Source organism: Bos indicus, chromosome 6, assembly GCF_029378745.1.
Source record: "Bos indicus isolate NIAB-ARS_2022 breed Sahiwal x Tharparkar chromosome 6, NIAB-ARS_B.indTharparkar_mat_pri_1.0, whole genome shotgun sequence".
NCBI classification, from domain to species: domain Eukaryota; kingdom Metazoa; phylum Chordata; class Mammalia; order Artiodactyla; family Bovidae; genus Bos; species Bos indicus.
In genome coordinates, this window is record NC_091765.1 from 90,878,822 (window position 1) to 91,374,999 (window position 496,178).

Genomic DNA, 496,178 nt, shown 5'->3' on the forward strand with positions numbered 1-496,178 from the left:
TCTCTGTCCTCTTCCAGAACTCCCAGCATTGGCTGGAATGTAGGACAGAATTTCCCACAACACAGACAGCACCCATCTGTCTCTAATTTCACAAAATGACAAACTAGAATGGCCCAAGAGCCAAAATTTCTACTTCATTCTTCTTTCTGATATACTAGTTAGGTCAGGGGATTTTCTTTTCCTTTAGTACAAATCAAGCATTTAAGGCAGACTTGAAAAAGGAGAGAGCAGACCTGGAATACCTCATTGTAATACTGCTGATGAGAATTTACAAGAAGCTGGACCATTCAGATCCAGTTGCAATCAGCCCAGGAAGGAGTTCAGCATGTCTTCAGCATGGTGGAAACTGCTGCTCTTCTCCTGGAAAATATGAACACAAAGACCCCATCTGAAATCTAGAGCACCCCTCTAAACTGGAGCAGGTGTGTTAAAAATATCACCACAATACTGAGTCTTAGTATGGGATGACAGTCTCAGGAGCTGGAATTTGGGGTGGGAACTGACTTCTTTGAAACAATGATTTCTGGATTCTCATTTTGAGCTCTCTAAAACAATGGTGTGGCTTTTCATGCATTGATAATTCTAAAACATCATGAATGAGGACCGGGTAGCATTTTCAAAAGCTTCACCTTTGACTGTATTATTCCCTTGAAGGGATGACATCTGACAAAAGGAGGAGAATAAAACCCAGGGAATGGGTCCACAGAATGGATCACTCTCCTGAGAAGAACATGATATCGCCAAAGAGAGCAGTCCAGAAGGTATTTCATTTGAAATCAGAAATCCTGAGCTTTAATCCTGGGTTTTACTTGAAGTGGGCTAAGCCTTAGCTTCACTCACCTGCAAACTGGGAAGGGGGATGGGCAGAACATTCCTTTGAGTAGGTGGCATCACAGGTGCATCAGAAACACGAGATACAGCATTTGATAAAGAAGAACCCAGTGAAAAGTTAAGGACAGTCAGGGAGTTTGGGGTGGACATGCACTCAGTGCTATATTTAAAATGGATAACCAACAGTGATTTACCGTATAGCACAGAGAACTCTGCTCAATGCTCTGTGGAGGTCTGGAGGGAAGGGGAGTTTGGGGGAGAATCAGTTCAGTTCAGTTCAGTTCAGTCACTCAGTCATGTCCAGCTCTTTTCGACCCCATGGACGGCAGCATACCAGACCTCCCTGTCCATCACCAACTCCTAGAGTTTACTCAAACTCATGTCCATTGAGTCGGGGATGCCATCCAACCATTTCATCCTCTGTCGTCCCCTTCTCTTCTCGCCTTCAATCTTTCCCAGCATCAGAGTCTTTACAAATGAGTCAGCTCTTCGCATCAGGTGGCCAAAGTATTGGAGTTTCAGCTTCAACATCAGTCCTTCCAATGAACACTCAGGACTGATCTCCTTTAGGATGGATCTCCTTGCAGTCCAAGGGACTCTCAAGAGTCTTCTCCAACATCACAGTTCAAAAGCATCAATTCTTCAGAGCTCAGCTTTCTTTATAGTCCAACTCTCACATCCATACATGACTACTGGAAAGACCATAGCTTTGACTAGATGGACCTTTGTTGGCAAAGTAACGTCTCTGCTTTTTAATATGTTATCTAGATTGGTCATAACTTTCCTTCCAAGGAGCATGCGTCTTTTAATTTCATGACTGCAGTCACCATCTGCAGTGATTTTAGAGCCCAAAAAAATGAAGTCTGACACTGTTTCCACTATTTCCCCACCTATCTTCCATGAAATGATGGGATTTGATGCCATGATCTTAGTTTTCTGAATGTTGAGCTTTAAGTCAACTTTTTCACTCTCCACTTTCACTTTCATCAAGAGGCTTTTTAGTTCCTCTTCACTTTCTGCCATAAGGGTGGTGTCATCTGCATATCTGAGGTTATTGGTATTTCTCCCGGCAATCTTGATTCCAGCTTGTGCTTCTTCCAGCCCAGCATTTCTCATGATGTACTCTGCATATAAGTTAAATAAACAGGGTGACAATATACAGCCTTGACATACTCCTTTTCCTATTTGGAACCAGCCTGTTGTTCTATGTCCAGTTCTAACTGTTGCTTCCTGACCTGCATACAGGTTTCTCAAGAGGCAGGTCAGGTGGTCTGGTATTCTCATCTCTTTCAGAATTTTCCACACTTTGTTGTGATCCACACTGTCAAAGGCTTTGGCATAGTCAAAGAATCAGAAATAGATGTTTTGCTGGAACTCTCTTGCTTTTTCAATGATCCAATGGATGTTGGCAATTTGACCTCTGGTTCCCCTGCCTTTTCTAAATCCAACTTGAACATCTGGAAGTTCACGGTTCATGTATTGCTGAAGCCTGGCTTGGAGAATTTTGAGCATTACTTTGCTAGCATGTGAAATGAATGCAACTGTGGGGTAGTTTGAACACTCTTTGGCATTGCCTTTATTTGGGATTGGAATGAAAACTGACCTTTTCCAGTCCTGTGGCCACTGCTGAGTTTTCCAAATTTGCTAGCAAATTTGCAGCACTTTCACAGCATCATCTTTTAGGATTTGAAATAACTCAACTGGAATTACATCACTTCCACTAGCTTTGTTCATAGTGATGATTCCTAAGGCCCACTTGACTTCACATTCCAAGATGTCTAGCTCTAGGTGAGTGATCACACCATCATGGTTATCTGGGTCATAAAGATTTTTTTTGTACAGTTCTTCTGTGTATTCTTGCCACTTCTTCTTAATATCTTCTACTTCTGTTAGGTCCATACCATTTCTATCCTTTATAGAGCACATCTTTGCATGAAATGTTCCCGTGGTATCTCTAATTTTCTTGAAGTGATCTCTAGTCTTTCCCATCTATTGTTTTCCTCTATTTCTTTGCATTGATTGCTGAGGAAGGCTTTCTTATCTCTCCTTGCTATTTTTTGGAACTCTGCATTCAAACAGGTATATCTTTACTTTTCTCCTTTGCTTTTCTCTTCTCTTCTTTTCACAGCTATTTGTAAGGCCTCCTCAGACAGCCATTTTGCTTTTTCACATTTCTTTTTCTTGGGGATGATCTTGATTCCTGTCTCCTGTACAATGTCACGAACCTCCATCCATAGTTCATCAGGCACTTTGTCTATCAGATCTAGTCCTTTAAATCTATTTCTCACTTCCACTGTATAATTGTAAGGGATTTGATTTAGGTCATACCTGAATGGTCTAGTGGTTTTCCCTACTTTCTTCAATTTCAGTCTGAATTTGGCAATAAGGAGTTCATGATCTGAGCCACAGTCAGCTCCCAGTCTTGTTTTTGCTGACTGTATAGAGCTTCTCCATCTTTGGCTGCAACGAATATAATCAATCTGATTTCGGTGTTGGCCATCTGGTGATGTCCATGTGGGGGAGAATGGACACCTGTATATGTATGACTGAGTCCCTTTGCTGTCCACCTGAAACTATTAAGACATTGTTAATCAGCTGTAAAAATATTTATTTCAAAAAAAGTTAAGGAAAGTTTCACTTGACTTTAGGTGTCCAACTCTGTAAATTTGGGCTTCCCAGGGTCACCCCCTGAGGTGGAGCCGAGCACAGGTGGCTTATTTGACATGTGATCCCAGGAAGCAGGAGAGAGGGGTTGGGGAGAAATAGAAAAGGAGGGAAAGCCAATGCAAAAGTTCATTACCGAGGTTACTGCTGTGAGCAACTGGGGTTCAGCTGCATCAGGATCGCTGATGCGAAAGAGTACAGATTGCCTCCCAGAAGGGCCCACCTGGAAGATGGCAGAGCAGTTTATCCATTGTTCCAGTCTCATGAGCTGAAATTTGGTCCCAGAGGCACCTACTTTAGCAAGATCCTGCTGCAGCTGGAGGGCACCTGGGCAAGGTGAGGAAAAACCCAGGTTGAGAGCTCAAAGTGGGATTTCAGACCCTCCCACCCCCAGTGATATGCACTCTGTGGAACCAGTTTCCCTGCTGAAGCTAAAATCAGTGAGATCTGAGGGGCTTCACTGGGTGCACCGGAGGGCTTCCTACACCAACCTGGGGCTCTCTTACAGCATCTGTTACTCATTCGATCCTCAGAAGTGGTAAACCACACCCGAACATCACTTCCCTTATGAGAAGCCATAATGCCTGGATGACCTTGAAGAATCATGCCCCTCACGAGTAGTGCATTGCACACATTACAGCTAGTGTTTAGAGCACTCTCCCTGCTGGTTCTTCCCCACCTTCTGTGCTATCTGAGCTCAGCCTGACAATTATGTGTTCCAGAAAGCTTTCCTGGATCCCTAGGGGAGGTCAGTTGTCCAAACTATGTGCATCCAGGGAACACTGGATGGCTTGTTTGTGCTGTTGATCACATTTTACATACACAAACACATGTATACCCATTCAGTGCATCAGTGCTATGAGGTCAAGAAACTTGCTCTTACAGACTCATAAATACAGAGAACAAACGGTTTTCTTTGTTGCTGTTTAGTTACTAAATCATGTCCAACTCTTGTGACCCCATGCATGGACTATAGCCCGGTAGGCTCCTCTATCCATGGGATTTCCCAGGCAAGAACACTGGAGTGGGTTGCCATTTCCTCCTCCAGGGAATCTTACCAACCCAGAGATTAAGCCCACGCCTCCTGCATTGGCAGGTGGATTCTTTATGACTGAGCCACCAGGGAAGCCCAAACTAGTGGTTACCAGTGGGGAAAGGGAAGAGGGGTAGGGACAATCTAGGGGGAGGGGAATAAGAAGCACAAACTCTCAGGTATAATATAAGCTACAAAGATATATTGTACAACACGGGAATGATAGCCAGTATTTTATAACTACAAAAGGATTCTAAACTTTAAAAATTGTGAATAACCATATTATACATCTGTACAATATATACAATATCTTTACAATATGTACAATACTGTACAACATAATATTGTACAGTAACTATACTTTAATAAAGAAAAAATAAAACTTAAAAAGAGAAACTGGCTCTTACCCTAACAGATATAGTTCCCAAACCTAGCACAGTGCTAGGCACAAAAGCTAATGAATGGATCTTGATAAACAGACTAATGAGCAAATGAAGGAAGAAGCAAATGGATGAAGAAGGCAAAAGCATCTGTCGTCACTCAAATCTACCCAAAAGTCTACTTTGCTCAAGAGGTCCTACTTCCTCCTCCCTGTTGTGTTGCCTTCAGAGTGATTGCTCCAGAGCTTTCTCTCCAGGATCTCTTTCCTGGGCATTTCTGTGAAGGAAAAGTGCCAGTCAAGTGCTACAGAGTTGTGCTCGGGTTTTCCAACCTCTGCATCTCTACTGGCCAAACCCCAGGGGTCATTTTGTTTGCGCATTTTGTGGGGAACACACCCAGTGAGCTTCCCTGTTAGTTTAATCCTGGCCTTTTGCTTTCCTCCCTTAGCTTCTCGTAATCACCCTTTCTTGCTCTAAAGGCAGAGATGGTCTCCGTTACTGTCACACTGCCCATGACCCCTTTGCCTTTCTCTCCTCTCACCTTCATCACTCTAAGAGGAAGCAGACCCTGCCCAGAGCAGAGACCACAAGAGGCCAGTGGAAACCCTTTGTCAACAAGCTGTGTTCTTCCCACCCTCAGAACCCAAAAAAAGCATCATCTGGGGTAGAGTCAGGGTCACAGCCCCTCTAACTCAACCCCTAGATGACCTGTTGATAGCAAGAAGAGGACAGAACATCCCAGGCGTCAGGAAATCACCTCAGAAGTGCAGGGAGGGAGAGCAGTGCAGGATCAAAGCACAGAAGTGGGCAGAAGATAACCACAGGAGGCCCCAGAGCAGGTTATGAAGGGCACCAAGTCTGCCCCAGGGCGGTCTGCACAGGTCCGTGGACCTGAGATCAGGTGCACAACTGGGTTCCGGGGCAGCAGCGTAAGCCCCAGTCCTGACGTCACAGATACATGGCAAAAGGGTCTATTGCCCTAAGAGTTCACCACACTATGCTGTTTCTTGTCTTCTTGGTTCCTGCCATCTTTTCTGCTGGGAAGGCTCCACCCCACTGTCTACTTTGCTCATCTCACCTTGTCCCCATGCTTGGCTAAATTTACTTCTTTGCCCCTCTTCAAGGAAGCCCTCCCTGAATCCCACAGACTATGCTCCCTACCTGTGCACCCAGCACATCACTTGCCTCCCCTCTACCCTGCCAGGACCCAGGGGAAGGAGCCATCTGATTTATCTTTATATTCCCAAGGTCAAAGGCAGTGTCTTGTCTAAAGTAGGCCCCTCAATAAACACGTAATTTTCAATTAATTGAATGAATGAATGCATTGACAAAAGTTGTTTGGGACCAGATCTTCAAGAAGAGGCAGAAGCTATTTATCAGAACAGGCACAAAACCAGAGCTAGACCATTGATAAATATGAGACTGAGTCCCAGAGTCCTAAGCAATTGCTCCTTAAAGTGCTGCTACTGGAAGTCGTTTGTTCTTAGGCTTTGAGATGAAATTTTTATAGATGAAAGTTCCACAGCCTCAACGCTGGGTGGCAGAGACAGAAGTCAGACAGGCTGACAGTGTTTGCAGTGGGCTGATACTTTCATTCCCCTGGCTTGGCAAGGGTTGGGGAAAATTTGTAAGGGCCAGATGGATGGGAAGAAAGTGAAGCGGTATTTGTTATTGAGGTAGAATCAGTTCAAACATCACTGACCTGATGAAATCTCTCCAGCACAATTTATTTTCCTTCCTCGCTCAGTGTGTTCCAGGCCCCTTGGCCTTTTCTCAGCTTCTTGAATATGCCAAGTTTTTTCCTGCCTCAGGGCCTTCGGACATGCTATTTTCTCTGCCCTGAGTATTCTTCTACCCATGCTTTGAAAGATAAATTCCTTCTTCTCTGTAAGTTGGGGCTTAAATGTTAATCTTCAGTGAAGCTCTTCTTGTCTACTTTATTACCAGTAGGTGCTCTCATCACAACCTGTCTGTCTGTCTGGCCTACAAAAACCCAAGTACCACAGACTGGGTGACTTGTGAATAACAAAATTTATTTCTCACATTTCTGGAGGATGGGAAGTCCAAGATCAAGATGCCAGCTTTGGCAGCTGATGAAAACCCACTCACTGGTTCACAGATGATTGTCTGCTGGCTGTGTCCTCACTTGTTGAGAGTGAGCTCACCAGGGTCTCTTTCATAAGGGCCTTCATCCCATTTGTGAGTGCTCTGCCCTCATGGCCTAATCACCTCCCAAGGCTCCATCTCCAGATACCATTCCATTGGTGATCAGGTTTCAACATGTGAGTTTGGTGGGAGTGGAAGGACGGGGCATACCAACATTCAGTCCATGGCAGAATTTGTTCATTTCTATCTATTCTTCCTTTTTGCTTTCATCATAATATTTATACAATTTTCAATTTCTTCATTTATTTTCTCTTCACTAATGGTATCAGGGAGATGAACTTTCATAATGGAACATAATTTTCTGAGGACAGAGGCCTCTCCTAACATTTGTTTAGTTGGTCAGTCGTGATCAACTCTTTTGTAGCTCTCCAGGCTCCTCTGTTCATCATATTCTCCAGTCAAGAATACTGGAGTGGATTGCCATTTCCTTCTCCAGAGGATCTTCCCATCCCAGGGATCAAATCCACGTCTTTCGCATTAGCAGAGGAGTTCTTTACCACTGAGCCACCATGTTTCTTGTTTTATCTTTAACACTTAATCTGTCACCTGGTACCTAGTAAGAGGTCACTGTTGTCAGTCCCGTGGATGCTGAGTTCGTTGTTATTGTCAAGGGAATTTCTTCAGTATATATAAAACTAAATTGATTCAAATTATGAGCTTAGGTATGAGCTTCTTTATTTTTCCATATATTTTAAGCATTGTTATCAGAAAGCATTTCTGAATCTTGCAGAACCATGTCAGCATTCAGTAATGTATATTAAAAGATGCCGTGTATGTCTGAGTTAGCCTTGTGAATAAATCCCTCCTAATAAAAGAAAATGAGCTTTTATGATTAAGGGGTTTAGAAATAATCAAGAGAGGGTTAAAAATAAAACAAGCGGAGGCAGAACAGACCAAAGAATAGCTACTGGCAAGCCTTTCAAAATGATGTCCCAGATTATAATTTCATAAGAAAAAAATAAAATAATTGCTTGCCAAGCCATATAAAAAGATGAATTCTGGGAAAACTTAAAAACTAAACATTGATAGGCTTATAGAGTCTAGCTCCTCTCAATAACAGAACTTTCCCAGAACCCATTTTCCCTGGTCATTCTGAGTGTTCTCTCCTGAGTCTGATTTTCCACCACCCTGGTGACCTGGTAGCATCAGTTGTCTGGTCTTCATTACCCAAACCAGGCCTGCTAAGTTTAAAAAAAAAAGTTTCCCTAAGGAAGCACAAAATGAACTCTTCTAGCTTACAAATACTCAGCGGAGTCCCTGCTCAGAACCAGGCAATTTAAGCCTCAGCCTGTTTGTGGTTTGTTTTGTTTCATGTTTGTCTCATCACAGCAGTCAGATCATGTCCCAACTCCTTTCAACTAGATTTCAAAACTAATGAGTTAGAAACAAAATGTTCCTTCCTACATAAAATGCTAGCAGCTTTGCCTTCATCTCCAGAAAGCTTAAAAATGAACATCACTTTCAAAGTCAAAGAACAAACCTTCCTACTCGTCCCTGTATTCAGCCCCCTCCCCGACCCCCACTCAACCTGCAAGGTTGATTCCAGTCCCTGCCATCCAGAAGTCCGCTTCTGCTCCAGCCCACAATGATGATCATTCTGGACTCTCTCAGTTGAGCCCATGAGGCTCAATTTCTTACTGTTCTCTAACTGTATGAAGAAAAGGAGGAAAAAAGTAGGAGGTAGTGGGGAAAGCTGGAGAGAAGATGCAGTAAATCATGCCAAGGACTATATTTTGCATATTTCATTGGCAATCTCATTTAATCCTCACCACGAGCCTCAAGTAAGAATGATTCTTCATCTTTTTCCAGATGAGAAAACTGAGGTTCATGAGAGGCTAAGAAACTTGCCCCGCAGCTCAGAGGCAGGAGAATGGAAAGTTGGGATTTGAATCCAGGTTTCTGACTACACAACCCATGCTGTTTCCTTTACATTATGGGATCAGTTGTAGCTTCTTTTCTGCTTCATGTCCAAGCACAGCTCACACAAAGAATGAGACCAGGAAGAGGAATGATATGAAAACCAGGGCATGTTTCAAGAATAAACATATCAGGAATCTAGTAGATGTAAAGAAGAGCATTCAGAGCTCTGGGGAAGGGAAAGAGAGGTGTCCATCATGGCAGGAGAAAGAGCTATTTAAACAGCACTGGGCACATGATAGAGATGCTCCTGGCAGGAAAGGCAATGTGGAGGTGTGATGTCCATAACAAAGAAGATAATGAAGCCTCTGCAGATACTCTATTGATCAAGCCGCATCTGCAGTGTTTACTGCAGTTTTAGTCACCAGGGGATGTGTGCCATCAAATTTGCAAGAAGAACATGAAGATATTCAGTCAGAAAAAGAGAACCCTTTAAGGACTCATGCTTAAATCTTCAAATACTTAAAGGACTATCTTTTGTAAACTAGATACTTGATAAATTTCTGTGCAACTCTAGAAAACAAAGCCAAAACTAAAGAAATGATGCTATAGGAAAGCTCATTTCTGCTTTTGCTGTATGGGAAAGAACTTTGATGGTTCAAATCATTCAAAAATTGGACAAATTACCTTCTGGATATTGGCAATTCCCATTGCTAATAGGTTCTCACAGCCTGGAAGACCACTTATCAAATATATGGTAAAGGAGACTTATGCATTGGAGACAGAAATGGCAACCCACTCCAGTACTCTTGCCTGGAGAATCCCAGGGATGGGGGAGCCTGGCGGGCTGCTATGTCTATGGGGGAGCCTGGTGCACTCTATGTCTATGGAGTCGCACAGAGTTGGACATGACTGAAGTGACTTAGCAGCAGCAGCAGCAAAGCCTTCCAAGATCCCATTCAACTCTGATCCTGTGACTCAAACACCATGTTATAGTTTTCTCTCATGGCAAGGAAATCTGTATCGGTTTTCTATTTTCCATAGCAAATTACCACAAGATTAGTTGGTTAAAATGGCCTGTGATGACTCAATTGGCAAAGAATCTCCTGCAATACAGGAGATACAGGTCTGATCCCTGTATCAAGAAGATCCCCTGGAGAAGAGAATGGCTACCCACTCCAGTATTCTCACCTGGGTAATCTCATGGACAGAAGAGCCTGGTGGGCTACAGTCCATGGGGTCACAAATAGATGGGCACAATTCGTGGCTTAAAACAATACAAATGTATTATCTTAGCATTCTGTAGATTAGAACTCTGACATGGGTCTCACATGGCTAAAATCAAGGTTTCAGGAGGACTGCCTTCTTTTGTAGGCTCCTCTTCAGCTCTAGCAGAGAAACTATCTCCTTGTATTTTCCAGTCTCTTAGCTCATGGTCCCCTTCCTCTGTCTCCAAAGCCAAAATGGCAGGCCAAGTCTCTCTCACATCACAATCACTCCAACCTCCTCATCTGCCTCTCCTCCATCTTTAAGGACCTTTGTGATCACATTGGACCCACCCAGATAAACCAGAATAGTGTCTATACATTCTTGATCAGTAGTCTTCATTCAATTTGTAACCAACCTTAATTCCCTTTTTCCATGTAACATAACATATTCAGAGGTCCCAGGGATTAGTACATGGATGACTTGGAGTAGAGAGCGTTATCTTAACTACTCCAACGAGGTTCTGACAAATACCATCAGTACATCCCACAAGTTCACATTGACGTGTGACTCTTTGCCTTCTCTAAAGATCACAGCAGAGAGGATAAGGATTTGGAAAGAGTACATCAGGCCTCCAAGGGTTACTTGAGACTCAGTCTCTACTTGACTCAAGACAACCAAATACAATGGCAGAAAACATTTTTCAGCTGGGTAGATTTGACCGAGCTCCAATACTTTGGTCACCTGATGAGAAGAGCAGACTCATCGGAAAAGACCCTGATGCAGGAAAGATGGAAGGCAGGGGGAGAAGGGGATGACACAGGATATGATGGTTGGATGACATCACTGACTCCATGGACTTGAGTTTGAGCAAACTCCAGGAGATGGTGACAGACAGGGAAGCCTGGCGTGCTGCAATCCATGGAGTCGCAGAGTCGGACACGACTGAGCAACCGAACAACAGGTTTGACCTATATTCTTCACCCTTTCCCACAGCCTACACCAAGCTTCAGAAGTCTTCTCCAGCCTGCGCCCCAGGGCTGCTGCTGCTGCTGCTAAGTCACTTCAGTCGCGTCCGACTCTGTGCAACCCCATAGACGGCAGCCCACCAGGCTCCCCCGTCCCTGGGATTCTCCAGGCAAGAACACTGGAGTGGGTTGCCATTTCCTTCTCCAATGCATGAAAGTGAAAAGTGAAAGTGAAGTCGCTCAGTCATGTCGGACTCTTCGCGACCCCATGGACTGCAGCCCACCAGGCTCCTCTGCCCATGCGATTTTCCAGGCAAGAGTACTGGAGTGGGTTGCCGTTGCCTTCTCCCATGCCCCAGGGAGGCACTAGCAATGACCAGAGCTGGCAAGTGATGGAAAAGCCCATTTTCCATCTCCTCAGGAAAGGCTGTCTGTCCCACATATTAGGATTTAGGGTTGTTGCTCTTATTGCTTTAGTAATCACTATGTACAAGGCAATGAACTAGAAATCTTGAATTCGTAAATAGAATGTACACTTCATAATCTCAGCTGCCTGTAGGCTACAGTATACTAGCACTTACTGCTGTTTTGTTTCTTCTGAACAGAATTCCTGATCTCATGTCACTCTTGCCAGTATATACCCAGAGTTTTTCATTATTTCCACTGTTTCCCCATCTATTTGCCATGAAGTGATGGGATCAGATGCCATGATCTTAGTTTTCTGAATGCTGAGTTTTAAGCCAACTTTTTCATTCTCCTCTTTCACTTTTATCAAAAGGTTCTTTCATTCTTCTTCGTTTTCTGCCATAAGGGTGGTGTCATCTGCATATCTGAGGTTATTGATATTTCTCCCGGCAATCTTGATTCCAGTTTGAGCTTCATCCAGTCCAGCATTTTTCATGATGTACTCTACATATAAATTAAATAAGCAGGGGACAATATACAGCCTTGACATACTCCTTTCCCAATTTGGAACCAGCCTGTTGTTCCATGTCCAGTTATAACAGTTGCTTCTTGACCTGCATATAGATTTCTTAGGAGGCAGGTTAGGTGGTCTGGTATTCCCATCTCTTTAAGAATTTTCCACAGTTTGTTGTGATCCATTCAGTCAAAGGCTTCAGTGTAGTCAATAAAGCAGAAGTAGATGTTTTTCTGGAACTCTCTTGCTTTTTTGATGATCCAATTGATGTTGGCAATTTGATCTCTGGTTCCTCCAAAATCACTGCAGATCATGACTGCAGCCATGAAATTAAAAGACGCTTTCTCCTTGGAAGAAAAGTTATGACCAACATAGACAGCATATTAAAAAGCAGAGACATTACTTTGCCAACAAAGGTCTGTCTAGTCAAAGCAATGGTTTTTCCAGCAGTCAGGTATGAATATGAGAATTGGACTGAACTAAACTGAACTGAACCTGGAGTTTTATCATTATACTACTTTATTATTTTTTTTTGAAAGCAATTCTTTTTTTGTTGTTTATTTTTTTTCAACTTTACATAATTGTATTAGTTTTGCCAATATCAAAATGAATCCACCACAGGTATACATGTGTTCCCCATCCTGAACCCTCCTCCCTCCTCCCTCCCCATACCATCCCTCTGAGTCGTCCCAAGTGCACTAGCCCCAAGCATCCAGTATCGTGCATCGAACCTGGACTGGCAACTCGTTTCATACATGATATTTTACATGTTTAGAATCTCCATCATTTGAGTCACAATGGAAGTCCTGAATTGTTATTGCTTTTTCCTAGGCATGTTTATTGTGGGGTGTTTTTCTAAGAGTTCTTTTGGTCACCCTAAATAATCTATCAATTGGGATTCTTATCATTGCAGTTGATAGAAAACTCTGTTTCAACTAGTTGAAGAAAAAGAGGGGGATTTTTTGGCTAACATCCTGAAAAATCCAGAGGTAAATCTGGCTTTGATCCTTTCCAGAGCCTCAAATGATGCTGTTGGACCATTTCACCCCCATCATTATTTCCCCTCTGTTTCCAGACTTTATTCTCCTGCATGCTCTTACGTTGCAGGGACAAGATCACTCTCAGCAGATCTTCTCTCTGGACTTCTCTCTCTTCTACCCAGAAACTCTAGTAGAAAAGAAAATGTTTCTTCTCTGTATCTCCCTCCAAAAGTTCCGGACTGAATTTAATTTTAGTGGCTTATCATTGTCCTAGTCCAGGTCATGTGCTCACCTGTGAATCAATGACTATAACAAGAGAAATGCAAACCTCTGATCAGCCAGGCCTCAACACCTGCCAACTCCTGCAGCAGGGTTTACCTTCAGTGCCATTTGAGCCACGTGAAATAAAAGGAAGGGAGAAATGGATTCCCCACGGAAAACTGGGATTCTGTTACCAGGAGGAAAAACGGATGCCTAGTAGGCAGGAAATATCCTGCCTACTGTTACCCTATACTTGGGTAACACTCAAGTCAGATTATATTAGCTGCTTTCTGGTTCAATATTAGCCAAGATCAGAATAGGGGAAAGAATGTCATCATTTGAATAGAGGAGTGTTCAAAGCTTCAAACACAGTCCAAGGAAGTTGGACTTAGAGAGGACACAACAGCATAGGGGCCATGGGCAATTTGCAAGACATTTTAGGATGAAAGTCCAGAAGATATTCAATAGCCACTGATTAGGAAGCATGCACAAACCTCACTCATTTTGCCTAAATCAGAAATAGCTTCTAAATTTTAAAAATAGAAAATAAAATAGGAAGATAAAAGAATCTGGGATGAGGCAACCAGGCTTTGAGTCCAACCACTTACCAGTGGTATAGTCTTGAGCATGTCACTAACCTCTGAAAGCCTCAGGTCAACCTTCTGTAAAAGGGGATTGATAATAATTCCTACCTCATAGAGAATCACATGTGATCATATGTTGAAGGATCCATTCTTAAGTTGCTAGAACAAATCCTCCCATCCACATGGCTGCTGCAATGAGACTGCTGCTCCTCTCTTCTGTTTACCATCCCTTTGAACCTGGGCTGACTCTAGGAATTGCTTTTACCAGTAGAATGACACAGAGTGATGTGTGGTTTCCAAGCTTAGCCTATAAGAGGCCTTGTAGCATCCATATGGGCACTTCTGGAAAATCTCTTGGAAGCCAGCCACCATGCCATAAAGAAGCTCAGGCTAGACTACAGAATAAGGAGAAGCCACTTAGAGAAAAACTCTGGACAGAGGGAAGCCATCTTGAATGTTCCAAGCCCAGTTGAGCTCCCAGCCCAATGCAGCTGTACAAATGTCCTCAGCTGCACCATCTGGAGAAGAACAACCCAGCAGAGCCCAATCAACCCACAGAATCATGAGAAATAATAAAACATTGCTGTTTTAACCCACTAAGTTTCAAGGAACAATAACCACCCCCCCCCACTACATATGAACAAGTTCCATTCTGAAAGTGCGTTCGTAAGTCCAATTTGTTTGTAAGTCCAACCAATTTAGCCTAGTCATCCAACTAACATAGTTAGCTGTATAGTACTGTACTATAATAGGTTTGTAATACTTTTCATGTAAATAATACATAAAAAACAAACAAAAAATAAAGAAAATATTTTAAATATTACAGTACAGTACCTTAAAAAGTACAGTAGTACAGTACAACAGCTGGCATACAGGGGCTGGCCTTGATGAACAGGCAAGAAGAGTTACTGACTGGAGGAGGGAGAGGAGGTGGGAGATGGTAGAGCTGAAGGATCTTCAGCAGTAGGTGATGAAGGGCGGGCTGCAGTTTCACTCACACCTGACACTGATGGAACACACGTCCACATCTTTGAACGTTCACAACTTGAAGGTTCATGTGTAGGGGACTGACTGTTTACCACACAGAACTGGTACCTAAGACAATGTGAAAACAAAGTGTTTCTGCAGTCCTTGCTGTCTTTTCCTCAAGAGGAATATAATTTGCACTTCAGGCAGAAAATGCCTCCTTTGTGGCACTGCCTCCTGTTTCACAGGACTTTCAGCATCACTGGCCCTTACCTTGTACATCTCAGGGGCGCTCTCCAATCACTGAGAGAATCAAAGACATTGTCCCCTAGGCCCGAACACCCTCCCTCACTATGAATCAAATCCAAGAGAAACACTTACTTCTGAGAGAGTGAGGACTTCAGAGGTCAGCCTCACTAATCGCAAGGCAGGACCTCCATTCTTTCTGTGTGTCCTCATCCTCATTACGAGTTGAAATATCTTCCCTGGCATTTCACACTGCCTTCATTAGGCCATACCAAAAGGGAGTTTACAAGGCCTATAAAATTATATGATACCAGTTGATGTAAGTAATGCAAGCAGATGTGATAAAGCTGCATACTCTGGCCTTGAAGGGGTCCAAAGAAAACTGTTGTCTGCCACCAAGTACAGTTAAAGTAGGAATCATCAGCATTCTTTCTCTTATTTGTCCGATTTATGTAGCACTTTAGGGATCTGGAGAAAAGAAGTAAATGAAAATTATTCTTGGCTGCATGATCATCCTTGTCTTTTTCTCTTGATAGTTCTCTGTAGTGGAAAACTCCTAATAACACATTGACAACACAAGGCAGGGTACTGTAGAGATGAAACTTCTCTTAAATAAATATCACTTTCTAGGAGGCAGAAGAGTTCAGAAGTGACCTTCTGAAAAAGAGTTGCCATTAGCCATCAATATCTGTTCTTTGTAAACACCAGAGTGGATCAAACCTTTATCTTTTCGTTTCACCACAATTGGATTCCAGAGCTTATATTTTCTTTCCCAGAGAGCTTCCAATTCTCAAGGCCAACTTCAAAGGCAAGATTCCATTCAGTCTGAAGTGTCAATACTCCTGTCTTAATAAGATATAAAATGTTCCTATACCCTATCTTTTTACCCACACCAATTCCCACTTTCATATTTCCACTAGTTTATAATCACATGTCCTTGCTGAGATATTAGTTGAAATGAGAATGGTAATTTATTTAAGCATACCTCTTGTCAATTTGGCTTCCCAGGTGGCTCAGTTGATAAAGAAACTGCAGGCAATGCAAGAGACCCAGGTTCAATCCCTGCATCTGGAAGATCCCCTGGAGAAAGGAATGGCAACCCACTCCAGTATTCTTGCCTGGAAAATTCCATGGACAAAGGAGCCCTGCAGGCTATAGTCCATAGGGTCGCAAAGAATTAGGCACAACTGAAGCAACTTAGCACGCACACCCACCGTCAGTTTAGCTATGAACAAAAGGTGCTGGACTGGCATATACGTCTAAAGAAGACATGGGATGCCAAGTTGAAATTTGGAATTAAGCTTCCTAAAATGACAAAACTATACTTTCAGTACTTAGTTTACTTACTCTAGATTGTACAAATTCCCCAGCAATCTTAAGGAAATGGAAGAAAGAAGTAATTTTTTAAAATATATGATATTATATAAGACTATGATGACATCTATGCTTCTTCTGTAGCTATCTGTACATGGTACTACATACACAGGCTATCCACAGGGAAGAATCAAAATGTGGGCATTCCCAGCTTTGAAAACTAAGAGCTAAATTAAGGAAAGAGAGACAGGGGGAGAGAAGGAAAAGAAAACCTAAATTCTTGATCTGCTAAAATTTAGGCTTAAAATATATGCCTTAGAAAAATACACATGCCAGAATTCAAGTAGGTAACAATATGCTACTTTTTTATCCTGGTCTGTTTTAGAAAAATCTGCTCCTTGGTAAATGAATAATATGTTTATACTTCAAGTATATTTTTAATAGCTAACATTTCAAGTCCATACAACATTTGTTTTAATAGAATTTTATATTCTAAAAATAAGAAAAGAAGAAACGTTTCACTTTACAAAAAAATTTACAACCAGGTTTCTTTATGTGCTAGATCCTTTGGGAATTTTAATGTGATTACACTATTAAAACTAAATGCATATATAAATTTTCAGAATTCGATCTTTTGTGTATAAGTTACACCTCTCTGGCAAGAGCTGTAATCATTCTCAATTCCTGAAATGTTAATTTCTCAAAAGTCCTCTCCTCCTCTCCACCCTTAATCTTCTGTAATTCATCTTCAGTGAGCTCTCCCAGAAATCTCCTACATCAAAACCGTAACTCTTTTTCCTAGTGCCAACCAAAAAAATACCAAAGGACAGACATTTACTTAATTAGGTAATGTAGTGCCATCAGCAAATCCAGCAAAACTGGATATTTCAAACTTCAAAATAACTCAAAGGACCCAAATCATCTGACAGCCAACAATATTTACCAGTTGAGACTTCAGATAAAGTAAATGCAGTGATCTTTCTTTTCTTAGAAAAATGGAACCCTTCTGTTCGTTGTGGAATACAAAGAGCAGCGGGCAATTACATAACCGTAGATAGGCAAAAACACTGATCTATTAACCAACAAAAAGGAGGAAGAGAGGTCAGCTTACACTAATTAATCCCAGTCCTTAGATCTGCCCGTTTCCACAGCTACAAACGGTAGAGAGAGACAGAAGTCCAAATCTATCCTAACCTGAAGCCAAGTTCTCTGAATACTTGCACTGTCTCCTGATTTTCTACTTTATCATCTGAATCATGAACGTGATAAATGAACATGCTTTACAGTTGAATCCTGGCAGAATTGTGGTTATGTTGCTTTGTTTTGAGGGAAGTGCTAATGTTCTTAGCTTCCACCACGGTCATTTCTGTTTTACTTGATCATGAAATAAGCTATCAGTTCAGTTCAGTTCAGTCGCTCAGTCATGTCTGACTCTTTGCGACCCCATGAATCGCAGCACGCCAGGCCTCCCTGTCCATCACCAACTCCCGGAGTTCACTCAGACTCACGTCCATCGAGTCAGTGATGCCATCCAGCCATCTCATCCTCTGTCGCCCCCTTCTCCTCCTGCCCCCAATCCCTCCCAACATCAGAGTCTTTTCCAGTGAGTCAACTCTTTGCATGAGGTGGCCAAAGTACTGGAGTTTCAGCTTTAGCATCATTCCTTCCAAAGAAATCCCAGGGCTGATCTCCTTCAGAATGGGCTGGTTGGATCGCCTTGTAGTCCAAGGGACTCTCAAGAGTCTTCTCCAACACCACAGTTCAAAAGTATCAATTCTTCAGCGCTCAGCCTTCTTCACAGTCCAACTCTCACATCCATACATGACCACTGGAAAAACCATAGCCTTGACTAGACGGACTTTTGTTGCAAAGTAATGTCTCTGCTTTTGAATATGTTATCTAGGCTGGACATAACTTTCCTTTCAAGAAGTAAGCATCTTTTAATTTCCTGGCTGCAGTCACCATCTGCAGTGATTTTGGAGCCCCAAAAAATAAAGTCTGACACTGTTTCCACTGTTTCCCCATCTATTTCCCATGAAGTGATGGGACCAGATGCCATGATCTTCGTTTTCCGAATGTTGAGCTTTAAGCCAAATTTTTCACTCTCCACTTTCACTTTCTGCCATAAGCAAGTTCCTCTTTACTTTCTGCCATAAGCAAGAGTGAATGTCAACATTCTAGGAATCCGCAAACTAAAATGGACTGGAATGGGTGAATTTAACTCAGATGACCATTATATCTACTACTGCGGGCAGGAATCCCTCAGAAGAAATGGAGTAGCCATCATGGTCAACAAAAGAGTCCGAAATGCAGTACTTGGATGCAATCTCAAAAATGACAGAATGATCTCTGTTCGTTTCCAGGGCAAACCATTCAGTATCACAGTAATCCAAGTCTATGCCCCAACCAGTAACGCTGAAGAAGCTGAAGTTGAAATAAGCTATATTTTAACTCAAATACAAAGAAAGGGAGGAGAGGAAAAGCCATCAGAGAAGCTGAAGGAAATTTAAGCAAACAGGAAGAAAGAAGCAAACGATAAAGTGAAGCTTGGTGCAGAAGAGATAAACCATGAATGTGAGGGGAAGAGAAAAGGAGATAGAATGGAAAGATCTAGAGGATGCAAATACAAAAAGATTTAGGGACTTCCTCTAGTGGTGGCAGACTGGGTAATCTGGGCCAATTCTCTTGCTGAAGGAAACTAAAATAACTCTGCAAAACATAAAAACCATGATCTTTGAAGTATCAAAAAGCTAAAAAGAGAGTGTCAAATTACCAAGCCAAGATCTACAAAGAAATGGAAATCCAATGATATGTGTCTGGCATTTTGCCAAATGCATGTCTGCCAATCTTTCAGACTCAACTGAGAGGCTTAACAGTGGTTTTGGCATCTTCATGGGGCCAGAGGAACAAAATGTAAATACTTCTGATAGGAAAACTTATAAAGCTTCACTGAGACAGGAAGGGAGATCTAAATAAATGGAGAGATATAGCATATTTACAAACTGGAAGACTTAGTATTGTATCAGTGCCCCAAGACACAAATAAACCTATGTAACAGAACAGTCACTAGACATGGGCTCATTCATAAATGGCACTGGGTATATTATAGATGCGGCACTCGTAGAGTGGGGAGAGGACAGCTGACACAATTGGATATGTATATGAGGAAAATAAAACTTGACTTCCAACCTCTTACTCCTTCATTGTCTGCACACCAGACACACATGAGAAACATTCTCGCATTTGTGCATTTGGACACATAACAAGGAATATTCATAGCAACACTGTGTGTAAGAGTAAAATATTTAAAAATCAAAACAAGTCCATAGAGAGTAGAATGAATAAATAAAACATGGACTGTGTATCCAATGAAATACTATCAGATCAGATCAGATCAGTCGCTCAATCGTGTCCGACTCTTTGCGACCCATGAATCGCAGCACGCCAGGCCTCCCTGTCCATCACCAACTCCCAGAGTTCACTCAGACTCACGTCCATCGAGTCAGTAATGCCATCCAGCCATCTCATCCTCTGTCAAATACTATAGTGCCAAGAAAATGAATGTCACAACATGGATTAATCTCAGATACAATGTTAACAATTTTGGTTACAGAAAAACAAAAACATAATTCTACTTATATAAAGTAAGAACATGCAAAACTAAGACTGTATTGTTCAGAGATGTTAACATATATCATAAACCTGTACAGAAAAGTAAGAAACTGATAAATGCAAAATTCAGAAGAGTGGATACCTTTGGGGAAAGGGGACTGGATGAGGAAACCACTGACTATTAATAACATGTTGCTCTTTTTCTTAAATCCGGTGGTAGGTGCTACATAGTCCTTGAATTCTGGCTGCTCTTTTGTATCTATTCACAAGTCAATAGAAATGTAACAAATATATCTGTGTGCCCAATACTGAAGAGTCAAGTTTGAACTTAATATTCAGATATAGTCAAAACCAAAGTTGGGGTCACCATCTGTGGTGGGATCACCATTTGTGATATGGTCACCATCACAGAATGAAATTCTTGAGACAAAGATACATCTGAAAATTTTTCCACAAAATAAACTGAATCATGACTTCAATCTCATTGCTTAAAATATTACCTCTCAAATGTGTAACGTTGGCAGGATAGTGCAGAAATAAACATTTCCTAGCTCTGTTGACTGCTGAATTGCTCCTATGTGTGGTCAACGTACCATACACGGACAATATCAATTAGGTTAGCAAAAAAGGAAGCTATTTTCTGCCACCTCTAGTCAGAATAGGCTACTGCTGCTAATAATGTTGCCCTTCCCCTCTAGTAGCAACTGGTTTCAAGTTGTCTTGTCTCTGCTGCACCTTCTGGACTTCAAGCTTTTGTTAACAGTAATTATGCAATTTCATTGAAGCCACCTCACAAACAGAATCTCTGTGCATTGCTTGAAGAAGATGCTTTCTGAACATTTTCAGAAGCAAAGGAAATTTTTTTGCTCTCGCTTATTTTTTATTTTTAATATTTTATGCATGAACTTACTACTTTAATTTGGATCTAAAAATGTGGCAATAGAATACTATAATTGACTTTTAAGATAGTCTCTGAATTTGATATTCAAAATAGTCTCTGAAATTCTATTTGCAATCTTAGCTTTCATTGGATGCACAGCCATTTCAGCATCTCCCCTGGAGCAGCATAAGAAATGCATCCTTACAGTCGGTATCATGCTGAAATACCTGCACCATCATGCTCATCCATTAGGTTACTTCTTCAACAGCATGCAGTTCATCAGCAAATGAATTGTTTTACCTTCAGGAAACCCACTAATTCTAAGTCCTGCTTGTTGGTATTATTTTGTGTCCGAGTAGACTTTTAGGCATGTAGTAACCGCTCCTCCGTTTTATTTGATTATTTTTTATGAGTACAGTACTTGACAAAGCATTTCCCAAACTCTTGGATGTCATGGTGTCTATCTGCTGAGGAAGGATAGTAAGTGGCCAACAGGTGGCGCTAGTGGCAAAGAACCCTGCTGCCAATGCAGGAGACATAAAAGATATGGTTTCAATCCCTGGGCTGGGAAGATGCCCTGGAGAAGGGCATGGCAACCCACCACAGTATTCTTGTCTAGAGAATCCCATGGACAGAGGAGCCTGGTGGGCTGCAGCCCATAGATTTGCACAGAGTCAGACACGACTGAAGCAACATAATGCCTGGCAGGCAACAAGTCTTCAATTAAAAAAAATTGTTGAATGAATACTTGAGTCCCTTTAGTTGTAAAACTTTTCTCTTTATTTTTTTGAAATTATTGAATTAAAAACTATTAAGGTTGTAAAGTATAAGTGTTGGTCTCACTGTTGTTGTTCAGTTGCCCAGCCATGTCCGACTCCTTGCAATCCCATGGACTGCAGCATGCCAGGCCTCTCTGTCCTTCACTGTCCCCTGAAGTTTCCCCAAGTTCATGTCCATCGCATCGGTGATGCCATCCAGCCATCTCACTACTGGTGAGTTGGTCTCACTGTTCAGCTCAAAATATGCCATGTAAGCTGTGGCTTTGCTCTTCAGTTTGAGAAGACCAAACCACCAGATACCCTATCCAGTGTCATTTCTGGAATCCCTGAACTGACCATTTCTGGCTTACTAGCTTGTTGAGAGATGCTCGGATCTCAGACAGTTGACAACATAGCAAATCTGCTTGAAAAAATATTCTTAAAAATGAACCTCAAGGCAACATCATGTATTGTCATTGACTACAAAAAAAAAAAAAAAAAAAACACCACCATGAAGGTTATAAATGATTTAAGACTTAGAAGATAGGATGTTATGTTCACATCCTTCACTGGTGTGTTCAGAAAGGAATTACAGTACAAGGAACCATCTTAGGATTACCGGCGGTAAGGTACAAGCGTGTGTGCTAAGTCTCTTCAGTCACGTCCAACTGTTTGCGACCCTATGGACTGTAGCCCACCAGGCTCCTCTGTCCATGATATTCTCCAGGCAATAATACTGGAATAGGGTGCCATGCCGTCCCCCAGGGGATCTTCCCGACCCAGGGATTGAACCCACATCTTTTATGTCTCCTGCATTGGCAGCAGGGTTGTTTCCCACTAGCGCCACCTGTGGGCAACTTACTATCCTTCCTCAGCAGGTAGACCCCTCAACATCCAGGAGGTTTTGGAACTGCTTTGTCAAATACTGTACTCATAAAGTTCCGCTCCTCATGGAGCTTGCCTTCTAGTTTAGAGGGGGTAATAAGGAACAAACAATAACAATAAATATATAAACAAGTGTCAAGTGTTGATAAACATCATGCAGAAAATTAAACACGGAAAAAAAGCATAAGTAGGTGGAGGAGGGGAGGGGGGAAAAGCTATCTCTTAAAGGCATGCTTAGGGAAGTCTTCATGGATAAAGTGACATTTGAACAGAGAACTTAAGAAAAGCATATTTGTAAGCTTTCAAAAGCAGTATTTTTTTTTTTTTAATGAATGGCAAAGCTATATCAGACTCGTGAAAACAGAGAATAGAGTTTCATAAAATTATTATCAGACAAAAACAGAATTCAAGATCTAAAGTTGTTTATAATAGCAAAAAAATTTGCTAACTTAAAGACATTCAAAGGAGAATTGTTAAATAAACCATGGTAAATTTATAAAATTAAGTAATGGGTAGCCATTAATGAATGACACAGCTATCCATATCATATTGTTGAATTTCAGAAATAGATTATATAATATGAAAAAATAACTACTGATATATGGCTTTTTAAAGTCTGGAGGATTATACAACTGACTTTTAATAATGGAACATCAGGGGAATAAAATTCTTGGAGCAACAAGAAGATCTTGGCTTCTACTTATGCAAATCTGTATTATTTTAAAATTTTACAAAAAATGTTTATCATAATAAAATTGGGGCTGTATAAGTGTTTTTAAATAACTCAAGGGAAATCAAATGTTTTATACTGATGAAGATTATCACTCAAATTAAAGATATTATTTCCATTAACCTTCCTTATATAAAGAAAAAATATATTTTAAAAGGCAAGAATAGAGTCACATAAATTTAATAACAGTAGAACGATTTCACTTGCCATTCTTATTTTCCATAAACCAACTGGGCAAAAATAATGATAAAGGTGATTTAAATTCTGTCATTAGTAAGTTTCATTTCAGTGCTGGTAACTAACCCTCAGCTCTAGACAATACAACTTACTTTTCAAATCCTATGAAAAAAATATAAAAATTTGTCACATATTATACTACAAAGAAAGTTTTTATATTAAATAAATTTCAAAGAGTAAGAACTGTCTCAGACAACTTCTTTATTCACAATGCAAAAAAATTGCTAAGGTTTTGAAACTGAGAGAAAATTTAACCACTTAGAAACTAAAGGTTATTTTCCAAAGTAATTCTTAGGTCAAAGAGGAAAATCAACACTCACAGTAAAGAAGCATTGAACTAAAGAAGCAAAGAAAAAGCTGCTGCTGCTGCTGCTAAGTCGATTCAGTCGTGTCCAACTCTGTGCGACCCCATAGACAGCAGCTCACTAGGCTCCCCCGTCCCTGGGATTCTCCAGGCAAGAACACTGGAGTGGGTTGCCATTTTCTTCTCCAATACATGAAAGTGAAAAGTGAAAGTGAAGTCTCTCAGTCGTGTCTAAATCAATTTTTTTAAAAATCAATATAAGAAGAAATAAATTTATAAAAGCAAAAGTCAATGAATTAGTAAAATAATAGGATCAAGAGCAACTTCTTTAAAAATACAAATAAATGTAGAAATAAAACTGTTTTCAGGTACTGCGTGCGAAGATGTTTCCAGGGATCCACGTTTTAAATTTCTAAAAAAAGACCAAAAACTCATGGAAGAGTTATAAAAAGCTATATTTCTAAAATCAGGTTTCAAATGAAAAAAATACTAACCTCTGCATCAATACTATTATTCACCCCACCCAGTCATAAGGTGATATGGACTTTCCTGGTGGCTCAGAGGTAAAGAATCTGCCCACACTGATGGAGCCTGGGTTCAATCCCTGAGTTGGGAAAATCCCCTGGAGATGGTAAACTTCTCATCACAAATACCACATCCTCCAGAAGACCTGGATCTCAAGAGACTCACTCCCTCTCCTTGTCCTCTTATTACACAGATCTTTTTCCCTTATGGCCTGAAATGCATACCCTATGCTGTGAAGTGTGAGAGCTACCCCTTACCTCCATAAGCATCAAATCCACATACTCAAAACTTAAGACAAAATAATTGAAGGAGTCTAATCCCTGGATGACAGCCCTGGATGCTCATTAATTAATTTTAATTCATGAGAAAACAAACCTATTACTTGCTTATATTACAGTTTATTGTGGTCTCTGTTGCTTAAAACTGAATACCATCCTATCTAATACATCTCAAAGGAAAAGAGCTTTGAAAAACTGTGTTTGTTGTAACCCATGTAATAGGAACAAATGATCTGTAATCAGATCTTGAAATGAAAATGTAAATGGTCAAATAACAGACCGAATGGACATTGCTGTAGAGCAAATTAATGAGTTCTGAGAGGTGATTGAGGAATTCTGTATCACAGTGAAACAGCAAAAGAAATGGAGACTATCAACACAGTTGTATTATTTTTCTCAGGTGAAGTAATAATGTACCACAGTCTGGACGGCTTAAACAACAAAAATTTATCCTCAGTGCCGGAAATTAGACTTCCAAGATCAAATTATTGACAATGTTACTCCTTCTAAGGGTTATGAGGAAGAATCTGTTCTGTGTCTCTCTCCTAGCTTCTCTTGGTTTCCTGGCAACCTCTGGTAGGGGCAGGCGTGTGTGTTCAGTTGCGTCCGACTCTTTGTGACGCCATAGACTGTAGCCCGCCAGGCTCCTCTGTCTATGGAATTTTCCAGGCAAGAATACTGGAGTTGAGGGGAAAAAGGATACTGGAGTGCGTGGCCATTTCCTACTCCAGGGGATCTTCCTGACCCAGATATTGAACCCACACCTGCTGCATCCCCTGCATGAGCAGGCAGATTCTTTACAACTGTGCCATCTAGGAAGCCCTTTGGTATTCCTTGGCTTATAGATGAATCACCCAAATCTCTGCCTTCAAATTCACATGATATTCTTCCTATGTATGTATCTGTGTCCAAAATTCCCCTTTCTTATAAGAACACTAGTCAGATATGATCTCAACTTTAATTGTATCTGCAATAACACTATTTCCAAACAAGGTCGTATTCTGAAGTACTGGGGTTTGAGACTTTAACATATGAATATGGGGAGAGGGGCCAAATTCAATCCATACAGCAATTAAGACAAGGAGAAAAGAGAAGAGAAGCCCTCATATCCATGCCATGGAAATTGTAAAAGGTGAGAAGGGACAGAATTAAGAAATAGAAATATCTTTTTAAAATAAAAAAAGGAAGAAAATTTCCCTGAGCCAAATGATATGTCTATATGTAGAAAAAATCCATTGAGTACCAAGCAGGAGGAAAAATAAAAAGACCAACTCCTTGTCAAATTGTAATAAAATCTGACAATAAGAACAATGATGTTTTTAAGCATCCAAAATAAAAAATAAAGATTACACTTCAAAACGACAAAAATTAGATTAACATTACACTTCATATCAACACTGCTGGAAGCAAGAAAACAATGGAGCAATATGCTCAACATCTGAGGAAAAAAAGGTATTTCTGAGGTACAGAAAACTATAATACAAGCGAGAGAGCAAACTAGAAATGGTACCAGGTGGCCATTAAGTAACTTGATCCAACTGCAGTTTCATGGACAGGGCCTGCTTAGTTCCAGCCAATCAGAGTAGTCCCATCATCTTGCTAGGGCTGGGCTTCAAATGAGTAGGTGACATATTTGAGCTGAGACACCAAGAGAAATCTGCTGGGCTTCTGGAATAAAATCCCTCCTCACTTTCCTGGGATTGGATCCCTTCCTTCCATTGGAAGCAAACATGGAAAATATCAGCCATTGCTCTACCAGTCACCCACAGCCACAAAAAGAGCCAGATACAAGACAAAACCAGCAACCATGGGGCTCCTTCTCCTGGGGTTCTGCAAGAGAATTAAGTCTTACTGAAAATTTTCTCAGTTCTCCCAAGGATGGTACTTACCTAGGGAACATGCTAGATGCATAGAAGATAAGCTAATTTATTATATTCAATAAATGCCTTATGTCATTAAGGCTTAATTTCTGGGAGAGGAGGCCTCAATACACCGTGACCCACAGGCCAGATTCAGCCCACCACCTGTTTAATTGGAGCCCCAGGCTCACTTGTTTACATACTGCCAATGGCTGCTTTCACACAACATAGGCAGAGTTGAGTAGTTTTGGCAGGGAAGGCCTGCAAAACCTTAAACAATTACTATCTGTCCCTTTATAAGAAAAACTTGCCAACCCCACTTTAGAGAAACCTCAATGAGAAGGTCTGTAAATACATTTGGCTTTGTCCAGCTTGGCCTTTGCTTCATCATCAACGAGGAGGGGTAAGGAGAACAGGATAATGAGTCTTGCTGAGATTTTACTTCTGCTTGTGACCAACAGAGGGCCTAGGCTCCTTCCTTCATCTGGAACCCCATCACCGGGTTGTTACCAGGATGAAGTGAACCAATAACTGTACAGCACTTGGAATGGTACCTGGCACAGAGAAAGTGATCAGTGAATGTTAGCTCTTGCTCCAAAACTGATACCAACTACCATTTACTTCTCACACTGTTCTACAGTAGACAATTTGGCCTGAGCTCAGCAAGTTGGTTCTTCTGATATTGGCCAGACTTGCTCTTGCAGCTGCAAACGGCTACAAGTCAAATTTGGATAATTTTGCTTCTGCAGGTTGCCTGATCCAGGATGGTCCCATTGACATATCTGGTGACTGGCTACCTATCCCCATGGCTACTGGACCATGAGGCATTTAGAAAGCCTCTTATTCCCCCATGGTGGGGGAAGTTTCACATGGTGGTTAGAAGTTTCCAAAGAGACTGAAGTGAGAAAGGCTTCTTAACATCTAGGCTTGGAGGTGGTACACCATCATGTTCAGTGCATTTTATTAAAACAAATCACAAGACCAGTTCATATTCAAGGAGTGGGAATAGATTTTACTTCTTGATGGAGAACCATGAGTCACTTTGCAAAATCGCATGCATACAGGAAAGAATTGCAATCATTTATATAACCAACCACAACATGAAGTTAATGTATCTTAGGGTTAGTCTCTTAGTCGTGTCTGACTCTTTGTGACCTCATGGACTGCAGCCCACCAGACTCCTCTGTCCATGGGATTCCCCAAGCAAGAATGCTTAAGTGGGTTGCCGTTTCCTTCTCCAGGGGATCTTCCTGACCCAAGGGTCAAACCCAGGACTCCTGCATTGCAGGCAGACTCTTTACCATCTGAGCCATCAAGGAAGCCAATATATTTTAACTTAAATCTAATCCCTTTCCTTCACTATCTCCCAGAGTTTGCTCAAACTCATGTTCATTGATAGTCAGTGATATCATCCAACCATCCCATCCTCTGTCATCCCCTTCTCTTGCCTTCAATCTTTCCCAGCATCAGGATCTTTTCCTGTGAGTCAGCTCTTCACATCGAGGGGCCAAAGTATTAGAGCTTCAGCTTCATCATCAGTCCTTCCAATGAATATTCAGTGTTGATTTCCTTTAGGATTGACTGATTTGATCTCGAGTCTTCTCCAGCACCACAGTTCAAAAGCATCAATTCTTCAGCACTCAGCCTCCTTCATGGTCCAACTCTCACATCCATACATGACTACTGGAAAAACCATAGCTTCAAATATATAGACCTTTGTCAGCAAAGTGATGTCTTTCATTTTAATATACTGTCTAGGTTTGTCATAGCTTTTCTTCCAAGGAACAAGCATCTTTTATTTTCGTGGCTATAGTCACTGTTTGCAGTGATTTTGGAGCCCAAGAAAATGAAATCTGCCACTGTTTCCACTTTTTCCCCATCTATTTGCCATAAAGGGATGGGACTGGATGCCATCTTAGTTTTCTGAATGTTGAGTTTTAAGCTAGCTTTTTGACCCTCCTCTTTCATCCTCATCAAGATGCTCTTCAGTTCCTCTTTGCTTTCTTCCATGAATACACGTAATAACAAGCCATCAAATTCAGCTAATTGATCCTCTAATTGATCCTATCTCTTCCATCTATGGCAACATGCTGAGCTTATTCCTGAATTTCAATTCCTCTCTAAATAAAACCATGAAATAAAATTCTAGTTTTGTTTTAAATGTATAAAGTGCATCTTAAATGCATAAAGTTTTATCTCCTGATTTTTTTAACTTGTCATGAACCTCTTCACAATGTACTACACCAAACATTGCAATATATCAATCACATCATTTTTATTTTTTTTATCTAGCATGCTATCTTTAATCACATCATTTTATAAATAAAAGAGTACCTTGACTTTTTCCTCCACTTGACAATAGAAACAATAAATAATGATGAAAATTGCAGAAGAAGCTAACAGTGTTCTGGAGCTTCCCAGTGTCTTTCTCCAAACGTATAAATCATTGAATATTCAAATGATTAATACATTCATGATCAAGCTTACCAGAAAAAATCATTTATAATTCTACCCTTGACTATCTAGATTCATTAGTGCTTTTAAGCAAATTAATGGCTATACATTCCAGGGCCTAACAAAGTACCATAGTCTTTCCTATTACTTTACATATTGACTTGCCAATGCTTCTTTTATTGATAAAATTTGTTTCCTCTCCTCCACTCCCAGTTGTGGGTATGGTATATATCTACCCTCTTTCTAAGGCCTAGTTCCATCACAGAAGAGGATCTTTTGAAATACAACTGGAAAAAAAGAAGAAACACACTGACTTTTTAAATTTATTTTTAATTGAAGGATAATTACAATATTGTGTTGGTTTCTGCCATACATCAACACACATCAGCCGTAGGTATACATATTCCCCTCCCTCCCACCTCCCACTCCATCCCATCCCTCTAGGTTGTCACAGAGCCCCAGTTTGAGTTCCTTGAGTCATACAGCAAATTCCCACTGGCTATCTGTTTTACGTATGTTAGTGTATATGTTTCCATGCTACTCTCTCCATTTGTCCCATTCATATTGACTTTTAGCACAACAATGATAAGAAGAAGAGTGGGGAGGAGAAGTCATGATAGCAAACACTTGAAAATCACTTAGGCTATACTAGGCACTCTTCTAAGTATTTTACACACAGTAATTTATTAATCCTCAGAAAATCTTACACTGTGGATGTGTTTATTTTCTTCATTTTATAGAAGAGAAGACTAGGAAACAGAAGTGAACCAAGTGTTTGTGGTGGCAGGGATGGCAGCTCCCCATGGGTTCAGAAACATAGGTTCCCTCCCACCAAGACAAGTCCAGCTACTGCCACTGCTGAGCCCTCATCCCCCAGAGGTAGCGACCAGCGTTGAGCCCTCAATATGGCACCACTGCTGTTCCTGCTGATGTAATCAGCACTGATTACCGCAAGGCATTCAGTTTACAACTACACAATAAGATGAAAGGATTATTTATTGAACCCAGGGGATTCAGGAGGTCATTTCTTAGTACTCACATTGCTTAGTAATAACTCTTCATGGACAGTTATGGTAACTCCTAAAGACCACAAAGTACCGATGCACTCAGACCACTTGGGGAGGGAAGAGCTGGAATTCCTACCAGACCAGCAACTGAGACCAGCCAGCGTGCTTGCCTAAGGAGAAAGAAATCTAAAATGGGTGGTTAAAGAGGCTGATGATGGGTATCATTTATGTCCTTGGGATTAGCTACAGTTAGTAGCCTAGTTGACTAACCCACTTTTAGCCTTTTTAGAAGATTGCAAGTGACATGGATTCTGTGAGCAATAGAGTTTTTACCTCCCCTCTCAGGAACAAAATGAGAGTACCTCGGTCTTATAAGAAGGCCCACTGCTATGGTATGAGAGCCAGAGGATAGCCTGACAGTGTCTGACACACAGCTATGTTTCTCCCCAGATCTGTTCAGCCTCATCTATCTCCTGGACCCCTGACCACTTCGCCTGCCAGCTTTGTTGGCTATCTTGGCCTCTGTCCAGGTGAAGGTCATACTCAGCTAGAAGCAATGGCTCAGGTGCCCAGATCTAATCTGACCAGATCCGCAAAAGCTCTAATGTCTCCAGCAGCTGCCTGCAGAAGCCAGGTAACAAACCCAGAACTGCAGGGGAGTTAGTTAATGTTTCATGGGGTAAACAGTAGGCATAAGAGATAGAAAATGGGAAAGAGCTGTCAGAAGAATTCTTCTTCCTTCTTCGTCTGAGGGGCTGCGGTCCTTTATGGTTTGGTTAGAAACCTGCCACATGAGTGAGTGCCCGGCTGTGTTCTCTCATCCCATATCCCTCCTGCCTCACCTTCCTTTCCCCACTTAGTATCCTGCAGTTACCCTTCCTAATAAAACTCTAGTCTTTAAGCTTGGCCTAATTTTCTGTGTTTTAAGGAATATGGGTTGAAAAAGATATCAGACTCAGGGGGCTGTTTCAAATGATGTGGGTGCCACCATTGAGGCCACTCTGCAAAGTGATGTTCTTCAAGTTTGGAAGAATGAGAAAAACAGAAGACCACTGCATTAGAATTGAACTTAGAAATATTTAACCTAAACTTGATCCTAGTTCTGCTACATACTGTGTGATCTTGAATAATTCACTGAACCTCTCTGAGCCTCATTTCCCCATCTGGATCAACCAAGGATCCAGCAGGACAGGCTTTCAGGGAAAACTGAAGGGAGTACCTGTGAAACCTCAGGTAATTGATGTAACATCTCTAAGCCTCAGTTTCCTCATATGTAAAATGAAGCTAAGAATGCAATTTACATCGCAGGTGTGTTTGGAGGATTAAATAGCATCATCACTCATGCAAACCACTTGTAAAGTCTCTTCTCTAGTATTTTCTTCTTTAAAAATGGGTAAAAACTCCCCACATTCAATGGTAATTATGAAGATTCACTGCCTCCTCCAGGCAGCTGTTGGAGCTTATTGGGTGAGGTCTAGGCATCTGAGCTGTGGGAACACATGGAATAATTGTAAAATGATTTTTTTCTGAGAAAAAAAAGGTGTGTTATAATTTATGTCTAGACGTTCTTCCCTTCCCTACTGAGAGACACCTGGACTGCTTCACACTGTCTTCTCAGGCCAGTGAGTTGACCCCACATCAACACAGACTTCAGCCCACAACTCCCCCAACCCCCAACGAAACTGATCAATTCCTGCTTTGCCAATCTCCACCACTCACTTTTACCACCCCTGGCCATCCCTGCAGAAGACAGATATGGCAAGTAACAAAACAATATTGATACTATTTCACTTCTTTATTCAAGTCTTAATTTGAAATAAATACTCCAAAGGCCTGAACTTGAGGAAAATGGGTTCTTGCCCAAGACTTGGGAGAAGAGATTCATAAGTGATGTTGTTTTGCCTGACATATGATTTGAAGTAGCTCTCCTGTGTGAAATCATTCAGAGTATAAAGAAAATGTGATTGGCCAAAATGCCACATCAGGACACATTAAATAAGATTTTACAGATTTGTGTATAAAATCTGAATCTGTTGGGCTGGCCAAGGATCCTATTACCATAGTCACCTGTGAAGCAAGCATTCATCTGTCCCTCCAATAAATAATTACGTGAGATGGGAACAGACAAGCCCCAGGTTTTGCAACAGATCCAGATCTAATTCTTTGGTAACACAATTAGAGCAGCTACTCTTCCTTTGCACTTGACGCATAGTCCTCTTACCAGTTGCCCACAGCCTCAGAGTAGCTAATGACATCAAAAGCCTTTGGACCACTGGGATCCAGTGCCATCATGAGTCATCAGAGACGCAGCTTAATGGATGCTGGATCAAACATTAGAGTCCACACTGACCCTGTCCAGTTCTCTGTACCACATTAACCTCACCCTGAAATCCTCCAGAGATGTTTATCCCCCAAGAGGTCCCTCTTTGGAGATTGATAATAACCATAAAACACTGTAATTCATACAATTAATGGTTTATTCCAGACATCCTGTTAATACTGATTTCTACTGTTTACCTGGATTAAAGGCTGTCTGCTGCCAAGAGACTTTGCAGCAATCTCTCCAGTTAATTAATGTTTTCAGGCACTTGTGTGGAAGATGACAACAACAGAAGTTGCTATGTAATTTCCATTGTTTACCACAAATTGCAAGGTGCCATCATGACGTCATTCTGTTGCTATGATCACTATCATCATCACCACCACCGTTATCAATAGTTACTGAAGGCCCACTGAAATGTACTTGACTTCACTGCGTGTTCCCATGTGTGCTACAGCGCAGCTTGCCAAAGAAGGCTAATCATTATAATAGCACACTAGAGTCTTAATACTGTTCCACTATTTTGAAAAAAACTAATAACAATAATCATTTTGTACTCACTTTGGGAAACTAAAGGTAGAGGAGTATAAACACCAGCAGATTACTTCTTTATTTGGTTACCTATACCTCTTGGTATCTGACACATATAAGCTCAGAGATATTTTTTAAGAAATGAAAGTACGATGAAATGAATAAACTAGTATGCAGAAATTTGCAGCAGAAATATCCAATGAGAGCCAAGGCTCCAGATGAAAAAAGGGAAATGAATAATTAGTGGATGCCTCTTGAGTAGTGGGTGTTCTAGGGCATAGTGTCCTTTTCCATCCGACACTATGTCCAGGGGAAATCAAGTCACGTTTTTCCCTTTAAAGGAAAAATAAATCACAGAAGGGCAGATGCTCAGAGGCTCTCTTGACATCACATGATGTGACATTGTGATATTTAAACCTTTTGTGTTGGGACACAACTGATGCTCACACAGGCAAAGCACTTTCATGGATGCACCCAAAGCAAATGTAATCCCCACCACTGTTCCTTCTCTTTACAAAATGATGGACCATAAATAAGGGTATGAGCATGACTATAGGGATAAACAAGAATTTTCTCTCATTTTTGTTAAAATGAAAAAGTAAGTCTTTCAAAAATTCTTGGTGCTTGAACTCTTTCTAGTAATGAATTACTAGGAAATATATTACAAATGACTGTAACATGGTTGGATCTCTCAGCACAGCAGCTGAGAGACCTGAGTTCTAGGTCCTGATTATACATTGATTGCATGTGTGCTAAGTCACGTCCGTCATGTCCAGCTCTTTGCAACCCTATAGACTGTAGCCTCCAGACTCCTCTGTCCATGGGATTCTCCAAGCAAGAATATTGGAGCAAGTTGTTCATGCCCTCCTCCAGGGGATCTTCCCGACCCAGGAATTGAACCCAAGTCTCTTGTGGTCTCCTGCATTTTTGCAGGTGAGTTCTTTACCAGTGGGCTTCCCTCATAGTTCAGTTGGTAAAGAATCCGCCTGCAATGCAGGAGACCCCGGTTCAATTCCTGGGTCGGGAAGATCCCCTGGAGAAGGGATAGGCTACCCACTCCAGTATTCTTGGGCTTCCCTTGTGGCTCAGCTGGTAAAGAATGCACCTGCAATGTGAGAGACCTGGGTTCGATCCCTGGGTTGGGAAGATTCCCCTGGAGAAGGGAAAGGCTACCCACTCCAGTATTCTGGCCTGGAGAATTCCATGGACTGTGTGGTCCATGGGATCGCAAAGAGTCGGACAGGCCTGATTAGCCCTAAGATCTAAAGCAAGTCATTTCCCTTTGTTAAATCTCAGTTTCTTTACTGTAACATGAAAAGTTTGGACAAAGGTCTACAGAGGTTTGGACTCTGAGGTCAAGAGCTAAAGTGTAGCCATCCCAAGAAAAACTAAACAGGACTTGGAACTTATCAAGGGTTTTCAAATTGCTGAAAGCAATTTATTCTCCCATTCCATCTTTTAGTAACTTCTATCACATAATATAGAAAAGAATAAATTGACCACTCCTCTCAAGCACAAGAGATGTCTCGGTATGGCTGGTTTCTATAAGCTAGCTATCTGGGAAATTTATTTATTATTTCTCCAACTTTTCTCCCACTGTGGCTCCTTCTCTCCTTCTATGATAATCTTGCTCTATCTTTGTGGTTCAAGTGCAAGTCACTGCATCCTAGAATAGACACATGATGTAAGCAGGATTCGTGATTCTCACAACAGTTTTGTGAGCTGAACAGGATAGATGTAACTCTGGTTCCTTTTTTAAATATTGTTGCTGTTCTGTCGCTAAATCATGTCTAACTCTTTGTGACCCTAGGGACTGCAGCACACCAGGCTTCCCTGTCCTTAACCATCTCCCAAAGTCCCTCAAACTCATGTCCATTGAGTCAGTGACCCAAGGTAAGAAAACAAAATTGATTGGGTTTCTTCTACACTGTTTTTGGGGATATAAATTGGTGCAGCCACTGTAGAGAACAGTATCAGTTCAGTTCAGTTCAGTTGCTCAGTCGTGTCCGACTCTTTGAGACCCCATGGACCGCAGCATGCCAGGCCTCCCTGTCCATCAACAACCCCCTGAGTTTACTCAAACTCATGCCCATTGAGTCAGTGATGCCATCCAACCATCTCATCCTCTGTTGTCCCCTTCTCCTCTTGCCTTCAATCTTTCCCAGCATCAGGGTCTTTTCAAATGAGTCAGCTCTTTGCATCAGGTGGCCAAAGTATTGGAGTTTCAGCTTTGACATCAGTCCTTCCAATGAACGCTCAGGACTGATCTCCTTTAGGAGGGACTGGTTGGATCTCCCTGCAGTCCAAGGGACTCTCAAGAGTCTTCTCCAGCACCACAGTTCAAAAGCATCAATTCTTCGGCGCTCAGTTTTCTTTATCCAACTCACATCCATACATGACTACTGGAAAAACCATAGCCTTGACTAGATGGACCTTTGTTGGCAAAGTAATGTCTCTGCTTTTAATATGCTGTCTAGGTTGGTCATAACTTTCTTTCCAAGGAGTAAGCATCTTTTAATTTCATGGCTGCAGTCACCATCTGCAGTGAGTTTGGAGCCCCCCAAAATAAAGTCAGCCTTTTTGCACTGTTTCCCCATCTATTTCCTGTTGGGGGCCAGGTGAGGTACTCCGCCCGTGGCAAAGGTCATGAGGAAGGAAGCTCGACATACGCAAAGGTGGGATCGAGCCTCAGGAGTCCCCCTGGAAAACCTCGAGCATCTACCCCCATAACCAGAGCCTGCCTACTTTACTACTTTGTGCTCTCACCTACACCTCTGACTTTACGGGGGGCTGTCCCCCACCACCTCTTTCGGAGAAGGAGTTAACTTAGAGCTCCAGTTAATAAAAACTCCTGGGCATGACAAGAGTGTTTTAACCTACAAACTCCTCTGAAGTTTCTCTGGCCTGCCTGACAGGCTTGTCCAGCCACATGTGATTGCTCACAGCCTCCCAACCATGAGAGACACGAGATGCTTTAAACCCTCTAAAAACAGGTTCTTTAGAGAAGTTAGAAAACTATAAGTATATTGGGCTGATTAGAAATTGTATTGGTGAAGGGTTTTTCATTTGTTGAGCCAATGTTTGTTGCTAAGTCTCCATATCCCCTGCCCTTACACACATTAATGAATATATAGAAGAAATAAGTATTAACCTTTGATATTAATCACGTTAGACCTTAGGCTAAGTGAATTCTTTCCTTAACTAAAACCCACTATACCCTCACCCTATAGGAATGTAACTTTATTTGGGTGGCATCTGTTTTAAGAATAATCACCCCTGGAGAAATAAGTGTCCTGGTTGACTGACCGCTGTCACAAGGAGAGGGTCATAAATTGTCAGCGGGCCCCCCTGGCCAGAAGATGATGTAACACCCCTAAGACCTCTGTATACATTTGTATGAAGCACCTGACTTTGATAAAAGTCAGGACTGCTGACCCCACGTGACTTTTGCATAACATCTCAGTGTATAAAAGTAGACCATGGAAAATAAAGAATTGGGATCAGTTTCTCGAAATACTGGTCTCCCCATGTCTCTCTCTCTCTCACTCTGGCTGAGTCTCCATCTGGAGCGCGGAACCCACCAAGCTTACTAATTTTGCCTGGGCTTCTAAGATCCGACTGGGGAGGCCTCAGTGTCTCCTCTCCTTCGGGAGAATGGAAGGACGCCTGTGGCCTACGTAAGTGGTGCAAGCTTCTTGTCTTGAAGTTTTATTGGTCCCCGTGTAAACCAAGCTACTCAGCCTCTTTTCTCCACTGAATTTTCCTACTGAGCTATCCTCATTCTATTACTCCTTACATCTCTAATTAATATCTAATTGAAGCTATTGTATCCTGATCCTTGCCGACGCTGTCCCCGCTTTGAACTCCCTGGATCAGCCGAGGCTGGACCCCAGCAGGTTTCCCATGAAGTGATGGGACCAGATGCCATGATCTTAGTTTTCTGAATGTTGAGCTTGAAGCCAACTTTTTCATGGAGGTTCCTTAAAGAAACTAAAAAAAAAGAGCTATCATATGACCTAGAAATCTCACTCCTGGGCATATATCTGGGGAAAACAGTTACTCAAAAAGATACATGCACCCTAGTGTTCATTGCAGCACTATTTACAATAGCCAGGACATGGAAGCAACCTAAATGACCATTGACAGAGGAACGGATAAAGAAGATGTGGTATATACACACAATGAAATATTACTTGGCCATAAAAAAGAATGAAATAATGTCATTTACAGCAACATGAATGGACTTAGAGATTATCATACAAAGTGAAATGTCAAAGACAAATATCACATTTTATTGCTTATCTGTAGAATCTAGAAAATGATACAAATGAACTTATTTTCAACACAGAAATAGACTCACAGGCATAGAAAACAAACATGTTTACCAAAGGGGGAAATGTGAGAGAGATAAATTAGGACATTGTGATTAAATATACATATTACTATATATGAAATAAACAGCAAGGACCTAATGTAAAATATAGGGAATTATACTCAATATTTTATAATAATGTCTAATGGGAAAGAATCTGAAAAAGAATAGATATATATAACTGAATCACTTTGCTCCACACCAGAAATTAACACATCATAAATCAACTATTCTTCAACTTTTAAAAATTGTAAATAAATAAAACTGACTGAGTTTCTTGACTTCATTAACATCACACATACAGGAATTGCTGCTACGTAAACCCTGGAGTTTTTTTCCCACTACAAATCTGATGTCTTATCCGTTTCCCCACCAGATTGTGAATCCCTTCACGTATTTTCTCTTCATCCCATGTATAAAAAGATAGAGAACTTACAAAAGATCCTGAGAATAAGATTAATATAATCAATTAATGCAAAAAAAGAGGGCAGACATTGGCAGAAGACTTGATGAAGATGCAGAATGCCAGGGTAAATGTACAACACCAGATGTAACAATCAACAGCACTGATTTATGAAGCAGAAATGTCACGAGAGGGGAATTTCAACATGGAAAAATTTTAAATAAGGATCCAATAAGAAAAATATGACAGTGCTCATCCAACATTGTCTATGTGGAAAATATAATTTAAAAAGGCAAAAAAACATTAGTTGATAGAAAACTATTTTAGGGTAAGAGGCAAGGTTGGCTTATCAAAACTCACCCTAGCCTATTAAATAAAATATCTCCCAAGATTATACTCTTCACTTTACTCAGCATCTGTGTGCTAATCCATGAAATCAACTATCTAGTTGCTTTAATTTAGCTCAACAAACATATTTTGAGTGTCTTCTGTGTGTGAGGCATTGTATTTGAAAGGATGAACCAGAAATAGTCTGTACTGTCAAGGAAGTAGGTACATAAGTGAAAGAAATTGAGAAATATTCCTGAGATTGGGCAATTGGTGAATGCCATTAACTGAGGGAATATAAGAAGAGGGGCAGGAGAGGAGAGATGGGCAGGAAGGAATTTGGTTTGAGAAATCAGATCTGTTAGGAATGCATTTGTCTGCAAAAACAACCTCAAGCAGCAGAGTTCATGCAACAGACATTTAGCTACCACAATAGGAAATCAGGGAAAATGCAGTCCAGGTCAGCACAGTGGTTCAACAATAACAAGGTTGCAGGCTCAGTCTACCCTTTAGTCCGCCATTCTTGGCATGTTGGCATTTTGTCCTTCTGCTTGTCTCCTCAAGTTACAAATTTCAGGGTATACGTCAGTATTCAACTAAACTGCCATTTGTCATCCCACTTTAATCACTAAAATAAGTTTCCTGAACTTCAGTATATGAAAAAACAATTACATGAAATGCATTAATTCAACAAGGAGAAAAGAACCAAAAATGAATAAGCCTATTGTTCTCTCTCCATCCAGTTACTATATAGGTGGTAATAAAAATAAAAATACAGTTTTGATTGCTAGCTAGATGTAAATCATGTCCTAGTTCCAGAAAATCAACCAAACAGCCATTAAAAACACACAAAAAAAAAATCTTTAAAATTGTTTGTAAATGACATTTTCTTTAGAAATCTTGCAAGGTCCAGGAGGCAATGGCAGAACGACAGTCTACAGATCATCTCCGCCATACCTGTCACGTCCATTAGTCAGAGCCACAGTGCACCTGTTGAATATAAATTGCTTTATGAACAGCTGTTTCTTCCCCAAAGTAAACAGGTTGAATATTGAAACAGCCATCTAGTTTGGGCTTGCTGATAGCATATCATCTTGATTTCCCGGATGGATGGCAGTACACTTAAGTTCATTTATGCATATAAAGTATACAAGAATAGAAGTTTTTTCATAAACAACCAGGTTAGCCCTTGACTATTTCCACCAGTACCTGTAAATTCAAGAATGAGATTTGCATATTTATTATTAATGTTCACGAACAATCACTTGAGTAAATTACTGTATTAATGTACATAAATGTTCACCGAGGTGTATAAACAGAGTGAGAAACCTAGCTCTTTTCATTCCAGAAATGTTCTTCTCTTTATCAAACTCAAGGATTTCCAATGCAGAATTTCTGTTTCAGGGAGGAGGGCAAGAGGCAATAAAATAAAACACATTCTCCATAGACCAGAATGTTGAGTCCTCTGAAGTGGTCCCCAACCTTTTTGGTACCAGGGACCGATTTCATGAAAGACTATTTTTCCATGGACTGGGGTGAGAGTGGAAGAGGTCAGGGATAGTTTCAGGATTATTCAAGCATATAATATTTAGTGTGCACTTTACTTCTAACCCAGTGCCACAGCTGACCTGACAGGAGGTACTTGTCTGTGGCCCAGAGACTTGGGGACCCCTGCTCTAGAGAAGACAACATCCTCTAGAGACAGACTGAGCAAAATGGTAAAAGAAGAACCCTAGTCTCTACCCACTACCATTTGGGGCACTGCTCACTCAAAGGGAATGCAAGCACACAGATATACACATCCTTACACACACACATACACACACGTGCACACAATCCCCAATGTGCCCTGGTTAGCCTGTTTTGGATAAGCCCCTGTTTCTAAGAAACCAGCCCTACTTTCCTTTACCCCTCCCTCTAAACTCTTAGTGTCCTCAGAATCCGATCTACTCAAAAGCCAGAAAGACAGTTAATTGTATGAATACTAATTCCACAACCAGGAGAAGAATTGATAGGCCCTCTCCAAAGGGCAGTTGCATTTTGAAAGTACAACTGCTTCCAGATGTATGGAAATCTCACAGTGAACCCTCAGACCGAATATGCTCCATCAGAGGAGCCTTTCTGGTCTCCTCTGACCACAGCTTTCTGTACATCCTTTAAAAACAAAGTTTTGTCAAACGTTTTTGCTGCTCTCCAACAAATGTATTTTAATCAAAACAAAGACCTTCCACAATATATCCAGAAAATATAAGCTAAAAACAAAATGTAGGTTTTTTTTCTTCACAACTGCAAGGTCAGTTAACGCATGAAATTTGACAGTTCCATCTGATGTGCATGCAGACTTCAAAGTCCTATGCTATTGAAGAGTCATAAAAACAAAACAGAACCTCAAATACATTTGGTGGATTCTCCAAAAACAAGTCTTTGTGGATTTTTCCTTTAGGAAACAATATGTGCAAAGCAGTTAATTTGGGAAAGTCTTGATTATCCAAACCAATGGAGAAGCCCTCAGAGAAAACCCATTGAAACTGTGAAGCTAGACATCCGGTTGATTCCAGAACAAAGCCTTTCATATAGATCTGGGCAATGATTTCTAGGCAGAGAAGACAATGGTGCAAATGCTCTGAGTAAGGAATGAATTTGACTTACCACTGAACAGAAAGGAGATTAATGTGCAGATGAGGAGAGAGCAAGAAGGAAAGTTACAAGTGAGGAAGTCAGGACACTAGAGCAGAGCCAGAAAACACAGGGCTTTGTAAGCTGATGGCTTAACGTCTATGTTCTCAGTATCCGCCAGACCAAACAAATACCATCAGATAGGTGCCTCTTAAGAAACCAGAAACTACGCTGGATATTAGAAATAGAGGAAATTTAATTGAGGGGACTGATTAAACAAGTAATAGAAGAGCCCAGGAAGTAAAGAAGAAATGATAAGGCATTTCTTACCACTTACCATTTCTTACCATCTTACAGCAGGAATCCACTGCATGCTAACTTACTTCAGTCGTATGTGACTCTCTGCGACCCCATGAACTGTAGCCCCAAAGGCTCCTCTGTCCATGGGATTCTCTAAGAATACCAGAGTGGGTTGCCATGCCCTTCTCCAGGAGATCTTCCCAACACAGGGATCGAACTCAAGTCTCAAGTCTGCACTTTAGGCAGGTTCTTTACCATTAGTATCACCAGGGAAGCCCAGGAATCCACTACCACCTTAAAAAAATAGTAAATGCATCCATGCTCAGTCGTGTCCAACTCTTTGCAACTTGGTGGACTGTAGCCTGCCAGGTTCCTCTGTCTTGGGATTTCCAAAGCAAGTATACCGGAGTGGGTTTCCATTTCCTTCTCCAGGGGATCTTCCCAACCCAGGCATCAAACCCATCTCTCCTATGGTTCCTGCAAAGGCAGATAGATTTTTTTTTTCCACAACTGAGCCATCTGGGAAGCCTGCTACCACTCTGGAGCAGGAGAAATTGTATAAGAATGTGGTATCATCAGAGCCCAGAAACACGAGCCACAGGAGGACTTTGGGCCAGGGTGGGGGCCACCATATACAAAAGCTGGGCATCATGAAGGAAGCTATCTCACAGGAGAGGCACCTCACTCAGGACACAGCAAGAGAAGAAACAACTGATTCCTCCGCTCCCCTTGCCCTACAATTATCTGCTAGCATCTCCCACTGGCTGAACCTATCTAGAGACATCATTCCCTGTGATACAGAGCAGAGCAAGAAAAAACGGGTAAATGGCAGGCACATGGGCCAACTCAAGGAAGAGAAAATACCCCCCTCCCTTATCCCATCTAACCATGCAACTCCCCATCAAGGCTTTTCTTGTTTATCTGACTTTGTCTGTCTGACTGCATGATTCAGGACACACCTGGAGGGCAGGGTCCCTATCTGGAGTCAGTATGATGGATTTTGTGTGGGAGACAATAGGCCTCCTCCCAGAACAAGGCAGCTGCTATATTTTATTAAGAGAGATGCTGTGGAAGGAGATCAAACTTAAAAACCTGTCTACCCAATGCCTAGACAAATGCTGGAGATTTTCTAACATTATTGACTGCACCAATTAGTTCTTTTACTCCCATAATATCAAACGGATTTTATCATTCTTCCCTAAGTAACTGTATCGTCATGACTGGAGTCAGAAATTTAAGGGCCATACTTCTCTCTTCTTTTACTTTTTCCCAGATAATGGCTATAAACTTAAGGAAATGCCTTTTCTAATAAAATCCTTTCTTCAATGCTCTCTTCGGATGGGCTTTTCTCATCACCACATCCACCTGTACACATTTTTGTTTACTGGGCGAGGAGGACTCTGTAGACTCTTTTTTCTTTTTTTTTTTAAACAAATCTCTCAAATTGCGGGCCTGTGACTGTGCTATGCACTGGCTCTTCTGTCACCTCGTGTAAGTGGATTGAAATTACTTCTCTGATGAAATGCCCACGAAGAGTTTTCTCTTTACAGTCAGTCATGATGTGAGTTGTGGGGGAGGCAAAAGCAACTTGGTGAAATTGATGCCTTCCCTGGACCCCCATCTCCATCTCCTTCTTAATAAGCCAGTAGCCATGACAACCTCCAGGGAGCCCAGAAAAGCTGGAAGGCAGCCTGATGAGCTGTTTAGCTCCATGGCTCTCCATTGAGACGATTCACATCCTGGATCTGACTGAGCCACAGGTGAGAATACAAACCTTTCCTGAAGCCAGTCTTTCCTCAATACCATAGCTCTGGCTCAGGGCCAACCATGGCTGCTGTACACTTGACTCTGACCCAAGCTTGTGTTGCCCATCAGCTTCTGCTCCCTCCTTGGCTCCTGACTATGGCTCCCACTCATGCTTCACGGCTCTCAGAATCCATGCTAAGACCTTATCAGAACTTTCTGCCTCGTGTCCCTAATGTCTGCCATGACACTCTGTCATGGCTCCAGGCTTGTCTCCTCTGTCCTACAGCTGCCCAATCCTTTACCCACCTCCCTCTTTCCAACATTCAACTGTCCCTTGCCACTTCCAGTCATTTATCTGCTGGAGCCATGGTGATTAGGTAGGTGAGGGAGAAGTTCAATCAGCCTCCTTTCTGGAACACAGGGTTCCTGTTGAAACATTTCCTAAAATTAGAAACAAGCTGAAATGAGACTTGGTCAACCCTATCAGGGGCCCCAGGTGGTGCAGCGGTAAAGAACCAGCCTACCAGTGCAGGAAATACAAGAGATGCCAGTTCAATCCCTGGGTCAGGAAGATCCCCTGGAGTAGGAAATGGCAACCCACTCCAGTATTCTTGCCTAGAACATTCTATGAACAGAGAAGCCTGGTGGGCTACAGTCATGGGGTCATAAAGAGTCAGACACAACTGAGTACACATGCATGCACGCACGCATGCTATGACCCTATCAAGAGTACCATCCTGTAGGAAAAGACTTATGTGTTTGGTTCTAGACTTGATTCTAGACTCCTGGGTGCAACCTTTGGAAAATGATAATAGGAATAATGGTTTGGATAATAGGATAATGGTTAGGAAGACCCTTGATCTCATAAGTCCTTAGGTGAAGATTTCTCCATTTTATTGACAGATTTCTTTTGAAGTTAAGATTTAAGATAGCAAGACTGTGTATTACTCATCTTCGTCTTTCTAAAAATGACATAGATCCAGACACATGAGTGCCAAATGCTTGAAGGTAGAAGGAAGGAAAGATGAAAGGAGGAGAGAGACAGAGGAAGTGAGGGAGAGAGGGAGGGAGAGGAGATGGTTCCTACAAAGGCAAACTTGGGGCACATACTAGCCAGGTGGAGATGAAGGTAGCATCACAGACATGAAAAATGACTGAACCAGGACTCAGTCAAGAGCCAGGCGCTCTAAACCTGACTCTGCCATCAATTTGCCATGTGAATTTTAAAAACTCTATCCCAAATCTTTTTGTAGCCTATGGTCTGAGAAACAGAATTCAGATCTCATCAAGGTTATTTGGACATTCCTGTCCCTTCTGAGTTTCCTGGAACTTAGTTGATTTTAGATTAAACTTGGTCCCCTCTGGACAAGCCTGTGTCAATCAACTCCAGAGGGTCCCTGAGATTTGGGGTCTCTATTCAAGCTTTCCTACAGCACTTGGGTCTTAGAAATATGACCCCAACTAGTCCAAGACCAGCCAAACCTCCTAGACAGCCAATGTCTGAGGAATCTGTTCCTTATTCAGATACTCCTCAGCCCCCCTAGTCCCAGAGGGTTCTGGAAAATAACCCCAGAAGCCTCAAACAGCTACTGCAGATGGTCCCAGACCTGAAAAACAGGAAATATCAGGCTCCAGGCTTTGAGCCCTCATCCTTTAAACTGCCAACAGATCTATCTATAATGTCCCTTTAAATTTAAAATTCTATTTAGTGCTTTCTAGTTTCGCATTTAAACAACTTCTCGATTTTTAGGGTTGTCTCCAGTTTTATGTAAGCCACAGATAGCAAGAAGGATAAAGAACTCATTAAGAGAAACTTGAGCTTATCACAGAGGCTCAAGTGGTTGTATTTCAAAGACCAAGGCTTTCAACTACCCTGGAGTCTGTCATGTTGAGCCTTAGTGGAGGATCCTGCTTTTTTAAGACATTCATAAAATGAAATAATTCATAAACCCAAAGTAGAAAGAAGATTCATAAGCTTTTGTTCCTCCGCATTCAACCATCTCCCCCTTCTTTGGTTGTCCTGGGTGATGACCCTCCCAGGCATACAGCAGGATGGACAGTGGTCACTTTCATGTTTCCCAGCAGGCATGCCCCCTCTCAGGCCTGGGAGGGTCTTTGCATGTGTGCACGTAACTTTAGGCTATGAGATGGGTGCTGCAGCCCCGGGACCATACAGAGGCCATAAGACAGTGCCAGAAAAGCCGCCAAAAGACTAAAATCCCAATGACACAGACTTCTATGTTATAGAAATGGACAGCACTGGTGTTCACTTGATCTATTCAGGACTGTTAAATTATATTCAATTTTAGGGGGATTACTTTGAATTCTGGTCAAAGACAAGTTCTGAAGCCCATCTGTGATCAGACCCCACCCTCAGTCAGTGAGATAGAGGAGGAAGGTGAGACAGGCATCTCACAGGGCTGGCTCACAATGTGTTCAAGACCCCAACTGACCATAGGATAAGGAAGCCCCACCCACATCGTCCCACAGCCAGGACCCTCTCCCGACCCCCTGGGGCCTTTCAGCTCCCTCCCTGCAAGACCACAGAACCCCATAAGGGTGTTCTCCCTGTATTCCAAAATCTACCTCCTGCCTCCTGTCCTCGCTCTCAGACTCTAGTCCAGTCCTACCCGACTTCCAGTGTAGACCCTTTATTTCAGACTCTATCCTTGACTCTCAACCTCTCTGTACATGGTACTGAGCAATACTCAGTATCAAGTTCCTATGGACCTTGGGCTGCCCTGCACAGAGGATGTTGTCCCCAGTTCCCCTCACTCCAGGACTGCTGCTGTGGCTGGGCCCCTCTCAACCCCCACATTCAGCCCCAGAATCCCAGTCTGTGCTGGAACTCTGGGACTCCCACACATACGAGACAGGAGGGCTCACACTCACTGTGCCCGGACACCAAGTGATTCGTGTCACCCCTCAGGACCTGGGGATATTGGCCAAATGCCACGGGCTTGGGATTCAAAGAAAACCTGCTCTTCAACCCAGTGTGTTCACACTGGGATCCTCAGAACTCCAGGGATACCAGAGAGTTGCCCAAGTGGTCACCCCAGAGTTCAGGAAGGACGACAAATGAGACGGGCTCTACAGACTTCCCTGGCGGGCTCCAGTGGGTAAGACTCCGCCCTTCCATTGCAGAGGGAACAGGTTCGATCCCTGGTCAAGAAACTAAGAACCCACAAGTCATGTGGCCAAAAATAATAATAATATTAATAAAAGATCGGCTCTAAGCATCCAGCCTCCCTCCCACCACAGCAGCTCTCTCTGACCGACCTTGCATGTTTGCTATTCCCATATGATTTTATTGAACGAACATCTCTATGTTTTTAAGTGTCCAATCTACTGCATACACATCTTCATGTAAATAATTATGTGCTAAGTCGCTTCAGTCGTGTCCAACTCTATGCGACCCTATGGACTATAGCCCGCCAGGTTCCTCTGTCCATGGGATTCTCCAGGCAAGAATACTGGAGTATGTTGCCATTTCCTCCTCCAGGGGATCTTCCCCACCCAAGGATCAAATCCGTGTCTCTTACATCTCCTGCACTGGCACTTCTTTACCACTAGTGCCACGTGGGAAGCCTAAAAATAATTATAACCAATTTGAATTATGACACTTATCTTCAAATTTTTAACTCTATAGTTACACTTTCTTTTTAATAGCTCAAAACTCCAGCTAAATGGACATAAACTCTTCTACCCACCTCAAATACAAAGCCAATTATTTGAAATCACAGCTGAGCGAGATCAGTCACCCCTGTTTTCTCCGCAGTGGGCACAAAAATACACCCATTTTTTCTTCAGCAGGATCTCTTTAAAGTGTCCATATTTATAACAACATAATTATAACCCATGAGCGAGAAATAAAAATGTTAATGACTATTTTCCCCAAGAAACAGAAAGTCATTCAATGTTTGTGAATAAAATGCTATGGAAATGATCTTTTTAAAAAAGATGCATTTAAATTTGGCATTGACCTTTGTAGCAGCCAGCGCTAGCTTTCTCTCAGCTGGGAACAGTATGCAAAGATATCCACAGCTTTCAACAGCAAATCTGCAAATCCCCTTCATTATGTGCTGCCCCGAGCTGCCAGGATAATCCTCATAAAAAAGATGCCACCTCCTCCTCCTCGCAAGTTAACACATCTCCACAGAAGGTAGAAAAGAATGTTCTCTTTTTTCCCCCTACAGCCACGAAATGCACGTTTCTCTGAAGGAGACACAGTGGGGAAGAAAAAGTCCTGTTTTCCCAGACTTGGCAGCTGGCAGGAAGAAAAAGAAATTCTTCAACCCTCCAGGCTGCCTTGCCGCAGTTCCGTGTTTCCCAGACCACACACCTCGTCACAGGACATTGTGAAGTAAAGGATTACAAGTCCACACAGTTGCACACTGGTTCCCTTTCAAAAGCCCAGGATCCATCATGTTATCCACTTGCAAGAAAACAGGACACGTCCTCACTACCTACAAGTCCACAAAAACAAACTCAAGCCTCCAGTTTTGGTTTCATTTGCTGAAGCCCTCCATGAAGCCTTCCTCAGCCTGAGAAGAGTGGTTTCTCTCCTCCCCATTCAGTTTCCTAACTGATCTATTCATGGTTCTTTTCCAAACCCAGCACGTCTACAGACGGCTTCTTCTCTGAACACACTGAGTGTATGAGACCCCTTTAGTGGCCAGAGCTCCTGTTGATGAGGCAAAAAAAAAAAAAACCTTCTCATGGTAGATGGAATTCCCCAAGCAAGAATACTGTAGTGTGTAACCATTCAATTCTCCAGGGGATCTTCTCAACCCAGGGATTGAACCTGGGTCTCCTGCATTGTAGGCAGATTCTTTACCATCTGAGCCAGCAGGGAAGCCCTACTTATCTTTATCAAAGCATAAACTATATAGAAGAGACTCCTTGGCTTCTAGCACATGTTCTCCCTTTTCTGCAGTTCTCCAAGGGATGGTGTTATAATTGCACCTGATTATCCAGTCACCACCATCACCACAACGACAAAAAAAACTCTAGTATTTTTTTTCTAGAAGTCATTTTTGATGGTTCTGTGATCTTAGACCAAAGGATTATGACTTCATCTTTCAGCTAGTCGGTGTACATTTTTCAGAGTTACAGAATTCTGCAGAGTGGCTGAGTGGGGGGATGGTAGCATCTTCCATCATGCCACCAAAGGAGGAGCCTACTTCTAAATCTGTGTGATGCACTGGGTTTATGTATGTATGCCCGTAGCTAAGGAAGCAAGAAAGGTAACAAGATACAACCGTCTGCAAACAGAAGCCATACTACTCATAGTCATACACATACACATGCAATGCAGACTGGGCAAAAGCTCTTTTTAGCTATTCCTCTGGGTTCTAAGTTCATCAGAGATGGATACCAGAGAACCCAGCCTCTGGTCTCCTTCCCTTATCTTCTGCCTTCCCTGTTGAAAGAAGCTCTTCAACACACTTCCTTCCTTCTAGAATTCTTCTTCTTCCCCTCACTCCTGGAGAAGTGGGACTACAGGAGGGGAATTAAGGAGTACAGATACCACATATTCAGTCCCTCTGTAGGTGAAGGGGATGAGAGAAAAGAACTTCCTGCTTCCAGACTCAGAGTGAAACATTCATAAGAAAACCCTTGTTCTCCTAACATCCCTCACTTTTGTAGCAAAACTAAAGGCATTATCATGCCAACAGAGATTCTAAATCTTTTCACTTTGGGTAAATTCCCTTTTCCACTATCCCAGACTGGTACAGATCAATGTTCCAGGATGGAAATACCATAAGGAAAGAGGGCAGGAGGAAAAGAAAACTGTGCTCTATCACACCACACACAAAGAGTACTCTTCCAAGAGAGGGCTATTCCTTCAGCCTGGAAGCCAGAATGAAGAAGACAATTGAGCAGAGTCACAAGCTAAGAGCTAGCTTTGACCCAGAGTTGGTGGATTGGTGTAGCATGTAGCAAGAATTATAACTTCGTTGTTGAAATCCACTAAGATATGGGGGTTGTTGCCACTGCAATATAGCCTAAAAAAGGCTGACACATAAATAAATGGGTTGTTGGGACTTCCCTGGCAGTCCAGTGGTTAAGACTTCGCCTTCAGGGACTTCCCTGGTGGTCCAGTCGCTAAGATTCCAGGCTCCCAATGCAGGGGGGCCTGGTTTCAACCCCTGGTCAGGGAATAGATCCTGCATGCCTCAATGAAAGATTCTGCCTGCTGCAACTGAAAGATCCCACATGGTGCAATGAAGGCTGAAGATCCCACGTGCCACAACTAAGACCCAGCTCCACAAGAGAAGCCCGAGAATACTGGAGTGGGTAGCCTATCCCTTCTCCAGCAGATCTTCCCGACCCAGGAATCGAACCGGGGTCTCCTCCATTGCAGGCAGATTCTTTATCAACTGAGCTGTGAGGAAAACTCAAAGACCCAGCACAGCCAAATAAGTAAATAAGTATATACATTTTTTGAAAAAAAGACTTCATCTTCCAATTCAAGGGGTGTGGGTTCAATTCTTGGTTGGAGACCTAAGATGGCATGTGCCTTGGGGCAAAAAAAAAAAAAAAAAAACATAAAGCAGAAACAATATTGTAACAAACTAAATAAAGATTTTTAAACGGTCCACATTAAAAAATATTTTTAAAAAATAGAGAAATGGCTACTTGCTATAAGAACAAAAAATATATATTATGTAGCATTATCTTTGAGACAAGGTGATAGGTGGTAAGAAACTGTTTTAAGTGATGTGCCATTTCTGAGCAGAAACTTGAAAGCCATTGCATAGGTCCATCCTTTGTTGCTTTTCTTCCCTCTGCTATGAGACCAAGATTGCAGCAGCTTCTCCATGTAGATCTTAGAATGAAGAAGACATGCGGGGCCAACCACTGAGCCATGGCCGTGACTCAGACTGAGGAATGCACCTGTGTGAAGCACCCCCCAAAAGTTTGATGAGAAATTTCAAAGGAAGAGAGATGTTTGGCCTATTGTTTGTCACCAAATGGCTGCAAACAAGACCCCAGTGGAGTTAGAAAATGGGAGTATTCCAGTGGAAAATGGGAGTATTCCAGTGGAAACTGGGCAGGTGGGTCAATCCAGACAAGCAGTTGCTGCCCCAGGTCTAACTGAGCATGGTTCTGAAAGAAGCATCACAGCAAACAAGTGAAAAACCATCACACTCACAAAGTCTATTGTCAGCAATACCCCCAAGCACCTCTTCCCTCCGATTTCCACCCTACCAAATTTATCAACCTAATAACCCATGTACCAGCATCAAAACTGATAAAAACTTGATCCTTTTCCCACAGTGTAAATGGCATTGTGAAATCCTTTCTGGATGCAAAATCCTCAGGAAAGGTGACAGTAAAATTGCCCTAGTCCATTATATAAACAGAACACTTCTTTGTATGTGACTATGAAGATGAATGGAAAAGATTTTCACACCATCATCAGAATAGGTGGTGAGTGGGGATGGAGGAGGGAAGTGGGATGGAGCCCACAGAAGAGGAAGATTATAAAATTATTTGTTCATCCAAGAGGGACCAGTACCCTTAAGGAACAAGTGGAGTTGGACAACCTCAGGGGCAAAAAGGGAGAAAAGTCATTCTTGATTTTTTCTTTCCTGCTTAAGCCCCTATATTCAATCAGTTTCCAATTTCTATTCATTCTGACTCCATAGCACCAACCCCATTCATCTCTAACACCCTTCATCTCCTTAACAGTACTGAGTTCATAGCCTTAGCTTTTCTTGGACCATTGCAATACTTTTAAGGCATCTCCCTGCTCCCTTGCCCTTACTCGCCCATTCTACCTGATGTGAATGGATTCATCTACCTAAAACAATTCTGCTGATAGCACCACCTGCTCCCTATCACTATAGTCTAAAGCCTCAAATCCCCACCCTAGTTTCCAAACTCCTCCCTAATCTGGCCCACTGTTCCCTTCACACTCTCGGAAATTTGACCAAAATAAAGGATTCATTCCTTTATACAACCATCATTTTTTTCCTTTCAATATATTTTTGAGTTGTTACCTTCCTCTTTAACTTACAAATTTAACTTACTTTAACTTACTTAACCTCTAAATCTTACAAATCCTTCAGAACCCAGCTCATTGTCACTTCCTCTTTGAAGCCTTCTGAAATCCTTCCAGTCAGCATTGCCCCCCATTCTGAACTACAGATCACATCATCTGAGTCTCTTCTAGGATAATCATCCCTCCCCGTAGGGGGCATTTGTGTGCATGCCTTTCTCCCTCATAGAGTTTGCTGCAAGGCAAGGTCTGTCTGGTTCTTTCTCCCATAGAAGCTAGGATGGAGGGAAGCAAAACAAGGAAAGAAGGACTCTGGCTAGTCTCCTGGTACCCAAGCAGCCCAAATTCCCTGTGTGGTCCCCCAAAAAACTGAGTACCTGCTTTACTGTTTCCCTGGACTTTCTATGTCTCTCCAAAATGTTTTCTACTTTCTTCTTCCCGTCTAATTAGCAACCAAATGCTGATTGGGTCCCAGATTAGGTTCCCAGATCCCTGAGCCTTGCCAGCCTTTCTCCATGTTGGGGAGAGGAAAGCCAAGAAATAGGAAACACAAGAGTCAGACCACACCGAGGAAGGCAAGGAGAGGTCGCACGGTAGATAAAGCAACTTGCCTGAAAGTCTTGAGTCAGCATCACATCAATTCACAAGGCTACCTCGGCACTCCAGCCTCAAACACAAAACAGCAAGGTGTCCTGACACCTTCCAGAGACAGAAGAACAGGGCTCTGAAATGAAGGGTTCCCCCAAACCCCACAGGCACACTGTCCCCAGAGCAGCCCTAGGGAACGGTAACAGTGCTACTTTCCGAGGGCGCCTGCCAAGGACTGCATATGAATTATTTAATTTAGTCCTCAAAATACCTGCCATTTTACAGGTGAAGAAGCTAAGGGTGTGCTTTGTGGCCCTCTCACAGAGATCCAGTTTGCTGGAGTTGCGGATGTCACTCCTGCAGCTTCGAGGTGAGGTGTAGGCCTCTCAGATGGCAGAGGGACCTCCTGCCTCTCCTCCCCTCCACGCCCCACCACCCATTTCCTGGGGAAGGTCCTCCCGGGAGGTGACCGCTTCAGCACAGCCAGTTGCAGGCAGCCTTCTATTCCATCACCTGCTGTGCTCTGCCAACTGGCACTCTCAAAGCCGTGGCACTGATTGTAAAGCTCCCGTGTGACTTAATACGCTTGATTAGTTTTGAGCACCGGGACAATGGATGCTGCCTATCTTCCATCTGCCGTCATCTTTTTTTCTGTACCTGCCACCTTCCTGATAACAAGGGTGGCAGCTTCAGCCAGGGAGTATGTCCTGTTTCAGTTGCTGAGCTTCAGCAGCCTGTCATTCCACAAGGGCTGTCTTTTCCCACCAAAGCCTGATCTCACACTGGTCCCACACAGTGTCCTCAAAGAAGTCTTCACTGCCGCCTTGTATCCGGGCTTTCTCCACTCATCCTGCAGCCAGCTACCAAATGCTCCTTGCTAACCACTCAGTGGCTCCCTGTGGCCTCAGAAATTTGGGGCAAGTGTTCTTTAATGTTTACAGCCCTTTTTGTTCTAGGACAGGCAGATTCCCAACCTCACCTCCAGCCTCTCCCATGCAGGTACCCTGGATTCTAGCTGAACCAACCCACAATCCTCTCCTTCAAACTCTTCAAATGTTGGCAGTACTCTCTCTCCCTCTCTATTTCCACCTCTAGAAATCCCAATACCACCTCAAGACTCCACTAATATGCTGAAGCTTTTCAGAACTTCCTGAGCTTGTTCCTGAGACCCCATTCAGCTAGGATTTCTTCAATCCCTATGACTCAGTGTCTTGTGCCTCTTTTATTGCCCTGAATGCATTCTCCCCTCCTCTATCCCTGCTACATTCTCTTCTCACTTCCTTTGTCATGAATTGTGGACTCCAAGGCTTTCCTGCATGCTCATCCCCAATTCTACCCCAGCACCTCCACAAAAGCAGCCAACAGAGCCTCTCACTTCCCAGTGCTCACAATCTGGTTATTGAATTACCTTATAAATGGTCGAACTGGGTAAATATACTTGACAGAGCTGTTGGGATTCCTCCTTTGTCCTGGGGTTTTATTCTGAAGTCTATTATTTTCCCCTTCCTTGCTGCTCATGCAATCAAGTGGTGATTAACCAATCTAATCTGGTCACAATCCAGAAGTTTCACAAATATAATGTAATAAACAAGGGGTTTGAATATTCTGGGAATTTCCAAACAAATCTGTATCCATGTTCTGAAGATAAAATTTGAAGGGTACTGAGAAATTATTTTTTTCCCCTACTGTGTCCCTTTCCAACCAGGAAGGCCTATGCAAAGCACCAGGCTGAAATGAGCCTCTTTTGATCCCAAAGTTTGTCTTTTAGGTTTTATGCTTTCCCTGGGTTAGAAAAACGATGAAGTATTTTTTGATCAAAAGGCTTCTGCCTGACTCTAGACTTCAGAGGTGGAGAAATACATAAAAAGAGAGAAACAAAGGATATTAGAACCTCTTCTGCTTAATTCTGCGAATTTATGGAACTGAAAAACCAAAAAGCATCATTAATCAGAGGGTCAACCCACAGAATGGGAGAAAATAGTTGTAAATCATATATCTGATAAGTGACTATATCTAGAATATATAAAATACTCTTACAACTCAATAATTTTTTTAAAAATCCCAAATTTTAAAATGGAGAAAGGATCTCAATAGACATTTCGCTAAGGAAGTAAATAGCCAGTAAGCACATTAAAAAAGGTGCTCAACACCACTAATCATTAGGAAAATGCAAATGGAAACGACAATCAATACCCTTCACATCCACTAGGATGGCTGGAATCAAATAAGGCAGATAATAATGAGTATTAGTGAGGATATGGATAAATTGGGACTTTCATATGCTGCAGATGGGAATGTAAAATGATGTGGCCATTTGGGAAACAAACCAGCTGGTAATACCTCAAATGATCCAACATAGAATTACCATGTGAGCCAGCAATTCCACTCCTGGGTGTATATTTCTGAGCAATGAAAACATATGTCCACACAAACACTTGTGTATAAATGTTGTTTAGGGTGGGGAAGGAAGATTAGAGATAAGGAATGGTATCTAAAGGGTACAGACTCTCTTTTTGAGATGATTAAATGTTCTAAATTGACTATGGTGGGAATTCCCTGGCAGACCAGTAGTCAGGACTCTGAGCTTTCACTGCTGAGGGACCAGGTTCAATCCCTGGTCAGGGAACTAAGATCCAACAAGCTGCACAGTGCCCCAAAAATAAATAAGTAAAATTGACTATGATGATGGTTGCATATATATGTGAATATACTAAAAACACGGAGAAGGCAATGGCACCCTACTCCAGTACTCTTGCCTGGAAAATCCCATGGATGGAGGAGCCTGGAAGGCTGCAGTCCATCGGGTCGCTGAGGGTCGGACACGACTGGGTGACTTCACTTTCACTTTTCACTTCATGCATTGGAGAAGGAAATGGCAACCCACTCCAGTGTTCTTGCCTGGAGAATCCCGGGGACGGGGGAGCCCGGTGGGCTGCCGTCTATGGGGTCGCACAGAGTCGGACACAACTGAAGTGACTTAGCAGATACTAAAAACAAGTATATTCCCTGGAGAAGGGATACACACTCCAATATTCAGAAGACTTCCCTTGCTGCTCAGCTGGTAAAGAATCCACTTGCAATGCCAGAGACCTGGGTTCGATCCCTGGGTTGGAAAGATCCCCTGGAGAAGGGAACAGCTACCCACTCCAGTATTCTGGCTTGGAGAATTCTATGGACTTCCATGGGGTCACAAAGAGTCGTACACAACTGTGCAACTTCCACGTGCTAAAGACCGTTTACATTTTAAAAGGGTGAATTGCATGGCATGCTTAGGTATGAATCAGATCCTAAAGGGTGAACCAGAAATGCTGCAGAAACTCAAGGGTTGCACGGTCTAACTAGGGTCACAAGAATCATATGTGAATTGTGAAAGTTCTCAGGAACAGAAGGAGGCTTACTTGATCAAGTCACCTCCTGGCCACCACGTACTCTATCTGGGGTTAAATCTTAGAGGTTGTGGATTTTACTAATAAAGAAGATAATTCCCAGAATTTTCCTCTCCTAATCCACAACTGTCCTTGTTTTCAAGCAAGTTTCTTTACTGTGCTATAGTGATGATAAAATTTACACATAACAAAGTTGACTACAATTTAGTCCATAAAGTGACGGAAATGTCTGAAATAATGAAATAGAATATGGTGGTGGGATGAAAAATATTCCTTCTGCTGTGAACATGTATTTAGTCCAGCTGCTTTTTTATTCGTTAATACCTTGCTCCAGCAGTGCAGGCTCCCCACTGAGAATGTTGTACTAACACAGTATTCTTCTGAGATGGCTTACTGTGGCATTAATATTTTAGCTCACTTGTTGCAGCTTTCACATGGAGCCAAAATGGGTGTGCAACTGATGGGTTGTGTCATTGTTGTTCACCTTTCTTCAGATAATTATTCACCTTGAGAATGGTCAGCTCTGCTTTTCCTGCTGGGTTTAGTCATGTCTAATCCTTTGATCCATTTTTTCCATTGATGTTTCCTTTTCTTGTGATGATTGCTAATTGAATTTAGATCAGTGCCTACAGTATCTCTGAAGAAAGACACCCAGGGGAATACTTAAGGATCTAATCATATTTCCCCACCCTCCCCTCCCCTGGTGGCATTCATCATGGTATTATCAATGACTTGCTCTACTTTACAGAGGCATTAATTTACACAGTCTGGGTCTGGGTTTAGGATCCCAGGAGTGCAACAAGTTTTGGTGAATGGTTTACCTAGAATGGCTGAAAATAACTTCATTAAGAATAGAATGTAAAAATTGTGATCAAGTCCGTTGAGTCGGAATTCTTGGCCCTGTTATGGTTGGGTAGAGCCATTTAACCAGTTCTGAAATGAGTTTTAAGCAAATATGATATGTGTCCCTGCCAGGTCACTGCATTTCTTCGCCACTGCAAGACTCACCAGAGCCCTCTTTTTCCTCTAGAGTAGGGACTGGCAGCATTCACAAGGTGACTATAACATCAGCTGGGGTCATCAAGTAAGAAAATGTGGATAAAAGAACCCAACTGACCTGAAATGGATATATAATATAAGCAAGAAATAAACCCTTTTTGTGTTCAGTAATTGAGATTTTGAAGTTTTTTTTTTTTTTCTTTTTTCTTTTTTTTTTTTTACCACAGAAGACGCTACCCTAACCTAAGGACTAAAGACTAAAGTCTAAAGACTGTGTGTGTGCAGTCATGTCCGACTCTGTGCTACCCCATGGACTATAGCCCACCAGGCCTCTCTGTCCATAGCATTTTCCAGGCAAGAATACTGGAGCGGGTTGCCACTTCTTTCTCCAGGGGATCTTCCCTGGAGTTCAAACCCAGGGATTGAACTCATGCCTCCTGGGTCTCCTACATTAGCAGGCGAGTTCTTTAACAGCTGAACCATCAGGGAAGCCCCAGTGAAGGGACAAAGAGATAATTCTGCTGGGTTGAAAGAGATGAGTTGGCTGAATATTACTCACATTTATACAAGAAGCATTATGATGTAGTAAAAAGAACATTGGACTAGGATGGTTGGATGCATGAATGTATGGATGAGTAGATACAAATATACTTAAGACAGATATTGATGGTTAGAGTGTCAGCTACAAACTGGCACTTGCCATTTTCCATCTGCCTCTGTGGAGATTGAACCCTGTGCTGCTTCAGCTGATGACCTTTGACACATCCTGAGGGAGTTCAGGGTGGAGAGTGAGGCACTCTGGACTTCAGGAAAACTGGTGAAACTGGTCTTTAGATAGTTAGATGTTTTCAGGAACTGATTTCATGATCCCAATCCTTGCATCTCATATCTAGAAAAGCACTAAATCACTTCATGGTGGCATCAGCTCCCTGCAACTAACAGAAAACATTTTGTAAAATGAGTGCTTGATTACATTGAACTCTCCCTTCACCCAATCTTATATATTGACCTTCCCCCACTGCCTCTTTGGAGCAGTCTCTCAGAGCTCTCTGAGGTGCTGTCTCCTGGGCTGCAGTCCTCATTTTGCCCCAAACAAAACTTAATTCTCAGGTCATGCATCTTTTTTGTAGACAAGAGTGTAGAATTAAGACCTAGGGATCCTGGGTTTAACCTTACCACCTGTTATTTGTAACTGTGTTATCTTCAGTATCAGCTCATTTAACCTCTCTAAATGAACATCAATGCCTTCTTTCTTGTAATGGAAGTAAGAACATTTACTCAGCCTTATCAAAGGACTGTGTTGATAATTGTGGCTGACACACTCCAGGTGACCAACTACGATCCCTTCTTCCTAATGTCCATGACTTTGTTTATAATCCCCTACCTTTGAGTGTGGGCAGGACATGTGACTTACTTCTAACCAGTTGAATATGGTGAAACTTACAGGTTACTCCATGATTATATTATATTAGATTTCATCTTGCTAATAGACCCTCCCTAAAACTCTTTGTGCAACTTGGTGAAGTCAGTGGGCAAGCTGGAAAAGCCCATGTGCCAAGGAACTATGGGCAGCTTCCAGGAGCTGAGTGTCTGGTAGCTCAGGCCCCAACAAGAAACCAGGGCTCTCAGTCCTACAACCACAGGAAATTAATTCTGCCAATAACCTGGGTGAGCTTGAAATCAAGTTCTTTCCCAGTTGATCCTCCAGATGGGAATATAGCCTAGCTGACACCTTAATTATATCTTTGTGAGACCCTAAGCAGAGAACCCAGCTAAGTTGTGCCCAGACTTCTGACCCATGAAAACTATGAGAGACTAATCAGTCAAGTTTACAGGCATTTGTCATTTGTTATACAATAATGGGAAATGAATACAATAACTAAATTAGTTCAGTTCAGTTCAGTCGCTTAGTCGTGTCCGACTCTTTGCGACCCCATGAATCGCAGCACACCAGGCCTCCCTGTCCATCACCAACTCCCGGAGTTCACTCAAACTCATGTCCATCGAGTCAGTGATGCCATCCAGCCATCTCATCCTCTGTCGTCCCCTTCTCTTCCTGCCTGCAATCCCTCCCAGCATCAAACTGGAAATACATGCTAGGTATTAGGCTCAAAGTATCAAAAATTTCATGGAGATTTCACACAGTACAAAGTCAAAAAAGTTACTCATATGCTTTGAGGAGTTCACAAGGCATTTTTTTAACCAAGTCATCACATAAACATCTCCAATTTTCCTTAAAATTATAGTATCTACTCTTTTATTCTGACCTTGAAGTTCTAACAGCTGTGTCCACTGATTGTTTTTGGTCTGTGAAAGGTATAACTTCTATATTGCTGTCAATAAAGACAAAATCTGGGGTTTAACTGCTCTTCCTTAGAGAACTATGAAAAACCCAGGCTGTTTTAACTATGGATTCAATTTAATAGGTACGCTTCAGCCCACATTTCAGTAGAATGGCCACTTTCATCATTTTTACTACTATCTTACACGTTGCTATGACTATTAACAGCATCAATGAATGCTTGTACTTTTGTGTCTACATTTTTCATCTGGAGACTTTTAAAATGGATGTTGGAGGAATATTGTTGATGTCAATATGCCAAATTTCATCTCAATTACAGGGGTATAAATGATATGCTCTCAATTTCTGTTACCAGTAATAACATTCCTTGCCTTCTGTAGCAAAGCTCTTTCCAAGAACCCCTGACCCATATGTAATCAGCTTTGTGGCTCTGGGACAGGGCAACATAGAGCTTTACCTTAATCATTCCAAATCTGCTGTATGATGATTATAATAATACCCGGGAATGAGTATCCTCTAAGTACCAGGCTCATTGCAGACATTCTACCTAATTCTCAAAACACCCCTGCGAAGTAAATACTTTCATTACCATTTTACAGATCTGGAAACTCTGGCTTAGGGAGAATAATTTCCTTACCTGAGGTCACACATTTATAAGTCACTCAAGCAATATTTGAAATCAGATATGTCAAATTACAAAGCCTTCTTCCTGCCTCCACACCCTACAAACCCTTCTAACACTGAAAACTGAGAACATAGCACTAATTTAAGACTATTTCCCAATTTTCTTCCATTCATAAACTTCTTTTAATGTGTTAGCCCTTTTTATATGGTATCTGTATAATCATCTGTTCAGAAATAGAGCAGTATTCAACTCTGTAAAGGCAAAGGAGAAGAATCTTACATTAGTTAGGATTACACTTGGCTGTGAGTGATTAAAAGTACAAAAGTACATTGGCTTAAACAAAACATGAGTTTACTTCTCTTTCATGTATGCACTCTATGGATTTGGTGATGACTAAATCCAGGATCCAGCCCTCAGGAAATTTGCTATCTAAAGAGAAACCTAAACAACTCCTGATAATGGGAAACAGAATCAACATTTTGCTATAATGAAAGAAGGAAAAGTGGCCTAGGGAAGACAGAAGTTAGTTCTAACTGGTAGAATCCAAGAAGACTCCTTTGAAGAAGTGACATTGAACTAAGCTTAAAGGTGAGAAAAAATTCAGTAGACAACAAAGGAATTAGGGAGATAGATGAGATCTAAGTGGAGGTGGGGGGAGGACATTCAACACTAAATAAGTGACAAAAGTAAACAGATATAAAATGCTAGTCCATCTCCCATTCATAGAAAGGGATATCAGTCTGGAAAAGACTCCTTTTCCTTGTTACCCCAATATCCATTCTTCCTTTCTTCTTTAGTAATAGAATCTTTAGCTAAGTACCTGGCTGATCAAACTAAAGCCTACATTTCCAGACTCCCAAAGGCCTAGATGGACCATGAGACTAAATTCTGATTAATGGAATGTGTGCAGATGTATCATGAGGAAGTTCCTGAGAATCATCATTAAGAAACCAATTAGCACTGCCTTTGGCCTCTTCTACTTCTTCCCTTTTCTCTCTTCTTGCATGTTGGAATGTGAAGGTAGTGGCCAAAGCTCATTTTTCATTATCTTGGATCTAGGATATCATGTACCCAGCTGTGTAATGTACCTGCCCTAATGTGCGTTTATTTTTAAATGCCATTTGTAGAGCTGCCATCTTGGAATGTGAGATGACCTGGAGCATAGAGGTACCAACATTCTATCCTACAGAACCTCCTATATCCTATAGAATATACAGAATACATATATCATATATAGAATATATATCCTATAGAACCTCCCCATGGATCTAGATAGGCTTTCAGTTGGGAATGGGGTCTGTGGGGAAAATTCTATGCCTACCCCTTACTATCAATGATGAGAATGTACCCTACTGAAGCCACAACCCTCAGAGCAATGTTGAAAAGAGACACAGGCTACCAAACAGACATCAGTCCTAGGTTAGCCCACATTCTCAGCTGTGTGTTTCGAGTATATGAAGAGAGTGGATATCTGCTCACAGTAACACACATGTTCAAATCCTCCTTCCCCTCATGTCTACTTTCCTCCCCACAGTTCTACTCGCCCTCAAACTCTAAATTTCCCCAAAAATTCCCTCCTAAAATCTCGTCCAGTAGCTTTAGCCCTCATGCCATTTCTCCCTCTATCCCTCTGAAGACCCCAGGCAGGTAGCAGTATGACGGGGACACATGCCACCCTACAGAGGCTGAGCTCTGTACAGGAAGGTTTCTATTCCATAAGGAACCCAAGCTATTCGAAGAAAGGGGACCTGTTCCAGGGCTAAAGAGTGAGCTCTTGTCTAACACTCAGAAATGAATTGTTCTAGGAGAAAGCAATGGTACCCCACTCCAGTACTCTTGCCTGGAAAATCCCATGGATGGAGGAGCCTGGTGGGCTACAGTCCATGGGGTCACTAAGAGTCAGACACGACTCAAGTGACTTAGCAGCAGCAGCAGCAGGAGGCACACAAGTTAACAAAGCAAGAGACTTTATTGGGAAATGGTGCCCAGGCGGAGAGCAGCTGGGTAAGGGAACCCAGGAGAACTGTTCTGCCATGTACCAGGTTTTATAGTGATGGGGTTCATTTCCAGGTTGTCTCTGGCCAATCATTCTGACTCAGGGTCCTTCCTGGTGGCACGTTCATCACTCAGCCAAGATGGATGCCACCGAGAAGGATTCTGGGAGGTTGGTAGGATGTGCGGACTGATGTCTCCTCTTTCTTTTGACCTTTCCCAAATTCTTGCCGTTGGTGGTAGCTTGTTCCGCATTCCTTACCAGGGCCTCCTATTCTAAGCTAAATCTTGCAAATGATTATCGTCAAGCCTAGCCAGGGTGGGCAGTTTCAGACAGTGGTTTCCCTAACAAAACTAACAAGAAACTCAATTTGTACTACAAAACACTTTTATACATCTTTAGAATTCAGTAAGAGGTAATATTTTCAATCTTAATCTTTGATTCTAACCCCTGAATTATAGGTAACCAAAGAAATTCTAAAGAAATAACAGAAAATATGTGTATCAGACAATATTACTTTCCTCCTCAAAAGCCATTCCATTTTCCCCTTATGAATGACATTCATTTTGTTCAGATTTGAGGAAGCAATGTGCTCCAGGAAGTTTGGACCCCACTCCAGCCCTAGAAGATTAAGTATGATTAGTCAAGTCAGTCATGCTAATCCCACTTCCTTTACCAGTGATTGCTGTGCAAGTGGGCCTATGACCCCTTCTGGTCAAAAGGGCCTGAGGGAAACTTACTAGGGACTTCTCAGAATGATTTTTCTCCTTGATTGTATAAAAAAAAAGCCATAAAGGAAGAACTCTCCTTCCTGTTTAGATTCAGCTGTGAGGGGACATGATGCTTAGAGCTGCAGCAGCCATTTTGTGACCATGAAATTAAAATTAAAAGAATCACAGAGAAGCTGACCCAGAACCCACAACCCACAACCCACACATCAACTGTGCTGCTGAATTAACAAAATTCAGAACCATTATTTCCAGATTCAGGTTATGTAAACAATAAACTCTAACTTTTAGGTGTGATTAAATATTCCATTTCATATAGCAAAAAGCATTATAATTGATAAAATATTCAAGAATGACATCAATGTGCTTCCTTTTCACTCAATATTTCAAGGTTATTGAAGTTGTTATAAATGAATTCATTGAATATTATGATAGAATCTTCAATTTTATTTATGTATTATTATAAATTGGATAGAATTCATAATTTCTACTGATAACATTTGATAGGTATAATTAGAGTTCTTGGGTATATGAGGCTAAATCTTTAGAAAGGTCTTCATACCCAGGTCATTTTACGATGCCTAAAGAAAGCCTTTACCATCTCATTTTCATTTTCTTATCTGACTGGCTGAATCCATTGACTGTCCAGCCAAAGCAACTGACAGCCTGGTGACACGTCCATTGTGTATGAGCCACACTCTTGGTGCTTGACTTCAGAGTGGGGCATACAGATGGCCCAAAGAATCTCAATAGGAAGAAAAGCCAAGTGGTCAAGCTGGAAGATTAGCACAGAGAACAAAGATGTTCATAAGACTCTCATGAAAAGTTTAAGTGAGAAACCAGCAACAACAGCTAGTGCAGTTTACCTAAGTGCCCTAGGACATGGTGTATGTTTATATGCAGGCTTCTTCCTGGTCATTTTTCATTATCTTGGATCTAGGATATCATGTACCCAGCTGTGTAATGTACCTGCCCTAATGTGCGTTTATTTTTAAATGCCATTTGTAGATGATTTCTCTCAAGCCTTCAAAGGACATAATGAGATAATGTGGTGGAAAGCACTTTGTAAGTTGTAAAGTACCACAAAAAATGTTGCTATTTTGGTTAAAACTCTAAATTTTTTTAAATTTTAAAACATTAAAGTGAGCAATGGCTTTACGAAATCCCTCCCATGGTTCCAGAGAGGCTGCTACTAAGACACTGGGAGCATACCTAAAGGTAAATCTATGCTAATGGTTTTACTATTTTTATCGGCTAAAATTCTGTCCAAGAGACAGAAAGAATTGTACTTTCTCCTGTTTCTTAATACAAATATGTAGGGGGCACTTCCAATCCTGGACAACTGAAACAGGATAGATAAACTGTAAAATGCATGCAACACTTGACCCTTCTGTCTGCAACCAAATCCAGCCCCCACACCCAATACCAAATTAAATCTTGGAGACATAGTTTTGGGTAAAATAGAAAAGAATAGCTTTATTGCTTTGCGAGGCAAAGAGGCCACAGAGGGCTAACGCCTGCAAAACCGTGTCCCCACTTGGAGGGGTAGTGAGGAGTTTTACAGTAATGGTTCAGAGGGTGTAATCAGCTCAGGGACATTCTTCTGATTGGTTGGTGGTGTGGTAAGTGGGAATCAGCATCATCAACCTTCTGGTTCCAATGGGTCTGGGGTCTGCGTGCTTGTGAGGGGCATAGTAACTTTTCCCACCTGGTGGAGGTTCCAGTACCTGCGAAATAGCTCAAAAATACTATTATGTATATCCCTTGAGGGAGAACCCAAGGCTGCACTACTGTTTCTTTTGATTGTTCCTCCCTTGTCTCTGTATCCCCTCCCTTCCCTAATTAGCAATTGTTTGAACCTGCTTGCTGCAACTCAGGGAAGGTCATGGAGGCCAAAATAAAGCCCATTTTCTGTAATCAAGAAATGGGGGCCAAAGAAAGGCTTTTGTGCCCAGGAGCCCCACAGGGCCCTGCTGGTACCATATTCTGATCTCTCTAGTCCCCATGACAAGCACAGGAAGCCCCAGGATCCAGCTCAACAGATGAGCAACAAATACATGTTGAACTGAACTGAATTCATGAAAGAGTCTGTAACTCTCTACTCAAAACCTTGTCCATGGATTTGCTACTTTGTCATCATGGGGAACTTTTTAGAAATGCAGATTCTCAGGTCCCAGTTAGACCTAGGAAACAGACTGTACTTTCACAAGAACCGCACCCCTCCCCCCGCCCCCCAAGATGTTCGGTGTCCACTTTAAAGTGTGAGAGTCCTGCTGTAGCAGATGTCATCTATGCTGCATTCTCATCCTTTCAGTCCACCCTGGAGGTGACCTGAGTCAGTTCCCATGCATACCTTGCTACACATCTTTCCCTGGTGGCTCTCTCTGACCCAGGACCCCTGCTGCCAGGCTGGAACATGCCAGGCCAGCCAGAAGTGCTAGGAACTTGATGTCTTTGTGGAAATGGTGAGTTGGTGTATGACCATCACAGTTTTCCTGGCTTTAAATAGGGAAATTCCAAGACATATTCCACATTGTTTTTCAGAGTGTACCCAGGAGTACTAAGTTCAGTTGCCCATAGAAATAATCCATATTGGCTTTCCTATCTTCCTCTATCTCACTTCCCCACACTCTCAGCATTGCTTTCTGGACTCTTCTCCCAAACAAACTGCTTTTACTCTAATCCTTATCTCAGGATGTTTTTGGAAGAATTCAAGCTAAGACAAGTTGCCTTGCACTTCTGATAGTCAATCCTTTCTAGTCTAGCCCCTATTTTAGTCTATCTAGGCTGCCATAACAGAATACCATAGACTGGGTGGCTTGAACAGCAGATACTGATTTTCTCCCAGTTTTTGAATCTGCCTGCAATGCAGGAGACCCCAGTTCAATTCCTGGGTCAGGAAGATCCTCTGGAGAAAGAATAGGCTACTCACTCCAGTATTCTTGGGCTTCCCTTGTGGCTCAGCTGGTAAAGAATCCACCTGCAATGCCGGATACCTGGGTTCGATCCCTGGGTTGGGAAGATCCCCTAGAGAAGGGAAAGGCTACCCACTCCAGTATTCTGGCCTGGAGAATTCCACGGACTGTATAGACCATGCAGTACCAAAGAGTCAGACACAACTGAGTGATTTTTACTTTCACTTTTGAAGTCTGAGTCAGGGTGCTAGTATGGTTGGTTTCTGGTGAGGACTCTCTTCCAGTTTGCAGACTGCTGCCTTCTAGCTTATGACCTGACAAGTAAATGCCCAACAGGTGAACAAGATCACCTAGAGCAGAACAAAGAGGGAACTCCGCCACCTGGCTTTTCATTCTAGTTCTACCACTAGGCTCTCTGGGCCTCAGCTCAACTGAAGGATCAGGACATTAAACAGGTGATCACAAGGTGTTATCAGGCTGAGTCCAGGGCAAGAGAGCAGGTCCAGGAACCAGGGTCTCCAGATTCCAAGTTTAGGGTCTTCCAACACACCAAATGGCTTTCTCCTAACAATGTTGGTAGGAGGTTTAAGAGCAATAACAAAGCCCAAGTTTAATATTAAACTAAAAGTGGAACCCCACTATTGTTCCTCAAACCTAAATCATTCTGATTATATCCAATTTATGACAATTCACACTAATGAAAGGAAGCACTGACATAAATAATTCAGAAACTCACTAATAATCAGCCCAGCTGTAAGACACTCCTGCCAAGGGAAGCATCCCAGGAGGCCACCCCAGCTGGGTACATGGCAGGCAGGACTCCCAGTGCACGCAGATGGTCTGTGGTGGAGCGATGGCCTGCCGCCAGCCTCAAGATCAGCTTTAGGAAAGCATTCTTTTAGCGGTGAGGACTGAGGAGACCTTGTACCTAAGAGGCCACGAAGGCAGTTGAGGGTTTTTTCAACTGACTAATGTGTAAGTCTGTGCAAGCATCCTGCCCACTTCCTAATCAAATCCACCACTCCGTGTTCCGTGAGCTTTGTCTGCAGCCGCCTTCATTCCACATGGCCTCTCCTGGCCTTGGATATTGTTGTGGGCATCTGATGGAGCAGTAAGAGATGCCAACCCTCCTGTGAAATGCCAGATAACTACTGGGCAAATTAACTCACTTCAGTGTTCTCAGTGGAAAATGGGTAGGGTGTCACAGAATCACCTATGAAGCAACTACAAGCAACACTTACTCTCCCACTTTGATCCCTTCCCATTTATCTCTGCCGAGAGCGTGATACTGTTAAAAAAAAAAAAATGTCCCCAAAGTAGATCGGACTGAAAGTCACCCCCATCACTGGAGCCATACATCTTTATTCTGGGTTCTCTCACAACTTGGAGTTCAATTAAGTCTATGTCTACCTCCTCTGACCCAGAGGAGCACACCTTATACCACTACTCAGAAAGCATCAGCAACCACATAAGTTTTATGTCAAAAACAGGTACATGGCATTAGCCACAGGAATGTACATAAGTCTTAGTTCAGATAGAGCACTGGATATTTTTGGACTATAAAGCAAGCTGAGTGCTGAAGAATTGATGCATTTGAACTGTGGTGTTGGAGAAGACTCTTAAGAGACCCTTGGACTGCAAGGAGATCAAACCAGTCAATCCTAAAGGAAATCAGTCCTGAATATTCATTGGAAGGACTGATGCTGAAGCTGAAACTCCAATACTTTGGCCACCTGATGCAAAGAGCTGACTCACTGGAAAAGACCATGATGCTGGGAAAGACTGAAGGCAAGAGGAGAAGGGGACAACAGAGGATAAGATGGTTGGATGGCATCACCAACTCAATGGACATGAATTTGAGCAAGCTGTGGGAGTTGGTGATAGACAGGAAAGCCTGGCATGCTGCAGTTCATGGGGTCACAGAGTCAGACACTGAGTGACTGAACTGAACTGAACCAAACCAGATATATGTGTGTTCGACGTGACCTTGAACCTGTACAGTAAGTCCCCTATGAACCTTCAAGTTGCTAACTTTCAAAGATGCAAAGTGCATTTGCATGTCCGATCACTTAAGTTAGTTCACATGCCTGGCATGCACTGCCTCGTGCATGTGTCCTCTACAAGGGGTTGTGCTTTTATGTACCTACAGTGCTGTATAGAGGACTTCCCTGGGGCTCAGATGGTAAAGCGTCTGCCTGCAATGCAGAGACCTGGGTTCAATCCCTGGGTTGGGAAGATCTCTTGGAGAAGGAAATGGCAACCCACTCCAGTATTCTTGCCTGGAAAATCCCATGGATGGAGGAGCCTGGTAGGCTACAGTCCATGGGGTCGCAAAGAGTTGGACACAACTGAGTGACTTCACTCACTCACTCACTCACTCACTCATAGAGGACAGTAGTAAAATATCTTTATTTCAAGTCCAAGATGTCCGGAAGTAAGTGCAAAAGCAGTGATGTAGCTGGTACTACTAAACTTTTCAAGCTACTGTACTGTAAGATTACCAACATTTTCTTTATTTTTGTGTTTATTTTTGTTTGTTTTTGTGTTATTTGTGTGAAGAGTATTATAAACCTGTTACAGTACAGTGCTATATAGCCAATTATGTTAGTTGGGTTCCTAGGCTAACTTTTTTGGACTTACAAACGTGCTCTTAGAACAGAACTCATTTGTATGTAGGGGACTTACTGTACCACACTGGTGAATGCTCCAAGGGAGGAACTGAGGAAGAGCTAGAGTACCCCAGCCAAGATGGTGTCACAAATGCCTACTCGTGGTATGATTTGATGCCAACTAATCCTGGTGGCTCAGTTGGTAAATAATCCACCTGCAATACAGGAGACCCAGGTTTGATCTCTGGGTGAGGAAGATGCCCTGGAGAAGGAAATGGCTACCCACTCCAGTATTCTTGCCTGGAAAATCTCATAGACAGAGGAGCCTGGCGGGCTACAGTTCACTGGGTGGCAGAGTCAGACGTGACTTAGTGACTAAACCACCAACCACCAATTCAGACTTTAGAAATATATCATTGTTTGACAGCTGTGTGATGATATGTTGGAGCCCTAGAACAGATCGTATCTGCATCTGACACCACATGTGCCGCACATCACATGCTCTCAGTGCACTTTTTACTCCAGGCATTCCTGATGTGATCAACTGTGCTCAGATGCGATCTAACTACATGCAGATGCAGCTGTCCCCAATACACTGCCCATTTCCTGCCCCCAGGCTTCTCTGCTATTCTCAGCCCACGTAAGATTCAGCAGACCAGCCAGCCCTCCTGATCCCACAGGCATCTGGAAGTGGGAAGGAGTTAACATCAGAAAGCAATTCTTGGCCAGCTGGGAACGAAAAGGAGTAAATAAATTCTCCCCTTGTCTGTTCCTCAGGGAGATAATCCCAGAGTACATTTCACACATTTCCTCAAAGGATCTTGGAAGGATCAAGCCTACACCAATAGCTGTTACCAAAACTAGCCCCAAAATGCAAAGAGATCAAACCAGCAAGCTCTGTGAGTTGGTAATGGACAGGGAAGCCCGGCATGCTGCAGTCCATAGGGTCACGAAGAGTCAGACACGACTGAGCAACTTAACTGAATTGAACTGGAAGATTTAAAGGGAGAGAAATCCTACAATCTGTGCTGAAATTCAGGTATACGATTTAACTGTAAGGGCAGCAGAGCTACAGAGGAAACTGAATGCACAGTCTCAACAGTCTTCTATGTCGAAATCAGGGCCTGATGTGAAGAGAGGGGGACCTTGAGACATACAAGAGACTCAGCATGGAGACACAGCAGGGGTTGGGGGCAGAAGAACCCATGTGCCCTTCTCTGTTTGCAGGACATGCATAACTAGCTTGGGAACACTATGACTTTGGCCATAAATCCAGTGGAAGCTCCTTTCATTGTAGCTTGAATTATATTTTTAAGTAGGCAATTATCTTCATCATATCCAAAAAATTACCCTTAGACTTCTTTATATATATATATAAAATCTCTATATTTTAATTTTTGAGGAGTTTAATATAAAAAAGAGGGGGAGAACTGGCAAAGGAAATAACGTAGGAAATTAGAAAGAGCAAAAGCTTTAAAACCACATAAATGAAGGTTCAAACACCAGCCATGCTACTTACTGACTGTTGCCTTGAAGATACCAGTTTCTTCATCTGTAAAATGGGGGAAATCTTGTTGTTAGATGTTGGAATGTTAATCAATATAAAGTATGTAAAACTCCTAGCTCATAGAAAGCATTTAATACAAGCTACCTGTACCCATTTTTTCACTATTTAAACAATTGAGCCACCTCTTTCAACAGTATATGAGCACTGGCAATTATCAATATTGTATATTTAGTATAAACCAGAAAAATAATTCAATTTACTGGTCTAGGTGGAAATTTCCTTACTTTGAGGAAAAAATAAGCCAATTTCTCATAGTAATACTATAGCAATTCCTACCTAATTAATTTACGTATAATATGTGAAGCAGTTAAACTCATTCTTTAACCACAAAGCTTGCAAGAGAGATGATATTAACTGCGGTTCAGCTTAACTTTTGTGGCACTAAACTGTCAAAGAATTTGGACTGTTAATAGTTTTTAATAATTACAGTTGAGGCTTCAGAGCTTCAAAATTGGCAAGAGTGCCATATTTCTCTTGTTTCTGAGCCATAGTATAACATGGAGCAGACATTTGGCTATTGTCCAGAGAATCTGATCCTGTAGTCAGAAAATAGGTCAAAACATCCACTTCTGTAGCTAAACCTGTGGCAGCAGACTTTGAATTGGACACTCTGTCCTGAATTTTTCTGGGGAATAATCATGCCCAGGAACATGGCTGAAAAGAAGGCTTAGAGTAGCCAGACCAGACCATAACAGATGGTTGTATAATACAGTTCAGAAACCTTTCACAGGAAGTTCAGAAACCTTTCACAGGACAGAGATCCACAGGGGGATTGAATCAGTGTTCTCTGGTTTAAAGGCTCCCTTCAGAGAAACCATTTGTAGAGCATAGCTATAGGGGTAATCCCCACTGAGAAAAGTCCTTCCAGAGGGAATGTGCAATGAAACTGCCAAGTCTCATCACTTACATGAATGAATTTTGAGTATTTAAAAATTAGGTGAATATTTTCTCCACCTAAGAAAGACAGACCAACACACAAGTTATTTTAAAAATCAATACTGGTAGGTTAGAAAAGGATCACTGGGAATACAAAAATACAAACTCTTTGTCTTTTTGGAAAGAAAATGCAGTGCCATTCATTCTTTCTTTCATTCATACATGTTTATGGAAAGTGAATTATGCACCAGCATTAGGAAGGTACAGACAAGCAAAACATATCCTTGCCTTCCTGCACGCTATCTAAAGACAAACTGATAAAATGTCATAAAACCATCTTCATATATAAACATAATGTAAGAATACTGGGAAAATAGAGAGAAAAGGGCTATGGAGTCTGATTGAGTTTTATACATAAAAGATGGAAACAATAAACAGAATTTGTATTGACCAAACCCAAAAGAATTTCTCAGAACACCTGTGTTGGGAACATCCTTAAATAAAATAGTTAACTATATTGCTTTACTAGGTTAAGAGCTATGACATGATTATGGAGCAATAAAAGCATTCTTTAAAATATTTTGAGAGGCAGGACAGTGAAGAAAGTTACCCATGTATGGTAGAGGAGCAGGGAAAAAGTAGAGAGGCAGTCATTTCTGTAGCAGTCATATTATTTAATTTGCTTATTTTGACTCATTGTTCAGACTAGAGGAGAATATTTGAGCAAAGCCCAACAAATCAGATTCCTACTTAGCTAATTTTGAATGGGGACCCAGCAACTCCAGTCAATCAAGGGTTTTCCATCACGTGCTGGGAGGAAGAAAAAGCCAGTCAACATAGAAAAAAGACATCAAAGCAGAAAAAGAAACTGAGTTGCCAGAGTAGGCAAGAGAGAAAGAGTGGCCTCCTTTGTCCCTGGTAGGTTTCAGAGCCCTGGTGTCACTCCCCTCTAAGACCCAGCTGTACTATCTGCTTGCATTGTAGGAAACAGTCCTGCATCCATTCCATAATTACCCTCTTGGCAACTCAGGGTGAGTGATTTGTCGTAAATAATAATCAAATACAACACATCCTTCCAGCAAGACTGATTTGTTATGTAAATCCCAAAATGCCATTGGCATTTTTAAGAAATGCAGTGTATTCTCTCTTTTCAGTGTCCCACCCCCGCCCAAGTTCGCCCCACCTCCAACTGAAGTCCCTTTCACTCAGTTTTCTCCAGTCTGTATTGAGTAGCCTCAATAACTCTTAGATGAACTCCTAGGAAAAGATTGAGGCTGGAAGCAAGGTTTTGAGTCTTATTTCACAGCACAGCATCTCCCAGATGCACCACAGTGTAAAGTCTCTGAAATCCAGTATGTACTTTATACTTACAGCACATCATAATTCAGACTTACCACATTTCAAGTGCTTAGTCATGACATTTGGCTGTTGGCTACTGAATTGGCCAGTCAGTGCAATTTTACAGGTTGAATCCAGGCTCTGCCACTTCCTTACTGTGGGATGCTAAATTGATTATTTAACCTCTCCAGATCTCATAAAGCTGTCTTGTGTATTAAATGATATATTACCTGCAAATCCTTTAGCATGGTCTGAAGCATAGAAAGCTCTCAATAAACTTTAACCACTAATTTTATCATAAAATACAAGGGTGAACAGAAGGGAGAGTCAGAGAAAACTCATAATTTGGTAGACCACAATAAAATAATTTATAATAAGTAAAACATGAATAAAAACCATGTGTAACAGAATTTCTGTGTGTTTTGTAGTACTTAAAAGCTAGTTTGAGATTCAGATCCTGTTTTGCTATTTGAAATTGGGAAATTTATTTAACCTCTTGATATTTCAGTGTTTTCATCTGTAAGATGGGAATAGTACTGCATATGACTGTGGTGAGAGACAATGAGTTAGTAGATGTAAAGCACCTAGAATGAAATTCAAAAGTAAAAACAAGCAGTAGCTGTAATTACCATCGTCACTTTTTTTTTTTTTTTTTTACATTTTGTCCATGCCCATGGTGTGTGTGATCAGACTTGCACCCCCTATGATGGAAGCATGAAGTTTTCACCACTGGGCCACCAGGAAAGTCTCTATCAGTATCATTACTGCTGTTGTTATTCTACCATCCCAGATGGTGAATGGCAAGTGTAATCTCTGGGTCTCAGGTCCTCAGCTTTAATTAAGTATGTGCTGCCTTTGGAGTTTCCCCAGTTGTGCTAGTGGTAATGAACCCACCTGCCAATGCAGGAGACTGTAAGAGACACGGGGTTCAATCCCTGGGTTGGGAAGATCTCCTGGAGGAGGGCATGGCAAACCACTCTAGTATTCTTGCCTGGAGAATTTCATGGACAGAGGAACCTGATGGACAACAGTCCATAGGGTCACACAGAGTCAGATACAACTGAAGCGACTTATCATGCAGCACACACACATGCTGACTTTCAGTTGACCTAAAATCAAACAATCCATTGTGCTTATAAATATGAATTTTCTGTATTCAGTATATAAAACCACATAAGGGCAAAAGTACAATTACAGAACCCTAGTTAGAAACATCCAATTCACAAACATCACAATCCCATTCACAATTATAGGTAACAAGAAATAAAATTATGATGTTGGAGACTAGGCATATAAAATGAACCACCACCAAATATTGTCTATTGGCCCTGTACACTCTGCACTCCCTTCTCTGTTCTCCATTGAATCACAAAGGCTGAAAGACTGGGAACTAAATGTCACATACTCAGTTGCCAGCAGGGTACTGGCTATGGTTTAGTCTACAACACTCAAGCAAGCCAGAGAAGGCAGAATGGGGACAGAATTACCCTTCTTCCTCTTCTAGCTTTAGCAGATATGGTGGGCATCATAAACAGGGGGGTTTAATAAATAGTTTCCATGTTTCCTAGAAATTCACCCCCTTAGGCCTACAGAGAAGCTCTGAGACCAGCAGTAGTTTCCCATCAGTTCCTGACCACTGGGAAGTATCAGAATCTCTTTGGCCCTTTGGATGGACCATACCTGTGATTGCCCTCTTGACTTTGGTGTCTCCATTCCTCTCATCAATTTCTGTAGGCAGCTTATTCCCCATATTAAATATTGCTCTGTTTGAAATATCTAGAATGATTTCTTTTCCCACCTGAACCCTAACTGATATTGCTTCATTTTTCTGAAAATTAATGTGGACTCCCAGATCTAGCTGATGTCTCTAAGAGATGCAGGCAACAGAATGTCAGGAATTAACTTTTAAAGTGGAAGTGAAAGTCGCTCAGTCCTGTCCGACTCTTCGCAACCCCATGGACTATACAGTCCATGGAATTCTCCAGGCCAGAATACTAGAGTGGGTAGCCTTTCCCTTCTCCAGGGGATCTTACTAACCCAGGGATCAAACCCAGGTCTCTGGCATTGCAGACGGATTCTTTACCAGCTGAGCTACAAAAGAAGCCCAAGAGTACTAGAGTGAGTAGCCTATCCCTTCTCCAGAAGATCTTCCCAACCCAAGAATCAAACCGGGGTCTCCTGCATTGCAGGCAGATTCTTTACCAACTGAGCTATCAGGGAATCTAAGTCATTGGCAAAATTTGATTTTAACAACAGAAACAATAATAATGAACATAACAGTCATTGCCATTTCTAAATGACAAAGTAAATAACTTTTTACAGTAAAAGAGATCTCTTTTTTTATGATGCTCTCCTTAACTCGAGTCAACCTAAAGCCATCTGCTACAAACTGAATGCTGTGTCCCCCAAAAATTTACGTACTGAAGCCCTAATCCACAATGTGATGGTATGTGGAAATGAGGCCTTTGGGAGATAATTAGGTTTAGATGAGGTCATGAGATTAGAGTCCCCACGATAGGATTAGTGTCCTTATAAGAGGAGGAAGAGACCATAGTCCTCTCTCCTTCCCCAGTGTGAAAATACTGCAAGAAGGCAGTCATCTGCAAACCAGAAGGAGGGCTCTAATCAGACACTAAATTTGCCAGCACCTTGATCTTGGATTTCCCAGCCTCCAAGATGTGAGAAGTAAATATGTGTAATATATGCTACCTAGTCTATATTGTTTTGTTATAGCTGCTGCTCATACCAAGACACCAAAGCCCATGCTCTTAACCATGAGGTTGTATCTACCACATTGCACTGTAACTGAGAATCACTGTCACCCACTGGGAAGACAGCCTCAGGCCACATTGATACCTGTGGTCAGAGTCCAGCATCAGCGCCATCATCATGTAGAGACAACATAACCCATATCTATGTGCTTAAATTTTTGCTTTCTTGACCACAGGAATCATTAACCATGAGTTAGGACCGTTATTCCAATATCTGGGAACAGGGAAGTTAATACTAAAAGAATCTACAAGCTCAAAATAAGACTGCATCTCAGACGGACCCACTTGAATGTAGATTGAAACAAATATGCAGTAAGTGCGAATCCCGGTAGTCATTTTGAAAACCATACAGCACAAGAAGATTTTGTTTCCATCTAATTTAGCGAATATTACCTTAAAATACCCCCAAGATGCTCACTCACCCAGGAAAAAGTCCAGGGGTGGGGCCCCTCTCTAGAAAACTGGGTTCAACAGAGATATGGTCAAAGCCTCCCGTCTTTCTGGGCTCTGTCTGCTACTGAGACACAAAGCAGATGGATAAAGCAGCTGGGATTAGCACAGAGTGTTCTTGGAGGCTTCAGGCTCTGTGTTTCCACAGCAACATCATACCTGGAGGAGAGCAGCCTTGTGACAAAGCCCAGCACGTTTGTCTCCATAACGACAAGATCAAGGCAACTTGGCCATGACTCCTCCCTGTTCTTCCTCAGTAGTGACCACAGTAACTGGTAGTGACCATCCTCACACAACACGTGGACAAGCGTCCACCTTGAAATTTCTTTGATGGTCGTTTTGGTCAGGTTCCCCAGATGTAGACCCTGAGAAGAGGATTTGTATGATTTATTAAAGAAGTGCTCCCAAGGGAAACCAGGAAGGAAGCAGGGATGGGAGGGGAAAGGGAAGGAGACCCAAGCAGCAACATCCTCCTGGGCACAATCCTGCAGAGAGTAGCTTCAGCCTGCTCCCAGAGAGGAAATCAGAGTATAAGATTTCACCACAGAATTGTCTGCTCCCAAATGTCATTAGTTAAATGTCACCCCAGGAGACATAATTCCCATGTACTCTCAGCTTTATACCTTTTAGGAAAACCGGGCTCTGGGAGCCAGAAAGTCCAGAGAAAGGCTATGAATACTGTCTTTGGAAAGCACAGGAAACCCAGGTGGTGCACAAAAACAGTAAAATGGTACCCCAGGGGGTTGAGCAGAGTACCACCAATATCCTCTGCACTGGGGAAGACAAGTGAACTGTGGAGAGACAGATACAGAAGAAAAGGTGAGGTTGACCATACTTGCTTTCTCACAGTGTTTGCCTAGAGTTTTCTACACTGGGATTTAACACCAAGGTCAACTGGCAGCTACTGATTACCAACACGGTGCTTTTCACAGGAGTAGGAATTATGAAAACATCAAATAACAGGGTTTATTATCCCATACAATAAACTGAGATGTATGCTGCCCAGCGAGGGTCCATATTTTGGTACAAGCGGCAGGAAGTAAGGAGTCACATAATTTTTTTGCATGGTCTCTTGACACTTGATGCTTCACATCACTTGACAGGGATGTTAGAGAGAGGATTCAAGTATTGGACAAGATACTAGAAAAGGATGACTCCTCAACTCTAACATTCAGGACTACACAGCCTGAATTTGATCCTGCTCTCTCTCTCACTTTCTGTGTTACCTTAAACCTATTAACATCTTTCAATATCAGCCCACTTTTCTGTAAAATGTAAATGTTAGACTCCACTTCAGGGAGAATGGAGTAGACATCATTTTCTCTATTCTTTCCAGTCAGTATGACTAGAAATCCTGGATATTAGATATAAAATGAACATTTTATAAAATGACTGAAATGTGGAGAGAAGGTAGACCAGCTAGGGACTTCATGACCTAAAAAATGACACAGTGGTGAATTTCATGGGTTTTCTTTTTGCCTCATATACCCTAGATTTGGAGTTGAAGAAAAGAGCAACCTGAAAACACCAATGAGAACAGACAAATATATAAATAAAAATAAAACAAAAGCTTGCTCTTTCTACCAAAGGACCAGGAAAGAGGCAATCAAACAAGAGAGAAAACTTTTAGACAATGACACTGTAGTCCAGCCAAATGCGACAAAAAATACTGTGGCCCCACCACCATCCATGCTAGCAGACGTAAGCAGATGTAAAGTGGGAAGTCTAGACTTTCATCCTCGCACAGTTGTAATGAGGCATCCCAACACCACCACCAGGGGTAGAAAGCCAACTAGAGACCCAGGCAATAACAAGCCCTCTCCCACACTGTGCCAGTGAGTGAGTCAGACCTTCCACATCCACCTGGCGGTAACAAGGTATCCCCATCTTCCCCATAGGGACTGGTATCAGCAGTATCTCCTAGTGGAGAGTCAAAACTTTCCTCATCACCCACTAATAACATAGACATCCCACCATTGTGTCAGTGGAGACCACGTTGGGTGATAAAACTCCCACTACCATCCAGCAGTAAAGAAAAGCTTCCTCCGCACCTTGGGTCTCATGGAGACCAGATGGAGAACTGGACTCCCAACTCTAGTGAGAAGCAATAGGGTGGCATCCACAGCACAGTGTCAAAAAGACTATCTAGACCAGAAGGCTTGAAAAAGATCCTGAGTCACATGACATAACACAAAAATGTCTTGTTACAACTGAAAATTGCTCATGATGTCAAGACCCAAAAAGATCTCAAAATGAATGAAAAACATCAATCAGCAGATGCCAAAAATAAGATGACAGAGATGTTGGATTTTAAAACAACCATTGTAAAAATGCTTCATCAAAGAGTTATTAACACAACTAAAACAAATGCAAAAATAAGCCTTGGCAAAAATACAGAAGATAAAAAAAGTGAAAATTTTAGAATTATAAAGTACAAAAACCAAAATAAAAAGTCATTGAATGGTTCATAGCAGAATGGAGGGGACAGAGAAAGAAGAAATCACAACTCATCCACTATTAGAGAAACAATTTAAATAGCCCTATAACTATTAAGGAAATTGAATTCACAATTTCAAAACTTAAAGAAATATCACTACTTTGGGAAATAGTTTGGTGGTTCCTAATAAAACTAAACACACTCTTACCACAGGATCCAACAATCACACTCTTTGGTACTTATCCAAAGGAATTGATGACTTACATCCACACAAAAATCTCTACACAGATGAATGTGACAGCTTTATTCACAATTGCCAAAACTTGGAAGATATCAAGATATCCATCAAAAACTGAATGATACATCTAGACAATGGAACATTTTTCAGTGCTAAAAAGGAAATTAGCTATAAGCCATGAAAAGACATGGAGGAAATTTAAATATATATCACTAAGTAAAATAACCCAGCCTGAAAATTCTACATACTATATGAGTTCAACTATATGACATCCTGGAAAAAGTAAAACTATGGAGACAGTAAAAACATCAGGGATTGCAGGAGTTAAGGAGGAGGAAAGGATGAAGAGGTAAGTCATATAAATTTTTAGGGCAATGATAACTATAGTTTTTTGGTATATGTCATTATAAATTTGTCCAGACCCACAGAGTGTACAACACATAAGTGAACACTAATGTGAACTATGGGCTCTGAATGATAATGATGTATCAATGTAACTTTGTCAATTATAACATATGTACTACTTTGGTGAAAATTGTTATAATGCGGGAGGTTATACATGTACAGGGCAGGGGGTATATGGGACTCTGTTGCCAAATCAGACTTAAATTGAAGAATGTAGGGAAAACCACTAGACCATTCAGGTATGACCTAAATCAAATCCTTTACGATTATACAGTGAAAGTGAAAAATAGATTGAAGGGACTAGACTTGATAGAGTGCCTGATGAACTATGGACGGAGGTTCGTGACATTGTACAGGAGACAGGGATCAAGATCATCCCCATGGAAAAGACATGCAAAAAAGCAAAATGGCTGTCTGAGGAGGCCTTAAAAATAGCAGTGAAAAGAAGAGAAGCAGAAAGCAAAGGAGAAAAGGAAAGATATACCCATTTGAATGTAGAGTTCCAAAGAATAGCAAGGAGAGATAAGAAAGCCTTCCTCAGGGATCAGTGCAAAGAAATAGAGGAAAACAATAGAATGAGAAGACTAGAGATCTCTTCAAGAAAATTAGAGATACCAAGGGAAATTTTCATGCAAAGATGGGCTCGATAAAGGACAGAAATGGTATGGACCTAACAGAAGCAGAAGATCTTAAGAAGAGGTGGCAAGAATACACAGAAGAACTGTACAAAAAAGATCTTCACAACCCAGATAATCACGATGGTATGATCACTCACCTAGAGCCAGACATCCTGGAATGTGAAGTCAAGTGGGCCTTAGAAAGCATCACTACGAACAAAGCTATTGGAAGTGATAGAATTTCAGTTGAGCTATTTCAAATCCTAAAAGATGATGCTATAAAAGTGCTGCATTCAACATGCCAGCAAATTTGGAAAACTCAGCAGTGGCCACAGGACTGGAAAAGGTCCGTTTTCATTCCAATCCCAAAGAAAGGCAATGCCAAAGAATGCTCAAACTACAGCACAATTGCACTCATCTCACACACTAGTAAAGTAATGCTCAAAATTCTCCAGGCCAGGCTTCACCAATATATGAACTGTGAACTTATAGACGTTCAAGCTGGTTTTCGAAAAGGCAGAGGAAACAGAGATCAAATTGCCAACATCTGCTGGATCATTGAAAAAGCAAGAGAGTTCCAGAAAAACACCTACTTCTGCTTTATTGACTATGCCAAAGCCTTTGACTGTGTGGATCACAATAAACTGTGGAAAATTCTGAAAGAGAAGGAAATACCAGACCACCTGACCTGCTTCTTGAGAAATCTGTATGCAGGTCAGGAAGCAACAGTTAGAACTGGACATGGAACAACAGACTGTTTCCAAATAGGAAAAAGTACGTCAAGACTATATATTGTCACTCTGCTTATTTAACTTATATGCATGAGAAATGCTGGGCTGGATGAAGCACAAGCTGGAATCAAGATTTCCAGGAGAAATATCAATATCCTCAGATACGCAGATGACACCACCCTTATGGCAGAAACTGAAGAAGAACTGAAGTGCCTCTTGATGAAAGTGAAAGAGGAGAGTGAAAAAAATGACTTAAAGCTCAACATTTAGAAAACTAAGATCATGGCATCTGGTCCCATCACTTCATGGCAAATAGATGGGGAAACAGTGGAAACAGTAGCTGACTTTATTTTGGGGGGCTCCAAAATCACTGCAGATGGTGACTGCAACCATGAAATTAAAAGATGCTTACTCCTTGGAAGGAAAGTTATGACCAACCTAGACAGCATATTAAAAAGCAGAGACATTACTTTGCCAACAAAGATCTGTCTAGTCAAGGCTATGATTTTTCCAGTACTCATGTATGGATGTGAGAGTTGAACTATAAAGAAAACTGAGTGCCAAAGAATTGATGCTTTTGAACTGTGGTGTTGGAGAAGACTCTTGAGAGTGCTTGGAGAGACTCTTGCAGTCCTTGGACTAGAAGGAGATCCAACCAGTCCATCCTAAAGCAGATCAGTCCTGAGTGTTCATTGGAAGGACTGATGTTGAAGCTGAAACTCGAATTACTTTGGCCAGCTGATGCAAAGAGCTGACTCATTGGAAAAGACCCTAATGCTGGAAAAGATTGAAGGCAGGAGGAGAAGGGGACAACAGAGGATGAGATGGTTGGATGGCATCACCAACTCAATGGACATGAGTTTGGGTAGACTCTGGGAGTTGGTGATGGACAGGGAGGCCTGGCGTGTTGTGGTCCATGGGGTCGCAGAGTCGGACATGACTGGGCGACCGAACTGAACTGAACTTCTGCACAATATTACAATGAACTTAACACTGCTCTTAAAAGTAAAGTCTATTTTTAAAAACAGATGGATTTTCTGAAGAATTCCACCAGACTTTTTAGAAAATTCTACCCTAAACCTATACAATTTCTTCTGGAATACAGAAAACTCTTCATTTTAGGAAGCAAGAATTATCCTAATGCCAAACCAGGCAAATCAGTACCAAAAAAAAAATACTAGACACAAATTTTGCTCATGAATATAGACATGAAAGTCCTTAACAAAATATTAGCATTTATAATTAATTAACATGCAAAAAAGATTTATACAACGTGTGTGTGGATGTGTGAGGGTGTGTGTATGGAGGTGTGTTAGTTGCTCAATCATGTCCAACTCTTTGGGACCCCATGGACTGAGCCCGCCAGGCTTCTCTGTCCATGGAATTCTCCAGGCAAGATTACTGGAGTGGGTAGCCATTCCCTTTTCCAGGGGATTTTTCTGATCCCAGTTCAGACGTCAATTCAATTTTTCTGACCCCAGTTCAGTCCCATCACAGTGCATGACGGGACTGAACTCTAGTCTCCCACATTGCAGGCAGATTCCTTACCATGTGAGCCACTAGAGAAGCCCATATACAACAAGTTTAGGTAGATTTTACTCCAGGTATACAGGTTGGTTCAATACTCAAAATTCAGTCAGTGCAGACCAACAGATTAACAGGTTAAGAGGAAAAATCATATGATCATATCAATCAATGCATAAAAGATATTTGATGAAATTCAACACTCATTCATGATCAAAACTCTTAGACAAATAGCTACAGAGGGGAACACCTTCAAATTAATAAAGAACATCTAACAAAAAACCCCATAGCTAACATTATACTTAATGGTAATAGATTGAATGCTTTTACCTAACATCAGGAATAACCCAAAAATGTCCACTCTGAACATTTTTATTCAACATAGTGCTGGAAGTTCTAACCATTACAATAAGGAAGAAAAGGAACTCAAGAAAAAGAACTTCATAGGAATCTACAACATTTTTTTAAAAGACCTTGAACTAATATGTTATTCAGCAAGATCACAGAGTACAGAATATTGAAAATTGGTTTTATTTCTATACACACTAGCATGACCACATAGACACCAAAATTTAAAAATATGATAACACTGACAATCATTCAAAAACTTAGATTCAGGTATAAATCTAGCAAACCATGCTATAAACTACACAACACTAATGAAAGAAGTCAAAGAACTCAAGAAATATACAGACATACCATGTTCATGGGCTGGAAAACGTGACATAGTAAAGATGTCAATTTTCCCCAAAAAGATAAATTTAATGCAATTCCTATAAACATTTCAGCAAGATCTATTGTATATATAGATAAGATACATACACTAATGGACCAGAAAACACAATCCGGCAATAGATGTAGACAAATATATCTAATGGATTTTTTACAAAAGTGCAAAAACACTCAATGGAGGAAAGACAGTTGTTTTATCAAATGGTGGTGCAATAATTAGATATTCACAGACAAAATAATGGCCTAATTTTCACACCTTATACAAAAATTAAGCAAAATAAATCACAGACTTGAATATAAGACATAAAACTACAAAAACTTTTAGGAAAAAAGAAGAAATCCTTGGAATCTAGAGCTGACAACAAGTTTTTAGACTTCAAGCCAAAAGCACAATCCATGAAGGAAAATATTGATAAATTGTACATCATTCAACTTTAAAAAAACTTCTGCTGTGTGAAGCACCCAGTTTTTATTTTAAATAAATAAAAGAAATAGTTAAAAAGATGAAAAAGTAAGCTACAAATTGGAAGAAAATATTTGAAAACCATGTGTTTGACAAAGAATGGGTGTCTAGGATATGTAAAGAAAACACAAACATCAAAAATAAAAAAATATTCAGTTAGAGACTTCCCAGATGGGTCAGCAGGTAAAGAATCTGTCTGCAATGCAGAAGACACAGGAGACACAGGTTCAATCCCTGGGTTGAGAAGATCCCTGGAGAAAGAAATGGCAACCCACTCCAGTATTTCTTGCCTGAAAAATTTCATGGACAGAAGAGCCTGGTGGGCTATATAGTCCATGGTGTTACAAAGAGTTGGACATGACTGAGTGAGGAAGCACATGAGTCAGATCAGACCAGATTTAGTTAGAACATTGGCAAAATACATGAAGAGACATTTCACCAAAGAAGACACACAGGAGGCAAATAAACAGATAAAAATATGTTTAATAGCATTGTGTTCAGTCACTCAGTCATGTCCGACTCTTTGCAACCCCATAGACTATAGCCCTCTAGGCTCCTCTGTCCACGGAATTTTTTAGGCATGAATACTGGAGTGGGTTGCCATTTCCTTCTCCAGGGGTTCTTCCTGACCCAGGGATCAAACCTGTGTCTCCTGAGTCTCCTGCATTGGCAGAAGGACTCTTTACCACTGAGCTGCCTGAAAGTTGCTCAGTCGTGTCCAACTCTTTGCAACCCCATGGACTATATACTCCATGGAATTCTCCAGGCCAAAATACTGGGAGTGGGTAGCTATTCCTTTCTCAAAGGGGATCTTCCCAACCCAGGGATCAAACCTAGGTCTCCTGCATTGCAGGTGGAGTCTACCAGCTGAGCCACCAGAGCCACCTGGGAAGCCCTTTAATATCATTAACCATTAGGAAATTTAAACTAAAACCGTGATGAGATACTGCATACTCATCAGAAAGCCTAAAGTAAAAAATACTGAAAGCATAAAATAAAACAGCAAGAAGTTCTAAATAATAAGTTACATAAATTGAATTCTTGGTTTAGATTGTGGGGGGAAAAAATCGAACAACTATTACTTATAAGAGTCATACTGAAAGCATACTGAAAGCACAATGATGTGAAAAGATTGAAAATAAAGTGATTATTACATACAGCATTTTGTATGCAGCACAGATAAATGATAGATAGATGACAAAATAAAATCAGCTTCCCAAGTTGAATATTTGCATAACTTATGCTTTAGCAATACCACTCCTAAGTATATGCCCAAAAGAAATTCTTGCACAGGAAGAGTTTGTGACAGCACTGCTTGTAACAGCAAAAAAAAGTTAAAATCCTTTGATAGGATGATATATTCAAATTGTGAAATACTTTATAGCAGTAAAAATTAATGAACTGCAGTAACACAGAATATGGATGAATATGAGTAGCATGATACTGAATGATAAAAGCAAGTCCCATAACACTACATGCAGTGTGTACACTCTTTTTAAAGTTCAAAATCAGATAATAAAAAACATTTTGTTTATGTACATGTGATAAAATAATTTTTTAAAACAAAGTAATGATATAGCTACTATCTTTGATGGAAAGAGGTAAATGGGATAGGAAGGTGGGGAAGAGAAGTACTGCTGCTGCTGCTGCCAAGTCGCTTCAGTCATGTCCGACTTTGTGCGACCCCATAGATGGCAGCCCACCAGGCTCCGCCGTCCCTGGGATTCTCCAGGCAAGAGTACTGGAGTGGGTTGCCATTTCCTTCTCCAATGCATTAAAGTGAAAAGTGAAAGTGAAGTCGCTCAGTCATGTCTGACTCTGTGCGACCCCATGGACTGCAGCCTACCAGGCTCCTCCGTCCATGGGATTTTCCAGGCAAGAGTACTGGAGTGGGTTGCCATTGCCTTCTCCGAGAGAAGTACTAGGCAGATTTAATTATTACTATTTTAGATCTTGAGTCAGGTGGTGGGTCAATTTTTTTTAATATTTTAAAACAGATGAGAAGAGTTAAACAGGATATAAACCAGGGGATTTAAACAAAAGATATAAACCAGAAGAAATTCAATATAGCAATTTTAATATGAGACAAAAAAGAATATTATAATATGAAAAACAACATACAGGATACATAGGGGTAGCACATATTAGCATCAGGGAACTAGGGCCCAAGAAGATATAATGATCATGAATATATATGTACTTAGTAATAAAGCTTTAAAACATATAGAACAAGAATTGAGACAACAATGTAATAAATTAGTCTACTTAGAAATTTTTAAGTCATCATTTTCAGAAATTAATAGCTTAAGTAGGAAACAAAGAGCAAAAGTATAGAACACTTAATTCTCAGATTAAAATTAAAATAGTAAAGTAGATATGAAATTTATATAACCCATTCCAAACTGACTTTGGGTGCTTTTCAGAACTGTCTCTTTTTCTTTTCATACATTTTTAACATTTAGCCTTGAAAAAGTAGAGACTCATTTAATTCTGGTGAAAAGTTTTTACAAAATAAGAAGTAAATATTTCCACTTCCCCCTGAAGCTGCCAGAGAAGCACAGAATATTCTGCATCATAAAACTCACCTGACAACTTTAATCTAACAAAGATTTATAAGACATCCAGACTTCAGAATCTGTTGTTATATCCTGGGGAAATAGTTCCTCATCTCTAAGAGGCTTATAACACTGATGGGTTATTTTATAATGTGTTGCCCTGGTGATAATATTTAAAATGGCATCTTAAAGATATAAATACTTGTTGACTTTCTTTGTTAAGCCAGAAGGGGATCACTGGCATTTAACATTCCTAGGGAAAAAGAGTAAAATGACTTTTAGATTTTCATTTTACAGAGATTGATTGAAAGCCTCATTTATTTAAATAAATTAATAAAGCTTGGGTTAAACAAAACATTAGAAGCTACTTATAACTAAATGACAATGAAAGTATCATATATTAAAATCTATGAGATGCATCTAAATAGTACACAGAGGAAATTTATATCTTTGAATAAACTGATAGAAGGCTAAAAACAAATTATTCCTCTTCTTCCTTTTCCTTTCACTTCCATTTTCCCCCTGTCTTCCTTTCCTAAATAATTCAGTTCTAAATGTATTAGATGAACCCACTTCTAAGAGATATAGGAATTTACACCTCAGGACTAGGGAGAGGGTGGACACGGTAGCCCAGAGGATGGAGGTGGCATCTTAGGAAGATAAGAAGGACAGGCAGGGTAAGAGGTCACCTCCACCTTGAGACACAGGGAGTCAGAGTCCCAGCAGGGTGAGCAGGGCATCCCTGTGGAAGAGCAGCCTGGCATAGGAATGATGGGTCCAAGGAACAGGGCATCACACAGGAGTGGGCATGATGGCAGGGATGAGAAATTGATTGCATTTCTGTATGGGGGGATTAATCAAATAAAAAAAGGATGTTCCTGAAGTCTTCATGAAATTTTCAGCTTTAATAACTTCAGAACCATAAATTCTACAAACTTAAACAAAAAATCAATTTGAATGAGCATTTAAATTTTCTCTATGCTTAATTAAGCTTGTACATTTTGAACAATAAATATTTAATTTTAAATTTTCTTTTCAGTCTCTCTGATTGAAGATGGCAAATAACTGAATGGGAAAACTAGAAAACATATTATTCAAAATTCACACGAAAAATATGTGTAAAAGGAATTTAAACAATTAAACTTTTAAATGAGGATGGAAAAGAAAAAAAACTAGATTACATCTGTGATGTTGGATTGGAAATTAATATATTGGTGTAAAATCATGGTCTTTAATTTATAAATACAGAAATTAATAGATGTATTAGAAAGATATCTCATGTTCATGGATTAGAAGAATTTTATTTAAATGACTGTACTACCCAAAGCAATCTACAGATTTAATGCAATGCCTATCAAAATATTCATGACATTTTTCAAAGAATTAGAATAATCCCAGAAAACTAGAATGAATAATTTAGATGGAACCACAAAAGACCCAGAATTTTCAAAGCAATCTTGAGAAAAAAGAATAAAGCTAGAGGTATCATACTCCATGACTTCAGACCATCCTACAAAGCTACAGTAATCAAAATAGCATGGTACTGATACAAAAACAGACACATAGATCAATGGAACAGAATTAAGAGCCCAGGAATAAACCCATGCCCATATGTCAATTAGTCTACAAGAAAGGAGGCAAGAATACATAATGATGTAAAGATAGTCTCTTCAGTAAGTGGTGCTAGGAAAAGTAGAGAACTACAAGTAAAAGAATGAAATTAGAACATTTTCTCACATCACATACAAAGATAAACTCAAAATGGATTAAAGACATAAATGTAAGGCTGGATACTATAAAAGTCCTACAGGAAAACATAAGCACAACACTCTTTGACAGAAACTGCAGCAATGTTTTTTTTTGTATCTGTCTCCCAGAGTAATGGAAATAAAAATAAACAAATGGGACCTGATTAAACTCAAAAACTTTTGCACACTAAAAGAAACCATCAATAAAAGATGCTCTTAAAATAGGTAGTTATATTAAATATGTAAATGCAGTCAAAAATATTTAAGCAAAAAAAATACATATACAGTACAACTTTTAAATTCCCAGAATTTTCATTACAGTATTTTTTTCTTCATTTACAATACTAAAAAATTTTTAAATTATATTTGTACATGGTATAATGTAAGGGTCAAATCTTTCTTCTAGGGTTACTAATCTTACTCTTCTTCTAGATTTACTATTATGATCAACCTAGATAGCATATTCAAAAGCAGAGACATTACTTTGCCAACAAAGGTCTGTCTAGTAAAGGCTATGGTTTTTCCTGGACTGTGAAGAAAGCTGAGAGCCGAAGAATTGATGCTTTTGAACTGTGGTGTTGGAGAAGATTCTTGAAAGTCCCTTGGACTGCAAGGAGATCCAACCAGTCCATTCTAAAGGAGATCAGCCCTGGGTGTTGTTTGGAAGGACTGATGCTAAAGCTGAAACTCCAGTACTTTGGCCACCTCATGTGAAGAGTTGACTCATTGGAAAAGACTCTGATGCTGGGAGGGATTGGGGGCAGGAGGAGAAGGGGACGACAGAGGATGAGATGGCTGGATGGCATCACCGACTCGATGGACATGAGTTTGGGTGAACTCCAGGAGTTGGTGATGGACAGGGAGGCCTAGCGTGCTGCAATTCACGGGGTCGCAAAGAGTCGAACATGACTGAGCGACTGAACTAAACTGAACTAATTCTAACTTCTCCCAACATAGTAAAATACTGGTTTCTTGCCTTTTAAATTCTCTTATACACTAAAATATATTTTTGTATTCTTTCTTTGACCCACTTTTATCTATTTGCCTATTCTTATTGCCATATTGTTGTGACTTGAATGGCTTTATAGGATGTTCTAACATCTGATTAGAGTCCCTCCTTTGCTAGTCTATGTTTTCAAATTTGTCTCGATTATTATCACACACCTATTCTTACTCCTAAACTTTAAGATAATTTTTTCCAATCCAGAGAGTTAGTGCCCTTTGGTATTCTAATCTAGATTTAATCAGCTTATACTACTTTGGGGGAAATTGACATTTGTCTTACATTTCCTTCTCATTTAAAAACATTGTCTTAACCATTTGTTCATATCTTGTTTTAGGTCATATAAGATTATTTTATAATTTTCTTCATAGTATTCCTATGCTTTTCCTTTAAAGTTCATTCCTAAGTATGTTGTAGTTTTTGTCACTTATGTATAAATGCTATTTTTCTATTTCCCTTACTTGGTGCTTATTATTAAAATAGGGGAAATGACTGATTCTTGTATGAGAATCTTATGGCAGTCAACTAACCAAACTTTCTTATTACTTCTTGTGTTTTTACTTACTGGTATCATGGGTCTTCTACATACAAAGCCGTATCATCAGCAAAAGTGATAGTTCTCCAGAAAGAGGCTCACAGATTTAGAGAATGAACTTATGGTTGCTGGGGGAAGAAATAGGAAGTTTGGGATGAGCATGTACACACTACTAGATTTAAAATGGACAACCAACAAGGACCTACTGTACAGCAAAGGGAACTCTGTTCATTGTTACCTGGCAGCCTGGATGGAAGGGGAGCTTGGGGAAAATGAATACATGCATATGTATGGCTGAATACGTTTGCTGTCCACCTGAAACTATGACAACACTGTTAATCAGCTGTACTTCAATATAAAATTAAATGTTTTTTTTTAGTGATAGTTTTCACTATTTTCTTCCCCCAAATTTACATCAGTTACTGTATATTATTGCCTCACTGGCTTCCCAGGTAGCTCAGAGGTAAAGAATCCACCTGCCAATGCAGGAGACGTGGGTTCAATCTCTGGGCTGGGAAGATCCCCTGGAGGAGGGCATGGTGATCCACGTCAGTGTTCTTAGCCTGGAGAATCCCATGGACAGAGGAGCCCGGCAGGCTACAGTTCATGGGGTCGCGTAGACTCAGACATGACTGAGTGCGCAGGTGCACGTTGTCTCACCACATCACTAGCATCAGTTATAATGGTGACAGGGGACACCTCTAATCGGTTCCAAACTTTAATAGAAATAGCTGTTATGATTTGGTTTTAGGATTATCATGTTTTGGTGCATAGTTATATTTTAATTAAATCTGCAATAAACTGGAAATAACCAGTCACAGTGTTAATTAGTGTGTAAACAAAGACTCAGGAACACAGGGGAAAGTCATTCATCAAATTAGGCTGCATTCATCCCCTTGACCTTCTGTCTAGACAATGTCCTGCTCTCAGGCAAACAACTAACACCTCACAGTTGTATCATAGTAATTAGGAGAATGTCTTGAGCATTTTGTAACATAAAAGAGTTTGGTGGTTAGTTAAAAAAGAAGAACTCATCTGGCTAACTAGTTCTTTGGAAATTTATTTGGTTAGCTGGCCAACTGTTTGCAATCTGAACTTGGTTAGTAAGTTCAAAATACTTGTATTTTATCATAAAGATAAGAAAGCTTAATTTTTTAATAATAGGACAAATAATGGTTGTCAGCCAAAATGTACTACCTCAAAGAATCCTCTTCTGTTTCCATGTTACTTCTAGTTTAATTGGGACTGAAAGTTAACTTTTATTAAATAAATACTCTTCCATATCTAGTAAAATAATCACGATATGCTGGTATAATAAAATTATGTTGTCAGATTTCTTGCTATTGATTATCCTTAAATTCCTAAAATAAAAATATTTGATCAAAATGTATTATTCCTTTGCCTTATACCAGATTTTTTTGCTAACATTTTATTTATAATTTTTATATCTATATCATAAATGAGATTTGTCTATTTTTCCTGACTTTCATAGGTTTCAGTATTATAGTTATGATGGTTTCATGAAACCATTTGGAGAGATGTCTGTTTTTTAACATGACCTGGAATCACTTGAAAAACAATGGAATTATTCATTCTTTAAAGATTAGATAATTGCTCTGAAACCATCTGTGCCTGGGTCTTTTCAATACATTTGAATTATCTTTTTACTCTCATCAATACTAATTTTCTATTTCTTCTTTTTCCAATTTTGATTGTTGACATTTTTCAGGAAATAAACACTCCCTCTGGTTTTTCAAATTTTTCATAATGAAATTGCATGCTCATGAGTTACAACAGAGAAATAAAATGAAAGCCAGCCTCAAACCCAGCAGCTTCTCTCCTAGTTGTAGCAGGAGACTACTCTCTCCATCATCACTCTGAGATCCTGCACAGCCTTCAACTGTTGCTCTAGGCTGGTCAGGGAATGGATCAGACATGAGTGAGTATCTATTCACCACTTACTGACCATGTGACCCTCTGCTATGACCCTGATTAAGCCATTCTAATCTCATCCCTGAATTGTAATGGTCTTTTAACTGGTCCCCGTGCAACTTGCCCCACTACTGTCCATCCTCTGGGCAGCCATTAGAATATTCTTTAATAGTATAAATTAAATGAACTATCATACTTAAAACTTTCCAACATTTCCCACTGAACCAGGAAAAATATCTGCACAATACAGTATTCAAAGCCCTACATGAACTGGCCACCATTCAAACTCTTCAAATACATTTCACTCATACTCCAGTCACCATGGTCCGACCACTCTGCCCTCTTTCTCTCTCCCTGAAGATGCCAAACTTGCTTCCATTTCAAGTCCTTTGCATCTGCTATCCAGGATGTAACTGGGAGTCAATATGAAGAAGATAAACCAAAAAGAGTAACCCTAACTCTATTGATGCTTCACATAAAATCTTTATCACAATCCAAAAACTAGGAAGGATGGAAGAAAGGGAAAAGGGAAAGCAGAAGGAAAGAGAAGGAGGGAGGGAGGGAGAGAGATGGGAAGGAGGAAGAAAGGAAGAAAAGATGGAAGGGAAACACACTTGCCATGTGTGCCAGGATGGGTGAAGGATACAAAAGGATCAAAATAAAGTCCTTTGCTTCTTATAGAGGAGAATTCAAATAAAGAGAAGAAGTAGAATAGAATACAGGGGAAGTTTCTATTGCACATGGAAAATTACAATGCCTGATAAAAGATGTAAGAGTTACAACCAAGCAAGAGAATTTTCTAAAAGACACTGCTAACTTGCTGTGAGAACTTTTGCATATACACTTTAGGTCTCCGACTAGAAATTTGGTTTTCCACAAAGACAAGAACCACTTTTCCTCCTTTCTTCATTTTGGTGGAGACCCCAAAGCTGTGAGTGCAGCATTACACACATAGTGAAAACCAATAAATGCTTCAGTTCAGTCACTCAGTCTTGTCCAACTCTTTGCAACCCCATGGACTGCAGCACGCTTCCCTGTCCATCACCAACTCGCAAAGCTTGCCCAAACTCATGTCCATCGAGTAGGTGATGCCATACAACCATCTCATCCTCGGCCATCCCCTTCTCCTCCTGCCTTCGATATTTCCCAGCATCAGGGTCTTTTCTAAGGAGTCAGTTCTTCACATCAGGTGGCCAAAGTACTGGAGTTTCAGCTTCAGCATCAGTCTTTCCAATGACTGTTCAGGACTGCTTTCCTTTAGGATTGACTATAGGTTGATCTCCTTGCAGTCCAAGGGACTCTCAAGAGTCTTCTCCAACACCACAGTTCAAAAGCATCAATTCTTTGGCACACAGCTTTCTTTATAGTCCAACTCTCACATCCATACATGACTCAGGAAAAACCATAGCTTTGACTAGATGGACCTTTGTTGGCAAGTAATGTCTCTGCTTTTTAATATGCTGTCTAGATTGGTCATGGCTTTTCTTCCAAGGAGCAAGCATCTTTTAATTTTGTGGCTGCAGTCACCACGAAATTGATCACTGCGATTTCTTTGCAGTGATCACTGAAGAAGGCTGTCTTATTGTTCCTTGCTATTCTTTGGAGCTCTGTATTCAAATGGGCATTATCTTTCCTTTTCTCCTTTGCCTTTTGCCTCTCTTCTTTTCTCAGCTATTTGTAAGCCCTCCTCAGACAACCATTTTGCTTTTTTGCATTTCTTTTTCTTGGGAATGGTCTTGGTCCCTAACTCCTGTACAGTATCACGAACTTCTGTCCATAGTTCTTCAGGCACTCTATCAGATCTAATCCCTTGAATCTATTTCTCACTTCCACTGTATAATTGTAAGGGATTTGATTTAGGTCATACCTGAATGGCCTAATGGTTTTCCCTCCTTTCTTCAATTTAAGTCTGAATTTGGTAATAAGGAGTTGATGATCTGAGCCACAGTCAGTCCCTGGTCTTGTTTTTGCTGACTATATAGATAAGAAAGCCTTCCTCACCAATCAATGCAAAGAAATAGAGGAAAACAACAGAATGGGAAAGACTAGAGATCTCTTCAAGAAAATTAGAGATACCAAGGGAAATTTTCATGCAAAGATGGGCTCGATAAAGGACAGAAATGGTACGGACCTAACAGAAGCAAAAGATATTAAGAAGAGGTGGCAAAAATACACAGAAGAACTGTACAAAAAAGGTCTTCACAACCCAGATAATCACGATGGTATGATCACTCACCTAGAGCCAGACATCCTGGAATGTGAAGTCAAGTGGGCCTTAGAAAGCATCACTATGAACAAAGCTTGTGGAGGTGATGGAATTCCAGTGGAGCTATTTCAAATCCTGAAAGATGATGCTGTGAAAGTGCTGCACTCAATATGCCAGCAAATTTGGAAAACTCAGCAGTGGCCACAGGACTGGAAAAGGTCAGTTTTCATTCCAATCCCAAAGAAAGGCAATGCCAAAGAATGCTCAAACTACAGCACAATTGCACTCATCTCACACGCTAGTAAAGTAATGCTCAAAATTCTGCAAGCCAGGCTTCATCAATATGTGAACTGTGAACTTCCAGATGTTCAAGCTGATTTTCGAAAAGGCAGAGGAACCAGAGATCAAATTGCCAACATCTGCTGGATCATCAAAAAAGCAAGAGAGTTCCATAAAAACATCTATTTCTGCTTTATTGACTATGCCAAAGCCTTTGACTGTGTGGATCACAATAAACTGTGGAAAATTCTGAAAGAGATGAGAATACCAGACCACCTGACCTGCCTCTTGAGAAACCTATATGCAGGTCAGGAAGCAACAGTTAGAACTGGACACGGAACAACAGACTGGTTCCAAATAGGAAGAGGAGTACGTCAAGGCTGTATATTGTCACCCTGCTTGTTTAACTTATATGCATCATGAGAAACGCTGGGCTGGAAGAAGCACAAGCTGGAATCAAGATTGCCAGGAGAAATATCAATAACCTCAGATATGCAGATGATACCACCCTTATGGCAGAAAGTGAAGAGGAACTAAAAAGCCTCTTGATGAGGGTGAAAGAGGAGAGTGAAAAAGTTGGCTTAAAGCTCAACATTCAGAAAATGAAGATCATGGCATTTCGTCCCATCACTTCATGGGAAATAGATGGGGAAACAGTGGAAACAGTGTCAGACTTTATTTTTCTGGGCTCCAAAATCACTGCAGATGGTGATTGCAGCCATGAAATTAAAAGATGCTTACTCCTTGGAAGGAAAGTTATGACCAACCTAGATAGCATATTCAAAAGCAGAGACATTACTTTGCCAACAAAGGTCTGTCTAGTCAAGGCTATGGTTTTTCCAGGGGTCATGTATGGATGTGAGAGTTGGACTGTGAAGAAAGCTGAGCGCCGAAGAATTGATGCTTTTGAACTGTGGTGTTGGAGAAGACTTTTGAGAGTCCCTGGACTGCAAGGAGATCCAACCAGTCCATTCTAAAGGAGATCAGCCCTGGGTGTTCTTTGGAAGGAATGATGCTAAAGCTGAAACTCCAATACTTTGGCCACCTCATGAGAAGAGTTGACTCATTGGAAAAGACTCTGATGCTGGGAGGGACTGGGAGCAGGAGGAGAAGGGGACAACAGAGGATGAGATGACTGGACGGCATCACCGACTCGATGGAGAGGAGTTTGGGTGACCTCCCGGAGTTGGTGATGGACAGGGAGGCCTAGCGTGCTGCAATTCATGGGGTCGCAAAGAGTCGGACATGACTGAGTGACAGAACTGAACTGAACTGAACTGATAGAGCTTCTCCATCTTTGACTGCAAAGAATATAATCTATCTGATTTCGGTATTGACCATCTGGTGATGTCCATGTGTAGAGTCTTCTCTTGTGTTGTTGGTAGAGGGTGTTTGTTATGACCAGTGTGTTCTCTTGGCAAAACTCTGTTAGCCTTTGCCCTGCTTCATATCATACTGCAAGGCCAATCTTGCCTGTTACTCCAGGTATCTCTTGACTTCCTACTCTTGCATTCCAGTCTCCTATAATGAAAAGGACATCTTTTTTGGATGTTAGTTCTAGAAGATTTTGTAGATCTTCATAGAACCATTCAACTTCAGCTTCTTCAGCATTACAGGTTGGGGCATAGATTTTGATTACTGTGACAGTGAATGGTTTGCCTTGGAAACGAACAGAGATCCTTCTGTTGGTTTTGAGATTGCACCTAAGTACTGCATTTCAGACTCTTTTGTTGATTATAAGGGCTACTCCATTTCTTCTAAGGGATTCTTGCCCACAGTAGTAGATATAATGCTTACTGAACAATTAAAGGAATGGATGCATGTCTAGGGTTCAAGGGGTTGAAAGTGGGTGAGGTGGGTTTGTGGATAGCAAGGAAAAGTTAATAACTCCTTCTGCAAAATAAAGACTGTCTCCATGCAGGTCATTCATGGACCCAACCCAAGACCAGAGTCAGAACCAAGAGTCACAACTTCAGCCACGGAAGAAAAACCAGTGGAAAATCTTTCCTGACAAGAAAAAATGACACCAAAAGTACTTACTGATGTAGAGAAGAGGAAACCTGAACCTGGCCCTCTAACTGGGGCTACTGCATGCTTTCAGGGCAGAGAGAGAATTTTCAAGCACCAAAGCAGAAAACTCTTAACATAATGAGAGGCTGAGCAGCACGATTATCTCCTCTCTCCTCCCACTCCATGGCAGGCAGGAAAATGGCTGCCAGGGTCAACTGTATGTGTAAGGCAGCAGTGAGAGGCAGCCAGAGGGGACCTGTTTCAACACAGTCTGTGTAAACACTTTCCCAGAGCATCTGACAAATAATGCTAAGTGTCTGGGAACAGCAGCCTAAGGAGGACAAGCCACCCATCAGTTCCTGATCTGTATTAGCATCTGAACAGCACGTCATTTGGGGCATGTCAGCAGCACTTGTCTCCCCGTAGATGAGTTTCAAAAGCAAAAGCATATTCTCAATTTTAAAGTGAGAGAGGAGGGAAGATAAAGTTCTTTCTTTAAAAAGAGGAAAGAATTCATCCCATTTGTGATCAACTACGCGTGGTCAATCAAAATGAGTTTCACTTGAGTGAGATGGTCCTGTCCCCATACCAATGTATTTCATTTTGCTGAGGACACCCACACTCAGGGAAGCAAGAGGATGGAGGTGCAGGTGCTAACACCATCCCTTTGCACAAGATACCAGAAATACAAAGTGAAATGGGAAACTTTCCTGCCAGTCCAGTAGTGAAGACCTCGTGTTTCCAACATGGAGGACATAGGTTCAACCCCTAGTTGGGGAACTAGGATACCACATGCCATGTGGCATGGCCAAAAATTAAGTAATTAATTAATTTAATCAAATAAAATGGATTTTCGGAAGGAGATAGCCAAGTTCCAAGATGGCAATGATGTTGCCAAAACTGAACTCTTTGTCATAAAATTAAACTTAATAGGTTGCAATCCGTATCCCTTTTTGATGGTTGCAACGCATATCCCTTTCTTGTTTTTAATGAAAAGGTAAATATACATAATGCTTACCAAGCATTAGTGTTTCAAGCACTTTGTAAATATTAACTCATTTAATCCTGTAATATCCCTAGGTGAGAGTGTTTTATGACTCTGTTTTATAGATGGTGAAACTGAGGCACAAAGAAGTTACATGGCTTTCCCAGAGTAAAAGAGGAAAACCAGGATCTAAAATATGAAGATTGCGAGAAAATAATTGGAAACAGAGCAACTGACAAGGGGTTAACCTTCAAAATATACAAACTGTATATTGAAGCTGTATATTGAAAAAAACAAACACCACAATCAAAAAATGGGCAGATCTAAATAGACATTTCTCCAAAGACATACAAATGGCTAAAAAGCACATTAAATGATACTCAACATTTTAATAGAGAAATGCAAATCAAAACTCTAATGTGGTGTTACCTCACACCAGTCAGAATCAGTTCAGTTCAGTTCAATCACTCAGTCGTGTCCGACTCTTTGCAACCCCATGAATCGCAGCACACCCGGCCTCCCTGTCCATCACCAACTCCCGGAGTTTACTCAAACTCATGTCCATCGAGTTGGTGATGCTATCCAGCCATCTCATCCTCTGTCGTCCCCTTCTCCTCCTGCCTTCAGTCTTTCCCAACATCAGGGTCTTTTCTAAGCAGTCAGTTCTTCACATCAGATGGCCAAAGTATTGGAGTTTCAGCTTCAGCTGAATATTCATTGGAAGGACTGATTTCCTTTAGGATTGACTGGCTTGATCTCCTTGTAGTCCAAGAGACTTTCAAGAGTCTTCTCCAACACCACAGTTCAAAAGCATCAGTTCTTCTGCACTCAGCTTTCTTTAGAGTCCAACTCTCGCATCCATACGTGACTACTGGAAAAACCATAGCTTTGACTAGATGGACCTTTGTTGGCAAAGTAATGTCTGTACTTTTTAATATGCTGTGTAGGTTGATCATAGCTTTTCTTCCAAGGAGCAAGCGCCTTGTAATTTCATAGCTACAGTCACTCACCATCTTCAGTGATTTTGGAGTCCAAGAAAATAAAAGTCTGTATGAAGGTTTATTAAGAAACTAAAAATAGAGCTACTATATGACCCAGCAATCCCATTTCTGAGCAAATATCCATAAAAACCACAGTACAAAAAGATATATGCATCCCAGTGTTCATCAGACACTATTTACAATGACCAAGACATGGACACAACCTAAATGACCATCAACAGATAAATGGATAAAGAAGACACACTACATATATACAATGGAATATTACTCAGCCATAAAAAAGAATGAAATAATGCCATTTTCAGCAACATGGATGGACCCAGAGATTATCATGCTAAGTGAAGTAACTCAGACAGAGAAAAATGAATATCATATCACTTATATGTGGAATCTAAAAAAAAAAAAAATGACACAAATGAATTTATTTATAAAATAGAAACAGACTCACAGACTTAGAAAATAAATTTACAGTTACCAAAGGGGAAACATGGCAAGAGGGATAAGTTAGGAGTTTAGGATTAACAAATGTACACTACTGTTTATAAAATAATCAACAAGGACCTACTGTATAGCACAGGGAATGCTACTCAGTATTCTGTAATAACCTATATGGGAAAAGAATCTGGAAAAGAATGGATATATGTATATGTATAAATGAATCACTTTGCTATATATCTGAAACTAACACAACATTTTAAGTCAACTATACACTAATATAAAATTAAATTAAAAAAAATAAAATATGAAGACTACTTCCAGAGACCTGGCTATTAACCAAGCCATTCTGATTCTCATGGTTATGACCTGCAAATTACTACCCCAGAATCAGTTCTTAAATAAAAAATACATTGTTAATGCTAATTATGAAAAATATCAAATATATAAAAATCCAGAGACAACTGTATAACAAACATACAACTCAGCTCCAATAATTATCAAATTATGGCCAATCTTGTTTCATCTAGAACCTTAGTCCTCAATAATTGATTATATTGAAGAAAATCCCAGATATCATAATATCTGGAAACATTTTTGAGTTGGGTATCAGCATATCTTTTTCAATAACAGCTTTATTGAAATAGAACTCACATAATCATAAATTTTACCCTTTTAAAAAAATGTATGACTCAATGGTTTTTAGTATGTTCACAAAGTTGCACAATTTTTACCACAATCAATTTTAGAATATTTTTATCACTCCCAAAAGAAGTTTCGGGGATTTCCCTGGCAGTCCAGTGGAAACAGGACTCCATGTTTCTACTGCAGGGGGCAGAGATTCAATCCCTGGTCAGGAAATAAGATCCAGCGTGCCATACAGTGCAGCCAAAAATAAAACAAAGTTCCATAACCACTAAGACTCACTGCCCATCCCACAGGTTCCCAGCCCCTTGCAATCACCAATCTACTTTCCATCTCTATGGATTTGTCTACTCTGTACATTTCATATAAACGGGACCATGCTATATGTGGTCCTTTGTAGGTTAATGTTTTCAAGGTTCATCCATGTTGTAGGACTGATCAGTACTTCATTCCTCTTGATGGTTGCATAATATTCCATTACATGGCTATGCCACATTTTGTTTATCCAATTGATAGAATTTAGGCTGTTTTCAACCTTTGGCTAATATGCATAAAGCCACCATGAACATTCATATACAAGTTTTGTGTAACACGTTTTCATTTCTCTTGGGTACACAGCTAGGAGTGAAATTGCTGGGTAATATGGTAGCCCTTGTGGAGAATATATGGAGAATATGGAGAGTCTTCTTATGTGGCTGGCAGATTTAAACCAGCAGACTCACTTTGGGGCTCTTTTTGGAACTTTTTTTTTAATATTTATTTATTTTTGGCTGCACTGGATCTTCGTAGCTTTTGTGTGGGTTTTCTCTAGTTGAGGCAAGCAGGGGCTACTCTTCATTGCAGAGCAGGCTTCTCATCGCGGTGGCTTCTCTTGTTGCAGAGCAAAGGCTCTAGGTACATGGGCTTCAGTAGTCGTGGGGCACAGGCTGTTGCCTTGTGCCATGTGGGATCTTCCCAGATTGGAGACCAAACTCTTGTCCCTTGCACTGGCAGGCAGATTCCTATCCACTGTGCCACACAGGAAGTCCTAGATCACTTCTTTTAATTCTAAAATATTTGTTCTCTCTTCTACCAATAGAATGTTTGCACACTTTGGTATCCTATTTTCTGCTTCATCATTGTTCTGCATACTTCCAACTATTCCAAACTTAGTCTCTAGCCAGACTCCCATAAACAGCTACTCTTTCTGAAGCAGCCCCTCCATGCTATGTTTTCTTCACAGTATTGGGTTGGCCAAAAAGTTCATTCGGAAAAACCCAAATGACATTTTAAGCCAACTCAATATTTATTAGTGTCTGAAATTATCGCATTTACCTGTTTATCATCTGTCTTTCCATACACACTCTGAAACTATCAATCATCCCTTGGTATCTGCAGGGGTTGGTTCTAAGACCACCATCACCACCTCCACTACATGGGTACAAAAACTCATGGGTACTCAAGTCCTTTATATCAAGTGGCATAGTATTTGCATATAACCTACACACATCCTCTCATATACTTTAACTTATCTCTAGATTATTTGTACATGGCAGAAAGTGAAGAGGAACTAAAAAGCCTCTTGATGAAGGTGAAAGTGGAGAGTGAAAAAGTTGGCTTAAAACTCAACATTCAGAAAATGAAGATCATGGCATCTCGTCCCATCACTTCATGGGAAATAGATGGGGAAACAGTGGAAACAATGTCAGACTTTATTTTTGGGGGGCTCCAAAATCACTGCAGATGGTGACTGCAGCCATGAAATTAAAAGACACTTACTCCTTGGAAGAAAAGTTATGACCAACCTAGATAACATATTGAAAAGCAGAGACATTACTTTGCCAACAAAGGTCCCATCTAGTCAAGGCTATGGTTTTTCCAGTGGTCATGTATGTATGTGAGAGTTGGACTGTGAAGAAAGCTGAGCGCCGAAGAACTGATGCTTTTGAACTGTAGTGTTGGAGAAGACTCTTGAGAGTCCCTTGGACTGCAAGGAGATCCAACCAGTCCATTCTGAAAGAGATCAGCTCTGGGATTTCTTTGGAAGGAATGATGCTAAAGCTGAAACTCCAGTACTTTGGCCACCTCATGCAAAGAGTTGACTCACTGGAAAAGACTCTGATGCTGGGAGGGATTGGGGGCAGGAGAAGGGGACAACAGAGGATGAGATGGCTGGATGGCATCACTGATTCGATGGACATGAGTCTGAGTGAACTCCGGGAGTTGGTGATGGACAGGGAGGCCTGGCGTGCTGCGATTCATGGGGTAGCAAAGAGTCGGACACGACCGAGCGACTGAACTGAACTGAACTGAACTGAATGTGATGCAAATGCTACATTGTTGTTGTTATTGTTTAACTGTTACGTCATGTTCAACTCTTTTTCGAGCCCAAGTACAGTAGCCCTCCAGGCTCCTTGCATGGTATTTCCCAGGTAAGAATACTGGAGTGGGTTGCCATTTCCTTCTTCAAGGGATCTTCCTGACTCAGGGAATGAATCCTTGTCTCCTACATTGGCAGATGGATTGTTTACCACTGAGCCACCTGGGAAGCCAGCAAATGCTACATAAATAGCTGTAAATACAATGTAAACACTATGCAAATAGTTGCCAGTGTGCAACAAAGTCAACTTTGTTTTTCGAACTTGCTGAAATTTTTTTCCCAAATATTTTTTATCTGTGGTTGGTTGAATGAAGAACTCATGGATACGGAGGGCTGACTTGTATTAGCCCCATGAGAGGAAGAGACCATGTCTATTTGTTTACCACTGTATCCCAGTGTCTGGAATAGAGACATAGCAGAAATTCAATAAATATTTGGTGACTGAATGAATAGTTAGATTGTGGAGTTCTTATTTGATTTTGTTATGCTACATTGCACATAAACTTTTCATAGCTTTTTGAAATAAATTGCATTTCCAAAGGACAGTCTCAAATACAGAAGAGTGAAATACATCACTCTTCATCACACATTTACAAAATGAAAAGATATCAGCAACACTCTAAATGCTTAATGTCTATAAACTGAAATATTGTGCAAGACTTTTAAACGATGTTTACAGAGAGACTGTACTACTACAAGCATGTTTGTTCCATTACATGAAAAAGAGCAGGATACAAATATATATGACACTATGGTTACAAAGGAGAAGGTTACAAAGGAGAAGGCAATGGCACCCCACGCCAGTACTCTTGCCTGGAGAATCCCATGGGCAGAGGAGCCTGGTGGGCTGCAGTCCATGGGGTCACTAAGAGTCGGGCACGACTGAGCGACTTCACTTTCACTTTTCACTTTCATGCATTGGAGAAGGCAATGGCAACCCACTCCAGTGTTCTTGCCTGGAGAATCCCGGGGACGGGGGAGCCTGGTGGGCTGCCGTCTGTGGGGTCACACAGAGTCAGACACGACTGAAGTGAGAGCAGCATGGTTACAAAAAGTAGTGTTTAATGCCTAGAGAAGAGGATTGTGAGGCAATAAACCAAAATGTGCACAGGGTTGTCTTTGGGTGATATAATTCAAGGCCACTGTTTTTTCTCTCTTCTTCTTTCCACTTTTACATATTTTCTATCATGAATCTGTTATTCTTATGATAAGAAACAAAAGTAATTTTAAGAAAAACTATGATATGAATAGAAAACTCACCATGAAAAAGGAGACATTTTTACTGATTTTTATACAATTTTAAAACAATAGCTTAAAAACAAAAAACCCACAATTGTTATTTACATTACCAAACTGAAGGGGAGTTTTCTCCTTATAGTTATGTTCAGGCTAATAAACAAACCTCAGAACGCCAGGCCTCAAGATTGCCGGGAGAAATATCAATATCCTCAGATATGCAGATGACACCACCCTTATGGCACAAAGTGAAGAAGAACTAAAGAACTAAAGAGACTCTTGACAAAAGTGAAAGAGGAGAGTGAAAAAGTTGGCTTAAAGCCCAACATTCAGAAAACGAAGATCATGGCATCCATTCCCATCATTTCATGGCAAATAGATGGGGAAACGGTGGAAACAGTGGCTGATTTTATTTTTCTGGGCTCCAAAATCACTGCAGATGGTGATTGCAGCCATGAAATTAAAAGACACTTACTCCTTGGAAGGAACGTTATGACCTAGAGAGCATATTAAAAACAGAGACATTACTTTGCCAACAAAGGTCCATCTAGTCAAGGCTATGGTTTTTCCAGAGTTGGACTGTGAAGAAAGCTGAATGCAGAAGAATTGATGCTTTTGAACTGTGGTGTTGGAGAATACTCTTGACAGTCCCTTGGACTGCAAAGAATTCCAACCAGTCCATCCTAAAGGAAACCAGTCCTGGGTGTTCATTGGAAGGACTGATGCTGAAACTGAAACTCCAATATTTTGGCCACCTGATGCGAAGAGCTAACTCATTTGAAAAGACCCTGATTTGGGAAAGACTGAAGGCAGGAGGAGAAGGGGACAACAGAGGATGAGATGGTTAGATGGCATCACCAACTCAATGGTCATGAATTCGGGTAAACTCTGGGAGCTGATGATGGACAGGGAGGCCTGGCGTGCTGCAGTTCATGGGGTCACAAAGAGTCGGTCACGACTGAGCGAGTGAACTGAATAAACAAAAGATGAATGATAAAATAATCTTCAAGTCCTAATATATACCGGATCTAAGACATAACACTGTCTACTATGTGTCCCCTAATGGAAAAACACAACATAACGTTCAAGCAGTCTGGACAAAAATTTAACTTAAATCTGATCAAGCTTCTAGATTAAATGAAGCGTTAGTTGCTCAGTCATGTTCAACTCTTTGAGACCCCGTGGACTGTAGCCCACCATGCTCCTCTGTCCATGTGATTCTCCAGGCAAGAATACTAGAGTGGGTTGCCATTCCCTTCTCCAGGGGCTCTGCCCAACCCAGGGATCAAACCTGGTTTCCTGCACTGCAGGCAGATTCTTTACCATCTGAGCCACCAGAGAAGCCTAAAACCTATTAATCTTTTTATTTGTTTAACCATAATTTAAAATTCACAAGTAGATTGCATTTTATTTCTGTGGCAGTACTGATATTATTGGGGCTTCCCAGGTGGCGGTAGTAGCAAAGAACTCCCCTGCCAATGCAGAAGACACAAGAGACACAGGTTTGATCCCTGGGCTGGGACGATCCCCTGGAGGAGGGCATGGCAACCCACTCCAGTATTCTTGCCTGGAGAATTCCCATGGACAGAGGAGCCTGGAGGGCTATAGTCCATGGGGTCGCAAAGAGTTGGACACGACTGAGGAACTAAGCACAGCACAGTTCATTTCTCATTGCTTTAGGTATGACAGTACTATTACAGTTATGTTTTTAAAATAGTCCTTATCTTTTAGAGCTATATCTGAAATATGTAGGGATAATATAATATTGAGTTTCCCTGGTGGCTCAGATGGTAAAGAATCTGCTTGCAGTGCAAGAGACCCAGCTTCTATCCCTGGGTCAGGAAGATCCCCTGGAGAAGGGAATGGCTATCCATTCCAGTATTCTTGCCCGGGAAAGCCCATGGACAGAGGAGCTTTGCGGTCTACAGTCCATGGGGTCACAAAGAGTCAGACATGACTGAGTAACTAACACCCACACAGTATATCATGACTGAGGTTTACTTCAAAATAACGTGAAGGAAAAAATAATAATAATAATAACGTGAAGGGGAAAGTAAGTCAGGATATAAAGTTAGCCATGAGTTGGTCATGGTGAAACTGGGCAATGAATATGGGATTCAACTGCTTCACTTTTACATGTTTTACATTTTCCATGATAAAACACTAGGAGAGTGCAGGCGGCTACAACCTTAGCTTACTTAAAGAAGAGCAGGATGGTAAGTAGTCGGCCAGGTCACAGACCCCTCACCAATCATGCCTAATCAGACTCCATTACCCACCCCCACCCTCCCTCCGTCTTCATCCCTCTGCTATGCTCACACTCCTTTCCGTTGTTTACCTTTCACTTTGGATAGTCAACCGTGACTTAACTCTCTTATCCCAAATCCTCTGGCTGATGGACCTTAACCTTATAATTCAGTTACTATTGTTGGGTAACAAATCACCTCAAAACTTGTATTTAAACAACAATTACCATGGTTCTGGGGTTTGACCAGGTTGAACTTGGCTGTTCTCACATACAGTCTGTCACATAGGTTGAACTTGGCTGTTCTCACATACAGTCTGTCACATAGTTACAGTAAGTTTCCCTCATTCCTAAATCTGGCAATCGGTGCCGGCTGTTGGCTGGGATGTCTGCAGAGGTCGACAGCCAGAACAACTACACGTGGGCTCTCATGGGCTCACATAGGCTTCCCCATAGCATGGTGGTGAGGTTCCAAGAGCAAGCATCCCTATAATATCCCAGGTAGCAAGTCTATCAGCTTTTTGACCTAGTTCAGGAAACATCACTTCAACCATAGTCACTAGTCACACACGTTCAAGGGGAGAAAACTAGGTCCCTTGTCTTGATGAGAGGAGTTTCAATGTCACATTGGGAAATGAGCATGTGGAATGAAGATTTTTGTTGCAGCCATCTTAGAAAATTCAATCTGCCATACTTTGGGTCCCCCTTGGCATGCACATTTGTTTCTCTGGCTCTGATCAGTTCCCAATTACTAGCAAGCCAAAGGGCACTTTCCCACTCAGAGGGCTTGTCCATCTGGCCCTATCAGCTTGCAGATTTCCCTTGGCATCAAAATTTACATCATTCCAGCACTGGTGTTACCTGCTCCCAGACTTCCACCCCCTCCTCTCTTGCCCTTTCCAAAACATATAGGGACACAGCAGCATATAACATAGGCCGTACACTCTTGAAAATATTCCACCTGTACAAACCCGGCCCAAGGAATACAAACAGATACGAAATATGGTGGTAATAGACATGCTTAATTACACTTTAAAACTATTCAAGATTGTGCACTCTTGATGTTGGTTTGTGTCACTATTATATAATAGATAATAAAAGGCCTCAATGTCAGTATCCTGAGAAAGCTCTTATTTTAAGTACCAGGTAGAAGAAAAATTATTCAGCACAAAACATTCCTATCACCAGAAACATTGTGGCACCCTCTGCTGTCAGGAAACAAACCTGAAGGTACACTGGGCTAATTCTCCCTGCAGGCTTCTCCAGTGTCTTTGTACCAAGGCTGCCAATCATCATAGGCAGATGTGAAAGCATAAATCAGAGAGGGGAGGAAAATTATGCGGCTTAATTTGAGCAAAATAGTAAAGAATGAAAATCCAATCAGGGTGTCTAGCTGAATGGTAATAATAGGAAAGAGAAAAGGAAGCCAGGCAGAGAATCTCAAGAGGTAGCCAGTATCAAGGACATCATAATATAGTCAATCTTTGTTTAAACCCTTTATGGAAGGAAGGTTACTCTCCATAAATAACCCATGAAACACAGAAAGGTTAAACAAGCTGCACAGGGTCACATAGCAAACAAATGTCAGAGCCAGGATACAAATCCCAGCCATCTGTCTCCACAGTCTATGTCCTTAAACACTCTGCTCTACTGCCTAAGATATAACTGTGACTACTGTGGGGAAGGAGGGCAGGGAGAGTTATTTTTTAAATGTATCCAGAATTATTACTAGATGGTAGCTAAGACAGTAAAGAATCTGCCTGTAATGCAGGAGACCTAGGTTCATTCCCTGGGTTGGGAAGATCCCCTGGGGAAGGAAATGGGAACCCACTCTAGTATTCTTGCCTGGAGAATCCCATGGACAGAGGATCCCGGCAGGCTACAGTCCATAAGGTCGCAAAGAGTCGGACACAACTGAGCGACTAACGCTTTCACTTTCATTATTGCTTTCACCTAGGAGAAGACTGATTACCAGGAAAATTACTTGTCCCAAGCTAAGCAGAGACATTAGGAAGCAATCCAAGTCTCCTAACCACAATAAAATCATTCTGAAGTTTAGAAGATTCTTTCCTTCTAAATTTAGGACTTTTTGCTCTTTTGACAAATCAGAATATATTACAATGACCCCAAAAGTAATGTCCCTCATCACAACCTCACTAAAATCCATCAGCTGCTTTTACAAAGAGAATGGATTTCCCCTATAACAAGTTCAAGGCCCATACAATCTGACTGCTTCATGCACCAACCAATAAACCAGCTGAGCAGAGTCACTGAGTATTCCAAATCTGAAGACTGGTTTACTTGGCAAGTGAAACCTGTATGGTGGGAAGAGGAGGAAAAACCCTCCCTCAGAAAGGACAGAGCAACTCAGTTCCAGTCACAGGAGATGTGGGGATATTACTACAGTTCACTGGGAGCACATGCTGGAGATCATCTCAATACTGCAAACAGGAAGGGTATGAGCTTGGATGTCTACTGAAGGCCCAGTACACACAGGAACTGTTCTTAGAGTTTTGGACTTTTTATTGTATTTAAACCTCACCACACAACCCCTATGAGGCTGTCATTACCATCCCTATTTCACAGAGAGTAGTATGTCTGGGAAGAACTGACCCAAGGTCACATGCAAGTATCTGCTAGATTGACAGATGTGAACTTCTGTGTTTCTGCTTTCAAAGTTCAAGCCATTTCTCTTCCATCCAGTTGCTCATGCAACATACAACATACAATTCATGACATCAGAAAACCCAAGAGTTGTTTCTGGCCACCTCCCCAAAATTTTAGACTCGCCTGAGTGGTCTGGATATACCTAGACTGCAATGCCCACTATGACACTGGTTAAGTACAGCTTAGAGAACACGCTTTCTGTTTATTCCTCCATGTTTCCCGTCCTTCTCCCATATTCCTCACGTCTTCCTTCTCCCAACCCAGATCATCTCTCCTGGTCTATATGTCTAGGGTTGGTGTTTACAAAAGGGGACAACCCTATTCATTACTGCCTCCAGTGATGTACATTATACATAGCCTCAGAAGAGATACTGATGCAGAAAATAACAAACTTCTCCTTTGCAGGCCTTCATGGAAAGCTTGGGCAAGTAAACTGAAGTTTGCTGGCCTTCAGTTTGATCAAGCAAAATAAGAGTGGGCTAGACTATACACTCTTCCAGCTATAAAGGCTATGATTTCACAATTTTTTCTGAAAGGTGTTTATCGTCACAATGAAATAGCCCCAAGAAGTACATAAACTCACAAAGGTCAAAAGAAGGAGACAGACTAATTCTAACAATACTGCTCTTTGCCTAGAATAACAACATGATTTGACTGAAAAAAATAAAACATGCCCAGACATACTGTAGTAAGCACTGCTTCACTCTCAAGATGAGAGTGAACGGTAGGTCTTGCCTGATATCCCAGCCCAGCATCCCTGGAGGTCAGGCCAATGGTGGCTTAGACAGTAAAGCTTCTGCCTGCAATGTTTGAAACCCAGGTTTGATCCCTGGGTCAGGAAAACCCCCTGGAGGAGGAAATGGCTACCCACTCCAGTATTCTAGCCTGGAGAATTCCATGGAGAGAGGTATAGTCCATCGGACACAGCTGAGCAACCAACACTTTCACTTCCACTTTTTCATAAGAGGAAGAGGTTATTTATCTCATTCTCTGTAAGTTCCTCCTTCACAGATCACAGCCTTGTTGTGAAAGGGTGTATGTAACTTAATGAAGCTACCAACCATGCCGTGCCAGGGCCACTGAAGACAGACAAGTCATAGTGAAGAGTTCTAATAAAACACGGTCCCCTGGAGAAAAAATGGCAACCCACTCCAGTATCTCGCAGTGATGAATAGACGCAGGGGTTAGGTCTGGTAGACAGAGTGCCTGAAGAATTACAGACAGAGGCTGGTAACATTGTACAGGTGGCAGTAACCAAAAAATATCCCAACAAGACAAATGCAAGAAGGCAAAGTGGCTTTCTGAGACTTTACAAATAGCTATGGAAAGAAGAGAAGCAAAAGGCAAAGGACAAAGGGAAAGATACACCCAACTGAATGCAGAGTTCCAGAGAATAGCTAGGAGAGATAAGGCCTTCTTCAATGAACAATGCAAAGAAACTGAGGAAAACAATAGAATGGGAAAGCCTAGAGAGCTCTAGAGATACTGGAGATACCAACAGAACATTTCATGCAAAGATAGGCACCATAAAGGACAAAAACAGAAAGGACTTGAAAGCAGCAGAAGAGATTAAAAAGAAGTGATAAGAATACACAGAACTATGCAAAAAATGTTTTAATGACCCAGCTAACCATGATGGTGTGATCATTCACCTAGAGGCAAAGATCAAGAAGTGTAGGTCAAATAGACTTTAGGAAGCATTACTACAACCAAAGCTAGTGGAAGTGACAGAATTCCAGCTAAGCTATTTAAAATCCTAAAAGCTGCTGCTGTTACAGTACTACATGCAATGTTAGCAAACTTGGAAAATTCAGCAGTGGCCACAGGACTGGAAAAGGTCAGTTTTCATCCCAAGCCAAATGGGTAAATGCCAAAGAATGTTCAAACTATCACACAAATGCACTCTTTTTACCAGCTAGCAAGGTTATGCTCAAAATCCTTCAAGCTAGGCTCAACAGTATGCGAACCAAGAACTTCCAGATGTATAAGCTGTGTTTAGAAAAGGCAGAGGAACCAGAGATTAAATTGCCAACATTTGCTGGATCATGGAGAAAGCAAGGGAGTTGAAGAAAAACATCTACTTCTGCTTCGTTGACTGTGCTAAAGCCTTTGACTGTGTAGATCACAACAAACTGTGGAAAATTCTTATTAAAGAGATGGGAATACCAGACCACCTTACCTGTCTCCTGAGAAACCTGTATGCAGATCAAGAATAAACAGAACCAGACAAGGAACAACTGACTGATTCAAAACTGGGAAAGGAGTAAGACAAAGCTATATGCTGTCAGCCTGCTTATTTCACTCGTAGGCAAAGTACATTTTACAAAATGCTGGGCTGGGTCAATCACAGGCTGGAATCAAGATTGCAGGGAGAAATATCAATAACCTCAGATATGTAGATGATCCCACCCTAATAGTAGAAAGAGGAACTAAAGAGCCTCTTGATGAGGGCGAAAGAGGAGAGTTAAAAAGCTGTCTTAAAACTCAACATTCGAAATAACTAAGATTTGGGCTTCCCTGGCGGCTCAGCTGGTAAAGAATCCACCTGCAATGCAGGAGACCTGGGTTCGATCCTTGGGTTGGAAAGATCCCCTGGAGAAGGGAAGGGCTACCCACTCCATTATTCTGGCCTGGAGAATTCCATGGACTGTATAGTTCATGGGGTTGCAGAGTCTGACACAACTGAGAGACTTTCACTTTCATATGGCATCAGGTCCCACCAATTTATGGCAAATAGAGGAGGAAAGAGTGGAAGCAGTGACATTTCATTTTCTCGGGCTCCAAAATCACTGCGGATGGTGACTGCAGACATGAAATTAAAAGACACCTGCTCCTTTGAAAGAAAGCTGTAACAAACCTAGGCAGTGTATTAAAAAGCAGATATATCACTTTGCAAACAAAGGTACGGAGAGTCAAAGCTATGGTCTTCCCAGTAGTCATGTACGGATTTGACAGTTGGACCATAATAGAAGGCTGGGTGCTGAAGAACTGATGCTTCCAACTGTGGTGCTGGAGAAGCCTCTTGAGAGTCCCTTGGACTGCAAGATCAAACCAGTCAATCATAAAGTCAATCAGTCCTGAATATTCATTGGAAGGATTGATGCTGAAGCTCCTGTACTTTGGCCACCTGATGCAAAGAACTGACTCATTGGTAAAGACCCTGATGCTGGGAAAGATTGAAGGCAAAGGAGAAACAGGTGGCAGAGGATGAAATGGTTAGACAGCATCACTGACTAAATGGACATGAATTTGAGCGAACTCCAGGAGAAAGTGGAGGACAGAAGAGCCTGCGTGCTGCAATCCACTGGGTGACAAAGAGTTGGACACAACTTGAAGATTGAGTAATTTACAAGATAGGATGTGGGCTCTTTACTACTTGCATTTATTTTGGTTTACGACCAAAATTTTTCTAATTAAAAGAAAATTAAATATATGTACAATATGAAAATAGGTTTAAGGAAAAAAAACTTGAGTTCAAAATTAAAATCTATGACACCATAAACAACAGTACTACTGCAAACGAACTAAAGTTAATGTCATACAGAAATCCATATACGCATTAAGAAGACTAGAAACTCCAAGACGTAAAAAGTAAACAACTTGATACACATTTCATCAGTGACAAAAGGGGCCAACAAGCTTCTATGCACCAAGAAATTCATAAACATATTGAGTTATTGGTATTTAAATTAATATAATACATACAAATTCTGCGGCAAGGTATTCTTATTTTCAGGACAAGTAATTCTACCATACCACCATACACAAGGTCAGACTAAGCATTTAACATTCATTCCCACAAGCTTTCTAAAGTCTCTATGAACAAGAAAAGAATGAAGTTATCCATTAGAAAACATTAACAGTAGTAATCTCTGAAAGATTTTTTTTACCTTCTTTTCCTCTTTCCTATAATTTCCTACAATATAGCTATTTTTGAATCAGGACAAGCCAAAACATATTTTTAAGATTTTTCATTTTAAGTATTACATACTGACACTAAGGGACTTCTGCTTGTCAATGAGAACTGTTGAAGGATTTTAAGCACTGAATTGACATGTCATGGACAAACCCTTGAAGAAACCCTTGGTACCCTGACTTCGAAGGCATTTGAAAATTGCTTCATGCATATGATTAGATGTCATAAACAAGCTTTTACATACCAATTTTGCATTATTTCAGACAAATCTGGATTCTGAACTGAAAATATAACTAATCAGATTTAGAGTTAGAGGAAGACAGCTAAAAATGAAAGGTCTATCAACTCAGGAGTTCCTCCATGACTTAGCTATCAAGAATAGTTCAGCAAGATGGAAGTTTGAATTAAAGCATGATATAGTGGGTTTGAGGTCATAGACTTGGACCTGATTCCCAGCTCTAACACTGAGTACCTTTCACTAACTCAAGCATTTCATCTCTGAACTTCAGCTTTCTCATCCATGGAATGAAGACAACACGTACCCTATAAAACTATCATTACAATTAATGCTAATGCGTAAGACTTGTAAACAGTAGATGTTCAAATCAGAGCTTTGTTACTATTACATACTCACTGCTACTCAACCAACCAATGAGTCTATGATTAAAAGCAATAGTATAGGGACATCCCTGGTAGTCCTGGGGTTAAGACTCCATCTTCCAATGCAGGGGGCACAGGTTTGACCCCTGGTCAGGGAACTAAGGTCTATGATTAAAAGCAATAGTATAGGGACATCCCTGGTAGTCCTGGGGTTAAGACTCCATCTTCCAATGCAGGGGGCACAGGTTTGACCCCTGGTCAGGGAACTAAGGTCTCATACGCTCCAATGTGTGGCCAAAAAATTTTTTTAAATCCATATGATTTAAGTTTAGCAGATTAGATAACAGAAATAAAAAGTAACACAACTGGAAAACTAGTCTTTCCTTATCTGTACACTGACTTGTAATACCTAACAAGATAGCCCATTACTAGGTTATACAGGTCCAGTACTTTGGCCACCTCATGCGAAGAGTTGACTCATTGGAAAAGACTCTGATGCTGGGAGGGATTGGAGGCAGGAGGAGAAGGGGACAACAGGGGATGAGATGGCTGGATGGCATCACTGACTCGATGGACGTGAGTCTGGGTGAACTCCGGGAGTTGGTGATGGACAGGGAGGCCTGGTGTGCTGCGATTCATGGGGTTGCAGAGTCGGACACAACTGAGCAACTGAACTGAACTGAAGCAGACACATTTCTCCACTGACAAGATATTCTTGCGATCTCGAGTCATCTTTCTCTTCGTGGTACAGAGGAGACCCTTACAAATGAAAACTTCCTTTATAAATGTAACTTTCCCTTAAAAACCTTAACTTCTATCGTGTTTTCAGAGCTTCCACACAGCTCTTTCGCAAAAATAATCAGATCAAAATAATCTTTATGCCTAAAAGGCATATTCTGTGATGGCGTATTCTGCTCTCCTTCACTGTATAATAAATCACCCAACACTCAGTGCCTTAAAAAGGAAAAATAAAAAAAGATATCCCATTCCTTCCCCAAATCCAGATCAGCACTCATGCTCTGCCCAGGCCGAGGAAATGGACCAAGGGACAGAACACAAGAAAAGCAGACAATATAGAATAAAGATCTGGGCCCAAAACCGGAAACCAATGCTGCTGCCTTAGCCAGGCAAAGAGATTTCAACAAAAGAAATAAATGTACAAGAAATGTTAGGATTTTTAAAAGACCACTTTCCTTATACACAGGCGATTCAACTAGATCAAAGTTGGAAACATAATTGGTGTTTAATAAAATATCTGTCAACCAATATATATACATTTTACTTCCTATCTAAAGCTTTTTATAAAAAAGACTAAGTAAATACTGGGACACTGGTGTAAAAAAGTTCATTGCAGTTGCTCAGTCGTGTCTGACTCTTTGCAACTTTTTTCCCACGAACAGTATGAAAAGGCAAAAAAAACGTTCAGGATCAAATATTTTTGTGTACCATGTTTCTAAATTAAGAGGTATATTCAATTCCATCACAAGTCCCTGAAAAAGTTACATTCTATGCCACTTTGACTCATCCATACCTACTTACAAGCACTGAGAAGAAAGAACCCATCCCATTCACAACAAAGATAACCACTGCATACATAAGAAAAACAAGGAAAAAGCTAGTCAAGTATAAGGAACATTAGAATCTGAGGGCAGGAGCTTTCATCTCTATTGTTCACTGTTGTCTCTATATTGTCTAGAAGCATACTCAGCACATAATAGCTGCTCACTAAATACCTGCTGACTGAATGAATAATTATTCTTTGAAAAAATAATTTGGGGCAACTAAAACAATTTTTTTCAATGTTGATTGTCTTAAGGCTTAGAAGAGTTATATTATTTTACATTTTTCCCAATTACTCTTATGGAAGAATACCTCAAAACAAAGAAAAGTGGATTTCTTTTACATCATTAGACTATAATGCTCTGAACCAAAAATAAACAGCATTGGAAAAAACTTTCTATAAAATACTGTTTCAATATATTTTTATTAGCAGTTATTACATCAAAATTCACAATTACAGGATCCGAAGGACTGTCTTAAAAATTCTCAAGTATATGTAATTAGATTTTAACAGTAAGATAGAACATATCCTCATTACAGCACAGCCCTTAAAGAGTCAAGGATAATACTGAGAATTAAGTACAGTTCTATCAAGAACTCGAAATTAATTCTGTATGCATAGTGTCACTTAAAACAAAGTTCAAGGAAGTATAAGAAGTCTATGGATGTGAATTTCAGTGGCAAACATCATTGACTTCCAAACAACTGACACCAAAGAAATTTCCAATCAAAACATAAGCATGGTGCCTTTCGTTCAATGTAGAGCTATGATAATTCTATAAAGAGACCCTGAATCCTTAAGTCTTATAATATGTTTTTATGCTGTGACACTAATACAAAACACGTCACTCTAATGTATAGATTGTGACGCATCATGACAAAAAGATAGCCTTTTTCTATCAGAAAATCCTGATTTTTCCAGTGCAATATAGGCTGTTCATTGCTGATCTATTGAAATTCTATATTTTCCAGCCTGAGCGGTATTGTAGGATTCACAAATATTACACTTCATGCCTAATATATGGAACTGAACTGTAGATCTTCCATTGCAATCATTGCAGAGAATCTGAAAAGAGATGAATTCAAATTAAGTAAATTAAACCTTATTGATAGAAAGTGGTACTGTCTGTTCAAAATCATTCCTCAAAAATCATACTGAAGAGGTATCTTCCTGGCAGTCCAGTGGTTACGATTTCGCCTTCCGATGCAGGGGGTGCAGGTTAGATCTCTGGTCAAGGAACTAAGATCCCACATGCCTCACAGCCAAATAAAACCAAAACGTAAAACAGAAGCAATGCTGTAACCAACTCAATAAAGACCTTAAAACTGGTCCACATCAAAAAATCATTTTAAAAAACCATACTGAAGATGTGAAAACATATACATCTAAGTCTAAATATTTCCATAAATAGAATACCTTTTATTTGTTCACTGAAAGTTCTAAGAGGCTATTAAGGTAGCTCTAAATTTAGAAAACGAAAATGTGGATTTGCACTAAGAAGTCTTATTTTAAAAGTTCCCAAACAGCATAAATAGTACTAATACAAAAGTTAACACAGGAATACTCAAATCAACACTTATAATTCAAAACAACACACAATTTCATTATTTTTCACTGACACTTAGAAAATTATCTTAGTCAACAATTTTTTACATATTTATACTATTTTTGCTTGTTAATATATTAAGTTCCTGGTCTTAGATGCCTCAAGAATGAATTAAAAGTTCAAAAGAGTACTTTCTAAAGTTGAACAAAAGAAAAGAAAAGCTTTTGGTTCAACCCTAAAATGACAGTAAGATGCCACTTAGGAATTAGTCTCTTCTCATACTGAGATCTTGAAAAATAAAAAAGGGTGTTAACATGAAAATCAATCAATACATTACTATGTGAGGAAAGTATTAACTTTAGAAAAGCCACACCATAATAAGTAGAAAACATCCAAATTTTCTCTAAATTATAATTTTGAAAGTAACTTTTTTTTTTTCCTTTAAAGATTTTTCTTTGGACCATTTTTAAAGCCTTTATTGAATCTGTTACAATGTTGTTTATGTTTCCGTTTTCTGGCCCCGAGGCATATGGGATCTTAGTTCCTCAACCAGGGACTGAACCTGCACCCCTTGCTGCTGCTGCTGCTGCTGCTAAGTCGCTTCAGTAGTGTCCAGTTCTGTGAGACCCCACAGACGGCAGCCCACCAGGCTCCTCCATGCATGGGATTTTCCAGGTGAGAGTACTGGAGTGGGTTGCCATTTCCTTCTCCAATGCATGAAAGGAAAAGAGAAAGTGAAGTCGCTTAGTCGTGTCTGACTCTTCGTGACCCCCTGCACTGGAAGGCAAAGTCTTAACCACTGGATCGCCAGGAAGTCCTCCTGAAAATTAATTAAGAATATGATCTAAATGGAGAAGGTACTCACTGCCGAGATTTAGAGGGTTAAAGAATGACTGCTAGTGGTTACAGTTTCCTTTTGGCGTGGAGAAAATATTTTAAAATTGATGGTGGTTGTATCTCCAAGAATACACTGAAAAGCACTGAACTGTCAGTCCATTTTCAATGGACGAGTTGTACAGTATGTGAATTATATCCCAATAAGGTTGTTACTTTAAACAATGATCTAAACAGAATATAGCATGCTATAGCCTCTAGTAAAACATAACGCAACTATCAGTATTACAAAAATGATCTTTCATCGACCTAACAATTATCCACACAAATTATGAAATGCTACAGTGTAAATTACACAGAAAGTGATTTTTATTTGGCTTTGTTAAGGGGTTTTTATCTTTTTATGTAGAAATATCTGAACTGAAGATTTTTGAAAATTTTTATGTCCAAAAATCATTAAAGCACCAGAAAGCTATCTACTTTTCAATTCTGTTCTGTAAATGAATATGCTAGACAGCATATATTGAGACTAGACAGCAGCACGTCTCAATTAATGGAGAAAAGATGATCATTCTCCACAAGACTAAAGGACAGAAATACTTCTTACATTTTAGACTGCAGGCTAAGACCAAATTAAAAAGTCTTGAATAAAAAGCAAACATTAAAAAACAAAAAAGCAATCTTCAAAAAAAAAGTAAACATGTTAGCCTTAAATAAAATTTAAAATAATTAAAACATAATCAAAATAAAATAGCAGACCAATAATGCACCTCTACTCAGTTATTATCAATTCACTCCGTTAAGTAATAAGTAAATAATTTAGAACGAAGTTTTTGCCTGCCATCTAGTGTTGGCAAGTATTACACGAAGATATTCTTAGATTTTCTTTTTTCCTCTGAGTTCAGAATAACTAAAATTTAAAGATTATTTGGTCCCTCCCATTAATCATCACAGTGACATCTATGCTGAAATAGTACTTTTTAGACAGATTTGAGCAAAAGGGCAAAAATAAACATGAACATCAACAAGGAACCTGAAAAGTCTTTTTAGGCATTGATTCTACTCACATCCACAGTCATGTTCTGATATTCTGAGGGCATAGGAGTCTGTGCTACCTCATCATCCCGTTGTCTCCAGGACCTACTCATATCTAAAGCAGAGCGCATACACAATGGACATCTGTAGCCTCTAGGAGAGATATAAAAGAGTTATTTTCCAAGTATTAAATGGAGAGTGTATCAACTCAGGCTAACTGGTACATAAACCATCTAAAACAAGCATTATTCTATACTTCAAGACCATCTCACAAACCTTTTCAATTAAATCTTGTATCATAGGGTATTTTTTAAACCTACTTCTTTTTCCTCAGTTCTATAAAATGGAGAGGAATTTCTTAGTATTCTTTGTAGAATATATGCAATATATTTTAAAAACCAATTAAACTGCTTTTTAGCTAAACAGCCTCGATTTCTTAATATATTCAAGCAAAGAAGAGATTGTATTCCTTAAAAATTATTCAGGTCATGTTGTTTTCTTTCTAAAAATTCTGAAAATGTTCCCTTTTATCTGGCTCTTAAAATTTCTGCTCATCAGTTTGCAGGACCAAAATACATTTACACAATTTCCCCTTTTCTAACTATCTGCATCTCACTTTAGCATCCTTTCCCCACAACAAAATTAGCATTAGATAAATCTTAGTATGAGTTTTGGATTTTTTTGCACCTCATCATAGTGGGCTAATACAACAGCTAATAATTTTGAGCAACATGTCTCAGCATGTTTGTTTTTACAACGCTATGACTGTCTCAGGCAGAGACCAAGCTCCCCAATTAGTAGCCAGAGAATGAAAGGTATGTGTCTCAAACTGCAAATGAGGTATGGCATAACAGAAACATGAGGACAAAGGCAAAGTCCAGTGTTTCTCTCCCAACATGCTTTGCCCAATTTAACAGTACTCATCTACCCTACCCAACTCAAAGGAAATATCCACCATATCCAAATATGGTACAAGTAACTGGGAGGTTTGCCCATTTCCTTCCCCACTCACCTGCAAAAAAAAAAAAAAAAACAAAAACAGACATCTTACAGTAACAATTTTTTATAATCCCATCAAACACTCACTCTTTCAACATATCTTCATAACATGTTCTGAAAGAAAATAAAACATTATTTTAATAAAGCAAAAAGTATCTCCACCATTTCCAAACATTTTTGAGGGAAAAAAACAAAGTTACTTTACCTATGTAGAAGATGTCCACATGGCAAGACTTGAGCAGCAATACGAGATGTGTGAATGTCCTGTGAAAGCAAATAAAGTTGGTGGTTAATTACATGAATACAATATAAATCCTGAGTATTTTAAATTCAAAAGGGGATATTTCCAAAGCAAAAAATATTTTAAGCTCACCTCCAAACATATTGGACAATTCTGCCGGGAAACATTTTCAATACACTGTTTAAAAGCAAAATTAAAATTACCAAAAGGTTAACTAGATGTTAATTATATAAACACAGCATTAATAATAAAAACTAACAAAGGAAACAATACCAACAATACTAACAATACCAATTAAATGTAATAATGAACATTAATATGTCTCTTATATGTCAGACAAGAACTGAACAGTTAACTCTCACAACTATTTCAGGCTTTGCACATTACCTGAAACAATGAAATTGTCTAATACATCTTAATTATTCAAATTATCTTCATTTTACAGATAAAGAAATAGTAATAGTTCATATTAAAGAGATTTTACTACATGCCATATGTCAAGTTCATTACCTGTATTATCTCAATTAATTCCCACAACACTGAAACACATACAATTATTTATCCCATTTTACAGATGAGGTATTTGAGGCCTGTGCATGCATTCAAGTGTGCTTGGTCATGTCCAAGGCTTTGTGACCCCATGGACTTATGGCCCACCAGGCTCCTCTGTCTATAAAATTTTCCAGGCAAGAATACTGGAGTAGGTTGCCATTTCCTTCTCCAAGGGATCTTCCTGACCCAGGGATTGAACCCACATCTCCAGCACTGGCAGGCGGGTTCTTTACCACTGCAAAACCTGGGAAGTCCCTTTGAGATCTAGAGAAGCTAATTAACTCCCCAAATTACATGCTATCAAGAAATAGAAATATATGTGTGCTCCAACAGGCTGCCCATTGAGCCTGAGTTCTTAACTTGACAAGACAAAGTCTGATTAGGTGTGAAGAGGTAAGAGAAAGCATCAAGCCACAAATGATACCCAGGTTTTTTCGCCAACACCTGAGTAGATGATACCACCACTTACTAACATAGACAATAAAAAATAACCGAGAAACAAAACAAAAATACCACAAGAGAAACTGAGTTATATGGTTTTCTAAAGACAACATAGCATATCTAAAGGCAACACAGCATAGTCAGCCTAAACTCAAGTCTGTAAAACCAAATCCAATCTTATATCATCTCCAAAATCTATTAATAAAGTACTTAAAGCCAGGACTAAAATCCTTAGGAGTCATCTTCATTCAGCCCCCATTCTCTCCTTTATACTTGTCACTATAGTCTCTGTTTTCATTATTCACCTCAGTTTCTTTTACTACCTCAGTATTTTAGGCTAGCTATTATCTAGTAGGGCTTCCCTCGTGGCTCAGTTGGTTAAGAATGTGCCTGCAATGCAGGAGACCAAGGTTCAATTCCTGGGTCAGAAGATCCCCTGGAGAAGGAAATGGCAACCCACTCCAGTATTCTTGCCTGGGAAATCCCACAGACAGAGCTGGGCAGGCTAACAGTCCATAGGAATGCAAAGAGTAGGACACAACTGTGTGACTAACTTCCACTTTTTCATTATCTAGTATCTTTTAAAAACACCCTCATCAGATTCTCCATTCTCTCAATTCTTGGATAGAATCGGTACTATAAGCGATAGCTTATTAGATTTTCTCCTAAATAATGAAAAATAATTTTTAAAAGGCCTAGGACCATGATATAAAATTTCTACATCCAAGTTAAAAATATTTTTATTGAAAAGGAATACTCAATTATCTAGGAATGCTATATTAACAAAAGGTTACACTGCTCTCTATTTCTCCTGTACCATACATTTTAAAAGCTATTCTCAAAACCAGTTCCAATGATAAGAATCCACAGGCTAATTTAGAGGCTGTCTACGTTATAGTAACTGATGTTAAGTATTCTTACACCCTATAGAGAAGAAAAGGCAACTGTAGATCAGATATTCTAAGGTGTATACTTTAAAACATTTACTTAATACTGCTTAAAAATAAAAAGCAACATGACTATACTCAGTAACATCTGAAAGTTACCATGCTTTTAAACAAATTAGGATTTTAGCTGTTTTCAAAAATAATACTTTTTAAATCATACAAACTGAAGTACATACCTTGTGCTTCCCTTGGAGATTCATTGCAAGGCATAAGTTACATTTCAAACAGTGGAAAAAATCTTCCTTTGGACCAATCCTAAAAAATAATGTGAAAACAAAAGATTATATATGTTTTTATTACATATTTACTCATTATATATAAGTTCAGATTCACTATAAACAAAGTCCAAACCACACTGAAGAATATGAGGTGAATCCCTACTTCCCCAACATCATTCCCCAAATGCAAGCCCTACAAACAGAACGGTATCTTTCTTTCTGAGTATTTTTTTCTTCTATAAAACTGCATACACACACACATACAGACACACACTTTGAGTTTTATTTTTTACACAAATGGATTCTTTCTATCTATCCTGCTTTGCAACTTCTTCTTAACAGTATTCCTTGAAGACTATTCTATGTAAGAATATACAGAACCACTTTATTCTTCTTCAAAGTTACATAATATTAGATAATATGGATATATCTTAATTTTTTAATATTCTTTTACTGATAAAACTTACTATCTTTAGCTAATGAGATGACACAATAAATAACTCTTACAGACATCAGTCAACTACATATTGAGGATTTTTCACAAAATTCCTAGAAGTGGAACTGTAGGGTCACAGGGCAGTGCATCATCAGTTCTGATACTGCCAAACTGACCTCCAAAGACAGTACTAATTTATACTACCCCAGTGTGTAACAGCACCATGTTCCCACACCCTAGCCAATACTGGTTACCTATATGACAAATAAAAACATCACTTTTAATTTGAATTTCTCAAATGATACACAGAGTATATTTTACTCTTTATGAGCTACCTGGACTTCTCTTGTGGCTTGTCTGTTCACGTGCTCAGTTCATTTTTCTTAATAGGGCATTTGTCTTTTATAATTTTAAAGAAGCTCTTTAACTCAAATATATACTTGATTTACAATATTATATCAGTTTCAAGTATGCAGCATAGTGATTAGTATTTTTATACATTATACTCCATTTAAAATTACTGCAAAATGGCTGTTTCCCTGTGCTGCACCACCCGGAAGCACAACTTCACTATAGTCAGTCCTGTCCGATTCTGTGACTCCGTGGACTACAGCCCACCAGGCTCCTCTGCCCAAGGGATTTTCCAGGCAAAAATACTGGAGAGGGTTGCCATTTCCTACTCCGAGGATCGTCCCCACCCAGGGATCGAACCCACGTCTCTCGTCTCTCACATCTCCTGCACTGGCAAGCGGACTATTTACCACTTAGCACCACCTGGGGAGAAGGCAATGGCACCCCACTCCAGTACTCTTGCCTGGAAAATCCATGGAGAGGAGCCTGGTGGGCTGCAGTCCATGGGGTCGCTAAGAGTCGGACACGACTGAGCAACCCACTTTCACTTTTTACTTTCATGCACTGGAGAAGGAAATGGCAACCCACTCCAGTGTTCTTGCCTGGAGAATCCCAGGGACGGGGGAGCCTGGTGGGCTGCCGTCTATGGGGTTGCACAGAGTCAGACACGACTGAAGCGACTTAGCAGCAGCAGCAGCAGCAGCAGCAGCACCACCACCACCACCACCACCACCTGGGAAGCACAATATATTCTTGCAGCTTCCCTTACCTCTATATCTTGCCCTCTCTGCTTCTCTCTCCACTAGTATCCACTAGTTTGTTTTCTATAACTAAGTCTGTTTCTGTTTTGTTATATATATTTACTATTTTTTTTAAAAGATCCCACGTGTAAGTGATAATATACAGCATTTGGCTCTGTGACTTCCTTCATTAATACTCTTTAGGTCCACCCACAATACTGCAAATGGCAGAATTTCATTCTTCACTATGCTGAGCAATATTCCAGAGTGTGTGTGAGAGAGAAGACAGTATGTGTGTGTACACATCTCCTTTATCTGCTGGTGAACACTTGCGTCACTTCCACATATTGGCTACTGTAAATGATGCTATTATAAACTCTTGAGCAAATGTACCTTTTTGAATTAGTGTTTTCACTTTTTTTGGATATGTACGCAAGAGTGGGGGCGTCCCAGGTGGCGCAGGAGTTAAGAATCTGCCTGCCAATGCAGGAGACACAAGAGACTCAGGTTCAATCCCTGGGTCAGGAAGATCCCCTGGAAAAGGAAATGGCAACCCATCCTGCCTGGAAAATCCCATGGACAGAGAAGCCTGGCAGGCTAGAATCCATGGGGCTGCAAAGAGTCGAACAAGACTGAGCACGCAAGTGCACACACACAAATAGCACCCCGAGAATGGAACTACACACAGCATCATATGGTACTTCTACTTTTAGTGTTCTGAGGAACCTAATTAAAGGAGTTCTTTACATATCCTGGCTTCCCTGGTGGCTCAGATGGTAAAGAATCCATGCAGGAGACCTGGGTTTGATCCCTGGGTCAGGAAAATCCCCTAGAGGAGGGCATGGCAACCCACTCCAGTATTCTTGCCTGGAGAATCCCATGGACACAGGAGCCTGGTGGGCTACAGTCCATGGGGTCACAGAGAGTCAGACACAACTGAGAGCAACACTTTTATACATCCTGGATATTAATCTTTTTCAGTTGTATACATTAAAATTACTTTTTTGGTATGTCAACTATATTTTTTATATCTTTTATCATACATTCAATTCCTAGGTAATAAAAAGACATGATATTTCAATTTATGGCTTATGCGTCTCTTTTTTATTATTAATCTTTTTATTTTTTTGAAGGATAATTGCTTTATAGAATTTTGCTGCTTTCTGTCAAACCTCAACCTGAATCAGCCATAGGTATACATATGTCCCTTCCCTTTTGAACCTCCATCCCATTTCCTTCCCCATCCCACCACTCTAGGTTGATACAGAGCCCCTATTTGAGTTTCCTTTGCCATATAGCAAATTCCCATTGGCTATCTATTTTACATATGGTAATTAAGTTTTCATGTTATTCTTTCCATACATCTCACCCTCTCCTCCCCTTTCCCCATGTCCATAAGTCTACTCTCTCTGTCTGTTTCTCCACTGTTGCCCTGTAAATAAATTGTTCATTACCATTTTTCTAGATTCTATATATATGCATTAGAATATGGTATTTATCTTTCTCTTTCTGACTCACTTCACTCTGTGTAATAGGTTCTAGGTTCATCCACCTCATTAGGATTGAAATGCGTTCCTTTTATGGCTGAGTAATATTCCATTGTGCATATGTACCACAACTTCCTTATCCATGCATCTGTCGATGAACATCTAGGTTGCTCCCATGTTCTAGCTATTGTAAATAGTGCTGCAATGAACAACGGGATACATATATCTTTTTCAATTTTGGTTTCTTCAGGGTATGCCTCTTATTTTGAAAAAACTTTTGAAACCCATTGGTCATATACATACTCTCCTATATACTTCTAATACTATGGCTTATGATTTGATTTGATATGATATGATTATATTTTTATTTCATCCATTTGAAATCTACTATGTGAGACTATGTAAAGGTGAGACTGCTAGTTGTCCCCAACTTTCTCTTATCCTCTTCCTGCACAATATTAGCTGGGCACAGGGCTGTACTGAATAAAAATTACTTCCCAACTTCTCTGGAAGTGTGAACAGAAGAGACAAATGAAAATTCTGTTTTGTGCCCCTCGGAGAAAAGGGCGTACCTTCCCTTCACCTATTTCCCCCTTTCCACTGACAAGAATATGAGTTCTTTTAAATTGTGTAGACAAGGAAGTATCTTATAGATAGCAGGGCAAAAATAAGAGAAACCTGGGCTTCTGTTTAAATACATGGTTCAGACTTTTCCCTGAGAAACATAAATGTCTATTTTGAGCCAGCTGTTATTTAGCATTTCTGTTACAACATGCTAAAACCATATTCTAATGAATACATAGAATTTTAGTAATCAATTTTTTGTTTCCCGAATGGATTATCAGTTATCTTAGTACCTGTTCTCCTGATCTGAAATGCCATTTTTGCTATAAATTCGTACGTTAAATATGTGAATGTGTGCGTGCGCACACGCACGCACACACACACAATTTTTCCCTTTATTTATTTGTCTATTCCTATACAAAGAATACGGAAAAGGCAATGACACCCCACTCCAGTACTCTTGTCTGGAAAATCCCATGGACGGAGGAGCCTGGTAGGCTGCAGTCCATGGGGTCGCTAAGAGTTGGATACGACTGAACGACTTCACTTTCACTTTTCACTTTCATGCATTGGAGAAGGAAATGGCAACCCACTCCAGTGTTCTTGCCTAGAGAATCCCATGGACGGGGGAGCCTGGTGGGCTGCCATCTCTGGGGTCGCACAGAGTCAGATATGACTGAAGCGACTTAGCAGCAGCATACAAAGAATATACCATTTAAATTACTCTCACTTTGTCATGTTTTGGTTATGTGGGAAGGCAATCCCCTTGTTGTTCTTCCTTTTCAAAATCTGCTCATCTCTGTATATTTTCTTTTTCAGATGAAATTTACAATCAGTCTGTCCAATTCCACAGGTAAAACCCTGCAGGAGACTTCCACTACTGCCCAAGACAGAATAATAGACAAGAGACTGGATCTACCCTCTTACCTAAAACTACTACCACACAACCCAAACAAAATATATGAAACAAGTTTCACTGAACATCAAGCAATGAAAGACAGTGACCTGCAAGATACAGGAAACAAATTGAGTGAGCCCTAAAACTGCCCTAGTTTATTGCCTAGAGCACTTTCAGGCAGTAGGACAAGTTGGAGGAACAAAAGCAGAGCCAGAAAGATTTGCTGATCGAAAAGATGAGCTGAGAGTCCAAGGAACTCAAGATTGGTGCAGCTCACAGGACAGAGTATCAGAGAGGACAGAGCTGCACAGGGGAGCCCCTCAAGTATTTAGCAGGATAAACATCAGCTCATGCATGTGAAGAAACCCCCCAAGGCCAGAGAGAGAACCATTCAAGAGAACTAGAAGGAACAGTGTTCAGCAGTCAGATACGGTATCAGTGTTTGCTCCCTTTGGCCAGACGGGAAAACCTTAGAATTCATGGGGTAATGGGCTGAGTACTCAGGAAGGTATTGCCTCAGTGGTGAGGAATAATTACTCCTGGAATAAGCACACCTCCAGATTCATCTAACAAGTTATAAAAGCAAGTCCCAGAAGTACCAAACTGTTCAAAGTAACTTAACTATATCCCAAAATAAAGCTCAAGAAGATTTGCAGGAATATGAAAAGTTCCCAATAAGGTAAAAATCACAATGTCTGGTATCCAACAATGACCAGTCACCCAAAGGCAGGAAAACCAACTAAAAAAATAATTGAACAATCAAAATCAATCCAAACTGACACAGAGGTTAGAATTAGCAGAGAAGAACATGAAACCAATTATTATTACTACATTTCACATGTTCAAAGAGTTAATACAGATGTAAAAAATTAAAAAAAGACCCAAGTCAAATTTCTAGACATAAAAACTAGAAAAGGGGGTTTGCTTATGATTGTCACATCTTTTGGTATATTTGTTATCCTTCCTTAAAAACACCTTTAGGGACCTCCCTGGTGATGCAGTGGTTAAGACTCCAGGCTTCCAACACAAGGGGCACGGGTTCAATCCCTGGTCAAGGAGCTAAGATCTCACATGGCACAGCCAAAAAACAAAACACTACATAGAAATGGAGAGTGATTTAAAATTCTACAATAGAAACAAGGAAAAGGACTCACATAGGACACTTGGAGCTCCAACACTGGTACCATTCTAATTCTTAAAAACAGTGGTTTGATGTATTAGTATACTTTAAAACATACATTTGTTACATATATGCTTCTGGACGGAACACTTTAGGATTTTTAGAAAGAAAAAAATTCCTATATACCAACATGTCAACAATAGCTTGTCAGTGCAGGCTGGACCGAAGACTACTTTATTTTCATTCTTTCTACTTTCCTGTATCATCCAATTCTTAAGCCTATACTGATTTTATCAAAACTTTTGATAATTTTTTAAACTAATTTTCAAAAAGGAAAAATCTACCCTAATTTTCTACCTTAGCTTCCTACAAGCCACTTCATATAAAAGCATAATTTCTACCCCAAATTTAAAATTTAAATAGCCACACAATTGTTGATGGGCTAGTTAAATGATGAAGGCATGAAGAAACTTTTAGGGCAATGGAAATTTTTTTTTTAACCTTGATTTGTGATGATAGTAACATAGTAGATATATTTGTCAAAAGCTACTGAACTGAACATTTAAAATTGATGCATCCCATAAGATGTAAATTCTGAAAGCCCTCTGTCCATGGAATTCTTCAGGCAAGAATACTGGTGTGGGTAGTAGCCATTCCCTGACATAATTATATTCCAATAAGGTGATTTTAAAAACTATTATTGCTAAGATATATTAGAAATAATTTAAAAAGAATTTTTTTACATACAGTACCTACAAATTCCACAGTTTTCACAATGATACTGTTTCTTGTCTTTGTCAAACAGATGGCATACACTGCAATAATATTCTCCAAACAATGTGCTACATTCCTCACAAGTCTGTTGTGCCTAAAAAACAAAAAGGAACTAAAAATATACAATTTACCAAAACATTTTGAATTACTAATTTAAATGTCCAGATTTTTTCTTCATGTACATGTGGGGTTTTTTTTTGACACTGAAATACATTTTATTAATAAAGAACGTTGAGATAAGCACACCAACTTAAATACAAAAATGTTTTTAAACTCGACAGTCATTACACTAAAACAGATCTGACAATCTTATTCACAGTTATTATAGTTTACAGAACATTTAATTAATATTTCCTCTATTTATTCCTCCTCTCCCTCCCATTGCATGGCTCACACCTCTCTGTCTGTTAAACTGGCGACCACGGAGCTTTACATGTTTTCCTACATTTAAACCCAAGACACTGCATACTTTAAGAGCTATTGCAATACTCCTGATTAAATTTTCAAAACCACCTTAGTACAAGTTTAAAAAAAAAAATAGAAATATGTAATAAAATCTTACATGCTGAATTTTTTCACAGTTTATGCACTGCACTTCCTTTACTTTAAAGCGATCTAGCTGATGATCTTCATTGTTATCATGACACAATCGGCAAGTATAAAGCTTGTCACAGCAAGGTGCCTAATCCCCAGGAGAGGGGGAAAAAAAAAAGGTATAAGAAGCAAGACAAGGCAAGTTTGAAAAAATGCAAAAAGAAATTTCTTTCCTTCTCCTCCTCCTGGAACAAGGTCAAAGATTACAACCAATGGATCATTTGGTAAACTGATAACTACACATAACATTTCACTGTTTTCCCATCAACATCTGGGTCTCTATCAAGTTGAACACAACCCTGCAGTTCAAAACAAGAATTATGAAAGATGGCTGTCCCTAAACTTAAAAGTTAATCCCACAATACCCTAAACTCATTCTCAGCATTAAGTAGCAGGCAGGCAATTTCTACTTAAGACATTTCAGACAAATTCCTTTACCAACTTTAACACTGAAGCATTAAATACTATAATGATTATATTTTAGTCCACTTAAGTTTACCACACATCAACTCTGTGTCTTAAAGTTTGGAGAACACAATAAACGTAAAAGACAGTCCTTGTTTTCAAGATTGGCAAAGACTGCCAGTTGTCCAAGGCAAGAAAGCGGACTCTCTCCTTCTTCCTGGACACATGATTGCCCAGCTACACTACTGTTTCCTTGCTGTTACTTCTGGTCAAATGACTTTAAGTTCTTAGCAACAGAATACGCACAGAATAAAATCAGTGCCTCTCCTGGGCCTGTTTATTAAGAAGCTAGACATGCCTCTTCCCCCATGCTCCCTTCTCCCTTTCCACCAGATGAAACCTGGGCAGCAACCCAGTTGATGACTATATGCCCTAAAACATGGTTAACAACACAACAGAGAAAATTTGTCCAAGGAGTGGTCATTAAAACAGCCTCATTACCAATCTAGATCATTCATTCACCTTGAATTGTGAGGTGAGGAGAAATAAACTTTTTATTCTTTAACTCACATTACTACTGGGTCTTTTTGTTACAGCAACTTAGCTTTACCCTAACTAGTACCTCAAAAAGTCTCTAGGCCAGTAAGCTAACCTTATATTATACTTTCCAGTACACTGTGAACTTTAAGATTCACTCATTCCTGAAGACTTCCTATGTCATGACTACCATAACATAGTTCATTCCTTCCGCTTACGTTTTCTGCCTGGCAGACTTAGGCCTACTCACGCTAAAATGAAGCTGGCAAGCTATAAAACTTATTTGAGATGAAAGTGTATTCCGAATCTCCACTCGCTTACCCGCCTTCTATTATTTCATCACACACCTGAAAGTGATCCTGGGAAAAGCCAGCACAGGCCCGGGGCTACCTCTGTCTACTTCCAGCACCAAAAGACTAAATAAATGAACCCCCTGATAGGCAAGGCCAGGTTTTTGCCAAGCAAGAACTTCGCTTGCAAACTACAACACAAAGGTGGGGCCAGTGCTCGCCTTGACAAAACACGCTCTTTACGGCAAGAAGCCAGTCACAGGTAAAGTTATCCTGACAATAGCTTAGCCCTACAACAAACTTAAGCCCAAGCTTCACCTCCCGGCCCACTCCTACCCAGCCCGGCGGAAGCTCTTAAGAACCCAGTGAAATCGTCACCTTCAAGAGACATCCCCTGTCGTAATGCTCGCAGCCCCGCCGCCTTTGGGCTTGCCCGCGGGCGCCATCTTCCAGCGCCGAGAAAGCCATCGCCTCCACCTCCCCTCAAACTCCACGACCCCTTCCCCCAGGCCAAAAGCTACGCTCAGAGAAGCAGCGCCGCTCTAGCCCACCCCGTCCCGGCGGCAGCAGCCTCCGGAGCCAAGATGGCGGCAGGGCACGTGACCCGGGGCAGCCGGATTTCCGGCGCCCGGGACCACGGGGCGGAAGCGAAAGGAGGCGCAGTCTCCGTTGTCGTCGTTAGTCGCTTCCTTCACCGCTAACGGTAATAATTCTTAGGTTGTCTCCCCTTTTTTCCCCCATTGCTACCCGCCCACAGCCTGGGCGCGGTTCGGGGCGAGGAGGACCCCAGCGGCGCGGAGACGTCCGGTGGCCCCTGGAAGGGCCGCTCTCCGGCCGCGGCGACTCCTGTGACAGGGCGACCCCTCCCTCTCCCGGCAGCTGCCGTAGCCTCGAGAAAGGGGCGGAGCTCTTGCCTGGCCTCCGGGCTGGGAGCGAATCCTAGCGCGCGCGCGGCGACGACCGAGTAGCCAGGCGCTCGTCAGCGACCCTAATGCCTTTTTGTCCCTTTCTTCATTACTTCCTCATCATTCATTCAGTAGTATATTAACATTTACTATGTGCCAGTCACCAGCTACGCCATGGGAACGAAAGTGACCAAAAACGGTTCTGGGAACTCATACTGGTGAAGGAGAAAGAGAGTCCACAGACTCCCTGAAATAAATGTAGGTTTACAGCTTGAAGAAGTGCTAGGAAGGGGAAGTGTGTGTTCCAAGAGAGCTAGTACTAGAGGGAATCTGACTTAATCGGGTGTCAAGGAAGGTTTCCCTGAGGAAGAAACGCTTGAGCTGAGAGCTCAAAATGAGCAATCTAGGAGGCATCAGTGTGCCAGGATCTGGTGACAGAGGGAACACATGCCTGTAAGAAGTAGTGGGAGGGAAATGTACCCACCCCCCCCTGAAACTGACATAAGGCTTAGCTGAATATGACCTGCCTTGTTAAAGAGTCAAACCCCTAGAAAATTTTATGAGCAGAGCTGCGGGTTTTGAAAGAAAATATTTGCCTTTGGCTTTCTAACCTCATGTAATGTTACGTGGAACGTACTGGGAAAGGTAAATATGTACGCCTTAGCTTTGAGGTTACTGACGCTTGCCCCCTTAATTTTCTTTCAGTTCTCGTGTGAGTTGCTGAAACCATGGTGAAATGTTGCTCGGCCGTTGGATGTGCCTCTCGCTGTTTACCAAATTCCAAGTTAAAAGGACTGACATTTCACGTGTAAGAGTCTGCTGTAGTTAAGCCAAGTACTTTTTGACTGTTAAAAGAAGCAAAAGACAGGTCTACTTAAATCTTCATTTTGCAGCCACTTGCTTTACCCCTGAGCTATACCCCCTAGATCTTTGATTTTGAACTTTAGGTCTCAACTTCTTTTTTAATAACCTTTTTAATTGAATTTGAAGTGACAATAATAATTTTACATTTTTATAATTAGTTCAGAAGCTTAAGATACCTGCAAAGATATCACAGATTAACAAAAATATCATCAAACCTTTTTGCTAATATTACTATTTTGCATTTTAACATACCTTCAAAGAAATTGTGTTGTTTACATGTAGTTTACAATCCAAATCAAGAATCTCTGCCAGATATATTCTGTCCTTTAAAAATAAATCAGGCTTATGTTTATGTTGATGTTTAAAAATAGATCAAGCTTATGTTACAGAGAAAAGGGTATAAATTACAACTTCAGACCAAGTTTAGCTGTACTGCAGATAAATCACTTCAGTTCAGTTCAGTCGCTGAGTCATGTCCGACTCTCTGCGACCCCATGAACCGCAGCACACCAGGCCTCCCCCAGCTCCCGGAGTTTACTCAAACTCATGTCCATCGAGTCAGTGACGCCATCCAGCCATCTCATCCTCTGTAGTCCCCTTCTCCTACTTGCCACCGATCCCTCCCAGCATCAGAGTCTTTTCCAATGAGTCAACTCTTCGCATGAGATGGCCAAAGTATTGGAGTTTCAGCTTTAGCATCAGTCCTTCCAATGAACACCCAGGACTGATCTCCTTCAGAATGGACTGGTTGGATCTCCTTGCAGTCCAAGGGACTCTCAAGAGTCTTCTCCAACACCACAGTTCAAAAGCATCGATTCTTAGGTGCTCAGCTTTCTTCACAGTCCAACTCTTACATCCATACATGACCTCTGGAAAAACCTTGACTAGACGGACCTTTGTTGGCAAAGTAATGTCTCTGCTTTTCAATATGCTATCTAGATTGGTCATAACTTTCCTTTCAAGAAGTAAGCATCTTTTAATTTCATGGCTGAAATCACCATCTGCAGTGATTTTGGAGCCCAAAAAAATAAAGTCTGACACTGTTTCCCCATCTATTTCCCATGAAGTGATGGGACCAGATGCCATGATCTTTGTTTTCTGAATGTTGAGCTTTAAGCCAACTTTTTCACTCTCCTCTTTCATCTTTCATCAAGAGGCTTTTTAGTTCCTCTTCACTTTCTGCCATAAGGGTGGTGTCATCTGCATATCTGAGGTTATTGATATTTCTCCCAGCAATCTTGATTCCAGCTTGTGCTTCTTCCAGCCCAGCATTTCTCATGATGTACTCTGCATAGAAGTTAAATAAACAGGGTGACAATATACAACCTTGATGTACTCCTTTTCCTATTTGGAACCAGTCTGTTGTTCCATGTCCAGTTCTAACTGTTGCTTCCTGACCTGCATATAGGTTTCTCAAGAGCCAGGTCAGGTGGTCTGGTATTCCCATCTCTTTCAGAATCTTCTACAGTTTATTGTGATCCACACAGTCAAAGGCTTTGGCATAATCAATAAAGCAGAAATAGATGTTTTTCTGAACTCCCTTGCTTTTTCCATGATCCATCGGATGTTGGCAATTTGATATCTGGTTCCTCTGCCTTTTCTTTTTTTTGCATATAGACATTGTATTTATTTTTTTATTTTTTTTTTTAAATTTAAATGTATTTATTTTAATTAGAGGCTAGTTACTTTACAATATGGTATTGGTTTTGCCATACATCAACATGAATCCACCACGGATGTACACGTGTTCCCAATCCTGAACCCCCCTCCCACCTCCCTTCCCATACCATCCCTCTGGGTCATCCCAGTGCACCAGCCCCAAGCATCCTGTATCCTGCATCGAACCTGGACTGGCGATTCGTTTCTTTTATGATATTATACATGTTTCAATGCCATTCTCCCAAATTATCCCACCCTCGCCCTCTCCCACAGAGTCCAAAAGACTGTGCTATACATCTGTGGCTCTTTTGCTGTGTCACATACAGGGTTATCATTACCATCTTTCTAAATTCCATATATATGTGTTAGTATACTGTATTGGTGTTTTTCTTTCTGGCTTACTTCACTCTGTATAATAGGCTCCAGTTTCAACCACCTCATTAGAACTGATTCAAATGTATTCTTTTTAATGGCTGAGTAATACTCCATTGTGTATATGTACAACAGCTTTCTTACCCATTCATCTGCTGATGGATATCTAGGTTGCTATCATGTCCTGGCCATTATAAACAGTGCTGCGATGAACATTTGGGTACACGTGTCTCTTTCAATTCTGGTTTCCTTGGTGTGTATGCCCAGCAGTGGGATTGCTGGGTCGTATGGTGGTTCTATTTCCAGTTTTATAAGAAATCTCCACACTGTTCTCCATAGTGGCTGTACTAGTTTGCATTCCCACCAGCGGTGTAAGAGGATTCCCTTTTCTTCACATCCTCTCCAGCATTTATTGCTTGTAGACTTTTGGATCGCAGCCATTCTGACTGGCGTGAAATGGTACCTCATTGTGGTTTTGATTTGCATTTCTCTGATAATGAGTGATGTTGAGCATCTTTTCATGTGTTTGTTAGCCATCTGTATGTCTTCTTTGGAGAAATGTCTGTTTAGTTCTTTGGCCCATTTTTTGATTGGGTCGTTTATTTTTCTGGAATTGAGCTGCAGGAGTTGCTTGTATATTTTTGAGATTAGTTGTTTGTCAGTTGCTTCATTTGCTATTATTTTCTCCCATTCTGAAGGCTGTCTTTTCACCTTGCTTATAGTTTCTTTTGTTGTGCAGAAGCTTTTAATTTAAATTAGATCCCATTTATTTATTTTTGCTTTTATTTCCAATATTCTGGGAGGTGGGTCATAGAGGATCCTGCTGTGATTTATGTCAAGAGTGTTTTGCCTATGTTCTCCTTTAGGAGTTTTATAGTTTCTGGTCTGACGTTTAGATCTTTAATCCATTTTGAGTTTATTTTTGTGTATGCTGTTAGAAAGTCTTCTAGTTTCATTCTTTTATACTGAAGTGGTTGACCAGTTTTCCCAGCACCACTTGTTAAAGAGATTGTCTTTTCTCCATTGTATATTATTGTCTCCTTTGTCAAAGATAAGGTGTCCATAGGTGCATGGGTTTATCTCTGGGCTTTCTATTTTGTTCCATTGATCTATATTTCTGTCTTTGTTCTAGTACCATACTCTCTTGATGACTGTGGCTTTGTAGTAGAGCCTGAAGTCAGGCAGGTTGATTCCTCCAGTTCCATTCTTCTTTCTCAAGATTGCTTTGGCTGTTCGAGGTTTTTTGTATTTCCATACAAGTTGTGAAATTATTTGTTCTAGCTCTGTGAAAAATACCGTTGGTAGCTTGATAGGGATTGCATTGACTCTATAGATTGCTTTGAGTAGTATACTCATTTTCACTATATTGATTCTTCCGATCCATGAACATGGTATATTTCTTCATCTATTAGTGTCCTCTTTGATTTCTTTCATCAGTGTTTTATAGTTTTCTATATATAGGTCTTTAGTTTCTTTAGGTAGATATATTCCTAAGTATTTTATTCTTTTTGTTGCAATGGTGAGTGGGATTGTTTCCTTAATTTCTCTTTCTGTTTTCTCATTATAAGTGTATAGGAATGCAAGGGATTTCTGTGTGTTAATTTTGTATCCTGCAACATTACTATATTCATTGATTAGCTCTAGTAATTTTCTGGTGGAGTCTTTAGGGTTTTCTATTGTAGAGGATCATGTCATCTGCAAACAGTGAGAGTTTTACTTCTTCTTTTCCAATCTGGATTCCTTTTATTTCTTTTTCTGCTCTTACTTCTGTGGCCAAAACTTCCAAAACTATGTTGAATAGTAGTGGTGAAAGTGGGCACCCTTGCCTTGTTCCTGACTTTAGGGGAACTGCTTTCAATTTTTCACCATTGAGGATAATGTTTGCTGTGGGTTTGTCATATATATCTATTATTATGTTGAGGTATGTTCCTTCTATTCCTGCTTTATGGAGTGTTTTTATCATAAATGGATGTTGAATTTTGTCAAAGGCTTTCTCTGCATCTATTGAGATAATCATATGGCTTTTATTTTTCAATTTGTTAATGTGGTATATTACATTGATTGATTTGCAGATATTGAAGAATCCTTGCATCCCTGGGATAAAGCCCACTTGGTCATGGTGTATGATCTTTTTAATGTGTTGTTGGATTCTGACTGCTAGAATTTTGTTAAGAATTTTTGCATCTATGTTCATCAGTGATATTGGCCTGTAGTTTTCTTTTTTTGTGGCATCTTTGTCAGGTTTTGGTATTAGGGTGATGGTGGCCTCATAGAATGAGTTTGGAAGTTGACCTTCCTCTGCAATTTTCTGGAAGAGTTTGAGTAGGATAGGTGTTAGCTCTTCTCTAAATTTTTGGTAGAATTCAGCTGTGAAGCCGTCTGGACCTGGGCTTTTGTTTGCTGGAAGATTTCTGATTACAGTTTCAATTTCCGTGCTTGTGATGGGTCTGTTAAGATTTTCTGTTTCTTCCTGGTTCAGTTTTGGAAAGTTGTACTTTTCTAAGAATTTGTCCATTTCTTCCACGTTGTCCATTTTACTGGCATATAATTGCTGATAGTAGTCTCTTATGATCCTTTGTATTTGTGTGTTGTCTGTTGTGATCTCTCCCATTTTCATTTCTAATTTTATTGATTTGGTTTTCTCCCTTTGTTTCTTAATGAGTCTGACTAATGGTTTGTCAATTTTATTTATCCTTTCAAAGAACCAGCTTTTAGCTTTGTTGATTTTTGCTATGGTCTCCTTTGTTTCTTTTGCATTTATTTCTGCCCTAATTTTTAAGATTTCTTTCTTTCTACTCACCCTGGGGTTCTTCATTTCTTCCTTTTCTAGTTGCTTTAGGTGTAGAGTTAGATTATTTATTGGACTTTTTTCTTGTTTCTTGAGGTATGCCTGTATTGCTATGAACTTTCCCCTTAGCACTGCTTTTACAGTGTCCCATAGGTTTTGGGTTGTTGTGTTTTAATTTTCATTCGTTTCTATGCATATTTTGATTTCTTTTTTGATTTCTTCTGAGATTTGTTGGTTATTCAGCAGCTTGTTGTTCAGCCTCCATATGTTGGAATTTTTAATAGTTTTTCTTCTGTAATTGAGATCTAATCTTACTGCATTGTGGTCAGAAAAGATGCTTGGAATGATTTCAATTTTTTTGAATTTACCAAGGTTAGATTTATGGCCCAGGATGTGATCTATCCTGGAAAAGGTTCCGTGTGCACTTGAGAAAAAGGTGAAATTCATTGTTTTGGAGTGAAATGTCCTATAGATATCAATTAGGTCTAACTGGTCTATTGTATCAGTTAAAGTTTGTGTTTCTTTGTTAATTTTCTGTTTAGTTGATGTATCCATAGGTGTGAGTGGGATATTAAAGTCTCCCACTATTATTGTGTTATTGTTAATTTCCCCTTTCATACTTGTTAGCATTTGTCTTACATATTGTGTTGCTCCTATATTGGGTGCATATATATTTATAATTCTTATATCTTCTTCTTGGATTGATCCTTTGATCATTATATAGTGTCCTTCTTTGTCTCTTTTCACAGCCTTTGTTTTAAAGTCTATTTTATCTGATATGAGTATTGCTACTCCTGCTTTCTTTTGATCTCTATTTGCATGGAATATCTTTTTCCAGCCCTTCACTTTCAGTCTGTATGTGTACCCTGTTTTGAGGTGGGTCTCATGTAGACAACATATATAGGGGTCTTGTTTTTGTATCCATTCAGCCAGTCTTTGTCTTTTGGTTGGGGCATTCAACCCATTTACGTTTAAGGTAATTATTGATAAGTATGATCCCATTGCCATTTATTTTATTGTTTTGGGTTCGAGTTTATACACCGTTTTTGTGTCTCCTGTCTAAAGAATATCCTTTAGAATTTGTTGGAGAGCTGGTTTGGTGGTGCTGAATTCTCTCAGCTTTTGCTTGTCTGTAAAAATTTTGATTTCTCCTTCATATTTGAATGAGATCCTTGCTGGAAACAGTAATCTGGGCTGTAGGTTATTTTCTTTCATCACTTTACGTATGTTTTGCCATTCCCTCCTGGCCTGAAGAGTTTCTATTGAAAGATAAGCTGTTATCTTTATGGGAATCCCCTTGTGTGTTATTTGTTGTTTTTCCCTTGCTGCTTTTAATATTTGTTCTTTGTGTTTGATCTTTGTTAATTTGATTAATATGTGTCTTGGGGTGTTTCGCCTTGGGTTTATCCTGTTTGGGACTCTCTGGGTTTCTTGGACTTGGGTGATTATTTCCTTCCCCATTTTAGAGAAGTTCTCAACTATTATCTCCTCAAGTATTTTCTCATGGTCTTTCTTCTTGTCTTCTTCTGGTATTCCTATGATTTGAATGTTGGAGTGTTTAATATTGTCCTGGAGGTCTCTGAGATTGTCCTCATTTCTTTTAATTCGTTTTTCTTTTTTCCTCTCTGATTCATTTATTTCTACCATTCTATCTTCTACTTCACTAATCCTATCTTCTGCCTCCGTTATTCTACTATTTGTTGCCTCCAGAGTGTTTTTTATCTCATTTATTGCATTATTCATTATATATTGACTCTTTTTTATTTCTTCTAGGTCCTTGTTAAACCTTTCTTGCATTTTCTCAATCCTTGTCTCCAGGCTATTTATCTGTGATTCCATTTTTATTTCAAGATTTTGGATCATTTTCACTATCATTATTCAGAATTCTTTATCAGGTAGATTCCCTATCTCTTCCTCTTTGGTTTGGTTTGGTGGGCATTTATCCTGTTCCTTTACCTGCTGGGTATTCCTCTGTCTCTTCATCTTGTTTATATTGCTGAGTTTGGGGTGGCCTTTCTGTATTCTGGCAGTTTGTGGAGTTCTCTTTATTATGGAGTTTCCTCGCTGTGGGTGAGGTTGTACTGGTGGCTTGTCAAGGTTTCTTGGTTAGGGAAGTTTGTGTCAGTGTTCTGGTGGGTGGAGCTGGAATTCTCTCCGGAGTGCAATGAAGTGTCTAGTAATGAGTTATGAGATGTCAGTGGTTTTGGAGTAACTTTGGGCAGCCTGTATATTGAAGCTCAGGGCTGTGTTCCTGTGTTGCTGGAGAATTTGCTCTGGAACTTGTTGGCCCTTGGGTGGTGCTTGGTTTCAGTGTAGGTATGGAGGCATTTGATGAGCTCCTATTGATTAATGTTCGCTGGAGTCAGGAGTTCTCTGATGTTCTCAGGATTTGGACTTAAGCCTCCTGCTTCTGGTTTTTAGTCTTATTTTTACAGTAGGCTCAAGACTTCTATACAGCACCATTGATAAAACATCTAGGTTAAAGATGAAAAGTTTCTCCACAGTGAGGGACACCCAGAGAGGTTCACAGAGTTACATGGAGAAGAAGGAGGGAGTTAGAGGTGACCCAAATGTGATGAGGTGGAATCAAAAGAGGAGAGAGCAAGCTAGCCAGTAATCACTTCCTTATGTGCGCTCCACAGTCTGGACCACTCAGAGATATTCATGGAGTTACACAGAGAAAAGAAGAGGGAGGAAGGAGACAGAGGTGGCCAGGAGGATAAAAGGGGGGAATGAAAAGGAGAGAGACAGATCCAGCCAGTGATCAGTTCCTTAAGTGTTTTCCACCTTCTGGAACACACAGAGATTCTGAGAGTTGGGTAGAACAGAGAAGGGGGAGGGAAGAGACAGAGGCGACCTGGTAGAGAAAAAGGAGAGTCCAAAGGGGGAGAGAGCAGTCAAGCCAGTAATCTCACTCCCAAGTAAAAATGGGTACTGAAGATTGGGTTCTTAAAGGTACAAAATTGATAACAAATACCAAAAAGCAAAGATTAAAATTCTAGAGTAGAGGTTGGATTTTCAAAAATACAATATTAAAGAAAAGAAGAAGAAGGAAAAAAAAATAAAAGTCACAAAAATTATTTAAAAAAAATATATATATGGTTTGCTTTAAAAAAAGTCTTTTTTTAAAAAACTAATAGTAGGTTATAAAAATGAAAATTAAAGGAGTAATAGAGGACTTAAAATTTTTTTTAAGTTAAAAAGAAAAAAGAATGATAGTAAAAATAGTAAAAATATATCTAGGACTTTCTCTGGTGGTGTTGTGGGCAGTGTGGGGTCAGTTCATTTTTGGATAGTTCCTTGGTCCAGCTTTTATTTCTCAAGATCTAGGCCCCTTCCTATGTAGTCGGTACTAACTACAGGATTTTAATCTGTTGCACTGTCATTTCCAAGGCGGTTCCCTCGGTGCCGGGGTCCAGCCCCGGCTGATCCAGGGTATTCGAAGGAGAGATGGCTTCGGCGACCTATTTATTTATTTATTTATCAAAGATATAAAGAGTAATAGAATGAGGATAGCTCAGTAGGAAAATTCAGTGGAGAAAAAAAGCTGAGTAGCTTGGTTTACGCAGAAAATCAGTATAACCCGTGACACCAGGTTAGCTCTGACCACGGAGGCCGCAGGCACCCTCTCGAATAGCGGAAGGTGCCCCACCTTAGACACCTTCTCGAGTGGGTCTTAGAAGCCCAGGCAAATAAATGGTCACAGGGGACCTCCGCGCTCCAGATGGAGACTCAGCTGGAAATTGAGGAGAAAATGACATGGGGAGACCAAGCTTTGGTGAGCAAGGCCCGTAGCTTTATTTCCAACAGGGGTTTTTATACCCTAAGTTACACATAGAGGATAATAGGGGATGCAAAGTCAGCAGTCTCTGATCCTTATCAAAAACCAGTGTTTCTTTCCTGCAAATTTATCGTATACAAATGGTTTAGGTGATTTACATCATCTTCTGGCCAGAAGGCCTATTAACATTTTATGACTCTTGACAAAGACTTATTTTCTCTAAGAGTAATTATTTTAAGGTTTGGCGCCATCTTCCGAAGGTGTTAGATAAAATTGCATTCCTGTAGGGTGGATGTGTAATGGGTTTACAACAAAGGAAAGAATTTATTACCTTAAGGGTCTAAAGTTACTAACACCAAGGCCACTACTTATTTTTTCTACATACCAACTATTAATTAATACATATTCAAGGATACAATACAGGGGATGTGAAAACTTGGCAACAAGCATTGGCTCATCAATGAAATCTTTTACTAGTTTTTATTCTGACAGTTTCTAACTCTCTGAGAGGCTCTAAGCTATTTGAATATCTTAAGCTTCTCGTGCCCCTCGAGGCTGGGAGACTGTAAACAATCGTATGCATAGCTGTAGGAGTCTGGGTAAACTTGTCAGGTGAATTAGAGAGCTATCTGAGGGGTTTGGATTTAAACACTACTAATTGCCCAGGAACTTTATTAATTGGAGCTGTAAGTTAACTCTTTGACAGAGAGAGCGAGATGGTGGTGGGGGACAGCCCCCAGTAAAGTCAGAGGTGAGAGCACAAAGCAATAAAGTAAGCAGACTCTGGTTTTTTGGGGGTAGATGCTCGAGAATATCCAGGGGGACTCCTGAGGCTCAATCCCGCCTTTGCGTATGCCGAGCCTCCTTCCTCATGACCTTTGTCACGAGTGGAATGCCTCTCGCCGGCTCCCGGCACCTCGGTTTTAGCTTCTTCTGTTTGCTGGTCTCTTCAGTGTCTGATTTCCGCCCTGACACAAGGGGGGCGGTGGTGGACACTTTTTTTTAGGCTCAGTTGTTCAGTCGCGCTGTGGGGAGGGACACTGCAAACAACACTGGCGTGTGCTCACAATGTCTCAGCCACACTGGGCCTGCTCCTGCTCACAGAGCGTGCACCCTGCCTGCCCACACAGCTCAGGCTCTAGGTTGCTCTGCCTGGAACCATCCGAGGCCGGCCCTGGGCTGCATGCACCTCCCAGGGCTAAGCCTCTCAGGTTCAGGCACTCGGGTAGTCCTCAGAGGTGCAGACTCCATTGGGCCTGCGTTTTGTGCCCTTCCCAGCTCCAAGCAGCTCGGGTGATGAGGTGTTTGGCGAGCGCGGTCACTGCAACTTATTGCCTCTCCCATCCCTGCCACTCGGTTTTCTGGGTGTACAACGGGCGCACCTTCTCAGGCGGATAATGACTGTCCAAAACCCCAAGAAGTCTTAGTTAGCAAAGAAGCCTACTTGCAGTTTGGTAGATAATGTCTCTCTGGGGCTGCAATTGCCCCTTTCTGGCTCTGGCTGCCTGTCACCGGAGGGGGATGGTCTGTAGCCGGCTAGTTCTGTTCAGTGCTTTGTTCTCTGCGCGGGCCTGGCGGTATCTTAGGGCTTTTCACGTGGTAGCTATCCCACAGTCTGGTTTGCTAGCCCAGATTATTTCGCTCTGATTACCCTCGGGGCATTCAGGCCCGATCCTTACTCTAAGCAATGCAGCCCATGCCTCCCTGCCCAGCCCCTGCTTGCTAGTGGCGGGTGCAGGTGTCTGGGCTGCTTCTCCGCTGGGGGAGTTACCATTGGGCTCGTAATCTGTGGGTTTTAATTATTTACTTATTTTTCCTCCCTATTATGTTGCCCTCTGTGCTTCCAAGGCAAGCCACAGACTTCGGCAGTAAGAGTGTTTCCTGGTGTTTGGAAACTTCTCTCTTTTTAAGACTCCCTTCCTGGGATGGAGCTCCATCCCTACCTCTTTTGTCTCTTTTTTTGTCTTTTATATGTTTCCTACCTCCTTTCGAAGACAATGGGCTGCTTTTCTGGGTGCTTGATGTCCTCTGCCGGCATTCAGAAGTTGTTATGTGGAGTTTACTCGGCGTTTAAATGTTCTTTTGATGAATTTGTGGGGGAGAAAGTGGTCTCCCCATCCTATTGCTCTGCCATCTTAGGACAGCCCCCTCCTCTGCCTTTTCTAAAACCAGCTTGAACATCTGGAAGTTCACAGTTCACATATTGCTGAAGCCTGGCTTGGAGAATTTTGAGATGAGTGCAATTGTGCAGTAGTTTGAGCATTCTTTGGCATTGCCTTTCTTTGGGATTGGAATGAAAACGGACCTTTTCCAGTCCTGTGGCCACTGCTGAGTTTTCCAAATTTGCCGGCATATTGAGTGCAGTACTTTTCACAGCATCATCTTTCAGGATTTGAAATAGCTCAACTGGAATTCCACCACCACCAATAGCTTTGTTCGTAGTGATGCTTTCTAAGGCCCACTTGACTTCACATTCCAGGATGTCTGGCTCTAGGTCAGTGATCACACCATTGTGATTATCTTGGTCATGAAGATCTTTTTTGTACAGTTCTGTGTATTCTTGCCACCTCTTCTTAATATCTTCTGCTTCTGTTAGGTCCATACCATTTCTGTCCTTTATCGAGCCCATCTTTGCATGAAGTGTTCCCTTGGTATCTCTGATTTTCTTGAAGAGATCTCTAGCCTTTCCCATTCTGTTGTTTTCCTCTATTTCTTTGCATTGATCGCTGAGGAAGGCTTTCTTATCTCTCCTTGCTATTCTTTGGATCTCTGCATTCAGATGCTTATATCTTTCCTTTTCTCCTTTGCTTTTCGCTTCTCTTCTTTTCAAAGCTATTTGTAAGGCCTCCCCAGATAAATCAAGATGGTCCTAATTTAGTATTTTAGTCATTCTTCTGACAGCATAGGAAAGAAGGAGCAATAAAGTTTAATAATTATTCATTTGCTGAAGTTTTATTTTGTTGCTTTTGTGCCAGGTACTGTGCTATGTGCCAGAGAAAGATCTCCCAGCTACTTTGCTAAGTATAAGGAAATAAAAAATGAACATGTGTACCCCACTTTATTCCAAAAAAGACTTGAACCAGCTTGGAAAATTGGAAAAGATATGGCTATTAACCTCCAGATCTCAAAATGGTTCTGATCTCCAAAATTCCAAATTCCGCAGGTGTTCTCTGCATTCATTCACCAAGCATTTACACCCTTGTTTTGTATTAAATATTGTACTAAACAACTTTTTGATGTTGATAGAACATTGGAACTACAAGTGTCTCTGTTCATCTGGGATAAATTCATCAGATAGGAAAAGGCCCAAGTGATATTCTTCATCATCTATAGATGAAGAAAAACCTTCAGTTGTGAATTTTACTCTAAGGTATTAAATGTCTTTGGAAGCTTTTCTTCTTTATAATATGAGAAAGAATTAAATGAGGGCTATTTGCCTGCAGCATGTTTGGTACAAAAATCTGAGTATTAAAACTGAAAGTTATAAAACCATAAATTGCAGTGGTTTCCTAAATATTCCAGTTTCAAGAGTAATAACAAACCAGTTAAAGAATCAATTTAGGCACAGCCTTTTAATTCAAGTATATGTGTTAAATTAAACATCAATACTTTATGTATTTTTTTTCTAGATTCCCTACAGATGAAAACATCAAAAGAAAATGGGTATTAGCAATGAAAAGACTTGACGTGAATGCTGCAGGCATTTGGGAGCCTAAAAAAGGAGATGTGTTGTGTTCAAGACACTTTAAGAAGACAGATTTTGACAGAAGTACTCCAAATATTAAACTGAAACCTGGAGTCATACCTTCTATTTTTGATTCCGTATCTCACTCACAGGTTTGTTTATCAGATGCTGCTTAACCATCATTACTCACTTTTTAGGGACTATTTAAGAACCTTCACACACTTGCTACCATTTTTTACTATTTGCTTATTGATTTGAAAACCATTCTTTAAGTTTTTTTAGATTTGTAAACTGTGTAAGCTTTTCTAAAGAGTAGTAAGAGTGTTTTACCAGTAGCCCCTCAGAAATGTTAATATCTGTACCTTACTAAGGTTTGGTGAAGCAAACTTGAGTTAGTATAGCTCAAGATTTGGGTCTAAAAATTGGAGGAATGTTAGAGTTGAACTGAAGTTCCAAGCTGGCAGTGCGCCTCACACTGGAGCAAAAGTCAAGAGCAGAGCCGCAACAGACACAAAGTATACTTTGAGAGCCACATATTCACACTTAAAGCCTGAGTAGAACTGGAAGGTAGAAAACCAAAAGATGAGAAGGAAAGAAGAGGTCAAAAACAAGAAGATAAAAGGATTGTTTAAGGAAACTCTAGTTGTATTCTGTGGCTTTTCTCAATGATTTTAGTGCCATGGATGAGCTGCTTCACCCTCAGTATCTCTCTTGACTTCATATACCTGAACGCGTACTCACTTTCAGAAACTCTAGAGATTGACTGATTCCAATGTGGAAAATTCAGGGAGGGCCTGTGGTTCCCATACCAATAGGAATGAACCTCTATTGAAAGGTATCTCCTTCCTGACAGCTGGAAACAGGAAGTAGTTCAGAAGATCTACTCCCATAGGGGTCTTGGTCACATTTGCAGATGTTCGTACCTCAGTACTTGAGTTATATAATGGAAACTGACTCAGTTTCTTCCATGTTAATAAATGTACAGTATCTTCTGCAATTTGCTCTAAAGGATTTGTTTCCTATACCATGGTGTCATCTATAGTCTTAAGCGAACCTTTAAAAATATGGACATAATAAGTCAAATAAGCAATAAATTACTAACTTCCAAAAGTTATTTCCTAATAACAAGGAAATCACAGAATCCAGAAGTAACACTGTTAACACTCTATGTGGATCTTTTCTGTCATTTTTATGTGTATGTTTGTATATAAATACATCTCTATTTATAATTCTTACAGAATACGATTATACTGTATATCCTTTTTATTTGCTTTGCTCTTTTTTTAACATTCATACAGTGCTTACTGTGTGCCAGGCAGTAATCTAAGCACTTTACATATATTTTGACTCTTTTAGTCCCCTAAACTACCATAAGAGTTAAATAATCTTATTCTCATTTGACCACTTGAGAAAATTTAGACCCAGAAAACTAGAATACATTCCCCAAGTCACACTGCTGTTAAATGGCAGAGGCTGGATTTAAACCCAGGTATTTTAGCTCCAAAGTTCACTCTTAACTATTATAATATTTTCCATGATGTTAAATATTTTTATATAACAATGGCTTTCAAATTTAGTCTACCTAAATATTATCCAGGGAGCTTGGCTTAAAATGCAGAATCCTAACCAGCTCTCCCAAAATATTTGATTCAGCAAGTTTGCTTTGGAGTCTAGGATCTGTATTTTTTGATAGGTACCCTGCATGATTGTGTTGCAGCTCAATGGATCACATTTTTAAGAGAAACCTATATGGAACATCAATTTTTTTTTTTAACTAAACTTTATACTGAAGTCAACATCAGTTCAGTTCAGTTCAGTTCAGTCACTCAGTTGTGTCCGACTCTTTGCAACCCCATGAAAAGCAGCACGCCAGGCCTCCCTGTCCATCACCAACTCCCGGAGTTCACTCAGACTCATGTCCATCGAGTCAGTGATGCCATCCAGCCATCTCATCCTCTGTCGTCCCCTTCTCCTCCTGCCCCCAATCCCTCCCAGCATCAGAGTCTTTTCCAATGAGTCAGCTCTTCGCATGAGGTGCCCAAAGTACTGGAGTTTCAGCTTTAGCGTCATTGCTTCCAAAGAAATCCCAGGGCTGATCTCCTTCAGAATGGACTGGTTGGAAAAAAAAAAAAAGAATGGACTGGTTGGATCTCCTTGCAGTCCAAGGGACTCTCAAGAGTCTTCTCCAACACCACAGTTCAAAAGCATCAAACAAATGCACACATCATAAGCGTATAGACCACTGGACTTTCACAAAGTGAATACACTCATGTAACTCCTCTCAGACCAAGACGGAGAAAGTTATCAATACCCCAGAAGCTTCCCTCATGCTCTTTCCCAGTCCCTACACCCTCGAAAGTACCACTATCCTGACTTTTATTGCTGTCAGTTATTGTAAATGGAGTCATATAGTACATACTCTGTTCTGTGGCTGCTTTCACTCAACATCTTGCTCTTGTGATTCATCCACATTGCAGCATGTGGTACTTACTAGTCCATGTATTTTCTTTGCACTATAATATTCTATTGTATTTGTTGTTGTTCAGTGCTAAGTAATGTCCAACTTTATGTGACCTCATGAACTTCAGTGCACCAGGCCTCCCTGTCCTCACCATTTCCCAGAGTTTGCTCAAACTCATGTCCATTGAGTTGGTGATGCCATCCAGTCATCTCATCTTTTGCTGCTCCCTTCTCCTCAATCTTTCCCAGCGTCGGGGTCTTTTCCAGTGAGTCAGCTCTTCACATCAAGTGGCCAAAGTTTTGGAACTTCAGCTTCAGCATCAATCCTTCCAATGAATATTCAGGGTTGATTTCCTTTAGGATTGACTAGTTTGATCTCCTTGCAGTCCAAGAGACTCTCAAGAGTCTTCTCTAGCACCACATTTCAAAAACATCAGTTCTTCAGCACATTGTATAAATAAACTATAATTTCTATTCTACTGTTGATGAACATTTGGATTTTCACTTTGGAGCTATTATGAATGGTGTAACTACAAACATTTTTGTCCATGCCTTTTGATACACTTAAATGTACACATTTCTACAGAATATATGTATATTTATGTTAGAAGTGGAATTGCTGGATCCTAGGATCAGCTTGAGTAGATATCACCATAGTTTTCCAAAGTGGTTTTACCAACTTATACCCCCACCATCAGCTTATAAGAGTTCCTATGATTCTATATCCTTTCTCATATTTAGTGATATCATCTTTACAGTACATTTTTAATGACCATATAGTGATTGATCCAGTGTATGGACAATAAATACTTTATGTAATCAATCCTTACCATTGTATATAGATTATCATCTTTCACTGTTTTTAGAAGCATTAGAATGAACATTATTGTAGTTAAATCTATGTACATATCCTTATTTCCCCAAACTAATTTCCTGGAAATAAAATAGCTAGACCAAAACTTACACACATTTTTAAGTCTTTTGCTTTTGATGCAAGCCTCCCAAAAGCCCATCGTAAAGTCTGTATCAGTCTACTGCCCTACTAATAGTTATGCATTAAAGTGTCTGTCCATCCTAATCCTCAGTGTAAGTTGTGTTTTTAACCTTTGCTGAAATTGATAGGCATAGATGACATCTTATTGTTTTAATATATCTTTGAATATTAGTGCATTTATGCATTATTTCCTGTGTTCATTAGACAGTTTTACTTCTTCTTTCCTGAATAACTTATTCAAGTCTTCTAGTTTTATCTTTTTCTAAGCTGTTTTATAACAACAATAGATATTGAGGATATGAATCATTTAACTATGTTGCAGTTACTTTTTGTTCTTTGTCTTTAGTTCTAATTATGGTGTTGGTTTGTTTTGTGTGAGATACATTTTTTTAAGTAGTCCTATATTTTCTCTTGTGCTGTCTGATTTAAGATTTTATAAATATTTCCCATGTATTTTTCTACTTCCTCATTGTTTTCATTTTTACATGAATTTTCATTATGTAGAAATTCATTGTGATTTACTGTACATAAATGATAAAACTTTTTCATAATTAATTCATTTTTCATGACTTATAGCCTTTCTCCACTTATTTAGAATGCCATTTTTTATCCTGAAGGCTCTTATCTACATGATCTACTCATATTTTTCTTAAGAGAATAGTCTTCTGACCCAAGGCTAGAACCCATATCTCCTGTGCCTCCTGCTTGGCAGGCAGATCTTTACCGCTGAACCATCTGAGAAGCCAAAAGAATAGTACACTATCTTAAATATTCTTTCCTTGTAGGATATTTTTAATACCTTGTAGGATATACCTTCCCTCATCATCATTCTTTTTTTTAAGGAAAATTCGTGTTTCCAGGTAAACTTTAAAGTTATTTTAGGGAAGTTCCTTTAAAGTAATCTTAGTGAATTTAAACTTTACTGACTGTTAAAAGCAATTTCCACTAAAAAAATATATAATAATTTTACTACAAAAAGTTAAGAAGGTTAAAAATTTACAAAAGGACAGAAATATCTACAATGATTGATTAACAATTAACTATTCTTAACAGGGGAAAAGAGAAAAGCTTCATTATAGGAAAAACTTCACCCTCAAAGCCCTTCCAGTTACAAACCACAATCACAAGCTTGTTGATACTTCCTCGTGTGTTGAAGAATTCCAGTCCCAGTTCATTTTTGTAAGTAAAATTACTGGGCTAAAGTTGATATTTTTAAGATGAACATGCCCTCTCTGTTAGGATTAAGCTTTTTAAAATCTTACTGAAAAATTAGGAGTTCAGGTTTTTGAGATTTTTTTTAATATGTAATAACCAAAAGTAATATTGCTTCCAAGGGCCATTATAATTTATATATACGTATTTAATTCAAAGAATGCTTTCACAAAAATATTTCAACCAGTCAGTTCAGTTTAGTTCAGTTGCTCAGTTGTGTCCGACTCTTTGTGACCCCATGAACTGCAGCACACCAGTACGCCTGTCCATCACCAACTCCTGGAGTTTGCTCAAATTCATGTCCATCGAGTCAGTGATGCCATCCAACTGTCTCATCCTCTGTCGTCCCCTTCTCCTCCTGCCTTCAGTCTTTGCCAGCATCAGGGTCTTTTCCAGTGAGTCAGTTATTCACATCAGATGGCTAAAGTGTTGGAGCTTCAGCTTCAACATCAGTCCTTCCAGTGAATATCCAGGACTGATTTCCTTTAGGGTTGACTGGTTTGATTTCCTTGCAGTCCAAGGGACTCTCAAGAGTCTTCTCCAACACCACAGTCCTAAAGCATCAATTCTTCGGTGCTTAGCTTTCTTTATGGTTCGATTCTCATATCCATACATGACTACTGGAAAAACCATAGCTTTGACTAGATAGACCTTTGTTAGCAAAATAATGTCAACCAATAAAATACAATAAATAATTCCTCCCTTTAGTTATTGGTATTGTAGGTTCTATGTGGAAATATCTAATTTTAAAAATAGTTATGTCTTTAGGTTTTCTTGAAGGACTATCATACACACACAGTATTGAAGCTTGCATTTATTTATTCATCTGATTGCTTTTTCATGTTAGAATCAGGCCTGGAATCCAGATCTGTTTTACTATCTTAATTACTATAGTTTTATAATAATGCTTAAAATCAGGTAGTGTTTATCAGTGTTAAATCTTCCAACTTTGTTCTTTTTCAAAGTTGTTTTGGATAGTCTTGGTCCTTTGCATTTTTATATGAATTTTAGAATCACTTTCATAAATTTCTACAAAATTCCTGCTAGAGTTTTGACTGGTATTCTGTTGAATCTACAGATCCATTTGGGAAGAATTGACATCTTAATAGTACTATTTTAAGTCTTCCAGCCCATCACTTCATATATTTAAACTTTTAAATTTTCTTAGCAGGGTTTTGTCATTTTCAGTGTAGTCTTTCGTTTTTTTTTGTCAGGTTTATCCCTAAGTATTTTGTATGTTTGGATGCTATTATAAACGGCATTGTTTTAATTACTGTTAGTATATGGAAATAAATTGACCTTTGTATATGAAACTGTATCTGTCAAACTTGCTAAACTCACATGTTAATTATCAAAGCTTTTTTGTAAAAGCTGTCAGGTTTTCTACAAAGATAATCATGATGTCTGTCATTGCTGCTGCTAAGTCACTTCAGTCATGTCCGACTCTGTGTGACCCCATAGACAGCAGCCCACCAGGCTCTGCCGTCCCTGGGATTCTTCAGGCAAGAACACTGGAGTGGGTTGCCATTTCCTTCTCCAATGCATGAAAGTGAAAAGTGAAAGGGAAAGTCGTGTCCGACTCTTAGCGACCCCATGGACTGCAGCCTACCAGGCTCCTCCGTCCATGGGATTTTCCAGGCAAGAGTACTGGAGTGGGGTGCCATTGCCTTCTCCGATGTCTGTCATTAAAAACAGTTTTAATTCTTCTTTTCCAATGTAAATACCTTCATTTCTTTTTCTTGCTTTATTGCACTACCTTGAACCTCCAAGGGTATGCTGAGTAGAAGTACTGAGAACTGATCTTTATGCTTTGCTCCTGATTTTAGGAGGAAGGCATCAGTCTTTCACCATTGAAGATATTCATATGATGTTAACTGTGGATTTTTCATAATTGCCCTTTATCAGACTGAGGAAGTACCTTTCTATTTTATTCTTTCAGTTTTAGTGAGATATAATCGACAATACATCACTGTATAAGTTTAAAGTGTACAGTAATGATTTAATTTACATTCATCATGAAGTGATCATCACAGTAAGTTTAGATGAACATCTATCATCTCATATAAGCAAAACTAAGAATTAGAAAAAACTTACAATGTGTGAGTTGAAAATTATATTGGAGAGAATTAATGGCATGTTTGAAGGCAGGAGGAAAAGGGGACATCAGAGGATGAGATGGTTTGGATGGCAGTACCAACTCAATGGACATGAATTTGAGTAAACTTTGGGAGTTGGCGATGGACAGGGAGGCCTGGCATGCTGCAGTCCATGGGGTCACAGAGAGTTGGACACAGCTGAGTGACTGAACTGAACTGAATAGCATGTTAGGTATGTCAGAAGAAAAGATTAGTTAAGGTAAAGATATAGCAATGGGAACTATCCAGAATGGACTACAGAGAGAAAAGGGAATGTTTAAAAAATGAAAAACATGAACAGAGCATCAGTGAGAAGTAGCACAACTTCAGACAGCCCAATATACATGTAATTAGACTCTCCAAAGGAAAAGGAAGAAAAGTTGAAATAGAAAGGAATATTTGAAGAAATCATGGCCATAATTTTTCCAGGTTTGATAAAAACTATAAACCCACAGATAAAAAGCTCAGCAATCCCAAGCACGAGAAACATGAATAAAACTAAACTAGGCTACATCATAATCAAATTATTCAAAACCATTGGAAAAGAAAATTCTTATGTCTTGATAAATTAACCCCTTTATTATTAAGAAATGGCCTTCTTTATCCCTGGTAATATTCTTTGCTCTGAAGTCTACTTTGTCTGATAGTAATATACCCACCGTAGTTATCTGTTATTAGTGTTATCCTAGTTGAAACCTTTAGTTTCAACCTATTTGTGTCTTTTTGTTTTAAGGTGTGTTTTTTCTTGGTGGCATGTCTATTGGGTCTTGATTTTTTAAATATAACTTGGTTATTTATAATCACTAATCTTTTCTATATATAATTTCTGCCTTTTATTTGGATTATTTAAACAATAATAATATAATTATCATATCACTTTATATCAGATTATCTAATGGGATATGGTTTGATTTAAATCTGTCATCATACTTATTTCCTGTTCCATTTAGTCTTTGTTCTCATTTTCTTCTTTTTTTGTCTTCTTTTCAATTAATTAAATTTTTTTATAATTCCATCTTATCTCCTTTTTTTAATTCATTCACCATAACTGTTAGTTGCTTTTGGGTCTATAATATCCATGTTTAACTTACCACAGGCCACATGATAAGTAATATTATTCCACTTAGTGTATAGTATACATATCTTACTATAGTATACTTTTATTTCTCTTCTCCAACCTTTTTGCTACAGCTGTCATACATTTCACTGTACATATGCTATGAACCACACATTACATTGATATTATTTTTGTTTAAGCAGTAAATTATCTTTTAAAAAGATTTAAATAACAAGAAAAAAAGGTATATGCTACCCATGTAGTTGCCACTGCAGGGCTTTTCATTCCTTTGTGTAAATCCATATTTCCATCTGGTATCATTCTGTCTGAAGGACTTAACTTTAATACTCCTTATAGTGCAGCTATGCTGGTGATAAATTCTTTCAGCTTTTATAAAATCATTACTTAGTCTGCTAAATAGTCATTATTTAGTCTGGAAAAACCTGAACAATCATTTAGTCTTCATTTTTGAAAGATATTGACAAATTCTGGGTTGAAAGTTTGGGAGTTTGTTGTTTTTAGTTTTTTTAAGATGTTGCTCCACTATATTCTCATATGCATGCTTGCTAATTAAAAATCTACTATCATTCTTATCTTTTTCCTTTGCTAAAAATTTTTCTTTGCTGCTGCTGCTGCTAAGTCACTTCAGTCGTGTCCAACTCTGTGCGACCCCATAGACGGCAGCCCACCAGGCTCCCCCGTCCCTGGGATTCTCCAGGCAAGAACACTGGAGTGGTTTGCTTTGCTAATGGTTTTAAATAATTTGATTATACCATAGTTTAGCTTTGTTCATGTTTCTTATGCTTGGGATTTATTGTTTCTTTATCTGTGAGTTTATAGTTTTTATCAAACTAGGAAAAATTTCAGTCATGATTTCTTCAAATAGTTCTTTCTTCCTCAACTTGTCTTCCTTTTCCTTTGGGGAGTCTAATTATGTGTATATTGGGCTGTCAGAAGTTGTGCCACCTCTACTCATGCTGTTCATTTTTTTGTATTTTAAATACTCCCTTTTCTCTCTGTAGTCCATTCTGGATAGTTCCTATTGCTGTATCTTCACCTTCACCAATCTTCTGAAATTTCTAATCTGCCATTGCTGCTGCTAAGTCACTTCAGTCATGTCCGACTCTGTGTGACCCCAGAGATGAAATCCCAGTCCCTGGGATTCTTCAGGCAAGAACACTGGAATGGGTTGCCATTTCCTTCTCCAATGCATGAAAGTGAAAAGTGAAAGGGAAAGTCGTGTCCGACTCTTAGCGACCCCATGGACTGCAGCCTACCAGGCTCCTCCATCCATGGGATTTGCCAGGCAAGAGTACTGGAGTGGGGTGCCATCATTCTCTTTAATATATTTTTCACCTCACACATAATAATTTTTAAGTCCAGGTGTCCTATTTGATTCTTTTTTATGTCTTTCACGTCTCTGCTTAACTTTCTAACATATATGATACAGATTAAATAATTTCATTAATTTCCTTGTCTACTGATTCTAACATTTGTTAGTTCTGGGTTGGTTTCTATGGATTGGTTTCTCTGTTATTGTGGCTCATATTTTCTGCTGTTTTGCATGCCTGGTAAAATTTTGTGTGCCACTTACTATGGATTTTACTTCACTGGATGCTGGATATTTTTGTGTCCTATATGCTTGAGCTTTGTTATGAGGTGTAGTTATTTGGAAACAATTTGGTCCTTTCAGGTTTTGCCTTTTTTAGGCAGGACCAGAACAGTGCTCAGTCTCAGGCTATTTGTTCTCCACCACTGAGGCAAGACTCTTCTGTGTACTCTGCTCAGTTCCCCATGAATCTGGTCTGGCTGGTGGGAGTAAAATCTGAGCTCAGGGTACTCCTGATCTTTTCTGGCCACTCTTTCCTCAGCCTTGAGCAGTTCCCTACACACATACTCTGATCTTACTCAGGGCCATACTTGACAGGGAGCTTCTGAAGATCTCCAGGTTCTTCTCTCTCCTATTGATACTTTGTTCTGTGAACTGTAGCCACCTTGGTCTCCCCAAGTACTTTGCACTACCTCCTCAACTCTGACTAACCAGCTCTGCCTGGGTTTCCTCTCCTTGCACTGACGCCTAGAACTCTCTCAAGGCAGTAAGTTGGGCAGTCATAAGGCTCATCTCTTTGTTTCCCATCTCAATCTCTGCCTTCCTTGCCTGATGTCCTTATGTGCAAAACATTTTTATACCTTTTGGCTGTGTGTTGAGGTCTTACTGCATCTACTCATTGCCACACATGGGCTTTCTCTAGTTGCAGTGAGCAGGGGCTACTTGATTGCAGTGCACTGGCCTCACTGGTGGCATCTCTCTTGTTGCAGAACACGCGCTCTAGGGCACTTGGGCTTCAGTAGCTGCAGCACTCAGACTCAGTAGTTGTGGCTTGCAGGCCCTAGAGCGCAGGCTCGGTGGTTGTGACACACAGGCTTAGTTGCTCCACAGCATGTGAAGTCTTCCTGGTCTTCTGCCTTAGCAAGCAGATAGCCTTTTACCACCAGGGAAGTCCTGGGTTTCTTTTGTCAATCCAGCCTCTTATTTCATCTTGGCTGAAAGCAAAGTCATTTTCACTAATTTTCACAAAGCTGAAAGCAAAGTCATTTTCACTAATTTTAAGTAACAGCTTTTCAAAATTATGTCAGTGGTGTTTTTGAATGAAAAAAGTATACCCAACAAATATACCATAACCAAAATAAGTACTGAGTGCTTAAATTATCTCTTTATATATCCAAGACCAGAGTCCTCTCTAAATCCATAACACCCAGCCTGAGGACCTGCTTCAGTGCTTTCCTGTCATCCCTTATAAAGTGAAATATTCATCAAATAAAGCAATTCCGTTAAAAGGTTAAAAATGTAAGTTTTTTGGATAGGTAAAACTTAAACTTAGCAGCCCACACTTAGGGACCAAAACTGTTATGGTCACGTGAGTGTCATGCTGTTTGTTCATAAGCAGATGCCTACCTCCAGGTGAGAAGTGCCTTCCACCCCTAGGATTCTGCCCTCCTTGTGTATGCCAGACCTTAGACAAACAAAGATGGGGACTCTAGGCACCTGAAACATCCCCGTCCTCTCCCTGTGGTCTTTGAACAACTCTTAGTATCACCAACTTAAAAATGTTCTCTAAGCATAGTATTCGGAGAAATAACTGAGGCCTAGTTATAACTTTTTATCTAACTGCTTGTCTGTCTGGTTTAATAACTTGGTGTTTATGTTTTCAGGAACATAGCTACAGTGTGATGGACAGCCCAAAGAAACTTAAGCATAAATTAGATCATGTGATCAGTGAGCTAGAGGATACCAAGAAAAGTCTGCAGAATGTTCTAAACCGAGAAAAACGTTTCCAAAAATCATTGAGGAAGACAATCAGGGAATTAAAGGATGAATGTCTCATCAGTCAAGAAACAGCAAAAAGACTGGAAGCTTTCTGTTGGGACTGGTGTCAGGAGAGCATAGAACAAGACTATATTTCATGAAATAATTTCATGTTATGTTCTACTTAAAATTGGTAAAATTGATACTGGCTTTTAAGGAAATAATTCTCATTTACCATCATTAAATAATGTCCATCATTCCATCATTTAGAGTGCCCTTTGGGTCCTCTGCAACCTCATGCATTAGAGTTATTATCCAAAGGCTTTTTTTAAAAGATACACAAAATTTTGTGCTAGTTATCATGTTTTGGAGTAACTTGTGAGAGTTATGTTTTTATAGGCCTAAACTATATGGGCTTCCCTGCTGGCTCAGAGGTGAAGAATCTACCCACATTGCAGGAGACCTGGGTTCAATCCCTGGATTGGGAAGATCCCCTGGAGAAGGAAATGGCAACCCACTCCAGTATTCCTGCCCAGAAAATTCCATGGACAGAGGAGCCTGGAGGGCTACAGTTCACGGGATCACAAAGAATCAGACATGACCGAACAGTGAACACTTTTAGACCTAAACTAGTACCACATCACTATTTTAAAATGTTAAGAGATCAAGAAAATTCTGTAGGACTAAGGAAATGATTTTAGATCAGCTACATTAAGCTCTAGTAGTCGAAAGTGGACACTTAAGCAGCATCAGATTTTTGGCTTCAAAGGAGTATCTTTGCTTATAATACATGTCCATCTAGAATCCAAATCAAGGTGCTTTTATTATCAATAACACTAAAAGATGTTTTTACAAGGCATCCCATGGTAGTAACCTTGAGAACAACATAAGGTGCAGATCTTTTGGCCTTTAAGGTTGTTCAGAGCCAAGTTAAGAAGACCCCTGATGAGGTCTTATTTTTTCAATACAGTACATCATTTCTCCTCACTAGGAGCACTTTGATGTAAACCAGCATCGCTTTAACACATTTTTAAAGAGGATCATAAATCTGATTTTTAAATGGTTACTGACAGTTCTTCTGAACATTTTGTTTCATGACTGTTATTTCATCATAAAGGTATATCTCCAAAATCTGAATGCCAGTAGTAACTGGATACTTTTAATGTTGTTTTGTATTTTACAGAAAGTAGTATTACTAACATTTTTTTAAGGTACAAAATACAGAAAAAAACATTAAAAATAATGATGTGGCTCTTCTAGTTAAAATAGGAATTAAAAAGAGGGTTATAATATTTTCCTTTAATTAGGAGACAAGATTGCTCTCCAAGATTTCATTTAGAGAAATAGATAAGCAACAATTTTAGAATAGCTTCTTACTGAATTTACAGATGAATAACTTTTAGTTATTTTCTGACTGATCCAAGAGTCAGAAATTTAAGTTTATCTCCTGATTTCTTAGTAAAAACAACTGAAATTAGTCATAAATACTGTGCATTAGAATAAAAAGTACTAGCCCCAAAGCAAGTTCTACTTTGAAGCATATGTATATACGTAAACTCCATTCATATGTGTGTGCTATAATAGTTAGAATTTGAATATCAGTTATTTCAATATGTTAACTAGAAATGAACTGCATTTTGTGTTAAAATGTTCATTATAATTTTATTTGTGTTACATTAATATCAGTAAGGATACAGTCGCTTGAATTTTTTATATTCAAGAAATATATAATGCATGTTATATTTTTATGTAAGATTCCAAACCTTCCCACTAAATGGGATTTTACCCACATTTGAAAGATTAGCATTATGCTAAGAAATCACTGAGGTGCTATCTTTTTACTACCTTTAAAGTATTCTTTAGCTACCCATTATTTATTTGAGTTATTTAATTGTGCATTCATGGTGGACATGCTAATAGAAGTTTGGTATGATCTTAGGTTTTTAAAGTCAGTGGGCAATGGAGAAAAATAAAAGGATAGATCCAAACACTGCATCCAAATTCTAGATCTCTCCTGGCTGCTTAAAATAAATCAAGCCCAGTAGACCTTTCCGAGAATCAGTTCCCAGTTTCTGCCACTATCATCACAGTTACCACAGTCACTTTTATTACTGGTATTCCGTGTTCATAGTGAACTAAGATTTTGTCTTCTTTTTCACTGGTCTCACTGTCATTGAGAAAGAGTGAGCTGTGGGCAAAGTATTGCTATCGTCAAGAATCCGGAGCTGCCCATTTGCCCTTATGGAGAAAGGATTACCAGTAGAAATGTGACATAACTAGAGTCCTCCCCACCTACCATCCAGGCAAATGCCTGAACGTGTACATACCTCAGTTCCCTATAGCTCAGATATAAAGAATCTGCCTTCAGTGCAGGAGACCTGGGTTCAATCCCTGGGTCAGGAAGATCCCCTGGAGAAGGAAATGGCAACCCACTCCAGTATTCTTGCCCAGAGAATCCCATGGACAGAGGAGCCTGGTGGGCTATAGTCCATGAGATCGCGAAGAGTCAGACACGACTGAGCAACTAACACACACACACACTGTTCCCAGAGATTCCAGCTTAGCCTGAGGACGAGCCGTCCTGTGCAAAACAGAACCAGGCACCCCTCACCCCCATCCAGAGGATCCTTAAGCAGCCAAGGTCAACCTAAGGGTTTCACTTTGCTTTCAAGCTTACAATAGCCTCTGGATCCTGGAGCAAACCATTACACCAGTTCAACCTCAGCACCAAATCAGGTACAGTGGACTTGATACAGTGTTTTTCTCATATCAAGTTCAAACCTCTGGAAATAGACTTTGGTTGCTAAAAGATAATCACAGTTATACCATTGTCATTAATTTGAGAAAAGATGAAATTATTAATATTTATATATATTTAGTCTTAATAAAAAGATAAAAGAAATAATTGAGAGTAAAGAATCCATTATGTATTTGAAAAATAAAATATTTTTTCTAGTAATGTGCTCTATATTGGTTTTATACACTCAGTTCAATAAAATGAACAGCAAAAAATCAAGAGTATGTATACAGTGGTTTTGCTTTCATTTCGCCTGCATTTTTCCCTCCACCAATAACTGCTGTCTTTTAGAGTCTGCTAGATTAGGTAACCCAGGTGGCAGGCCTGCTTCCACCACAGTATGCATCTGCCATAGACCCCTTTCAGCCCTCTCCTTTCAGCCTCACTCAAAACTGGCAGCCTTCATGTTACCAGCAAGGGCAGTATTCTTAGATTTGAAATGTGCTACCATCAGAACCTAGAGATGCTTATTAAGCATCGTGCTTCCTTATTCCTAGTGGGGGGCTTCCCTGGTGGCTCAGACAGTAAAGCGTCTGCCTACAATGCGGGAGACCGGTGTTCAATCCCTGGGTTGGGAAGATCTGGAGAAGGAAATGGCAACCCACTCCAGTATTCTTACCTGGAAAATCCCATGGACGGGAGAATCTGGTAGGCTATAGTCCATGGGATCACAAAGAGTTGGACACGACTGAGCGACTTCACTTCACTTCCCTGGTGGCTCAGCTGTTAAGGAATCCACCTGCAATATGGGAGACCTGGGTTCAGTCCCTGGGTTGGAAGATCTGGAGAAGGGAACAGCCAATATTCTTCCCTGGAGAATCCCATGGACAGAGGAGCCTGGCAGGCTACAGTCCATGGGGTCGCAAAGAGTCAGACAAAACTGAGCAATTTTCACATTCACATTTCACATTCATAGTGGGAGATAGAAGTTGTACTACTAAATTTGTCTTTTATTCAGAGGGGATGGTCTAGCGTGCCCCTGGTCACTGGACTCCTCCCCCACTCCGCCTCAGATTTTCCTTGTGTGGTTTAGTTGGCTAAATCATGTCTGACTCTTTGCGACCCCGTGGACTGCAGCATGCCAGGCTTCCCTGTCCATCACCAACTCCCAGCAAGCTCAAACTCATGTCCATCAAGTCGGTGATGCCATCCAACCATCTCATCCTCAGTCATCCCCTTCTCCTCCTGCCTTTCCCAGCATCGGGGTTTTTTCCAATGAGTCAGTTCTTAGCATCAGGTGGCTAAAGTATTGGAGCTTCAGCTTCAGCATCAGTCCTTCCAAAGAATATCCAGGACTGATTTCCTTTAGGATTGACTGGTTTGATATCCTTGCAGTCCAAGGGACTCAAGAGTTTTCTCCAACACCACAGTTCAAAAGCATCGATTCTTTGGCACTCAGCTTTCTTTATGGTCCAACTCTCACATCCATACATGACTACTGGAAAAATCATAGCTTTGTCTGTACTGACCTTTGTCAGTAAAGTAATTTCTCTGCTTTTTAATATGCTGTGTAAGCTGGTCATAGCTTAGCAAGAGTCTTTTAATTTCATGGCTGCAGTCACCATCTGCAGTGATTTGGAGCCCTCAAAAATAAAGTCTGTCACTGTTTCCATTGTTTCCCCATCTATTTGCCACAAAGTGATGGGACTAGATGCCATGATCTTAGTTTTCTGAATGTCGAGTTTTAAGCCAGCTTTTTCACTCTCCTCTTTCACTTTCATCAAGAGGCTGTTTGGTTCCCCTTCACTTTCTGCCATAGGGTGGTGTCACCTGCATATCTGAGGTTGATATTTCTCCCAGCAATGTTGATTCCAGCTTGTGCTTCATCCAGCCTGACATTTTCTCCTGGCAATGTTGATTCCAGGTTTTACTTCATCCAGTCCTGCATTTCACATGACGTACTCTGCATATAAGTTAAATAAACAGGGTGACAGTATACAGTTTTGATGTACTCTTTTCCCAGTTTGGAACCAGTTCACTGTTTCATGTTCAGTTCTAACTGTTGCTTCTTGACCTGTATACAGGTTTCACGGGAGGCAGGTAAGGTGGTCTGGTATTCCCATCCTGTTAAGAATTTTCCACAGTTTGTCATGATCCACACAGTCAAAGGCTTTGGCATAGTCAGTAACAGAGAAGTAGATGTGTTCTGGTGTGGTAGACCCCTGAATTTCATGAGTTTCATCTCACCCTCTAGAGCATACTTTATCAAGTCTTCAGATTTACTAGTCACAGCTTGCTCATCCCATTTGATTAACATAATCTGTCAATATAGTGATTTTCTATAGAATGTCTACATGGTCTGGGTCTCTTTCAATTAGAGGCAAGAGAGTTATAACCTAGGCTGTTAATGTTGCTTTTTGTTAGTTCCATGTTAATATGATCTGTTTTCTGATCCTGTTTGTGTGTGTGTCTTTTTAGTAGGGATGGTAAAGCAGGCACCCAGCTGATCACTGGGTCGCCTACCGTGCACCCAGAGCCATGTTAATCGACTCTAGCAAGATGTCACAGCTGGCACTCGGCCATTGTCAGGCCTACTCCTTGGTTGAATTTGCTTTAGTCCTCTGTCATCCTGCAGCCTCTGTCTAAATTTTGCAGGAGCCAGAGTGGTGAATTAAATGGAGATAAAATGGGAGCCACTTCTCCTACATCCTGTAAGATCTGTAAAAGTTTTACCAACCCCACCCACAAATCAGAAGCCAAGGGGTCTGAAAAAAGGGATTAACATAACAGGCCTGAGACTGCTATCCTTAGAAAGGCCTGACTGTAGAATTGACTCTCGGCTAGCATCTGGGAATTTGGATTTCAGAAGGATTTCCATCATTCCCTAACTGATAAGAAGGCCTCTCTGTGCCTTAAGAGTTTGTAGATACAATGTGGTTTATGAAGAACACCTGCTTTCCTTCTGGGAGTCTGGAATTTGACAATGTTTTAGGCAAAGAGTGCCCATATAACCAGCCTCCAGTAAACCTTATACACTGAATCTTTCATGAGCTTCCCTAGTAGAGTTTCATACATGTTGTCACAATTCCATGCTACACTGAAATGACTCTTAGAGGCTTACACCTGATTACCTCCAGACTTTGCTTCCTCAAACTTCTTTTCACCACACTTCTAACACTCAGGAGAAACAACGATGCCCACACTCCCACATCCCTTACCTTCCTCCCAGCTGTACTTCCAATCACAGAAGTATACCCGATGCAAAGCAGAAGCTGGAAGAGATGAAATTGGCAGAAGAAAACATTGGATCAGGACCAAGGAACCCAGGAGCAGTAGCCAGATACAACCTGTAATAAGAACCGCATGGGGGTCCATAACGAGCACCAGTAACAGCAGTTTAAGAGGAAATGCTGAGAACTTAGCACAATCAACACGTATTTTTCAAGTTTCAGGAACTGAATGCCAGAAAATACACTAGACCCTAGATAACCAATAGAGAAAACACCAGTTCCTGTCCTCAAGGTTAGAGACTAGTAGGAAGTTCCAAAAGCAATAATCTGAGAATGCCAAGGAGTGTATTTCAGGAGAGTGGGCTCCCTGGTGCCTTTCTCCTCACTGTGCACTGCTTTATTATTAATAGTAGATGCACATGTGCAATAGAATTCATACCACAGTATCTTAAAGTTTAAGTGTTTGAGTCTCGGTCTCCTTCATTTAATATTTACTTCAGCTGGTGGCTCAGCTGCTAAAGAATCTGCCTGCAACACGGGAGACCTGGGTTGGATCCCTGGGTTAGGAAGATCCCCTGGAGAATAGAACGTCTACCCACTCCAGTATTCTGGCCTGGTGAATTCCATGGGCTGTGTAGTCCATGGGGCCGCAAAGAGTCAGACATGACTGAGTTACTTTCACGTTCACTTTTTAGGCACATAAAGAAATTTATAGACTAGCAAATTTAACATCATAACCCATTGAGTGTGCTGCTTTCAAAGCCCCATACAGTATTGTAAGGGATGCAAAAATGACAAGGTGAAGGCATACGCAGCCTACAGGGATGCACACGTATATGATGCAAACAGAAGTAAGCAAGGTGGCAGGACCGTGGCAATTAAAGTAGGTGACTATGAAATGTATGGAGCCTCCAAGCTCCAAAATGGAACTCAAGTGTGTCGATGTAGACACTTTTAAAGTTCTGTCACAGGACTGGGACTCTATTAGCAGCGTCCTCAGATGTAAGAGTAGGAGACCAAACCACCTGGGGAGAATCAAATAGACCCAGGTTCAAGTCTCAAGCCTGCCGGTTTACAACATATGGGACCTGGGCCAAGTTACCGAACCTCTATGAGCATTCACAAAGTGGACCGTATACCTTCCTCATCAATATAATTGATGAGAATTATATTTAACTGGTTGTAAAACATAGACCATACAATGAGCTTTCCATGCATTGTTTTTCTTTCTTTAAATCCTATGGCAAGATAATGGGGAAAGGAGATAAGAACAGGAAGAAGGGCAGAGCACAAGAGGGGAGAAATGCTCTTGATAGGGAATAAGAGGAGTACAAGCAGCAGTGGCCAGGTGATCTATTTGTGCCTTAAACAAACCTTCCCTCTCTGTGGCAGCTCAAGGACGAGCAAGGAACATCGTCCCACTGAAAGTCAGGAAAATTTTATTTAATCACATCCTCCCATGTCAACTCTGAAAAATCACTTAATCCATCTTAGGTATGTCTCATTCACTCATTCATTCATTCATTCCATTTCATAAAGCACTTGAGACAGTGCTACTCATCAAGTGGTTCAGAGACCAGTGTCCAAGTAAAGGAGTTCACATAAGAAAAGAAGTCAACTACATCGCCAAGCCCACTATTTAGTCAACATATTTTCATAGTGAGATTTTCTCCATGAATAAAGCAATGTGTTTTAGGATATATTTGTTTTTTGGCCAGAGCATGCGAGATCTTTGTTCCCCAACCAGGGATTGATCCATACCCCTTGCCTTGGGAGCATGGAGTCCCACTGGACCACCAGGGAAGTCCCACTGAAACTACGTGTTGATCTACATTCTAGGACGAGCACCTCATCTCACTCTGACCTGGCTACTTTGAGTTAGCACTGTCTCATAGTATCTGGTCACTTACTAAATAGATACTTTGATTAGCAAGGTGAAAAGACAGCCTTCAGAATGGGAGAAAATAATAGCAAATGAAGCAACTGACAAACAACTAATCTCAAAAATATACAAGCAACTCCTGCAGCTCAATTCCAGAAAAATAAACGACCCAATCAAAAAATGGGCCAAAGAACTAAATAGACATTTCTCCAAAGAAGACATACAGATGGCTAACAAACACATGAAAAGATGCTCAACATCACTCATTATCAGAGAAATGCAAATCGAAACCTCTATGAGGTACCATTACACACCAGTCAGAATGGCTGCGATCCAAAAGTCTACAAGCAATAATTGCTGGAGAGGGTGTGGAGAAAAGGGAACCCTCTTACACTGTTGGTGGGAATGCAAACTAGTACAGCCACTATGGAGAACAGTGTGGAGATTTCTTAAAAAACTGGAAATAGAACTGCCTTATGATCCAGCAATCCCACTGCTGGGCATACACACTGAGGAAACCAGAAGGGAAAGAGACATGTGTACCCCAATGTTCATCGCAGCACTGTTTATAATAGCCAGGACATGGAAGCAACCTAGATGTCCACCAGCAGATGAATGGATAAGAAAGCTATGGTGCATATACACAATGGAGTATTACTCAGCCATTAAAAAGAATACATTTGAATCAGTTCTAATGAGGTGGATGAAACTGGAGCCTATTATACAGAGTGAAGTAAGCCAGAAAGAAAAACACCAATACAGTATACTAACGCATATATATGGAATTTAGAAAGATGGTAACAATAACCCTGTATATGAGACAGCAAAAGAGACACTGATGTATAGAACAGTCTTATGGACTCTGTGGGAGAGGGAGAGGGTGGGAAGATTTGGGAGAATGGCATTGAAACATGTATAATATCATGTATGAAACGAGGCGCCAGTCCAGGTTCGATGCACGATACTGGATGCTTGGGGCTGGTGCACTGGGACGACCCAGAGGGATGGTATGGGGAGGGAGGAGGGAGGAGGGTTCAGGATGGGGAGCACATGTATACCTGTGGCAGATTCATTTCGATATTTGGCAAAACCAATACAATATTGTAAAGTTTAAAAATAAAATTAATTTAAAAAATAAAATAAATAAAAACAGGTGAAATATAAATTTAAAAAAAAAAAAAAGGAAAGCTAAATAGATACTTTGAACTTAACCATGGCTCCATGGCTCCACAGAGTCCCCAACAGATTTGTGTCAGATAATAAATTTCCCAAATCCTTGTAGTAGAGCTTGTGCTGTTGAAAAAAAATACATAAGATCACATCTGCCTCGGCAAATCTAGGTCTCATGCTTTTTAAAACGGACATGTTTTATTAAACAGAGATAGTGAAGCATACTCTGTTAGTGCAGGACACTAACCACAAATACTGGAAATGAGCACCTTGTGGAGACGGGCACCAGCTGCAGACTTGCCAGCAAAGTGTACTCAACATACAATTTAAGTAGAAGCAAAAGGTATCAGTGCTTATAAAAGAGGTAGACTTTATAATGGTACACAAAGTGTTGCCAGCCTATACAGCTGAAAGGAACTACCTCTGAAATCCTGAGCATTTAAAAAAAATGTTTTGGCTGCAACTCTCTCTCTGACACTTGTGGGTAGGTCTTAAGAGTATTGAGATGTACGTTTCACCTTTCTGTGGCCTTCACCATTATCTGGATATATCCTTGTTGAAAGGATACGAAATGATGTTAGCCAGCAATAAAATGTGGCTATCCAAAGGATCCAGCCCACAAAGTGCCATAGGGACCAGAAAACTAGAATGAAATGAAGATAAATTCTACAATTTAAACCTAAAAACAATTTCAGCAAGCTACTTTTAAATGTACCTTACGGCAAATGCACTCTGCATGCGCCCTATGGGAGGATTGTTTATAAGAGCACAAAATGGAAACGAATTCAAATTCCATCAGGCAGAGAATCGATAAATAAAACTATGGTGCACCCATACAAGGCAATAGTAAGCAACAATTCAAAAGAAAGAGATCCATCTATATGAATTGGCATGTGAAGAAAAGACATTTAAGTGAAAAAGAAATAATTTAGAACGCAACTCAAAATATTATCCCATTTATAAAAAAATTTTTAAACCCACATGCAAAACAATTTTTGAGTGTGTGTGTGTGTGTAAATACATAGAAAAAGGAATAGAAGGATATGTGGCAAATTGTTAAAAAGTGGTTAATTATTGGACTTCCCTGGTGGTCCAGTGGTTAAGAATCACCTTCCAATGCAGGGTACATGAGTTCCATCCCTGGTCAGGGAACTAAGATCCCACATGCCGCAACTAGAGAGAAGCCCACACCCTGCAGCAAAGAGCCTGAGGGCCGCAACTAAGACCCAATGCAGCCTAAACAAGTAAATAAAATGTTTAAAGTGGCTGGTTCTATACAGAAGGAAGAAAATATTTCCAGTAGAGTAGAGGGAGCGGGAAAAGAAAGAAGGTGTGGGGAGAAGGAGAGAGAGAAAGGAGAGGGAAGGAAAGAACAAGTTTTAACAGCATTCTACAAATTTAAATCAAAGCCATGCCATTTCTGAAAAAACTAGTAGCTGCTTGTCACCATTACCCTCATCATCTCCTGGAGACATTGGTGAATGTTAAGATACAAGTCTTAAAGTATTACCATTTCCTGTAATTCCTGAATATTTCAAAGAACTCTCTCAAACCCCTGCCAGCTTAACTACTGCAGTTTATAGAAACCATTGTCTGGGTAAGTATGATGACAAGATTTTAATTAGCTTGCCTATGACTAGCCACCTAGCAGAAACCTAAAGAAAACCGCCTTCATTCCCTGTTGAGAACCTTCCCATTCAGCTTTCCAACTGACTCAATACCTCAGAAAATTAAAAAACAGAAGTTCAAAGTACTGCTGTGTGAGAGGTATTGCACACGCTCACAAGTCACAATTTTCATAAATCCTCATGTTCTGCCTTTTCTTAGTTTTGTTTCAGATATCCAGGTTCTAGAAGAAACGTTTGTCTGAAACAGAAAGTTATTATTTTTTCAAGAGTAATTATAGTTGATATTTACATAGCCCCAATTTCCACTGAAAGTGTTTAAATGGCATTAACTCATTTAAACTCACAACAACCCTGTGAGGTATGCACTATTATTATTCTCATTTTATAGAGGAGAAAATTAAAGTTGGGTAATTTGCCCCTTGGTCTTACAGCTTGTATAATGATACATATTCTCACAAAGAGATACATTGTTATCAACCCCAATCTACAACCCAGAGATTTCAATTCACTAAATACTGAATTGCTCACTGAAAACACCTAAAGGCCAGACTTCACTCCTGAATGGAAATTCAGGAGCTCAAACTGGGGCAGTTTAAGGTTGAAGGATAAAATCTATACGCACCCTGTGTCTGAAGCTGGGGAAAGCCCATAGTGACTCATCACCGCAACCTGGATCTGTCTGATGCTACTGCCAGGCATAAACAGGGCGGCTGAGCACACAGGATGAAGTCACCTGACCGCATTCGTAGCCAAGACACTCAGGTATCCACAGCTTCCACCTGCGGGGAAGTCTGTCTAGTCACCCGGCTTCTCTCAGCTCTCAGGAAGAACGCATGGAATGATAAAAAGAATCATCTTAATTTCTTCAAAGGCCTTACCTTACCCAACCACTGGAACTGACATAGTTTTCTACTCCCTATTTCTATAGTTTGTAAGCACATACAAGAATATAAAAATTAATAGCTCTTCTTTCCATTTAACAAGCAACACTAGACTAGAATCTTTATTCTCTATGCGATTTGCTACCGTTAAGACTGTGCTGGTAATACTTTAGAATCAATCTTACCATACCGCATGCAGTGCACTGGGTATGGCCGCAGGTATAGCTGGATCCAGGGGGTCAAATGATGTCAGAATCTGCTCTCTCTCCAATCGGTTTTATTGAGCAGACTCTCTTTGTGTAGGTATGTCTCTCCCCAACTTCAAGTCCAAAGGCAAAATTTATGTGCCTCTTTTCCAGTCACTTATACAAAAGTTCCAGGATTGGCTTTGACTGGGCCCCAGTTGATTTGGCTTGAGTCAAATGCCCAACCCTAAACCAATTTCTGTGGCCATAGAAAAGCAATGTGATTTGCAAGTGTAGGATACAGACAATCCTGAAGCCAGGGAACTTAGGCTAATCAGTAGCACTGGGCCAGATGTTGGGCAGGGCAGGCAAAAGATAACAGCAGTGGAACTCAGAGCAGTGTTGTCTCTGAGAGGTGTGAATAGTGGGGATGTGGCTTCAGAGTGGAGGTTTTAGTAAATCTTTTCATGTACTTTGTCTACCAGGATAAGGCAGGAAGGTGTAGGAGTATTTTGGTCCTTATGACAGTGGTAGATAAAGATACCTTTAAATGCACAATTTGGTTAACTGGGAAACATACAGAATCATTTCATCATTCTATTTGACCTAGAAATTAGATTCTGTTTCTGATCTTGTGACAGACTGGTTTTCCAGCTCATCGTGGGCCAGATTCATTCACATTCATTCATCCATATGTTCATGCATTCATGCAGGCCAGAAGAATCCACTAAGAGTCTGCCATGTAGGAAGCACTGGGGTCACCCTGAAATCAATGGTACCCTAGAAGGGGAATCTCCGAAAGAGCATCCAACCCCTTCTCTCCCTATCAGCTGTCATTCTCCCCACCAGCCTTGCAAAGTAGGTCCATGGGGCTCTGACATCATAAACCCAAATACACCCCTCACCCAGCTTAAATCATTATTAAACATGGACAATCTTGCTTCATCTATACTCCCACTCCCCATCCTCTGATTATTTTGAAGTAAATCCCAGACAACATACAACCTGTAAATATTTCAGCAACTATCTCTGAATCCATCTTTATCTTTTTGTTAAAATCATTTATCACTATCATATTTGCAATAATTACTTAATATCATCAAATATCCAGTCAGTGTTTACATTTCCCCAGTAGTATTTTCTTTAACAATTTGTTTATTTGAAGCAGGACCCAAATAAGGTCCAAATGTTGTAACTGTTTATGTGTCTTAAATCTCTTTTAATCTGTAAGTTCTCCCTCTACCTCTTTTTATTTATTTAAGCCTTGAAAAAAAAATTACGTTAACAACCAGCTTTTGTCCTACAGTGCATGCCTGAATTTTCAGGATACTTTCACAGAGCCTTTATAACAGTAAGCTGACAACCAGGGGGTCAGAGTCCACCTAGCACAGCGATTAGAGCATGAATTCCAGAGCCTAACTGCCTGTGTTCATATCAAGGCTCTGCCACTTAATAGTCACATGAACTGACCTCTCTGTGCCTCAATTTCCTCATCTTTAAGTGGGGTTCACAATAGTACCTTCCTCATTGGGTTATTTTGAGAATTAAATGGCTTGATGTATGCACAATAATTAGAATAGTGGTGCACAGAACACAGCAAATGATACATTATACAGATGAAACTGAGTCAGTCAGGCTGACAGGTCCAAGGCCTCACAGCTAATGGGTGGCAAGGCAGAGACTAGCACCCTGATTTATCCCACTGGCTTGATACTGTTTCAGACCATTGATAAATGAAAGCTCTCACGGGGTGGGCATCACTCCGCCCCTGGCCAGGATGTTACTGCCTTTCTGTTGTTAAATCACTGGGATGACTTTAGGAAACTTCTCCAGGTCTCATCTCAGTCTCCAGATCCGCAAAGTGGTGGAGATGGAGATAAATCTCAGGTGCCTGCAATCCCTTTTAGGAGAAATCCCAGCAGAAGACGCCCTTAGCAAGCCTAGCAGGAGAGTCATACAGTCTGCTCCACGTTGGCGCCAACCACAGAAGCCTATAGATTCCCGAAAGGAGTGTGATCCACCCCCAGGCCTCCAGGAAATGAGCCTCGCAGCGCTAACCGCTACTCCCTCAGCCTGACTCAGGGGGCAGGCCGGTACCCATCACTCTCCCCAGGTTATCCGTAATCCTGACTCACGGCGGCCCTGATGGCAGCTTCCCGGCTTATTCACACGGCCAGGTAAGGGGAACGCCTCCTCCAGACAGCTTCAGCGGTTTCTGCAGCAGGAAACCAGCCTCGCTGGACGTCTGTCGCGCCTTTGGTTACCTAAGGCCTGGCAGCAAAACAGGGACTTCATCTCATCAGGACTGCGGAGGTGAGTGAAGCTAGGTGCTGCTGATCATCCACAAGCAGTCGTGCTGGGGTCCTTGAGCATGTGATAGGCGGCTCTGCAGAGTGCCCCTCAAAGCCGCAGACGGACATCCAGCAGTTCTCAACTTGTAGGGTCTGAACAACAACATGCAAATAAAGACCAGCAGTAAAGATATGTTAGAGGGACTTCCTGGTTGGTCCAGCTGCTAAAACTCCCCACTCCCAATGCAGGCCACCTGGGTTAGATTCCTGGTCAGGGAACTAGATCCCACAGGCCGCAACTAAGATCCAGCGTAGGGCTTCCCTGGTAGCTCTCTGAAAAAGAATCTGCCTGCTAATGAAGGAAACACGGGTTTGATCCCTGGTCCTGGAAGATCCCACATACGATGGAGCAACTAAGCCCATGTGCCACAACCACCGTGCTCTAGAGGTTGGGAGTTGAAATTCTGGAGCCTGGGCACCCTAGAGCCTGTGGTTGCCAACAAGAAGAAGCCACTGCAATGAGAAACCGGCACAGCATAACTGGAGAGTAGACCCCTACAACTAGAGAAAAGCCCACAGGCAGCAAGGAAGACCTAGCACAGCCAAAAATAAATCATTTTTTTTTAAAGACCCTGCTCAGCCAAATAAATAAATAATAAAAGTTTGTTTAAAAGATATGTTAGGATTTTCTGTCAAATAAAAATTCGATGAGGGACTTCCCAGGCAGTCCAGTGGTTAAGACTCCATGCTTCCAAGGCAGGAGGCATGGGTTCCATCCTTGGTCAGGGAACTAAGATCCTGCATGCTGCTCAGTGCAGCCAAAAAAAAAAGAATTGTGTGAAACTTTAAACATTTTTGTTCCTTTTGAAGTTTTATTTCTTTACTTCATAAACTTCAGGACAACAAATGCAAACAGAAAAAAAAATTCTATTACCATTTTGCTTTTGTTACTTACTTTCATCAACATTTCAAATGAAAGGTCATCAGAAATCCAATACAAAAAGAAAGAGGAACAGAATAAATAATACAAATGTCCATCATACAAAATATTTGGCTAAATAGTTTGCAGTAAATCCATAAAACACAACACTGGCAGTAGTTACAGAGAGTACGTGGATCTAATTTTATTGGCATGGCAATGTGATTCTAATACAGAATACAAAGTATTAATAGTCTACGTAATACACACCCATTGGCGCAAAGCTATGGGTGTCTCTGCTTTGCAGCCCCCAGTGCTTTTTTTATCTTAACACTCAAACCTTTTCCTGTCATTCCTTAATTAATATTTAATGTCCCTGCCAGACTAGACACTCCATGAGAGCAGGAACTCCATCTTTAGCCCAAGCACCTATACCAGCCCGAGACGTGGCACAGGACATGTGGTCAACAGAACCGAACCGTGGAATCTCAGGAACTAAGCTTGTCCCTGCTTCCTTTCCAAATTGCTGATGCATTGTTGACTTAACCATCTATTTCTAGAATTTTTGCCTAGGATTATCATCAAGTCTGTGGAATTTACCATTCTTCTAGTTGGTGAGTGTTTGCATTCTTATTCACTTTGGTTCTCAGTTTGCACAGTCTCTCTCATTAGATTGCCAGCCTTTTGAAGCCAGGGACTGTGCTCTGTTTTGTTCTTTCTGCAATGGCCAGGAAAATGTTCTGCTCAACCATTTGGTCTTTGAGCTATCGAATGAGTTGGCAAGTATAAGCTCCTAAGAGAACAAAGAATTGAAGTCACTGTAATTTAGCTGCAATCACAACTCCCTTTCTTTTTTTTTTTTTCACTTTTGTATTTTTATTCTTGTTACACCTTTTATTTAATATTCGTTTGCAGAGCCAGTGTGGGCAGGAAGAGGGGAGACAGGCTTTGGATTCACACCAACTTAAAAATCTCAGCTCTGCCACCCCTCAGTGGTGCAACTTTGGATACATTGCTTGAGTACTTCTCTGGGCCCTGGTTTCCTTGTAGGTAAAATGAAGATGATAACATTTGCCTCGCGGGCCTCGCGGATTATGGACATTCAGTTATACAATGCAAGCTACAGGCTTAGCACAGTGCCTGACACATAATAGATGCTCAATAAACGTTATCAATATCTATATTGACACAGTAGAAGACGGTCTCTTAGCCAGTTCAGCAGCTTAAAGGAGGCTTCCAGTCCTTATACAGAGCAGTCTGGTGGGTGCCCGCAGCATGTTGAACATTTGAAACCGGAAGCTTCTCTGTAGCGCCTTCATGTACGTCTGCTCCAACTACCTGAGTTGTTTTTGTCTCCAAACCTGTTCTGTGTTGTCCTCAAACCTCTTTATCCCAGCTGAACTTGTCCTTGTAATTGAGTGATTTTTTAACTAATTAATTAATTTGGGATGGGCTGGGGAGGTGGGTTCAGGACGGGGGACACAGGTACACCCATGGCTGATTCATGTCAATGTATGGCAAAAACCACCACAATAGTCTTAAGCAACTAGCCTCCAATTAAAAACAACTCCCTTTCTTGTGCCGGGCACTGTGGTTGGAGCTCTGTGTCAATTACCTTTCATTCATCACAACAATCCTCAGAGGGAAATACTACAAGCCCCATTTTACCCCTGAGGCTTCAAGTCACCCACCTAGTAAGAAAAAGAATCAGGGCTGGAGCCAGTTTTTCCTGACTCTGAAGTCCATACCTTTTTTAACCTTTATTTTATTCAAGTATAGTTTATTTACAATGTGTTAATTTCTACTGTACAGCAAAGTGACTCAATTATACGCCTATATACATCATTTTTCATATTCTTTTCCATAATGGTTTATCACGGGATAGTGAACATAGTTCCCTGTGCTACACAGTAGGACCTTGTTGTTTATCCATTCTCTAGATAAGTTTGTATCTGCTAATCCCAAACTCCCAACCCACCTCTCCCCCTATGCCCCACATCCCCTTGGCAACCACAGATGTGTTCTCTGCATTTGTGAGTCTGTTGTTTCATAGATAAGCTCATTTGTGCCATATTTTAGATTCCACGTGGATTTCATATGATATTTGTCTTTCTGACTTACTTAGTATGATCATCTCTAGGTCCAGGGGCCATGCTTTTAATCACTTGCGACCATGCCCTCCCATTCCTCCAGTAGCTGACAAGAAACAAACTGGGCATCTTTGGGGCAGTTTGATGAATCAGAGGGAGTCCTGAAAGGACAACTCACTAAGTTAACCTCCCAAAATTTTCATGTCTGCTTAGATAACGACCATGACGGCTACTAGAGAAGACAGTTTTTCAACTGTTGCTCTTGGCTCCTGAACCAAAGCAGAAAAGACATAATCCCTGATCTGAAACCTGTGAACAGCCTCGTCAAACCGCTTCAGTCCCTGAGCCTTTGGATAACCCCCTCCCCATCCCGTTTGGCTTTGTGAGGTAAGCTATACAGAAGGAAACAGTGTGGAATATTTCCTGGACAGATCCTTTCTCTTGCCGAGGAGACCTATGAACACAAGTAAAGAGAAGGCACTAAGAGAAAAAGATTTAAAGGAATTAGAAGTATAGCGGAGGTGTGATTGTCCACAATCCAGCTCCAATCAAGGATGGATAGATGATGTTTGGCCGTCATTATAACAGGCTCTGGTTGATAAATACTGTCTGGTATTTCCTTGCTGACTTCTTACACTCACACCACAGGCCCTGATGGCTGTGGTCCATTATGCAAATACAACTCCCTGAATCAAGCTGTGGGTGACTCACCCACCCCCTTTAAAGCCACGTTGGGTTCGAGGCAGTGACTGCTCAGGGTAGAAGCCATGGCTCACAGACCCTGCTTCTCCTACTGGCTATTGGTCTGCTGGTTGGTGGTAACTGTGGCAGAAGGTAAGGGTTTTGCTTTTATTCTCCTGCGGGTCCACTAATTAATAAGCTGTGTAAAAAGAATGAATTTGGCTCCATGATTATACATATCCATGAATTGGAAACATTTACGTCAGCTTCCATCAGCATATGTTTTTAAAGAGAAAGACACTGAATTTATCATCGGAAGATGTTGGTCCTAGTCTCAGTCCTAGCTATATGACTTCAGATGCACGTAACTGCTCTGAAATGCATTTCCTCTTGTGTAAAGTGACGGCATGAATGACACCCATTATTATGGGGGTTGTTAGGACCACATGAGCTATCCTTCAAGAAAAGCTCTTCAAGCTTCAAGCACTATATGAATACTAGTTATTATTGCCATGGAGCTAACAATATCCGCCCTGAATTACAGCAATGTCCACCTCTTTGATTTCCTAATCATGTCTAGTCAGTTGTGTCCTGGTGCTGTGGAGGTGAGCCTAGACTTCTTGCTTTGAGATTCTATGAGATTCAATTTCTCCACTGCTCCTTTCTCTTTCCTTTTCCCCCACTACAATATTTCCAGGTGGCCTGAGCTAGAGAATTGGTTTGCAAACCCTGGGGACAAGCAAGAAAAGGAGGAGAGCCCCAGGAGTCATACCAGGCCCTCCACCCCTTTCATGTGGCCCTGGAACTTTGCAGGGGTGCAGCCAGACCCTAGTGGACCCTAGTCATCCCCCAACCAGTTCACTGCGCCCATGCACCACAGCTCATAACAGAGTGGAGGGGAGCCAGGCCATTGGAGCTGGTGGTTCCAGAAAGTGAACCACTCTTCAGGAAACCCTATAAACATGTAGCTAAATAAGTTATAATGAAATTAGAGGTTTATTCACTTTTTTTAAGCACCACTAAAATGTGGTTTCTGTTTTGGGCTCCCTCTTCCCCACTGTCCCTCAGACTGGCCTCAAAGTCCTTCAAATGCAGCTTCACTCTCTCCAGGCAGCCCTGGTTCCAGGTCATCACTTGCTTACACCTGTCCTGGCTCTGCCAGACAGGATCACGTGTGGGTCCCTGAACTCACCCCGTCCTCTCTCATCTCCATGGCAGCAGCAGTGGCTAGCGCTTCCCCTGCTTTCACCCGTTTATTACAATTCTGCTTCATAGGATGTCATTTAGTGTCACTATGGTACTATGTGTGTCATAGAAGTCACTATGTCACCTTCACAACAGTTTTCTTAAGATATGTAGTTTTAAAATTGCAATCTCCTTCTATCTGACATTTTTGAATTCTTACAGCAATTCACACATCGCCCACGGTACTTGCTGCGTTATGCTCTGTATTGTAAATCCATGTATTTGTAGCATCTCCCCATAGGCCCTGTTTCTTCATCTCTGCCTTTGCCGCAGCTCCTAACACAGTAACCTGCACACTGTTGAGTTGACTAGACTCACAGCACAGGATTGAAAGAGGCCTGTGTGAACTTGTGTGAAGTGGGCTCCAAAGTCTTTATCTGTAAAATCAGGGACTTGACCAAAATAGCTAGTCATTCTGTGAGTCTATGCAGTGGATTAAGTTGCAGTTATTGTGAGCAAGTTAATCACAGGACTTATATTTCTTTTTGGTTCGCCTCTGAAGGCACCTGAGAATGTATAAAAGAAGAACTGCATACTTTTATATCAAGCATAAAGCTTACTTCTCTTAAAAATCAGGGTAGCGCACTACAAAACAGCTATTGTCTGCCCAAACAACCACAGACTACAGGTAATTATATTTTCTAAAAAGAGGTCATCTCATCCTTACTTTTTTTTAAAAGTACTAGTTGGTGTACTATGAATTTCATGTCTAGACTATAATAAACCCACTTAAAATTGATGTCCAAACTCCAGCAATAGTTTGGCTTATTTTATTATCCTCTAATTTTGAATGTAAATTATTTTTGAAAATTTTATGGGTTTGGCAGGACTTCCTTGGCAGTCCAGTGGTAAGACTCCACATTTCCACTGCAGGGCACATAGGTTTGATTTCTGGTCTGGGAGATAAGATCCCACATGCCATGTAACCAAAAAAAAAAAAAATTTTTTTTTAATTTTTTTCTGAGACTAGAATGAAATATTCACTTAGACTTGCAAAAATCTGCAGAAATGTACTCAACACCCATTAATACAATCCTCACCTGCCTGCCTGGCCACTCATTCAACTCATCTGTTATGTACTGGGCATAAGTACTCATGCTAAGCGAAGGACTGTTTATAGCAATGACCAATAGGGGCTTCCCGGATAGGACAGTTGGTAAAGAATTCACCTGCAATGCAGGAGACCCCGGTTTGATTCCTGGGTTGGGAAGATCTGCTGGAGAATAGAAAGGCTACCCACTCCAGTATTCTTGGGCTCCCCTTGTGACTCAGCTGATAAAGAATCCTCCTGCAATGTCGGAGACCTGGGTTCGATCCCTGGGTTGGGAAGATCCCCAGGAGAAGGGAAAGAATACTCACTACAGTATTTTGTCCTGGAGATTTTCATGAACTGAATAGTCCATGGGGTCGCAAAGAGTCAGACACAACTGAGAGACTTTTTCACTTTCACTTTCAATGACCAATAGAGTCAACAGTCCTCCTCATCTTCATGGAGGTTCAATAACCTACTAGCTCAGTTCAGTTGCTCAACCCCATGGACTGCAGCACAACAGGCCTGCCTGTCCATCCCCAACTCCCAGGGTTCACTCAAACCCATGTCCATTGAGTCAGTGATGCCATTCAACCATCTCATCCTCTGTCGCCCCCTTCTCCTCCCGCCTTCAATCTTTCCCAGCATCAGGGTCTTTTGCAATGAGTTGGCTTTTCGCATCAGGTGGCCAAAGTATTGGAGCTTCAGTTTCAGCATCAGTCCTTCCAATGAATATTCAGTGTTGATCTCCTTTAGGATTGACTGGTTGGATCTCCTTGCTGTCTAAGAGACTCTCAAGAGTCTTCTCCAGCACCACAGTTCAAAAGCATCAATTCTTCAGTGCTCAGTTTTCCTTACAGTCCAACTCTCATATCCATATCTGAGCACTTTACATATCTTATTTTAGACACTACAACAAGCCAATAAGGAGCATTGTCTTCTCCATTTTAACAAATAAGGAAAGGCAGACTTGGAGGACACTATCAATTAAGTTATGGAAGCTGTCAATAGTCACACAATTATTAAATGGTGGAGCTCATATAAGTCATAGAGCTCAGGGATTCTATGCTGTTTTTAAAAATTATGAAAGTATGATAACATTTACAAGTGACTTGGAAAATGCAGAACAAAGTTATATATAGTTCCACTGTATATTACAATTATTTTTTAAGTAGATAAATTAAGATTTTTAGTTGGAGTTAAAATAGAAAACTCTCAAAAATTAATAGAATGAATAGGCATAAAAGTAGAAGGAGGTAGTGGACCTGAAAAGCATTTTGAACAAATTCAATGTAATTATGGTTTATACAATTTTCACGCAACAGCAGAATACAAATCCTATTCAAGTTCCCAAAGACTGTAAACCAGGAGAGACTGGAATATATCCAGGGGTGTGAAACAAGATCCAAAAATTTCATGGTCTAAAGGTACTGAAATCATACACAGTCTGTTCTCTTAAGGGATCCTGTGCTTTTAAACACTATGCTATTCTCTCAAAATGTTTCCAATCTGCATTTAAATATTTGACTGACTTTAATCTAATTAAGATTACAGAAGAGCTCTCATTTTTGATATTCAGTATCTTTGGTGTCATGTCAGTATGCTACATAGTGAGAAATATTTGCTTATTAATAATCACATTATCCCTGAGAGGTAGGAAAGTGATAACTTTTGCAATTATGGAAGCTGAGATCTCTCTCCGTCTGATCAAGTGCACTGTAGGCACAGTGCTAGTGATCAGGAGACCAGGTACGCATGATGATCTCGCAGGTACATCAGTGGAGGAGGAATATAACCACTGAATACTAATCACATAACCGATAAATATGGTGAAAGTGGACTCACGGGTGCTGTGGAAGCATATTGCTAAAGGCCTTAAGCCAGCCTCAGGGCAGGGAAGACCTCCTTGAGGAAATGAGACGTGAAATCTGCATAGAGATAAACCAGGCAAAGAGAGCGGGAAATGATGTTCTTGGCATCTGGAACCAACTTTTTAAAAGCCCAGGACCATTGATGATTGCTGTCAAAGTATTTGTCAACATTTGTCAGAAGAGAGCATTGACTAATACTGGACAAACCAGGGATTTCTCTGGTGGTCCAGTGGTTAAGACTCTGAGTTTCCAAAGTAGGGTGCACGAGTTCAATACTAGTGACAACACTAATACTTATTTGTGGGATGGCGGAAACAGAGTCAGATTCCTATGGATTAAATAGGGTGAGGGAAAGGGAGTCAGAATGTGTAGACTTCTCTTTGAAGTGAGAGAAGTAGAAACAAAGAAGTTCATGGCAGATCACCGAAGTTTTCTCTCTGCAATATGAAGCAAAGTAATCTGCTTAGAAAGGCCAGGAGAATTGCGAAGATAATTCTTCAAATGAATGAAGAAGAATGAGAATGTTGAAGGGGCTTTGAAGAGACTATGGGAGGTTTAGAAGACAGAGAGAATGGATCAGAACAAGGACAGAGAGAATTCAGGAGCAGTATTAACTCTTCGGAGACCATGAATGGCATCAACCCACTCACTCAGATGTATGGCCTGAACCTCGTAAAAAGCCTGTGACAGTTCCCCAAATAAGTCCCTAAAGTTCCCACATGTTACAACACTTGAGCTAGCCAACCAGGAACCTGCAGTAGTCACCACGTGTGTAGTCTGCTGGGGGAATGTGGTTCTACGTGAGCTAGTTACTGGGAGGAGCATATATCTTGACCTTGAGTACCGAGAAATTCCTGGAATAAGACAGCATTGACTAATATTGAACAAACCAGGGACTTCTCTGGTGGTCCAGTGGTTAGGACTCTGAGTTTCCAAAGTAGAATGCACAAGTTCGATCCTTGGTTGAGGAATTAAGATCTCACATGCTGCGTGGCATGGTCAAAAAAAAACAAAATAAAAAAGTTTTTTTTAATTTTAAAAAACACTAGACATCCCAGAGTCAGAGAAACACTAACAACTCTAACACCCCAATGTCAGGAGGATTTGGTAAGTAGCCTCAGTTTTAAGAAGTAAAATGAGCACAAAGGGTGGATATTTTTAAAAGCTAGAATCCAATTCACTGAGTGGCAGAGCCCAAGACCTAGCTAAACCTTATCTGATAGCAAAATGTCCCAGTGGAGCTCAAGAGTAAGGCTAGCTTCCTCTCTAGCAACTGGATTCTCAGCAGAAAGTTTTTATGTTAAAAAGGTTCATAATTAATCTGATTGTATAGGAGGAAAGAATGAGTGATATGGCATTAAGTCATCTTCTGTAGTTTGAAATGCCTTAATCTAGTTTCAACCATAACATTTTAATACTCAGTAGCCTGAGTGGATATGGGAGAAAGAGTCAGTATTTAATTCACCCATTCAAGCTGGATTAACAAAATAATAGAGGTGATTATTATAAAGATATTTCCAAGAAACTTAAGTACAGCCAGCCCTCAAAAAGACCAGCCCTGGAAAGTCAAGAGCCGAGGTTACTCTCACAATCGCCCTGTTACCACATAGGTACTTGTCTCTTTTTCTCTTTGAGAGGCCTTCCCCATTTTACAGCTATGGAAAGACTGGCTCAGCTGGCCAACTCCTGACTCTCCAGCCTCTCCCCTACACCTTCTCCTTACATCCTCCACTGTGTCACTTTGTTGAAATTCTTGGATGAAATCTGATTTGTCACTGGCCAGTCAATGAAAGAGTTGAATGTCTAACAATAGTCCTGTGAGGAATTCATTTTTTCCATCATTCACACTCAGCTGCCCTTTCCAGACTTGTATTGGCAAGTTTCTAAAGGAGAGAAGGGATAATTTTCTAAAGGAAATCTTGCTATTTCATAGCCAATTTGATTAAATGATATAGCTAGAGGAAAGACCTTGACACTGGATATTGATCCAAATTTCTTCTTGGAAACTTGTCACCTGGTCCTCACTGCTCATTCCTCTGCTGCCTGTAGATTCTCCCTCTGTCCTCTTCAAGGAGCAATTTCACTGCTGGGGAAGCGAAGCAAGTTCTTTTGGATTAATAGCCTTCGGGGGGACAGTTACTTTTCTTAACATTGCATTTTTTTCCACCAAATTTTATTTATTTATAATTTATGCACAATAAAAGGCAACATCTTAAAAGTGCAGATGAATCACTTTTTACATATATGCATATGTGCATATAATCATATGTGTGTACACATATATTTTTGTGTATATTTATATGTATGTGTATAAATATAAATGTGTATACATATCTCCATATTTATGTAACAACCACCCAGATCAAGATCGAAACAATTCACTGGTTCCTTTCTCCACTAAATAACACCTACACATAACCCTAAGCTGTTTTTCACTTTTTTTTAAACCATTCAGTTCAGTTCATTTGCTCAGTTGTGTCCGACTCTTTGCGACCCCATGGACTGCAGCATGCCAGGCCTCCCTGTCCATCACCAACTCCCAGAGCCTACCCAAACTCATGTCCATCACATTGGTGATGCCATCCAACCCTCTCATCCTCTGTCATCCCTTTCTCCTCCTACCTTCAATCTTTCACAGCATCAGGGTCTTTTCCAATGAGTCAGCTCTTTGCATCGGGTGGCCAAAGTATTGGAGTTTCAGCTTCAGCATCAGTCCTTCCAATGAATATTCAGGGTGACTTCCTTTAGGATGGACTGGTTGGATCTCCTTGCAGTCCAAGGGACTCTCAAGAGTCTTCTCCAACACCACAGTTCAAAAGCATCAGTTCTTCGGTACTCAGCTTTCTTTATAGTCCAACTCTCACACTCATACATGACTACTGGAAAAACCATAGCTTTGACTAGATGGACCTTTGTTGGCAAAGTAATGTCTCTGCTTTTGAATATGCTGTCTAGGTTGGTCATAACTTTCCTTCCAAAGAGTAAGCGTCTTTTAATTTCATGGCTGCAGTCACCATCTGCAGTGATTTGGGAGCCCTCAAAAATAGTCTCTCACTGTTTCCATTGTTTCCCCATCTGTTTGCCATGAAGTGATGGGACTAGATGCCATGATCTTAGTTTTCTGAATGTTGAATTTTAAGCCAACATTTTCACTCTCCTCTTTCACTTTCACCAAGAGGCTCTTTAGTTCTTCTTCACTTTCTGTCATAAGGGTGGTGTCATCTGCATATCTGAGGTTATTGCTATTTCTCCTGGAAATCTTGGTTCCAGCTTGTGCTTCATCTATCCTGGCATTTCACATGATGTACTCTGCATAGAAGTTAAATAACCTGGGTGACAGTATACAGCCTTGACATACTCCTTTCCCAATTTGGAACCAGTCTGCTGACCTGCATACAGATTTCTCAGGAGGCAGGTCAGGCGGTCTGGTATTCCCATCTCTTTAAGAACTTTCCACAGTTTGTTGTGATCCACACAGTCAAAGGCTTTGGCATAGTCTATAAAGCAGATGTAGATGTTTTTCTGGAACTCTCTTGCTTATTTGATGATCCAGCGAATGTTGGCAATTTGATCTCTGGTTCCTCTGCCTATTCTAAATCCAGCTTGAACATCTGTCATAGATTAACATAATTTTCCTTGTTCTTGAATTTCATATAAATGGAATAATACACTACATACTCTTTTGTGTCTAACTTCTTTGGCTCAACATAGCATCATAGGATACATCCATGTTGTTGTATTCATAATTCTTGGTCTTTATTACTGAGTAGTATTTTATTATATGAATACATAGTTTATTTATCCTCACCTATTGATGCTTTCTGTGTGTATGTACTTAGTTCCTTCAGTCATGTACAACTCTTTGTGATCCTTTGTACCATAGCCCGCCAGGGTCCTCTGTCCATGGGATTCTCCAGGTGGAATACTGGAGTGGGTTGCCATACCCTCCTCCAAGGGATAGTCCCAATCCAAGTCTCCCACAATGCAGGCATATTCTTTACCATCCAAGCCACCAGGGAGCCCACTGATGGTTTCCAGATTTAGATTAATATGAATGAGAGTGCTATGCAGATTTCCTTTGTGGTTAAGACTCTGCACTTCCACTGCAGGGGGCCCAGGTTTGATCCTTGGTCAGAGAACTAAGATCCCACATACCCCACAGTGTGGCCAAAAAAAAAAGCTGCCAAAAAAAAAAAATTCTTGAACTAATCTGTAGACATACGCACTCATTTCTCGTGGATAAATTCTCCAGCATGGAATTTCTGGGTCACAAAGAATGTCCATGTCTCATTTTACTGACCTAGACAGTTCTCTCAAACATGTTTTAGGGAGACTCTAGAATTCTCCCTTCCATTCTTTCTCCTCTGCTACACCTGATGACTCTCCCCTCTGCTCCTGTCATCAGGCCTATTTCCTGACATGCACTTTTCTCCCCACAGGACAAGAAGTGGTCACGCCTCCTGGAGACTCACAAAATAATGCAAACCCTACAGACTGCGAGATCTTAACACTCACCCCTCCCCCTGCCACAAGGAACCCAGTGACTAGGATCCAGCCCATCACCAGGACACCCAGGTGTCCCTTCCATTTTTTCCCGCCACGATGGCTCCGAGTCTACATTAGGTTTCCATACAGGCCTTATCCTCCTCCAACGTGGAACCACCATTTTCAATTCCATCCATATTTTTGTCCATACAGTCGCCTTCCTCCTTATTACAATTACTTCCCCAGGAGAAGACTCTGGAGAGGAAGTTCCTCTGAGGAAAGCAGAGAAAAGAGAGAAGCCCCAAATGTGCTGAAGTAAAAGAAGCCAAGGCCTCAGAAAAGACTAGAAAAAGATTTGTGCTTTCAGTTTTCAACTAAAACAATTGGGTTGGAAAATTATGCATCTTAAACTCCACTGACTGGAAGTTGTTCTCCTTGTCAGCAGTGATCGTATTGGTTTATAGGTTATTCATGATAACAGAATAGAAGCAATAATGACATTATTCTTATCCTTTACTTTTTATGATCACAGCATGTTTATGCAAGAAAAGTTCTAATATGAGTGGTTCCCATAATTCCTATCATCCTGCAATACCGGAAGAATCATCTCCGTCTTCTAAATCACAGTGAAGAGCATTTAAATAAATCGAGACTGCTATAAACCAAATGGAGACATTAATGACACCCTTTTATGCTTACTGGAAAACTCACAAAGCAAGGCATATTTACAAAGTGATCTTTAAAAGAAATTGTAAAAGACAGAAAGTTTCGTTTTATTCTGTTTGGCAGTGGTTATTCATTCACTTTTAATTGATATGATATTATATTAGTTCCAGGTTATTTAACACAATGATTCAATATTTGTATATATTACAAAATGATTACCACAATAGTTCAGTTAACATCTGTTACCATACATAATTACAAAACTTCTTTCTTATGAAGAGAACTTTCAAGATCCACTCAGTTTTCCAACAACAACAAAAAATTATAAATATTAAAACAAAAAGCTATGGGGAGTTTAACAATAGGTACTATTTTAAAGATACTATAAACTAAATTACCTAACCAAAAAAGTTCTTTTTAAACTGCAATATCTAAATATACTTTAATGTTAACTATTTAAGCCACCAATGAAAACTAGTTTGATATGTATCTCACTGTTTCTCCTATTATCTTCGTATGCATGCTAAGTCACTTCAGTCGTATCCAACTGTTTGTGACCCTATGGACTGTAGCTCGTCAGGTCCCTCTGTCTGTGGGATTCTCCAGGCAAAAATACTGGAGTGAGTTCCCATTCTCTTCTCTTCATATAGATACTAGTTTAAATTATATACTTCCCCTAAAACTTTCAACAAGATTCTAGGCTCAAAATTCAAGTACGGAGATGTTCTAGTAAGTCTAGAACTCCACAGACACAAATTCAGTCAACTATAGTTCCAAATAGGAAAAGGAGTACGTCAAGGCTGTATATTGTCACCCTGCTTATTTAACTTATATGCAGAGTACCTCATGAGAAATGCTGAGCTGGAAGAAGCACAAGCTGGAATCAAGATTGCGGGAGAAATATCAATAATTTCAGATATGCAGATGATACCACCCTTATGGCAGAAAGTGAAGAGGAACTAAAAAGCCTCTTGATGAAGGTGAAAGAGGAGAGTGGAAAAGTTGGCTTAAAACTCAACATTCAGAAAACAAAGATCATGGCATCTGGTCCCATCACTTCATGGGAAATAGATGGGGAAACAGTGGAAACAGCGTCAGACTTTATTTTGGGGGCTCCAAAATCACTGCAGATGGTGACTGCAGCCATGAAATTAAAAGATGCTTACTCCTTGGAATGAAAGTTATGACCAATCTAGATAGCATATTGAAAAGCAGAGACATTACTTTGCCAATAAAGGTCCATCTATTCAAGGCTATGGTTTTTCCAGTGGTCATGTATGGATGTGAGAGTTGGACTGTGAAGAAAGCTGAGCGCCGAAGAATTGATGTTTTTGAACTGTGGTGTTGGAGAAGACTCTTGAGAGTCCCTTGGATTGCAAGGAGATCCAACCAGTCCATTCTAAAGGAGATCAGCCCTGGGATTTCTTTGGAAGGAATGATGCTAAAGCTGAAACTCCAGTACTTTGGCCACCTCATGCCAAGAGTTGACTAATTGGAAAAGACTCTGATGCTGGGAGGGATTGGGGGCAGGAGGAGAAGGGGACAACAGAGGATGAGATGGCTGGATGGCATCACTGACTTGATGGACCTGGGTCTGAGTGAACTCCGGGAGTTGGTGATGGACAGGGAGGCCTGGCGTGCTGCAGTTCATGGGGTCGCAAAGAGTTGGATATGACTGAGCGACTGAACTGATAGGAACCTTGTATTGTGAGAAGGCAATATCAGCAACAAATCCCACAGGCTGTGTTCATTTGTTATTGATATTTCTTTAGCCATTCTGTAAAATACTGCCTCCTTTTTGTGTGTTCACCTTGCCTGTAGTTTAGGAACCTCGGTTTCTCATATGTGGTCAGTGGCTTACATCTGTTCCTCCCAAAAACTATGTGCAAAGTTGCTGCTGCTGCTTCTACGAAGGAAAAAAAGTAGGAGTTTGGGGGCACACAAAGTCATGGAGATGCTGGGAATGCTGCCTGGGAAGTGGAGAGAGATATAAAGTCATCATGCTCTGTTTCCTCACTATATTAAAAGATAAAAAGAAAAACACTGTTTTCTTTACTACATAGCAGATTTTCATCCTAAGAACAGATATTTGCTTAGAAATCACAAGCTTAAGTAAACCTGTATTTGAAATCCTCATTAAGTTAAAAAAAAAATCTATATTTTGTAATAAACTTGCTCACTCATTTGCTTTCTTTTTGGTTGATGGGGCATAATCTGAAAAGGGCCAACCTTGGGCAAACATGAAGACAGATCAGTGCTGTATTTGAACCTCACCTCCCTCCCTGGACCTCCTGCTTTATTACCTCTCACTCTCACCTCTCACTGCTCACCCAGCTGTTCCGTGAGCTCACCACACTCCACCGCCCAAAACCAACCTGGTTCTGACAGGCCTTTCTCTCCCCAGACATTTGAACTGCAATCCAGTATCTCAGCGTGGTTCAGTCGCTTAGTCACGTGCGATTCTTTGTGACCCCATGGACTGTAGGGATCGCCATTAAATCTGCTCTGAAATCCAATCCCTAAAGGCCTTGTTGGTGATCTATAGACCTCAGGAAAACTAAGACAAACTAAAAAAGGTGTAACAGCTTCAGTGCATCTGTTACAGAAACTGGGCTACTCCTGGGGTATTTCACAGTAAGACCCTTTTTCGAAATGGCCTCAGATAAAATTACATCATTTCTCACCCTTGAACATGCATAGAATAGCCTACCTGAGAAACAGCCCACAACCACAATTAAAAGTATAGGCCTTTGTGAGTTTCCAAATCCAAATATTACTGCTCCGTCATGTCTGACTCTTTGGGATCCTTTGGAGTATAGCCTGCCAGGCTCCTCTGTCCATGGCATTCTCCAAGCAGGAATACTGGAGTGGGTAGCTGCTATTCCCTTCTCCAGGGGATCTTCCCGACTTAGGGATCAAACCCAGGTCTCCTACATTGCAGGCAGATTCTTCACCCACTGAGCCATCGGGGAAGATCCTTGTGAGTTTGGGTTAGTACATTTTTCTTTTAAAATATGGAGGTACCTAGTAGGTTTATTTGCCTGGAAAATCCCATGGATGGAGGGGCCTGGTGGGCTGCAGTCCATGGGGTCACTAGGAGTCGGACACGACTGAGCGACTTCACTTTCACTTTTCACTTTCATGCATTGGAGAAGGAAATGGCAACCCACTCCAGTGTTCTTGCCTGGAGAATCCCAGGGACAGGGGAGCCTGGTGGGCTGCCGTCTATGGGATCACACAGAGTCGGACACGACTGAAGCAACTTAGCAGCAGCAGCAGCAGTAGCAGGTTTATTGACTTAGGGGGATCATTTTCAAGTACTAATATGTCAAAATGAACTAGTTTACAGGTGTTCCTCTCAGCACATAGATGGGATTGTCTGCTTCTGCAGCAATGGCAGTCTGTTGGGAACATGTGACTGTTTTAATGCATCTTTTATACATGCTTTAATACATCTTTTGCTTTGTGGCAGAAATAGCCTATGCAAGTCTAAAGTTCTAATTATACTAAAAAGGCTTAACCTGAATCAAATCATCCAGTGCCAGGACTCGGCATATTGCATACTGAGTGCATATTGCATATTGCATATTGAGTGCAGCACTTCCCACAGCCTCATCTTTCAGGATCTGGAATAGCTCAACTAGAATTCTATCACTGCCGGGAGCCAGCGTGAGGAACTCCGCCCATGGCAAAGGTCATGAGGAAGGAGGCTCGGCATACGCAAAGGCGGGATCGAGCCTCAGGAGTCCCCCTGGAAATTCTCGAGCATCTACCCCCAAAACCAGAGTCTGCCTACTTTCTGCTTTGTGCTTTCACCTACACCTCTGACTTTACGGGGGGCTGTCCCCCACTCTCTCTCTCTGAAAAAAGAGTTAGCTTACAGCTCCAGTTAATAATTCCTGGGTGTGACAGTGTTTCAACCTGCAAACTCCTTTGGAAATCCTCTAGCCTGCCTGAATAGGTTTTTCTGGCCACATGTGATTGTTCAGAGCCTCCCAACTGTGAGAGGCGGGAGATGTTCTAAACTGTCTAAACACAGATTCCTTTGAGTAGTTAAAAGATGGATTAGAAATTGTATTGGTGAAGGGTTTTTCACTTGTTGGGCCAATGTTTGCTGCTAAGTCTCCATATCCCTTACCTGCTGTGTCCCTGGCAGTGTATTGATTAATATGATTGGTGTAAGTAGTAGTTTTAATGTTTGTAACCTTGGACCCTTGAGTTAATTCTTTTTCTTGTTGTAGCCCACCACACCTTTGCCCTATAGGAATGCAACTTTAATGCTTTTGGAGGGTGGCACCTGACTAGTCACCTTTAGAGAAAAATAAGTTTTCTGAAGAAAGGGTCTTAAAATGTTAACAGGCCTCTGGGCCAGAAGATGATGCAAATCACCTAAACTTTTGCATATGATAAGTTTGCAGGAAGAAAGCCTGGCTTACTGCATGACTCTACCTCTTCCCCCATTATCCTCTATGCATAACTTAAGGTATAAAAACTACTTTGGAAAATAAAGTGCGGGCCTTGTTCACCGAAACTTGGTCTCCCCATATTGTTCTCTCTCTCACCTTCTCGCTGAATTATTCAGCCTCTTTTCTCCACTGAATTTCCTCACTGAGCTATCCTTATTTCAGTCTCTTTTCTCCACTGAATTTCCTCACTGAGCTATCCTTATTCTATCACTCTTTATATCCTTAATTAACGTTTAATTAAGCAGTTGTTTCCTGATCCTCACCGACGCCGTCCCCGCTTCGAATTCCCTGGATCCACCGGGGCTGGACCCCGGCAATCCAGCAAACCCAAATTTACAAAACAACTGCTCTGTAATTTCCAAAATATGTGGATGTCAGGGTAGACAAAGTGTAAAGACGATTAAAGAGACGTGACAGCTAAATGTAACATGGCCTGGAGCTGGGACGGAAAGGGAGATATTGCCATAAAGGGTATTACTGGAACAACTGGAAAATTTTTATGTGAACCATGTTTTAAGTAGTAGCCGTATATCAATGTTAAATTTTCTGAGCTTGATAATTATGTAAGAAAAGATCCTTAGATAAAAATCTGAAGGTAAAGGAATATGTTTTATGCAACTGTCTTAAATTATTTGGGGGAAAAAATGTGTGTGTGTGTGTGTGTGTGAGAAGGAAGGTGGGGAAGGGAGATAGGGGGAGAAAAGGGGAACATGGAGGGAGGCTGGGAGGGAGAGTGAAAAAAAATCATGGGGAAATGTTTTTATAATTGATATATTTGGAGGAAAGGCATATGGCAGTTCTTTATATCATTCTTGCAACTCTTCTGTAGCTTGAAATTATTTCAAAATGAAATTAAAAAGACATTATTAAAAACAACACAGGACCTAGCAATAGGGGTTTAGTTGTCGGGGAGGAACTGGCCTGTTTAAGGTCTCAGGAAACATGAGGGAGATGACAGTTGAGACTGGGGAGCGGGTACAAAAAGAAGGAAGATTAAAAAGAAGATCTTGGGGGAAATATCCTGCATTCAGTGCAATGACTGCACTGAAAGTGGTCACAGTCATTTGGGGAGGACAGTGCCCTGCAGGCTAGGCTGTCCCTGCTACCCCTCCTCCCCCCAAGAAGGCGCACTTGACTTGTGGGAGGGGCTACGCCTACGTGGACTTTAAAAGTACCTAAGATTCTGGTGTACACTCAAGATGAGATGTAACTCATATTTTTGTTCACTGAGATATTTTGTGATTAAAAACTCTGAGCAAAGTGGAAATGCAGTAATTTTAAAGGAATTTTATGTTGAGTTCTGCCAAGTGAACACATCTTTTGGTTTTATTGTGTTTGTGGTCAGTATGAAGAAAACAAAACCTCTGCTTACTGTATCTTTTCATAGTCATTGTAACAAGAAGCAAACAGTCTTTTGTGGTCACTGTAAAATGACTATAATGTTTGGTAGCAAACAGAATCCATGTACTCTTACTAAGGTTAGATAATTTGTTGTATCTTCAGTCCAAGGTTTCTTTATGCTTTTTAAATAATCCAGTAGTAGAGTAGAATCTATTAGCTAAAATCAGTTTGGGAATTAAGAGCAAAACCTGGGGTGGGAGAGAAAAGGGTGGACTTTTACAAGATACAATCAGTAAAAATTCAGGGAAAGATCTGAAAACCCTGTATGATAATTCATACTTGTTCCTGAACTGTGCCCTGAGTTGGTAATGTGGGCCTTCCCTGGTGGTTCAGACGGTAAAGCATCCGTCTATCAATTCGGGAGACCTGGGTTTGATCCCTGGGTCAGGAAGATTCCCTGGAGAAGGAAATGGCAACCCACTCTAGTACTCTTGCCTAGAAAATCCCATGGACAGAGGAGCCTGGTACAGGCTACTGTCCATGGGGTTGCAAAGAGTCGGACACGGTGGAGTTGGTAATACCAGTAGCTTTTTATCATATCCCTCTTGTCCTTAAATTTTATTTAAAAAAAATTTATATCCCAACACTTTCTGCCCTTGGAATTTTTCTGTCTTCTGAGTTTTTGTTTTTGTTTTTTTTTAATGTTTAAAAATATGTCAGCATGATGTCCAATTTTTAACTAGTGACTTGGGCAAGAGGAGAAGGGGACGACAGAGGATGAGATGGCTGGATGGCATCACTGACTCAATGCACGTGAGTCTCAGTGAACTCCGGGAGTTGGTGATGGACAGGAAGGCCTTGCATGCTGCGATTCATGGGGCTGCAAAGAGTTGGACACGACTGAGCAACTGATCTGGTCTGATCTGGGCATGATACAATTACTAGAATTTAAAGAGTGGTAGTCACGCCCATATGGGGAAAGATGTTTGGGTGTGTTCTTTTGAAACTGAAACTGTAAAAGTAGGTGCTTAAAAGATCTTGTTTGCTGCTCTGTATGGTAAAAACTAATTCTGTTGTATCATGTACATAGTTACTCATCACAGATGAGTAAATTCACAGAAAATTAACCATGTATTTATTCTTGCCTTGAAGCTAAGTTAAACGTAAAATTCTATTCCTACAGCCCACAGTATGACCGACCTTGTAGTGATTCATATGTTGATTATAAGAGTTATGGGGCATCTAGACTGGTTCAGCTGAAACTCATGTTCACTGGTATCTGGGGAAGACAGTTTTTAATTGGGTAAGGAGAGGGAATTCAGTTGGAGGTTGGGGTCTCAAAGGGAGAAATAAAAGATATAAGATGGCATGTCCTTCTACAACCACCACCTGGATTGAACTGGAGCTGGGTGATGAGCACCAGATGATGATCAAAATGTCTTTTTTTTTTTTTTGGTTACTCAGCGTGGCATGTGGGATCTTGGTTCCCCAACCAGGGATCAAACCTGTGCCTGGATGCCAGGGAAGGGCCCCTGCCAATGTCTTTAAAAGAAACTTTAAGGTCTTCCTTGGTGATGCAGTGGCAAAGAATCCTCCTGCCAATGCAGGAGACGATGGGGCTCCGACCCCTGGTCCAGGAAGATCCCACATGTTGTAGAGTAACTAAGCCCCTGTGCTCCAGAGCCCAGGACACAATTACTGAGCCCACATGCTACAACTACTGAAGTCTGTGAGCAGAGAGCCCATGCTCCCCAACAAGAGAAGCCACGGCAATGAGAAGCCCTCACACCACAGCTAGACAGCAGCCCCTGCTGGCTACAACTAGTGGAAAGTCTGTGCAGCAACAAAGACCCAGCGTAGCCAAAAGTAAATTTTTAAATAATTTTTTTAAAAAAAGAAACAGGGTCCCAGAATCCTTGCACACATTCTCTGTCTTCTCTTTCCCAGCCTAGCCCAGCCTCACCACAGTGGACACCTTCATGGGTACCTGGAAGTTAGTGGATAGCAGGAATTTCGATGACTACATGAAGTCTCTTGGTGTGGGTTTTGCTACCAAACAGGCGGCCAATATTACCAAGCCTATCACAGTCATCGAAGTGAATGTGGACACAATCACCATAAAAACACAAAGCGTCTTCCAGAATAGGGAGGTTAGCTTCGAGCTGGGAGTGAATTTCAATGAGACAACAGCAGATGACAGGAAAGTCAAGTCCATCGTGATGCTGGATGGAGGCAAATTTGTCCACGTGCAGAATTGGAATGGACAAGAGACAACACTTGTACGGGAAATAGTTGATGAGAAACTCATCCTGCCGCTCACCCACTGCAGTGCGGTTTGCAATCGTACTTACAAGGAAGAGGCATGACCTGTCCACTCCTTTACTGACTGCTCTTCTGCCAGTTGGCTACTCATGGACTCGGCACCAGATTGCCTCATTTTTCTCCCCTAGCATTTTATATAAATCTACCTTGATTGCGGAAATTTTCCTGGTGTCAGGTGGCATCAGCCTAAATCCAGTTCCAATCTCATTGTGTATGTTTGGTTTTTTAACTGCATCCAAAGGGTGCTGCTCTGAGGTCAATAACGCAGAGCCAAGGCCAAAAAAAAAAAAAAAAGAAAGAAAGAAGCCTTTAGGAGCCTCTGAAAAGAGCAGAGCTGCTTTGGGATCAATGTGACAAAGTATCACACGGTTTTAGGAAGGGGGCCCTTCTATCCAGAACTTCTTCTCTGCACAGAACTTACTCCTTCTCTGGAAAATAAAAGCAACTACTTTAGGGAAGTCAGAAGGCGGCAGCACTCTCATACATGGTTTCATCACGGGTGGGGGGTGTGTTCTGGGGATTTGTGGGCAGCAGGTGTCAGCAAGGGACATTCAAACCAGGAAGGAAGTTTGGGTCTGAGTGATTGGGCTGTGGCACATTCCAACACTGGGATTAGCTAAATTACTGATTTAAAATGAAAAACTAAGAGCCAACTTCTTTTGTAAATGTTACCTTATGGCATTTCAAAAATTATTTGAAGAAGTGTACTAGCTTGCTTGCGTTGCCTTTATAAAGGCTGGGTGGCTTAAATAATAGAGACTTATTTTCTCTGAGTTCTAGAGGCTGATGGTCCAGGATCAAGGCGTCAGCAGGATGGGTTCGCTCAAAGGACTCTCTCCTTGGTTTGCAGATGGTCACACACTAGCTGCCTTCTCACATGGCCTTTTCCCTGCGCCTGTGTGCCTCTGCTGTCTCTCTTGTGTATCCACATACTCTCTTAGTAAGGACATCAATCAAATTGGATTTGGACCCACCATAATGGCCTCATTTTAACTTCCATCACCTTTTTAAGGTACTGTCTCCAAATATATCACATTCTGAAATCCAGTGGACAAGGCTTCAACATAGGAATTTGAAGGGGATGAGTTCAGCCCATAACAGGAGATATCCAATTTTGATAGCAGTAATTACAAACTTTCAGGAGAGCTGCATAATCTAGAGAGAGCTGCTTCCAACTCTAAAGAAAACAAGGGTTACAATGCTTAGGTACTTTCTTAAAAATTGAAGTATAGTTGATGTACAATATTATATAAGTTACAGATGTATAATACAGTGATTCACAATTTTAAAGGTTATCGGTTCAGTTCAGTTCAGTCGCTCAGTCGTGTCCGACTCTTTGCGACCCCATGAATCGCAGCACGCCAGACCTCCCTGTCCATCACCAACTCCCGGAGTTCATCCAAACTCATGTCCATCGAGTCGGTGATGCCATCCAGCCATCTCATCCTCTGTCGTCCCCTTCTCCTCCTGCCCCCAATCCCTCCCAGCATCAGAGTCTTTTCCAATGAGTCAACTCTTCGCATGAGGTGGCCAAAGTATTAGAGTTTCAGCTTTAGCATCAGTCCTTCCAGATCTCCTTTAGAATGGATTGGTTGGATCTCCTTGCAGTCCAAGGGACTCTCAAGAGTCTTCTCCAACACCACAGTTCAAAAGCATCAATTCTTCAGTGCTGAGCTTTCTTCACAGTCCAACTCTCACATCCATACATGACCACTGGAAAAACCATAGCCTTGACTAGACAGACCTTTGTTGGCAAAGTAATGTCTCTGCTTTTCAATATGCTATCTAGGTTGGTCATAACTTTCCTTTCAAGAAGTAAGCGTCTTTTAATTTCATGGCTGCAATCACCATCTGAAGTGATTTTGGAGCCCCCAAAAAATAAAGTCTGACACTGTTTCCACTGTTTCCCCATCTAATTCCCATGAAGTGATCAGTTATACTCCATAGTTATAAAATATTGGCTAGGACTTCCTTGGTGGTTCAGTGGTTAAAAATCTGCTTGCTGGGACTTCCCTGGTGGTCCAGTGGTTAAGAATCCACCCTGCAATTTAGGGGACACAAGGTCAATCCCTGGTCAGGGAACTAAGATCCCACATGCCATGGAGCAAAGATCCTGCATGATGCAATGAAGATCCTGCGTGCCGCAACTGACACCCTATGCAGCCATAATTTAAAAAAAAAAAAAAAAAAGAATCTGCTTGGTGCTAAAGGGCACACGAGTTTGATCCCTGCTCCAGGAAGATTCCACATACTGCAGAGCAACTAAGCCCATGAGCCACAACTACTGAGTCTGAGCACCCTAGAGCCCAGGCTCTGCAACAAGCAAAGCCCCTCTCACCACAGCTAGAGAAAGCGGGCATGCAGTAACAAAGACCCAGAGCAGCCAAAAAATAAATAAATACATTAAAAAAAAAATTGGTTCTATTCCCCATGTTGTACAATGTATCCTTGTAGCTTATTTTATACCTAATAGCTTGTAGCTCCTACTCCCTATGCCTATATTACCTTTCCTCCCTTCCCTCTCCCCACTGGTAACCATTAGTTTATTCTCTATATCTGTGAATCTTTTTGTTATAGTCACTGGTTTGTTGTCTTTTTAAAATTCTACATGTTAGTGAAATTCCACATGTTAGTGATATAATATTGGAGAAGGAAATGGCAACCCACTCCAGTATTCTTGCCTGGAGAATCCCAGGGATGGGGGAGCCTGGTGGGCTGCTGTCTATGGGGTCGCACAGAGTCAGACACGACTGAAGCGACTTAGTAGTAGTAGTAGTAGTGATATAATACAGTAGTTTTCTTTCTCTGTTTGACTTACTTCACTTCACATAATGCCCTCCAAGTTCAACAGTGTTGCTACAAATGGTAAAATTTCATTCTTTTTTGAGGGGCTGAATATATATGTACTGGGGGCTTCCCAGCTGGTGCTAGTGGTAAAGAACTCCTCTGCCAATGCAGGTGGACTTAGATGCAGGTTCAACCCCTGGGTCGGGAAGATCCCCTGGAGGAGGCACAGCAATGCACTCCAGTATTCCTGCCTGGAGAATCCATGGACAGAGGAGCCTGGTGGGCTACAGTCCACAGGGTCGCAAAGAGTCAGACATGAGGAAGCGACCTAGCACGTACATATGTACCACATCTTCTTTATTCTTCATCTGTTGATGGACACTTAGGCTGCTTTCATATTTTGGCAACTGTAAATAATGCTGCTGTGAACATTAAGGCGCATGTATTTTTTTCATGTTTTTGGTTTGCTTTTTCTCCCCAGATACATACCCAAGAGTGGAATTGCCAGTGTATGGTAGTTCTATTTTTAGATTTTTGAGAAACCTCCATACTGTTTTCTGTAGCAGCTGCACCAATTTACATTTCCAACAGCAGTTTACAAGGGCTCCCTTTTCTCCACATCCTTACCAGTGCCAGTGCAGACTAATCCTCCAATTTTCATTCATTGTGAGCATCAGCTTACATTTGGCTACTTGTAAATCACACTTGGAAACTGTATTTCCAATTCATTCCAAAGATGTTCAGCACTCTTTTGGGATTAGCATTCTTCGAAGTGGGCTGATCCGCCTCCTGCCACTCTGCCTTTACCCTTCTGCTCACCTTTCATCATTGTGAGGCAAATTTACTTTCATAATTTTCCAAATTCTTTTCTTTTACTCAGGCTTCTCAGTGAAATCCACAGCTCCTCCTCCCCACAGGAATGCTCCCACCAGCAGAGCTCTCCTCCAGCCCCTGCTTCTGCCTCACTGACCTCTGAATCACCAGCAACTTGCTGACCTTAGGGGAGAACCTGATCCAATCAGAGACAAAGTCCACATACCTTGGGTCTCTTCGGCTCCCTCTATGCTTCTTAGAGCCCCTCGTGCTCAGATGCTAAGTCGTGTCCGACTCTTTGCGACCCCATGGACTGAAGCACACCAGGCTTCCTGTCCTCCACTATCTCCTGGAGTTTGCTCAGGTTCATGTCCATTTAGTCAGTGATGCTATCTACTTGTCTCATTCTCTGCTGCCGTCTTCTCTGTTTGCCAAATCAAATAGATTAAGCAATCCTCAACACTGGGCCCTTAAAAATGGGGAAAGAAGACCATTTATGGCATGGACAAAAGGGTAGATAATACCCCTCAAGTGAAACTCATCACAGGTTTTAGCACTTTTCCCCTTAGGACGAAAATCGCTTACAGTGAACGGGGTTTTACTGCCACCTCCTGGATCATGCTTGGCAGCACTGGGCAGCCATGGGCGGAGCCAAAGGAGTAGGGGTCACCATAGCGAAGTGGATGTAATGTCAACTACAAAAACTCCCGAGCTCAGAACTTTCATAACTCTCCTTAAATAACTTCCAGCCATCCAGGCAGCACTGACTTCTTCATTCCTCTACCCTAAAAGGGAAAAATGCCTCTCTCTCATTAACTTATTTTCTCCCAAGACTCAACAGAAGAAAGGGGATCTGAGATCTGACCACCTTACCTGGGATGACAAGTATAATTAAACATAGGCAGAACACATGATGACATAAATCAAAGCAAGATCCTCTATGACCCACCTCCTAGAGTAACAGAAATAAAAACAAAAGTAAACAAGTGGGACCTGATTAAACTTAAAAGCTTTTGCACGATAAGCAACCATAAGCAAGGAAACTATAAGCAAGGTGACAACCCTCAGAATGGGAGAAAATAAGAGCAAATGAAACAACTGACAAAGGATTAACTTCCAAAATATACAAGCAGCTCATACAACTCAATACCAGAAAAACAAACAACCCAATCAAAAAGTGGGGGAAAGACCTAAACAGACATTTCTCCAAAGAAGACATACAGATGGCTAAAAACACATGAAAAGATGCTCAACATCACTCATTATTAGAGAAATGCAAGTCAAAACCACAATGAGATATCACCTCACACTGGTCAGAATCGCCATCATCAAAAAGTCTACAAACAACAAATGCTGGAGAGGGTGTGGAGAGAAGGGAATGCTCTTGCACCGTTGGTGGGAATGTAAATTGATACAACCACTATGGAAGATGGTATGGAGATTCCTTAAAAACTAGGAATAAAAACACCATATGACCCAGCAATCCCACTTCTAGGCATAGAAGGAAACCTGAAGAAACCAGGGCTGAAAGACACATGTATCCCATTGTTCATTGCAACACTATGTACAACAGCTAGAACATGGAAGCAACCTAGATGCCCATCGACAGATGAATGGATAAAGAAGTTGTGGTACATATACACAATGGAGTATTACTCAGCCATAAAGATAAATGCATTTGAGTCAGTTCTGATGAGGTGGATGAACCTAGAACCTATTATACAGAGTGAAGTGAGTCAGAGAGAGAAAGATACATATCATATTCTAACATACATATACAGAATCTAGAAAAATGGTTCTGAAGAATTTATTTACAGGGCAGAAATGGAGAAACAGACATAGAGAATAGACTTAGGAACATGGGAGAGGGGAGGAGAGGGTGAAATGTATGGAAAGAGTAACATGGAAACTTACATTACCATATGTAAAATAGATAGCCAACAGGAATTTGCTATATGGCTCAGGAAACTCAAACAGGGGCTCTTTATCAACCTAGAGGGGTAAGATGGGGAGGGAGGTGGGAGGAAGTTTCAAAAGGGAAGGGATATATGTATACCAATGACTGATTCATGTTGAGGTTTGACAGAAAACAACAAAATTCTGTAAATCAATTATCCTTCAATAAAAAAATTAATTAAAAAAATACATTCTCCAGGCTGCATTGTATTTCCCAGTTTAAAATAATTTTTGATCTACAATATACTTTGTACCAAACTATGTTATCTGAATCTGGTGTTTGCCTTTGTTTTCAGGAGGTGGGAAACATACCTACAAAGGAAAATCTCCAATAGTAGAGCTGAAATCTGCTTCAGTTTTTCTTAAGACCTTTAATATCTTTCATTAACTAAAGCATAGTAACTTCAATACTTTGGCCACGTGATGCGAAGAGCTGACTCATTTGAAAAGACCCTGATTCTGGGAAAGATTGAAGGCAGGAGGAGAAGGGGACAACAGAGTATGAGATGGTTGGATGGCATCATCAACTAAATGGTCATGAGTTTGAGTAGACCCCGGGAGCTGGTGATGGACAGGGAGGCCTGGCGTGCTGTGGTCCTTGGGGTCACGAAGAGTCGGACACGACTGAGCGACTGAACTGAACTGAACTTTCACCCAGTTTGGTCCCCATGGTAAATTTTTCTAAGATTTACTCATTTATTTTTATTTTTGTCTGTGCTGGGTATTCGTATAGAGTGAGGGCTTTCTCTAGTTGCAGCGAGTAGGGGCTACTCTTCACTGTGAAGCATGGGCTTCTCATTGTAGTGGCTTGTCTTCTTGCGGAGCACAAGCTCTGGGCACATGGGCTCTAGAGCACAGGCTCAGTAGTTGTGGTGCATGGGCTTAGCTGCTCCAATGCATGTGGGATCTTCCCAGTTCAGTCCAGTCCAGTCATTCAGTCATGTCCAACTCTTTGCGACCCCATGGACTGCAGCACGCCAGGCCTCGTGTCCATCACCAATTCCCGGAGCTTACCCAAACTCATGCCCATTGACTTGGTGATGCCATCCAACCATCTCATCTTCTGTCATCCCCTTCTCCTGCCTTCAATCTTTCCCAGCATCAGGGTCTTTTCGAATGAGTCAGTTCTTCGCACGATGTGGCCAAACTATTGGAGTTTCAGCTTCAACATCAGTCCTTCCAATGAACACTCAGGACTGATCTCCTTTAGGATGGACTGGTTGGATCTCCTTGCAGTCCAAGGGACTCTGAAAAGTCTTCTCCAACACCACAGTTCAAAAGCATCAATTTTTTGGTGCTCAGCTTTCCTTATAATCCAACTCTCACATCCATACATGACTATTGGAAAAACCATAGCTTTGACTAGACGGATCTTTGTTGGCAAAGTAATGTCTCTGCTTTTTAATACACTGTCTAGGTTGGTCATAACTTTCCTTCCAAGGAGTAAGGATCTTTTAGTTTCATGACTGCAGTCACCATCTGCGGTGATTTTGGAGCCCAAGAAAACAAAGTCAGCCACTGTTTCCACTGTTTCCCCATCTATTCGCCATGAAGTGATGCAATTGGATGCCATGATCTTCGTTTTCTGAATGTTGAGCTTTAAGCCAACTTTTTCACTCTCCTCTTTCACTTTCATCAAGAGGCTTTTCAGTTCTTCTTCACTTTCTGACATAACGGTGGTGTCATCTGCATATCTGAGGTTAGTGATATTTCTCCCAGCAATCTTGATTCCAGCTTGTGCTTCCTCCAGCCCAGCGTTTCTCATGATGTACTTTGAATATAAGTTGAATAAGCAGGGTGACAATATACAGCCTTGACGGACTCCTTTCCCGATTTGGAACTGTTGTTCCATGTCTGGTTCTAACTGTTGCTTCCTGACCTGCATACAGATTTCTCAAGAGGCAGGTCAGGCGGTCTGGTATTCCCATCTCTTTCAGAATTTTCCAGTTTGTTGTTATCCACACAGTCAAAGGCTTTGGCATAGTCAATAAAGCAGAAATAGATGTTTTTCTGGAACTCTCTTGCTTTTTCAATGATCCAGCAGATGTTGGCAATTTGATCTCTGGTTCCTCTGCCTTTTCTAAATCCAGCTTGAACATCTGGAAGTTCATGGTTCACATATTGTTGAAGCCTGGCTTGGAGAATTTTCAGGATTACTTTACTAGAGTGTGAGATGAGTGCAGTTGTGTGGTAGTTTGAGCATTCTGCCTTTCTTTGGGATTGGAATGAAAACTGACCTTTTCCAGTCCTGTGGCCACTGCTGAGTTTTCCAAATTTGCCAGCATATTGAGTGCAGCACTTTCACAGCATCATCTTTTAGGATTTGAAATAGTTCAACAGGAATTCCATCACCTCCACTAGCTTTGTTCATAGTGATGCGTACTAAGGCCCACTTGAGTTCACATTCTAGGCACTTGCATCAGCAGGCAGATTCTTAACCACTGGACCACCAGAGAAGCCCCATGGAAACTATTAGTAGTATTTTCTAATATGGTCCAGTTGTAGGGAGGTACGTTCTTATACACTGTTGCTGGGAATGTAAATTGGCACGGCATTTCTGGAGGACAATATGTCAGAATCGATCAAAATCTAAGAGGAAGCATACCTTTTGCATTTTCAAAATATCCCTGGTGAGCACTGCGACTGTTTCTCCAGCATCCATTCCTTGTTTGCCTCCAGCTGGGTGGAAGCCAGGTGGTCATTAACCTAGACCCATCAGTATAATCCCGTTTCCTTTTGCTCTTTCATTAATTCAAAGAAATTTAACAGAGACCCAAGCCAAGCAGTGCACACCATTCCCCTGGCTACAATGTTTGATTCAAGGTGAGCAGTATCCAAATCTAATTTAATTAATGTGAAGTTTTGTTTACGGCTGGAGAAACATGCTTCCTCCTCTGTAAATGGATGAGGTTACTTGTAGCTCCAGGAGTCTAAGCTCCAAAAGTTCATATTATCTAAACAAAATACATATATATTTTTTTTTATTGATTCCAGATCTAAGTAATCATGTTGTTGTTCAGTCGCTCAGTCATGTCCAATTCTTTACAACTCCATGAACTGCAGCAAGCCAGACTTCCCTGTCCACTATCTCCCAGAGTTTGCTCAAACTCATGTCCTCAGAGTTGGTGATGCCATCCAACCATCTCATCCTCTGTCACCCCCTTCTCCTCCTGCCCTCAATCTTTCCCAGCATCAGGGTCTTTTCCAATGAGTTGGTTCTTCACATCAGGTGGCCAAAGTATTGGAGCTTCAGCTTCAGCATCAGTCCTTCCAATGACTATTAGGGTTGATTTCCTTAAGGATTGACTGGTTTGAACTCTTTGCAGTCCAAGGGACTCTCAAGAGTCTTCTCAACAAACACCCACAGTTCTATCATTTATTAATTGAGTGACATGATAAATTTCTTAAGCTTTTGAAGCCTATACTTTGCCTGTAAACCATGACTAACATTCCTACCTTCATAGGGCTTCTATTCCTATTGTCAGATAAAAATCACAGAGCTAGATGGTTTGGAACAGAAAGAGGTTATAAAAAAGATGTGGTTCGCAATCTTTAAAGACACAGACATTTTGGCGGCGGCGGCAACTCTGGGTATTGACCTCGCCCGTCTGTGTGCTTTCAGAATCTGGCCCTGACTCTCCCGGAGGGTCTAGAAGTAACTCAACAAACAGCTTTTCTATTTGAAAAATATATAGCGGAGGAGACAGACAGGTAGGTATGTGTGTAAGCAAATGGACTGATCATCAAAGGAAGGAGACTAATTGTAGGTTTGACAGGGACAGAGTAAAGGGACAATGTAAGTGATTAGTTAATCTTACTAGGGGAGTGTAAGTAGGAAAAATATGGAAAATCCCTGTAAGTTAATGATAGCTCAAGAAAGCAAGTTTGCCTAACCATAAAACCAAGCAGGCTTTCTTAGCAACAAAACCATGTAACAGAAGCACGAGACATGCCCCAAAGCAATAAAACAAGGGTGGCATGAGGCCCACCACTTGCCCAATAAACTCAGTAAGTTAATGATCCCTAGGACATGCTCTCTGCACACATAAGAAACAACAATAATTTGTGGACCTAGATGAACCACGTAGGGACAAGAAAATTCCCCTGCTCAACCTGGAGAAGGAACTGATGATAGAAGCACAGAGTCTAGTCAAGAGAGACAAGGAAGTTCTTCTCCCCCTCCCCACTTTTCCTTTGACTGTAAAATTGTAGCCCAGTAAGTTCTCGGTATGCAGCATTTCTTGCCCACCCACTTGTAAGCCTCAGAAGCGTCCTATTGTAATAAATCACTTATCTACCACTTTTCTCTCACTGAATTCTTTCTTGTGCTGAGACATAAAGGACTATAGTACCAGACCTCGTCAGAACCCCTGAAACAACACCAAACAGTTTGGGGTTCAGGAGAGAAGTAACCAGTGGAGACATTGTTGTGGGACAGAAGGACTGTTTTCAATTCAAGCAGCAGTTAATGGAGGTCGTTTTCCAAATTTAGAGGCACATGCGTGTGTGTTCAGTCACTTTAGTCATGTCCAACTGTTTACAACCCTAAGGACTGTAACCCTCCAAGTTCCTCTGTCTGTGGAATTCTCCAGACAAGAATACTGGAGTGGGTTACCATTCCCTCTTCTAGGGGATCTCTTGACCTAGGGATCAAACCTGTGTCTCTTGTGTCTCTTGCACTGACAGGAGGATTCTTTACCACTGAGCCACTGGAGAAGCTCTAGAAGCATGAAGATAGCTAAATGGAGATAAACTGATACAAAAAAACCTGTTCTCTTGACAGATTGGAGATCCTTCCCTAATGTAAGGAGAAGAAAACATGCTGAATTGAAATATTTTGGTTTCACTTTCCTGACTCCTCATTTAATTCATGTTAACCAATAACACAGTTTCCAAAATTTGGCTAGAGCCTTCCTCACTTCTACAGGAGATGATCCTACACGCCAAAGTAGAACATGAAGGGATTAAATAAGGCTATGCAATGGAGGGAAATAAAATTTCACTGAAAGCAAAGGAAAACAACATTTTGTCGGTGAGTTTTTGTTTTGTTTTCAGTTTCTCAGTATATAATAACATCACAAATATCCACAATAATAATATCCAAAAATATCTACAAACACAAAGCTCTAAATCACAAGTTACTTACAAGTGATGACAAGTGATTTGTGGTAAGGTACTTCTCAGAAAGACATGTTAAGAAACAGATAAGCTTTATCATAATTATGAGCTTTTCTGGTGGCTCAGTGGTAAAGAATTCGCTTGCTAATGCAGGAGACTTGGGTTCTATCCCTGGGTCAAGAAGATCCCCTGGAGAAGGAAATGGCAACCCACTCCAGTATTCTTGTCTGGGAAGTCCCATGGACAGAGGAGTCTGGAAGGCTACAGCCCACGGGGAGGCAAAAGAGTCAGAGACCACTTAGTGACTAAACAACAACATGGTAATTACACTTTCGAGTTACTTCATGTCTGAAGCTACAAAGAGAGAAAATAAGACCTTTTAAAACATAATGTGAGAACATACTTTTTCATTCACATGGAGGAGTGTTAAGGGTTCATTTCTAATGCTAAAACACAACACAAAACAATGGGAAAAAATTCATTTAGTCGAATTTTCTAGGACCAGCCTTAAAACCTGAAAAGCAGTGATGCCGAGGTCTCTAATTCCTGCCAATGGTTCGGTTATAGGAAGCAGGGCTTAGCAAACAAGTCAAGTACATTTTCCCACCTAGTGTAACACACAATTTACTATAGATTCAGCCTTGTAGCAAAACTAAAGTGAAGGAACCAATGATGAGAGTCACAAGAGAAAACACATCTTCTGTGTCCCCATTTCTATAGGATGTTAGCTATCCTAACCAAGCAAGGCATTCTCTCTTACCAAGCAAGGTATTCTCAATCAAGAGAACCAGCTTCTAAGATTGAGTTTGTCACAGTTTTTACCAGGTCGTCTTTACAAGACAAGTAAAGGACAAGACAGGGCCAGGCTGCTTGTATCACTGGCTGTACAAGAAAATTAACTTGCTATCCATTTCCTAAATTTTGAAAAGAAAATTAATGGATTATTTCAAACTTATCTGTTAAAACTATACAGTGCTGCATGCATTATTCATGGTCGCAAATAAAAATCAAGCAAAAACCATATATGGAGCTCAGTAAGATATAATATTTATTAATTTTAAAACATACATACACACAGCAAGCCCATTTCCCCCACCAGTACATACATATATTTTCTATTAGTAAGTGGCTTAATCATATCCTTGTAGGTGAGAAAAAGTTAAAAGTAACCTCAAACTGAAAAGAGGGATTATTTTGGTTCAGTATCTATGGCCCCAATTTGCAAAATCTTCTTTTTCAAGTAGTTCTGCAAGTTCTAACCAGATAAGATCCTCAAGTCTCAACCTGGACTTACAGTAAATCATTTTTAGTTCCTTAACTCTGAAGTTCACAATATGTTTTAATAAACAAAAAAATGCCCAAAAGCAAATATAGAAATGAGAAGGTTATTGATCTTAGATCCTTAGACACTGAGATGATATTTTCACACTGATCTATAAATTAAAATAACATAGAAATAAACTAGCGAAACACTTGGCTTTTTAAGTATCATCTGCTTTCCATGCTGTAGAGTCTCTTGGCAATATTTTTAAAAGTAAAAATAAAATAATATTTTAATGTACTTATACACAAATTTTCTTCAGCATGTTAGCCATAACAATCTAGTCAAATACTTGATCAGAGGTTAAAGATAGAACCTCAGAATCAAGACCAAATTTTAGCTGAACTACCAATAGACTCCACATTGGAGCCTCTTATTTTGCCTCCTCTGAAATGTCCTATTCTTTTGAAGCCCAAGTGTCTAAGGTCAGAATTTCAATATTAAGCTCTTTAGAGTAATAGAGAAAAGTGCTAGTTAAATTTGGGAGGCATTCTAGCCAATGCTTTTTGGAAAAAAACAATATGTTGTTAATAGGTTAAGGCAAAAAAAAAGTGTCCACACAAATTCTGGTCCCCTTAAAAACCATTCTCTAAATGCAGAGCATGACTTACAACCCAGAAACCAAAAACCTGCAGTCCAACTGGTTTAACATTACCACCTAAAAGTTTGGACCAGAGCACTAGAAAAGATGTATGCGCTGATGGTAAATGATTTTGCACCTTGATAAAAAGTTTTGGGGAAGGCCTAAGTATTTGAGGAAACAAGGAGAGAGGAACATCTCTAGGTTCTGTCTAATGTCACCTTCAAACTATCAGTGGGACAAGAGAGAAGTCCTCACAGTCGACATTCCCTCCCTAAAGCATTTCCAACTGGGGAGTTTCATAGACACTGAGCCAGATAAGAGTAATCAGCCTGAGTCGACTGGTATAACGAAGTTTCAGTCCTGAAACTCTGTATGGTTACCTCTGTTTTTTTTCAAATGAGAAGCACAGTACTCAGCTCCAAGATAAACTTAACGAAATTCTTCTTCACCATTCATTTCAATCACATTCCTACACACAGGAACATTAGCACTAGAATCTTACAAAACAGAGGACTGTCCAATGCCAGAATCACACTAAGTTATTAGAAATAATGGTTTCTTTGCAAAATTTGCTTTAGTGTGGTTCTTAGAAGATCAGCAGAGGCCAAAATTCCCATAATAACACTGATCAAACATTAACAATAATCACAGAAACCAAAGATACACTTCTATCCATAGAGAGTAGTTACTTTTCTCCTTAAAGCATAGAAACAAGCAAGATTTTTAAATTTGTTTTATAATTAAGTTTGGGTAAAGGAAACAAAATCTTTTTTATCTTTTTTTTTTTTTTTTCATTTTCTTCAATTGATCCTAGTTTTGATCATCTACCTCCACTGAACTCACTTCCAAATAAATGTACACATTTATATAGATAGCAAACAAGATTCAATGCATAAACAACAAAACCTTTTAAATGCTTCTCTTTTATTTTTACTCACTTTAAATACACAATCTACTAATAGTAAATACACATTCATATAACAAGAACCCTATCACTATGCTTTCATTTGATACATCTTGAAATAGCATCAACGGACTTGAAATGTGAGGGGATAACAGTTATTCAATCTTCCTGTGAAACACATGGATGATGTCTTTTCTTCTGCTGTAAGGCTTTTCTTAGAAAATGCAGGCAGTTCAGAAGTCAATGCTCAAAGCCATGAATCTCTGCTCCTAGAATTCTGTTGCACAAGAATGTTCTCTCAGGTACCATAGCAGCATCTAAAAGCAAAGGGGGATATATGCCACCCAATAGTTCATATAAATTCCTGCTAGAAATTGATTTCTACCTCTCTTGCCTTCTTACCCTGTATATATTGATAGTCTTGGTAGGTATTACGTGGTTTAAGAAAATCATGAGTATCAAAAACAAGATTTTAAAGACAGTCTTCAGGATAATTACTCACCAAAACTATCATGTGTAGCACATCCACTTTTATATAAATAATGACTAATTTTGACAAAACAGATCCAGGTTTTAAGAGAGCTTGAAGTTTACACAGTATGTATAATGAATGCATTGTAATGACTTCCACTAGGGCCTTGGAAAGGACCTCTAAAAATGAGAAATTAAAATTTAAAATTTGTTCACGTCACAGTAAATTCACATTTGGTGTCACAGACATTCAAAATACTTTGTGGAGGTTGAAAGATTAATTCTAAAAACACAGTTATGAGAATGTGGGATTTTATTACCAATACATTTCACAGAGTTAATGAGATACTCAATTTTGAATGACGTGTGTGAGCTCACATAGAAAAGTATCACCCCCAAAAGGTCTGATTTCGGGGGGGAGAAGTTTTAGCATTAAAAAGTTCTATTTAAAAGGAAAGCAATCACTGGGTTTAGTGCTGATACCTCTTTATTAGGAAAAGGATTATCTAGCAATCATTTGCTCTTTCTTGTTTTACAAGCCCAAAGGGCATATGACTGATAAGAGAGATAAGTCCGTATCCTCCTGGAACATTTCTCACCCTAAATTCACATTACTGTATCCAATAAAATACAGCAGATTAGTTTAAAAGCAAGAGATGTAAACTCTATGAAAAAGGATTTCATCCCAGAGACAAATGCTACTTCTATTTTTTTAAGTGGTACAATTCTTTGTCTATCAGGAGTTCCCACAGAGCCAAACATGGAAGAATATTTTGGCTGGGAATCTGTAACTTTAGCAAGCTATTAACACAAAACATTTCCCATGAAGGGTAACACAGCTCCAAGTGTGAGAAATCAGACCTACCCAGTTCAGAATCGACAGGCCACTCAGTGCTGGTGTTCCACGGGAGGCAAATCAGCCTCTGAATCATCTGACAGGGGAGATTTTGATACCTGGAAGTTAATAATTGAGCATAATAGATTCTCAGTAATTGCCAAAGTCCTACTTCCCCCAAAGGGTTAACTATTCATATGTATAGCTCAAGCTGCTTATACAGAAAAAGATGAAGTAAGGGCTTCATCTTACTCTCTGACCTCGTTGTTGATATATATGCTAAATGATACTTCTGATGTGCCAGGGCAATGTAAACCTGCTGTAACCCATGTTTACTACCTATCAACAAAATAAACAAATCAAAACCATTTGAAAAAAATACAAAAAAAACAACTGAGGATGAAGGACAAGAGTCAAAACTTGGAGATACAACCCTTCGTGTGGGAGTAAGTTTCCAGTTTTGTTTGTTTTTCACCACTGTGACTTTGCCCAAAGGGCAAGCCCTGCTATCAGAGTAGTGAGGAAGTGCAAGATAGATCAGTAGAAATTACTCAATCTGAAAAACAGAAAAAAAGATTGAAGAAGGTGAAAAGCCTCAGGAACCTGTAAAAAAAAAAAAAAAAAAAACCTACCCAAAGGTCTACCATATAAGTCACTGGAATTTCATAAAGAGAAAAGAAAGATATGGCAGGAAAAAATATTTGAAGAAATAATGACCAAAACTTGCCAAATTTGGTAACAGAGATCAGTTTGCAGATTCAAGAAGCTCAGCAAATTTCAGAAGGATACACTCAAAGAGAACTATGCCCAAACATAAGATAGTCAAGCTAATGAACACAAAAGACAAAGATTAGATAGTGAAAGCAGCTAGAGAAAAATGAAACACTTCATACAGAGGAACAATTCAAATACCTGATAATTTTCCACCAGAAACTGTAGTGACTAGAAGACAGAGAAATAATTATCTTTATAGCACTGAGAGAAAAAAATTCTTTTTTAAAAATCTACCAACTCGTGCTCTATATCCAGTGAAAATATATTTCAGGAAAGAAGGCAAAATAATAATGTGATTCCCAAATGAAAGAAAAGTAAGAGTTTGTCATTATCATACCTGCTCAGTAAAAATCATTACAGGAGGTTTTCCAGACAGAAGGAAAATAATATCAGAAATTAAAACTGTAATCTTTATGAAAGAAGGAAGAACAACATTAAAAGTCAGTAGCTAGGTAAACATAGAAAACTACTTTCTTTGCATAAACTGCTTAAAATACTTATTATTATTTATAGATTATTTATAGAACAGTCTTTTGGACTCTGTGGGAGAGGGAGAGGGTGGGATGATTTGGGAGAATGGCATTGAAATATGTATAATATCACATATGAAACGAGTCGCCAGTCCAGGTTCAATGCACGATACTGGATGCTTGGGGCTGGTGCAATGGGATGACCCAGAGGGATGGTATGGGGAGGGAGGAGGGAGGAGGGTTCAGGATGGGGAACACATGTATACCTGTGGCGGATTCATTTCGATATATGGCAAAACCAATACAATATTGTAAAGTTAAAAAATAAAATAAAATAAAATACTTATGATTATTTTAGCAAAAAGATAATATAGTGTAGTGAGGCTTTCTATGTATGTGAATAAAATACATAACTCTAACATAAAGTTCAGGTGTGCAGAAGAGATATAGGTTTTGAAAGATTCTACATTTTATAAGTGATACAATACTTATTCTAAGTAGACTATGAAAAAATTAGTTGTATACACTGTAATCCTTAGAGAATTCATTAAAAAAATAATGCAGAGATTATCACCAAAGAACCAGTACTAAAAATACCTAAATACAAAATAAGACTGGAAAGGGAAAACAGAGGAACAAAAATAACTAATAAAAAAATAGTGCTAGATCCAAACACTTGAATAATCACATTAATGTTAATTGGCCTAAATATTCAGTGGTAGGAAGGATTCTAAAGATATTCCCCTAAGATATCTGTACCTGGTTAGTCAATCGAACTCACTTAGCTACTTCTGTGAAAGAACTTTGAAATTAATGAACATGAAATTAAAGAACATGAAATTAATGAACATGAAATTAATTTAGCAATTCAGCTGACCCTCAGAGAGATTATCCCAGTGGGCCCAAGGAATCACATGTGCCCTTAAAAGCGGAAGAATGTCAGAGAGGTGAGGCAGATGAGTTAAGAGTGAGTCAAAGGAGTAAGAAAGTTTCAACCACAGTTGCTGGCTTTGAGGCCTGTGGAATTAGGCCATGAGCCATGTGAATGGCCTCTAGAAGCCAAGAACAACCCCCCAGGTGTCAGTCAGAAAGGAAACGGGACATGAGTCCCACAACCACATGGAACTAGATGCTGCCAACTACTTGAATGAGCCTGGAAACAGATTCCCCCTCTAGAGCCTCCAGAGAGAAACGCAGCCCTGCTGACATCTTAATTTCAGCCTATGAGACTCTTAAGGAGACCAGCAGCTGTACCTTGACTTCCAACCTATGGAAACTGTGAAGCTGAACAAATGGAGATTGTTTTAAATTGGTAGTAACTTGTTAGAAGAAACAGAAAATAAACAGACGTTCCAATTAAAAGAATCAGAATTGACAAAATGGATACAAAGGGAAGATCCTAATTTATCTGCTGTTGGCAAAAGAAACACTTAAAACATAAAAACCAGATAAGCTGAAAGTAAATGAAAGTATTGATAGAAAGACACACTATGAAGACAAATAACTGTAAGTACACTGGAGTGAAGGCTTCCCAGGGGGCACTAGTGGTAAAGAATCCACCTGCCAGTGCAGCAGATATGAGACGTGGGTTTGAGCCCTGGGTCAGGGCAATCCCCTGGAGGAGGGCATAGCAGCCCACTCCAGGATTCTTGCCTGGAGAATTCCATGGACAGAAGAGCCTGGTGGGCTACAGTCCACAGGATTGCAGAGAGTCAGACATGACTGAAGTGACTTAGCACGTACGCACGCTGCAGTGACTATTTTAATCTCAGATAAAATAGACTTTGAGGCACAGAGCACCAAGAGAGATAAAGTGAGAGACTTCAAAATGATAAAAGAGACAATGTATCAGAAAGACAAAACAAGTATAAATGTGTCTGTACCTAATAAAACAGATTTTTTAAAATACCTGAAGCAAAAATAAACAGAAAAATAGACAATGCCACAATCATAGTGAAAGATCTATCAAGATCTTTCAGGAACTGATGGAACTAAACAAAAAAATCATCAAGAATATACAACGTTTGAACATTATCAACCTTAATCGAATTTCACATTTATAAAACACTACATCCAACAACTAATTATATACATTATTTTTAAGAGAATAAGGTTTATTCACCAAGACAGACCATGTGCTGGGCCATAAAACACATCTCCATGCATCTAAAAAAATCGAAATCATACAGAGTATATTCTCTGATCACATGAAGTTAAAATTATAAATTAATAATAAAGTATCTAAAGAATAACCAAGTGTCTGTTAAACAACACATTCCTAAAAAATTATTGGGTTAAAGAAAAAATTACAAGGGAAATTTTTTAAATGTTTGACCAGAATGATAAAGAAAATATAACATATGGAAATTTGTGGGATGAAGCAAACAGTGCTTAGAGGAAAATATTTGAAGTTATGTCTGTAAATATAAAATGTGTAAGCATGGGGTGGAGTGAGGAGTGGAGACATATTCCATGGATTAAGCAATATTTCACTTACAAAATCTATCTTACAGATTGTTCCAGAAGGTATATAATAGACTTTTATAAATGTGAAAATGTTATGTAGTTCAGTGCATTGATGAATACCAGAAAGTAAGGGTGCAAGGTAGGTCACAGCCTCAGAAGGCAGGCCCTTGGCTTTCAGTCTCCAGTTACGTCTCTTTCCACCCAGATTTTCCACACACAAATTCATGTTATTTTGGTGTTAATCTGTGCTTTTTCAATACACCTACTTTCTCTTTCATTGTATTTTAAATACAAATGGAAACTGAACAAATAACTTGAGAGGAAAAATGCAGAACCAGTTTTCAGATATAAAACGATTAGTTTAGAATGAGAAAGAAAAATATTGAAGAAGGGGGAAGGCAGCCAAAGCTTTTCTTCCATTGCATGCAACTAGATTGAGCTGCTGTTGCTGCTGCTGCTAAGTCGCTTCAGTCGTGTCCGACTCTGTGCGACCCCAGAGACGGCAACCCACCAGGCTCCCCCATCCCTGGGATTCTCCAGGCAAGAACACTGGAGTGGGTTGCCATTTTCTTTTCCAACGCATGAAAGTGAAAAGTCAAAGTGAAGTCGCTCAGTCATGTACCGACTCTTCGCGACCCCATGGACTGCAGCCTACCAGGCTCCTCTGTCCGTGGGATTTTCCAGGCAAGAGTACTGGAGTGGGGTGCCATTGCCTTCTCTGTAGATTGAGCTATGTTGACCCAAAAAGTGCTTTGAACAATAATGTGCTCACAAAGAGCAAGTGGGAATTTTTGCCTTTAAAATCTGCTTTACATTTAAGTTTAGACGTATACAAGGAATTTCCCGCAACACTGTAGTTCCTAAAAATAAAATCTGTGGCCATGCTTCATCTTCACACAATAGGAATTTGTTTAGCTTTAATGATGTTGCTCCCGAAATGGCTGGCAAGGGATAAGGCAAAAAGCAACAGCTGTCTATAAATATTTTTCTCAGAATCACTCGGTAACTGCCTCTGTAATTTGTTATCCTCAGCAACAGCATTCCCCTTGTTTGCAGAGTTGTACAAATTATTTCAGGAGTAACAGTAGGAAAAAGTACCCACATAGAGGAAGAGGGTACGTACAGGGGCTGTTTATGAAATGGAGATACTTAAACAATCGGGATGGGGAATTCCAAAATAAAAGTTGCATCAAGCAGAAGTGAAAACTTGTTTGAGGAATAAAAGTGGGGGGAAAAAAGAAGTAAAGGGAAAAATTCAGTGATGCATGTCTCAAGTTTGTTGTTAGTTATGGATGGCCCAAGAGATTAAAAAGTTGGCCAGTTTTCTTAGGGATATGACTGTTGTTGATATGAAAGGAACAGAAACATAAATATTCTGGAGAGATACGAGAAATTATAGAAAAAGACTATATGGAATAGAAAATCTCTAGCATGAACCTAGAGGGGTGGGATGGGGTGGGAAGTGGTAGGGAGGTTCAAGAGGGAGGGGACATACGTGTACCTATGGCTGATTCATGTTGATGTATGGCAGAAACCCACACAATACTGTAAAGCAATTATCCTTCAATTAAAAATAAATAAATTTAAAAAGAAAATCTCTAGCATGGATGGAGCAGATTGCCCTAGGGAAAAGTGTCAAATAAACAATACATTTTAAGAGGATAAAAACAATTCCAGAGTTTAACTCTTTGAAAGATGGGTAATATTAATAATTTTGGTATTATTGCAGTGAAATGCCATAACCTAAAATAAAGAATAGGTATATTAAAGCCACAGCTAGGCTAAATACACACACACACACACAATTTTTTAACCTATAAAAAACTGATCACTGTAAGCTGGGAAATGTTTATGTAAATATATATGTAATAAGGGTGCTTAATGCAATGAATCATAAAATAAAATTTAACATGCAAATTTTATGCTGCTGCTGCTGCTAAGTCACTTCAGTCGTGTCCGACTCTGTGCGACCCCATAGACGGCAGCCCACCAGGCTCCCCGTCCCTGGGATTCTCCAGGCAAGAACACTGGAGTGGGTTGCCATTTCCTTCTCCAGTGCAGGAAAGTGAAAAGTGAAAGTGAAGTTGCTCAGTCATGCCCGACTCCCAGCGACCCCATGGACCGCAGCCCACCAGGCTCCTCCATCCATGGGATCCTCCAGGCAAGAGTACTGGAGTGGGGTGAGATACCACTAATAAACCTACCCAATCAATAAAAGCAAACTCTCCATATGACACTTTAAAAGGAAGTATGTGTGCGTCCTAAGTCACTTCAGTTGTGTCTGACTCTTTGCAACCCTAAGGGCTGTTGCCCACCAGGTTCCTCTGTCCACAGGATTCCCCAGGCAAGAATATTGAGTGGGTTGCCATTCCCTCCTCCAGGGGATCTTCCCCACCCAGGGATCGAACCCACGTCTCCTGCAGTTTCTGCATTGTAGGCAGATTCTTTACTGCTGAGCCACCCAGGAAGCCCAAAAGAAAGTATGAGAGAAACCCAAGTTCCATGAAACCTACAGACAGTATTTCTTTACCTGCTGTAATGCGATACTGGGAGTGTGCAAGTCAATTGTGGCCAGAGACGGAATTCGAGATTCTGAAAGATTTTTGTTCTCTTTCTTTATTAGCCTGGAATTCCGAGCTAGACAAAAATAACCATAAACAGTGAGAAAATGAGACGTTTTTGTTTGTTTTTCACATTCTATATCTGTCCTTCAGTCTGTAGTTATTGTACATAAGTCTACATTTTCACATACTTAAAGATGTAAAGTTACTAAACATTTTTAATATTGTTAGTTTACTTAACATACATTTTAAATAACGTATACAAAAGGGCTAAAATAGGAAAAGCATTATAAACATACCGATGCCTTCCAGGGCTTTTAGTTCAGGGAGATGATTATAATTTAGTTCAGGCAAACGGACATCTGTCTTTGAGTATTCCCTTCTTTTCTTATTTGCCTGAAGTAGGCTCTTTTCACTAGCAACCTAATATCATCAGAATGGTTAACACAAATGAATTAGCTTCCAGGTAAGCTTGTCCCCTTTTCATAACTATTATATTCATATCTTAAAATTTATGGAATTCAAAAGCTGGAATAATATACAAAAGCTGGAATAATATAAAGTTTGAGGAACACTAATAACAAATGAAACAACTTCACCCAGTTATTTCAAATCTCTTCCTATTAAATTTACTAAAATTGCTAACAAGTGGGGTGCTTGGTTGCTGAGTTTCTCCTTCTCCCTCCACCAACTGGCAAGCGTCACAAGGTTAAAAGATGGGCATCAGTGTCCTTTCAGGCCAGCAAGGTCAGGCCTTATGACACTTGCTGGACTTCTATGCAAATAGTTGTTACTGACACCTGAATTGTGAATAGTTCATCTTGTTACAGATCACATCGCCTAGCACACTTTTCACTTTCCCAATGGTAATCTTGTTACTCATTTTTTTACATTTGTCCTTGTCTCCTTCCTCAGCATTAGCAAATGATACTATCTTCCTAGAAATGCATTTTATTAAGGTATAAAGGATAAAATTATTATTCAAATTATTTTCCTAATCTTTCTTAGTACTATTACTTCATATTTTATAAAGTCTGGAAAAATAATAAAGAACAGCAGTAGCACTTCAATTCTGCACCTTTGTGAGTTTGACATTTCCCAATCTGTTTCCTTTAAGAAACACAGAAACTCTACAATCTTTTCCACATTTTCAAAACAGATGATACACAGAGATATTATATGATTTGCTAAAAGGAAAAAACTACATATAGATGATGAAATCATATGTATGTCCATGTATATACACATACATGTATAAACAGTGAAATATACACACAAAGACTATAATGACAGTGTTAAGCCCCTGAGGGTCCAGATGTCTTGAGTTTAATATTCTGTGAACTACTCTGCCTCCCAGAAAGTCTTCAGAAGTCCTGTAGTGAACTTTTGAGTTTCTTTATTTTGGATGTTTCTATTTACTCTTTTAATAGAATTAGTGCTAAGCCTCAAGTTTCAAATCAACTATAAAATAAAATAATTAGTTTAAAAAAAAACTATCCACAAGTAAAAAACAATAAAATAATGAGTATAAACTACTAGATTTGTATATTCAAAAAGTGACAAGTTAAAATACATAAGAGATGTTTATAATAATATACTTATCTACATCTCAGAATCAGGGTACAAAGCATGGGAGAAGGGTATTGATATTCAACCTAGAAGTTGAAGAAAGTGTATGCTTAGTTCTGCCTCTGTTAATTTTCATTAAGAAAAGACCCCATGGGTCTTCTCCCCACTAATCTTTACCTCCTTTCTTGAGTCCCTGTTCCAAAGGAAGATAAACAGAAATGAGATCTAAAATTATCAGCCAGCATTGATTATGTAATGCCTGAAAGAAGCCTGATATCAATGGCAGCAAAACGGTGTTGAGCCAGCTACTTTGAGAAGCCTTGCTGATTAAAATAGTCTTCCAAAGGAGATCAGGAATGTAAAACACAAAAAAAAATCCATAAATAAATGAGCAGAGTATAGCAAAAAAAAAAAAAGGAAAGTACTATGGATACAGAAATTATAGGCTAAGAATAGTTAAAAGAAAAATAAATGCAATGTCTCAATCATGAGAGATAGGAAAAGAAGGGTATACTTTTCAGCTCTGAGGATGATGAGAGGTAGAGAAGGGAAAATCATGAGAAAAATACTCCTTTGGAAATATACATCCATACCTCCCTGTTCCTGGCAGAAGAATCCATTCACCACATTTCTTAAGCAGTTTAAATGCATGTGACACTATTCAAGGTGTGGGGCAGAACAGTGATGAAAACAAAGAAAGCACAAATTCCTCCTGGGAAGTTTCCATTCAGGGAAAGGGGTAGCGGGGAAAGACATTACATAAATAAGAGAATACAGAGGATGTCAGGTAAGGCAATTAGGGGTGGGGAATTAAACAAGGGGAGGGGAGAAAGTAATAGGAGACAAAATGAGTTAAAACATTTGAGAAGACTTCACAGTAAGATTTCATGAAAGTCAAGAAAGAGAGAAAGCAAAGTCTTTGGATTATCTGGGGTAAGGATACTCTAAAAGGGAGGAAACAGCAAGTGCAAAAACCCAACTGTGGGAGCATGTCTAGCCACGTTCTAGGAATAGCGAGGAAATCAATGTGATTGGACTTGTTTAGTTGCTAAGTCATGGCTGACTTTTTTGCAAGCCCATGAGCCCCCTGGGTTACCATTTCTTACTCCCAGGGATCTTCCCAACCCAGGGACTGAACCTGTGTCTCCTGCATTGGCAAGTAGATTCTTAACCACCGAGCCATCAAGCTGGATGGACTGCAGTGATCAAAAATGAGAGTAGCCAGGAGTGGGATGGAGGGATGGCGAGGGTAAATCACTCAGGGACCAAAAGGCCCTGAAAGCACTTTGTTTTTTCTCAGAGATAAGAAGCCAATGGAGGGTTTTGAGTGGAAGAGCAATGATGATTCAACTTAACTTTTAAAAGAAGACTTCTGGCCTGATAATATTCCTCTCAACCTTCAGAAGACCTCTGAACCTTGACATGATTCTACTACTACAATCTGACACTATGTTTTAATTTGTTTATTCTCTACTAGACCACAAGCTCCTTGAAAAAAAAGATTAACTTATTCTTCTCCAGTGTTTTCTGCTTAATGGATAATAAATATGTTAAGTGAATAAATAGAATATTTCTACCAGAAATCTGATCTGGGTGAGATAAGATAATTTACCTTTTCAAATCTACTCTATAAAAGTACTGATCACCAAACATTAGGTTAAGAAAATTTATGATTACTGAAAAAAATTAAAGCAGGTCATTTTAACAATAACATCTTTTTGACTAAAGTATAGTTGATTTACAATGTTGTGTTAATTTCTGCTGTATAGGAAAATGATTCAGTTATATATACATTCTTTTTTATATTCCTTTCCATTATGGTTTATCTTAGGATATTAAATACAGTTTCTGTGCTATACAGTAGGACACTGTTGCTTATCCATTCTGTATAATAATAACATCTTACATTTAAATTTCTAGATTTATAAAACTTAAACTTGACTTTGATGGTCTGGGATGATATATATATAGTTAAGTTTCTACATTATGATGTATCTCCCAACAAAACTCTCAGTTCTTCACTATCATGTTTAATATTAATAAAACATAGAAATGACTAATGCTTGCTCTTCTACCACTGAGAACAGTTCACTTACCAATGTGGTCACATTAATATTATAAGCTCCTGGTGGAGAATGTTTATTTGGTTTAACAAATGGAATACAATACTTCTTGGTTTTCTCATCCACTCTGTAACAAAAACAACAAAAAAATTTACATTAGAAGCAGTAGTAATTATTTTTTTCAAGCACAAAATTAAATGACCCAACACCAAGTGACATGAACAGACATGAATTTGAGCAAGCTCCAGGAGATAGTAAAGGACAGGGAAGCCTGGTGTGCTGCAGTCCTGGGGTCGCAGAGAGTTGAACATGACTTAGTGACTGAACAAAAACTTACCACCCAGTGACATGCAGTTTAATCAGAATTTACTGCCTATTCTTTTCATTCCAATCCCTGAGAAAGGCAATGCCAAAGAATGCTCAAACTACTGCATAATTGCACTCATCTCACACACTAGTAAAGTAATACTCCAAGCCAGGCTTCAACAATACGTGAACCGTGAACTTCTAGATGTTCAAGCTGGATTTAGAAGGACAGAGGAACCAGAGATCAAATGGCCAATATCCGCTGGATCATCGAAAAAGCAAGAGAGTTCCAGAAAAAACATCTACTTCTGCTTTATTGACTATGTCAAAGCCTTTGACTGTATGGATCACATTAAACTGTGGAAAATTCTGAAAGAGATGGGAATACCAGACCACCTGACCAGCGTCTTGAGAAATCTGTATGCAGGTCAGGAAGCAACAGTTAGAACTGGACATGGAATGACAGGCTGGTTCCAAATAGGAAAAGGAGTACGTCAAGGCTGTATACTGTCACCCTGCTTATTTAACTTATATGCAGAGTACATCATGAGAAATGCTGGGCTGGATAAAGCAAAAGCTGGAATCAAGATTGCTGGGAGAAATATCAATAACCTCAGATATGCAGATGACACCACCCTGATGGCAGAAAGTGAAGAAGAACTAAAGAGCCTCTTGACAAAAGTGAAAGAGGAGAGTGAAAAAGTTAGCTTAAAGCTCAACATTCAAAAAACTAAGATCATGGCATGTGTTCCCATCACTTCATGGCAAATAGATGGGGAAATAGTGGAAATAGTGGCTGACTTTATTTTGGGGGGCTCCCAAATCCCTGCAGATGATGACTGCAGCCATGAAAATGAAAGACGCTTACTCCTTGGAAGGAAAATTATGACCAACCTAGACAGCATATTAAAAAGCAGAGATGTTACTTTGCCAACAAAAGCCCATCTAGTCAAGGTTATGGTTTTTCCAGTAGTCATGTTTGGATGTGAGAGTTGGACTATAAAGAAAGCTGAGCACTGAAGAATTGATAATTTTGAACTGTGGTGTTGGAGAAGACTTGAGGGTCCCTTGGACTGCAAGGAGATCCAACCAGTCCATCCTAAAGGAGATCAGTCCTGAGTGTTCACTGGAAGGACTGATGTTGAAGCTGACACTCCAATACTTTGGCCACCTGATGCAAAGAGCTGACTCATTTGAAAAGACCCTGATGCTAGGAAAGATTCAAGATGAGAAGAGGACGACAGAGGATGAGATGGTTGGATGGCATCACTGACTCAATGGACATGAGTTTGAGTAAATTCTGGGAGTTGGTGATGGACAGGGAGGCCTGGCATGCTGTAGTCCATGGGGTCGCAAAGAGTCAGACATGACTGAGGGACTGAACTGACTACTAAATGCCCACAGCCACACCATGCAACAGCAGACATGCAAAACCAATTATTTCTTTTATTATGACAACCTCTTTTTGTGTTATTAAACTAAATAGCTATAGAGTCTCTTCACCTTAAATAATACAACTCTATTTTCTTAGGACTCGGTAAATTTTTTGATCAAATGCTAATAATTTTCATCACACTGGCCAAGAAGTCTTTTGAAACAGCAACCTGACAAGAAGCAATAGCAGGGACTTCCCTGGTGGTCTAGTGGTTAAGAATGTGCCTTGCATTTCAGGGGACGTAGGTTCAATTCCTAGTCAGGGAACTAAGATCCCACATACTACAGAGCAACTAAGCCTGTGCACCTCAACTCCTGAGCTGTGCCCTCTAAAGCTGGTGTGACACAACTAGAGAGTCTGTGCACTGCAACAAAAGATCCTGTGTTTTGCAAGACCTGACACAGCCAAATAAACAAATAATTTAAAAAAAAGAATGAAGAGTATCCAGAAGTCTGAAAGTAATAATGCAGGTCGTTGGACTGATAAATATTTGCAGCTTGTAAATATGTAAGAACATTTTGTTCTTATTTTCCTAATTCATACCTGTAACTCTGAATTCCTGAGATAGTTCCCATTCCAGAAGTAATAGTGGGAGCTGTTGCAGAAAGATTGTGTGTGAGTGGGGGAATTGCCATGCCTGGATTTCTTGTTTGGTCCACGCTGCCATTGCTGCAATCTCGGAGGCTTGTTGAAGGCACTATTTTGACGGGGCTCATCCCATTGTCATTGAGACAGCTGGCATTTGAAGCTCGACTCGCTTTTTCCACTTTTTCTCCATCTGTTTTTGATCCTTTTATTTTAAATACTTTAGAATCCTTAGTTTGGGGATCAGCATTGGTATCCTGTTATAAAATATTAACAACATTGATGATCTGAGGAGAAGGAAAAATCACCTTTTCCTATGAAGTACTTGTCAACAAAAGCAGAATTCCAGAGACAACACCTTCTTGTGCTCCAGTTTTTTCTTATTCTACCTATGGAACTAAAACTAAACCTGGGATTCTCAGACACCTATTTCAAATGAAAATGCAACTCACACGAGCTCTGACATATATATATCAGATTTAATGATGTATACATAGAACTTCCCTTGTGGTCCAGTGGTTAAGAATCTGCCTGCCAATGCAGGAGACACAGGTTCAGTCCCTGATTCAGGAAGATTCTACTTGCCAAGGGGTAATTAAGGCTGTGAGCCACAACTGCTGAAGCCCGAGTACTGCAACTGCTGAGCTCGTGCCCTAGAGTCCATGCTCCACAGTAAGAGAAGCCGCTGCAGTGAGAAGCCCACACACTGCAACTAGAGACAGCCCACACGCAGCAAAGAAGACTAGCGCAGTCAAAAATAAATTACTTTAAAAAAAATTATATATACACATAAGCAGGTATACACATATCAAATTACAGTTCAGTGGAAAGCAATGAAAGAGGACTCAAGCATGCTGACTTTTGTTCTCATGTATTTAGAGTCAGGGAACACAAAATTGAGTCCTCTTTCTTCTTTGGGTTCATTTGAGAAAATGTGAGTGAGTTGGTGGTAGATTTGAATTATCTTACTGAGAACAGATTCTGGATAATTTACCAAGAAAAGCAAATTTCAAATAAACTGAGTACCAAAATCTCAATTTTTAAATGCTCTACTTTATATACAATTCTAAAAATTATATTTTTCTCTCCTATTATCTAAGGGGGAAAAATGGTGTATATATTTGCATATGAGTGTACACAAGCATGTCTAAATGTTCTTGAATGAGTATGATTTCCTGACAAGCCCTATTATACAGATTTGTGTACAGTAGGCACTCAGTACATGATATCCTAAGATTTTTTTTAAAACAGGTAATGTCTACAGAAAATACATTTTTATAACTAAGCTAAAAGTGAACTTGTTAACCACTCAGGAAACTTTTAAGATCTTCAATATCCCATACCCCCCTCAAATTTAAGGATATATTAAACTTAAAATTTAATATGCATTAAAACATGGAAATTTACCTGTACCACAAGTGTTTTTCTCTCTTCACCCAAGGACTCATCCTTTTCCTTTTCCTTCTTTCTGATTTGAGATTTTTTAGATAAAGAAATGTTTCTGACATCTTTCTGTACTTTTAACTGCAGTTCCTGAGGAAACCTACATAAAAAATACATTTGTCAATAAGACTGTATGAAACAGTAAATTTAGTAAAAATTGGTGTTCAAGATACTTATCTTTAAGAATTGAGTATTAAACTAGACTGTGTTATTCAAAATGAGAAATGAGGTTTCTGCAGACCACTGGGGATCTCTGAAAATCTTTCAGGAGGTTCATAAGATCAAAGCTCTTATCTTATTATGAAGGTGACTTCTTTTTCACCATCTGACATTTGATGAAACAAAAAGCAATGGGGGGTAAACTGCAGGCACCTTACCAAGACTGAAGCAGAGGCACCAAACTTTACAGAGGTACAAAATTTTACAAACCTTACACAGACTTTATTATATTCTTTTAGTCACAAATTCTTAAGTTTAAGTTGGAGAGGGGGCAGTTTTGTTTAAGAATGTCCCTGATGGAACAGTAAATATATACACACACACACACACACACACACACACACACACACACATTATTAAATCTATACCCCTGAAAAGGTACCTCCGCTGCAAATTAAAGTGCAATGGTTGTCTTAAGAAAAGCACTTGTGTAGCTGGTTGAGTTACAAGCTAAACTAGCCACTTTCTTCATGGAACATTATTACTTGAAAAACTGACAGAAACATTATTACTACTCAGACTTGGGGGTATTCAGCAGATATTTTCTTTTAAAAAATGAACACAGGAGTGTGTTACTTCAAGGAAAAATCCAATATATTTGTGTTAATGATAAAATTCACATTTTTATAAAAAATTAGAATTTCATTCAACTTGTATCCACTACTGTCAACTTAGCAGTTCCTAATACTAAAGGTTTTTCTGATGAGAATGTGACTTTTTTATATAGTCCAATGAAATGTCAACATTACTAAAGTTCTATATAAGTTAGCAAAAGAGTATTTTCCAAATGACTAAATTGATGCTTTTGAATTGTGGTGTTGGAGAAGACTCTTGAGAGTCCCTTGGACTGCAAGGAGATCCAACCAGTCCATTCTGAAGGAGATCAGCCCTGGGATTTCTTTGGAAGGAATGATGCTAAGGCTGAAACTCCAGTACTTTGACCACCTCATGCAAAGAGTTGACTCATTGGAAAAGACTCTGATGCTGGGAGGGATTGGGGGCAGGAGGAGAAGGGGACGACAGAGGATGAGATGGCTGGATGGCATCACCGACTCGATGGACATGAGTTTGGATGAACTCCGGGAGTTGGTGATGGACAGGGAGGCCTGGCGTGCTGCAATTCATGGGGTCGCAAAGAGTCGGACATGACTGAGCGACTGAACTGAGCTGAACTGAATGAATGATTCTACAAAAGCATGCATGAGTAAAAGATCTACTCAAAGTGTAAGACAGACAAGTGGATTTTCATGTAATGGGAAAAGAAGTTCATTGATACGGTTTCAGATTCCACAACACAAGCAACCTTTAAGAAACACCACTGTCCAGTTTTGGTACAGTATCAGAGTTTTTTGGTATGGAATCAAAGAAAAATACCCACAGTGATCTAAAACAACTATCAAAATTCTCTTCCATTTTCCAACTACATATTTATGTGAGGCCACAGTTTCTCTGTATACTTCAACCAAAACAACATATCATAAGAAATCGAATGTGGAAGCAAATACGAGGATCCAGTTTTCTTTTACTAAGTTAATAATAAATAGATTGGCAAAAACATAAAGCAATGTCATTGCCACTTATCTCACTAATTTTTGTTTCGTCAGCTGCACTGATGCCAGCAGCTGGAGCAGCACAGGAGACTATGCCAGCTACTCTGGCACACACAGGTTTGGCACATGAACGTCTCCATGTACATCCACAGAGTCAGCAGTGTCATAGGACTGGGTATGGTGTAAGTTCAGCAGCAACAGGAGATGACACCTTTGCAAATACATCAGAACCCAAGATGATAGCATCTCACAGCTGGTAGCAAGACCAGAAATCAGTGACCTGAGTGACAGAGGTCATCACAGGGAGAGAAAGAATGGCATGAAGGGACTGTTTCGTGAAAACCAAGAGCCCTAAGTTAGCGAATGCAGGGGACCACTCCTAGGAATGTGTTGTTGCTAAGGGCGAATGGAGGTAGGGTGGTAAATATTTGAGATCCTATTAGAACAGGTGGGTAAAGAAACACTGTTTGTTACTGTTATGTACTGCTATGGGGACCTTACTTTAACTCTAGGTTGATGTGACATACAACATATGGTACCGTACCTCTCAGCAAATCCATCCATATGGAAGAAATCATGGTGCAGGAGCTCAGCACAGAAGGGCCTTTTGTCTGGGTCAATATGTAAGCATTTCTGGGAAACCAAGGAATATATATAGTTCATATCAAAGAAAAACTGCCTACACTTACATGTCTAAACATAGAAAATTCTTCTTCAGAGTCAATGAATTTTAAACATCTATAATAAGTGATAAGGAATAAAGCACAAATCTAGACAGTGACCACCAATGACTGCTAGTATCACAGAAAGAAAGACCACCGGACATTCAGTGTCTCTGAATATACAAAAAGCTCTTATGAAGTATCCTTGCCAAAAACTCAACCTAATTCCGATCAAGCTCTAGCTCTACTATGAGTTTATACAAAATATGGGACATGGAGGAACATATTAAACTATACTATGTGAAAAATTCTATGGGAAAAACAACCTGTTTTCTTTAACAGATAAATGGCAAGGTTTAAACAAAAAACAAAGAGGTGAAGAGGAGCTTGTAAATTAAGTGTCTTAAGAGACATATCAACTGATTGTGATCTCTAGACTTCATGTGGATCCTAATTCAAACTATAAAAAGGAATTATGAGAAAATTAATGAAACTTTGAGCACTGATTAGACATTTTACATTAAGAAATTTTTGAGAATTTTTAAAATTTACAGTACTTGCAGAATGGAAGGGAAGGGAACTACTCTGTGCTTATTATTGTGCTAAATACTTGACATAGATGATTTCATTTTATCTTATTCTTTCATTTTCATATAGATTTTATTATATCTTGTTCTGTCCCTGTGGAGCCACTCACAGCTAGTTAAAATAGAAGGGACTCAATAAGTAGCTTTACAATAACAAGAAAATTATACAAATAATTAAGGTATTTGTAAGTGAAATATCATAATATCTGCAATTTGCTTCAAAATACTCCAAAAAAATGTTGCTGAGGGAATTCCCTAGTGGACCAGTGCTTAAGGCTCTGTGGTTCCACTAATGGGGCACAGGTTCAACTCCTAGTCAAGGAAATAAGATCCCACAGGCCACACAGTAAAAAACTGATGAGAAAAAAAAATTCCTAAGTGTGTGGATAGGATAGATGAAATACTTCCCAAAGATTTTTAACCATTGTAGCTAATGACCAGCTTATGGGGGTTCATGACACCACTATTTTTTCTACTTCCTTTTCTATGTTTAAGATTTCCTATAATAAAATGTTCAAAAAGTCATATGATTCTACCATAAGGGACATAAGCTGGACAATCATTTTACCTTTATTCCTTTTAAATTTCTTTATAGACAGATCATAAAGCTAGTCTAAATAAAGAATATTTGGATCTGTTACATTAGGTAGAAAAATAACAATGTATTTTTCTAAGAACTTGTTGTAACTATTCATAAGCTTACTAAGCTTTTTTTAAATGAGTTATTTAAAGAAGTAAAAAAGCAAAAAATATCTTAGCTAAATGTTATGTGACCCTGCTCTTTTAGAGATATTTATTTTATCGACACTTTAGGACAGGGACCTCCCTGGTCGTCCAATGGGTTAAGACTTCGTGCTTTCACAGCAGAGGGCATGAGTTTGGGTTTGATTCCTGGTCAGGGAACCAAGATCCAACATCACACATGCCACATGGTGTGGGCCACCCCTCAAAAAAACAACACTTTAGGACAGTCCTTGGAGAAGGCAATGGCACCCCATTCCAGTACTCTTACCTGGAAAATCCCATGGGCGGAGGAGCCTGGTAGGCTGCAGTCCATGGGGTCGCTGCTAAGAGTCGGACATGACTTGAGCAACTTCACTTTCACTTTCCACTTTCATGCATTGAAGGAAATGGCAACCCACTCCAGTGTTCTTGCCTGGAGAACCCCAGGGACGGGGGAGCCTGATGGGCTGCCACCCATGGGGTCGCACAGAGTCGGACACAACTGAAGCGACTTAGCAGCAGCAGCAGCAGCAGGACAGTCCTAACTAATGAGGGTTTTTTGAGCTAATAATTCCAAAAGGTCCACTTTTAGAAACAACTTGATCCAGTGAGAATGTTCCTAATATCTTCCTCAATTAAATACAAGGCAAAGGGGATGATCTTCTAAAAATTAGCTTCAGTGAATCTAGTGGTTGAACAAAACCGCTTTTTCACAATAAACTACAGGATCATGATCTGTAGACTTTAATACTTTAAATTGAAGCCCTAGACTTTAATACTTCTCTACTTGTCTTTTCATTTTCTTATCCTATTTTCTTCTTTTTTCCACTTATACAAGGCCTGCATTTTAAATGTTAAACATTAAAAACACATCATTATGGGACTGTTTTCACACTTAAAACATGCTAGATAATACAAAATGATTTTTTTTAAAAAACAAGCAAAATTTTCAGGACTTTATCTCTGACATTCCTCCATCTCTGTTCCCACCAAATCAAACTCTTTCTTAATGTTGTTGTTGTTGTTCAGCGGCTAAGTTGTATCCAACTCTTTGTGACCCCGTGGACTGCAGCACACCAGGCTCCCCTGTCCTCCACTGTCTCCCCATGTTAGCTCAATTCCTGTCCATTGAGTCAGTGATGCTGTCTAACCATCTCATCCTCTGCCGCCCCCTTTCTCCTTTCTTAATGTACAAAAATTTAAGTTGTCAGAGGAAACTGTTGACCGAAAAGATCAAGTAGACCAGGAAAAAAAGAGAAAATCAAATACACATAATGTAAATTCCCTGTCAGAAAGAGCAAAAAAAAAAAAAAAGTATTGATTACCTTTGCTAAATCAATCACAACTTCAGAGAGTTTGGGATAGCGTCTTTCCAGAGGTACAGTTTCTTTGATTTCAGGCAACCTTACTCCAGCAAACACAGGATTTTTATAAAACAGCTCCTGATGTCTTGGAATTAGATTCCCTGGCAGTGAGAATGGCACACATCTCTGTCATTATGCATTATAGGACAGGTGGTATAGAGTAGAGATGAGAGGAACTCAGTATGTAAAGTGGGGACTCTCTCAGCATGCAAAAGCAACCAAAGACAGTGCTCTTATTGTGGTGGTGCCTGGCAGTCATTGTGGTGGTTTTAACACAAAGTCAACTCAAAGGAAATTGACATTCATATCTCAACATACTCATTCAGAAAAGTTCCCATGCCACTGTGTAGAAACTTGAAGACATGAGGGTGGAGCTTAGGAAAAGGACAGGTAAAGAACACTGTATAATTTCTTTTAATTGTATAAAAAATACTTTATTTCCAACAACAAAGCACAAAATTGCTGACCCAAACTGCAAATACTAATAGTTGTATGGTCAGAATCTAATCTAAATAAGTAAGTTCCACTCTTTAAGAATGTGATTTTTACCCAAGTGATTTTGGCCTGATTTAATCACTTTTGTCTTTACTCTCAATTTTAATACCTAACCTAATATAAATTACCCAGATAACCACGATGGTGTGATCAATCACCTAGAGCCAGACATCCTGGAATGCAAAGTCAAGTGGGCCTTGGGAAGCATCATTATGAACAAAGCTAGTGGAGGTGATGGAATTCCAGTTGAGCTATTTCAAATCCTAAAAGATGATGCTGTGAATATGCCAGCAAATTTGGAAAACTCAGCAGTGGCCACAGGACTGGAAGGGGTCAGTTTTCATTCCAACCCCAAAGAAAGGCAATGCCAAAGAATGCTCAAACTACCCACAATTGCACTCATCTCACACCCTAGCAAAGTAATGCTCAAAATTCTCCAAGCCAGACTTCAACAGTACGTGAACTTCCAGATGTTCAAGCTGGATTTAGAAAAGGCAGAGGAACCAGAGATCAAATTGCCAACATCCGCTGGATCATTGAAAAAGCAAGAGAGTTCCAGAAAAACATCTACTTCTGCAGTATTAACTAAGCCTAAGCCTTTGACTGTGTGGATCACAACAAACTATGGAAAATTTTTAAAGAGATGGGAATACCAGACCACCTGACCTGCCTCCTGAGAAATCTGTATGCAGGTCGAGAAGCAACAGTTAGAACTGGACATGGAACAACAGACTGGTTGCAAATCAGGAAAGGAGTACGTCAAGGCTGTTTATTGTCACCCTGCTTATTTAACTTCTATACAGAGTACATCATGCAAAATACCAGGCAGGATGAAGCACAAGCTGGAATCAAGATTGCTGGGAGAAATATCAGTAACCTCAGATACGCAGAAGACACCACCTTTACGGCAGAAACCGAAGAACTAAAGAGCCTCTTGAAAGAGACGAGTGAAAAAGTTGCCTTAAAATTCAACATTCAGAAAACTAAGATCATGGCATCCGGTCCCATCATATCATGGCAAATAGATGCGGAAACCATGGAAACAGTGAGAGATGAGAGACTTTATTTTGGGGGGCTCCAAAATCCCTGCAAATGGTGACTGCAGTCATGAAATTAAAAGGCACTTACTCCTTGGAAGAAAAGCTATGACCAACCTAGACAGCACATTAAAAAGCAGAGACATTACTTTGCCAACAAAGGTCCGTCTAGTCAAAGCCATGGTTTTTCCAGTAGTCATGTATGGATGTGAGAGTCAAACTATAAAGAAAGCTGAGCACCGAAGAATCGACACTTTTGAACTGTAGTGTTGGAGAAGACTCTTGAGAGTCCCTTGGACTGCAAGTAGATCCAATCAACCTATCCTAAAGGAAATCAGTCCTGAATATTCACTGGAAGGACTGATACTGAAGCTGAAACTCCAGTACTTTGGCCACCTGATGAGAAGAACTGATTCACTAGAAAAGACCCTGATGTTGGGAAAGATTGAAGGTGGGAGGAGAAGGGGATGACAGAGGATGAAATGGTTGGATGGTATCACTGACTCAATGGACATGAGTTTGAGTAAGCTCTGGGAGTTGGCAATGGATAGGAAAGTTGGCCTGCTGCAGTCCATGGGGTGACAAAGAGTAGGACACGACAAGTGACTGAACTGACTGACTGACTGGATATAAAATACACATATGAAAATTCTTTTGTAAGAAACCCCTGTGTTGTTTATGGAATTTCTAACCTAAACACTTAATCCTCAAGATATTTCCCCTCATTTCCATTTTCCAAACTCCTTCACCCAACAGAAAGTTGACATTTCTACAAATATGAGAAGACTTTGATAATGTCGCTTTGAAATTCTGTCCAAATAGCAAAAGTCCTAACTGAAGCAAGATTAAATTACCTTGGAAGTCCCTGTGCCACTCAATGTAAAGATGAGAATGAGGTAATAGTCATATTATATCAAATGCTTGCTGACCCAAAGATAATATGATCCTTTGTATTCTCTCTACGCATGACTTACTGAATGCAAAAGTGCAGAAAAATTTCCAATGTCTGGTCTTTTCTTTAGAGGGGAGCTGGGCAGAAGGACAGGTAAAAGCATTAGGATCATATGTCAGATAGACAAAAGCCAGGCAGAGGGTGAATGAATGAATAAATACATCTATATATATTTATATATATATATATATATATATAAAGGACAGAAATGGTATGCACCTAACAGAAGCAGAAGATATTAAGAAGAGGTGGCAAGAATATACAGAAGAACTATACAAAAAAGATCTTCAGGACCCAGATACTCACGATGGTGTGATCACTGACCTAGAGCCAGACATCCTGGAATGTGAAGTCAAGTGGGCCTTAGAAAGCATCACTACAAACAAAGCTAGTGGAGGTGATGGAATTCCAGTTGAGCTATTCCAAATCCTGAAAGATGATGCTGTGAAAGTGCTGCACTCAATATGCCAGCAAATTTGGAAAACTCAGCAGTGGCCACAGGACTGGAAAAGGTCAGTTTTCATTCCAATCCCAAAGAAAGGCAATGCCAAAGAATGCTCAAACTACCACACAATTGCATTCATCTCACACGCTAGTAAAGTAATGCTCAAAATTCTCCAAGCCAGGCTTCAGTGATATGTGAACTGTGAACTTCCTGATGTTCAAGCTGGTTTTAGAAAAGGCAGAGGAACCAGAGATCAAACTGCCAACATCCACTGGATCATGGAAAAAGCAAGAGAGTTCCAGAAAAACATCTATTTCTGCTTTATTGACTATGCCAAAGCCTTTGACTGTGTGGATCACAATAAACTGTGGAAAATTCTGAAAGAGATGGGAATACCAGACCACCTGACCTGCCTCTTGAGAAATCTGTATGCAGGTCAGGAAGCAACAGTTAGAACTGGACATGGAACAACAGATCAGATCAGATCAGTTGCTCAGTCATGTCCAACTCTTTGCAACCCCATGAATTGCAGCACGCCAGGCCTCCCTGTCCATCACCAACTCCCGGAGTTCACTCGGACTCAGTCCATCGAGTCAGTGATGCCATCCAGCCATCTCATCCTCTGTCGTCCCCTTCTCCTCCTGCCCCCAATCCCTCCCAGCAACAGAGTCTTTTCGAATGAGTCAACTCTTCGCATGAGGTGGCCAAAGTACTGGAGTTTCAGCTTCAGCATCAGTCCTTCCAAAGAACACCCAGGACTGATCTCCTTTAGAATGGACTGGTTGGATCTCCTTGCAGTCCAAGGGACTCTCAAGAGTCTTCTCCAACACCACAGTTCAAAAGCATCAATTCTTCGGTGCTCAGCCTTCTTCACAGTCCAACTCTCACATTCATACATGACCACAGGAAAAACCATAGCCTTGACTAGACAAACCTTTGTTGGCAAAGTAATGTCTCTGCTTTTGAATATGCTATCTAGGTTGGTCATAACTTTCCTTCCAAGGAGTAAGCGTCTTTTAATTTTATGGCTGCATCACCATCTGCAGTGATTTTGGAGCCCAGAAAAATAAAGTCTGACACTGTTTCCACTGTTTCCCCATCTATTTCCCATGAAGTGGTGGGACTGGATGCCATGATCTTCGTTTTCTGAATGTTGAGCTTTAAGCCAACTTTTTCACTCTCCACTTTCACTTTCATCAAGAGGCTTTTGAGTTCCTCTTCACTTTCTGCCATAAGGGTGGTGTCATCTGCATATCTGAGGTTATTGATATTTCTCCGGGCAATCTTGATTCCAGCTTGTGTTTCTTCCAGTCCAGCGTTTCTCATGATGTTCTCTGCATATAAGTTAAATAAACAGGGTGACAATATACAGCCTTGATGAACTCCTTTTCCTATTTGGAACCAGTCTGTTGTTCCATGTCCAGTTCTAACTGTTGCTTCCTGACCTGCATACAAATTTCTCAAGAGGCAGGTCAGGTGGTCTGGTATTCCCATCTCTTTCAGAATTTTCCACAGTTTATTGTGATCCACACAGTCAAAGGCTTTGGCATAGTCAATAAAGCAGAAATAGATGCTTTTCTGGAACTCTCTTGCTTTTTCCATGATCCAGTGGATGTTGGCAATTTGATCTCTGGTTCCTCTGCCTTTTCTAAAACCAGCTTGAACATCAGGAAGTTCACGATTCACATATTACTGAAGCCTGGCTTGGAGAATTTTGAGCATTACTTTACTCACGTGTGAGATGAGCACAATTGTGTAGTAGTTTGAGCATTCTTTGGCATTGCCTTTCTTTGGGATTGGAATGAAAACTGACCTTTTCCAGTCCTGTGGCCACTGCTGAGTTTTCCAAATTTGCTGGCATATTGAGTGCAGCACTTTCACAGCATCATCTTTCAGGATTTGGAATAGCTCAACTGGAATTCCATCACCTCCACTAGCTTTGTTTGTAGTGATGCTTTCTAAGACTCACTTGACTTCACATTCCAGGATGTCTGGCTCTAGGTCAGTGATCACACCATCGTGATTATCTGGGTCATGAAGATCTTTTTTGTACAGTTCTTCTGTGTATTCTTGCCATCTCTTCTTAATATCTTCTGCTTCTGTTAGGTGCATACCATTTCTGTCCTTTATAGAGCTCATCTTTGCATGAAATGTTCCTTTGGTATCTCTGATTTTCTTGAAGAGATCCCTAGTCTTTCCCATTCTGTTGTTTTCCTCTATTTCTTTGCATTGACCGCCGAACAGACTGGTTCCAAATAGGAAAAGGAGTACGTCAAGGCTGTATATTGTCACCCTGCTTATTTAACTTATATGCAGAGTACATCATGAGAAACGCTGGACTGGAAGAAGCACAAGTTGGAATCAAGATTGCCGGCAGAAATATCAATAACCTCAGATATGCAGATGACACCACCCTTATGGCAGAAAATGAAGAGGAACTAAAAAGCCTCTTGATGAAGGTAAAAGTGGAGAGTGAAAAAGTTGGCTTAAAGCTCAACATTCAGAAAACGAAGATCATGGCATCTAGTCCCATTACTTCATGGGAAATAGATGGGGAAACAGTGGAAACAGTGTCAGACTTTATTTTTGGGGGCTCCAAAATCACAGCAGATGGTGACTGCAGCCATAAAATTAAAAGACGCTTACTCCTTGGAAGGAAAGTTATGACCAACCTAGATAGCATATTCAAAAGCAGAGACATTACTTTGCCAACAAAGGTCTGTCTAGTCAAGGCTATGGTTTTTCCTGTGGTCATGTATGAATGTGAGAGTTGGACTGTGAAGAAGGCTGAGCACCGAAGAATTGATGCTTTTGAACTGTGGTGTTGGAGAAGACTCTTGAGAGTCCCTTGGACTGCAAAGAGATCCAACCAGTCCATTCTGAAGGAGATCAGCCCTTGGATTTCTTTGGAAGGACTGATGCTGAAGCTGAATCTCCAGTACTTTGGCCACCTCATGCAAAGAGTTGACTCATTGGAATCCCTGATGCTAGGAGGGACTGGAGGCAGGAGGAGGAGGGGACGACAGAGGATGAGATGGCTGGATGGCATCACTGACTCAATGGACGTGAGTCTGAGTGAACTCCGGGAGTTGGTGATGGACAGGGAGGCCTGGCATGCTGCGATGCATGGGGTCACAAAGAGTCGGACACGACTGAGCGACTGAACTGAACTGAACTGATATATATATATAGAGAGAGAGAGAGGGAGAGATGTTTTCCTATTTGCTCCCTATATTCATTCAAAACACACACATCATCTTTAGTGTACCAACAACTTGCAAAATCAATACAAAAAGAAACACAGAGGAAAAAATTACTAAAATTTAAAATACAGATGCATAATCTTACCTAAACACACCATAATATGATATAACTGATCAATATCAGAATCTCCAGGAAAGAGGGGCTCCCCCATGAGCATTTCAGTTACCAGACAGCCGATGGCCCACACATCAACAGCCCTGAAAGAAAAGCACGGTGATGTAAAAATCGGGATCCTGATATGTTTCAGTTCAGTTCAGTCGCTCAGTCATGTTGGACTCTTTGCAGTCCCATAGACTGCAGCACTCCAGGCTTCCCTGTCCATCGCCAACACCTAAAATGTTTACTATGACTGAATCTGTTCTGCATATTGTTGCTGTTGTTGTTCAATCACTAAGTCATGTCTAACTCTTTGCCACCTCATGGACTGCAGTGAACCAGGCTTTCCTGTTCTTCACTATCTCCCAGAGTTTACTCAAACTCATGTTCATTGAGTTGGTGATGCCATCTAACCATCTCATCTTCTATCGTTTGCGTATTACTATTTTTGTATTCTTGGTATCAAGAAAAGTAATAGTAAGCCTTAAATTATGCTCCCCCCAATTTTTTTCTTTTATAAACTTAAAGTATTAACTTCCAATATTACATAAATCAGATTTCAGGAAACTTCAAGCGTGTGACACAAGGCTTCCAAAGAGTCAAAATGCTTTGTTAAGTATACTTTACTCTGGAAATAAGCCTTCTGGGTTTGTTTTCAGAGGCTACTCATTTTTATTTACACATAATTTGAACAAGGTTCATCAGTCTATCCAACTAGACACTGAAAACAGCATACCAGAACGAGATGGTTACTGGGGACACAAGCAACAAGGAGAACAGAAAGCTAATATGGAGAAAACAGAAAACCTCTCTTAAAGAGTGGTCACAAGAACTTAGACTATTCTGGCATCATTACCATAGGAACTACTACCTTGAAATTGCTTAAGGCCATAGCTGGTACAGAAATTACAGTATGGCAGTAAAATGAGAGCTCAGAGTAATCAAGAAAATATTAAATGATATATGCTCTAAAAACAGAGAAATTATAGAAAATATTTTAGAACAATTTCTATTGAAACTGGTAAAACCTGCAATCCCTTCTTCTTTGAAGAATTCATTTATGAAGACGATTTGTATTTTTAAAATGGTTCACTTAATTCCATTTCTACACCCACCCTTGCCCACTCTACTCAGCCTCAATGCAAGTGTCAGACTTACCTAATCAATGTTACCTCTCTTTACAAGTGATAAATATATCTATTTCTAACTTACTGTTAAAAACAGACCATTTACTCACCTTGATTTCTCAACCTCTAAAATAATCATACTCATACCAACCCATTTCACAAGAATGTTTAAAAGGGAAACACAAAAATGATTACAAATCACTTTCTAAAGTTTTCCAAACTGAAAACTTCCTTTCAGTATTAGAGGGATTTTTTTTTTCTTAACGTAAGAAGTGGGATTTATTTAGAGAAACACACTCCACAGATAAGGGTGCGGGCCATCGCAGAGGGCGAGTGTTGAGTCACTAAGTCATGTCTGACTCTTTGAAACCCCAAGGACTGTAGCCACTAGGTTCCTCTGTCCATGGGATTTCCCAGGCAAGAGTATTGGAGTGGGGTGCCGTTTCCTTCTCCAGAGGATCTTCCCAAACCAAGGTATTGAACTCGTGGCTCCTATATTGACAGGCAGATTCTTTACTGCTGAGCTACCAAGGAAGCCCAATTAGAGGGATTGTCATTATATTGAAAACATATTCCACTTTATCAAAAAAAGAGAGTCAAGTCTGCCCTCTGCACCCCCACCTTGCTGACGACATCTTACTTGCCATACTTGACATCACCAACCAACAGCTCTGGAGCTCTATACCATCGTGTTGCCACATAATCAGTATACACCTCCCCAGGAGCTGCCAGTGTCCGTGCAAATCCAAAATCACATAGCTTGACAACGCCGGACTGGGAGACTAATATGTTCTCTGGCTTAATATCTCTGTGAATAATCTATGAGATAAAAAGCAGAGTATGACATATATTGATCAGCACATCAAGTTAAGCGAGTTAACTTTTTTTTAGCACTTGTTATGTGCAGGGCACTGGTTTTGTCCCTACAATGAAGACAGATAAAAGCAGATAAAGTTGTTCCTGCGTTTAAAGAACCTGAGACCTAGCTGGGGAAAAAAGAACATTTATGTTTGAAATTTTATTTAAACGATTAATGATATTGGATGAAATATATGTTGCTGTTGTTGTTCAGTCACTAAGGCATGTCCAACTCTTTGTGACCCCAAAGACTGTGGCATACCAGGTTCCTCTGTCCTCCACTATCTCCTGGAGTTCACTCAAATTCATGTCCACTGAATTAGTGATGCTATCTAACTATCTCATCCTCTGCCAGCCCCTTCTTCTTTGCCTTCAATGAATTTCCAATCAATTGCTCTAATAATGAGGGCTCTCAAGACTAAGAGAATAAAGCTATCACTGAAGACTGCGGTGGTCAGGGAAAATTTTTGAGGAAAAAGGTGGGCTCTAAGACAGGTGTTTAACACTAGTGTGACCTAGATAAATGTAGAAATGAAAGGGCAATCCAAGTGAAGGGGACAAAAAGAGCAAAAGAGTGAGAATGGGAGTAGACCAGTAGCCACTAGGGAAATGTTTTTCCTGGAATAGAGGTTACTTACTAGGTTATGCCTCAACTGCCAGCCTGGGAAGTCTGAGCTCATGTCAAGGTGATGGGAACCCATGGGAACCCATGACATGACCTATATGGTGTTTAAAGAAGATATTGAACATTTAAAGAAGGCCATGAACAAGATAAAGCAAAGAGGGCGACTAGAAGTGGGGAGAAGGGCAGTGGGACAAATATGAGGTGATAGATTGAGGGTGTGAGGAGAAGAGGACAACAGAGGATGACATGGTTGGATGGCATCACCAACTCAAGGGACATGAGTCTGAGCAAATTCCAGGAGATGGTGAAGGACAGGGAAGCCTGGCATGCTGCAGTCTGTGAGGTTTCAAAGACCTGGACGTTTCTTAGCAACTGAGCAACAAAAACAAAAGGCCTACGCTAGTCTGGTGCTCAAAGGAATGGAAAGGAAGAGGTGGAGTGTGGGAATATTCTAAATCAACAGAATTTAGGAAGTAATCTCAGACACTTTCCTTAAACCTGGGAATCTAAAAGAATGGTGGGTCCATTAACAAAAATAGAAGAGTCTAGAGAAGGTTAATTTTGGTTAAGAATAATTAGCAGTTTAGTTTCAGCAATATGTGTTTTTAGGTGGATTTCTGAGCACCCAAGTGGAGGCATACATCAAGCAATTATAAATGTAAAGAGGCAAAAAATATAAATTTTTACATTTGTAAAAATTATAAATGTAAAAAAGGTCAGTTAGTTATAAAAGAGAGACTATGGAAAGAGAAAAGAGGACACTGGGAAACAATAGTAGAAATTCTAGACCTAGGCAAAACAAATTATTAGGTCTAATTCTCTAATACAAGTAAATTTTATTTTGAAAATTTTGAAAATATATTTATTGTAAACTCTTGGAGGACCAGAAACTGGCACTGCTGAGCATTTTGCATAGGCTAAAGTTAGTAGCATAGCTACTAACTTCTATTATATCCTAGATATCCACAGTAAAGGCTAGTTAATAACATGCATAGCTCAAGCATATAGAGTTGAAGTAAACTGATGTCTGTAACTTACTTTCAAATAATGCATAAATAAATCAGGCAGATTAATAAGTAGACAAATGGAAGAAAAGATGAATAAATATTTCATAAAACAAATATAACAAAATGTTAGCAAGTATAGAATCCAGTGATAGGTATATGAGTGTTCACTGTATATTCTCCCAACTTTCCAACTTTATAAATTATTATTTAAACTGAATACTTACATTGTGACTGTGACAAAATCCAATCCCACTGATAACCTGAAACAAATACTTTTGAACTAGTTGGTAGTCTAGTCCATTTGGAGAGAGCTCCAGGTCATCAAGAACCGTATGGTCAACAAATTCAAAGACTAGGTACCATCGCTTTTTTTTCTTACATACTTCCAACAAATTCACCAGATTTTCATGCCTTAGTTGCTATCAAAAAAAAAAAAAAAGTGAAAAATAATTTTTTTGAGGACCAAATTATTAGTAATAGTCACAGTCTAAAACAGATCTCAGCACAAGAAAAACATCTAAATAAAATGCATAAACAGTATAAATTGTGAAACTATATCCTGGCTTTTAAAATATGGTAAAAGACCTTACTGCTCCATTCTCCTCTCAGAGAACACAACAAAGCCAATAAGAAAAAGAAGGGTAGCTTCATCTTTGATGAAATTAAGAATGATCTAGGACCCCAACCCCCAAAAAATGAGGTGGCGCCATCAAGGTCAAACAGGAGTCTAGGGAGATACCATAAGATTATCTGTGGTTACAAAGCTGGCAGAGCAGAGTTTTCCAAAGCTGATGACATACCCTGAAAAGAAAAACAAAACCAAAAAAATACCCTTCTTTGATATAATGAGAACAGGGTTCACAGACTGTCAGTGAAAGCGTCCTAAGAACTGAATGGCACCAGGAAACAAGAGGGGAGGGGTGAACAGTCCCATAGAAACTCATCTGCTAGAAGCAGTCTGTCAGTGAAATCAAATGGAAGGCAAAACGATTCATTATGAACAAACCTGCAATTACAAGTTTCAGAGAAATTAAGGAGAACGTAAATAAATCCCACACTAGGGCTTCTGTTGTTAGGAATGTCACTGTGAACCAGGGTGGATTCCTGCTAGCCTGGAACAAGACCATGGCTACTCCTGAAAATGAACCTCCTTCAGAGAGCTGGCCCAGAAGGGTCTCACTTTGTTGCAAGATAAGAAACAATCAAAAAGGAACAAATTCAGAATCTATTCAGAGATACTCTGTAATGTAATATGGGAAAATAATATTTTTAAATGATTGTATGTATATGTATAACTTATACATATATAAGTGTATAATAATACACTTATAATAATAATATATATAATTATATATATTTATATATAATTATATAATATAAAAATATATATAATTATATAATAATATATAATAAGTGTATAATGATTCACTTTGCTGTACACCAGAAACTGACAGAACATTTTAAATCAACTATCTGTTGTTGTTTAGTCACTGAGTTGTGTCCGACTCTTTGCGATCCCACAGACTGTAGCACATCAGGCTCCTCTGTCCTCCACTATTTCCCAGATTTTGCTCAAACTAATATCCATTGAGCCAGTGATGCCATTCAACCATCTCAACCTCTCTTGCCCCCTACTCCTCCTGCCCTCAATCTTTCGCACCATCAGAGTCTTCTCCAATGAGTCAGTTCTCATCGTGTGGCCAAAGTATTGGAGCTTCAGCTTCAGCATGAGTCCTTCCAATGAATATTTAGGGTTGATTTCCTTTATAATTGATTGGTTTGATATCCTTGTAGTCAAGGAGACTCTCAAGAGTCTTCTCCAGGACCACAGTTAGAAGGCATAAATTCTTCAGCACTCAGCATTCTGTATGATCCAGCTCTCACATCCATGCATTACTAATGGAAAAAACATCAGTTCAGATCAGTTACTCAGTCGTGTCTGACTCTTTGTGACCCCGTGGACTGCAGCATGCCAGGCCTCCCTGTCCGTCACCACTCCTAGAGTTTACTCAAACTCACGTCCATTGAGTCAGTGATGCCATCCAACCATCTCATCTTCTGTCGTCCCCTTCTCCTCCCGCCCTCAATCTTTCCCAGCATTATGGTCCTTTCAAATGAGTCAGCTCTTCTCATCAGGTGGCCAAAGTATGGGAGTTTCAGCTTCAGCATCAGTCTTTCCAATGAATATTCAGGACTGATTTCCTTTAGGATGGACTGGTTGGATCTCCCTGCAGTCCAAGGGACTCTCAGGAGTCTTCTCCAACACCACAGTTCAAAAGCATCAATTTTTTGGCACTCAGCTTACATCGTAGTCCAACTCTCACATCCATACATGACTACTGGAAAAACCATAGCTTTGACGAGATGGACCTTTGTAGGCAAAGTAATGTCTCTGCTTTTTAATATGATAAGTTGGTCATAACTTTTCTTCCAACGAGCAAGCATCTTTTAATTTCATGGCTGCAGTCACCATCTGCAATGATTTTGGAGCCCCCCAAAATAAAGTCTCTCACTGGTTCCATTGTTTCCCCATCTATTTGCCATAAAGTGATGGGACCAGATGCCATAATCTTAGTTTTCTGAATGTTGAGTTTTAAGGCAACTTTTTCACTCTCCTCTTTAAAGAGGCTCTTTAGTTCTTCTTCACTTTCTGCCATAGGGTGGTGTCATCTGCATATCTGAGGTTACTGATATTTCTCCCAGCAATCTTGATTTCAGCTTGTGCTTCATCCAGCCTGGTATTTCTCATGATACACTCTGCATAGAAGTTAAATAAGCAGGGTGACAATATATAGCCTTGATGTACTCCTTTCCTGATTTGGAACCAGTCTGTTGTTCCATGTTCAGTTCTAACTGTTGCTTCTTGACCTGCATACAGATTTCTCAGGAGGCAGGTCAGGTGGTCTGGTATTCCCCTCTTTCAGAATTTTCCACAGTTTGTTGTGGTCCACACAGTCAAAGGCTTTGGCATAATCAATAAAGCAGATGTTTTTCTGGAACTCTCTTGCTTTTTCAATGATCCAGCGGATGTTGGCAATTTGATCTCTTGTTCCTTTGCCTTTTCTAATTCCAGCTTGAACACCTGGAAGTTCATGATTCACATACTGTTGAAGCCTGGCTTGGAGAATTTTGAGCATTACTTTACTAACATGTGAGATGAGTGCAATTGTGCGGTAGTTTGACCATTCTTTGGCACTGCCTTTCTTTGGGGTTGGAATGAAAACTGACCTTTTCCAGTCCTGTGGCCACTGCTGAGTTTTGCAAATTTGCTGGCATATTGAGTGCAGCACTTTCACAGCATCATCTTTTAAGATTTGAAACAGTTCAACTGGAATTCTATCATCTCCATTAGCTTCCTAGTGGAGATATGATGCTTCCTAAGGCCCACTTGACTTCACAATCCAGGATGTCTGGCTCTAGGTGAGTGATAACACCATCGTGATTATCTGGATCATGAAGATCTTTTTTGTATAGTTCTTCTGTGTATTCTTGCCACCTCTTCTTAATATCTTCTGCTTCTGTTAGATCCATACCATTTCTGTCCTTTATTGTGCCCATCTTTGCATGAAATGTTCTCTTGGTATCTTTAATTTTCTTGAAGAGATCTCTAGTCTTTCCCATTCTATTGTTTTCCTCTGTTTTTTGCACTGATCACTGAGGAAGGCTTTCTTATCTCTCCTTGCTATTCTTTTGAACTCTGCATTCAAATGGGTATGTCTTTCCTTTTCTCCTTTGCCCTTTGCTTCTCTTCTTTTCACAGCTATTTGTAAGGCCTCCTCAGACTGCCATTTTGCCTTTTTGCATTTCTTTTTCTTAGGGATAGTCTTGATCACTGCCTCCTGTATAATGTCACAAACCTCCATGCATAGTTCTTTAGACACTCTGTCTATCAGATCTAATCCCTTGAATCTATTTGTCACTTCCACTGTATAATCCTAAGGGATTTGATTTAGGTCATACTTGAATGTTCTAGTGGTTTTCCCTACTTTCTTAAATTTAAGTATGAATTTGGCAATAAGGAGTTTATGATCTGAGCCACAGTTAGTTCCCAGTCTTGTTTTTGTTGACTGTATAGAGCTTCTCCATCTTTGGCTGCAAAGAATATAATCAATATGATTTCGGTATTGACCATCTCGTGATATCCATGTGCAAAGTCTTCTCTTGTGTTGTTGGAAGAGGGTGTTTGTTATGACCAGTGCGTTCTCTTGGCCAAACTCTATTAGCCTTTGCCCTGCTTCATTCTGTACTCCAAGGCCAAATTTGCCTGTTACTCCAGGTGTTTCCTGACTTCCTACTTTTCCATTCCAGTCCCCTATAATGAAAAGGACATCTTTTGGGAGTGTTAGTTCTAGAAAGTCTTGTAGGTCTTCACAGAACCATTCAAATTCAGCTTCTTCAGCATTACTGGGTGGGGCATAGACTTGGATTACTGTGATATTGAATGGTTTGCCTTGGAAATGAACAGAGATCATTCTGTCATTTTTGAGATTGCATCCAAGTACTGCATTTTGGACTCTTTTGTTGACTATGATGGCCACTCCATTTCTTCTGAGGGATTCTTGCCCATAATAGTAGATACAGTGGTCATCTGAGTTAAATTCACCCATTCCAGTCCATTTTAGTTTCCTGATTTCTAAAATGTTGATGTTCAATCTTGCCATCTCCTGTTTGACCACTTTTAATTTACCTTGATTCATGGACCTAACATTCCAGGTTCCTATGCAATATTGCTCTTTACAGCATCGAACTTTACTTCTATCACCAGTCACATCCACAGTTGGGTGTTGTTTTTGCTTTGGCTCTGTCTCTTCATTCTTTCTGGAGTTATTTCTCCACTGATCTCCAGTAGCATGTTGGGTACCTATTGACCTGGGGAGTTCATCTTTCAGTGTCCTATCTTTTTGCCTTTTCATACGGTTCATGGGGTTCTCAAGCCAAGAATACTGAAGTGGTTTGCCATTCCCTTCTCTAGTGGACCACGTTTTGTCAGAACTCTCCACCATGACCTGTCTGTCTTGGGTGGCCCTACACGACATGGCTTAGTTTCATTGAGTTAGACAAGGCTGTGGTCCTTTGACTATACTGACATTTGTTAGAAAAATGATGTCTCTGCTTTTTAATATGCTGTCTAGGTTTGTCTCAGATGGTAAAGAGTCTTCCTGTAAACACAGGAGACCCAGGTTCGATCCCTGGGTGGGGAAGATCCCCTGGAGAAGGGAATGGCAACCCACTCTAGTATTGTTGCCTGGAGTATTCCATGGAGGGAGAAGCCTGGTGGGCGACAGTCCATGGAGTAGCAAAAAGTCATACACGACTGAGCAATTATCATTTTCATACTTTCCTTCCAAGAAGCAACGTCCTTGAATTTCATGGCTGTAGTCACCATCCATAGTGATTTTGGAGCTCAGGAAAACAAAATCTGTCACTGTTTCCACTTTTTCCCCTTCTATTTGCCATGAAGTGATGGGACCAGATGCCATGATCTTAATTTTTTGAATGCTGTGTTTCAAAACAGCTTTTTCAATCTCCTCTTCCACCCTCAACAGGCTTTTTAGTTCCTCTTCACTTTCTGCCATTAGAATGATATTCCTTGCATATCTGAGGTTGTTGATATTTCTCCCAGCAATCTTTATTTCAGCCTGGCATTTCACAGGATATACTCTGCATATAAGTTAAATAGGCAGGGTGACAATAGATAACATTGTGTGCTCCTTTACCAATTTTGAAACAGTCAGTTGTTCTGTGTTTGGTTCTAACTGTTGCTTCTTGACCCACTTACAGGTTTCTCTGGAGACAGGTAAGGTGGTCTGGTACTACCATCTCTGTAAGAATTTGTCACTGTTCTGTAATCCATAGAGTCAAATGCTTTAGCATAGTCAATGAAGCAGAAGTAGATGTTTTTCTGGAATTCCCTTGCTTTCTCCATGATCCAACAAATGCTGGCAATATGATCTCTGATTCCTCTGCTTCTTTGAAACCATCTTGTAAACTATAAGTTCTCAGGTCATGTACTGCTGAAGCCTAGCTTGAAGGATTTTGAATACAACCTTGCTAGTATGTGAAATAAACAAAATTGTACAGTAGTTTGTACATTCTTTGGCATTGCCTTTCTTTGGGATTAGAATGAAAACTGAACTTTTACAGTTCTGGCCACTGCTGGGCTTTCCAATTTTGCTTACATATTGAGTTCAGGACTTTGACAGCATCATCATTTAGGGTCAAGAAGCAGCAGTTAAAACCAGAGACAGAATATCTGACTGGTTCAAAATTGGGAAAGGAGTACAAGAAGGCTGTATACTGTCACCCTGCTTATTTAACTTATATGCAGAGACATCAAGTAAAATGCCAGGCTGAATGAATCACAAGCTGGAATCAAGATTTCTGGGAAAAATGTCAATAACCTCAGATATGCAGATGACACCACTCTAAAGGCAGAAAGTAATGACGAACTAAAAAGCCTGTTGAGGAGAGTGAAAGAAGAGATTGAAAAAGCTGGTTGAAACTCAATATTCAAAAAACTAAGATCATGGCATCCAGTCCCATCACTTCATGGCAATAGAAGGGGGAAAAGTGGAAACAGTGACAGATTTTATTTTCCTGGGTTCTAAAATCACTGTAGATGGTGACCACAGCCATGAAACTCAAGGACACTTGCTCTTTGGAAGAAAAGCTATGACAAACCTAGACAGCACATTAAAAAGCAGAGACATCGTTTTTCCAACAAAGGTCCATCTAGTCAAAGCTATGGTTTTTCCAATAGTCATGTACGGATGTGAGAGTTGGACCATAAAGAAATCTGAGTGCCAAAGAATTGATGCTTTTGAACTGAGGTGGTGAAGACTCTTGAGAGTCCCTTGGATAGCAAGGAGATCAAACCAGTCAATCCTAAAGGAAATCAACCCTGAATATTCATTGGAAGGACTAAAGCTGAAGCTGAAACTGCAATACTCTGGCTACCTGATGCAAAGAACTAATTCATTGGAAAAGATCCTGATGCTGGGAAAGATTGAAGGCAAAGGAGAAGAGGGCAGCAGAGGATGAGATGGTTAGATAGCATCATCAACTCAATGGATGTGAATTTGAGCAAACCCTGGGAGATAGTGGAGGACAGAGGATCCTGGCATGCTACAGTACGTATCCACAAAGCATTGGACACAACTCAGTGTCTGAGCAACAACAACAAAATGCACCTAACAAGAAAGAATCAAACTATATGATGCAAAAATTGAGAAGTGCAGGGAGAAATACATGAATCTTCTATCATAGTTGGAAATGTCAACATTTTCAGAAATAGATCTAAGTAGGCAGGTAATCAGTAAGGCCTGAGTTGAACTCAAGAACACAATCCAACAACTGGGTAGAACTGCCATCTATAGACTACTTCATCCAACAACAGAAGAAGTAACTTTTTTCTCAACCTCATGTGGAATATGCACCAAGATATACCACTCTGTGGGCCACAGAACACAGTAATAAATTGAAACAAAGAAATCATGCAATGCCTTCTGTCAGATCAAATGGAATTAAACTGTAAATCAATAACACAGAGATAACTGGAAAATCTCAAAATAGGTGGAGATTGAACAATATACTTCTTAATTAAATTAAAACACAGGCTATCTGTTTCATATTATCCCCCATCCCCCTCTCTCTTCCTCTATTGCTCTGCTTTTCTTTCTAACAGACCAAAGCTGAGATTCAGACTTCATTAGAGAAGGCATGGCTGCCATAGCCATGTACAGACTGCCATCGGTGAAGACATGTGCCACAGGACGTCAGCCAGCCAAGTGGAGAAAGTGCAGGTGCACCAGAGGTGTTCCATGAATGATGCTGATACAAGCTACCAAGTCCATCATGTGATCTGCTCCCTTCATGACAAAAAAAGGACCCACCAGGAAGGGAAGCCTCTACTGACAATGCCTAAAATCATACAAGCTGGCAAAAGGAGAACTGTTTGCAGAGGCCCCCTCCAGTTTCACAAAGCAGAGCAAAAAGGAGTGATTCAAAGCTGAAAGTTGATATATGGCACAGTAGCCCATGAACATAGAAGAAAAAAAATCTTGGGAAGAAAACGTCTTCACTCTAGCCTCAAATTATTCCTAAAAAAAATAATGTTTCAAATGTAATGTCCAGAGGAAAAAATAAAGATAACCAGGGCATGCAAAGAAATGTTACTATAAGTAAAAAAAAAAAAAAAAATCAGAAGATAAAGTTAATCAAAACAGATGCAATATGAGTTCAGATATTGGAATTATCAGATATAAGCGACTATGCATAAAAAGTCAATGTCAAAAAACTGAGGGAACCTGAAACCATAAAAAGTGATACAATAGATTTGAACCCAAAGAAAAATTCTAGAACAGAAAAGTTCTAGAAAATTTCTGAATGTTAGTGCCACCAAGCACCCTTAAGGGTACCCTCAAGAGCCTCATTTAAGCAAACATAACTTCTCTCAGAGGGTAAGATAACATCATCCAAAAACTCTATAGAACTTTTAGAAATTAATACTGGCATATCAAGAGATAAGACTCAATCAAAAACCAAGAGAAAAAACAGACAATGGAAATAAACATGTGGGAGATCTATTTACTGGACACAGACTTTAGAAAAGCCTGTGATTTAAATAGAAAGCAAAATAGAGGGTCTGGCAGCAAAATGGAAATTATAGGGAAAAAAATCAAATAAAAAATTAGAACATTAAAATATGTCTTTAAGAAATCAGTGGGTGAGCTTAACAATAGATTAGATATAGCTGAAACAGAACTACTGAACTGGGGCTTCCCTGGTGGCTCATTGGTAAAGGATTCGCCTACCAATGCAGGAGACGGGAGTTCAATCCCTGATCGAGAAAGATCCCACATGCCTCGCAGCATCTAAGCCTGTGTACCACAACTGCTGAGCCTGTGCCCTAGAGCCTGGGAGCTGAAACTCTTTGAGTCCACAAGCCACAAGTACTGAGTGCCCTAGAGCCCATGCCTCACTAGAGAAAAGCCCACGCAGCAATGAAGACCCAATACAGTCAGAAACAAATAAAATTTTAAAAAAGAACTACTGAACGGAGGATAGGTCAAAAGAAAATCTGTAGAATGAAGCAAGGGAAAACAAAAGGATGAAAAACACAAAAGAATATAAGACACATATAAGGAAGGTCTCATATATGAAACTGAAATCTTATATGGAAAAGAGAAAGAATGGGACCGTAGCAATATATGAAACAATAATAGCTGAGCATCTTCTAGAAGTGACAAATGACATTATTTTATAGATGCAAGGGCCATAAAATCCAAGCAAGATAAATATAAAGAAACCCACACTTAGGCATATTATTGTAAAAGTGTTGAAAGCCAAAGTCAAAGAGAAAGCTTCAATGCACCCACTAAGGAATGTCTGACCTTTCAATAGAAGCAATGCAAATGAAAGCCAGCAGAACAGTGTAATGTTATCTTGAACATATCAAATGTAACTAACTGCCAACATAGAGTTCTATATCCTGTGAAAACACTCTCTTAAACAGAAAGCAAAGACTTTTTTTGAAAGACAAACACAAACGGACAACATTCCTTACTAGCTTCAAAGAAAATAAAAGGACATGATTTAAGTACAAGAAAAATGATCCAAGATGGAAGCTCAGAAATGTAGGAATAATTGATAAATAACGGAAAAGACAAATATTAGGTATTTATTAAAGGAATAAGAATCTTACATAGTACATACTCAGATCACAGGGCAATTGTGTTAAAACTAAATAATCTAGGGAGAAAAACCTAGAAATTTTCCACACGTTTGGAAATGAAGGAAAATGAGAAAACATTTTGCACGGCTAATCAAAATTTCTAGGACACATACAAGCTATTCTTAGAAGGAAAATGACAGCCTTAAATGCATATATGAGAAAAAAAAAAAAACCTAGAAATAAAAGAAGTTAAGCGTATAACTCAAAAGGTTAGAGAAAAGAACTATAAAATAACCCACCCAAAATAAGTAGAAGGTATAAAATGCTAAAGAACAAAAATTAATGAAATAGAAAAGAAATACACAACAAGAAAGACCAACAAAGCCAAACACTGGTTCTTTCTAAAGATAAAACGGATAAACTTCCAGTTAGATTGATGTGGGTGGGGTGGAGGAGGGAGTTAACATAGCAGGTCTGAGATTTTTATCCTTAGAAAGTTGGCTTGCAAAGTGAGCCCTTGGCTTGTACCTAGGTACTTGGATTTCAGAAGTGTTCCTTCATTTCTAGAACTGATAAAGTGACTCATGGTGCAAACAATATGGTGTATGCTGAATACCTGCAGTTCTACTAAGAGTCTGGAATTTTGGTGCAAGCAAAGCAAGGAGTACCTCTATGACAAGCCCCGTAAAAAAAACTCGGCACTGAGTCTCTAATGAATTTCCTCACTAGACAATCACACGTAGTGTCATAACTCATTGCTGGAGGAAATTAGCGCATCCTGTGTTAAGCCACTGGGAGAAAAGTGACAGATTTCCTCTGAAATTCACCCCATGTGCCTTTTCCCTTTTCTGATTTTACTGTATATCTTTTTACTTTAACAAGTCATAGCCAAGAGTACAACTATTTGCTGAGTGCTGTGAGTCCTCCTAATCACTGAAACTTGGGATGGTCTTTAAGACTCCCAACACAGCTGTTGGTAAATAGATAGGCAGACAGATAGAGAGAGGGACAACAAATACTTTTAAAATTATGTTCTGGGACTTCTCTGGTGGCCCAGTGACTAAGACTCTGGGCTCCCAATGTGTTGGAGACCTGGGTTCGATCCCTGGTCAGGGAACTAGATTCCACATGCCACAACTAAAGATCCTGCCTGCTTGCAGTAACTAAGACCTGGAGCATCCAAATAAATAAATAAATAATAAAAAATTATGTTATGGATAAATGAAAACTCAGATGTAATCCTTCTGTTTATTACCAAAAGAGAAACAAAAATCTATACTTTAAACTTACTTATGGAAATAAAACAAATATTTAAAAAGCACTTTCTAAAACTGTTGACCAAGAAACAACTCTTTTTTTTTTTCAATTCAATATACATATTTACTCACCTTTAGTAACTTGATTTCTCGCATGGCAATTTTTTTAACCATTTTATCATCATCACTTTCTAAGAACTTCTTGATGGCCACAATTCTTCCACTATCTTTATTCCTACACTTCATCACCATTCCATAGCTCCCTTCTCCAACCAATCCTAGGTTCTCATATTTTTCCATTTTAATTCAAAACCACCAGGAATTTTTCTCTCTGTGGGAACCGAAATATGGCATTAATTATGTTGAATACATTAATTCCTCTACCCTCCCAAATTAATTCTTCCCCACCTGTTTTCCATATTAGAGCAGACACTGCATTTATAGCTGTCCTGTGTATTTATTCCCATCTAAGCTATGTTTTCAAAATATTCACATACATTTCATAATAGACAAGGCAAGTGGAACTGAAGCCATTAACTTCAAATTTAAATAACTGAATGTCATGTTAATGAAATCTCAATATATTTTTAATGCAGATAAAGCAATGCTTGAACTATTATACAAAACAATTACAGTCTACCTTAGAAAAATACAATTCCTTTTCACTCAGATGTGAAAACCAAGTGAATCTGGTTTTAGTGAAGATAAAATTTATTTTTTTACATCAGGTTTAAAAGATCAAAATTGAGGATCTTTATAGTCTTTCTACTCAGTCGAGGGAAATATTACCAAGTTAACACTAACAACTTCTGATAAACTTTTTTTTTTAACTTTTCTTACCATAGTAATTAAATTCTTACATTGAACATACTAAATAACAGTCACGCAGTATGTAAGAAGATTTTTTAAAATTAAATGTTAATGTTCCAAATATTGTATTTCAAAAATCCTTTTAATGATTAATCACTAGAAGTATGATTATTTGAATTTTGTGTTTAGAATTATTTTGCATCACATTATATGACATTTTCTGAAAAAAGGCAATCCTAACAAATTCTGTCTTACTTTACTAATGATTGGTGAAGGACTAGCAACCATTCCACTTGATATTTTGGAATAGAAAGAAACTTTTCAGTCCAGATACAGTTAGGTTTTAATTCATAAGTTTTGATTGTCAAGAAATATAAAAACTAATAAACTACAACCTCAAAGTTAAATTTATTTTTACATGTGTTTTGGAAATTAAATTCCAGAAGCAGAAAATAAAAAATATTGCTTTTAATTCCAATGTGATTCTAAAAGTTTTGGGAGGAAAAAAAGTCTTTGGTACTATATTCCAGCTTCCCTGGTGGCTGAGAAATAATCACCTGCCAGTGCAGGAGACACAAGTTCAATCCCTGGGTTGGGAAGATCTCCTGGAGAAGGAAATGGCAACCCACTCCAGATTCTTGCCTGAAAAAGAAAATCCCATGGACAGAAGAACCTGATGGGCTACAGTGCATGGGGTCACAAAAGAGTCAGACACGACTTAGCTACTAAACAACAAAATATATATTCAAATGATGATTCATAATTGAAATTCTTTAACCTGACAACATAGAAACACTCATTCATAAAACTCGGAAAGAAACAAATTCTTACCTATAACATTAGTTGTGTACTTATGGCAATCTAAAATTAATTTACCCACCCAGACTGTGAAGTGTGATATTTTCCTTTCTTCCCTATTGGTACACTAATGACTAAGACAAATATTCTCTTTGTTCTAGCAAACTGTGAAAACCCAATGTATACATTTTCATCAGTTTACATTTGACAATTTAGGATATATATATATATATATATATATATATACACCGGCTATTTTTGTCCTTGGTATGATAAGCCTAAAGTCTAGTCTTTAGTAACATATGCTGTCTTAGTGATAGGAAAAAAATTAAGGAAAGAAGAAAGAGAGAATTACACTGATAATTTTTTCCAAACACTGACATTTTATTTGAAAGTTAATAGACAGAGGTTAAATGAAATATATATATATATGTTGATAAACATGGAAAATCAGAAGATTGATCTTCGAAAGGAGAAAAAATAAATCCCAGTCAACACCAACCCAATTATGTCATTATTTTACTACCAGCTCTGATAGGAGGTTCTCCCATAAACTGTCCCTGACACTAACTTGCCATACATTTGACATTTTAACTTCCATTTAACTTCTATTAACTATTTTAAAATAAAATGTCAGTGTTTGAAAAAAATCAATGTAATTCTCTCTCTTTCCTTAATTTTTTTTCCTTCCACTAAGACGGCATATTTTATTAAGGACTAGACTTTAGGCTTAATATACCAAGGACAAAAATAGCTGGAATCTATAACTTGAACCATTTAAAAAAAATTTGTAATTGGTGTCCTCAATATTTGGAAATGCAAAGTGAACAAAATTAAAATTACCTTAAGCATGTCACAAGCTAACATTCTGCAAGTTAACTAATCCACATGTACTCTCCAACCAGCTGCACACTGGGTCACGGTACATCGAACACACTTGCTTTTTCAAGTGGCATTGCCCACAAATACCTTAAAAGTATCAAGGCTGAAAAAGCTTCTTGTTTCGTGAAACGGTTACTCATAAACCATAACTTCTCATGCCTTCTACTTGTAAATGTAAAGGGTGATACAAACTAAAAGGAAATCTGACCAATTGGCAATGCGGTAGCTCTGGACATATGCCAAGGAAGCATAGGGTTCTTCTACCAATAATTTAGATAATAAAAATAACGCTGTTTTATTGTGTTAAAGACACAAATCTATTATAGGTGAAAGAACGAGATAATTGAAGCTTTAAAAAGTATTGTACTTACTGTTTGTTTTAAATCTTTCCGCGTGGAAAGTCCCAAAGGTTTTCAACTTGGAGACAAAATTGAGGTGAAGAGCATCTTCTTCGCAGGTCTAAAAGATGCTAACTAGCAAACTAGCAATTCCACAGCTGTCTTTATTTCTTCTGCGGACGCAGTCACGGGTCCCAGGTGAAGCAGGCAGGTAGGCAGATTGGCCTCAACCCGCCGCAAGCTTACACTCAGGAGAACCGCGGGCCGCATGCTGTCGTCGTCAAGGCAACGACCTCACTCTGTCCCCAACCATAGGCACAAAGTCTCCAGAGAGAGATACGGCCGGGGTCGAAATGCGTCCACGGCAGGCACCAACACCTGTTAAGGCCAAGGCCTGTACGGAAATTAGCTAAGGTGAGAGGGCACCGCCCCGCAGCTCTTAAGATGCTTGGTCCTTGTAGTCAGTGAAACGGCTCAGCTCTGGCAAGCCCTAAGCGAAGGCGTTGGCCTCCAAGCTGCAAGGGGGCGGATCCTCACCCGCCCAGGCCCGCCCCCGAGTGCGCCAAGCCGCCCGTGTTCTGATTGGTTGAGCTCTGTCGTCAAGATCTCTGATTGGCTTGGCATCACCCATCCAGCCAGTTCACCTGGGGCTCGGCTCTCGATCTAATCTCTGATGCGCAGACGCTAGTATCAGCATACACCTACGTCCTCAAGTAAGGGAGCACCTTTCCTTCTTTCCTTCGGTGGGAGATCTCTCTAGACTGGGAGCAACAAGCGATTCTGGTGCTCACGGAGAGGCTAAAAGTGGTGGTGGTTTTGTAGGATTGGGTGAAAATGGAAGGGAGAAACCGTGAAAATAGTGCGATGAAGCGTTCTTCAAACTCCTCCACTGAGCCGGGAAGTGGGCTCTGCAGCCCTCGCCCGGGAATGTTCGGGCTTGGAAGCGATTCGACGCTTCCTTTCCGGTCTGGGCAGTGGGGCCAGTGTGGGACAGGTAGATGAGAGTGACAATATAGGAGGTGATAAGTAAACGAGGCAAGGTGAAGGTAGGTAAGTGACGACAGAACTGACGTTAGAAGGGACCTTGGGGAGGACAGCCTGGGCACTGAAAGTGAGGGAAATATTTTGGAGATAACGAAAGGGGAAGGGAGGACAGGGATGAAATAACAGGAAAGTGGCTAAGACGGTTGGGGAACTAAAAGACATGAGCAATACTGGCATATGACAGACAGCCAAGCAGGGTGCAGTTAGGAATGCTATGTTTAAGGCAAAGACTAAGTCAAACCATGATTAGGCAAAACTGGTAGGTCAGAATCATGCAGATGCTTAAGTCACACACACACACACACACACACACACACACACACACACACAAAACAGGGTTTTTCCTCATTCCATACCTCTGCAAGGTAAGGTATGAGGATGCCTTAAACTGTTATTTTCACATTAAATCATAAAAACCATTTTATAATGGAATTTGGTCTCTGTAATTCCTTGATCCAGTTAGGAGTGTGTCCTGGATAGCAGAGCTACTAAAAACTGAATTGTACACTTTAAAGGGGTGAATTTTATGTATGTGAATGATATTGCAATAAAACAATAGACATACAGGAGGAGAAGAAATTCATAGCTGGCCCAGAAATCTTTTTCAGTAAATTTATATATTTTAGCTTTGAGCAGCCCAATTCTTTCTCACCTTAGCAGTCATCTGTTAAATAACTCGGCAACAATCATTCTCTATGTATCTGGATATCCCAAAACAATGTGCTTCAGTCAGTTTCTTGCAAGAAAACTTTAAAAAACCTCTCACTTAGGTCTCATGAGATACTGAATGATCATGGGATTTTGGGATCACTTCAGTTGAGTTACCAAGTGAACGGAAGGGCCATAAAATCTTCAGACTAAAAAAGTAAGGTTATCTTCAGTATTTTATGGCTCATGCAGCTATGAATGCATTCTATCATTCTATTAAAACAGACTGACTCATTTTGCAGTTCTTGTTCTTTGATGGAAAGATGGACATTTGTCATAGAAAAGATAATTCTGTTCACAATGTAGTAGTTGATTCAGTGACTCATTGCCACATTTAAAAGTGTTTAAGACAAATAGATTTGGAAACCTAAAGTACAATACTTGGTCAAATTCAGTATACACTATATTTGATCTGTCAGTCACCAACACAGTTATATCATAATAGTATAAACCTGGAATCCATTCCTCAAATATTAAAAATAGCATATTCTGTTTGCACTGATGACTCTTACAAACTCTCCCTTGATGTTCCCTCTCTCCCTCCAGCCTCTATCCCCTTCCTCTGTTTATATTCATAGCACTCATGCATGCTAAGTTGCTTCAGTTGTGTCTGACTCTGTGCCACCCTATAAATGGCAGCCCACCAGGCTCCCCAGACCACAGGATTCTCTAGGCAGGAATACTGGAGTGGGTTGCCATTTCCTTCTCCAAGATATTCATAGCAAACCTACATAAAAAATTGTTAATTTCCTGTTCTCTCTTGGGCTTTCATCCTTCTCACTTCATTGGAATAGTTCTTCCCAAAAGTCACTACGACCTATATAAAGCCATCTGTGTGTGGCAGACTACTGGACACTCACAATAAGCTGGCTCCTTTTTTCTCTATGTGTGGCTCACTTATTTTCTGAAATTTCCATTGCAGTTAGGGGTGGTCATGTGACTGAAGTCAATGGAATATGAGATGTGTACCATTCCCAGACCTTGCCCATGAAAATCTCCATTCAAGATCCTCCATGTTACTTTTGCCTTCCATCTAGCAGTAATGGAGATGATTATAATGTGATCTTCAAACCACACTGTGAAGCTGGTAGAGCCTTCATTCATCTAGGTCCCTAAATGATTGTGTGAGGGAGCGACTACTGACCTCTTCACCACCACTCCTTTTTTATATGAGGGGGGAAAACTATTGCGTTTGAACTATTACACATTTCAGGGTCTGTTTATTTTAGCAGTTGTGTATTATTCACTCAGCCATGTCTGACTCTTTGCAACCCTATGGATTGTGGCCCGCCAGCCTCCTCTGTCCATGGAATTCTCCAGGCAAGAATATAGGAGTGGGTAGCCATTCTCTTCTCCAGGGGATCTTCCCGAACCAGGGACTGAACCTGGGTCTCCACATTGCAGGCAGGTTCTTTACCATCTGAGTGTCCATCTAATTATTTGACCTCTCAGCAGCATTTAAACAACTTACTATACTTTGCAAGACAAATTCCCAAAACTTAGCTTCCCTTGACACCAATATTTGCCACATTTTATCTGTTTTCTCTGCATGTTCTCCTGTTGTAGAACCCTAAATGCGGGGATTATCTGAGCGCTGTCCTCAGCCTCTTCTGTGCTCTCTTGCTAGATGATCTCATCTAACCCAATAGCTGCAAAGACCTATACTGACCAATCACAGCATAGCACTCTCAGAATTCCAATATCATACTGCCTTACATTTTTTCTTGGATATTCAATTGGCATACAAAACATGGATACAACAGAACTGGTATTTTGTTTGGGCCACACCATGTGGCTTTTAGTTCCACAGGGATTTTAGTTCCCTGTGGCAGTGACAGCCCAAAATCCTAATCACTAGGCCACCAGGGAAATCCCTAAGAGAAATGTTGATTTTTCCCTCCACATTTAATTCATGCTCCTTCATCTCCTTCTCTATCTCAGTAAGAGTACTGCCTTCCACCCAAGTTGCTTCAAAATCCTAGGAGTTATCCTTGAATATTATCTTTCCCTCACATTCAAAATTCAGTCCATAATGGAATTTTCCCAGTAGTCCAGTGGTGAAGACCCCACACTTCCAGTGCAGGGGCAAGGGTTCAGTCCTGATGGAGGAACTAAGATCCCACATGCCATGTGGTGCAGCCAAAACAAGAAGAAAAAAAAAAAAAAATCAAATCCATTATAGTCTTATAGGTTGTATCCCAGTTATTAACTGACCATTTATCACCATCTTCACTACTCCAAGAGACCACTGCTATAACACAGCATCCCTTCCTGACAGGCTCCTCACATCATTTCCTTGCCCAGATGCCTACAATCCCAGTTCAAGAGTAAAATCCAACTACAGGGCCATCCTCAATTTAGCTCTTACCTACCTCTTGACTGGAGAAGGGAACAGCTACCCACTCCAGTATTCTGGCCTGGAGAATCCCATTGGCTGTACAGTCCATGGGGTCACAAAGTCAGACATGACTGAACGACTTTCACTTCACTACCTCTTGATATCATCTGCTTACTATCATGGCCACACTGGTATTAATGTCCTTAAACACACCAAGCTCCTTGCAAGCACAGCATTGGCTCTATCTGGAATGCTCTTCTTCCTTAAAGCTGCCATCTCTTCATTTCAGATCTCAAATGTACTTCCTGAAGCCTTTCATACCACCCCTGGGAGTGATGAAGGAACAGCCCATCTCCAGTCACTATTACATCCTCTACTAGCTCTATCTACTATTAACCATATGCTATTGGAAAAGCAGTCAACCCCACTGTGCCTGAGTTTAATTCATCTGTAAAATAAATAGGACTCCTCACAGGATTCAGTGGAAACAGTGGAAACAGTGTCAGACTTTTTGGGGGCTCCAAAATCACTGCAGATGGTGACTGCAGCCATGAAATTAAAAGACGCTTACTCCTTGGAAGGAAAGTTATGACCAACCTAGATAGCATATTCAAAAGCAGAGACATTACTTTGCCAACAAAGGTCCGTCTAGTCAAGGCTATGGTTTTTCCAGTAGTCATGTATAGATGTGAGAGTTGGACTGTGAAGAAAGCTGAGTGCCGAAGAATTGATGCTTTTGAACTGTGGTGTTGGAGAAGACTCTTGAGAGTCCCTTGGACTGCAAGGAGATACAACCAGTCCATTCTAAAGGAGATCAGTCCTGGGTGTTCTTTGGAAGGAATGATGCTAAAGCTGAAACTCCAGTACTTTGGCCACCTTATGCAAAGAGGTGACTCATTGGAAAAGACTCTGATGCTGGGAGGGATTGGGGGGCAGGAGGAGAAGGGGACCTCAGAGGATGAGATGGCTGGATGGCATCACCGACTCTATGGACGTGAGTCTGAGTGAACTCCAGGAGTTGGTGATGGACAGGGAGGCCTGGCGTGCTGCAATTCATGGGGTTGGATAGAGTCAGACACGGCTAAGTGACTGAACTGAACTACCTCACAGGATTGCTATTGGAACTAAATGAGTTGTATTATGCCCAGGACTAATGAGGACTGAAACTGTTTGTCTGTTGCCTCCCTCAAAAACTACAAGTTTTCTGAGGGTAGGCTGCATCAGCTGTATTGCCAGCCAGCACCCAGGGAGCAGAGTTTCTGGCACATGTGTTAAGTCATTCAGCCATGTCACTTTGTGACCCGCATGGACTGTAGCCCGCCAGGCTCCCCTGTCCATGGAATTCTCCAGGCAATACTAGAATGGGTTGCCATTCCCTTCTCCAAGGGATATTCCTGACTCAGGGATCGAACATGGGTCTCCTGCATCACCACTGCAAGCAGATTCTTAACTGTCTGTGCCACCAAAGAAGATGCTAATATTCACTAACTGCTGTACAAATCTTTCTCACTGCCTTCACACATATTGGTAATTTCACTGCTTGCTTTGAAACATCACTAATCCTTCCTGGTAAGCCACATTCCAACTGAAATGTCTCACATCTGTTTTCTATTCCAGGTCACTATCCTCATTGCTACATGTCAAGTAGAGCTTTGTTTTCACCTCTCCAAGCTTTAGTTCACCTCTTTAAAAATAAAGGAAAATCAGATTATCAGAGTAAGTTGTAGTAACCTAAATAAAATAATAGGTCCTCAAAAATTTTCTCACAGTATTTAACAGGTATTTAGTTTCTGTTCCAAGTCTACACCCTGCCTCATTACTTTAATTAATGCTGAACTTCCTGAATGTTGTAGTTCCTGATTAAAGGATCGTTAATTTTAGGCCTACTCATGCTGGAAACTGATATTTTTCAATTTTGTAAAATAAAGCCAGAGTAAAATTCACTGCAAAGTTTAAACTCTCACTGCTTAAAACTCATCTTTTTTCTAAAATTACTTTTTGAAGCAGAGCAACACTTTTAGCTAATCCAGTATTTCAAATTACTTCATGCTTGTGTAACTATATACACTTTATGAGCCTCCGTCTCATTGTCCATAAAAGATAACTACACCTGGGTTTGCCTAAATATTAGGTCAGATATTGGAGAAAACTCAATTTTGAGAGATGAAAATGGGTGTAAAGATATCTATTTTACTGGTTAGTTTTTATCGATTTGTATACTTATGCTATTTAGAACTTGCCTCAATTCCTTTCAGACACCTAATGTCAGCTGCCAAAAAATAACCTAAATCTATTTCCCTCCCCCTCAGATATCACAACAGCCTCCAGTTTCCATTCTTAACCTCCTACCTAACCTGTACACAGCGTATCACTCACATGATTAACTGTCTTCATAATTAATGGCTTCATGTTGCAATTGAAGGAAATGGCAACCCACTCCAGTACTCTTGACTGGGGAATTCCACGGACAGAGGCTGGCAGGCTATGTAGTCCATGGAGTCACAGAGTTGGACATGACTGAGTGACTAATGCTTACTTACTAAACAAGTTTTAGGATTTTTTTTTTTAAATCCTATTTTGTGGAAAATGCCATTGGAATCTTGAAACAGACTGCACTGAATCTGTAGACTGCTTTAGGTTAGTATAGTATATATGTAGCAATTAGTTTCTCCAAATAAACTCAGTATGTGGGCTGCTTACATGATCCAGTCTAGTTCACCTCTTACCACTTTGCCACCCCTTGAACCCCAATTCCACCTATCCCAGCTTCTCATCAGAGAAGGCAATGGCACCCCACTCCAGTACTCTTGCCTGGAAAATCCATGGATAGAGGAGCCTGGTAGGCTGCAGTCCATGTGGTAGCTAAGAGTTGGACACGACTGAGCAACTTCACTTTCACTTTTATGCATTGGAGAAGGAAATGGCAACCCACTCCAGTGTTCTTGCCTGAAGAATCCCAGGGACAGGGGAGCCTGGTGGGCTGCCGTCTACGGGGTCGCACAGAGTCAGACACGACAAGCGACTTAGCAGCAGCAGCTTCTCATTACCCTCTCCACTTTTCTAATTTCGTAGGCTTTACATTAGTTGGTCCCTCTGACTGGAGTGCTCCTATGTCCCATGTCAACTCTAGGTGACTGGGGAACAGTCTCTAAAGTTGCCACTCAGTTGCTTTGTATTATCTTCTTTTACATCTTATTTACTAAGGAACTTCTTGCTCATGTATCCTCAAGAACAGGGCCTGGGGCACACAGGTGCTCAATAAACACTTGACAAACAGTGTTAAGTGGTCTGTCTTCATTAAAACAATTATGAAGGAAAACACACCCCCACACCCACCAAGCTGTTTATAGAAATCATCCATGGGTTACACTGTCAAGTTCATTCTGTGGGATTATCTGTACTTTCTACAATGGGCACAGCATGCTTTTTTGTGTTAAAACACAGTACATAAATCATTCTATATACTCTTTTGGAAATTAAAAGGCACGAGTCTAAATTACACTCTCCTATACAGCTTCTTCTTTTAGGTCCACTTCATATCAAAATCCAAGAGGGTTCCACTAGCACTCCTGCCTCCCCATCAAGAAAGCATGGTTTTTTAAAACATACACTTTTTTAGAACACTCCTGCCTCCCCATCATGAAAGGCTGGTTTTAAAACTTTCTACATATCACTTTGCTTTTGTAGTTATGCAAGGGAACAACTTTGGATTCTTTGATACTACCTTTTTCCTCACCAAGACCAGGCTGTTTTACCCACAAAGTCTTTCAAATTGTTGAGGTTTCTAACATCACTCTAGTCCAAGCTAGTACAACCACTCTACTATCATGGCTTACTGAAATACAGCATCCTTTCATCCAACTTACTCATTAACTCCTTCACTTTGCTTACTCTGTAGCCAGGTATTTCAAAATAGAATTACCATCCTACCAAATAAACCAACTTCCTATTGTTTTTGTCATGAAGACCAACCTCCTCACAGTCGGCTTCCTAGTTTTTCCTTAAAAAAAAAAAAAAAAAAAAAAAGGATGGAACCTGAGCTCCCCCGGAGGTGGAAGCACGGAATCTTAACCACTGGACTGTGAAGGAAGTCCCCTTAGCTACCTTAAATATGCAACCACTGTTTCAGACCTTTTAACCTGAGAGCAGGGAACCTTGTTTTATTTCATTATTTATCAACAGTACCTAAAACACACCTGGCACGCAGAAGCTCAACCGTTAATGAATTAAATAAGCCAGTGAAAGTTAATCAGAATAGCATGAACAAATGCTATTTGTTCCTCATCCTGAAAAATGGACAGAAGGGAGACAAAGAGAAAATATTAAGCAGAACAGATGAGACTTCAAACATTTTTAGGCTAACAGAGATGTTCACTATCACAGAATTAGGTATGCACACCACTTAGAGAAGCATGGCAGTTAGAAAACACATGGCTTTGGACTTCTGAATTTTGAATTTCAAAGGGCTTGCCTCATAGCTCAGTTGGTAAAGAATCTTCCTATAATGCAGGAGCCCTGGTCGGGAAGATTCTTGCCTGGAGAATCCCATGGACAGAGGAGCCTGGCAGGCTACAGTCCATAGGTCACAAGAGTCAGACATGACTTAGCAACTAAACCACCACCAGGACTTTAAAAGGGGACAAGGCAAAATAGGATTAAAAAAAGAAATGTTTGAAACATAATTATCAGTAGACAGTAGAAATTCAACTGTATAAAAAAAAGTAACAGGCAACACTTAACTGAACGCCCCATACACTGTTCCAGGAGCTTCACGTATTAACTCACTGAATCCTCACACTCCTCCTCCTCAGTCTACAAATGAGTTAAACAGGAGCACAGAAAATGGCTAACCACTGAATGGTGGAGTTCCCATTCAAGGCCAGGCTATCTTCAAAGCCCACTTCTTATCATCACACTACATGAAATTTACTGAATGGACAATATACTGAAGCTAAGGTAATTCCTGGCCTAAATGAAACCATTCAGAGAAAACTTGTGGAGAAAGAGGCTGAGGACAGAAAGGATAGGTATGTGTGTAGGGGGCAGGTGGTGGTGGTTATGGGGTGATGAGTTTATTGTCATAAAACTGAAAGCATTCCAAGTAGGCAGCCAGCTTTATCAAAACTTAGGAGATCAGGGACAAGAGTAGTAATCTTACTGTGAATGTTTAATTCTAAACTCTCACTTATAGTATTTTGCCCAGTATTTGGTAATGCTAAAAACCAATTTCATTTCCTATTAATTCTTAAGTACAAGGTGTGGTTACATACTACATAAACAGATTGGAAGACTTCAATTGTCAAAAATACCTTGAAAACTGAAGGAATTCTGACTTAACTATGCAAATGGCTTTAAACAAAACTACTGACATCTTTTATGATCTATTAAACTACTCATATCTTTTATGAAGGGAAATCTTTCAGAACATAATAAAACATAATTCATTTACCCAGTCATTTAAGATACTTTAGAATTCTGGCATTAAAATGATCAAGACAATAATTAGAAAGTCTTATGAAAACAGACTGAAAAGGAAAAAAAAAATCAAGTATTCACCTGAAGTTGAAATATAAATTATGATGAGCAAGTTATCCTGAAGAAAAAATATGAACATCTATTCATTACATTTTCATTTACTTGATACAAAGACTATATTATATAACAATTGAAACGAAGCATCATGTGTGGTTCAACTTTCAAATATTTTGTTCCATATTTCCTGGACCAAACGATATTTTACTTCTTCAAATTTGTTTTCAATATAGTATGGTACATACATTTTATCCCTTCTGAATGTTTTTCCATAGCCATAAAATTAAATGTTATTATACATCATAATTGAAAGTGAGCCTAATAGACACTTAAAAAATCTTAAGTCTTACTTCCTAAAAGTACTTGAATAACAGTCTAGCTTTTCTCCAGTACAAACTAGTAAAGATTGATTTACGGAATCTTCATACAGTGTTATAAATATATCAGGAAAAATTCACTTGTACTATCCCTGTTAACAAAGTAAAAGTCTCAAGTTCTAAAATTACATATGCCTTATGATTTTATTTTTCATTTGAAGAATATATTTGTTAATTATGACTGAATGATTCTTTTCCCTTTTAATATTCTTTTAGAGCTTCACAAATTTGTTCCAATTGCTGAACTGGTCATGTCCATAACTTCAGATCACCTCGATCTTCCCATCCTCTCTTCCTTCTGAGATGAAGTAGCAATCCTTTGGAAAACCCAAGATTATTAAAAACAAATAAATAAATGTTTAGTAGTCTGCTTCTTACCTTCCTCACCACTTATTATTCTGGTCTAACATTCTCTATCTTGTTTATCAGCTATCTAACTGAACTGGGATCTATCTCAGTTCAAGTAATTATGTTCAAGTCTTACTTAAATAATTTATGTATCAAATTTCACAAATAATAATCAGTTGATTTTAGAACAATTCCTTATTTTACTGAGGTTGTGTGAAATGCCACTGGGAGAAAATATTTCAGAACACAAACCTATAGATTAAATTAGGGACATAGATAAAATGCTGCAGACATCAGTAGTTTATTGTTTGTTTAGTCCAAACACATTCAAAATGGAAACTCAAAGAATACTTTCCACCTGAAACAATTAAACTAGATACTACTAGCATATAATGCTTAACACATTACAGCAATAAAGATGGTAATCCATTGTCTTCTATACCTACTAAAGCCAAGATGGTAAAGCCAATTTGGTTGCAATAGTGTCATAAGGATAGAATAGAATATTACCATCCAAAAAATAAAAACAAACAAACAACAACAATAAAAAAACCCAGCAAATAACAGTTATGGTAGATGAATATTTTTACTCTGGTTCACTGAAAAGGGGACAAAATGTTAAAAGTCCACAGTACTGCAGGTGAACAATCACCATGTAAACTTCTCCATGTGATGTTTTAATGTTTTATTCATGGTATGTAGAGACTGAAGCTGAATGGCTCTTTGCTTTAATTTTCTATTACACTTAACATTTATCATTACTTTTGGTGCCAGAACAGTTTTCATGGGCGGTAGGGCAATATCTTGGATTGAAAATTTTATATATATATATATCAAATGAAGGAAGAGAAAGAAATGAAAGAGGAACAATATGCTATATATATAAAAAAAAAAACACTGACAAGAAACCACTTATTTAAAAGCAGTTTGAATAAAAGCTTCAAAACTCAAAAGTAATTTTCTTGTAAGAACTTCAAGTACTATACATTAGAAAGCGTAAATGTATTTCAAACAGGAAAAAAAAATCCTTAAGCCCCCCAAAATGGAAATTGAGAAATCTGTGTCCCCAAAATATATCCAATAGTGCAAGACTTTTCCTCGAACATGGAAGACCTCATTCAAGGGGGGGAAAAAGGGATAGGCTTAATTTTACTTACATTGCCCGGTACATGGAAAACAAAATATGTGCATCATTTGCTAGTTTACTAAATAGCAAACAGTTTCATAATTAAGAAACAGTTTGCTATTATGTCAAGTGCATTTTTTGTTTGCTTTTACTAAGACAGAATGGAGAAGTCTTCCATGCTACAAGCAGCTTTAAGTGGTCACACTTATTTACCCCACTCCTGGCCTGAAACATCAGAAACTGGTAGGTACCAAATACTCCAAGCATAAAATCGGATATCCTTTGTCATATTTGTGGTTTACCGGAACTTGCTATAAAGACAGACAATAATCCAGCAGCTACAAACTTTGCTCACAGAATTGTTTAGAGATTCATGTAAAAATAAAAGATGTCGTCCCAGACTTAAATTCAGAGCCACTCGGGTGCTGACATCAGGTCAAGAATTGTGCAAAATGAATGACAGTTCCCTGCCCCCCCAAATAGAAAATGCAAACACTTAAGAGCTGCTGTTCTTTTCTCCGAAAATTGCAGTATCCTCACTTCAGGTTTACGTGCCATTTATGGAATCTGACTGCTTTTAAAAGGTCACTAAAAATGTACATCAAGTTGACTGACTTTTCCAAGCACCTCTCAAGTGATACGCTTCAACGTTCACCTTCAGGTTAAGAGAAAAGTCAACAAGAGACTTTGACTCAAATAACTGACTTCCTCCTTCACTCTCCCTCCCAAACACACAAGACTCCCTCCCACAGAGAACACAAAGTTGTTAACTCAAGAACAAGGTAAATAATATTCTAGTTAATTTTACTGATTTTAAAGATACTGCAATTTTTATATACTTCAATGATTTCTCAACATTTTGCAGCTGTTTGGCTTTGCAGCACAGCAATTTATACACTATACTGTACAAAATTACCAGCAAGACTGGAATGATGTATTAATAGAAGGCACCATCATGCGTATTACATTACCAGAGAACAAAAATACAGTAAAGACAATTTTCACTGTACACAGCTTAAAGAAAGGAAAAGGGGGAGGAAGAGTGTGTTGAGCAGCCAGCCATCCCTGTACTGAAGAGGGGCAGGTAGAAAAAAACCTTAGATATGGAGCTACTAAATCTGGTCTAATATTCAAGACCATAGCATTTGAAGTTCTGATCTTTATTTAGTTCATAACTAAATGACTTCCTTCTGGAATATACTTGTAGTCTTGTTAAGGTTTATGTGTACACACGCTGGTCACAGCAAGCAGGTAAAAATGCCCTCATCATTTCACAAACTATGCTCTACTGGAAAAAAAGATGAAAGATTTTTTTCCCCTGTTGCCTCCTGTTGCAGATGTCAAGGTTAATGAGTTCAGAGTACCCATTAGTGCATTCTGATGAGTGCATAACAAGTTTCTGTTGGTTTGTATTTTTGGGGGGAGCCAAGAAAAAAAGGCAAGATTCTCCAATTGCACAAATTGCACTATTTGTGTTTCCAACAATAGGCAGAAACAGTAACACTTAAACAAAATGTGCAGCAGAGGATTTTTTTGACTCAAAGGACCTGAATTCAGTTGGGCATGTCCTTTTAAGTTCATTTTGTTGTAGACAGTTTAAGATATGGTCATTTCTCAGTCCTTAATTCTCCAAGTCTAGATTTATAAATTAACAATGCGAATCTTGTTGTAAAATTGGGGAAATAATGTCCACCTCAATTTAACTGATAACTGAAAGATGCTTTTCACATCAAAGAAATGATCAAAAAGGCTGTGTCACATTCCAAAGCCAAAAAAAAAATTAACAAGAATGCAAACACGATGAATAATGTACCACTGCCAAGACTCTGCCAAGAGTGGAGCCTCAGCGACGCTGTCCTGTGAAGCGGCCTTCCATCTGCCCAGCTCCTCTCCCAGAGCCAAGTTTCTGTGCCATGCCACCTCTCGGAGGGGGTCCTCTTCCATCCCGGTCGCGCATCATTCCACCGCCCACTATTCCCCGGGGACCACCAGGACCTCGATCACTGCGCCTAATATCCCGGCGGTCATCACCACCACCTCGAGTTTCTCGCTCTCTGGCAGCTCTTGTCTTTTTCTCTTCCACATTTAAACGTACTTCCCCTCGAAACATAATTGGCTTTAAAAAGGAAGAAAAAAATGTACATGGGCAGGTTAGACAGTAATAGTGGTGTAAGAAATAGTGATTTTCTTACTTTCTTACAGAAGTAAGAAATCACTTACGTAAGAAAGTAAGAAAATCCTAAAAGACAAAAAAAACTTTCAAAATTCTCAACATGCAATCTATTCTCAATATCCAACTTTCTTTACCAGAGTAAATAATGAAACAAATTTATTTTAAAATGACCCATACCTCAAATTTTAAAACTACTAACACATCTTTATTCTTTGCATAAATACTAGTTCATAGTAAACTATTTTTAACTGTACCATTTAAAAAAGACTAATGCACATTAAATACAACAGGAATAAGAAGGTATTCAATCATGCCATTTAAGTCACTTACTTTTGCAATTAAGATTCTCTGAACTGGTTCAGAGTCATCAAAAACCACAAAACCAAAATTTGGAAGCTTTCCCCCAACACCCTTGGTATTGATGCGAAGTTCCACAACATTTCCAAAACCTGTGAAAATATACATTACACAAAGGATAAAATAAAATATTTTAACAGGATATTTTGTAACTTTAACAGTTCAGAATGAAATACCTCATTCTCCTGATCCATTTCAAAACACAACTTGCAAGCTGCTATAGCCAGTGCACATTAAGATACTTTTCACTCTTACAGGTCATTCACTTAAGATGCCAACAACTAGCCTATTCTGTTGTCCTGCATCTTTATCAGTCCATTCAAAAGGAAAAGTTACCTACACATTTTAGAGAGACAATTTTATTTTCTATATTAGATTTGTATTTGCCAGATGAATCCCATTTCCAAATTTAAGACTGATTCACTCAGCTCTCTCTTCTAACCTCTACAGAACCAGGTCAATCAACACTAAGTACAGTCACTGGGAAACATTTGATATAACCTTATACTCCTGACCAATTAAAGGTGGCTGGTACCTAGAGATATACATACTATGTACAGAGGTAAATGTTTTTTTAAAAATCATATTATGAAAAAAGAACTCTACTCAGTGTAGAATATATATACAATAGAATACTACTAAGCCATTAAAAAGAATAAAATAATTCCATCTACAGGAACATGGGTGGACCTAGAGATTGCCATACTGAGTGAAGTCAGACTGAGAAGGAGAAATATCATATGACATAATACATGGAATCTAAAAAGAAATGACACAAATGAACTTACTTATGAAACAGAAACAGACTCACAGAGAACGAACTTATGACTGTGGGGCGGGGAGCAGATAAAAGGGAAGGGATAGTTAAAGCAGTTTGGGATCAACATGTACATGCTGCTATATTTAAAATGGATAACCAACCAATAAGGACCTACTGTATAGCTACATGGAACTCTGCTCAATGCCATGTGGCAGCCTGGATGGGAAAGGAGCTTGAGTGAGAATGGATACATGTGTATGTATGGCTGAGTTCCTTCACTGTTCACCTGAAACTATCACATCGTTAATTGGCTACACCCCAATATAAGATAAAAAGTTTAAAATAAAAATGGGTAACTAACAAAGGGGAAGAAGAGTCTAAAAAAATTTTTTTTTAAAAAACTCTAGAATCTACAGCAAATCAAAATAGTTGTCAAAAATATTTGGCATTACCGTCAATTATCTGGAATATAATGTTATGTGAAAATCCTGATTATAACAACAGAATACTTCTCCGAAATAAAAGTCAAGAGGAATAAGTCTTATGATTAGAAAAAAAATTCTCTTCGCATCCTGCTTAATTTTACCATAAAGCAAAGTAAACCACTTACTCATGAAGAACTCTTTTAGTTCATTTTCATCAATATCATGTGGCAAGTTACCAACAAAGAGTTGATGACTATCTGGATAGCGAATTATTCTACGGTTGTCAGATTCATTCTGTTCAATATCTCCTCTGCCTGAGAAGAGGAACAGAGCAGATATTAAAGCTTACAATGTCATATAATCAAAATTAGTTCAAAGCAATGAAAGTTAAAAACCCTAACACTTGATATTCTTGTTTTAGTTTAATAAGATAATAAGCTCCTTTGAGTTGTGGAACTGCCTATTATTAGTAGGTTAGTTAGAAAACAACATGACACTGAAGTGTTAACCGAGGGTACTGACTAGACTGCTAAAGTCCCTTCTTCGAGATCTACTGGTCTGATCATGTGAAAGCCAAGTATCAGAAGTATAAGTATTTCTCCTTAACCAAACTCTTGCAATCACCCAGGCACCAAACTGCTTTTAGATAGTGAGATGTGTTTGTACTAAATATTTGTTTAGTACTTTACAGTTCACAAATTAATCTTGTATAAAAGACTGTTGTATAAAATTATAGCCAAATCAGTAAATTTAACAGCAATAATGTCATTTATATAACCTTTTATACACCTTAGGGTGCTCATATATACATATATAAAATCTTATATGATCCTCCCACTAACACAAGGAACAGAATGAGGCATATAAAGAAAAGGCATCACACAGAAAAAATTTGTGTAGTAACTGAATGGTTTAAGAGAATGTCACAATTTAAGGGTCTTACACAAAATAACAAACTCAGTGACAAGGTTGGGATGAATCCCAGCTCCCATAACTCCTGGTTTAATAACACACTTTTATTAAAAAAGTATATTTTCTAAATATGATGTATACTATCTCCCACCTCCTCCCAAAAGCAATCTAAACATATTCATAGAATTCAAATAGAGGTTCTACATATATTAGCTAACAATGGAAACAAGTCAAAAATCATGGCAACTTACTTAATACCTAAGACAATCAAAATAAGAAGAATCAGGGTGTGCTTATTGTTTATCTGTGAAGAGATAAGAGTGCTAAGTAAGAGAGTAGGTTATTGGCAGCTCGGTTTTGAATTCTTAGAACCAGTGACAATAACCAAAGAAAATGTGTCTCAAAATTCTCTTATTATTTTCAAAATACATGTCTCTATGGCATGTCAACTAATTTCCCCCTCAAAGTTGTTTTACCCAGGCTGTATATATATCAGATTACTTTAGCCTTTAAGCAACTTGGTACTAAAAGGATTTGCATATAAAATACATTATAATTAAAAAAATTTTTTTCAGTTCAGTTTTCTCTAACTTTTCAACTGCTAACTGCTGAAGATCACAGGAGGGGCTGACTCACCTGGTCTTGGTCCTCTAGGAGGGAAACCAGGTCGTTCTCTAGGTCGTTGTTCACGCACACGAGGTGGCTGAGATTGAACTTCTGGTTTAGCTTCTACTCTCGGCTAAAATACAAGGGAAAAAAACACATTATAAAGAAACACATTCCACAGGAGAAAAACAACCAAACTAAAGCAACAACCAAGTCACCAGCAGGCATTATGGTAATTTTAAGTCTAGAATATTTTTTAGTGTATGTCCTATATATGTAAAACATAAATTTTTATAAAGATATTCTGTACCAATCTAGGACTGTAGGGTAAATTTTGTTTTCTCACTCTAGGTTATAATTCATAATAAGCTGTTTTTTACAACCGTATTTTTTCAATAAAGTTACATCCACATTGAGACAGATACTGCTACGAAAGTAAAAAAATGCAAGATGAGCCATTTCATGTAAATACATATACAAAATAAAAAGCTGTCTTTATCTTTGGAAGATAAAAATATATGATACATACTTCTAATTATCTAGTTTGCTGCCCTTCAAATTTAGTGTTCATATAAACTCCACATCATGAATAATTTTTTAAAATCAATATTTTGGTAATTCAAAATATAAAATTTAGTATACTCTGGCACCTAAAAATACTACCTTAAAGTTAAGATGCACACAAAAAACAATATAGGAACATGTTTATAGCATCTCAAACAGTCACAGAAGTCCTTTAGCTCCCTGTTATTCTTCCTTATGAGAGAGGTATGCATTTAAGGACTGACCCCAACAATGTTTCTCAACTGTTTCTTGAGGGTGGTAGAAGAAGTAATAGATCATTTTAAGTTACCCTCCAAAAGTTTCTGCTAACTGCTAAATACATGTAATTAAATAACTATGTTAAAAATATAACATGACATCTACATCTATTACCTTTTCCTTCATACATGGCATTTTCAGTATTTCCAAATTCTTCAGGCAGTCTATTGCCCAAATATTTATGGTCCAAGGAAGAGAGAAAACATATGCACCTTCAAAGAATGCTGAAAACACTCAGCAGGAATATGGAGAATGTGTCTTCAAATCAGAAAACTAGCTGTCTTTATGGCTGACCACTTCTGAGTACCTCAGCCCAAGAGTGGCTCAAACTCTTTCATAATTTATATAACTGGGATACTATGATTTGCAAGGACAAATTTTGATACAAAGAGCTATGTTTTTTCCAAAAACAATTTATAGTTTCACCCACTGTAACCAAAAGGTATATTATCTCCTATCCTAGCAGTCTTTAATAAATTTGCCTGTCTCACTCAGTTATTTTTCTTCTAGATTTTCTACTTCTCTCAAAATGAAATTGCTTCCCATGTTCTAAAATTTTTAGCTAAAAAAAAAATTTTCAATGTCTAACTCTTTCAGGTATTTAAATTATTTATGTGTACTTATTCCTACAAGGACCATATCTTATTTCTACACCAGAAAAAGTACCAAGTACAGTGCTATTAAACACAGATGTTCAGTAACTAATGGTTCATTTAAAGTTAAATTATATTTGGTTCTCTAATTCAAAACATGTAGAAGAATGTTCTAGCCTGACCAGGGAACCAACATTACAGCCCTGAGACCACTGCTATCTGTATTTAGAATTTAAGACTACATAATAATTTGAGGATATGATGCCTGGAAAAGGCAAGTTATTTAGAAATTTCAACTGAGGAGGGCAGGGCCTAAAAGCACAACTTTAACAGTATGAATAAAAAACCTTATTAAAGAACAAATATTTTCTAAAGTTTGATGAAGCTAGTACTTAAGGAACAAACATAGAAAATCACACTTTTTAATTTAAATATCTAGAAAAACCTCAATTCATTCAATCCAAGAAAAAGAATTCTAGCTGACTGATTCAGATTCTTTTCAAAAGATTACTGAAACAAAAATAACTACAAGTAGCAAAACAAAAAGGTTCTTATTATCCTTTAAGGATTTAATATTAAAAACACAAGTTTAAGTAAATTCCAACATCTTACAAATAACCCATACATGAATTTAGCAACTTTTTAGATATTTGATGTCAGTACAAGAAAAATATGAGACAAAAAAAAAATTATCAATATTTCTTTCAATATATGTCAACTAAGCCAGCTGTGCACTTACAATTCTTCAGGACTAATTTCATGAAAAATTCTTGCTCCAAGGAGATAAAGTAACTAAGACAACCACATACAACCTTCAGGGCCTGAAAATTAATTCCATGCCACCAGAAAGTGTGCTCACATGACAAATTCCACAAATGAAAGCAAACAGAATATGAAATAAAAATGAAACCATCAAATCAACTCAGGAATAGCAGGTAAAACCACAACTAATGTGTACTTCAACCAAACAAAAGCTATTTAAATGAACTGATCAACTTCCAACAAATCTTCCAAGAAAATAACTTAACTACTTCTAAACTAATGCCTACCAATACTTTGGAATTACATTTAATTCTCCTTTTATTAATGTGTGCTAAGTCGCTTCAGTCATATCCGACTCTTTGCAACCCCATGGACTGGAACCCATCAGGCTCCTCTGTCCAGGGCAATCTCCAGGCAAGAATACTGGAGTGGGTTGCCATTTCCTCCTCCAAGGGATCTTCCTGACCCAGGGATCGAACCCATGTCTGTCTCCTGCCTTGGCAGGTGGGTTCTTTACTACTAACACCACCTGGGAAGCCTTTTATTAATAATCGATGCTCAAAGTGTTAAGGAAATGGATACTATACCAAAGTGACAAAATAAAACTGAATGGTTTATTAAATCAAAAGGAAAACAATTATGAATCCATTCTTATACAGCTTAAGGAGATCAGAAACTTATTTTAAATTTTAAATTATAAATGTTTAAAATTCTGTCTTAATAAGGGGATAAGTTATTAAAACACAATCCAGTCTCTTACTTTTTTTTTTTCTTAAAATTTTATTTCTCTAGACAAGAGGCTAGGATCTAATATAATGTAATATATAGACATGACTTAGATACAGCACTCCTCTTCTTTGATGTAAACACTCCTCTTCTTGATGTAAACACTCTTCTTTGATGAGCAGAGATACACTGCCCTCCAAGGCCTGAAGAAACCTACAGGCTTGCATGGGTATCCAACTGCATGAATTCGAAGCCCTGTTGTTTTATTTATATAGCTGTCTGACCTTAGGTGAAGTACTTGAGGTCTCAATTTACTTGTCTGTGAAACAGGAATAATAATAGTAACCATTCTCACAAGGTGGTTGTAGGGATTAGGTAAGAATAAATAAGTACTTTGCACAATGTGTGGTGCCATACTAAAGGCATAATAGGCATTAGTTACTCTAACTTTTAACTAGCGCTAAGTTTAAAATAAATGTAGCCAACTCTCTGAAATTCAAGTAATAATTCAAAAGATTCCAAACACAAATCTGGTAAGAAATCAAGAATTCCAAAAGAAAATTCAGAAAATCACTTATTGAGTCTTCAGATGGGTAGAAAAGTACAATCAGTACTTGGCAAAATAATTTTCTTCATTAAGACAGACTTCTAGTTTGTGATCTGAGGTAATTACTCAGTATTTCCTGAATATCTAGCTGGAAAAAAAAAGAAAAGCTACCACAAGGCCATGTATTCTATTACATAGCTAATTATGTGTACCAACACCAGGCAGACTGCCTAATAATTCCTAGCTACTTTTGAAATCTCACACTTTCAATGTTTAGAGCACAGAAAGAGGTGTATAAACACAATTTTATGTGCACTAACCATTTTACATGTAAATTTTATACCAGAATGAAGCTTGACTCAAAATGTAGGAGAAGTACTGGACACCCTTTAACTGTGCCTATTTACTTTAGAATTGGGTTAACTCTCAAGTATACTAATGAACACATTAGGTAGCCAGTGTCTTTATTTTTCAATGTTTTTGAAAGCTCTGAAGTGGGTAAGATGATAAACAGACAAAAGGCAGAATACTAGAATGATCAGTTAAGGTAAACACTACAGTCATAAGTTGGTACAGGCTTCAATTAAACAGTATGAACCACTTACAGACTGAGAGCTTAGGCAGTGGTTTTTTGTTTTTGTTTTTTTTTTTTTCAGTTTTCTGTTTAAAAAAAAAATAACAATGATTCTTTATAATGCCATACTACTCTGTGGCTTTCAAATTTTTTCCCTAAAATATTTTTGCTAAATGATATTTTAAACTTATAAAAAGGACTTTTTTGGTTATTTTAAGAAGGCTTTTAAATGACAATATATATTGTTAAAACTAACTAAATCTGTATTTCACACACCCATACCCCAAATACCACCTATGTAGATGATGAATGGAGATCTGGCGCTTAAAGTGGGTGCAACTGACATTTAATACAATTTTTTTGTATATTTAATCCATAATTTCTGATTGACTCATTTTAAAAAATATGAAAAAGATAAGCAATTGGCAATGTAACAAGGATACAATCCAATGTGTTCACAGATTGGTTACCTGTGAGACTGGTGCTTTAACATGGGGTGGAATTCCAGAGGAAGAAACAGTGCCACTAGGAGGCAGGTTTTTACTGGTCACTGAAGCCCAGGAGAAAGCCTGCAGGAAATGCAACAAACCTAGACTACTAATCATGGAAAACCACCAACATTCCTATAGGGAAACTTCCAAATATATATTTTCTTTTCATTTCTGAACTATTGCTCTATATTGGAGGACTCCTAAAAAGAAAGGCACACACACACATGCCAGTCTATGTGCCAGGTTTCAAAATCTCATTATGCAAGATTATGACTGTCTGAACTACTAAATAAATCCACAAGCAAGTTCCTATATACTCTAAGTAGATGAGCAAGTGGCAAGCAAAACCACTAACAACTACACATGCTAGAAAAATAAGAACCTAATAGAATCAATTTATTTCCCCTTTTGGGGGGAAGATAAGGTGTTGTGATGGCGCTAAGGGGAGAGAGAAAGGACAGGAAAGAAGAGAGTACTAGCTGGAAACTTTAACAGACATTCACAAATAGAACAAGCAATCTCCTCCTCTCACTACCCAAATATACCTACTTTACAGAAAGATAGAAGATGTTTTAGGTAGGTTTAAACGAAACACTATGGGTATCACTCATCTTTCCAAGACAGTTTGGTGTAGTAAGGAAATTGTTCCCATTTAAACCAGAAATAGCACACATATCACTTGTTTTAACAATAGGCCAATTTGTTTTAAGTTGGGAAACTGCATGACTCCTATTTGCATCCATGTGTAGAGGACTTAACACAGAATGGAAGAGCAACTCTCAGCTTTATTACATGGACTCGAATAATTTCATGTATGGTACTAAACACTGCACACAGATAAGAATCAATCTTAAATTTTATTCTGAGGGGTGTTTTTTAGGGGGTGAAGTACGATTTCCTCAGAATTACCAAAAAAAAACCCACAGCTTCTTTCATACACATAAAAAAGCATAGTTTACTATTCAGCAATTAAACACAACAGAACAAAGGTCATGCTTCATTAATGGCACCGTATGAAAGCGTGATGTTATGGGTCTAAAGAGTTCCTCTGATCTAACCTTTGGTGGTTCCTGTGGCAGAGAAACAGGCTCAGCAGGCGGAGGAGAAGCAGACTTCTCCTCTAACTCTTCCAAGTTCTTCTCCTCCACTGGCGGTTTCAGCTCTTCAGTCTTTGTTTCAGATTCGGGCTCAGGTTCAGGTTCATGTGAGGATTCTTCTAAAGGCTCCTCTATGCCATTACTACAACAAAACATTTCGTTCCCTTTTCAGTAGGAGTGAAATGATCAACTTAAATAGGAGAAAATCCAGCATTTCTCTAATTAATGGGCAGAACAAGTAATACACGAAGTTCACTAAGAACCAGAAGGCAGAAGAACAATACTCTCAAGCAGCATTTCTTTAACCTAAATGTAAAAACTGGATTATTCAACATGTTTACTTTAGCACTAACTATTAGGAAATAAGGAAATAAAGAATAAGGAATAAGGAAAACCCATTATTTAAAAAATAAAATGCCTACTCTGTGTTGTCCCAAACAGTACACATTATTAGCAAGTGATTAGTTTTAGGCCAAACCATGTTCAATTTTTGAATTAAACGTTTTAAGAATGCTTTCCAAATTTCTTGCATATAACATGGTAAATACTCAGGCACTGGCTACATAGCTTTATCAAGAATTTACTTTCAGCAACAATTCTAGGAACAAAAACCACTTGCAACTACATGATATGAATAGTTTAGGTCAAATTTGGCCTTGCAAGCACTATTCTTACGTCACAGGGTGAGCTTCATAGTAACCACTGTTAGCATTCTCCTGCACAGGTTCTGGAGACGGTTGTCTTTCCTCTTGTTCTTCCTCTACTTCATCTTCTGATTCTGACAACACAAAATACACCACATCTTTTTTTAGGAGGCTTACTACACAATTTCATATATGTATTTTTAATGTTCAAAGAAATCATAAAATAGTTTAAAAACAGCGTGTTTCTTGACAGTACAAAGGCACTTAATATTCCTTGTTCTCTTAAAAAAAAGCAAGCAAGATGAAGTTTGGAATTATGCTATTTTTTTAAAAGATCTATTAGTAAGAAAAGGAAAGGGTAGGAAAAAATGGTCTTTTTTTTTTTTTTTTTTTTAATATTATTTATTTGGCTGTGCCATATCTTAGTTGCAGCATGTGGGTTCTAGTTCCCTGACCAGGGATCAAACCCGGGCCTGCAGCATTGGGAGTACGGGGTCTTAGTCACTGGACCATCAGGAGAGTTCCCAGAAAAAATGGTCTTAAAGTCATAACTCGGTTTCCTTTGCCACATTAATTCAATGAAGCAATAATGACAGAGAATCAGAAACGCGCTGATGTGTATCAATAGAAGATTAAATAATTATGGTACAGACAAAAAAATATCAACAGCTAACAAAGATACATTAGATGAAAAAAAAAGGCCTAGCTTTGAATCAGCTACTTCCACTTTTAGGAAAGTATCAGTTGGTATAGAATACAATAAAATTCTGTAGTAGGCACCGAATTCTTGGTTATCTATAGAGAATGACATTGAGGGAGATTTTTTTCCACTTTCTGTGTATGAATTTTATATAAAAAACATCTGTTTTTTAAACAAACAAAAAAAAAAAAAGAAAAAGGAGCAAAGGGGCTTTGACTCAGTTACAGAGTCAAATTTCTGTAAGTTTCACACTTTACATGTCATTAAAGAGTACTGATACCAATAAAACCCTTGTATCTTAAAAGGAACCTCACCTTCATCAAGTTCTGGTTCAGAATCACCAAATACTTCATCTTCATAACGAAACATATCATTGTGAACATAAAACTTATTTGGAACAGATCCCTATTAAAAAAAACACCCAAATACTCCATAAATACCCATAAACGTGGTATGACATAAAAAGAATAAAGTTTTTATTTTAATACACAAATAATATATACTGAATATAATTTTCCAAAGCTGAACATGCTATAATGTTAATATAAAGAAAATCACAGAATACCTAAACTCAAGAAATGACTACTTTCAAACTATTAAATAACATACTTTTAATATTATTTCTGTAATCTTAATCATCTGTTTGCACATCTGTATCAGGATCTCATTTTTTCTGCTAAATAAAGCACAGAAAGTTCAAATAAACGAACAGGTCCAACACAGATTTCTCAAAAACAGCTATATGCATACCTATACCTATAAGAGGAAACTCTAGCCACTTCAAGCAACTAGTTAACTGCAAAATGAAATCACATAAATGAAAATTAATTGAAATGAAAACTTACTTCAGGAGCCAGAACAAAGGTTTGCATAAACTTCCTCTCTGGTTGTCCACTGTTAGACAGCAAACCCATGACCTGGACCACTACTCCATCACTCAAGGTTGCATGAGCATCCACATGACGAATTTTAGTATGACATTCACTGAAGTTCAGAGATAATACTTTGTGGTGTATATCCTTTATTAGGAGAAGGTGGAGAGGAAATATAAACTCATGATATTGCATTACATTTTTAATACTAAGTTACCTATTCAACACTACAGACTTCCACCGATTTCCTAACAACTCTAGAATACTAACTACTTAATCTCTCTGCCTCATTTGAATCCATTCCACCATGCTATGCATTACTGACAGACCCATGCTCCATAAACTATGTTGACTACTACATGACCTCACATGTGGTTTTACTTTACTGCTGTCTGCATTTCTTCTTTCAATTTCCTCTTGTTTGGTAAGGCCAATCCTATAATTCAGGGACTAGCTGAAATCCCACATCCTCTACAAAGTCATAAGGAATATATTTCTACTCACTCCTGTAACATAAGGTTTAGCCCACATTTCTATAAATGTTATACACTGTCTCAACTGTTTCAGGTATAAAATACACCAGTGATATAAAAATGTCCCATTTTCTCTTTTGTATCCATGCCAATGTTAATACTGTGCTTCCTACAAAATCAATGTTTATAAGAACTCAAAGCACATTTGACAGGTATTGCAACATAAATTTTAGCACAGCTAACTGATCACACTCAAGAAGAAATCCATGGGCACAAGAAGGCTATTTTCCAACTCTCTAACTTAAAATAATCTTAACTTAAGTTAAAGTTTAAATAAGTTAAAATAACCTTAAATATGTATATGAAATTGACACTTACATTTTGGCCATAGACAGCCTCCTGGGGCTTTCCACTAGCATCTACACCACCATGAACATAAGAAGAATTCCTGCCATAAAACCTGAAAAAGCATTGATAATGATTAACATAAAGTTATGAAGAGAAAGACGTCTAAGAGGGAGTAGAGTCCCGGTATTAACCAGAGCTAGTTTCCAGCTCTAGCTCTGTCACTCATTAGCTGTGTAACCTTGAGACTTACAGTCTTCAAGTTCACTTTCCTTGGTAACTTGGAACAAGAGTGACTTCTCCACAGAGTTATTATAAGGATTAAATGAGCAATGACATAGAATTCTTAGTGTGCCTGGCTATTAGTTATGCTGTCTTTAGCTATTCTCATCTTACTGTTATCTATATGCTGTTAAGTGGGAAAATGAGACATTCAAAATATATTCTAAATACTGATGCTGCTATTTATTTACCCATTTTTGTCAAATATAAAAACTCAGTTGTTTAGATCTGTTTGGAATCAGATACTATTTAACATTCATTCTACTAAGAGTTCCAAATGACTACTAATTCCAAAGGCTAAGGTTAAAAGTTTAGATTTAAATTAATTGAAATAATTCAGAGATCAAGTTTAATATATATATATATAATTTTAGCATCTAATATCTCAATATTTTTATACTGCTCTTAAGTACATGATAAATTAGTGTTTCTCTGGTATTAACATAAAGCAACTAGGAGATCTTCCTAAATTAAGGTTATCAAATATGCAAAATTAATTTTCTCATAAAGAGAACTCAGCTCCTACTGCAATAAAACATGAAGACTTCCTCTATGACAAACAACATTCTCAGTGCACTACACATGTATTGATTCATTCTAGTCTAACAACTTCAGGACTAACCTAAGTGCTGTTATCTAAATGAACAAACTGAAGTTCAGAAGAGGTTAAATTAACTCCTCAAATGTTACACACCTATCAAGTCAGAGCAGCTGACTCCAGAGCCCATGCTTTTAACCACTACCCATATTTTTTTTTCTGTTTACACTGTTCTCTCCCATGTACTACTGGCAAGCATGTATACAGTTATCATTTGGACAATTTGGCTGTTAAGTGTGCATAAGAAAAGCTTTAGAGAAAATCATACCTTTGATTTAACAGTTCTATTTCTAGGAAGTTATCCTAAGGAAACAACTAGAAAGATGCACAAAAATGCACGTATAAGAAAGGATATGCACTACCGTGTTAGTAACTGAAAAATTTTAAACAAACTTAAATGTTTTATTAATAGGGAAATCTGCTATACAAGCTAAGTATAAAACAGAAGTCTGTGCTGTTACCTGAAATTATGGTAGAGAGTCTTGTTTTTCCTTGTTATAAAAAGGAAAAGTTAAAAATGCTAATACCTACACTGTGAAGACAAAATTTCAGATAATGAAAAGCCTTAATAATTCCATTCTCCCTCAAACTCACATATACTGTCAACAGGAATGTTTCTATTTTTATAATCAGAAAAATGTACAGGTACTGATTCTTTTGGGGGGTGGGGGCAGTGTTAGTTATCTAAAAATGTCTCCTGGAATAACATAGGGAATATTACACACATGCTTAACAATGGCAGGGCACAATGCAAAATAGAACTTTAGAATGCCCAGCACATTTATAAAGAGAACCTATATATAAAAGAGAAAAGTCCTTTAACATTCTTTCCCATACGAAGCAGCAATGACGTACTTCTCCTTAAGTACACAGAAGTACACATCTGGCTAGTGTGTTCTACAATAAACGCTGGCACAGCCTAATCCTTACAAAGGTCTCACTTATCTTTGACCTACTAAAAAATACAACAGGTAGAACAAAAATTATAAATACTACTCATAATATAAATCAATTTCATTTCAATCTCCAGAAAAAAGTAAGCTCATACATGTCTTGCCAAACTAGTAAACAAGGCTACTGTTGCCATCTCACAAAGGAATATTCTCTTGTGAATCAATCTGAAGGAATTTTCACAAATGAAATCAATTAACTGATTCATTTCCTAACACTGCTACAGAGAACTTTTAAAAACCACACAAAAACCAAACGAAGCAACTTAACCTGTGATTTCCATCAAGACTAGAACCCATTAGTTGGTAAAGTCTGTGGTTTAAAAAAGAAAGAAAGAAACATAAAATACCAGACTATGTAATTGTGTATGTGTAAGTGGGTATATAGATGTGAATGTGTTATATAATGGGATCTGGTAAGTGTTTTTCTTACTGTAGATTTCATTCAAGGAGGAAACTTGAAAAAGATGGGTTTTATGTCATCAGTTTGTTAAAATATTGCATGAGCTTTGTAAAGATACTTGTCAGGACACGAGGAGACAGGAAAGACAAAATTTATATGTAGTCATATTCAAGAAAATAAAAGTAAATAAAAATAGTAAATAATCCAATTAAAATTTACCTGTGTAAATATTCTGGAGCTTTATTCAGCAAAGTATAATATTGCCTCACAAACTCCCGCCCTACAAGCAGCGGACTGGGCTTCTCCATAACCATTTCTTTGCTGCACAATGTCAAATACTAGGGAAACAAACATAGGAATAATAATTCTTAAAAGTCATCTTTGTTAAATACCATGAAGCAAATTTTCTTAGACATTCAAATGAAAACAAAATATCACTTATTAAAAAATAACAGTAAAATAATAAATTCCCAATAACTACTTATAACCTCCAACATTTGCCATTTCCTCTTTATCTCTATGTCTCTATTTCTTGATCTCCCTATGTCTCAATACAAGGGGAAGTGGCATGTCCAGTGCTGTCTCAGACTAGGTGGCACCATAATAAAGTCTTTTTACTCATAGTATATTTTTCCTTTGGGGAACATTATCTCCTACATTCTTAGACTCTAATGGTTTGTTTTTGGAAACTAGGCAGAGGGCACAACTCAGGGCTTGGGAGATCATACTTATAGACAGCACTAGCTTTTGTCTTCTTTATGTAATACTCTAGCCTTCTAGGGATTAATTGCACTGTTTCAAAATGATAACAATTACCATTAAAAATCAGCAATACTCTAAATACTCAGATAATGGTGTTTCACATTTTGTGTGTGTCTTTTCAACCTTTCTTGCTATTAATTATCTAACTACATGTCAGGCACTGTTCATAGGAAGTGGGATACCTCAGTGAACAGGACTCTAGCCCTCGGAGTTTATAATCTATCATGGAATACAGACAAGCAAATAGGGAACAGAATGGCTTAGGTGTGACCTAAACGTACCTCTAAGCCCCAACTCTCAAAGATAAACAAGTAAAAAATAAAAATAGAAACATAATCTTTCATCATTTAAAGTAAATAATTTATGTCTATAGCCCTCCAAACAGTAAAAGTCATAACACTAGGAATTAAGAGAAATGGGAAGAAAAAAGAGAAAATATGAGTATCACTAGTTTAAATACATATATACACACGTTTGTGTGTGTGAAATTACTGAGCAAATCAAGATGCAGTTTAAATTCCTGTTAACAAATAAACTTCAACATGGGTTTTTCTGCTGCACTAAACTTGCTGGATCTTAGCTCCCTGTCAAGGATCAAACTCATGCCCTCGGCAGTGAAAGCGAGAAGTCCTAACCACTGGACTGCCAGGGAATTCCCTCAAAGTAGGTCCCCCTTTAAAAAATTTCACAAAGATAACCCACCATTATCATTACAACTGTGATGCTTTTTCAGATACCAGCCATAAAGGAACCTACAGATAAAACTCTATTAAATTAATCCTGGTGACTCCCAACTCAATTTTTACACAATGCTGTATTAGTTTCCCTGTTTCTCCTTTTGCGATTGTCTTGAAAATCTCAGTTGATATTAAAAAAAAAAAATTCTTTTCCAGTGCCAGGGTCTGGGGGGAGGAGCAGTTGCAAGAAGTCCTTGAAATAGCCGAGAAACAGGCAAAGGAGATGGAAGAGGAAGGTAAGGCTTCAAGCAGTAACAAAAAGAGGAGCAGAGAAGCTGGAGGAGCTAAAAGCGAAGGCCATGCGGAAGGTGCCCTGGGCCACAGGCAGAATTTGGAAATCTGGCAAAAAGCTGTTCCTTATGCCTCAGGTGATGGTAATCCTTACTTCCACTGCTGTTTAAACCCTGCATTCTCTTCCATAACATTTTTTTGCCACCTATAACTAGAATAAAAGGCTTCCCTGGTGGCTCAGTGGTAAAGAATCCATGTGCCAATGCAGGAGTAGTGGGTTCAATCCCTGGAACAGGAAGATCCACTGGAGGAGGAAATGGTAACCCATTCCAGTATTCTTGTCTGGGAAATCCAAACCCCATGGACAGAGGGGCCTGGCAGGCTACAGTCCATGGGGTCACAAAAGAGTTGGACATGACTTGACAACTAAACAACAAATAAGCTACAATAAAATGCTGTCTTGGAGCCCGTGGCACATTCAAGAAAAGAAATGTTCACAGTGGCTTATCCCTTCAGTTCTCCTTTAGTCATTTCTATCCTAGTTGTGAGGTCAAAGTAAACCCAGCCTAGAATCCAGGCAGTCTGTTCTTCAATCTTTGCTCTACCTTAAATTTTGTGCCACCTACAATTAAATCAACTCATTTAAAAAAATTAAAGCACAAAGCAAAGTCAGACACAGTCATTTCAGGTGCCATTAGTTTCCCCCAAACCTAAAAACCTCCAACAATAAGAATTAACAAATCCTGATGCATAAAGAGACTTACTTGCTATGTTTAAAGAAATGAAGCAGGGACTTCCCCCCATGGCTCAATGTTTGAGAATCCACCTTGCAATGCAAGGGGATGGGGCTGATCCCTGGTTTGGGAACTAAGATCTCACCTGTCACAGAGCAACTAAGCCTGAGCACTGCAACCATTGAGCCCACGCACCACAACTAGAAAGCCCAAGCACAAGGAAAGCTCCTCTACGACAAAACGAAGACACAGCCAAATAAACAGTCTTAAAAAGTAATGAAGAAAAAAGACATAGTATTTTTATTAAGAATGACAGGCAAGGTTGAGGAACAGGAGATTTATCTAGTAAAATTTTATAAAACAACAAAAATGTGGAAATTATGCACATTTACTACTACTGTTAACAACTGATGTTAAGCTGTGGCAAAATACTAACTTACCCTCTGAATAAAATATTATGTACAAAACAGTTCTGTTCAAAGGTCAATGACAAAAAAACACTATTAGGCATTGTTTCTGAGTTTGGGGATTCTCACTTTTCCCTCTTTTTCTTCTCTACTTCAGATTTTCTTCAGTGAGACTTTGTTACTTAACCCAATTTCCCATCACATTTATAAAGTACACATTCACCTGCCATTTTTGTCACCTACGTATAGCCAAAGTAAAAAAAAAAGTGTCACACAAATCAGTATCAAAGAAAGGTCAAAATACACTGGAGTTTTTGTAACAAAGTTCAAGAAAGGCTGCACATTGCCCACTACCTTTACAGTCACTGAAGTTGACGGCCATGAAGCCATGGTATCATCAATTTAGATCAGAGAGACAGGCAAAGGAAACTGGCGGTGGGGGTAACTTTTTACTTGATTAGTCAATAAATTACATTTATTCAAAAATAGATAACCTGAAAAGTGAACTTTGAATGGGGAATGAGATAAAGCAGTGCTAACCTGGTAAAAGCCTAAACAAACAGCTATACAGAAGAGGCTGTGCAGAGTCCAGTTTTTAAAAGTTACAGGTAGACTCCCAAAGGGAATACAGATGAAATGAAGATGTTACATAGAGGAAGGTGTTCCAATTAAATACACTGACTTAAATGGACTCAATTTAGATGGCTAAAATATAATTGACTGATGGGAAATAAACTACATTAACCAGAAAGTAAAAAGTATGGAGGGGAGGGGTATGGAAAGCAACCTCACTCTACTTTTAACAACAGATTAATTTATGTATTCTACACAAACAAGGGAAGCTACAAGGGCTTCCTTTGTAGCTCAGTCGGTATAAAGAATCTGCCTGCAGAGCAGGAGACCCAGGTTCAATCCCCGGGTCAGGAAGATGCCCTGGAGAAGGAAATGGCAACCCACTCCAGTATTCTTGTCTGGAAAATCTCATGGATACAGGAGCCTGGTGGGCTGCAGTCTATGGGGTTGCAAAGAGTTGGGCACAACTGAGCAACTAACACTTACACTTACTTACACAAACAACTGCCATCTTTCAGTTTTCTCCCCTCGAGTGGGGAAATGCATTCACAGAAAAGAACCCAAGTCACAGGCAAGAAATTCACGGGATTTGGGTCCTTTCACTTATGTTTATATATAAAATAAAACCCTGAACATGAAAGTAAGGAAAGGGTTTTAACTAAGGCCATGAAGAAATCTTAACCTTTTGAGATGGTGATCTCTCAACTCACAAATTAAGAAGTGATCTTTAGTCAAGCATACAAGACTATATAATTCAACAAAGATAGCCAAGATTTAAGAATACTTATGTACAAAAAGAATCTTCAGAAGGTTGTTAGCCTTTGTTAGCCTCAAATCATCTTCAAAGAGCAATTATCATCTAACACCTTTTTACAGAATGTCAAATTCCCCTATAAAGTCCTACTTTCTCCCAAAACACATAAATATATGGAGACTGTTGTCACACTGGAATGTACAGTGTAAAAGGTACTCTTTTCCTGTCAGTTAAAAGCAATATCATCCTATTTATTCATCAAGATACCAACCTGATTACATCTGGCTTTCCACACTATTTAACAGAACCTCAACTATCTCAGAGGTCATTCACTAACTCTGCCTGTAACTCCTGTGTATCTTCAAACATCTTTTTATTTGTTCCTGTCTTTCCCCTGAATTCTCAAAGTACTTTTATCATGCACTCGGTTCAGTTTAGTCACTCAGTCGTGTCTGACTCTTTGTGACTGCATGGACTGCAGCATACCTGGCCTCCCTGTCCATCACCAACTCCCAGAGTCTATTCAAACTCACATCCATTGAGTAGGTGATGCCATCCAACCGTCTCATCCTCTGTCGTCCCCTTCTCCTCCCACCCTCAATCTTTCCCAGCATCAGGGTCTTTTCAAATGAGTCAGTCCTTCGCATCAGATGGCCAAAGTATTGGGAGTTTCAGCTTCCTTCAGTATCAGTCTTTCCAATGAATATTCAGGACTGATATCTTTTAGGATGGACTGGTTGGATCTCCTTGCTGTCCAAGGGACTCTCAAGAGTCTACTCCAACACCACAGTCCAAAAGCATCAATTCTTTTCAGTGCTCAGCTTTCTTTATAGTCCAACCCTCACATCCATATATGACTACCGGAAAAACCATAGCTTTGACTAGACAGACCTTTGTTGTCCAAGTAATGTCTCTGCTTTTTAATATGCTGTCTAGGTTGGTCATAACTTTTCTTCCAAGAAGCTATCATGCACTCTGCACTCTATTAATCATATTCTGACCTAAATTACTAACCCTGCATCTATCTTAGTCTTCCCCTTCTCTACTCCCCTCTCAAATATTATAATCCAAGTTCTCCCTTAAATGTAATTCTCTAGAAAGTCACGATTCTCAAAAATCCAATGACCTCAGTCTTCTACCAGTCTGCATCACCATTGATGCTCACCTCCTCCTAACGCTTCTAGATTTCTACCATGAGGCAACTTTCCTTCTCATTAAAATGCCAAGTTCTCAAGGTCTGTCTGCTAATGTGGCAATTTCTGCTCATCAAACAGCTTCATCTCCCAGATTTATCTCAATTTGTATGTAGTCTCTGCTAGAATTCAAATTTGACACCTTAACCCCTTGCTGAATACGTACACATGATCTCATAAGTAAACCAATACATACACTCTCTTCTATACAGATAGAGCAGTTTCCTTGTTTCTGTTAATGATGCCACCACCTTTTTTGCTTTAAAGCTCAGTCCTTGCCCTCTTTAGAGGGAGGGCCCTTTTAAAGAGTGACTTGTCCTCTTTAAAAAGCTTCAAACTAAAATCTTGACAACTCAAAAATCTCTTGGAATTTGATCCATCCTTTCTGTTTCCCACTAAATTCAGACTCTTTCAATTCTTTCTCAAAAGGCTTCCAAACTGGTACAGTGGATGGGAATTTGCCTGCCAATGCAGGGGACAGGGGTGAGGTTCCTGTTCTGAGAGGATTCCACATGCCATGGAGCAACTAGGCCCGTGCACCACAACTACTGAGCCTCTGCGCCTAGAGCAGGTGCTCAGCAACAAGAGAAGCCACCTCAGAAGCTGGAGCACAAGGAAGGGCAGCACCTGCTCACTCAAACAGAGAAAGCCCACAACATAGCAACAAAGATCCATCACGACCGAAAAGAAACAATTTTTCTAAGTTTAATGCCCTCATTAAAAAAAAAGTCTTCCAAACTTCTGTATCATTGTACACATAAAATTGAAACACGTGCATTCAGTTTGAAGTATTATGTCTTCCAGAGAAATCCAGGCTGACATACACAGACCTAATCAACATTTCAAATGTACCTTCCACTACACTTCTCACCTCTCTAAACAAATTCTATGCTCTTAAGTGGTTCAGATGGTAAAGAATCCACCTGCAATGCAGGAGACTTGGGTTCAATCCCTTGGTTAGGAACATCCCCCAGAGAAAATGGCAACCCACTCGAGTATTTTTGACTGGAGAAACCCAGGGACAGAGGAGCCTGGAGGGCTACAGTCCATGGGGTTGCAAAGAGTCAGACACGACTGAGCAAATAAGCAAGAGTATCATACCATTTAGCATCTTTCCCTGAACTTGCAATTTTCATACTCTAGGCTACTGTCTTACTTCATTCAACACCAGCTGGATAAATAGGTGGGACAATACAAACTCATTCAATATTTATTAAATACATACTATCTAAGTGCCAGAAACTATGAAAGGAAAAAGAGAGGTGAATATGACAGACTTGATCTGCTGCACCAAAGAAATTTCAAGTCCAGTGGGAGAAAGAATTCCTAAATGCAATTATCTAATGTGATAAATGCTATGCTGCTGCTGCTAAGTCGCGTCTGACTCTGTGCGACCCCATAGACGGCAGCTCACCAGGCTCCCCGTCCCTGGGATTCTCCAGGCAAGAACACTGGAATGGGTTGCCATTTCCTTCTCCAGTGCATGCAAGTGAAAAGTGAAAGTGAAGTCGCTCAGTCGTGTCCGACTCTTCGAGACCCCATGGACTACAGCCCACCAGGCTCCTCCGTCCATGGGATTCTTCAGGCAAGAGTACTGGAGAGGGGTGCCATTGCCTTCTCCGGATACATGCTATAGCCCTACCACAAAGAATGTACCACTTGAATTGGAACAGGAACAGAAATCTGGCATGCAGAAGATGAAGTGAGTATTCCAAATCAGAACTATTAATAAAAGAGAAAATATTTAGGGAACGACCATCTCTTCAAAACCATCAATTCTCCTTCATGGGTTTTTCGAAAATATACTCAAGATCCTATTCCAACCCAACCTGGCTTTCTTAGCTAAGTCCCTCAGGCAGGACTAATCATTTCTTCTTCTAAGTACTATGTGTATCATCTTTTGGCTCTTTTTATTAACATGTTTAGTCCTAGTAATGTGTACATGTGCACAGGCATAACCCTCTCCTGTTTGGAAGATTCCTTAAGTTAAGGCTAAACAAAAGCCTGGCAGTATTATGCTTCCAGGAGATGCTCAAGAGATTCTTTGCAGCATCTATCATTCCTTTGTACTTAAGAGGATTAAAAAAAATTGTTGAACAAATCTGTGATGCTGAAGACTTCTAAAGGGAATTCCCTGGTGGTCTAGTGATTATGACTTCATGCTTCCACTGCCAAGGGCAGGGGTTTCATCCGTGGTCAAGGAACTAAGATTGTGCATGCCACAAAGCACAGCCAAAAAAAACACACAAAATACTCTTAAGAGAAGGAGGCTACCAAAATACAAAGGTATTTCAACAGTTTCTAAAAGTGCTATGAGGGATATAATGTACATGATCAATTTAAGTTATTAACACTGCTCTATATTATATATGAAAGCTGTTAAGAGAGTAAATCCAAAGAGGTCACATCACAACTTTTTCTTTCTATTCCTATAATTTCTTATCTGTATGAGAGGATGGATAGTCAAACACTTATTGTGATAATCACTTCATAATGTATGTTAAGTCAAATCATCTTGCTGTACACAAACTTATATAATGCTATGACAATTGTGCATTAGTTTCTCAGTTGTGTCTGACTCTTTGCAACCCCATGGACTGTAACTGGCCAGGCTTCTCTGTCCATGGAATTCTCCAGGCAAGAATACTGGAGTGGGTAGCCATTCCCTTCTTCAGGGGATCTTCCCCAACCAAGAGATCAAACCTGGGTCTCCTAAATTGCAGGCATATTATTTACCATCTGATGCAATGTGGGAATGATAGTGAAAAAATAATTAAGTCATTAATCATGTAATTTCAAAACATTTTGAAAGCCAATATTTTACACTCTAGTTTTTTTTTTTTTTTTCTTTTAGCTGCCCCAGCCCTTAGTTGCAACCCTGGTAGCTCAGCTGGTAAAGAATCCTCCTGCAACGCAGGAGACCCTGGTTCGATCCCTGGGTCAAGAAGTTTCCCTGCAGAAGAGATACGCTACCCACTCAAGTATTTTTCAGCTTCCCTGGTGACTCAGACGGTAGTAAAGAATTCGCCTGTAATGGAGGAGACCAGGATTCGATCCCTGGGTTGGGAAGATCTCCTGGAGGAGGGCATGGCAAACCACTCCAGTATTCTTGCCTGGAGAATCCCCATTGACAGAGGTGCCTGGTGGGTTAAGCCCATGTGCCACAACTATTGAGTCTGTGCTCTAGAACCCACACTCAGCAACAAGAGAACGTACCACAATGAGCAGCCCCCACTTGCTCCATCTAGAGAAAAGCGCAAGACCCAGCAAAGCCAATAAATATTTTTTAAATTGGAAGTTAAAACCATAATGACATAGCACTAAATACCTTTAATAACGCTTACATCAAAATCTAAAAATACTGAGTGCTTGCAAGGATGGGAAAAGTTGGTAGGAATTGAAAAAAGGTACAGTCACTTTGGAAAACAGTATGGCAGTTTCTCATAAAAGTAAACATACATGTCTCATATTACCCAGCAATTCCATTCCTAGATATTTATGCAAAAGAAATTAAGCATATGTCTACACAGAGAACTATATGTTGTTTGCAGCAGCTTTATTAACACTCAAAACCCGAAAACAACTAAATGATCATTAGCCAGGTGAATGAACAAACTGTGGTAAATCCAAATAATCAAATACTACTTGGCAATAAAAATAATTTACTGATGGAGAAGGAAATGGCAACCCACTCCAGTATTCTTGCCTGGAAAAGTCCATGGACAGAGGAGCCTGGCAGGCTGCAGTCCATGGGGTTACATGACTGAGCATGTGTGCATGAGGGTGGAGGGTCACGGGTTGGTAGCAATAAACTGGTAGAACTAAAAAAAAAATAATAATAATAATTTACTGATAATATGCAGGTAGCACTAGTGGTAAAGATCCACCTGCCAGTGCAGGAGACCTAAGAGACATGGGTTCCATCCCCGGGTTGGCAGCCCATTCTTCTTGTGTGGAAAATCTTATGGACAGAGGAGCCTGGCGGGCTACGCTGCATTTATAGGGTCCTAAAGAGTCAGACACAACTAAAGTGACTTAGCACGCAAAATGCAACAACATAAACGAGTTTCCAAAGTATTACTAAAAGATAAAGTTAATGCTCCCCTTCATGTATCACTGCGTTCTCCTGGTGAAGGGGCCTGCCTAACTCAATGAAGCTATAAGCCATGCCCTGTCGGGCCACCCAAGGAGGACAGGTCATAGTAAAGAATTCTGACAAAACATGGTCCACTGGAGGAGGCAATGGAAACCCACTGCAGATTTCTTGCCATGAGAAACCCATGAAGAGTATGAAAAAGCAAAAAGGTATGACACCAGAAGATGCCTCCAGGTCAGAAAGCATTTGATATGCTACTGGGGAAGAAAGAAAGAAAGAAAGTGAAGTCACTCTGTCGTGTCTGACTCTTTGCGGCCCCGTGGACTGTAGCCCGCCAGGCTCCTCTGTCCATGGGATTCTCCAGGCAAGAATACTGGAGTGGGTTGTCATTTCTTCTCCAGGGGATATTCCCAAACCAGGGATCGAACCCTGCCTGCACTGCAGGCAGATGCTTTATCCTCTGAGCCACCAGGGAAGCCCTACTGGGGAAGAAGGAAGGGCAATTACTAACACCTCCAGAAAGAATAAAGCTGCTGGGCCAAAGCAGAAATGATGCTCAGCTGTGGATGTGTCTCATGGTGAAGGTAAAAAACAATACTGGATAGGAACTTGCAATATTCAGTTCAGTTCAGTCACTCAGTCGTGTCTGACTCTTTGCAATCCCATGGACTGCAGTACGCCAGGCTTCCCTGTCCATCACCAACTCCCGGAGCATACTCAAACTCATGTCCATCACATCGATGATGCCATCCAACCAGCTCATCCTCTATTGTCCCCTTTTCCTCCCACCTTCAATCTTTCCCAGCATCAGGGTCTTTTCAAATAAGTCAGTTCTTCACATCAGGTGGCCAAAGTATTGGAGTTTCAGCTTCAACATCAGTCCCTCCAATGAATATTCAGGACTGATTTCCTTAAGGATGGACTGGTTGGATCTCCTTGCAGTCCAAGGGACTCTCAAGAGTCTTCTCCAACACCACAGTTCAAAAGCATCAATTCTTGCCAGCACCCAGCTTTCATTACAGTCCAACTCTCACATTCATACATGACTATTGGAAAAACCATAGCTTTGACTAGGCAGATTTTTGTTGGTAAAGTAATGTCCCTTTTTTAATGAGACATTATTAAAACTTTTTAGTATACTATCTAGGTTGGTCATAACTTTTCTTCCAAGGAGCAAGCATCTTTTAATTTCATGGCTGCAGTCACCATCTGCAGTGATTTTGGAGCCCAAATAGATAAAGTCTCTCACTGTTTCCACTGTTTTCCCATCTATTTGCCATGAAGTGATGGGACCAGATGCCATGATCTTAGTTTTCTGAGATCTTAGTTTTCTGAATATTGAGTTTTAAGCCAATTTTTTCACTATCCTCTTTCACTTTCATCAAGAGGCTCTTTAGTTCTTCACTTTCTCCATAAGTGTGGCGTCATCTGTGTATTCAAGGTTAATGATATTTCTCCCAGCAATCTTGATTCCAGCTTGTGCTTCTTCCAGTTCAGCATTTCTCAATATGTACACTGCACATAAGTTAAATAAGCAAGGTGACAATATACAGCCTTGATGTACTCCTCTCCCGATTTGGAACCAGTTTGCTGTTCCATGTCCAGTTCTAACTACTGCTTCTTGACCTGCATACAGATTTCACAGGGGGCAGATCAGTTGGTTTGGTATTCCCATCTCTTTCAGAATTTTCCACAGTTTGTTGTGATCCACACAGTCAAAGGCTTTGGCATAGTCAATAAAGCAAAAGAAGATGTTTTTCTGGAACTCTCTCGCTTTTTCGATGATCCAGTTGATGTTGGCAATTTGATCTCTGGTTCCTCTGCCTTTCTAAATCCAGCTTGAACATCAAATTCACAGTTCATGTACTGATAAAGCCTAGCTTGGAGAATTTTGAGCATTATTATTGCATAGGAACCTGGAATGTTAGGTCCACAAATCAAGGTAAATTGGATGTGGTCAAGCAGAAGTGGACAAGAGTGAATATCAACATCTCAGGAATCAGTGAACTAAAAAGGACAGGAATGCCTGCATTTAATTCAGATGAACATTTTATATACTACTGTGGGAAAGAACCCCTTAGAACAAAAGGAATAGCCCTCACGGTCAACAAGAGTCTGAAATGCAGTACTTGGGCGCAACATCAAAAACAACAGAATGATCTTGGTTCATTTTCAAAGTAACCATTCAATATCACAGTAATCCAAGTCTATGCTCCAAACACTGATGCCGAAAAAGCTGAAGTTGACCAGTTCTATGAAGATCTACAACACCTTCTAGAACCCCCCAAAAAGATGTTCTTTTCATCATATAGGACTGGAATGCAAAAGTAAGATGTCAAGGAGGTACAGGAATAACAGGTAAATTTGGCCTTGGAGTGCAAAATGAAGCACAGCAAAGGATAACAGAGTTTTGTCCAGTGAACACACTAGTCATAGCAAACACTGTTTCCAACAATACAAGAGAAGACTCTACACATGAACATCACCAGATGGTCAATACTGAAATCAGACTGATTCTGTTCTTTGCAGCTGAAGATGGAGAAGCTCTGTACAGTCAGTAAAAACAAGACCTGGAGCAAACTGAGGCTCACTCAGATCACAAGCCCCTTATTCCAAAATTCAGACATAAATTGAAGAAAGTAGGGAAAACCACCAGGCATTCAGGTAGGACCTAAATCAAATCTCTTATAAAAATACAGCAGAGGTGACAAGTAGATTCAAGGGATTAGATCTGGTAGACAGAGTGCCTGAAGATAAGGGTGGAGGTTCATGACACTGTACAGGAGGCAGTGGCCAAAACCATCCTAAAGAAAAAGAAATGCAAGAAGGCAAAGTGGTTGTCTGAGGAGGCTTTACAAATAGCTGAGGAAAGAAGAGAAGGGAAAGACAAGGGAGAAAGGGAAAGATACACCCAACTGAATACAGAGTTCCAAAGAACAGCAAGGAGAGATAAGAAGGCCTTCTTATGTGAATAATGCATAGAAATAGAGCAAAACAACAGAATGGAAAAGAAGCAAGACTTCTTTCAGTATGGGAAGTATGTGAACTGAGAATTTCCAGATGTACAAATTGGATTTAGAAAAGGCAGAAGAACCAGAGATCAAATTGCCAACACCTGTCAGATCATAGAAAAAGCAAGAGAACTCCAAAAAAATATCTGCTTCTGCTTCATTGACTAAGCTAAAGCCTTTGACTGTGTGGATCACAGCAGACCGTGGAAAATTCAAGAAACAAGAATATGAGACCACCTATCTGCCTCCTGAGAAACCTATATGCAGATCAAGAACAAGAGGTAGAACCGGACATGGAACAACGGACTGGTTCAAAACTGAGTACATCAAGGCTGTATGTATGTTGTCACCCTGCTTTTTTAACTTCCATGAAGAGTACATCATATGAAATGCCCTTGTCAATCAAGATTGCTGGGAGAAATATAAACAACCTCAGATATGCTGATGATACCACTCTAATGGTAGAAAGCGAAGAGGAACTAAAGAGCCTCTTGATGAAGGTAAAAGAGGAGAGTGAAAAAACTGGCTTAAAACTCAATGTTCAAAAAACGAAGATCATGGCATCCAGTCCCATCACTTCATTCTGAACAGACGGGGGAAACAATGGAAACAGTGACAGACTTTATTTTCTTGGGCTCCAAAATCACTGCAGACGGTAACTACAGCCATGAAATTAAAAGATGCTTGCTCCTTGGAAGACAGGCTATGACAAGCCTAGAGAGTGTATTAAAAAGCACAGATATTACTTTGCCAACAAAGTTCCGTATCATCAAAGCTATGGTTTTTCCAGTAGTCATGTATGAATGTGAGAGCTGGACAGTAAAAAAGACTGAGTGCCGAAGAATTGATGCTTTTGAACTTTTGTGCTGGAGAGGACTCTTTGAGAGTCCCTTGGACTGCAAGGAGATCAAACCAGTCCATCCTAAAGGAAATCAACCCTCAATATTCATTGGAAGGACTGATGCTGAAGCTGAAGCTCCAGTACTTTGGCCACCTGATGTGAAGAGCTGACTCACTGGAAAAGACCCTGATGCTGGCAAAGATTGAAGGCAGGAGGAGAAGGGGACGACAGAGGACAAGATGGCTGGATCACATCACCAACTCAATGGACATAGATTGAGCAAACTCTGGGAAACAGTGAAGGACAGGGAAGCCTGGTGTGTAGTCCATGGAGTCACAAAGAGTTGGACACACAACTGAGCCACTGAATAACAACAAGAGCTCTCTCCAGGAAAATCAGATACCAAGGGAACATTTCATGAAAGAATGTGCACAATAAAGGACAGAAATGATAACGACCCAACAGAACCAGAAGAGATTAAAAAGAGGTGGCAAGAATACACAGAAGAACTATACAAAAAGGTCTTAATGGCTCTGATAACCACGATGGTGTGATCACCCACCTAGAGCCAGACATCCTGGGGTGTACGTCAAGTGGGTCTGAGGAAGCATCACTACGAACAAAGCTAGTGGAAGTGATAGAATTCCAGTTGAGCTATTTCAAATCCTAAAAGATGATGCTGTTAAAGTGCTGCACTCAATGTGTCAGCAAATTTGGAAAACTCAGCAGTGGCCACAGGACTGGAAAAAAATCAGTTTTTTTTCCAATCCCAAAGAAAGGCAATGCCAAAGATGTTCAAACTACAAGATAATTGCACTCATTTCACATGCTAGCAACATAATGCTCAAAATCCTTCAAGCTAGGCTTCAACAGTATGTGAAATGAGAACTTACAGATGTACAAGCTAGATTTAGAAAAGGCAGAGAGGAACCAGAAATCAGATTGCCACCACTTTGTTGGATCATAGAAAGAAGCAAGAGAATTCCAGAAAAACATCCCCTTCTGCTTCATAGACTACTAGAAAGCCTTTGTGTGGATCATAGCAAACCGTGGAAAATTCTTTCAGAAATAGGAGCACCAAATCACCTTACCAGTTTCCTGAGGAACCTGTACGCAGGTCAAGAAGTAAATTATTAACAGAACTGGACATGGAACAACAGACTGGTTCAAAATTGGGAAAGGAACACAAAACTGTATACTGTCACTCTGCTTATTTAATTTATATGCAGAGGACATAATGTGATATACTGGGATGAATGAATCACAAGCTGGAATCAAGACTGCTGGGAGAAACAGTAAATTCTAGAATGCTACAAATCCCATCTTCGGGGCGGGGGGGAGGCGGGGGGGAAGGGATAATACAAAAAGAAGTATACAAGATAAAACGTGTTGTGGATCTAGGGGAAAAAAAAACTTCATATCAATTCATACCACCACTGGTAAACTATTTATTGAGTATTAAAAAGAGTATAATTAATTTTGTAATTTTAAAACACTTTAAAATTTTCACTTGTTTTTTGATAACCATAACAGATATATGTTATTGGTTCGAAAACATGGCTCTAAAATAAAGATCGAAAGTGTGAAAATTAATTTAGCACTACTAGCAGAGCAAAAATAATCTGACATTATGCCTACATTAGTGACAATTTATTGTTAAAATCTTGAGTGTGCTTAAATATTACCAATTAATTGAAGATAAAGTTGAGCAGGTGGAGTAGGGGAACAGACTAGTAAAGTTCTACCATGCTGGAATTTAAAATGAGCAGCTACACAGAGAAACAAAAATAAAGAAACTTACTGCCTAGATACAAAGGTACAGTGGAATTTTGTTTCCAAGAGGTAATTTTAAAAATATCTGGTATACTTACCTGATACAGTACTGTTTTTTTTCTGATAGCCTAATGGCAACCCACTCCAGTACTCTTGCCTGGAAAATCCCATGGATGGAGAAGCCTGGTAGGCTGCAGTCCATGGGGTAGCGGAGAGTAGGACACGACTGAGCAACTTCACTTTCACTTTTCACTTTCATGCATTGGAGAAGGAAATGGCAACCCACTCCAGTGTTCTTGCCTGGAGAATCCCAGGGATGGGGGAGCCTGGTGGCCTGGTGTCTGTGGGGTTGCACAGAGTCGGACACGACTGAAGTGATTTAGCAGCGGCAATGTTAAATTAATGGTCTTGAAACCAAAAATGTAATAATATACTGAACCCCAACTGTGGAACATCAGTTCATATGCAGTCATTAAAATATTGTCAAAGGCTAAAACCATAAGGGGAAAAAATGAAATACAAAATTTGCAACTAAAGTACGATTTCACTAACATGAAGGGCAATGTATGCACTTGGACAGGAAAATGAAATTAATTCTTTAGATCTACTACTGCAAAATAATGATCAGTGTAGAATACAATACAAAAGATAAGGTTATCCAAGTGAAATACTTCTGTGTTCCTTTAACCCTTTTTAATCTTAGGGATCTCTGAAATGGCACCTCCGTTCTCTACTCAGTAATAAAATGGCTCTATCTACACATGATCATAAAATCTAGCTATACTAAACTGCTAAACACCTAGCTGCACCTCAACCATATATAAGTATCAAAGTGAGTGAGTGTTAGCTGCTTAGTCGTGCCCAACACTTTGCAACCCCATGGACTGTGGCCCACCAGGCTCCTCCTTGTCTGGGTATTCTCCAGGCAAGAATACTGGAGTGGGTTGCCATTCCCTTCTCCAGGGGATCTTCCCAACCCAGGGCCCAAACCAGGGCCCTCCATATTGCAGGCAGATTCTTTTATGACTGAGTCACCTGGGAAGCCCCTTAAGCATCAAAGTGCAGAATTGAAAATTCACTCTTCAAAGACCCTGGAATATTCTGACCACCATCTATAAGGAGTGATGAGAACTGCAGTATCTTTAACTCTAACAGTTGGGGATGGGGAATTTCAGTTATTGCAACTAATTACATGAAATTCCATCACAATTTAATACTTAGAAGAAAAAAGTCCAAAATAAAAACTGCTAAAAAGTTGAGACCCCATGTTATCTTGTTTTTTAAAAAAGAAGCCAAAAGAAAATGACATTTTGGAAAACAGAAAAAATTCTACAAAAATAATTTTTCAGTATTGTGAAGTTAGAAGTAGTACTCTATCTTGCTTTCTACTAAAAAAAAAAGTAAGATCCTATAAAGAGGATGCAGTTTTCTTATCAAAAACTATGTTACCAAAGGCTATGTCTATGCTAGGACAGAACTTATCTCTACTACTGAATAATTATCCCACCCTTTCCTCTCTAGAGCCCCTCACTCCTGGCTGGCTCACACTAGTCACACCCAGGTCCATTGTCACTGAAGCAAGGACTGCAATACCCATTCTTAACAGCTAACCCCATATCAAAATTGAAACCTTTGGAACTACCAAAGGGTCTCTATTTAAAATGACTTGACCAATCAAAACAGCAATGCTTATCTACTGAAAGCAGCAACCTTCAATTTGTTGTGGCACCATGAAATGAAAGCATCACAAACAAGATCTAAGCACCAGTCACAGAAATAAGAGATAGTTGTGGATTAAGCCTTTTCTTTCAGAGGGCCCCAAAGGTAAGGAGGTGAGTTTTTAAATTCAGAAAGTATTAAAAGTGACCAAGCACTGAAGTGGAAATGCTGCCCCACAAAAATTAGTGTGTATTTATATTATGCTTTAAGGCAACCTTAAACAAGTAACCTACACATCCCTTTACCTCCTTCAGATAGATAAGATAATAGCTTCATTTACAGAAAAGGAAGCCACAATGTTAAGAGCCTAAGGAAAGTAGTTCAAAGTCCCCCAGTTACGAGAGAGAGCATTTGAAACCTGGTCTCCTCCCTAGGACAGTGATGTTTTCATTATATCTGTTTAAGAACTACCACTTTTGAAGACCATCCCAGGATGCAAGAATGTAAAAAAAAATTAAAGTCCAACTGTTAGTTTATTTGATACTGCAGGAAGAAGTTAAAAGACAAAAGACAGTAACATAAAAGGAAATCCACAACAGTCATCCCAACATACCTACAGTATCAACATACGGTAAAATATCTAGAATTTAAAAGATAAAAATAAGCTGAGGGACAGCCATCAAGAAACTGATTACATTGCTGCTCAAGCCAGTCCAGAGTTCCAGGAGATGGAACTTGTTTGTTCTGTCAGCTTTTAAATGTTTCCCGTGGAAAGAGTCATGTCTGTGAATTAAATTCTACTGAATTTAAGTTCAGGAACAACCCTCTAGTTTGTAATTATCAAAACCAGCCTTGAAAAGGGGTCATTCCTCACCTCCATACCCACTCAGTATAAAATATGTTGGGAAAAGTCTTACTTAAAGCAATCAAGGGAAGAACTTTCAATCCTGATAATGGGCAATTAACAGCAATAATTCTTCAGGACAAGGAAACTGTTAACCTAAAGACACTACTGGTAATTATATATTTTCAGTAACTAACCGATAGGGAGATTTTCTTTTTATTTTATTTTTTATTTTATTTTATTTTTTAAACTTTACAAAATTGTGTTAGTTTTGCCAAATATCAAAATGAATCCGCCACAGGTATACATGTGTTCCCCATCCTGAACCCTCCTCCCTCCCCATACCATCCCTCTGGGTCGTCCCAGTGCACTAGCCCCAAGCATCCAGTATCATGCATTGAACCTGGACTGGCAACTCGTTTTATACATGATATTTTACATGTTTCAATGCCATTCTCCCAAATCTTCCCACCCTCTCCCTCTCCCACAGAGTCCATAAGACTGTTCTATACGGAGATTTTCATTAAGTGAACTGTGGATAATGAAAATAACCTACTACCAACAGTGCCAATACTATTCAAACTCAAGAGCTTTCTGGTAGCAATTCTCCTCACCTACTAACTACTCACTCACTCGACTACCAAATTCAAGACATTTACTTCTCCTTCCATTTTTGGTCCCTATCCACTCCACAAGCATTCTGGTTCTTTCCTCTTGCTGCTGCTGCTGCTGCTAAGTCGCTTCAGTCGGGTCCGACTCTGTGCGACCCCAGAGACGGCAGCCCACCAGGCTCCCCCGTCCCTGGGATTCTCCAGGCAAGAACACTGGAGTGGGTTGCCATTTCCTCTTGCTACTCACTGACAAATATTTCAACCCTGAATATTCAACAACTTGAACTATAATAGCTCCTAAATAGAAAGAAATCTATTTGAGGTCCTTATCCTCCCTTCAATTCCTTGCTAACTTTTCAGAATTAAACAGCCTCAAGAGATGAAATCATAACACATGTTTTCTCTTGGCTAATCCCAAATATTTAACGGGAAAATAACATCACCAAAGAAACAACACATTTCAGTTTAAACGAATCATACCGTCTATTTTCTGAGACCAGGAATTTTGGACATCAAAAGGACCACTGGATACTAACAGGGCCAAATGTTTACTCTGAAACTTTGTTCACATGCCTAAGGCTATATTAACTGCCAAATATGGAGCTAGACAAGGAATTCCCACTTTCTTCCCCTCTAATATAGGAGGCTCCCCAAACTGCAGTTAATGTTTCACGAATCCAGGTACATGCAATGCTAACATTTGAAAGACGAGCACGAGCTGCTAAAGCCAGTATTTCGACACAAGTTATTATCACAACAATCATATGGGGACAAGACGGAATAACTTTGCTATTATTCCAGCTTCGGTGCACGTGTATGGTTTTGTTTTTGTTTGATTTTTCAGACAGCAAAGGCATTGACCCTCCAAAAAAAAAAAGTTCTGTTAAGAAACTAGGCATACCTTGGAGGGAAAAAAAAATTGATCTATGCGGAAAATTGTAGCTGCAATCTACACTCGCCCCAAAGCGGCACAGGGCCATCTTAAGAAATCTGCCTTTAGAGATGCAGGTAAAATTCGATCAGATGCAACTAACAAAATTAACACAACCTAGGGACGCTATGTTCCTCCCCTTGACTATCCTTCCCACTCTCCCCAAGAAAGAGATGGGAAAAAATAAATAAACCCCCTCCCCAGAGCAAACATCTCTTCTATTCCTGAGTCAGTAAGAGATCGCCTGCATAAAAGGGCACGGAGAAGGAACACGTTATATATAGCCCGGGTTTCAGAACTCGTCCGGGATAAAACCGAGGCGGGTCAGAGACCGCGGAACACCAGGTACTGGGTAAGCAAAGCGGCGGCTGCTTCAGACCCGGATTCTGTTTCCGTGCAGAGAAATGGTGCCCGGAGGCCGCTACTTTCGCATCTGCGTCGCTTCTGCCTCCGCCGACACAGCCTCTTTTCCCCTCCCCCACGGGCGGGGCGGCAGCGGCGGCCTCCCCGTTCCCGGGGAACCGGGAGTAAGAGCCACAAGAGTCGGGGACGAGTGGGGGGCTGCGCACCTGAAAACACATCTCCGGCAAGCCCACTCCCCTACGTCCCGTCCGAAGCCTCTATCAGCGCGCCTTTGGGAGCCGCTGCGTCCCCTTACCCAGCTCGCCATCTCATCCCCAACCAACACCGGCCCCACCTGTGCCCTCGGAGCCCTCTGTCCGCACGACGCGCGCCGGTCACCTCCCTGCCCACGCGGCCTCCCACCCCTCACCTGAGAGGAAAGGCTCGGCTTCTCTCACGCACACACCAGCAGCGTAGGCAGCCGGCAAGAACAATGTCTCTCTCGGCCTCAACACCTCCGACACCGGGGCTCACGTAAAGAACGGTTGCCGCGGGCCGCTGCGCGCGACGGGAATGTCCCCTTCCGACCACCACACCGACCGTCCTTCCCGGCCCCCGTACACACCTCCAACCAACAGCGGCGGCGGGTACGTCGCGCGGAGGTCAGCGGGAGAGTCGCCGAGGACCGGCTGCAGCAGGTTCTTCTCACTCGCCGCCCCCTCCCTCTGACAAATCTCAAGCCTAGGAAGCCGGAGAGCCGAGAGCAGGTTCCGCTCACAACCACCTCTTCCCGGGCGCCAGGCGCTGCGGCGAGCGACAAGGAACACGGACGTCCCGCCCCCTTTGCCACCGCCCCCTCTTATTGTTTTACCCCTGCCGAAAGGGCTGGGGAACCCCCCAGCACGGCTTCAGCCAATCAAGCATCTCCTCCGCGAGCTGGACCCAACCTTCTCGCGTCCCTCTGCGGAGCACGCGCAGAACGCCGCCGCGCTCACGTACTCTCGCTCCCGGAAAGCCGGGGAACCGGAACCGGCCTGAAGCCGGGGCGAGAGTCCGCTGATTTGACGTCACAAGGAGGCTGCCTTTCTCCGGCCCAAAGCTCGGGCCTCGTCGCCCTTCGAAATCGCGGCGTAACAGGAGCCGGGTGGCTGCAGCGCTGTGCTTTTTGCGCTGTGCCCCTTTGGGGACTGATTTTTCTGGTCCTTTTATATTATTAATGTTAAGGGGGAGAAAATGTAGTGATTCTTCTTTCTGAACTAGGTATCTGCAGGTTGCTGCTCTAGACGAGCATATAATGCAGTCAGTGGCTTTAGCTGCTTGCACCGTAAACTCAGCCTAGGAAATGGAGGTTTTTAAGCTCCACGGAGAAGGGCACATCCGTTCAAACAGGTTTAACGCAACATACATTATAGGGCCTACTGCATTCTAGGTACTGGGATGTAGAAAAAAATACGACGTGGCCTCCACGGAGAGGGGGGCATTCTATTTCTTTGTGTGCCTGTTCAGTGTTCAGGCGTTGCTAAATACATGCTAAGCATTTTATATGCCAAAGCAGCTAAAAGGGTGAAATCCCAGGAGATATCAGGATTACAGCCCTGTCCTAGATCAGACTTGGCCCCGGGGACATAGCTGAGAAAACACTAGACACCGACTCTCATGACCTTGATTCATGGAAAAAGCCAAATCTGCTTACAGTCAAGGAAGCCACTTTGCACCTTAGTTCTGGCAATGTTTCTCAGGGACTATCAAGACAGCTGAGGAATTTTGGAAAGGAGGAGCTGAGGAAACGGTGAAAGAAATAAAAGGCAATTAGGAAATGCCCATATACAGATAAAATGTAGGGATACACATTTAAGCAGTTTTCTTCACAATCCTATTAAAGCAATTTAAAGGTTTTTTTCACGTGTGAAAACAGGTTTACGGGGCAGTGCCAACATTTGAACCTTCAAAATCTACACTTTTAGGTTGCTCAATCATTTTGTTATATGCAAAATACATGGGCTGTCACTTTTAGGAAGTTAACTTTGACATGGTTTTCCTTAGAAGTAGCATAATACATTAAATGCATATTGCCCTTCATATCTAATACTTATGTACCAGCCACTCATCTACTTTAATTGTTTAATCCTCACAATAACCCTATAAAGTAGTTACTATTTTTATGCCCATTTAACACATGAAGAAACTGAGGCTTAGAGAGGTCAAGTAACTTGCCCAAGGTCACCAGCTGCTACTCTGGTGGAGCTGGGATTCAAACACAAGCAGTCTGCCTTTTTTGTACACTCCGTGGCATGCCCTTTACCACAAGCTATTAAATATTCTCATTGTACCAACCTTTCTATTGGTTGACATTTCTGTTTCCAGTTTGAAGCTGTTATGCACTTTTATTCTTCATGTGCTCAGTTGCCAAGTTGTTTCCAACTCTCTGCAATCCCAAGGGCTGTAGCCCGCCAGGCTCCTCTGTCCATGGGACTTCCCAAGCAAGAATACTGGAATGGGTTGCCATTTCCTTCCCCAGGGGATCTTCCCCATCCAGGGATCAAACCTGCATCACCTGCATTGGCAGGCGGATTCTTTACCACTGAGCCTCCAGAGAAGCTGTGATTTTTCACCAGGTACAAAAATTTCTCTAGATCTGTGATTATCAGAAATCAACATGCATCAGAATCACCTGGAGAGCTTGTTAAACCACACAATGCTGGGTCCCATTCTCAGGGTTTCTAATTCAGCAAGTCTGTGTTAAGGCCTGAAAATCTGAATTTATAATAAGTTACCAGGCACTGCTTGCTGCTCTAGGAACCACACTTTAAAAACCACTGATCCATGGGAGGGATGTTCAAGAGGGAGGGGACATATGTATACCCATGGCTAATTCATGTTGAGGTTTGACAGAAAACAAAATTCTGTAAAGCAATTATCCTTCAATTAAAAAATAAATTTTTAAAGAAATAGAAGATTAAAGACAAACTAAAAAAAAAAAAACCACTGATCCACACCATGGGTTGGCAAATATACACTGTTAGGGGCCAGACAGTAAATGTTTTAGGTTTGGAAGCCATAAATGTTCTCTGTTACATATCCAACCTCATCTGCATTTTAAAATACTTTGAAAATGTTAAAAAATATTCTTAGCTCTGTCCATGAGTGCTCAGTCATGTCTGACTCTTTGCAACCCCATTGACTGTAGCCATCAAGGCTTCTCTGTCCACAGAATTTTCCAGGCAAGATTACTGGAGTGGGTAGCTATTTCCTACTCTAGGAGATCTTCCCGAACAAGGGATCGAACCTGAGTCTCCTGCATTGGCAAGTGGATTCTTTACCACTGCACCACGGGAAAACCCATTCTGAGCTCTTGGGCTGTGTAAAAACAGGCCTCAGACAAATCTTGCTCAAAGGTTTAGTATATCAGTAGGTGGAGTTATTGGGAAAAATGATTCCGTTATCTTGAATTTTTATTGAAATACCTGAAACTGCTTTCCTAAATCATTATTTTTACTTCGTAAATGTCTCTCAAGACTGTGACCTTTGAATATCTCTCCGTACTTAGAGCTGCTACCTGGATTCAGGCCCCCTTTCATCTTTCCAGAATGATTGCAACAACCTCCTAAGTAAGTAATCTCCCTGTCCTACAGAAATAAACTCCATGAAATACTCACTCCTCTTCAGGCAGTATGGCAAGGAGACAAGTATAAATGTATTCATTCAAGGGCTCAAGTCAAAAACTTCTGTTTTTCTTACACCACACAGCAAATCACAGTAAATTTCTGTTCCCTCTACCTTCAACATTTTTCTAGATTAAACACTTCTTACTACTATCACTGCTATTATTGTAGTTCATACCACCATCGCCTACTGCAGCAACCTTTTATTTAGTCTTGATGTACTGCTCTTATTTAACTATGGTTTAGCCTCACAGCAACCAGATCCTTTAGAGCTATAAATCAGATAACATTCTCAAAACTCTTCAAAGGCAGCACAATAAAATCCCAAGTCCTTACCATGCAAGGTGTCCCTAATTTAGTCCTCACTTATTACTTCCACGTCTTTTCTTACTACTTTTTCTGTCATACACCTCAGTCCTTCCTTTGACACTTCACATTCCCACCCCAGTGTGGGTCTTGGATGTGAACCTTCATCAGAATTCTGTGAAAAATCAAAATAAACTACATGTACTGATTTCCCAGAGTACACTGAAATACTTCATTCAGGCATTCTAAAAAATAAACTAGGCATGATTTTCCCTTACACAAACTACCCTTCGTAGAATTTCAATTAACCTTATACTGCTTAAACAGTCTACTAGCTTGTCTAAACTATTTTGTGACTATTTTGCACTCTATAGTATATATTTCCTATGTTCTCTTCTAGGTTATTTTTTTACAAATAGTTCATCAAATGGTAACCTACACATTGTCTGGCAGAGTGTCCACTCAGTAATAGCCTATAGGGTTCATTCATTAATTTCTCAATACATTCATTCAGTGGCCACTGTTGAGTGCTATCAAGCAAAGCACTAGGCTCGAGATGAGGCAAAAATAAGCATGTTGTCTTCAGGAAATTGGGAGGCGGGGGAGAGATAAAGCGAGAGGAGAAAAGAGAAAAACGAAAAGGTAGGGAGAGACAGGAAAAGAGGGAGAGGGAGAGTCAGAGAAAAACAGGAAGGAGGGAGGCAGTGACAACAGACAGTCCTGTTAGGTGACACTACACTGCTACTGCTGCTGCTGCTGCTGCTAAGTCGCTTCAGTTCTGTCCGACTCTGTGCGACCCCATAGACGGAAGCCCAACAGGCTCCCCCGTCCCTGGGATTCTCCAGGCAAGAACACTGGAGTGGGTTGCCATTTCCTTCTCCAGTGCATGCAAGTGAAAAGTGAAAGTGAAGTCGCTCAGTCATGTTTGACTCTTAGTGACCGCATGGACTGCAGCCCACCAGGCTCCTCCATCCATGGGATTTTCCAGGCAAGAGTACTGGAGTGGGGTGCCATCGCCTTCTCCGGACACTACACTAGGGATACTGAATAGCAATGTGTACTTCATCTTCCTAACCTTCATTGAATTTTTGAATTTATAATTTATTATCTGATATTTTCCCTCTCTTACACACACACCTTGAAAGTTCCACAAAGAGATACTGCTATTTGCTTCTCCAGTCCAGCACTCGGTACTGGCCCACTGAAATTGCTCCCTAAATTGCTCCCTAAAGTAGCTGACAAAGCCTTGTGAGAGCAGAGGAAGGAGAGCACCAAAAGAGAAAAGAGAGCACCACCACTACTGGACTTCTAGTAGCTTTTATACTTTTGCCCTAATTTCTAAAACAGTTTATGATTTTTATTCTTTCTTGATGAATAATAATAGTTTTTAGACTGTGGATTTTTCCCTTGCCTATAATTTAGGCAACATCCCAGAGGTTTTATTCATTACTATTATATTCTAAATATAGAAATATATATTTCTATTCTAAATATATAAATGTATTCTAAATGAGCTTCCCTGGTGGCTCAATTGATAAAGAATCTGCTTGCAATGCCAGAGACCCAGGTTCGATCCCTGGGTCAGGAAGATCCCCTGCAGAAGGGAATGGCTACCCACTTCAGTATTCTTGACTGGGAAATCCCATGGACAGAGGAGCCTGGTGGACCGCAGTCCATGGAGTCGCAAAGAGTTGGACACGACTGAGCAACTAACTCGTACTCTAAATTGTCTGGAAGTATATAGTATCTCTTCTTTGATTCAGTTATGGTTTAGAGAGAGTTGAGATTGTCTAAGCAGTGTGGATTTTTAAACACTTTATTTTTCCTTGCTTTAGTGCTTGTAGTCTGTGAGTATGGTGTGTACATTTCTGTGCTTTGTAGAATTTGTTATTTTCCTTTGTGGTCTAATAGAGGGACAAGTTTTGTAAGTTGTCTATAAAAGTCTAGTTCTATTGAAATATTTTTACTGTTTTTTAATTTCTTTTCATCTTTCTAATAGTTTTTACCTTTTTAACTTTTTATTTTGGAATAATTTCATAGATCTGAAAATTTGCAAAAATAATAAACGGATACCCGTCACCTACATTCCTCAAATGTTAGTATTTACCACATTTGCTTTCTCATTCTCATTAATTCTCTTTGGCTTGTCTCCTATAGGTGGTCAATTCCCTGAGGACACATTTCAATTGCTCCTGCCTTATCCTGTGCACACATAGTGCTGTGCTTACACACTGGCACTCAGTGATGGCTCCTGAACAAACAAATCCAGGAGTATCAAAGAAACCTGCAAGTGGTTATTATGGATACTCTACCAGACAATTGATAGAGTGTCATGTGACCTCCATCCATAAAAAAGCATCTAGAAGAGGTTCTAGTTGAAATTTTCTTTGGACATTCTTTACCCTGAACACTTTAGTGTTATTTCTTAAAAGACTAGGACATTTCCTTCTATATCCACAATACAGTTATCGAAATCAGGAATTAACATTTATACACTACTATAATCTGAGTGAATGAGTGATAGTCGCTCAGTGATGTCTGACTCTTTGTGACCCCACAGTCTGGAGCCTGTCAGTCTCCTCTGTCCATGGAATTCTCCAGGCAAGAATACTGGAGTGGGTTGCTGTTTCCTTCTCCAGAGGATCTTCCCAACCCAGGGATCGAACATGAGTCTCCTACATTGCAGATTCTTTACCATCTGAGCCACCAGGGAAGCCTATAATTTATAGACATTCAGATTTCATCAACTGTCTAATATCAAAAGGAAAAATTGTTTTCTAACCAGGATACAATTTAGGATTACAAATGAATCTAGTTATCATCTGTCACCTTAGTCTTCTGTAGTCTAAAGTAGTTTCTCTGTCTTCTTTCATGACCTTGATATTTTTATTATTATTTTTTAAATTTTTATTTATTTGGCTGTACCAAGTCTTAGTTGAAGCATGTGGAATCTAGTTCCCCACCCAGCGATCAAACCTGGGCCCCCTGCATTGGGAGTGCAGGGTCTTAGCCACTGGACCACCAGGGAAGCCCCATGTCCTTGATACTTTTAAAGAGTGCAGGACAATTATTTTGAAGAAGGCCCCTGCATTTGGTAACCTATGTTGTTTCATGGTATTTAGATCTAGGTTATGCATTTTTGGCAAAAATACCAGGGAAGTACTGTTCTGTCCTCAGTGCATGATGGAGGCATGTGATGTCCATGTGTCCTATTACCAGTGATGTTTGCTTTGCTTGGTTAGTGCAGTGTCTGAAGGAATTCTCCACTATACAGTTACTATTTTTCCCTTTGTAATCAGTAAGTACCTTGTGTAGGCGACTACTTTATGAGATTATATACATATCCCATTTATCATCATACTTTCACCCAGTTTTAGCAGCCATTGATGACTCTTGGCTGAGTCAGTTTTTGTAATAGTGGCTACCTAGTCATGATTTTTCTAATTCTATAATTCTTAGTTATGACCAACCTAGATAGCATATTCAAAAGCAGAGACATTAATTTGCCAACAAAGGTTCGTCTAGTCAAGGCTATGGTTTTTCCTGTGGTCATGTATGGATGTGAGAGTTGGACTGTGAAGAAGACTAAGCGCCGAAGAATTGATGCTTTTGAACTGTGGTGTTGGAGAAGACTCTTGAGAGTCCCTTGGACTGCAAGGAGATCCAACCAGTCCATTCTGAAGGAGATCAGCCCTGGGATTTCTTTGGAAGGAATGATGCTAAAGCTGAAACTCCAGTACTTTGGCCACCTCATGAGAAGAGTTGACTCATTGGAAAAGACTCTGATGCTGGGAGGGATTGGGGGCAAGAGGAGAAGGGGACGACAGAGGATGAGATGGCTGGATGGCATCACCCACTCGATGGACGTGAGTCTGAGTGAACTCCGGGAGTTGGTGATGGACAGGGTGGCCTGGCATGCTGCAATTCATGGGGTTGCAAAGAGTTGGACACGACTGAGCAACTGATCTAATCTGATCTGATCATTGTTTCCACATTGATCAGCTGCATTTCTACTATAGGGAAGACCTTTTCTTCTTTCTCATTTTTAAAAATTCTTTTATTTATATCAGTGTGAACTCCCAGATTCCTATTTGATAATCCATTACTATTAATGTTTATTTTCATGCTCATGTTTCCCCCATTTGACCAGTGGAAGCCACACCAAGTTAGTTCTCGTGTGTTATAGATTTTAATTGCATGCTATTTGGTGCATAAAAATAAACCACTATATCTTTTCAAAAAGTGAAAGAAAACAAAAAGTCACAAGGGCCTAAGAGAAGACAATGGCAAGTAGAAAATAAATTTAGAAATATATAGGGGGCAAAAATGTGATGATTAGGTATGGCAGGTAAGGGAAAAGTTTAGGATAGGTTCCTTTGCTGGATTTGTCTGAGTGACAAAAGAACCACCATTAATATTCAGTGAGAAGGGGAATACAGAACTTTGGGTTTCTTCTATCCATATGGGTATATAAAATATTATACTAGCTACTTCATTCAATACTTTCTGATCTTAATGCCACCTTAGAAAGATCTCTGACCACTGAATCTAAAGGAGCCCCCGTCACTTTCCATCTCTTACCCTGCTCTACTTCTGTTAATAGCACTTACCACTATCTGACATTCTATTTATTTTTGGTGATTTTTTTTTTCGCCCGTGGCTTGTGGGATCTTAGTTCCCCAACCAGGGATCAAATCCAAGTACTTAGCAGTGACAGAGCTAATCCAGTGGATTCATAACCACTGGACCACCAGGGAATTCCCAATCTTTTGCTGTATGGCCTCTCCAATAAATCAAGTTCCATAAGGACTCAGATTTTGTCTGTTTTGACCAATGCTATATCTGTGCCACAAAGGAGACATTCAATATCAATTCATAAATAAATAAACGTGTATGTGTGTGTGTATGAAGGGAGAGAGGGATGGGGGGATAGAAAGAGGGAGAGAGATGGGATCATAATTAACATTGTTTTGCGAGACATTATGTTTTTTTCTTAACAGTGTAACTGGATATCACTTTATATTGCTGCTGCTGCTGCTAAGTCGCTTCAGTCATGTCCGACTCTGTGCGACCCCATAGACGGCAGCCCAACAGGCTCCCCCGTCCCTGGGATTCTCTAGGCAAGAACACTGGAGTGGGTTGCCATTTCCTTCTCCAATGCATGAAAGTGAAAAGTGAAAGTGAAGTCGCTCAGTCGTGTCTGACCCTCAGCGACCCCATGGACTGCAGCCTTCCAGGCTCCTCCATCCATGGGATTTTCCAGGCAAGAAAGAATACTGGAGTGGGGTGCCATTGCCTTCTCTGCACTTTATATTATTAGTACTTAATTCTTTTCAATGGTTACATAGGTGAGGAATGACATCCTAAGCTTAGAGACTTTAAGCTAAATTACAAAGAAAATTATGAGGATGGAATCAAAATAAATATAAGCTACGTAATAACACATTTCTGCTACAAATTTGAATCAAAAGGACTAGTAAACTTCATAAGAAATCAGTATGAAAACCTAACCAATAGATATGCAAAGTATGTCCCATTTATAGAAAAAAAGGAATTAGCATTAAACATATATGAAGAGCTGTTAAATGGAAACAATGCAAACCATAAATTGGCAAATATTTTTAAATGAAAACATCCAATTTTCAAAAAAAAGATACCTTGTACATTTTTGTCACAAGTAAATATTAATTCATGCTTCTAAAAAAAGAAATTTAGCAAGACATACCAAAAGCTTTCAGATATCTATACTTTTTGGGTCAATAATTCTACTTCTGGGTATTTATTCCTCCTAAGATATGCACCAAGAAATTCACTGTGATATTATTTATTATCATTTAAAAACTGGAGGCATCTTAAATATCCGATAATAGTGAATGGTTAACTATGACACATATCCTTGACACATATACATCAAAAGCTATAGATTTAAATATTTAAGAATATATTTTTATGTTATATATTTATATTTTAGTATGAAATCAAACATGTTTATGAATCAATCTTAGGTTAAAAAATACAGTTGATACTTTGGTTGTTTTTGTTTTGTTTTTTTAGGTAAGAAATGGATTTATTCAGATTCAGAGAGAAGCGCAGTCCACAGACGAGTGTGGGCCATTGCAGAGGGCAAGTGCGGCCAGTTTTGGGTTTTGTTTTTTTTTTACTAAAAAAGGAAAAGAGATCCAATCACCATCAGCAGGTGAATTTTTTAGAAGAGTAAAATTATTAGAATTATATTAACTGATGCTGATTTTTATTATAGACTCCAGCATAAAATACTTCACTGACATTATACTTTATAAAGTTTTTTCCTTTACATCCTCTCATTTCAATCTTATTGGTCTTTGAAGATCAAACAATTCCATTACCACAATTTTGCTGATGAAGTGGGTGTTTAAGAGATGACTTTACAAGCATGTTTAAGGACCACACACTTATTCTATATAAGCAAGATAGGACCCAAAACAATGAAGACTAGGCATCAGAAGGGAATCAAATCCAAATCCTTAAAGGATTCTTAGTGTCTTTACTCATCACAATTTTAACCTTTCAAGATTTACATAACATTTAACCTTTTGAGACATACATAACAAATGTCTTGGACCTGCTACCAATTCAGTTAGTAAGGAAGGATTAGACTGCCAGCAGTATAGTCTGGGCTCTGGAGCCAGGCTGCCTGGATTTGCATCCCAGCTTCATCTCATTGCTTGCTAAATGTATGACCTGAGTATATTTCCTCTATATGACCTTGGACAGGATGCTTAACTTTTCTGTGCTTCAGTGTTTCTCATCTGTAAAATGGGCCATAAATATCTACCTTACGGTCTTCCCTCATGGCTCAGTGGTAAAGAATCCACCTGCCAATGCAGGAGACACAGGTTCAATCCCTGGGTCAGGAAGACCCCCTGGTGAAGGAAATGGCACCCCACTCCAGTATTTTTGCCTGGAAAATCCCATGGACATGGAAGCCTGGCAGGCTACAGTCCATGGGGTCACAAAAGAGTCAGACATGACTTAGCAACTAAACAACAGCAATGGTATCGACCTTACTACAACATTATAAAGATTAGATCTGTTAATAAAAGCCAAACACTTATACCATTCCTGGCACATGGTAAATGCTCAATAAACATCAGCACTTCATGTCTGGCTCATGAAAAAGTAAATGCATCAATTGCTTTCAGCTGATTCCTTTTTCACTGCTCACTGCTTTGCTCCGAAGGAACAACTTAAGAGTTGTATATAGCATTTTATGGTTTTCAAAACACTTTCAAAACATTACCTCATTGCAGTTTCACAAGCAATTCACAAAGCAGGCAAGCTGCACAAGGCTAAAAGTGGCCAATTTAGAAAGAGACCCCAGAGTCCCCCATGGCTAATTTAGTGCCACTAAATGATGAACCCCCTTAGCCTTGGATCAAGCCTTCCTAATTGAAAACCGGTTTCTCAAGAATTTCAGGACTCTCTTGGTGCAGCTGGCTCCTTTACAAAGCTTTTTGATGCAAAGAGAAATCTACTTTGGTGAGTAGGATAAACCTCATTCCTTTTAAGGAAGAAGAGGGAAAAGACCATTATGGACTGAAGAACAAAATGTTCATTTCTCCTGAAATCTTTCCATCCATTATCTTTGTGAGACTGGGACAGGCTAGGACTGAAGAGATGTTCTTCCTCTCCATTCAGGCATTATATGTGAAAGTGTCACACATACATAAAGTGCATAAAAAACTTGTGCACCCTGCCCATTTGTTGTTCAGTATAAAATGTAAATAAATGACTGCTATAGATGCTGGATTTTCAGCCATGTAGCTGGTTTTGATCACTAAAGTCTTCAAGTAGAGGAAATTCTAAAAGCTACCAAGCTTGACAGAATAAAGGTTGCAAAGTCTTGAGATAACTTCCTCAGAATTTAGAGACAATAATCTCATCATAAATCAACACCTAAAGAAATAGGCTTGAGATTACAAAAGTAAGCCACCCTGAATAACGGTTTGTAAATTCTAATGAATTCTATCCAATGCTCAGAAAGTCATGATGACAGCTAAAATCGCCTCAGGCTAAGTGATCTAAGCGATATAATAATACTAACAACTAAAGATAATATAAATAAAAGAAGAGTCATCTGCCCTGAGTTGCCTGGAGTCCAGAAAATGATGACTTTGGAAAGAAGCTTCATCAGTGTTTATCTTGCACTGTTCAGGGTAGACTATATTTGGCAGACATTTAGCCATCTCAGGGCTACAGGCTGTGTTTAATTCTTCAGGACTTTGGCTCAGACAGTAAAGAATCTGCCTGCAATATAGGAGACTCGGGTTCGATCCCTGGGTTGCAAAGATCCCCTGAAGAAGGGAATGGCTTCCCACTCCAATATTCTTGCCTGGAGAATTCCATGGACAGAGGAGCCTGCTGCTGCTGCTGCGTCGCTTTAGTCATGTCCGACTCTGTGCGACCCCATAGATAGCAGCCCACCAGGCTTCCCGTCCCTGGGATTCTCCAGGCAAGAGCACTGGAGTGGGTTGCCATTTCCTTCTCCAGTGCATGAAAGTGAAAAGTGAAAGTGAAGTCGCTCAGTCGTGTCGGACTTTTAGCGACCCCATGGATTGCAGCCTTCCAGGCTCCTCCGTCCATGGGATTTTCTAGGCAAAAGTACTGGAGCGGGGTGCCATTGCCTTCTCCCAGAGGAGCCTAGTGGGCTACAATCTGTGGGGTTGCAAAGTGTCAGACACAACTGAGCAACTAACACTACAGTCTGAATATGAGATGCCTTGAAGGTATCCAGGCTTTCCTTGTGGTTCAGCTGGTAAAGAATCTGCCTGCAATGCGGGAGACCTGGGTTCGATCCCTCGGTTGGGAAGATCCCCTGGTGAAGGGAAAGGCTACCCACTCCAGTATTCTGGCCTGGAGAATTCCATGGACTGTATAGTTCATGGGGTTGCAAAGAGTTGGACACGACTGAGCAACTTTCACTTTTTTCTTTTGAGGTTATCTACCTCTCACTAAGCACTCCGACCCAGAGGAGGGTCCCTGGTCAGTGGATATTCTGTTTACTGGAAAGGCGTATCTGCTTCTGTGAAAAGGCATTCTGGGGTCATTAATCAGTCTCCAACGGATTGAGTGTCAACTCCTATCCCTGAGCCAGATTTCCTCATGGAGGGATGAGGGGCAGAGAGAGGTTGTACCATAAGAAGCCAGAGCTGAGGACCAAATCCTCCCCTTAAATACAGAAGGATGAAACACATGGGATCAAATCCCTTTTTCTTCACTGACTAGTTTTGTTGACACTGGTCAAGTTAGTTTATTTCTTTGACCTTTAGTTTCCTCACGGATACATAGCCAACTTTAGGGGACTTCCCTGGTGGTCCAGGGGTCAAGACTCCGTGCTTCCACTGCTGGTTCAGTCCTGGTCAGGGAACTAAGATGCTGAATGCCACACAGCATGGCCAAAAAAAAGAGCCAACTTTAGGGTTGTTGGGAGGATTATTTGTAGTGTTTAGCACAGTGTCTGGCATGGTAGGTGTAAGAGTCTGATTCCTGTTATAAAACTGAGGCAGATCTTCAACAACAGGGGACCCCAACACAGCACTTCACAAAGTTAGAAACAGACACTAGCCCAGGACCACCCTCCCTCCTTCCAATCTTCATTCTCCTCTTGGGTCAAATACTTGGTTTGACAGTGCAAACTAACCACAGTAAAAGACTTCGTCTTAAGTAGACAAATTCACGAGGAGGAAATGGATACCATACCTTTGAAAGCAGTTTATTCAACTAGTCTCTTTCAACAACCAGGCTACAGAATTATTCAGGGCAGTAAAAAGCCAACTGTATGCAAAATAAAATGCATTCATCAGCAGACAGAAAACTTAAAAAGTGGTAGAGCTGGTGTGAAACTTCTTCTCATTGGAAAAAGATCATCATAAAAATCAGGTAGCTGATACACAGTGAAAGTATTTTGGCTTTCTTCTGCCTTAGCCAATTGAGCGCAAAATACAGCCAATTCCTCATGCAAAGTGTCAGCATCAGCCCTTAATTTCACCCACACATTTCCAGGTATGACCACTTCCTTGTGGGTTCTTGGCTTGCTGAACTCTTGGCTTCCGGCAGAAGAACATGCCTCTGAGTTTTAACCTCAGCAGGAAGCATATAAGAGGTTTATGATTAAGGCAATAATCTTCCTCACAATGAAAGATTTGTCCTACCCTTCTGGCCAGACCATCAGCCTGACTTATATATATAGATATATATCTACCCTTCTCCTTCCAGGTTGCAGCTCTGACATCTGACTTGTTACCTTGCACTCTCTGGGTGAGCCCTGACAGTGGAAATACATTTCCAGGGTCCTGGCAGCTGGCTCAAAACTGACAGAAGCTCTCAGTGACATTCTCGTATATAGCTGGGCTTCAGAGATCCCAGACCTGATCCCTAACTCCAGAGCCAGGACCCCAGATTACTCAAGTTCTGGTGATGACCTGAAAAGGGAATGGCAACTTAAAAGTTATTGACCAAAGGACTTCTATGCACACGAAAGCAGACCCAGATAAAGTGTGTTCATAAGAGCAATAATGTTGGAAACAGTTTTTCCCTAAGCCACCAAGAGTTGTAGAAAACCCAAGGAACTTTCAGCCTTTTAAATGTCAACAAAAGAGTAATAAGAGAGTTTGGAGGCTTCTCTATAAGCAGAGTTGGGAAAAAATAAAAAAGCACTAAGAAAGACTGTTTCAGATTAAGTAAATGTGACTTCCTTAAATGCTGCTCATAAACCAGAAGTTTTTAATCTAAGTCTCAGCATATTTTGAGGGGTGGAGATAGAGGATGTTTAGGAAACCATGATTTTGTACATATGCGTGCATGGATCTTTTTTGCCCGGAAGGTCCACATTGCATTGCCTTCTAAAATATATCTAACTTAAAAGGTTAAGAACTAATGATCTAAACCACATTCTTCTTCAGTGTGTATCATGGTAATAATGAGTTGTTTATTTAAAAGAAGGCTTTACAATATAAAGAAGCTATTCTCATTCAAAAGCCATATTTAACTAAAAGTCTATGCTAATCAGTGACTTTAGTTTACCACATGAAGGGATGCTAAACTATTTCCTGGTTTTGATGTTGACTACAGTGAGACAGGATGTCAAATTGGGGGAGATGGGGTGACAGTTGCACAGGACCTCCCCACATTAATCTATCCTTATTTTATTGCAAAATCAAACAGTTAAAAATTTTAAAACATAAGTTCTGGAATCTGGAGGAGATTTGTTCTTAAACCCAGCTCTGCGTTTATAACTTGCACGATGGTGGAAAAGTTATTAAGTTCTCTGAATCTGTAAAAAGGCACAATTGCAATTCCTATCTCATAGACCTGCTGGTACAGATATAAACTATTATGATTACTGTTAGGGCAAATGCTCACAGCCTGGATATCAGCCTTCACTGGGTGACAGGTACATGGTTTTCATATATGGTTGTTAAAGTGGAAATTGTTGCCTTTGGTGTAATCTTGGAAACAAAAATCCTTAAAGTGGCAGTAAACAGCATAAACAAGGAACTACTTTTCAGAAATCAGAAGAAAGAAAATCTAGTTTAACAAAGACCATAGCGAAAAGTGAAAGTATTAGTCACTCAGTCGTGTCCAACTCTTGAGACCCTGCCAGGCTCCCCTGCCCATGGAATTCTCCAGGCAAGGATACTGTAGTGGGCAGCCATTCCCTTCTCTACGGGATCTTCCCGACCCAAGGATTGAACCTGATTCTCCTGTATTGCAGACAGATTCTGTACCGTCTGAGCCACCAGGGAAACCTCAACAGAGACCATAAGGGGTTAGTAAAGGAAGGAACACACAAAAGACACACAAAAGCAGATGAGGCAAATTTTCACAATGTGTACACCAGTCCATATTTGCTCAGCATCATGGTGTGCTTAAGGACTTAGAATCTTCATCTAGATCATTTCTGTTTAATAGCAGACAAAATAATAATGATACTGGGCATTGCACAAAGCTACATGTTTTCCATTAAGGATTTAAACCTAAAGCTTGGAAATTGGCCAATATTATGGCTTTTAAAAGAAAAATAAAAGGATAGTTATATAAGTCATCATTTTTATTAATAGTTTGCTTTCAAGGAGTATCTATACTAAGGTTTAAGACGGAGGTTTGCTCAGGGTGCAGTGAGAACAAACAGAAGGGGCAATGACATCAACCTGGAGGCTCAGAATTCCTGGAGATGACACCCGAGCTGAATCTTGACATAAGAATGAGCCATGCTTCCCAGGTAGCTCAGTGGTAAAGAATCAGGCTGCAACAGAGACGTGGGTTTGATCCCTGGGTCAGAAGACCCCCTGGAGAAGGAAATGGCTACCCAATCCAGTACTCTTGCCTGGGAAACACCACAGACAGAGGAGCCCGGAAGGCTACAGTCCATGGGGTCACAAAGAGTCAGACACAACTTATCAACTAAACAACAACAACAAAAGAATGAGCCAGGGAAGAAAGTGCAATGGTTGACAACAGCTGTCCCAGGCAGAAGGAAGAGCAAGTACAAAGCTGGAGCAATGGTGACATGTATTGGCAAGAATAGGCAGTTTGGTGTTACTACAACATCAGCTTCAAGGCTGAACACAATATCTCAAAAAGGAGGGGGGCAGGGTAAATGGCATTTAAAGAAGTTTTACCTTTAAGCTTTTCCACTGTATACAGATCCCAGAAAAAGTATTTGCACAAACACTTTGATCCCAGAACCTACTTCTATGACAGGCAAAGATGACAACACAGAGGTCTAAGAAAAGCCGGGCTTAATTTCCATGAAAAAGCTCCGCATTTCTTCCCTATTTTTCTGCACAAACTGAGAAAATATAGAGATTTTAAATACTTAAAAGCAGTTCTGTTTCTTTCTCTTGGACTAGGAAGGGGTCTGATGACCTTTGCTATAAAATGTGGGGTCTTAAAAAGGAATCACAGAGGAAGCTAGAATGACATTTAGTCAAAGAAACCCATAGAAGTGACTGGTTTCTGCCAGTTGGCTTAAGGATACATATTTCATATCATTTTTGGAGATTTCTGGTCTGAGGGCTAAACATCATTGCTCATTTTATGGGCACCGGAAAGCAGTATCTAGTGAAGGAAGCATATTCATTGGTTACCTGGGTGTTCTTTGGAAGGAATGATGCTAAAGCTGAAACTCCAGTACTTTGGCCACCTCATTCGAAGAGTTGACGCATTGGAAAAGACTCTGATGCTGGGAGGGATTGGGGGCAAGAGGAGAAGGGGACGACAGAGGATGAGATGGCTGGATGGCATCACCGACTCGATGGACATGAGTTTGAGTGAACTCCGGGAGTTGGTGATGGACAGGGAGGCCTGGCGTGCTGCAATTCATGGGGTCACAAAGAGTCAGACACGACTGAGCGACTGAACTGAACTGATGTTTGTTGCATGTATTTAAATGTTGCAGAGCCTTCATTTTTAATACTTCTGTTCTGGTTGGTCTCAAACCAAGACACTGACCTCACACCCCAGTTGCTCTGTGATATCTTGGCAAACAGAGCACAGCCCAAGATGCACATCCCCCACCCTTGCTTTCAGAGCCTCCCTAAGAAGAACTAAAGAGCCTCTGGATGAAGGTGAAAGAAAAGAGTGAAAATGCTGGCTTGAAACTCAACATTCAAAAAACTTAAGGGCTTCTCTGGTGGCTCAGGGGTAAAGTATCTGCCTGCCAATGCAGGAGGCACGGGTTCAGTCCCTGATCTAGAAAGATTCCACATGCCACGGAGGAACGAAGCCCGTGTGCCGCAGTTATTGAGCCTGTGCTCTAGAGCCTGGGAACTACAACTACAGAAGCCTGCATGCGCTAGAGCCTGGACTCCACAGCAAGAGAAGCCACTGCAATGAGAAGCTGCTGCTGCTGCTGCTGCTACTACGTCGCTTCAGTCGTGTCCGACTCTGTGCGACCCCACAGACAGCAGCCCACCAGGCTCCCCCGTCCCTGGGATTCTCCAGGCAAGAACACTGGAGCGGGTGCCATTGCCTTCTCCAGCAATAAGAAGCTGGTGCACCACAACTAGAGAGTAGTCCCCACTTGCTGCAGCTAGAGAAAAGCCCGCACAGCAATGAAGAACTGGCACAGCCAAAAAAACAACTTAAGATCATGGCACCTGGTCCTATCACTTCATAGCAAATAGAAGCAGAAAAAGTGGAAGCAGTGACAGATTTTATTTTCTTGAGCTCCAAAATCACTGCGGACAGTGACTGCAACCATGAAATTTAAAGACACTTGCTTCTTGGAAGGAAAGTTATGCCAAACCTAGACAGTGTAGATATCACTTAGCCAGCAAAGGTCCATATAGTCAAAGCTATGGTTTTTCCAGTTATCATGTACGGATTTGAGAGTTGGACCATAAAGAAGGTTGAGCACCCAAGGACTGAGGCTTTCACATTATGGTTCTGGAGAAGATTCTTGAGGAGTCCCTTGGACAGCAAAGAGATCAAACCAGTCAATCCTCAAGGAAATCAACCCTGAGTATTCACTGGAAGGACTGATGCTGAAGCTCAAGCTCCAAGAAACAGAAAATCTAAACTCTCGCCCTGCATTTTATTAGCTGTATGATATGAATAAGCTATCTGATTTCTCTAAACTGCAGTATGACTTTGAGACATACCTAGGACAGAATAGGTTAGTTGCCCTTCCTTTTATCTTTCCCTTCAAAAACTAGAGAATCCTATTTTATTTTTAAAAGCTGTTGTCTTGGAACTATTATCAAGCTTCATTCCAATCTTCTGTGTCCTGTGTCTAGGACTTGCTCAGACTCCTTCGCCCAAGTCACTGAACCCCTTGTCCCCTGGCTCCCTGTTCCCTGGACATGTAGATTGGGAATGTGATCCCTGCCTTGGATGACCTCCCAGGATTTGCTGTCTAGACCACCTGTCAACCCACTGCTGATTCTGGATTTTCCTGCTTGCTGCTGAAAAGCCAACCATGCCACACAGCAGACTTTGAGTTTGACCTTCAAGATCAGGTAGGAGTTAGGATTTGGATCAATGGAGAGAACTCGGTTGGGCAGTCCAGCTAGTGGGACATGAAGAACAAAAGGAAGAGCCAGGAAAACACAAGGTATCAGGGAACATGGAGGAGCTTGGAGAGGATTTCTGGACAGTAAAAGGGCAAACTAGGAACCCACAGGCCAGATTCAGCTCACAGTTGTTCTGCTTAGTGTCACAGGGTTCAAAAGATTTTTAATTGGTTGCTAATTTTATTATTATTTTTTTTTTTTGGCTGCGTGGCATACAGGATCTTAGTTCCCTGACCAGGGATGGAACCTGTGCCTCCTGCAGTGGAAGTGTGGCGCCCTAACTGAAACAGATGCCCAAATTCTCTTGAAAAAGATAACAATTTGACAACATTGAACCCACAGTCCACATGGAAACAATGGAAAGAGCAGTAGATGCTATCTGTTCCCTTGGGATGGGGCTCCTCCCTCCAGTCTCTGTAACCCCCACTGCCACCGGCTTCGTGTCTTCATTTACTGACCTGCCTCTCTAGGTGATGTATAATTATTTAGTCAATTAGAATGGGAGGTAGAGAAGAAGAAGAGAAGGAGGAAGAAGAAAGAGAACCCCCGCCTATTAATAATACTAAAGTGTTATATCAGTGGGATGGGGTGGGAGGTGGGGGAGAGGTTCAAGAGACAGTGGACATATGTATACCTATGGCTGATTCAGGTTGATGTATCGCAGAAACCAACATAATACTGTAAAGCAATTATCATTTAATTAAAAAGCAAGAAATTAAAAAAAATAATGCTAATGAGTTATATCAAATCCTCACACTGTACGAAAGTACAAAATGTTGTATGTCAACCGTATCTCAATAAAGATATCTCAATAAACTGTGTCTCAATGAAAAAAAAAAAAGAATGAAAAAAATACTAGAGTGTGTTCTTGGAAGACCTCCAATAGCACACCAGTAAGTGTGGACTGTGGCCTGGGATGAGAGGTAACTACAAGCATTTTCCCACGTAGTAACACGATAAGATGAGTGCTTGAAAATATTTTAGGTACAACTTGAATAAATAAGTACATATATCAAGAGTGCTTCCTTAACTTTATGGGACACTGGCAAAGCCAGGCCCTCCAACCTTTAATATGCTGTGCAGTTGGGAATAAACAATAAAAAATAATGCTAAGAAAATTAGTAATTATAAAAAAAGAAAATATATTTTAAAGGTAAGTATATCTTTATACCTCACCAAGTTCCATGAAGAATTTAAGATGACACTAGAAGGTAGGATGAGCTGAAGTGTGAAGTACCACATCTGGAAATAACAGCGGGAGGGATTTTCAGAAAGTATGAGCATGAAGTAAGTGAAGCAATGGAGGCAGTTGGGATAGCAGGACACAAAAAAAGGCCAGACTTTGAGAAGGGCTAGCAGGCAAGACTTAGGGACAGCCAGAGTAGCCCTATGGCTTAAGGCCCAGTGCCCAGGAGGCCTGGCCCATGAGGTGTGGGACACAGCACTCATGCGGCTGGGAAAACACAAAACAAGATTTGATTGGGAAGGGACATGGTAACACTCATCAGCACTTTCAGTTCAGTTTCAGTTCAGTCGCTCAGTCGAATCCAAGTCTTTGCAACCCCATGAATCGCAGCACGCCAGGCCTCCCTGTCCATCACCAACTCCCGGAGTTCACTCAGACTCACGTCCATCAAGTCAGTGATGCCATCCAGCCATCTCATCCTCTGTCCTCCCCTTCTCCTCCTGCCCCCAATTCCTCCCAGCATCAGAATCTTTTCCAATGAGTCAACTCTTCGCATGAGGTGGCCAAAGTATTGGGAGTTTCAGGTTTAGCATCATTCCTTCCAAAGAACACCCAGGACTGATCTCCTTTAGGATGGACTGGTTGGATCTCCTTGCAGTCCAAGGGACTCTCAAGAGTCTTCTCCAACACCACAGCTCAAAATCATCAATTCTTCGGCACTCAGCTTTCTTCACAGTCCAACTTTCACATCCATACATGACCACTGGAAAAACCATAGCCTTGACTAGATGGACTTTTGTTGGCAAAGTAATGTCTCTGCTTTTGAATATGCTGTCTAGGTTGGTCATAACTTTCCTTCCAAGGAGTAAGCATCTTTTAATTTTATGGCTGCAGTCACCATCTGCAGTGATTTTGGAGCCCCCCAAAATAAAGTCTGACATTGTTTCCACTGTTTCCCCATCTATTTCCCATGAAGTGATGGGACCAGATGCCATGATCTTCGTTTTCTGAATGTTGAGTTTTAAGCCAACTTTTTCACTCTCCTCTTTCACTTTCATCAAGAGGCTTTTGAGTTCCTCTTCACTTTCGGCCATAAGTGTGGTGTCATCTGCATATCTGAGGTTACTGATATTTCTCCTAGCAATCTTGATTTCAGCCTGTGCTTCTTCCAGCCCAGCATTTCTCATGATGTTCTCTGCATATAAGTTAAATAAGCAGGGTGACAATATACAGCCTTGATGTACTCTTTTTCCTATTTGGAACCAGTCTGTTGTTCCATGTCCAGTTCTAACTGTTGCTTCCTGACCTGCATATAGCACTTTCAGGGCCTCAGCAAAACAGGCTTCAGACCTAGAGGGAAAGTGAAATTCTTGGAAGAAAAGACAAGCAGTATTCTGGTGCCCAGGAGGAAAGGTGGTATAACTGTAGCCCTTGCCAGGTACCACAGGCTCAATTCAGGCCTACCTGGGTTATAGCAGTAAGACTCAACTCTAAGATCTGTCAAATTGTGATCCTTCTCAGTTGCTACCATGATCATGTCCTAAACAAGTTGAGTCCAAGCCTGGACGTGTTGGGTGCTAGTGTCCAAGGCCTCAAGTTTGTTTTTGGCTTTTTTTTTTGGCTGTGCCATATGACATGCAGGATCTTAGTTCCCCAACCAGGAATTGAACCTGGGCCCCCTGCAGCAGAAGTGAGGAGTCTTAAACCACTGAACCACCAGGGAAGTCCCCAGGTCCTAAAGTTGAAGGCAGGAGTTGAGCTAAGAAGTCCAAGGTGAGCCAAATCAACCTGGATACCCCCAGAAATTAGCCAGAAACATGGATCAGGAGCTCAGGAAATAAGTTGAGCTTGAAAGAGAGATTTGGGAGCCAAAGAATTGAAGCTAAGGAGTGAGCTGTAAGACAGAAGCACAGGTGACTCTCACAGCCTGAAGTGGAGCTGCAATTAAGGCATGAAGGGAGAGGAAGCAGCTACCATAGTAGTCAAAGACTCACACAAAACATGGGTAGAACAGAATCACTTAGCATCACAGAGGATAAGAGGACAAGAAGTTCAAACAAAGGGCCTCTTACTAGTCACCTACCAAAGAAAGGACACACAGCAGAGACTGAAATGATGTCCAGAATCCGGCTGGTAACCTTCAAAAGAATTTTCACAAAACCAGATCTCAAGGAGTTAAGAGTAGGATGTTAGAGGCTGCCAAACAAATCGGTTGGTATTTATGGTAGTAAAGTTTGAGCTGTGTTTGTTTTGGCTGTGGAGTTGCTAGGCTATGACAAGCACACACTGAACTCCTGCCCCACTACCCGCCTTTTACGTCAGGAACTCTAAGATATCACCTGGATTACTCAGTCTTCAGTTCAGTTCAGTTCAGTCGCTCAGTCGTGTCCGACTCTTTGCGACCCCATGAACTGCATCATGCCAGGCCTCGCTGTCCATCACCAACTCCTGGAGTTCACTCAAACTCATGTCCATACCTGGTCCTGATTAATAACGTATTGGTTGCATTTCTTCTTTTTCGACATGGAAGTCAATGGCTCTCTAATTCCAACTCTGGTTGCCAACAATCCATCATGGAGTGGGCTGTGTTAAACAAAGGACCACGGGGCTCATGCCTTTGAGAACAGAAAGAGGGTTACCAAGCAGCAGACTGTGAAGAAAGGGATACGGTCTTGCCCTCCGTTTCGTATTTGTTTTTACTTGCCAGTGCCCAGAGGCCTTGGCATAATACACTGAAAAGTGTAAATAATGCAGGCATGGCCGACAATTGCCAGCCGTCTAGCAGTTGTCCCCAGTCATCAGTGTCATCATGGAAAGAGGACTAAATCAGGAATGCAGACACCAATGGGCAGGCTGCTAATTTTATAATTGTAATCCTTTTACAAAGTTCCCTCTTCACATGCATGAAAAGGGTAACATGAAGTTGAATTCACAGCATTTTCCACATGGCAGGTGCTCAAATAGACGTGTTTAAGTAGTCAGAAAATGGTCACTTGTAAAAAAAAGTTAAGAAAAAAGAAACATGACTCCCTTAAAAGGTAAAAAACTTACATTCGGACTTTATTTTCATCCTCTTTAAAAAGACAAGTAGATTGGGCTTTTTCATAGGCAGCACCAAAACCAGAAACCTTAGTGAAAATAACTTAAGAAAATTAATATCATAAAGTTCATGTATTTTGCTGAAAGATTTATGGACAAAATGAAATGATATCTGGCATTGAATATAACAAATAACATAGGGGAAGTAGGTAAGAATACAAATAAAATAAGGTTAGCTTTGAATTGATCATTATTTAAGCTTGGTGACAAATATGTGGAGATTTAATATAACCACCTCTCTATTTTTATTTGTTTGACATTTTCCATACGATAAACTTTGTAAAAGTAATACTTTTATAAGTAGGATAATATTTTGTAAATAAAGTTGAAAAGCAAGCAATGAACTAGGGGGAAATGATGCAAGATGCTGCACTATCAGGGTTTATATCCTTAAGGGAGAAAGACTTCTTACAAATGAATGATAAAGACTAACAGCTAATAGAAAAAAAATGCCAGGAATGGGTAACTCACAAAAGAAGAAATACAAAAAGCTAATAATCATATGAAAACATATTCAATTTCACTAATGATGGGAGACAGAACAATGGCCCCCTGAAGGATGTCTGAGTCCTAATCCACAGACATGTGAATATGTTATTTTACATGGCAAAAAAGGGATTCACCAGATGTCATTGATTAAGCATTTGGGGATGGGGAGGCAGTCCAGAATTATCTGGGTGGGCCCAAAGTAATCCCAAGGGTCCCCTAGAGAGGGAAGCAAGAGGGCCTCTGTTAGAGAGGGAAGCAAGAGGGCCTCTGTTAGAGAGGAAGGACAAAAGAAGCAGAGTCAGGACGGAACTTCAACAATGCTATGTGGCAGGTTTTGAAGATGGAGGAAGGGACCCATGAGCCAAGAAGAGCAAGTAGCTTCTAGAAACTGGCACAGGCAAAAAAACTGATTCTCCCCTGGAGCCTCTGGAAGGAAGCAGTCCTGCTGACACCTTGACATTAGCCCAGTTCCAGTGCTGGAGGAAAACACAACGCTGGCTGATCTCACTTTAAATTTCAGCCCACTGACTTCCAGCAGGCCCTTAGGGACCCTACCACCACAGGCACTGCAATCATGCAACATTTCCTATCAATTCACTCTCCTAAAAGACTATATCACAGCTTCTCTGTCATCCTCAAGGTGCCAGCTTCCCCCACTTCCCCCCCAACACATGCTCTTTGGTGGTGCTCTCTGCTAGAGAGACTTAATTCCACAACAGTCAAGAGTGACGAAGTCACTTGCACACTCTCCCAGCTGTCAGCATCTGCACCCACCCACTCTTCTGCCCCACCTGCTGCTTTACCTACACTGCGCTCTCACCTAAGGCCAATCCTCCCTTCTCAGGTACTCAAGAGCATCACTCCTGCAGTTCTCCAACATCACCAGTCTTTCTCTCCACTGGATCATTCTCATCAGCACATGCTACTCTGCTCAGTCGATTCACTCATGTCTGACTCTTTTCGACCCCATGGACCATAGCCCACCAGGCTCCTCTGTCTATGGGATTTTCCCAGCAAGAATTCTAGAGTGGGTTCCCATGCCCTCCTCCAAAAATCTTCCAAAAACCCAGGGATCACACCCGCGTTTCCTGCGTCTCCTGTATTGCAGGTGGATTCTTTACTGCTGAGCCACCAGAGAAGCCCTAATAAATGGACTTTAAAGCAATAACAAACTTTCCTACCACATTCCCCTCTAGCTACCATTCCATTTCTCTGCTTCTCCTTAGAGTAAAATTCCTCAAAAAAGAGTTTTCTATACTTGGCTGTCTCTAATTCCTCTTCTCTTTTTGTGCCCATTCCCGTTGGTGCCATGCTCAGCACAGAGCTGCATGGTAGGAATCATTTCCATTTACAGAAGAGAGAACTTGTTCAAAACCACACATCAGTTCACAGCTGACTCTGAAGGCTGGGCTGTTCCTATCCACTGCTTCAGCTTGGCCCTCCCACTGTCCTTTCTTACTTTCTCCCACAAATTGGACCACTCAGCCAGCCTCCTGTAACACTAGGCCTATGTGCATGTCTTATAAAGTGTTTATAAGATTTGATTCTAATTAGTTTATGAGCCACAGCATACTTTATTGATTTTGAAACTATTATATTTCAGATTTTATCTGCCTGTTCTCTTGTAGCTCTTGCTTTTAGGGAAGATCTCATGAATATTCCTCCATATCACCAATTCGTTTATTCATTATTTTCATTTTCAGTAATACATACTCAACGCAAAAATGTAGAAAATGGGAAGCAAGACTACATCGGCCATAATTATGCCATTGAATACAAATAATGTTAGCACTTTTATTTCCTTCCGTTTAAATATGTATGCTTTTTCTAGTTATAAGCATAGCAAATATGGAAAGTAAACCTGTATTATCCATTAAGATATGCAAAGAAATCAACATAAACAAAAATAGGAGGACTTAAGGACATGAATGGATGTTTTAAACATATGAATGTTTAATTCAGCATGAAAAAAATAAATATCCATCAATAAAAGGTTAACATAATATATTTCCTCTTCTGTAAATTCAAAATACTAGTACTTTATGATATTGTTATAAGAACTAAATCAAAAAATGTTTAGAAAGCATATAATATATTAAACACAACTGATCAGAAAGCATATTATTTGTATAACAGCTTATCTCCTCAACCCTATATTTTCTAATAAGCCCTTTCCAGCTCAGGTCAAATTTCTTTAACTTGGCATCATTATTCTAGAAAGCCTCATTACTCTTTGGATTTCTAGGTTCCAAAGAGATGAGGTCATTCTGTCAACCCAACCGATAAAGGGTATTTCTTCTTCTGTGTCCGTCCTACTTCCCAAAAAGATAAGGTCTGCTACATTATTTTGTAGGTATTGGATCTTTTCTCCAGCTTTAGCCATAATTTACCAGTTCTAACCTTTCAAGAGTTGACCGCTCAGCCTGCGCTTTTCCCTTTCTCTTTTGGTGGCTACTTCCTCACAGTTTTTATTCACTTCTTCTCCCCTGGGGTAGCAAGCTCTGGTCTTTTTAATCCTGTATTTAGTTTCCATGTCCGTCTTTGGCATATCACAAAAATCAAGCTAAAATAAAACTCCCAGCAAGTAGGAGAATGCTTGCACAATAAATATTTCTTGAATGACCAAGATTATTTTTTACTATCATAAAAAGCAAAAAGGGTGCTGAAAATATACTATTAGAGTTTATTAGAAAGTGAAAGTGAAATCACTCAGTCCTGTCCGACTCTTTGCGACCCCATGGACTGTAGCCTATCAGGTTCCTCCGTCCATGGGATTTTCCAGGCAAGAGTGCTGGAGTGGATTGCCATTTCCTTCTCCAGGGGATCTTCGAGACCCAGGAATTGAACCCAGGTCTCCTGCATTGCAGGCAGATGCTTTACCATCTGAGCCACCAGGGAAGTTTATTAATTCCACACTTAAAACCAGGAGAAGATTAACTAGAATTAGACTAATCATTCTAAACCATTTGGTTTGAATCAAATTGTTTTCTTACTCCTCTTAATTTGCTAAAAGGAATCTTGTTGAGTAAACAATATTTTACGCTTGGAACAACAATGTCATCTGGATCCAGTAAATAATATCCTGGTCACTATGTTTGTTTTTATTTGTTTTATATTCTAGTCACTTGTTTGAAGGTTTCTGGGCTCAAATACAAATACTGATATAATTTGGGAGAAGAATTTCATCCAATTATCTTCTACCCACTGGAATATTCTAGAGTAGAAAGGTCCCGAATATGTCACTGTAGCATAACACTTATTTTGAGCAGAAGGCATTTGAGTTCTTGAAATCTCTTGTCTGGGTAAGAGCAGAGCCTCCCCAAAGAACTCAAAGAACCCAACTGTCAGAAGTCAACCAAAGAACATTCTTATCACCAGAGATCATGAGAAGTCACCACACCACACCAACACAGACATTGTCACAAAAACTACCATACTGTCTCCTGCCAAACCTATATGCAGGTCAAAAAGCAACAGAACTGGACATGGAACAACTGACTGGTTCAAAATTGGGAAAGGAGTACAACGATGCTGTACATTGTCACCCTGTTTATTTCACTTCATTTGAAATGCTGGGCTGGATGAAGCACAAGCTGGAATCAAGATTGCCAGGATAAATATGAACAAGTTCAGATAAGGAGATGATACCACTTTAATGGCAGAAAGTGAAGAGGAATTAAAGAGCCTTTTGATGAGGGTGGAGAGAAGAGTGGAAAAGCTGGCTTAAAATTCAACATTCAGAAAACTAAGATCATGGCATCTGATCTCATGACTTCCTGGCAAATAGAAGGGAAAATGGAGAAGGAAATGGCAACCCATTCCAGTATTCTTGCCTGGAGAATCCCAGGGACAGGGGAGCCTGGGGGGTTGCCCTCTACGGGGTTGCACAGAGTCGGACAAGATGGAAGCGACTGAGCAGCAGCAGAAGCAGCAGCAGCAGAAGGGGAAAAAGTGGAAGCAGTAACAGATTTTATTTTCTTAAGCTCCAAAATCACTGCTGACAGTGACTGCAGCCATGAAATTCAAAGATGCTTCCTCCTTAGAAGGAAAGCTATGACAAACCTAGACAACATATTTAAAAACAGAGGCATCACTTTGCTGACAAAGGTCCATATAGTCAAAGCTATGGTCTTTCCAATAGTCATGTATGGATATAAGAGTTGGACCATAAAGAAAGCTGAGCGCCCGAGAATTGCTTTCTAACTGTGGTGTTGGAAAAGATTCTTGAGTGTCCCTTGGACTACATGGAGATCACACCAGTCAATCCTAAAGGAAATCAGTCCTGAATATTCATTGGAAGGACTGATGCTGAAGCTCAAGCTGCATCCAAGACTTTGACCACCTGATGCAAAGAGCCCTCTCACTGGAAAAGACCTTGATGCTGGGTAAGAGTGAAGGCAAAAAGAGAAGGGGGCGGCAGAGGATGAGATGGTTAGATGGCATCACCAACTCAATGGACATGAATGTGAGCAAACTCTGGGACATAGTGGAGGACAGAGGAGCCTGGAATGCCACAGTCCATGGGGTCGCAGAGTCAGACATCACCACCAACTCCCGTGATACTTCTCAGGGCCCATTTACCTTTCCAAAAACTTGTCTCTTTTCCAATACAGGCCCTTTCTCCCTCTCCCTTCTCTTAAGAAGTCTCTTGTTTTCCTGCAAATGCCCTTCTCCCCTTCCCTTTCCTCCATTAAAATGGTATATAATCCCCAAATCCTAACTTCCCCCAGAGTCACAGTCTCTGTGAACTCCTATACATACATTAATAAAAACGAATGATTGAATTGTGTTTTTTTCCTTAACTGTCCTTTGTCAGTTGAATTCAAAGGCACTCCAACAACTGAACCTAAGAGTATAGAGCAATTCTTTCTCCTTGACAACCTGATAATCCAATATTTCACGGCAAATACTCAGTTGTAAATTTCTAATAGGCCCTGCTATAAGTATAAGCATTATTTATCGTTGTATTAGCAGAAGCATGGGCTTCTCTGGTAGCTCAGATGGTAACAAATCCACCTGTGATGCCAGAGACCTGGGTTGGGAAGATCCCCTGGAGAGGGGCATGGCAACCCACTCCAGTATTCTTCTTGGAGAATCCCATGGACGGAGGAACCTGGCGGGCTCCAGTCCATAGAGTCGTAAAGAGTTGGACACAAATGAGTGACTAAGCACAGCACAGCATAGCAGAAGTATATTCGGAAGCTACAAGCAAGGTGATTACTGCCCGGGACATCCCTGCCCACCAGGCCCAGGCTGGAGTTTGGAAATGAGATTGGCATGAGAAACAGCAGAGATGTGTCAATGGCCCAGAAGAGACTTCTAAGTGCTTCCATGAGGTAAATCTGGACCTAACCGGACTGAAGACCCTTCTCACTGACAGAGAAGGGCAGTTGGTCAACATTGAAAGGATAAAAGAAAGGCACCCAGGGCCCAGTCTGGAGGTGATTCCTGCAGCCCAGGGCTACCGCCACTCCCCCACTCCACTTCCACAGCACAGAGAGCAGTCTCCTAACTTCCTCTGCTGAAGGACTGTCCTTAAAATCACTCACAAGCTTCTGTTCCAACGGAGCAGGCACTTAACAAGTAAATGCTTACAGAAGGAAGGAAGGAAGGAAGAAGGCTCCCACAAGCAAGCTTCTGAGTGTAATCTGGCTTCCTTGTAACTTCCTGTGGGAAGAAAAAGTGCTGACAAGTAGTCTCTTCCTTCCGACAGTTACTACATCTTCTTACACATTAACAAATGAACAGACTTCAGGCTGGTGCAAGGTTCAGTTAGCAGAAGCCAGTTTCTCTGGGTTTCAAGCAATTTATGGACCAGTTGTGAGGACTAGACACTCAGAGATCTGACACAGTATGAGGGAGCAGTCCCTAGTCCACAGAACTCCACCTGTCCATCCTCCCATCCAGGACACTTGCCAATTAGGCAACTTCCACTGATAGCCTCTCCCCCTGGCCATCCTTTCATTCAACAGCTATTTACTAAGTGTCTACAAGAGTCCTCCCTGATAGCTCAGTTGGTAAAGAATCTTTCTGCAATGCAGGAGACCCTGGTTCAATTCCTGGGTCAGGAAGATCCGCTGGGGAAGAGACAGGCTACCCACTCCAGTATTCTGGCCTGGAGAGTTCCATGGGCTCACAAAGAGTCGGACACAACTGAGCAAGTTTCACACACGAGTCAAACACTAACCTGGATGAAGGCCTGTGAAACAGACAAAGCTGGGTTCTTGGCCTTCTGTAGACCGAGGTCTGCTGAACTATACAACAGGGAAATTTAACACAGCTGGATAAAATCTGTGAGAGAAGCAGATTCTGGGGGGTGGGGCACTGAAACGGAAAGAGAATAGCCAACTTTGTGGATGGGAAGTGGCCTAGGCAGAGGGTAAGCAGGGGCAAATTCCTGAAAGTAAGAACAGTTAGGAACTGAAAGTTATTTACTGAAGCTGGAGTTTAGGAAGTTGGGGTAATGAGAGGGCAAATTTGAAGCCTCAAGGACTTTTATAAATCAAACATTTTAAATTTTATCTGAAGGCAATGGGGAAGTACTGACTTATGTTAGCCAAGAGAGAAACCAGAAATAGTTTCCTTCTTAAAAATATCACACAGGGTCCAGTAAGAACAAAGGAAGGAGCAGGAGAAAGACAGAAGGCAAGGTGTGCGTTTAATATCTTAGGCAACTGGCCTAATATCTTACGTTGCATTCATAATTCCTTCCCCACTTTCACTATTCATTTGACTTATAAAATGTTTTCAAGGTCATTTCATTTTTTTTATTATGAGGTGGATTAGAAGATCTATTTTGACCTAAATATAATTTCATTTTATGGCAATATCTCTCATCCAATCACAGAGGAAATGTTTCTCTTGATAAATATACTTTGGTTCTTAGGCTAAATGCCCTCTGTAATTTTTCTAAGAATTTTTATTTATTTATTATTTATTTTTAATCTCTAGCCCTGCCCTGAGATTTCCTAAACTCAGTGCCCAATTTAGGGAGGATATGCCCAGAAGGGATAATCCCCACAGAGGGGAGGGTACGTTTAACTCCCTGAGGTCCCCACCTGTAGTTCCTCAAAGATGCAAACTGCCCACCTGAGGAAACAGAACACCCACACCAGCCTGAGCTGCACCTTCAGGCTACCTAAGAGGTAAAAGCCCACCAAGAGAAAACAAGATCTGTTTTATTCTCAAAAGCAAAAGCACAGAGGCAGAACCTGAAGGAGGCTCTAGTTTACCCTTTCAATGGAAGTCAAGATTATGGACTAGAGCCAAATTAAATCACTTTTGTAATTTCTTACAGATTTTCCTAGGCTTGTTTCCAGTCAGTTCCCCAGCAGGGATTAGCTGTAAAGCTTATTTAGAAAACAAAAGGCTTGTGCTGAGCAGGACTGCCTGAGAGCACTTCCCACCCACACTGGGCCTGGGGAGAGGGGTCTCCCAAGAAAGAGTGAAAGTGGGGGCAGCCAGGCCAGGAAAGAAGGCGGGGGTAGGGGGGGGGCACATGTGGATCAGTTCCCAAGGGACACTGGAAATGTTTTTCTACAGTCACCTATGACAGTTCACATCTGAGCACTGCCAGTGTCCTTTAGAGCTGGTAGAGGGTGAATAAGGACCTGTAATATAGCAGAGAACTATATTCGACAACTTGTAATCATCCATAATGACAAGAATCTGAAAAAGTATATATAACTGAATCATTTTGCTGTACATCTGAAACACAACATCGTAAATTAACTATACTTCAATAATAATAATAATAATAAAAACATAAAGAGCTTCTCTGGTGACTCAGTGGTTAAAGAATCTGCCTGCCAATGTAAGAGACACAGGTTCAATCCCTAGTCCAGGAAGATTTCATATGCCTTCAGTTCAGTTCAGTTGCTCAGTCATGTCTGACTCTTTGGGACCCCATGGTCTGCAGCATGCCAGGCTTCCCTGGCCATCACCAACTCCCGGAGCTTGCTCAAACTCATGTCCATTAAGTTGGTGATGCCATCCAACCATCTCACCCTGTCGTGCCCTTCTCCTTCTGCCTTCAATCTTTCCCAGCATCAGGGTCTTTTCCAATGAGTCAGTTCTCTTCATCAGGTGGCCAAAGAATTGAAAGTTCAGCTTCAGCATCAGTCCTTCTGATAAATATTCAGGACTGATTTCCTTTAGGATTGACTGGTTTGATCTCCTTGCAGTCCAAGGGACTCGAGAGTCTCCTCCAACGCCACAGTTTAAAAGCATCAATTCTTCGGTGCTCAGCTTTCTTTATAGTCCAACTCTTACACGACTACTGGAAAAACCAGAGCTTTGACTAGACAGACCTTCATTGGCAAAGTAATGTCTCTGCTTTTAAATATCCTATCTAGGTTGGTCATAGCTTTTCTTCCAAGGAGCAAGCATCTTTTAATTTCATGGCTGTAGTCACCACCTGCAGTGATTTTGGAGCCCCCCAAAATAGTTTCTCACTGTTTCCATAGTTTCCCCATCTATTTGCCATGAAGTGATGGGACCAGATGCCATGATCTTAGTCTAAGATCATGACTTGGAGCAACTAAATCCCTGAGCCACAACTACTGAGCCCATGTGCTGCAACTACTGGAGCCCAGGTGTCCCACAGCCCGCTCTGCAACAAGGGAAGCCACTGTAATAAGAAGCCAGTGCACGGCAACTGTGAGCAGCCCCTGGCTGCCACAACTAGAGAAAGCCCCCACAGCAGCGAAGATCCAGCACAGCCAAAACTAAATAAATAAAATAATTAAAAAGAAAACAAAGTGTTAAGGGAAAGGGAAAGGGAAGTCGCTCAGTCATGTCCGACTCTTAGCGACCCCATGGACTATAGCCCATCAGGCTCCTCCATCCATGGGATTTTCCAGGCAAGAGTACTGGAGTGGGGTGCCATTGCCTTCTCCAAATTAACCTAAGAGTTCATCAATAGATTGTTGGCTACAGAAATTAGGAATTATCTGGGTAGTGATATTTTATAGAGCCATGTGAAATATAACATTAATCTGTATAGCACCATGAAAATAAATATAATATATTAATTCAAAGATACTTAACAGTATAACTTCCTTTCAGTAAAAATACCCATCGAAGTATCAGTGATGGCTACCTCGAGAAAGTGAGATTTTTTTAACTTCATTCAATTCCCTACTACTTGATTTTTTAAAAATGGAAATAATTATTTTAAAAATCAAAATTAAAGAAAAGCTATTCAATTCTGAGTACCCGACAAGCTTTCCACATTTTAACCAGCAGTAAGTAGACCCCAGGAAGTGGTTGGCCATTGCCCTACTGCACCCCAGTGCCTAGTACCATGCTTGGCATGGTGGTGGTGCTTGGTCAATAAGCCAGGTCACTCTTTAGTAAAGTGAGGTGGAAGCACATGAGAACATAGAGCTTTTTTAATCCTAAAATCTGAGTCAGTTGGTAGAGGGTAAAGGAGCTGTGGGAAAGGGCTATGAAGGAGGAATGAGTGTAAGGGCTTCTCAGTACCTAGATCATTGGATATCAGAAAGCCTTACTAGCCTTGAAACCAGTGGATTATTTTAAGAACAGCTATAACTTATTGAGCACAGGAAGAGTGCTTAGCATAGTGAGTGCTTGCTATATGCTGGGTCCTGTTTAAGATTCTTCACATGTGCACGTGTACATATTGATATATAACATAACACACACATCTTACTCATTTAATCCTCAAGTAGTCGTATCAGGTTGGCTCTATTATTCTATTTTATAGTTGAGGAAATAGTCTCAGAGAGGGTATATACGTAGCAAGATATCATTCACAGGTGAGTCCTTTGGAAACTCTACTAAGATTCTACTAACTCTTGGACTTCAGCTAGTCTAATACACCTGAATATTGAGGCAGTATTGAGTATTCTTGCATAGTGTCATGGACTCTATAGCCCCAGTGGATTTGAATCCCAAGCTGTGCTTCTTTCTGGCTGTGTGACTTTGGCCAAATAACCACAAAGTGGCATGATAACAGTAGGTACGCTACTAACCATCTAAGAGTAGTTATGAGGATTGTTTTAGCTAATACCTGCAAACCCCACTCCAGTACTCTTGCCTGGAAAATCCCATGGACAGAGGAGCCTGGTAGGCTGCACTCCATGGGGTCGCGACTGAGCGACTTAACTGTCACTTTTCACTTTCATGCACTGGAGAAGGAAATGGCAACCCACTCCAGTGTTCTTGCCTGGAGAACCCCAGGGAAGGCGGAGCCTGGTGGGCTGCCATCTATGGGGTCGCAGAGAGTCAGACGCGACTGAAGCGACTTAGCAGCAGCAGCAGCAAAGTCCTTAGAACAATGCCTGGAACACAGTACATGTTCAATAAAAGTTAGCCACTACTAAGGGTCCACATTAGATCACAAATAGCAAATCAGAGTGCAAAGGACTATCCTGATAGCAGCGAGAAATGAAAGCTAACAACCTTAATAACAAAAGGGAAATGTAAAAGCATAAATAACCAACTATAAACATAGAAACGTGTTTGATGGGAGAAGAGCATAATAAAAAATATGTGGGCATGACACATGGTCCTTCAGTCCGGCACATTCATAACCAGGTGAGGGAGAAGGAATGAACTTGAAATAATATCTATAAAATTTCAAATAATCATCAAATTGATGAATACCATTTATATTTCTTCTATTGGTTAGCTTTATTAGAATCCTGAAGAAAAAGTAAAAGTGTCAGTTACTCAGTCATTTCCAACTCTGCAACCCCATGGACCGTAGCCCACCAGGCTCCTCTGTCCACGGAATTCTTCAGGCAAGAATAGTGGAGTGGGTTGCCATTCCCTTCTCCAGGCAACTTCCACACCCAGGGATCAAACTCAGTTCTTCTGCATTGCAGATAGATTCTTACCTACCATCTGAGCCACCTATTGGATAGCTTTATTAGAATCCTAGGATTTAACACATCAATGCAGAAAAATGTTGATTGACCTCAGTCTTGCCAAATGTAAATTTTATAAAATTAAAATAAATTTGTATCATTCAAATTTTATAACATTTATTCAGAGCAGAATTGGATTTAATAAAAGTAGAATCTATTATTCAACCTGTGGCAGATTCATTTCGATATATGGCAAAGCCAATACAATATTGTAAAGTTAAAAAATTAAATTAAATTAAAAAAAAAAGATTGAATCTTGAGAATAAAGATGTAAACATAATCCCATCCCAATGGAATGAATTAGCTAATCTGATTTTCTTAGTTGTTATTCTTAATATCTGCTTTTTGGCCAATTTATATAGATATTTATTTCATAGTAAATTCAAATGCATATGCAACAAACAGACCCTCTATGATAAGAGTATGTGGGGTGGGAATTTACAAAATGAGTTAGGACAGTGCTGAGTGCTGGAGTGGTTACTCCCTGCTGGGGACAGGTGTTGTCTGAAAGGAAGCAGCCTCAATGCCAAACCAGGCACCGTGAGGGTGGTTCTAAGGAAGACTGGCAGGTCTCTCCCTTGCCGTGTCTCTTACTCTGATAAGGGATCTTGCATTTTGTTCTGCCAGACCCCAAGCACCAAGTCTGGTAAATGATTCTTCAATGCTGGGAGTAAAAGGGCTCAATCTGCATCAATAGTTCAAGAGCTAGAAGACAGGATCAATACACTCTCCTCATAAACCAGATTATAAAGACTGGCATCACTCTAACTCTGAGCGTTTATTTTCCTGTGGTTAGCTCTTAGCAGATAGAACCCAGCTTGAGTCAGGCTCAGCTGTAGATCTGATTCATAGCCAGTGATGGGTCCACAGCCACGGAAGGGAAACGGTGCCTCCTAGAGGCCACCATGTTGGTGGCAGAAGTAATTTGTGAGAGACCTAAAGAGGTACTCTTGCCTGGAAAATCCAATGGATGGAGGAGCCTAGTAGGCTGCAGTCTATGGGGTCAAGAAGAGTTGGACACGACTGAGCAACTTCACTTTCACTTTTCACTTTCATGCATTGGAGAAGGAAATGGCAACCCACTCCATTGTTCTTGCCTGGAGAATCCCAAGGACGGGGGAGCCTGGTGGGCTGCCATCTATGGGGTTGCACAGAGTCAAACACGACTGAAGCGACTTAGCAGCAGCAGCAAAGAGGTACATCGTGGGGACACAATGATGACATTATGGTCCTGCTGACCTCTCTCCACTGGGATCTTCTTCAAGTATAAAATCTGAAAGTTTGCGGCTAATTTTTACTTCAAAAGTGTACTTTTTTCCCCCCACAAAATTATCTATCAGAAACATTGCTAACCGGTTAATCATAATTCCTTTCAATTCCATCAACTCACCTTCAACTGCAACTTGATGCTAAAGTCAGAATATTTGTGTCCCCCTAACAAATAGGGCCTTTGAGAAGTGATTAGATCATAGTGCCCTCAAGTTGGAGGCCTAAGAAACCTCCCTGGTCACTTCTGCCTTGTAAGGACACAGCAAAAAGACAAAAGTTTATGAACCAGGAAGTGGATCCTCACCAGACATGAAATCTGCCAGTGCCTTGGTCTTGGGCTCCAGTCTTCAGAACTGGGAGAAATAAATTTCTCCAGTCTATGGTATTCTATTTCAGTGGCTCAAATGGAGTAAGACCCTTGGGTAATAACAAACCAGCTCTAATGATGCTTGGCTTCAATTTTATTAGAGGATATAAGATAAAGTTGGCTACTTCAGTGTAATGTGGGAAAAAAGCTTACCTAACATACCACCACCGGAGAAGGCAATGGCACCCCACTCCAGTACTCTTGCCTGGAAAATCCCACGGAAGGAGGAGCCTGGTAGGCTGCAGTCCATGGGGTCGCTGAGGGTCGGACACAACTGAGCGACTTCACTTTCACTTTTCACTTTCATGCATTGGAGAAGGAAATGGCAACCCACTCCAGTGTTCTTACCTGGAGAATCCCAGGGACGGGGGAGCCTGTTGGGCTGCCGTCTATGGCGTCGCACAGAGTCAGACATGACTGAAGTGACTTAGCAGTAGCAACATACCACCACATAGCAAGCAGGTACTAAGCACTAAACTATTATTGAACATTAATGATAATTTATAACTTATATAAAAGCCAAAGTGTAGGCTGTTTGGACTATTTCTTAAGTTGGTAGATGACTCAATATGAGAAACCAAGAGAGCAGCCTCTTCTTGCCTACATAAGTTCTGGCAAGATCACAGCTTTGTTTCAGACTGGAAACTGGGAAACACTGTTACAGGGTGGTCCTCTGTAACCCACTGGTGAGAGTTCCCCTTCTCACAAAGCATCTACTTCTCCAAAGAGGGAAAGCTTACTTAGGGGAAGTCGCCTGGTTAAGCTATGGCAGTGGTCAGGAGAAGTCAGTGACACGCCCAGGGAGAGATGTGGAAAACCAGGAAAGGGCACAACCTCTGCCTTCTGAAAAATCTCAGCTCAAATCCCAGTAGTTGAGGTCTATGACCTCTGCAAGTTACTTAACCTCTCTCCTTCGACAGTTAGTTTCCTTTTGCATAAAGGAGATGAAAGTAAGGAGGTTGAGACCTTTAGGAGACAATATATGTAAATTGCTTAGCATAAGAACTTGCTGGTAGTAACTACTGGAACCACTGGAGTGTGGTAGCCTATCCCTTCTCCAGGGATCTTCCCGACCCAGAAATCAAACTGGGGTCTCCTGCATTGCAAGCAGATTCTTTACCAAATGAGCTATCAGGGAAGCCCAGTAACTGCTGTTGTTAGGAACTAATACCAACTCCCACTACACTCAGGTAAAACCTAACAGCCTAAGGGGTCTTCACAACAGGATGCAGCAAATCGTCTGTCTTCCCACCCCCTGCCCTCTCCCACTACACTATAAGCCAGGATAAAAGAGAACACAGGCAATGATAATGAGGGAGTTGAGTTGTGAGGTTACACTGAATATGGGCTGGGGTCCAGGCAATCGCCAAAGCCACTTGCAAGTTTGGCAGCCGACAGGCAGTGAGTCGGCAGAGAAAGCAGGAGGAATGGAACAGACTCACCGAAAAAAAGCATAGGCAAGACTATGAGACCATAAAGCCTGACACAGATAGAAACACATACATCTCCACCACACACACACTACCTGCCTGTCGACTCTTCGGTTCTCATGAGGCCAGCCTGGACTTTCTAAAGATTTCTTTGAAGATTCCCCTCTATCCTTACAAGAGACCCTTCTTGAGCTGAGTTCCTTTGCAAGATTCAGGAGGGACTCCAGACTCTCAGGGAACTTCTTCACAACCTTAAGTGATGCAATCTCATTATAACAGGAATAGAAGCACCATCATGGCTGAGGAGAAAAGTGAACCAGAGAGAGGATGGAGGATTTGGAGACAGAGATGTACGTATGAACCTCAGTATCTACATGTTTTAAATCTTGTAATTTTCAGAGACCCAGAGGTCTCTGACAGTTAATGAAATGTCATTTAAAAATGTTGAGACAAAAAGGAACGCATTGAGTCAGTTCTAATGAGGTGGGTGAACCCAGAGTCTATTATACAGAGAGAAGTAAGTCAGAAAGAGAAAAATAAATGTCGTATACTAACGCATATATATGGAATCTAGAAAGATGGTACCGATGAATCTATTTGCAGGGCAGCAGTGGAGAAACATACAGAACAGATTTATGGACACGGGGGAGAGGGGAGGAGAGGGTGAGATATATGGAGAGAGTAACATGGAAACTTACCTCACCAGATGTAAAATAGATAGCCAGTGGGAATTTGCTGTATGACTCAGGGAACTCAAACAGGGGCTCTGTATCAACCTAGAGGGGTGAGATGGGGAGGGAGGTTCAAGAGGGAGGGGACATATGTATACCTATGGCTGATTCATGCTGTTTGACAGAAAATGACAATATTCTGTAAAGCAATTATCCTTCAATTAAAAAATAAATAAATTTTTAAAAAATGTTGAGGAAGAGGCAAGCTACTGAACGAGTAGTGGACCTCCATTTCACCCCAGTGGGACTGTTACTGATTCTTACTCCTTCTCAGAAAAGGTATTCATTCATTCTTTTATTCATATCTTAACCATTTCATGACAGAGATTACACATTCTAGGAGTATTTGACAATGTGAGGATTTAAGAAGGTCACAGGTATATATCTCAGAAATATCCTGATCCTAAGACACTCTTTAATTGGCTAGGGAGGGAAGGAGGAAGGGCGAGCTATCTAAACCTGGGAAGACTTCCGCATCTTTCCCCAAGACAAACTCATGTATGTTAAGAATGAAATTTATTCCTGGAATTCTACTATTGTTCTCTACCACTGTTCTCTTTTTATCCCCGCCATTGTCCTTTTTTCCTCTGTCTTGCCCTTCTGAAATTGCCTCTTGATACAGGACCCTCCTCCTGCATACTCTGAAACCCACTTAGGTCTCCCCTTCTCAGATAGTACCTAATGGTCCTCTCTTTAATTAAAATGTTCATTCTTACAAAGCATGGCTTTCATTTAGCTCCTGAGGTATATAACAGAATTAATTCATACTAACGTACGAAGGGCAGTTAAGCGTGATGATGACGTACTTTTTCCACCGACATTTGCATTTTAAAAGAAGATGTTTGTGGATCCATAGTCCTTCATGGTGTACTTTTATGCATTATAAACAATTGTTGGGAAGATATTTTTTTCATCCAAGGGTCTTTCCAGGACCTTTTAAATCACACTGTCTACCCCCACTAGAGCATGTTTCACAAAAATGAACATTTTTATCTGTTTTAATCATTGCTGAACCTCCGATGCCTAAAGCGGGATATGGCATACTCATTGCTCAATTAATGTTTGTGGAATGAATGCCAGGATTTAAATCTAAGTCTGTCTGACTTTGAACTGTAATGTTCTTTCTACTGTATGAAGCTCTCTTTCTTATAATTAATCTTTTCCCCTGCATGCTAAGGCGCTTCAGTTGTGTCTGACTTATTGTGACCCCATGGACCCCACTAGGCTCTTCTGTCCATGGGATTCTCCAAGCAAGAATACTGGAGTGGACTGCCATTTCCTTCTTCAATCTCTTCACCTACCTTACAGTAAAAGAGAAAAGTAAAGAAAGAATAGAAAAGAGGGAGGAAAAGAGATGGTACCAAGATGGATAAAATGAAATTAGGCTCAGGCATCAGCTGCAAATTGCGACCCCTTGGGTCTCTCCTCCAAAGCAAACTTAACAGTTTTGTCTGGGGCTCCTGATGTTTCCCTTCTGAAAACGTTTCTACTTAATATCTTTTCTAATCTTGCTATATATTTGTGATTATTTGGGGGGCGGAGAAGACATATTTGTTTAAAGAAAAATATATCCAGTAGAAATTGTGGAGCAGTTGAAAGAAGAACCCATGACCCATATCCTTCCACCAAAATATAGACAATCTGAATTCACATCCTACATTTCTTTCTAGGTTTCTTCCTATGCATACATTTTAAATATTTACTCAATTTTATTTGCTTATTTTATCTTTTTTTTTTTTTTTTGGCCATGTCATACAACTTGCAGGATCAGCTTGCTGGATCTTAATTCCCTGACCAGGGATTAAACCTGTGCCCCATGAAATGGAAGTGTAGAATCCTAACCACTGGGCCACAGGGGAATTCCCCATATATTTTAAACTTAGCTGTTAGTTTCCCTGGTAGCTCAGAGGGTAAAGAATTGGCCTGTAATGAGGGAGACCCAAGTTTGATCCCTGCGTTGGGAAGATCCCCTGGAGAAGGAAATGGCGACACACTCCAGTATTCTTGCATGGAGAATTCCATGGACAGAGGAGCCTGGTGGGCTAGAGTCCAAGCAGTCACAAAGAGTTGGACACAACTGAGTGACTAACACTCTCAGTTTTCATATACAATTTTGGGCATCCTGATTTATTTTTCTACCATCATATTTTATTTCTGTCATGTACTGATATTATTCTCCTCCATGATATTCAGTGTAAAATTCTGAGTTAAATGAAGTGAGGTTTTCTGCTGCCAGTTGGTATTAAAATTTCATGTTCTTTCATACTGATTCTGTGACAAGGGAATTTTAAAATTCCAATTCTTATTGTTGGCAGGAGACAAAAGAGTTTTACAATTCTCTCTTTCTGTTAAATATTTTAAAAACTACAAAGAATCAATAAAACATGTGGTTGTATTTATTTATAGTGCTGAGCAAACACACTTATTCTCTAACCATTTTTCCCTCCCAAGTTTTTCCAGATTATGATTCCTGGAAGAATAAATAGCCATTGCCCCAAAAGAGAACAATTGCCTGGGACTACACAAAAAGGAACATGCCCAAATATAAAGAAATTAAGTCAGGTTTTTATTTACTTAACATACATATAATGTTATCTTCATCTAGTGAATAGAACCATTCCATAAGAGTTGTATAGATTAATATAGAGTTTTATATATTAAAATACTATACAGGTAGTTTTAGTCATATAGCTGAGAAGATTTAAGTGACTACAGAATGTTTAAAACCAGCAAAAGGAAACTATGGTGTAGGAACCAGACTAGGGTTTGTAGACCTGTTCTGTTATTTACTAGCTATGTGACCACAAGTGATCAAAACAACAAACCAATTTCTGTTCCCATAGGTAGGGGAGGAATATTTTAAAGTATCAACCATGTTACAGGTTCCTTGGTAGACGTTTTACAAAGACCATTTAATTGAATCCTTATGACTCTGTGCTTCCAATGCAGGGGGCTCTGGTTTGATCTCTGGCCAGGGAACTAAGAACTAAGATTCCACATGCCCCACAGTGCTGCCAAAATTTAAAAACAAAAAAGAAAAGTTAATTCTTATAAAAGATGCTATTGGGTTGGCAAGTTGTAGTAAGCTTTTATTCTCCCCTCTTTACTAAGAGAACCCCAATTTTCCTGGGGAAACCAATATGCTTATACCAAAAAAAAAAAATAATAATATAATAATGCATTTCCCAGGCTCTCTTGGGATCCAATTAAGGTTGGATGCGGTTCTTAAGGAGCTTCCCTCGTGGCGCTAGTGGTAAAGAACCCATCTGCCAATTCAGGAGAAGCAAAAGACTTATGTTTGATCCCTGGCTTGGGAAGATCCCCTGGAGAAAAGCACAACAACCCACTCCAGTATTCTTGCCTGGGAAATCCAATGGACAGAGAGGCCTAGTGGGCTATAGTCTGCTGCTGCTGCTAAGTCACTTCAGTTGTGTCTGACTCTGTTCGACCCCATAGACGGCAGCCCAACAGGCTCCCCCGTCCCTGGGATTCTCTAGGCAAGAACACTGGAGTGGGTTGCCATTTCCTTCTCCAATGCATGAAAGTGAAAAGTGAAAGTGAAGTCGCTCAGTCGTATCCGACTCTTAGTGACCCCATGGACTGCAGCCTACCAGGCTCCTCCATCCATAGGATTTTCTAGGCAAGAGTACTGGAGTGGGGTGCCATTGCCTTTTCTGGGGCTACAGTCTGTAGTGTCGCAAAGAGTCAGACAAGACTGAACCAACTTCGCATGCACAAGGACGCGGTTCTTAGCAAAATAGGTAGAGGCTGAAAGATGGAGCTTCCAGGAAAGGTTTTATGCAAACAGCAGACTGTGTGTGCTCAGTCGTCTGACTTATTTCCTCCTCCAGGGGATCTTCCCAACCAAGGAAGATCCCCAACCCAGGGATCAAACCTATATCTCCTGCATTGGCAGGAGGATTCTTTACCATTAGTGCCATCTGGGAAGCCCCTAAACAACAGACTGGCAACTACTATTGCTTCAGGTAACAATTATCAATGGATCTTAGAACCGAAGGGTGAAAGTTTGAGGAGAAATAGGATATTTAGCAATATTAAAGCACATTCCTCAAATGATACACATTACTATCAAATGGAAAAATAGTTAAATGTACAGTAGAGAGGCAGACAACACCTTAAACAAAGGATCAAAATTAATATCACTAATAGTGGGGCAAGTATATGTTATATATCTCCTGAGATGATGCACTGTGAGAAGAAGAACATGTCTGGGATATTCCTAGCAAAGATGCCAAAGATGCACCATCTGAACTTAATCAGGAAGATCCGACAAACTCCACTTGAGCAGTATGGTGCAAAGTAAGATCTAACCTGTATCCTTCCAAATATCAAATTACAAAAGACAAAGACAGAGAACCATTCCAGATTAAAGGTGACTATAGACACATAGTCTTGGTGGAGAGGTCTTACTGAATGTGGTCCACTGGAGAAGGGAAAGGCAAACCACTTCAGTATTCTTGCTTTGAGAACCCCATGAACAGTATGAAAAGGCAAAATGATAGGATACTGAAAGAGGAACTCCTCAGGTCGGTAGGTGCCCAATATGCTACTGGAGATCAGTGGAGAAATAACTCCAGAAAGAATGAAGGGATGGAGCCAAAGCAAAAACAATACCCAGCTGTGGATGTGACTGGTGACAGAAGCAAGGTCCGATGTTGTAAAGAGCAGTATTGCATAGGAACCTAGAATGTCAGGTCCATGAATCAAGGCAAATTGGAAGTGGTCAAACAAGAGATGGCAAGAGTGAACATCGATATTCTAGGAATCGGTGAACTACCATGGACTGGAATGGGTGAATTTAACTCAGATGACCATTATATCTACTACTGTGGGCAGGAATCCCTCAGAAGAAATGGAGCAGCCATCATGGTCAACAAAACAGTTCAAAATGCAGTACTTGGTTGCAATCTCAAAAACGCAGAATGATCTCTGTTCGTTTCCAAGGCAAACCATTCAGTATCACAGTAATCCAAGTCTATGCCCCAACCAGTAATGCTAAAGAAGCTGAAGTTGAACGGTTCCATGAAGACCTCCAAGACCTTTTAGAACTAACACCCAAAAAAGGTGTCCTTTTCATTATAGGGGACTGGAATGCAAAAGTAGGAAGTCAAGAAACACCTGGAGTAACAGGTAAATTTGGCCTTGGAATACGGAATGAAGCAGGGCAAAGACTAATAGAGTTTTGCCAAGAAAATGCACTGGTCATAGCAAACACCCTCTTCCAACAACACAAGAGAAGACTCTACACATGGACATCACCAGATGGTCAACACCGAAATCAGATTGATTATATTCTTTGCAGCCAAAGATGGAGAAGCTTTATACAGTCAGCAAAAACAAGACTGGGAGCTGACTGTGGCTCAGATCATGAACTCCTTATTGCCAAATTCAGACTGAAATTGAACAAAGTAGGGAAAACCACTAGACCATTCAGGTATGACCTAAATCAAATCCCTTGATTATACAGTGGAAGTGAGAAATAGATTTAAGGGACTAGATCTGATAGATAGAGTGCGTGATGAACTATGGATTGAGGTTCGTGACATTGTACAGGAGACAGGGATCGAGACCATCCCCATGGAAAAGAAATGCAAAAAAGCAAAATGTCTGTCTGGGGAGGCCTTACAAATAGCTGTGAAAAGAAGAGAAGTGAAAAGCAAAGGAGAAGAGGAAAGATATAAGCATCTGAATGCAGAGTTCCAAAGAATAGCAAGGAGAGATAAGAAAGCCTTCCTCAGTGATCAATGCAAAGAAATAGAGGAAAACAACAGAATGGGAAAGACTAGAGATCTCTTCATGAAAATTAGAGATATCAAGGGAACATTTCATGCAAAGATGGGCTCGATAAAGGACAGAAATGGTATGGACCTAACAGAAGCAGAAGATATTAAGAAGAGGTGGCAAGAATACACAGAAGAACTGTACAAAAGAGATCTTCATGACCCAGATAGTCACAATGGTGTGATCACTGACCTAGAGCCAGACATCCTGGAATGCGAAGTCAAGTGGGCCTTAGAAAGCATCACTACGAACAAAGCTAGTGGAGGTGATGGAATTCCAGTGGAGCTATTCCAAATCCCGAAAGATGATGCTGTGAAAGTGCTGTACTCAATATGCCAGCAAATTTGGAAAACTCAACAGTCGCCACAGGACTGGAAAAGGTCAGTTTTCATTCCAATCCCAAAGAAAGGCAATGCCAAACAATGCTCAAACTACTGCACAATTGCACTCATCTCACACGCTAGTGAACTAATGCTCAAAATTCTCCAAGCCAGGCTTCAGCAATACGTGAACCATGAACTTCCTGATGTTCAAGCTGGTTTTAGAAAAGGCAGAGGAACCAGAGATCAAATTGCCAAAATCCGCTGGATCATGGAAAAAGCAAAAGAGTTCCAGAAAAACATCTATTTCTGCTTTATTGACTATGCCAAAGCCTTTGATTGTGTGGATCACAATAAACTGTGGAAAATTCTGAAAGAGATGGGAATACCAGACCATCTGACCTGCCTCTTGAGAAAACTGTACGCAGGTCAGGAAGCAACAGTTAGAACTGGACATGGAACAACAGACTGGTTCCAAATAGGAAAAGGAGTACGTCAAGGCTGTATATTGTCACCCTGCTTATTTAACTTATATGCAGACAACATCATGAGAAACCCTGGGCTGGAAGAAGCACAAGCTGGAATCAAGATTGCCGGGAAAAATATCAATAATCTCAGATATGCAGATGATACCACCCTTATGGCAGAAAGTGAAGAGGAACTCAAAAGCCTCTTGATGAAGGTAAAAGAGGAGAGTGAAAAAGTTGGCTTAAAGCTCAACATTCAGAAAACGAAGATCATGGCATCTGGTCCCATCACTTCATGGGAAACAGATGGGGAAACAATGGAAACAGTGTCAGACTATTTTTTTGGGCTCCAAAATCACTACAGATGGTGACTGCAGCCATGAAATTAAAAGACGCTTACTCCTCGGAAGAAAAGTTATGACTAACCTAGACAGCATATTGAAAAGCAGAGACATTACTTTGCCAACAAAGGTCCATCTAGTGAAGGCTAGGGTTTTTCCAGTGGTCATGTATGGATGTGAGAGTTGGACTGTGAATAAAGCTAAGCACCAAAGAATTGATGTTTTTGAACTGTGGTGTTGGAGAAGACTTTTGAGAGTACCTTGGACTGCAAGGAGATCCAACCAGTCCATTCTGAAGGAGATCAGCCCTGGGATTTCTTTGGAAGGAATGATGCTAAAGCTGAAACTCCAGTACTTTGGCCACCTCATGAGAAGAGTTGACTCATTGGAAAAGACTCTGATGCTGGGAGGGATTGGGGGCAGGAGGAGGAGGGGATGACAGAGGATGAGATGGCTGGATGGCATCACTGACTTGATGGATGTGAGTCTGAGTGAACTCCAGGAGTTGGTGATGGACAGGGAGGCCTGGCGTGCTGCAATTCATGGGGTCGCAAAGAGTCGGACACGACTGAGCGACTGAACTGAACTGAACTGAACTGATGGACACATAACATCTGAATGCAATGTGTGATCCTGGTTTGGTATTGGGCCAGAAAGGAAAATAATTGGGACTCCTGGCAAAATTTGAATAAGGTCTGTAGATTAGATAATTGCATTGATATCAGTGTTAATTTCCTGGATTTGATCACTGCACTGTGTTGTTTAAGAAAACGTTTTTGTTGTTAGGAATTGGGTACTAAAATAAAGGGATATCATGCTTACAAATTCTTTCCCAGATGGTTTAGGGGAAAATGCATAATTTAGAGAGAAAAAAATGATAAAGTAATTGTGATAAAAATGTTAACATTCGAGGAATCTGGATGAAAATATTTAAGAATTCTTTGTACAATTTTTGCAACCTTTTCTCAATTCTAAAATTAATTCAGCATAAAAGTTACATGAGTAAAAAAGTAGAGGATGGATAGATAACTTGTCCATAGATAACATTTGATCTTGACCTTTCTCCTTCTTTCTTCCCAGATAAGGTTACAACCACAATCAGCTTTTAACAAAAAAGACAATGCTTTGAGCCAAGCATGGCTTACCAGAAAAGTACCAGCTTAGATCCCAGACAATTTGTTTTAAGGCATTCTTTGGTTTTCTTTTGCAAGGCAGTAGGTAATCAAAACCAAGACAGGAAAGTTAAGTCTAATTTGCCTAAGACTACACCATTCCAAAGAGGTAGGACCCAATTCTGTTGAAGTTTGCAAACAAAACATTCCTTTCTACTCTATACCATGCTGAAGCCCAGGCTTCACTCTCTGTGAAAATACAAATAAGAATTTCAGCACTCCAGAAGGAACCTATAGTGCGAAAGAAGCTATTGCAGGGCCTGGCAGAGAGGACAGACACTCAAATGTTTGCTGAATCAGTAGCTCAGGAAACCAAGCACATCTGTTTTCAGTATTCTGCTATACTGAGCTATTTTTAAGTACTGAAGAAAAAAAAACACTGTATTTATGTGGGTGTAATACTCTAGCTGCAGATATTAGTCAGCAGTTTCATTCAGTTTCTTGGATCTCATTCTCTACTGTCTCCCCTTTCTCTTCTGTGACTGTTCTCTGCTTCACAGAAGCCCCACTAACCCCCTCTGAGCCCCTTCCTTATCAATCAGCTCTTGCAATTCCATCTCCCACCTTACCCCTCCCTCAAAAAGGGAGGAGCTGAGTATGAATTAGAGGAGAAAATTTCTACAAATAAAGAGGCTCATTCTGCCAGAGAGGTCAGGAGTTAACACGCAAGAAGGACCATCTTTCCTAAATTTGACAAGGAAAAATAAAAAACAAGGAGCCCAAGTCTCTGGCCAGAGCCGAGTAGCCACCTATAGACCAAGACTGCAAAAGCCCCAAACAGAAAAGTGAAACGTAAGGAAAGGTGCTGAATTCAGGCCTAACCAGCCCATCAGGTATGCAAGATACAGCAGAACTTAGAGTCACTCATTCTGTTAAAATGAAATGGGTTATATTTGTAGTTTCATTGATATGTTTTCAATGGTTATGAATTTTGCTTTTAAGAAAACAAAGCTCTTGGTATTTACTACACCATGAAATAAGTACCTAAATACAAGTATAGTCATTTTGCTTCCCAGGTGCCAGTACAGAACCCACCTGCCAATGCAGGAGATATAAGAGACTGCAGTTTGATCCTTGAGTTGAGAAAATCCCCCCTGGAGGAGGGCAACCCACTCCAGTATTCTTGCCTGGAGAATCCCATGGACAGAGGAGCCTGACAGGCTATAGTCCATAAGGTCACAAAGAGCTGGACACAGCTGAAGCTACCTAGAACGCACTCACATAGAAACTTGAACCACATCTAGACAGCAGCACCTGCACAAGAAGACTGGTTGCTATTTAGGACTCATCATGCATATACCTGGGAGAGAGGGAGCAGTTTAAGGACTTGGGTCTGGGTCATCTTGGGTCTCACCAACTGTGGCCCTGCCCTGGAAAGGCCATGTGTGTATTGGGGTATTAGAGGTAGGGAGAGGGTTCATGCATGCATGCATGCATGCATGCTAAGTCGACTATTTTCGACCCTATGAACTGTAGCCCGCCAGGCCCCTCTACCCATGGGATTCTCCAAGAAGAATACTGGAGTGGGTTGCCATGTCCTCCTCCAGCAGATATTCCCAACCCAGGGATTGAACCCGCATCTCTTACATCTCCTGCATTGGCACGTGGGTTCTTTACCACTAGCGCCTCCTGGAAAGCCCAAGGAGAAGGGAGTGGGAGAATAAGCTGGAGCTCTTCTATTTCTTTATATTACCCATGACTAGTGTGGTATTTGAGATCCTGGGCAAGGCAGCATCAGGAACAGTCGAGCCAGAGAGAAGGCTTCTGTCCTCGGCCTCTCTGCTCTCATAATCTTCTATCTTCTATTCCTCTGCCCATCGACTCTTGAGCTGCTGGCAGACAATTACGTCCACAGCCAACTCCCTCTTCTTTCCTCAAACTGTATGCCAGTTCTGGACCCTCCATCTAATATCTGCAACTTACTGCTGCTGCTGCTAAGTCACTTCAGTCGTGTCCAACTCTGTGTGACCCCATAGACGGCAGCCCACCAGGCTTCCCCATCCCTGGGACTCTCCAGGCAAGAACACTGGAGTGGGTTGCCATTTCCTTCTCCAATGCGTGAAAGCGAAAAGTGAAAGTGAAGTCGCTCAGTTGGGTCCAACTCTTAGCGACCCCATGGATTGTAGCCTACCAGGCTCCTCCTTCCATGGGATTTTCCAGGCAAGAGTACTGGAGTGGGGTGCCATTGCCTTCTCCGGCAACTTACTGAGCTTACCCCAAATTCATGTAGCGTGCTGGTTGCTTATAGTCAACATCATTAAAGAACTGGAACTGGGGAGAGAGGAGACCTTGGAGATCTGGGCTGGCTTTGAAATGCTCTGGTCCAAGTCAGTTACCACCCTGCTGGCCCTGGAGGCCCAATCTACATTGACAAGGCCCCCTGCTCTTGTACTCACCTGACCACAGACTTAAGCAGATGAGACAGTCAGCTGCAACTGCCTGGTCGTGGATTGCTAATGAACATGGCAATAACTTCACGAGAAGTTACCTTAAACTTCCAGGAAGTCTTAGCATCACCCAGTAATTCGAACTTCAAAAGACTTAGTTTAGCTGTGGAATGGGGCAGTAAAATCTTCAACCCCATTCTGGCTATTCAGGACTTGCCTGTTTAGCTAGCTGCAGGGAGTGGGGGAACACAGTGGGTGTGGAGAGATGACAGTCAAATTCTCTACAGGAGATAAGAGTGCCTGGGCCTGGAGCTGATAAATTTATCCCTCAATAAACACTCTTATAGGACTCCCTGGTGATCCGGCGGTTAAGAATCCCCTTGCCAAGGCAAGGGACATGGGTTTGATCCCTGGTCCAGGAAGATCCCACATGCTGTGGAGCAACTAGGCCTGTGTGACACAACTACCCAGCTTACATACTTAGAGCCCAAGAGCCACAACTACTGAGCCTGCGTTCTAGAGCCTGTGCTCCAAAACAAGAGAAGCCACCGCAATGAGAAGCCCACACACCACAACTACAGTAGCTCTCCACTTGCAGCAATGAAGACACAGCACAGCCAAAAATAAAATAACTTAAAAATTTCAGTCTTACAAAAAGTCCTTTGGAACTGAAAATGGGATTTCCTAATTTAAGTGTTTTATTAAGTAAGCACTTCTCTTATATTTTCCGAAGAATGGAAACACACCTGGACTGTACTCTTGTAAAAAGTGGGTATAGATATAGCTTTGCTTGCAGATATAAATACAAAGCAATGTAAAATTACTTTTATTAAGTAATGCAACATGATCTTTTGAACATTTTGTAGAGCAACAGTACTTATGCTAGCTAGTGCTAGTGGCAGGCAGGAAAAAAATATTAAAAAAAAAACCAAACTGGCAAGCAGTCAAGTCCATCAGGGATGTAGCAAGCATCTATTGTTTTTCCTATCCTGATAAACTTTCTGCTGGCCCAGTAGTCCAAAGAAAGTCCCTGTTTCCCTGTTCTTATGCCATACGCCCATTGCTTGTTTTAGAGATGGGCATGTAAACCAAGGCCTGTCAGAGCATCTCACACACTGGACTATAGGAATTCACCCAACACAAAGGTACATGCCCCAGTAAGGTCCAGTGAGTAATAAGAGGGCTTTTGCTGGGATTCTAAGGAGAGAGGTAAGGAGTCTTCCTCTATAAACTTGGACCTGGGAGGTTACAGGACTGCAGGAACTGACAGCAAACTTGCCCTTGCAGAGAGTCAGAGAAGAAACCAACAGAAAGAGCAGAGTCCAGATAAAATAATTAAAGTCCAGATCCTTGAGAGATTATCTGGATGTTTCCCAGAGCAAGTCATGTCTGAAGTAACGGACTTTTCTGTAACATGAGCCAACAGTTTGAAGTGAGTACTGTTATAGGGTAGTATCTTTAAATGTTCAGTTGTTAAGAAATTGATGATATGCACCAAAGATACCTAGGTCTCCACTCTGACCTTTATTATTTACTCTGTTTCATGCACTAAAGTACTAAGCACATTAAAGCTATTATGTAATAAAATTCTAACCACCACCACATGAGGAGGATATTATTATCCTTCTCAAAACAGATAGAGAAGGAATTTGCAACCTGGACTCTAGAGCATGTGAAACTACTTGATTATTCAGGTCCTTGCCTCGGTCACGTTTCACATCTCTTAAGAGAGGTGGCTATCCAACATTTTAGCCTCTTTTCTTCCAAATGACACAGGAAGTATGAACAAATGAAATCCAAATGGAGCAGGATGGGGCCCCAGAACCCTCTATCTTGTACCCCCCTCTTCCAAGGAATTCCTAGGGCTTCAAAAAATATTTTAAAAGCATTTCACAGAACACAATAAGAAAGGATAAAGAATACTTCTTGTATGGAACAATTTCCAAGAATTATTAAATAGGAAAATGTAAGGTGCAGAACAGTTTATACAATGTGCTACATTGATTTGTGTTATTAAAAGAGAGTACATATACATATATGTGTATCTGGAAGGATAAACAAGAATTGTTTATATTTGCCTGGGTGGCCAAGGAATAGTAGGAAAACTTTTTGCTAAGTACACTTTTGTCACTTATATTTTAACCACGTGAATGTATTATCTGTCTTAAAGAAGGAGAAGGAGACAACCATGATGACAATAATTACATTCGTGTAATGAATTTCAAGCCAGAGTGAGCTTGCCACTGGGAGGTTGAAATGGTTCTCCCAACGGGCTGCTATCTGATCCCCAAAATTTAACTCCTTTCTTCGACATTTATCTTTACATATGACTAAGTGTTAATTACTAAATTGATTGCTGAAAGCAAACAAAATATTCATAAACTAAATTTAATCAAATTTTCTGAGGAAAATTTTCTCAGACTCTGTTGAGGAAGTGTGGGCACCATGCAACGTCACAGCGCTGCAGAATTTCTGCTTCCATGCATACAAACTGAAGCTGGGAACTTCCTCATTTGAGCTCATTCATCCCTTAAAGAGCTACTAAGTGCTGACCATGTGTCATATAATGTGCTTAAGCACTGAACACAGAACCTGAAAGTGTTAGTCGCTCAGTCGTGTCTTGACTCTTTGTGACCCCACGGATGTACCCTGCCAGGTTCCTCTGTCCCTGGAATTCTCCAGGCAAGAATACTGGAGTGGGTTGTCATTCCCTTCTCCAGGGGATCTTCCCAACCCAAGGATCAAACCCGGGTTTCTTACACTGCAGACGGATTCCTTACCATCTGAGTCACCAGGGAGAGCTATAGAAGAGAGAACAATTTACAAAAGGGCACATTTAAAATCCCTACCTTATGGGTTTACATTCAGGTGATAGTGGAGAAATATACTATAAACAAAATAAAGATGTAAAATAAATACTATATTCCATTAATCCTATGATGAACATTTCTTCACGTTTTATGAAACCTAAAATTGGGATGCATTTTTTGATAGGTGGCATCTTACAGTCAAAGCTATGGTTTTTTTTCCCAATAGTCAGGTATGGATGTGAGAGTTGGTCCAAAAAGAAGGCTGAGCACCAAAGAACTGATGCTTTTGAACTGTGGTGCTGGAGAAGATATTCTCCTTGGACTGCAAGGATATCAAAACAGTCAATCCTAAAGGAAATCAACCTTGAATATTCATTGGAAGGACTGTAGCTGAAGCTGAAGCTCCTGATGTGAAGAGCTGACTCATTGGAAAAGACCTTGATGCTGGGAAAGATTGAAGGCAAGGTAGAAGGAGGTAGGATGAGATGGTTAGATAGCATCACTGACTCGATGGACACGAATTTGGGCAAACTCTAGGAGACAGTGGAGGACAGAGGAGCTTGGCATGCCACAGGCCATGAGGTCAAAAAGAATTGGACGTGACTTAGCAAATGAATAACAATAACAATCTTTTTTCTCTTTCTCTGAGGTACACTTGATGGCATCTTAGATCTGATGAAATACAGAAAAATAATATATATATATATATAAGAATAAAGTAAGACTGAAACGGAATACAGAGGACCATAAGCAGTGCAGAGGAAGAAGGAGTATGGGGAGATGGCAACTTAAGAACAGTCAGGAGAGACCCAAGTAACATTTACGTGTGCATCCATGCACAGTTGTGTCTGACTCTATGCGACCCCATAGACTTAGTCCGCCAGGCTCCTCTGTCCATGGAATTCTCCAGGCAAGAATAATGGAGGGGTTGCCGTTCCCTTCTCCAGGGGATTTTCCCTACCCAGGGATAGACCCCAGGTCTCCTGCATTACAGGTAGATTCTTTACCGTCTGAGCCACCAGCGAAGCCCAAGTAACATCTGAGCAGACTTAAGTAAGGTGAAGCAAGTGAGGCATTTCTCTATGTGGGTAGAGGAGCAGGCATCCAAAACACAGCAAAGACAAGCACAAAGGCCATGAGGGGAGATCAAGTTTCAGAAACCTAAGGAAGCCAGTGTTGCTGGAGTGGAGGGAATAAAGCAGGAAGTGAGTGAGGTCAGGGAGACAACAGAGAGGCCAGATTACACAGGGACTTGTAGACCACCTCTCTACTTAGTGCATGATCATTGTCTTGAGTCTAGAGAGGTCAGACAGGGTAATACATAAGAGCACAGGCTTTGGAGTCAGATTACCAATTTATGTTCCAGCTCTGCCACTTTCTACCTATATGACATCAAGCAAGTTACTCTCTGTCCCTGTTTTGTCACAGGAAAAATGGGGCTAATAACATTATTCAGTTCATAAGGTTGTTGGGAGAATTAAGCAATTTATTTCTTGTAAAGTCCTTTGAATAGTCTAGCAAAGAAAGAGCACAAGTGTATTTGATACTGTTATTATTGATTGGTTCTGAATGTCAATTACTGCTTCATCATTATCAATTTATTTTGCTGTGTGTTATTTGGTTAATGAATAAAATTTAATGCAAAATTTTATCAACAATATTTTTGAACCCTGACTTTTCCAGTAACTAGTCTTTAAAAACCTGTATGTGATTGATACATTTTAAACACAAATTATCACCTCCACTCATCCTCCAAACCAGGTATGGACAAAACTCCACCGCATTACCACCACCCTCAACCAATCTTGTGTAATGATATTTCATTGTTATTGTTGAGTTTGCTATAGAAAATAAGTAAGGATGAGGAAAGTGGGCCACTGAAGAGAGCCACTGAGCTAGGGGATTGGAAGCAAGCAAATCTAAAAATGAATTTCAAATCAATGAGTTTTGTTAATTGTTCTATTCTCAGAAAAATCACTTTTATTTACCCAAGTTAACATTTTGAAAACTGAAAGTTACTCAGTCGTGTCTGACTCTTTGCAACCACACGGACTAAACAGTCCATGGAATTCTCCATGCCAGAGCACTGGAGTGGGTAGCCTTTCCCTTCTCCAGGGGATCTTTCCAATCTAGGGATCAAACCCAGGTCTCCTCTGCATTGCAGGCAGATTCTTTACCAGTTGAGCCATGAATTATATGTATTTTAATGATTTGTGGCACTCGATTCTTTACCAGTTGAGCCATGAATTATATGTATTTTAATGATTTGTGGCACTCTCCCATTGAATAATTAGATTTATAAAAGTGAGAAGTATAATGGCATAAGTCGGGCAGTCACAATTTTTTCATGTTTTCTTTTCCTTTATTTAAGAAACGGTTCTTGAGCATCTGCTATACTTACTGAAATTTAAAACAAAGCAGGGCATTTTGGAAAGGTTGGTGCCTTAAAACAATTCTGCTAAAATGTGAAGGCGCTGCTTTTTATTACCAAATAATACATGTAATAGACATCCATGAGCCCCACTCTATCTCAGAGCTTTACCCCTAGAGGTGAGGAGAGGCTCAGGGAGGGGTGAGACTTAAGGACTAGATGAAGTTCTTTGCAGATATTACTTGGTAATAAAAATGCTGAGCATTTATTGGTTACTTTTTTTAGGCTGCAAGGAAATGCCCTGGTGGAAAATGTCTAAAGCAAACTGTCAAGTGTCCAGTTTTAAAAGAGAGGACAATGCTTAGTGTACAATATTTTTGGCAGTATGATCCCCACTGTTCTCCAACTCACAGAAGCTTAAAACCTTGGCACTAGCAAAGGAAACTGCACCATAGCCTTTGTGATATGTGTTATCTGCAAACCCACCTTACAAATGAAAAAAAGGATCTTCCTCCTCATCATTATATTCATATATCCTTTAATGCTTTTCACCTTTTATGGGACAATGCTAAGCCACAGAGATATAAAAATGAACAACACATTCTGCCATTAACAGTCTGGCTCAGTAGGCATTTACTGAGAGCTTATCAACATATCAACATATCAACAACTGCAAAGGAATAGCATATACACATGTATCTAGATTTCAGGGAGAGCTTTCTGAAGATACCAAAGTTAAATTTTAAGGAACTAGCAGGAGTTTCCTTGATGAAGTGGAGGAAGGGGAAGGACATATCCAGGCATATATCCAGAGTATGTGGGGGAGGCAGGAGCTGAAAAAACAGGCAAGAGCCAGAACATAACAGGCCTATACATCAAGCTAAGGAGTTTGGATTTTATTTTGGGGTGAATGGGCAACAACTGGAGGATTTTCAGACGAGGACTAAAGTGGACAGACGTTTTGTCATTGTCAGGCTCACCCAAGAGTGGACTTGGTGACTGGAAGAAACCCAAGGCTTAAATGCTGACAAACTAGTTAGGAAGCTATTGCCCGTAACCTTGGTGAAAAATGATGAGAACATAAACCATGTCAGAGGCAGAGAGCATGGAGAGCAGAGACCTACTTGAGAAACAGTCTATAAATAGGCATGACAGGATTTGACTACTACTGGACATGTGGGGGTGAAATCCAGAGTTTCAGATTCCTCCCAGCTTCCTCCTTCCAGCTTAGGCAATTATTTGGCTAGTGGTACTAATGAGTGTGGCAGGGCACATGAAAGAAGCATACTGATTTTTTTTTTTTAAGGAAGGATGGGGAGTCTGAGACCTGTGGGGCATCCAAGGGGAGTGGTGTATGAATCAGTTATAACTAGACTCTGCGCTTTTACGTTCAAGACATTGACAAGACTACTCCATAAGCATGTGTATCTGGCACTCTCATTTCGAAAGAAACAAGGCATACCGATTTGAAAAACGAATATTTTTCATGCTAACTGCCCCCGCCGCCCCCCCACCCCACCCCGCCCCGCCAGCCACACACGCTGAAAATGTAGGAGTTTAGCATTAATAACAAAACATCATGTTCCCTGCTGCCAAACTGACACTGCAGATTAAGGTATTTTCTCTAGTAAGCCAAACGCAGGGTTGGATTGGTTTCTTCCTCACACCCATAGAAAATAGCGGTGTACCTGGTGTTTAGATCCAGGAATTCCTTTTAGCAGGTTGGAAGAGCAAAAGCTGAGAAATGCGCCCTCCCGTGGCAATGGAATGAGGGGGCTCAAGTACCCTATTTTTCACCAAACAAAGCCCTGTAAAGAAATGTAATTTGTGGAGATGAGAAGGCCACAAAGCTCGTACTGCTATACCGCAAAACCAAATGAACCCTCCCAGAGGCCGGGACCCCTTACCTGTCACGTCGGCCGAAGGAAAATTTCACTTTCGACTCAACAAAATATAACCCCAGACTTGACAGCTTGCAGTAAGTCCCGCCCGGCAACAATTAAACACCTTGCAAGCCAAAATGCATACAAAATCCGTAAGGTCCCCTGCCGGCAGGGCCGGGCTCGGACCACGTGGGTGGTTGAGGCCAGCAGGAGGCACCAGCCGAAGGCGGGAGTGGGAGGTGTGTTCTTACGGGGGAGGGTGGAGCCTACGCAGTGGGCGGGGCTTGGGAGGACCCGGGCTACCAGCCTCCTCTTGCCTACTTTCCCCCTTTGCCTTCGCCCTTCGAGCCGCCACGTAACGCCACGTAGCCGCGCATGCGCATCTCAACTGGTGGCGGACGCTGTTTCCGGGCTTAGGGGGCTGGAGCGGCCGCTGAGTAGGCTGTGGCGGTGGCGGCCGGGGAGTGCAAAGTGCAGGCTTGGGGGTCAGGCCCTGCGGAGGACAGGGGAAGTTAATCTCTTCTTTCCCGAAAAGGCCGGTAGAGCCCGCGGCTGAGCGGCAAGATGAATTTCCTCCGCGGGGTTATGGGGGGTCAGAGTGCCGGACCCCAGCACACAGAAGCCGAGACGGTGAGAGGAGCGGCGGGTCCGGGACTTGGGAAGGGTCCGGGCAGAAACCGGGACGGAGGACATAGGGGCCCGGAGGTCATCCCCTGCGCGTCACCGTGGGCCGGGAGTCTACATGCCGCCTCCCTTTTTGCCCCCGTGTCTCTCTTCCTCTCCTGAAACCCGCAAGTTATTCCCTCACACCCGCAGCGCAACCCGCCGCGCGGCGGCTTGGCCCTGATGACAGCAACCGCGCCCCGGAGCTCCGCAGGCCGCTTGGTGGTGGTCCGCGGTGGTACCACCGGGAAAGGCATCCGTCGTGGGCAGAAGTGGCCCGACCTGCCTCCCACGCCCTGGGGCCGCGGGCCTGTCCCTCCCGTTTCGCCAGTGTCTTCACTGGCGGTGATTAACTAAAGTCCACCTCCCTCGCAATCTGGAATGGGGCTTTGAGGAAGACTGCAGGAAGTTTAAAACCCAGCAGTTGACCAAAGCAAGTGGCTAAGAATAATACGATAGTTTGGGTCACAAAGCCACCTGCCCCTGCCCCTTCAACTGGAGGCAGGTCGTTCTTCAGGTATCATTAGTTCGGACCCCGTTTTTCAGCCTCACCCACTATTTGGGAAATACTCGCTTGGACGTTGTGGGGATCTTTCGCGCTCAAAATGCTTTGGGAACACGCGTCCCTTCCATTTTCTCCCCATTCAGAAGTCTGAACTCGTGGTAACAGGATTTGCAGCGTCACTTTAAAAAAATTGTTAGCTACTCAACACAGTTTTTGATAAGTTGGTTCGATTTTAGGTTTAGGATAAATCTCGAAGTTTGGTTAGTGTCTGTTAGGAATAAGTGTATGACCTTTTTTTTTTTTTTTTTAACTATTGGTTTGAGGGTAATTTTAGGTCTACAAAAAAGTGACAAAGTATGACATTGTAAAAGTAAACTGTGGTTAGTATTCGTAGACACTACTGGATTGTCTATGAACGTTACTATGTTCTGTGTTACTAGCATCCTGAAGGTTCAATAATAGCTTTCATTTGTCAGGCTCTTACCTTATGCTGGGTACTGTGTTCTTTGTAGTTTACATTTTCATTCTCCTTAGATCCCCAACCACCTTGCAGGACAGGTGACAGTGTCCTCACTTTACAAATGAAAACTTGAGGCTTAGAGAAGTGAAGTCACTTGACCTAAGTCACACTGCTAGTAATGGAGCTAGGATTCAACCAAAGCTTGCCTTACATCAAAGCCTAGACTTTATTGCTGATGTCTGCATTTTAATACATATCTGGGAATTTTTGAAATATATGTAATTATTAAAATTCATGTCATCTGAGTTAGAACTGTTTGAAGCAGAAGCTGAAAGCTGGTGAATCTGCTTTCCTTCATTTGAAAATCAGGAGATTTCACACACGGTCATGTGCACACACACATACGTGCACACATACACATACACATGCTCTATTCAGATTACCATAGTCAGCCCACCTCTTCAGCTTTTGTTCATGTATTTTATATTTTTGTTTGAGGCACCAGGTTTTAAAGTGTGGTTTATTAGAACTTGATTTGAATCCTTGCCTTCCACCTCTCATTAGGTTGAACAGGCAAGAGATGACTAATACCCTATGAGTAAAATCAGAAAAATGCCTACTCTGATGGGTGTATTGAGGATTAAGTGAAATAAAAGATGGAAAGAAACTAGCACTTAGTATGTGTTCAATAAAAGTTAAGTTTTTATTACTTTTTTTTTTTTTTTTTTTCTTTTTTGGCTGTGCCATGCAACATGTGTGATCTTAGTACCCAGGCCAGAGACTAAACCTGTACCCCCTGCCTTGGGAGCTTGGGGTCTTAACCCCTGAACTGCCAGGGAGGTCCCTTATTACATGTTTTCAGGAAAAGAATACTTTCTTTTTTTGTTTGTTTTTTGTTATAGTCAGTCTTGTCACAATGTCCTCTCCAGAAAAGATGGTATACAACTAATTGAATATAGGATTTTAAAGCTGAAAGGCCCTTTGCACATCATCCAGGTGGAACCCCATCATTTTACAAATTAGGAGACTGACGCACAAAGCACTGAAGCCACTTGCACAGTAATGCAGAGCTGAGACTAGAGCACTTTGATCTTGCCATAGTGAATGGAACAACATAGCTTTTATATCATGATTTCAAAGTGAAACTGGAATCACTTGTGTATCATGTATATATAAACTGAAAGGGAAGTGGGGGGCCCTTGTTCTTGCCTAACCTTGAACGTGTATATCAAAATTGGAAAACCAATGTCTTCTGATGAGAATTAATAGTTTACTCTGAGTTACTATTTTATTTCACCATCTCATTCCATCAGGAAGAGTAATTGGTATACAGGGTCATAAGTCACTAATTTAGGAGTATTTATAGAGCATTGGTAGACTGTTGGTATAATATTAGATCTTTTAATTGCTGATTTGATGTGACCTGGATATTCTAGTTGCCCGAGCTTAGAATTTCTAACTTCTGCTTTATCATTATTTTGTAGTTTTGTCCATTTCTGCAAAATTATATTATTTCCATTGTGGTTTCCCTTCTTTCTTGCTTTTCTCATATTTTCCAGTGGAAAGCCTCTTTTCATTGTCTTAAGTTCTACCTCTCCTTCAAAAATCCGTCATGGATCCCTGCCCTAATTTGCACCCCTTATTTTTCCATCCACTAAACTGCAGATAATACTTCTCCTCTGATTAATCTTCAGATTAACTAGATTGTACATTTCTTAGACTTTCTACCTTTTATATCTGCCCCATCTCTTCTAGACTCTTAAGCATCTTTGGTGCAGTGTTCATATATATTTAATCTGTTTTTCCATAGTAGTACTCAATATTTGTTAAATCATTTTTTACGATATTATGAAAGAAATCACAGATCTATAATCATAGCAACTGCAAATTACTAGGTGTTAAAACAATGCTTTTTAAAGACTGTAGGAATCAAAGTTCTGAAATGATTGAAATTCATTATGTCAAACTTTTTACTCAGGGATTTTTCAGATTTGCTGTGCTTTGACTGCTTTCCTGCTTTTCCTTAACTCAAATTTCTTCTAAATGTTTGAGTTGTATCATTGATTGTATGGTACCTAGCTTTTCATACTCAGTTAACAGTAACTTTGGACTGGTATTAAGATGTTCTTTAGAAACAAAGTAGTAAATATTTGTGTTTATATCATATGATAGTCAATAATTCTATAAAGTTCGAAATATTTTAAGTCTGGAGTTTCATTCACATTAAACCTTTCATATTTCATAGAGTCAAATAGTTTTTAATTTGATTTCTCTTTTTTACTTCAGTAGAGAAAGGCAGTAACTGATTTCTGATGATTAAAGTCTCCTTAGCCTTGACATACTTTGCTAGGTCCAGATAAACACTGATTTTAGTAAATATCCTACTCATTTGTTTGAGTGCTTGTGCTAAGTGCTATGTCACCTCAGTCCTGTCCAACTCTTTGTGACCCAATGGACTGGTAACCCACCAGGCTCTTCTGTCCATGGGATTCTCCAGGCAGGAATACCAGAGTGGGTTGCAGTGCCCTCCTCCAGGGGATCTTCCTGACCCAGGAATTGAACCTTTGTCTCTTTTTTTTTTTTTGAGGTTTAAAAGTAATTTTCTGGGCACATGAATGAAAAAATTTTAACTCAATGTTAATTTTTCATTTTGGAAGAGTGATTGTTTCAAGTAGCAAATTGCATCTGAGTATGCTTGCACCATTATTTTTATTTTCTTTCACTATAATTACCTTGCCCAAATAACAGAGCCTCAAGATCACAGCTTCCTAGAAGGGACAGGATTTAAAGCACAGATATTTACAAGAAAGTTTTCCAAAATTAAAAGAAAAAAAAACAACTAACATCAAATAAATCTCCTTGGCTACTTTTAAAAAGTAGGTTAGTAAAGAAAGAGTTTGTTTTCAACTTGACTATAACCATTACTTGGGCCCACATTAAAAATATTTGGAACCTATTGAATTGCTATTGCTTTGTAGTTCCTGAATTTTAAAATACCCCATGGATATTGTCTGCTCAGTGACAGTTAAAAAATTGTTCTGCTCTCACCCATCCAACACCTTCATCCTGGGTAGTGATCCTGTTTCTTCCAGGCATGAAGAACTGCCAGTCAGTGAAGGCTCCAGGGTCTAGGCTTCTGCCATTCCCAGTGATATCGTCTGTCTCAGACATCAGACTCTACCGTTTCAGTCTCACTTTCCCTCGTCAGCCAGACTATTGATCTAGTGGGTCCCCTACACACTGCACGCTGGGAAGTTTTAGGTGTCACTTTCACACTGAACAGAGATTACAGTGCGACTGAGGAGCTCAAAGTCATGGATTGTTCACTTCTTTTCAGTCCATTGAGTGAAAACGGACGTGTACACTAAAACAGTTCTTCCTGCATTTCCAGATACAGTATTTGGTAGGATATTGAGCCATGGACGGCCCGCTGGTACCCCAGCGTTGTGGAACCATCTTCTATTTCAACTTGTCTACAATCTCCTAAATATTTGGTAGGATACTGAGCCACGGATGGCCCACTGGTACCCCAGCGTTGTGGAGCCATCTTCTATTTCAACTTGTCTACAATCTCCTACATCAATTTAGTCCTCTTTTTTTTTTTTTTTTGAACCTTTGTCTCTTAAGTCTCCTGCATTGGTACACAGGTTCTTTACTACTAGTTCAAACTGGGAAGCCCTTTTGCGAGGTCAGACATGCTAAATTTTCCATCTACCTTCCAACTAATGTCTTCTTTTTTTTTTTTTGAAGATGAGTTTCTTGCAGATTCCAAGAAAAATGTTAACTATTTGTGATGATAAATCATAGGGGTGGGGTTCTCTTCTCAAATTGTGTCTCAAAACATGAAAGCTGCAAAAGTACAGAAAAGATATGTAGAATTACTGTACTGCTAAAGTGTCTTTTTTTAGATCAGACTTTGGTCAGCTGACTTGAAAAGCAGAAGGGCTATGGACACAGCTGTAGTTTCTTTTAATAAAAATTGTTATTAAGGAATGTGCACTTAAATTTAGACATAGTTTTGGTTTAGTCGAGCACATTATATACCACGTTACTATAAAATGTGTAGCCTGAAACTCCTATATCTGGGTTCGTGGTTCATATTCTGTATTAATAACCCAGTCAGTGTTGGAACTGGTATGTGTTTTCTCTCTTAGCTCTTACAATAACAGTATCAGAGAAAGCCATAATAACGATTTGTGTTTTGATCACTATACCCAACCAAAGATGTCTCATATTCTTTAAAAGTAGTGCCTATTGAAAACTACATGGCTTTCTTGAAGGTTAATCATGTAGAGTATCTGTATCGTTTAAAATTTACATATCAAAGGGTGTCCCAAAGAATGTGAGTAGCTGTAGTTGAAAGGATTTTGTTACTAAAGACATATCCTGTGTGATGGTCAAAAACAAACAAAAAACCTGATGTTTGTACAAGGTTTATTAAATAAACAGTATGTTACGCTTTCAAATATTTTCAAGATAGAGTTAGAAAGTAAGTTGTGTTTGCCAAATCTAATTGATCATATCCTTTTTCTCCCTCCAGGAAACCATGTAGGTCTAGTGTTTTGAGAAACATATATTCGATAAAATGTTCCAGGATAAATTTTTTAAAGGAATGCTGCATTTAAAATAGAAGCCCTTCGTTATCATCAGCTTTCTAGAGTTCATGAACTCTTGCCTTTGGGTAACCTATAAATAATTCTTGATGTTTTATGATTTATAATTGTAATCACTTGAATTATCTTTTAGGAGCGAATATAAGAATTCCTTATGTAAATTTGTCTTTTTGTACATGTTCCTCTTATTATTTATACTGCTTTGTCTGGTTTTTCTGTTGTAGATAACCTAGAAAAGGCATGCTTATTTATATTTTTATACCTCAGGCAGAAATACCATAAACTCTGTGTAAAAAGTCACAAATTTTTATAATTTATAAAATTTATAATTAAAGTTGATAATTTTAGTTTATAATTTGGAAACTATATACTGTTAGACTTTGAAATGCTAGCATTTGTGATAGGTTATTTGTTAGACAAGTTTCAGTATGATGCCTTGCTTAAAAGCATGTGCTTTTGGAAAACAGGAAATTTCTTAGAGAAAGCATGGAGAATACATGAAGCAGTATATTATGTTGGCTAACTTATTAGCCATTCCATTACATAATTGTAATGGAAATAGATTATGTTAGGTTTATGGATTGATCTGAAAAGAGACTGTTGTTTGACTTTGTAATCCCCCCCCACCCACTTTAAGATTGAAACAGTTCAGATCATCTGAAGATAAGTCTGGCTCTTGCTTTTTTTTTTGTAAAATCTTCTCAGTGATAGAATTTGTTTTAAAACAAATTTCTGGCTCTTTCTGTAATCAAAACCAGTAACTTTTTATTTCATTAAAACAAATCAAATTGACTGTTGATTAGCATGAATTGAAGAAAGTAGGGAAAACCACTAGACCATTCAGGTATGACCTAAATCAAATCCCTTATGATTATACAGTGGAAGTGAGAAATAGATTTAAGGGCCTAGATCTGATAGAGTGCCGGATGAACTATGGAATGAGGTTCGTGACATTGTACAGGAGACAGGGATCGAGACCATCCCCATGGAAAACAAATGCAAAAAAGCAAAATGGCTGTCTGGGGAGGCCTTACAAATAGCTGTGAAAAGAAGAGAAGCGAAAAGCAAAGGAGAAAAGGAAAGATATAAGCATCTGAATGCAGAGTTCCAAAGAATAGCAAGAAGAGATAAGAAAGCCTTCTTCAGTGATCAACGCAAAGAAGCAGAGGAAAACAACAGAATGGGAAAGACTTGAGATCTCTTCAAGAAAATCAGAGATACCAAAGGAGCATTTCATGCAAAGATGGGCTCGATAAAGGACAGAAGTGGTATGGACCTAACAGAAGCAGAAGATACTAAGAAGAGATGGCAAGAATACACAGAAGAACTGTACAAAAAAGATCTTCACGACCCAGATAATCACAATGGTGTGATCACTGACCTAGAGCCAGACATCTTGGAATGTGAAGTCAGGTGGGCCTTAGAAAGCATCACTACGAACAAAGCTAGTGGAGGTGATGGAATTCCAGTTGAGCTATTCCGAATCCTGAAAGATATGCTGTGAAAGTGCTGCACTCAATATGCCAGCAAATTTGGAAAACTCAACAGTCGCCACAGGACTGGAAAAGGTCCATTTTCATTCCAATCCCAAAGAAAGGCAACGCCCAAGGATGCTCAAACTACCGCACAACTGCACTCATCTCACACGCTAGTAAAGTAATGCTGAAAATTCTCCAAGCCAGGCTTCAGCAATATGCGAACCGTGAACTTCCAGATGTTCAAGCTGGTTTTAGAAAAGGCAGAGGAACCAGAAATCAAATTGCCAACATCCGTTGGATCATGGAAAAAGCAAGAGAGTTCCAGAAAAACATTTATTTCTGCTTTCTTGACTATGCCAAAGCCTTTGACTGTGTGGATCACAATAAACTGTGAAAAATTCTGAAAGAGATGGGAATACCAGACCACCTGACCTGCCTCCTGAGAAATTTGTATGCAGGTCAGGAAGCAACAGTTAGAACTGGACATGGAACAACAGACTGGTTCCAAATCGGGAAAGGAGTATGTCAAGGCTGTATATTGTCACCCTGCTTATTTAACTTATATGCAGAGTACCTCATGAGAAACGCTGGACTGGAAGAAACACAAGCTGGAAGCGAGATTGCCAGGAGAAATATCAATAACCTCAGATATGCAGATGACACTACCCTTATGGCAGAAAGTGAAGAGGAACTCAAAAGCCTCTTGATGAAAGTGAAAGTGGAGAGTGAAAAAGTTGGCTTCAAGCTCAACATTCAGAAAACGAAGATCATGGCATCCGGTCCCATCACTTCATGGGAAATAGATGGGGAAACAGTGGAAACAGTGTCAGACTTTATTTTTGGGCTCCAAAATCACAGCAGGTGGTGACTGCAGCCATGAAATTAAAAGACACTTACTCCTTGGAAGGAAAGTTATGACCAACCTAGATAGCATATTCAAAAGCAGAGACATTACTTTGCCAACAAAGGTTCATCTAGTCAAGGCTATGGTTTTTCCAGTGGTCATGTATGGATGTGAGAGTTGGACTGTGAAGAAGGCTGAGCACCGAAGAATTGATGCTTTTGAACTGTGGTGTTGGAGAAGACTTTTGAGAGTCCCTTGGACTGCAAGGAGATCCAACCAGTCCATTCTGAAGGAGATCAGCTCTGGGATTTCTTTGGAAGGAATGATGCTAAAGCTGAAACTCCAGGACTTTGGCCACCTCATGCGAAGAGTTGACTCATTGGAAAAGACTCTGATGCTGGGAGGGATTGGGGGCAGGAGGAGAAGGGGACGACAGAGGATGAGATGGCTGGATGGCATCACTGACTCGATGGACATGAGTCTGAGTGAACTCCGGGAGTTGGTGATGAACAGGGAGGCCTGGCGTGCTGCGATTCATGGGGTCACAAAGAGTCGGACACGACTGAGCGACTGATCTGATCTGATCTAGCATGAATTATTTTAGTCCTGTAGTCGTAGTTAGGGAAGTTCTCTCCAAAGAAGTTATAACTGTGTTTTAAACCTCCTGAAGGCAAAGTTATATCAAATAAGTTGGGGGATTTCCCTGGCAGTCTCATAGTTAAGACTCTGGGCTTCCAGTGCAGGGGTACAGGTTCCATCCCTGGTTGGGGAATTAAGATCCTGTATGCATAGCAGCCAAAAAATTTTTTTTAAAAAGGAAGGAAGGAAAAGAAAAAAGTTGGTATTAGGTACTTGATAAGTATCTGTTGAATAAATGATTGAATGGTTGAATTTTATTTTTTTAAATTGACATTACTGTCATTTTCGCATGTCAGTTAAATAGTTACTGAATACTAGAAAATATGAATTTCTGTTAGTAATTGTGAAAAAATATTGCAAACTGCTTTATGTCAGAGTCCTTTAAACGTACCTCAGCATCCTAGTTTTATGGTACCTTCTCTTTTTCCTGTCTTAATTCTCACTGATTTCTTATTTTCATATTCCTCATCTCAAATTTTTTTTCCCTATTCATTCCTTTTCCTTTTGCTTCTTTTTTGGTCTCTTTTGTGTATCACTGAGTAAAAATAAACTATTAGTAAACAAATTTTCACTATTAGTAAACAACAAGCAAACAAATTCAGATTATGTTGTGCTTTCGTGGTGTGTCCAACTCTTACGATCCCATGGACTGTAGCCCACTAAGATCGTCTGTCCATGGAATTTTCCAGGCAAGAATACTGAAGTGGGTTGCTATTTCCTACACCAGGGTATTTTCCTGATCCAAGGATTGAACCCCCATCTCCTGCATTGGCAGGCAGATTCTTTACCACTGTGCCATAGGTTATGAGGTTGTAATTCTGTGACTATGCCCACTTTACCAGTTATTAATGGAATTTTTTGTCCTTTTCATATTTTTCTTGACAAATGAACTTGTGAATCTCACATGACAATCTCATCAGGCAAGAGTCCTGATACATAATCACCTCCATGAGCTACATGATGTTATACATGTTATTTTACTAATTAGCCTTTTAATTTTTTTTATACAAAATGGCAAACAATACTAGTAAAGTTTTAAGTCCTCTTTGACTACCATCTCCAATTTCAGTTCTGTTTCCTGAAATAACTACTGTTCTTATTTTGGTATAAATCCTTCCACACACTTATAAATAATCATGCAGTATGGAATTATATATTTATATGAGCATGTTTATCTCTTTTTCATAAATGATACACTGTTTATAGTGTTCTGCAGCTATCTTTTTCATTGGTATGTCTTGGAGATATAAAAACATATTAAAACATAAAGCTACTTTATTATAAATTACTTAAGACACCGGATTTTTAGTTTTCTTAACTACGTACCCTCTTCTAAGAGACTATATCTTGATAACAAGAGTGAGTGGTCAATTGTTCAATTTTGTCTGACTCTTTTCAATCCATGTCTAATTCATCACTGTAGTTATCTCTGAGAAAATCGAGTACCTAGTTAGCATAGTATGAATTCGTTGAAATACTGCTGTCTCTGAAGTTTTTCCTTCTTATTACTCCCTTCAATCCTTTTAAATAAAACTGTGGGTTAAATTTTACTTGTATGTATGATTTCTCGTTAGAACTGGGTTTTTTGTTGTTGTTAATATATAGTACTCTGTTTAAGGCAAGAATCACAATATCAAGTCCCAGCAGTGTCAGGTGGGCAACACCATTATTCAAGTGAAGCAGGTCAGGTTAGAAAAGAGAGCAGAGAGGCCTGGGATGGAACTGAACCTGCATGTCCTGTCTTGAGAGTGTAGCTAGTGTTCAGCTTCACCTAGTTGCTGCACAGCTTAATGGTTTTAAATCCCATCCCCATACTGTAAACACGTGTCTTTTTCACAGCCTGTTTAGTGTCATGTGTTTTGCATTTTTGTGCTTTTTGTTGATTTCACAGTTAAAACTGGCCCCAAGTATAGTGCTGAGCTCTTACCTAGTGTTCGGAAGGGTAAGGAAGTTGTGATGTGCCTTAGAGAGAAAATATGTTTGTTAGATTAGCTTCCCTCAGGCATGAGTAATAGCGCTTTTAGCTGTGAGTTCAGTGTTAATGAATCAAGATGTATATTGAGCAAGATGTCTTTAAACAGAAGCACACATTAAACAAGGTTATGTATTTGATCCAATGATGAAAATGTTACCAGAGGCTCATAAGATCCTAGGCCTGTATTTCCCTTAGGTACAGTGGTTCTGCTGCTGCTGCTGCTAAGTCACTTCAGTCGTGTCCGACTCTGTGTGACCCCATAGACGGCAGCCCACCAGGCTTCCCCATCCCTGGGACTCTCCAGGCAAGAACACTGGAGTGGGTTGCCATTTCCTTCTCCAATGCGTGAAAGCGAAAAGTGAAAGTGAAGTCGCTCAGTTAGGTCCAACTCTTAGCGACCCCATGGATTGTAGCCTACCAGGCTCCTCCTTCCATGGGATTTTCCAGGCAAGAGTACTGGAGTGGGGTGCCATTGCCTTCTCCGGTACAGTGGTTCAGTATCTGCCAATTCAGTGTCCATGATAACTGTAGAGCCTAACTATCAGGAATCACAAGCACCAGTTGTGTTCAGAAAGTAGATGAACAGTACGTCAGTCAGGTGATCTGTTAAAGCAGGTACTAGAATAAGAGCAAAGGCTGATATATTCTGGAAGTGTCTTTAAATGTTTCTGTTATTGAAGCACTAGTTGAAAACATGCTTATTATAAATAATCCAAATCAATATATAGGCTCAAATTGCCCCTTTCTTCCTCTCTCCACATCTTATTTCCCGTTACCAGGAGTAATCTCAAAGGAAGTTTTGTGTACATCCTTCCAGAGTGTTTGCTTTGCATTTACCAATGTTTATCACATAAATGAGTTTATTTATAAACTAAGATATTTATATTCACAGATATTTGATTTTTTTTTAATTTTAGCAGTAGGTGTTAGAATATTTCTGTTTACTAATTAATGAACGTAGTTGGGTCCCCACAGCAAGAGGTTTTTTTTTTTTTTTTTAATTAAAAGTTTCTTTGTTTCAAGTAAACAGGCTGAAGTGTCTTTTTTGGTTGTTACCAGTATTCTGTGATATAACCTTACACGTATTGACTGTGCATTGACTTTTGAACAACACCAACCTTCTGCACAGTGGAAAATCCTCCTGTAATTTATAGTTGTCTCTGTGTATCCTTTGTTCCTCCATATCCTCAGATTTAATTGATTGAGAATCTATAGTATTTGCTGTTGAAAAAAGTCCAAATATAAATGGACCTGCACAGCTCAGATCTGCTGTTCAAGGGTCAGCCACATTTACATCTCTGTTGATTCAGGCAGTAAAATTCTGGGAAGGTCACTTGTTTCAAGTCCACAGAATGGTCATCTAAAATGTTGTGCCTTGGTAGTATGCTCTGATGAGTACTTTGCTAAAAGGCTTAGGGAAATATCTGACTTTTTACAAAAGTAGACAGGATTCATATTTTCTGTATTGTAACTCTTTTGATCAATAATGGCAGCAAAATGTTACCTGAAAAGGAGCAAGGTAGCATTAAAATCCGTGGGATTTAAACTTGTAATTCCTTTGTAGGTAAGAGTGTCAACTAGGATAACAGCCTTTGACTAGTAAATTCATGCATTTTTCTTTAAATTACTAAGTGGCCTCATTGGTCAGTTTCTGAGAGAGTGAGTTGCTGGCAACAAAGTCCCTCACCTCAGGATCCCATTTGGGACACTGGATAAACATATTCTTCAATTCTAAAATACTGTCCTTTTTTCTTCTGATGGTAAGGGCCTCTTTCACTCTGCTTCCCTGCTTTTCTGCTTGCTGTATTCTTGTTACCCTTAACCTACACGTCCACCAAACCCAAATCACTGCTTAACTTGAGGCCTTCTGACCGGCTGTGCTATCCAAAGCAGTATTGTCCTTCCAGTCTCTGTCTCATTTCTCTATAATCATTTCCTTCATCATACTATTTTCTATATATTTCTTACTTGTTTTTAATTTATTCTGTTGTCTCCTTGCTTTTATAGTCTCATTTGAGTAGGTACCTTCTAAAGTGATCCACTGCTGTTTGCCCGAAATAGAATTTTGCAGGCCCCAGCAAAATATTAAGCAATTTAGCAGTATTTCTCAAACTGACTGTGGTGAAGGACCAGTGGATTGGTTTCCCCACGCCCCCTGATTTCCAATTCATCACAGACCAATACTTTTGTAAAACAGTAAAAATGGATTGCTAGGAAAAATGAAATGACAACACAGACACTCATACTCAAGAACATATAATATACAAGCCCAGTTTTTTAAAATTAAACAACCATAAATGTAACCAGTTGTTACAGAAGTTGCTAATTTATAGTCTTAGTTTCTTTCTTTTTTATTGAAGTATAATTGATTTATAATATTAGTTTCAGGTGTACAATGTAGTGGTTTGATATTTTTGTACATTACAAAATGATTACCACTATAAGTCTAGTTACCATCTGTCACTATACAAAGCTACTGCAATATTATTGACTATATTCCCTATGCTGTACATTATATCTCTGTGACTTATTTTATAACTGTACCTCATCTCCCTCACTGTTTTACTCATCCCTCACGCCTTCGCTTAGTCCAGTTTCTGAATTTACCTTGTCACAAACACGACTCTGTGGTTGCACTGACCATGGCTCCCATGAGGGTAGCAGCACTCTACAACATTTTTTGAATCAATAAATGAATCACCAACTTCAAAATTATGGCACCGAGTTCTTCAGACTCTGTCATTCCCATTCCTTTAACCTTACCAAAGCTAGAATATTCTGAGATATTGAAGAGTGATTGCTGATTCATGTCAAACTTCAGCTAGCTTATTCACTGATGTTTTTTGATTCTCTGAATCTTTTTTTTTTCTAATGATAAGAGAGACATTTGAATACATACTTGTTGAAGGAAAAGCTGTAGACGTATGTAAAGTGAAAAATGAAAGTGCTCCAGGAATGGGCATTGAAGGTACTTCTGTCTTGTTCCTTTTCTCTTACGGTGCTGGAGTGGTTGTTCTCGTAATTATGAATGCACATGTGCATGTATTGCCCAAGGACGAAATGCTAGAAGTTGAATTCTAAACAGTAGCTGTTTCAGACATTTTATTCTTTCTTCTCAAGCCTCTTGGCCTCTTAAATTCAGTTTTTTCAAGTATCCTTTTGCCTTATCTATCTCTACAGCTCTTTGCCCATTGTCGGCACCCTAATGTATTTTTTTAAAAAACCTTACTTCATGTTTGTTATAATGAACTGACATATTTTCTGTAACTTCCTTCTGTTCCAGTTCATCTTTATTATCTCAGCCAGATTCTTTAAAAGTGAGTGTATTAATTTCTGAAGTACTTATATATGGTGCTGCCTTTTTCTTAAATCCCTGGTAGCTTCTGATTATAGCTTTCCCAACATAAAGCTTCAACTCCCTTGGAACAAGGGGCTATTCCATCTGTACGCTGGCTGGGAAGTTAAGGCCAAGGCTAATCAGGGTTGGTGGTGGGGTGTAGTGCTAGTGGAAGCATTTCACAGAAACTGCATTTCCATGTCACCCTGTTCCAAGGAAGAAATCTTGCAATGCCTGTAGTTTGCAGCAGGTGCTCAGGCTCACATTTCCCTGCACAGTGTTAAGATAAGTGTAAGGCAGTGTAAGAATAGTAGAAACAGCATGGGCTTTGGAGTGAGACCGCTATGGCTCAGTTAGAATCTGGACCATACCACCGAACTAGCAGTGTACTTTGGGGTGCATTTCTTCATCCCTGAACCTTAGTTTCCACTCCTGTAAAATGTCTTACAAGTTTAGGTATTGGATCAGCTACTATAAGAGAGGTCTAACCAGGACAAGAGTTTGTGTCTTTCTCCAATAAAAGTCCCATTAGAAGGTGATCCCTTGTGTAGGTTAGTTATGCTCCTCAGGGTGGTCTGGGGGCCTAGCTGCTGCTTTTTATCTTGTTTTGCCATCCCCTACAATAGTGTCTTGTTGAAGATGCTTCACTAGCATCAGGTTCAAGTCCCAGGCTGAGGGAAGGAGAAAGAGAAATGAGCGTATAGCTTCCTTTTAAGGACATGACTTGGAAGGTACAACTCACTGACCAGAAGGTAGTCACTTTCTATGCTTTGGTGTAAGGAGAGCTTGGAAGGTAGTCTAGGTGGACAGCCTTTGTGCCCAGCTAAAACACAGAGGGTTCTAATAACTCAAAGAGGAAAAGAATATAATGAACACAATTATACTGCATTTAGTTGGTGTTTCAAGTCAGGAATAAATAGAATAATGGCCTTTGAAATATTAAATGGTCTTTGAAGTATTTTAAATACTCTGAATAGGAGTTAAGTATATTTGTGCTACAAATTTTTTTCTTGGTAAATGCCAAAGCCTTTGACTGTGTGGATCACAATAAACTGTGGAAGATTCTGAAAGAGATGGGAATACCAGACCATCTGACCTGCCTCTTGAGAAACCTGTATGCAGGTCAGGAAGCAACAGTTAGAACTGGACATGGAACAACAGACTGGTTCCAAATAGGAAAAGGAGTACGTCAAGGCTGTATATTGTCACCCTGCTTATTTAACTTATATGCAGAGTACCTCATGAGAAACGCTGGACTGGAAGAAGCACAAGCTGGAATCAAGATTGCCGGGAGAAATATCAATAACCTCAGATATGCAGATGACACCACCCTTATGGCAGAAAGTGAAGAGGAACTATAAAAAGCCTCTTGATGAAAGTGCAAGAGGAGAGTGAAAAAGTTGGCTTAAAGCTCAACATTCAGAAAACGAAGATCATGGCATCCGGTCCCACCACTTCATGGGAAATAGATGGGGAAACAGTGGAAACAGTGTCAGACTTTATTTTTTGGGGGTCCAAAATCACTGCAGATGGTGACTGCAGCCATGAAATTAAAAGACGCTTACTCCTTGGAAGGAAAGTTATGACCAACTTAGCATATTAAAAAGCAGAGACATTACTTTGTCAACAAAGGTCCATCTAGTCAAGGCTATGGTTTTTCCAGTGGTCATGTATGGATGTGAGAGTTGGACTATAAAGAAAGCTGAGCGCTGAAGAATTGATGCTTTTGAACTGTGGTGTTGGAGAAGACTCTTGAGAGTCCCTTGGACTGCAAGGAGATCCAACCAGTCCATCGTAAAGGAAGGAGATCAGTCCTGGGTGTTCATTGGAAGGACTGTTGTTGAAGCTGAAACTCCAATACTTAGGCCACCTGATGCGAAGAGCTGACTCATTGGAAAAGACCCTGATGCTGGGAAAGATTGAGGGCAGGAGGAGAAGGGGACGATAGAGGATAAGATGGTTGGATGGCACCATTGACTCGATGCATATGGGTTTGGGTGAACTCTGGGAGTTGGTGATGGACAGGGAGGCCTAGCGTGCTGCGGTTCATGGGGTCACAAAGAGTCGGACACGACTGAGTGACTGAACTGAAATGTCACCTAAAAAATACAGACCTGTGTTTGACCTAAAATATGGCTAAGTCTTTGTAAGGTTTGAAACATATATAATAATTTCCTTTCATTTGGTTTCCACTGTCTGTGAAAACTAGGAGCATAACACTTCATCTTGGAGAGATCACTTACTCAGAAACTTCAACTCTGTGAAATATTATTACAAGGTAATAAGGCTTTCTCACAGCAAAAGTAGAAGTTGCAAAGTCCATGTACTCAGTCTTGAGTTGAAGCCTGAATAATTTGGAGTTATAGACATATTACCATCTAGCTTAATTATCAGATTGCTCACTGCAAATCTGCAAAATTTGAATGATCTGTTAGAAACAAAAGCCTAATAGGATAGAAAAAAAATACAAAGGAATCATAGAAGTTTAGTAATAATGAAGTTTGTTAACATTTATTGAGCATTTATAGTGCCAAGTACTGTTCAAAGATTTTTATATTCATTTCTTCATTTACCACGTAAAACATCCCTGTATCTGATATTGGTAAGGACTTAGGCTTAAATGCCAAGAAAGCTTATAATTATGTTCTTTAAGAAGCCAGAGAAGGTTGTAATTAGTTTTAGATTGCTATCAGAAATCAATAAAATGAAAAGGCCGTTTTGGTCGCTGACAGAAAGTTACTGAAATAGCTTAATTATGGCTCTGGATAAATAAGCTGTTCTTACATTCATTTTTGACTTATTGATTTTGCAGTGTGGTGATTTAATTGTCTTAAGGCACTAGAGAGAAAGTTCGGATTAAAATCACCAGTTGAGAAGAATATGTGCTTGCCACTAAAACCCAAGTTTAATAGATGAAAAGCATGTTTATAGTCTTTTTTTTCTTTTCCTTTTGTTTGGCTGTATCACGTGGCTTGCAAAATCTCAGTTCTCCAACGAAGGACTGAACTTGTCTATAGCAGTGAAAGCCTGAAGTCTCAACCACTAGACCATCAGGGAACTCCCAGCATGTTTGTTGTCTTACAAATAGTCTTGAGACATATTTACCCAAACTCAGGAATTTTTATATATACATAGTACACTTTAAAATAGTGATTAGTTTTTAAGTTACATTTCACAACTTTCTGAAAAAACTACTGATTTTATTTATTAATCAAAGTTAATTGAAGATATATAATTTGAACTCATTAGAAAAGAAATCTATCTTTAGCTAACAGTTTTATCTTACAGTTATACACAGGAAAACTCTTTAGCTTTAGGAATTCTTTAAGCTGAGAATAGTGAGATTTGTGTTTTCAGAAGATAATTGTTTAGTTTTTCTCCTGGTTAAAAAAAAATGAGAAAAACTGTCAACCAGTTAATAAAGAGAAAGTTTTATTCCATTTTTGAAAGTCAATATAATTACTAAGAAATACAGTTTAAGGTAGGAATAATTTCTAAATGTGAGCAGGAAAACAATGGGAAAGAATGGGAAAGACTAGAGATCACTTCAAGAAAATTAGAGATACCAAGGGAACATTTCATGGAAAGATGGGCTCAATAAAGCACAGAAATGTTATGGAACTAACAGAAGCAGAAGATATTAAGATGAGGTGGCAAGAATACACAGAAGAACTGTACAAAAAAGATCTTCATGACCCAGATTATCACGATGGTGTGATCACTGACCTAGAGCCAGACATCCTGGAATGTGAAGTCAAGTGGGCCTTAGGAAGCATCACTATGAACAAAGCTAATGGAGGTGATGGAATTCCAGTTGATCTATTTCAAATCCTAAAAGATGATGCTGTGAAAGTACTGCCCTCAATATGTCAACAAATTTGGAAAACACAGCAGTGGCCACAGGACTGAAAAAGGTCAGTTTTCATTCCAATCCCAAAGAAAGACAATGCCAAAGAAAGCTCAAACTACTGCACAATTGCACTCATCTCACATGCTAGTAAAGTAATGCTGAAAATTCTCCAAGCCAGGCTTCAGCAATACATGAACCTTGAACTTCCAGATGTTCAAGCTGGTTTTAGAAAAGACAGAGGAACCAGAGATCAAATTGCCAACATCCTCTGAATCATTGAAAAAGCAAGAGAGTTCCAGAAAAACATCTATTTCTGCTTTCTTGACTATGCCAAAGCTTTTGACTGTGTGGATCACAATAAACTGGAAAATTCTGAAAGACATGGGAATACCAGACCATCTGACCTGCCTCTTGAGAAACCTGTATGGAGGTCAGGAAGCAATAGTTAGAACTGGACATGGGACAACAGATTGGTTCCAAATAGGAAAAGGAGTACGTCAAGGCTGTATATTGTCGTGCTGCTTATTTAACTTCTGTGCAGAGTACATCATGAGAAATGATGAGCTGGAGGAAGCACAAGCTGGAATCAAGATTGCCAGGAGAAATAACAATAACAGATATGCAGATGACACCACCCTTATGGCAGAAAGTGAAGAAGAACTGAAGAGCCTCTTGATGAAAGTGAAAGAGGAGAGTGAAAAAGTTGACTTAAAGCTCAACATTCAGAAAACTAAGATCATGGCATCTGGTCCCATCACTTCATGGCAAATAGATGGGGAAACAGTGGCTGACTTTATTTTTGGGGGCTCCAAAATCACTGCAGATGGTGATTGCAGCCATGAAATTAAAAGACACTTACTCCTTGGAAGGAAAGTTATGACCAACCTAGACAGCATATTAAAAACAGAGACATTACTTTGTCTACAAAGGCTATGGTTCTTCCAGTAGTCATGTACGGATGTGAGAGTTGGACTATAAAGAAAACTGAGTGCCAAAGAATTGATGCTTTTGAACTGTGGTGTTGGAGAAGACTTTTGAGAGTCCCTTGGACTGCAAGGAGATCCAACCAGTCCATCATAAAGGAAGGAGATCAGTCCTGGGTGTTCATTGGAAGGACTGATGTTGAAGCTGAAACTCCCATACTTTGGCCACCTGATGTGAAGAGCTGACTCATTGGAAAAGACCCTGATGCTGGGAAAGATTGAGGGCAGGAGGAGAAGGGGACAACAGAGGATGAGATGGTTGAATGACATCACTGACTCAATGGACATGAGTTTGAGTAGACTCCGGGAGTTGGTGATGGGCAGGGAGGCCTGGCATGCTGTGGTTCAACGGGGTCGCAGAGTCTGACTCGACTGAGCTGAACTGAACTGAGAATGAATAAAATCAAAAAGTCAAGCTAGGCTTGGTTAACATACTGCATCTGTAGTGTGAAGAAATGCAAATCAATATAGTAAAGACTTAGAAATTCTGCATTGCAGAAACCTAATTTTGTATATAACCTTATGTTTCCCATTGGTTGTGATCTTAGGAAGTCTTAATATCTTCTGGGACACTGGAAGTCTACAGAACATAATTTGGAAAACACTATATGTATTTAAACACCATTAATTTTGATACATCAGATGCAAAATTTGTGACATGCCAAAATCATTTATAGAATCCAAGTAAAAACTGTTATTAAAGAATGAACAATAGCATAATAAGATAGGAAAAAACTGTTGGAGCTATAAAGGACCTGAGTGTAATGGTTTTAAAAACTTCTTTATCACATGTTTTCCATGTGTTTTCATCCTTTCTATGGCTTTTCATTCTCTTAACAGTGTCTTTTGAAGAACAGGAGTGATGAAGTCCAAATTATTATGTTCTTCTTTTATGGATTGTACTGTTAGTATATGTGTCTGAGAAACTCTTGCCTAATTTAAGGCCACAAGCATTTTCTCCAGTGCTTTCTTCTAGAAGTTTTATAGTTGCTTTAAGTTTCCAAATTCTTCTCTAGTGCAGTTTTACATACATACACAGTTTGGTTCTTTTGTTACAGTGAGCTCACAATTTACATAGTTTTACAACTTGCTGTTTTTTTTTTCACTGTTTATTAAATCATAGTATTTTTATGTCAGTACAGTTAATATCTTTTGAGTAGTTTTAATAGTATTTGACTGGCAAATATACCATAATTTATTTAGTTTTTCTTCTCTTGATGGACAGTTGTTTCTAATTTTTTTCTATTCTAAACAATGCTCCAAGGTTTGTTTTAAAATTCAGTTCAGATTTCAATTCCTGAAAATTTATTAGAGACTTAGAACATTTCACCCTTCTAGATTTTTGAGGCACACTTAAAACTAAATATTTGATAAACAATTTCTGACTATTCTCATTCAGATATGTAGTGGAAACATTATGGTGAAGTTATGATATAAACAATCATCACTTAAAAATTTTTTGTTTATTAACTTTATTAACACATCATATACCATAGCCCTAATGGATCCTTCTTAGTTCAAAGAGCTGTAATAGTTATGTTTGCAAAGCTCTGATTCTACTAATTTGTTTTAATTTTTCGGTTTATATGACTTAACCTTCTTTGACTTCTCTTCTACCACTTCCATTTTTCAAGTCTCTGTGAAAAATCTATTTGATATTTGTAACAAGATTATAATACTACCTAAATAGTGACATCCTTTTTTATTCCCCTCAAATTAAATGGTATAAATTTTGGAGGAAACTTTATGTATCTTTTTTTTTTCTTTCTTTTTATTCTATTTATGTTATTTCATTTTTCCATGACAGATTCAAAAGCTTTGTGACAGAGTAGCTTCATCTACTTTATTGGATGACCGAAGAAATGCTGTGCGAGCTCTCAAATCATTATCTAAGGTCTGTAACACTTTATCAGTTATTCAGGTTATTAAGTTGGATATTCCTTTCTTAAATAACATTTTTCTTTTGTGCAGAAATATCGCTTGGAAGTGGGTATTCAAGCTATGGAACATCTTATCCATGTTTTACAAACAGATCGGTATGTCTCTAATGATTTTTCTCCCTAATTTTTCTTAAAATTTTAATTAATTTGTTTTAGAGTCACTGTTCCAGAAATGATTAAGGCTACTAAGTTTTTACTTTCAGTTGTCATTTTAATAAACAGTTATTGGGCACTAGATCCAAACCATTGTGCTAAGCATTTAGGACAGACATAATCTAAACCTTCAGGGATTGAGAGCTTACCATTATATAAAAATGGAATGAAGTAACTTGTCCAATAAAGGTTTAAAATTTGGAATTTGAACAAATTAATGTATTGGTTTTCACTTAGGTATACTATAGCATACTATTCTATAATATACATATTATATGTTATATCAGTTATCTAGACTTTGTCTTTCTGAGGGGAGAGAAGTAAACTCATACTAATAGAGGGAAGTCTTAAGAGAAGAGTCACTCAGCCTAGTTTTTGCTTTTTTAGTTTCTCTTTAAGAGAGCATCTGCATCTTTGTTTTTAATTAACAACTGTACAGGAATAACTTTAGATCTTATCTCTAGTTAAATATATCTTTCAATCTTTAGCTGCTCAGTTTACATTTCCACCATATCAAGATCTCTTCACAGGTGTCTTAAATTCAAAATGTTCAAAAGTTAATATGTCTCTGGTTGTCCTGCTAATACTCCACCGCATCCCCTCACCCGCCTGATCCACTTCAGCTGCCTTTGACCCAAGTTCATCCCAGTTAGCACCTTTCCATTAAAATAAGAAACGGGAGGTTTTGTGCTGAATTCATCCCTCTGCTTAACCCATTATGCCCATCCAGACAAAAAAAAAAAAAAGCTGGAATCCATGAATTCTCTTGATTTCAATTGTCAGTCCTAGTTTTGGCTCTCAGTATTAATCACTTAAGTCATTTTCACAGCCACTGTATTAGTTATCTATTAGTGTGTAATAAATTACCTCACAGCTTCCTGGCTCAAAATAACAAATATTTATTATGTCACAGTTCCTGTGGATCAGGAATTCAGAAGTGGCTTAGCTAGGTGGTTCTGGCTCAAGCTCTCTTACGAGGTTGTGCACAAGATGTCAGCCAGGACTGGAGTCATCTGAAGGCTTGACTGGGGCTGGAGTATCTGATTCCAAGATGGCTCACTTACCTGAGGCAAGAGGCCTCAATATCTCATCTTGTTGCTCTCTCTGAAGGACTGCTTTAGCATCCTCATGATATGAGAAACTGGCTTCTCCCAGAGCAAGTGATCTTAGAGGGAGAATAGAGAGAAAACCACAATGCCTTTTAGGACTTTGTCTCAGAAGTCACCTATTGTCAATCCCATTACATTGTACTTTACTAGAAGCAAGTTAATAAGTTCAGCCTGTATTAAAGAAGAGGAGACTTAGGGTCCACCTTTTGAAGTGAGCTGTAACAGAGAGGTTTTTTGTTGTTGTTGTTGTTTTACATAATTTAAAATCACCCACCACCTCCAGACTCTATTTTTTGCCTCTGACCTCTTTGTCTTTCCATTCATTTCAAGAATATCTGTCTGAAATGTGAATCTTCTATTACTCACCTGTTTAATGCATTTAACCAACTCAGTGCAGTGTGAAGTGCAAGTTCCTCAAACAAAGCAAAGCATATAAGCATTTTAAAATATATATATATTTCTTTCTTTATTTGGCTGCATCAGGTCCTGGTTGCAGCACACAGGCTCCAGAGCTTGTGGGCTCAGTAGTTCCAGCATGTGGTTCTAAGCATGTGGGGGAGCTTATTTCCCCCACCAGGGATTGAACCCATGTCCCCTGCATTAGATTGCAAGTTCTTAACCACTGAACCACCAAAGAAGTCCTGCATGTAAGCTTTTTAAAGACTTAGATGCTGCCTGTCTATCAAAACTCATAACCTCTTTTAAAATGGTATTTCAGCAATGCCCAGCTGCTTGTTCATGCCGAATAGAATCTTTGCTATCCTCCTCAGTGTAACTCACGTTGGCCACCTTTGAAAGCCAACTAATTCTTGTTTTTGTTATTTATTCATTTGGCTGTGCTGTGTCTTAACAGCCCATGGGGTCTTTGCTCTTTGTTGCAGCATGTGGACTCTTAGTTGCATTTAGAATCTACTTCTCTGACCAGGGATCGGACCTGGGCCACCTGCATTGGGATCGCAGAGTCTTAACCATTGGACCACCAGGAAAGCCCCCCAAAGCCAGTTAATTCTAATGTGTTTGATTGAATCCATTGGATGTTATTCCAGAACTGTCTGTTATTAACACTGGAGTGGGCAGCTGCAGGACTATCTGTTATTTTAACACCAGGTGGGCAACTGCAGTAGGAAGAATAATGGTCCCCCAAAGATGTTTATATTCTCTCAGCACGACCTATAAATGTTACCTTAGATGGCAGAAGAGACTTTGGAGATATGATTAAGTTATGGATTTTTAGATAGAGAAATTATGTTGGATTATCCAGGTGGGCCCAAGGTAATCCTAAGGCTTCTCAAAAGTTGAAGAGGAATCCAAAAGAGGAGGTCAGAATGAGGTAAAATGAAAAGACCTCCATCTGTCTTTGCTGGTTTTAGAAGTGAAAGGGGACCTCTAGACCTGGAAAAGGCAAGGAAATGGATTCTCCCTGAAAGGCATCAGAAAAGAAGGCACCCCAGATGAGACCTGACTTTAGTCCACTGAGACCCATTTCAGCTCTCTGACTTCCAGAACAGTAAGATAATATATTTGTGTTATATAAACTACTGAATTCGTAGTAATTTGCTACAGCGTCAATAGAAAAGTAATAAAGTAACCCAATTTTGCTATCTGCTTTAAACAATACTCTTAAGTTACGAGAAAACAAATGTTAGATCAAAAAAATTAGTGTGATTATTAAACATACATGTAATTTTTTTCATGAATCTTTATGCATGCATTTCTCATTGAGTCTTACAAAACTGGTTATGAAACAACTATCTTGATACAGAAAACAGAATGCTTCCCCTTATATAAAGTGGCCCTCATGCATTGGAGAAGGAAATGGCAACCCACTCCAGTGTTCTTGCCTGGAGAATCCCAGGGATGGTGGAACCTGGTGGGCTGCTGTCTACAGGGTCACACAGAGTCGGATATGACTGAAGCAACTTAGCAGCAGCAGCAGCAGAAAATAGTAGTCTTGATACAAAGGTTAAGAAATATATTTTTAAAAACATTTATTGAACATTTACTCTGTGCCAGGCATTCATAAGGTGTACCATGTAGAAATAAGGTGTACCATGTAGCCTTGTGAATATGTGAACTAATAATTGATCGTGTTAGAGGCTGATGGATGTTTTATTATGCCTCTTAGACAACAAAGCCAAACTTCTGTGAACCTTCTTGTGTTTTACTCCTTTTCTTGTGTCAAATTCCATTTCCTTTGTCTTCTCTATTTATCTGTTATCTTCTGTTCTCAAAACATGCTACAAGTGCTTTCTTAACTTCATTGATTGCAAAGGTATATATTCTGCAGCCATCTCTTTCCACTTCTCATCTTCATTACTCTTTTATGCTTATGCTCTTGGGCCACCTAATACTCTAAGAATCCTTCAGCTGAATCCTCTTCATCCTTATCCCCTTCATCCTTGGCTGCATCACACAGAGCTGTGTTCCCTTTCTTGGCATGTCTTGAAACTCCATCTGTCCATGGGTCCATTCCTCTTAAAACTTGAGGAGCAACTGCTTATTCTCCCAAGTCTCACATTCAGGGCCTGAAAGTTGTCTGATGGAAACTAGTGTTTCCAAACCATGTCACCTCAATAGTTGTTTTTTTTTAAGTGTACATTTCAGTGGTTTTAGTATATTCACAAAGTTGTATAACTATCACCACTATCTAATTCCAAAACATTTTCATCACTTCAAAAACAGTCCAGTATCCATTAGGTGTTATTGCCTAGTGCCTACCACCCCCGTTCCAACGTTCCAATTAGTTGTTGCCTAGCAACAACTAATCTACTTTTTCTCTGTATAAATTTGACTGTTTTGAACATTTCATATAAATGGAATCATAAAATGTGGGACTTTTGTGTCTGGCTTCCTTCACTTAGCATAATATTTCAAAGTCCATCCATGTTGTAACATGCATTAGTATATTTCATACCTTTTGATGGCTGAATAATATTCCAGGAAAGATCCCCTAGAGAAGGAAATAGCCACCCACCCTAGTATTCTTGCCTGGGAAATTGCTTGGACATGGAGCTGACAAAAAGAATAGGACACAACTGAGTGACTAACACACACACACACACAGATATAGCCTATTTGTTTATCCATTCACCTGTTGTCAGACATTTGGGGGTATTTCCATTTTTTGACTGTTAGGAATAATGCTGTTAGGAACATTTGTGTACTGGTTTTTGTGTGAACATATACTTTATATAAAAGAATGCAATTGTTGGGTCATGTAGTTTAACTTTTTGAGAAACTGCCAAACTCTTAACATGGGGGGCTGTGCCGTTTTACATCTTAATCTGCAGGTGTAAAGGTCCAGTTTCTCTTCACCAACATGTTTTTATTGCCCTTTTTTAAAAATGGCCATCCTAGTGAGAGTATCTTGTAGTTTTCCTTTGCACATACCTAATGACTTACGCTTTGCATATTCCTAATTATTGTTGAGTGTCTTTCCATGTGTTTATTTACCATTCATGTGTCTTTATTAGAGAAATGACTGAGCCTTTTGCCTAATTTTAATTTGTTTGTCTTTTTTTTTAAGTTCTCTTTTTATTGTTCAGTTGTATATTATTCTGAATACAAATCCCTTAATAGACATATGATTTGCAAATGTTTTTTCCCATATTTTGGGTTTTCTTTTCACTTTCTTAATAGTGTCATTTGAAGGACAAATGTTTTTACTTTTGACAAAATCCAGTTTATCTGTTTTATCTTTTCTTGCTTATGCTTTTAGTATCATATCTTAGGAAACCATTGCCTAATCCAGGGTTTTGAATATTTGTACCTGTGCTTTCATCTAAGAGTTTTATAGTTTTAACTCTTATATTTAAATCTTGTATCCCATTTTGAGTTAATTTTTATATAAGGTGTGAAATTGGAGTCCAGCTTTTTGCATGTGGCTGTTAATTGTCCATCACACCATTTGTTGAAGATACTGTTCTTTCCTCATTGAATGGTCTTTGCACCCTTGCCAAAAATAAACTGAAATAAATGTTTGACTTTATCTATTTTATTATTCTGTGTCTGTCCTTATGCCAGTATTGTCTTGATTACTATAATTTTATAGGAAGTTTTGAAATCAGAAAGTGTGAGTCCTTCAACTTCATTCTTCTTTTTGAAGATGATTTTGGCTATTCTGGATACGTTGCATTCCCAGCATTCCCATACAGGTTTACGATCAGCTGGTAGCTGGGATTTTTATAGGGATTGTGTGATTCTGCAAGTCAAGTCGGGGTATATTACCATGTTTACAACATTACATCTTCCTATTCATGAACACAGAATATCTTTTCATTTATTTGAGTTCTAGATAATTTCTTTCAACAATGTTTTAAAGTTTTCAGTGTATAAGTCTTGGACTATAGTAAAATTTTATTTCAAAGTATTTAAAACTTTTCTATGTTATTTAAATGGAATTTAAAATTTTTTATTGTCTGATTGTTCATTGCTAGTATAGAGAAGTACAGTTGATTTTTTTTTTTTATGTTAAGCATGTGTCCTTCAACCTTGCTGAATATATTTACTAGTTCTAATAGGTTTTTAGTGATTTCCTTAGAATTTTCTATGTACAAGGTCATGTCATCAGTGAATGGGATAGTTTTAGTTCTTCCTTTCTAATCTGTATGTTTTTTATTTCCTTTTCTTGCCAAATGCTCTAGCTAGAACCTGTAGTTCAGTGTTGGGTTGAAGTGGCTAGGGGAGACATCATTATCTTGTTACTGATCTTTAGGGGTGAAGCGTTTAGTCTTGCACCATTACATATGATGTTAATTGTCAGATTTTCATTTTGAGGAAGTTTCCTTCTATTCCTGCTTTCTCAAAGGTCTCTTAAGAGATGTCCCTCTTAAGTTTCTCAAAAACAGATAATAATAATTTTAAAAATCTATTTTATATGATATTTACATCCTCTGGTTGTGACCCTCTGTCCCTCATTTTTGCTTTCACTCCTCATCACTTCTTTATATTTATTGAATCTTTCTGACCTGTGTCTCATTCTTGCTTTTCACTCTGAATGCCATCATCTTCCATTGTGCTTTCAAATTATATCTGTTTATCAACAACAAAAATATACTTCCTTGGACTTCCTTGGCAGTCCGGTGGTTAAAAGACTCTGCACTTCTAATGCAGAGAGTATAGTTTCAATCCCTGGTCAGGGAACTAAGATCCCACATGCTACAAGACAAAAAAAAAATTATACTTCCTGAACAAAAGAGAAAAAGATAAAAAAACTTATACTTCCTGAAACAAATGAGTAAAAGGAAAAACTTTTATACTTCCTGATGTTATAAATGTCGTAAATGTTTACTGTAAATTTTTTTTTTTTTTTTTTAAGAAAATAAAATACAGATCAAGGAAACAAATTCGAGAGATCCAACTAGAGATAACACTTTATAACATATTTATGTTATAAAACATATACGTAAACATACACACAGACTTAAAAAATTACCTGGCTTGTGCTGATTTTGCTTGTTTTAAAGTTGGATTTCTTTTCCAAATTGATTTATAAGGTTTCCTTAAAATATATACATACACACATGAAAATATATATATGGTTTTTCATAGATGGGATCATTCTTCACATTGATTTTTGTATTCTGTTTTTTTCCTACTGGCATTAAATCAGGGGTGTTTTAATTACCATGTCATTAAACATTCTTTAAAAATACATTTTTTAATTGCTGCTATATATGGATTTACCACACTTTTAAAAAATATTATTGGACATTTAAGTTGCTTCTAATTTTTCAGTATTATTACAAAAATAGACCTTTATACATCTTCACAGTTTGCACTCTGATATTTTCTTAGGGTAGGTCTTCAGAAGTGAGATTAGTGTTTTATACAATCTTGTTAAAGAAAAGTCTATAAAATAGTCATAACAGCTTATACTCTAACTGGCAGTGTATAAGTGTAATAATTTCTTTCTTCCAGTTCGGATTCTGAAATAATAGGTTATGCTTTGGACACATTGTATAATATAATATCTAATGATGAAGAGGAAGAAGTAGGTAAGTTTCTTTCATTGTGTTTTCTGTACATAAAATTAACTGGATTGTGCCATTTTTGCTGTTTTAGGGTTGATTTTATTTTATAAATTTATTTTTAAGATTTTTTTTCTTCTTTTTTGTTCTAATCAATAAAGGGAAAACATTAGAAAATATCTTTAAGATGACTGCTTCGTATGTGATTTGGAGGTGGAATTAGATTCTTCTTTTTAAAATATATTTTTCTCTCTTTATTGATTTTAGTTAAGCAGAATGAATATTAGTAGTCTCTCAGTTAAATAATCATTTTTGGCTATTGATTAAAAATCAAACTTTTATTTATATGTTACATGGTGAGCAGTATGAAGTTAGAGGAATTGTTCCTGATATATACTTGAATTTCTAACATAGATCTTATGTTAACTTTTTTATATTTGGAAGGTTTTTTGTTTTTGTGTGTTTACTTTTTGGCCGCACCATGCAGTTTCCAGGATCTCAGTTCCCCAGCCGGGGATTGAACCCAGGCCATGGCAATGAAAACCTGGAATCCTAACCTCTTGGCCACCAGGCAAATCCCAGCATGTGAAATACTTGACTGGAAGTCCGTACATTTTATTCCATGTATTGTAAAAACAGACACTGAGTAACATTTTCCAATGCTATTGAAGAGTGCTTTCCTTATTTCACATTGACTGTTGCAATAGGACATAGCGGGTTTTTCATTTTTCTAGACAATCTAAAGGGTGATATTCATGCATATTATAAGGCTAATTTATACTGAAATTATAGGGTCCTCCAAAATCTGAGTAGGTAACATAAAGAAATGTATAGATAATATTGTGTACACTTATTTTATTAAAGTAAAAGTGTAACAGAAATATGTATAGATATTAATTTCACAAAATACCAGTAATAACATTTGAAACTGGGTTGTGTTGCATAATCACAATTTTTTAGAGTTGAATATCCTTTCTCTTAAATTTTTATTTCTCTGTAATGTCTACCTCATGACTTTATTAATTTCTCAGGAGTAAAAAAATCTTTAGTAAACATAATTTGGTTCTCATTGAAAAAGAGGCTGTCAGTTACATAATAATACTTAAATACAGTACCACCATTTTGAAGAAAAAGATACTTATTTCCACTAGTCATTTCTCAGAAAATTAGATGCAGTTACACTTATTAGAAAACATTAAATTTTTTCTTAGTTGTTTCAGATTGAAAATTTAGCTCTTTTTTTTTTAAGTAATTTTTGTGTTTTTAAAAAACTGTTTAGCATCAATTAGGTGATATTCCTTTGTTATAAATTCATAATCTGCTGCTACTGCTGCTGCTAAGTCACTTCAGACTCTGTGTGACCCCATAGACAGAAGCCCACCAGGCTCCCCCGCCCCTGGGATTCTCCAGGCAAGAACACTGGAGTGGGTTGCCATTTCCTTCTCCAATGCATGAAAGTGAAAAGTGAAAGTGAAGTCGCTCAGTCGTGTCTGACCCTCAGCGACCCCATGGACTACAGTCTTCCAGGCTCCTCCGTCCATGGGATTTTCCAGGCAAGAGTACTGGAGTGCGGTGCCATTGCCTTCTCCAAAATTCATAATCTAGTAATGTTTAAGTCCATTTTTTTGCTTCTGTTAATGTATTTGGGCTCCTTATTTTTAATTTACCATCCAAAAAGTGATTCTTTGGATGAAACAGGGTAAACAATTGTAGAAACTACAATAGTGGAGTCATTTTTTCTAGGAAAGATTAAAATATGAACTTAGGCTAATAGCCTGAGTCAATTTTTAGAAATCTAGATACTGAGAAATAGGGTCTTCAATTTTATTATTGATACTTTCTCTTTACTGCTTCATTAAAAGATATTTCTTAGCTGACATAATGAACTTCATTTTAAAATGAATTCAACTTCATTGGAGTTATTTTAATAACCCCTCAATTTATTGGTAAATATGTCTCATAACTCTGCATATATAGCACATGCTACATCTATTAGAATATCTAAAATATGTGAGTAAAATGAGTATGAAGCTCTTCCTTTAAGAAATTATATTGCTTATTTGATGTTTTTAAGCTCTTATTTATTTTATTGTGAATACTACTACATAAAAAAGTTTTCTTTATCACCCACTTTTATTTATTTTGTCTACCTTTTCAGATGATGTTGAAGGTAAAAGATTGCATTTAATATGCATGATGCTTTTAGGCATAATTTCTGATAATATAAAAGGACACTGTCAAGTGAGTTTCTTCTGGCTGGTAAAAAAAAAAAATCTTGAGATTTATTTTAATATATAAGAATTCCTTCATTAAAAAGCAATATTTTATAATCTTATTTTATCATTTCTATGACTACAAAATTATTTATTGTCCAGGACACAGAAAATATTCTAGTACATATTTTAATGAAATTAAAGTTTTTTCTCTGGTAGGACAATTTATTTGAATTACTTCTTATGTGTTTCCAGGGGGGAATTTTTGAGCCAGTTTATTTAAAAATAATATTTGAATATGTATACATATATATATATACGTGTATACATATAAATTTTACCTATATTCAAGAAGAACTGGAAGGTATTCCAGTTCAGAGAATACTTATATGTTGATATTGTCCCTTTAAAATTATGCGTGCACAAGGCCTGGTTACTGACATTTTTTAATATTAATTTATAAAACTCACCAATATTGCCTTTTTTCTAGTGGTCCGATTCAATTTCCATTTACTTTTTAACATTGATTCTTCTTTTCCTCATAGTTAATTTAAAGTAACCACTTTTTTTTGTTTTACTATTTTTCCTGAGATCCTTAACTTTTTAAAATGAAGAAGAAAAATCCTCATCTAAAGTAGGTTTAAAATGGTACATGACAAAATTTCCTATACCTAACAAAAAGCTAACAAAGAAACTAACTTTTAAGCTATATAACATTACCTTTTGTGAAATTTGAACCCCTTGTTTCAAAATAGATAATATTGACCACCTAATTAATTAATATGCCTTGAGTCTTGCGAAAATGCTGTGTCCTTGTTGAGTAGTACTATTATTGTTTCGTCATATTTATAGAGTTTAAATTTTACAGTGCTTTTATGTCCATTATCTTATTTGATCCTGTTAGCAAACTGTGAGGTAGGTAATATTTTTCTCTTTATTAAAGAGAAACCCCAGAGATATATAACTTACATAAGATTGTCTACTAAGTAGGGTAACAAAATTTTTTATACCTTTTTTTGTATTCCGTAGTTTTCTGATTTAATAATCAGAAAAGCAGACAGATGTTTAAAAGTACAGGTCTGCTTGTTTAACTAATTGACCACAGTGTAAAAGATTACTTGTTATTCCCTCCCTCTGAGTTATAACTACTTTTATCAGAATATCTCTTTTGTCCTCCATAATACGGATTATGAACTTAATGTGGAGTTTCAACGAGAAGGTCCAGAATGTTTTTTAATATTGTTTATATAACTGGAAAAAACACAACTGTAAATACATTTGAAGAGTAAATGTATATATACATATTTAGTTAAAAGCCACATAAATAGGTGTGAAATATTTCCAGAGGTTTACATGGACTTTTTAAAAAGCAATCTTTAATTTGATATGCCTGTCTTAGGTTTATTTTCACTATAATTTCAAAATGTCATTTTGTTCTTAATTTTTCATTTGGGATTCCCTGGTGGCAAAGAATCTGCTTGCCAATGCATGAGACTGGAGTTCAATCCCTGGGTGGGGAACATCCCTTTTAGAAGGAAATGGCAACCCACTCTAGTATTCTTGCCTGGGGAATCCCATGGACAGAGGAGCCAGGCGGGCTACAGTCCATAGGGTCGCAACAGAGTCAGACATGACTTAGTAACTAAACAACAAAGGGATATTTACTTTTACAAGTTATAATAAGTATACCAAATAGTACATAAGCTATAGGATGTTAAAAAATAGACTTAACTCTAGGATTTTTCAAATAATTATATTGGATGAAAAGGGATTATTTACATGTTTCATACTTTTGCCTACTTACAAAAACATAGTATTTCATGAGTCTAGTTTTGTTTTACAATCTTTAGATATAATTAGTGTTGTAATTTTAGCTTGACTAACTTCCACATCAAAATAGCTTTGTATGTTACTTTAATCACTTAGCAAATTTTTGTGGGACTCTTCATTAAAATTTAGAAGTGCTGTCTTATGACTGTAACTTGAAGGAAGTGGAGTACATCTCACTAACACTTTTTTAGTTAATATTAAATCAGAAGGAACCATAGATCGTTGGAACAGGTTCATCTTTACTAGTTCAATTCAAAACATAGATCTTAATTATATACTGCTAAGCTATAGTATTTTATAGAGTATAGCTACAGAATGAATTGCATGTGTAGTATTAAATCTACTTCTTGCTAAGTTATTAGTTTGTGCTCAATGCCTGCACTAAATTAAACTTTTTCTTCTGTTAAACTTGTGTTCCTTATAGTAAAGCACAAAAGTTCTAGAGTTCTCTGTATTAAAAGGTATCTGTAGTTAAACATAACATACTGTATCTCCCTCTGAAATGTCACAAAATTTACATTAATGTAGTAAATATTGAGAATTCTGCAAAAAGGAGCCTATTCAGTTTTGTTTAATCCAGATATATTTGTGTACCTGTGCTTGCTTTCATGAGATACCTGTTAACACATGCCACACAATCCTGGATTTTGAGAAATACTAACCAAGACTTAAACCACAGCTTGGTTATTTGCATTTGTCCACATAAAAATATTTCATAGGAAGAATCCATCAAATCTGTATATGGTTTTCCTCCCTTCCTTTTAAGATTAACTTATAAGTTTGAATATTCTCCCAGATGTCAATCTTTTTTTTGGGGGGGGGGGGGGGGCTGTACTGTGTGGCATGTGGGATCTTGGTTCCCTGGCCAGATATCAAACCCATGCACCCTGCAGTGGAAGCATGGACTCCTAAGTACTGGAGCGCCAGGGACGTCCTCCAGATTCCATTGACTTTTATTTTGAACCCTTCTCTAGAGGTCACAGTCTTTGGGCCCAAGGGCATTGTCTGTCTTACGTGAAAGGTTGTTTGACTACTTAGTATTTTCAATAATAAATAAGTTGCTAACATTAAAAATGGGGTACATTAATATCACTTTTTAGATTTTGAATTGCTAAAAAAATCTGAAGACTGATGACACCTGGGCCTGCACTGTCCCATGGCAGCAGTCAGTTGGGGCTGAGGAACTGCTGCCTTCCTTAGAAGAGCACATAGTCTCCATCCTCCTTGTGGTCTTACAGCTGGCCTGCTTCATTCATGTACATTACTGTCTTGTCCCTGTAGTATATTCTCTACTATATTCACAACACTCATAAAAACCATTTTAAAATAAATTATATTTCAAAAGCATTATTTTGTTACTTGTATACCCAAGTGTGCTCTCATGTAATAAATATGAAAATATGCAAATATGCAAATGTAAAATAACCCTACAAAGCATCACAATTAGGTCATTGCATTGCTGCGATTGTATTAATACTCTCTTAGAAGGAAACAGTTCTAAGGCGGAGACAGTTAAGCTACTTGCCTATTCAACATTTCTCATGTATGTGGAGAGTTTTTCTCTTGACATGTGTGGGCCACTTTTTGCACAGATTTTCTTTGCTTTTTTATCTATAGATTTTGGCTAAGTATTTGTTCTTGGTACCATCCCCCACATAGCCATGGTTTGTTAGGGTTCCAGGGTAGCTAAAAACAAGATAGGCTCATTAGCCCAGCAAACCTTGTGAAATTTTATGGGATAAAGGGCATTTACCATACCATGGGAATCAGGGCTATTTTTCATGGCTGATTCTAAAGAGGGAGATTTTCAAAAGGTTTTATTAGCTTCCAAATTCTCGTATCTTTCCCAGTTTCTTTGTTATCTCCCTTCCCATCATCACATCACCTTGCAAATAAAATGGAAAGGGAGTGCAGTTCCTGCTACTTACCTAGTCTGTTTTTTTCCAACTCCATAGGTAAATTCAGCTTTGAGTATTGAAAACCACAATGTACCATGCAGAATTTTACTTTCAGAGATGTGTGAATAATCAGGGCACAGGATTTTATCTGCTCCCAAAGGAACAGCAGGAAATCTTTTAAGCAGATCAGTGATAGATATTGTCCCTTGAGTCCATGCTAGTTATGTTTGAGTATTAGACTTCCTTATGATTTTATTAGGCCTTTGTTACATCAAGCCTTTGCCCCTTTAATAGCCTTGACATAATAATTATGCAGTAACATAATGATAGCTTTCAGATGTAGTTTTTTTAATCCCTTCATGTCGTCCTCTACCTGTTTTCCCTGAAATAATGGAAATACTGCAATGGAAATAATGACCGCTTCCCTAGGCAATTCTTCTGAAACCACCATTAATCTAAAAAATTGAACTAAAAGGGGAAAAAATTGTTTACTGATGTCAAAAATGAAGCAACTTTATTTGGCATCCGATCAATCATGAACTCAAGTAGCTACTTAGTTTAGTAGATTGGATACAACTTTTATGAGAAAGATATAAGGTAAAATATCAGTGACAGGATTTGTTTACAGATAAGCATGTTTCTGGAAATATCATAACTCATACTTTTTCTTAGACATCTTTTGCATCTTGGTGTAATACTCATTAATAGTAACCTTATAAGAATTTGAAAAATTTTTTGAATCATTAAAAGAAGACTGTTATGTTCTGTATAATTTTGAAACTTGAGGGAATTCCCTGGTGGTCCAGTGATTAGGACTCCACACATTAATTGCCAAGGGCCCAGATTGGATCCCTGGTCAAGGAACCGACCAAAAAAAAGAAAACTAGATAATATCAATGCATGTAGATGTATAGTGTGTTATAAATCTTAGAACTGTGGTTCTTAAGGGCAGTTCGGCCCCTCCTGCCACCTGAAGGACATTTGTCAATGTCTGGAGACATGTCTGGTTATCCCAACTTGAGTAACTGTAATGAATTGCAATTGGCATCTTGTGGGTAAAGGCCAGGGGTGCTGCTAAACATCTTGCAATGCTTGGGGAGCCTCTCACAACAATGTCATTGTCAGTAGTGCCAAGGTTGAGAAATCCTGTGTTAGGGATGATGATGATCATGTCGTCGTTACTGTTATTGAGCACTTATTATTCACCAAACACTGTGCTAGATGTTTTAGTTACTCAAATCCTTACGGAAAACCCTGTGTAAAAGAAAACTGTTCCCATTTTACAAGTAAGGAATCTGAAGCTTGTACAGTTGGGCTCTTTGCCCAAAGTAATGTGACTAAATGGATGAAAATGGGTATAATCAGTCTGACTTAAAACCTTTGTGAGCTTTCTTTTCACTTGACTCCCTTTCAAAAAAGTCTCTGACTATACCACACACCCTAGCCATTCTGTTCATAAACAAATTCTGCCTGTGTTAGCAGTGCTACTTTATTTCTCAACATGTTAAGTTCAGAGATAGTATTTGACAGGTAATTGCTCCTTTCTCCTTGAAACACTTCTTCATTCATTTCTGTCTCCCTGATTTTCTTCCTGTCTCACTGGGCTACTCTTTCTTTGTCTCATTTGTTGTTTTCTTTCTTTTCTCGCCAGTCTTTTTAACATTGGAATGTCCCAGGGCATGGGTTTCTTTCCTTCTCTATTTTTTCCTTCAGTGGTCTCATCTAGGCTTGTGACTTCAAGTACAGTCTGTATGCCTGCCTCTCAAATATCTATGTCCAACCCAGACCTCGCCACTGATATCCGTATATGTATATTCAAATACTTAACTTGATGTCCCCAATTAGATTTTTTCCTTCCACACACAACTTTATTGAATTATAATTAAAATATAATAAATGTGTAAATATACAGTTTGATGAATTTTGACATATGTATAAATCCATGAAACCATCACTACCACCAAAATAATGAACATATCCAAGTTTCTTTGTGCTTGCTTGTAATCAGTTCCTCCTCCTTCTATCCCCATTTAATCATAGATCTGTGATTACTGTAGATTATTTGCATTTTTCTGGAATTTTTATGTAAATAAGATCATACAATATATACTCTGTTTTTGGTTTATTTTGGTCTGGCTTCTTTCACTCAGCATAATTATTCTGAGTTTCGTTCATAGTGCATATCAAGAGTTTAATCCTTTTTTTATTGCTGTTGTATGAATATATAACAAAATGTTAATCCCTTCCCTTGTTGGTGAGCATTTGGATTGTTTGTCCAAGTTTTTAGCTGTTACCCTTGAAGCTTCTATGTACAAGTCTTTTTGTGGACATACATTTTCATTTCTGTTGAGTAAATACCAAAGAATAGATTAGCTAAGTGATAGAGTAGGTGTATGTTTACCTTTACAAGAAATAACCAAACTGTTTTTCAAAATAGTTATACCATTTAAAATTCCCACTGGCAGTGTATAAGAATTCTATTTCCTCCGCATCCTGTCCAATACTTTCTATCTTTTTAAATTTTAGCTGTTCTGATGGACGTGAAATAGTATCTCATGGTAGTTTTATATTTTCACAATAAATAATTATATTGACAGTTTTTCATGTGATTATTTGCCACCCATATACTTTCTGTGAAGTTAAGTGAAAGTCGCTCAGTCGTGTCCAACTCTTTGCGACCCCATGGACTATATAGTTCATGGAATTTTCCAGGCCAGAATACTGGAGTGGGTAGCCTTTCCCTTCTCCAGGGGATCTTCCCAACCCAGGGATTGAACCCTGGGTTCGATCCACATTGTTGGCGGATTCTTTACCAGCTGAGCCACAAGGGAAGCCCAAGAATACTGGAGTGAGTAGCCTATCCCTTCTCCAGAAGATCTTCCCAATTCTTCAGGGATTGAACCAGGGTCTCCTGCATTGCAGGTGGATTCTTTACCAACTGAGCTATCAGGGAAGCCCTTTTACTTTCTTTGGTGACGTATTTATTCAGATCCTTTGTTCTTTTTTTTTTATACTCGATTGTCTTCTTATACTTCAGTTTGTAAGAGTTCTGTATATATTCTAGATAAAAGTCCTTGTGATATATGTTTCACAAATACTTTCTCTCAGTCTTTGACTTGCCTTTTTATTTTCCTAACATTGTATTTTGAAGAGCAAAATTTTTAATTTTCATTAATTCCAGTCTATTGATTATTTTTCTTATATAATTTGGGCCTTTTGTTTCCTATTTATGAAATCTTTACCAAACCTAAAATCACTAAAATGTTCTCCTATAGTTTCTTTTAAAAGTTTTAGAGTTTTAACTCTTGTGATTAGGTCTGCGAACCAATGGGTCTGTTTCTACACTTACTGTTCTGTTGGTCTCTATGTCTTTCATGTTGCCTGCATGACGCGGTATTGGTTACTGTGCGTGTGAATATGCTCAGTCGTGTCCAACTCTTTGCAGCCCCCTGGACTGTAGCCCACCAGGCTCGTCTGTCCATGGAATGTTCCAGGCAAAAATACTGGAGTTGGCTGCCATTTCCTACTCCAGGGGATCTTCTTGACCAGGGTTCTAACTTGCATCTCTGTGTTTTCTGTATTGGCAGGTGAATTCTTTACCCCTGTGCCACCTGGGAAGCCCCTGTTGGTTACTCTTATCTTTATAGTAAATCTTTACCAGTGTAAGTCCTCCAACTTTGTTCCTTCTCAAAACTATTTTGGCTCTTTTTGGTCCTTAACACTCCCATATCAATTTTAGAATCAGTTTGTCAATTTCTACCTAAAAAAAAATTGATATTTTGATTGGGATTCCGTTAAATCTGCAGATTGATATGAGAGTAAACTGATATTTTAACAATTTTGAGCCTTGTAATACAAAAGCTCTTCCCTGGTGGCTTATTGATAAAGAATCCACCTGCAAATGTAGGAGGTGCTGGATTAGGAAGATCCCCTGTAGCAGGAAATGGCAACCCATTCCAGTGTTCTTGCCTAGGAAATCCCATGGACAGAGGAGCCTGGTGGGCTACAGTCCATAGGGTTGCAAGAGAGTCAGATATGACTTAGCAACTAAATAACAACAACAATAATACAGGAACGCAGTATGTATATTATTTAAATCTTAATTTCTCTCATCACCATTTTGGAGTGTTCAAAGTATATAGATTTTATACATCTTTTATCAGAGTTACCCCTAAGTCTTTAATACTTTCTGGCACTCTTAATTGGTGCTATTTTTAAAATTTGAATTTCTAATTTTTTATCATCAGTATATAGAAATGCCATTAATTTTGTATATTGGCGTTTTATTCAGAAACTTTGCTAAATTCACTCTCTAATAGGTTTTTTGTAGATTCCATAGGATTTTCTACATAAACAAGCATAAATACAGTTCACTTCTTTCTTTTCAGCCCATAGGCCTTTTATTCTTTTTCTGCCCTGTGACACTAAGAACTCCCGTATGATGTTGAGTAGAATTGGTGAAATGGATATTCTTGCATTTTTCCTCATCTTAAGTGAAAATCATTCAGTCTTTTACCATTAAGTTTTGATGTTAGCTATGTTTTTTGTAGATGCCCTTTATCATCCAGTCTTATGACTATAAAGATCATTTTTATGTTTACCATTCTAATATATATGTCCAACCCAAACCCATCCACTGACAGTTATGCTTTCCTTTATCCAGTTGATTGATAACCCCACTCAAGTTTTTATGTGCCTCAAACTGAACACATTCAAAACTAAACCTCTGGTTCTCTATATATTCTCAGCTTACTTCTTCCAGTGTTTGCAGTCTTCAGTAAGTGGCAGTGCCGTCCTTCCACTTCAGGCTGAAACCTTGGAATCACTCTACCTTTTATTTTTCTCCCCTTCTCACAACTCCTCTAAGGAATATGCCAACAAATCCTGTTCCTTCTATTTTCATAAGAATTATGACCACTCTCCAAGCCACCTTCACTGCTTACCTTGATTATTGCCTCCTAAATGAACGGCCTATTATTTCCCTCTTTCCCTTGGCATCTTCTTAGCATAGCCAGACTAGTCCTTTTAAAAGTAAAGTGTATTTTAAGTAATATAGTTTTAAGGTTCAGAAACAGTGAATTCTTCTACTGATAAAAAAAGATGATAAAAGAAATATTTCTTAGGATTTCTGAAGGATGAACCCAGCATATTAATCAATATGCTAGAAAATAAGGTTATATTAATAACTTAGAATATGAAAACTTCTGTTTTCTACTTTGGTCTCTTTCTTTTCTCATCAAATAACTAAATGAGATTATCACTATCAGTGTTGGATTGTCTTGCTTTTTTGGTCTGCTGTGTTTTTTTCTATTTCTAAAGTATATTAATATTAAAATCTAACATTTGAAAAAAGAACAATTTGAGGGATAATAAATATGTTTGATCTTGACTGCCAACTCCATTGTTTATAGTCACTGCCTGGAGCAGTATGTGCAAAAGGAATAGCTGTGTCTGGAATAGGTGAGGGGATGGGAGTAGTGTATTTGCCATCTCTATATTGCATTTATAATGTAGGCAGATTTTAAATGCTAATTTGCTTTGGCAATTGTTGCTTCAGTTTTTAGTGACCCTTTATATTTTTTTTTTGACAAAGTGCATTGAAACAACAGATAAGGAATTAAATCTTAAAGACAAATATAAAATCTTTTAAAAAATGAATGAAAAATTACATGCAAATTCTGGTTTTACCGCCAAATAACTTTATAGGATGTATATGTTAATTTTTTTGAAAAAGATACTGAAGAATCTTTAGATGATTGGTTTAACTTTAAAATTAAGTTATTTACCTCAGGAACACTAAGAGACTAAGAGTCAGCAAGGACTATGTGTTAAGTAATCTTTTGCGGGGAGGGGATTTTGGGGTATGATTTACATCCATTAACATTTATTCTTAGGGGTTGTGTAGTCCTGTGTGTTTGGGCAAATTATATAGTAGCATAACCAGTATCCAGTATCACATTTGAGATAGAATATTTCCATCACCCCAGTAAGTTCCCTTGTACTCTAACTAGACGTTTAACCTAAAAATGACCTTGAGAAAATGTGGAGATCTAAATATATTTTCTTTGAATATCATAAACACTTAAAGAATAAAAATTTCTTTAAATGACACTGAAAGTAATTTTAAGGATATATCCTTCCAGCATAATCGTGATACCATTTCCAGCCACACTGTTCAAGAAAATTACCGTTTCTGCTTAGCTTCTTCAGCAAAACAGACACTTTAAAATAATAAAGCATCATGTTCAAGTACTTTATCTTTGAATATTACAGAAGAAAACTCCACAAGGCAGAGTGAGGATTTGGGAAGCCAGTTTACAGAAATTTTCATTAAGCAGCAAGAAAATGTCACTCTTCTCTTATCTTTATTGGAGGTAAGTAAAGAACTTTGTTGTTTTTGTCATCTTAATAAGCTTCTTTTGTTGCCCTTTTGGGTGTTACTGAGGAAGCAATACATATGTTCCTTTTTAAGACAGTGAAATTTGTTGTATCGTTGCAAGAGATTCACGTGTTTGTTTTAAGACCTGTGCTATCTCTTCACATACTGTCTGCTTGTTTCCATTTTTACAAAGTACAGTTATATCTAGTCAGTAACAGTTTAATCATTTTGATCATTTATAATTTTTCTTTTTATTTCTTAAATTACTTTTTTAAAGTTTGCTAAACTCTTTTTGTTTGCTTATAGTTTTTGGTACCATACTACTAATTGAAAAAAAAAAGTTTTTCTTGAAAATATGAATTACAAATGTTAAATATTTTGAATTCTTGTATTGTAGGAGTTTGATTTCCATGTCCGCTGGCCTGGCGTGAAGCTTCTTACTTCTCTTTTAAAACAACTAGGGCCTCAGGTTCAGCAAATTATTTTAGTCAGTCCCATGGGTAAGTGACTCATCTTCCTTATATTATTTTGATATAAAAGTGAGGATCACGGACTTCTCTGGCAGTCTAGTGGTTAAGACTCTGCACTTTGAATGCAGGGGGTGTGGGTTCTATCCCTGGTTGGGGATCTAAGATCCCACATGCTTCATGACAAGGCAAAAAAAATTTTTTAAGTCAGGATCATAAAAAACAAAACAAAAAATAAAACAACAAAATAACAAGAAAATAAAAGTAAGGATCACTTTTATAACTGAAATGATGTGTTAATAAATTGTTTATAATTTGAATCACTATTGGTATTTTTGATCTGCCAGTGTTTTACACATGGTTATATGTTCTAGGTGTTTCAAGATTGATGGACTTATTAGCAGATTCCAGGGAAGTTATACGTAATGATGTAAGTTACATTTTTTTTAAAAGCCTCAGAATATGCAGCTTTTATTCTCTCTTTGCAAATGAAATCTTTGATGACCCTTTTTCAGAGTTATAAGAAATTAGATTTGGAAAATTGGGTTAATGGTTTAGACCTTTTAAAGTTATATACAAGGCCCCATTATTTCTTTGTTTTCTGCCTATTCAGTATTTTGGTTAGACAAATAATTTTGCTATTCAAATTTATGCCTTCTACAAGTTTAGGATTTCTTCCATCTTTTTCTGAAAGGTTGTTCTGATCCCAAACTGTGCCTCCAGAGAGAGTACAGGAAACATCCCTAGACATTGAACTGCATAAACTTAACAGTTAAGTGCTGCATTTGAACTCTCCACCCTTAATTGATTGAATATATTTCAAAGGATTTTCCTTGTAATCTCTATTTAACTCACATGATTTGCTCCGATTTAATATTTGCATATACATTTGAGTATTTTATATTGACCAGTACTGTTTTGTTTTGATACAGTACTGTTTAGCTGCTTGACCATTTTTTTTTTGTTATCTACAACTTGACCAAAACCACAATACTTTAGATGGCAATTGGAAAAATCTTTCAAGCTAAACTTTAGAGCTAGGAGATCTTATCAGACTAATTTAGTCTCCACACTTACACTGAGAGGCCAAGGCGCACAGAAACCGAGTGGCTTGTCCTTCATTGGGGATGTCTTATACCTCTTTGTATCTGTGGCACCGGCCTTGCTCCTTCCTCATCTTAAGTGCTAGTGAACACCATTTGGGTTGTTCTTGGTCTCACAACTGGTTCATGGCAAAGCAAAGACAAAACTGAAATGCTCTTGACTTCTTAACCACATAGACAGTATTTTTAGTTTTGTATTTAAAACTTTGTAGTATGTATGTGAATGCAGTATTATAAGTGAAGAAATAATATAGTAATGAAATTCATAAGGGCTTTTTAATTTTTTTTTAATTTATTTTTTAATTGGAGGAAAATTGCTCTAGAATGTATTGATTTCTGAGGACATTTTTTTATTCCTTAATATTGTTTTAAGAATTGTGTACCTATTAGGAATTTTGAGTGTCTTTTCTTGACTAAAATACTACTATGTGTCTTAAACCCGAATTTGTTGTTCTACTCCTCTCTTGGCCCTTAGTTCAAATAAGATACATACCAATTAATAAAGAATTATTACGTACATACATACAAACTAATTAATAAAGAAATTCTCTCTTCCTGTATTGTTATTAGTATTATTATCATTTATTTTCATTTTCAGATACAATTTGTGTGTGTATATAACTGCATTATCTTGGTTTTTAAATATAGCACTTCTTTTAACTATCTAGTGTTTTTCTTTTTTCCTACTCCTAACCTTTTTTCCTGTTTTTGAGACGGATAAAATGATTCTCTATTTATGTTGGTTTTCATTAATTTTACAATTAGGGATTAAGTTATATTTTTGCTATAATGTTTATTAGATTTTGGAGTTTTACAGCCGTCTTTCCTTTGGTTTAACAAATTCATTTGAATTTTTGCATACTTATTATTGAGCATTATGTAATAAACAGCATATTACAGCGTATAGCGATCAGAAGAAACTAACCAGCACGCTGGCGGTCACTAGTGGCACTCTGTGACTGCCTAGAATAGTATACTGCTTCCCCTCGCTCTTTTGTATTGTTTTCTTTCCTCATCCTTCTGTTTAAAACTTTGATTTCCTTCTTTTCTTTCTTTTTAATGTTTCTCATTGCATACAGTGATAGTTATCAACATGACTAAATCGCTCAGGGAGCCTATTGGTAAAGATTTTTAGTCTCAGTTTGTTCCATATTTGAAAAATTGATTTTGATCTGGATTTAGAGAATTAGTTAGTCATTTTTCATAGGTGCACTGAAATATCATATTTATTCAAGTTAGTGCTTAAAAATTAGTGAGAAAGGTTGAGAAAACTCTAGGTACCAGCTCACATCTAAGTGATAGTCTGTAATTGCATTCTTTAGTTTATTATTATGAGAAATGTAAGCACACACAAAAGTAGAGAAAACACAGACAAACCCATCTCCTAAACCCCTTAATTTTCAAGATTTTATTATACTTGTTTCATCTACTCCTCCCCTCACCATTCTCCTGTATTTTTTTTAATTTATGTCTTCTCCTTTATTTTTAACTGGAATATTTAAAAGGAATCAACCTATCTGATTTCACTATTTCTGTATAATTTCACTACTGCATACTTCAGTATACATGTAATGTGTATCCTTATATAACTACAATGCAATTATTGCATTTAATGAGATAACAAGTGTGTCTTAGCCCTCAGTTTAAATAAGATAACTATTCTGTACTCAAGTTTCCCACTTGTCTCATAAATGTCTTTCATAGTTGGTTTCCAAATCAGGATCCAGACAAGGTTCTCTCATTACATTTGACTGTTGATGTCTTACTTTTCTAAAGGCCTTGATTAGGTAGGTTTTGGTTCACCTCTTTGCTTTTCCCTGGGTGAAGCAGTTTGCAACACATGAGGAAATGAAATACCTGGCTGTCTCATTTGTATGATCAGTGGATTTGATTCAGGTGATGACATTCAGATCCCTTCATAGATCCTTTTGTCCATTATAGCCTATCATTCATGAATGAACATTGCCGGAATCAGTAATTTTGTTCAGAGTTTCAAAATGATGGTTTCTAGAACTTGTCATTCTTTTACATTTATTCAGTGGTAATCTTCCTCAAAGAGGAAGTTTACTTCATGGAACAGTTTATTTTATTACCCTGAATTACAATTCATATGTGAAAGGAAGGATAAATCGATAAATCCCTTTAATTGCCAATTTTTAAAGTCAGGAATTGGTGCCCACTTATTTCAATGACCAATGAGTGTATACTTTATTTTCAATAACATTTTAGTGGATATGTCTGAATAGAGGAATACCTCTCATAATAGGTAGAAGAAACTGAAATGCATTGAAACCTTGGGTTCTGTGGGGGCTGTTTTATTTCCTTTAGTCCTCATAAAAACCCTCTGACAAAGATACCATCCTCGTTTTACACATGGGTGTACTGAGACTTACATTATATAAATTACACACAGAATTTAAGTAATTTGCTTCAAGTTGCACAAGCAGTTAACCAGAACTTTAAAAAACCCGCTGTATCTAATTCATAGCCTTAGTGTTCTTCCATTGTATTTCTTCCTCCTTTGTTAGCAGTTAAGCTCATTAAGTAGGAGAATTTGACGTAACCACTTTCGCTTTCTCATATTAATGTTGAGAGTGGACAGTCAGAAAGATGAGTAGGACAAGTGCAATAAGGCTGTGGGCGTTTTTTGTCTTGTGTGAATACTGACCTGCCCAGTATGGACAGCCGACAGCTAATTGGCCTCTTAGGCACTTTTGAATTACCTAGTTGCTATTCCTCTTCTTTTAAGTAATATCTGCTTTTTTCATTAAATATTTTCTATCTCTTTGACCATTAGAATATTGTTAGACTCCCTGTGAGCTCGTAAAATTCTTGTTTGATAGTGAAATAAGCAGAAATGGTTAACAGTGAGTTTTTCTTGAATGATAAGTAGTTGCAGATATATAAACTAAATCTGGCTCAATAGGAACTAAGTAAAACTAAAAATCATAATCAAAGACTACAGAGAATTGTTCTGTACTAGACATGCTATTCATGAGACATGAATTCTCATCCTTCCTTTTTTTTTTCCCACCTGTCAACTTTTAGAATTAAATCTGGAGAATTTGCGGGCTGAATAACTACAAGAATAGTTGAACTTTCCCTGCTAGAATGTGGTGGTGTTTATTGACTTATATTATTGATTTCACAATTTCTTACTGTTACTATTGTGAAGTACATACAGAGGCATTACTGAGATAGATACAATCATGTTCAGCTCTCTTAGACCACAGTGAAAGCTATGTAATGATTGATGAATGAGCAAGAATTGTTGTATATTTGTATTGAATAGTGAAAAAAAGAACTGAATTAGGAATTGCTAAACATGGATTCTAGTCAGGGTGGTCTGTCTTTTGAAATCTGTATAGTTTAGGGAGGCAAATTACTCACCTTCTGTATCCTTTTTTGCCCTATCTGTAAAGCAAAGGAGTTGGACTTGTAAAATTCCTGCCACTTCTAAATTTCCGTGATTTTTAAAGTAATCTTTAAATGTCTTTAAAAAGTTATATTCCACTCAACATTATCTTTCTTCTCCATAAGGGCGTCTTACTACTGCAGGCACTAACAAGAAGCAATGGAGCAATCCAGAAAATTGTTGCTTTTGAAAATGCTTTTGAGAGACTACTGGACATTATTACAGAGGAGGGAAACAGTGATGGAGGTATAGTATGAAGAGATTGATTTGAGAAGGTTCCTTTTGTTCTCATTGAATTGTTAACTTCTGAGGAATGCAACTGAAGGCAGAAAGGAGGGCGTATGCCTTTTTTTGTTGTTTTGTTAGATGTTGAAAGAGGCTTTCCTGAGGGAGGATGGAGGCTTTACAGTCTTTCTTTCTTCCTCTGTGGTTTGTTGAGTATGGATTTCTTTTTACTTATCCTGCTTAATATTTCTTAGACTTTCAGAATCTGTTGGTGTCTTTCCTCATTTCTGGAAATCTCAGCTATATCTCTTCCAATACTGCTTTGTCACGTTTTTTGAAATCTTCCTAAACTCAGAGTCAGTTCTCTGTTATCTGACTAGATTCTCCCCTTATCATCATACTTTCTCATCTGTGTTTTCTGTCTTTTTATCTTTCCAGATTTTCTTCTGGATTATTTCTTCTGATTATTTCCTATTTCACCAATTCTCTCTTCACCTGTATTTGATCAGCTTTTGCATGTATCGTTGAGTTTTAATTTTTCTTTTCTGTAAGTTCTATCTGGTACTTTGGCAAATTTGCTAGGTAATTTTTTACAACTTCCTTTTTTCTGTATATATTTTCAATTTATCTTTTCATTTCTTTAAATGTAAGAAACAATTATTTTATGGTCTCTGATAATCCTAGTATTTTAAGTCTTGGTGGTACTTTGCTCTACTGGGTTTTACACATGGTACAATGTTTTTTGTGTACATGGTTTTCTTTTACTGTGTTTTGTGTCATACTTAGAATTAGTTACAGGAATTTGAATCCTAAGATGAAGGTAATTTCTTGCAAAGAAAATGTGTTTGTCTTTGGCAAGCCCTGGGGTTATAGTTTATCTGGGATCACCTTATTCCAGATTGAAGGCTTGACATTTCCTGGACCATTCAGGCAATGCAAACCCAGGCCAATCTATGAGTGCTGCTGCTGCTAAGTCGCTTCAGTCGTGTCCGACTCTGTGCGACCCCAGGGACGGCAGCCCACCAGGCTCTCCCGTCCCTGGGATTCTCCAGGCAAGAACACTGGAGTGGGTTGCCATTTCCTTCTCCAATGCATGAAAGTGAAAATTGAAAGTGAAGTCGCTCAGTCGTGTCGGACTCTTAGCGACCCCATGGACTGCAGCCTACCAGGTTCCTCCATCCATGGGATTTTCCAGGCAAGAGTACTGGAGTGGGTGCCATTGCCTTCTCCAAATCTGTGAGTACTGGTTAACTTTTCACTGTTTGCCCCCTGGGGATATGTCCTTTTGAGGTTCTGGTTTATTAGGTGAAGAGTTTTCTGTTAGATTCCTTGCCTACCTTGTGAATACCCTTGGCTTTGATTTATTTTCCTTCTGTCCCATGAGGCTGTCAAAATGAAAAGTTTAGATTTATCAAAATTGAGAAATGTACCACCAGCCAAAAGGTACTTTTATACTTAGCTAGCTGTGTAGATACCCATTTTCTTGTCACTTTTAGCCTGCTGTATAGTCACTTCATTGCTCTTAGACTTTTTTTTTAGTTCAGCATTTTTAGATACTTTTAGTGAGAAATTGATCGAAAAAACCTAGCACCAGAGTCAGAGGAGAAAAATGAGTATATTTGCATTCACTGAACTGAAGTTAGTAAGTATCATAGTATGGTTGAGAGTAGGCTTACTAATCTGGAGGGCAGGGCCACGCTGGTGATAAAGATTTGGGTCATTAGAATATAGATGAAACAATAGATAATCAGAAAAGATTGGATGAGTTACTTAGGGGTTCCCCAATGGTTCAGCGAGTAAAGAATCCACCTTTAATGCAGGAGACACAGGTTCAATCTCTGGGTAAGGAACATTCCCTGGAGAAGGAAGTGGCAACCCACTCCATATTCTCTCCAACAGATAGAAGACCGTGGCGGTCTATAGTCCACAGGGTTGCAAAGAGTCAGACACGGACTGAGCACACATGCAAAGAGAGAGAGTTATCTTACTGAGATTTTATTTCATTACTTAAATTAATAATAAGATTAAGCATATTTTCATGGGTATGTTGTTGTTCAGTCACTGTCATGTCTGACTCTGCGACCCCATGGACTGCAGCATGCCAGGCTTCCTGTCTTTCACTGTCCCCCAGAGTTTCCTCAAACTTGTGTTTGTTGAGTTGCTGCATCCAACCATCTCATCCTCTGTCACCCCTTCTCCTGCCCTCAGTTTTTCCCAGCATCAGGGTCTTTTCCTATGAGTCAGCTCTTTACATCAGGTGGCCAAAGTATTGGAGCTTTAGCTTTAGCTTTAGTTCTTAAAATGAATATTCAGGATTGATTTCCTTTAGAATTGACTAGTTTGATCACCTTTTAGTCCATGGGACTTCCAAGAATCTTTTCCAGCACCACAGTTTGAAAGCATCAATTCTTTGGCACGTAGCCTTTTTTATGGTCCAACTCTCAAATCCGTACATGATTACTGGAAAAACCATAGCTTTGACTATATGCTTTGTCAGGGAAGTGATGTCTCTGCTTTTTAATATGCTGTCTAGGTTTGTCAGAGCTTTTCTTCCAAGGAGCAAGCGTCTTAATTTCGTGGCTGCAGTCACCATCTGCAGTGATTTGGGAGCCCAAGAAAATAAAGTCCATCACTGTTTCCACTTTCTCCCCATCTATACGCCATGAAGTGATGGAACTGATTGCCATGATCTGAGTATCAGTTCAGTTCAGTCGCTCAGTCCTGTCTGACTCTTTGCAAACCCATGAACCTCAGCACGCGAGGCCTCCCTATCCATCGCCAACTCCCGGAGTTTACTCAAACTCATGTCCATCGAGTCAGTGATGCCATCCAGCCATCTCATCCTCTGTCGTCCCCTTCTCCTCCTGCCCCCAATCCCTCCCAGCATCAGTCTTTTCCAGTGAGTCAACTCTTCGCATGAAGTGGCCAAAGTATTAGTTACAGCTTTAGCATCAGTCCTTCCAATGAACACCCAGGACTGATCTCCTTTAGGATGGACTGGTTGAATCTCCTTGCAGTCCAAGGGACTCTCAAGAGTCTTCTCCAACACCACAGTTCAAAAGCATCAATTCCTCAGCGCTCAGCTTTCTTCACAGTCCAACTCTCAAATCCATACATGACTACTGGAAAAACCATAGCCTTGACTAGATGGACCTTTGTTGGCAAAGTAATGTCTCTGCTTTTGAATATGCTATCTAGGTTGGTCATAACTTTCCTTCCAAGGAGTAAGCATCTTTTAATTTCATGGCTGCAATCACCATCTGCAGTATAGTCACTGTCTATTTTTGTGTATCCTTGAACCCTTTGAATTACCTACTTGCCCATTTTTATGTAAGTTCATTTTTCCATTTCCAGTTGATTACTTGGAAGCTCTTGTATATTCTGGACACTAATCATTTGTTGATTATATATGTTGTAGTTATCTTCTCTTAGTCGGTTTATAGTGTTTCTGTTAAAGTTTAAAATTTTAATATAATCACGTGTTAGATTTTTTTTATAGTTTATGCTTTTGGGTTTTATTTAAGAAATCTATCTCTATCTCATTGTCATAAAGAGAGGTTCCATCACTTTCTTGTACTAAAGGCTTTAAAAATTTGTCTTTTGCATTTAATTAATAGGGATTTTCTTTTGAATGATGGTATAAGATTTGTGATCAAATTTCATATATGTGAAGGTCTGTTTCTGAGTTGTGTGTTCTATTCCATTAGTGTTTGTCTAGTTCTACACTAAAACCATACTTTCTTAATTACTAAGGCTTCATAATAATCTCCTATTAGAATATTGAAAGAATTTCCTATCTTGGCCCTCTTCATAATTTGTCTTAGTGTCTGTTTTCTTTATTCTTCATTTAAGTGAAACTTAATAGCTAGTCAAGTTATCTGAAAATCCCAGTTGGGATATTTATTGAAAATATACAGAGTCTAAAGATTAAAGAGAATCATCATTGACTTTTTCTCTCCATGAATCCAGGTATATCTTTTAATCTATTCAAGTCTTCTTTTTATCTCTTTCAGTAATGTTTATAATTTTAAACACAAGAGTTGTATACCTTTTTTTATTAGATTCATTCCCAGGCATCTTATACTTTTTGTTACATATGAATGAAATCTTTCTTTTTAATTACATTTTCAAATGGTTACTATTTGATTTTTTATATATTGATTTTGTATCCAGTTATCTTATTAAATCATTAGTTCTCATTGGACTTTATGTGTAGATATGGTATCTTCTACAAATAGTGTAATCCTTTTTTCTTTCTTTCATTTCTTATACCAGTTTTCTTGTCCTCTTTGTCTCATCACACAGACTAGGATCTTTGGTGGTGGTTTAGTCGCTAAGTGGTGTCCAACTCTTGAGACCCCATTGACTGTAGCCTGCCAGGTTCCTCTGTTCTTGGGATTCTCTAGGCAAGAATACTGGAGTGGGTTGCTGTTTCATTCTCCAGAGGATCTTCCTGACCCAGGGATCAAACCCAGGTCTCCTGCATTGCAGGCAGATTCTTTACCATCTGAGCCACTAGGGAACCCCATTGGAATCTTTAATACAGTATTAGAAATAATTGCTGACTTTAATGAGAATGTTGATGTTTCACCTTTAACTCTGATTTTTGCTAAGAGTTTTTATCATGAGTGAGTCTTGAAGCAAAGAAAGAGGAATGCATAGGTGGATCATAGGATTTTTAGAGCAGTGAATCTATTCTATGTAACTGTAATGGTGGGTACATAAAATTAATACATATGTTGAAACCTATAGAACTTACAAAGAATGCGGCGTAATGTAAACTATGACCATGAGTTAATAATGTATCAGTATTCATTCTTCAGTCTGACACATGTACCTCACGCTAATGCTAAATAGTAAGAGCAGTGGACACTGGCAAGGAGAGAGATGTGGGAGTTCCCTATATTTGTTTCTCAGATTTTCTTTAAACCTGAAGGTGCTCTGAAAAAATAGTCTTAATTTTTAAAAAGCAATTAATTCTTACAATCATACATCTCAAGTAGTAGGCACAAAAGTGTGGGTATATACACAGAGGAACCTACTCACTATGAGCTTTCTTCATAGGCTTTGCAGAGGAAACAGAGCTCTTTGCCTAGGAAGCCTGAGGAGTGACCAGACATCTGTAAGGAAAACCAGGGAGGGAGTCATTAGTGTTTTAGAAACCAAGAGAAGAGGAAGTTTCAAGGAAGAGGCATTGAGACAACAATCTCTTAGAGATTATAATGATTGATTCATTTAACAAATATTTAGTAGGGCTAAATATTGGAAGACTTCCCTGGTGGCTCAGATGGTAAAGCGTCTGTCTACAATGTGGGAGACCTGGGTTCGATCCCTGGGTCGGGAAGATCCCCTGGAGAAGGAAATGGCAATCCACTCCAATACTATTGCCTGGAAAATCCCATGGACAGAGGAGCCTGGTATAGGTTACAGTCCATGGGGTCGCTAAGAGTTGGACACGACTGAGCGACTTCACATGCATACATGCATACCTTGTATACGGGGCTTCCCTTGTGGCTCAGCTGGTGAAAAATCCACCTGCAATGTGGGAGACCTGGGTTCGATCCCTGGGTTGGGAAGATCCCCTGGAGAAGGGAAAGGCTACCTACTCCAGTATTCTGGCCTGGAGAATTCCATGGACTGTGTAGTTCATGGGGTTGCAAAGAGTCAGACCCAACTGAGCAACTTTCACTTTCACTTTACCTTGTATATGTCTGATGTCTTATCTCTATATCTGCTGAGGATACAGAGGTAAGTAGGATATTCACAAATTCCTGTCTTCATGAATTATAATCTAGTGGAGAAGACAGATGCTACATAATAATAAAAGGAGCAGGCTACTGTGAGAGCATATAGCTGGTGATCCTAACCTAGTCATTGGATCTCACTAATCATTCTTGAAGAAATGATGTGTAAGCTGAATGTGAAGAAACTGTGAGTTACTGAGATGAGTGGCTAGTCAAAAAGAGAAGTCAAGAGATCCCTGGGGGACCTGAGGAAGAGCAGGCTCACTGCCGTGCATGCTGAGGAGATGCTGTGCACGGAGATTTTTGTTTTTAAAATGTTTGGGGATTGAATTTTCCTTCAGGTTCTATCAGCCTTCACATTCCTGTGTTTTACATTCTTTCTCCAGGTATAGTCGTAGAAGATTGTCTGATTCTGCTCCAAAACTTGTTAAAAAACAACAACTCCAATCAAAATTTTTTTAAAGAAGGCTCATATATTCAGCGTATGAAACCTTGGTTTGAAGTTGGAGATGAAAATTCTGGCTGGTCTGCACAGAAAGTGACTAATCTGCACCTAATGTTACAGGTACACTGTCCTCAGACATAAATTTGGTAATTTTGACAACAATCCTTTCAAAGAAAAAAAAATGGCTTGCCTTTGGTCAATCCAGGATGTTGAATTGGTTTCAGGTGGGCTTTAAAAAAAAAGTAAGAACGTTCTGATATGGAGATTTGCAGTTATATTCAGAGATAAAGATTCCCTACTTCCCACACATACGCTTTGTTTCAATAACTGTTAACATCTGACAATACTGTTTCATCTTTTATTCCCCTCTCTTGCCTTTTTGGGTTATTTTAAAGCACATCCAAACATATAGTTTATTGATAGGTTTTGCACTAGAAGATAATAAGTTAGCTTGTTAAGTTGAATTTTTTAAATCTACTTTCTTCATTTAAGGTTCTAATATCATAAATTTTAGTATTCAGAATATTAAGTTCAGCATAGAAATTCATTCAGTAAACATTCACTGAGAGTCAGACACTGGATGCTTGGAAGTGGATGATGATGTCCCTACCCTCAAAGATTAATAGTCTTGAGTTTTATGTTTAATACAAATTAAGTTAACAAGTCACATGTAATTTCATTTAAGCTCTGTGGTGAAAGCTTGGTGGTGATGGATAATAAAACTGAAGACAGTAGGATCCCAAATGAATTCTGTATCAGAAAATTATGACATTTTTAAAGTATTTTACTTGTTTATCCCTTTATTGATCCCTCTTGTCCAGACCCTTAAGTTTATACCAGTTTCCTAACTTACTCTCTAGTGATTCTTGTGGGTCTTTGAGTGTCCCTGTGTTCGTAAAGTCGTGTTCCTCAAAACTAGGTGGTTAATCAGACTGATAATTAGAATCTGCATATTGTTGCCTTCTCTGGGAGTTTCCCACGTAGGGTTGACTGATAATCAGGGTGACCACATGCCCCAGTTTACCAGGTCAGTATTCACTTTGTAATTACTAATCGTGTCCTCTTTCACTTCAGAAGTGTCCCAGTTTGGATAATAAACTATAGTTAGCCTATTTAGAATATGCCTTAAAAACTGTTAGGGAATTATTTTACAGGAGAACATGGGCAGAATCTGTTGATATTCCCAATTTCATTGTTTCTATTTTTACATGTCAGTATCACACATTTCAAGGCTATTAGTTTTTAATGTTTCAGAAATAGTGTCCCAGTGGTAAAGTTGATATCTTTGCTCAACACTGCCTTCTTAACAAAGGAAATTCCTCTAGAAAAATGATTTTCAAAATGTGATTAGAGAAAATGAAGTGTTCTCATGATGTACCAGTTACATATATATTTCCTTCCAGAGTGAGAATCTAAACTGCTTGAGGAGCTTACTCATATTTTATAGCTTTGGGTACTACCTAAAGAATTAACTTTTGCAAAAAGTAATTGTTAACAAGAAAGTCACTTGATAATAAGTAAAGCACTATTTTACCAAAAAAAATTTAGAATAGAATGTTGCATATAAACAGAAAAATAGTATTCTAGTTATATATGGAGAAGGCAATGGCAGCCCACTCCAGTACTCTTGCCTGGAAAATCCCATGGACGGAGGAGCCTGGTAGGCTGCAGTCCATGGGATCGCTGAGAGTCCAGCACAACTGAGCGACTTCACTTTCACTTTTCACTTTCACACCTTGGAGAAGGAAATGGCAACCCACTCCAGTATTCTTTCCTGGAGAATCCCAGGGACATCGGAACCTGGTGGGCTGCCATCTATGGGGTCGCACAGAGTCTGACACGACTGAAGTGACTTAGCAGCAGCAGCAGTTATATATAGAAGTAAGTTAGTTCTTTAAGTATTCTTCTAGAAAGTGAATAAACTAGATAGTAGTTATTGAAGAACATAAACTTCAAAATAAAGAAACTGAGTTTAATTCACTGTAGTGTATTCTCCATTCAAAGATGAAGTAGTTGATGTATTTCATAGCTTCACAGGCCACAGGTTATCTTCTGCTTTTCAAACTATTAGAAGGCTTTCTTGATAGCTTTATTGCTTATATTTAGGGTTGCTTATATTTCAAGTTCTTGGTTATATAACAAATGAAAATGCATTGTAAATGGTGATAAATAATCCTTTTTGGATATATATGTCCTAACTGGAATTATTCATCATCCCAGTTATAATTATGATAGACTTCTAAGCCACTAAAAATTGAAATTGATCCACTTGAGGATCATTCATTTAAATTTCTAAATTAAATGTGAAGAAAGCATCTTTTTGAAATTTTTTTAGTTGTGAAACATTTAAATTTTTTCCTGGAATGATAATTTCATGACTATTTCTACCTGTAGGAATCCCTTCTATTCCATTTTTTGGACCGATACTGCCATTGACGCTCAGAAAACTCATTACCTAATGAGAGACTCCTTTTTGTTGTTGGATAGTTCTAATTGTAAAAAGCGTAATCTATATAATGAGTCAAAATCTGCCTGGATATAACATCTACAAACTTCCCCTGGTTTTTCTCTCTGGGAAAATATAAATCAATTTTTTGTGATATTTTGCATATTTATAATATATTTGAATATAACTATTAGTTCTTCACTTATTTTCTTATTGTTATAAGTATTACCTCTTTCTTCAGCCATCCCTCCTACTTCTTTGTTATCTAGAAATGTGATTATTTATAGCATCAGTTAAGATCAGATCAGATCAGATCAGTCGCTCAGTCGTGTCCGACTCTTTGCGACCCCATGAATCACAGCACGCCAGGCCTCCCTGTCCATCACCAACTCCCGGAGTTCACTCAGACTCACATCCATCGAGTCAGTGATGCCATCCAGCCATCTCATCCTCTGTCATCCCCTTCTCTTGCCCGCAATCCCTCCCAGCATCAGAGTCTTTTCCAGTGAGTCAACTCTTCGCATGAGGTGGCCAAAGTACGGGAGTTTCAGCTTTAGCATCATTTCTTCCAGAGAAATCCCAGGGCTGATCTCCTTCAGAATGGACTGGCTGGATCTCCTTGCAGTCCAAGGGACTCTCAAGAGTCTTCTCCAACACCACAGTTCAAAAGCATCAATTCTTCGGTGCTCAGCCTTCTTCACAGTCCAACTCTCACATCCATACATGACCACTGGAAAAACCATAGCCTTGACTAGACGGACCTTTGTTGGCAAAGTAATGTCTCTGCTTTTGAATATGCTATCTAGGTTGGTCATTGCCGGGGTCCAGCCTCGGCTGATCCAGGGTATTCGAAGGGGAGATGGCGTCGGCAACTTATTTAAATATTCATCGAAGATATAAAGAGTAATAGAATGAGGATAGCTCAGTAGGAAAATTCAGTGGAGAAAAGAGGCTGAGTAGCTTGGTTTACGTGGAAAATCAATATAGCCTGTGACACCAGGTTAGCTCTGACCATGGAGGCCACAGGCGCCCTCTCAAATAGTGGAAGGTGCCCCACCTTAGACACCTTCTTGAGTGGGTCTCAGAAGCCCAGGCAAATAAATGATCGCAGAGGACCTCCATGCTCCAGATGGAGACTCAGCCGGAATGTGAAAAGAAAGAATGACATGGAGAGACCAAGCTTTGGTGAGCAAGGCCCGTAGCTTTATTTTCAACTGGGGCTTTTATACCCTAAGTTACATATAGAGGATAATAGGGGATGTGAAATCATGCAAAGTCAGCAGTCTTTGATCCTTATCAAAAACCAGGATTTCTTTCCTGCAAATTTATCGTATACAAATGGTTTAGGTGATTTACATCACCTTCTGGCCAGAAGGCCTGTTAACATTTATGACTCTTGACAAAGGTTTGTCAACCTTATTTTGACTTATTTTCTCTAAGAGTAATTATTTTAAGGTTTGGCGCCATCGTCCGAAGGTGTTAGATAAAGTTGCATTCCTATAGGGCAGAGGTACAGTGGGTTTACAACAAAGGAAAGAATTTATTACCTTAAGGGTAAAGTTGCTAACACCAAGGCCACTACTTATTTTTTCTACATACCAACAATATTAATTAATACACATTCAAGGATACAATACAGGGGATGTGGAAACTTGGCAGCAAGCATTGGCTCATCAATGAAATCTTTTACTAGTTTTATTCTGACAGTTTTATTCTAACTCTCTGAGAGGCTCTAAACTATTTGAATATCTTAAGCTTCCCGTGCCTCTCAAGACTGAGAGACTGTAAACAATCGTATGCATAGCTGTAGGAGTCTGGGTAAACTTGTCAGGCGAGTTAGAGAGCTATCTGAGGGGTTTAGATTTAAACACTCCTAATGCCCAGGAACTTTATTAATTGGAGCTGTAAGTTAACTCTTTGTCAGAGAGAGCGAGATGGTGGTGGGGGACAGCCCCCAGTAAAGTCAGAGGTGAGAGCACAAAGCAATAAAGTTGGCAGACTCTGGTTTTTGGGGGTAGATGCTCGAGAATATCCAGGGGGACTCCTGAGGCTCGATCCCACCTTTGCGTATGCCGAGCCTCCTTCCTCATGACCTTTGTCATGAGTGGAGTGCCTCTCGCCAGCTCCCGGCAGGTCATAACTTTCCTTCCAAGGAGTAAGCGTCTTTTAATTTCATGGCTGCAGTCACCATCTGCAGTGATTTTGGAGCCCCAAAAAATAAAGTCTGACACTGTTTCCACTGTTTCCGCATCTGTTTCCCATGAAGTGGTGGGACCGGATGCCATGATCTTCGTTTTCTGAATGTTGAGCTTTAAGCCAACTTCTTCACTCTCCACTTTCACTTTCATCAAGAGGCTTTTGAGTTCCTCTTCACTTTCTGCCATAAGGGTGGTGTCATCTGCATATCTGAGGTTATTGATATTTCTCCTGGCAATCTTGATTCCAGCTTGTGTTTCTTCCAGTCCAGCGTTTCTCATGATGTACTCTGCATAGAAGTTAAATAAGCAGGGTGACAATATACAGCCTTGACGTACTCCTTTTCCTGTTTGGAACCAGATACCCAACTGCTATTAGATGACATTAAGGAATTATTAGGTTTCCCCCCGGGTTTGATCCCTGGGTTGGGAAGATCCCCTAGAGAAGGAAATGGCAACCCACTCCAGTATCCTTGCCTGGAAAATCTCATGGACAGAGGAGCCTAGTGGGCTGCAGTCCATGAGGTTGCAAAGAGTCAGGCACGACTGAGCGACTAACACTTACATAAGGAATTATTGTTGATTTTGTTAGGTATAATAATGGCATGATGATTATATTTTTAAAATCTTTTTATCGGAGGCATATAGAAATATTTATGGGAAAGACAACACATAATTTGTTGTTTGCTTTAAATACAGGTATACCTCAGTTTATTGTGCTTTGTAGATAATTTCACTTTTTACAAATTGAAGGTTTATGGCAACCCTATGCCAAGCGAAGTCTGTCAGCTTTTGTTCACCAGCACTTGCTCACTTCATGTCTCTGTGTCACATTTTGGTAATTCTCACAGTATTTCAGACCTTTTCATTATTATTTGTTATGGTGATCTGTGATCAGTGGTCTTTGTAATTGTTCTGTGGCACCACGAATCACGCCCTTGTAAAATGGACAACGTGATTGATAAATGTGTGTGTTTGACGGCTCCTCTAACTGACCATTCCCTGTCTCCCTCTCCTCGGGTCTCCCTAACTGCTGTGATGTAAGTGTTGAAATTAGACCAGTTAATAACCTTACAGTGGCCTGTAAGTGGCCTCTAACTGTTCAAGTGAAAGGAAGAGTCGGATGTCTCTCACTCTGAATCAAAAGCTTGAAATGAATAAGCTGAGTAAGGAAGGCATATTGAAAATGAAGATAGGCTGAAACCTAGGCCTGTTGTACCAGTTAGCCAAATTGTAAATCCAGAGGAAGAGTTATTGAAGGAAAGAATAAGTGAATACATGAGTGATGAGAAACTGAAGCAGCCTTACTGCTAATGTGAAGAAAGCTTTAGTGGCCTGGATAGATGATCACACCAGTGATAACATTCCCTTAAGCCAGAGGCTACTGTAGAACAAAGCCCTAACTTTCTTCAATCCCATGAAGGTTGAGAAAGGTAAGGAAGCTGCAGAAGAGAAGTTTGAATCTAGCAGAAGTTGGTTCATGAGGTTTAAGGGAAGAAGTCGTCTTCTTCATAACATAGAAGTATTAACACAGGTGAAACAAGTGCTGATGTAGAAGCTGCAGCAAGTTAATGAAGGTGGCTACACAAAGCAACAGATTTCCAGTGCAGATAAAACAGCTTTCTCTTGGGAAAAGATGCCATCTAGGACTTTGATGGGGCTTCCCAGGTGACGCAGTGGTAAAGAATCCGCTTGCCAGTGCAAGAGATGCAGGAGGTGTGGGTTCAGTCCCCGAGTTGGGAAGATCCCCTTGAGGAAATGACAGCACGGGGTAGTACAAAAACTTAGTTGATTAAGCAGTGACAGGGTTTGAGAGGAGATGGCTCAGACAGTAAAGAATCTGTCTGCAGTGTGGGGACCTAGGTTTGATCCCTGGATCAGGAAGATTCCCTGGAGGAGGGAATAGCAACCCACTGTAGTATTCTTGCCTGGAGAATTTCATGGATATAGGAGCCTGATAGGCTGCAGTTCGTGGGGTGGCAAAGAGTCGGACATGACTAAGTGACTTAACACTTTCACACCAATTTTGAAAGAAGTGTGTGTAAAATGCTGTCAAAGCATTGCATGCTGTAGATCTGGCTGAGCAGTTTGGGGAATCCATTACACAGGTTTTCTATTCATATAGATCAAATTCGTCTCAAGACTTTTCAAATCTCTAAAAGACAGATTTTGTGTTCTCTTTCTTTTGCAGCTTGTTCGTGTACTAGTATCTCCCAACAACCCTCCTGGTGCTACCAGTAGCTGCCAAAAAGCTATGTTCCAGTGTGGCCTACTGCAGCAGCTTTGTACTATTCTAATGGCCACTGGAGTTCCTGCTGATATCCTGACTGAGGTAAACCACGTGATGGCAGTACTCTGTGGAAGCTGAAATCAGGAAGCCTAGGAAGAATCAGATATCAGCTGAATGAAAAGCAGCAATTGTTAACCATTCTTGTCTATTAAATTCCTTACTGACGCTATAAAGTATAATTAGCAGCAATTCCAAAAGGTGTATTCATTCCGCAAGTTTAATAGCACGTAAATAATGTTAACGCTTAGAACATTTCTTGTTAATTTTATTGTATTCAACAGGAGTGCACAGTAATAATTTATATTTTTAATTTTGAGAACAGTATGACTTAGTCAAGTCAGACATGAGTCTTATTCATAGAATAATAAATTCTTTTTCCTTGACATATCGCATTTTCTTTTTCCTACCTATTAAGAAAAAGAAGTTAGTTTGAAGGAAAAAAAGGTTTATTTAAATTTCTTTCCTCAAATTAACACATGTTAATTTTTAAACGTTAAAAATACAGATAGTAGTGAAAGTTTTATAAGAAAAACTATCTTTGGACTCCCTCCTTCCTATCTAAGCCTCACTTCCCCCTATATAACCGTCCCACTTTGCTTCCTCCTGTCACCCCAGTAATGTATTTTTAAATTGATAATCATAATTTATAGTTTTGTCACTATTCCAGTATTGTTTCTTGCTAAGCCAAACAGAGCCCCATACTTTTTTTTTAATAATCTTTTTTCTTTCCTGAGTTATAATAATATTCTTTTTCATTTTACTGATTTTCTATCAATGCATATTAACACTGTCATGTGCTTAACAGTATGTTCCCCACTTCAGGCCTTCTGGAAGTTCCCTATCCTCTTGCTCCCATATGGGCTGCTTATTCCCTTCTTCTGTCACACAGCTCTTATCCTGGAACTTACCTTTTATTTATTTATTTGCATCTTCATTGTGTGTAGCATGTGGAATCTAATTCTCTGACTAGGGATTCAACCTGGGCCCCCTACGTTAGGAACATTAAGTCTTAGCTCCTGGACCACCAGGAAAGTCCCTATCCTGGGACTTTGATTCACTCTGTCTAATGATCCTTTTATTGGAGAAGGAAATGGCAACCCACTCCAGTGTTCTTGCCTGGAGAATCCCAGGGACGGCAGAGCCTGGTGGGCTGACATCTATGAGGTCGCACAGAGTCGGACACGACTGAAGCGACTTAGCAGCAGCAGCAGCAATGATCCTTTTGCCATGCTTAGTCGCTCAGTCAAGTCCGACTCTGCAACTCCATGGACTGTAGCCCACCAGGCTCCTCTGTCCATCGGGAATCTCCAGGCATGAATACTGGCAATGGGTTGCCGTGCCCTCCTCCAGGGGATCTTCCCAATCCAGAGATCAAACCCAGGTCTCCCTCATTGCAGGTGGATTCTTTACCGTTTGAGCCCCCAGGGGATCCCTTGGTTATCTAGATTCTGTGTCATTTTCTACCACCCCTTGGTTCATTATCTTATTTTACTTAACTTCTTGAAAGGGGGTGAATGGCAAGATAATTTGGTTTTAGCTTTTTCATGTCATTCCTCCACCTTCAGAATTAATCTAGTATTTGGTTAGGTATGGAATTCAGAATTGGAAATCATTAACACTCAACTTTCAGAACATTATTCCAGTGTTGCTACTAAGAAGTCTGAAGCCATTTTGAGTCTTTTTGTATAACCCACTTTCTTTCTCTAGAATCTTTCTTTCTGGTTTGTTTCTGAAATTTACTGATGAGGTGCTGTATTACAGACTCTACCTCTCAACCCCACTAAATTTTAGTACTTATTGGGCCCTTTCAAACTAGAGACATAAGTACTTCAGTTCTGAGGAAGTTTTATGTGTTCTTTGACAATTTCCTGTTTTCTGTGTCTTGAACTCTATTAATAGATTATTAGACTTTCTGGACCCAGTGTCTTTTTATTCTTTTTACTTGGAGGTTTTTTTCAGCCTCATCCTTAAATTGAATTTGTAATTTGTTGCATTTTAAATATGTTCTCTGATTTTATTTTTAAGCATCCTTTTTCTTGCTTTGTAGAAATAGTCTGTCTCTTAGAGGATATTATTAATTTTAGTTTTTTTTTGAGATTTTAAATGCATGTGGTCAAGTTTATTTTTAGTTGGAGGCGCTTAGTGTTTTAAAATATAATCTCACAAAAGTGTTACAAGATTATAACGCTATAACTGACATTTTTGTTATCTAAGTTTTGTTGTTTAAAAGCAAAAAGCAAAAGAATGTAACATTTTCTTCTTTTAAAAACAGGGTTTTTCCTTCAACTCACTTTCTCTAAATTTTCTTCTCCACTCATGTTCATTACAGACCATTAATACTGTATCAGAAGTTATTCGAGGCTGCCAAGTAAACCAAGACTACTTTGCTTCTGTAAATGCACCTTCAAACCCACCAAGGTAGGAAAAGAGAAATGCTGAGATCCCGCAGACGAATTAGTATATCTTGTCTGCACGTCTTATTCTTTTAAGGAGTTCAGTCCTGTGTTTTGAAATAAGAAATTATCTGACAAGATAAATATGTTGGTATTTTAAGAGTTTCCAGTCTTCAGAACCTGTGTATTTGTACTCGGGTATCACTTCCTAGCTGTGTGCCTTAGCAAGCAGATCACTTCATTTCTCTCAGCTGCAGATATCTTTTCTGTGAAATGGAGATGAAAATAGTTAACTTGCTGGTATTCTGGCTGTGGCTTTTCAGTCAACAAAAATGACTAGCTATTGATTTATGTACGTAGACTGCAACATTTCTTTTTGTTCTTTTCTTTTTAAATGCAACAGACCAGCCATCGTAGTACTTCTTATGTCCATGGTTAATGAAAGGCAGCCATTTGTATTACGCTGTGCTGTTCTCTACTGTTTCCAGTGTTTCTTATATAAAAATCAGAAAGGACAAGGAGAAATTGTGTCAACACTTCTGCCTTCCACTATTGATGGTAAATAATTTAATTCTAACTTTTAAAATAAATAATTATCTTTTAATAGTAAAAAATAAATGTGCAGTAGATATTTAAAATGTATAATATTAGTATGTAATGTAATGTTTAAAATATAACATGTCCTCTCAATTTGTTTTAGAAGTGAAGTTTTTAATTAAGGTCATAATTTCTGGAATATACCATCATCAGTTTGATGCCTGAAGTGTTCTAATATTTCTTTGTTTTGCTACTTTCCTTTCAAGATACTTTTTTGTCATCTTTTAAATTTTATTTTGTAAAAACAGACTTTTGAAAGTGTTACTTAATACTGCTAATAAACAGATTTTTAAGTATTATTTCATACTATTTTTGTGTGTTTGGAAACAGCATAATTCATTTTCACCTTATTGTTATCTGCCTGCCACCTTTGTAGCAACAGGCAATACGGTCTCAGCTGGTCAGTTGTTATGCGGAGGTTTATTTTCTACTGATTCGCTTTCAAACTGGTGTGCTGCCGTGGCCCTTGCCCATGCTTTGCAAGAAAACGCTACCCAGAAAGAACAGTTGCTCAGGGTTCAACTTGCTACAAGTATCGGCAATCCTCCAGTTTCATTGCTGCAGCAGTGCACCAACATTCTTTCACAGGTAAAGTGACCAAGATTTCTCTAGGGAGGGGGTGGGAAGTTTCATTTTGATGTCAGTGACACAAGGATTTAAGGCTGTCCTTAGTAGATGCAGATGGAAAGGAAACAAGGCAAAGACTGCTCATTAGCTCACTGTTACAAGAAATGGTTTTGTGGAGAGAAAGCAGGAAATACTACTCCTATCAGGGGTTTTGCCAAATAATGAATAAGGTCTGCATCAGGATGGAAACACATGTTCTGTACAGAAAGTTGGTGGGTTTTTTTTTTTTTTTTGAGGTGGGGAATTTGTTTTCTTTTTATATCATCCACATAATAATTTCTCTTACTGCTCAATAGCTGAATTCGGATCAGTGTATGAGAGGGAATAGAATAAAGTGGTTCATAGCTGTGTACCTTGCTCTTTCTCTTCCCAGGGCAATTGATCTTCCATTCAGAAAACAAAAATAAAATACCAATCCATTGCTTATATAGTTAAACAGTATACATACCCCTTGATGTTTGTGAGCTCTCAAATCCTCCGAACCCCAAGGCGTATAGTTTACCTAGTGAGATGTAAATAAACGTAAGATGTTTGCATTCCTTTAGACTCCCAATAAAAGTATCGAAGCTTCATTGAAATGTGAATGCTAAAGGATTGATATTTAGGAATATCCCTTACTATATTTAGTTGATTTGCCCACATGTGCCAGCCTTGCTGTTTAATGATTCAGGTTGATGCTTAAGCAAAACTTTAAAGTCATAGACATTCAGAATCATTCAAGGAGAGTGAAAATGTCCATAAGTCTAAAATTGCTCTATCCACTGGTATTATCTTATTCCTTCCCCATGATATGTGGAGTGCTTCTCAGTTTTTAATTTTGCCGCACTTGTTGAATTGTTTTATTGTGAGCTTTTAAAGAAACATCAGTACCATCCATAGGGAGTTATAAATGAAGGCTTAAAAATTAGCTAGTGCAAAGAGAGTTGAACTCTTTCTTTGTTATTTAGAATCAGTGTACTTTGATTGAAAGCCTGCTTTATCTTTATTATTTATCTTAGTGATTTTTAGAAGTACTCCAGAGTATTCATAGTCTTATTTATTTAATACTTGTTTATCTCTTGTTGCTGTGTATGGAAAACGGCTTTTCTTTTTTTAATTTTGTATTAGAGTATATTTTATTTACAATGTTGTGTTAGTTTCAGGTATACAGCAAAGTAAATCAGTTATACATATATCCATTCTTTTTTAGATTCTTTCCCATAAAGATTTTTACAGAATATTAAGTAGAGTTCCCTGTAGAGTTCCCAGTAGGTCCTTATTAGGTACTTATTTTAAATATAGTGGTGTTTAACAGCTTTTCTTAAGCCAAATAGTAATTAACTGTCTGACCATCATCACCACATAGTTAGCTCTAACATTGCAATTCTAACTAACACATAATGAGAAATCCTAAAGATAGTGGTGTTTTCCCACTTTGAAGTAATCACAGTGCTGTAAAATTAGCCTTTCTCCTCTAAAATGTACATACGTTGGTATAATAAAAGATTAGATCTTCCTGTTCCAAACTGTTGGCTTGGGTTGCTAGAGAGACTGTATTTGAGGGATTTTTCTGGGTATACATTTTTCTCAAGCAGTAATATTTTCAAATAATCTTTAATGTATAATTTGCAGGGCGATAAGATCAACCGACGGGTATGTATCACTTGTTTGGGCTTAGGCATTTCCTCCTACAGCCAGCCTTTTTCTTTGTCTTGGGTTTTGTTAATTGTTTTTTTTTAACTGCTTGTTTGAAGTTACATCCTACTCACACTTGTATGTGTCAGCAAGTTAATCTCTACCGTGACTCTCGGGTTTCTCTCTGGGTACTGTAGTGGTGTTACTAAGGACTGTGGGAGTGAGCATCTGAAGCTCTCCTTGTGCTTCCTCTGGGGATGCTTGCACTTTCTGGAATTCCTTGGTTTGGGGTTTTTGGTGTGATTTTTCACCCGAGCTTGCTGCTTTATTTCCAATGAAACCATTTCAGAGGTAGTAAAATTTAAGAGTTAAAAATTTTGTCTTTAATCAGCGTATGAAAGAATATGATACTTTTCTATTATATAAGTTATTGAAAATATACAATAGTAAGTATAAATTTGTGATTTGAAAGAGTTTAAACATCTTGAGTTATTCTGGGTGTTATGTATGTGCTACACTACCATTTCGGGATTCGTTTTTGATGTGTGCTAGGGGAGAGTATGATTTGTGTTTGATTTTGATCTGTTTTCTGGGACACTTGGCCAAAAAGTGTGTACTTTTAATTCCATATTTGGGCATGTGTTCAATTATGCAGCATGGATACTAATAACTGAGGTTCTTTTGGGAGTTGTATCTTTGTGTATGAGCATGATTTAACGTGTGTTAATACCTCATGCACAGATATGGCAGCTTTAGCTGTCAGAATTTTCAATACTAAGTAAAGAATTTTATAAGTGTGCATGTCATTCATTTAAAAGGGAAATTTTGGAAAGTATAATTTATATACAGTAAAATGCACAGACCTTAAGTGTTCAGTCTAATGATTTTCATGGTTGAATATATTTCTGTAACCCCCACCCAAGACAAAATGTGCAGCATAGTGTTCATAATCCCACAAGTTCCATCTAGTCCCTTTCCTATTATTCTCTGTCTTCAGAGGCCACCACTAGGAAGTAAATCTGATCATAATACTCTTGAACCTCATTTTAGTACTTAAACACTAGTTGTTTAAAATGTTAACTTTACATATTTTTATTATTAATGTATTTTTAGGAATGATACTTTATTTCTTCTGAAATGTTTGAGGTTCTCTGCAACAAGATTTGAAATAATTCTCAGCCATTTTTTTTTTTTTGCAGTAGATGTGTAATTCAAATGCATCATGCAATTTATGAATGGTAGGCAGAAGTATTTGCAGATAGATAAAGGTTCCAACAGTATTTTGAAACATTTTTAGTTTAGATAGAGCTTTTTTCCCCCCTAAAAAAAGAGAGCATTTTTCACTAGTTAACAAACTAAGATTTTTGGTCAGTTTTAGCCTCTCCCACTTTTTTAAGGCTCCCTTTAATGATACTTTTATTTATTTATTTTTTCAAGCTGGAAAAAATTCCAGTAGTAGAATGAGTACATCCATGTTGTCAACATGTAAAAACATTTGACTTTGGTTGTTTCTTACAGTGGGAGATAATTGATAACAGAGTTTTTTTCTATTTTTTGCTGTGCTGGATCTCAGTTGAGGCACACAGACTTTTCGATCTTCATTGTGGCAGGCAGGATCTTTAGCTGTGGCATATGAACCCTTAGTTGCAGCAGGCAGGGATTGAACGTGGGCCCCCTGCGTTGGTAGTCGGAGTCTTTGCCACTGGACCACCAGGGAAGTCCAGGAGAGAGAGATTTTAATAGCGGTTAGCGTCACTATAATTAAATGACATCATGATAGAGCAGTGAATTATTTTTTCTAAATCATATATTTAAAAATTAACATTTTGTTATTATTGTTATGATCCTATTGATGAGAACATCTTTAGAACTTTCATTTCTAAATAAAAAGAGCCCTCCATGACTACTCTGGTTGAATTTCTTTCCTGTTTTTTTTTTTTTTTTTAATTTGTTAAATTGGAGGATCATTGTTTTACAATTCTGCTGTACAACAGCATGAATCAGCCATATGTATTCATATACCCCTCCTTTTCTGAGCATCCCTCTCACTTCCCCCGTCCCACCGCCCCCCGTGCCCAGGTCATCTCAGCATTGAGCTGAGCTGAGCTCCCTGTGCTATACAGCAGCTTCCAATTAGCTATCTATTTCACACATAGCAGTGTACATATACAGTTTTAATTAGGCTCATTCCTAATCAGAATTGTTGCTGTAATAAACAAGGTGTTCCATTCTGTCTTCTACCTGGTTCTAACCAGTTATGTTTGACTTTGCTCTTTTTAACCTTCAGCTAGACCCCAAAGGACATACTTTTCAAAATTGAACCTAATTCCATTTTTGTTTACTCAGACATCAGTCAGTGATTTGATAGAATGCCCTTGTTTATACAATGTCAGTATGTTTGGTGCCTGCAAATGGTATTCCCATAATAAATTTTATTTTCAGTTTACCTGGATAACATGAAGACATACTGTGGACACAATAATGACATAAAGGCAAGGAAAAAGTAAAACTAATGCTTTATGTAAAAACTAAATCATGCTAATTAATGCTTACTTGGCATTTGAAGAGGTCTGATTTGAATTTAATTAAATGTACTTGAAAAAAGATTATAGAAAGGCCAAGATATTGCCATTAAGGTTCATGAAATTAGAATAGTCTGGGTGAGTGATAGAAATTTTTCAAAACATAGTAATAGTTGCTTTTGTACCCATCCCTTGTCTTGATTTTTAAACAGTTGTATTTTGGAAATTTTCTGAAATTACTCCCAAAGTAATGCATTATTGTGCTAATTTCCATTATCTTCTTTCAAGCAAGTTTTGTTTTGCTTAAACAGAAATGCAGGTTATGTAATATAATTTGGGCAAGGTCAATATTATGGCCACCTGATGCGAAGAGCTGACTAATTTGAAAAGACCCTGATGCTGGGAAAGATTGAGGGCAGGAGGAGAAGGGGACAACAGAGGATGAGATGGTTAGATGGCATCACCAACTCAATGGAATGAGTTTGGGTAGACTCCGGGAGTTGGTGTTGGACAGGGAGGCCTGACATGCTGCGTTTCATGGGGTCGCAAAGAGTCAGACACGACTGAGCGACTGAACTGAATATTAGGAACTAAGAAAATACCTCATATAAGGGATATAAATGTGTTGTATGAAAATTTAGGAAAGTGTAATGTTGATGGACGTGCTAGTTTCCAATATTGTTTAACATATTAGCAGCAGTATAGTTAGGGGTTTGAGGCACTTAGCTAATTTAAATAAATCTTTTTCTTCTCCATTATGCTTGTGATTTCTCATTATTTGGCATTTCTCAGGAGTTTGTAACATGGTTTAATTATTTTCCTGTTAGAGAAATATATTCTTTAATGGAATTTAACTAAACAATTCAGGAGATTATGTCTTTGGTTTTGCGGTTTTGGGGTTTTTTTTGATATTTTTTTGAAGGAGGTAGAATTTGTATTTTTATTAGAAACTAGTTTTTTTTTTTTTTTTTAATTCTTATTGAAGCATATTAAATTTGCCAGCAAATTTATGCTAAAGTGTTTTAAGATTGATAAATTATAAGCATCCACATCATGTATTTCTTCCTGAGCATATCAGGTTTTCCACTGGCAATATTTTAGATAACCTGGTATATGCTTATAAACATGGATCAAGTCTAATTTCTGCTCTCTGTTTCAGAAGTGCAGTCCAAAGAGGACACAAGAGTGCATTTTCTTGTTCAATTTTTAAAATCCAGATACCTGACACATCTTTTATAAGATGTTAAATGTCTTTTTATGTAGATGGGGAGGGATCTTAGGGCAACTTCAAGTTTGAAAAGCATAAAAAGATTTCTGCTAACTTGTTTATTGCAGGGAAGCAAAATACAGACAAGAGTTGGATTACTAATGTTGCTTTGTACCTGGCTTAGCAACTGCCCCATTGCAGTGACACACTTTCTTCACAATTCAGCCAATGTTCCATTTGTATCCTTTATGTTTTAGTAAGATGCATATAAGTATTTATCTTTTCTATCTTTTCTATTTATTCTTCTCAATTAGAGGTAGCTCCATGCCTCAAATGTTTGCATTCTCTTTATGTTGCAGATTTTTAAACGGTTAAGGCGATAATGATGCTTGCTTAAGCTGTGTGTGTGGGGGGGTGTGTGTGTACATGTATACCACTGTTTTATGTTTTCTTGGCTTGCGTATAGAATTTCTTGTTGAAACTTACATGAAATACATGTCAGATTCAAATTGTAAAATGAAGTATTCTTGATACTATGAACCATTAGTTTTCTTAACAGAGATTTCAGCTTACAGGACAAATTGCAGAAAATCTTGGAGAAGAGGAACAGTTGGTCCAAGGCTTATGTGCTCTCTTGTTGGGCATTTCGATTTACTTCAATGATAACTCTCTCGAGACCTATATGAAGTAAGTAAGGGGAAAATGATTTGCTGATGTCATCAATAGATAATGATAAATTTTTTTTCTGCCAAAGCATAATGTAGACCAGGCTTTTCTGTTTTGTTATGACTTTTTAAGCATCTCAATATACTTATCTCTGTAGAGAGAAACTAAAACAGCTGATAGAGAAGAGGATTGGCAAAGAGAATTTCATAGAGAAACTAGGATTTATTAGCAAACATGAGCTGTATTCCAGAGCGTCTCAGAAACCCCAGCCAAACTTCCCCAGTCCAGAATACATGATATTTGATCATGAGTTTACAAAACTGGTAAAAGAACTTGAAGGTAAGACGACAAGAGTTCCTCTTGACATTCATTAAAAAGTACCTATGATTTTATTTTATATGTATATTCTGGATGCGTGCAGATTGATTGTATGATAAGCCTAAAAGTAAAAGTATCTTTTTTTAGCTCTTGCTCTGTAGCCCACTGAAGGACTGTGGGCACTCAGTGAGATTGGAAAGAAGACTTCTGATCTCTCATGCAGTTGTTGTTTAGTTGCAAAGTCATGCCCGACTCTTTTGCGACCCCATGGACTGTAGCCTGTCCATGGGATTTCCCAGAAAAGAATACTGGAGTGAGTTGCCATTTCCTTCTCCAGGCAATCTTCCCAACCAAGGGACTGAACCCACGTCTTTTGGATTGGCAGTCAGGTTCTTTACTGCTGAGCCACCAGGAAGCCCAAAGGCTCATGCAGTTAGGCCATGTGTTTTTACTGATAAGTCTTGATAATAAAACAGTATTTTTAAATGTCTTCTTTTATAGGTGTGATAACTAAGGCTATTTATAAGTCCAGTGAAGAAGATAAAAAAGAAGAAGAGGTGAAGAAAACATTAGAGCAGCATGACAGTATTGTGACTCACTACAAAAATATGATTCGAGAGCAAGTATGTACTGATAAATTGTATACAGTCTCTGTTATACCAGAAGTTTAGATACTTTTCTGAGGCTTCCCTGGTGACTCCAATGGTAAAGAATCCACCTGGAACGCAGGAGACCCAGGTTCAGTCATTGGGTTGGGAAGAGCCCCTGGAGAACGGAATGGCTACCCACTCCAATATTCTTGCCTGGGGAATCCCATGGACAGAAGAGTCTAGCAGGCTACAGTCCATGGAGTCGCAAAGAGTTGGACATGACTAAGCACTCATACTTTTCTGCTTTAGGGAAGAATTTCTCTTGGCATTTCTAAATGCAAGAGGATATGCAAAGTAAAACTCATCATTAACCTAAATAATTCAAAAGCATCTGAGTATTCAGCAAACTGAGAGCTTAATATGTGTTTAGCAAGTCTAGTAGTAAAGATAATCAAAGGTGTATGGCAGCTCCTACCTAATTTATCTGGGTAGGAGCTTGGGGAAAACAGAGAAGCTGAGTCCCACTAAAAGAATAACTATGAGTAAGCTTAGCAAAAGGAGAAAGAAGGAAGACACATGTTGCTGATGTGTACACAGAATCTTTGTTGGCTATATAAAGGGAAATTTGAGAGGCAGGGCTGGAGGGAAGGAAGGATATGGTGGTGATGGGTGGAAATTAGGGAGCTGACAATGATGATAGTGACTGCTGGTTTTTGTTTCCTGTGTTGTGGGTGCTCACTTAAGCACATTTAAATACTGTCACATTTAATTTTCACAGCATTTTCACAATATCCCTACAAAGTAGGGGAAGCTATTAGAATGGATAATGATAAGTTGAAACTATAGTTTGAAAATCATCAACTGACATTTTCTCTGCAGGATACCAGTCAAGCCCACACTTGCATAGTATTCAGCACCTTAGCTTCTTTACATTCCTTCAAGCTGTGTTTCTTGGTTTTCTTCTCTCATTTAATTCCTCACTGTGGCATATGTACCTTTATTGGAATGGAATCCTAGAAAGTGCTGCAGTATTATCTGTAAAATGAGATTACTGGTGTTAAAGTTTGAGGGTCATGAAGACAGTTTCACGTGAGGCAGGTCCACCGTCCCGTTCCTGCACTGCCCTCCAGCCTCTGCTGACTGCACAGCTGAGGCAGCTGTGGCAAGGAAGAGCTTTAGAGTAGAGCCCTGTGAATGAGAGCTACCTCCGCTTTCTTTCCCCCACAATGTATACTGCTGGCAATGAAACTCTAAAAAAGGATAAAAATATACTGGAGGTATATTGAGCATTCAGTCTGAGCTTTTCAGTTTATAAGCAAATTAGTAAATTAGAATCATCTTTGAATGATCCAAATTTGAATCATTACTCTGCTCATGGTTATTAGAATTTTTCATCTATCTTAGTACAAAATCACAGTCATTTCCAGATGGTAAAATGTAATCTTTACAACAGTGGGAAATAAGAACTTGGAAGGCAATATTATAGCCTATACTTGGAGCTGATAAATATGGTTGATTTGGAAGAAGAAAAGAGTGATTTGACACAATTACTGTAATGACTCTTCTTTAGAAATGTTAATTTTAAATATTCTCACCAATTAGAACACCATTTGGCAATTAGGCAACAAGCCTCAAGAGCTATAAAATGTTTATATAAACTTTGAATTATATTTGGAACCCAATCCTAAGGAAATTCTCCAAAACTGTGAAAAACAGTTATATTGACTAAGCTGTTTATTGTAATAAAACTATCATTTAGAAAAATGGAGAGCAGTCTTCATGTTGTTTTTGAATATAAATTATATTGTATCTCCTGATTAATATTAGGAAATTATGATTGAATAATAGGCAAATTAAAGGTTAAAAAATGATGTATGGACTGATTATGATAAGTTTAAAAAACTTGGATTGGAAAAAAATTAGAAGAAAATAAAGATACAGATCACATTCTAACCAGTTAAAGTAGGAGGTGGTAAGAAGTGAAAGCTTTTTCTTAAAATCTAAATGTTCTATGATTGTCTTTTTTTGTTTGTTTTAATTTTAACGTGGACTATTGTTAAAGTCTTTACTGAATTTGTTACAGGATTGCTTCTTGTTTTATGTTTTGGTTTTTCTGGCAAAGAGGCATGTGGGGTCTTAGCTCCTTGACCAGGGGTGGAACCCACACCCCCTGCATTGAAAGGAGAAGTCCTAACCGCTGGACCAGCAGCAAAGTTCCCTGCTTGTCTTTTAGTGTTAAAAGTAATAAAGATGCATACATATGGAAGCTTAAAGAATTTGGTATATACATTTTTTAGTTTGATGGGCCATAAAATGAAGTTTTTAAAATTGACACCACCACCCCCCTCCCACCACTGCCCCCAAACCAAAACTCACAGTGAGACTGCAGGTTGTGTCATGTAGTGGGGCCTTGAAATCGTACAGTTCTGCTACCCGTTAACAGCCTTAGTACATATATTGTGTTATTGCTTAATTATTGAATGAGTTTGAAAATGTTGAGTAGTTTAACATCCTCATCCAAAGTAATCTCTAATTTTTAATTTGTTCTTAATGCTCATTAGTATGAATTTAAAACACTTGAATTGTTTTGTTTCACAGGATCTGCAACTGGAGGAATTAAAGCAGCAGATTTCTACATTAAAATGTCAAAATGAACAGCTCCAGACAGCAGTCACACAACAAGTATCTCAGATTCAGCAACACAAGGATCAATATAATCTTCTTAAAGTACAGCTAGGTAAGTGTAGCAGCTGCTGCTACCGCTAAATCACTTCAGTCGTGTCCAACTCTGTGCGACCCCATAGACGGCAGCCCACCAGGCTACCCCGTCCCTGGGATTCTCCAGGCAAGAACACTGGAATGGGTTGCCATTTCCTTCTCCAGTGTATGAAAGTGAAAAGTGAAAGTAAAGCTGCTCAGTTATGTCCGACTCTTAGCCTGCAGCCCACCAGGCTCCTCCGTCCATGGGATTTTCCAGGCAAGAGTACTGGAGTGGGGCGCCATTGCCTTCTCCAAAGTGTAGCTGGCCATTCCTATTGTAGTGTCCCCAAGAGATTATTCTTGTGGGCTCATCTTTCTTTAACCTTAATCGCTGTGACAGAAGTGTAAGTCAGAATTTGAAGTCCAATCTCTGCTATCCATTGATTCTCAACCTTAGCTACCTACACATTGAGATCCCTTGAGTTTTTTTTTAATACTGATACTGAGACGCCCACTGAAGTTTCTAATTAAATTAGTTAGGGACTGGGTCCAGGCATCAGTGATTATTACAAGCTCCCAAGGTGATTCTAATGTATAGCCAGTTTTGAATGACTGGTCTAGCCTTTCCTTTTTTTTTTTTTTAATCTGCAAAGTGGAGCTGAGATTTAAATGAAGTAATATATATAAAATTCTAGTTTGGTGTCTGGCACATGCTAAGGGCTCAAATGCTTGTAAATAGTCTCATTCTATACTGCTTATGATTGGAATGCTAGCTGCTTAGAAACATAGTTTATTTATATGAAGGTGACCAAAATTTTCAGAAGAAAATAACTTTTACTTCCTCTATTTATGACAATAATTCGTCAGTTCTTTTAGGCTGTGTAGAAAGCTATTCTTTTGTGAAGATTTCTAAAAAGATTTTATTTTCTCTTATATTAAGTGATAGAATTGGAATTGAAGCTACTATAATTCTTAATTTTAGATCACTGAGCCAGTTTAGTCTTAAGACTGTGCTGTTTTTCCTCCCAGAAACCCTGAAAACATCAGTTTGTTATTTTGTCAGTGCACTGTTTTGCAAAGATGAAATGTGCATACAAAAGTGCCTCCAAAGTAATTATTCAGGAAATTATGTATTTTTTTACACTTGAATTGTCAGCTCAAAAAATGAAAAGTTTCATGTTGACTTCTCAAATTTTATGCCTAATAGGAAAAGACAGTCAGCATCAAGGTCCTTACACTGATGGGGCTCAGATGAATGGCGTTCAGCCAGAAGAAATTAGTAGGCTGCGAGAAGAGATAGAAGAATTAAAAAGTAATCGGGAACTTTTACAAAGTCAACTGGCTGAAAAAGACTCTTTGATTGAAAATTTGGTAAGTGAATGTTATAAAATCGAGGTCAAAAATAATTCTCATTATCCTGCTTGTTTCTATTTCTGGATCCCTTAAGCTAAAGTTATCATTTTAAGGTTTTAGAACGTGAGCTCTGGAGTCAGACTGTCTAAAGCATCAGTGCATCCTGGCTAACTGAATTTGAGCAATTTAGTTAACCTCTTTAAACTTGTGTCCTGAGCTATAAAATGGTGGTGGTGGTATCTGTTCCATTGCTGTGAGATTTAAATGAGGTACTCCATATCAAACTCTTTTAATACATGGAAATCACTCAGTAAATACCTGCTTTTATGCTCTTTTCTTTATATTAGCTCAGTTAAGTGTTTAGATTGAATAAATGACTTGGTATGAGTTGATTAGCTATGGAAATTTTGTTGACAAGATGTGCTATGTTGAAATGTTATTTTGGGCATAAAATTTTAAATGTCAGTGTGGAATTTTTTGGTGTGCGTGTACCAGGCATAGCTTATGTGTGTACAGTTTTGTTTTGTTTTTTTCCTCACTATTTAAACTGAATTTATTTCACAGTTTATCTCTCTGCTCTTTGTAGAAATCTTCCCAACTATCACCTGGCACAAATGAACAGTCTTCAGCAACAGCAGGAGATTCTGAACAAATTGCAGAGTTAAAACAGGTCACTTTTCAGCTTGATTCAGGCTCTGTTTTGTCTTGTTTTAATTATAATAGCATAACAGCCCTGCATTAATCTAGAACTGCTTTGTCATGCATCTTCACTTCTCTATCAAGTGAAAACAGCCATTTGAAAATACAGAAGCCGTTTTAATTGTACAGTAATGGTATTTTGCTTTTTATGGTGTATTTATTTTTCAATGGTATACTTTTTAATAGATCTCAGCATCTTACCCAGATTGTTTGTAGATTGTCAGTAAGCAATTAAGGAAACTTTAAATATATTTATAAGCTGCAAATATGAAGATACAAAATCTTGTGCTTAATTTTCTTGGTAACTGCTTGGTTAAATGTATTGGGCATTTAAATCGTTCTATCCAGAAGAATGTTGGTTATTAGAATTGGAAAAGGGAAAAACAGAAAGTAAACTTGTATGTATTTCAGTTAGATGACTCTAGCTAAAAATAAAGCAAAATAACTTTTTCTGCTGTAGTAATTTATATTGTCTAGAAAAGCAAATGTGCCTTTTCTTCCTTCTATCCCCCTCTCCTTCCTTCATTTTCTATAAAAGGAATATATGTTTCTTTAAAAAAAAAAAAGTAATACTAAAAAAAGAAATTAATAGCTTGGCCAACCTAGGACTGACTTCCTTCTCCAGTAGTCAGCTGGTCCTCACCCTCTGACATGCCTGATCAGATGGGAATGCCTGGACAGAGAGTAGCAAAATGTCTTATTTTGGCAATGTCTCTGTACCCTAGAGTGGATTCTACAATGAAACATTTTAAAAAATAATAATATTTGTCAATAATGATTTACAACTCTCCAATAATGTGGCCATAATGTTTTGTTCTTATGAGGAAGAGTTAATATGCTGTTTTGATTTTATGAAATCTAAAACTATATTAAAATGAAATTAAGTTATTAGTATATACTCTTAGTCTATAAATCCCAAGTAAAAATTTACTTTTCATATTTCCCAAAGATATATTTTAAATAACAGTTTTGGGTTTTTTTATAATATATAGTAAAATAGAGTATAGAAAGAAGACCAAATGGTCCATAATTTTTACATAACTTACTTTGATAACTGAAGAAACAAAACAGTCAGAGAAAAGACATGTATGTTCATGATAGAAAATAGTAAGAGAATAAAACACTTTTTACATGACAGCATCCTCATATCTCCAGACACTGCCAGATACTGTGGGGTAAGATTGCCCTTGGAGGAGAGCCACTGTTAGAATTGCTTCATTTTCCTGGACTTGTTTTGAGGGGAGTGAGCAAGAAGTTTGGAAACGTCAACCTTAATACATAAGCTTTCAGTTAATTCCACCACTTTCACTACACTACTACTGCTTTCATCAGCGTTTGGTGGCCCCCGAGTCTAAAACCATCTTATTTTGCCCATTCCAAATAACATACCTCTAGTCTTCAGACAAAAGAAAAGGAGACATTACCTGAGGCATGAGTTAGGACAGGGATTCAGTGCTCTATTTCTAAGCAGACTTTCAGCCAACCCTGCTGGGTTTTTGTTATTGTTGTTGTTTTTACTTATTTGGCTGAATCGGGTCTTAGTTGCAGCGTGTGGACTTTGTTGCTCTGTGGAATGTTGGATCTTAGTTCCTGGGCCAGGGATCAAACCCACGTCCCCTGCATTGCAAGACAGATTCTTAACCACTCTACCACCAGGGAAGTTCCAACCCTACTGTTTTTGACCCCAGTTTTACTCACAGTTCCAAAACATCTGGTGGTACCAGTTCCCAGGCTTTTTGGTAGTTCTGCATTATGAATCAGGCAGCAGCGTGGCTTTCTAAAAGGTCAGCTTCTGTTTCAGCTCGCTCAGGTGTGCCAGTTGGTTACCATTGTCATTTGCTTTTGGAAATTCCACAGTTTAGTGCTATTTTCTCTTCTCTTATTCTCTGTCCCTGTGGGTTTCTCCCTCCTGCCTGTCCTTTCTCAGTCCCTCTCTCCCTCCTTCTTCCTCACCTTCCTCCCTCCCTTCTTCCCACCTTTTCTTCCTTTCCTCCTTCTGTCCTCCCTTTGTGATTTTTTACACTGGATCTTGCAAGGAAGCAGAGGTGAACATGTTTAATGTACACATTTAATTCTCCATCTTGAACCCAAAGTTCAAGAGTACTTCTTTCACTTAAATTTTAAAACTTGGAAGTGATGATTTTAGAAGAGCCAAGGAAGAAAATAATTTCTTCCTGTAAATAGACATTTCCTTAATGAAATTAATACTATTTAATGTCACAACCCAACTATTTTTGTCCCTTAGGAACTGGCAACTTTAAAGTCTCAGTTAAACTCACAGTCTGTGGAGATTACCAAACTACAGACCGAAAAACAGGAGCTGTTACAGAAAACTGAAGCATTTGTAAGTTATTGTTTTTTGTTTGTTTGTTCTGAAAGGTAGTATATACAAGGTCAGGAGGTTATTTCTCAGCCACTATGGAAAAGAAGCAAATTTGTCAGCACCTTCCATTCAGGTTATTCATTAGCCAGAGTTTCAGATACATAGGCTTCTTGGCCATGCAAACAGTGTATCATAGTCAGACTTGCCAGGTCAGTTTTATCAGTTAGTTATGGTTCATTTTGTTGGCATTTTATTTGTTTATTTGGCTGCCCTAGGTGTTAGTTGCAGTGTGTGGGCGCTAGTTCTCTGACCAGGCATTGAACCCCATTGAACCCCCTCAATGGGAGGGCAGACGCTTAGCCACTGGATCACCAGGGAAGTCCCTGTTGGTCTTTTATATTTCATCTCATCATTCAGTCTAAGCTGGCAAGTTTTCTGCTGGTATAAAATTATCAAAAACCTTATTGGTGACCCATGCAATTCCCAGGGTTCCAAGCCAACAAGGAGGAAGGTTCTCCTGGATCCCTCCTGGGGAACCACATCTCTATTCCAGCTTCTGCAGAGATGGTTGATTGGGTCCATGTGCTACATGAGTAATCTCTTCACAAACGGTTGTGCAGCCACACACTTGGTGTTTCACTGGGACATGCTTTGTCGTTGACTGCAGTAGGGATAGGCCGGGAATTTTCTAAATCATCAAGTTCTGACTCCCTTTTGCTTAACAGTTCCTTTTTCAATCCGTCTTTATCCTCTCATATTTTACTGTAAGCAGCAAGGAGAAACCAGGTCACACCTTTAATGCTTTGCTTGGAAATTTCCTCAGCTAGAATAGTTCATCACTCACAAGTTCTGCTTTCCACAACACTAGAACATAAGTCAGCCAAGTTCTTTGCCACATTATAACAAGGATCACCTTTTCTCCACTTTCTAATAACATGTTCCTCGTCTCTGTTTCTGTGCACGCGTGCTCAGGCACTTGAGTTGTGTCCAGCTCTACGTGACCCCATGGACTACAGCCTGCCACATGACCCTGTCTATGAGATTTTCCAGGAAAGAATACTGGAGTGGGTTGCCATTTCCTCCTCCAGGGGATCTTCCCAACCCGGGGATCTAACCTGGGTTTCCTGTATTGGCAGGTGGATTCTTACCACTGAGCCATCTGGGAAGCCTCCTCATCTATGTGAGACCTCACCAAAACTTTTAACATCCATACTTCTACCAGCATTCTGTTTATGATGCCATGTGTTTTCTCTGAGACCATAGAACCTTTCTCTACAGCCTGCGTCTTTCTTTATGAGCCCTTACTGGTATTGCCTTTAATGTTCATATTTCTACCAACAGTGTCTTCAAGGCAGTTGAGACTTTGTCTAACATGAACCTCAAAATTCTTTTGCCTCTTCCAGTTCCAAAGTCCTTTCCTCATTTTAAGGTATTTGGTATTTGTGAGATCAACACCCCCACTTCCCAGTATTTTGGAAGAAAAAAGATAAGGGAAGGACTGAAAATTTTTGATTTAGGATTACTTCCTATAGCTCTTAAGAAAATACTTGCATTTTCCCAGTTAATGGCATTCAACTCAATTTCCGCACGCATCTGTCTCTCTGAAATGATAGTATAGTCTTAACTTATAGGAATTTTATGAGGAAAAGACTGAAAAGTGTTCTCTACGTATTAAATGCTATGCCGTAGCTACATTAGAGCTGTGTCATTGATAACTTGCCTGACCTGGCCTTGAGGCTGCTTAAACCAACCTTCCTTATACTCTGATGAGTGCTTATACCACACCCTTCCTGACCCAGCCTCCTGCTCCACTGTAAGGGCAACTCATCTGTTCAGGGAGAGCACGTTATTGAGGGTAAATGCTGAGAGAATTAAATTTTTCTGTTACTGGAAATAAAATTTCAAAATAGCAAGAAAAATCATCATTAGAATTTCATATTGATTATAACTTTAAAGAAACTTTTTTTTTTCCAATTTTTACTTTCAGGCGAAATCAGCTCCTGTACCAGGAGAGAGTGAAACTGTAATAGCTACAAAAACTACTGATGTAGAAGGAAGACTGTCAGCATTATTACAAGAAACTAAAGAGTTAAAGGTTGGTTTGGTGAAACTTTTTATTCATTGTATACTATGTGAAATGAAGTCCAGGGAATTTTATTTTATTTCATTTAATTTCTCAAATTCTTGGATTTATGAAGAAAGTTAATGGGACATAATCTTACCTCACAATAAGTCCATTCCTATTTTGATGACTAAAGGTGGCACAAATGAATATTTTTAAATGCTGTTTCAAATAATGGTATCAAATATGTAAAATAAGATTGTATATGAGTGTACTTGAAAGTAAAAGCACATGTTTAGTCAAAGTAAAAAAGAGTTAAGTTTTCTTATCAATCTCTAATCACAGTAAGAAACAAGGAGTATAGCTTTGGCTAATACACAAGCCATAAGCTAAAGAACACAGATACCTTAAATCCTACCAGCCTATTGTGTGACAGAAAAATCAAAACAGATAGGATGAAGTAAAGAATGAGGTAACAGTAATAAAAATGGAAAGGTAGGAATTAAAACATGGCAAGAGGAAGATAAGTGATTCTGCCTTTTGGATTGTGGTCAAATTATTTTATATTTAAGCTATGGATTTTACTTGAAGCTATCTTTCTTTCCCATTTAATTGTATATGTGAAGTTGGGATAATTTTTTTTTTTTTAATTTGAGTCCTAATTCTGGTGCTAACCAGGCTTCTGTAAGATGTTAATGTCTTTATTTATTCCTCTGATTATCTGAAATAGTAGGATTTTTTGAGGAGTAGGGTAATTAAAACTATTTTTTTGTTGTCGAACTCTGATTTTCACAGCAATCATCTTTGATGTATAGCCTAACATAAATTCTCATGTTACTAGATGACTTTGTGTGTGTGTGTATTTTAAAATCTCTTGTCCCCCCAACACCTAACCCCCAAACTCTTCAGATTGTATGAGTACAGAGATCTGTCATAGAAAGAATATATTTGTTAAAACCGTAGGAGAGTGAATACTAATTTTTGATTGTGATTTTCACCTTTCTTTTCTTAGAATGAAATTAAAGCTCTGTCTGAGGAAAGAACTGCTATTAAAGAGCAGCTGGATTCATCTAACAGTACCATTGCCATCTTACAAAATGAGAAAAACAAGCTCGAGTTGGACATTACAGATTCTAAAAAAGAACAAGATGATCTCTTGGTGCTGTTGGCCGATCAAGACCAGAAAATATTTTCATTAAAGAATAAACTCAAGGAACTTGGTCATCCAGTAAGATTGCGATGTTTCCAAAAATGGTTTATATGTGTTTCTTTATGATGTGTTTTTAAACATTGTCCTGTGTCATGGGAATGTTGGTATGCTTGTATATCAGCACTACCGGCATAGATTTGTAGGTATGTGAATTGACTTAAGACCACAGATTAGATGCAGTTTCCAGCTTTTGTTAACTCTTCTCTTTCAGAATCTGAGCCTGGAAGGTGACTTGATTTATTTGTTCCTGTGGTAACAGAGACACTCACCATCCAAATGTACCATCCCCATTTGGCTGTGTTGGTTCAGATTTATGTGTAGAGTTGTAGCCATCTAGCAGCAAGTGAACCTGTGTATCTTGTCGCATATTAAAAATAACAGGAAACCTTGAATATTAAATCAAGGAAATCAGATGGCCCATAATCTACTATATTTACTAGAGTAAAGAATTTATCCTTGGAGTAGATACCATTTTGTGTTGAATGTGATGTGACCAGATCTTCATAATGTTAAATGAGTATTTTCCCTTTAGGTTGAAGAAGAGGATGAACTTGAATCCGGAGACCAAGATGATGAGGATGATGAAGATGAAGATGATGGCAAGGAGCAGGGTCATATCTAGCTTTAAAATCTCTAGGAATGATAGAGACTATATTGTAACTTTGAAGATGGAGTCTTAAGACAGTGCTTTGGTTTGCCTCCACAGAAAATAAAGATTTAGAAACCAAGCGGAAAACATTCACTAATACAACTATTGATGTATTTTTTAAATGATGCCACCCATGTTGATAATCCTGTTACTCTAACTTTATGTAGAATATACATCTTTTATTGAACTGAACTGTTCCAAAATATAATTTGCAAAGAACTACAGATACCAAAAATATACCATTTTTTTCAGGCATGTGGTGGCAGTGCTATTTGCCTTAGTTCATTGGTTGTTTATGGAGTTCTGTATTTGTCTGCTATTTTTACTTTTCAGAATTTGTGACTTTTTAAGTACTAACACATTTGATTTAATGTATGTTGGAATCACTGTTTCTAAATTAAGTATTGGAGTTCCTAGCTAATGATTTCCTTTTGAAGAAATGGATTTACTTAAAGGCAAGATAGCATGGTCTGGGGGTAATACATCATCAGCCCTTCACCCAGTATGACTCCTGATGTGAGCAGGACAAGACAGTTGAGCATGAGTGCCTTGACACTTGACACGGCGGTGTTCTGTACCTAGTGAAGAAGGCTGCAGACACGCAGTGAAGAGGAGGAGGTTTCTGAGAAACTTTTCCAACAGTGTATTAGCATGTGTTTGGTTTTGATTTTATTTTTAGCTAAACATTAAAACACATTACAAATTAACAGCTCATACAACTCAGATTTAGTATTATTATTTGATTATTATAAAACATATTATGTCCCTAGTTTTAAAAAAGACTCAAACTATGGTTTATATAATTTATTGGCATTTTTGCTGAATAGGTTTAAGTCAGATCATAGATTTTTAAAAAAGCAATGAAGCAATGTGTCAAAATTTAATGTTTTCGTAATAAAAATAGATATTATGTTCACTTAATTCCTGGTCTTGGTTCCCTTTTTGAGATTTTGAGAGTAGTATTTTGTTCTTTGTAAAGGATGAAGCAGGGAGAAGCAGTGAGAAGCGTCCTTCTCTTACTAAGAGGACTTTGCTATAACTGGGTGATAACAGCAGTCTTATCATTTAAATCTAACAATTGGGATTCCATAAGATTGGAGGGAACTTAATTGGAACAAAAACAGATGAAGTAGGGTTTGGATGTTTGTAAACTGAGCAATGGAGTTCTTTCTTCACAATGATTTTTTACTTAAACTAGCTCCAATACGTTGACCACCTGAGGTGAACAGCCAGCTTATTGGAAAAGACCCTGATGCTGGGAAAGATTGAAGGCAAAAGGAGAAGAGGATGGTTGGATGGCATCACCATTTCAAGGGACATGAACTTGGGTGAACTCTGGGAGATGGTGAGGGACAGGGCAGCCTGGTGTGCTGCACTCCATGGGGCCACAAAGAATCAGACACAGCTTAGTGACTGAACAATGACCACAGGCTTATTTAAAGGCAAGACAGCAAGAGAGTTGGGCATAATATATTTCATCTACCTCCTGGTTTCAGTAATAATTTGAGGAATCCACTAAGGGGCACAGACTTTTAAAGGAAGTATTGAAAAGGGAGATAGATGGTTGTGTGTTACAGAGCGCCCATGAATACGTACCACATCCCGCCCTCTCCCACACTGCCACACCTCTGGAGATGGCTGATGGAGATCAGCCATCAGAGGACCATGTGATTATTACCAGACCAGCTCATACTGTGTGATGTTCTTCTAAAGTTGACACCATGTGGTGACCTCTTCAGGCCAATATTATAGGAATAAAGAAAAGTGGGTCAGGAGAAGGAAGAAGACTTCCAAGAATAACAGAATACCAAAGGTCTTCAGAAAGAAATAGCTGCAAAATCAGTGATAGTTTGCCAGAATTCAGTCACTCAGGCTGGCTTGGAGTAGAGAAGATGCAAGAAGCCCTCGAAGCTGCACAGTCCAGCCTGGAGCCCAAAAGGACACCTTCCTAACGTAGCCATAGTTTGGGGGTCTTGTTTGTTTGTTTGTTTTTACCTGAATTGCTTCTGAAGCCTAACTCAGTCTCCATCTCCAATTGGTCATTGCCTCTCCGGGCTATCCTCAGTATTCACCACAGTAGGCCGTCTAGTCAAGGCTATGGTTTTTCCAGTGGTCATGTATGGATGTGAGAGTTGGACTATAAAGAAAGCTGAGCGCGGAAGAATTGATGCTTTTGAACTGTGGTGTTGGAGAAGACTCTTGAGAGTCCCTTGGACTGCAAGGAGATCCAACCAGTCCATCTTAAAGGAGATCAGCCCTGGGTGTTCATTGGAAGGACTGATGTTGAAGCTGAGACTCCAATACTTTGGCCACCTGATGCGAAGAGCTGACTCATTTGAAAAGACTCTGATGCTGGGAAAGATTGAGGGCAGGAGGAGAAGCGGACGACAGGATGAGATGGTTGGATGGCATCACCAACTCAATGGACGTGGGTTTGGGTGAACTCCGGGAGTTGGTGATGGACAGGGAGGCCTGGTGTGCTGCAATTCATGGGGTCTCAAAGAGTTGGACACAACTGAGCGACTAAACTGAACTGAAGCTTCCTGAAATGAAAACAGGAGCCAGAGACTACAGTTGCCTACTGTTTGGAGTCCTTAGCCAGGAGGATAAGACCCTCAGTGCTCTACCACTCTCTAATTTCGCTTCCTTCAAGAATATTTTAGAACTATGCCAATACATTAGCTATCATGGCACATAACCTTTTTCATCCTTCACTTTGCTTTTGAACATGTTTCCTCTGTCAGCCTTCACATTAAAGGCTATTTCTGGACTTCTCTGGAGGTTCAATGGTTAAGACTCCACACTGCAAATGCAGGGGGTGCAGGTTCAATCCCTGGTCAGGGAACTAAGATCCCACATGCTGTGTGGAACAGCCAAAAAAGAAAGAAAAAGGTGGTGGTGAGGGGGGGCGGCTATTCCCATGTATTGGAAACTACAACAGTGGAGCAGTCATAAAGCACAAAACATACTTTTCCTTATTTTAAGTTTTATTCAAGTACAGTTGCATGTCTCTGGCATGTCAGAAAAGAATAATCATCCAAGATTACTACAAGAGGTTAAGTAACAGCTCACATTTTAAATGTGTAAGTTCAATTCAGTCGCTCAGTCATGTCCGACTCTTTGCGACCCCATGGACTGCAGCACGCCAGGCCTCCCTGTCTATCACCAACTTAGTTACTTTGAACTTATGCTGATAGAAAATCAAACCTGTTCTTGAAAGTTGTGTTGCAGCGAGGTAGAGGCCTCATAATGCTCATCAGAACAAAAAGCTTTACTGTTAGAGCAAAATGCATTCATTCAATGAATATTTACTGAGTTTATAAATGAGACAAAGACCCTCCCCCATTTAACTTCCCCATATATCTGGCAGCGTAAACAACAGTAAACACATACGTAAGTATCAAATGCTTTGTAGCTTCTAGAAAGGAGTTTTTATTTTACTCTGATGGGAAGCTAGAGAAGTGATTATATCTGGTTTGTATTCATAAATTACTTTCTCCACTATGTCGAGAATTGTCTTTGGGGAAGAGGTTAAGAAAGAAAGCCAGGGGACTAGGTGGGAGGCTATTGGCCTCATCTAAGCAAAAACAGATATAGTTCAGACTACACTGTAGGGGTGGTAGGGTCTAAAATGGTGGAATTGGGGATACATTTTACAGGTAGACCCAAGAAGACTGGTTGGTGAATTGCACGTGTCTGGGGAGTAGAGGAGCAAGACAAGAATAACTCGTGGGGGAAGGTGGGAGGAGCAGGTTTGGTGTGGGATCTAAAGTTGTGTGTTAGGCTTGCTAAATCTGAAACCCAAATAGATATATTTCTGCAAATAGATGTTTGGTAGGCTGTTTGGACCTAATTAGGGCTGGAAAAAAATAGTCTATAGATGGAATTTAAGCCCATCCATCAGAGTAAGTTCTTACAGAGAGTGAGTATAGAAAGAAAACAGCCAAGAACTAAACCTTTGGATGGCTCAGCCTTGAGTTTGGGGAAGGATCTTAAGATATATTAAATGAACAATGAAATCATCTTATCCAGAGCAAATTTGAGCCTTGGAATTAAGGGAAAAACAGCAAGCTATGACCTTCAAACTGGTTTCTTACTGCAATTCTGAAAAATGAAAAAAGCCTTTTCCAACAGCTTTAATGAAAGACATCATCAATATAGACTAGTTCTTTACTAGTGAACCTAATCAAACTGTTTTCTTTGTTAAGAATCTGCCCTGCTAACCAAATAGAAGATATATATCTAAAGAAAATAATATCCTTTGAAAAGTTTCATTTTAATGCAGGTTACTTTATCAAATTGTCCCTTTTGTGGATTAGTGACTTTCCCTTCCAGGAACTGTAAAATTATTCTTGCAGTTCTATGTCTACAACTCAGAAGCTTTAGGGTTTTCTATAACCTTTCAGAATTAAAATAACTGTTTGCAGAGGGGAAAACATTGAGATATGACGCACAGTATCTTAAATGTGGTTTCCCTTCCTTTGGATTAACTCTTTTTTTGTCTTGACGTAAGTTTTTCCACATTTACTCTAAACAGTTGTGACTAGTCTTAGTTTGAAAAAGTTTTACACAGCAACCTTGCTGCAATTATATATTATCTTTGATTTTGCTTATTACAAAAACATGAGACCACTTCGTAATTACATTATCCTACCTATGAGAATGTAAACAGAAGTTCCATTAATTGCTCTGCTAGTCTTTTAGCTCTGGCTTTTAATTCTAGATTTATTTAAATGTATTGAATCTAGTGGAATATCTATAGAGGTAAAGCTCACCATTTTGTGACTCTTAACAAGCTCTCTCACCTCTATGGTTTCATGTTGCTAATACCTTGAAATACCCTGAAATAATAATAAATGTCAGGGAAAAGGTGAGATGTAAATGAGTTGCTGCAGTGGACATGATATGGGCTTTCTGATCCTTTTTTCACCCTTGTGTTGTAGATCCAAAATGAGATTACATAAAGCCTGTGAAACAAAAAGCAGGCAAGTGTTACACAACAAAAATGGTTAGCATGTTTAAAAGTAGGATGAGCTGAATAAAAGCCTAAATATTACCTAGGTTTCTATCCTGCATTACACATTACCACAAATTTAGTGACTTAACACTATGTCCACAGTCACTGGGTCATGAGTCAGGGCACAGCTTAACTAGATCCTCTGCTTTTGTCCCGAAGCTGCAATCAAGGTGGCAGCAAGGCTGTATTCTCATCTGCAGGCTCAACTAGAGGAGAATCGGTTTCCAAAGTTCATTCAGTTGTTGGTAGAATTCATGTCCTTACAGTCGTAGAACTAGGGCTTCAGTTTCTTGCTGGCAGTTGACTGAAGCCTGTTCTCGGTAACTAGTGGTCACCTGTAGTTTCTTGCCTCATGGGCTCCCTCAGCATGCTTGCTGACTTCATCAAGACAGCAAGGGGAAAGTCTAGCCACAGAAGACTGAGTCTTACATAAAATATATCACAGGAGTGGCATCCACCACCTTGCCATAGTCTATTGGCTAGAAGCAAGTCAGATCCTGCCCACTCTTGAGAAGGAATTATACAGAGGCATGAATACTAGGATGTGGAGATCATGGGATGCTGCATGCTTTTATTATATTGAAACTTAACTCTTCAAGGTGTTGAGGGTGGGGGGCATGATGAGTGCAGTTGGAAGGAGGTAATAAATTCAATAGCAGGTATCTGTTAACTTCTGAATGTTGAATTTTAAGCCTACTTTTTCCACTCTCCTTTCCCTTTCATCAAGAGGCTCTTTAGTTCTTTGCTTTCTGTCGTAAGAGTGGTGTCATCTGCATATCTGAGGTTACTGATATTTCTCCCAGAAATCTTGATTCCAGCTTGTGCTTCATCCAGTCCGGCATTTTGCATGATGTACTCTGCATATAAGTTAAATAAGCAGGGTGACAGTATACAGCCTTGACGTGCTCCTTTCCCGATTTGGAACCAGTCTGTTGTTCCATATTCTGTTCTAACTGTTGCTTCTTGACCTGCATACAGATTTTTCAGGAGCCAGGTCAGATGGTCTGGTATTCCCTTCTCTTTAAGAATTTTCCACAGTTTGTTGTGATCTACATAGTCAAAGGCTTTGGTGTAGTCAGTAAAGCATTAGTAGATGTTTTTTCTGGAACTCTTGCTTTTTCAATGATCCAATGGATATTGGCAATTTGATCTCTAGTTCCTCTGCCTTTTCTAAATCCAGCTTGAACATATGGAAGTTCACGGTTCGTGTACTGTTGAAGCCTGGCTTGGAGAATTTTGAGCATCACTTTGCTAGCATGTGGAAGTGAAAGTCGCTCAGTGTCCAACTCTTTGTGACCCCCTGGACTTTACAGTCCATGAAATTTTCCAGGCCAGAATATTGGAGTGGGTAGCCTTTCCCTTCTTCAGGGGATCTTCCCAACCCAGGGATCGAACCCAGGTCTCCCGCATTGCTGGCGAATTCTTTACCAGCTGAGCCACGTGGGGGTGAGATGAGTACAACTGTGCGATAGTTTGAACATTCTTTGGCATTGCCTTTCTTTGGGATTGGAATGAAAACTGACCTCTTCCAGTCCTGTGGCCTTAAAACTTAACATTCAGAAAATTAAGATCATGGTATCCGGTCCCATCACTTCATGGAAAATAGATGGGGAAACAATGGAAACAGTGAAAGACTATTTTCTTGGGCTCCAAAATCGCTGCAGATGGTGAAATTAAAAGACACTTGCTCCTTGAAAGAAAAGCTATGACCAACCTAGACAGCGTGTTAAAAAGCAGAGACTTTGCTGACAAAGATCCATCTAGTCAAAGCTATGGTTTTTCCACTGGTCATGTATGAATGTGAGAGTTGGACTATGAAGAAAGCTGAGCACCGAAGAATTGATGCTTTTGAACTGTGATGTTGTAGAAGATTCTTGAGAGTCCCTTGGACCACAAGGAGATCCAACCAGTCCATCCTAGGAAATCAGTCCTGAATATTCATTGTAAGGACTGATGCTGAAGCTGAAACTCCAATACTTTGGCCACCTACAAATAACTGACTCACTGGAAAAGATGCTGATGCTGGGAAAGATCAAAGGCAGAAGGGGGACGACAGAGGATGAAATGGTTGGATGGCATTACCGACTCGATGGATGTAAGTTTGAGCAAGCTTTGGGAGTTGGTGATGGACAGGGAGGCCTGGCATGCTGCAGTTCATGTGGTTGCAAAGAATCGGACACGACTGCGCAACTGAACTAACTGATCTCTTAACCTCACCTTATTCCAGGCTGGGATCCCTGCAAATGGATGATTAAACAAGTCAGAGTAACTGTAACAGTGGTCGGTAATAAGTATAACAGTGTAAAGCTATCAACCACCATCCAGACATTACTGTCACAAACTTTTATCTTCAGGCCAGTTCTGTTCTCAGAGCTAATGTCCACTTCTTTGTCTCCAAGTGGTATCACAAAGCTATCTCAGATACAACATGTTAAAAACCGAATTTATGTTCCTTCCCTCCCTAAGCCTGGTCCTCTTGTATGCTCATTTCAGGTGGACTGGTGCCATCCTTTTTTCCTATTGCACAAACAAGAAATTTCGGTCATCCTTAATACCTACCTCTCAACTTTGGTTTCAGTCACTAGAAAGTTCTCATTTCTGTCTATTTTCTTCCATTTTGAGGGTACCCTGTGTGTGTGTGTGTGCTGTGCTAAGTCACTTCAGTTGTGTCTGACTCTCTGCTACGCTATGGACCAGAGCCCGCCAGGCTCCTCCATCCAGGGATTCTCCAGGCAAGAATACTGGAGTGGGTTGCCATGTCCCTCTCCAGGAGATCTTCCCGATCCAGGGATAGTATCCACGTCTCTTATGTCTCCTGTGTTGGCCGGCAGGTTCTTTATCACTAGCACCACCTGAGAAGTCTTTTCCCAAGCATTTGCTCTGATGAAGAAGGCACCCCTAGCAAGAAACTGTAGGCAGCCTCCAACCAACAGCCCAGAAAGAACTTAGTCCTGCCCAACAAACACAAAGTGAACTTGGAAGCAATTCTTGCCCCTGCTGAATCTTGAGATGACTCCATCTCTGGCTGCCACCTGATTGCAGCCTTCTGACAGACCCTGTAGGAAAAGGCTCAGCAAAGTCATGGCCCAAAGCCTGACCTGCAGACCATAGGCGATAAGTGTGTGCTGTTTTAAGCCACTGAGTTTTGAGATAATTTATGATGCAGCAATAAAGAGCTCATCCATGTTGTATGGTACATAGTACTGGTTCCCTTTCCTTTCTCAAGTCTCCTTTCTAATTTTGGTGCCTTTTACCATTCCAAATTTCTGCTGTATGTATTGAGATGAAATCTGTTTTCCGGTGGCCCTGTTCATTGATCATAGCTTGAGTCTTTAGAGTCATGCAGACTTAAACAGCAAACATGTATCCCTGAGGCTGCACTCCAAGAAATCTTCCCCACTCCTTCAGGTGTTCTTTAGTGGTTCTTGGGAGAAGCCGTGTCTGTATGTAGCGCCCAAATTGAATGGAAAAAACAATCACCTCCATGTTCTGAGTACTCTTTGTGTGACAGCTGCTTATTCCTTGTAAAGCAAGGCCAGTACAATGCTCGGTTAATGTAGGCCAAGCACAAAACATCCTGTTTTCAACTCAATCTAAGATTTTGGTGGAGTTTTGAAATACAACCGCAGACAAAATGTAACTGCAGGCTCATTGCCCTGCCTGTTTTCCATCAGTGCTGTGGTTCAGCTGTTCTGTACTTGTGTAGTTGTTCTTTGGACTCCAAAGGATAAGATCTTTTATACCTGCTTAAATTTAGATTTGTGTGTGGTTCTCCTGCATTTCTGCAGACTTTTTGGATATTTATCATATCCTGGTTTTTTATCATAAGCACTTTATTTTAGCCATCTCTTTAAAAAAAGGGGGAAGAATTGTTTTGCTCTACTGACTTCACTTTCTCCAGGGGATCTTTCCAATCCAAGGATCAAACCCGGATCTCCTGCACTGCAGGTGAATTCTTTTCTTCTGAACCACCAGAGAGGGAATGGCTACCCACTCCAGTATTCTTGCCTGGAGATTTCCAAGGACAGAGGAGCCTGGTGGGCCACAGGCCATGGGGTCACAAAGAGTCAGACATAACTGAGCGACTAACACTGTCATTGACTTCACCAGGTTATTGCCACAATTCAATATACTCTCACAAGGGAAAACATAAAATTTCAAGTTTGTTTTTTATTTAAGAAAAATTATAAGACTTCCCTGGAAGTCCAGTAATCAAGACTCTATGCTTCCAAATGCAGGGGACACCAATTCTATCCCTGGTCAGGGAACTAAGATCTCACATGCTATGCAGCATGGCCAAATAATTTTTAAAGAAATACTATAAACATATGACCTAACTGATATCACTCATGGATTAAAGCAGCTGATAAGATATCTCATAAAGATATTTAATAAATATGTGATAAAGGTAATAGAATTTTGAAGCTCATTTTAAACTACCTCAGTTAATGGGCTTCCCTGATCGCTCAGCGAGTAAAGAATCTGCCTGCAATGCAAGAGAGACAGGAGACACAGCTTCAATCCCTCAGTCAGGAAGATCCCCTGGAGGAGTACATGGCACCCCATCCCAGTGTTCTTGCCTGGAGAATCCCATGGACAGAGAAATCTGGTGGACTATAGTCTGCTGCTGCTGCTACTTCTGCTGCTAAGTCACTTCAGTCCTGTCCGACTCTGCGAACCCAAAGACGGCAGCCTACCAGGCTCCACAGTCCCTGGGATTCTCCAGGCAAGAACACTGGAGTGGGTTGCCATTTCCTTCAATGCATGAAGGTGAAAAGTGAAAGTGAAGTCGCTCAGTCCTGTCCGACTCTGAGCAACCCCACGGACTGCAGCCTACCAGGCTCCTCCGTCCATGGGATTTTCCAGGTAAGAGTACTGGAGTGGGGTGCCATTGCCTTCTCCGGGACTATAGTCTAAAGGATCACAAAGAGTTGGACATGACTGAAGCAACTAAGAATGCACACAGAGTCTATACATGACATGTCAAATAACTTAAATTTTCTAATCTTGTATAATTAACATTTTTCTTATTGATAAATGGTTAAAAAGCATCTTGTGCTCAAAAAAATGACAAAGCATATAATTGGGTTACCAAGATAATACTATACTTTGCTGTCAATCATAATCTCTCAAACACTCCCATATTAGGCCAAGGCAATAAATCAGTTATGAAAAAGTATGTGAATATACGATTCAAAGCCTTCCCTGGTGGCTCAGATGGTAATGAATCAGCCTGTAATGCAGGAGACCCGAGTTCAACCCCTGGGTCGGGAAGATGCCCTGAAGAAGGGAATGGCAACCCACTCCAGTATTCTTGCCTGAAGAATACCGTGGACAGAGGAGCCTGGCAGCAACAATCCATGGGGTCACAAAGAGTTGGACATGACTGAGCGATTCAATGAAGTAACTTCCTTGTTCAAGTTTGGATATGAGCATTTCTTTAATTTGTTTGGTCCTATTCTAAAATTAATCCAATACACTACTATTCAGTGATCTATTTCTCATACTGAAGCACTCTTTCTCACAACTTAATAACCTTGAGTCATAGTAACTACAGTATTTAATGAAAAAAATTATTGAATTCATGCAATAATATTTAAGGCAATTTGAGTTACAAATAATTATGAAAAATAACACTAGAAGAATTGGAGATAACAGACATAGAGATGTTTTGCTCTAATGGGGAGTAGAGAAATAGCCCACAGTTGAACTAGGAGTGGGGTCCAGTGTAAAAGATTTTCCAGATAGGAAATACTAACAACTGTATGCAGATGGGAATAACCAACTAGAGAAGAGAAAGGTTTACCGTTGCTAAAGTCTTTGAAGAGATGAGTGGGGTCAGGAGCTAAAGCACAAGTGGAGGGTGGCCTTAGAGTGAAGGAAGACACTATATTCTCAGTAACAAGAGGGGAGGTAGAGGATATGGAGACTTTTTGGTATGTGGTGGTGGTGGGCATGTGTGGAAGTTCTCCTCTAACTGCTTTTATTTTCTCCATTAAGTAGGAAAGCAATATATCAGTTAGAAGTAAGAACTGGGAAAAGAGGTTTGAAGAAAGTGGAGAAGTCGTGAAAATGGATATCTTAGAGTGGAGCTGGGAAATTCAATGAACCAGGAAAATGTAGTTCTAGGCATCAATTTCAGACACAAAAATGTGAGGAAGAATAAGACGATCTTCTTCTTTGTCCCTTCTTAAGAGCCTGGAAGCATTTCCTTGAAGCTCCCAGCCAATTGCCTATGAGCCTTTGACTGTGTGGATCACAATAAACTGTGGAAAATTCTGAAAGAGATGGGAATACCAGACCACCTGATCTGCCTCTTGAGAAATTTGTATGCAGGTCAGGAAGCAACAGTTAGAACTGGACATGGAACAACAGACTGGTTCCAAATAGGAAAAGGAGTTCATCAAGGCTGTATATTGTCACCCTGCTTATTTAACTTATATGCAGAGTACATGAGAAATGCTGGGCTGGAGGAAGCACAAGCTGGAATCAAGATTGCCGGGAGAAATATCAATAACCTGAGATATGCAGATGACACTACCCTTATAGCAGAATGTGAAGAGGAACTAAAAAGCCTCTTGATGAAAGTGAAAGAGGAGAGTGAAAAAGTTGGCTTAAAGTTCAACATTCAGAAAATGAAGATCATGGCATCTGGTCCCATCACTTCATGGGAAATAGATGGGGAAACAGTGGAAACAGTGTCAGACTTTATTTTTGGGGGCTCCAAAATCACTGCAGATGGTGACTGCAGCCATGAAATTAAAAGATGCTTACTCCTTGGAAGGAAAGTTATGACCAACCTAGACAGCACATTGAAAAGCAGAGACATTACTTTGCCAACAAAGGTCCGTCTAGTCAAGGCTGTGGTTTTTCCTGTGGTCATGTATGGATGTGTGAGTTGGACTGTGAAGAAAGCTGAGCGCCGAAGAATCGATGCTTTTGAACTGTGGTGTTGGAGAAGACTCTTGAGAGTCCCTTGGACTGCAAGGAGATCCAACCAGTCCATTCTGTAGGAGATCAGCCCCGGGATTTCTTTGGAAGGAATGATGCTAAAGCTGAAACTCCAGTACTTTGGCCACCTCATGCGAAGAGTTGACTCATTGGAAAAGACTCTGATGCTGGGAGGGATTGAGGGCAGGAGGAGAAGGGGATGACAGAGGATGAGATGGCTAGATGGCATCACTGACTCGTTGGACGTGAGTTTGAGTGAACTCCGGGAGTTGGTGATGGACAGGGAGGCCTGGCGTGCTGTGATTCATGGGGTCACAAAGAGTCGGACACGACTGAGCGACTGAACTGAACTTAACTGAAGAATTAACATCTGGCCTGGAGCTCCACAGAGATTTAGACCTACTTGGGATCTTCCTTCTTACCACACTGTTTCCTTGGCAACTGTCATGTTAAGCTAGAGAGGAAAGCTTTGTGCTGGAAGCTATCTGCCTGTTTTCTGTGAAATCCCCGGTCTGTGGAATTGCGCCTGCAGAGGGAGAGCTCTAAGCTGGCATCCAGAGAGAAACTGGTGAGAAGCCAATCAAATGATCCATGCACCTGGAACTTCCTATATGTGACCCGAGTAGGTTACAGGGGCCAAGAGGCTGTGTGTGTTGGTAGTCCCTCAGCTTGTGGATGGCATGAAGGTACTGTGCACTCAATACTCCTCTCTTCATCTCTCTGTAAAGTTTAAAAAAAAAAATGAAGTATTGGAATAAAGTCTACTGTATGAGTTTGATTGATGGTCAAAACCCAAGCTACTGCTGATATGGGAAAGCATGGCATCTGAACAGGATTGGCATTTGAATCCTTAGCTCGATTTGTGTCTTCCTGTGTCATGGACAGAATTGGCTCACAGACCCATTTACTGGCAAACCGATTAACAGCAAAGCAAATGAGACCACAGTGATTGCATGGACTAATTGCAACTCACCCTGGGGTGTGTGGCTAAGTGGGGAAGAATTCTCTGAGAGCCCACTGCTTTGTATGCGTGGGACATACTGAACAAAACAAAGGTTATGTTAAGAAGGAAAGATGGGTACCAAGGGCTGGCAGTGAAAGGAGACTGGGTAGGCAATCCGTTGCCTCTGTTGTGTGTATTTAAGACATACACACTATCAGGGCAAAACTGAATTTTCTCTCAGGTCTCTGTAGCTGTTTGCTGAGATGGGAATTAGTGTCAAAAATCCTACTGAAAAGTTGGCTATTTCATGTTAGGCATGAATTATATCACAGACTAGATATGTAACTCAAACACCAAACCTACTCTTCCCATTGTTTCATATAATGGTCACACTTATATGAAATTCACATCTTATGGCTTTAAAAATATTCTGACTGCTAAACCATATCAAATGATCTGTATTTAATGTATTTTTGTGTGATTGTCATGCATAAAGTGCTGCAAAGTTACCAGTGTCTGAAGATTAGTTGAAAAATGCATTACAGTACTTCAGTTATCTTCCTAAATTTACTTTTTACTCATTGGTTTTGATGGGGCCCAGGGTAGGTGGCCAACATGGGCCTCAATGGCATATTGCTTATTTTGAATTAAAGTTATTTAAGAAATGGTCAACATAAGGAGGGTACAATGGGAGACGTTCTCTGTCTCCCTGAAACAGGAATTAAATCTCTCCTGTGAAAGGTGCCCCCTGACCCCCACCCCACATCTGGAAGTAGAAGGACACCCCTAATAGTCAGAGACAGGGACTGAGGGCTGAGAGGCCTGTATTACAAATACATTACTTCTTCAGTTTTCTACCTTAAGTCCAAATTCTGTTTAGATCCTTTGCTAACTGAGCATCCCAAGCCTCAATTTCTTTGTCCTGTCAGTTCCTCACAAATTTATAGTTTTTGTCTAAAAAGTATAAAACTGGCCACTTTGGCCACTTCCTTTCGTCCCATTTCTATGAGACCTCTTTCTGCACATATTAAAAAAAAATTTTTTTCTCCTCTTAATCTGTCCTGTGTCCATTTTATTACCAGTCTAGCAGCAAGAACAAAAGGGGGGTATGGGGTGGGGGAGATTTCCCCCTTCATGACAGTTCTTTCTTAGCAAGCAATAATTCACCTGCAGAATGAGTTCATGAGAAACATTGTGTTCCACAGCTGGTGGGCACTAGTGTCAACTTGTTTTCCCGTTTATCCTACACGTGTAATGGAGGTGAGCAAACAGATTCGATACTTAAAGGGGTATAAAGAATAGGCAGGCTTAAGTACAAACCCTTGCATCTATACTGTCAAATGTCTGTGTGTCTTCATCAGCTCAGGTCACCAAAACAAAATACCACAGAGTAGCTGATGTAAGCAACCGAATTTTATTTTTTCACTTCTGGAAGCCAAGAAATCTAAGATCAATGTGCCATAAAGGTAGGTTTCCCTCTGAGTCTCTTTCTCTTAGCTTGTAGGCAGCTGCCAGCATCCTGACCTGGTCTACACGTGAAGAGAAGGAGAGGAAAAGGAAGAGGGAAGGAGAGAAAGAAAGAGAGAGGAAGAGAGAGAGAAAGCCTCTTTGGTGTCTCTTCTTATAAGGGCACTAATCCCATCATGGGGCCACACCCTCACAATCACCATTAGACCACTCAGTTGTGTCTGACTCTGCAACCACAAGGACTGAAGTCTGCCTGGAGGAGGGCAGACTGGAAGATCCCCTGCAGGAGGGCATGGCAAACCCCTCCAGTATTCTCTCTTGGAGAATTCCATGGACAGAGGAGCCTGGCAGGCTAGAGTCCAGAGGGTCACACAGAGTTGAATACAACTGAAGCGACCAAGCGCAGCAGCAGCAGGCATATAATTGCTTGGTTCTATGCATAACTTACATGGAACAGTCATTATCTTTCCTTCAAAAGGCCTTTTTCTTCCAAAATGTTCAAAGGAATGCCCTTTTAAGTAGCTAATTAACCTGTGCATTTTGTGAAATTAATAGTAATTTTTCTTATATTATCCACTAGTGCTTATTCATGATAAACCTGTTTAGATTCTAATGAGTATTTTCCTCTAATTAGGTATTTAATATTTGTTAATACAGAGATATTGATAAATAATTTCCCATCTTAGTTAAAGCGTAATGTGGACCTTTATGGTTCATTTGTGTTTGCTGTCCACTAACTTTACCTTCTTGAATCAAAAAGTTCTCTATGGGCTAAAATGCCATTTAATAAATTTAAGCACTCCTTGATTTTTTAAAACATGTGTTCTCAGAGTTTCCTTCTTTTTGAGTTTTTAAGTTTTCTCTTGTGTATGTGTGTGTGTGTGTGTGTGTGATGTGTTGGAGAAAGATAAACCATTTGGGAGGGAACAATAAACTCACTTTCAAATGATTCTAAAAATAATAAAGATTTCAAGTGGTCATAAGAAACAGACATAAATCATCTAATCTACCGCCTCAGAAAGTAAACAGCTGCTTAAAGTCAAATTTATGGCTTCAGGGACTTCAAAGCCAAAAGCTCCTGCTACACTAATTGCAAAATTTTCATCGAATACCCAAGGAATTGGAAAAGATCCTAATGGCTATATTATCTCCATTAAAGGCAACTGGATACACAGGCCACTAACAGTAGGCTCAGTTTCTATGATTGTGCCCAAGCACAGTTAAGCTTTTAGACAAACTTTGAAAGACCCTGAGTTACCATTAATGTGTAGAGTAGGAAAACTTTTTGTTACCCTGTTAGGTTTGTTTAGTTAATGGGGTCTGTGAATTTAACTGACAAAAGACAAGGTAATAGGAGAGGAAAAAGATATAAATGTATTCGTTTTGAGGAGTTTTTGGCCCTGCTGCATGGCATGTAGGCTCTTCATTCCCTGACCAGAGATGAAACCCATGCTCCCTGAGTTGGGAGTATACAGTCTTAACCACTGGACCACTAGGGAAGTCCCTAAATTTACTGGGTTTTTTATGTGCACAGGAAAAAAAAGTTAAAGTGGCTAGACTTGGGGACTTATATACCATTTTTAACAAAGGAAAGGGGAGTTCAAAGGAAGATAAATTATGGAGGAAGTTCAAAAGAAGTTCGAAGGAAGATAAATTATGGAGAAGTGACTAGGAACTTTATAGAAGAAATAGTGGAAGATGCTGGGAAAGACTGAAGGCAAAAAGAGCAGCAGCAGAGGATAAGATGGTTAGAGAGCATCATTGACTCAATGGACATGAACTTGAGCAAACTCCAGGAGATAGTGGAGGACAGGGAACCCTGACTTGCTGCAGTCCATGGAATCGCAAAGAGTTGGACACAACTTAGCGACTGACCACTACCAACAACAAATGGAAGACAGGGTTATTTTAGTAAAGCCTGTTTACATGAACTCGTCACAGTGCTGACTCCCAGTCTCTGATGATAAGAATGCGCTTCTCTTCCCAGTAGAGTGGGGGCACACAATCCTAAAGGACAACGTATAGCTTGCTTTCAGGCAGGTAAGGGGAAGGCAGAGAACTTCCCTGTAGCTGTTGATTCTCAATTGCCTCCAGCTCAAAATAATCCTTGCACCAAAGTGGCATCCTTGGTGGGTGGGGGGCAGGGGGTGCATCCTAATCCTTTTCAAATGCTCACCTATTTCCAGAGCGGAAGATTGCTGTGGAAGAAGAAAGCGATTACTTCCCAGCTTCTTAAATTTGATTTTGAAGACGTTTTCTCCTCTCAATCTCCCTTGGGAGTCAGCAGGTCTATAAAGCAAATGAATCAACTTAAATTTCTAAATTTTGTTTCTCACTGCAAGAGCTTTTATGTTGTCTAAGACCCCAAAATACAAAATTTTATTCCAAATTACAGAAAGGCCACATTAAATCTCTCAGGTTGCTCTGTTTTTCACCGGCTGCATGCTTTTCTTCCTTTCCTTCTATTTCTTCATCCCATTCTAGCACAGCCCCACCTGTTTGAGTATTTCTCTTCACTCTCTTCCTCTGGGTTCCTTATTAATGCACATGCCTTCCTACCTGCAGTACGGTGTAGAAAAGTTCCTGTGGTGCTTTACAACTCTAAGCACCAGGATGTCTATTTCCCACTTTCATTTTTTGTCTTCTTTTAATGTTCCTGTGTTACATCTAGAAACACAATAATACAGTCATTCAGGTATGGCAAGATTTCTTTGTCTGCTTCCTTTTGTCTTCTGATTTAATCTTCATGCCTGGTGATGTGCTGGAGCTGCTTGCTAATTTTTCAGGGATTTGTGAACTGGTTTTTAAACATGGCTATTACTAAAATAATGATGTGAAGCGAAGTCAAGTGGGCCTTAGAAAGCATCACTATGAACAAAGTTAGTGGAGGTGATGGAATTCCAGTTGAGCTATTTCAAATCCCGAAAGATGATGCTGTGAAGTGCTGAACTCAATATGCCAGCAAATTTGGAAAACTCAGCAGTGGCCACAGGACTGGAAAAGGTCCATTTTCATTCCAATCCCAAAGAATGCTCAAACTACCACACAATTGCACTCATCATACACTAGCAAAGTAACGCTCAAAATTCTCCAAGAGAGGCTTCAGCAATACATGAATCGTGAACTTCAGATGTTCAAGCTGGTTTTAGAAAAGGCAGAGGAACCAGAGATCAAATTGCCAACATCTGCTGGATCATCAAAAAGCAAGAGAGTTCCAGAAAAACATCTATTTCTGCTTTATTGACTATGCCAAAGCCTTTGACTGTGTGGACCACAATAAACTGTGGAAAATTCTGAAAGAGATGGGAATACCAGACCACCTGACCTGCCTCTTGAGAAACCTATATGCAGGTCAGGAAACAACAGTTAGAACTGGACATGGAACAACAGACTGGTTCCAAATAGGAAAAGGAGTAAGTCAAGGCTGTATATTGTCACCCTGCTTATTTAACTTCTATGCAGAGTACATCATGAGAAATGCTGGGCAGAAAGAAGCACAAGGTGGAATCAAGATTGCTGGGAGAAATATCAATAACCTCAGATATGCAGATGACACCACCCTATGGCAGAAAGTGAAAAGGAACTAAAAAGCCTCTTGATGAAAGTGAAAGAGAAGAGTGAAAAAGTTGGCTTAAAGCTCAACATTCAGAAAACGAAGATCATGGCATCCGGTCCCATCACTTCATGGGAAATAGATGGGGAAACAGTGGAAACAGTGACAGACTTTATTTTGGGGGGCTCCAAAATCACTGCAGATGGTGATTTCAGCCATGAAATTAAAAGATGCTTACTCCTTGGAAGGAAAGTTATGACCAACCTAGATAGCATATTGAAAAGCAGAGACATTACTTTGCCAACAAAGGTCCATCTAGTCAAGGCTATGGTTTTTCCAGTGGTCATGTATGGATGTGAGAGTTGGACTGTGAAGAAAGCTGAGGTCCGAAGAATTGATGCTTTTGAACTGTGGTGTTGGAGAAGACTCTTGAGAGTCCCTTGGACTGCAAGGAGATCCAACCAGTCCATTCTAAAGGAGATCAGTCCTGGGTGTTCTTTGGAAGGACTGATGCTGAAGCTGAAACTCCAAGCTGATACTTTGGCCACCTCATGAGAAGAGTTGACTCATTGGAAAAGATTCTGATGCTGGGAGGGATTGGGGGCAGGAGGAGAAGGGGAGGACAGAGTATGAGATGGCTGGATGACATCACCAACTCGTTGGTGAGTTTGAGTGAACTCCGGGAGTTGGTGATGGACAAGGAGGCCTGGCGTGCTGCAATTCTCGCAAAGAGTCGGACACGACTGAGCGACTGAACTGAACTGAACTGAATTACTAAAAATTGACTTAATATAAACTTAAAATTAAATAAATTATGCTAAAAACATAGGTAATAAGTACTCCCAACTCAACCCAACACTTTCTAATTATTTTACTATACTATTATCAGTGCTCTTGAGGATGTTTATGCTGATTCTAGCTATCTGTGTGGGACTTCCCCAGTGGCTCAGTGGTAAAGAATCTGCCTGCAATGCAGGAGACCCAGGTTCAATCCCTGGGCTAGGAATATCCCCTGGAGGGGGCATGGCAACCCACTCTGGTATTCTTGCCTGGAGAATTCCATGAACAGAGGAGCCTGGTGGGCTATGGTCCATGTGGTGCAAAGAGTCAGACACAACTGAAGTGACTGAGAACGCACTCACATACATCTATCAGTATGGAGGCAACACTGTATATGGTGTGCTACTCTACTGCCTAACCTCTTTCCAACTCTGTATTTAGTGATGTCAGGGCAAAAGCCACAATTTGGAGTTTAATCCCCCTAGAAAGCCAGTTATTAAACATTTGCTAGCATACCACTGCTCTAAGCCTATAAAAATCTGCTTGATCATTTATTAAGTTTTAATGACCAAATCCTAACTTTTGATCTCTTCTTTCTTCCAGTTTCAAGATTGGTACAATCAGTTCATAGAAAGGTTTCTACCAAGTCATATGCTTTGTCCTTTCAACCTTGGCTAAAGAGGATAATTTTATCTTTGATTTAGACAACAGAAGTTGGCTAACAGGAGATCAACTTCTGTCTCATTGAGTAGGTGAGCCTCTTCCTTTGAGTCAGCTCTAAGTTTTTTATTTCATTTATTGCACACAAGCACCACTAAAATCTTTGAATCTCTGTCAGTTGTACCGTAATCAAAGTGTAGTAGTTGTTGCAGCTTTTCAATTACAGTCATCTGCATAGTTGACATAGTTTAGTTTCTAACTCATGTTCACTATTTCTTTATCATCTCTACCAATTCACTCTCTCTCTCTCTGTTTTTTAAATACAGTTGCTTTTAAAAAAAATATTTATTTGTTTATTTGGCTGCACTGGGTCTCAGTTGTGGACCTTGGGATCTTCGGTCTTGGTTGCATGCATGATCTTTAGTTGCGGCATGTGGGATCTAGGTAGATTTCCCTATCTAGAGGGCTTCCCAGGTGGCTCAGCAATAAAAAGTCCGCCTGCCAATGCAGGGGATACAGGAGACACAGGTTCGATCTCTGAGTCAGGAAGATGCCCTGGAGAAAGAAATGGCAACCCACTCCAGTATTCTTGCCTGGAAAATCTCATGGAAAGAGGAGCCTGGCAGGCTACAGTCCATGGGGTTGCAGAGTGAGACACGACTGAACAACTGAGCACACACAGGATCTAGTTCCTTGACCAGGGATCCAACCTGGGCCCCCTTCATTTGGGAGTGTGGAGTCTTAGCCACTGGAACACCAGGGAAGTCCCCCAATTCACTCTCTAAAGATACTTTGTCAACACAGCTATTTCCCTTAAAGGATACTCTGATTTAACCGAGAAGAAAACTAATGTATTTTTTAAAAATTTCCTGCCAGAACGGTACATAGTTTTCTGAAGCTTTTTAGAATTATTCCGTTTGTTATCATTTGGGCTTTCTCCTTTTCTTTGGAGGCCAGATTTCAAATGTTGGAAAACAATGACATCAAGATAATCTCAATAATCTAAAGAGTACTATAGGAATTAAAATTGTAAATTACCAACATCAGAATGTTTCCAGATGTGGTAGAGACAATCTGAGAACAGGAGATTCCAATCCCTCAGGCAGGAAAAAGAAGCAAAAAGAAAAAGATAGGACAGGGCGGCAGATGGCAAATTCCTATGGCTTCCCACTTTTGCCTGCAATTGGCTTTAAAAAAAAATAAAATAAATAGCTCAGAGATGGTTTAAAAGTTGTGCTGTTTTATTTTTAGGTAACTGAGAAATTGCCTCAAAGACTATGCTACTTTCCTGGTTCTATGGAGCTTCCTTATGGAACTTCGTTTCCACAGGAGTTGGTGGTTGAGGTGAATCCTGTAATAAAAATAGGTTCAGAGGATACATCCCCGGAGGTGATTGACTGTGACCAGGACCACCTGAGCTTTGAACACTTCCCTTGAGAGTAGCTTCCACACACAGATAGCCGCCCCTGCAGACGTAGGGCCTGGCCTTCTCCCAGACATCAGCTTACATGTCTCCTCGGGGCTCCTTGGTTGGAGAAGAGGTGAGGGAGCTGGTGCTGTGATGTGTGCCCTTTGTGGGGAGACCTGGAGTTGTCAGAACTTGGGGTGTCGGGGAAAACCTGGCTGACATGTCACAGTAGGTCCCCAGGTTGCCAGGTGCAGAGGTCTCTCTGTTCCCCTCCGAGGTCTTGGGCTGGACGGAGGGTGTGAGGACAGGGCCGCTCACAGCTGTGCTCCCAGACGAGGAAGGGGCCCAAGTGGACGCACTTGGTCTGGAAATGACGGGCACTGGCTGAAGCTGGACACGTGCCACCGTGCTGACTCTGGGCCTAATTCCATCTGGCGCTCCAAAAATACTGGATGGCCACAAAGCTAGCAAGGGCACTGCCTCCCTGTTGTAAGCATATTCTGGTCGCTCCATCAGTCTTTGAATTGGCTGTAAGGAGGATGGAGAGACCAAGTTAGAGAAGACACTTCCTGGCTGGAATATACAAGCCGCTCTGTGCTAATTGACCATTTTGGTCTGAAAGAACTTTGTTTTTTTTTTGAAGGAGCAGTGCACAAGAATTGGCTCAGTGGCAAAGAATCTGCCTGCAATAAAGGAGACCCAGGTTCGATCCTGGGTCAGGAAGATCCCCTGGAGAAGGGAGTGGCTACCCACTCCAGTATTCTTGCCTGGAAAATCCCATGGACAGAGGAGTCTGGTGGGCTACAGTCCATGGGGTCGCAAAGAGTCGGATGTGACTTAGTGACTAAAACACACATGCAGTGCATGTATGGCTTCTGCAGGAGATGAAGAGGGTGTCTGAGACTGGGGTGACTTGCAAGGTGTGGTTGAAGTTGGGCTAAACTGGGAAACTGGTTTGACTTTTGCCTGCTTTGCCTAGGTTTTGAATGCCATCTGTCCCCAGAGATACAGACATAGAGCGTAAAGAAGCAAGTCTCGAGGACAGGTCTACATCAATGTCCCCAAGGAGAAAGGTTTTAACGTGTCCTTAGATCCCTGCTATAGCCTGGTCCCTTCCACCCACGGCCCGAGTCATGTCCATGCTGGTGTTTTGACCAAACAGTTACAGTGGGCCAGATATTTTGTCCTTTCATTTTTTCTCCCCTTTAGTATTAGTGTGTCAAAACAGTAGGACATTTTCAACAAAGAAATCCTTTTGGCACTACTGTGCTATATTCTACAAACCCCTTCACCAATCAGTGTCCTTTAATTTGGTCTAATATTTTGTATCTTTCTTATCTCCATTGACCTATTTTTTGTCCCCAGTTTCCTATTAGAATGGTAAAGTGCCACAAGCAAATACAAATAGGTCAAACTTTTTCTTTCTTTTTGTATCTTGGCTCCGCTGGGTCTTCCTTGCAGCGTGTGAGCTTTCTGTAGTTGCAGCCCATGGCTTCGTTGCCCCATGGCATGTGGGATTTTAGTTCCCCATAAGGGATCAAACCCATGTCCCCTGCATGGGAAGGCTGATTCTCAACCACAGGACCAACAGGGAAGTCTCACGTAGATTTTACGGAGCCCAGGTTCTGTTGGTCTTTCTTGCTAAGGGAGCCACCGAGTTTTTTAGGTAGCCTACAAATATCCTAGTCATTATGTCCTAAATGATTAAATATTTTCTTGATGTAGCTGTTATTGTAGACTTAGGATTTCCTTCAGGATGATACTGAAATTAAAATAGTTTCAACTTTATATCTTCTAAACTAAAATTCCCAGTACAGAATTTTTCTGATATGATAGAAGAATATTATAAGAAAAAAATATGTTCTTGCTGAATCTAAAACATTTCTCTCTGGGTTCAGTACACAAAAAGTTTGAAAATTTTAGACACCTTAATTTTACCAGTCCCTCAAATATTAGCAGTGTGCTGTTTCTACAATTCAGATATGGACTTCTCTTGTAAGTGATCTAAAACAAGGATTCTAGCCTGGGAGAAATTCTGCCCTCCAGGGCACATTTGACAATGTCTGGAGACATTGTTGATTGTCCCATATAGAGGATAAGGGTGGTAGTGGCATCTAGAGTGGACAGGTCAGGGATGCTGGCTAAACATCCTACAACGCACAGCACAACCCAGCAATAAAGAATTATCCTGCCCCAGAAGTCAACAGTGCTGCTGTTGAGACACGCGGATCCAAAGCAACTTAATTCTTTTAGGAAACATGAGTGCCCCAGACTTACCAGCACTGGAACTATATAGTAGCCTTCTCTGTATCCAGGACTGCTGTCACTGCTGTCTTTGGACAAACCAAGCACCCCTTTCTGTAAACAGAAAAATGCAGTTGTCTTAGAACCCCTTTTGTTCTTTTGGTCTGTGACTTCCTGTCCAAATATTTTACAGATACATATGTTTTAAAACTTTGAAAATGATCCACAAAATGCTAGAGAAGGAAAAGGTATTGTATACATGGCTGATGAAAGAGAACTGATTAGAAAACAAAACCAGAATAAGTATTGTTTAAGATCCTGAGGTGACCTTTAATGTTCTGACTTTGTAAACATTAAAAACAGTATTATAATGTTATTTAATGGATTCATGTGGTGGTTTTCTTTCTTTTTAAATAATTTTTACTTTTTGGCAGCAACACGCAGCACGTGGGATTTTAGTTCCCCAACCACGGATCGAATCCATACCCCATGCATTGGATTCATGAAGTTTTAACCACTGGACCTCCAGGGAAGTCCAGAGTGTTGTGTGAGAGAGTTTGTGTGTGTGTGTGGGCTAAGTTGCTTCAGTCATGTCCAACTCTTTGTAACCCCATGGACTGTAGCCTACCAGGCTCCTCTGTCCATGGAATTCTCCAGGCAAAAATACTGGAGTGGGTATCTCCTTCCCACTGAAGTGGAGGAAGCCATTTCCCTCTCCAGGGGATCTTCTGGACCCAGGGATCAAACTGTATAGTCCATGGGGTCACAAAGAGACACGACTGAGTGACTTTCACATTCACTAGAAAAAGAGAATGTAGCCATGATTCTTACACAAAGATGAAAGGAGCAAGTGTCAAGGATTATATTTAATTCATTAATTAACGGGGGCACTGGCAAACTATTACAACAGTTTAAAAAAGAACTCAATACCACACATTTCTGCTCATATAAGGGAAACTGAAATGAATTTACAGATAGTGCAAAATGGGCACAACTGGTCAATATCCACAGGCAATAATCGTATCCTACCAGACAGTTCTCCTTTCTATGCACAGGATTTATTACATTACTATCAGTTTTGTGCAAGTTAACTTCTATCTCTCCAGTGTTCTAAAACAGTCAAAGGCAGGGCTCCCCTGGTGGCTCAGTGGTAAAGAATTCACCTGCTGTTGCAGGAGACAAGGGTTCTATCTCCAGTCCTTGAAGATCCCACATGCCTTGGAGCAACTAAGCCCCTGCACCACAACTGTTGAGCCTGTGCTCTAGAGCCCAAGAATCCTAACTTCTGAGCCCACATGCTGCAACTATTGAAATCCATGTGCCCTAGAGCCTGTGCTCCGCAACAAAGAGTTAACCCCCATTCATTGCAACTAGAGAAAAGCCTGTGCACCAACGAAGACCCAGCACAGCCAAAAATAAATAAATAAAATTTAAAAATAAAACAATCAAAGGCAAAATGACAATAACTGGAATAAATGCACTAGCCAGATTGTCACTAAATGTCAGTCTTTCATGATTTTTCTTTACTCTGCCTTTATCTTAGGATGTTTTCTTCTCGACAAGCCTTATGTTGCTGCTGCTGCTGCTGCTAAGTTGCTTCAGTCGTGTCCGACTCTGTGTGACCCCATAGACGGCAGCCCCTCAGGCTCCCGGGTTTCTGGGATTCTCCAGGCAAGAACACCAGAGTGGGTTGCTAGTTCCTTCTCCAATGCATGAAAGTGGAAAGTGAAAAGTGAAAGTAAAGTCGCTCAGTTGTGTCCGACTCTTAGCGACCCCATGGACTGCAGCCTACCAGGCTCCTCCATCCATGGGATTTTTCAGGCAAGAGTACTGGAGTGGGGTGCCAGTTCCTTCTCCACGACAAGCCTTATGTTAGTGGCCACCAATTCAGTATGATTTGGGGCACTGAGAAGACACTTTCTTATCACCTGACTCTACCTACCTGCCTGTACGGTACCTGAAATTCCACACGAGGACCTTTAGTCTCTGAGCAGACCTGGCTTCATGCCACACAACATAAATGAATCCCTACAGAGGGCAATGTTCACAAAGTGCCTTTTGGCACACAAAGCTCTTTCACGTGTGTGATTGTGTTTGATTCTCAAGGCAGTTCATTAAAAAAAAAATGACGAAACTGGGAGGCTTGCCCAAGGTGACGAGAACCTGGTGAGTGATGCAGTGGGGACTTGAACCCCATCCAGGCTTCAGATGGTGTCCACTTCCTGCCATGTTCACATGCCTTACAAGACTGGTGCTTCTGGAACAGGTCTTACCGCAGACAGACAGAGGCACAGGAAGAGGATTCACACTTGCTCACCAAGTCCCCCAACACCGCCTTCAATACTGGGAAGTTCATTCAACACTCATGACTCACACATTTATTGAGCACCCACTATGTTGCCAGGCGCGGGGGTCGCAGTATTGAGCAAGACAGAGTCCCCATCCTTGGGAACATAAATTATAGTAGGGAAGACACACGTCAAACAACTAAGTACAATATGGATTATTCAGTCAGGACTGTTAGAAGTGCTACAAAGAATTGCAGGGAGTGCAAGTGAGCCTGGGATGATTTGACTGAGCCTGGGATGATTTGACTAGACTGGGATGGGGAGGGAGGATCAGGGAAGCGAAGTTCCAACCACACTCCCAGGGATGACTAGCACTTAAAGGTTTGGGGATGGGGAGGAGGGCAGCTCTGGGGCAGGCTGGAGGGAAAAATATTTCAGAGGAAGTAAGCAGCAACAGTGGAGACTGAGTCAGATCTCTGTTGCTCTCCTTTTTCTTCTGCCTCTGTGCCCATGGGCTCTTCTCTGAGTCTTCAGAAAAAAAAACCTAAACTTAAATATTTTTTAGGTAGAATGTGTTGTGGAGCTATTATTGAGGAGACAGACCTTCCCTTTATCCAAGTTAGTCTCTCTTCACGCCTTGGAGTCAGTAACTTAAACAATAACCCTGTATACGAGACAGCAAAAGAGACATTGATGTATAGAACGGTCTTTTGGACTCTGTGGGAGAGGGAGAGGGTGGGATGATTTGGGAGAATGGCATTGAAATATGTATAATATCATATATGAAACAAGTCGCCAGTCCAGGTTCGATGCACGATACTGGATGCTTGGGGCTGGTGCACTGGGACGACCCAGAGGGATGGTGTGGGGAGGGAGGAGGGAGGACGGTTCAGGATGGGGAACACATGTATGCCTGTGGTGGATTCATTTTGATATATGGCAGAACCAATACAATATTGTAAAGTTTAAAAATAAAATAAAATTAAAAAAAAATCACTTCTGAACATTTCAGTTCAGCTCATTCAGTCGCTCAGTTGTGTCCAACTCTTTGCAACCTCATGAACCACAGCATGCCAGGCTGCCCTGTCCATCACCAACTCCCGGAGTTCACTCAAACTCATGCCCATTGAGTCGGTGATGCCATCCAACCATCTCATCCTCTGTCATCCCCTTCTCCTCCTGCCCTCAATCTTCCCCAGCATCAGAGTCTTTTCAAATGAGTCAGCTCTTTGCATCAGGTGGCTAAAGTATTGGAGTTTCAACTTCAACATCAGTCCTTCCAATAAATACCCAGGACTGATCTCCTTTAGGATGGACTGGTTTGCCGGGAGCCGGTGAGGCATTCCACTCGTGACAAAGGTCATGAGGAAGGAGGCTCGGCATACGCAAAGGCGGGATCGAGCTTCAGGAGTCCGCCCGGATATTCTCGAGCATTTTCCCCCAAAAAACCAGAGTCTGCCTACTTTATTGCTTTATGCTCTCACCTCTGACTTTACTGGGGACTGTCCCCTACTACCATCTCGCTCTCTCTGTCAAAGAGTTAACTTACAGCTCCAATTAATAAAGTTCCTGGGCAATTAGGAGTGTTTAAATCCAAACCCCTCAGATGGCTCTCTAACTCACCTGACAAGTTTACCCTGACCCCTACAGCTATGCATACGATTGTTTACAGTCTCCCAGCCTCGAGAGGCACGGGAAGCTTAAGATATTCAAATAGCTTAGAGCCTCTCAGAGAATTAGAAACTGTCAGAATAAATTAGTAAAGGATTTCATTGATGAGTCGATGCTTGTTGCCAAGTTTTCACATCCCCTGAATTGTATCCTTGAATGTGTATTAATTAATATAGTTGGTATGTAGAAAAAATAAGTAGTGGCCTTGGTATTAGTAACTTTAGACCCTTAAGGTAATAAATTCTTTCCTTTGTTGTAAACCCATTACACATCCACCCTATATGAATGCAATTTTATCTTCGGAAGATGGCGCCAAACCTTAAAATAATTACTGTTAGAGAAAATAAGTCTTTGTTGATAAGTCCTTGTCAAGAGTCATAAAATGTTAGTAGGCCTTCTGGCCAGAAGATGATGTAAATCACCTAAACCATTTGTATACGATAAATTTGCAGGAAAGAAACCCTGGGTTTTGATAAGAATCAAAGACTGCTGACTTTGCATCCCCTATTATCCTCTATGTGTAACTTAGGGTATATAAGCCCCTGTTGAAAATAAAGCTAAGGGCCTTGCTCACCAGCACTTGGGTCTCCCCATGTCATTCTTTTCACATTCTGGCTGAAGTCTCCATCTGGAGCTCGGAACCCACCATGCTTACTAATTATGCCTGGGCTTCTAAGACCCACTCGAGAAGGTGTCTAGGGTGGGGCACCTTCCGCTATTCGAGAGGGCGCCTGCGGCCTACGTAAGTGGTGCAAACTTCTTGTCTTGAAGTTTTATTGGTCTCCCGCGTAAACCAAGCTACTCAGCTTCTTTTCTCCACTGAATTTTCCTACTGAGCTACCCTCATTCTATTACTCTTTATATCTCTAATTAGCATATAAATAGTCACCTAGGCCGTCTCTCCTTCGAATACCCTGGATCAGCCGGGGCTGGTCCCCGGCACTGCTTGGATCTCCTTACAGTCCAAGGGACTCTCAAGAGTCTTCTCCAATACCATAGTTCAAAAGCATCAATTCTTCTGCGCTCAGCTTTCTTCACAGTCCAACTCTCACATCCATACATGACTACTGGAAAAACCATAGCCTTGACTAGACGGACTTTTGTTGACAAAGTAATGTTTCTTGCTTTTGAATATGCTATCTAGGTTGGTCATAACTTTCCTTCCAAGGAGTAAGCGTCTTTTAATTTCATGGCTGCAATCACCATCTGCAGTGAATTTGGAGCCCCCAAAAATAAAGTCAGCCATTGTTTCCCCATCTATTTGCCATGAAGTGATGGGACCTGATGCCATGATCTTAATTTTCTGAATGTTGAGCTTTAAGCCAACTTTTCACTCTCCTCTTTCACTTTCATCATGCTACTGCTGCTAAGTTGCTTCAGTCGTGTCCGACTCTGTGCGAACCCATAGACAGCGGCCCACCAGGCTCCCTGGTCCCTGGGATTCTCCAGGCAAGAACACTGGAGTGGGTTGCCATTTCCTTCTCCAATCACTTTCATCATATGGATACCTAAATTACCCTTAGGGCTTCCCTGGTGACTCAGCAGTAAAGAATCCACCTGCACTGCAGGAGATGCAGGAGACACAGATTCAATCCCTGGGTCGGAAAGATTATTTGGTGGAAGGCATGGCAATCCACTCCAGTTTTCTTGCCTGAAGAATCCCATGGACAGAGGAGCCTGGCAGGCTATATACAGTCCATGGGGTCACACAGAGTTGGACACGACTGAAGCAGCTGAGCACTCATGCAAGTTACCCTTAGTTGCTTTCATTTTAGCATAAATGAATTTAGATCCTTTCTTGAAAGAGGGAATGGATATAAAAGGGTGGAGAATGGGGAGGGGGGAAGAATTGATATAGTCACTCATGTCCAGAGCATGAGAAATCTAGATGTCACATGCCTCTGTGTTCCTATAGGTAAATCTAGATGACCTGGAAGGGAAAGAAATGTGAAGACATCAGTGGCTACTCACCATCTGAAATGTGAGAACTCCGTGGAGAAAGACCAGAAGACTCACACGCTGCGCCATGCTGAGTGGCTGAAAGCGCAAGGGAAACTTTTTTATTCATGTAAATGAACACGAGTGTGTATATACACAGATGATGTCTTGATCAGTGTTTATTTAACAGCGACCATGTACCGTGAGCACAAGGTACTAGAGCAGGTGGGGTTTGAAATCCTCACTTTGAAACACTTGCTAGCTGTGAGACCTGGGACAAATTATTTAACCTCTTTGTGTCTTATTTTTCTCATCTATAAAATGGAGAGACTATTAAAAGCTATTTCAAGGGTGACTGTGAAATTCAAATGAGGAAGTTCATATGATGCATTTAAAATAGTACAGGAACACGGCAGCCCTCTATACATTTTTAGCTTTTATTGTTATTACCATGCTCTGAGCTGGGCAGCAAATAGAGAGATAAATAAAATAGAGGCCTGGCTGTGAATAATTTATAGTCTGTTCAAGAGACTAAAGAAAAGGAGTGGATTTCTGCCTCCATTGCTTACTGCTTTATCCCTTGTGTTAGTTGCTCAGTCATGTCCGACTCTTTGTGACCCTGTTAGGGGAAGCACACTGATTGAAACCGCCCACCCTGGCCAGGCTCTCTAATAACCATTCACATGAGTCATTTTATGACAGGAGGTCCTGGTAAGGAATACGGAACTAATAAGCAATTTGTGCGCCACCAGGAAGGACTCTGGGTCAGAATGATTGGCCAAAGACAACCCAGAAACTAATCCCATCACCATAAGACCCGAGACTGTGAGCCACGTGGCAGAGCAACTCTCCTGGGTTCCCTTACCCTGCTGCTCTCTGCCCAGGTGCCTTCTTCCAATAAAGTCTCTTGCTTTGTCAGCATGTGTCTCCTCGGACAATTCTTTTCCGAGTGTTAGACAAGAGTCCATTCTTGGGGCCCCAGAGAGGGGTGCCGCATTCCTACAACAATCCCATGGCCTGGAGCCTACCAGGCTCCTCTGTCCATGGAATTTTCTAGGCAAGAATACTGGAGTGGGTTGCCATTCCCTTCTCCAGGGGGTCTTCCTGACCCAGGGATGGAACCGGGGTCTTCCCTTATGCAGGCAGATTCTTCACTGTCTGAGCCACTAGGGAAATGGGATAAAGAGGATCCATAAACTGGATGCAACTCAGAGTGAGTTTGACCTGAACAGTGCCTTGCACAGCTGTCTAGATCAGAAGATGAATCTTTCAAAATTGAAAAATATTTAAAGCAACCTAATGGTCTCATGGGTCCTAGAAAATCAGGTTCTGGTTAAGCACTGGACACTGCTGAGATCCTGGCTGCTTCTTGACACGCATAACTTGTCCCCTCCCACTCAGAAGCCCCAAATCACTTTCCTTTGTGTTAGCACAAGATAGACTATGAGCCCAAATTCTAACAACACCTTTAAGGTTTTCATCGCTGGGTGCTCCCTTGTGCACATGTGCAATGCACATGTTAACAAACTTCTGCTTATTTTTCTCTTGTTTATCTGTCTGTCAGTCTTCGAGGGTTCCAACTAGAGATCTTAAAATGAGTAAAGGAAAATGGATTTTTTTCCCTTCCCTATTTCCTGCCTACATGTCACCCCAAAATCCTTTTTATTTATTTATTTTTGGTTGCACTGGGTCTTTTAGCTATGTGTGGCTTTCTCTAGTTTCTGCAAGGGGGTTACTCTCTAGATGCAGTGGGAGGACTTCTCCTTGTTGTGGCTTCTCTTGTTCCTGGAGTGTAGGCTCTGGGCACGTGGGCTTCAGTAGTTGTGGTGTGCATGCTTGGTTGCTCCACGACATGTGGAATCTTCCCGGACCAGGGATCGAACTCATGTCCTCTGCATTGGCAGGCAGATTTTTATCCACTGAGCCACCAGGGAAGTCCCACCCCAAAAATCCTTTGAGAACTTTCTATACTCCAGGTCCCCTGTCGTGTGCTTTTCACATATAATTTCATTTGATCCTTTCAGTGACTGCATCAGGAGGGTATTTTATATGCACATTTTGTACATGAGGAAGTCAAGGTTAGAAAGGTTAATAAGTTCTCCAAGGTCACACCAAAGGAGGTGGTACAGCAGGGTTTGAATGTCTGATTCCAGCTGATTTTTTCTGATCCCCATGCCTGTTTCTTGCTTGGCTCTTTGGAGTTGGACAGGGTAATGGGCATGCATACATATTTTACCATTTACACAATCCCTTTCTCAAAACAGCCTAAAGCTGTGGTTCTCAGATAGATCCAGGCAAAATTGAACTTTGGAATTTTCCCAGGAGTCGTCCACCATTTTGGAAAATCACAATACCAATGGCCAAACTGCCTGCCACTTGCATTTGCAAGTGCTTATTGTATTCATGGAAGTCTGCCTGGAAGCCACAGAGCTGACAAACATTGTGTTTTGGGATAATAGTTACAGGTTAGCATTTGGGAGATAAGTAAGTTTAGATGAAGTTATAAAGCTGGGATCCTCATGATAAGATGAGTGTTATTCATTCAGTCATGTCCAACTCTTTACAACCCCATGGACTGTACCCTGCCAGGCTCCTCTGTCCACGGGATTTCCCAGGCAAGAATACTGGAGAGGGTAGTGATTTCCTTCTCCAGGGGATCTTCGTGATCCAGGGATCAAACCCAGGTCTCTGCAGGCAGGTTCTTTACTGCCTAGCCACCAGGGAAGCCCTTGGTAAGATTAGTGCCCTTAAGAAGAGATCAGAGAGATTGCATGCTTCTCTTTCTTTGTGTCTCTATCATGTGAAGATACAGTAAGAAGGTGGCTGCCTGCAAGCTAAGAAGAAAGCCCTCACCAGAACCTGACCGTGATAGCCCTGACCATGCCTAGCCTCCAGAACTGTGAGAGACAAATACCTGATTCTCAGTCTGCCCAGTCTATGGTATTTTGTTAGGTATGATATCCAGCTTAGGGGCCCAAGCTAAGACACAGGCCCACTGTACTGCTCCCAAGACTTGCTCTTCAAGCCCCTTGGTTCTACTGTGGTACAGTTCCAGGTGCTGGGATACCTCTGCAACTAGGAGCCACCTGCCTGTCATGCACAATGATACTGTCTACTTTTATCTTCCCATGAATCTAGGGTCTTCCTCTAACACATCCCAGATCTCATTACAGCACCCCCCAGAGTAGGCCATTCCCCACCCACCACTCAGCCTTCTGTATTAATGAAAGACAGCTGGACTGACTTTTGGAGGCCGATTAAGCTGATTCTCTGAGAAAAATTAACCCACAGAGATGAGCTCTCCGTCCCTCCCTATGACATCGTCTTGATATTCCACCTTTAAATAATCATTCCTTTGACTTAAGTTATTGCCTCTCCTAATATTTGGTTTAATCCAATAAACTTTTACTGTGAAAGGTGATAGGGATAAAGAGATGAAAGTTAGTATCTTTTTACTGAAGGCTTGTCAGGTCTGCCAGTTACACTGGGCCCTTATGAAGGAAAAGCAACCTCGCCCAATCTGCTTATTAAGAATGCTCCATGTCAGAGGAGAATTAAGCATTCATGTTTGGTCAGGGACAATGAGAAGTGAATCCAGAACTGCCCGGAGAAAGGGTCACAGAGAATACATTTCTCAGGGTCCCAAATAGCTTCCAGAAATCTAGAGAACCACCTCAAGAAAGGCCAAGTGGGGAGCTCTGTCATAGCTATAAAAATTTTTAAATGATAATTAAAAAACCAATCATAATAAAACTAATCCTTACTAAGCTCTCATTACAGTGCTATCTGTTTGACCTTCCCAACAAGCTACAAGGGGCTTCCCTCATAGCTCAGTTGGTAAAGAGACTGCCTGCAATGCAGGAGACCGGGGTTTGATTCCTGGGTCGGGAAGATCCCCTGGAGCAGGAAATGGCAACCCACTCCATTATCCTTGCCTGAAGAATCCCATGGACAGAGGAGCCTGGCAGGCTACAGTCTGTGGGGTCCCAAGAGTTGGGCACAACTGAGTGACTAGGCACACACACACAGGCTACAAAATAATCAATACATGTTTAAATTACCTGCTCTGTTAACTTTTTTTTTAAAGCGTGGCTGGAATGACTTTAGGAAAAGTGAACAGTCTAAGTAAAATGTCCCTTTTATCCAGTAGATCCTAATTTTTAAAACATTTTGTAGGATTGGGGTAGTTTTGGTTCCTTCAGCACTTCTACTAAACTATACACTCCTCTAGATGTTTGGCAAAGGGGAAAACATACAATGACCTAGTCTTACCATTTTAAGTTTGAATAACAAAGAAATGCATGGAGAAATCTTTCGCAGCCACAAACTTGGCTGATTCCATTTCTGCCTTTTCCCTTCAGCAAAACTGTGGGGGGAGAACTTTAAGGAGAAGGAACTGGAAACCTTGCAGGCAAATCAGGCCCACTTGCCTCACAGACTTCAACCACCATGGTCTTGTTTCTTGTTGGTTTTTATCATACATTTCATCAGTAAAAAATTTTGAGCATGCATTATGTATATATAAATGTATAGATATAGATATCATTTAATTATGTATCCATCCTTAAGCATGTTCTACTGCATATTTATTATGTACATTATAGAAATCACTGAAAAATAAGTTTAAAAGTATGGAATTTAAAAATATAAAAATCTTAAAATGTTTTCCTTCCCTAGTGGGTCTGTTGCCCACCCCCAGGATACAAACACTCTGCTCTACTCCAGTGACCAGCTCCTGTTGCCACATCCACCAGAAGGCGTTCCCCCTCTAGCTGACACCAAAAGGTTCACTAAGCCTCAGATCCATAAATCAATAAATCTGAGGGTAGATGTTTCCCTCCAGAGTCCTCAAGACTCACCTGCTGCCGCTGGAGCTTTGTGAGATAGACAGGAAGCTCCACCGAGAGTAGCACCAACCAGGCCTTCTCTTAGCCCCACAAAACGCCCGTGGCTTTGTGCGCTCTCTAGACAGGAGGCCTTACAAAACATGATGTCAGATGGGGAGTGACAGTCTGTTTTCAGGATTTGCTTTTAAGAGAACTGCTTACCCCTGGCTTTGCAGCCAACCACACATCCCTAATTTCACATAATTATACGGAGGCTGGAGGGGACCGTGCACGTCAGAAGCTGGGTGAGGCCCAGGTGTACCGTACACGAACCGACAATGAATTCCTAACCAACAGAGAACCCATTAAAGAAACAGAACCGAATCCTGCAGACGAGTAACATTTGAAATGCTTTGTGTGTCAGTTTTATTTTTTTCCAAGTTAAAACTACCACTGTTGTCAGAGAAAAATACAAGGCAGATGTCAAATTCTAATTGAGTGAACCTAAGTCATATCACGGGGCTTCCCTGGCAGTTCAGCGGTAAAGAATCTGCCTGCACTGCGGAAGACCCAGGTTCGATCCATGGGTCGGGAAGATCCCCTGGAGAAGGGCATGTACTCTTGCCTAGAGAATCCCATGGACAGAGGAGCTTGGCAGGCTGCAGTCCATAGGGTTGCACAGAGTCAGACACAACTGAAGTGGCTAAGCAGCAGCAACAAGTTACATCACATCTCTTGTGCTGGCCTTTGCTCCAATGTTACCCTTGGTAGGCACATAGAAATGTACCAGAAAATGTACACATCCACAACCTGCAAGGGGAGTTCCTCCAGCAGAGATTTCTAGAGAGTGAATTTGTATCCTGCATATATGTACAGTATACTTACGTGTACTTCAGGCCTATGTTCCTGGTGTGAATCCTATTTAGTTATTGCATACGTCTTTCAATACCCTACTAGCTTCAGTGCATAAAGATTTTATAGGTTTAGTTAAGAGTTTTACATTTTTGTTCATAGATGAGATTTATCTATGAGATTTTTTATATCTACTTTGGTTTTGGCACGAGGTTTTTAACCTTTGTAAAATGACTAAAGAAGCTTTCTCTATGCTAACTTATGTTAGTATTTAACACACATGTATATTTCCTTATGTTTTTCTAATCAGATATGACTCTCCTCAAAGGATATCCAGATCTTCAGGGCTTCTGTGAGGATTATAACGCTAATGCTTTAATTGACCCGCTTGAGCTACCAGAGAGTGGAGGACCTTCTTGCCCTGAGGCAGACTGTCTTAGACAAATATTTTGATTACTAGGCCAAAATCAATGAATTTCTTAAAAAATTTTTAATTTAAATTATTTATTTTTGGTTGCACTGGCTCTTCATTGCTACATGTGGGCTTTCTCTAGTTGCGGTGAGCAGGGGCTTTTCATTGTGATGCCCAGGCTTCGAATTGTGGTGGCTTCTTTTGTTTCAGAGCACCACCTCTAGGGTGCTTCGGGAGTAATGGTGTACAAGCTTCAGTACTTGTGGTGCATGGGCTTAGTTGTTCCATGGCATGTGGGATCTTAGTTCTCTGAACAGGGATTGAACCTCTGTCTCCTGCATTGGCAGGTGGATTCTTAACCACTGGACCACGGGGAAGCCCCTGAATTTTTTTGTAAAATATTGAGACTAGTCTTGAAAGATTATGGGTTCTTGAACAGCTCTCTTATTTAAGAAAGCACTATTAGTCGCAAATATGAAAATGGCATTTTACATTTAAAATTTGTTGGATAGTAACAGTAATCTGGTGGCTCAGTTGGTAAAGAATCTGCCTGTAATGCAGGAGACACAGGTTTGATCCCTGGGTTGGGAAGATCCCCTAGAGAATGGATTGGCAACCCCTAGAGAAGGGATTTGATATTCTTGCCTGGAGAATCCACAGATAGAGAAGCCTGGCGGACTACAGTACATAGTTTTGCACAGAGTTGAAGACAACTGAAGCAACTTAGCATACACGCGCACATACACTAGACTACTGTTTTAGTATAGTGTGTTAGTTGCTCAGTCGTTTCCAGCTCTGTGCAATCACCATAGCCTGTCAGGCTCCTCTGTCCATTGGATTCTCCTGGCAAGAATACCGGAGTGGGTTGCCACGCCCTCCTCTAGGGGATCTTCCCAAGATGTGGGATTGAACCCACATCTCTTAAGTCTACCTGTATGGGCAAGAGCGTTCTTTACCACTAGCACCACCTGGGAAGCCCAGTCTAGCACGACTTTTCCCCCTTACATGAGTGGTTCCCAAACCAGAGTTCCAAGTATCTTAACTTTTATGTCACAAAACAAACTATATATAGATTTTATCTATATATAAGTTTATGTGGGTGTATGTATGTATCATATGTATGTCTATATTACATAATACTTTGGAGGAGATAGTCTGTAAAAAATCAAACTAATAGACTGTCAAAAGGTCAGATTTCAGGGATAGTTGCAGCTCACATTATTACCAAGTCCAAGCTGGCTCTGCTCCCAGCAGGACAGGCCAATGAATCTGAGTAAGGAAGTGTTGAGGCAAGGAATATGACTTTATTGGGAAAGCTCAGAAAGCTTCCCACTGAGAAGATACCAACCGAATGTTTCAAAATGACCATCTTCTGGGGGTGGGGGGTGGTCCTCTGAGTGCCAGGTTCTTCTACTGAACAGAGATGGGGGAGGTGAGGAAACAAAGTAAAAAGGTCATTAATCCTTTCTAATATGTCCTACAATGGCAAGCCTCAGGCAAGGGGATGTGTTAATTTCTTCCTTCTTGACATCCAGCAGGTGGACAGGGTCAGGCTGAGAGGGCAGGATTCTCTGAGGCAGGTCGTTATGTATGATTATAATAATAAACATGAGGAAATGCAAGTCAAAGAACAGTTCCAATGTGGAGTCAGAATTGGCTTTTCCCTTCAACAACAGAGCTCTCTCCTTTCTTACTCTAATAGTATTTGTGTCTCTACCCACCTCAGACACTTCTGTGTTCTCAGTTATTCTGGTTCATTTTTATTAAGATTTTTAAAACATCATTATTTCTTCCTGTTTTAAAGATATAAAACTCTGGCTAATTTATTTTGGCCAAAGGGAGAATACCAGAAGAGCACTGGTGCTGTTGTCGCCACGTGTTCCAGGAAACAAAGTCACTCAGAAGGACAATGCAGATAGTGGAGTGCAGTTTATTACACTGGCAGGGCCAAGGCAGAGTCTCCTCTTAGCCAAGGACCCTGACCAGTTTTTGTGAAAACCTTATATACCCGAAGTGTATAAGGTTCCCTGAAACTAGTCTGAACAAAGGAAAAAGAAAGATACAATCAAAATTAATCCATGATCACATGCCTTAAGCCTAGGTAGTTAACAGTGAACAATTATCAATAGGCCTGTGGTCATACCCCAACAAGCATAACAGAATGTATGATTCTATTAGGTTATACAGATAATTAGGGTATTCTTTTAGGCGATGGAGGGCCCTGGGGCTCTTCCTTCCAGGGGCCTGGTTTTCCAGTTGGTATATTATTTCCATAGATACTGGGCATATAGCTCAAAGTCCACAGTCCAGCCCAAGACAGAGTCCTGCTTTCAAGATAGAGCCTGTTCTGTTTCCTCCTTCAGTGCAATCCCAGGAAAGACAATTCAAGACTAGGTAAACTTGGAAACTCCAATTCTAATTCACAGTGAAGTGAGTCAGGCTGGGACCTGGGACACTTGGTTTCAATGCTTGCACCTGGACACACACCTCTCCTGGAACAACAAAAATACAAAGAAACTCTATGGGACTAAAAATAACTGTGTGCTAGATATGCAGATGACACCACCCTTATGGCAGAAAGTGAAGAGGAACTCAAAAGCCTCTTTATGAAAGTGAAAGTGGAGAGTGAAAAAGTTGGCTTAAAGCTGTTGAATTCAGAAAACAAAGATCATGGCATCCAGTCTCATCACTTAATGGGAAATAGATGGGGAAACAGTGGAAACAGTGTCAGACTTTATTTTTCTGGGCTCCAAAGTCACTGCAGATGGTGACTGCAGCCATGAAATTAAAAGACGCTTACTCCTTGGAAGGAAAGTTATGACCAACCTAGATAGCATATTCAAAAGCAGAGACATTACTTTGCCAACAAAGGTTCGTCTAGTCAAGGCTATGGTTTTTCCAGTGGTCGTGTATGGATGTGAGAGTTGGACTGTGAAGAAGGCTGAGCACCGAAGAATTGATGCTTTTGAACTGTGGTGTTGGAGAAGACTCTTGAGAGTCCCTTGGACTGCAAGGAGATCCAACCAGTCCATTCTGAAGGAGATCAGCTCTGGGATTTCTTTGGAAGGAATGATGCTGAAGCTGAAACTCCAGGACTTTGGCCACCTCATGTGAAGAATTGACTCATTGGAAAAGACTCTGATGCTGGGAGGGATTGGGGGCAGGAGGAGAAGGGGACGACAGAGGATGAGATGGCTGGATGGCATCACTGACTCGATGGACGTGAGTCTCAGTGAACTCCGGGAGTTGGTGATGGACAGGGAGGCCTGGCATGCTGCGATTCATGGGGTTGCAAAGAGTCGGACACGACTGAGCGACTGATCTGATCTGAAGATGCAGAGAGATAAAAAAAAATCCAACTTCCTCTTTCGAGGGAACCTGGAGCAAAAACAGAATGTTAGGAGCAAAAGCAGAGTATTGAGCATTCACCTTGGACACAGCAACACCTGAAGGAGTGGGCAAAACACCTAAATCACTCCTTTGCCTCCACCCACATACCCCTCCCCTCACCCCATATAAGGAATAAGCTTCTCCCCCACTCTGGGGAACCAGCATTCAAGGGGATCTGTTGTTTATTCTCCCTGTCTTTGCAGCATGGGCCGCTAGTCAATTTCTATTGATTGGGGAAGGCCAAGACCTCTGTTTCCTAACAGAGGGAGGGAGAGGACTGGGGACACTGATAGTATTTATTTCGTGAATGTGGAAATGTGAATTACTAACTGCTGCCTGAGACAGGATTTGCTCTTTTGAAAGTCTAATATGAGTCTAGGAGGGCTCGGATGTTTCTTTCTTGCAAGACAGATTCTCCTGCAGTCTTGTTTTGGGTTTCAAAGGTCTGTGAAAAAGGGAACAGATGACCCTGTGTTTGTAGCGTTGAGCACGAGAGGGTTTAAGAATACAAGGAAACACAGTTTATTCTTGTTTGGGAAGGAAGACACTGATCACGAAGCTGGTTTCCACTGGCGGAGTGTGATCCCTACGGCTGTGCAGACTCTGGAGACTGCACAGATATGAGGGAGGGGGGCGCTTGTGTGAGGTTGTCCGTCTACTTTGCCAGAGTCAAAGTGAGTGTTTATGCAACTGACCTTTCAGGTTAAGGGCGATCATTTGCTGCTTATTTGAAAGAAAGCATGTTTTGTCCTTGGGCTTGAACCTTTAAACTGACAACCTACTTTTATCGACCCAAGGACTGGACTGTCAAACGTAGGGTTTTGTGTGTGTGTGTGTGTGTGTTTGGTCAAGTTTCATCTTTCCTGACTTGCTGTTTTAGTTACCTGGACAGCGGCTTGTTGAACCGCGCCAAATGTCAACATCGACGTTACTTGTCCCAAGGCTTTCAAGATAGAAGCTAACTTATATTGTCTAAGTTTGTGCAGCGTCTTTACCTTTATAAGTTTTATTGGAACTGCGCCACTAACAATGCTAGGAACGGGACGCGCGTTAAATGAGGTCACGAAAGGGGTGTGGAATATGTAGATACGAGCAGTGACTGCTGGTCGTGTTTAAGCAACATATATATTTCCTAAGAGTTTAGACAATTTCCAGATGTCAAATGCTGCTGGTGGTAATTATCTCTTGGAAACTCTTTATACTTCAGAAGGGGAGTAGTACAGACTGCATGAGAAAAGTCGTCCTACGTATAGAGTGATTTGGATCTGATGGTGTGGTACCAAGCTTTGTTAGCAATTCATACTTACCTGGCAGGGGAGATACCATGATCATGAAGGTGGTTTCCCCAGGGTGAGGCTCATCCATTGCACTTCGGATGTGCTGACCCCTGCGATTTCCCCAAATGTGGAAAACTCGACTGCATAATTTGTGGTAGTGGGGGACTGCGTTCGCGCTTTCCCCTGGCTTTTTTTTGTCTGAAAATAGAAGTTTGGGGTTTTTGCTAGTCACTACAGTCTTTACTTTTTTTCTAACGTGTTGCAGTTTATGTTATCTATCATTTAGGTACTAAATTGATATTCTGCAGTTCCGTAATAGCACACCTAGTTATCCTGTCGTTAACTGTTTTCTAGAATTTGCTTGAGTTCACGGTCGTTGAGTTCCTGATACTCTCCCGATCTTCTTTTTTTTGTCGTTTCCTTTTTTTTTTTTTTTTGGTTTTCGATCTTTTTCCAGAGTCAGCCTTTTTTCCCATGAATCGCTTTTTCCAAAGTATTTCAGCGCGTAAAGCGCGCGGCTGGTTTTCCGTCATTAGCTCCGCCCTCTTGTGGGTGTGCGCAGAGGCGGGTGTCAGACCCAAAGCGGCCGCGCGGTTTTTGGTTTCTGATTTTCAAAGAACTACTTTCTGAGAATGCAGTACGTTAGCCGCGGCTTTCAAAGTGTTCAGAAAAGTTAGTTTTTACAGGTCGAACGTCGAAATGCAGGAGCTCCCTTTCTTTTCCTGGGAAGAACTTGCACTTTCCTCTTCTTTCTCTGCTGTCGGCCTTTCTTTGATTTTGAAGCCAGCAGTGTTAGCATCTTGTGTCCGCTGACTTCTATCTTCTCTGGTCTTTCCTATTAATAGGCCGTCTTGGTAGTTTGCTGTACTGCTCTCCGGCTCAAATCCTTAATCACATCTGCCAAAATTTCTTTTTTTGTATGAAGTAACATATTCGCTGTGGTGTTGCAGAAGACTCTTGAGAGTCCCTTGGACTGCAAAAAGATCCAACCAGTCCATCCTAAAGGAGTCCTGGGTGTTCATTGGAAGGACTGATGTTGAAGCTGAAACTCCAGTACTTTGGCCACCTCATGCGAAGAGCTGACTCATTTGAAAAGACCCTGATGCTGGGAAAGATTGAGGGCAGGAGGAGAAGGGGACGACAGAGGATGAGATGGTTGGATGGCATCACCGATTCAATGGACATGGGTTTGGGTGGACTCCGGGAGTTGATGATGGACAGGGAGGCCTGGCGTGCTGCAGTTCATGGGGTCGCAAAGAGTCAGACACGACTGAGCGACTGAACTGAACTGAACATATTTGCAGGTTCCAGAGACTGGAATGTGCGCAGTTTTGGTGGGTTGTCATTCAGCCTTCCACCTTCATAAAACCTGATTTTTTCGTCATTCTCAGGAGTGTGGAGCATGTAAATTTGCTGAGTGTCTCCGTCTCCTGTCCTTGTTCACATTGTACGTATATTTGTGATTTTCGCAGATACTCTGAGATCCAAAATATTATTGCTTGGCTTTTGTAGTACGGAGAAGTCTTTCTTTTGTAAATGACAGACTAGAACTTGCATGAAGAGAATGACCGTATATTAGGAGTGTTCAGAATCTGAAGCGGTGTCAGGCACACTTTCTACTTAAGGTGTTTGGAGAGGGGTATGAGGTGAACTACTGAGAGCTCGATGACGAGGTAAAATTGTTCAGTCGATCACTCGTGTCCGACTCTTTGCCACCTCGTGGACTGCAGCACACCAGGTTTCCCTGTCCAACACCAACTCCCGGAGTTTACTCAAACTCATGCCCATTGAGTCGGTGATGCCATCCAACCATCATCCCTTGTCGTTCCCTTCTCCTTCTGCCTTCAGTCTTTCCCAGCATCAGGATCTTTTCAAATGAGTCAGCTCTTCGCATCAGGTGGCTAAAGTATTGGAGTTTCAGCTTCAACATCAGTCCTTCCAGTGCATATTCAGGACTGATTTCATTTAGGATGGACTGGTTGGATCTCCTTGCAGTCCAAGGGACTCTCAAGTCTTCTCCAACACAGTTCAAAAGCATCAATCCTTGGGTGCTCAGCTTTCTTTATAGTCCAAGTCTCACATCCATACATGACTACTGGAAAACCATAGCTTTGACTAGAGGGACCTTTTCTTATTTGGCATCAATCTGTTGTTCCATGTCCAGTTCTAACTGTTGCTTCCTGACCTGCATACAGATTTCTCAAGAGGCAGGTCAGGTGGTCAGCTATTCCCATCTCTTTCAGAATTTTCCAGTTTATTGTGATCCACACAGTCAAAGGTTTTGGCATAGTCAATGAAGCAGAACCAGATGTTTTTCTGGAACTCTTTTGCTTTTTTCGATGATCCAGAGGATGTTGGCAATTTGATCTCTGGTTCCTTTGCCTTTTCTAAAACCAGCTTGAATATCTGGAAGTTCACGGTTCACATATTGTTGAAGCCTGGCCTGGAGAATTTTGAGCATTACTTTACTAGCGTGTGAGATGAGTGCATTTGTGCGGTAGTTTGAGCATTCTTTGGCATTACCCTTCTTTGGGATTGGAATGAAAACTGACCTTTTCCAGTCCTGTGGCCACTGCTGAGTTTTCCAAATTTGCTGGCATATTGAATGCAGCCTTTTCATAGCACTATCTTTTAGGATTTGAAATCGCTCAACTGGAATTCATCACCTCCACTAGCTTTGTTCTTAGTGATGCTTCCTAAGGCCCACTTGACTTCGCTTTCCAGGATATCTGGCTCTAGGTGAGTGATCACACCATCGTGATTATCTGGGTCGTGAAGATCTTTTTTGTACAGTTCTTCTGTGTATTCTTGCCACCTCTTCTTAATATCTTCTGCTTTGGTTAGGTCCATTCCATTTTAGTCCTTTATTGAGCCCATCTTTGCATGAAATGTTCCCTTGATAGCTCTCATTTTCTTGAAGAGATCTCTAGTCTTCCCATTCTATTGTTTTCCTCTATTTCTTTGCACTGATCACTGAGGAAGGCTTTCTTATCTCTCCTTGCTATGCTTTGAAACAGCATTCAAACAGGTATATCTTTCAGTTTCTCCTTTGCTTTCTGCTTCTCTTCTTTTCACAGCTATTTGTAAATCCTCCTCAGACAACCATTTTGCTTTTTTGCATTTCTTTTTCTTGGGGATGGTCTTGATCCCTATCTCCTGTACAATGTCACGAACCTCAGTCCATAGTTCATCAGGCACTCTATCAGATCTAGTCCTTTAAATCTATTTCTCACTTCCACTGTATAATCATAAAGGATTTGATTTAGGTCATACCTGGATGGTCTAGTGGTTTTCCCTACTTTCTTCAATTTAAGTCTGAATTTGGTAATGAGGAGTTCATGATCTGAGCCGCAGTCAGCTCCCAGTCTTGTTTTTGCTGACTGTATAGGGCTTCTCCATCTTTGGTTTCAAAGAATATAATCAATCTGATTTGGGTATTGACCATCTGGTGATGTCCATGTGTAGAGTCTTCTCTTTTGTTGGAAGAGGGTGTTTGCTGTGACCAGTGCATTCTCGTGGCAAAACTCTATTAGCCTTTGTCCTGCTTCATTCTGTACTCCAAGGCCAAATTTGCCTGTTACTCCAGGTGTTTCTTGACTTCCTACTTTTGCATTCCAGCCCCCTATAATGAAAAGGACATCTTTTTGGGGTGTTAGTTCTAGAAGGTCTTGGAGGTCTTCATAGAACCATTCAACCTTAGCTTTTCAGCATTACCAGTCAGGGCATAGGCTTGGATTACCATGATATTGAATGGTTTGCCTTGGATAGAATTGTTACAGTGGGTTTTCTTGGTTTGGAAATTTGAGAAGTTTGTGGCAGCTTTCCAACAGGTGCAAGTGTTGAGGGGTCTGATTTTCAGCGAGCGTGGCACTTCCAAAGGGAACAGTTTTCTATTATGTAACAGGTCCTGGCTGTTACTGAGCCTCTTCTGAAGCATTCATTATCTATAATCAGGACCCAGTTCCTCCCACTGAGATGATCCTTCTGATGTTCTGTCAGAAGTTCAGCTTAGCCTGAAATCTCAGTGCCAGACATCCGTGTGGGCACTGTGGGCACCATAGGGCAGTGGTCCTTGGCACCGTCGACATGGTTATCTGGGTTTATCAGGAGAGAAAAACCAGGGTTTTGGTGAGTGTTAACAGTGTATGTGTGTGTGTGGAAGACAGGGAATGAATTTATAGTTTCTTTTTATTTTCTCTATGTACTTGTGTTTTAAATATTGTTTTATTCTCTGTAGTTCTCTTTGAGGTCATTAAACAAAAGCAATCTAAGTGTTGAAAGAAAATGTTAGGTTGGTTTTTTGACCTGTACTATGTAGTTAGGCCAATGATGGTTGTGTCTGTACTGAACACAGACAGCCTTCTTTATTCTTATCCTTATTTCCTAAAAAATACAATGTAAAAACTATTTACATAGTACTTAACATTGTGTTAGGTATTATAAGTGGGCTTCCCTGGTGGCTCAGTAGTAAAGAATCCACCTGCCAATGCAGGAGATTGGAGTTGGATCCCTGGTTGGGGGAAGATCCCCTGGAGAAGGAAATGGCAACCCACTCCAGTATTCTTGGCTGGAGAATCCCATGGACAGAGGAGCCTGATGGGCTACGTGCATGTGGGCCCAAAGGGTCAGACAGGACTGAGCAACTGAGTACCCACCATGTATTATAAGTAATTTAGAAATGATTTAAAGTATTCAGGGAGGAAGGATGTGTATAGGTCATATGCAAATACTAGGCCATTTTATGTAAGGAACTTGAGCACCCCCAGGTCTTAGTATCTGTGGGGGGTCCTGGAACCAATCTCTGAGAGCAGAGGGACCTCTGTGCTTCCAAAAATCCATTTAGAGCTGTGGGTCTCAAACCCCCACTACATGTTAGGACCACCCCAGGCAACTAAAAAATGGTGATGCTCTGGTTCCTTCCGCAACCAAAGATGGTCAATTCAGTAGGCTTGGAATGGGACTTTGGTGTATTTAAAGTCCCCAGATGATTCTGAAGTGGAGCCGGGGCTGGGTAGTTCTGGATAAGCATTTTCGTACAGGACCCAGCTGTCAAGATGCATGTAACATATCCTTTATTAGCCAAGTAAATATTTGCTTTACTAAGTCCTTCCTCTGTTCATTCTCAGTGCTCATGAAACTGTAATTTACAGCCCTTAGGGTATCTGCTATACCATCAAATATATTTCATTATATTTAATAGCACCCTCCCAGCGATGGCAAATACTGCTTCAAAGCAGTGAGAATCAGAAGAGGACAGAAGCCCAGAGTGTCCTGTTCTCATCTGTTTCCCCTAAAACTGAGGAGATACTTAAAATTTTTGGATGGATAGGTGAACAAACAGAGTTAAGATCATATAGTGAACTACTGAACTTGAATTTATTTATTGCTTTTTAAAAAGATACTTATTTTTAAAATGTTTTTCAAACTTTAAACTTTTTATTTTTTACTGTTTTTTTTTTTTTTTTTGTATACCAAAACAAAACTAACCATGTTATGATGGTTTCAGGTGGACAGTGAAGGGACTCAGCCATACATATACATGTATCCATTCTCCCCCAAAACTCTCCTTCTATCCAGGCTGCCTAACAGCATAACATTGAGTAGTGAACTTGAATACATTTAAAGACTAGAGTATTGCATTTAAAGACTAGAGAATACATTTAAATAACTAGATTAGAAATATCTGTGTGTGAGAATGCTGATCTGGGTCTAATCACATAAGTGATAACAGGAGTAAATGTAAGTGAGGCCCCGTCTTTCTGTCCAAGGGTTCAAGCACAGAAGACATCTGCCATGTTTTTAGCAATGCGTGGAAAGGACTTTGTGGTTACCCAGAGAGACAGCCCTGGATCATATTAACAGGTGTAGGATCTGGAATGTCAGAAGCAATCATCCCACTTTTGTCCTCTTCCACATCACATCTGTGGTATCATGTGCGGTTCTGAAAACCACCATTGAGGGTGGGGACAATATAAAAACTAGAGGATATTTGGCAAAGACTCCCAGGTTGTGGGGGGAAAAATCAAACCATGTCACACAGAGAATAGTTGGAGGACTGGACAAGTTTTGCTTGGAGGAATGCAGGACTGTTTAAGTTATTTTTATTTATTTGAAAGGTTACATTGAGAAAACAGACTGGATTTATCGGATATGACCACAAAGAGTGGATTAGAACCAAATTTTAATTCCATACAAAGAATAACTTTTTCCAAGATCAAAGTTAGCCAAGAAAGGACTATGGAATGGCTCTCTTTCATAGACTGAGGTATTCTGGCTGCTGTCTATATGTCAGTGATATTGTGGAGGAACACTTAATCAGGGGCTCCTGATTAAATGCAGATACTTCTTGGGTTGGTCCCCAGTGGAGCCTGATCTTACCTGCGTTTCTAACAAGCCCCCAGGTCATGTCGACTCAGTAGCCTCTAAGGTTCTTTTCAAGTCTGAGACTTTGACTTTTATGAAGTTGATTGTGTGTCCTCTCCTCTGGGCTTCCAGGTGGCGCCAGTGGTAAAGAACTTACCTGCCGGTGCAGGAGACAGAAGAGATGAGGGTTCCATCCCTGTGTCTGGGATGATCCCCTGGAGGAGGGCACGGCAACTCACTCCAGTATTCTTGCCTGGGGAATCCCACGACAAAGGAACCTGGTGGGCTCTCTCCACAAAGAGTCGGACACAACTTAGAGACGTAGCATGCACACACACCTTTCCTATGCAGACTTCATTTCCTTTGATTTCTAAGTATAGCCTGTTGCAACCTGGTGTAAGGAGAGACCTTTGGGAAACTTCCCAACAAAACCAAAGTCCCCTGTGAATGTCATGCAGTGGTTTTTCACTGAGGAAGAACAGAAAGGACTAATAGACTGTGACCATTGTTCTTAGTTCAGAGGTGCCAAACCATTCTCTTTCCTGAAAAGTGGGCCTGGTATTTGTAGAGATGGAGAATGAGTCATATGTATAAAATCTTTCTTCCTTTTTGCTTTGTACATCTGTATAAACAGATCAGGGAGAAACTTGTAACTTTGCCTCTCAAATAAGACAACAATAAATTTTAAGTACATTTCTTCATGGCTTCATCAGTTTCCCTCCCAGTTAAAAGGGTCAAAACGCTATCTCCTCTTGCTGGAAAGCATCCCAGAAGTCTTTCAAGGGCTTGGATGTAGGCTGGGGATGGTCCTGTCACCTCTCACCTCCCATGTTTGGCAGAGACTGCAGGCTGCATACCTCTCCCCGAAATTCTTTTTCCTTCCTTCCTTTGTCATAGAACCTCTGATTCTTAACTATAGGCCTGTGACTTCCCAGAGAAAGAGATCCTGTTTCTGAGATTCCTTTGCTCATTTTCCTGATCTATCTTTAAATGTCAATAATGATGGAAAATGACATTCCACTCAGGAATAATAGGAGTGATAAAAGCATTTTTTTAATGAAGTATTGCTGTTTTATCCAGGATACTGAAAAGGGTGTGCTGTGGTCCAAGGAACAGAGAGAGTCTTTGATCATCAATTGTGATAAACAGTGCAGGAGAAAGAATGCTGTGTTTGGCTAGGAAGTCTCTGTGGAACTTCATGAATCACATGTCTCCCCGTCTGTTAGGGGTAAAGGGCCCTGGTGGGGTAAAGGGGCCTGATGGAGTAGGAGTCAGAGGAGGAGCAATTTCTGTCACTGGTGAGGACGGTAGCATGGAGTCTACGGTAGTCCGTCTGTTCACTGGTGGTTTCCTCTGATAAGACAAAAATCAAGACACAAGAATGCATCTATAAATATTCAACATATAAATATTACATAGCCACTACTTGAATAATAAAACATTGTTAAATTTATTATAGATAAGAGAATTTTCAACCAGTGCCATTTTTTAAAAAGTTTTATTAAAATTATCAGCTTCTTCTAGTTCTCTGTATGTGTAGGACAGTTAATGAAATTTCGCATTGTTTGTATTTGATCGTTGAAAAGAAAATCTACTTTCTTTCCAACCTGTTGTTCCAGCCAATCCCTTTGGAAAGAACAACTGGAAGAGTTGGAACCCCCACCGCCACAAATGTTTAAGCAGGCTTCTGAAGGTAGCAGAGTTATAAGAAAGTGAGGTTATGGACTCGAGATTGCGGGGAGGCAAGAATCCCAGGGAGGCAATTGATAATCCCAAAAGTAGTGGCTGAAAGGCTGGAAGCTGAGCAGGACTTCTAACAAACTCACAGGGCTAGGGGACAAAAGTTCCAAGTTCAGGGGCTGCCTGGGAGAAGGACTGAAGGAAGGGCATGGCAACCCTCTCCAGTATTCTTGCCTGGAGAATCCCATGGACAGAGGAGCCTGGTAGGCTATACACGTTCCTGGGGTTGCAAAGAGTCGGACACGACTGAAGCAACTTAGCACGCAGGGAGAAGGAGACTTAATAAGTAACCAGTCTTACAGCTAGAACTCCAAAGACCTCACCCTGGGAATAAGAATGAGCCAGGGGGACTTGTTCTAATCAACTCAGTCTCCGTATGGAGCAAGGTGGTCTGTGAATGTTGTGCGCATGGTCTACACAGTCTAGGAAAAAAAAAACTTTCTCTTTGGAGGAAGGCAATTTCATCTAGAACCTCAAATTGTCTACAGTTTTCAAAACAATGTTAACTGCTCAATCCACAACAACCAGGTTTAAAAAAAGTGTCAGAGGGAGTGGTGGGGGACAAGACTGGACTGACAACGAAAAAAAAAATTAGATCAGAGAGGCAGACCCTCAGGAGATCCAAAGAGTTGTAATTACTAGACACTGACTTTAAAATAGCTATGATTAAAACGCTCAAGGGATTAAAAGATAAGATGGTGACTTTGACATAAAATGGACATTTTAGAGCTGAAAAGTGGAAGGAAAGAAATACAATATGTTTAAGAAATTATGATTTATTAAATGGTTTCACATGTTTATATATATGAATATATGTATTTTTTTTAAATTGAAGTTCCTTCTCAGATATTATTAGTAGGATACACGTAATGAAAATTTGAGAGGACTTTGGCTTAATAACTGTCTTCAACATTTTCAAAAAATTCTAAGGCTTTTCAAACAAATTCACAAGTGTTAGTCCTTCCATTAATTAGTAATTTTGTTAGTATGTGGAACATTCATCATTCATAATAAGTGACTTAAAGTTGTATCAAAAACAAGATATAAATGGGAAATTAGCCAATATTATGATGACAAACCCTCAAACATGATTTCATGTTTCCTTTGTCTTTCCCTTTATTTTCTTGAGCCTTCATTCTTCTCTCAAGTGCTGATAATGATAGAAAAATCAAGAATGAAAACTTACACAGGTATTGCAGAGTTCATAAAGCCTCTGAAGGCACTGTAAGGGAGAAAAGAAAAACCAAAACAGTTATCTGACACTTAATTGTTAGGAAATTTTGCTTCTGTTCAAAGATATTTTTTTAAGTTCTCAAAAAGAAAATTACTTCCAAGAGGAAATTACAAAAATTACTTTAAGGTCTGTGAATAACAAAGGGGCTGTTGTAATGTTAATTGGACAATCATATGAAGAGAATGGAGTTAGGAGTTAGCTGAGAAGAGTACTGGTACAAAAATTTTCCAGAAATTAGCAGCCTCACTAAAAAAAAAAAAAAAGGCAACAAGGATCCATAGAAACATAGAGATTCATCCCTGCCTATGAAAGGAAAGGGCAGTTAAGTACTAAGGTGAGGAACAGAGAGCTGTATACTTTGGCAGTTCTCTCTGAGCAGAAACCTGAGCTTTCAAAGATGTTCCAAGCATCTTCAGGGAGATGCGAAGAAGCAAGCAATATACCAAGAAGCTGCCATCTACAGATCAAAAAGTCTATACGAAACATAATTCCTGAAAATAAGTATAAATTGATCTCTGAGCTTGTTTAGCAAAAAAAAAAAAAAAGACAAAGACATTTGTCAGTTGAGATAAAGTGTTCTAAAAGGAATTAATCGCACGTGTAACTTTTTAATGAGGACTTTTAGATATTAGATTGAATGAGTTTACCATGTGATACAGGAATAGTTGATATGGGCTCATTCTGTGATGTATCCTCTGAAAAGTAAAGACGTAATATTAAGTTGTAAAAACAAAATATCCTGATGATTTCTGGGTTCTAGATTATTGAAGTCAGATTACGCTAAACTTGTAAAAGCAGTTTGGTGACTTATGTTGTCCCCTTATTTGCAAAAGAGAAGAATCTAAATCAGTTGCACACTGAGAACGGTGGTGTTCACTCAGACAAGAGATAACTATTTTCACAGGCCTAGAGAGGTCTGTTTCTCTGGAGATGATTTTCCCAACTGGCAGGAACTGTCCACAGAATTCCTAGCCATGCCAGTGAGGCTGGTTCCTATGCTTCCCACCTTAGATTTCTTTCATTTTTACCTTGGAGAAAATATATATTTTTTTATGCTTTTCAAATATAGTTGATTTACAGTATTGTATTACTTTCTGCTGTACAGCACACTGACTCAGTTAGGCATATATATTCTTTTTCATGTTCTCTTCAATATAGGACGTTGAATGTAGTTCCCGTGTAGTATATAGTAGAACTTTGTTGTTATCCATTTTATGTGGGGGCTTCTCTAATAGCTCAGACTGTAAAGCATCTACCCGCAGTGTGGAAGACCTGACTTTGATCCCTGGATTGGGAAGGTCCTCTAGAGAAGAAAATGGCAGCTGTCTCCAGTATTCTTGCCTGGAGAATTCCATGGACAGAGGAGCCTGGTGGGCTACAGTCCATGGGGTCATAAAGAGCTGGACACGACTGAGTGACTAACACACACATTCTATACATAATAGTTTGAATCTGCTAATCCCAAACTCACAGTCCATCTCTCCTCCATCCCACTTTCCCTTGGCAACTACAAATCTGTTCTTTATGTCTATGAGTCTATTTCTGTTTTGTAGATAAGTTCATTCGTGTCGTATTTTAGACTCCACACATAAGTGATATCATATTATATTTGTCTTTCTCTGTCTGACCTAACTTCACTTGGTATGATAATCTCTAGGTTCATCTGTGTTGCTCCAAATGGCATTATTAATATTTCATTCTTTCTTATGACTAATACTCCATTGTATATATACTACATCTTCTCTATCCATTCATCTATCAGTGAACATTTAGGTTGCTTCCATGTCCTGGCTATTATAAATAATGCTGCTATAAACACAGAGGTGCACGTATCTTTTCAAATTATAGCTTTGTCTGGATATATGCCCAGGAGTGGAATTGCTGGATCATATGGTAGTTCTATTTTTATTTTTCTGAGGGACCTCCATACTGTTCTCCATAGTGGCTGCACTAATTTACATTCCCATCAACAGTGTAGGAGGGTTCCCTTTTCTAAGAGAAAATCTTGTAATCATACTTTATGCTCCTGAAAATATTACTTCTTGAAAATGTCTCACATATTTTCTCTTTAAATCACATTTTCCTGCTGCTGCTGCTGCTGCGAAGTCGCTTCAGTTGTGTCCAACTCGGTGTGACCCCAGAGACAGCAGCCCACCAGGCTCCCCCATCCCTGGGATTCTTAAGGCAAGAACACTGGAGTGGGTTGCCATTTCCTTCTCCAATGCATGAAAGTGAAAAGTGAAAGTGAAGTTGCTCAGTCGTGTCTGACTCTTAGCGACCATATGGACTGCAGCCTACCAGGCTCCTCTGTCCATGGGATTTTCCAGGCAAGAGTACTGGAGTGGGGTGCCTTTGCCTTCTCCCACATTTTCCTAGGAGACCACAAATATTCCTAATTTAGGTGGTTTTTAAAACACACACACACACACACACACACAATCACCTGCCAGTTTAAGAAGTAATCATGGTGAATTCCAGGATAAAATTCTTGTACCTGTGAAAATTGAGAGACAGAATATGGAGACTGAGGAAACAGATGTAATGATAATAATAGTAATTAACTAGGAAGCTTGGACTTTGAGTTCCCAAAAGGCAGGGACTATGTTTTGTCATCTGAGTAGTTCTGGCACCTTGCATGATCGCCCATCTCAAGAAACATTTGTTTTTAAAATAAGCAAATGAATATTGTATCTGTTAACATCAGTCACTAATCTGTTTTAGTACCAAAAATATTATCTCAAGTATAAGCATACCTAGTTTTATTGTGCTTCACAGAGAGTACATATTTTTCAAAACAAATCGAAGGTTTGTGGCAACCCAGTGACGAGCAGGACTACTGTCCATGTTTCCACTAGCACTCTCTCACTTCGTGTCTCTGAGTCACATTTGGGTAATTCTCAAGTGTTTCAAGCTTTTTCATTATTATATTTGTCATGGTGATCTGTGCTCAGTGATCTTTAATGTTACTACTCTGACTTGCTAAAGGCTCAGATGATGGTTAGTGTTTTTTAGCAATAAATTATTTTTCAATAAAAGTGCATATAGGAAAAATTTAAGCAAACAAAAAATATTAAGGTGCACACTGTTTTGCAGACATAACGCTGCTGCATACATACATAATAGGTTATAATATAGACATAACTTTTATATGCACTGGGAAGCTAAGAAATTCGTATGACCTGCTTTCTTGAGATAGTTGCTTTATTGTTGTGGTCTGGAACTGAACTCGCTGTATCTCCGAGGTAAGCCTGTAATCGTCTCATTGTGTTCACTTTCTGCTTTGTTCACAGTAACAACCTGAGCTGCAGTCTTCCTAAACCACCATGGGGCTTCCGATCATCTCAGAGTTCAAGGGCTTCTCCAGAGCAGTCAACGCCCCTTCCTCCACCAGCACTTCTCAACCTTGGCTGCCCAGTGGAACAGTCACCTGGGAAGATGATAAAAATCCTGATGCCTGCATCACACCCCAGGGCAATTAAGTCAGGCTTGGGAGGGCAGGACCCAGGCCTTAGGACTTCGTAAAGTTTCCCAAGCAATTCCAAAGTGCAGCCAAGATTGAGAACCACAGCTGTGCTCTGAGGCCAGGCGAAGTTCCCTGCTACGTTTGACTCAAATCTTTTGCTTTTCTGACAGTCTTCTTTTGCTTTTCTAACTGGTTTTTTTTTTTTTTAATATTTATTTGTATTTATTTTTTTGTCTCCTGTGGGTCTTTTGCGGCATGTGGGATCTAATTTCCTGACCAGAGATCGAACCCAGGCCCCCTGCCTGGGGAGCTCGGAATCTTAGCCACTGGGCCAGTAAGGAAGCCCTCTAACAGGGTTTGTAAAGATACCTTGAAAGAGCTACTTTTAGCTCCAAAGAAACTTAAAAGGGAGACTGTGACTTTGACTCCAATGATAGATTTTTTTTTTTTTGAAGATTGAGTATTAAAGTTTAGAATGCGTGAACCAAGGCTGATTTGCAGAAATAAACATTAAGAGGTTACTTACTGGTGTGCAGTGAGCCGTGACCAAAAGCAAAGTGATCAGAAACACCACTTTCATCTTTAGACTCTATCTGTAAGTAAAACAAGAGTATTAATTCTTAACTTAGAAAATATGTAACCCTTTCCTGCTTATGGAGCCTGACCCTGGATCAGGCACTTTCTTAAGAAACTTGGCTGAAGCTTATCCTATTAGGAACCAAAGGATGTATAGAGTAGAGATTCTGGAAGATAATTTTGTTGTTGTTGTTTAGTTGCTAAGTCTGTTAAACAATTGGAATATAGATTATGATTCACATGCCTTATGAATGGTGTGTGGCTCTAATTCAAGATCTACATCATACACACACACATTCAGGTACAGTATGAAACATTTCATAAAGGGAAAGTTGTTCAGTCGTGTGTGACACTTTGTGACTCCATGGACTGTAGCCGGCCAGGCTCCTCTGTCTATGGAATTCTCCAGGCCATTTCCTGGAGAGTTAGTTGCCATTTCCTTCTCCATGGGATCTTCCCAATCCAGGGATCAGACCCAGGTCTCCCACATCGCGGGCGGAGTCTTTACTGCCTAAGCCACCAGGGAAGCCCAAGAATACTGGAGTGGGTAGCTTATCCCTTCTCCAGTGGATCTTCCTAACTCAGGAATCAAACTGGGGTTTCTTGCATTGCAGGCGGATTTCATACTTATTAGCAATATTTACCTAGTGAGTTTAAAAGAATATTGGTCTATTAGCTGTTTATAAAAACACAGTTTTTGAAATACAGTTATTATTCCATTTGATTCTTACAGTGACTTTGATAGGTAGATAGTAGTATAATATCCACTTATAAGTGGGTATTTGTCTTGTCTATACTCATATTATGATATAGAGGGTTTATTTGATGTGATAGTAAATTCTAATAGATTCACGGTTTTCTGTTTTCTGCTATATCATGGTAACTTTTATTTCAATCATTTTCATTTTTCTTGAAAGCAAGAAAAAAGCTACACTGTTATGAGAACATCTTTTAAATGGTATACAAAATGCCCTTTATTGTTGTTTTGTGGGAAGAGAAGAGAGATGAGGCATTCTGAAGATAAATAATTGTTTTCCTTCTCCATAAGAATGCTATAATTTTTACCAACAGTATATTAATTGATTCATTTTTGTAAGAGGGGTCACTTGGTAAATGTTTATTATAAAAATTAATTCTGTCATTTGGAATATTTTTTACAAAGGGAGCTATAATTTTAAAATAAATCAAAACAGAAAATGACAACGCATATCCAATAACCATAGATCTGTGAAATGCCATAAAAGAATATGTCTTGAAACAAGCTGCCAATGATTGATTTTTAAAAATCCATCTTTGAGGTTAAATTATATTTGAAATGGGGAGAGAGCCTTCAAGAGGATGATATCAAGACCAAATTCTTGTAACTATTATTGCCTACTGGAAGGCTTGCATCCTTTATGTTCCCCTCTTATAACTGTTGATTGATGCTCCTCTTTTTTTCCATATATTCATTGCTCTAAATATGGAGGAGGGAAATAGGCATAACTTCTAAAATTCCACCTATGTAGGATTTTTGTGATTGCTCTTTTTCTATAATTTGTGTTCACTCACTATTTTAAAACCCTAATACAACCCAGAACAAGTATCAGAGTAACATATTTAAAATAAATAAAATGTGAGTCCATGGGATAATATTTAAAGAGTTAAAAACATAGGCCACATGACTATAAAAGAGAATTAAAATGTTATTGTCAATAAATTAAATTCTTTAATTCTCAGCCTTTCCAGTTGTCTATATTTTTGATAAAATAATAAAATTTATAATTGAAAGGATATTTATTACCTTGTACACCAGGAAAAACAGAATGTTCAAGATGGTTGAGATTTCCTTGACGCCTCGTTTCCAGAGGATCTGGATAACTGGAAGGTATTTATATATGTGGATTCTAATGACGTGTAGTATCAGCACATTAAAAACCAATGAGTCCTCATGACCCTCATTTGCATGGGACTAGGATAGGGCCAATACTTCATTCTTGGCGGGGCCAAGACACTTGTCTCTGATCGGAATACGTTTTTGTGGTTGTTCTTGAGATATGAATAATTCAGGAGACCTAGGGTTTTGCTAATGAGCAATCAGGACAAATAATTGCAACAACTAGAAAAGTACCAAACTGTATCAGTAGCTTGGCTGAAAGATACACCTTGAGAATTTCAGCTTAAAAGATTTAAGGTAAATCCATTGACATTTGCATGAATCATGCCTTGACAGAGGAAGTCTTGTTCTGCCATCTCATTCATGGCGGAGACAAGAGGCTATGAGCTGGATAAGCGGAGGGAGCACTAGCCCCTGAGTCCAAGCTCAGCTCTGCTGGTGCTGGCGTCACTTGTTGAAGGTCAGTTCGATTTCCCACAGAGAACACACCAGGGGTCTACTTATCTCAGAGTCCAGGTCCCTGCTAACTCGGTACCAGAGAAAAGACATTCTTCCCTCCTCTGACAAAAGCTCACTCATCTCTTGCTCTGTATGTTTTGTAGGATAAATATTTAGTTCCTTTTGGAGAAGTCCTGTATTCTCCACGTCTATAGGTTTTACTTCTGTGGTCCAGGTAAATTGGTCTGCTGCTGCTAAGTCACTTCAGTCGTGTCTGACTCTGTGCGACCCCATAGATAGATGGCAGCCCACCAGGCTCCCCCGTCCCTGGGATTCTCCAGGCAAGAACACTGGAGTGGGTTGCCATCACCTTCTACGAAATTGGTCTGCAGTATTTTTTTTTTAATCAAAATCTTGGTTATTCAGTCTTGAATAACATCACCTGTGAGACACTAACAGCTTAGCTAAGGTATCACTTTGCCAAACCCAATTCCTTTCACAGTATTTCTTTCTAATGAGCAGTCTTTTATTGGGCTATATAACCTAGTTCTGTTAAAAGGTTCTAATACTTTTAAGCTCAGATGCAAAATGAAATAAAATGCAAGCTTCACAACTTTGCCTCAGAGACCTCCCATGTTCTAGCTATGAAACTATGTGAATAGTGTAATTGCCTGTAACCCAGAATTCACTCTTTTTCTCTAGTTTGATGAAACAGATTGAGCCCTTTTAAAGCAGTATCCCCTCTTCTCTTTCATCTTATCTGGAACAGAGATAGTGATGAGTGAGAAAAGTCAAAGAAACCTCTGGATCTATCATCATGGGGACCCAACCACCCTACTAAGCAGCAGCAAACAGGATAGTCTGGGAGCCATAGGAGAACCTTGTTTGTTTTTAAACCTTAAGGAAATTTTATATTCGGAAAAAAAAGAAAGGTGTGGTGTGGTGTAAGAACAGAAAATGTGGATAAAGACAGAACACGAGAGATGTGGCACCACTCACATGAGGGGCAAATTAACAGCCAACATGGCCTGCCAATGCCAGGATCACAAAACCTGGCAGCCTCCAAGGAAGAGCAGCCATTTCCAAGAAGCAACCAGTCTTGAAAGATACAGGTTTCACCTTTTCCAATCTGCTTCCTCAGGACCACAGTTGTCAGAAGACCATGGTTGTTCCTCCCGCCTTTGCAAAAGGGTGGCTGGACCGACGAGAAAACCTTGCTTGTTAATCTATCTGCATCTCCTAAAATTGAGGCACTAACTCTTGGCTTCTCAACAGTGGGGATCAAAATTTTGGTCCTTCAGGAGTAAATTTGAGGGAGTGGACCTCTCAACTTTCTGAGGTGTGACATCCCAAAGGAGTGTGTGCTTTCCCTTTGAAGATTCACAAGCTCTCAGCACTAAGAAGCACAGACTACCACCTGGAGTAGAATGTCACACTTTTTCTCAGTGTGCCTTTTGTTCTTTTTTTTTTAGTTGATTTATATATTAGTTAAAAATATACAACATAATGATTCAATATTTTATAGGTAATACTCCATTTAAAATTATTATAAAATATTGGCTATATTCCTTGTGGGTGGTGGTGGTTTAGTTACTAAGTCACATCCTACTCTTGCAACCCCATGGACTGTAACCCACCAGGCTCCTCTGTCCATGGGATTCTCCGGGCAAGAATACGGGAGTGGGTAGCCATTTCCTTCTCCAGTAAATCCTTGTATCTTATTTTATACAAAGTAGTTTGTACTACTTTAATCCCCTACCCCTATCTTGCTCTTCCCTCTCCCCACTGGTAACCATTCATTTGTTTTCTGTATCTGTGTCTATTTCTGTTTTTTTTTTTTAATATTCATTTGTTTTATGTTTTAGATACCACATATAAGTGATGTAGTATTTGTCTTTCTGTTATTTCACTAAGCATGATACCCTTCAGGTCCATCAATGTGCAAATGGGAAAATTTCACCCAGGCTTAATGGGAAGGACAGAAAAGACATTCCAAGCAAAGGGGACAGTGTGAGCCAAAACATGGAAGTGAGAAGAACATGGTGGGTTGGTGGATCCATAGGTGGTTCAGTCTTCTTAAAGGATGAGATGAAGCCGGAAGTGGCAGGAGTGTCTGCATGCACTGTGGTGTTTTAGAAATCCTGACTAATTGAGTGATTCAGAAGCCAAAAGAGATAAGCAAAAATCACCAGATTCTCATTATCCCTTAGGAAAGAGGAAACTTCAGTCATTAATGAAATCAAAAGGAAAGCGTCATGGATCAGTTGACTCAGTTTCTTCATATATTAAAATCTCTTAAAAATTAGAAAATTAGAACGCTAATTTTGTAGATAAAACTTTCATCTTTGGAGATGTCATTTTTCTAAAGCATGTTCAACCAAATACTCCTCCTGATAGAGGGGAGTATGTGAAAGTGGCTAGGAAATCCAGAAATCAAGTTTTAATCCATATTCATTTTAAGAGAATTTGGTGAACGTGTTAGTGGTTTTCCCAGTTCTGCTGAGTTTGCTGTCTACTCCGTGGAATGGTTCGTTCCAAACTTGCCTCTCAGATAAAGAGATTAATTTTGGGAATTCTTTTATAGTTTACAATGCCTTTTATTTCAAAATTCAATGCATCCAGCCAGTGTGAGTGAGGCACACCAAAGCCTCTTCCCTGCAGGTGCTCCCCTTGGGGCCGGGTCAGCAGCCAGGGCTTCCCAAGGTGGGAGCTGGTCCTTGCTTCTATGCCCTCACTGAAGAGCGAATTATCCTCACCCTTGGAGTAAACACACGTACACCATGATTACAGTTCACCCCAACTACTGCTGTGCTCAGACACGGTGTTCCCACTGTGTCATTAAAGACATTTGAATCTTGTGTTTTGTAATGAGAGGCTCCTGCCTCTTGGTCATCATAATTTTTGCTCTAAAGTCTGAACAAAACAGAAACCCCCTGAGGTGGCGGTTTTCAATATGGCCATACATTAGACTGACGTTTTAAACAATTATTTATTTACTCCTGGCTGTCCTGAGTCTTCGTTGCTGCTCAGGCTTTTCTCTAGTTGCGGCCAACAAGGGCTACTCCCTAGTTGCTGTGTGCAGGCTTCGCATTGCTCTGGCTTCTCTCGTTGTGGAGCACAGGCTCTAGGTCACACGGGTGTTGTGGTGTGTGGGCTCAGTAGTTGTGGCTCCCAGGCTCTAGGGCACAGGCTCAATAGTTGGGGCACACGGGCTTAGTTGCTGCATGGCATGTGGGATCTTCCCAAACCAGGGATCAAACCCGTGACTCCTGCATTGGAAGGTGGACTCTTTCCTACTGAGCCACCAGGGAAACCTTAGACTGACTTTTTATAATAGTTGTCGATGCCCAGTTTCTACCCCCAGACATCCTGATTATCTTAATGTCGATCTGGAATGGAGCTCAGGCATCAGTAAACAGTTGCCTCCCCAGATGATTCCAATGTGGAGAACCAGGTTCCCAGGGACCCGAACCCTGGGGTAGCTGTCCTATCTCCTCTCCCTTTGAGACTGGAGACCCCTGAGAATTCCTGCTGCTGACTGGAGGGAATCCTACTGTTGGATGGGCTGGCAGCAGGCACTTTGGCCTCTACAGCAGTTTCTTCTTGGGTTAGATTGTGGACAGGACAGCTTTTTCAAGTGGAATTAAGGATGCCGGATGACCTTGTTCTTGTGCCTAGCGACCTTGATCCTGTTCCCAGTGGCTAAGGAAATGGACCCATTACCGCAGGATTCCTGCAGACCATTCCATGGAGAGATACACAATAGTGACAGCCCACAGTCTGAGGCTGTGTGAACCTCTGGTACAAGAAACAGCTAAGCAAACGCACTAATTAGAGCTGCGTTCGCAGCTCTCCAGGGAAACACGCTGTCACTCACTTACACAGGCACGTTTGGAGAACCGTTGCTTTGGGCTGCCGGTCATGCCAAGCACGCAGTGTAGCTGAGCACATCCAGTTCTGTTTTCACTTGCTGATACATAGCAGTGACGACTGAATAAAAACTAGAATTCTAATGAATGCTGTCAGGTCCCACACTCAACAGACACGACAAAGCAGTTTTCCATGTGTCCTGTCAGTAAGATGGTAAATACAGAGATATTTGACATGCCCCCGGTCAGACTGGGAGGAAGGCCAGCATCCAATGGGTGAAGCAGATGCTCCCTGCTTAGGCTGGTGCTGTCTTTCAGTCACGTCCGACACTTTGTGATCCCATATAGCCTGCCAGGCTTCTCTGTCCCTGAGATTCTCCAGGCAAGAGTACTGGAGTGGGTTGTGATGCCCTCCTCCAGGGGATCTTCCTGACCTGGGGATGGAACCCAAAGCATCTCTTGCATTGGCATGTCGATTCTTTACCACTAACGCCACCTGAGAAGCCCCATTTAGGCTGGAGAACCAGTCTTTACCCCAACCATAAATGTAAACGGGGAAGGAAAGGCTAAGGTGATATGGGAAGCATTTGCTTGGGAGAGTTCCCTAAAAAGAGCAGTCAATACAGGGAAAAAAAACCAAAGAGGGCCTTAAGTAAGATCCTGTCTGCTTACATAGAGAAACAGCCCTGATTTGATGTAAGAGGGCTACGACCCAAGATCAAGGTTTTGCTTGAAGGAGAGGAAGAATTGCATTCGCTCTGAATACAGTATCATGTGTTGTTATTCTGGGGATCACAGAGACAAGGGATGTAGAAATGCCTTATGTTAACTGTAAAGTGTAATATCAATTTGATGGTGGTGGTTCAATACCCAGAGGACCTTGCTACTCAAAGTGTGGTCTGCAAACTATCTTCATCAGCCTCATCTAGGAGCTTATTCAAAGTGCTACTGAAAGTGCATTCTATTTTTTTCTTTAGGCTGTGCTGGGTCTTCATTGGGCATCCCTGGTGGCTCAGATAGTAAAGAATCTGCCTGCAATGCGGGAGACCCAGGTTTGATCCCCTGGAGAAGAAAATGACTACCCACTCCGGTATTCTGGCCTGGAGAATTCTACGGACAGAGGAGCCTGGCGGGCTACAGTTCACGGGGTTGCAAAGAGTCAGACACTACTGTGAGGGGTGTTGTCTAGTTGCAGCGTGCGGGGGTTGCTCTCTTGTAGCAGAGCACAGGCTCCAGGGTTCGAGGGCTTCAGTAGTTGAGGCTGAGGGCTCGGTAGTTGCTGCTCCCAAGCTCTAGAGCACAGGCTCAATAGTTGAGACGCAGGGGTCAGTTGTTCCCAGGCATGTGGGACCTTCCCAGATCAGGGATTGAAACCATGTCTCCTGCATTGGCAGGTGGATTCTTTACCACTGAACCACCAGGGCAGCCCCTGAAAGTGCTTTTAAATTGTGGCAAAAATGTACAGAAGAAGATTTGCCATTTTAACCATTTTTAAAAGTACAGTTCAGTGGCATTAGGTAATTCACATTGTTGTGCAACCTTACTATCCATCTCCGGAACTTTTTCATCTTCCCAAACTGAAACTTGTACCCTGAATATGCAAAGTCTCCAGATAATTATATGCACAAAGTTTAAGAAGCACTGGCCTGAGGGATTTCTGGCAGTAGATTGTGTGTTAAACTTAATCATAGTTTACTCTGCAGCGGATGCTGTGCTAAGTATTCTTTATCTCAATCTCATTTACCCGTAATCTCATTTAATCTTCCCAGCAACTTGACTGAAGTAGGTATTATCTATCATGAGCCCCACTTTACCGAGACAGAAACTTAAACATTTTATTCAAAGTCACACAGTGGGTAAGGGGTAGAGCTAGGGTGTCACTTGCTCTGTGCCCAGAAAGATCCCGCTCAGGTGCTTGCATTTGAGGATATGCGTTGAGGAAGAAAAGATACCTGGATATGTAGAGAAAGAGGTAAAATAAGATCTGCAAGTAAATCCATATTTCTGTGGTTTTATATAACTCATGCATCTAGTAATGAGACTTGGAGAATCTGGGACTCTACTTTCAGAGCATTATTTTACTTGTTCCTCCAGAAATTTTACTCTCAACCTGATTTTCTTTCCTTTCTTAAGCATTTCAGCAGATCCTATTTCTCTCTTTCCAGACCTTCTGGAACAAACTGGAAAGTCAAACAGGAAGTGTTTGTGGGGAATTCTGTGTGGGGTAGACTAGTGTGGTTAGGCTCACTGATCTCCTCCTTCACACCCCGTGATTTCAGGCCTTAGCGTGACTGAGGGGTGCAAACTCTGGAAAGTCTGACTTGAAATGTGAGTCAGAACACTGACCAGTCTCGTTTGTTCATGTCTGAAACTGAGAAACTTGCACAACCTCAAACTTTTTATCACCGACTCAAGGGACATGAATTTGAGCAAACTCTGGGAGATAGTGAAGGACAGAGAAGCCTGGCATGCTGCAGTCCATGGGGTTGCGAAGAGTCGGACATGACTTAGTGACTGAATAACAACAGCAAAACCTTTTATAATCAAAAAAAGATAAATCCCTTCTACGGAAGAAAAACACAACGGAAAATTCCAGGGGGATCACCTGAAATTACGTGACTTTGTCGACCACTGGGAAGTCAGGTATGGCCAGATGGCCATTTGGTGCACAGCTGGACAAGTCCTTGTCCTTTCAGAGATCAAACAGCTAGAGGGTGTCTCTAGTCATTAAAAGTTGCTTGAAAATTACATAAACCAAGACCCAGGTTTATTTTTTTTAATTGTTTTATTGGAGTGTAACTGATTTAAAATGTTGCCTTAGTTTATGCTGTACAGCAAAGTGAATTAGTTACACATTACAGGAGCCTGGTGAGCTATAGTCCGTGGGGTCACAAAAGAGTCTGACATGACTTAGTGACTAAACAACAACAACAGATACATAGATCCACTTATTTTTAAATTCTTTTCCCATATAGATCATTACAGAGTATTGATTAGACTTCCTTGTGCTATACAATAAGCCCTTTTTAGTTATCAATTTTATATATAGTAGTGTGTGGATGTCAATCCCGGTCTCCCAATTAATCCTTCTCCCCACCTTTCCCCATTGATAACCACAAGTTTTTCTACATCTGTAGCTCTACTTCTATTTTGTACATAAATTCATTTGTACCTTTTTTTTTTTTTTAAAGACCCAGGCTTGTAAAAGATTGCTTAGAACTACTCATCGAAATTGATGAGAAGACTGGTTCTCAACCCTTGAAGTTGAATCAATCACTTGTGAAGCTCTAAACAAACAAACACAACCCTATAACCAAGACCCACACCCAGAGACTGTGGTCTGGGTGGATGCCCAGGCACTGGTGTTTTTAATGTGTACCCAAGGTTGATAAACATGGAATTAGACAAAGCAAGGCTAATGTTCCGTCTTTGTATTCACAGGGCCTAACACAGTATCCGGCTCTTCATAAATGTTTATGGAATGTCTGTGTGAATAAATGAATTAGTGTTATCACATGAACTACTAATAGTATATCAAGTAGTATGTCATGTAGCACTCAAGTAATATGTTATGGGTTTAAAAATACTTTTATAGGCATCTTTCATTTAAGTCTTCTGACTCCCCTGGAAAATCCTGGGTCAGTCGTGTCCAACTCTGCAACCTCATGGACCATATCCCACAAGCTTCCTCTGGCCATGGGATTCTCCAGGCATGAATACTGGAATGGGTAGCCATTTGCTTCTCCAGGGGATCTTCCCGACCCAAGGACCGGGAGATTTTTTACCATCTGAGCCACCAGGGAAGCCCTAAGTGAATTAGTGTTATCACATAAACTATTAATAACACTTGGTAGTATGTCTTGGGTTTCAAAATATTCTTTTATATGTTCCTTTCACTTAAGTCTGTGACTCCCCTGGAAAATACAGATGTGATGCCCATTTACACTTGAGGACAGAGGCTTAATGAGATTAGGTGGTTTCCCCTCCTAAATCCCACAAAACTGATGAAAACTGTGTTTAATTCTCATCCACTGAAAAATTTCATGACTGCTATGGTTCTCATCTGGCTCTAGTAGTGCCTCTAGAAAGTTTCTCTGTTTGCTTTGTCAAGTATGTCATTTATTCCTCCCACCTTAACACTGATGTCTAACTTTATACTTTTTTTTTTTTATTTCTCATCCTGAACCCTCCTCCCTTCTCCCTCCACTTAACTTTATACTTTAAAGTAAAATTCAAACAAACTTATAAAAAAGGGTAATTAACTCATGTAATCACCCAGCTTCAACAAGAATCAACTTAGGGTCAATGTGATTTTATCTACACCCCCACACACTGCCCCCTCTTGAAACAAATACCAGTAGATATTCCAGTGTGTTTCTCTAAGGACTTAAAAACAAAATAACCTCAGTGTCATTATCATACCTAAAAAGTTAACAGTAATACCCAAATATCACCAAATATCCAGTCAGTGGGGCTTCCCTGGTGGTTCAATGTAAAGACTCTGCCTGCCAAGCAGGAGCTGCGGGTTTGATCCCCGGGTTGGGAAGATCCCCTGGAGAAGGAAATGGCAGTCTACTCCAGTATTCTTGCCTGGAGAATCCCATGGACAGAGGAGCCTGGCAGGAGACAGTCCATGGGGTCACAAAGAGTTGGACACGACTTAGCGACCGAGTAACAGCACAATCCAGTCAGTATTCACACATCTGATTGTCATTTTTTTCCCCCCAACAGTTTTTTGATTAGGGGTCTAAATAAGTTCTATATGTTGCAGTTGTTTGATATGGCTCTTAAGTCTCTTTTAATCTGAGGGTTTTCCCTTGGTCTCTTTGCTTGTCTCCTTATAATCTGTTTGTTGAAGAAACCAGGTCATATGTCACATACTGCCCCCAGTTCTCTGGGTTTTGCTGACTGTAAATCGCTCTTGTATTTCATACTGTCCTTTGGGCTCTGTAGAGCCTATAACTTAGTAGGTAGATCCAGAAGTTTGATCAGATTGGGGTTGGATTCCTACTCCTCTCCCCCACCGCCCCCAAATACCTTCCTAAGTGCTGGAAAAGTATTGCCTGAAGGTAGAAATTTTGGAAGCAAAATCAATAGTGAAGGCCAGGCAGCCAATACACATAAATTCATGGCCCAGGAGGAAGACGGGGCCGGCCTGCCTGTGGCCACGGTGTGGCCAGCCCCTTCCAGGAGGATCCCTGTCCCAGCTCAGGGTCCTGCTGCAGCCCTGCCTCCCTCAGATATCCTGCCTCTACCTGGGTGATTGTGCCTCTCCTTTCCTGATTGTCGCCACTTGGCACCGAGTGTGGCATCTGCAGTTCAGCGGGGGCTCTTCCCCAAGTCAGCATTTCCCTGAGACCAGATGACATCTGTATTTCTAGCTAGTTGGGATCATCAGAGGGATCAGCTGTTTCTACAGCTACAGCTTTGTGACACAGAACATTTGCTCAGAGTGACATCTAGTGGCTTTAAATATATAATTTATTGAGGTGTAGGGCACCCCCCTCTTTTCTCTTGACTACACTGCTGCCAGTGGGATCTTAGTCCCCCGCCCCTCCTCCACCTCCCTACAGTGGAAGCACTGAGTCTTAACTATTGGACCGCCAGGTAAGTCCTAGGGGCCCTTTACTGAAGGAACATCAAACTTCAGTTTGGTTTTAAATTTTGTATTTTTTAATTACAAAAGTATCTCACAATCAGAAGAAAAATCTTAAAGAATACTGAATAGTAAGTAGCCTTGGCAATTAAATTTGTTTCCAGAATTTCATTCAAAACTTTCCTCGTGCACTGTGTGAGTAGAAAGTCAAAGTCCCACAAAACCCACACCCCAGGAGTAGCCACAGCTAATGGTTGATAGTTCTCTTTAATAGCTGCATAGTATTTCATAAATTCCCCCCCGCCCTCCATTCCTCATTAATGAACTCTGGGGTAGAGTCTAAATTTTTTTTGGTATTACAAACCATGCTACCGAAAACATCTGTGAACGTGTGATTTTCATACTCCTGAGAATGTTTCTGAAGATAGTAATCTTGAAGTCAAATTGCTGGGACAAAGAATTCTTTGTATTTTTTGCATCAGTTTACACCTCTACCCACAATGTATGAAGGTACAGTTGCCCTGTGTGGTCAGACCAGTACATTATCATTTAAATAAAAATCTGGGTAGCTTGTTTTGATCTTTAAAAAGAACAGGATTTTTTTTGTTGCCATGACTAGGTTGGGTTCTGTGTGATACAGTTTTTTCTGTTAATCTTCCTGGAAACACTTCATGCTGAGTTTGTAATTTGTGTGTGGGTCTGTGATCAGTTGTGTCAGACTCTTGCCACCTCATAGACTTGTAGCCTGCCAGGTTCTTCTGTCTGTGGAATTTTCCAGGCAAGAAATAGTGGAGTGGGTTGCTGTTTCCTACTCCAGGGGATCTTCCCGACCAAGAGATCAAACCAATGTTTCTTGCATCTCCTGCATTGGCAGGCAGATTCGTCACCACTACACCACCTGGGAAGCCATCTGTAACCTAGTGGTGAACAAACCTAGAAAGAAGGACATTTTTGACCCTTATTAATAGTAACAAATGATATTTGCAGAGTGTGTAGCCAGGTTGGTGGAGACACAGTGAGAATAGGATATGAACCCTGCCTTATGTTCCTGGGGAGTCAGTGGAGCCAGCATGTAAGCCAGTCACTGTGAGAGTGTGAGTCGGTCTCTAGTGGCAGGAACCTTTGAGCTGGGTCTTGAAGAATGAGGCCAGGCCAACAGGTGGGGAGGGTTGGGTGGATCAGGGAACCAATATGTGAATAGAAGGGTATAACTGGGGGACGAGATCCAAGTGGCTAGAAGAGTTTGGGAAGCAGCTCAGATTTGAGACTATAGAGATGGGCACAGGCTGGGTAACAGAGTTTGTACTTTGAGAGTCTGGTGTTTCTCAAACTCTGGACTCTAAGAAAAACATTACGCCAATGCTCTAATTGAAAAATCAATATCCCTTGCCATAAATGTAAGATACCATAAAAACAACTTTGGTAAAAAAGAGAAAAAAAAAGAAAAAATCCAAGTGAGTACCTTTGAAATAGTTTAATATTACAATACATATAACAATGAATTTAACGTTTAAAAAACACACACCGAAAATTATCTTCATCTGGGAAAATAAAGATTTATAATGAAGAGATTCAGCTCTGTGTCTTATAGTTTCAGACCAAGATGAGGGTTCTGTCAAGACAGTTGTTTCTGATTTTGTGTTAATTAACCCCAGACCCCAACACACCTGTGGGTGTGTTAACCACGGCCCCCCCACCCCAATCCTCCACCCCACCCCCGCCCCACCTACCTTGTAAAGACCAGGAACAGGGATCTCAGATGACTACCCAAGTCCCACAGCTGGGAATCAAAATTTAGTGTCTTCTGACCCCAGATCCTCATACAAGGCTGATGCTTGATGCAAGGAAAACTTACTAACACATATTAGCTCTCCAAAAACAGGACTAAGCTGCCTCTAGGAGCAAGGACCTCCTGCCTGGAACATTCTAGCACACATGCTAAGTCGCTTCAGTCGTGTCCAACTCTTTGTGACCCTATGGACTGCAGCTTGCCAGGCTTCTCTGTCCATGGGATTCTCCAGGCAAGAATACTAGAGTGGGTTGCTGTACCCTCCTCCAGGGGATCCTCCTGACCCAGGGATCGAACCCGAATCTCTTACGTCTAACTGCACTGGCAGGTGGGTTCTTTACTAGCACCACTTGGGAAGCCCGTTCCAGCACGTACCTACCTGTCTGTAAAGTGCTGTTGAGATCATAGGTTAGTGTCTAAAGTCTGTGTCTCTGGAAATATTTCAAGACACTCGCTCAGAGATTAAGAAACTTACAACCTTGTTTGAATCATTAAAACATAGATAAAAGGTTTTGACTTCTACAGAAATAAACATTCAGTTTTAAAGCAATGATTGTTAAGAGATTTAAGGAACCCTAATTATAACTGTGTGTGAATTCTGTGTCCAGCAGCAGTAGTATTAATAACTGCTTTAAAAAACTTCTAAAATATTTATAATTGGATGATATGTCAAAAATCCTGAAATAGAAAAAGACTGTTAGCATATTCTTTTTTTTAACATGATGTTTTTTTGTTTGTTTGTTTTTGGTGTTGGCTGTGCTGGGTGTTGGTTGCTGCATGTGTCCTGAGCTATTTGTAAATTTTGGAGACTAATCCCTTATTGCAAGGAGTCAGACAGGACTGAGCGACTGAACTGAACTGAATCCCTTATCAGTCACGTCACTTGCAAATATTTTCTCCCAGTCTATGGGTTGTCTTTTCTGTTTTGTTTATTGTTTCCTTTGCTGTGAAAAGCTTTTGAGTTTAAGAAGGTCCCAGTTGTTTTGTCAGTTTGGTTTTGATAATGTACTGTGGCTAAGATGTCACCCCTGGGGGAAGCTGGCCGTTTCTTCTTCTAAATCTAAAAATATTAGGTTTCTGAATTGGCCTCTCATTCTTAGTCATGCCACTGCAAACAGCAGTTAATGTCTTACCAAATAATCATCCTTCTTTATTGCAGGGTAAACCAGTTAGATAAGCAGTATTGGAGCCTGGCTGCACCTCAGGATTACCTGGGGAGTATTTAAAACATCCTGATAGTGTGGCCTCTTACTCAGATTTTGATTTAAGTGGTCTGGAGTAGGGCCTCAGGCATTTTATATTTTAAAAGCTCCCCGGATGATTTTAATAAGCAGTTAAGGCTAAATCACTGGATTAACGGCATGATTTTCCTATTTCTTCCTAGGACAATTTAAATGTTCCTTTTAAATAAAAACTCCCTTAAAGCCAATCCCTATTAATTTTGAATGTTAATTGATAAAGGAAGTTTTCTGTAAGCCTTGAGTGTGCAAATAGGACTTGCCTACCACAGGACAGAGTCGAAAGGGTGTAACTAGCAAAGAGTGAGGGCCCCTGAAGAAGGAACCAGAGCAGCTACTTCCCAGAAAACTGGTTAGGGTGAGCAGACGCGAAACCCAGAGTTTAGCCATCAGCCCTCCAAGCTCCACTACAGTCCATCCTGAACTGACAAGCCAAGACCTTGTTCATGCTGACCCATCATTTTACCTGGTGAAGCTCTGTGGCTTTTGCCTTTGTAAGCCCCACCCTTGCTCTTGGTAGCAGAGATGGTCTTCATGGGCTGCTCTCAGCAGTATATTCCTATACATACTTACCGCCCAGGGCTCTACTTATCCTCTCTGAGTTATCTTGGAGCTTCAGAGTCCTTGTTTAGCTTTAATCCTAAAGAACAGTGTGGGGGAGGTTGTTGTGGAAATAACACATGCTTTATTTGTTGAGTTTGAACTGTTTTCACGAGATAAGCAAAGTGAAGTCGGTCAGTCGTGTCCGACTCTTTGTGACCCCATGGACTGTAGCCTACCAGGCTCCTCCATCCATGGGATTTTCCAGGCAAGAGTACTGGAGTGGGTTGTCATTTCCTTCTCTTTCACAAGATAAAGAAAGTGAAGTTGGTCAGTTGTGTCTGACTCTTTGTGACCCCATGGACTGTAGCCTACCAGGCTCCTCCATCCATGGGATTTTCCAGGCAAGAGTACTGGAGTGGGTTGTCATTTCCTTCTCTTTCACAAGATAAAGAAAGTGAAGTTGGTTAGTTGTGTCTGACTCTTTGTGACCCCAAGGACTGCAGCCTACCAGGCTCCTCCATCCATGGGATTCTCCAGGCAAGAGTACTGGAGTGGGTTGTCATTTCCTTCTCTTTCACAAGATAAAGAAAGTGAAGTTGGTCAGTTGTGTCTGACTCTTTGTGACCCCATGGACTGCAGCCT

At 40.0% G+C, this 496,178-nt stretch overlaps 6 protein-coding genes, 2 long non-coding RNA genes, 1 other non-coding gene and 1 pseudogene across 19 annotated transcripts; 6 read left to right on the top strand and 4 right to left on the bottom strand.

Moving 5' to 3' along the window:
• Positions 1-234: 234 nt before the first annotated feature.
• Positions 235-74,514, bottom strand: LOC139183650 (uncharacterized). The gene is made up of 3 exons (XR_011567229.1): positions 73,647-74,514; positions 3,632-3,822; positions 235-360 (listed from the first exon to the last, which is right to left on the bottom strand). It is a non-coding gene; the product is annotated as an uncharacterized lncRNA (long non-coding RNA).
• A 36,629-nt stretch (positions 74,515-111,143) lies between these two features.
• On the bottom strand, positions 111,144-126,358 carry RCHY1 (ring finger and CHY zinc finger domain containing 1). The gene is made up of 9 exons (XM_019962929.2): positions 126,127-126,358; positions 124,485-124,604; positions 123,901-124,016; positions 117,511-117,589; positions 115,527-115,571; positions 115,359-115,417; positions 115,241-115,267; positions 114,187-114,307; positions 111,144-111,804 (listed from the first exon to the last, which is right to left on the bottom strand). Exons 1-9 carry the CDS (start codon positions 126,214-126,216, stop codon positions 111,676-111,678), a joined length of 786 nt encoding a protein of 261 aa, XP_019818488.1. The 5' UTR covers positions 126,217-126,358; the 3' UTR covers positions 111,144-111,675.
• On the top strand, positions 125,700-153,983 carry THAP6 (THAP domain containing 6). Of its 4 annotated transcripts, none has more exons than XM_070791593.1 (5): positions 125,700-126,010; positions 127,359-127,461; positions 139,747-139,954; positions 144,310-144,435; positions 150,874-153,983. In XM_070791593.1, the coding sequence occupies exons 2-5, from the start codon at positions 127,382-127,384 to the stop codon at positions 151,126-151,128; spliced, it is 669 nt and encodes a 222-aa protein (XP_070647694.1). In that variant the 5' UTR covers positions 125,700-126,010; positions 127,359-127,381; the 3' UTR covers positions 151,129-153,983. The 4 variants fall into 4 exon arrangements, with proteins under 4 accessions (XP_070647694.1, XP_019818489.2, XP_019818492.2 ...); XM_019962930.2 differs by lacking the exon at positions 125,700-126,010 and adding an exon at positions 126,339-126,451; XM_019962931.2 differs by lacking the exon at positions 125,700-126,010 and adding an exon at positions 126,635-126,911.
• Positions 153,984-168,747: 14,764 nt separating this feature from the next.
• ODAPH (odontogenesis associated phosphoprotein) lies at positions 168,748-178,125 on the top strand. Its single transcript, XM_019962161.2, has 3 exons — positions 168,748-168,814; positions 177,247-177,383; positions 177,528-178,125. Exons 1-3 carry the CDS (start codon positions 168,748-168,750, stop codon positions 177,609-177,611), a joined length of 288 nt encoding a protein of 95 aa, XP_019817720.2. The 3' UTR covers positions 177,612-178,125.
• Positions 178,126-184,737: 6,612 nt separating this feature from the next.
• LOC139183498 (fatty acid-binding protein, heart pseudogene) lies at positions 184,738-186,200 on the top strand (annotated as a pseudogene).
• An 11,584-nt stretch (positions 186,201-197,784) lies between these two features.
• Positions 197,785-243,837, bottom strand: CDKL2 (cyclin dependent kinase like 2). Of its 3 annotated transcripts, none has more exons than XR_011567230.1 (15): positions 243,349-243,837; positions 240,620-240,818; positions 229,783-229,977; positions 227,709-227,887; positions 225,930-226,042; positions 219,614-219,753; positions 216,861-216,949; positions 214,512-214,647; positions 213,063-213,361; positions 210,812-210,905; positions 207,446-207,569; positions 207,116-207,222; positions 200,906-200,994; positions 200,072-200,220; positions 197,785-199,886 (listed from the first exon to the last, which is right to left on the bottom strand). XR_011567230.1 is itself a non-coding variant. In XM_070791594.1 (15 exons), the coding sequence occupies exons 3-14, from the start codon at positions 240,785-240,787 to the stop codon at positions 200,929-200,931; spliced, it is 1,710 nt and encodes a 569-aa protein (XP_070647695.1). In that variant the 5' UTR covers positions 240,788-240,818; positions 241,855-241,939; positions 243,349-243,837; the 3' UTR covers positions 197,785-199,886; positions 200,906-200,928. The 3 variants fall into 3 exon arrangements, 2 of the variants coding, with proteins under 2 accessions (XP_070647695.1, XP_019818493.2); XM_070791594.1 differs by lacking the exon at positions 200,072-200,220 and adding an exon at positions 241,855-241,939; XM_019962934.2 differs by lacking the exon at positions 200,072-200,220.
• Positions 243,838-243,875: 38 nt separating this feature from the next.
• On the top strand, positions 243,876-253,691 carry LOC139183651 (uncharacterized). Its single transcript, XR_011567231.1, has 2 exons — positions 243,876-244,028; positions 253,531-253,691. It is a non-coding gene; the product is annotated as an uncharacterized lncRNA (long non-coding RNA).
• Positions 253,692-253,944: 253 nt separating this feature from the next.
• Positions 253,945-346,641, bottom strand: G3BP2 (G3BP stress granule assembly factor 2). 5 transcript variants are annotated; one of them, XM_070791595.1, is made up of 13 exons: positions 346,461-346,641; positions 346,242-346,361; positions 271,120-271,238; positions 268,701-268,782; positions 267,823-267,996; positions 267,292-267,382; positions 266,309-266,411; positions 265,595-265,775; positions 264,516-264,614; positions 260,052-260,154; positions 258,689-258,817; positions 257,292-257,410; positions 253,945-256,904 (listed from the first exon to the last, which is right to left on the bottom strand). In XM_070791595.1, the coding sequence occupies exons 3-13, from the start codon at positions 271,212-271,214 to the stop codon at positions 256,632-256,634; spliced, it is 1,449 nt and encodes a 482-aa protein (XP_070647696.1). In that variant the 5' UTR covers positions 271,215-271,238; positions 346,242-346,361; positions 346,461-346,641; the 3' UTR covers positions 253,945-256,631. The 5 variants fall into 5 exon arrangements, with proteins under 5 accessions (XP_070647696.1, XP_070647698.1, XP_019818496.1 ...); XM_070791597.1 differs by lacking the exon at positions 346,242-346,361; XM_019962937.2 differs by lacking the exons at positions 346,242-346,361; positions 346,461-346,641 and adding an exon at positions 291,025-291,157.
• Positions 346,642-346,807: 166 nt separating this feature from the next.
• Positions 346,808-428,055, top strand: USO1 (USO1 vesicle transport factor). Of its 2 annotated transcripts, XM_019962935.2 has the most exons (25): positions 346,808-347,066; positions 367,591-367,677; positions 367,755-367,819; positions 374,905-374,981; positions 387,169-387,269; positions 387,672-387,774; positions 388,116-388,171; positions 392,385-392,505; positions 398,615-398,793; positions 405,506-405,646; positions 407,934-408,022; positions 408,401-408,555; positions 408,971-409,182; positions 410,833-410,853; positions 414,693-414,803; positions 415,133-415,251; positions 415,388-415,569; positions 416,050-416,171; positions 418,737-418,875; positions 420,046-420,209; positions 420,778-420,861; positions 423,136-423,234; positions 425,201-425,308; positions 426,288-426,503; positions 427,018-428,055. In XM_019962935.2, exons 1-25 carry the CDS (start codon positions 347,001-347,003, stop codon positions 427,105-427,107), a joined length of 2,907 nt encoding a protein of 968 aa, XP_019818494.2. In that variant the 5' UTR covers positions 346,808-347,000; the 3' UTR covers positions 427,108-428,055. The 2 variants fall into 2 exon arrangements, with proteins under 2 accessions (XP_019818494.2, XP_019818495.2); XM_019962936.2 differs by lacking the exon at positions 410,833-410,853 and having other exon boundaries at positions 346,809-347,066.
• A 38,778-nt stretch (positions 428,056-466,833) lies between these two features.
• Positions 466,834-466,997, top strand: LOC139183735 (U1 spliceosomal RNA). The gene has a single exon (XR_011567356.1). It is a non-coding gene; the product is annotated as a U1 spliceosomal RNA (small nuclear RNA).
• The last annotated feature ends 29,181 nt before the right edge of the window (positions 466,998-496,178 follow it).

Excerpts from the sequence above, each read along its gene's own strand:
- THAP6 (XM_070791593.1), top strand. The coding sequence starts at position 127,382 with ATGGTGAAATGTTGCTCGGCCGTTGGATGTGCCTCTCGCTGTTTACCA. Across the intron at positions 139,955-144,309 it reads ATTCCGTATCTCACTCACAG|GGGAAAAGAGAAAAGCTTCA; the intron begins GTTTGTTTATCA and ends TATTCTTAACAG. Across the intron at positions 144,436-150,873 it reads TCCAGTCCCAGTTCATTTTT|GAACATAGCTACAGTGTGAT; the intron begins GTAAGTAAAATT and ends TTATGTTTTCAG.
- USO1 (XM_019962935.2), top strand. The coding sequence starts at position 347,001 with ATGAATTTCCTCCGCGGGGTTATGGGGGGTCAGAGTGCCGGACCCCAG. Across the intron at positions 388,172-392,384 it reads GGGAAGTTATACGTAATGAT|GGCGTCTTACTACTGCAGGC; the intron begins GTAAGTTACATT and ends CTTCTCCATAAG. Across the intron at positions 405,647-407,933 it reads CTGCTGATATCCTGACTGAG|ACCATTAATACTGTATCAGA; the intron begins GTAAACCACGTG and ends TGTTCATTACAG.
- G3BP2 (XM_070791597.1), bottom strand. The coding sequence starts at position 271,214 with ATGGTTATGGAGAAGCCCAGTCCGCTGCTTGTAGGGCGGGAGTTTGTG. Across the intron at positions 266,412-267,291 it reads TGAACCAGAACTTGATGAAG|AATCAGAAGATGAAGTAGAG; the intron begins GTGAGGTTCCTT and ends TTGTGTTGTCAG. Across the intron at positions 258,818-260,051 it reads TCCTAGAGGACCAAGACCAG|GCAGAGGAGATATTGAACAG; the intron begins GTGAGTCAGCCC and ends TCCTCTTCTCAG.
- ODAPH (XM_019962161.2), top strand. The coding sequence starts at position 168,748 with ATGGCTCACAGACCCTGCTTCTCCTACTGGCTATTGGTCTGCTGGTTG. Across the intron at positions 168,815-177,246 it reads GGTGGTAACTGTGGCAGAAG|GACAAGAAGTGGTCACGCCT; the intron begins GTAAGGGTTTTG and ends TTCTCCCCACAG. Across the intron at positions 177,384-177,527 it reads CCATCACCAGGACACCCAGG|TACTTCCCCAGGAGAAGACT; the intron begins TGTCCCTTCCAT and ends CCTTATTACAAT.
- RCHY1 (XM_019962929.2), bottom strand. The coding sequence starts at position 126,216 with ATGGCTTTCTCGGCGCTGGAAGATGGCGCCCGCGGGCAAGCCCAAAGG. Across the intron at positions 117,590-123,900 it reads GAAAACTGTGGAATTTGTAG|GATTGGTCCAAAGGAAGATT; the intron begins GTACTGTATGTA and ends ATTATTTTTTAG. Across the intron at positions 111,805-114,186 it reads ATCAGAACATGACTGTGGAT|ATTCTCTGCAATGATTGCAA; the intron begins GTGAGTAGAATC and ends ATCTCTTTTCAG.
- CDKL2 (XM_019962934.2), bottom strand. The coding sequence starts at position 240,787 with ATGGAAAAATATGAGAACCTAGGATTGGTTGGAGAAGGGAGCTATGGA. Across the intron at positions 227,888-229,782 it reads GATTTTGTCACAGTCACAAT|ATTATTCACAGAGATATTAA; the intron begins GTAAGTATTCAG and ends TTTATCTCATAG. Across the intron at positions 216,950-219,613 it reads TTGTGATTGATTTAGCAAAG|AAATGCTTACATATTGACCC; the intron begins GTAATCAATACT and ends TTGGTTTCCCAG.